This window comes from Xyrauchen texanus, chromosome 50 (assembly GCF_025860055.1).
Source record: "Xyrauchen texanus isolate HMW12.3.18 chromosome 50, RBS_HiC_50CHRs, whole genome shotgun sequence".
In the NCBI taxonomy this organism is placed as follows: domain Eukaryota; kingdom Metazoa; phylum Chordata; class Actinopteri; order Cypriniformes; family Catostomidae; genus Xyrauchen; species Xyrauchen texanus.
Genome location: NC_068325.1, coordinates 8,963,411 through 9,512,067, shown reverse-complemented (window position 1 = coordinate 9,512,067; position 548,657 = coordinate 8,963,411). Strand labels below are relative to the sequence as shown.

The 548,657-nt window shown below is 39.2% G+C and overlaps 18 protein-coding genes, 1 long non-coding RNA gene and 3 pseudogenes across 28 annotated transcripts in view; 8 read left to right on the top strand and 14 right to left on the bottom strand.

Moving 5' to 3' along the window:
* The first annotated feature begins 52,921 nt into the window (after positions 1-52,921).
* Positions 52,922-60,845, top strand: dnaja3b (DnaJ heat shock protein family (Hsp40) member A3b). Of its 3 annotated transcripts, none has more exons than XM_052123605.1 (12): positions 52,922-53,136; positions 53,482-53,615; positions 53,697-53,780; positions 55,977-56,177; positions 56,275-56,427; positions 56,587-56,734; positions 56,842-56,906; positions 59,248-59,376; positions 59,468-59,583; positions 59,661-59,758; positions 59,878-59,996; positions 60,234-60,845. In XM_052123605.1, the coding sequence occupies exons 1-11, from the start codon at positions 52,935-52,937 to the stop codon at positions 59,982-59,984; spliced, it is 1,437 nt and encodes a 478-aa protein (XP_051979565.1). In that variant the 5' UTR covers positions 52,922-52,934; the 3' UTR covers positions 59,985-59,996; positions 60,234-60,845. The 3 variants fall into 3 exon arrangements, with proteins under 3 accessions (XP_051979565.1, XP_051979566.1, XP_051979563.1); XM_052123606.1 differs by having other exon boundaries at positions 52,922-53,112; positions 59,878-59,986; positions 60,234-60,844; XM_052123603.1 differs by having other exon boundaries at positions 59,878-59,986; positions 60,234-60,842.
* A 29,230-nt stretch (positions 60,846-90,075) lies between these two features.
* On the bottom strand, positions 90,076-102,266 carry pdgfaa (platelet-derived growth factor alpha polypeptide a). 2 transcript variants are annotated; one of them, XM_052123608.1, is made up of 6 exons: positions 101,504-102,266; positions 101,054-101,150; positions 94,106-94,213; positions 93,836-94,023; positions 91,789-91,909; positions 90,076-90,682 (listed from the first exon to the last, which is right to left on the bottom strand). In XM_052123608.1, exons 1-6 carry the CDS (start codon positions 101,564-101,566, stop codon positions 90,669-90,671), a joined length of 591 nt encoding a protein of 196 aa, XP_051979568.1. In that variant the 5' UTR covers positions 101,567-102,266; the 3' UTR covers positions 90,076-90,668. The 2 variants fall into 2 exon arrangements, with proteins under 2 accessions (XP_051979568.1, XP_051979569.1); XM_052123609.1 differs by having other exon boundaries at positions 90,076-90,679.
* A 40,872-nt stretch (positions 102,267-143,138) lies between these two features.
* Positions 143,139-146,866, bottom strand: LOC127640976 (probable splicing factor YJU2B; annotated as a pseudogene).
* A 19,078-nt stretch (positions 146,867-165,944) lies between these two features.
* Positions 165,945-174,525, bottom strand: wdr83 (WD repeat domain containing 83). The gene is made up of 9 exons (XM_052124169.1): positions 174,267-174,525; positions 171,746-171,866; positions 171,548-171,653; positions 171,184-171,232; positions 170,954-171,080; positions 170,763-170,830; positions 170,559-170,667; positions 166,338-166,452; positions 165,945-166,223 (listed from the first exon to the last, which is right to left on the bottom strand). The coding sequence occupies exons 1-9, from the start codon at positions 174,367-174,369 to the stop codon at positions 166,065-166,067; spliced, it is 957 nt and encodes a 318-aa protein (XP_051980129.1). The 5' UTR covers positions 174,370-174,525; the 3' UTR covers positions 165,945-166,064.
* Positions 174,526-175,926: 1,401 nt separating this feature from the next.
* Positions 175,927-183,824, bottom strand: LOC127641268 (replication stress response regulator SDE2-like). 2 transcript variants are annotated; one of them, XM_052124168.1, is made up of 8 exons: positions 183,703-183,824; positions 183,471-183,588; positions 183,176-183,287; positions 182,876-183,045; positions 182,655-182,760; positions 181,645-181,942; positions 181,420-181,563; positions 175,927-176,621 (listed from the first exon to the last, which is right to left on the bottom strand). In XM_052124168.1, the coding sequence occupies exons 1-8, from the start codon at positions 183,802-183,804 to the stop codon at positions 176,406-176,408; spliced, it is 1,266 nt and encodes a 421-aa protein (XP_051980128.1). In that variant the 5' UTR covers positions 183,805-183,824; the 3' UTR covers positions 175,927-176,405. The 2 variants fall into 2 exon arrangements, with proteins under 2 accessions (XP_051980128.1, XP_051980127.1); XM_052124167.1 differs by having other exon boundaries at positions 181,420-181,942.
* Positions 183,825-187,211: 3,387 nt separating this feature from the next.
* capn1b (calpain 1, (mu/I) large subunit b) lies at positions 187,212-209,252 on the bottom strand. Its single transcript, XM_052123685.1, has 23 exons — positions 209,138-209,252; positions 206,885-206,910; positions 204,082-204,328; positions 202,933-203,002; positions 198,607-198,725; positions 196,708-196,841; positions 196,450-196,618; positions 196,146-196,229; positions 195,954-196,039; positions 195,792-195,866; positions 193,649-193,809; positions 192,860-193,029; positions 192,754-192,765; positions 191,794-192,005; positions 191,586-191,625; positions 191,432-191,497; positions 191,284-191,341; positions 191,129-191,193; positions 190,919-190,987; positions 189,127-189,205; positions 188,867-188,980; positions 188,706-188,764; positions 187,212-187,835 (listed from the first exon to the last, which is right to left on the bottom strand). Exons 3-23 carry the CDS (start codon positions 204,325-204,327, stop codon positions 187,809-187,811), a joined length of 2,115 nt encoding a protein of 704 aa, XP_051979645.1. The 5' UTR covers position 204,328; positions 206,885-206,910; positions 209,138-209,252; the 3' UTR covers positions 187,212-187,808.
* Positions 209,253-209,419: 167 nt separating this feature from the next.
* Positions 209,420-228,520, bottom strand: capn2b (calpain 2, (m/II) large subunit b). Its single transcript, XM_052123684.1, has 21 exons — positions 228,186-228,520; positions 225,286-225,355; positions 223,082-223,200; positions 221,227-221,360; positions 220,310-220,478; positions 218,824-218,907; positions 218,604-218,689; positions 217,051-217,119; positions 216,778-216,938; positions 215,493-215,662; positions 215,186-215,197; positions 214,845-215,056; positions 213,107-213,143; positions 212,921-212,986; positions 212,778-212,835; positions 212,628-212,692; positions 211,535-211,603; positions 211,347-211,425; positions 211,105-211,221; positions 209,811-209,869; positions 209,420-209,719 (listed from the first exon to the last, which is right to left on the bottom strand). The coding sequence occupies exons 1-21, from the start codon at positions 228,420-228,422 to the stop codon at positions 209,696-209,698; spliced, it is 2,097 nt and encodes a 698-aa protein (XP_051979644.1). The 5' UTR covers positions 228,423-228,520; the 3' UTR covers positions 209,420-209,695.
* Positions 228,521-232,752: 4,232 nt separating this feature from the next.
* Positions 232,753-244,855, top strand: capn8 (calpain 8). The gene is made up of 21 exons (XM_052124081.1): positions 232,753-233,064; positions 233,699-233,768; positions 235,081-235,199; positions 236,185-236,318; positions 236,696-236,864; positions 237,352-237,435; positions 237,521-237,606; positions 237,807-237,881; positions 237,967-238,127; positions 238,462-238,631; positions 240,819-240,830; positions 240,997-241,208; positions 241,571-241,607; positions 242,250-242,315; positions 242,431-242,488; positions 242,686-242,750; positions 242,997-243,065; positions 243,474-243,552; positions 244,246-244,362; positions 244,509-244,567; positions 244,656-244,855. The coding sequence occupies exons 1-21, from the start codon at positions 232,828-232,830 to the stop codon at positions 244,677-244,679; spliced, it is 2,103 nt and encodes a 700-aa protein (XP_051980041.1). The 5' UTR covers positions 232,753-232,827; the 3' UTR covers positions 244,680-244,855.
* A 15,086-nt stretch (positions 244,856-259,941) lies between these two features.
* On the bottom strand, positions 259,942-265,717 carry LOC127641470 (beta-1,3-galactosyltransferase 5-like). The gene is made up of 2 exons (XM_052124499.1): positions 265,652-265,717; positions 259,942-261,597 (listed from the first exon to the last, which is right to left on the bottom strand). The coding sequence occupies exons 1-2, from the start codon at positions 265,687-265,689 to the stop codon at positions 260,442-260,444; spliced, it is 1,194 nt and encodes a 397-aa protein (XP_051980459.1). The 5' UTR covers positions 265,690-265,717; the 3' UTR covers positions 259,942-260,441.
* Positions 265,718-267,716: 1,999 nt separating this feature from the next.
* On the bottom strand, positions 267,717-268,921 carry LOC127640975 (beta-1,3-galactosyltransferase 2-like; the record flags this gene model as incomplete). Its single annotated transcript, XM_052123713.1, has 1 exon — positions 267,717-268,921. A coding segment is annotated over one exon (1,152 nt), but the record flags the coding sequence as incomplete, so codon positions are not given.
* A 3,355-nt stretch (positions 268,922-272,276) lies between these two features.
* On the bottom strand, positions 272,277-297,646 carry LOC127641276 (zinc finger protein GLIS2-like). Its single transcript, XM_052124177.1, has 7 exons — positions 297,295-297,646; positions 288,885-289,034; positions 283,667-283,800; positions 280,626-280,796; positions 280,236-280,369; positions 278,479-278,597; positions 272,277-276,668 (listed from the first exon to the last, which is right to left on the bottom strand). Exons 2-7 carry the CDS (start codon positions 289,015-289,017, stop codon positions 276,019-276,021), a joined length of 1,341 nt encoding a protein of 446 aa, XP_051980137.1. The 5' UTR covers positions 289,018-289,034; positions 297,295-297,646; the 3' UTR covers positions 272,277-276,018.
* Positions 297,647-299,216: 1,570 nt separating this feature from the next.
* On the bottom strand, positions 299,217-301,487 carry LOC127641280 (uncharacterized). Its single transcript, XR_007970151.1, has 3 exons — positions 301,368-301,487; positions 300,759-300,918; positions 299,217-300,671 (listed from the first exon to the last, which is right to left on the bottom strand). It is a non-coding gene; the product is annotated as an uncharacterized LOC127641280 (long non-coding RNA).
* Positions 301,488-307,912: 6,425 nt separating this feature from the next.
* LOC127640912 (sarcalumenin-like) lies at positions 307,913-328,145 on the top strand. The gene is made up of 7 exons (XM_052123623.1): positions 307,913-307,977; positions 317,499-318,707; positions 319,278-319,370; positions 319,821-319,916; positions 321,346-321,462; positions 321,557-321,790; positions 325,786-328,145. Exons 1-7 carry the CDS (start codon positions 307,920-307,922, stop codon positions 326,589-326,591), a joined length of 2,613 nt encoding a protein of 870 aa, XP_051979583.1. The 5' UTR covers positions 307,913-307,919; the 3' UTR covers positions 326,592-328,145.
* A 5,378-nt stretch (positions 328,146-333,523) lies between these two features.
* On the top strand, positions 333,524-375,397 carry LOC127640911 (adenylate cyclase type 9-like). Its single transcript, XM_052123622.1, has 10 exons — positions 333,524-335,566; positions 357,727-357,884; positions 357,985-358,092; positions 360,131-360,375; positions 362,455-362,557; positions 364,307-364,509; positions 365,065-365,224; positions 366,069-366,217; positions 366,473-366,499; positions 368,939-375,397. The coding sequence occupies exons 1-10, from the start codon at positions 333,757-333,759 to the stop codon at positions 370,230-370,232; spliced, it is 4,257 nt and encodes a 1,418-aa protein (XP_051979582.1). The 5' UTR covers positions 333,524-333,756; the 3' UTR covers positions 370,233-375,397.
* Positions 375,398-376,480: 1,083 nt separating this feature from the next.
* LOC127640910 (CREB-binding protein-like) lies at positions 376,481-460,433 on the top strand. Of its 3 annotated transcripts, none has more exons than XM_052123619.1 (31): positions 376,481-377,276; positions 402,912-403,579; positions 416,395-416,565; positions 418,406-418,646; positions 420,703-420,816; positions 424,802-425,059; positions 426,060-426,165; positions 426,755-426,892; positions 427,058-427,175; positions 429,610-429,772; positions 429,872-429,931; positions 432,192-432,307; positions 432,398-432,577; positions 432,686-432,943; positions 438,519-438,665; positions 438,911-439,091; positions 439,189-439,307; positions 440,325-440,564; positions 445,803-445,891; positions 452,935-453,015; positions 453,226-453,282; positions 453,906-453,983; positions 454,060-454,127; positions 454,206-454,356; positions 454,689-454,835; positions 455,224-455,337; positions 455,436-455,601; positions 455,810-455,977; positions 456,148-456,309; positions 456,670-456,951; positions 457,103-460,433. In XM_052123619.1, the coding sequence occupies exons 1-31, from the start codon at positions 377,204-377,206 to the stop codon at positions 459,281-459,283; spliced, it is 7,095 nt and encodes a 2,364-aa protein (XP_051979579.1). In that variant the 5' UTR covers positions 376,481-377,203; the 3' UTR covers positions 459,284-460,433. The 3 variants fall into 3 exon arrangements, with proteins under 3 accessions (XP_051979579.1, XP_051979578.1, XP_051979580.1); XM_052123618.1 differs by having other exon boundaries at positions 432,683-432,943; XM_052123620.1 differs by lacking the exon at positions 416,395-416,565 and having other exon boundaries at positions 432,683-432,943.
* Positions 460,434-465,533: 5,100 nt separating this feature from the next.
* Positions 465,534-468,235, top strand: LOC127640973 (structure-specific endonuclease subunit SLX4-like; annotated as a pseudogene).
* LOC127640972 (uncharacterized) lies at positions 468,226-469,015 on the top strand (annotated as a pseudogene).
* Positions 469,016-471,420: 2,405 nt separating this feature from the next.
* mcrip2 (MAPK regulated corepressor interacting protein 2) lies at positions 471,421-480,615 on the bottom strand. The gene is made up of 5 exons (XM_052124065.1): positions 480,341-480,615; positions 480,095-480,164; positions 478,434-478,567; positions 475,072-475,173; positions 471,421-472,500 (listed from the first exon to the last, which is right to left on the bottom strand). Exons 1-5 carry the CDS (start codon positions 480,393-480,395, stop codon positions 472,430-472,432), a joined length of 432 nt encoding a protein of 143 aa, XP_051980025.1. The 5' UTR covers positions 480,396-480,615; the 3' UTR covers positions 471,421-472,429.
* An 821-nt stretch (positions 480,616-481,436) lies between these two features.
* On the bottom strand, positions 481,437-488,751 carry gde1 (glycerophosphodiester phosphodiesterase 1). Its single transcript, XM_052124011.1, has 6 exons — positions 488,485-488,751; positions 487,152-487,327; positions 486,814-486,919; positions 485,707-485,799; positions 485,358-485,569; positions 481,437-483,983 (listed from the first exon to the last, which is right to left on the bottom strand). Exons 1-6 carry the CDS (start codon positions 488,749-488,751, stop codon positions 483,836-483,838), a joined length of 1,002 nt encoding a protein of 333 aa, XP_051979971.1. The 3' UTR covers positions 481,437-483,835.
* tmem186 (transmembrane protein 186) lies at positions 488,750-491,753 on the top strand. 3 transcript variants are annotated; one of them, XM_052124015.1, is made up of 3 exons: positions 488,750-488,884; positions 490,080-490,147; positions 490,588-491,753. In XM_052124015.1, exons 2-3 carry the CDS (start codon positions 490,145-490,147, stop codon positions 491,245-491,247), a joined length of 663 nt encoding a protein of 220 aa, XP_051979975.1. In that variant the 5' UTR covers positions 488,750-488,884; positions 490,080-490,144; the 3' UTR covers positions 491,248-491,753. The 3 variants fall into 3 exon arrangements, with proteins under 3 accessions (XP_051979975.1, XP_051979974.1, XP_051979976.1); XM_052124016.1 differs by having other exon boundaries at positions 488,859-488,884; positions 490,064-490,147; XM_052124014.1 differs by lacking the exon at positions 490,080-490,147 and having other exon boundaries at positions 488,758-488,884.
* Positions 491,754-491,977: 224 nt separating this feature from the next.
* Positions 491,978-496,240, bottom strand: LOC127641197 (heme oxygenase 2-like). Of its 2 annotated transcripts, none has more exons than XM_052124013.1 (6): positions 495,875-496,240; positions 494,630-494,727; positions 494,227-494,344; positions 492,807-493,298; positions 492,554-492,677; positions 491,978-492,317 (listed from the first exon to the last, which is right to left on the bottom strand). In XM_052124013.1, exons 2-6 carry the CDS (start codon positions 494,701-494,703, stop codon positions 492,190-492,192), a joined length of 936 nt encoding a protein of 311 aa, XP_051979973.1. In that variant the 5' UTR covers positions 494,704-494,727; positions 495,875-496,240; the 3' UTR covers positions 491,978-492,189. The 2 variants fall into 2 exon arrangements, with proteins under 2 accessions (XP_051979973.1, XP_051979972.1); XM_052124012.1 differs by having other exon boundaries at positions 491,981-492,317; positions 494,630-494,724; positions 495,875-496,239.
* A 39,193-nt stretch (positions 496,241-535,433) lies between these two features.
* Positions 535,434-548,657, bottom strand: part of cxcl12b (chemokine (C-X-C motif) ligand 12b (stromal cell-derived factor 1)) — a 13,590-nt gene continuing 366 nt past the window's right edge. Inside the window, exons 2-4 of the mRNA XM_052123995.1 lie at positions 545,994-546,111; positions 542,092-542,175; positions 535,434-539,967 (exon numbers count right to left, since the gene is read on the bottom strand). Coding sequence (XP_051979955.1) covers positions 539,937-539,967; positions 542,092-542,175; positions 545,994-546,111 — 233 coding nt within the window. The 3' untranslated portion in view covers positions 535,434-539,936. The remainder of the gene's footprint in view (positions 539,968-542,091; positions 542,176-545,993; positions 546,112-548,657) is intronic.

Here is a 548,657-nt window from a genome sequence, read left to right as displayed (position 1 = left end):
GATTGTAGAAATAACAGAAAGAGCATCATTCTTTAGCATGTTTGAGAGAACAAAACTGACTTAAAAGAAGTCCTAAACATTTTGAATTATGTGAATTTGAAAATGTACAAAACTCTGGTCTTGTTGCATATTCAATAAACGTTATGAACACGTTAACGTTAAGACTTAAAGCAAACCGGATTCAGAACATCTTCCAGAAGTCTGAGTTCATATAGAGCACTCACATCAAAAGGGAGGTGTATACAATACGTATATATAAAAATAGGGCTGTCAATCTATTAAAACCTTTAATAAAATTCATTTCAAGACATGTTTTATTGAATTACTGAATTAATTGCAATTATTCACAAACATCATTATTTGCCAAGGGCCCCAAATAAAAATGATGTAATAAATAATTGTAATTAATTACATTTAAAAATATATACTTACTGTGTATATATAACAATTAATTTAATTAAAATACATTATTATGGAAGACAATTAAACAGTCATGGATAGAGTAGCCAAAATTTTTACTAAAGTAAAGGTATAATTACTTAAAAAAATATAAGAAGTATAATTACTTGAGTACAAAAGTATCCAATTAAGAGAGTACTCCAGTAGTGAGTAACTCTTTACTTTCACAAATGACATAATAGACATTAACTCCCCTATATTCCATGACATAATACACATTAAATATTTATTACAGAATTATTATGATTATTAATGTAAATTCTGTCATCATTCACCAGCATGTTCTTCCAAACCCGTATGACTTACTTTCTTCCATCCAAAACAATAAGGAGATATTAGACAGAATGTTTGCCTGAGCCACTATTTACATTTATGCATTTGGCAGACGCTTTTATCCAAAGCGACTTACAGTGCACTTATTACAGGGACAATCCCCCCGGAGCAACCTGGAGTTAAGTGCCTTGCTCAAGGGCCCAACAGTGGCATCTTGGTGGTGCTGGGGCTTGAACCCCTGACCTTCTGGTCAGTAACCCTGAGCCTCAACCACTGAGCCACCACTGCCTCTATTTACTTTCAGTTTATGTTTTTTATGGTGACCGAGAATGTAAGTCGCTAACATTCTGTCTAACATATTTTGTGTTCCACAGAATACAGGTCACATGGGTTTGGAACAACATGAGGGTAGGGAAATTATGTCAGAATATTATATTGTGGCTGAGCTATCAATTTAAAGGGATAGTTCACCCAAAAATGAAAATTCTCTCATCATTTACTCACCCTCATGCCATCCCAGATGTGAATGACTTCCTTTCATCTGCAGAACACAAATTATGATTTTTAGAAGAATATGTCAGATCTGTAGGTCAGTACAATGCAAAAGAAAGGGTAACACATAAAGGCAGCATAAAAGTAATCCATAAGACTCCAGTAGTTAAATCCATATCTTCAGAAGTGATATGATAGGTGTGGGTGAGAAACAATTTAATATTACATTTTTCAACCACATTGTTTTTTGCTAGACATTTGACTGTACATTTGATGACGGTTTATTGCCCATAATCCACCACGGGGAAGAAGTACAAGATGGGAGTTTACTGCTTCTTTCACTCCAGCATGTTTTATTTCATGCTGAATGTAGTAAATTACTTTTTGAAAAATCATTACTTGATTAAAATAACAATTACATACAGTGAGGTAAAACATACAGATACATTTTAAAATGTAATTTTGATTTATATTTATACAGAATTTTGCCATTAAGCTGAAGAATTCTTTATTTAATTAATTATTCACTGAGGTGAGATTATTTTAAATCAGGAGACTACACTCAGTGGAAATTATAATTTTGTGGATGATTTAAATATTCGGTTATAACATGTAGGTTATTATAATTTGGTCGGATGAGGGTGCGGTGTGCTCAGAAACTCTGCCCAGCTTCTATTTTGAAGATACTAAATTATAACAAATAAATACAATAATGTACATCAGATTAAATGTTTTTAATCTTTATATTAACATATATATTAAAAAAGACAAACAGAATAAAAATGTATTGTATCCATTTATTATTTAATAAGAATAACAAGTAAGGCCCAAGTATTTAAAAGGTTCATATGTGACATTGTTTCTGTAACAGCCCCAGAGCTCCGATGTGCGACAGCGTCCAAATTCACTCACTCATTTCGTTCACTGCTGAGATATAATGAACTGCCATTCACTATATAAGAAATAGTGAATGAGTGAACGATTTTGGACACAGACACTCTATGCGATCGCCTCACACCACTCGTTGTGCTACGAAGTAGCTATGATAGTTTGCAGTATCCCCACGAGGGCACGGGGTAAATGCGTAAATACTGCTCATGACAGGCGGGACAAACGCACTGATATAATGCTGCACTGATTTGAGAATTTACACTTAAAAACTGATGTCATAAGAGCCCAGTTACAGAATCACCCTGAAAATGACCATCTCATTACACAGAAAATCCTGCCCTACTCTTTACAAGAAATACTCTAGGATTTTTAATGACCACAGAGAGTCAGGACCACAGTTTAACGTCTCATCCGAAAGACAGTGCCTTTTTACAGTATAGTGTCACTATAAACCCATCACTCAAAACCGGCATTGCTGATGTGACATTTGTAAAAGTGGCACTTACTGTACATGATTAAGGGAAAAACCATCCAAAACACTCTAAACCTGTAGACTTTGATCTGAGACATCCATTTGGCATCCATAAAGGCAGCACAATTGATTGAACTAAGAATTAAATTGTGATGTGGCCTTGCACGATTACAAAACCACAAACAGTCTCCTTTTAGAGCTTTAGTCAGCGATGTGTGATCACGGGGCGCCCTCTAGCAGTTGTACATGCAATATTAGATGATGTTTACCATTTTTAAGTTAAAATAGCTTTGCCTCACAGCGAAAGACTGAATGTCGAACCATACTTTCCATACAAGCTCTTTGGGTGAGTAGGGGCTGATGAAAACCGTTGTCTTTGTTATGTTTCCTGCAGTGCTTCACAGTTGATTTAATAATGGCACTTGATGATGTTGTTTTGTGATGGTTAATCCCAGTTCTGAGACAATATATTCATGTCTGAAGATAGTTTGAACAGAGGCATTAAACTCTTGCAATGTCTCATTACGGAGGACAGCAGAGTAGGCGCATTAATATAGAGCAGTGATTAAAACTGACTGGAAATATCTGCTCATTAAATGGTTTTAATGCACAAATTCTAGCCAATCAGAATCAAGTAATAGAACCGACCATGTCAATATGTGACTGACATTTGACATATTGTCGATTACCACAGAATTGTTTTTTAACTCTTCCCTTTGTTTGTAAAAACAAATGGAAAACACTGTTTGCAAAGTAATTTACAGTAATATGCTTAAAATGGAATGCTAATGAGTTAGCAACACCATTAATGAATGTTTAAAATATGCACTTATCACACTGTTTCAAAAGGATAACCATTAGCACTTAGACATAACTTGTGTTAGCATGAGACTGGTGTTGTAGAATCGCTTACCAACCCTGTCTGTCAAAGTTATCTTCAATCTTTAAACTGTCCACACAAAAATAAAATTTCAAATGTTATTTTCACATGCAAATTAGCTTTACGGCAAACTCATCTTTGTCGCCAAAGGTTTCATGCAGGTTCACCACTACTGGTGCAAGCTCATTTGAATGTGAAAATAATAAGTGGAAAAATTAGCAGCAAGTTTTTCAGAACTCTAGATTTTTTGTAAGGGTTGGTAGTTAATGGGAATCAGACATAGATAAAAAAAAAAACCCTACCTTTACCCCACCTCATTTGCCCACTACCTAATTTCTTCCTGATATGGATGGACAATGCCTTTCTAACCTACTCTACCACCTCCTTCCCCTAACCCTTGGACCCCAAGTTTGACCTTCAACCTCCAGAAATAAGGTATGCTGTTGAGGCATGCCACAGGCATTCTCATCCATGTGTGCACGCATTTTGCATGTGAATGTACCAGTTTTTAGGAATCAGAGTCATTCTTCTTGCAACCGTAAGTCTGTTGTGGATGCGGAAGATTTCTTCCTTAATTTTTACGCCATCCGCAGCACCTCCTGTCCTCTGGTCTGCTGTTTATGGGGTCCAATTTAACTACAAAATGGCCACCCACAAAATAAACCCTTATTTATGGCTAGTCATGGGTAATATAGAGCAGGTTGAGACATGCCAGGGGTCGTGAGCGAGGGGAAGGCGTGGAGCATTGTTACTGTGGTGGTATGCCAATGACAAACATTCCCTGACAAGCAGATGCGTGCCACATGATGTAAACAGCTATTAAATGCAGAACAGATTGGAGTGAGAGAGATACTTTTTAGTACTTAGTAGTGAATTCATGTATCAGGAAAAATTCTGGCTTCCAGAGACACCAAATCCTCACTCCCCAATGTTGTTTTTTCCTCTTTAACTATATTTTGTGACTTTTCCCCTTTTTTTAGTAGCACAGTACATAAAGGACAAGAATAGATAGAATAGAGAGAAACAGGGTTGGAAAAAGTTGACAGGCGGATTTGAAATTGTATTATCCAGATGAGCAGCATGGCTCAATGTGTCGGACCATGTATGTACATTGCTAAGCCAGAGCTCTAACTGATACAAGAATTTCCAAAAGCTTTACTCATAGAATACACCCTTTTCTCAGTTGTATTTTCTTTAATTATTCCACATCTACCATGTCAACTGGATATTCTCTTCCCTGGTATTGTAGAAAATGTGTGAGGTGTAGAAAGATGAACACATTTTACTTCTACTGGAAGTTCACAAGGTCAGTCAGACTTCCACGTGACCATGCCCTCCCCAATGCAGGTGCTTGGAGTGCCAACTTTAAGTCACGTAATACAAATAAAAACACAATACAAACAATTATCCTTGCCTTGAAAGAGCTCATATATCTTAGTATGGTCACACTTTATATTAGGTGGCCTTAATTAGTATTGTAATAACACTAAATACCTACTAAAGACTTTTTATTTACTGTGTTACTACATGTTGTTCTGCAAAATTCCCACATTTATAGCTACAGAGGTTGAGGTTAGGGTAGGTTTAGGAGTAAGGGTAGGGTTAGGATTAGGGGTTAGATAGGTTTTGGTGTAAAGGTTGGGTTAGGGGTAAAGTTAACAGTGTAACTACAAATGTAATTAAATGCAAGTACTTTAAATGTAATTACAATGCAACAACAAGTATGCACATACTTAGTACGTTGTATCAAATGATTAAGTACGTAGTAGTTAAGGCCACCTAATATGAAGAGGGTCCCTTTGTATCACCTGAGGGGCCAGATATCCTACAATTACCCATCTGTCTACAGACATCTATGCTCCTTAAAAAACCACAAAGGCACCTTTCCCTTTGAGACTCACTGAGAGAGGCAGAGGTACAGAATCTACAGTATTTCAAGTGTGTGTTGGCAATTTCTGTGTTTGGGCTAGTACTTCACTAGGTTGAATATGCACTGAGGAAATGTTTTTTTGTTGTTGGATGGAACAGGATATGGAAAAACAAAATCTGATGTGTGAGGTCCAAGACCACCTCTTCACAAACCACTACAATGGCTCTGTAAAAACAGGGAGAGTACTCTTGGTAAGAGTATGTGTTCAAATTTAAAGCTAAATCAGAACAACCCCAATTTTTTATAGATTTCACAGTCTATTTAAGCCACAGGATAAATATTGATTATGTTATTAAGTACAGTATTTAAGTACATACTGCAACACTCCCCTTACGAAAAATGAGAGTTCATGGCAAATTTGTTGCAAGCTTGCCGCAAATTCACCACTGATTATTTTCACATGCGAACGAGCTTTGTGGCAAACTTGCGGCAAATTGTCCATTGCCAAAGGTTTGCCAGAGGTTCACCAATACCGGCGATGATCTGCAAACATTTGCGGCGAATCAAAAAGCTGCAAATTTGTGGCAAATTTTTATTTTTTGTAAGGGTTTCTTTGATAGAATATTTAGTTTTTTTCTCCGCTTTTCTCCCCAGTTTGAAATGCCCAATTCCCAATGCGCTCGAAGTCCTCATGGTGACGTAGTGACTTGCTTCAATCTGGGTGGTGGAGGACAAATCTCAGTTGCCTCCGCATCTGAGAACGCCAACCCGCGCATCTTATGACGTGGCTTGTTGAGCGTGTTACTACGGAGACATAGGCTTTACGCACAACTCACCATGCACCCCACCGAGAGCAAGAACGTCATTATAGCGACAACGAGATGGTTACCCTATGTGACTCTACCCTCCCTAGCAACTGGGCCAATTTGGTTGCTTAGGAGACCTGGCTGGAGTCACTCAGCATGCTCTGGATTCTAACTCGCAACTCCAGGGGTGGTAGTCAGCGAAATTTACTCGCTGAGCTGCCCAGGCCCCCATTAGAACACCTTGTTTGATAGAAAATAGTTCCATACCATTTTCCCCAAAATGTGCATACATGCTTTGTATTTTTTGTGCTTATTAGAGTATTGCATCATCAATAGCTTTCAAAATGCTAACAATATACTCTTCTGGAACTTAGTAAACAGTAAACAGTTAGGCAGCTCTAGGTTTAGTTTCAAATCTATGATGTTCATAGTAAGCTAATTTTCTATACTACTATGATGCTTGGATGACATGCTATAATGGCCAATGTTTGCAATGTACATCGAAAGCGTACTAGCATGGAATGCATCCATCTTTATGCTTTCATTTTAGCTTCATAAAAAGTCAGACATCCAAAAATATCTGGCAAATTTCAATTCAAAAGCATCTGAACTTAATTGCACCTGTATCCAAGAAGTTTCAACACTCATCCAAGTGACTTCATTAGTATTCAGGGATTCCCCTGCACTACAATCTAATGAAACATCTTACAAACACATTGCACTTCTAAATATATCTCAATCACAATTAATTAAATGCTTATTTAGGAGCTTTTTGAGTATGATGATGATAAGATGTTCATATTTTTAACTGATTCATGCCAATTCCAGCCTTCCCTACTGAAAATGTCCATGCTGGCCCAGGCTGATTTATGCTGGTTAGTCCTGGTCTAGCTGGTAGACCAGCACTGCCATGCTGTTAGGATTGCCAAATGTCCCATTTTAGCTGGTATAGCCAATATATTGGCTGAAAATAAGACATTGCATAGGAGATCCTGATGGTCCCCTGTATTTAATGCTGAAATGCTTGAGGGGGACCCCACAACAGTCTGATGGGAAAATGTCCTGTATTAAAGCTCTCAAAATGCTTCCAATGTCCCTGTTTTCAGATGACGAAAAGTTGGCAACCCTACATGTTGTTCACAAGCAAAAAAGCATGGTTTTATTAGTGAAGCTGGTTGACCAAAGAAGTCCTGCTGGTTAAATTAGTTAAGAAGCCTTTTGGGGACACCAGCACCAGTATTCCATGCTGGGCACCAGAATCCAAAACTCAACATGCTGGTCTTTTCAACTGAGGTATCTAGATTCTGAAATCTCACATTGGAAAAAAGCAAAAACACCCCTTATGAATTGAATAGGAGACTATAAACATTTGGAGCAAGCTCCTTGTGGAACAAAAGTCAGAAAATCAGATCTCTGGGAGAAAGAAGAATGGAAAACTATGTTTGGCATATTCAGTGATACTCAACCATTTCTTACGATTCCTTTTTCTCTCTAGGGACAAGCTCAAGTACACGAGGATGAAGCTGCCAAATCTGTGAAAGAGTACCCCACACTAGCCTTCCTAATGAAAACCATACGTACAACTTTTGCAGCCGCTACAGAACCAGAAGGCCAGAATGAGTTTACAACAAAAGCTCTCTATCTCTCACAGTTCATTGGGTTTCTGCACCATAAACTCAGACTTCAGATGAAATCAGTGCTGCACATCCTTTTCTTACCATTTGTCACAACATCCGCCCAGAAGAGAGAGATTACAATCAATCACTGACTCCAAAACAGATGTTTGGTGAACAGAATTGGGCTCTCAGATTGGTAAAACAGTTCTGTTGGAGTGTAAAAAAGGCTGCAGTGGTTGATTGTAGAAGTAAACCTGCAGATGTACTGATTTTATTCATTCAAATTCATAATATTAATTTGAGTAAATGTGGAGTTCAGAGCATATGATTAAGGTTCTGGATCCTGTAGCTCAAAGGTTACCTTTAGGTATGTCTATAAACTGAAATATGTAACCTGAGATGTTTTAGGTGTTACAAGTTAACATATTATGTTTCCAAGCTACTCATAGCACTAAATACACCACAAAAACATGATGATCTTCAGGGATATGATGCATACAATGTCCTGACTTTTGTTTGACACTTTCAGAGATGGATTATTGAAGATGTTCAAAAAAGAGGAAAAGCATGTGGGCAGCAGTAACAGTCTTTCTAGAGTGGGGGCTGTGAGTAAATGGGGTGGTTTGCCAAGACGAAGATTGCCTTTCTCTCACTCACACACTACTCCTGTGTGATCTATAAATCCTGTCATGATTGCTCCACAGATGGAGTCCAGCTAAGATTTTATACCAAAATAAAATTGTATATATATATATATATATATATATATATATATATATATATATATATATATATACACACACACACTCACTGAGCACTTTATTAAGAACACTATGGTCCTAATAAAGTGCCAGGCGTGGTCTTCTTTGTTGTAGCCCATCCGCCTCAAGATTCGACATGTTGTGTATTCTGCTCACTACAATTGTACAGAGTGGTTATCTGAGTTACTGTAGCCTTTCTGTCAGCTCGAACCAGTTTGGCCATCTCTCTCATCAACAATGCACTTCCATCCACAGAACAGCCACTCACTGGATGTTTTATATTTTTGGCACAATTCTGCATAAACTCTAGAGACTGTTGTGTGTAAAAATCCCAGGAGATCAGCAGTTACAGAAATACTCAAACCAGCCCATCTGGCACCAACAATCATGCCACGGTCGATAATTTTTTTTCCCCTACTCAGATGGTTGATGTGACCATTAACTGCAGCTCCTGACCCGTATCTGCATGATTTTATGCATTGCACTGCTGGTACATGATTGGCTGATTAGATAATCATACGAAGAAATAGGTGTGCAAGTGTTACTAATAAGAGTGTATGTCCTTATTCTCTAAATAATGTTGATTTGTATAATGTATAATTTGGGATATGTGCAAGAGATTGTGGGTAATTGAAGGCCATGAAGGATGCACATGATGCATCCTCCAAAATATTGCAAACGAAGGCTGTGAAACGAGGTTGCCTTCCCAGGGTCCTCACAATTGAGAAGGCTTTTGACAGTGCTTGATGACATGGCAGACAAGATATCCAGCCTAATGAGGATACAGCTGTAAGCCTTGTTCATGCCGCGACAGGCTTCAGTAAATGTTATGCTTACTACATCAACTATTACATCAGACTACATTGAATGGAATGCAACTGGCAGTGAATTGAAAGCTCACAAATTTGGCTTTTAATTTAAATAACGGCTGATGTTAATATATTGATGCCTCAAAAATTTATAAATAAATAACATGGCGATCAATAATCGATACATTAATATTTTATGATATCACTAGTATATATATCTATACCATGGCCTGTTCGAATACTTGATGCTGATTGGCTGGAATGCTTGCGGGTTCAAACCGTTGAATGCACTGGTAGTTCCGGTTAGTTTCAGTCACTGTTCGATATTTGTGCTGTTTGTAACACTAGCAACATGCCATTACAGCATAAGCAGAGTGAGTCATAGCAATTGAAAACATTTCCTAACCACTTTCATTAGCATACCTAATATAATGGAATTCAGCTTGTTTTGCATGGAGGATGAGAGAAGGAAATCAGGATTTAATAAATGTGTTTTTTGCTGTCTGGCAAAGCAATGCAAGACGATTTAAACTGTAACGTGCTATATATGTTATGTTGCTGTGCTGAAGTGCCACATATAGCCACTAGAGGCACCTCGGAAATTCACGTTGTATCGTAATTTCTTTTTTTCTAGTAAGACCTTTGATATTAGAGCAAAAATCATATTCTTGATAATAATTTTTTTATTGTTTTCCTGTAAAAATATCAAAACAATCTTTAAAGCAAGATCAGTTTGATTTATGTTATTTTAGAAACAACAATGCATAAGCTATTTAGGTTTTTCAGAGAATGTATTTTTAACATGTGTATTATATCTGACTATACTGAGTTTTTATAGTCAAAACAAGTGAAAAATCTAACAGTGCTGAAGAAGTAATCCAAAGTATTTACAATATGTTACTGACCTTGAGTAATCTAACAGAATACGTTACAAATTACATTTTACAGCATGTATTCTGTAATCTGTAGTGGAATACATTTCAAAAGTAACCCTCACAACCCTGTGTATAAATTGATACTTTACTATTTAAATCATTTTTAATTATCTAAAAACATTTAAAAATGTAAATAATCTTTTTTGTTTTGTTTTACAGTATTCAAAATCAGATTTTTTTGTTTTATGTTCCGTTGAGGTGAAATTTGCTTAATAGTCACAATGGTTGAAAAAATTGTTCACACAAAAATGAAAATTCTGTTATTACTTTATCATCGTCACGTTGTTCCAAACCTGTATGATTTTCTTTTTTAAACACAAAAGGTGTAATTTTAAAAGATGTCCCATTCGCTGATTTTAATGCAAGCGGTTGGTAGTGACTCAGTTTAAAGCTTGAAAAAGAACCCAGAAATGTCATCAAAGTAATTCATGGGACTAGTGCGTCTTCTGAAGGCATGCAATAGGTTTTGGTGAGAAACAACCCAAAATGTAAGTTATTTTACACTGAATATTTTGACTTCCACTATGGCTCTCCTTTGCATGTTGATAATTGCATTAAATAAGCTTGCTTTCGCAAGGTTTTATCAAAGCCATTGTGAACGAGCTTCTCTTAGCAAACTGGACATCCCTTAAAATTCTCCCTTTTGTGTTCTTCAGAAGAAAGAGAGCCATTCGGGTTTGAAACAACATGAGAGTGAGTAAATGTATTTATACATTTGTGTCAACTATTCCTTTAACGGTCCTAAAATCAAGGCTTTTTTTCTGTAAGCAATACACCTTATTATTTATATATTTTATTTTAGGGTAAAACATGACAAGTTTTGTGGGATGCACCCATTACGATTTTAATGGCAAGAATTATGGTTGTATATCTCAGAGCTTGACTCATATGATCCTTTCTACCCCACACACCAAACATAAACATTTTCTCTCTGAGTAAAACAATCATTTCTACAGCCGGCAGAGCTTACCATCTGTCTTTCATAGCAAAATTGCACTGCAGTCTTCAATGAGAGACAGACAGATGCTAAACACGGACAAGAGAGAGAGAGAGGGGAACAGAATGGGAGGGAGGGATTAAAGATGGTGGAATGTGTCATACACAGTGCCAGAGTTTGTTAGTGAGGAACTCCAGACGTCAGTGTTTGATTGCAGTCTGTGTGAAATGAGGATCGATTACACCTCAGTGAAACACACACATATAAACACCAAGGACGGATTACGGATGGGGCCAATGGGGCCAGGGCCCCAGGACCTCTGACTGCCTTGGGCCTTGAGTTGAGAAGCCTGCGGTGACCCGACACTCAGAACTAAAGCCACTGCCGATGTAAAATTGATATAGATAGACATATTTTCATAATTGATATATCATTTTTAAAGTCATGCCTCCAAAGACACCATAATCCATCCTTGATACATGTATGTATATACACACACTCGCAGAGGTCACAGAACAGATGCCATGTAACCTTTCACCTAACCTAAACATGCATTGTGAGGTACAGCTCTGCAAGCACTTACACAAGCATTGATGTCTGCAGCCCACCAGCACATCACTTGTCTAAATACACACGCTGGAGCCGTGCCATAAAGATTAAAAGTATGACTTTTACCTATTGCTGCGACTGTGGGGGTGGGGGGGAATTAGGATGATGAAATTCTATACAGCGGTCGGGACTTGAGACATGCTTCATCTACAGTGGAGAATGTTCTGGTGAAGTGTGTAATAGAATTGCTCCAAAACACACAGAGAGACACACAAAATGTCTCGGTTAACATATTTTCCTGAACTGAAAGTACATTGTTAAGGCACAGCCTAAAATTTATTTTATCACAATTTTTATTCGGAAAGAATTAACTTGTTTTGCTATATCATATTTCTTTCTATTTGTTTTTTGTTTTTTCACTTGAAAAGTGGTGCATTAGGTGTGTAATTGATAATTGACCTCTATATTTTATGATTGTCCACATATGATGATGGGAAATGTAGTTTTGTTGCACATGCCTGTCGCCTCATATATCAGCTGAATTAGTCTATTTTCTGGGAGAATTTAAAGTTAGATTTCATTAATAGTACCAAAAATGGATTCAACCTAAGCTGCACAGTCAAAATCCACTAGGAAAACTTTATTATTACCAATTCCAATACCAATTTGCTTCCCCCATGACTCTTTAAACGACATGCCCCCATCCAGGGGATGACCCTCCAGTGGTTTTCCTCCTATCTAAAAGAAAGGACCTTCCAGGGGGGCCTCGGTAGAGACCTCGATATCTCGATTTGCCTTTTAGCTAAGAAGTAACTGAGGTTATAATAGAAAAAACAGAAAATCCTGCTTATGATAATAAAACACATGTACAATGAAAAACAGAACAAAGAGGGCAATATACAGTAGCCAAACTGAGTGGGTAATAAGACGGAATAAACAATGAAATTTAATGTTATCTCAAATAACCAACTTCCGTTAGTGTGCAGACAAAGAGCTGGAAAGGTTTAGCTTTTCGATCTGATAATAAGGTTTCGGCCATTAATGGTGAATGCTTATGATAAAAAGAGATAAATCCAGGCTAGATCTAAATTGTAATGCTAAAAGTAGCCCATCCCATAATTCCACATTGTCTAGATCAAGTTTAAGAAATTAGACAAAAAAGACAATTTGTCACATTTACTGCAGCATTTAAAGCTAAATTACAGAAAGAACCATTGTTGTTTTAGGGTAACCTATAGAAAATAAATGCAGTGGTTGACATCAGTGTCTTTGGTAGTTGAATAAGCTTGGCTTTAGAGTAAAGACAGTCTTTATGGCCTCCACGTTTGAAGAGACCTCAAGGGAAAAGGACAGCCATTTCCCACTTGTTCTTCCTCTGTAGGACTGAAACAAGGGATGAAGTGAAAGACTAACAGGATTTATGAGGACATGAAACATGAAATCCTCAGATCTTTAAAGACAAGCCTTTAAGATTAACACTTTATTATGACAGAAAGAGACAGAAAGTGAGAATGAAAACTCTTTCATTAAATTCAAACAGGCTGATAGGGTCTGACTTTGTAAAGTGTCCTTGTAGAAGTTAATCCAGCCAAAACATCCAAATATCCCTACGAAGATAACAGAGCTTAATGTAGCATGCTCACTTTGTCATATGTCTTGGTTGTGGAAGTGTTTTTTCACCAAGATTTCATAAAATCTTTCCATAACACATTCTAAGCCATGAACCAAACCAACCAGCACCGAGATGAATCACAACATTAGAGACAAATTATGAGGGAATGAACTAAAATCCCATGAAGCATTGTGAATGACGTAATCAAATTAAAAACTATGGAAAAATATAAAAGCATTGATTTAAAGTTGTTGATAGTGAGTATAGAAAATATATATTTTATGTTTATTGCAAAATATTTAGATATGTATAAATATATAAGTAGTTTGAGAGTGTAGCAAGACTGACACAACTGCATCATTCGCAGGGCGTCTTACAGGTCAACGGACGATGCAGAACTCTTTTGGCACTTTTTGTTGAACGTGACTCTCTGATTTGAGGATCTGAAGAGAGGTAGGGTTATCCTAAAGATTTATAAGTTATCGATAAAAACCAATTAGTCTATGATGAAAATAAATTGGATTTCTACTTTGGGAACAGGCTGTTTTGCTCTTGTATACAGACAAGCATTGTCGTACAGAAACAGAAAGTATATTGCCATCAGTGCATTCATGGCTCAAAACACATAAATTAAGCATGAGAATCTTTTCGGTTACAGGCTGATCCATTCTGAAGCATCTGCAATAGTTCTGATCAGTATTGAGAGGCGCCACCGATGACATCAAAGAGCCCGGCACATGTGCTCAGATCCAGACAGATGCTCACAAGCCGAGATTCTTGAGTCTGCAGACATATATTAAGAAACTCTTTTTTTTTAAAGTTAAGGTACAGTGTAAATTTTTATGTAAATGTTTGCTTTAAAGAATACTCAAGTGTGAAAAGACTGCATTGCTCTGCCGCTGTTCTGTTAATGGAGCTGTTCTACTGAAAACACCCATTTAGTCTGATATTAGTTTTATGATAAGGTTTCTAAAAATGTTTTAAAGGGGCCAAATACTTAACTTCATTTATTTAATTTTCCCTTGACTTCTATAATCAATCAAAGGTTTCTTGCACCAAAAACAAGTCATGAAGATAAGGTTATGTATCCATAAAACCATCTCTGTCATTTCTGAAGTAGGAAAGCAATTAGAACTCTTCAGACTTTTCCAAAAATCCCTCCAGTTTTTAACTTCGCCTTCTAGAATACATATTTTCCACCGAATTCTTAAAGGTCATGGTTGGTTTTGAGGATTCGCCAATGACCCCAGAGCTACATTCAGCTTGGTTCAGAGCTACTACACAACCACAATGTCAAGCTCATCGGTGGACTATGTGACAGCCATTTGCTTCACTTTTCATCTACAACGCTGAAAGCCACGATCTTAAAAAGACGAGGAAAATCAGCAGCAGTGTGTGGAGTTTCTAGTTACAGTATGTGTGCCAAGAACAAAATGGTGCTTTATAAACAAAAGCTTCTAGAGTTTTCAAAAGGTGAGCAGGAATTTGGAGACATTCGTTTATACCGAATCACAGCACTGCAAAAGAAATTCCTTTTTGATTTCTACTTAAACAATAACACAATCCCTAAAAAAGGTTATTCTATGGGGGCAATTCACACTGACGTGTTTTTATATTCAACTTTTTAGACAGCCAGTTAAGAAGAAATGCAACTTTTTAAAATGCGTCTTGAGACACCTACATTATCTTTTGTTCAATGTGCTGCATTTTGATTTTTTTTTGATTAGCGTTTAAGAACACGTTTGGTCTGAATGACCCATAAGAAATCTCTTTACTTGGACAGTTAATATATGCAGCCACCAGAAGCATTTGTATGTTCCCTTACAAAACTGTACCAAGGTAACACAATAGTTTTTTTTTTTCATTTCCATACAGATTTGGAACAACATAAGGGTGAACAAATCATTGCAGAATTTTCATATTTGGCTGACTTTTCCTGTAAATCACAATGGTTCTGGTGTCAAAACGTTTGCATTCATGCTGAGCCCCATAAGAATTTCCTTGATGTTTCACAATCATTTATTTCTGGCGTTTTTGTTCAGATATTATTTGCCAAGGTGTTTATGCTAAGGGAAGTATCGGGCAGACCAAATCCCTGACAGATTGCGAAACTATACACAAGCTGCGTAAGCTGCTTTGTGTTGAAAAATTGGCTTGATGAACTAACTCCGTTCAGCATTCAAAGCTGCAATCCACTGTGCCTCATTAAGCCTGAGAGACCACTCCACCGCAAATGAGAAAATCAGACAAAAATGTTGAACACAGAGTAAAGAAAATTCTATTCCTTCCCCTTCTCACTTCTCCTGAAAGGTAGAGCACAAGTGGCACCAAACGGAGTTGCAAAAATAATGACTTTATGAACCTACAAATTTGTGAATCTTATTTGTCTCTGCATATTAAGCCTGGATAGGAGAAAGTATTTTAACATCTAAACAATTACAAACCTCACCCACAACATAACAAAGCATCTAGAAAGATGTAGGTTTCCTCTCAGTTTTTATTGTCAGCATCCTCTGTTTTTCATTATTAGCTTTTTTAGATTTTCTAGCCATTCAAGGGAGATTGCTTCAAGCCCCACTGTACCGCTGCTCCTTGGAGTGTTCATGTGGGGTAGAAGGAATGTTTTGAAATGTTTCAAAACCTCCAAACGTGAAATCAGAGGTCAAAATCTCATGCCAGATTTCATGAACACAAAGGGAGATGAAAATTACTTCTCCACAGCTTTGTCTTGGACTTTAACATGTACACACACATACACGCCTACACACTTTAATAACAAAATGACAGTGGGTAGAAAGGCTGTGCCCCTTTTCTCACAGTATATGAATAATTTGGACTTTACAGCTCCCCATGTACACAAACAGATGATCTGGGAAAGTTTAGGCTGCTAAGCGGAGATGTGACGGAAGAACCATGAGAACAGCACACACTCAAGTCAAACCCACATCTTCATTACCATGAGAAAGCACAACTGGACCCAGCAAACTGGAATATTAATGGGGTTACATGGCTCTAAAAGTATCAATCTTTATCCATTCTTAAACTGTCTATAACTGAAGGTACAGTTTGAGACAGTATAGGCTACCAGAGTGTATTGTACTGTATGCACTGTATACAGCAATTATTGCTGATATTTGTTGTCATTCATGTGTGAGATGATAGTTAAATATAATTTAATTTCTGCGGTAGGCTACAAGGAGCCCCAATTGGAATGGCAAAAAAAGCTAGACTTCTACTTTTTCTGAAGATAATGTGAGTGGTGCTTGCCTGTGCAAAAGTTGCTGCCACAATGTTGAAATTGGCCAGATATCTTTCCCAGTATTTGGTAAGCCATTGCTAAGCTGTTCTTAGTGATTTTTAGGGGATTGCCAGGGTGTTTTGGATGGTTACAATGGAAATGCTAATTTGTTAGCATGTTAGCGTGTCGATAGCACCACAGAGCCACAGTGTTTACATTTTTCAGGGAAGACAACCTATGAATTGCTTGCTTATAGTTGTCTCTAGCACAGAGGAGAGCACATTTTCACTAATTAAAAAACTTAAGATGTAAGAAACATTACAAATTGTTGAGTCTTTTTACAATAGGGTCTGGCTACAGACCTCCACGCTCAGGCTCACCTGCACTCTCAGGTACTCTTTCTGTGACATCAATGGCAAGCATGCATATAAATACATAGACAAAGAAACCATGTTTTTTGTTTTTGAAAAGGAAATGGTAATTTATGTTGAGTCAAACTTGCCCTCAAAAAAAACCTAAGCTATTCAAATTGTAAAGGCAAGAAATCTCTTTAAAGTATTCATGTAATATGGTTTATTTCACCCCAGCACTTTGTAACATTGTCTCTTTAAACTAATTGTTAAACCTTATTTGAACCATGTGTACTACAATAATTTTGTAATTTACTATTGTTCAATAATAATAATAATAATAATAATAATAATAATAATAATAAAGTAAATATATCGATGGAAACCGGAAGTCAGATTGCTGGGAAGCTGGAACGATTAGTTTTATAAAACTACTATCCTACTAATATATTTTCACTGTAACAAAGCTTCAGAGAACTTAATAAACAAAATGATTTATTGTGTCTTTATCTTATGATTACAATAAATATTGTAAATGATTACAAATTGGTTAATAATGTGATGAGGAGGTGGGCACGGCTGGGCCGAAAGGATGCACACCTGGCGTTGAGTTGCCCAATCAGCAGAGAGGGATATAGGAGGAACCAGGGACGCCAAAGAGAGAGAGACGCAAGCAGCCGCTCTGTTTGTCGTTATGTTTCAGTTTATGTTGGTGTCTCAATGTTTCTGTATTTTTCTGTGTGTGGTTGGCTTCAGAGCAGGGCATAAATGATAATGGAAAAGCCTGCAACATGATGTGCACTGTGGTAGCACAGGGTTTATATCCATTGATAAAACTGAATGGTGCATCTGTAAAAATGGACAGAAGAGACCAGTGAAAACTGTATAAATGAACAAAATTTCACCATTGTCTGGACTAATACATGAATAACTGTATTGTTATTAAACTGAGGAGGAGTCGCAACTTCCAATCCAGGGTGGGCCGGTTGCTTAGGAGACTCTAGCCAGGTCTCCTAAGCAACCGAATTGGCCCAGTTGCTAAGGAGGGTAGAGTCACATGGGGTAACCTCCTTGTGGTCGCTATAATGTGGTTTGCTCTCGGTGGAGCGCGTGGTGAGTTATGCGTGGATGCCGCGTAGAACAGCGTGAAACCTCCACATGTGCTCCGTCTCCAGGGTAACGTCCACGGTAACACGTTGATTAACAATTTTTTTTTATTTGGTTCAGCTAGCCAGTACCAATCCTACATTAACAAATGCTCTACAAGAAATACAAAGAAAGAGCAAACTCAAAAACTAATAGACCAAACAATTATCATTTATTTCCTTGTATATCACTGATTAAAATACTAAACAATGTACAATTGTATATTGACAAAATCATCCTTACAGCTATACTTGCAATTGCAAATGGAGGTCAACTTTCTTATACGTGCTTGCCATTGACTTCACTGAAAGCTGAGAATGCATGTGAGCCTGAGCATCGAGGGCTGCAGTCTGAGAGTGGAGGTCTGGAGCAGATCCTTCTTGCTTTTAAGAGCCATCCATGCATGAGCAGAAATTCCCCATTTTTGAGTGACTGTGCCATTTATTTGTGTGCATGGATGCATATGTATTTGTGATTCACTGTGGATCATCGTGATGTGTGTGTATAACAATAGTCCAGATCCCAAAATCCCCCTCACACAAAACCAGCTGAATTTTTGTGTGTGTGGATACTGCCGTCTTAAAGGTGAAGAGAGTAATTTCTGCACAAATGGTGTCAACAAATAGAAGTTTTGGACTAGTGGTTGCTGTGCCTTTTCATCATTCTGGGAGAAAATAAGCATTAATGGTCATTCAAAAGTAGCTGTCTATTCTGACAAAATGCAAGTGAAGCACTGTGAATGAGTTTCTCTCATAACGCACGATGAATGTCAAGATTTAGACTAAAAAGACTTACATTTTGTGTAATTTCTCTCCAAAACCTAAACCATACCTTCAGTACTTTAAGAATATGATGCATATATATATATATATATATATATATATATATATGAGTTATATGGACTACTTTTGTAACTGTTAAGTACTTTTTAAAGGTGCAGTATATAACAATTTTCATGTAATATAAATGTTTTGGCCAATGTGTGAAAGGCTTGTAACAAAATGTGCCTTTCCCGGTCTTCCTAGGTTGTCTAATAAAGCCTGTAGACTGATTTTCATGCGAAGGGAGCGGGTCAGTTTTGCCAGGAAATTCCAAAGGATGTGACGTTTATGCGTGCTCCTGAGAGCCTTCTACTGAATCCTGTCTGGCTAAGCGGGAATGTGATCATGGTCAAGCGAAAGCTAGAGTGAACATTGCCAGGTTATTTGATTCCTGGAGGGACCTTCGTTCAGTTTTGAGGATCAAAACCGACCCTGAATTGGCATTCTTCTTATTGGACAGGTAAGCTTACATAACTGCAAAGCAGGTGAAATATAGTGTCATATGGACTGATCTGTGTAATTTTAGCTAACTTGATCTTGCCTGCTAACGCTGATGAATTGCAAGCTACCTTGCTTTGTAACTTTCAAATAATTTCAACGATCTTCTCGTTACACTAAAAGTCAGGTGTACAGGATTCTTGATAGTAGTACAACATATGACATACAAAACATACAATAGTGCAACATAAGGTTTGGTTTGGTTGTATGTAGCTGTATGTGTGTATCAGTATGCTATTTTAGCTGATAAGTAGTTTTAGCTTAGTCTCAAAGTTTGTAGTAAAACAATCATAACTGTGTAATTTTAATTATGCTACCTCATCTGTCAGCATGATGACGTTCAGTCTCTTTGTACGTTACGTCATTGTTTTGGCCGATGCTCGCTCGCTCGCGTCCCTATGGAATGTGTGCACGAGCGTGAGCGTGATTAACAGGTACCTGGCTACAGTTCACTTAACGGCCACAGGTGTCCTTAATAACAAGGGTCTCTGATTCGTACATACTGCACCTTTAAGCTTTAAAGTGATGCACTATCTACTGCTATTGTATCGAAAAGACATAGCAAGACATTCATAAAAACATAGTTTGATGAGAGTGAGTAAATCATTTTCATTAACAAGTAAAAGTGAGATTGTATAAATGTTACCTCTTTTGGTGAGTGGGTGGACTTAAGATACACAAAGGTTTGTAGACTCAGCATATGTCTTTGAGTGGGTTGTATAGTGGTGTGTGGAGTTTTGTGGTGTAAGATATGTACTTTGAGCCCTGTAAGCACTTCTGAATTTCCCTTTCTTCCATTGTAACCACACAAACAAACATACACACACACTTTCCCCCAATCTGGGCCCTTACACACCCACACACACCATTCTTCTGGAAAACTACCAATACATCCCACTGCACAATATAAACCTCAGCGTTTTGATTTAGATCCATATGAATCTCTGTAGACAACCTCCACTCAGTCCTGCCAGGTACTTTTCTTTGTCCACTCCACCCGCTCCTTCTTTCCTCTATCTATCTGCCTTTTTTCTGTCTCTTTCCTTCATTAGGGATTCATTCGTCTTCCATAAAGCTTGAGGGAATTTTAAATATCTGGCTGCCTACACTTCACACACACACTGCCTCCTTCTCTGTTCTTAACTTTGTAATACATTTTTCTCCCATGCTGAAAAGATAATTTTGGACCTACATGAATTTCCATCCTGGTGACAGCTGGTTATTGCTGGTCTAGCTTTTGGATATGCTGTGTTAGCTTAAAAAGCCTTTGAGGAACAACAACAACATGACCAAATTGGTGTTTAGCTGGTTTAGCTGGTCATTCAGCCTGACAAGAGCACAAAACCCAGACCAGCCTAAGACCAGCAAACCATCATTGAATGTTAGATGTTTATTTTTTCTGAAGGGACCAGCATAAAAAACAACATATACTGGCCTTTTCCACAGGGTTTCTTTCTTTTTCTCTAAAGCTCACATCATCGGTTCTACTTCCAAACCCCAAACCCATCTTCATCCATTAAGAGCACAGGGATAAAATAGGAATTTATGGAGAACATACAAAAGAATTTGACCTTGATTCAACCGTTTCATTCATTCATGTCCTTTCTCTCTGCCTGTCTCTCTCCACTACTCATGTTTAATTGGAAACATATCTGATTTTAACCTCTCCTCCTATAATCCCTCTTTTCTTCTTCCCTCACCAAAGTTGAAAGCAAATTCAACAATCTTTCAGATAATTATTTTAGAAATATCATGTCAAATGTATATAGTACCTCTGTTTTTAGAAAATGTTGTAATCTTTACTTAATATTATTGATTGTTATTACACAGAATATGTGATTTTGATCACGTATGGTCAATCGCAGCATTCTTCGGTCAAATATTTTTGTATAATTATCGCTGAATTGCATAATTAACCTCAGTCTAAATAGTAACATAATAAAATAATTTAAACTCTAATCAATAAAGTATTTTGTGACTATACATTACTTATTACCTTATTCACTAAAAAACTTCTCACAAACTTCATTGGTGTGGAGCGGAGGGGGGGGGGCGGGGCCGGGTCGGAATATCGCGGTCCCGGTCCCCAATTGGCCTGATGAGGCGCACGAGGGATAAAGGCGGCCGGTGACGATGGTTCGAGAGAGAGAGAGAATTACGGGCATGTCCGTCATGTGTGTTTATGTTTGTGCTTTTGGTTTAAGTTTCTCATTAAAATATCATTTATACTGACAAGCCGGTTCTCGCCTCATCCTTGCCCATCCTTTAACTGTTTTACATTGGTGCCGAAACCCGGGAGGGAGGAGGGATGCCCGTCGCAGAGTCCTCGACACTGTCGTCCACCCAGGGGAGCGCCGCTGTCATCTGCCGGGTGATGGAGTAGCCCGACCGCCCGGATTCAGGGTACGGCCGTCGTCCGCGGGGCAAGTGGGGACTTGATACCCCGACCGCCTGGAGCGAGGGAGCCACTGCTGGGGGCGGAGGAGTGCCCTGCCGTCCCCAGAGACGCGGAGGGATCGAGGGAAGACCGCCGTCCGCGAGGGGAGGAGGAAAAAACTCTCCGAACGCCCGGAGCGGTAGAGCCGCTGCCAGGGGCGGAGGAGTGTCCCCATTTGCCGCCAGAAAAGCGGAGGCGCATTCTACCCGCTGGGGGTCGACGGTTTCACTCCGGTTCGCCCCGGGTTGGAGCGGCTGTCATCCGCCTGAGTGTGGAGGAGTGTTCGAGGACCACGCAACGGTACATCAGAGAACCGGTGAGTGAGCTTTTTCTCTCTCTCCTCTCTCTCTCCCTTTCGCACCGTGTTGGCCTTTTCCCTCGCCTATTTTGTTGTTGTTTTTTTTTTCCCCTCCTGTCTCCTCCCAGGGCGAGGAAGGCGGGGATGACCACGCGGGACGCAAGATACACCCCGCCCCAGGGATAGGGGTGCCGGTGGCACCCCTGCCTGAGATAACGGCGGGAGGAGTGTGGAGCGGAGGGGGGCGGGGCCGGGTCGGAATATTGCGCGCCCGGTCCCCAATCGGCCCGATGAGACGCGCGAGGGATAAAGGCGGCCGGTGACGATGGTTCGAGAGAGAGAGAGAATTACGGGCATGTCCGTCATGTGTGTTTATGTTTGTGCTTTTGGTTTAAGTTTCTCATTAAAATATCATTTATGTTGACAAGCCGGTTCTCGCCTCCTCCTTGCCCATCCTTTAACTGTTTTACAATTGGTTTCCTTAATGTGTCAGATTTGAACTTGCAGAAGCTTAATCAAGATTTAGAGTCAGGACAGAAGAGAGAAATTTCCAGTGAATAATGACTTAAATAAATACATTTCAGTCGGTTCCTCGCACAAAGCTATCGTATGGTTTTAGAAGACATGGAATATAGTTCAGGATTCATATGGACTACTTTAATGGGACATTTTAGTCAATTTGGGAGATTGACAGCCAAAGTAACTTTCCACTCTCATTGTATGGAAAAGCGAATCATGGCCAGTCTGTTAAATGTATCTTTTTGTGTTCCACAGACAAATAAAAGTCTTATGGGTTTCAAGGGACATTAGGGTGAGATGGCAGAACATTTTTGGATGAACTATCTCTTTAATTATAATCTTTGTCATAGCTTAAGTGTAAGTGTAGTAATAGTGTGCTTGAGGCCCTGGTGGGAAGACAAGGAGAGTGAGAGATGGAGGGGGAGGAGGTGAGAGGAAGTAGGGGTGATGTCTCCCTTGACCATTTGCGGTTAAATATAGCTTCATCGTGAAGCTTTCATCCAGAAACTTTCTTTGTTTGTTTTGAGTTTGTTCTGTTTTGGGGTGGGGGAAAGAATGGGGGTTGGAGGGATCTTCCCACGGCCTAAGTGAGTGGGATGAGTAACTTAAGCAAGGGAAGTACAGAATGGGGAAGATGATACAGAATTGGACAAAAGTTCTAAACATGCCTACTAGGGGTGCAGCGGTACACAGAAGTCACAGTTCGGTACATACCTCAGTTTGTTCCACCAAGAAGCATTTAGTCCCCCCTGTGGTAGTTGGTACAGTACAGCCTCCTTTACTGTTTTAAGCACTATATACATAAGTATCAAATAGAATGCACTCTTGCATAGGTCATATTTTTTTGTAGGGCTGATAAAAACAAAAGGTATTTGATCACAATCAGCTTCAAAACTGAAAAGCATCTCTTTTGTTATAAAAGTACAAAATAAATAGCATCATGAAAAATAAAACTTGTGCATTAGGAGAAGGAGTGTTAAAATTTGTTCCACTTAATCTATATGTTGTTTGTGTATATGCCAATTGCCTGGGTAATGACTTTGGCCCTGTCTGCTTTCACATCTAGAGGCTGGTTAAAAGCTCCAGGGATAAGTTTTTGCACTCCTGTCATCTATTTCTGCCTAGATGGGTGATGTCATCTGAAATGTGTTAGCATGTTGGACATACTGTCTTACAATGCCAAAACACCGTCCTCGTCCTATCTACCACACGCTCTCCTCTGCTGCTGTAGTTCACTGGGAACCCGAAATATTCCCATACTGCTGATTTAAAATAAGCAGGCGGGTCTTCGAGCTCTTGAGTGTCATCTGAACTCGCCATTCTTTTTTTGGGTTGATGCATAGGTAGTCTCTTCTTCTGCTGCTCTTTTTCAAGTTGTGGTGGTTGGCAAACAGTGTTGCATTACCACACGTGCCCCCTTCTGGATTGGAGTATGGATTGCCTGTGACTGACACAGATGTATTCTTTGTTTGACTGCAAGCACAGAACCGTGACATCAGTATGGTTCGGGACGAACATTCTCATCTGAGAATGCTATTCTGAGATACGGGTTGGCACTGTTTTGGTGGAACGAGGGGGACCTACACAATATTAGGAAGGTGGTTTTAATGTTGTGGCTGATCGGTGTATGCTGGTATGACATTGGTCTATCTGGTGGACCAGCATGAACACTTATATTATCAATCTGGTCAATCAGCATGATCTGGGGGATGCTGGTTGACCAAGGAATTCTTGCTGATTAAGCTGGTAAAAAGCATGGTAGGAGCAACAGCATCCAATCCAACACAACAAATGCTGGTATCCAAAGTGGAAATAGCTGCAGGGGATTTTACCAAGATGGCCGCCTATTGGACTGACTTGCTTTATAAAGGATTTTGGTGATACACAGCACATTACCTTCCATACAACTCTAACTTTAACACTTAAAATGATTAAACCTCAAACATGAAGTAACATCCCTGCTGAAAAAAAAACAGCATGGTTGGCATCTTATTTTGTTTTGTGTGCTGGTCCCCCAGCTTGGGATGCTTGTGTTCCCACCAGGCTTCTTAATTGGCATTTACCAGCTTCACCAGAAAGACCATGATGGTCAACCAACTTCAACGTCTAGGCATTGCTGGTGAAAATTATGGCTATGCTGGTCCACCAGCTAGACCAGCACCAAACCTTTACTAACCAGCATTAACCAGCTCAGACCAACATGAGAATTGTAGCAGGGATGAACTTCTATACTCAACATTACAATGCTTTTTTGCTTGTTGAGGAGGTGTGCCCTGAGATACTTCGAGCGGAATGGATTTTTGGACTCCTATTACCCCTTTATGGTCCCAATCCCAACCACAATAAACAGAGACCAGAAAATGGGCAATTGGACAGAAAAAGCAAACTCTTTGAATGAAAGATGACTGATAATAGTACTCCAAGAGCAGTTGAGGAGCCGGTCAGAGTTTGTTACTGTTGGAGTCATCAATGGTATATTGGAGGACATTGGTAAGAGATGTGAGCCTTTAAATACAAATGTAACTGGTAAGAAAAGGTGCAGGATTGTTACAGATGCTGCCCAGGTATCCATCAGCACCGAGATCTCACCAGTGTATCTTTTCAGCAGCAGACATTGCACTCAAATACACTCTCACATACACCATAAACTTTTTTATTTCCTGTCCCTATCACTTACTCAAAGCACACAAATACTGTAAGTATGGTGGTGATGAAAGATATGATAAGGATGAGAAGAAACAGAGCTGATCACATTGGGAATTCTGCTGTTTTTTGGTCATCTGTATGGTAAATAACAGAAGAGATATGGTCAGGCACTCTTCTAGTAGCTGTGAGCTCTTTATTTCCTAGTCACCTAATAAAGTGTCTACACTGCGAGTGAGCAGAGCAACACTCAGCAACAAAACTTGATCATGCATTTGCAAAATACAGTAGATATAGCTTCGTCAATTTAATTTTTATCATGTCATGCGCTTGCTTGCAGTATTAACATGGTGTTAAGTCATCAGATTGACACATAACACATATTAATACACCTGTGCAGAAAAGGCCAGCTAAGACCTATATGAGTTTTCATGCTAGTTAGTGTTTTTTTGTTGTTGGTGTAGATTGTGGTTCAGTATAGCTGGGCAACCAGCATTATTTTTGTTTCTGAAGCTGCTTGACCAAGGACATCTTGCTGATTAGGCTGGTTAAGAAACAAAGGCTGGATGTCTGAAGCCTTCAAAATCCGAGCAGATGAAGGCATCTCAGTAGTCAGAAAGTGACGCAATTAGTGGATTTGGAAGTGCCTTGATCCCGTCCTACATTAATATACAGCCTCCAAAGACAGTATTTTCAAGTTATCAGATGCAGCCAGGATCTCTAGAATCTTTCAAGGAGCTCCACTGTTATGCAAACTAGATGTCAACCGATTCTGGATTTTGCAGAGGCTGATAACTAAGGTTGTGGAAAAGCCGAAAACCGATTAATCGGCCAGGAGTTTTTTTTTATAAAGTTTTTCTTTAATGTGACGGGCACATAGAGGCTACAAGAGTCCACATTTTATTAAATACCAGATTCAGTTCATTGTGCAACTCAAATCCCAATAATAACCTGAAAAATTATTATTTAGTGCATAATGCAGGACTTTAACCTCACACAATCAGATAAGGCAAACAAAATATGAACTCTTACAAACATCTACAATGAATTACAATATTACCACTATATGTCAATTTTGTCATATAACAGATATGACCAGTAATTCATCAACAGTAGATCAGCAATGGCTTGTCATAAATTTCAGGTAATCCAAGATTATTAAAACAGACAACCAATAATCAATAGTACAAAAAGTAGCTGTCAGCACAAATAAATTATTGGCAAATCCAATATATTGGTCGACCTCTATCAAAACGCTCTCTCCCTTTATTCCAACCATTTTTCTTTATTTTACATTTATTTAGTTTATCCATATACTCTTTGTGCTGTTTGAGTGACCAGATCAGCTGTAATGGGATGGTGAAATTACTATGTGCATGCATAAGTGTGTATGTGATTACAGACATATTGGACTTGGATCGTGTCATTCTGTAATGAAGCAATCTCACTCACTGCCAAATCCTCTGTACATCATCCATCATTTGGGTGTGCTCTGAGTGAAAGTGCCTGTGTAATCATTTACTTTAGTTTTGCAAAATGTCAGCTAATTTCAAGTCGGTATTCTCTGTGCGCACTTTAATGTGAAAATGCTGACTCGGATAAAAGCAGAGTAAATGAGAAAACCTCATACACATCAGATAGCAGATAGATTTCATATTCTAGGAAGATCACTCATCAGGATACGTTATCATTTCAATAGCTAGCTATAAACATGCCAACATTTTAACAAATTTTAACTTGCTCAGCAATATTCACATTCAGCATATTCAAAGTGTAGCTCCACCATGACAGTAGCTGGCCTGAAAATGGCCATCTGTAGTGCACCTGAAAATTATGCTGAACATACAATTTGGAATGCAACACTAAACAAAACTGAGTTTTCTTAACTAGAAGCATTTGGATATACATGTGTACAGCATGTTTTGGTTCAATTCAAAGTTGGATGTGAGATATTCATTGCCATGAATCTCCAACCATGAAGGCAATCCATTACACGATGCTTGGAAGATGGAGAACAAGGAAATAAGACTGCTACAATCTTGTTAGCTTAGCAGATGTTCAATTGTCAACAGAGACATCTACTAGCAAATTGCGGAGGATGAACTCTACAGGTTGTTCTACAGGTGTACGATTATCAAAAAAGATAGTATATTTTTAAGTATTTTACACATCTACTGTATGTATGCAAATGTTTGATAAACAAGTTTTGACATCGTTATTTTACTATCATGTTTTTAATTTTGCATGAACAATGGGATATTTACATAAAAAGTTTGGGCATGGAAATCAAAGTCTTATAGTACCGATATTTAACAGCACAAGGATGTGCAGTTCTATTTTCTTCAAACAAACTTAAGATACGTTTCAGTTAACTGAAGATAAGTTCAGTTCAGTGTGCTGTTCCGGTCTGATCCAAACTTGTTGGCACGGTTACAGTTTATTTTTCCATTGCGGCAAAATCAGGATTAGAATGCAGCAGGAAGAACCTGTCGTTAGTAGCCGCATAGCTGCGCTCCATTAAGCTCGGAAATTCAGAATTTCCAACGTCCTACTATAAGTGCAATGGAATGCTACTTGAAGTCAGACTTCCAACTTGGAAACCTGTGCGGAAACTTTAAACTCTGATGCACATGCATGTAATCACACAAACATGTCGGCACTTAAGGAGATGTACAAAGTTAGTGATAAACATTCACTTTTATTAAATAATATTGATCAATGAGTCAAAGTTCCTACATTGCATTATATGAAAGCTTGTTCAACAAATGATTGCAGAGACAGGTGTACAAAACGTCATGGTTACTGTTGTAACCTCCATTCCCTGAGGGAAGGAACGAGACATTGTGTCGAATGAAGTGACACAAGGGGTCTTCCTGGGACGCCAAACGTACCTCTGAACATGAGAAAAGGCCAATGTCAAGTTGGCAGACAGAATTTGCATGCCCCGCCCCGGACATACGGGTATAAAGGGAAGCGGGGCAGCTAGTGCCAGTCAGGATTTTGCACTGAGGAGCCGAAAATAAGGTACGGCCATTTACAGTAGTAGGTCTAGTGCTGTGGCAGGAGGGACACAATGTCTTGTTCCTTCCATCGTGAACTGCCGAGACAGGTGCAAGCAGGCTACTGCATGCTAGAAGCAACTGTGTCGGCTGCACGTAGCCCTCCCCAACGCCCCCAAAGAGGTGTCACATATAGACCTTAGGTTCCCCGCACCCCTGAGGGGGGGAACAGGCTCCCTAGCATGGGAGCAAGCCCGGCAGCCACGCCTTTTCTCTCACTATGTCTCTCACATAGGACGTGAAGTGGCTGGGGCTATCTTAACACTATGAAATGCGTCGGGGAAGGCGGTCTTTCCCGGTCCTATTCTGTCAGGGGGCAAAGACCCTGTCTGTAGCTACAGAAGCTATCCTTACATGCACTGTGAAATACCTCTAATTTTGAATTCTTCCACTTGCGCTCCATTTCTGAGCTTTTCTCTTGAGAGCATGAGTTTGATCATTGTACCATGGTGTGGAGCTTTTTTCTTGAATTGTATTTAATGGAAGGGGGTAACATTATAAAGAGTGCTAGAGAAGACTGTATTTATATTTTCTGTTATTGCATCAAGTTCTAATATTCTTTTTGGCTTACTGAGTATATGAGACAATTCTGGAAGATTATTAGTGTAGTTATCTTTAGTGGTCAAAAGAATAGTTCTACCTGAACGATAGCGTGGTGTAGATTGAGTAACATTAGCAGATCGCAGCAAACAATAGACGAAGTAATGATCTGAGATGTCTTTGCTCTGTGGTAGAATTTCTATAGTATCAACATCAACCCCATATGACAGAATTAAATCTAGCATATGATTATGGCGATGAGTTGGTCCTGTCACATTTTGTCCGACTCCAAGAGAGTTGAGAATATCGATAATTGCTAATCCCAATGTGTCATTTTCATTATCTGTGTGAATTTTGATGTCACCAACAATTAAAGCTCTATCTACATTAACTACTAGATTTTATAGAATATTTTTAAATTGGATTTGAAGTGCACACATGTATACAACAGAGGAACGAATGTAATGTGAGGGTTAGGTCATTTCAAACAGCAATCCAGCGCTGGACAGAAGCAATTATTTAAAGTTAAAAAGTTTTAATTATCGATTTGTTTCTTACACCAACCTGTCGCTTTGTTTCAGACCACAGTAACCGATCATCTCGAGTCCTGTGGATTTCTTTAATGCTGCCTAAATATGCCTTTTGGACCGTCAAATTGCAAGCAGCCTGATGACACCTGTTTACTTGCAAAAAGAGCTGGAATGTTCTTACATACACATCTAGGATGGCTTAAAGGTAAATAAATCACAAGAGAATTTTAATCTTTGGGTAAACTATGCCTTTAAGTTGCTGTAGTGTACTGTTTCAATCTTAAACTGAGGCATAATATAAGGTTAGATGAAACAACATTACCACTCAGGGCTGTTTCTGAGAATACGGGGGCCCTAAACGAAATCCTACTTGGATTGTCATATATGAGCAGTAATCCATCAACAGTAGATCACCAGCAATCGCTTGTCATAAATGTCTGCTTAAGTATACAGTGAACTAAACCAGAAATTCACAGTTAAGTCAAAATAAAAAAAATAAATACAAATTGATTGTGTTTACATCTGGAGAAACACAAGACGTATTTTATTAGCATTGTTTGCGCATCTGCAATACGTCTGTAAGACGTTTCCTCTCGGATGTCAATAATACATTCAGCAGATTCCTTTGAGATGTTTATGATTTAGAATTTGTAAATCTGATCTTTTTAAGATGTTTAGCAGATGTTAATTAAATTGTGATGCTTTCCAGATGAAAAGATTTAAAACAGACATCTTGTAGTGCTATTTGGGCACTGTTCTCACTGTTGTCAGAAACGTGTGGCCCAATGGTGGAAAAGTGTTTATAAATCTGTTAAAAACACCAACGAGATAACGATGGTTAACTCACAACACTTCACTCTGCAAGCATCCACGATCTGCAAACACTTTCTCAATTACTCTGGCAAAATCCTTATCAGTTTTTCACAGACCAATAAAAGTCAGAATGTACAAAGGTATAAGGTGTCAGCAAATAAAAAAATGTTTAAACAAAAGCACCATAAAAGCAATGATGACCTAGGTAAATATCCAGGCCAGTCACATACTGTCTTTTTACAGCATCGGTAAGAGGAAGAACCATTGTGTATTCACAAACAAGACCTTCTGTAAATTTGCTGACATGTCTATGATGCTACATTTTAACTCGGAGGAAGAGTCCTCATTTTGTCCTGGGAAAAGCTAACTTTGATTCATGCAAGTCCATGCTGAACACCTTGTCTAATGCCAAATATGAGAATGGATGGTGAAGGTACAGTTAATAGGACTTGATTGTGCAGCCCTCCTCACAGTCACGTAATATTTGGTAATAAAATAATTGAGGTCTGACAGACACAAACACAACCATGAAGAAAAGAGCGGTGGAAATTTGTATTTTTATTGTTATAGATTGAGTGATATACAGTATCTCCCCTTAAGGCTGCAATTACTTTTATAAGAGTAGTTATTGCCAAAATTACACACCTAACTGAACAAAATGTGTATGTACATAGGTTATGTGCACACACTTTACAATATCTATCTTGTTTTATAATGACCCTTGACTAACAATAAGGTCTTCAGAACTGAATTCTCTACAGCTCATCTCAGGATCATGTGGGCCACTGCTCATGTGCACTTAAAAGAATATTATGTTGTTCCTCACCTGTATCGCAGCAGTTCCAAGGTAAAAGGTCAACTTTGTGGCACCTAAAACAATATACATTTTCTGCCTAACAGATTTGAACAAGGTTACCCTTACAAAAAAGAGTTCTGGCAAACTAGTGGCAAACTTGCCACAAATTTGTAATATTATACTCACATGCAACTGAGCTTGTGATTCACTGCAAATGTTTGCCAGTAGTTTGCAGCTGTTCTCTGGAAGTGGTGAACCAGCAGCAAACCTTTGGCAACAATGGAGAATTTGCCACAAGTTTGCCAAAAAGCAAATTTGCACGTGAAAAATATCAGTAGCGAACTTGTGGCAAGTTTGCGGTAAATTTGCCATGAACTCTCGATTTTTGTACGAGTAATGCTCTATCGAGTTTTAAATCAAAACTTGCCTCTCTACCCCTAAACTTTAAACCTAAACCTAACCGATGCTTTCATAAAATTCTGGGACATCTACTTTTTTTAAAAACCCTATAGGCTGACCGTGCACCAAGAGCTATAGACCTACAGTCTTGCTAATGGTTAGCTAAACAGCTAATGATTAACATAAGTCTGACTAATTGGCTTTTAAATTGTCTAAAAGTCCTCTGTATTATGACTAAAAGAAACACAAACCATAAACAGAAATATTGTAGCTGATTTAGATTTGTTTCAACAATAATTATACAACTTAAGTCATCACTGCATCAATGCTAAAATTAACAAATATGAGCTGAATAGCAAATATTAGTCTTCTGAAGCGATCCAATCGGATTTGAGTGAGAACAGACCACAATTTCACTTTTTCACTGTACATCTTGATATTTCATTCTCTAGGCACAATCATGATTTCAAGCTTGATTACACCTCCTAGTGCTTGGAAATGTAATCAAGCTTGAAATCATGATCGCCAAGGAGACTGCCTATTTTGGTCTGTTCTCACGCAAAAACCGAATGGATCGTTTCAGAAGACATTGATTAAATCTCAGTGTAAAGAGATTAATGGAAAGGAGGAGGCGAGAACCGGCTTGACAATATAAATAATAGTTTAATATAAAACTGAAACAAAAAGACTAACACACAATTGTGTTGGACAGCTGTCTGTAAATCTCTCTCTCTCTGTCCCATTGCAGTCTCCAGTCGGCCTTTATCCCTCTCTGAGGCTCGATTAGCCTGATTATGGGATGGGTGTGTCGAATCATGACCCGGCCCCGCCCTCCGCCCTGCCACACACTGGATGTGTTTTCTGGAGCTTCAAAGTTTTGGTCACCATTCACTTGCATTGTGAAACCTACATTTTTGGGTGAACTATTCCTTTAAATGTCAGACATACTCCATGGCACCATTTTTCAGCAAATAGAGGTTACATTCCTTCACCTCTTCTCCAATCCAAGGCACTTGAACGTCTTTCTATGCACATTCCTCTCTCCTCTCCACTGTTTTACTACATTAATCGACAAGTTGGCTGTGCGACCCAGCACAATTCATTTTGAAATCCAAAATAAGCCAGAAGAAGTTTCTGGAATGCCTCCCAAAACAACAGAACACGTTCATTTCAGTGTTCCAGTTAGACTGCGTATGGCTGGATTCGCTGAGCGAGTGCATGCACTTATGAATGCGCGTGCATGTATGCTTTAACACTTTTCATAAAGGATGTATAGATATGTTAACAGTAGTTAACTCAGTCAGTCACCATTCACTTTCATGGGATGGAGAAAATCAATGAATGGTGAGGACTAAGGCTGTAATTCTGCTTTACATCTCCTTTTGTATTCCAAGGAGGAAGGAACAATGGCCACATCCACACAAATCCATTTCGAAGTTTGAATGTTTTCAGTTTCCTAACATCATCGTTTTTCAAAGTATGTGGTTATGAAGAGGATTTTCGAACTTATCTGTCTAGTGTGTAAATTAGGACAAAATAATGTAACATTTACTCATTTTTATGTATGAAATTTTCTTCAGACATTATTCCAAAAACTTAATATAAAAAGCATAGGTTACAGCAGGCACCCTCCCACTGGACTCTTCCAGAGTCAAAGCTAACAGCGCACAGTGCAGCTGTTTCAACAGAACTGAAAAATGAACCCCTGTGACTCCAGGCATTCACTCTCTCCCTTTGTCCAGCTTTCTTTCCCCAATCTGTTCTTATATGATCTCACACCTTATGCTGTTCTGAAAGTGTCCAGCTGTAAATGTAATGTAAAGTTCCAGCTCATTAACAATATGAGGCAATGAGGTGAGACAGACAGGAACGAAATAACAAAGAGTGAATGTGGCTCTATTTCGAAACCTAGTGAGCTGCCTAGCTAGTTAACATCTATAGAGGACAGCCTGATCTCATCAAAATTAAGTGACTGTGGCAACATTTCTTAAAAATTATATTACGTGGTTCTGTACACGCATAGCAGCATTTCTGAGGACAAATGCCCACACTGTGGCTCTAAATTTGAGTTAAATATTCTCCCAAATGGATGAGGTTTTTAAGGATCTGAGGTTTTATGCTCTATCAAGTTTTAAATTAACAAAACATACCTTAAGCCTAATCGATAGTGTTATAAAAAAACAAAAGTGAGCTAAAAATGCAATTGCTGAACCTTGTCATTTGGTGGTCGACTCGCGTGCTCTTGACTCATACCCGGGTCTTTTTTATCACAAGTGCAACGCTTCATCAGTTGAGCTACCACACACTTAGATCACACTGGAACAGGCTTGTAAACCTCATTGGTTATGTCATGCAAACGTTAAAATGTAACGCCTTCAAGTCATGTGCTACAGTAAAAGTGTTTGGATGTTATAAGATAGTACTTAGCACCTATCAAAGCCTTGTATGCTTACCTGGCACCCACTGAACCTCCACTTTCAACCTGGTCTCTAGTGTTCATTACTGGTGAAATTAACACAAGAGGCACTGGCTTTAATGAACGTTTACACAAATAACGGGTAAAACGGTGGATAATCAGTTCATAAACTCTTTTTTCATCCACCGTTTTACCCGTTATTTGTGTAAAAGTTCATTAAAGCCAGCACCTCTTGTGTTAATTTCACCAGTAATGAACACTAGAGACCAGGTTGAAAGTGGAGGTTCAATGGGTGCCAGGCACGCTGTAACGGTTACCCTGTCTTGTCCCTCTGTTGCCCTTTGTTTGTAATTTTGTCACTTTTGGTATTCCTTAGTTTTCACTTTCGTCACCCTTGTACCTCCATAGTCTTGTGTTCACTGTTCATTGTTTTCACCTGCCCTTGTTAATTTGCCTTTGGTTTCTGTTAATCACATTGTTATCTTGTTTGAGTTCTGTTCTTTCATTGGTCCCTTTTTCCCTGTCTGTGTATTTATACCCTGTGTCTTTGTTCAGTCTTCGTCGATCGTTGTTTGATGTTAACCCGGTGTATCTTTCCCTCCCGAGTTCCCTGTTCGTGTCTACCTTGGTCAGCTTACTCAGTTTATGTTTCATTTCCCCATCGTGGGTTGTTACTTTGTGTTTTCTTATTCTAATAAAGTTCAAACTGTGTTTGGATCCTCATTTCCTCGTCTGCCTCGTTACTCAGCATAACAGAACGATCGACCAACTATGGATCCAGCAGTTATACGGGCCAACTGCCGGTTGCTCAACCTCAAACAAGAGGGCCGCCCTGTTGAAGACCACATCAGCGACTTCCTCGCGCTGGCGAAATTCACAGACTTCCCGGACTCAGCCCTGGTGGTCTTCTTCAGGGACATTTTACACGGTTCGCTCAGGGAGCGTTTGCCGCCGGCAACGCTTGGTTGGACTCTCCATGACTTCCTGGAGGCGACCTTACTGGTCTGCGGCTCACCCTACACCGTGGTCTTCGCCGAGGAGGATTCCACCTCTCCTCCCACTGTGGTGACTCCCCAGTCGTCCTTGGCGCTTCCTGTCGCGCCAGCCCCACCTGTCAGCGAGCCCGTCCCCACGCCAGTCGCCTTCCATGAGCCAGCGCGGCCCACTGCGTCTGCTCGGAGGAGGGAGAGAAGACGGGCTTCCACCTCCCGGCCCGCGCCAGCCCTGGTCTGCGAGCCAGAGCCCACGCATGTCACGGTGAGCGAGCTAAAGCCCACGCATGTCACTGTGAGCGAGCCTGAGCCCTCGACCGTCCCCGAGCCAGTGCCGTTAGCCTCAGACGTCAGTGAGCCAGCGCCTGTAGCCTCGACCGTCCCTGAGCCAGCGCCTGTAGCCTCGACCGTCCCTGAGCCAGCGCCTGTAGCCTCGACCGTCCCTGAGCCAGCGCCTGTAGCCTCGACCGTCCCTGAGCCAGCGCCTGTAGCCTCGACCGTCCCTGAGCCAGCGCCTGTAGCCTCGACCGTCCCTGAGCCAGCGCCTGTAGCCTCGACCGTCCCTGAGCCAGCGCCAGTAGCCAGGTCCGTCCAAGAGCCAGCACCTCTCGAGCCTTCCAGGGCTCCTCCTCCCGAGTCTTCCAGGGCTCCGCCTCCCAAGTCTCTCGAGTCTTCTAGGGCTCCTCCTCCCGAGCTTTCCAGAGCTCCGCCTTCTGAGCTTTCCAGAGCTCCGCCTTCTGAGCTTTCCAGAGCTCCGCCTTCTGAGCTTTCCAGAGCTCCGCCTCCTGGGCTTTCCAGAGCTCCGCCTTCCGAGCTTCCTGAGCTTTCCAGAGCCCCGCCTCCCGAGCTTTCCAGAGCTCCGCCCTCTGAGCTTCCCAGAGCTCCACCTCTCAAGCCTCTCGAGCCTTCCAGGGCTCCGCCTCTCGAGCCTACCAGGGCTCCGCCCCTCAAGCCTCTCGAGCCTCCCAGAGCTCCGCCTCTCAACCCTCTCAAGCCTTCCAGGGCTCCGCCCCTCAACCCTCTCGAGCCTACCAGGGCTCCGCCCCTCAAGCCCCTCGAGTCTTCCAGGGCTCCGCCTCTCGAGTCTTCCAGGGCTCCGCCCCTCAAGTCTCTCGAGTCTTCCAGGACTCCGTCTCTCAAGCCTCCCAAGCTTTCCAGAGCTCCGCCCCCTGAGCTTCCAAGAGCTCCGCCTCTCAAGCCTTCCAGGGCTCCGCCCCTGAAGCCTCTCGAGCCTGCCAGGGCACCGCCCCTCAAGCCTCTCGAGCCTGCCAGGGCTCCGCCCCTCAAGCCTCTCGAGCCTTCCAGGGCTCCGCCTCCTGAACCTCTCGAGCCTTCCAGGGCTGCGCCTCTTGAGCCTTCCAGGGCTCCGCCCCCGAGCCTCCTACGGCTCCGCCCCCAGAGCCTCTTGAGCCTCCTAAGGCTCCGCCCCCAGAGCCTCTCGAGCCTCCTGCAGCTCCGCCTACGGGGCCTCCTGCGGCTCCACCCCCAGAGCCTCCTACGGCTCCGCCTCCAGAGCCTCCTATTGCTCCGCCTCTCGATCCACTCAAGCCTTTGACGGCTCCGCCCCCAGAGCCTCTTGAGCCTCCTACGGCTCCGCCTCTCGAGCCACTCAAGCCTTCGACGGCTCCGCCCTCAGAGCCTCCCAAGCCTCCTATGGCTCCGCCTCCCGAGACTCCTCCGGCTTCGCCTCTCGAGCCACTCAAGCCTTCGACGGCACCGCCTCCCGAGCCTCCTGCGGCTCCGCCGCTCGAGCCACTCAAGCCTTCGACGGCTCCGCCCTCAGAGCCTCCTATGGCTCCGCCTCCCGAGCCTCCTCCGGCACCGCCTCTCAAGCCACTCAAGCCTTCGACGGCTCCACCCTCAGAGCCTCCTACGTCTCTGCCCCCAGAGACTCCAGAGTCTTCCTGGTCTCTGCTCCTAGAGCCTCCCACGGCGCCGCCTACCCCGGCTCCGCCTCCTGAGCCTCCTTCGGTTCCACCTCCTGAGCCTCCCTCAGCTCCGCCTTCTGGGCCTTCTGAGCCATCACCTCCCTTGGCTCCGCCTCAGAGGTCCTCCTTGGCTCCGCCTCACGCGGCTCCGCCGGCCCCCCCTGTGGCCACTCCATCTCCTAGGCCACCAAAATCGGCCTCTGTCCTGTGGTCATCACCCAGGTCCCCTGAACCGGCCCTTGGCCCACGACCACCTCCCAGGCCACCAAAGCCGGCCTCTATCCTGTGGCCTCCTCCCAGGCCTCCTGACCCGGTCCCTGTCTTGTGGCCTCCTCCCAGGGCTTCTGACTCTGTTCCCGTCCTGTGGCCTCTTCCCAGGCCCCCTGACCCAGTCCCGTGGCCTCTTCCCAGGCCCCCTGATCCAGTCCCTGTCCTGTGGCCTCCACCCAGGCCTCCTGACCCTGTTCCCGTCCTGAGTCCTCCCTCCTGACCCAGTGGCCTCCTCCCAGGTTCCCCAAACCTGTCCTTGCCCGGTGGCCAGCTCCCAGACCATCAAAACCTGTCCCTGCCCGGTCGATACCTCCCTGGCCCCCTAACCCTCATCTCCACTTGTGCCCCCGTGGACTGTCTCACCTTCATTCGTGCCCTTGTGGACTGTCTCATTTCCCCCCCGGACTTCCTATCTGCCCCTGGCACCTCCCGGACCTGCCTGTCTTGCCCTCTGTGCCCCCCGGACTTCCTGCCTGCCCAGTGTGCCCCCCTGGTCTGCCTGTCTGCCCATGTGCCCACTTGTACTGTCTGTTTGCCCCTGGTGCCCTCATGTTGTTCTTGTGGATTTTTGTCTTTTGTTGTGTGTTATTAAGGATCGTCTGGTATCCGATCCTTAAGGGGGGCTATGTAACGGTTACCCTGTCTTGTCCCTCTGTTGCCCTTTGTTTTGTAATTTTGTCACTTTTGGTATTCCTTAGTTTTCACTTTCGTCACCCTTGTACCTCCATAGTCTTGTGTTCACTGTTCATTGTTTTCACCTGCCCTTGTTAATTTGCCTTTGGTTTCTGTTAATCACATTGTTATCTTGTTTGAGTTCTGTTCTTTCATTGGTCCCTTTTTCCCTGTCTGTGTATTTATACCCTGTGTCTTTGTTCAGTCTTCGTCGATCGTTGTTTGATGTTAACCCGGTGTATCTTTCCCTCCCGAGTTCCCTGTTCGTGTCTACCTTGATCAGCTTACTCAGTTTATGTTTCATTTCCCCATCGTGGGTTGTTACTTTGTGTTTTCTTATTCTAATAAAGTTCAAACTGCGTTTGGATCCTCATTTTCTCGTCTGCCTCGTTACTCAGCATAACACACGCATACAAGGCTTTGGAATAAACTCTATAATATTTAGTTATACTTTCTGGAAAAAATTGTTTTAGATCAATTATTATGTCATACACAATTTCAGAATGCTTTCCATTAGATATAGGCTTTATCTCATTTCTGGAGCTTGCACTCATCAACCGATAAGGTAAACTCGACATTACTGCCTATGAAGGCAGTTCACTAGGTTTGGTTCAAAGCTTGTGTGTTTGATTAGTTTAAAACAAGATAGAGTCATTAATTCAGCTCTTTTCCCTGCACAAGTAATTGGGTTGCAATCAGCCCTCTCTTCTCTGAGTCTTTTCTCATGTTTTATCCCTCTAGGGAAAAATCTCTTCAACCCTCTTTTTCGAACACTTCTCTGAAGTTTTATTCACAAATCAAAACACAGAGAGAAGACGATAAATCAGGCTGAGATTCAGCATAGATTTCCACATAGTTCCATGTAGACCAGGAACATCCAACCCTCTGATACAAAATTTTTACAAAATGTTTTTCATTTAGATCTGCTTTAGATCTCTTTTTCATATACACACACTCTTAGAAGAAAAGGTTCCATGTAGAACCTAAAAGGGTTCAATTGTTCGCTTCCCCAAAAAGGTTTTACCATATATAGAAACTTTTTTAAGGGTTCTATCAAAAGAACCCTAAATGGTTCTTTGAGCCAAGGGAAAAGGTTCTACCTTTTAGGAGGTCCCAACATGGAATAATAACATTTGGTTTTTGTTTCATTTTAAATGTATTTATTTATTTACTTTTTTTTTATTACCAGAAGATTGTTTTAATGGATATGTGAATTAATTAGTTCAAATAGACACTAAGAAAGTGAAATAACCTTATAAAACACATTTAAATATTATTTAGTAAAGCATTTTAATAGTTTGTTTACAACAACACAATTCATAATGCAATAGTTATAACAACTGACTTAATAAATCCACAAGTTTGTAGCCTAATAATAAACCAAAATTCTAAAAGTAGTAATATTAATATTATATATCATTTTCATCAGCCATAAGTTACAATTATAACCATAAGATTAATGAGTAAGTACAAAACTAAGTGAAAAATATATAAATCAAAACAAATAGCTTATAAAAAACTGTTAAACAATTTTAGCATTGTTATAATGAAACACAATATTGAGGTCTTTTGGGTTCAACAAATTTCTCTTCACTTCAGCTATCTCCATGTCATCAGTTTGATGTCAATTATCTGCACTCTCTGAGGGGTCTTGACACCATATGAAAGATTAGGTTGAGGATGGATGTGCTGATCCCTGTAAGTAAGAGAATATCTGTATGAAGAAATAAGTAATCACTTTAAGTAAAGTTATACCTTTTATGACATTGTTTATGTCATTGTTTTGAAGTCAAATGTCCCACATGACCCCCCCCCACTCCAACCCTAATATTGTTTCAAACCAGAGATGTTAGACAGCCTCAGGTACCATTCAATTTCATTGAATCTTTTTTCCTATAAACTGAAGAAACAAAGATACAGGCGTTTGGATTGGAACAACATGAGATTTTTGAGTGAACACATTTTTGGGTGTTCCCTTTTTGAAATTGAAGAAGAAATCTTGGATAGAGCTCGAAGAAACACAAGTTATGAGGGATGTTTGGCCTGACTGAACAAGAGAGTTTAAATAGCTTGGCTGTAGAACACCTATAATTTAAGTTATAATTAACAGTAACCCTAAAAAGTTATACTGTTACAAAACTTTTGTCATAAAAACAAATCATCATCAATCGTTGCAATTGACTCTTGGATTTCCTTATTTTCAGATTCCAAAACAGCAGCTCAAGGGAATAATAGCCTGCTAATGTGAGAGGTTTGGACTCTGATGTTTGGATTGTTGGAGTTGACTGTTAGGTCTCCTAGTTAGTTGTTTACAGCACTTAGATGCAGAACACACACCCTCACACAAACTTGAATGACTGAAAATAGCAGCACTGTCCATTATAGAACATATACTGAAATAACTTTGGGCCATTTAAAGGGATAGTTCACCGAAAATGAAAATCCTCTCATCATTTAGTCACCCTTATGATATTCCAGATGTGTATGACATTCTTTCTTCTAATGGACAGAAACAAAGACTTTTAGACAAATATTTCAGCTCTGTAGGTCCATATGTGGCAGAGCAGAACTGCGCACTGCCCCTTTAAGGGGGATCCACCCCCATCAACTAAAATGGCTGCTCGTTAGATTACCAGGTGTCAACAATAAAGGCAACAATAAAGTTAACAGGGAATAGGTGTTCACGGTAACAACAGATTTGAGACTGGGGTCAGGTGATGTTGAGGTGTGCCAAGCTTAGTAAGGAGAAAGAAAGTTTGTTTTTGTGTACGGTGATGTGGATTAGGAATGCTATCAGAGAAGAGAGGAAGAAACCACAAGGGGACTATTCTGACAGTGCTTATCACCAGAGAGTGAGGCCTGGATTTTTTCATAGCCGTTGATTGCACTTCTTGACTGAAAGTGTAGTGGCATGAGTTCAGAGGATCTTCAGTCGCTAAAGAGCTCCATGGTCAAGGTGTGACGTTAAATTTAAGGTCTATAGTGGGAGCGCCAGGTGATTCCTTGATTCTTCTGCCCTACATTTATTCCCTTGTGTTGGACTCTTGCTCTGCATCCTGCATCATTGCCCACAGTCACCAAATGGGTACGTGCAAACTCTCCGTGAACCAGCGTGCACATCCACAAACTTTCCTGCCTTAACTCTCTCTCATACATTTACACGCACATGCGCACACGACTTTTAGAAAAATAATTATTGTTGGATGTTTTGTTCTGTTGGGATTTATGTATTTGATTATTGCTGGTATTTTGTTTGTGAGTCTTTGACTCCTTGCCTTTTGTTTACTGTTTTCTTTATGATATTTGAATAATACACTTATGCTTTGAAATTTGATACTCTTATTTTGTGATTCTTTTATTGCATGTAATTGGTGGCTTTTAGAGCTATCTGGGATGAAGTATCCATGTTGATGGGCCTAAACCTGTCTGGCACCTGAATTTTGACTTCAAATTATTAATTTACATTTAGTACAGGGGCCACCACCGTTCCACATACAATGCAAGTGAATGGAGGCCAGAACTTTGAAGCTCTAAATATTACATAAAGGCTACATAAAATGTTACATTTTGACTTTTTATATGTATTTTTATTAATTTTTTTGCCAGCAGGTGGTGGCAAAATATTTTTTGTGTGTAATTTGAGCCAGTTAGGTGACGTGAAGTGAATCCACATCAGCCAGTGTTTACATACAACAGCACTCCGTGATTGCTCGCATTAGCCTACTGCTACAATACCAAAGCTAGGAAATAGCTTTAAATGGCTTTAAATGAACAACTTCAACATCATGGCTCATCACAGCTGAGAGACACAACGGAATGATTAATTACAGAACTCAATGCTGTTACTACTTACCGGAGTTTCCACATTGGAGTGGACACACTGTTTAAAATGGAGGACATTTTGGTGTCTATAGTGAAAGACTCTTGCGCACCGGCTTCCGCAAAATAGGGAGAAATACCCCCGCTTGGACGGCTACTTTCCCACTGAGAAAGATGATCTCCAGAAAGCTGACATCATCTTTGGTGTGGCAACAGGTGATTGCACTCACTCACACACACACACACCCATCCATCCTTGTTTATCAAAAACTTGTTAGAAACCACACAAGCTGTGATACTATTTCTGAAGTGACATTTTTGAATTACGAATGCTTGAACGCATCATTTGGTTTGAACCAGCAACAGCAGATTCTGATCTGTTGCATAAGAAAGTAGTTCCATGCACAAATGTGTTTTTATGACCGTTCTCAATTTTTCCACACTTTTTTTATTTACTTGTTCATTGAACTGTTGTATATAAGCAATATCACACTCGCTATCGTGCTATATGGCCCAAAATCAGCACTGTTGTGATTCCCTGCGGCCGAATAACAGCAGTGCTGATGTAGGACCATATCGCACTCTTGCTCCTGTGATATTGCTTTAATATAAACCGCATCTGTGAAACACCAAACATCATTTTAAGGCAAAATACATGCTCCTGAGACAAAAGTTACCCCTGGAAGATAGCTGTCTATGTAGTCCGTAAACATCAAGGCAGTTTACTGGTTTTTGGAACGCAGCTATCTAGAAACAACATCTTGGATCATTGAACACATGTATTGATTGCACAATGCTTGAGACACTCTGATATAAAATAAGGTTCAGAACCAAATAGGTTTAACGAGAGATCAGTTAAGGATCACTGTATTGTAAGTTAACAGTCTTGGTCTGAGAACCTTCAGTTTAATGTCAGGTCAAAATGGCCTATCTGTCTCCTGTGGCCATATTTTACAAGTCTTCTCCAGCCTTAAGTGGAACCCTGGAGCCTTGTTTCCCACAGGGAGCATGACCCCTAAGAACTCGTCACATTGGGAATTCAACACTGCACTGGTTCCCCTGCACGACAGGGTCAGGGCTCAAGGGCAGCCTGGCTGAGAAGAACATCACGGAGTTGTCTATGCCTAAAAGTTGCTTCTGTTGCTTGTACAAAAATTAAACTATCATGAAATCTCTCCTTGAAATAAGGTGTTATCAGCAATGATCAGTCTTCAGTCTGTAAAAAACTAGGAAGAACATTTTTCTAACATTCTTGGAGTTTTCACAACTCCCCTCTGAGATTGATGCCCATAAATCTGACAAACCCCACACACAGTCACCAAATATAAAGTTCATGTTTGGAGGCTCCAGACAGGAGGGCAGCCATGAGAGTTGAGAGCGAGAGATTGGGTTCACACAAGCTCCAGTGATTTAGAGATCTGTCACCTTGCACTGGAAACTAACCAGGCAAGACAAAGCCAAACTACTTTTACACTTGGGATAATTATGGGCCTGATTCTGTGTAGTGTCGTTTTATCCTAATTACATGTTTAAAAAGCACAAAAGGAACTGTTTGTCAAATGCCCATTGTAGTAAAGGCCCTTCAAGAATAGAAATAGTGTGACCAATTTTATTGCTTTATATGTAGCACAAGTTTATGATCATGTTGTTCCAGAACATAATGGCAATATTGGACAAACAACAAAACAATTGAGTAGCGAGCCAAAATGGTAAATGAGATACTTTTTTTTTTTTTTAGCAGTCTGATCATTGGTTGCTGAATGAATTTTTAGCCTCCTGCTGGTGTCAATTTAAAGGTATAGTTTACCCCAAAATGAAATACTGTGTAACTTCTCTTTTTGTGTTCCATGGGAGAAAAGAAACCCATACTAGTTTGGAACACATTTGGTGAGTAAATCTGTTTTTATATTTCTGGGTGAACTATTACATTAAGAATGGTCTTTTCCCCTTCAGGCGTATTGCTAAAGAAGTGACTTCTGGTGAACTTCTGTGATGGTTCTGCACATGGCTAAAGGCTTTTCTAATTTAAATGGCTGTAATTAAGACACGGCTGGGACTGGACCAAACCCTCTAGATGCAGGTGTTATGACTGTCCCCAATCCAGACAGTCTGGACTATCTATTCATCTAGTGTGGGTTTTATTTGCAAAATCAATGGGGAAATTATCAGATGTTGATAATGAACAACATTAAAAATGCCGCACCCCAAGATCAAGATCTATCTTTTCCCACCTTTCTTTCTCACAGGAGCTGCACATTACTTAGAGGTCCCAGGTACAAGACATAAAAACAAAAGCCATGATCTATATTTTTCACAAATCATCAGCACTCACTAAATAAAACAATAATATTAAATATATTTCTGTGGAATCACTTGCTCTCCTTCCTGAAAAGACTGTTAACTACACTATGGAGGACAAAAAAATGCTATTGACCCATGGGCATCTCAGTTTTTAATCAGCCCTAGACAAGATAAACAAATGAAACTATCCTTGCTTTACTCTCATCTATACATTCTGTGCACCTCATCTGAGAACTGAAGTTCACCAAAGACATACAGGTAAAGTTTACTGGCACAAAACATATTAAACCAGCTGAATTTGCACATTTAGGTTCACAGAGAATGGTGTTTCCCAACATTTTGTCATAAATAACCCCATAGCACCATTCATCGATACAAACCAGATGTGTACTAAAGACTAAATATAATTTAATGTTATTATTTCAATTGATTATTACTGTGTATCAATCAGTATTGGTCTGATCTATTGACATACCTATTAGGGCTGGGTGCTGATAAAGATTTCCTGTTTCGATTCTGATTCACAAGCTCCCTATTAGATTACATTTCAATACAATTTCTGATTCATTTTGGTTTATTAATGTTGGCTTATACTGTTATTCTACAAAGTTGGATTCAGGGTTTCTTCAAAATCCCTAAACTGAGACAAAAAGAAAACTGAGACTGTCGGTATGCTTGTAGTTTTCACGTTTGACAATTGTAGTTCTGAAGCGAACGGTCAAACTCCTCTTCAACCGAGCAAGGGATTCTGGATATGTATATACAGTATACCATGCTGCAGCTCAGTGTCAGGGTCTTCTTATAGCCTAGGCCATCTTTATGTAGAGCAACAATTCTTTTTTTCAGATCCTCAGAGAGTTCTTTGCCATGAGGTGCCATGTTGAACTTCCAGTGACCAGTATGAGGGCGTGTGAGAGCGATGACACCAAATTTAACACACCTGCTCCCCATTCACACCTGAGACCTTGTAACACTAACGAGTCATATGACACCAGGGAGGGAAAATGGCTAATTGGGTCCAATTTGGACATTTCCACTTAGGAGTGTACTCACTTTTGTTGCCAGCGGTTTAGACATTAATGGCTGTGTGTTGAGTTATTTTGAGGGGACAGCATATTTACACTGTTATACAAGCTGTACACTCACTACTTTACATTGTAGCAAAGTGTCATTTCTTCAGTGTTGTCACGTGAAAAGATATTATCAAATATTTACAAAAATGTGAGTGGTGTACTCACTTTTGTGAGATATGTATAGAGCAGAAAGGCTGCACCTTTTAACTAAATAGTTCAAAAGACCTTTGCAACTGCCTGAGCAATGTACAAAATTTAATAATGAAACATTTAAATGCTCATACATTTTTGAGCTTCAATTATATCTTTAGAATTAGGTCTGATAGAACATTCATAAGCAGCTGAAGACCATCTACCCATTTATTTTAGCATGGCAGTGGGTACTCTGGGTGCAGAGGTGGTAGCTACTCTGATCCTAAAGGAATGGGGTGTAAGTTTTGGGATTGATGCCACAGAGACAACATAATTGCCTGAGTTTGGAAGCAAACCAGGTGCCTGTCATTGGTTTTCCATCTGCCGTGAAGAACAGAGGGTCATCATGTAGAGCCGAGTGATGGAATTGTAAATAGCAGGACATGGAAAGCAGAGGGAAAAACATTGTGTTAGACTTAGCAATGACAATGGGGGTTCCTTTCTTGAATTTGTCAGTCTTAGTGTGCTTTATTAATAGAGTAAATCTAAAATGATATGTGACACAATGAGTGTTTTACAAGTTAATTCCCCACAATGCAGAAAACCATAAAAAAAAGAAAGACAGATTTTAATAGGGGGTCCGTATTGAAACCAAAAACCCTGTTTCTTAAATAGCGTAACAGTTTATGGTGGAGATAAAGTGTAAGAGGTAGGAGTTTATCTTTGCTTTCCGGCGAAGCAAACGGATGGATGGATGTCTTAAATGTCTAATGACGCTGGGGTCCTGACAGCAGAGGTGGAATTGAAATCCTGCTATTGTTACTTTAATGGAAGAAGGCTGTATGTACATGAGTTGAAACAATACACTATAAATGTGCACACAACAGAAATATTTATTGCAAGGACAGAAATGGAAAACACAGCACAGAAGAGAGAAAATTAGGACTATGCAGAGTCATAATAGTGTAAGGTAGATTGTGTCATCCCTAACCTCATATAATGCACAGCAAGGGTCAAGTAGGAAGAAAGTGGTTTTAGCCTAAGACTGTTTGGCAGAACGGAGGGCAATTCATGCTGACTGGTAGAGCATCTGGGCACAGAACATGGAATCCCTGAAATGTAAAATGTGAAAGAGCGTTAGCTTTGTCATTATTTAGACCTGGGATGTAAGTAGCTTTCAAAATGAAATTTTTAATGTCGCTTGTCCAACTGAGATGCCTAATAAGTCTATTAATAGAGGAGCGACCTTTATTTAATATATGTACTGCTGCCATGTTCATGCCATGCTGCTCATTAACCATTCATTCGGGAGGTTTAGAATTTCTAAAGGCCATTTATATGAAAACCACTGATTTCCGAACATCCCGCCGAACCCGATTGAGGGAGTTGCATCAGTGTAGAATTGAAGAGACAATGTTTCTAGCAAATCATTATGGAAGATGGAAATTTCGCTCCATTCTTGGAGTAAACGTGACCAAAAACGCTGGTCTGACTGACAGCCCTCATCCAGGACCAGTTTGTCATGAAGGTTAGGAACAGTTTTAGATAATTCTAGAAGTCTGGAAATGAAAGTGCGCCCTTGAGGTTTGATTCGCATGGCGAAATTTAAATGTCCAAGCAGGGACAACAAATCGCGTTTGGTTATAAATATAGCCAATTCGAAAGATGTCATGATCTGATGGATGCGAATGACCTTCCCTTGTGGAAGAGATGGCTGGCTATCAAGAGTAATGCCCAGGAATTCCAACGATGTTGTAGAAATGACAGCTTTTTCTTCGGATAGAGGCACGCCAAGATTTTGAAAGGTTCCTTCAATTTATTAATGCTACGGTCAGGTTGAGAGTTTGGAAAATCAAAAAAAAAAAAAAAGTCTGATTATGACATACTCACAGTCACGGGATCTCATACTCAGTTATTTTCAGCGTTGATAAAAATATATTGTAAAGAAATATAAGGGAAAAACTTATTATTCAACCAGAATTGTGTGATAACTTTTTAATGCATTAATACATGAAAAAGGAGAATATTCATTCTTTCAGTCCAAAGCAGGGCTGATGTGTGGCCTTGGTTGCAAAAGACATAATCAATGTAATAGCTCTGTAATCCAACGCTGAATTACGGTTAATTTTCGAAAATGAGTAACATCCCTCTGACCTCCAACCTTTGATCCCTCCTCGCTCTGCCCCTCGACCTGCATATGGCAGTGATCAGAGCCAATAAGAATGCAGGAACTGAGAAGGGGGGAAATAAGACTAATGTGAAACATATTCACATATACACATATACACCACAATATTGTAGTTATTTGCCCTGTGAAAATCATTTTATGACTGTTGAGAGGTTGGTGTCGTACTTTATAATTAGGTTTCGCCTGCTGTGTTGTCTATCATTTGCGACTTTGACATTTCTTTAAGACTGCATTGCCTCCCTCTTTTTCCCATTCTATCTTTCTACCCGTTTCTTCTGTGAAATAGTTGTAATTTATTACTTTTGGATGGACAGGATTTTCTAATCAGTATTTCACTGTGATATCAACTACTTCAAATGAACCTGCCCCTAAATGTTTTGTCTAATTAGGCAGTTCCTAGCCAGAATAAACTGCAAAGAGAGCCAGACTTTATGTTGTTAGTCAAAAGTTTGGCTACCCAACACTATATTTCACTATGGTAACACCAGATCCTTCATTAGTACCAAGAGTCAAGAGAAAGCAACCTCCACACCCCACATGTTCACAGTGGTTACAGCTGAATATTAGAAATGTACCCCCTGAACTTAATATAACTGGGCTTAAAGCACATATAATAAGGCAAAGTGTTCAACAAACAACAATATAAATGTGAAAGAAAATCATGGTCAATCTTTGCTTTGGTCTTTAATGAGTTTGAGGGCCCAGTTTAATGAAAGGCCATAGACTGCTCCCGGTTCCCACATTCCCATTCTTGACTCTCTCAAGCTAGCAGGAGAAATGCAAATACCACAATAAAGTTTCTCTTTGACAGTTTTACAACACCAGCTTTTGATCACAGCAAATTTGGCAACCTCTCCTGCACCACAAATACATCACACATTTTAACTAAAGCACACTTTAGGCAAGGCCCAACTTTGCAGGTCAAAGTTGTGCTCACAATTTCCATCATGTTATTCATTAGTTAGCAGGGTACGCTAAGGCAAGTGAAACTATTATTATTGCTCAAACTTAAAGGAATAGTTCACCCCAAAGTTATAATTTACTCACCCTCATGCCATCCCATATGTGTATGACTTTCTTTTTCTGCTGAACACAAACATAAATATAGTAAAAACAGAACTTAAATATTAATCTCTTTCTCACCTACATCTATCATATTGCTTCTGAAGACATGGATTTAACCACGGGAGTTGTATAAATGACTTTTATGCTGCCTTTATGTAGTTATTGCTGCTTCAATCCTTCACTTGTATTGTATGGACCTACAGAGCTGATATATTTTTCAAATATGTTTGTGTTCAGTAGAAGAAAAAAAGTCAGGCACATCTGAGATGGCATGAAGGTGAGTAAATAATGATAGAATTTAAATTTTTGGGTGAACAAACCATTTAAGGTTTAATAAAAAGTTTGTAACTCATACTGCACTGTTTAACTTAGCAACCAGAGCACCTTAGCAACCACATAGCAACAGCCTGGTAGTCACTTGAAAATTGTTAGCATTTCAATGTGGGACTTTTGCAACATGATCTCACGGGGGGGTGTCGCTGTCCTTTTCCGCATATCGCGGTGCCGTTATATTGTCCGTTCTGCATAACGTGGCCGCGGCACATTCGGCCTGTTTTGCGGCAGACCCACCGGCCCGCTCGGTTATCCCGATGGCCAGTGTCGGCCCAAAATACGCGGTATGCTAGATTACCAGTCCAGCCCTGACGGAAAATCAACATATTGCTCATGAAAGTTCGATTACCCTGAAATCAATTCCATTCTGTCAAGTCACTGAGAGATTCCATCTCCCTTTTTCCTGTGGCACAACTGATAGCATGTTGCATCAGCAGCCTCAGAGAAATTGGTTCTTGTCTTAAGTTGAAACCAGGAAGTAATCGCGATCACAAAATCAATTATGTGTACAAAAGGTTTAACTTTGGCTCTAAATGTTATTTTTACTCCACCGACGGTTAGGGTTTGGTTATGGTTTAGGGGGTAGAGTTAATAAAATATGCATTCCTATTCACTGTATTACATAATTCACAACTAAAAACAACTCTCTTTACAAATCGTTTTTGGTGCCTCTCTGTGGACATTTCACCTGGAAACTGGAGCTCACATGTGCCCATATGTTCAAAAACACTTCCATCTTCAGCCACCGGGGGCAGTGGTTTGAATTTTGGTAAGCACAGAACGATTTCAGCTGAAAAACTTTCGAACTATTGAATTCACAGTGAAATCAGTTCGGTTTCGCCTACTGACCAGGGGGATCCCCTTATAGAGTTTCGTAGTCCGACCATTTTACAGCTTCAATACGAGACAAGATACCTTAAATATGGGACAATAGGCATCATATTTATGTTTTGCTGCTTAAATATGAAACAAAGGTGTCAACTTTATTTCGGCTAATATACTTGATATAATGGCTAATACGGGGCAGTTGGCAACCCTAGTTGCCACCAACAACACCCTAACATGTAGCAGTAGGTTTGGCAAACTCCAATTACATGTTCTTCAGAAAATGTAAAATCTAGTTTGTTTATACTATTACTTTAGTCTTTAGCGATGTAGAGAAAGTGGGAAAGAATGAAAGAGACCAGGCAAGCAACTGAAAGCAGTTGAGACAAAATAGACCAGTGGGAATGTCTTAATTGAATACATATGTTAGTCATGCTTGTTTTAGTGGGACTGATTGCTCTGATAGGGTATTGTTAACTTGTATATTTAAGAAGAAGAATGAGCAGAACCATGCTGGTCAAATATCAGGCAATGATCTTCCCTCTTCCCTCTATAGCCAGAGGATTAATCATTTATACACAGATAAACACGTGCACACACCAAAGGTTATAATAGTTTTTAATTTTTACTTTTGTTTTTATTTCTATTTCGTTTTAAAATGTTTGCTCCAATTTAGTTTATGTTTTGTTTTCGTTTGTTTGTTAGTTCTTTGTTAGTTGAAGTTTAGTTTTTTAATATTTTATAGTTTTTCATTACATTTAGATTAATGCATGTTTTATATCAAGTGATACATATAGAATGGGGAAAACAGCTATTTGTGCTATGTGGGTTGTATAGCTGGACACCCAAATATACAGTTTGTAAAAAACTGAATTTCATTACTGATATTTCAGTGGAAGAATTGATGTCATACTGCATATGTAATAATGATATGACTTTGCAATATTGGAACTTAAAAGTTAAAATACAATTCCACATTTTCACATTTAAGTGCATTTTTTTTAAATGCAGCTGTATGAATATGACCTGCAATCTCTTATTTAACACTGTGGCCATGGGAAACTGAACATTTACAGTGACAGCAAAACATTTCAATCCCATTTTCTTTTCTTTTTTTTTCTTCTCCCTTTTCTCGCGCATTTTGGAATGCTCAATTCCCAATGCGCTCTAAGTCCTCGTGTTGGCATGGTGTCTCGCCTCAATCCGGGTGGTGAAGGATAAATCTCAGTTGCCTTCACGTCTGAGACATCAATCTGCACATATTATCACGTGGCTTGTTGAGCACATTACCCTGGAGACCTAGAGCATGTGGAGGCTTCCCGCTATTCTCCATGGCATCCACACACAACACACCACATGCCCCACCGAGAGCGAGAACCACATTATGGCGACCACAAGGAGGTTAACCCAGTGTGACTCTACCCACCCTAACAACAGGGCTAATTGTTTGTTTAGGAAGCCTGACTGGAGTCACTCAGCACGCCCTGGATTCCAACTTGTGACTCCAGGTGTGGTAGTCAGTGTGTTTACTTGCTGGGCTATCCAGGCCCCATCAATTCCATTTTCATGTGTTGTGCAAAGAAATAGATCAGCTTCTTTCAGCTTGTTGATCATGCATTTTCATTTGGGCATTTCTAATTTGCATAGGATGATGACAGAGAGCAGCAGAGAGCGCCAAGTGTGTGAGCCATTGTCATGGTAACAGGTGGCAATTTGCTGCAAAACTAGAATGAAAATATCGTCAAATCATCGTGCAATGCCATAAAACAAAACTAAATCGCAACAAAAACTACAAAAGTTTTTTATTTTATTATCGTTTTTCAAGCCATGAAACTGTATTTTAAAATGTTTCCATAATTCAAAAAAACGCTAGTCGGGGATTCCCAGAGCTAACAAAAGCACTCCCATATTCCCCCATGCAAATAAAATTTTGTTTTCTTACAGCGAGCTGGGCGTATCCATGCCTGTGGAGGTGGCATAGGCGATGCATTGGTTAAACTAACCACATACACACGCCTCTGCATCCAACCAGCAACCAGGCTCATTATGAATCAGCCACACTCATTATGACATCATCAGCAGAGGGTCGCAGTGCTTTCCAAACCCCAGTCACCACAGGCTAGCAACACAGCACTGTTCCGTATTAAAGAGAGCCAGGGTTAGACCACATTTATGACTTGTGGAAATTATGGAGTTTTATGAATACAGTATATGTTGTTTAAAATGTCATTTTCCCTCCCCATAAAACCTCAGGTCTGTTAAAATGCTGGTGTAATTCCTGTGTCCTCCTGTGGCAGTTTTCAAGTTTTTCCAGTGGGAGACAATTTGTAAAAAGTTAATAACACATAAAGTCATAATTGTTAAAGGAATGTTCCGGGTTCAACAAAGTGAGCTCAGTCAAAAGCATGTGTGGCATAATATTGATTATCATAAAAATGTATTTCAACTAGTTCCTCCCTTTCTTTAAAAAAAAAATAATAATAAAAAATTGAGGTTCCAGTGAGGCACTTACAATGGAAGTGAATGGGGCCAATTGTTTTTAATGTTAAATACACACTGTTTCAATAGTATAACCATAAGACATAAAGGATGTGTGTGTAAACAGGATTTTAGTGTGATAGAATCACTTACTAAACTTTTCTGTGTAAAATTATAGCATAATTTACAAGTTTGTTACCGTAATGATGTAATGTGAACAAACCTTAAAACGTCAGTAAAATTGACATTTTAAATAATGTTGCAGCTCAAATAATACACAAATTTTAACAGAAGAATTAATGGAAGTGCTTTATAAAATTATAAGCTTCACATTTCTGTCTTTAAACCCTCCAAAAATTGGCCCAATTCACTTCTATTGTAAGTGTCTCACTGTAACCTCGATTTTTGCTCTTTTTTTAAGAGTTGAAACTAATTTGACTTAACTTTATGCTACAAATGCTGTCGATTTTGTTTAACTTGTATTGAATGGAACATTCCTTTCAAATGGTATCCCAAGGACATTTTTGAAGTGTATCTACCATCTTAAACTTAAAATATATATATATATATATATATATATATATATATATATATATATATATATATATAAAATTTATTTATTTATTTAATTATTTTGTAAATAACACTTTACCTATATGGGAGACGCATATCATAAATGTTGCATGCCCTGAGAGTCAAACCCTAGTTCCACTCTACTACGATTTGAGCCACAAGTGGCTAACAAAATTAGTTTTGTGAAATGTTTGCTCGAAAAGTGTTCTTTTGGTATATTTCCTTAAAATAAATGCCACTATGAGTTGTTATTTTGTCATCTGATTCAACGATTTTCATATACTTATTTAGGGGAAGCTGTATATCATCATACCGTGCTCATACAGCTCCATCTAGAGGTAATAAACCAAATAGCGCTTGTAAACGTGGAACACATTGCGCATGCGCAGTGCAAGCTGGCTCATACAGCAATGTAAAAACATGGCAGCCTCCAGTGCTCGTTGCTCTGCGCGCTGGCTGTCAGCCGGTTTACCTGGAATCCGCAGCACCTGTGCACTTTTAAAGTCTTCTCGACACGGAGATATTTGGGCTTTGACAAAATGGAGTACTCGCAGTTATGTAACGGGGGGTAATTTAAGCTGTTGGAGGCATAGAGGAGGTGTGACATTGAAGGGGGTGTCAGGTGAACTTCTTACGTATGAACTGTAGTTAGTAGAAGCAGCGTTACTTTGCATTGATATATCAGGAATAAGCAACATATTACGCTGATATGAGTGGAGGGTTTAAGCCAATTATGTCACTTGAATTGAAGAAGAAAAAAAACAAGGATGATGCAACTGACTAACGTTATTGCCCTTCTAATGCAGAGTTACTACAGTTATTGTCTCTTCTGTAAAACTGTGAATACTTGGGATTGGCTATCAAAAGCTTCTTAAATAGTTTGAAGGACACACGACAGACACCATGTGATGCCAGATGTCCCTTCAGCATTAAGGACTTTATTTGATGAATGAATTGTGTTTTTCAGAGCTGAGGAGCCACAGTGTTTTCAGCTCTCAGTTCTTCCACACCAGCTCTGTGTGCCATCAACAGGACTTCTATGAGGTTTTGGGGGTTCCTCGTACAGCCACTCAGAAAGAGATTAAGAAAGCATACTACCAGGTTTGAAAACTCATGTCAAATCAGTTTGTTGTCTTAGAGGCTAATTTGCTTTGGGAGTATAACATTAATATTTTCTCTCAGTTGGCCAAGAAATATCATCCAGACACCAACCCAGATGACCCCCAAGCTAAAGAGAAGTTTGCCAAACTGGCAGAAGCATATGAGGTAAGGAAGGTTTTGATGTGCATTTTTACTCTAAACATTTGGCATTACCATTTACTCATATTTTGGTGATTTAATTATTATTATTTGTTTGACAGTACATTATTATTTACTGTAAAGCTGCTTTAATTTAAAGTGTATTGTGACAAGCGCTATACAAATAAAACAGACTTGACTTTAATTTTCAAGCCTGTCATAAACATGTTCCAGTCAGAACAAAGAAGAAGAAGAAGAGAAAAAAATAAGAAAATGTGAAGTGTGAAAACGTAAACAATTTAATAAAAATAAAAAAAAGATTATATTTTGTATTAAGATAATTAATCCTATTTTCTTTATTGCCCATTGTTATTATTTTAACGCATTTAAAAATAATAATTTTATATATATATATATATATATATTTAAATCTAAAGTATTTATACAAATTGGTTACACTTGCATAGTCTTTCATTTTTGCTCATTTTAATTTAAAAAAATAGTTGTGTCTGTTTTATGATATATAAATTCCGGTCACAATTATAAAAAATAATTAATTAATTAAAGGCAATAACAAGTACTTCCATGATGTAAAAAAATATTTAATTTTAAATTGAATATTATTATAATTATTATAATTTTTTACACAAAAAAATTATAAATACAATTATATTTTACATAAAGAAAATCAAAACTATTATCTTTATTATTACAGCATTAATGCATACAAAATAATTGTATATTATTTGAAAGTGATGCATTATTAGGTAGTATTTGTTGTACTGCCTTTAATTTATGCCTATAATTTATACTATTTTAATACAAAAAAAACATTGTGTCCATTTATGATGCATAAATTCCAGATACAATGATTTTTTTAAAAGTTACATTTGCATAAATTATAGGCAGTATATCATCCATGATGTTAAAAAACACTTTATGTTTAAATGATATATTGTTATTATTTTACATGCAAAAAAATAATGATAATATATATATATATATATATATATATACCTGTATATATATTGCATAAAGACAATAAAGCCTATTTTTTTATTGTTTTGAAAGTAATGTTTAAAAAATAATTACATATTATTTATATGTAAAGTGTTTATACAGCATGGTAGTTTTTGTTGTACTGTCTTTAATTTATGTTAATTTTAATCATAAAAAAATCATTGTGTCTGTTTATGATGTGTCCATTTTTGATGTACTTTATGAATTCCAGACACAATGATTTATTTATTTTATTTAAATTGGCATAAATTAAAGGCAGTACTTTACATTAAAATTATTTATTGTAATTTTTTATGTGCAAAATAATATACAAAAATCTAAATTATATTTTGCATTAAGAAAATAAAACCATTGTGATGACAATTTCTTAATTGTCATCACAGTAATCTCAAAAACAATAATTTTATATTATTTAAATGTGAAGTATAAGCTAATTAAATGTAAGCTAATTTTAATTGAAAAAAATCATTGATTCTGGAATTTATGCATTATGTAGTATTTGTTGAACTGCCTTTAATTTATGCTAATTTTAATGTTTTTAAAAATCCTTGTGTCTGTTTGTGATGTGTCCATTTATGGTGTATTTAAATTAAAATTAACATACATTTAAGGCAGTACAATTACCACCATTATGTGTATATATACTTTACATTCAAATAATATATCATAATTGTTTTACCCACCCCCACCCCTATTTTAATTTTTTACATTTTAATAAGCCTATTTTCTTTATTGCCCATAATATTATATATATATTATATTACTTAGATTTAAAGTATTTATATACATCGTGGTAGTATTTGTTGTACTTCTTTTATTGATGCTGACTTTAATTAAAGTGTAATTACTAAAACAAAAAGTAATCTACATTTCATGAAAATTATTGAGGATAATGAGAATTACAAAAAACACCTCTGAGTTCAAACTTCCAGATGCATTACGGTAATGAGAACTGGAGGGGGGAATGTACTTAATTGTCATTATAAATGTTATTATGGAAATAATCTTAATGGTACAAAAAATAGGCTTTGTTTTCTGCATGCAAAATATAGTGTCTTCTTTTATAGTTAATCGATTTTTTTTTATTAAACATAGTCACTACATTTCTATCCATTTGAAATAGGAGTCACACACACATTTTCGTGAGATTTACCCTTTCAGGATTGTTGATAATGTGTATTTATTTTACTGGTGTGTGTATAGACCCTCAGTGATGAGCTGAAAAGGAAACAGTATGACACATACGGTTCTGCTGGTCCGAGCTCGAGTGGGACGGGGCAGCAGCAGTACTGGAGAGGCGGAACCAGCGTGGACCCAGAGGAGCTGTTCAGGAAGATCTTTGGAGACTTTGCGGGAGGACGTGGCTTTGGAGACCTCAACTCAATGTTTGAACAGACACCTGAAGTGAGACACACAGCAAAAAGCCAGTGATCATAGTCCCTCATTTGTGTTCCTCTTTAAGTCTCCACCTTATATACATGTGAACCATCTCTCTCTGTAGTTTGTGATGGAGCTGACGTTCATGCAGGCTGCTAAGGGCGTGAATAAGGAGATAACGGTCAACATAGATGATAGCTGCCCGCGCTGTGATGGAAAATGTCATGAACCGGGAACTAAAGTCTCACACTGTCACTATTGCAACGGCACAGGCATGGTGAGTTATGACGTGAAATGTTTCAGAAATATTTAAGCTTTAGCACTATTTCTTGTGTGAACAAATGTGTGAAAATGTGTGACATTGAACATGTTAACACACAAGATGCTCTCAAATGAAAATGGGGTAACATATTTTAACCTGTTTGTGTGTATACAGGAGTCTATAAACACCGGCCCCTTTGTGATGCGCTCTACATGTAGACGGTGTAGTGGGCGGGGCTCTATCATCATCACTCCCTGTATCATGTGCAGAGGAACAGGACAAACCAAGCAAAAACAGACCGTCATGGTGCCTGTGCCCGCAGGTGTGAGTCTGGGACTTTCTCTAAAGTTCTATCTAAATTTAGCAGAGAATGAGCAGTGCTGTGAACAGTATGTGGTTCTGATTGTCTGCTGTGTTTGCTGTTTTCAGGTATAGAGGACGGACAGACAGTAAAGGTCCCGGTTGGGAAGAAACACATGTATGTTACATTTAGGGTAAGTTACATTCAAGTAAGATTTTCCCCCATGTGCCTCTGTTACTAAGCTATTGATCATTATTGCAATTATTTTCATATTTAGTCTTATACTTGATCAAATGGATAGTTCAGGTCCTTGATGCTGATTAGTCAATAATGTTTACAGAGTAGCACAGCCTTTCATACCTTATTCCTTAAACATAACTTTAAAGGGATAGTTCACCCAAGAAAATATGCTTTCATCATTTACTCATCCCAAATGTGTGACTTTCTTTCTTCTACTGAACACAAACTAAGATTTTTAAAAGAATATTTCAGCTCTGGAGGTCCATATAATGAAAGTGAATGGTGACCAGAAGTTTGAAGGTCCAAAAAGCTAATAAAGGCAGCATAAAATTATTTCATAAAACTCCAGTGGTTTAATCCATGACTTCAGAAGTGATATAAGTGTGGGTGAGAAACAGATCAATACTCATGTCCTTTTTTACTACAAATCTCCACTTTTACATTCTTCTTTTGTTTTTGGCGATTCACATTCTTTGTGTGTATCGCCACCTACTGGGCAGGGAGGAGAATTTATAGGGAAAAAATACTTAAATACTGATCTGTTTCTCACCCACATCTATCATATCACTTCTGAAGTCATGGATTAAACCACTGTAGTTTTATGAATTACTTTTATGATGCCTTATGTGCTTTTTGGAGCTTCAAAGTTCTGGCCACCATTCACTTTCATTGTGAGGACCTACAGAGCTGAAATATTCTACTAAAAATCTTAGTTTGTGTTCAGCAGAAGAAAGAAAGTCAAACACATCTGGGATGGCATGAGGGTAAATGAGAATTTTCATTTTTTGGTGAACTATCCCTTGAAGTTTAAAATAGAATGCATTTTTGTTTGGTATGTTCTTTGCAGTAAATAATATAACACAGTGCTCTTTTTTATATATATATTTGTTGCACCCTCTTGTTTATTTAGGAGAAAGTTTAAAAATCTGGTGATCTCTGATGTCTTTTAGCTTTTGTATTGTACCCTAACTTAAGTAATGTCTTTAAATTTGAATTTTGGTAACATTATGTGAAATATTCGAATTTAGTTTCTCAAATTTGCTGACAGCCCTTCTGCTTAGGCAGTACAAAGGCACAGTTTGTGTTATGCCAATAAAATAGGGCTGTCAATCCAAGCATTTTATTCAAAGTAATTACATGATATTCCTATTAATTAATTGAATGAAATGCAATTAACTGCAAGTATACATAGTTGCTGAGAAAGGCCCTCAAATAACAATAATTTTATTTAAATAAATAAATAAAAATGCATAAAAAAATTTTGGCAGACGAGTAAATCGTTAATAAAAAGAGGCTTTAGAAGGCAATGTATTGTTTAATTCCATATTATTTGACATAAGCATATCATTGGCCTAGAGTCTCTCTAAGGTAGGCATATTATAAGAGAGCATCTCATTTCTGGCTGGGTCACATTATAAACACAGCATTTTTAGGTCACTATGTAAAGTTAAACACAGTTTAAAACACGTCTTGTGGGCCTGGGTAGCTCAGCAAGTAAAGATGCTGAAAACCACACCTGGAGTTGCAAGTTCGAATCCAGGGTGAGCTGAGTGACTCCAGCCAGGTTCCTCAAGCAACCAATTGGCCCGGTTGCTAGGGTGGATAGAGTCACATCGGGGTAACCTCCTTGTGGTCACTATAATGTGGTTCGCTCTCGGTTGGGCGCGTGGTGAGTTGTGCGTGGATTCTGTGGAGAATAGCATGAGCCTCCACATGCGCTAGGTCTCTGTGGTAACGCGGTCAACAAGCCATGTGATAAAATGCACGGATTGCTGGTCTCAGACGTGGAGGCAAATGAGATTCGTCCTCAGCCTCCCGGATCGAGGCGAGTCACTACGCCACCACCAGTACTTAGAGCGCATTGGGAAATGGGCATTCCATATTGGGGAGAAAAATGGGAGAAACCCCGGCTAAAAATGTAATAGAAAAGAAAACGTGTTTTGCGGAATTGCGTCAAGCACACATCCTAATCTTGTGCTGTTGCTAGTGTCAAGCAAGCCTGAGGGTGGTTTGTTGTCTGTACAGCTGCGCATTGCCTATACAGCTAGAGTTTCGCTTACTGCCCCCTGCTGAAAACAGGTGGTACATCAATTGCTCTGATGGTACAAATATTCCTTAATAATAAACACAGACATGATTGTGTCATTTTTTTACCTAATTAATCTTACTGAATAAACACATTAAATTGACAGCCCTACAATAAAGTACACTTAATTTAATTTTCATTTAAAACTACATTAGAGAAATATAATTGGACATGCTAATTCAAGCAATATGCTATATATATGTTGCAGGTCCAGAGGAGTCCAGTATTTCGTCGTGACGGGGCTGATATCCATTCTGATGTGATGATTTCAGCAGCACAAGCGATCCTAGGGGGAACAGCCAAAGCACAGGGCCTGTACAGTGCCATCGATATTGTGGTTAGAGGAAAAGAGAAACTTTTATCGAGCCTTAATGTAATTCTTCAATGCTGTATATTTATTATTACTAAAAGAGTTGTCTTTCCTGCAGATTCCTCCAGGCATTCAGACAGACCAGAAGATCAGACTGGCTGGAAAAGGCATCCCACGCATGAATAGTTATGGTTATGGAGACCATCACGTACATATCAAAATCAAAATTCCCAAGTAAGGGACATTCACTGAAACACAAATATGCATATCCTGTATGTGTTTGTCTTATGTATCTCATGGATCCTCCACAGAAAACTGACAAACCGGCAGCGAAACTTGCTCCTAAGCTATGCAGAAGATGAGACAGATGTGGAGGGAACCGTTAATGGAGTTACCAAACCAGCCACAAGTAGATCACGATATATACTCTTTTATTTACAAAGCTAATTATAATTACTAAAGACAAACCCTAGCCCTATAAGGGAAATTCTTGCACTTTTTTTTTTTATTTAATCTGTGTGTTTGTAGGAAGCTCTCAGGCTGAAAAGACCTCAGAATCAGGACAGAGCAGAGAAGAAGAGCCAGAGAAAGAAGAAGGGGGATTTTTCTCTAAATTAAAGAAGATGTTCACCTGAAGGTAATGGAAGGTAGCAGCCTTATCATGAATTATTGTAGACTCAGTTTATATGATAACAGGATTTTTACAAATTCTAGTTTTACATCATCACTACAAGGACTTAATTTGGGTCACTATACAGAAAACTGGGATATGATGATGATGCTTGCTTATGTATACTTACTAGCGGTGCTATTCACTGTTTAATGGTTTTAGCAGATATAAAATAATTAAATATGTATGACTTTTGGTGACTGTTTTCATCTAGGTAAAGGATCTTCAAGGCACTGAACATTCAGGTTCTATCTCTTCACATTTGCTTGAAGGTTCATCTTTTGGTCAAAGAAGGATATGGAGCAAGAAAGAAACACAAAGACCCTGCAGAGCATTAAATGACATTTCCAATCTCCCATCTGCTCATAGATATATTATGAAGGCAAATGAGAATTGCACTGATTCTGATTTTTTTTTTAATGTAGTGGAATTCTTAGAACCCTGCACCAATTCTCAGCCTGATGATGACACACACCTAGTCTCTTTGTGCTAAATGTGTGCTGTTGCTCAGTGTATATTGTTGTTTCTGAAGGGAATGTCTGAATAAATGTTCAGAACATTATAAGCTGGTGAAATTGTCCTTCTTATACTTTAATTTGTTTTAAAGATATATGGTGAATATCAACTTGTATTTCGGTCTGTTCATCACACAAATGACTGTATGGCTTCAGAAGACTTGGAAAGTAGTGCACATGTCATATTGACATATGAGTTTTATGGTGCTTTTTGACCTCTATGAAGTTCAACAGCCCAGATTCACTATTCACTTTCATATGGCAAAAAGACGTGAAAAGATTTTTTAAACAGGTTTTGTTCCATGGTTCTGTTCCTTTAACTCTGTAATACACATACACATATACATGTACACATTATGTTACATATACAAGTTGTTATGGCAAAAGCTTTAGTTTTCACTGCTCATTTCTTTTAATGTCTGAGCCAGTTTGCTTGTGTGTCTCGTGTCTGGTTTAACCTTTCTTGAATTGCTTTCTTAAACCTTTTCTTGAAATTTGTGTCTGGCAGGAACTAAATGAAATATTATTCCATAAAATACATTAGCCATAATTTATTAGAACGTTAAGTAAGAAACTATCTGCAAACATTTTTTTTTTTTAAGAATTTGTCATTAAATTAATATTTGCAGTGAAATTTTCATTTTAAGTAACAAATAAATAGTCGCCAAATGGCGCCAAAATAGATGTTCTTTAACAGAAGGCTCGCGCCCATTCAGGCTGCCCGAGTGCGACATTATCAGTAATTTTTTCTATATGCCATAAATTTGGTTATAAAACTGTTGCCTCTTGTTTCAGCCATGAAACAAATACTCTTATTGTCCCTGTCCCTTGTGTCCACTAGGTGGAGGCCTTTTCTTAATATTTAAAGGCTGCACATGTGAGGAGGGTGAAACGGTTTGAATAAATTAACGTAAAAAAGGGTTTAACGCTAAAACGATATATTATCTGGCGTTAGCCTTACGTAAACCCTCCAACCCTTGGTGAGGTCAGGTACAAGAGTCATCCGCATAGTTCTGTCCCAGTCTGTCTCTGTGAGAGCCCCCAACTCCAGGGCATGGCGAACAAAGCTTGAAGGATGCTTCTGTCGAGCTGTTCAATGTGTAGTTCTTCAACCAGAAGAGAATTAGCATTCTTGAAATATGACTTTCTAATATTTATAATGGCTTTTTAGTACAGCAAATCTTCTATGTATGAGAAAACATAAGGCCTGTTGTAAACATGAAGGCTTTCACATTTTATTGTTCAACATAAACGTTAACATGCTTGTTGAATGATGGGACAACCATTGCAGGTCTTATGTAGCAACATGTTTAGGACTTACATTTCTTAAATACACAATGGTATCAAAGTTCACTTCCCTGATAACACTCGTACATCACCCGGATGTCCATTTGATGTGTGTTTATGTCTGGGAGACATATTTCTTTTAGGTTGTTTCCTCATCTGCAATGTCAATAAGACATTCAGCAGATGTCTTTGAGACATTCATGATTTAGAATGTTTGTTAATCTGATATTTTAAAGATGTTTAGCAGATGTTAATGTGAGATGCTTTCCAGATGAAAAGTGTAATGTATGAGATGTAATGTGTGCTATTTGGGTTTGAGGCAGGCCTGTGTGCAATTTTGACAAATACAAAAACTACTATTCTGAAATCAAATTGAAACCCCTTTGGCCTTGGGAACCAATGAGGAATTGGCTGGGTTGGCCGACAGACTGACGTCAGCTCTATGGACAATCAGTGGACTAGTTTCACATTGAGTATTTATGCTTATCCTCACAGAGTGTCCTTGTTCAGGACAAACTACTAGAATCTTGAAGGTGCACTTACTATTTTACTGTAATTTTGAAACATGTGTAAAATCATGAGCACTCGCATGAAATGAAGACTTCAGTCATATCAGTAACCTTATAAAGCCGTTTTTAGAGAGGGTTCGCACATGGGTGCTGCCATTTTAGAATTACATGACCAGCCGAATACTACTCGCTTAATCTCAGTAACCACCCTGTTATTGGACACTTTCACTCATGGATTAAATTAATCATGACTGTTAATAGTGAATTTCTTCAATGGCATCGGTCACTGAACACTGTTGCGTTTGAATGATGCTGCATCCATGCCCATAAGTGTCAGTGAAAATCCACGATGACATGCATAATAATTACTGAGTGCACCTTTAAGGTAAACAAATGTCATCTTAGGTCACTTAAGTGACTATGAGCTAACTCTAGCAGAGTCAACCATTGTTGTTTTGACTCAGAGACTGAGGCTGTGGACTCTGTGTATAAATGCATGTCAATCTGGTCTCCATAACAGCGACACAATCACAGCAACGTCAGCGGTACATAGCCCAGCTCCCATTTAAACAGAATCTATTCTGAACAGACACTGGCTCCACATACCTAACTGACACTCTGATACACAGTAGCTTTGCCCAGAGCTAATCCAGAAAAAGAAAGAGAGAGAAAGAGAGACTTTGTGTATGTAGGAATGTCGCTCTCTGTGGTTGTTTGTTCTTCGCTGCTCCTTGGATATTTGGAGTCTGTCATTCAACACAGCATCTATACAAAGCCAAAGAACTGTGAACTACAAAAGCAAACAATGTACGGTACACACAAACACACACTATTGTGTGTATAATAATGTAGAACTCTTAAGCAATGCACTAAGCCCTTAAACTATTAAGTAAATAGGCAGTAATGGGTAATGTATAAACGTGTAGGTTGTAGTATGTAGGTCATTCTACATACAGGCACTCTTGCACAGTCACATCCAGTAACATGGAGAATTGTCTAAAGACACATATAGACTACAGTTTGCATCTGTAGCTCAGGCGAAGTTGAAGGATTACATAGACAGGTCGTACAAGGGTGAACTAAACAAGGACCTCAGCACTTGCATTGAGTGAGCAATGTGCAAACGTGCAAACGTACAAATACAGTATAATGCATTATAAAGGTATTCTTAATGCATTGATGCATTCATGCACTTATAATACAACTTACAATCAGCTGCATGTTCTTTTTATTTGAGCGCAACAGTGCCTGCTCATTTTTTCACATGTCTTGGTTCCGTAAGCATTTTTCCCAATATTAGTTTTATCATAGGGATTTCATAAAACACTTTGAAAGAGAGTTGTAAGCCATGAAATAAACCAACCAGCTCTGTGGTGAATCATAACATTACAAGATTTGAGTTTAAGCAAAAAAGTATTTGAAAATCAGACAGAACACAAATGTAAGGTCCTCTATGAGAGAATGAACTACAATCCCATTCATCATTGCGAATTACAAATTGAAAACGATGGAAAACTATTGATTTAAAGTTGTTGATTTTAAGTATAGAAAAATATAGTATTTTAATATTATTGCAAAATATTCAGATATATATAGAAATATATGAAGTTGAGAGTTTAGGGAGACCAACTTGATTGCATCATTCACAGTGCGTCATGGAAGTGGGCGATTGGTCCTGGGCTCTTTTGCCATGCTTTGTTTGCCGCTACCCCCTGATTGGGGAATCTTTCTCCTTAGGATTCATGGGTAGTGTTGTTTTCCACCAGGCATTCCACTATTAAACATGATTTAGTTTTTTAATTGAAGTTGAAATAAAATGCAGCGATGGCTTCAGTAGAAGCATATACCCCTGATTAACACCCTCGGAGCACATGGTAGGTCTGACTTTAAAGTTTTATGAAGTTATCGTTAAAAATCAATTAGACTATGGAGAAAATGTATGGGATTCTAATTTCCGGAACCATGCCATTGACACTCTTTTAGAGTTGTTTGCTAAGGCAAGCATCACTACTAATATTGCTACTTTTTGGTTAGGGATTTAATTAAACCATAGTTTTAGAGGCTTCTGTTGAGATGGAAACAGGTTTTAAAATTGAAGTTCAGACTGTGGTTTGCGGCTCTCATCTAGTAGGGCAACGAAAGGGGAGAAGGGCTCCTTTGTGTGGTACATGAGGTACAGTAGTGAGCTCTGATTACTCTTAAGTGTTTATGTTGGTGGAGGGCAGTACAGTGGTTCTTACTTGGCAAGCACCCTGAGTAGAATTGCTCTCAGTACACACTTCACTAATCTGATATATAACTCTTCTCTGCTTAATGGCAAGCTTTCCTCAGGATCTGTTGCGCTCTGATCAAGACAAGGCAAAATTTATGGATTGTCACCATTCCCACCGATTGACGGTGGGTGTGTGTGGTAATAAAAAAAAATAAACCAAACCCAAGACTGACTTCTGTTTTTTCTGCCCCAATCCCACAAACTCCAAAAGGAGACATTTAGACCCTGTAAAAGCAACTTTCCTTTGACGGTTGAAGTGGCCCCAAAAAGTCTTTGGACACACCTAAACCACACTTAAATATGATGAATGATTGTGATGTCATTACAAAACAAAATGTCAAACTTTATTTTAAAGAAATATGGCACTCATTTCAAGCAAAACATTTCACAAAATGAAGTTTGTTAGAACAAACTATTTAAATTATACAACAATAGAACATTTTCTTGATGTCAGACTTAGTGGAACATATCCACAGTTAATGTGATGAACTACATCTGCGATTATTCTGCTTGGATACCAGCGTGAACTAAAAATCACGCTGGTATCCAAGCAAAGTAATTGCAAAAATGGCTCAAAAATGTTTATAATAAAAAAAAGTCTTGTATTATTTCCTGATGCCACTTGAATTGATATTTTGTTATAATTCCTTAATTTATATAGCGCTTTTCTAGGCACTCAAAGTGAGTTACATAGTATAGGGGGAATCTCCTCAACCATCACCAGTGTGCAGCATCCACCTGGATGATGCAACAGCAGCCATAGTGCACCAGTACGTTCACCACATACCAGCTATTGATGGAGAGGAGAGTAGGGTGATGTAGCCAATTCAGGGATAGGGATTATTAGGAGGCCATGATAGAAAAAGACCAATGGGGGGAATTTGGCCAGGACACCAATGTACACCCCTACTCTTTACAAGAAGTGATCTGGTATTTTTAATGACCACAGAGAGTCAGGACCTCAGTTTAACATCTCATCCAAAGGACACTGCCTTTTTACAGTATAGTGCCTCCATCACTATACTGGGACTTTAGGACCCACACAGACTACAGGGGGGCACCCCCTGCTGGCCTCCCAAATTCCTCTTCTAGCAGCAACCTTAGTTTTCCTCAAGAGGTCTCCCATCCAAGTGCTAGCCAGGCTCAACCCTGCTTAGCTATAGTGGGCAACCAGCCAAGATCTGCAGGGTGATATGGCTGCTGGTCAATGCAATAACATTTTCTAATGCAATTCAATTCTTACTGTAGGTTTTTGCAAATGTGTGCCCAAAGTGTCCTTCTTGGGGTTACTGTATGTTTCCTGTAAATGGTAGCACACAAAGCCTAAGTTCAACTAAGTCCCTGCTTTTGCGTCTTTAGAATAAACAGTCTCATGACACCTCATAATAATATGTACGAAATGACTAAACTGTAAGATATCGTATGACTTGGCTCATACAAAAAAGGATTTTATTCTCCTAGAGACCAACCAATCAACAATTTTGCTAGCCTCCTATTCAACAATTTATTTAGGTTTAGGGTTTGGGTAAGAGGTTACACTTAAGTAAATAAATTGTAATAGTAAAAAGTTCTTTGGTTCTTTTATTTGTCTCTATGTGAGTAAAAACGATTTGTAAAGCGATTTTGCAGTCTCTTGCTATTATTTAGAACAGTCATGAGACCAGGTTATTTAGAAATGGCAGCATGAGAGCTGACACTTTTTTGTTCCCAGGTTTTCAGGTATAAATACCACACCCGGCTTGACCTTGGCGCCTTGCAGGGATCATAGGATCTTACGGCATTGCACAGGTGTGTTGGATTACCAGGCGGAGGCTAGGTAAGTACGCAAGCAGAGCAATGTTGAGGAGGGTCTGTGTGTGAGCTATAACACACTGGCCTCAGGTCATTGGGCCGCAATAAACATCTGCCTTAAACATAGAGTGGGAGATAGTGGAGACACCCGTACCAGCCCTACCTCGGGGCCATCTTAGCAGAAGAGTGATATAATACAGACCTTCTCATTAACTCATCTGCAAAAGAGGGTGTGCAAAGCAACATAACCAACATTGAAGAATATGACTAGAATATTTCGTGGCCTCTGGACCTCAAAAGCATGTGTCTGCATGCACCTGTAACCCTGTTAGTTGTGTGTGTGTTTTTATATATGGATGTGGATGGTTAAGCTCCAACTATAACTGACCCAAGAACAGCTGGATTGGATGGACAGTGGGAGACGATTCCCTTTGAAATATGATAGATGAGATTTAGAGATGATAGCATGTGATCTTGGCCATGCGAAAAGCTTCACCTCGACCTTCTCGTCATCTCTCATTCTCTGCTGCGTTCCACCATGGCCTTTTGTTCTGTTTCTCTTGTTTTCTCTTTCTCTCTCTTGGTCTTCGTTTCTTTATCAGAGTCATGAGAATTCTTGCGAGTCCCCGCTGAGACACCAGTTTTCTCTCCCGCTGCTGATTGTTCAAAGCTTCAAAATAGGAAAATAGGATGTGTGTTTTCTTTCTTTTTTTCTACCAGAGCCTTTTGTGGTTTTGCCAAACATTTTTCCAACAAGGCAGCTTTAGCGTTACATGATAAAACTGGACTTAATCATGTTCCCTCCTCGCCACTTAACATCGGAGGAGAGGGTGGGTCTGAAACCATACAATATCCTGAAGAGACCCAGACCAGACCACCCACATACTCGGAGGGAGCAGAGGACTCCCGCTTGACGGGCCCTTGCATGGAAAACCTGAGCTGGCTGTATTTCCACAACCGCCCCTCTGATCTATTAAGAATACCTGAACCCATGACATCATACCTTACAATAGAAAACAGAAAATAAATGGCTGTGATCTCTTGGGTACAATCATGCACTGATGACAGAAACATATCAGAAGATTAGGGAGTGCAGGTGGTGGTGGAGGTGTGTTTATGAAAGCAGTATGGGATTTTATGTGAATGAGAGTACGTGTGAACGCTTGAATCTGTGTGTCATTCGAGTGTAGCAGTGCGAGGCTGTAGAACTGGGATTTCATGGATTAGTGCAGGGTTTCCTTCACTGCTATGAAGAGCCCCACAGCAAAAGAAATTCGGTTTTACCCGAGTTAGTTTGTGATGAGATAAAATGATTCACCCTCTTACTTTTCTGCTCCAAATTTTTTTTTTTAATAAGTAACCATGTGGTTAACCTTTCGACACACACAAGAGCCATCTTCAGATCTTGTTGTGTGGGTCGAAAAACAATTCTCATATTTTTGAGGCTACTGTATTGGACTTCAGGAACAAATTAGTTTTATAAGCCAGGTCTTTCAATAAATCTGTCAAAAAGCAAGTTATCGGTTCGAAACAATCCATAGAATTAAGTGCTGAATACATCAAAGCTGTTAATTAATTAATATCTCATTTACTCTCATAGATGTTTATATGACAATGTGTGGTTATAGGTTAAGTGTACAAAATGATGTTTCTGAAAGTTCATATTCACCTTGAAATCAATCACATTCAGACGAATTGCCATAATTTACAACTAAAATTGCAACTTGCTTTTGGCACAAGTCTGTCAACATTTCATACTTACCCATAATTTCAACAACACTTCCATCTTTGGCCACTGGGGGCAGTGATCGAATTTCAATTAGCACAAACACATTTCAGCAGCAAAACCTTTGACCTACTGCAGCTGAATTCACTGTGTAATCAGTCTGGAAGTGTGTCATTTCTGTTTCTCATTCAAATAAATTAAATTATATTACCAAAAATAATATTATTTTGTTTAGTCTGTACTTATGACCAAGGTCATCTCCTGCTACAAAAACTGAATAGTAGGAAACATTGCATAAGTACAGTATGTGTAGTAATATTGTGCTTACCTCTGGCCTTTGAGCTCTGTGAGGTTAATCCGAGCCACTGATAGCAATTGCTGCCCAAGATAAGTGCTGTTATCTAATGATACATTGGGCCCAGTTCAGGAAAGGTATTTTCAACACCAGGACCAACAAAGCACGTCTGGCCCACCCTGCTTAGATCACAGGTTAAGCCATCTTGTCCTGGAGGCATCTCCACAACTATCTTACTGTATTCCTACAACCCAGGCTATAGACCCTGGTTAAGCCTTTGGTGATTTTAAACTCGACAATGTTGGCACCTTGGCTTAACACCTTCTCAGTTCTCAAGTCTGTTTAGTGTCTCAGGTGCTGAGGTCAGTGACTTCCAGCTATAAGTCAATATGTCTCTCACTGTGCTAATACATATGTGTTTCAACATAGTAAGCTTGATTCAGGACCACCAGGCCTCTCACTGTGCTAGGAGCCCCAGGAAAATGAATCTGTCCCTGAGCTCAAAGGCCAAGTGCAACCCCATAGTCACCATCTAAAACATTCCACTGTTTCATTATCCATGTAGCTTGAATACATTTTGGCTATGTGCTCTGCCAAAAGAGGGATTTAGACACCTGGGGCATGCTTTAAGCTTGTTCATCTACAAGAAGCTCCTCAGTGCCCTAAGGCAATGAATTAGAAATTTGTCATCTCAAAGACTCCTGAAGGCTGAACTAATCAAAACACAGCACAGGTCATTGAGGGTATTGAGTGCAGGTCCTTATCTTTACAGTGCTTGCAAGGCAGCATTGTGTTGAAATTCCTCATTTTGGTTTTTTCATCATCTTTTTTTTTGTCTCCACAATTGTCTGCAAATAATTCAGCCCGAATTGCTTAATGTACAAACCCATTCAAACATTGTTTTGAAGATTATTTTAGTCTTAGTGGCAGAGATGTTCTTTAATCTGAAGTTCTGAGTCAAGTCTGGAGTCTTTAACACTGTAGTCCCTGTCAAGTCTGGAGTCTTTTACACTGTAGTCCGAGTCAAGTCTGGAGTCTTTTACACTGTAGTCCGAGTCAAGTCTGGAGTCTTTAACACTGTAGTCCCTGTCAAGTCTGGAGTCTTTTACACTGTAGTCCGAGTCAAGTCTGGAGTCTTTAACACTGTAGTCCCTGTCAAGTCTGGAGTCTTTTACACTGTAGTCCGAGTCAAGTCTGGAGTCTTTAACACTGTAGTCCCTGTCAAGTCTGGAGTCTTTTACACTGTAGTCCGAGTCAAGTCTGGAGTCTTTTACACTGTAGTCCGAGTCAAGTCTGGAGTCTTTAACACTGTAGTCTGAGTCAAGTCTGGAGTCTTTAACACTGTAGTCCCTGTCAAGTCTGGAGTCTTTTACACTGTAGTCCGAGTCAAGTCTGGAGTCTTTTACACTGTAGTCCGAGTCAAGTCTGGAGTCTTTAACACTGTAGTCTGAGTCAAGTCTGGAGTCTTTAACACTGTAGTCCCTGTCAAGTCTGGAGTCTTTAACACTGTAGTCTGAGTCAAGTCTGGAGTCTTTAACACTGTAGTCCCTGTCAAGTCTGGAGTCTTTTACACTGTAGTCCGAGTCAAGTCTGGAGTATTTAACACTGTAGTCTGAGTCAAGTCTGGAGTCTTTTACACTGTAGTCCGAGTCAAGTCTGAAGTCTTTTACACTGTAGTCCGATTCTATATATAATTTTTTTTAAATACTTTACTTAAAGTTATAAATGTATGAAACATCTGGGATACTAATAGGATTCTGCCTGAACTGGTAAAAATGAATTTGATTTATTTCATTTTATTTTATGATTTATTTAATTTATCCTGTAAAAGGTTTTTTGTAATAACAGTGCTGCAGTTTTTCTCATGGCCAGTTCAACAAGGCTTTGAATGTGCACATAAGCAATGCAATGTAATGTGATATCATTAGGTAGGGCTGGGCGACAATATATCACAATATTTTTTTCATATCTTTCTAGATTGATATTTTTCATGGCATATGCTGTACATTTAATATAATTAATGTGGGCAGAACTACATTCTACATGTTTGTTAGCCCTCCAGAATGAATTACACATAACTTGTTTGTTAACAAGTAAATTCCATAGGGTTAGTACACTCTGTTTAGGATTTAATACTACATAAAGTGTGTGGCTTTTTTTAATCTCTTTTTGACCTCTTCAACTGATGTTTGACTCCACTAAAATTATTTCTTTTGATGATTCACTGTCCAGATAAATTAGGATGACCATATTCTGGTTGTCCAAAAAGAGGACACTTTTTTTTTTTTTTATTAGAAATTCAAATTTGTTAGAATTAGAAATTCAGAATTGGCTGCTTAGGATCCCTGACTGGAGTCACTCTGCACGCCCAGGATTTGAACTTGTGACTCCTGGTGTGGAGGTCAGCGCCTTTACTTGCTGAGCTTCCCAGGCCCCCCAACTCAAGTCATTTTTGAAATATTCATGAGTCATTTGTGTCGAGTTGAGTCAAGTCTGAAGTCATTTTAGGTTGAGCCTGGAGTAGAGTCTGAAGTCTATTTAAATACGACTTGAGTGTGACTCGAGTCCGGGTCCCCATCTCTGCTTAGTGGGCTAAATCTTATATTTGTAAACGTTATGCTTTTTAAGAAATGTACGTTTTTTTTTCCGCCATTCACAATATAACCTACCACACCTGGGCCCGTTTTCACAAAAAAACGTAAGGCTAAAAGTAACCCCTAACTCGGAAACTTAGGAGCAACTCACTTTTTTTGGCGTGCCACTCCTAATTTTTCATCAAGAGTAATTAATGGAGCATTTTATTGCTAAAAGTAGCTCCTAAACCCACAGCAACTTAGAAGTTGACTCATTGGACTCCTAAATCTCTAAGAAATAATCGCAAACAATCCAAAGCATTAATGCTGTTGTCAATCCACAAAAATCAATGGATTATAATATTATATTAAAATTATCACTTGAATCGTAATCGAATCTCTAATTTAATATTACATTAAATTATATTATATTATACATAGGCTATACATTCTGCTGTCTACCTATAATGAATTTGTCAACAAATAGTGGTTCCCTGTCTGGCAATCATGAAAAAGATAAAAATCTTTGTGAATACGGCCCCTGGTCACGTTACTATACCTAAATGTTTGCAAACTAAATTTTAGGTGGCTCGTTTCATGGCAGTTTCTTGCTGAAATAAACATGCTACAACAACATTCTTTTTTTGCTTTCACACAAATAATGAGTAGAAAGGCAAATCGACACAAAAGTCGAAAGTGTCATAGAAGCACCACAAAATGACGATTTTTTTTTTATATCTCACATGAGCTTTTTATGACATTATTGATTATGTTTCGGTTTAAGTTTTAAGGTAGGGAGGTAGGCTTTGTTGATTTAAACTCGATAAAGTATTAACCTTAAAAACCTAAACTTTTTGGGAGAACATTTCACTCACTTTTAGCGCCACACAGTGGATATTTCACCTTGAAATGGCCGCTATACATGTAATGAACCACATAATATAATTTTGCTAAATTTTCACCACTGCCATGTATATTTTCATGAGATCAGGCTGTCATTGTAATATTTGCATAATTGCAATTGTTTTTTGCAATTGCTCGCAAGTCCCATTGGAAGGATTTAAGAATATATTCTGTCATGTACAAGAGGAGAAGCATTATACAGTATCATAGTAAAGAATGTGAATGAAGTCAGGCAAGGTGGGGGATGAAGAGGTTGAAAATGGAGGCAGAGGAAGAAGACAGCTGCAGGGAGAGGACACTGAGGTTGAGAGTGAGAGGAGGAAGAGCAGGGATGTTGACAGGGTAGCTTTGGCTTACAGGCACACATCTGGTGAGAGATTACTGCTGGCACGCCAGCATGCATAAGAGTGAGCGCTGCTGTGTCACTGCATCTAACACTGCATCTGCCTAGATCTCTAAGGGGCTGTTCACACAGGAAGTTTCGAATGTTGTTTCAGCATGCCATGAGCGCCATGGATTTAACATAATATAGCCTGACATTTGAAATAGAAAAATAGACAAAAAAATAAACATATCTGATACATCAGGTTTTAAATGTCATTATCTAAGTGGAACACAGCAATACATTTTTGAACAGGACTTTTGTGTTTTAAGTTACTCTTTAGCCCATAGATGCCATAGTAGTGAATCTTTTGGTATTTTAAGAGGACTCCCTGGGCTTTTCGGAATACTAAATGTTTAAGAGTTTGGCCATGACAACTTCCTCTCCTTGGTCTATAGATATGTATGACATTACAATAATAATAATAATAATAAATATATATATATATATATATATATATATATATAGATATATATATATATATATATATATATATATATATATATATTTCACTGCGAGTTATTGATTTGAGCCAACATGACTGACAGCGATCATTGGCAATGTGACAAAGTTGGGCAGAGTTCAGCTCAACATTAGATGAAGTCATGTGATACACAACTACTCAACACAGACTGAATACATCAACTAGTGGTACAACTAGTTGGTGTAACCCCATTCATCACTGCCGGTGTGAACGCACCTAAACTCTACCTCCCTCCAGTGTAGTACAATCTAAAGAGTACAAAACCCATTCACCTTTCTCTCCCCTGCCCCTCTATCCTTCCCTTATTCATTTTTTTTTCTCTATATAATTTTCCTAACCCTCTTTTCCCCTTTGATGTGAAATGCATCTCAAATCTGAGAACATCATGATCGCATTAAAACAGTTACCCGCTTGCCAGTGAGGCATTCTGTCTTTGATGAAAGTAAAAAACGAGAGAAGAAAAAAGTGACAGAGGTGGGCTTGTCAAACTCAAAATCCCAGTTCGGAATCCTGCCCCAGCACGCACAGACAAACAGGGCTTTCCCCAAGCAGCTTTGACCTATACCTAACCGCTATAAATCAAGTTATGTTTTTGTACAGTATATATATAATATAGTGCATAATGTGTTTTTATGTGGGGATAAGGGTGAGATATGCTTGTATAGCCTTCTATTCTATCAATAAACTACCAATTTGGGTCTCTCTCTTTCCCTATCTCTCTCTCTCTCTCTCTCTCTCTCTCTCTCTCTCTGACCCGCAGGCTTTCCATCTCTTTATTGCTTTGCTCCTCTGATGTTCTTGCCCTAACCTTGGCTGTTGTGCAAAGTTGAAAGACACTTTTCTCTGTGTTTCCCCACTGTTTGATCTTGCATTCTAAGCTTGAGGATCCTTCTCAGTCTCAAATCTGAGAGACCCCGAGGTGACGGTAGCATAGAATAAAGGCCAAATTATTGTAGCTTTGCTCAAATGAAAACAAAGATAAAACTGTCTTAATCTTACATATACAGCTCAATGCTCAACTCTTTGAATATGGTGATATTGCTGTCATTTCAGGGTCATAGGAAGTATTTGAAAAAAATATTTATTAATAAATACTTTAAAAAAAATGCATTACTATGGAGCCAGATATTCATAAATTTGAGTTCATGGCACAGCATTTAACAAAATGTAATTGTTTTTGTGCCGTATTTTATGGATTTGTATTAACAGCAGATTTTGTGTTCTGAATTTTTTAAAGGTGTAATTAGCTGTAAATATTTAGATCATAAAATTACAGCTGAAGAACAATTTCCAAATCCAATATAGAACTCAATATTCTAAAATTAAAAATGCAGAAACTCAGATCTTACAGAAATTAGGCCAAATTTCAAGCTTCCAGGTTCCACAGGGAAAAGTAAAGGGTTTCGGAAAAGTCGAATGGAGCATTTTGGCCAATCACAGAGCTACTACAGGTTTCTAACCTCTGTGTAGTTGGCACCCCAATAAATCATTACGAAAACTATACCATTCATTTGTGCTTATACGTGCGGAAAATGTGCTGGTTTGGTATTGTTTAGATGTTTAGATATTAGACATAGGTTTCTTGGCTGTGTGATGTCACTTTCCACATGATGTTTGGTGGAGAGTGATGTCACTGCTTCTGAATACAAGCTGTTATTTCTAATATGGGGAGATAGATACAATGTTTCTTTTAATGGCAAAAACCAGCACAAATCGAGCAAAAAATTGTTTGGAGCGATTTGGACGATTTGGGATACCTCCCCCCATCCCCCCTGGAATCTACACCCCTTGTATGTCTCTGTTCGCAAAACCTTTTCCTGCTATAAAGAAGGGAATAAAATTACAGCGCTTCTTTTAACCGAACAAAAATTGAGCACAAACAAACGGCACCGGTTTGGAGTGATTTGGACCATGTGGGGTGGAAAACGACATCACACAGCCCAAAAAACTATGTCTAATGGTGGTTTCACATATAGTAGGTTTAAGTTAACTAAACCCAGTTCAGTTAATGTGAACCAGAAAGGGAACCAGCTGCAAATGAGTGCTTTTGGTGTTCACAATGTGAGTGGACTTAAAAGAGGACCCAGTTTCTTTTTGGTCTCAGACCACTTTGGTGTTCACACCACAGCTCCTTTAGAACTCAGATCCCAATGCATCATGCTGTCATGATTATGAAATGTGTGAGAGAAGCAACAAGAAGCAATTGTCATTCAAATTGTCATACTTCTTAAGGTGTACGTATGCTAATTACAGATAGGACTACACCTTAAGTAGTAATTTATTGATATTTAACTTGAAATCATATAATAGATGATTACTTTTAAGGCTTTAAAATGTATTTCATTTTTCATAAAAAATTACTGCACAGTGATAGAATTACAAAAAAAGTCATATTTTATATGTTATATCATTTATGAAACCCAGACAACACCACCTATTATTATATTACATTATGCAGTGTTAATAATGTATACTGTATTTCTGTCCTTAATTCTTCAATCTCATGTTATGCTAAGGCTCTCCAATAAAACCAACAGGCCCTAATTTCGCATGAGGCAAAAAATTAGAAATTCTATGTGCATTTGAAAATATGTTTCTTTATCATCTCGAGAATAATGGAGGAAGCATCTTCTCCTGCCTGTCATTTACATTGTGTGTATGAGCCAAAAACATTTGTCATCGCGCAAATAAAACTAAAGTAAAACTATAAAAATCATCGCATTTTCATGGGAGTTTGGCAGGAACATCTGTAGATGGAACGCCCATCAGAGCACTTCAAAGCGGTTCATCTTAATGCACTGTTCTGAATGCGGCTGGTCCGTTAATTTTAGGTTCTCAAATATTTATTTATATTTAAATTTATGCATATGGCAGATGCTTTTATCCAAAGCGACTTACAGAGCCCTTATTACAGGGACAATCCCCCCAGAGCAACCTGGAGTTAAGTGCCTTGCTAAAGGACACAATGGTGGTGGCTGTAGGGATCGAACCAGAGACCTTCTGATTAACAGTTTAGTGCTTTAGACCACTAAACCACCACCACTCAAGAACAGAAAATGAGACGCAAACACACGTCATGGTAATCATGGTTTATCTATATTCGCTTACAATTCACATATGTGGACACTAAATTGTGACTGGAATATGAAGTAATGCAGGTATGTATGGCAAGCCACAAGGTACTTATGTCATTAAATACTTAGCAGACTGGTACCGCTTCGCCTTCACATCGCACAAATCAATCGAACACAAAAGGACCCACAAACGAACTGTACTCAGGTTTACTTTTGGGTCCTTTTTGGGCGGTCTGAGACCACTTTGGTTGTTCGCATATACACGTTATACCGCTCTGAGAGCGCTTGGAGTGCTCAAACGAAGTAGGTGTGAAAACGAAACCTGTAGTAGATCTGTGATTGGACGAAATGCTCCGTTCGTCTTTTCTGAAACCCTCTACTTTTGGAACCCGGAAGCTTGACCTTTCAGCCTACTTTCTGTAAAATTAGAATTTTAGAATATTGAATTCTATATAGAATTTTAATACTGAATTTCTTCTTCAGCTGTAATTTTATAATCTGAATATGTACAGCTAATTTCACCTTTAAAAAGTTCAGAACACAAAATGTGCTGTTTAAAAATACAAATCCATGTAATACAGCACAAAAACAATTACATTTTATTAAATGCCACTTGTCTAGAATTCAAATTTACACAATTAAAATTCAAATCTTTTTGTCATTAATTTAGCACTATACATTACCAACTTCGGTATTTAACTTTTCGGAGTTTGCTCCATGTAAAAAGTGCTTTTACAGATGGCAGTGGCGGCTGGTGCTTTTCAAAAGTCTACCAGTCATCATATATCCATCTTCCAGATGGGACAAAAATACATTTATTGATAGCCCAATGTCCATTAAGCAATCAGATGCAGATCCAATGCAAACAGCACTCACGAAGCTCCCATAGACACTTTAAGAATCACGGCTTCCAGGCTGAACCCAAAAATGACGTGTGTAGAGTCTGAAATCTAATGGTACAGTTATCTACCATATACTCCCACTAAAGCAAGACTCTATGAGCCATGCGTACACTGACATCTATCGACCTATTCCTGTAGAAAAAAGCAGATTCGTAAAAAAGTGTGATAGTAATGTGTGATATTTTACACTTTTATTCTGTAAATTATGCACAAAGAGTAATATGTAGTTTATGTAGATTATTTATACATATATTACACTCGTCAGAAACTTTAAGGGAAGCCATGCTTCCCGGGTAGTCTTACAGCAATCGCCACTGCCGGAGAGTTACGTCAAGTCCCTTCCTGGTATTACTGCGGTCCAGGTTTACAAAGTTGCAGCACAGACAAGGCAAGCGGACATAGAAATCTTTAAATGCAGTTACTGTACAAGAGTTGCCATTCCTCTGACCATTTACAGAAAATCTAAGAATCTCAAAAGCCCAGTGTCACAATGCAAACTACACAAGATTCTTGCAAAGCCAAATACAAGTATGCATCTCTTATGTCGGTAAGGAGTGCAGACATGTGTTCAAGACTCTTCAAAGCTGCACTTGTGGTACAAAAGTATTTGAGTTGGTTTTCCAGTGAGAATCCTAAGAGGCATTTAGGTCTGAGCTGTTGAGTCACTCAGCGGATGGTGCCTGAAGACCATATACAACTCTTTCATCAACTGTGGAATGATGCTAAATCTTATTTGTTTTTCTGCCGAGAGTTTGGAGTGAATGTGTGTGTGAGAGACATGGGGGGGTGATGGAATCCCATCTTGCCTCTGGGCAAGTTGGCACCTGACTGCTTAACAAAGCCCCAGTCAGGGGTCAAAGGTCACATGTCACGGAGAGAGAGCCCCTACGTGGAGGGCCCTGAATAAACGGCAGCTAAATCTTTCTTTATGTCCCTTTAACTCATCCTCTCCTCCGGTGCCTCCCCTCTCTCCTCGGCTCCCTCCATCTCGCTTTCTTTATCAGTTTGGGCTGGGTGTCTTGAGCTCTATTCTTTCTGTGTGATGTATGTAAGACAAGGGTGAATGTAAACCCTACAGCTCCTCAATCATCTGACTGAGGGAAACAGTTTAAAGCCTCAATCCCAGCCCAAAGCCCTTTGTTTACTAGGTGAGGCTCCTTCTGAAGGTGCAGACTGACTGACAATACCCTGGTAGTGTAGATGTAAGGATGTTGCTTTGAGAAGTAACTAACGAGGGAATTCACTAAGAATGGTTTGCACCTGTTGATAGTGTTGTTTATTTGTGTGCATGGTTTTCATTGTTTCAGCATGTGATTCACTAAAGGAATTATGCAAATCAGTTAATGGCGCAAATGTGCCCAGAAAATATGTGCTGAACGCAATTTGCACAATGCAAATCCCTGTCTTGCTGTGTTAGTGCTAGGTATGGAGGATACATTAATTGAATATTCCGGGTTCAATACAAGTTAAGCTCAATCGACCGCATTTGTGGCAAAATATTGTTGACCACAATAAATAGTTTCAACGCATCCCTCATTTATATAAAAAAAACTAAAAATCAGGCTCAGTGGTAAAGATACTGACTACCACCCCTTGAATTCACGAGTTTGAATCCTAGGGCATGCTGAATGACTCCAGCCAGGTCTCCTAAGCAACCAACTTGGCCGATTGCTAGGGAGGTTAGAATCACATGGGGTAACCTCCTTGTGGTCGATATTATGAGCTCTTAGTATGGCGCGAGGTGAGTTGTGCGTGGATGCCGTGGTGGATGGCGTGAAGCCTCCACACGCGCCACGTGATAAGACGCATGGGTTGAAGGTCTCAGAAGTGGAGGCAACTGAGAGTCGTCCTCCGCCGCCCAGATTGAGGCGAGTCGCTATGTCACCACGAGGACTTAGAGCGCATTGGGAGTTGGGGAGAAGTGAGGCACTTCCAATGGAAGTGAATGGGGCCAGTCCATAAACATTAAAATACACATTGTTTCAAAAGTGTAGCCTCTAGACGTAAACATTATGCCAGTAAACATGATATTAATGTGTTACAATCGCTTACTAACCTTTTCTTTGTAAAGTTACATCCAATCTTGCAACTTCGTTTCAAGCTAAAAATGTATCAAGCTTGAAACATCATGTTAACGTGTATAATGTTTACATCTTGTGGCTATACTTTTGAAACTATGTGTATTTTAATGTTTGGAATGGACTGGCCCCATTCACTTCAAATGGAAGTTACATATTGCAACCACTTTGTTTTTTTAAATAACCAAAGGATGTGTCTATATTTAATTATTTCTTTCTTTTTTTGTGGTAATCAACATTATGCTACTAATGCTGATTGCGAATGAGCTTAATTTGTATTGAACCCAGAATACTCCTTTAATTATGTTATTTGTTTCAATTGTAACAGTCAGAAAAGTCAAGAATTTTATTTTTCCCATCATTATGCGCACAATAGTATAGTCTATTGCTGTGTCAGAATTTACCCATTTTCGCATACTCTTTCCCCATATAGTCAACGATGTGGCATTCACTTTTTAGTAAATAGTGATTGAGTGAACAAACAGTTTTGGACATAGCATATGCATGAATGTGTAACATCATGGTATTGCTTTCGATGAGTTCAGGGCAAGATGTCATAATATCAGCAGAGGGTTTTTTCCACAGTGATAGATACTCAGAAAAAAGTCTCTTGACATTGAGCTGATGCTTAAGTCATGACTGTGGCAACCAGTGTAGACGTACCAGATACTGACTACACTGTCTGATCAAATGGACCTGATTTCATCACTTGCAAAATTACAGTATAGTGTAGACAGTCAGTCCAAAAGTGATTTGTGAATTTTGTATTTGTGTGCAGTGTAAACACATGTGAAGTTGGATTGACTGGGTTTCCCCTTCTCTTATTCTCTCCCTCCCTTTCTCTCTCTTTCATTCTTTCTCCACTCCTCTGTCTTGTTATGGTCCAGTGGTCTCTAAATCACTAAACGCCTCGGGTTTCCCCTTCTCGCTTGTGTTGTTTTTACACCTCCCCTGTTCTTCATTCTCTCCCCTGTCTCCTAAATTCCTCCACCTTGTTTTCTAAACATATCCTCCTTGTTCTGCGAAGTGTCTCCCTTGTTCTTTCATTCCTCCTCTGTGTATTTCCTCTCTCCCTTTTCGCTTTGAGCTGTTGTTATTCTGAAGAGCCAGACGTCCTCTGAATGGCATCCGCCAACTGCTTCTTTTTATTCTTCACTACTGCCTTTATTCCACTCGTTCACTTCCCCTCCCCTTCATCTTGAGCCAGCACTTAAACCAGCCAGAGAGTCAAGCGTGAAGAGAGCAGGAGAATTAGCCCTAGTGCAGGTCACAGCACAGAAAGGAGGATAAAATGATGGAGAGAAAAATAAGAGCAAGTGTGTGTACAAAAAACAGTTCTAAATTTGCTCCGAGATCTTAAATGGATGTCCGGATGTCTCTTAAAGATATAGTTTTTGAAAATCATCTATTCTGTCAATCATTTTACAGCTGTGTGAAATAAACCTAATTCCACTTTGTGTTGTTCCTACCCCCTTAATCATGGTAAAATCACTGTAATACATGTCCTTGAGTAAAAACAGTGGCAAAACAGCCATATGATAAAAGACAACAATGTTCTGTAGATAAATAGATTTATTAGTTTAAAAGAATCACTGTACACAAACTTTTTGGCAACTATAATTATTCATTAGCCTTCATGAATGTTGTATATTGTTTCCAAGCAACTTAATATAGAATTCAATCTGTATGTGCAGTCAAATGTGTATATATATCACCAGAACTATTAGTTTTATAGGACAGGATAAACACAATTTGCTGAAGTGTAACCAAAGCCATTTTAAAGGGCATGTGTGTGTGTGTTTGTGTGTGTGTGTGAGTGTGTGTGTGTGTGTGTGGCGTGTATTTATCACTTTGTGGGGACCAAATGTCCCCATAAGGATAGTAAAACCCGACATTTTTGACCTTGTGGGGACATTTTTTCGGTCCCCATGAGGAAAACAGCTTATAAATCATACTAAATTATGTTTTTTGAAAATGTAAAAATGCAGAAAGTTTTCTGTGAGGGTTAGGTTTAGGGGTAGGGTTAGGTTTAGGGGATAGAATATAAAGTTTGTACAGTATAAAAACCATTATATCTATGGAAAGTCCCAATAAAACATGGAAACACAACATGAGTGTGTGTGTGTGTGTGTGTGACCATAGTGGTGATTTAGTGATTCAACTTGTCAGCTCATAAGCTTCCTTTTGTCCTTTCTGTGAGGCTCAACCGTTTCCATCCCTATAATTCACTCCTCTGATAAAAATACTTACTTTTGCTCCAGTGGTCCTGAGTACCCCTGCTGCCCTTACCCCAAAATACCCCACTTCTAAACCCCCTACACCTCCGACCTTATCCACCACTTACCCATTATCCATTTAGTCCTCTCAGGGCACCAGACATTAGTTCTAAGGCCAATTAAAAACACTTTATTTCAATATAATATTATATTGTCATATATGTATATACGCAATACAAGTTGTGACAAAATGTTCTAAAATTGTGTTTCTTTAGTTCATTTTAATTAAGTAAATTGAACAAGCAGCAAAAATATTTTTTTTAGCATAGATAGATAGACAGACGGGGAAATATAGATATTGTTTTGAATTCATTGAGTGAAAGAACACCACTTTTCTGTGAAAAGTGATTTAGAAAGTAATGTAAAAGTAAGGTAATTAGTAGGGCTGTCAAACGATTAAAATATTTAATCTTGATTAATCACATACATTTTGTTGTTAATTGCGATTAATCGCAATATTTTTATAAACATGAGTGGACAAAATATGCTTCATCCAGATTTTTCAGTCATCCACACAAAACCTACTCAGACATAATTAAATAGCTCTGGTCATGTGACTATTTGCACCACTCATGCAAAAGTCTGCATTGTCATTTACTGTTGACAACTCTGTGCAAAATACATCAAAAATAACAATTGTAACCAGTGGGATTAAATGACAGTGTAGATTACCTGCAGGGTTCCAGCAATGTATCCGACTTCTGCATTGGCTAGTGCACTATCAAACAGAGACACTGGGACAGAAATTTGGAGACAGCAGCAGGTTTTCTGTTAGCCGGTAATCAGTACCACCACTCCAGACCTGGTTCTACGGGGGTGCTTGTGGGTGTTAAGCACCCACCCATAACAATGATAAAGGAATATAAAAAGATATTCACTTAAATTCTTCCAACGGTCCTTCCGGAGTCCCTCCTTCACCTCGACTCCCTTTACTTTGTCTATAGACTGTACAAAATGTCAGGAGGCTGACGATTTAACATGTTAATTTAGTGTGATACATTTTATAAAAATAACTCACAATTTAAGCAATTAATCATGCCTCTTGACCCATCCATAAATTCTGTAATAAAAGTTATCTTCCTTATATCAAAGCATTACAAACTTGAAATACAGGTAACTTCATGCTTTTATGAGCCGAGTCAGCAGGGGGCAGTCAGCCCGCCTCAAGAAACCTCAGCTGGACAAAGTACAACAGAATAAGTAAACTTCCATTTTACAAATGTAAATGGATAGGACGCAATGAAATAAGGTTGTCTAGAATTGTGTTGCTTTAGTTCATTTTAATTAAGTAAATTGAACAAGCAGCAAAAATATTTTTTAGCATAGATAGACGGACGGACCGATGGACTGACGACCGACAAAACGACGACAGACAGACAGACAGACAGACAGACAGACAGACGGACGGATGGATGGATGGATGGACAGATACATAGATAGATAGATAGATAGATAGATAGATAGATAGATAGATAGATAGATAGATAGATAGATAGATAGCTAATTTCATGATAAAGACCCTCCAATATGGACAGACTTCAATTCATTCTTAAATTTCTCTTTCTTTCACATTCATGCTCACAAACACAGACACCCCGCTGTTTAAGTGACTGAAGAGCGCAAGAAGAGAGTTCATCAAAAAGCACTTAGTGTCCGCAACACATCCTCTTATCAGTTCCTTTTATCGTTCTCTCCTTTTCTTTCGCTCTCTCTCCCTCCCTTCTTTTGTCTCAGCGTCTTAAAGAAACAAAGTGGGAGTTCCATGGGAGACACACAAAAGTGTGTGTGTTAGAAGGACGGATTGACGGATGGGTAAATGCTGCTGAAGAGTGGCTCTGTTTGGAGCGTTTAACTGATAGCAATCAGCCAGTTTAACTCTCCTTCAACTCATCTTCCCCCTCCACTCCATACATCCTTTTGTTTCCAGACCTGCATGTCTCTACATCTCCTCATTGTTGCTCTGATTGAGCCTCAGTAGTTCCCCTATCACCACACACACACACACACACACACACACATTCTCTCTCATCTTTGATCAAATCCTCCATCCCTCCCCCAAGAGTATTAACCTTCTCTGTCACAGCTGGACTAATCCTCCACATGCAGACCTGAAACAACAGAGGTGTAGAACCACAACTGATAGCCATTCTATCAGTCTTTGCTCCAAAAGCTGATTGGATGCGCCATGTTTGAACCAATTTAAAAGAATATATATATATATATATATATATATATATATATATATATATATATATATTTACAAACCTGTGCCCCCGTAGGAAAGAAACATTTCAAATGAGATCTCTAATATCGCAATTGTTATTCCTAGCACATATGACAAATCTAAGGACATTGCATGATGCAATCATGTCAACATGGAATCACTAGAGAAACTTTCCAAAATCTTGTAGAATGCATGCCAAAAAGAATTGAGGCTGCTTTGAGGGCAAAGGGAGGACCTACTCAGTATTAACATAGTGTTCCTAATAAAGAACTCAGTGAATATTTTCAATGTTGAGCAGATTACTTTTGAAATGTAATCTGGTATGGATTGCAAATTACTGCACATGACTGAAATTGTAATCAGTAATGTAATATTTTAGATTTCACTTTTGAGTATTCTAATTGGATTACTTTCCATATTTCAACTCGGCAATACAATTTGACAACAATAGTTGTGCTTCTAAATTGTGCTTCTTTAGCTCAGATCACTCTAAAAAGATGCTATTTTTCAGACTGATCCAGCCAACATGCATGTGCATTCTTGAAATGACAGGCGATGTCTCTATCAAAAAGGTGATTGTCTCTTTTAACTGTAAAGCGGGACTTCCATTTCTACATATCGCCATTTTTTAGCTTTACCATTCCTCCCATTAATAAGTATGGAATGAGAATATCTCTGATTGTAGGAGAAACATCTGAGACAAAGTTTATACTTAAATGAAAGAGAATACATTGTTGAACCAATCACAATCTCTTCTCATGGATGCTGTGACATAAGAGAGTTTACTAAGCCCCTCAGTCAGGAAGTGGCCAGGTGGGATAGGTTAAAACAGGAAATGGACATACCTGCCTTGAAGCCAAAGATTTATAGGGTCATATACTTCATATCAGATCAACACTTTGTGTAACTAAAGCCATGTTCTCTAATGTTGTGTTCTAGAGAATATATTTTACTCTCCCCTAGAGGAGAAAAACGTTCTGTGTTTTCAAGGGGAGACAATATCAAAATCTGTCAAACCCGCTGATTGTGTAGTTGCTGAGGTAAGGGATAAGACAATTGAAGTGGTTGTTTATTGTACTCAAAAGAAGGCTATCAGAAAAAAGAGGGAAATTGAGAAAAGGCAGAAAGAATGGAGAAAATGGGTTGAAATGTGAGTGTGAGAAACAACTTCCCTGTTTCCTTTCAATTGTTTGCTTCCGTTTGAGGTCAGAAACCTGAGTACAACAGACAGTCTGGAAAAGGCCATTGTGTAATTTACACTATAACTGCAATAAACCTGATTTCCTGGTTTTAATAGCTGAATTAAGCTTCTGTACTTTAGCACAAACTGTGTGAAAGCGATATCTTTCTTTTTTATCACACTTTCTAAAGCTAAATGAGTTCAGATTAGTCAGACCATGCTGATGAATGAGGACAGCAAAAACAACTCTTCAAACAAACACCAACATATGCTGGTTACAAAACATTGAACAGAGATGACACTATCAAAAACGCACAGTCACGCAAATGGGTGGGAATCAGTACAGACCTGGCTATATGATGATATTATGTCAATATCTGGGTTGCGATATGAAAATATTGCTATTCTTTATGTTTAGTGTATTGTAATTCAAAAATGTGATATATTGCTATCATTTTCTCATTTGTTTTTCAGTCGTCTTCATAGAGCGCAACAGTGCCCGTCCACTTGTTTATTATTGGGAAAAAGTACGTCATTAAAGAGTGTTAAGCCCTGAACCAAACCAACCAGCTCAGAGGTGAAAAAAAGCATTTGCAAATCGGACTAAAAGACAACAGTACAAGACCGTATACTCACCGTCTTTAACAAGGAAATTAATAATAATAACCAACTAACTTGTTGCTTGATGTTTAGCTTCATACACAAACTCTTTTTTTTTTTTTGTCTATAACGAAATTCTAAACAAAACCACATTTTTTATTGTGCATGGCTGAATGTTGTTAATAGTGAAAATATGCTGGAAAAGAATGTATTTTAAGCAGCTTGTCAATGCGTTGAAGATACAGTAAATCAATCAAAAATAGATTCTGTCTTATTAAAATTTGGACTTGAGTACCCCAACTGTAATGATAACAATCCCATTAAGCAATAGGAAGGATGTAATCGAATAAATAATTACGGAAAATATAAAACTATTGATTTAAAGTAGTGCACTCTAAAAACAGATTGTTCTTCAAAGCGTTATTTGCTGACCTTAATAGTTCTATTTAGAACCATACCTTCATGAAGAACCATTTTTTGCTGAAATGGTTCTTTCGCGTCGGCATTAGGGGTTCTTTATTCCCGCCATTTTGTTTTTGAACATAACTGTCAGTAACTTCTTTCAGAGCCACCGTGTCATTGGTTAACTGGCAGCACTGGAGTCCTGGCAGCTCAACCGACAGCTACATTGACTGTGTCACCACTGGTAAACGTCATATACAGTACTGTGCAAAAGTTGTGGGCACTTGTGAAAAACTTTCAAAGTGAGGATTTCTTAAAAAAAATAATGGCATAAATAGTTTTAATTAATCAATTAATGTCATACAAATTCCAGTAAACAGAAAAAATCTAAATCAATATACTTTTGCCTTCAAAACAGCACCAATTCTCCTAGATACACCTGGACGCAGTTTTTCTTGGTTGTTGGTAAATAGGATGTGCAGATATTTTAGTGAAATATTTGTGAAATTTTGTGAAATAATGTTTCCATTCGACTTTGCTCTTCCTTGAAGGACTGGTTGCCAGTATGGAAAAATAGTCTCTATATAAAAGATAAAATAATGTACAAGTTTCTATCCCAGCTTATTTATATTTAATGTAAAACCATAACTGAGGCTATAATGTTTCATAGGAGCAGATATACAGAGGGTAAAAAAAACTTGCATAAAAAATTGAGGTTCTATATAGAACTTTCAAAGGATGGTTCTTTATGGAACCTTTAAAAAAGGGTTCTATTTAGCACCAAAAAGTGTTCTGCTATTGTTATAAGCCGAAGACCCTTATCTGGTACTATTTACAACCCATTCGTCTTAAGCGTGTGCTGTAAATCGATTGAAATTTATATGTTAAATAGCAAGATGCAGTAATGTAGGTCTATGGTTTGTGTGTGCATTTGTTATATGTATATATTATGCAGCCTTGAGTCCATTTGTTGTATGTATGTTGTGTATTAATGCAGCTTTGAGTCCAAGACCAATTTCCTGAAAAAGGACAATAAAGTATACAAACAAACAAACAAACAAAATATTTAATCGCGATTAATCGCCGATTTTGAAAGTCCTGAAATTTGTCCTTTATATAAACTTCTTTTCCTGTGAAAATGCATTTATTTACTTCTTAGAAAAGAAAAGAAAACAATATCTAACAATAATGTTTTAGTAACATTTTCCAAACAAAGCATTCTAAGGTGTGAAGACAGAAATGCACTAAAATAGCACCATTTCATGTAACATTAAACGTTTCCTAAAGTGGGAGGTTGACAAATTGAAAGAACTAGTCCCCGTAGTTTTTTTATTTATTGCAATGGGCAGTAATTCTTTTAAACCCTCCTTCTACTCTGCATTAAACAGTGGCTATCCATTTACATGATTCATGCTGCTTTATACTCCACATGAAAAGCGCTCGCAGTGAATGTCTTGTTTTGCTTTTAGCGGTGGCACGGTCCATTTAATCATACCTCATCCGTATTGTCTGGTAAAACGTGATGCCAGGGAAATTATGCTTCACTCCTGCGGGTAATGTGAATGCATCTCTCACAAGTCCCCTCTGGGTTTGTTTTGCACAAAAGCCTTATGATTAACAGGTCCTTATTCCATTACTTGATCATTGACAGAATCACTGTTATGTGTGTGTTTTTGGTGTGTAAGACAGTGTAATGACCCCTGACACGTTGCAAAGATTCCACCCTATATCAACCAGTGTTCAGCAGTCATACAGAGCTGAATTAGATGCCAGAATCGAATGTGACAAAAAATTAACGCATTAAACATTTTAAATTAATTGCATACATTAATGTGTCAATTTTGAAAGCTCTAATTTAAAGTTGTTGACCATTGTATAGCAACAATATATTTTAAGTTTATTAAAAAATATTCAGATATATACAAATATATTAGTAGTTTGAGAGTGTAAGGAGACTGACTCGATCGTGTCATTCAGTGTGTCATGGAAGTTGGCGGTCCCTGCGGAGCTTGTTTGCCACGGCTTGTTTGCAGTGACTCTCTGAGCTTTCCCCTTAGGATCATAGACCATGTAGTTCTTCACCAGGAAATCCACTATTTACATGATGAATTTACACGATGAGTTGAAATATTTTGGACTGATGGCTTCAATAGAAGCATATGCCATTGATTAACAACCTCAGAGATTACGATATGACTATCGTTAATAACTAATTCCCCTAGGGAAAAAATGAATGAGATTTTTATTTCCGGAACCAGATCGCTGCGCTTTATTGAACCAAGATGCTTAGATCAGCAATTACTGAACTTTCTGCTTCATTAGAAGTAGCATAAAACATAGGCACCTTATTTTCAGTAAAAACAAATTAAATAAAATTGCGTGAGGGAAAAGCCTGCATTGGTTTCAGCATATTTATCACTACATGAAGACCCTTGCAGTCTCGCTGTGCAGAGGGTCTGTACAGGCATTTTTTACAAATAAAACATGATCATAGACTTATAGACGTATTACTTAATTCTTATAGACATAACTAGATTGCATTTTGGTTGAATATAAATAAATGACTGTTTGTTGATCTTATGCTGCGGTACATTTTGTGTTCTCACACACTTGCTCAGAATAATGCCCAGTTTATTTTCTTGTAAAATATTAATGTGGCAAATGTAAAGAAAAATATTGAATCATGGTTTTTAGAAAATCGAGGCAATATCAACAGTTAAAATATCTTGAAACTTTGAAATACCCAACATCTAGTCAGGCAGACTGTAATGCCACTTTGAAGGAAAGTTCTTTCACACACATCCTATACACACTGGCCCTATTGTGCCTTCAAACACACCCAAACCAGTGGTTTATAGTAAAGCAAGCATGTCTAAGTGTATGTGAGAGCTCAAAACAACAGGCAACAGCACTAATGTTGTTTTAGTGAATGCAAGATACACATACTCTCATTTGTGGGAAAGACTTATTTTGTAACAAGACTTCAAACCAACAATGACGTTATTCTGACTGCAATTGGCAATTATAATTAGCTTCCATTCTTCAGTGCAGTCCAACTCAAGGAGCCCTATCAAAGTTTCTGGAGCAGTTACACGCGGACAGACAGGGTCTGGCGACTGTTCAGGACATAGCTTGGACTAGATCATTGTGGTTTGGATTTGAATGTGTATGTTTGTGTGTGACGCTTGCTTTGGGTATGCCAAAAACATTCTAAACTGTCTACATCCTTTCAGTTATCATCACATGAGAGAGAAAGAGCAGTCTATGCATAGCAAAAACCGTGCATTCAAATTTTTGGTGTGTCAGGAGGCTCAAGAAATTATGATGACGTAGCTGACGTGGTTTGTTTTTGTTAGCCTATCCAGCCTGAAAAAGAGAGTGAGGAATTGTTGACAAAACCAACGTCATGTTGTGTAAGAAACCGCTGCTATATCACTCCACAACATCTAACTTGAGAACTCATGCAGTCTTCTCATCCTGAAGAGTTTTCTCGAGAATGTCATGACTAGGGGCCATCGTTAAAACAGTCCAGGGTATTACTGGCACATCGGTCAGAGTTGAGAGTTTTTTGCAGACAATGTTTCCAGCTGATGAAAACACACATCTCAGCACTTGCTGCAGATCAAGTTGACCATCTGGTGTTTTTGACAAACAATATGTAGATGTATCAGTGAGTGGATAGTTTCGGAATGACAGTTTGCCATTTTGTGTTAACATAATACATTACGCTGTCTGTTGAAGCGTGTTTTCTCATATTACTGAGGCACTTCGACTTATATGCATTTTTGTTACCTCAATTTACTTGCATGCACATTTAGGAAATTATATTTGATTTATAAACGATTGTTTAAAAACGTTATGCACTTTAAACAAAGTCATGCCATTTCATTTCAATAAAAAATGCGATGCCAGATAATTTGGTTTATATTTGCTCATTGCGCTCGCTTTCGCCCCCTTGAGGGCTTAGGAGACAATACAGTACTTTTTCCTCAAACATAAAGTAATGTCTTTAGAATTCGAATATAACTATTATTTAAGTAACATATTCAAATTTCGATTTTCAGCCATTTTGACAGCCCAAGTGTTTACAGACTTACAAGGATTGACCAAACACAACGTATATCTTCAATTTTGAGTTTTTTTTATCCTCATTGACTGTTAGTCCTATTCACAGTTTTATAATTTAGCTTTTATCTTCTAGAGACCTTCGTGACAAGTGGTTATCAAAAGAATTTTGATTCGTCAAATTGTTACAATTTTTATTGTAAATATGACATTGTGGTGACGTTAATGTGCACTCAGTTCATGTGTGATAAATTTGATGATTTTGACATTTAAAAGGTAGCATATATATACTGTATATACTGTACATACAGCTATGTAGATTTTGGGCCAATGAGATTTAATTGTGCGTGCAGCACAACCTAAATAGAAACCAAATCAACAAAAATGTCTTGTCACCTGTCACAGGTAGTTAGGACAGAAACTTAGATTATCACGATAGAGATAATTGCTTATCGCTTTATCACATCGCTCCTGGTTAGAACACAGAGTAATGAGCTTTCATTTATAGTTGTCTTTCTTTGTCACCATTAGATAGCACATATATCACAAAACATAATCAATATCTTTGGCACAGTCTGTCAAACAAACTCAGTAAAATGTATACTCAGTGTATGCTCTTTATTAGTATTAGTTACTGTAGTTTGTGTTTTGCTGTACTTGTTCACTCTACGGCATATACAAGAGAAAATCAGTGTTGATAGAAAATCAGCAGTTACAAAAATATGATGATACATATATTTGCTAGAGAAAATAGATTTTGATATACAAATACAGTTATAATAGATGCCCCTTTAAAAGGTTCTAGAAATGGATGTCAGAGTTTCGACACCTAATGATCTGCAGGCTCTGCGAGTCTCTGTCACTGCGGTCTTTGTGTTTAGTTCCTTTGATTTTTAGTCCAAAGTCAAAGTCTGTCTGGGTCTCTTTTAAAAGGTGCATCAAATGTCCAGAGTGATCCAAAAAGGCCTCCCTGATTCATTCAGGGTTGAAAAGCTTGTGCCTGCCATGTCTTTCCAGATGATATCGCTCACTGTTGTGCAGTCCCAGTTATCTGATTGGAAGCAATGGCTGCCACTCCCCTCCTCTGATTGCTTTTTATCGAGTACCACGCTCACCTTATATCTGCTTTGGAGAAAAGATCTGTTGTTAAATTGGTAGCCTTTGACAGCACACTTGTAGAACTGACAAACAAAAATGCACTCAAATTTATGTCCTTACAATAGAAGTCTATTGGGCAAGTGATAGCACGTGGGCAAGTATATTTCTGTACACTTTTTTGTGGCTGTTGTTTATATGAACTAAGACATAGTCAAAATTATTTCCTGTGGTAAACAACAGCATGCTACGAATGTTGTCAATAGAGCTTACATTATATTTAACCCTGAATTCCTTTAATCACAGCTAATGATTTTCTGAAAGCACAAGTCTGCATTAATGTCATTTCAGTCCCAATACAACCAGTCATTCCCAGTTATTCAGATAATTCCTAGTCATTCTAATAATTATCCCAGGAATTCCAACACTAATACTTTTAATTCTTCTATTTAGAGTTCAGTTATAGAAACTCTGAATACATTTGGTATGCTACTGCAAAGCAAGAACAAAGATTTGCTACTACTAAAACACAAATATGTTGTGTTGACATACATAAAATATACTGCATCAAGCATGTACAATTAGACATACAAATAATCCATGTGAAGCAGATCTAGACATGTGGTGCTGAGGAGGAGGGTTTCAGAGAGAAAACTCTCATAATGCTCTTCAGTGAGACTAGCTACCTGCTAAGAAATTTAAATGCTAGACAAAGAGGGAATAAGGTAGTTGATTGGCTAGCAGTATACATGTCAAAGGACCTATCAGCTTGTGCCATGTACAGTTTCATGACTGAACTTAAGTCATTTTGAGGGATAAAAATGCTCCATTCCACAAATTAGAACAACTCATTGGTGGTGTAAGTGAAAAGCAGTTCAATCCAGTATGCTGAGCATCTTACTAACCATTTGTCCAAATATAAAATCTGTAAATCTTTACTGCTTCTTTTGTAAAGTTTATCTTTTTTTTCCCCATTTTCACCTCTTCCTTTTTCTGAGCTCTAACACTGGGCTGGCATGTGAATGGAGGGATGTAGGAAAAGGACATGACAGGAATAAAAATAAAGAGAGAGAAAAATAAAACAAGAAAATTGTTCAAGGCAGAGTGGGTGTGTTGGGGCTGTAGTATTTATGCACCTGTGTGTATGCAGGACTCTGTGTGATGTTTGGACGTGCAAACACATTCGAGATGATCCTCCAGCTGCACCTGCACCTCCCGGAGCTTTGGTCTCCTGCGTACATACTCCACCTTGGCCACCTGAGAGAGAGAGAGAGAGAGAGAGAGAGAGAGAGAGAGCGAGAGAGAGAGGCGAGTGTGAGAACATCCTGAGTTGCAAAAACACACTCATAACACTATCAACAGTGTATTTTTCCTCTGCTGTTCCAGAGGTGAGATAAGGTGAGAGCTAAATGTTCCTCAGTCAGTTTCCAGTAATGTAGATGAGCCGCCTCAAACCTCTCTTCCTAAACGCACACACCTACACACACATCTCATATCATACTGACAGACTCACTCCCTCCCTGCCAACTCAGCTGCCCTACAGGCCCATTTATTCAATACTTCATTCAGGTCTGAACACACACACACAGCTACAGAGATAAACTGAACATAACACACCCAAAACGCAGAGCTATTACAGACAGATATTTACTGTGGTTAACTCAAGGTTAAGGCTATATGTTAACTTGCCGCGGAAGTCTAGGTTGAAAGTGTCCCTGAAATTCTCAATGGCATTGTCCTCCCTTGGCACATCTTACACCTTGCTCTTGTTACTTTTAAATTTGAGAAATGTGAAAAGCTTTAAAAGCTGAAAAATAGCCCAAAGAGTGGTAAACAATCTTCAATCCGGTCACCAGCCAAATGCTCAATATAATGAGGAAATAATGCAAAAGAGTATCACCAGTTGCAAAAAAGCCCTTATGTTAGGAAAACCCTTAAGGCCTAAGCATACTGTACACAAGTATGTGAACGCAGACTTCGCAAGCTTGGTTTTGGGCACAGTTATGTTCCCAAATGTGTCAGACCCCAATCCATAGTAACGCAAATATGCGTTTTTCAAAATTGCATGTGAACTGTCCGCTTCTACAGTGAGTTTTCTCTTTCAAACTAACTACTGTAATGGCCGAGCAACAGTTTAAAAAGATGATTGCTGAGCTTGTAATAACAAATCCAGTTTAAATGGCAAAGACTTTTAAAGGTAACTCTATAAGGTTTGTTTCCGCCACTGTACCGCAAAAACACACGTTAGCATGTTTAACCGGACTGCGCCTTGGCAATCTGTTGGCCAAGCACATCAGTGTATGCATACTTTTGTAAAGTGGGCTCTTCTTCAATGTAAGTCAGTGGAACTTTTTGGCACAATTTATCATCCTCCAGGAAAATAATTGTTAGCCTGATCACCGAAAAGCAATTGCACACGTAACCTCAACAAACCATAAGATCTGAGGTGTCAATCACATCCGTAGCACAAATGATGCGGGATGAGTTATGTGCTTTACAAGCCCCACTAATGAGCCTTAAACAAATTAATAGTAAAATGTATGTTTAAGAAAGGGGTGTTAAGGGGGTCATTTAACGTTGCAGAGCGAAATTTATATATCTTAATGGGAATTTGCACAATCAAGAATTTTGCCTTATGGACTTCTGGTGGCAAAGAAATTGCCCTAAGCAAATGTTAAGTGGGTTTATAGTTGAGAGTTTTGACAGCGTTGAACAATATGAAGTTACTTGGTCTGCAGAAGTTGCTTGATTTGGCAGTTGACCACTGTGTGGGTGGTGCCTCATACATAGCTACAGTGAAAATGATTTTAGCTACATTTATTTGCAATTTTGCAGTGCGAATATAATTGTGACCAAGCCTTTATGATGTTATGTTTTGCACAGGCTGTGTCTCAAAACCATATATTGAAAGCTGCCAACCTAGCCAGCATTTTTGGGCAGCGTATGCACAATTTACCTGCCTGTGATGCCCTAAAAATGCTTATTAGGTAGGCAGCTCAGTAGGTTTTGCGATCAACTGTCAATTTCTCAGTGGGTGCACAATGTTTAGGACAGAACTACAATGTTAACACAAACCAGACAGAAGAAATGTGTTTGCATACAGCAGGATTTGGCACATATTTCTGACCATGTATAAGTGGATCTAAAGTACAGCGTTATAGCTGTAAAGGAGTGTGTACTCACTTTCACATTCCTGTGGTGCTTTTTGGAGGGGTGGCAACACATGTTGCTGGTGTTGCAGCAGCCCGAGCATCGTCTCACCTCGACACATGGAGGCCAGATCAGGAAATTGGCGGCTGTGGGGTCCACCTGACTGCGTGGGATTTCGTAGATCACAGTGCGAGTCTTACAAATGGCTGGCACTGCCTCCTCTAAACAAACACAGGCCACTTGTATCAGAATCAAAGTACTGAGTTTTGCAATGTGTGTGTGTGAGTGTTGAGTGTTTCTTACCAATGCTTCTTTTGCGTCTAGAGTGTACATGTGAGTTCTTGAAGTGTCTGTTGTCATAGAGATGCTCCTTATGGTGGCCTTGTTTGACTTCCTCCAACACCTCATTCTCTGCACCAATCAGAACAAAAATGGCCAATGAACCAATAAGAGAAGCAGAGCTCATTGGTGCAAAGTGTTAACAAATGGTCTGTAGAACAACATGACATCCATTGTCATAACAAGCCACAATCCCTCCCTAACTAATGTCAATAAAAAGTGTGCCCTTTGGCAGATATGGAACCTCTATGATATAAGAATGCCTCCACCAGCCTTATGGAAAATCAAGAAAACCCGGTCTGATTACTAAGTAAAATAAAATGATGTCTGCCAATGTAACAGCACACTTCATTTAAAAAACGTCCTCCAATTCCTTAATACACAGATTAGAAAGCAAATATAAGCACTGCCTGAGGACACCTGGTATTAGACAGTGTGAGTCTTGTAGAGAGCTCATTAAAAAGATGAGGCTGATTTTGGAGTTCGGGAATGATTGCACTCTTTAAAACACTTTGCATGAGTTCACCTGCCCATCCAGCCCTTGAAATTAGCCTTTAGCTTTAAAGGTAAACAGATTTGGCTTGCTGTCTCTGAAGAAGTGGTGGGAGAATTGAACTCTAGGCTCGGGATACCCCTACCACTGCAGAACGTAATGTGGAGTTGGAGTTTAGAACTTCAATAAATGCAAAAGTTTGTTTAGGTTTGAAAAAGAAAATGAGGCTGAGGGTGCTTTCACACTTGGTTCGATTGCTTGGACAAAACCCGAGATGGTTTTCTTCCCTGTCCCCCTACCACCACTGGTCTTAGTTCACATCATATTATTTGGGTCCAAACTGCAGTCCGATTACATCATCAATGTGAGTACAAGTGGCAGTTGTTTAACACAGAAACTAGGTAACAACTGAAGAAGACATCAGCTTCACTGTGTTATAAAAGTAGTCATCTCTTTCGATTTACCACCATAACTTTACATGCACAGTGTGACACTTATGTTTGTCTCCCTCGGATGCACTGAATGTGCAATGATGTAATGAATGTTAGTGTCTGTCTGCCGTGAGCCTGCGGATGGACTGGAAGAGATGTGAAGAATGTGAGCTGTTCTCTGAAAGTGATTTATTTGGAGACAAGCAGGTATGAGAAATGCATTATCCCACAATAACTGTGTTCGGGAGACTGCAAAGACACAAATCATACATCATCACGAGCGGTTCACTTCCACAATTTAGTATGAATGCATTCATATCAGCAGCAAACCATACAAGAGTTCACATAATCTGTACCCCAGACCACCTTTTTAAGCATAAGCGTGGTGCGGTTCCTCGGTGTGCATCCGACTTCAGAAAACAGCTTCAAATCATCCAAACGAACCGAACTTTGAAGTTATTCGAACCCGGGTGCGCACCAAAAGTAGAGGTCGACCGATTAATCGGCCGATTTTTTGCATTTTTTTACATAATCGGCATCGGCCAATATCCAAGTATATCAAGCCGATTATTAGGCAGGCGCATCTGTGGGCAGCCTAGTGTTGTTGTGGAACACGTGTTCGACGCATGCTGCCCCTAGAGTCATTTTCCAGCAGAGTGAGCAGACCTCAAGGAAGGAGCTAAGTTCCTTGGAGAAAACAGTAAGGATTAAATTTGTATAACTTCTTTATATTTAATTAAAAACTTTTGATATGTTACTGCCAACTTCAAGAAAAAACACGATAGGTGACATGACGTTCGGCTACTTTGGATATTGGTAGCGTAGTTGAAGTTGCATTATCACAGCAGAAGGGTTGCTATCATGTCACAATAATTAAGCAAGAATTTTGCAATTACAGACAGTGAATCTGAGACTTTTATTTGTTCTGTTTGTGTGTCTTACATTTGAGAGGGTTGTCACTCAATGCAGAGAAATAAGTAATAAAAAAGATACCAACGCAGTATAGGCTATTGAAGGACTGGCTTTGGTATGCTCGGACGTTATCGGTTCTGCTGTCGGTACTGGAGAAATTAAGAAAATACATTTATTATTGCTATAAAGAGAAAGTTATTTTATCTCGCCAGCCATTTCTATGTATAATAATATGAAACCATTTGTCTGTAATGCAATTTAGCTATTCGCACAGAGAGAGAGAGAGATCTCGCTCATGCGGTGCCACAGCGAGCACAAAACGAGCCCTGCTTAATGAGTGACAGAACTAAACATTCAAACATAGCCTGGTTTAGATCTGTGATTATTAGTCTGATTTTATTTTAGATTTCGCCTTCCAAAGACTATAAAAAGAATATTTATACATAAGCCACATTCTGTCTAGCACAACTTCCTTCCCTTCACAGCGGTGCACTGACATTTCTCCCTAAAACTCAAACTTAACGTCAGAATCAGCACGATCGGTGATTGTTGTAAAATGCTACTGTTGCTAAATTGCGGGACGCGTTTAATAATAAAAAGAGCGCAAGAGATACCGTTCCCAAGGCAGCGCGTGCTCCGAAACAGAACGCAATGAGACAAGCAAAGTATAGGCTACTTTGGGTTTCATGTGACGATCAAATATACACAAAAATATGTCAAAACGACCGGCTTGGAGATTCACTTAAACACAGTTTATGTCTTAAATGGACGTAGTTATGGAAATAGTTGGGAGAAAATATGCTGCATCAGGAACCTATTAGACTCGGTCTTAAAGGGGAAGCTGTCTAATAAAATAAACATGCTGACGATTGAGCCATTACTGTGAATCAAACAACAAAAGGCAAAGAGAAAATCACTTACAGCTCTTGAATGAATAACTTCTGCATTAATGAGCATTAATCTGCATTAATCTATCTATGATAAACTATGCAGTGTTATTTTACAATTGATTACTTTATTAGATTTCTTTTTAGACCACACCTGAACAGTAATGTTAGTAGACCTTACTGAAATTAAATCACTGTGCCTATATAACGTTTATCTTTGTGTAATATATATATATATATATATATATATATATATATATATATATATAACAAAAAGAACCGTTAAGAATACCGTTAAAGTCCCGGATCGATAAACAGTATAGGTAAGAGTAGTCATACCATTAAAACCTTAACGATACCCATCCCTAGTTATGCCTGTGCTTCTCTTGGATGCTCTGAATATTGGATTACGTGTCTGAATTGCCCCTTAATTAAAGCTGCATTTGGATCTCAACCTTCGTGTCTCAGAGCAGTTTGTAACACCTGCTTTGTTTATTTAATATATTTGTTATACATTATTTATAAAATATGTTTTTACATTATACATTTTTAATTTAAGTCTACAAGTGCAGATTGGTCAAGTGTTCAATAAATGTATTTGTTGAGAAATTTTGTCTATCTTAAGTAATTATTTGTGTTACATTTTATCTTTCAAATAAAAGGTTCAAATAAGAGGTTAAAAACTAGCACATATCGGCCAAAATAAATCGGCAGCAAAAGATCGGCATCGGCCTGAAAAAAACAATATCGGTCGACCTCTAACCAAAAGTGCTAGTTTGAGAGAAACCTGAATAAAAGATGACAGAATTTTTGTTTTTGCCAGAACTATCCCTTTAATAACATTCCTCCCACTGAAGCCATGTATGAGCAGTTCGGTTTGTTAGTCTGAGTTGATTTTAGGATGACCGAAGTGTGCACTGTTTAATCAGGCTGTTTTGTGGTTGTGTAGAGCTATTCAGTCAGACAACAGGGGAGAAAGATGCCCCTGTTGTTGCCCCCGGAAACCACCCCAATGGAGGAGGAGGGTGCTTTTAATTCAGGACTGAGCACCGTAGCCGGCCGACTCACTCGGCTTTTCACACACTCGTTAGCAGAGCAACAGACCTCACAAATGCAAACACTACTTTAGCCTCAATCTCTTTCTTTCTCAAACACACAGACACACACTCACATGCAGAGACGCACACAAACTAAGGAATTCAACATGAATAATACATTACAGCAGCATTGGCATTCAGCCCCACTCAACTCATAAAGGCAGCATGACAACAGTATAATGGAAAGAGTCTCTTGACCTCCCTCAGGCACCAGCCACACAGAAGCAGCTGTTTGCATTTCAATTACAGCACTTATGGGGAAATCAAATTTGAGACTCATATCATTACAGCTGTAGCATATTTCCTCATTAGACGCACTGGAAGTTTATATTTGCAGCACTGGGGATATTTTATTCTCTTAGTAAATGCTCAACAATTGAAGCTAGATTTGCATTTCCAAGCAGTGCTTGCAAGGCATCAAAAGAAAATTAAATTGTAGTTAAAACCACTGTGGCTCTTTTATTAAATGTAATGAATGACTTGGGTTTTCAAGTGTGCAGACAAAATGCTATAACGCACGTTATGTTTGATAGCGTTCAGTGGCAGATGCCTTATATCTGGGAGCAAAAGCATTTCATAGATTTTTTGGAGGTAATAAATCCAATCGTTTTAATGACAGGCTTTGTGTCTGGCATTTCTGAATAACCAGGGCATCTTTTCAGATGCAATGATGATATTGATTCATTAAGTAAACTATGTATTCACATGGCTTGTTGAGGCAAAATCACATGACTTTTTTGATAACCATCTGTATTTCTATACAAATTCTATAGGAATATATTTGATAAATGTGTCTTCATCGTAGATTATTTGCATCTTTTTATCAAATAAAACATTTATCCACCTCAAGCAAGTGCATACGTTTTAATGAGCATTTTGGTGATTTAATTTGCATCAGTTTCCATCCATTATCAAAACATTTCCATAAAAATACATGGATGAAAATCTAGCATTTGTTGTATTGTCATTGGTCGCTGTTGTTTGCATCGCTAGAAATTGCCCAAAAAATTACATTTGTCACTGCAAGAAAATAAAAGTTGTCTGCCAACTTACCAGCACACTTCATTTCAAAACTTCCTCCACTTCCTTTATACACAGATCACAAAGCAAATATAAGCACTGCCTGAGGACACCTGGCTTTAGACAGTGGAAAGCTAGACTCAACAATATGAGGCTTGTAGAGAGCTCATGGAAAAGATGAGGCTGATTTTGGAGTTCGGGAATGATTGCACTCTTTAAAATGCTTTTCATGAGTTCACCTGCCCATGCAGCCCTTGAAATTAGCCTTTAGCTTTAAAGGTAAACAGATTTGGCTTGATGCTAAATGTGTAAACACCCCATTGCTTTGGTCATGAAGCTCAGAACATGTCTTGTTTTATGTCGGCTGTGCACAAGAATGTGTTGTGTGTTTGTGTTGACCAATCATGTTTGCAGTGTAGAGGCGGATATAGATGTTTAAAAAGATGCATGAAATAAACATAATTCACTATGCAAATAAATGCAAGAAAGAAGACCAATCGGGCCACTCATAGCAATTTTTATTGCACCAAAGAGAGAGTCAGTGGTTGTCCATCCACGTATTTTAATGCGATTTGAGGTATTGTATAAAAATAGAAGATGAAAACACAAAATGCTAATAAAATCTCCAAAATGCGCATACATAACTTTTTTATTAGATAAGAAGACATGCACATAAACTACGATGGAAACACGTTTGCGGAATATATTCTGATAGAATTTATTCTGTAATTCATTATATTTAATAAAAAAGTCACAGAGGCTTCAACTTCCATTTTCGTTAAAATGTTTCGACAATTTCCCAGAAGTAATGATTTTGTTCTCTTAAACACCAGGGATGAAAATGCTGCTTTGTTCACACATTTTTTTTGCGATATTCTGACTTTAAATTAGTCACTTGGAAACAAAGATAGTGTTTACAGTTTTCGAGGATATTAACCTATGAATTGCTTTCTTATAGTTGTCTCTGCGTTATAAACTGGGGTAGAAGGAGAATGTATTTTTAACACTGAAAAGTTACACACCTTCACTTTAAAGTTTAAAGTATTAAGTTTATTAAAAATAGATAGCACACCATAGACTGAAATTATCTGCAAAACAACACTTGAATGGAGACTATACATGGTTCAAAACTGGAGAAAAGAACAAACATTTTGAATGGAAGACTTTTAATACAGCGCTGCCTCAAGAAACACCAACGTAATTTACAAAACTGTCTTGTTCCAGCCTGATCTCACGGTGAAATCGGAAAGAGTAGACCAACTTTTCTTTTGTCTAAATCGGTATTTTCTAAACACTGCCCCCAGTGGTCGAAGCGGTAAGTGTTGTAGGGCATATGATCATGTGCGAACTCCATTTATGTCCAGGAGAGGTCACCAAAAGCTAGTAGAGAAGCAAGTTGTTTTCAGCTATACAGGACGTTACACAATGAAGAGAAAATCATATATTTATAGATTCTATCCCCAAACCTTACCTTAACCATTAGTGGAGTAATAAAGTAATGTTAGAGGTAAAAGTGAAACCTCCAAATCATGCTCGTCATTGATTATTCAAACGTGGTTTCTACATTTGAACTCTTTTTTTTCCCACGCAGCTGATGGAACATGCTGCCAATCGCACCATGGAAAGGTAATCACATTGAAACCACTGCAAAAATGTCTGATAAGAATGCTGCATGACAGCGCGTCGGCATACTGTTGCCGATCCTAGGGTACTGAAACTATCGGAAACATCCTGCCGTTTTCACGTGCGATCATGTTGCTTGTTCACTGTAACATTTATGCGACACTGCGTATTTGAGATTACAATGTTTCTAGGCAACAGCTACTGAGGCGTTCGGTATTTGCTTGATTAAATGGCAAGAAACATGAACTTTGAGAGCAGTGAAAGACTGAAAGAGTCTTCTCTGAAAGGAAATTTCCCACAGTCTTGTACATCCAAACATAGCGCCTTAACGCTTTGGCAACATGACACATGCTGAGGTTTGCTTTGCTGACCTGTACTCACTCCTCCTGTCAAATAATCGTAAAGTTTATTTCCAAAAACAATGCATGGAAAAAACTGTGCGACTTTACCTACGAAGTCAATCTCCAGGATCCGCTGGAGGTCGCTGATGCTGCGGATCTCGCTGTTGGAGAGTCGCTCGATCAGCTCTTTGGGAATCGGCGCTTCCTGTGAGAAAAAGAAAGAGTTTGTGAAGAAAAACAATATGCATGGAAAGCAAACGCTCTGTGACTGAAATTAAGTATTGTGGTTGCGACTGAGAGCATCAACTGCATTCCTAAGATGTCTTCCACATATTTGCATGAAAATTACCAAAATATTTTATACTGTACGTGTGAGCCTAAAAAGGCAATATTACCGGTACGCGCAATTACGCGCAGAACGCATCGGTGCAACATAAATGGGTGTATTAAATGACCAATTGTTCTATTTAAAGGGAATGTTTTTCTTTAGTATAATGGAGAAACATCGTGTTACTTAATGTGCACTCAATGTATAATATCTGTGGACACTGATCTCACCTCAGCGGCTGCTGAAAGCAGTGAGAAGCAGCAGAAGAGAAAGTGGATCCGCGCGGTTCTCATCTCCTCTGTGGTCCAAAAGTGTCCCAGCGCAGGCGAAACCTTCCCGACCGGAGCCTCAGAGATGCTCCAACCGGCGTGGAGCCAGGGAACATGCCTTTCTGGAGACAAATCTCACCAATGATGAAGTCTTCACAACCCAGTGAAAGAAAAATGAACCCAACACAGGCTGTGTAATATCAGACACACTATATGAAATCAGTTCGCTTCTATTCCATTAATGCACGCGCGAGATGTGATAGTCCAGCACAAATAACCGTTACAAGGTGCTCAAACCCACAAAACTTTGGTCAAGATGGTCATTGCTGTGAAATTATTTCAGATTTTTTTTTTGTTTGTTATTAAAATATCTTTTATCCTTTGGCTGCATCGCGCGTGAATTTCATTCATATCTAAATCCAAATATATTCCTGGAAACGAAAACGTTCCTGTAGCAATGTAACAGTGAGTCCAAACTTGATCCAAAATAGTCCTTTAATGTCCACGCTGTATGCCTTTTTGTATAATGTATTTTGTTCAAACTTCAGCAGGTTGCGCAGCGTTCAGAGGATCTGCTAGTGAATGAACGGACGCTTCTCTCATCTCATCTCATGCGCCCCCTCAACACTAGGTAATCTCTCCGAACCACGAGCCTTTCAAGTCGCCGCGTCAGTGAAAAATGGATGTTGGTGTACCTTGCCAACCCAGTGAAGACAAAATGACTCCTAATCTCCCCCCTTCGAGTCTCGAATTTAAATGTTGAAACCCTCGTGCGCTCAAAGATGTTTTTTTTGGCGCCTGGCGGTCATTTCAAAATGTAACCGTTAGGGGAAAGTCGTTATGATAAACTCTAGGCTAATAACACAAATGTTCGACTATAACCGCTAATTATTATACAAAAATGAAACATCGACGATAATAGCCAGTTAGTATATAAAAAAAAAGAAAAAAAATATATTGTTTGTTTTTGCAAGGAATACAAGCATATACGAAAACTTGGGAGGTGTGTAAGGTGTTTTCCTCCGAGCTATTATAAAGAGTTAATAGTTTACTCATTTGGTTCAGGTATTTTCATTAGCCACATTCTGTCCAACCCCATCTCATCAAAATTTGTACATATTTTACGAGTTGGCTATTTCCTAAGAGTTTGTTCTTATAAATTCGTACGATTTTATCACAGGAAAATGCCCGGATCTGTAAGGCCTTAAGGACATGCGTATTAATATTATGCCCTTACCCAAACCCTTATCAAAACCTGACCTATAAGTAGAGTTTGCAAATATGATAGGAAGCTGTTGTGTGATAGAAGCAAGTAATTGTTGCGTATTAGATGGAAATGACGTCCAGAGACATCATTGGCTGGATTGAAAGTCGTGTGCAGAGTGCAGTCGTAAGATATCATGCGAATTAGCCAAATTTAGAAAAGTCATATGAATCCTTACGATTTCACAGCGAGAGTGTGTAGTTCTGTCAGACTAATGTCTAACAGCTGAGATAAGGGTCAGTTTCAGGGTCCATTAGAGACAATCTTCTCCCTTTTTCTCTCTCAATTTTAGATGGGTAAATCCTTAGTTAGCTCCACTGAGACGGGAAGCGCTGCAGACATCTACTGAGGAGAAAAGATGGGAAAGAAAGCAACACTGAAGGAGAAATGCTACGTTCTAAGTTTAAAGTGAAAAAAAGAAAAAGATAAAGGGAAGATTGATGGGAGAAGACAACAGACTACTGTAAGTGAGCACACTGTCCTAAAGATTAAACAATAGCAGATAAAATAGACTAAGGCCACCTCCATTCTAATACATTTTTGTTTAAAAATGCATATATGTCGCTATGTTTTGGTCTTCCATCCACACTGAGATGGGGTTTTTGTCCAGAGAAAAACTGAGCTTTTTGAAAATGCTCTCCCAAGTGGATACATTTGAAAACGCGTCTTCGTGTTGTAGTGTTGAATGGGAAAATGGAGATATATTTTTATATATCGCAGACGCAGTCATGTGATCTATTCAACCCAAAACAATCAAGTAGCTGTGTTTTTGTGCATGCTCTTCACTTTGCGTTGTTAAAGATAGGGAAAGTGACCCAATTAAGCCCACCCAAATCTAAGTTTTACATGTTTTCTAACATAAATGTTAACAGCCTTCCAACAAAATTTGTATTAAAATCAAAGATGAATCTCTCATCTAAACACTCATGTTATGTTTTGTGATAAACTGACAAAATCAATTTACTTTATTTAACTGCAAATGTGAAAAGTCTGGAGTGGGATTTTAAGCCCACATGTGTTCTTAATATGCCCACTATGCTTCCAAAAATGTAAATGCTTCACATTTTACCAAATAAACACCTCAATTTTGATTATTTTTTGTAGATTTAGACCTCAAAAGCATAACAAATCATTTAAATCTTTAATTTCTGAATCTGACAGTCCTTATAATTTTGTTCTCTGTCTTTTAATTTTTCTCCCTGCAATGAAAACAGATTCAGTTCTCTTACGAGAGGTTCTCTCGTATTGCGTAAGCTAGCTTAGGCTACGGGAAAGATTCATCTTTTCTGAGATATTGAAGCCAAAAAATTATCCTTAATTTTGTATCCATTGTCAACGCAGTGCAGCAACTGCATACCTTGAGCAGGCTAGCTAGCGAGCTCATAGGTTGCTCTGCGGCAACTGCTGCAGCCTATAGACGAACTTGAGTGAACTTGCATCCAATGACAGGCGCCCGCGCCGTCACTGTATCAAAGCCCGCCAAAATGGGCATGGCTAGAGTGCATATAAGCGTAAGTTCGTAGGCTGGAACCCTGATTTTCATCTATTCAGCAAAGCTCTTCGCATCTCTGAACTGCAGAAGCCGCGTCGCCGATCGAGGGGCATCTAGCAAGCTTGGACAGCGCTTCGAAGAAGCCGGCCGTCTTCGCCACCTTCAGCCGTCCTGCGAGCTACGCCATCGGCGGCGTATCCTTTTAGAGCAAGCTAGTTCCTCAGCGAACTTCACAAAAAGAGCAACGAGCGTCTATTTAAAGATGCCTCGCACCACCTGCGCCTCATGCCGCGCCCCTCTCAGCGCCGGAGACCGCCACCTCATATGCGCTCTCTGCCTGGGACTGGAACATGCAGAGCTCGCCCTCGCTGACGGCGGATGCGACCTCTGCGAGGAGCTTCCGATGTCAACCCTGCGGGCTCGACTCGAAGCACTCAAAACCGAAGCCGCCGCGCCGCCTTTCGTTTCGTTTCGCCTTTGGGAGCGGGAGCGCCGCTCCCAAAGGCTGCCGGAACCGGTGTTAGAAGCGACTACCTCGCCGGAGCCTCTCCCTCGAGCCTCGCTTTCACCCTCCCCGCCCCCCCGGGACGCACAGTTGCCGCCGAGCGGCCGCACTGTTGCCATCTCGGATGACAAGGCGGAGGATAAGGGCTGCTGTTCCATCATGGCTTCGGCCAGCGAGGAGTGGTCAGGCTCCCAAGCCTCCTCCTCGGTCCAGGAATCCAGCAGGACCTGCGCCGGAGTCGAGGAAGAACTAACGCGCCTCCTCACACAGGCCGGCGACCGCCTCGGGCTCGAGTGGTCACCGACCTCTGAGCAGGCTCCCAACAGACTCGGCGGCTGCTTTCTTCAGAGCCGTCGCCACGCGGCGCCAGCGGCCGGGCGCTCCCTTCCTGCGGAACTCCACGCCAAGCTCTCTAAATCGTGGAGCAGCGCTCTCTCGGCCAGGAACTGATCCCATGTCTCCACCTCTCTTGCTTCGGTGGGCGGCGCCACAGAGAGGGGCTACTCTTCCATCCCCGGTCGAGGATTCGGTAGCAGCACACCTTTGCCCGCCCTCCGCGAGATGGCGGTCTAAGCCAGTGCTCCGTCTAAGGCCTGCAGAACTACTTCCGCCTGTGTTGGCCGCGCCTATGCCGCCGCCGGCTAAGCCGCATCTGCTCTGCATTCCATGGCCGTTTACAGATCCTCCAAGCGGACCTTCTTCGAGAGTGGGATGAGAAAGGCAGGCACCCAGAGGCTGTTTCAGATCTAAGGAGTGCGACGGATCTGCGCCCAGCGCCACCAAAGCTGCAGCTCAAGCCCTAGGAAAGTGCATGGCGCGCTGACTGTGACCGAGAGACACCTATGGCTAATGTCCGGTCTCTTCCGGTTCCTGCGGTGAGTGGCATGGTTGACCGTTTCTCGGAAGTCCAGAAAGCCACCCAAGCCATGAATCTCTTCCTGCCTCGTCGCGCTAGCTCCTCTGCAGGCCGCCCACGTGACCAGCCTCCTGCACGAGCCTCTTCACAGCGCCCAGCTCAGCAAAGCCAGACTTCTCAGCGTCGACAGGGCGGCCGCCCCCCCACGGGCCTCGGCCTAAGATTGCGCTGAAACCTGAGCAACCGAAGTCCTCCTAGCTTTGTTAAGGAAACGACGGCTCAGTCCCGCCGCGGCCGGACCACCGTCAAAGCTTTGCCCCCTGTCAGTCCCCTTCTCTCAGGCTACTGCAGTGGTGGATTCAGCAGCCAACAAGCCGGTGATACTGCCCTCTTGCCTGCACTCAAATGCCGTTTTCACGGCGACCCAAGAAATCTTGTGAAAAGCAAACATGCCTTATGTGTAGAAAATGTGCCCACAATCCAGTGTTCACCCCTACACACAAGCATTACACTTCCGTGTCCCTATCAGAGCCCACTCACATAAAGCAGGCACAGCCAGCTCGAGTGTTAGAGTCAATAAGCGCGCCCACGAATCCGTGCGTGCGCCCTTCTCTGCCGGCTCTGTCACACGGCCAGCAAACACCTCTCTGTATGTAAGTCCCATGCCCGTGACTATGCTCGTCATCAGATGCGACTTTCCCATTCAGATCAGGAATTCACTCACAGAACAGCCTGTCCCTGCTGTCTGCGAGCAGTCATGCATAAGCACAGTAAGCGCGCTCACACATTCTGTTCAGCTCGCTGTGTGCGGCAATCAGAGTGACTTGGCCATTCACCCTCTAGCGTTACGCTTCAAAGCGTGGAAAGCTATCCCAGGGATATCCAAATGGGTGTTAAGCACAATAAAACAGGGCTATTTGCTACAGTTCGATCGCCACCCTCCCGCTTCAGAGCTGGCTCGAAACTACTGTGAACACGGAAGCAGCCTGCATGCTTCGTTCAGAAATAACAAACCTTCTGTGCAAAAGGGCCATAGAGAGTGCCACCTTCTCTGAGCGAGTCAGGGTATTTACAGCCGTTATTTTCTTGTCCCCAAGAAAGCGGCGGCCTCAGACCAATATTAGATCTCAGGGTTTTGAACAAGGTGCTGCGCAAAAGACGGTTCAAAATGCTTACAATCAGGAAACTCCTCGGCGCATATGTGCCAGGGGACTGGTTTATTTCTCTCGATCTGAAAGATGCCTACTTTCAGATTCAGATAAATCCCGTCACAGGCCATTCTTGAGATTAGCATTCGACGGCCAGGTTTATCAATACACCGTCCTTCCGTTCGGCATGTCTTTAGCACCCGTACTTTCACGAAGTGCATGGATCGCGGCGCCCCTCGTGAGTCAGGGCTTGCCAATTCTGAACTATTTGGACGATTGGCTGATTTGGCACAGTCACATATGGAGCTTCTGTCTCACAGGACAGTTCTCCTCAGTCATCTGAACAGTTTGGGTCTTGCAGTCAATTGGACCAAGAGCTCACTACAGCCCAGGCAGGCAATTTCCTTCCTTGGAATAGAACTAGACTCCATGGCGATGGCGGCTCAGCTTATCTACACAGTGCGGCGCCGTGTTCAGCGACTAGCAGCGTCCTTTCAGATGAACAGCCTCACGCCTCTGAAAACATTTCAGAGAATGCTAGGTTACATGGCCTCAGCCGCAGCAGTACTTCAGCTGGGTTTACTGTGCATCGCCCGCTTCAGCATTGGCTAAACACCCGGCGTCTCGCCGGGCTTGGGCCACGGGCGCCAGCCGATCAGAGTGACTCAGACCTGTATCTCAGCTCTGCAGCCCTGGGCAGTGGCCGAATGGTATCAGCGGGGAGTGGCGATGGGAGCTGTATCTCGCCGAAAAGTCATCTCGACAGGCAGCGTCCAACACGGGTTGGGGCAGCGGTCTGCGAGGACTCTCCTGTTTTTGGCCTATGGTCAGTTCAGGAAAAGCTCCTTCACATAAATTGTCTGGAAATGATAGCGGTCGATGCGGCGTCGTGCGCTTCCTCCCGGTCATTCAGGGTCACCGCGTCCTGGTCCGTTCGGACAACAGATCTGTGGTATCCTATCTAAACCGTCAGGGCAGTGTCAGATCCAGGAACCTCTTCCATCTGACAAAACGCATACTGAGTTGGTCCCAGTGCCACCTGCGCTCGCTGAGGGCGATGCACGTGCCAGGCCACCTGAGCGACGGCCCAGACAGACTGTCCAGAGACAATATTTCCCCAGGGGAATGGTCCCTGCACGCTCAAACAGTCCAGAAGTTATGGAGCATATTCGGCAGAGCAGAGATAGACCTCTTTGCGTCAGAAGAGAACTCTCACTGCCCAGTATTTTTCTCGAGCGAGGACGCAGCTGGCCCAGGACTGGCCCAACCGCCCGCTTTACGCCTTCCCTCCCGTCTCGCTATTGCCACAGGTAATGCAGAGGATCAGGAAGCAGCGTCACTCGGTGCTCCTCATAGCCCCGCACTGGGAGAATCAGACATGGTTCCCGGAGCTTACGCAGCTGTCACTGACAGCCCCGTGGCCTATTCCAGTGAGAGCAGATCTCCTCTCTCAAGCTCGCGGCACGATCTGGCATCCCCACCCAGAGCGCTGGGCCTCTCTCGGCCAGGAACTGATCCCATGTCTCCACCTCTCTTGCTTCGGTGGACGGCGCCACAGAGAGGGGCTACTCTTCCATCCCCCCGGTCGAGGATTCGGTAGCAGCACACCTTTGCCCGCCCTCCGCGAGATGGCGGTCTAAGCCAGTGCTCCCGTCTAAGGCCTGCAGAACTACTTCCGCCTGTGTTGGCCACGCCTATGCCGCCGCCGGCCAAGCCGCATCTGCTCTGCATTCCATGGCCGTTTTACAGATCCTCCAAGCGGACCTTCTTCGAGAGTGGGATGAGAAAGGCAGGCACCCAGAGGCTGTTTCAGATCTAAGGAGTGCGACGGATCTCGCCCTTCGCGCCACCAAAGCTGCAGCTCAAGCCCTAGGAAAGTGCATGGCCGCGCTGACTGTGACCGAGAGACACCTATGGCTAATGTCCGGTCTCTTCGGTTCCGCGGTGAGTGGCATGGTTGACCGTTTCTCGGAAGTCCAGAAAGCCACCCAAGCCATGAATCTCTTCCTGCCTCATCGCGCTAGCTCCTCTGCAGGCCGCCCACGTGACCAGCCTCCTGCACGAGCCTCTTCACAGCGCCCAGCTCAGCAAAGCCAGACTTCTCAGCGTCGACAGGGCGGCCGCCCCCCCACGGGCCTCGGCCTAAGATTGCGCTGAAACCTGAGCAACCGAAGTCCTCCTAGCTTTGTTAAGGAAACGACGGCTCAGTCCCGCCGCGGCCGGACCACCGTCAAAGCTTCGCCCCCCTGTCAGTCCCCTTCTCTCAGGCTACTGCAGTGGTGGATTCAGCAGCCAACAAGCCGGTGATACTGCCCTCTTGCCTGCACTCAAATGCCGTTTTCACGGCGACCCAAAGAAATCTTGTGAAAAGCAAACATGCCTTATGTGTAGAAAATGTGCCCACAATCCAGTGTTCACCCCTACACACAAGCATTACACTTCCCGTGTCCCTATCAGAGCCCACTCACATAAAGCAGGCACAGCCAGCTCGAGTGTTAGAGTCAATAAACGCGCCCACGAATCCGTGCGCGCGCCCCTTCTCTGCTCGCTCTGTCACACGGCCAGCAAACACCTCTCTGTATGTAAGTCCCATGCCCGTGACTATGCTCGCGCATCACTTCACAGATCGGGAATTCACTCACAGAACAGCCTGTCCCTGCTGTCTGCGAGCAGTCACGCATAAGCACAGTAAGCGCGCTCACACATTCTGTTCAGCTCGCTGTGTGCGGCAATCAGGGTGACTTGGCCATTCACCCTCTACCGTTACGCTTCAAAGCGTGGAAAGCTATCCCAGGGATATCCAAATGGGTGTTAAGCACAATAAAACAGGGCTATTTGCTACAGTTCGATCGCCACCCTCCCCGCTTCAGAGCGCGGCTCGAAACTACTGTGAACACGGAAGCAGCCTGCATGCTTCGTTCAGAAATAGCAAACCTTCTGTGCAAAAGGGCCATAGAGAGAGTGCCACCTTCTCTGAGCGAGTCAGGGTATTTACAGCCGTTATTTTCTTGTCCCCAAGAAAGACGGCGGCCTCAGACCAATATTAGATCTCAGGGTTTTGAACAAGGTGCTCGCAAAAAGACGGTTCAAAATGCTTACAATCAGGAAACTCCTCGCGCATGTGCGCCAGGGGGACTGGTTTATTTCTCTCGATCTGAAAGATGCCTACTTTCAGATTCAGATAAATCCCGTCACAGGCCATTCTTGAGATTCGCATTCGACGGCCAGGTTTATCAATACACCGTCCTTCCGTTCGGCATGTCTTTAGCACCCCGTACTTTCACGAAGTGCATGGATGCGGCGCCCCCTGCGGAGTCAGGGCTTGCCAATTCTGAACTATTTGACGATTGGCACAGTCACATATGGAGCTTCTGTCTCACAGGACAGTTCTCCTCAGTCATCTTAACAGTTTGGGTCTTGCAGTCAATTGGACCAAGAGCTCACTACAGCCCAGGCAGGCAATTTCCTTCCTTGGAATAGAACTAGACTCCATGGCGATGACGGCTCGCTTATCTACACAGTGCGCACGTCGTGTTCAGCGACTAGCCGCGTCCTTTCAGATGAACAGCCTCACGCCTCTGAAAACATTTCAGAGAATGCTAGGTTACATGGCCTCAGCCGCAGCAGTACTTCAGCTGGGTTTACTGTGCATGCGCCCGCTTCAGCATTGGCTAAACACCCGCGCGTCTCGCCGGGCTTGGGCCACGGGCCGCCAGCCGATCAGAGTGACTCAGACCTGTATCTCAGCTCTGCAGCCCTGGGCAGTGGCCGAATGGTATCAGCGGGGAGTGACGATGGGAGCTGTATCTCGCCGAAAAGTCATCTCGACAGATGCGTCCAACACGGGTTGGGGCACGGTCTGCGAGGACTCTCCTGTTTTTGGCCTATGGTCAGTTCAGGAAAAGCTCCTTCACATAAATTGTCTGGAAATGATAGAGGTCGAGTACGCGCTCGTGCGCTTCCTCCCGGTCATTCAGGGTCACCACGTCCTGGTCCGTTCGGACAACAGATCTGTGGTATCCTATCTAAACCGTCAGGGCAGTGTCAGATCCAGGAACCTCTTCCATCTGACAAAACGCATACTGAGTTGGTCCCAGTGCCACCTGCGCTCGCTGAGGGCGATGCACGTGCCAGGCCACCTGAACGACGGCCCAGACAGACTGTCCAGAGACAATATTTCCCCAGGGGAATGGTCCCTGCACGCTTAAACAGTCCAGAAGTTATGGAGCATATTCGGCAGAGCAGAGATAGACCTCTTTGCGTCAGAAGAGAACTCTCACTGCCCAGTATTTTTCTCGAAAAGCGAGGACGCGCTGGCCCAGGACTGGCCCAACCGCCCGCTTTACGCCTTCCCTCCCGTCTCGCTATTGCCACAGGTAATGCAGAGGATCAGGGAAACGCGTCACTCGGTGCTCCTCATAGCCCCGCACTGGGAGAATCAGACATGGTTCCCGGAGCTTACGCAGCTGTCACTGACAGCCCCGTGGCCTATTCCAGTGAGAGCAGATCTCCTCTCTCAAGCTCGCGGCACGATCTGGCATCCCCACCCAGAGCGCTGGGCGCTGCACGCGTGGGTGATCAACGACTACCCGTCGCTTTGCCAGAAGGAGTAATAAACACTATCATACACGCTAGAGCCCCTTCCACGAGAAGACTCTATGCGTCCAAATGGTCTGTGTTTTCAAAATGGTGCACCGACAGAGACCTGGACCCACGGACATGTGGGGTGTCGTCGCTGCTCGTGTTTTTACAAGAGCTGCTGGATAAGGGCAGATCCCCATCCACGCTCAAAGTGTACGTGGCGGCCATCGCGGCGTTCACTGAACCCCTGCACGGCCAGTCACTGGGAAAAAACGAGCTGGTCATCCGCTTCCTCAGGGGAGCTAGAAGGATGAACCCCCGCGCCCCCATCGGTTCCTATCTGGGATCTTTCCGTAGTTCTCGAAGCTATGAAAGCCCCCTTTCGAACCGCTTCAATCCGTGGATTTGAAATACCTTTCACTCAAAACCGTTTTTCTGACTGCCCTGTCATCAGTTAAACGTGTGGGAGACCTTCACGCGCTGTCTGTCAGCGCTGTGTCTTGAGTTTGGACCAAGTGACTCCAAGGTCATTTTAAAGCCTAGACACGGCTATGTCCCCAAGGTGATCGGTACTCCTTTCAGAGCACAAATTATTTCCCTATCGCCGCTGCCAGCATCCGATAGCGAACGCGACGCCAATCTCCTTTGCCCAGTCAGAGCACTGAGATTGTATACTGCGCGCTCCGCCTCTTTCAGACGCTCTGAGCAGCTTTTCGTTTTGTTCGGAGGGCGCACCAAAGGTTTCGCCGCCTCAAAACAGACACTGTCTAGATGGATAGTGGACGCTATTGCTGCCGCGTACGCGTCAAAAGACCTACCATGCCCGTTAGGCATTAGGGCTCACTCCACTAGAGGCATGGCCTCCTCGTGGGCATGGTCCAGCGGGATTTCCATTCACGACATATGTGTGGCAGCGGGCTGGGCTTCCCCCTCCACCTTTGTCAGATTTTACAATCTGGAAGTGCCTGCAGGCAAAACTACTAGCGGTTTAATACGCTACAGCTCCCCTGGTGAGCTGCACTGATGGGACACATTCCACACAGACCGGCACCGCTGCTCTGTCTTTTCCTTCCCACTATGTGCTTATGTATTACACACACACTGGCCCGCACTCTTGCCGGCCAAATATTATTCCCCCACTCACAAGGGCTCCCCCGGGTCCCCCCACCCCCGGGGCTCATGCAGTGGATGCTTGGCGCGCACGGCCTTGACAATGGGTTCCCGTAGCGTAAGCTAGCTTACGCAATACGAGAGAACCTCTCGTAAGAGAATGAATCGGTTACCTTACGTAACCTCGGTTCTCTCTAGAAGAGGGAACGAGTATTGCGTAGCCGGCCGTGCTCGCACCACGAGCGATTTTCACTTCATTCAATGAAAACCAGGGTTCCAGCCTACGAACTTACGCTTATATGCACTCTAGCCACGCCCATTTTGGCGGGCTTTGATACAGTGACGGCGCGGGCGCCTGTCATTGGACGCAAGTTCACTCAAGTTCATCTATAGGCTGCAGCAGTTGCCGCAGAGCAACCTATGAGCTCGCTAGCTAGCCCGCTCAAGGTATGCAGTTGCTGCACTGCGTTGACAATGGATACAAAATTAAGGATAATTTTTTGGCTTCAATATCTCAGAAAAGATTAATCTTTCCTGTAGCGTAAGCTAGCTTACGCAATACTCGTTCCCTCTTCTAGAGAGAACCGAGGTTACGTAAGGTAACCGATTAGTTTGCAGCGTTGGCAAGGAGTTCAGTGGATCAATTGGTTATTTGCTCAGTGGGCTTATTAGGAACAATAGAAGTCAGTGGAAAATAAAACTAAATAATAAGTAGAGTCAAGGTAAACACATAATTATTTTCATAAATAAAAACACTATAATTTACAACATAGAGAATGTTTGTTATTTTTGTTTAATTAATTAATTGCTTTTCAAAGGCACTGTTCCTTATAAACCCACACGAAGACAAAGTTATATTGCTGGAATATAATTACAGACAGAGCACTAATTCTTGTTTGAGCTCAAGAAGCTTCTTAAATATTTTAATTTAATGTGTTTATCAGCAGTTTGTATTAATTTTTTTATTTTACTGCATCTATCTTTGTGAGCATCACTCACTAAGTGACCTGTACTAGCTATCATTTGGTTTATTTATCCCTTAAGTAAATTTTTTTGTATCATTCCTCACCTAGTTTGTTCATCTGACTCCAGAAAAAAAGTGGGCTTATATGGTATGTGGGCTTAATTTAGTCACTTCTCCTAAATATTAATTTGTACAACATTCACATTGCATTCTTTCAAAGGCAAAGGGAAGTTTACTTGCAATTGCTGTCCGGCAGCGTAACACAAGGACAATTACATTTCAGATCGTTCATAGGGTCACACTTTTTTTGCATGCACCGTGAGAGAATTTTAGTTTTTTCGTATGTTTCTGTGTGGACGACCAACTTTAAAAATTTTTTGGAAAAAAGTAGTGTGAACGGAGAGCATTTCGAAAACAAAAAAGCCATTTATGTGGTCGAAGCCTAAGCACACACACCAGAAATTGGGATGTAAGGTGTCAAATGTGGAATAATGGAACGTTCTGGAAGCTGGCCATCCGTTCCACTCATACCAGTAACGCAGAACAAAACAGTTCGGTGGAATTTTGTTGTGTAACAAAAATGTATTCTGGTTGTGCATGTTCACAATGTGTGTGTTGGTTTGTGTGTGTGTGTGTGTGTGTGTGTGTGTGTGTGTGTGTGTATGTGTGTGAGCGTGTATTTATCACTTTGTGGGGACCAAATGTCCCCATAAGGATAGTAAAACCCGAAATTTTTGACCTTGTGGGGACATTTTGTCGGTCCCCATGAGGAAAACAGCTTATAAATCATACTAAATTATGTTTTTTGAAAATGTAAAAATGCAGAAAGTTTTCTGTGAGGGTTAGGTTTAGGGGTAGGGTTAGGTTTAGGGGATAGAATATAAAGTTTGTACAGTATAAAAACCATTATGTCTATGGAAAGTCCCCATAAAACATGGAAACACAACATGAGTGTGTGTGTGTGTGTGTGTGTGTGTGTGTGTGTGACAAGCATGACTTGCATTCCTGACCCTGGCTTTAGCCGTAAGATGGAGAGGAATGTGTGTGGACCAACGCACACACACATAAAGTTTCAGCAGGTGAAGAATCTGGAAATCCAGCTTTGCAAAGCAGCGTCTATGTTCATGACTGACATCTCAATGATGAGAGAAGGTTGGGTTGGGGGAAGGTGTGGGTGGGGAGTGATGGGGTGGGGGGTGGGGGGGGACTATGGGAGTTGAAGTCCCTTGAGATTCAGCTTTGCCAAACTGATTGAGTCATAGCCTCAAGGCTCCAAGAACAGCACAACCACATCTACCAGTAATGCATGTGAGAAACCTCTACAGAGCACACAAATGTGTACTCTTACCTTTTCTGTAAGATACAAATATAGACGTACTTAAACACAGAGATACCCACACATACCACGAGCACCGGCAGCCCATGCCAAGCTGGGATTTCTGCCAAAACCAAAAAACCTTTGCCCTCCTTCCCATCCATCCAAGCATGAGAATAATTAGTTGAACTTGTATCGTGTACAAACACTGCACACTTACTTTCTAACTGTTCAAAAGCACTGAATGTGAAGTGAGTGTCCATTAAAAGAAAATCCTAAAATTAAAATTCTGTCATCAGCAGACCTACATTTTGAAGGTCCATACCTTTTCCATACAATTAAAGCATACAGTGAGTAGGAGCTGTTAAGCCCCAAAAATGACAAATAAGCACCATAAAGGTGTCAATGATGTCAACTGACATTTATGGTACTTTAATGGATGTCTTTTTTTGCTAGATACACTAGTCTTCATTCACTCCTCTTGTTTGGGATAGGCGATACCACTTATTTTCTTGATCTGATACAAAATATTGTAGTTAGTTAGTTAACAAGAAGTGTTCCAAGTGTGCCGATTGCTCTGACCATCAGCACTGAGACACTTTACTGTTTATATCACTCCGCTTGTGTTCTTGGAATTTCAAATGTGTAAGAGCAGAGCAGATGTGTACATTTTCATTTATACCTGTGACATTAAAGATTTGAGCCAGCAGGTGGCGACAAATTACGTAAACTTTCAAAACAAAGCTAATGTACTGTATATACACTTACTGAGCACTTTATCAGGAATACATGTACATCTACTTAGTTATGTGATTATCTAATCAGCCAATTGTGTGCCAGCAGTGCAATGCATATAATCATGCAGATATGGGTCAGGAGATTCAATTATCATCAGAATGTGATTTCAACCATGGCATGATTGTTGGTGCCAGATGGGCTGGTTTGAGTTGTTCTGTAACTACTGATCTCCTGGAATTTTCATGCACAACAGTCTCTAGAATTTACTCAGAATAGTACCAAAAACAAAACACATCCAGTGAGTGGCAGTTCTGTGGACAGAAATGTCATGTTGAAGAGAATGGCCAAACTGGTTCGAGCTGACAGAAAGGCTACAGTAACTCGGATAACCACTCTGTATAATTGTAGTGAGCGGAATAGCATCTCAGAATGCACAGTATGTCGGACCTTGAGGCGGATGGGCTACAACAGCATAAGAGCACATCTGGCATTTCATTAGGACCATAGTGTTCCTAATAAAGTGCTTGTGAGTTTATATGTATATATATATATAAATGGATACTCTCAATACTGAATCAATATAAGGATGTATCGATACTTTAGGATCAATCTGCCCTCCCTACTTTTTGTATGGAAAATTGCAGCATGGACATTCTGCCTAAAATCTCCTTTGTTTCACTAAAGAAAGAAAGTCATGACGTGTGAGTAAATAATGAAATAATTTTCATGAATTGGTCATGATTATAGAGGTTGAGTTTAATGTTCCAGAATTTCTAAACTTCTGTAATTTCTCCCTTCTTAAGGTGAGCGAATGTTGAGAAAGATCATGTATTTAAGCACGCTACAGCATCACTGCCAAAACAGTGGAACTAAAATATTTTCATCTGTAATGGAGCATGCTTTTTGACAGCTTGATAGTGGAATGATCGTCAGTTATTTTAGTTTGCCCTGAGTGAACTCCTGAGTGGACAAAAAAGAAATATAGGGACAAAAGTATAATTGATAGTTGTTAAAAAAGACCCTCTTCTCATCCCTCCTCCATCTCTTTCAATTCAAACACTATTTATCCAACCTCTGTGTCTCTGGCTCCTGCAGAGCTTCAGTGTGTTCAGAGGAATTAACAAACCAAGACCTCTGCCACCAGAGACAAGCCCTCAAGCCCTCACAAGAATAACAGTGTGTTGCAATACTTGAGCAAGGGGGAAAAATTAAGGGAAATTCCCAAGAGCAGTTTTCAGACAGTTTACACAAAGAGACACAGACTAGAATTCTCTCACAATCCTCAAATTACTGGCTTCACGTATTTTCTTCTCATACATAACCTCTGTGTGTTTGTGCATGTCTCATCTCATCCTTTTAAGCCATTTAATAAGGAGGCCCATGGATGGAAGAAGTAAAGTAGGAAATGGAGGTGTGGCTGAGCATGCGCTTGTTGTATCTGAATGGTAGCAGTGTATGCAATATTGATTTAGATATTGATTTGAATGCGTTGGTCCCCATCAGTGTTGTAACTAACTTTAAGTAGAGATAATAGCCTACTAACTAACCCATGTATTTTCAGCAGGATGAAATTATCTCAGCTGTGTTCAAAATTATGTAGCTTTCCCAGTAATTAGCAACTTTTTCCAATGAATATTGGTGAAGCGTTACACAACAGTACATTATACTCTACAGTACAAGACATACTCTTTTTGTAACGGAATGAAACTAGGAAGCAAGTTGCAAGTGACAGTTGGTTTATTAACAGCAAAATGTGAAGATTGGGAAAAGTCCGGGGTAATGGTCTAGTGGCGCAGAGTCTCCAATGGTCAGGTGATCGTGGTGAGAAGAGTGATGAGAAGTGTAGAACGGACACGACGAATCCGGGAAACAGCAACAGAACATGAAACAGGAACAACGAGAGAACTGGACTGGAACTTCAGAGTGGAGAACAACACTGGACATCACAAACAACGATCTGACAAGGAGATGAGAGAGTGGTGAGAATTTAAAGGGAATGGGAATGAGTAACAGCTGGTAAGCGGAGTGATTCGTGCAGAGCGCTAATCACAGTAACAAGCAACACGCCCACACATTCACGCACACACACACACACACAATATGAACAAGGCACGAGACAAGGAAGAGACATAGGATTTAAATACCGTGACAGTACTCCTCCCCTAGGAACGCCTCCTGGCGTTCCCAGGCTCCCTTACCTGCCGATTGTAGTCAGCGATAAGGGAGTGATCCAGAATGTCTCTGGCGGTACCCAACTTCTCTCCTCCGGACCGTAACCTTCCCAGTCCACCAGGTACTGAAATCCGCGTCCCCTCCGTCTTGAGTCCAGAATACGGTTGACCAAATAAGTAGGTTCCCCATCTACGAGTCGCTGGGGGAACGGAACCGCGGTTAATGCGGAATAAAAGACGGGTTTATTTGGATACATGAAATACGGGTGAATTCTCCTACGCTGGAGGAAGGTTGAGGACTACCACGGACTAACAATCTTGGTGACAGTAACGGGCCAATGAATTTAGGTGCAAGTTTATTAGATACGGAACGTAGAGGAATGTTCTTAGTAGAAAGCCACACTTTTTGACCAACGACGTATACGGGAGGCCTAGACCGGTGGGGATCAGCTTTGGCCTTGGTGCGTGACCCCACTTGGAGAAGAGTCTCACCGGCCCTAGTCCAAGTGCGGTGACACCTCTGGATGAAGGCGTGAGCGGAGGGGACCGCGACTTCGGATTCCAGACTAGGAAAACTAGGTGGCTGGTAACCTACACTACACTCAAACGGAGATATGCCCGTGGATGATACTGGTAACATGTTGTGGGCGTACTCAACAAACGACAGTTGTTGACTCCATGAGGAAGGATTCTTGGATACCAAACATCGTAACGTTCTCTCCAGATCCTGATTGGCTCGCTCAGATTGACCATTGCTCTGGGGATGAAACCCTGAGGACAGACTAACAGTCGCTCCCAGTAATTTACAAAATTCTCGCCAAAATTTTGACACAAATTGGGGTCCTCTGTCAGAGACCACATCTGTCGGGAGGCCATGTAGCCGAAAGACGTGGTCAATGACAATCACCGCTGTCTCCTTGGCAGAGGGTAATTTGGGCAAGGGAATGAAGTGGGCCGTCTTCGAGAACCGGTCCACCATGGTTAAAACTACCGTGTGTCCCTGTGAGGGTGGGAGGGCGGTGATAAAATCTAGAGCGATATGGGACCAGGGTCTCGATGGCACCGGCAGCGGTTGAAGTAACCCATCTGGGGGTCGATTGGAACTCTTACCAGTGGCACAGACTGAGCAAGCCAAAACAAAACTGTGAACGTCAGGAGCCATCAAAGGCCACCAGAATCGTTGCTTGACTAAAAATCTAGTTCGATTAACTCCTGGATGACAAGCCACATTAGAACAATGTCCCCACTGAATAACGCTGGACCGTAGCCCCTCCGGCACAAACAAACGGTTCGGTGGGCACCGAGCCGGGGGCGTTACCCCTTCTAAGGCTGTCTTGACCTTCGATTCGATCTCCCATGTGAGTGTAGAGATGAATAGCGTCTCTGGTAAAATGCACTCGGGAGTAGACGGGCGTTTGGAGTGATCAAAAATACGAGATAAAGAATCGGGTTTGATGTTCTTGGAACCCGGGCGGTACGAGAGAGTAAAATCAAAATGACTGAAAAAAAGAGCCCACCGAGCCTGCCTGGAGTTTAATCTTTTAGCTGTGCGAATATATTCCAAGTTCTTGTGATCGGTCCAGACGATAAAAGGTACCCCGAACCCTCCAACCAGTGGCTCATTCCTCCAAAGCTAACTTGACTGCCAACAACTCTCTGTTACCAATGTCATAATTACGTTCGGCTGAGGACAAGCGATGAGAAAGAAACGCGCAAGGGTGTATCTTGTCGTCTGAAGGAGAACGCTGGGATAACACTGCGCCTACCCCCACCTCTGACGCATCGACCTCTACCACTGAACTGACGTGATGGATCAGGGGTTATCAGGATGGGGGCTGAAACAAAGCAACCTTTCAGTTTGGCAAACGCAGCCTCAGCTGCGTCTGACCACCTGAACGTTGTTCTGGGGAGGTCAAGGCGGTCAGAGGTGCGGCTAGTTGACTGAAATTGCGAATGAAACGCCGGTAGAAATTGGCGAACCCCAGGAACCTCAGTAGGGCCTTACGAGACTCTGGACTTGGCCAATCTACCACAGCCTTGATCTTCTCAGGATCCATGCGCATTCCCTCAACCGACCACGATGTACCCTAAGAAAGGAACAGACTGTGCATGAAAAACGCATTTCTCAGCCTTGACAAAAAGCCCATTCTCTAGCAATCTCTGAAGCACTAGCCGGACGTGCTGCACATGTTCCTGGAGAGACGAAGAAAAAATCAATATGTCATCCAGGTAAACATATATGAACTGATCAACCATGTCTCACAGCACGTCATTGACGAGTGCCTGGAAGACCGCTGGGGAGTTGGACAGGTCGAACGGCATGACCAAGTATTCAAAGTGCCCCCTGGGGGTGTTAAAAGCGGTTTTCCATTCATCCCCCTCCCTGATGCGGACCAAATGATAAGCATTACGTAAATCCAATTTCGTGAAGATAGATGCTCCCTGCAACCTCTCAAAAGCTGAAGACATCAAAGGCAGAGGATAAGTATTCTTTACCATGATGTTGTTCAGCTCCTGGTAATCAATACAAGGTCGCAGAGATCCATCCTTCTTCCCCACAAAAAAGAATCCCGCCCCCACTTACTGAACACCTCCTTCAGGTCCAGGTACTCCGCGGGCATGTTAGCTAAATCCACCGCCTCTTCCTGAAAAACAGGGACAAGAACAGACGGACAGGCAGAAACAAGACAAGACTTATGAAGTTGATTGCTCCACGCTGACACAGACTTAGACTGCCAGTCCACTCTTGGATTGTGATGGGTGAGCCAGGGATGACCAAGGACGATGGGGGCAAGAGGAGTGTCCAGTATGTAGAAGGAGATGGTCTCGTTGTGATTGCCAGACGTGACGAGAGTGATGTCTTCAGTGGCTAGGGAAATGGTGGGAAGTTTCTGGCCATTGAGGGCATGTACAGCGATCCGGTGAGTGAGAGACTTGAGGGGAACTTGGTGGTTAAGTGCAAAGGTGTAGTCCATGAAATTTCCTTCAGCCCCAGAATCCAGCAGTGCTCGGCAGTCGTGACGGTGATTAGACCATTGAAGACTTACCGGAAGGAGGGTAGATGTGGATGAGGTCTTCTCGGCGGAGATCCCACCCGATAGTAGCCTCATACTTACTATCGGGCGGATCCTTTTAAAGGACAGTTGTAGGCAAAATGTCCAGCTCCTCCACAGTACAAGCAAAGTCCCTGGGATCTCCACCTTTCCCTCTCCTCCCGGAAAAGCCGGGCTCGACCCACCTGCATGGGCTCGGGATCACAGACGGGGCTGAACGCGTCCCCACCTCCAGAGCATTGGCCGCCAACTCGTCCCGATGGGTGGTTGGTTCGTACTCGCCGATCCACTCTGGACAACCTTGCATCCACTCTAAGCGCCAGGGTGATCAAGTCGTTGAGCTTGGTGGGAAGATCCATGACGTATATCTCCTTCTGGACGCGGTCAGCCAGCCCATGCAGGAACATGTCCCACTGCGCCTCCTCGTTCCATTGGCTCTCCGCCGCTAGCGTCCGGAACTCAATAGAAAAGTCGGCAAAAATTAGTGTTAGAAAAGCTCGGCAAAAATTAGGTTCACCTGATTATAACTCTGGAACCGGTAGGAGGGGCTCCGACTGGGAGGGGGCCGCTGGTGGTGGTTGAGGAATCAGCGGTGCGGGTGGCGCAGTGGGAGCTCGCAGAAGTTGAATTTGCTGGGTGAGTCCGGACACCTGCGCCACTAGAGCCTGGACAGCGCGAGCCGTGTCATTGAGATTCTTCTCTTGGTTCTCCATACAAAATCTGCTGTTCATCACAAATTCTTCTAGGCTGTCTGAACTGTTACTCGCTGCTTCCATCTTGTGGTCAGATCGTTCTGTAACGGAATGAAACTAGGAAGCAAGTTGCAAGTGACAGTTGGTTTATTAACAGCAAAATGTGAAGATTGGGAAAAGTCCGGGGTAATGGTCTAGTGGCGCAGAGTCTCCAATGGTCAGGTGATCGTGGTGAGAAGAGTGATGAGAAGTGTAGAACGGACACGACGAATCCGGGAAACAACAACAGAAAATGAAACAGGAACAACGAGAGAACTGGACTGGAACTTCAGAGTGGAGAACAACACTGGACATCACAAACAACGATCTGACAAGGAGATGAGAGAGTGGTGAGAATTTAAAGGGAATGGGAATGAGTAACAGCTGGTAAGAGGAGTGATTGTGGCAGAGCGCTAATCACGGTAACAAGCAACACGCCCACACATTCACGCACACACACACACACAATATGAACAAGGCACGAGACAAGGAAGAGACATAGGATTTAAATACCGTGACACTTTTTGTCACAATGTTTTGTGAATGCAGCCTTACAACTGAGGAGGGAATTCACTAAGAAGGAAAGTGATGTTTGTTTGCAAGCACTGAATGCACTGGTTTAGCACCCGATTCACTAAAGTAATGCAGATCAGGCAAGGTGAAAACATGGCCAAAGCGCAATTCCAATTTGTAGCGGAGGATGCAGCAGACCACCACGCGATGACAGTCTGCTGGTACTGTACAGCATCACTCCACTGCTGTGATCCAGACACCTAATTCATCTCTTTAACATGCAGAAAATGCACTTGACTACATACAGCTGCAATGATCGATAGGAAATGTACACAAACATCTGTTTTGAATAAACTTCAGTGTAAAAGTGCAATGTTAATTGTGTCGGGCAAATAGCACAGAGTTTTGCGAATGAAGTACAATCTATAATGAGCGTACAGGAATTTACATAGAAATGAGGCATGTTTGTGTGGAAAGTAATGACAGTGACTTAATTTAAATACTCAAGAGGCCAATTGCGCATGCCAGGCGATTCCAGGATTTTAATGTTAGTGGGGCTCAGCAACCAATGACATTATAAAGATATGCCCACTCTGTTGCATAGATGGTGTTTTTTTTTTTTTTTTTTTTACTGTGTGAGCATCATTTAAGCTAGCCAGCTAATATTAATTCAGAAAATTGTCATTTTATATAATAAACATTTATAAAGATATACAAATATTTATATAAAAACAATTTAATGGCAACATGTTTAATCTGCCCTAATCATTCCTTTTTTATTTTCTATGTATTACGAAAAATGACACTATACAATAAGGTTATTTTTGTTACCATTATGGTGTGTTCACATATAATGCAAAGAAAATATTCACCCTGCATTGCTTACATGAGTTTGACCAACTTCCTCGCTCTCTTTCCTCCAAGCGATGTCTTTTTTTAATTAAGTCAATATAAGTAATTGTTATGCATTACCTAAAGTTAACATATACATATAACATAACATACTCTGTCTGTCATAATTCAAGTCTTTTGAATTGGTTCACCATAATATTCATTAAGATAAGTTCACTAATACATTCTGTACAATTTTTGTAAAACACACCTATTATCCAGTAGGCAGCAACAAATGAATGTCTTTATGTATTTTGAGTAAGTCATTAAGCCATTGATAAAGCATGTTCAAGACTGAAATAAGTCTAATTATACTTTATTAAAACATACAAATCCTAAAAAGCCTAATAATAATTATAAGTGATTTATTTACATCCTGTAAAGTGTCATCAGTCAATTTCACTCTTAATTCATCCAGCCCCTTTCTCTCCTTGTTAAACAAGATTACTAAACTAGACAAATTACATGCCTCCTCCTTTACTTTAATCGGTCAACAAATCCTGATCCTCATTTGTTCCAGAACGAGATGACTGATTCATCCATTTCATGTGTTCAGACTCAAATGACCGTTTGGTTCAGTCAAGGGGCGTATTCATTCATTGAGTCAAACCAATGATATGCTCCTTCACAGCCCACACTCCAATTCTTTTGGCTTGCACTGTAGTCAGTATTTACAGGCAAGAAAAGTCACCAAAGCAGACTCTTTTTTGCGCTCCAAACTAGAGCTCAATTGACAATCACAGATTTGTGTGCTAATTACAAAGTTACAGATTTTTAGGCTGGCTGAAGCCCTCTTTATTTGGGTCTAGCAACAACACCTACAGTATGTTAGTGAATAAGACAAAAGTGGCACAACTTTTTTAATGTATTAATCAAATACAGTCTCTTAAAGTGTTTATTCTCAGATGTTGTTTGACTTATGATACTGTCATAAGTCAAACAACATCTGCTTAGGAAGGATGGAAATGTGTGGGTTAGTGTGGAGGAAGAGGTCAAGATGTTTTAAGCTTGAATACAGATGATGTTGCTCAAATGAGAATAAACCTTTGTCTAGATATCTTAGATCTGACATACACATACTCACATGCAGGAACATGCAGTGTCTATCACTCAACTTGGAATGCTCTTGCTCTCTGGAGCAATGTGTTATAGCTTTATCCACAAGTCTCGATCTTATAGGGTTTACAGATTAACTATTATCGACAGCAGTGACTAAAGTACGTTAAATCGTTAGTGGTGTTTTATAAGTCAAGCATAACTTTTATTATTGCTCATACATAAGGTTCGGATTTGAACAAACCCCAAGTATTAAACTTTGATGAATAATTTGTAAAACAAATTACATTGTAATAACCTCCCACAAAACTTTTACATTGTAGCAGTGAGTTTTGCATGGGAAAGCACCCCTCAAAATATGTAGTTTGAGATAAAAATGGCCACAGTCTCCCAGTGGACCTGAGTTCATTGTAGTCACCTTATTCAAGGAAGGCCTTCCCAACATGAATTAAACAGAACACTTACAAGCAATATCTCTTACCGATCTCTCATCTCAGAGCAGTTTTACAGATAAAGCTCAAGCAAATGAAAATGGATAAGTGCTTTCCTGTTTTCCATTTTGATTCCTTATCACCTGTATTTTTATTTTTATTTATATACTAAAGCCCTATTGGGATGGGATTAGTTTTCTGGAAACATGTCCATAATATACCTATAATTGTGGACGTCTGTAATATTTACTGTTGATTCGCTCAGGATAGAGATGGGTGTGTCTACTGTATTTACACACTGCTGTCTCGCATAACTGATCATTTAGAGAATGTATAATGTGCTGATTAATTATGCAGGAAGTATTAAACATGAGCATTGTATCTGTGATTATTAGAAGAAACTGATTGGAATATCTGGCAAAATGCAACAGAACTGGTGACATTATAAAGCCTGTAATCTTGAATTACACAGACAATCCCTTTACATTATGTAATGTTATGTTCCGAAACACAGGGCTCAACACAATTTTGCTCACTCACTTTGCTGAAATCATAATCAAAAGCTGCTTGTGTCTCTTTTACATTGGTAAATAACACTCAACAGCAGTCAGTCCAAACGCAACAGGCAGCGTTATCTGAAGTTGTGAAGCACATCTTGCATTTTTTGGCGTCTTCTCTTGACCAACATCCAGGTCAGACACTCTTTAAGAATTTCAGAAAACGCGATAAGAGCTCAAGTGCTGGAAAGTACAGATTTACTGGCTTTTTATTAACATGTCAATTCGCATAGGAATAATATTTTCAGGTGTTATTTTTACAGGCTATTTTAGAGTAGGTTATACACGCTGTCATTTTTAGTTCATAAAAAGTCCAGGAAAATTACTGACATGATCGATTCGCACAGGATTCAAATTGCTGAGAAGGTATTTCAGGTTATTATTACATTACCACACGTCCCCATATAAAACTAATCCTGTCCGAACAGGGCGTATAACAAAGGCTCTTTTTCATTGCTTCCCTCCTGCTCTGTCTCTCTGTTGTGCCGTTTAATTTTTTCCCCTGTCCTTGATCTGCATGTGTAAGATTAGTGGTGACTGTGGCATTGTTCTGTTTATCATTGAGCAGATGTGCTGAGTGGCCCACATCTTCCTCTCTCCTTCCTCTTCCCTCTTCCTCAGAGTGACAGGGATGAAGGTATTTGGGTAAACAAAGCTCAGTGTTGATGGATGGGTCAGTGACCAGCTGGTGCTTATGTGTGTGAATGCTGGATGTTTTAGCTCAGCTGTAAGCAACAGTATAACAAGCACCTGCAAAATGTGCAGAGGAAACAGAACCACCAGACACATACGTTCCCCATCATAGTTCTAATCTATCTTTAGAGTTTTGTCTCTTTCCATGGAATGACAGTAGTAGTGACCAGGAACCATTGTTAAGCTCCAAAGAAAGGACAAAAAGTACCATTCGTGCCATTCATATCTCATTCGTTTTTGCATATGTTCAGACATGGCATTTGTAGTACCAGGTTTGATGTCAGTGATGCTAAACGGCATTGATTTTGCATATCTGATGATCTATCGCATTGTTTCGATTTGAATATGCGGAAATTAAAATGAGACTAGAAAGTCAAGAGGGAGGGAAGAATAATAGTGACATAATAATGATTTAAGTCAATTTCTCACTTAAAGTTGCAGCCTGATCTCATGAAAATTATGTGACTGTTGTTTTGCAGAATGACAATTTGTGGTTCATTATACGGATCATGACAGTTCTGAGGTGGAGCTAATAGCGAGTTCAATTTTTTGGAATTATATAAAGGAGAGAAAATGACAGAATTTAAATTTTTAAGTGAACTATATATTTAATGCTTCATTATTCATCTTCTGTCCTGCGTAATTGGTTTTCACAATTTGTATTTATTGACAAACACTGGCCTCTTTGATCTTTTACTTTTGTTTTCATGCTGCACCTGTTTTCTGCTCTCTTTGGGATGACTGACACTGAATGCTTTCATAGAGAATACAACAGTGAAATGCATTATGCCAATGAAAGATTTTTTTTATCAGTGTGACCAATGCAGGATTTGTCTGGTTTGTTTTTCTACACTAGAGTGGTTGAAGTACACTTATTCTGAACATGAGTGATTAGTGCAATTAGCAGAGCAGTCACGAGTGCAGGGGTTTTTGCGAAAAATATATTGTCTCTTATCCGCAGTTTCATACAGCGAGAGAAAATCGTGTTATTTTTGTCTGATCACAAAATGCTTCCTCTCTTCCCTCGATTTTGTTCAAGATAGAACTCTAGTTGCGGGAAGTGACAGTATTGTTCTCACTGAAGTGTGACGAGCATGAGTGTGTGTGTGAGAACTGCAGATTTATGACATCATCTCAACATAAGAGTAGAGAAAACCTCTCATTAGGCAGTCATTCATCTTATTAGCAGCATTTCAAAAATGCAACACATGTGGCATAAGGAAAGGGTATTCACTGTCAACTGCTGACAATGATGCATATATGAGCTTTTTAGTGCTTAAACACACAGATAAATACACGCACATGCCCACACACCTGCACAGGTGGGCTTTTTTACTTTTATTTGAAGCCTGGTTCACTGAAACTTCTTTTTCTTTTTCTCTGCCTCCTCTCACCACAATAATAGATCAAAAAGGCCTCGCTGCCCATCCCAGAGAGGTGTAAACAGTGCATTCTAAAGACAGGTGCACCATGACAAGCATACTCTATACTATATGAAAATAATCTCTCTCACACTAGGTCTGGGCAATATATTGAATATTTACAATATTTTCTCAATTGTTTTGTTACTCCAATAAGTGCATAAAAGCAGCCAAGCCTCCACTATGGGTTCTTTAAACTATAAATGAAGGCTTGGGCTGTATCAAAGCAAGATGATAATTCTGTGGCATAAGAAAATAGTTCTTCTGGTGTTGTAGCACATCTGTCTCAAGGTTCGATGTGTTGTGCATTCTGAGATGCTATTCTGTTCACTACAATTTTACAGAGGTGTTGTCTGAGTTACCGTAGCCTTTCTGTCAACTCGAACCAGTCTGGCCATTCTCCGTTGATATCTCTCATCAACAAGGTGTTTCCATCAGCAGAACTGATGCTCACTGGATCTTTGTTGTTTTTGGCATCATTCTGAGTAAATTCTAGAGACTGTTTTGTGTGAAAATTCCAGGAGATCAGCAGTTACAGAAATACTCAAACCAGCCCATCTGGCACCAACAATCATGCCACTGTCCAAATCACTGAGATCCAATTTTTTCCCTATTCTGATTGTTGAAGTGAACATTAACTGAAGCTCCTACACATATCTGCATGATTTTATGCATTGCACTTCTGCCACACGATTGGCTGATTAGATGATCACGTGAATAAGTAGGTGTACAGGTGTTCCTAATAAAGTGGTCGATGAGTGTATGTATCTCTTTATTTTTTGAACAGCACTGGTTGATGTGATTAAACAAACTATTCCCTTTATCTTGAAACATTGAGCACATAACCGAATGTGGGCACATGCACATAAAACGTCAAGTATATGGCATGTTTGCAATGCAACAGATGGAATCTTTAAAAGAAACAAAATTATTTTGTAACATGCAATTCAAAGTATTAAAAATGAAAACTAAAAATACTTTGATCATTTCTGTTTAGTTGTAGTTCATTTTGAAGCAATGCATGATATACATGGTTTTACTTAAGTTTTATTTTTCTTATTTCATTTTTTATTATTAGTTTTAGTTTTAATTTAGTTTTTCTAGGTTATTTTTGGGAATTTCTTTTTAGTTTTAGTTTCAGTTTACTATAATAAACTTGCTGTGCTTACTGAAATTGAAACCACTGCCCCCAGTGGCCAAAGCTGGAAGTGCTGTTGAGATGAAATGTTCACAAGGTGGCGCCAAAAGCGAGTTGTATTTTTAGTTTTAATTATGTAATACAGTCAACATCAATGCATTTTTTAACCCTCCTCCCTAACCCAAACCACAACCCTAAACCTAACCGCCAATGGAGTAAATGTTTTATTTTAGAGCAAAAATACAACCTCTGAATTGCACTTGCAATTCTTTAAGTGAATGCAATTACTGGTATCCACAGGACCAGAACCTGCACTATGCGTTATCAGTTGTGCCACAGTGAAAGACAAACACATTTGAACTGCTGCAAAATCTCTCTTTTGTCTGCCTTTTGGGGATGGAACTTATCAGTAATTCAGCAGAACAGACTCAATTTCAGGATTCATGAACATTCAGAATTTCTCATTCAATTTCTCTTTAGATAATTTTTTATTTTTATATAGAATATTTAAGCAGCACTCTGATATGTGATATATGCTTAAGTCATTATTACCAACATTTAATTGTTTTCTTATCTGTTTTATCACCATCAAACAAGTCCTGTATGTATGAAAGTGTACCTGGTGATAAAAGGAATGTAGATTTTGATGTATCAGAAGGTGTGAATCATAAGACATTTATCATTGGCTCTGAAATCAGACAATCCACAAAAGCTTAAGTGCAGTAATGGATGGTATGATTGTATTTATGTGTATAAGACTGTGCGCACATGCCCGAGCTTGTGAATTTAAATTGGAATGGCATAAAGTAACCACCTGATACATCCATCCATCCATCCATCGTCAACCGCTTATCCTGTGTACAGGGTCGCGGGGGGCTGGAGCCTATCCCAGCTAACATTGGGCGAAAGGCGGGGGACACCCTGGACAGGTCGCCAGTCCATCCCACCTGATACAATAGTATGAAAATAAAAATATGTCTCCCTATCTCTCTGAGAATGAGAGGATGTGTTGTAATGGGTTATGTTGAGTGTTTTATGGACGTACTGTATGTGGATGAAAGATTAGTTTCGCCACGGAGTGTATATGTTTGCATAGGAAATATGGTTTTAGGTTTAGCTGGACACAAACATGCATGCAAAGGGAAGGTGTTAATTGACTGTGGGTCCATAACACCATCATTACATTAAGAGTAAACACTTGATATCAGAAAGAAGCCAGTCCTATATTCAGTTAAAAAAAGCCAGCATAACTGTTGTTTTTTATGTTTGACTTTGTAAAGTTATACATAACCTTGCTCTGTCTTAACATAAACTGGGTTCCCCTTCTGTCGCTCTCTCCACGTTGTGTCAGAGAAGCGACACTAGGGGTCTCTCTTGAGCGCCGATATCCACCTCTGATCTATGAAAAAAGGCCAATGAGAGTTGGCAGCCAGTATTTGCATGTCCCGCCCCCGGACATACGGGTATTTAAGCGGCGCAAATACGGGAGTTCATTCAGAAAATTTCTTCGGAGCCGATGGTCTGTCTGCAGTTTGCTGCGAGTTTATACACCACTACGTTCCTGTTTCCTCTGACGATCTGCATGCTGTTGGATTTGACGGTGCACAACAGCGGCTTTCTCCTACTTGCACGGCGTGCATTGTTGCCCCTGAGCGCTTCGACAGCGCAGACACACACACATACTGTGTATTAAAAGAGTTTTTCCCTTAAAAGAGTGAATTTCTCTAAAAGAGCAAAATACAGCGGCGTTGAACGTCCTTTTAAGGACGCGTCTTTTTCAAGATGCCCTTCCGCCCCTGTGTTGTTCCTGGATGCGGTAGAAGCCTCTCTGCTTCAGACGGCCACAGGCACTGTCTCGTGTGTTTGGGCCGCGATCACACCGAGGCAGCGTTTGTGGATGGTTCATGTTCTCACTGCGAGAACATGACCATGACCACGTTGCGGTCGCGGCTTGCTTTCAACAGAAAAATTTTGGGATTGAGGGCGATGCGGTTGGCGCTGGGGGCGTTTTGGGGGCGGTCAGAGAGGACTCCAGAGAGGCCCTCTCTCTTAAGACGGCCCTGCTGATCGCGCTCGCCTCTATCAAGAGGGTCGGGGACCTGCAAGCGTTCTCTGTCAGCGACACTTGCCTGGAGTTCGGTCCGGCGGATACGTCTGTGATCCTAAGACCGCGACCGGGCTATGTGTCCAAGGTTCCTACCACACCATTCCGAGATCAGGTAGTGAACCTGCAAGCGCTGCCCCGGGAGGAGGCAGACCCAGCCCTTTCGTTGCTGTGTCCAGTGCGCGCCCTGCGCATTTACCTGGACCGCACACAGAGCACCAGACGCTCTGAGCAGCTCTTTGTCTGCTTTGGGGGACGGCAGAAAGGGAATACCATCTCCAAACAGAGGCTCGCCCACTGGGTTGTCGACGCCATCACACTGGCTTATCACACCCAGGCCATGCCCCTACCCTTACGGGTCCGAGCTCACTCAACAATGGGTGTTGCGTCCTCGTGGGCACTGACCAAGGGCACCTCCCTAGCAGACATCTGTAGAGCCGCGGGTTGGGCAACACCCAACACCTTCGTGAGGTTATACAACCTCCGCGTTGAGTCGGTTGCGTCTCGTGTTTTCTCAGGTCCGAGCCCGTAGAACTCGGTAACACGTAGACCGACCGGCCGGGTGGATCGCTTGCGCCCAGCGCCCTTTTCCTGACGTCAAGGTAAAGTAGTGCGCCTTCTTCCCAGGGCGCCCCACTCCAAGTCGGGACCCTGGTCGATTCCTCCCCAGCCCACCGGGTCCGCGGTTCAGCGAAGGAACTCGCCGACCCAAGCCACTGCGGGTACCCTGATGGCTACCCTGTACTGGTATAGGTGCTCCACAGGTAAGGCCTCCTGTTCAGACTCCCCCTGTGTGTAATTCCATGGTTCTGTCCCCTTACGAGCGAACCCCCGTGTCTCCCTTAGGCAGTTACAGCTGCCCCGGTCGCCGTGCTGTAGCAACTCCCCCCTTTCTAGGCTGGATCTACCACCGCGCCATACTTTCCACACGAGCCCTAAGACGGCTGTGTGACGTGTCTACCACTTTTCCTCCCCAAGAAAAAGGGCAGGTGTGGTCTCCGCAGGGTCTGGGTAAGACCCCCTTCCCTATATGCGTGTAAGGGCCCCGGCCGTGATTGCTCTATGCGAGAAACATAGAGAGAAAAGAGGCCCAGCCAGGCTGGCCTGTTCCCATGTTGGCAAACATCACCTTGTTCCCCTCCCAGGGTAACTAGAAGGATCCCGATGTTCTTATGGGGCATTGGGGAAGGGTACGTGCAGCCAGGTACGTTGTGTCTTTCCTCCGCCATGTCGCTGAACCGAGCCACTGTTGTGGCCGGACCATTTCTGGCTCCTCAGAAAAATCCTGCATGAACTCCCGTATTTGCGTTGCTTAAATACCCGTATGTCCGGGGCGGGACATGCAAATACTGGCTGCCAACTCTCATAGGCCTTTTTTCTTAGATCAGAGGTGGATATCGGCGCTCAAGAGAGACCCCTAGTGTCACTTCTCCGACACAACGTGTCGTTCCCTCCCTCGGGGAACGGAGGTTACATACGTAACCAAACGTTTGGTTTAACTGCACTCTTACAGTATAATGCATTTAAAGGCTTTCTTTGAACTGCACACCTGTCGGTACTTAAAACAATTGGCAGGTGAGTGGAGATGAAGGGGTGTATGAGAGAGATAGTCAATAAAAGAGGGACTACTCTAAGTGAGAGAAGGGAAGAGAATGTGTATGTGATGTTGTCAGTAATTGCACCATTAACCATATGTCTGCTTTTAATAATAGTTGGTGCCGCGTTTTAATGGAACCAGTGAATAAGGGCATACTTTTACAGTAAATATAATAAGACAGGTCAGACTATCTAAACAGTAGGTCTCTCTTGCTTCAGTTCTTACACAGTGTCCTTCAGTGCGAGCTGATGGGGTGGCATTGTTTCTTGCATCCTCTGTGTTATGACTAGGCATTAAGTGCTCAGGGTCTTTCACACACTCATACACATACATTTGTTGTCCAGACACAATCTCTTATGTCTGGGCTGTGTGTGTGTGTGTGTACGGCACTGTCCTAAATGGTGTGCGAACTTGAGGTCTTGGGATGACCGTATGGTGTCTCGTTTGCCCTGCCCTACTCTGTGTGCCCTTTTTCGAGTCAGCATGCATAAGTCAGACATCACCAAAGTGTGGACTCAAAGGAGGACTGCAAGGGCTTAGAGTGGGTGATTCACATGAAATTACATTTGAACCATCGAAGCAAGGATTTCTAATTCTATTCTGAAATTGAAAACAATAGATATACAGTTTATGTGCTCCATCATGCATACAGAGATTTTTACATGTTCCAGACTAAACTATTTACAATGATTTCATACTGCTCTGTTTTGTTCCAAAATAAAAGTAAAAATTATATATATAAAAATAGAATGTAACCTGAATGAAATCAGTATTCCGTAGGCTTTGGATCGATACCTTTTTCACGCATCGATAATGGGAAGATTTTCCAAATAATTATCGATATATATCGGGAATTTTTTCAGATGTAAATAGGGCTGCTCAACTTTGAAAGTGTGAGCAACAGGGTAAATTAAAGTGGTCTGGTAGATGACATGGCACATTCTAAAATTAGAATTATTTTCTACAAAGGTACTGGCACAACCCCAACACTCAGTGTCAAAATTCTGAAGTGCCTCGGAGCGTAACTTGCATAGTTTTCCATTAAATTCAAAGTAAATCATTATCAGAGCAGAAAGATTATTTACTCTAGCCATCACTGGATGATATATTGTTTAAATGTATGTTTCATATAGCCTACACAATGTATTTTCAGTTATAAGTATGTTGTTTTGTGGTGTGACAACTTGAATGAAATGCTACATACAGCGAAATGCATAATAAACGTCACCATTTCTTATCGTTCAGTTTGCGCAGTTACACCAGTTTCATAGCTTTTGTAACTGCCATCAGCTCGTAATATGTGTGTGTGTGCTATCTGTGCCTGTCCATACCACGACCGGCTTCAGCAAATGTTATATCGCCCTCTAGTGATCTCCCAAAGCTATTATGCCAGACTGTTAGGGGCTTTCACACTGGGGACGTTTGCTGCAGTCCGATTCCGAGTGCAATTGCAGTGTTGGAATGGTTTCACACTCACTTCATTCTATCGTACCTCAGTCCATTTACATTCATCTTACGTTATCACAAACATGCATGGTGAACACAAGGTGACTCATCATATGGTTTGTTTTTTTGTTATTTTGGTGCCATTATGCACAGCAGAGTGAATGACAACTGCATATATGTGAATGACAACTTCATGGCGTAACTCATCAGATGTCCGGGGAAGGCGGCTTGCTGCTGCTCAAAAATGGAGTTTTTTGAGGAGACAGCTGACTGCAAGGAATTAATTTGCATCTTTGTTTACACTGCACGGTTACTCATGCTCATGTCCAAGGTGAATTTATCACCACTGCCATCTATTATAGCCTATATTTTTAACCTATAATAGTATTTATAATGTGTATAGATAGACAGACAGTATTTATAGAGTTGATTGTACTTGTATGTCATTGTGGTGTCATTACTTTTTTGGTACTTTGAGGAATGTGTGGATCCTCGTGTGTTGTCGAAACTAATGATGTTGTCATCGGCTAAAGCGCATGTGCAGGTTACTTTACTTCCTGAACGAGTGTGCATCCGAGTTGCTTTCACATTCATGCGAATCGGGCTACAGTTACATTGCAACAGAACTCAGACCACCTCCTACAGGTAGTCTCGGTTTCGGTACCATGGTGCGCACCCCGGTCCGCATGACAGCTTTCACATTACCAATTTTTCATGTGAACCGTGCTGTGTTTCAAACTAAACTGCCAGTGTGAAAGCACCCTAAAACAAAAGGCCAACTGACAGTGAACTGGAAAGGATGCAAATTAGGCTTCTAATTTAATTGTTGGCTAGTTTTAATATATCGATGCCTCACAAATGTATTGATAAAATAAAATGCAGATCAATAATCGATATATCGATATTTCATGACATCTCTAGTATTTTGTGAGAATTACCAGGTAGCATTTGGATAGAGGAAATTCTTAATCATCTCCTAACTCTTTAACATTTCTCAGAACACATTTTTGGGTGCTGTGATGCTTGAGCTAAGACCATGTCTTCTGCAGCTTGTTTTAAAATTAATTATATCTAGGGCCGTAAACACAATATACACTGAGGGAATATTATGAAGGAATTTAATGAATTTGGTTATCTGGCTAGCTTTTGAAGAAGCCTTTCAGAAAATTCACTTGATAGTGTTTTAGAAAATTATCCATAAACCACAAAGTAGGAGCATTATCATCCTTAGATTAGAACTAGAACATGGTAAACATTTTTGCTTGTGGCTTCCATTGTGTTTTTAAATTTTGGCAAGGATAGTGTCATATAATTTTAATGCAAATATTATTTATAAATAATTTACGATCAGTTTGAGCTGTTCTATTATCTTTATGGCTTTAGGTAATTCTGAAGTTTGTGTCTTCTAAGTGATCTTCTTTTAAAAGAGATCAGGGGTTCATGAATTGCAACTATTTTCAGGTCTGTGCTAAAAAAAATTAGCTAACAGTGAAAGGATTAACTCACCTAAAAATGGAAAATTCAGTTATTTACTCACCCATACGTTATTCCAAACCCATATGCTGTCACATAGATCTTTTAAGCAGATCTATTCCATACAATAACATTTTACAGTGAGCAGGAGCTGTCAAGATTCAAAAAGGACAAATACAATAAAACACTATTAAAGGTGCTGTATAAAGACCATATGATTTTTCCAAGTTTTGGGGGAGAACAAACAGCAGGTTTGTTATATGGACTACCTGTATGGAATTTACTGATGATTAATTTTTTTCTTTGGCTGTGAGAGCAGTGGTCAATATGAACTGTTTTTGTATGGAAAAGAGCAGCATAAAGAACCTTGAAGAAAAGATTGTGAAAAGATCCCACTGAAAAAAAGAAGAAAAAAAACTTGAGTAAATCATTTTGTGTAAGTATATTTTTGGTACTCCATAATGTTCAAGACATGGTTATAGCCTTGATTATGTCTCAATCTCTACCTAAATCAATTGGGGTGTGATATTTAACTCAGAATATTATACTGGAAGTGCAGGAGATTTCATTTAAATAAGTTTATTCTTGCTAAATTGTACCCTCTGGTGGTTGATGAAGTAAACTGCATGGATGGTTTATTCACAGTAATCTTACAGTACCTTCCTATCTACCTGTCTTTCTGTATTTTACTGTATTTTTGTCAGCTTTTGACCTCAGAACCTTTTGCATTTTGCATATAGCTGGTGAATAACAATAAAGCACTATTTTGCATCTTATGCGCCAGAGAAACTAGCACGCAGCCATCTTGAAAAATTTGTATTTGATCTTCCGGTCTAGAATATTCTATATTGGTTTCTATGATGTTGATGTCTAAGTGTAATTAGCATGAGTATTTAAAAGTATTCAGGGGATGTCATAGCAATGTTAAGCAGAGCGGGGAGATTTTAAAACACGCTCTGGACGTACTGATATGACTTTATGCTCATGAAACTCCAAGAGGCAACACAAAGTCATTAAAAAATATCTCTGTATGATACCTCTGACCATCTCATGTCATTCATTCATCGGGTTACAGTTCAAGTGTTAAGCCGGGACGGTGTGATACTATATTTATTTTACACACACACACACACACACACACACACACACACACACACACACACACACACACACACACACACACAAGAGTACATTTTATCTTATTCTTAAGTGTTTACAACTATTTTAATCACATTTAAAGGTGCAATATGTAACAATTTTTATATTTAAAATTGAATATATTTTTTTTTTGCCAACGTGCCAATGGCTTGTAATGCAGCTTACAAAATAAGGCCTTCTCGGACTTCAAAAGGGTTGTGAGGGTTACTTTTGAAATGTATTCCACTACAGATTACAGAATGCTGTAAAATGTAATTTGTAACATATTCTGTTAGATTACTCAAGGTCAGTAACATATTCTAAATACTTTGGATTACTTCTTCAGCACTGGTAGATTTTTCACTTGTTTTGACTATAAAAACTCTGACAGTACAGTAAGACAAAATAAATGCTACAAATACATTCTCTGAAAAACATCATTTATATGTATAAATGTTTTCCATCTGAAAGGACTAAATATAAAATTAAACAAATGACAATAAAATGCAAAGTAATCTCTTCAGTAATCAAAAAACTTTTTGAATGTAACTGTATTCTAATTACCAATTATTTAAATTGTAACTGTGGTGGAATACAGTTACTTATATTTTGTATTTTAAATACGTAATCCCATTACATGTATTTCGTTACTCCCCAACCCTGCCTACTATCGACTGTAGACTGATTTTCATGTGAATGGAGTGGATCGCTTTTGCAGGGAAAATCCAAAGGATGTGACGTTTATGCGCACTTGCCTCAGTGCCTCAGTAATCACTTCTCTTCCGTGATTCAACATCGACGATTTTCTGCAACACTAGGTAACGTTATCTTAGAGATGGAATCCAGCAAATGGCCGGCTCCAAGCACAACAGGTCTCCTACACAAACTCCAAGTAAGCAAAAAAAAAAAAAAAACACAACAAAAAAACTTGTATCTACTGAATCCAATTTGGCTAAGAGGGAACATGATTATGGTTGAGCAAAAACTAGAGTGAACATTGGCAGGTTATTTGATTCCTGGAGGGACCTTCGTTCAGTTTTGGGGATAAAAACCGACCCTGAATTGGCATTCTTCTTATTGGACAGGTAAGCTTACATAACTGCAAAGCTTTTGAAATACAGTGTCATAAGAATTGATCTGTGTAATTTTAGCTAACTTGATCTTGCCTGTGCAGTAATTGATATAAACAATGTTAATCTCTATAAAGGTAAACTACAATAACACATGAAATGAATGCTAGACAATGTTCAAGATAAATCAAAAAGCTCCATTCATTAGTGGCTTGTTTATACAGAAAATATACATGTCCAAGTGCTCCAGAATCTTTTTTTTAAAGCAGCTTTAACTTTTTTATGTCCATATTCACGTATGATTTGTTATTTGAATAAATTGTAATCTCCTTTGTGGAGACAATCAGCTGTACACAAAAATTTATGTAATCATTTGTAACTACTGTCATTTCATCTAGTGAACTCTCCTGAAAAAATTCCCAATCAAAGCAGGCTTTCAGTTGTTCCCTACTTTAATTTGTTCATGTTCTTATCACTTTCCTTTCTGGTTTACTTCTCTTAAGTTTGGTCATGTATACAACGTTATGATCATAATTTTTACCTTTAACATTTAAAAAACACTTATCCAGAATATCATTTTTTCTGGTCTGGTCCTACCGTATCGCATCCACTTTTTTGTACAATGAGTGCAAATTAGTAAAAACAACAGATAGAAGGGGTTGCCAATTGAATCTCCGCCATAGGTGGTTCTGAATGCCACCTCTCCTTCCTTGTTTCTTTTCATTTTCTAATCCGATTCTAATCAAGTCCTGAGGGATGTTACCCAACAACAAATTGTAGGAGGAGCTTGTTGTCATCTCACGAGTCAGCTTGGATTGTAGCTCCAGCAGAGTCTCTTGGCTATACGACCGTGCGAGCTGTGACTCTTCTACTCACATCTCCATGTTGCCACTCAGGTGTGCTGTTGAAAGTTGCACTGACAGACATAGTCCACACAGGCCAATAATCCACAGAATCAGAAGTACAGTTTTCAGGACACTCATCTCACACTTCGCACGAAGGCAACTTGTAGGCGACAAGAAGATTAAGATGCAACTACTAGCGACAAGATGATGAAGACAACTTTTAGAGGCAAGATTACTATGCGAGAAGAATGGCACAATGCAACAAAACTCTACGCTGCAAGCAGAGCAGAAATGGAAATGATGTGAGACTATCAGCATGGTAAAACATTTACATATTTAAAAATATATTTTAAGACAAAATACTGCTGGATTTCAAATTGCTGAGTTCATAGATTAGCACATTCCTAATCTTCATTTTATAATCTAATCCAATACATTGTTGCAAGTGCTTTCATGTAGATGTGTGTATTCATTTACCTCCAATATGCCCTTGCATTCCCAGAAGCCACTACTGAGAATACCTGGTCAAGAGGTACCTATACGAGATAGCAAAGTTCATTTTAAAGAGTGTCCACTTTCAGGTATTACTTGTGAAGTACGAGCTTCATAAGCCACTTTAGGATTGAAGCTCCAGCGCATATCACTGCGACCAGGCACATCTTGTGTTACAAGATGATGGCGCGGCAGCACGCAGCGGCCACTCCGTATCCAAAATGGTGCTATTTTTGTCACTTAGCCCGACTTTTACAGCATATGGACATTGGAGAAACCGGTGTTCGTGTCTACCATCGCCAGACACTGCTAAAATATAAGATTCATGCAACAACCAAGCTGCATGATGATCTGCAGGAGAAGCTACGCGGAGCTACTCTAGTCCTCGGCGTCACCTGATGCTGGTGACAGGGAGAGGGGTCGTCGTAAGCGATGTGTGAGGTAGCGAAAGCACGGAAAGAGGGTGGGGGTCCATGCTAGGCAAAAAAAAAACCCTAGCGTGAGACTGCTGCGTCTTTGTTTTCATGGAGACGTGGCTCAGCAACAGAGTACCGGACGCCGCCATTCAGCTCGCCTCGTTTCGTCCCAACAGAAATGCAGCTCTGTGTGGTAAGACTCGCAGTGGTGGCTTGTGTGTTTACATCAACATGGAATGGTTCAATAACCCTATGCTAGTCTCTAGTTACTGATCATTGCTGGTGAAGCTTGTGACTGTTAGATGCAGACCTTTTTATTTACCACGGGACTTCACCACTTTTATTATAACTGGAGTTTATATTCCCCCCAGCACTAACGCCAAGGAAAAGCCTGGTGAAATGTATGGGGCTATTAGTAAACTGCAGAATGCTCACCCTGATTGATTGTTTATTGTAGCCCGGAGATTTCATCCATGCGAATCTCAAGACATTGCTCCTTAAATTCCATCAGTATGTGGACTTGATCTTGTTTACACAAACATCCCAGGCGCGTACCGGGCGGAGCCCCGCCCCTACCCCGGCTACTAAGACCACATCTCTAATTCCAGCATACAGACCGCTCATCAGATGCACAAAACCCCTCCAGAAGCAGGTGAAAACCTGGCCAGCAGAAGCCATCTGCTCTTCAGGACTGTTTTGAGTATACTGATTGGTACATGTTCAGGGCGGCTGCAACATATGGCGACTCCAACCAGAAGCCGTGGATGACACCGGAGGTGCGTGTGCTGCTGAGGACCGAGACTCCGCCTTCAGAGCAGGCGACAAGGCTGCCCTAAGAACAGCGAGGGCCAAACTGTCCCTGGCCATCAGAGAGGCAAAGCGTGCACACGCCCAGAGAATCCACAGTCACTTCCAGGACTGCGGCGTCATGCGGCGCATGTGACAGGGCATCCAGGCCATCACCAACTACAGGACAACATCAGTTTCCTGTGACAAAGATGCCTCCCTTCCAGATGCGCTGAACGACTTCTACACTCGGTTTGAGTTGCAGAATGACGTGGTGGCGAGGAAGACCACCCCTCCTCCCAACGACCAGGTGCTCTGTCTTACCACGTCTGATGTGAGGAAAAACTACCGCCCCGGCGCATTCACACCCATCATCATGAAGTGCTTCGAGACACTCGTCATGAGGCACATAAAGACCCAGCTGCCCCCCTCACTAGACCCACTGCAGTTTGCGTATCGTCCCAACTGTTCAACAGACGACGCCATCACCACCACCCTCCATCTGGTCCTCACCCACCTTGATAAAAAGGACTCATACGTTCGAATGGTGTTCATAGACTTCAGCTCAGCATTCAAAACAATCATTCCTCAGCACCTGAATGGAAAGCTGAACCTGCTGGGCCTGGACACCTCCCTCTGCAACTGGATCCTGGACTTCCTGACTGGGAGACCGCAGTCAGTCCGGATCGGGAACAGCATCTCCACCACCACCATACTGAGCACTGGGGCCCCCCAGGGCTGTGTGCTCAGTCCACTGCTGTTCACTCTGCTGACTCACGGCTGTGCAGCAACGCACAGCTCGAACCACATCATTAAGTTCGCCGATAACACGACCGTGGTGGGTCTCATCAGCAAGAACGACGAGTCAACATACAAAGAGGTGGTGCAGCGGATAACGGACTGGTGTAGAGCCAACAACCTGTCTCTGAATGTGGACAAAACAAAAGAGATGGTTGTTGACTTTAGGAGAGCACAAGATGAACAATCTCCGCTGAACATCGACGGCTCCTCTGTGGAGATCGTCAAGAGCACCAAATTCCTTGGTGTTCACCTGGCGGAGAACCTCACCTGGTCCCTCAACACCAGCTCTATCACCAGCAGCGACTCTACTTTCTTCTAGCCTGAGGAAAGCACATCTCCCACCCCCCATCCTCACTACATTCTATAGAGGGACTATTGAGAGCATCCCGAGCAGCTGCATCACTGCCTGGTTTGGGACTTGCACCATTTCGGACCGCAAAGCCCTGTAGAGGAGAGTGAGGACAGCTGAGAAGATCATCGGGGTCTCTCTTCCCTCCATCAAAGACATTTACAAAAAACACTGCATCCGCAAAGCAACCAGCATTGTGGATGATCCAACACACCCCTCAAACAAACTCTTCACCCTCCTGCCATCTGGCAAGAGGTACCAAAGCATTTGGGCCCTCACGGCCAGACTGTGTAACAGTTTCTTCCCCCAAGCCATCAGACTCCTCAATACTATATATTATATACTATATATATACTATATACCTGGCTGCTACCTCAATAACTGCTATGTCCATAGAACACCATAGCATCTCATAGTATGTTATGTTTACATTTGGCATTTTTAGAAACTGTCATCTTTTTGCACTACTGTGTACTGGTCGGCGCTGCACTGTCTCTCACTGTGCCTACTGTCCTGTTCATTTTTAGTAATTTATTGTACTGTCCCGTACTTTTTGCTCACGTTTGCATGTGCACTTTATATAGGTATGTTATTTAGTCTGTGTAGTCTCATGTGGTTCTGTGTTTGTCCTATGTTGTTTTATGTAGCAACATGGTCCTGGAGGAATGTTGTCTCGTTTCACTCTGTACTGTACTAACTGTATATGGTTGAATGACAATACAAACCACTTGACTTGACTTGACTTAAGTTTCACCAGCAAATTAAGATCAAATGGAGGAGGCCTTTTTACAGGTAGTCAGACAGGTCCTGCAGCACTACCACTGTGGACTGGGGTAGAGAAAACATATGCATTGCCATATTGTCTATACAGATACAGATATATCTTACACAAATAGGGGACCCAATTTACTGAAGTATTTACTGAAGGTGGTTTGCTGGTGTTAGCTGGTTTGATTAAAGTTGGTTTCCCAGCCAGGCCAAGGTGGTCTTTAGCTGGTCTCCCAGATTGAACAGCTCAAAAGTGTCCAAAACCTTCTAAAACCAGACCAGCCAGACCAGGTTGGATGACCAGCTAAGACTGGTAAACCAGCTTAGGCTGCTTTAAGACTTTTTAGCATGGTTACTTCTGTGGTTTTTACCTGAGTAGAGCCTTATGCTCCTCCAATGCCATGATGCTCGTTCAGCCATCGAAAGGGGGCGGCTGCCTCTTCCATGTGACCTCCTTTGATCAGTGCTAACAATGCATAGCCAGTAGCTTCCAGAGTGAAGAAATGATTATCAGAGTCAGGCCAGTGAGTATGATCTTTTGATAAAAGAAATAGAAGGATATCATGAAATAGAACACTATGGCCCTGTTTCATCCTGGAATTAACATGCATTTTAGGGGAGCTGATCACATGTGGTCAGCAAAGAAGCATTCCTGTTTCCACCTTTGCTGAATTTCATTCAACTTGGAAAGTCATAATTTCCAACTTCTAAGTAGGAAAAGTGCAATGAAACTTTGCTTGTATTCTGACTTCCAACTTGGAAACTCATGTGGAAATGGCACAAATGCTAGCTTTGTTTATCAATTTAGTTGCTAGGAGACATCTCTGGGGACAGACAAACACCTGCTAAGCTAATGGGAGTATTGCAGTTTTGTTGCCTTAAACATCATCTTCCGAGCATCTGGAAACAGAATGCCTTTATGGTTGGAGGTCGGTGATATAAAAGGGAAATATCCTACATCCAACTTCAATGGAACACATGCATCTCAAATGCATCTCCTGTAACCATTTGATTTGACATTTTGAGGGGAGGGTCTCTGATTTCCTGAGGACATACATCAATCATGTCAGTGTTATTTCATGATAATAAACCACAAAAATTATAAAAGACAAAGAAAGTGTGGGGAAAATGGTGCACTGTATCTCCCAAATGCAGCAGAAATTTTAGCCAAGCACAAATGCAACATTATGTGTAGAATTCTCCATTATTTTGTATGTATATATTGTATATATTATGCGACAGTTGACAATTACATACCATGATGCTTGTTAGTGGTTTCCAGAGCATTGAACAACCACAGCTCTTAATAATGAATACAAATAGGTTAAATCAGCAAAAGAATTTGAATAATTTAAATGTTTAACACTTAAAAAGAACTTGAAGTCTCAATTCTGAAGAATATTTAATACAATCTTAATATAATAACTCATCACTGAATATAAGATGACTGCTACAAGTAGAAACCAACACAGTGCCCTAAGTTAATCTTCAGTCTACATCAGACCTCACTGCCAGAGTCACTGTAATCTGCAACCAGAGACTTTCCAGCACATAAACCAGTGCCATTATCCTCCTCTTTCCCACAATGTTCTGATGTGCTTCCTCTTTGTGTCTCTGTAATGCAGTTTTGAGACTTTATGTTCTTGTTCTCATCCACTGTATTTGTGAGAGAGAAAAAAATGTGTTAGGGTCTGTCTTTGTTTGAGTCGTTGCAATCTTCAATATCCACAGCTGCTAAATTCACATCAGGGGAAGAGTTGGCAGCTATAGAGTTGCCATTTTCAGTCTTGCCTCCCTCTAACTTCCTGCATACCAGGATGTGAAAACTAGGCATAGAAGAGCCGAGTGCTTTGGCAACAGCTGCTCCTCGACCCTGCTGTCCTAACTTCTGCAAGAGGCTACCAGCGGCACCCACTACTGCTGAGGAGGGGCTACCAAACCAAGAACGAGATGATATTTGTTGTCTTTTTGTCTGCTGTCTGTCTTCATATGCTGAAGGAGAAAGAGCAAGGAGAAATATGGAACACATTTGAGGAGAAGTGTTGAAACTGAGATTGATGAAACAATTTTCTCATTGTATAGATGCAGGTTACAGTCGGGGCTCTGGAAGGTGAGCAGTGAGGCCAGCTTCTTATCCTCTTCTTTCTCTGGTAACAAAGGGATGGACAGACCAGTCCTCAGGCGCACTGCGTTGTCTTTTTCCTCCTCTTCGGCTATCACTTTCTTCTCAGTCTGTAAATGTAAACCACAAATTAACATATAAATGCTTCAGGAGGGAAGCATTAAAAAATATACAAACCAATTGGAAAATTAACTTCCAAAATTAGACCAAATCTAATGCAGAGGCCAACGTGTACGTACTCTGAATATCCTGCGGAGGGCGCTGTTGAGCTGAAAGTCGTCTTTCCAGCCAGACTTGTGCTCTTGAAGATCAGTGAGAGATGGTATGGCAGCACGCAACTTCTCCTATCTTTTCCACCGTGATCTAATTTATACATAGCATCCGTTTCCAGCTTCTCTTGCTCACTGTGCTCTAATAGAGGTGCATAAAAAAAATAAATAAATAAAAAAATAACATCATAATTGAGGTGCAAATCCTTATGAATACCACTTCAAATTTAGTTTTGATAAAGGTAGGCAGATGCCACTTGCATTGACATTTTCCTATAAAATGCAATAAAATTCATACATCAGTCTGTAAATGTAAAAAATAACATTCATACATCTTTAAGTTTGACTTAAATGTCCAAATATTTTTGCCGACACTGTATCAGAGATTGTATGTGTTTCGCACCAGTAGTGAGAATCTGTTCGTTTTCAGCCATACCTCATCTTTCCTCTTTTCTCTGGGCTCCACTCACAATGACATAATCACAGGTGGCTGGATCTGTCTGCATCTCAATGTAGTTGACACATAAGTGTCACTTCATCCTGAACCTGTGGTCACACAAAAAACAAATTTTGAGTCCACAGTTTGACATGCTTTGCCTCTGGATATTCCATTGCGGTGTATGAGCTGCATCATGCACCTGTATATTGGAGTTGTGTAGTAATTCCCCACTTTCTTCTTCTCTCGTTGTATCGGACCCCTTCTGAGACAAAAGATTCAATTATTAGTCAACAAATAACTCCACTATACGCATGTGAAGAGGCCTTTTTTCTATCTATTTATCAATATACAGTGGCAAGAAAAAGTATGCAAAAACTTGCTGGTATTTGCTGGTTTTAATTTATTAAATTTATTGCATTCATTTGCAATAAAACTTGATCTCATCATCATCAAGTCACAAGTATAGACAAACACAAAGTGCTTAAGCAAACAACACACAAACAATTATAATCTTTCATGTTTTTATTGAAGACATCCCATTAAACATTTACAGTGATGTGGAAAAAGTTAACCTTTGTATTTAATAATTTGTCAATTCTCCTTTGGCAACAATAGCCTCAAATTGAGGTTCTAATATGCAGCTACCGGAAATACTCTGCGGATTAGACCTGCAGAGCAGGTTAGACATTCAGAAGGAATTTTGGACCATTCTTCCTTACAGAACTGCTTCTGTTCAGCCATATTCTTAAGATGTTTGGTGTGAATGGATCTCTTGAAGTCATTCCACAGCATCTCTATTGGGTTAAGGTCTGGGTTCTGACTGGGCCACTCCAAAAGTTGGATTTTCTTTTTTGAAGCCATTCTGTAGTGGATTTACTTCATGTTGGTTTGTGGTACCATTTTTACACCATATGTAGTGCTGTGTTTCTTCCCAAACAATTCAACCTTAGTTTCATTAGTCCACAAAACATTTTCCCAATAATATTGTTGAGTGTCAAGTTGATCTTTGGCAAATTTCAGGAGTGCAGCAATGTTTTTGTTAGAAAGCAGCGGCTTCATTTGTGGTTGCCTGCCATGAACACATGCTTGCTTAATGATTTCCAAATAGTAGACTCATGAACCAGAGATGTTAACCAGTTCCAATGATTCCTTAAATGTCTTTAGCGGTCACTCTTGGGTTCTTTTCTACCTCACTGAGCATTTTGCGGTGTGCCCTTTGAGTCATCTTGGCTGGACGGCCACTTCTAGGGAGACTAGACACAGTACTTAATCATCTCTATTTATAGACAATTTGTCTAACTGTGGACAGATGAATATCTAAGCTCTTCGAGATAACTTGGTAACCCTTTCCAACTTTAAGCAAAGCAACAATTCTTGATCGTAGGTCTTCTGAGATCTCTTTGGTCCACGTCAGCAGATGCTTCTTGTGAATAGCAAACTCAAAATGTTTAAATGTTTTTTATAAGTCAAAGTAGCTCTAACCCACACCTTGAATCTTGTTTCATTAACTGGATGCCAGGTTTGCCAACTCCTGACTCTAATTAGCTTTTATTGATATCATTAGCCTAGAGGTTCACATACTTTTTCCAACAAACACTGTGAATTTTTTAATTATATATTCAATATGTACACGAACAATACAACAATTTGTGTTATTAGTTAAAACAGATTGTGTTTGTTAATTATTGTAATTTAGATGAAGATCAGACCAGATTTTAAGACAAATTTATACATAAATGCAGGTAATTCCAAAGGGTTTACACACTTTTTGCCATTGTAAATATCTATCTATCTATCTATCTATCTATCTATCTATCTATCTATCTATCTATCTATCTATCTATCTGACATGAATGAAAATGTAAATTATGTTCACTGCACAAGTGTACAAGTTTAAAGTCTTACCCATGCCTATGTGATTTTACAGCCATCACACCAAATATTATAGGGCATCTGAAATCTGAAAACATAAGGCACAGAGAGTCAATATAAAGCAATTTAAAAGACATATATGTTTCCTGGCTCGTTCCCGAAGCGGGTGAGTTTTCCAGTAGCCGTTGATGGAGCCATGCTGTGAGGAGAGAGAGACAGTTATATATCTGAGGAGACATATTTGTAACACACAGGCCTGCTCAAAAGCACTCTTGCCATACAGTGGAGAAATTAAGCTATTTTCACCTTTGCTGGATCGAAATCCGGGGGGGTTATACTTGTTCACTCCTTTCCTCTCACCCTAAAACAAAGAGCAATCATTAACACAACCAATGTTTCTGATGATAAAAACAAAAACCTTACAACTGTAGAGAAGCTGAAGGAAACAGAGGGTCCGTACCATTCTGCTGCTTTAGGATCAGCTCCAGATAATATGTAAAAAAAGAAGAGGATTGAATGATAGATAAAACACAATTACACATTTTGAGGATGACATTTAAGCTGTGTCAACTTCTTGTACATTACACATTGTGCTTTAAACAGTAATATTGCAAAGTATTCTTACCGTGGTACACAAGGAAATCACTATGTGCTCAGTGCTATAGTATACTGAAGTACTGCATTACCAGGTGATCCAGTAAATGTACCATGGAACTAAGGGAGATTAATAAATGACAAGAGAAACTGTGAGTGTAAAAACATTAAACGTTAAACCATTGTAACATTACTCGAATTAAATAATGTATTCATTAGGATTGTATTTGTTATTCGTCGATATCTGAAACGTGTCTTGAAAAAACACCAAACCAGATGAAATACATCAAAACAAAACGACTCGGTTACTAACGTAACCTCGGTTCCCTGAGAGGAGGGAACGACTATTGCGTAAGTAGCTTACGCTATGGGAAAACTCCGTTTCTCGAGAAATATTGAAGTCTTTATGTAAAACGCATTGCAGCTGCACAGCAGACAGTAATGAGCGAGGCAGCTCGGTCATTGGCTGTGCTGCGGCAACTGCTCGAACCAATGACGGGGCGACTCGCCTCACGTTCGCGTGCTCAGAGCCCGCCAAAATTAGCATAGCCAGGCTATATAATGGGCACCCCGTCATTCGAGTTCATTTAGGTTCAATCGACTGAAGCAAACTGACCAAGCACAAGCACTGCAGCTTACGCAATACTCATTCCCTCCTCTCAGGGAACCGAGGTTACGTTAGTAACCGAGTCGTTCCCTATCGAGAGGTCACTCCTATTGTGTAAGTAGCTTACGCTATGGGAACACCATGTAAAACGCCGTGCGTGCTGACTTCGCTCTATAAAGCCAGAGGCAGATGCCTGAGCCTTAAAGCAAAGTGATTATTCCACGAGCCGGCCAACGGCGAGCTACATAATGGGATAGTATAGAGCCCTTCCAAGGTGGTCCATGGTGGGCGCTCATAGTACAAACACAAGCACATATCTTATGTACTGAGTTTTCTATGTGCTGATATGCATAAAAAATCCTTTAAATCAGTCAGAGACGGACCTTGTAAGGGAGGAGATAATGCTCAGCATATACATACTCCAGTCCATTCTACAGTCAGGCTGATAGAATGTTGGAATGCATTTTTCTATGTACTGGCATGCATAAAAATCCTCTGAGTCGGTCAGAGACGGACCTTATAAGGGAGGAGATAATGCTCAGCATATACATACTCCAGTCCATTCTACAGTCAGGCTGATAGAATGTTGGAATGCATTTTTCAATGTACTGATATGCATAAAAAATCCTCTAAGTCGGTCAGAGACGGACCTTATAAGGGAGGAGATAATGCTCAGCATATACATACTCCAGTCCATTCTACAGTCAGGCTGATAGAATGTTGGAATGCAATGAGGGGACCTGTAGGTTATAAAACCTGATAAATGTCGAAGGCGAGGCCCAGCCTGCCGCCGCACAAATATCTTAAATGGGTATCCCACTCGACCAAGCCCACGAGGAGGCCATGCTCCTCGTAGAGTGAGCTCTGACGCCTAAGGGGCATTGAAGGCCCTTGGCTTCATAAGCTAGCGCTATAGCATCCACTATCCAGCGCAATATTCTTTGCTTTGAGACTGCGAGACCTTTAGTGCGGCCGCCAAAGCATACGAATAATTGTTCCGTCTGTCTGAACAGGGCAGAACGTTCCAAATATACTCTTGAGCACCCTGACGGGGCAGAGTAAATTAGCGTCGCTTTCGTCTGCTGGGGACGATAGCGCTGCCAGAGATATCACCTGTGCTCTGAAGGGTGTGGAGAGCACTTTAGGAATATACCCGTGCTTTGGCCTAAGGACAACTCTGCAGTCGTTAGGTCCAAATTCCAGGCAAGCAGCGCTTGATGACAGCGCATGCAGGTCGCCCACTCTCTTGACTGAAGCGAGCGCCAGCAAGCGCGCAGTTTTGCTGTTTAAGGTGCACGGTTCAGAGAGGTTCTAACGGGGCACACTTGAGTGTGTCCAGGACCGTGGCCAGGTCCCAGATCGGCACCGAGGGGGGGCGAGGAGGGTTAATCCTCCTAGCGCCTCTTAGGAAACGAATGATTAGATAGTTTTTCCCTAATGAATGTCCTTTTATCAGGATTGTGCGACGCCGCTATGGCAGCCACATAGACTTTGAGCGTGGAGGGTGTGCGGCCCGCCTCCAGCAGCTCTTGCAAAAAGGCGAGTACACTTGGTATCTCACACGATTTGGGGTTCAAGCTTTGGTATCACACCAGTCACTGAACACTTTCCACTTTTGGGCATATAAGCGCCTCGTAGAGGGTGCTCGCGCCTCAGTGATGGTTCTCAAAACTCCACTGGGGAGGTTCTCGGGAACCCGTTGAGGGGCCATGCATGGAGGGCCCTCCATAGAGTGCAGGAGCTCAACCTAAGTCCACCCTGGCGATTTATATACGAAACTACCGTCATGTTGTCCGTTCGGACCAGGACGTGTTCGTTTTTCAGGTACGGAAGCAGGGCTCTGAGAGCCAAGGCGACTGCCTTCATTTTCAGACAGTTTATATGTAGGCGCTTTTCCGGGTTTGACCAAAAGCCGGAGACAGGCCTGCCCTCGTAAAGGGCCCCCCATCCTATTTTGGAGGCATCTGTCGTGATCATTTTTCTCTGCGTGTTCACGCCCAGACTCACGCCGGTTTGATGCCAGTTGATGGTTTTCCAGGGCGTCAGGGCTTTTATACAGCCGTGATTCGCTCTGATCAAAAAGTGGCCCGAGCGCCACACGTGAGTGGGGACACGGCTCTTGAGCCAGCGCTGGAGAGGACGCATGTGCAACAATCCTAGCTGGAGTACAGCTGATGCCGAGGCCATGAGACTGAGCATACTTTGAAATCATTTGACGGAGGCGCGCGCGCCCTCTCTGAATGATGTTGCAAGGTGTCGAATAGAGAGCGCGCGCTCTGATGAGAGTCTAGCACTATTCCCAGAAGAGATGTTCTGGCTCTTTGCAAAATTGATTCTCAGACCCAGGCATTCTAGATGGCTGATAATCCAAGATCTGTGCATCTTTAACTGACCCTCTGATTGTGCTATGATTAGCCAATCGTCGAGGTAATTCAGTATTCGCACTCCCCGCTGTCTCAGGGGGGAAAGTGCCGCGTCCATACATTTCATACATTTCGTGAATGTACGGGGGGGCCAATGATAGGCCGAATGGTAGTACTGTGTACTGGTATGACTGTCCCTCGAAAGCGAATCTCAGAAAAGGCCTGTGATGAGGCGCTATCGGAATGTGAAAGTAAGCGTCTTTCAAATCCACTGATAGAAACCAACCCCCGGGGCGAACTTGCACGAGGATATGTTTGGTTGTTAACATTCTGAACGAGCGAATCATAAAAGCTTTGTTCAGATGTCTGAGATCTAGGATGGGGCGGAGGCCACCGTCCTGTTTCGGGACGAGAAAATAGCAGCTGTAAAAACCCGCCTCGCTCATAGAGGGAGGAACAGTTTCTATAGTGCCCTTCTCTATCAGTTCGAGCACCTCGGTGCGTAGAACATGTGACACATCTTTCCTCACTTTCGTCTCGACCACCGCTGAAAAGCGGGGTGGTCTGCGAGCGAATTGAAGTGAGTAACCGTGTTTTATTATGTTCAAAACCCATTTTGGCATGTCGGGGATTTTTTCCCAGGCTTTTGCTCGCACAGATATGGGCTGAATGTTGGCTGGGGCGTGTCGCAGTGACGTATGGGCCCCACCGGCAAATTGCCTTGTGCTAACACTGAGTTTACAGCTCCCAGAGGCGCAGGTGCGCGCTGAGCAGCCGTGTTGAGTGCCGAGTGCAGGGGTGCGTGTGAGCTTACAGGCACGCACGCTATCTCTGTAATGCTCGCATCGTGAGCTGGATAAATGTTTGAAACTGTATAGACAGTGTTTACAGGTGGGGGTGCATACATTGTAATAGGCACGTGCGCCACTTACATAAAGCCTCCCGCTCACGGCGGGGTGTTTTTGTTCATGCATACAGTGTTTGTAACTGTGGGAGTGCGCACTTCAGTGTGGACACGTGACCCCTTAGTGACACAGGCAGAAAATGTGCTAACACTGAGTTTACAGCTCTCAGAGGCGCGGGCGCGCTGAGCAGCTTTGTTGAGTGCAGGGGTGCGTGTGAGATTACAGGCACGCGCGCTATCTCCGTAATGCTCGCAGCAAGAGCCGGAGAAATGTTTGAAATGACAGTGTTTACGGGTGGGGGTGCATACATTGTAATAGGCACGCGCGCCACTTCCATAAAGCGTCCCGCTCTTTGCGGGGAGTTTCTATGCTCGCGGCGTGAGCCAGAGATCTGTTTGGAACTGTATGGGCAGCGCTTATGGGTGGGGGTGCATACATTGTAATAGGCACGCGCGCCACTTTCATAAAGCCTCCTGCTAGCGGCGGGGATTTTGGCCATTCATACAGTGTTTTGTGTGTAGGGGTGCGTGCAGGACAGCAGGCACGCGCGCTACATTTATAGTATTTCCCGCTTTTACTGGGGAAGTGTTTATAACTGTGGGAACAGTGCTTGTGTGTAGTGGTGCATACATGACAATAGGCACACGATCTACATTTATGGGGCGATCAGCTCGAGCTGGGAAAGTATTCGGCACTGTTTGGACAGTATTGATATGTGGGAGTGCGCGCTTCAGTGTGGACACGTGACCCCTTAGTGACGCAGGCAGAAAATGACTCTTGTGATTTCTGTGTGTTGCCGTTAAAACGGCATTTGATTGCAGGTGAGCGAGTTCTGTGACTGGCCCATTGACTGCTGTACAGACATTTCCAGCCGCCTGTAAGTGGACTGGGTAATGTTTTACACGTTTTGCTCGCTGCAGTGAAGCGTTCAGCGAACTCTCTTACCGTGCTGGTGCCCGTGTCCGCTAATGTCGACGGCGCGGGGTCGAAGGCCGAGCCCGGCCAGTCGTCGGATGCAGCACCAATTGGAAAGGCTGTCATCCTTTTCACCGTCGTCCCCTGGCGCGCCGAACGAGATGAGACCCACCACTCTGTTGGAGGGGTGCTGGTCCGTCTGCGTGAATTGGACTGGCGGCGGGGAGTTCTCGGGTGGTGGTGAAGCACGCGGGGACTGGCCCGGCGTGACATCACTGAAGTCCGCATGCTCTGGCGGCCTCCGTGTGCGGCGCTTTTTTCTTGCGCGGCTCGAACAGAGGGGACGGCAGCACGGTGGTAGCAGGCTCATTCGCGGCGAAGGCGGCGATGCAAGCGCGCGGCTCGTTGAGGCCCAGGGAGTCACATTCGGGGCATCCGCCTCGAGTGAAAGCAGCTTCTGCGTGGTCAGGTCCCAGGCAGCGAGTGCAGATAATGTGATGGTCCCTGTCAGGAAGAAGGCCTCTGCACGAGGCGCAGGTCGAAGGCATTTGGAACAACGCCTCGAATTTGCTCTTTTACTAAATACAAAAAGTGTCGCAAAGGCGGAACACTTGAAAGTAGCTTAGTAAAAAGGATATAGTGATGTGCGCCGGATGGCGTAGCAGAAGGCTTCGAAGGCGGCTGAAGGCGCCGGCGTCCTCTTAGCAGTCCTGCTGTAGGCTTGTCAACGGCAGGCGAAAGACTCCAACAATCCGGAGGATCCAGCGAAGAGGTGGTCTTCGCTGAAGGAGATTAAATCTAAAGGAACTCGTATGACGGGGTGCCCATTATATAGCCTGCCTATGCTAATTTTGGCGGGCTCTGAGCGCTGCGACGCAGGCAGCGCCCATTGGTCGCGCGTTCAGAGTCGCCCCGTCATTGGTTCGAGCAGTTGCCGCAGCACAGCCAATGACCGAGCTGCCTCGCTCATTACTGTCTGCTGTGCAGCTGCAATGCGTTTTACATAAAGACTTCAATATTTCTCGAGAAATGGAGTTTTCCCATAGCGTAAGCTACTTACGCAATAGGAGAGACCTCTCGATAGGGAACACCAAGCGCATGCTTGCTCTTTACACAATTCATATATACAAAACGTGAAAAATAATACGTCACCATGAAAAGCAACTTTATTTCATTTCGTGCATTTAATCCTCACTAAACAACGTCTGAGTTTCCTCGTTGCCTACGTCACAGTAAAAGCTGTACGAGTGTTTCAAGAGCGCCACGTGTTGAGCGGAGGAAAACAGCGCTGAATTATTCAAATAGACCTTGGCTGAGTGATACTACTCCTGCCATTTCTGTCTATGCCACAAAAAGTAGTAGTATGCCTGTATGCAATTCCGAACTGCGCTTGTTCACAGTAGCGCCATCTTAGTTTTTTTGAAAACGAGGCTGTTCGGGATAAACTAACCGTCTTCAGTGACATGCACTGTATAAAGCTATCAAAAAGCTCCAAGAACACATCTAATTTTCCACAACAAATGTTGTCTGGAGTATTTTGTCTACTGAAATTTCTTGGAAATATATTTGTTCAATGTTTCATCAGCGGAAGATACAAAAACACCAGTACAACTCGTTGAAGAGACTAGGTCTATCCCTCACAGCCTCCTTGTCATTCCTGTCAAAAATCGAAGATGGCACTGCTGTTAATAAGGTTTATAGTATCCAGCTCAAATTGGGACTTCAATTAAGAATATTTTGTGTTCATATCAGCATCACTGCACCATAAACTAAAATCGAAATTGAATTATATGGTGAGTACAGTAATATTTATGTAGAATTTGCTAATGATACATTTTTAAGGAATAATTGTTGACGGACTATTGAATTGTAATGGTGGTAATGTAGTCATGATGCGCAGTGGACCTCGGTTGTGCATTATTTGTCAACAATCCTTAAGACATCTTTCAGGGTTTCATCTCAAGACATTTTCTGTTTTTGTCCCTAAAATGCTCTTATGAGAGGAACTACTTTCTTATGCCACAGATTCAGCATCTTACTTTAATACAGCTGAAGCGAAGCCTTGGTTACCAATTCGAAAACTTCACATTAGAACTAGCAACAGAGGATAGCGAGGCTTGCACTGCTTTACTGGAGGACTTACTGAAGTAATGAGGTAGTGTGTTTGTATTTGAGGGATCAAAAGAGAGGAACTCAGAAACTGAGAGATCGCTTCTGGGATTACCTTTTTTGTTAAAGTCAAGTCAAGTCAAGTCAAGTGGTTTTTATTGTCGTTTCAACCATATACAGTTAGTACAGTACACAGCAAAACGAGACAACGTTCCTCCAGGACCATGGTGCTACATAAAAACAACAAAGGACCAACATAGGACCACATGAGACTACACAACGAAATAAAATACCTATATAAACTACCTATATATACCTATATAAAGTGCACGTGCAAACATGTGCAAAAAGTACAGGACAGTACAACAAATTACTGACAATGAACAGGACAATAGACAGTGCAGCGCCGACCAGTACTCAGTAGTGCAAAAAGATGACAGTTTCTAAAAATGTAAACATAAAGCTCTTGTCAGTAGTAACATCTCTTCAAAATCGCCGAGATGTGTGTCGCATTATTCTAATTATAAACCTTTATTTTTTTTTCCCAACTGAGATTCAGTAGTGCACTGACATGATGACTCTGTTTTTCTCTCACAAGTATGTTTGGGCCTGAAGTGTGTGCGTTACATGTATAATGTCCTCGTGAGTGTTTTTCACACAGATATTTCAGATAATACAGAAACTGTTGTATTGATTAAGTGTATCTAGCTTTGACACAGCTCAAGCCTTCATTGCTAATTTGAAATTTCATTTTAGAACTAGCAATGAAGGATGCTGATTAGGGTGAAATACACTGAAACATTAAAAGTTATTTCGGATAATAAAAATTGTTTTATTGATCAAGTCATGGGGGTGCTGCTCTATTTGTTGGTCGTGACTCGAGTCTCAACGTGTGTGTGTGCGTGTGTGTGTGAGCGTGTTTAAGTGTGGGGAACACAAGGGAGCTTGAGGGCTCTTTTAAACCATAATTGAAATAAATGCATTATATTTTCTACATTGTTTGGCATTCTTAACCAATTTATTTAAACCAATGTCTTTGTTTTAACTGGTTATTTTGTTGTGATATCCTGTAGGGCTCTTTGAAATAACATAATTTGAAAAATGTATATGGAACCGTTATGTGGTCAAGACCTTGAACTACTTCAGAGCTGTGCGTTTCCTTGAAAAATAATTGCACACATTAGAACATCCGTCAACCGATCAGAATCAAGCATTTAATAGACCAGTGGTATAGACCTTATTCACAGCAGCGCCATCTTTGATTTTTAATAGGAACAACAATGAGGCTGTGAGCAGTGCTCGAATTGAGGGGGGCTGGTGGGATCTGGGACCCCCCATAAGAAGTAAAAAATAGACTTAGGGGAGTCCCAAAGATACTTGTATTTTAGTAAAAATAATAATGACAAATCTGATTAAATTCATGCTGTGGATACTATATGTATATTTACAATAATTTATATTAAGTTTGTTTATTGGCTAGTTGTCATGTCTCTTTAAAATGTAAACTCCCCAACCCACATCTAAAGACTGCTGAGCGCATGACATCGTTTACATGACTGCTTACTTGGTGCTGCTCCGGTGAAGCTAACTTTAGCTAAAAAATGGAGAATAATTACTTACTGACTTTTTAGAGGGGCAATTTTTTGGGGTTTTGTATCCAGTCTTTGGCTGGCCTTGAATGTTGTAATATTTACTCTCTGTGCACTAATGGAAGGACTCTCCGTCTTATGTTTACATGGATGTTATATGTGTCTCAGATTGGACTTCAGATAAGTGCTTTCTACAAGTGCTTTTTATATTGAAAAGGAGACTTTCCTTGTTTGATTCCTGGCTGTTATTTCTTGATTTTCCTAGAATATTCACTCTGCTACTTCAAAGTTATATTTTAGAACTACTATGTTTATTCCAACCTGCATTGAGTAACCTGTTATGTTCAGATCTCCATTTCAGTTGTGGGCAAAGAGACATTTCTGTTTGAGTTTCATTCCTCATTTGAGATTTGTTATCCCTGCTTCTGAAGAAATGTGATGCTTACCAGTGATACTTCCCTGTCATGAGTTTTGGTTTATGTCTTCACTCACTGGTTCCTGAAATGACCTTGATGGCTGTTATGGATGAATGCTGAGTTGACTTGAGACTCTCCTGTGGACATGTTAAACTTATGAACTATTCTAAAGACTGTATCCTGTTTATCCAGTTGTCCTGCACTCTTTGAATAAAGCTCCCGCACCTGGGTTCATACCTAATCTCCTCTATAGTATCATTACAGCCTGATTGTATTTTGCCATCCTTTTGCTACTGTTTAAGTAATAACAGGTCCTTTTGAAGTTACTGACTGCTCCTTTTATCACTGTTTCTGAGACATTATAAAATTATTATTCTTGTGCCACTGCTGAATCTGACAGTGATACCATCCAGTGAGTCTGGAAGCCATCTGATTATTTTCTACTGTTTTTGAGACATTTCAATGTATTTTGAAGTCACATGCTTTTACGGGTCTTCAAGTGCCTTATATGTAGTCCCCTGGTATATTTGCCATAGTTGCCCTTTTTGGGTCTGCTGCTTTGTCACCCACTAAGTACTGTATTACTTGGAGTAAGCCATTTAAAAGAATAGTAGCTTATCTCTTTGTTATATAACATTTGGACTGAAGTGTGTGGGTGTTTATTCTTTATCAACAGAAGCCTGATCAATATTGTTGCTGAATATCACAACAGCTCAAGATAGTGCATATACATCTGTGAAATGTCTGTATTGCATTCTTTTTAATATATGCTAAATATCTTTGATCAGATTTACAAACAAGACATCTGTTGAATGTCTTATTTACACCTGAGAGGAAACGTCTTTCAGATATAAAAACACACATCAAATATATATATACATGGTTGGGGAGTAACGGAATACATGTAACAGGATTACGTATTTAAAATACAAAATATAAGTAACTGTATTCCACTACAGTTACAATTTAAATAATTGGTAATTAGAATAGTTACATTTCAAAAGTATTTTGATTACTGAAGAGATTATTTGGCATTTTATTGTCATTTGTTTCATTTAATATTTAGTCCTAATTCAGATGGAAAATATTTATACTTATAAATGATACGATCCAAAGTGCATTTGAACAGCGGTGAAACACTTTCTTATGATGTGTTACATTCATACAGGCAAACAGAGAAGTACGTTTGAAGTCAGTTTGAAGCAGAAGAAATTGAAATAAATCTTGTGTAAATTGTTAGCTTTACGCTAAGCTAAAATGCTATTTCTAGCCATTTTACATGCACATGTTACCAGACACGATCATATTTTTTAGAATATATCAAGAATATTCACACTGAATCATAATTTTATTTTTCCTAGTAAGACCTTTGATATTAGGGAAAAAATCATATTCTTGATATTAATGTTTGTATTGTTTTCCTGTAAAAAATATCTAACAATCCTTAAAACAAGATCAATTTAATTAATCTTGTTTTAGAAACAACACTGCATATTTAGGTTTTTCAGAGAATGTATTTTTAAGTTGTGTATTTTGACTTACTGTACTGAATTTTTAGTCAAAACAAGTGAAAATAATCTACCAGTGCTGAAGAAGTAATCCAAAGTATTTACAATATGATACTGACCTTGAGTAATCTAACGGAATACGTTACAAATTACATTTTACAGCATGTGTTCTGTAATCTGTAGTGGAATACATTGAAAATTAACCCCCCAACCCTGCGTATATATATATATATATATATATATATGGTATTTCAGACTTAACGCTTTGCTTCACCAATGAAAACAGTTCCAGAAGACGCCAGAACAGGATAATCAATCAAAGAGTGAAGAGGAGTAATTCAAGGAGTGAAACTTTCCAGTGCTAATTATCGGAACTGTTAGAACCCGTTCGTCCAGTCAAATAACTGGACCAGAAATATTTTAGGTAGGTAAGTATAAAAATAATGAGAATACACAATGCACATAAATGTATCTATTACACAAATCCTTTTAAAAACTGCACATAATTGTACCCAATGTTATAAATAAGATAAAGAGTCCTACATTGTGGATTTAGGACTAGTTCATGAAATCAATGATGCCTCTGCTCCCTCAAACAGTGTAGCGCTATTGGTCTATTGAGGCAATACTCAATGTCATTATATCCAGCAAAATTACCTTGTAAATTGTATATGTACTTTAGAATTTATTATAACATGCAGTACAGTAGAGTTTGTGCAAAATAACAAATTTACAAAACAAACCTTTGTAAAACTAAATTAAAACCTTTTCTATTTACAAAATATTCACTTCAGTGTTTTACAGTAACTTTGTCATGTAAGCATTCTAGTTATCCTTAATATACTGTAAAGAGCCAATCTAATCAAAAATCTAAATAGATACAAAATCTAATGAACACTAGGGAAACCCTCACAAATGGAAAACTTCTTTATGTCTGGCACAGTTGGCAGCCATAAATACCATCCAATGATCTATTGACTCACATTCACTCGGAATAACCATGGCATGTTTGCCAGTTGGGAATGCACTGGCAGATGAGCATTTTCCCTTCATGAGGACTAGTGGAACATCTCTGGAGTTTGTCTTCTGTACATGCAGGTGGTGAGGATGAGACTTGGATAAGCAAGGGTTTTTCCAATCCATGTGTAGGTTTTAAAAGCATGCAAACAAACATAAGATGAGATAAAAATGATACCAAAAATATAAACATCATTTTGGAGTCTATTTATTGCAGTTAAAACATTTTGAAACTTCTTAATGCAGATAAGTTGTACTTTTGAAATTTCAGTGGCGTTTTTTAACCATATGAAATTACACATTGTGTAATTTATTAAGTCAAATAAATTCCCAATCTGGGCTGCATATCCTAAAAGCATCCCAAGCTTAAGTTGATTTTAGAGACCATTGGCGCCAATAGTTTCTACAATCTACTTAGGCTTACGATGCTTTTGGGATGCAGCCCTGCACAATTATGGCTTTAGTACAAAGAAAGGTTCAAATTTAGCTGCAGTTGCCTCTCAGTTAGTAAATATAGGCTAGATATATCAGCTGCAGGTCACTAGCGTGGAGTATACAAAATATTAAGATATTTTAAAGCTTGCTGTGAGAGGAAAACTCCATGAAGGCGTAGTCCCCTACTGCCCAAACTGGAATATTTGTGAATAAACATATGAGATAAAGACTCAAGTGTTTTATATGCTCTACTGTGCATTTGTAAAGTGTTTTAGATAGGGGTCATTCGGCAGTGGTGCATTTGGCAGTGCATTCCGGCAGCGGCAGTCCTCCCGCCCGGCCCATATAGGGCTCGTCTACTCCGGGCAGGAATGCAGGAGCAGCGTTCCAGTGTTAGGAAGCATTCTGTGGGAATTAGTGGGGAATCTCAAACTCGCCAAGCAAGAGCCGTTTATGCTGTAAATCTGACCAGTGCACTAGAAGCTCTAGCCTCCTTCATCATGTCTCGTCCCCTCACACCATTCCAACATCATAGAATCTTCTCTGTTTCTCTGTCATTCAGTGGGATTATTACTCTTGCACCATCAGAAATTGCACTGCTGAAAATTACAGATTTGCTTAGCCCAGCATGAATTTACCTGTTGATCCAAGCTGGTTTATGCTGGTCTTATCAAGGAATGCTTGCTGATTAAACTAGTTAAAAGAATATTCTGGGTTCAATACAAGTTAAACTTAACCTGACCTCTAAACCCTAAACCTAATGCTACCCTTTCAAAACATCCAGTGAGTATCAGTTCTGTGGACAAAAACACCTTGTTGATGAGAGAGGTCAACAGAGAATGGCCAGACTTGATCGAGCTGACAGTATCTCAGATAATCAATCTGTACATTTGTAGTGAACAGAATAACATCTCAGAATGCACAACATGTCAACCTTGAGGCGAATGGGCTACAACAGCAGATATATAGATACCATAGTGTTCCTAATAAAGTACTCTGTGAGTGTATTTTAATGTAAGTACATTAGTAGTTAAAGACACTGATGCATGTGGACAGACGATTTTCTTTATTTTATTCTTTGCTTATATATTATGCTTGTAATGAATTATAATCCACTATTCAGCTCCCTCTCTCTTTCCTAGTGTTTGTCCTGCGTAGATGCAGGGTCCACTTTGTGATAGTCCGCATATATATATATTTGATTTGGCACAAGTTTTACACCGGAAGCCCTTCCTGACGCAACCCCCAGTGGCTGGGGGACTCTCACTCACACACATATATTTAGAGTCTCCAATTCACTTAACCTGCATGTTTTTGGACTTGTGGGGGAAAGTGGATCACCCGGAGGAAACCCACGCAAAACAAATGGAGAACATGCAAACTCCACACAGAAAGGCCCTAGTTGAGCCGGGCCTAGTTATATCTTTAAGACCTATTTCATTACTTCATTATTTCAAATTTGACCAATTAACATTTTTATTCCTTCTACAAATTATCTGAGTTATTGGAGTTATTTTCCATCTGCTGGATCAGCCTGGACCAGACACCTAAAATTAACGTGGGACCAACAAAGCTTTTTAGTATTTCAAATTCAGGCAGAAATCCAATATAACATTTCAAACTCAGCAAAGTTTCAGCAGAGTTTATACTTTTTGCCTTTAATAATAGGACATAAGAGAGAACGATGAAAAATAGAGGGAGCAAATGGGTAGAATGGGATTGTCTAATAGTCTTCATCATGTTCACGAGCTCTCATCAAGCTCAATAGTTCAACTCTCTTATTGGGGAAATAATTTACAGAAGATAATATTGTTTTAGCACAAAGCACAAGAATGTTGACTATAAATTATGTGGTGTGGTCCAATGATGTTTCCCAGTCAAGGCTACCCAAAGTTGTTCAGTGCAGATTTTAAGAGCTGTTATATGCTCACAATACAGTTCTACACCGTTTTGTGATGTCTCCCCTTTACTGACTTTTCTTAGTCTTATCAGAAAACAATGAATAATGAATGTTTATAATAATGAATAATGAGACTTTAAGAATAAATCCAAAGGTGCATGCATAGGTGAGCTCTTGTGATTTGTATCAGACAGACAAAGCTCCTTCCTTCTCTTTCCATCTGATGGGCTGCAAGTCCACACCTCCTTCCCATGTCACCATGTGTTTTACAGTGTGCAAGTGTAAGTGTTTTTCACTCTGTCACTTTGATATGAGATTCAGACAGTTTTGAATTCCTCTGTCAGAACATGCCAGAAGGGTTATCGTATCGCCCACTATATCTAAATCATACCCCTTCTCTTGATTATTCATCATTCAATCAATTCAAATTCATGGCCTAATTTACACAGACCAAATGAACAAAAAACAAAACAACTGCATGGCATCACTTCTGAAAAATAAAAACTTGCTCTAAACTTGATCACTTTCATCATCTCCACAGTTCATGCAAGTTATGAGTCATATTTCAGTTTAACTTGGGATTCAAATAGGAGTGAGGAACAAAGGAATCAAAAAGGAATGAATCATACTTTCATTTCACGAACGAGACAAATCGCTATTCCAAATCCATTCTGTCTGATGCATTTAGTTCACTCTTTCCCATATGTGTCTGTGGACAAGAGAGCAGTCCTGTCTCTGGCCTACATGAAGATGTCTAGTTTTAACTAGGTTGTAAAAAGCATTGAGCCAACAGCATGGCACCAGCAACAGTGGAAACTGACCAACCAGACTTCATGATGGATGGGTTAAGAGCTATAAATTAAGACAGACTCTTTCGTTGACGAGGGATTTCTCTGGAAGTTTCTCTGTGAGGAAAATAGTTTTATGGTTCTAGGTTTAACCATCCGTCTGATTGGCTGAACTCCTTTTCCATTGATCTTGTTTATTTTAAAATTGATGGATGTCTGACTGGAAAACATTTTTAACCTTAGTCAATCCAATATCTGCTTTCATTTAGGAATTTTTCTTAAATGTATAAATATTACCTTAAAAAACATTGACGGTTAACAAGGTAGTCACATTAAGGGCCGAAACATACTATATGCAAGTACGTGAACGCAGACGCATCTTACAACACAAGCTTGATTTCACGTGTTGTCGCTTAGGTGTTGCATTCTCAACGTTGCCGCAAGGGGCGCAATAGCGAGATTAGTGTGAAGCTACTGTCCAATTTTACGGTGAGTTTTCGCTTTCAACTCATCTACTGTCATGGCGGAGCAACAGTTTATAACAACAGTATTCTAAAACAGTTTAGAATATTGCTGAGCAAGTTAAAGTCATTATATTTGTGGCAACTTACCTGAATAATGACACATCCAGTTTAATGGCACAGACGTTTAAAGGTAACTCTATTGTCCCCTTGAGTACTGAGATTTGTTCCCGCAATGGTAAAGGCCGAAACATACTCTATGCAAGTACGTGAACACAGATGTGAGCGCTTGGCCACCGCATTACCGTGGCAGGAACAAATCTCAGTAATCAAGGGGGCGATAGAGTTACCTTCAAAAGTCTGTGCAGTTAAAATTGGATGTGTTATTATTCAGGAAAGTTGCTATAAATACATTGACTTTAATTTATATGCTCTGGAATATTCTCTTCAAACTGTTGCTCCGCTATGACAGTAGTTTAGTTGAAAGAAAAAACTCACTGCAGAAGTGGACAGTTCACACTCTATTCTCACTATAGCGCCCCTTGTGGCAACGTTAAGAACGCAACGTGTACACAAAAACGCGTGAAATCAAGCTTGCATTGCAAGATGCGTCTGCGTTCACGTACTTGAATAGAGTATGTTTCGGCCCTTAAAGTAACCAACTTGTTTTAAATAAATATTTTTTACTGTAATATTATTGCATTATTTCAAATGATGTTTTAACTAAATTGAAACAATTTTAAAATAAAATAAAAAATAATATATAATATATTTAACAAGACAATACATGTATTTTACAGTAAAAAGTATACAATGACAAAAATGTTTTTTACGTTTAACAAAAGGAATACAGTACATGTAATTTTACAGCAAACTATTGTTAATGTTAACCTGAAAAACAATTGCTATCACCCATCACATTTCATTATATTTTATGGAAATAGTTATGTTTCTTCTTATTTGGGATATTAGTTATGTACATTGGGGTGTTCTATGTTATTTTATGTTGTTAAGTTAATGTTTATTGCATTATTTTAGAGTCAAACGTGTTGCCCTGATGATGTTTTGCGTTTTTGTGGGTAAACATAAAATCTGTATAACTAAATGTCATCATGTTGCTGCTACAGTGTTTAACAATACATTTAAAATGATAAGCAGATTTTTATAGTTCGGCAAGGTTAGTTTATATAAATAAATATTATAAAATGTAGTTTACCGTAAAATATGGTCACTGTATTTTTTACCAAGATTTGTATTTTATTTTTAAAGTGAATTTGAGAATCACCATTGATTTTAGACTAAAATTAAAATTTTACTTTAAAGATATAGACAAAACTATAATAAATAAAACTGTATATATCCATGTAACAGCAAATGTCTCCAAGCATAGTTATCTGCAAATTAGAATACTTTCCATATGACATCATCATACTCTCAGGAAGCTTAAAATGTCAGGTATTTGTTGAATTATCAGTATTACATTATCTTTCTAATAAGAAGCCTGTACCATCATGATCTTGAGCACATGGCAAGTGATGTATAAAAAGTTTTATAAAAAAAAGAAAGCAATAAATATCACCCTTTAAAATTAACAGTAAACTTTTACTGTGAGTGTCTTTACAGCCTTAGCGAAGATATTCCCGTAAGCCATGTGTATTCACTGATTCCTCCAGCATTGCAGGATTCATGTCTTCATTATTACATAAGGAATGAAGTTTAAAAAAAAAAAAAAAAAAGATCACATTTTCTTTAAATCCCCAAATTTATGTTTCGGAAGACAGACATTCTTCTTGGAATTTCCATTCAAATAACTTCTGTCATATATTTCGTTATTTTTAATTATGATCTTTTCTTCCATCCTTCATGCAGTTAACCCTTACTTTTCCTTTTTCCCTAATGCCGCTTTTCTATATTATGTACAGTGCAGTTCAATGTATATTTATAGTTCAATGATGTACCATAACATCAATTAAACAGTTTTTCCAACATTCCCAAGTGCCAAAAATGTGACCCTTGCTATTAGTCAACTCCATGTATGTCAGCTCAACCTCAAGACGTGTCTTCCCCAGTCTGGCTTGAAATAACCCACAGCTTTAAGCAATTTACCCCTATTTTACGGTCTCATCCAATTTCTACTACATTATCCCTATACCTGGCCTTTTGACCAAACATGACTAATAAATTATTAAAGTTGCCTCCAATCATAGTCATGAGACCAGGTGAGAGATCGGCAACAAAGGGGTTATTCCACATCCCTCCTGTCCTGGCCGCACCCCATCATCCCCTCCGCCTGCTTAGATGGCTATAAAAGAGACGGTGGCTATGTCGGGTCTTAGCAACACCTATGCTCTCATCCTGAAGAAGTCAACAACAGAAAAGAGGTGAAGATCAATGATGCGTTCATTGCTTAAGATGACCGTTCTGCTGTTTTGCGTTCAAGCAGGAGAAGGACATTGGCTCAGGGCGCTACTAGGTAAGGCTGGAGGTCATGACCTTTGGGTATAGGGAAGCAAACTTTCTGTAGATTTATTAGAGGATTCTCAAGCAATATTTATCTAAAGCAACTACATACCGGTTTCAAATGTTAAAGAGTTTGGTATCTGAACCATTTAGTAACTATTGCTCATACTTGGGGTTAGGGTTCGGTTAGGGATTTGAACAAACACCACACCATAATTTAGTAAATTTGAGCTTATCTCATCCCATACTGTTTGTGCTGCAGATGTGAATGATACCTGAGATCAGTTTGTAGAGGAAAAGTGTAATAGTACTTTAAGCAATCGTATTTAGTTCAACCTGTGGAGGATAAAACAGACTTAAAAAGAAGGGACCAGAGCTATAATTAGGGATCAAGATATCAGGCCAGTAAGCAACCACCTAAAACACCACAGCAACCGCATCTTAACACCCTAACAACCACCTACAACACCCAAGCATGGAGGTGCAGAATTTTGCCAGGGCAAGCACCACTCACATTACCTTCAAAAAAGTAAATTTCTGCTCTCTTTTTCAGAGGTCCAAGGTAAGACTGACTCCCCAAAGTCAGAATTCCGTGATGAAGAGAAAAGAGGAGGTGAGAGTGAAGAAAAGGAGGGCTCTGGGAGGCACTTGGAAAGGGTGATTCGGTTGCCCCGTAGTGTTGAGTACCCATGCGCTCTGCACTCCATCCTTCTTCAGGTACGAGACCTCGGGCTGGGCTATGACTCGGATGAGACGGTGCTGTTTAAGTACTGCAGTGGGACCTGCCCTCGCCTCACCACCAACCATGATCTGACGCTCACCAACCTGCTGCAGAGTGGCGTCCTGAAATACCCCGGTCACCGGCATCACCAGCCCTGCTGTCGCCCCACTCACCATGAAGACATGGCCTTCCTTGACAACAACCACCGCTGGCACAAAGTGGAGAAACTCTCTGCCGCTGTGTGTGTCTGTATGGGGTAGGGACGAGGGTTGCCAGTCAAGCTCTTCGACTATTCGCTTATCCTATTGGTTTAGAGACAATAAGCTGATTTTAAACAAACGGCTGTTTTAAATACACTAATTCAGGAAGAAAATGGCTCACATTCCTAAGGTTTTGATTGTAATAATGTGTATGCATTGTATAAATGTTGTACATGATTTATTCTTTGACGACATGGCCTATTTGGCTGATATTTCTTTTGACATTGTCAGAACATTCAGGTTTGAAATGTTCAGGTTTGGTTTCTGACAAAACAATGACATGGTTGATTGAGAACCCCATTTTCGAGTTAAGTGAGAATGATCACTTGTTCCGAAGAATTGTCCAATCCGATCCAAAAATGGAACTTTATTTATGTATTATAAATTATTTATTTATTTGAAACCCATTTTTAAATGCCTATTAAATTATTGTTAATCGTTTTATATTTTGTGTGCCTTAAGTATAGTTCTGATTAAAAATACAACTGAAATATTGTCATTTCATTCTATGCTTATTCTGTCATAACTCCACTTTATTGAACTATTGATGCCAAAAAACTTACTGTATTTATCTGCTAACATACAACATAGATCCAAAGGTAATAGCTAAAGAAAAATCCCAAATACCCTTTTTGAAGTTATTCTACAGAAAAATAACTTTTTTGTTAATAGCTTTTGTAGAAATTTGTAGCAATTAAAAGAGTAGTCTTTACCAGTACTTATTTTTAAGAAAGGCTTTATTATCTGTTAGTTTTAGCATACAAAACAAAATTAATAAAATCCCAGCTCCTACAAAATAATGATTCACATTAGTTCTCATTAAAGTGAGTCCTGCCCTTGTGTTTGGTATTCAACTCTCTCTACTCAGCTTTGACATCTTCCACTGACTCTTCATCTGGCTCTGCCCCCCACACTTGAACACGCCCCTCCATAGCAGTCAAAAGTAGGGGCTCCGTTTGGTGAAAGGACAATGACTGGACAACAGCTTTCCCAACAGGCAACTTTAAAGTCAAGGAACCCTAAAGGGGGGATAACAGGATGATAATTATTAAATATGCTTACATTATACTCGTTTTGTCATAGTATTTATCGTATTCTAGCCCACTATTCATATAAGTTGAAATTCTTCTCACCTCCACCAGATCCCAGAAGTAAACATGGCCATCCTCTGAACAGCTTAATACATGTGTATCTTTTTCAGACAAACAGCAGTCAAGCTTATAGCCTTTATTTACATGGCCAGTGTACCTGTGAACAGGCAACACAGACAAATGTATATGATAAAATGTACATAGAAGAGATACTTGAGGCATAAAAGCAGAAAATGTGACATGTAATTAAAATGGATTGATGAAATCAACAAACTGATATTCTACAAACTTTGTTTAGGGTTTTTTCAAAATCCGTAAACAGAGACCAAACTTTCTAACCCTAATTCCTCCTAAAGCTTTTCAGCTACATCTATCAAACTTGGTACAGACCTTCACACTGTCTTGGAGAAGTGTGATATGTCTTTTCTAACTGAGCGGACTTCTAGTTTACGCATAACGGACAATCAAACATCTGACATTTTTTAAAGACTTACATTAACAATGGAGACAATGGAATGTTTTTTAATTCAAACGGTCAAAAATTCAAACGTAAGCAAACTCACAACTCTACTGCATCTACTGTAAGTTGCTCTCTTTATTTTTCTCCATCTATCTATCTATCTATCTATCTATCTGACTATCTACACAGCCTGGATTTAAATAAGCAGATACTTATGAGCCTATGCTTGGATCATTATTGCGGTGATTAATATGTTTCAGCTGGCAACAATTCTTTTAACCCTAACTGATGCAGTGTGCAGATTTTCATTTCTTAAACAGCCATGTCAGAAGACATAGCCTGTGCTCATGGTAAATATGTTACTGTGTTTCAGAAGGAGACAATTGTTGGCCTGCATCAAGCAAAGAAATCTGATTTATGAAATCACTGGTATTGGGTTAAGAACTGTCCAACACATTATTAAAACCTGGAAGGATAGTGGTGAACCATCAGCTTTGTGGAAGAAACAATCTTGAATGATCGTGATCAGAGATCACTGAAATGCTTGGTGAAATCGCATAGTAAAAAATCTACACGTTAGAGCTCTCAGCTATGTTTAAGCTATGTTTGCATAGTGCTCAAATGTACAAGCCTCTGGAGTCAGTTTATGATCTGGGGTTGCTTCAATTGGTCAAGTCTAGGGTCTGCAATGTTATGCGGCATGCAGCGGCAATAAAAAAAGTCAGCTGACTACCTGAATGACCAGGTTATCCAATCAAAGGATTTTTTTCTTCCCTGACGGCACGGGCATATTCCAGGATGACAATGCCAAGATTCGTCAGGCTCAAATTGTCAAAGATGGTTCAGGGAGCATGAGGAATCATTTTCACACATGAACTGGCCACCACAGAGTCCTGACCTTAACCCTACTGAAGGTCTTTGGGATGTGCTGGAGAAGACTTTACAGAATTGCTTGAATCTTCCATCATCAATACAAGATCTTGGCCAAAAATGAATGTAACTCTGGACGGAAATAAATGTTGTGACATTGCATAAGGTTGTCGAAACAATGCTACGACGAATGCACTCCATAATCAAAGCTAAAGGCGGTCCAATGAAATGGGTCAGGCAGTGTATGTGACAGTGTAGATAGTCTGTCTGACTATCTATCTAGCTGTTTGTCTTACTGTAATGTCTGTATATCCATCAAACTAGTTTAAACTTTCAGAAAAGGTTTTGTCAAGCCGACATCAATCATAACCCATCTACTAATAGTTATGCTCTACTATTATTTTAACCGAGTAACTGCCAGTATTAACCGGTTATTAATTGGTTAACCGATAAGTCATGAATAAAAAATAGTGGCCAAACAGGCATGTTATTTTTTTTGTCTATATTGAATTAAACAAATCAGGCTCACATGACAGATGAGCTTATTCAGCAATACTTCAACATTTGAAACCGTATATTTACTTCTTAATTTGGCAGTTTAATGATGAGAGAATAAGAGGCCTGGGTAACTCGAGTATTGACGTTGACTACCACCCCTGGAGTCGCGAGTTCAAATCCAGGATGTGCTGAGTAACTCCTGCCAGGTCTCCTAAGCAACCAAATTGGCCCGGTTGCTAGGGAGTGTAGAGTCACATGGGATAACCTCCTTGTGGTCAAGATTAGGGGGTCTCACTCACAATGGGGCACATGGTAAGTTGTGTGTGGATTGCAGAGGGTAGCATGAGCATCCACAAGCTGGGAGCCTCCGCAGTGTCATTGATAAGATGCATGGATTGACTGTCTAAGAAGCGGAGGAAACTGAGACTTGTCCTCCACCACCCAGATTAAGGCGAGTAACCACGCCACCATGAGGACCTACTAAGAAGTGGCAATTGGACATTCCGGATTGGGAAGAAAAAAAATATGGAAGAATAAAAACAGTCAGCTTACCCACAAGTCAGCAATCCTAACCATTTTTATTTGTCTCCAAATATATATATATATATATATATACAGTGGGTACGGAAAGTATTCAGACCCCCTTAAATGTTTCACTCTTTGTTATATTGCAGCCATATGCTAAAATCATTTAAGTTCATTTTTTTCCTCATTATTGTACACACAGCACCCCATATTGACAGAAAAACACAGAACAGTTGACATTTTTTCACATTTATTAAAAAAGAAAAACTGAAATATCACATGGTCCTAAGTATTCAGACCCTTTGCTGTGACACTCATATATTTAACTCAGGTGCTGTCCATTTCTTCTGATCATCCTTGAGATGGTTCTACACCTTCAGTTGAGTCCAGCTGTGTTTGATTATACTGATTGGACTTGATTAGGAAAGCCACACACCTGTCTATATAAGACCTTACAGCTCACAGAGCATGTCAGAGCAAATGAGAATCATGAGGTCAAAGGAACTGCCTGAAGAGCTCAGAGACAGAATTGTGGCAAGGCACAGATCTGGCCAAGGTTACAAAAAAATTTCTGCTGCCCTTAAGGTTCATAAGAGCACAGTGACCTCCATAATCCTTAAATGGAAGACGTTTGGGACGACCAGAACCCTTCCTAGAGCTGGCCGTCCGGCCAAACTGAGCTATCGGGGGAGAAGAGCCTTGGTGAGAGAGGTAATGAAGAACCCAAAGATCACTGTGGCTGAGCTCCAGAGATGCAGTCGGGTGATGGGAGAAAGTTGTAGTAAGTCAACCATCACTGCAGCCATCCACCAGTCAGGGCTTTATGGCAGAGTGGCCCGACGGAAGCCTCTCCTCAGTGCAAGACACATGAAAGCCTGCATGGAGTTTGCTAAAAAACACATGAAGGACTCCAAGATGGTGATAAATAAGATTCTCTGGTCTGATGAGACCAAGATAGAACTTTTTGGCCTTAATTCTAAGCGGTATGTGTGGAGAAAACCAGGCACTGCTCATCACCTGTCCAATACAGTCTCAACAGTGAAGCATGGTGGTGGCAGCATCATGCTGTGGGGGTGTTTTTCAGCTGCAGGGACAGGACGACTGGTTGCAATCGAGGGAAAGATGAATGCGGCCAAGTACAGGGATATCCTGGACGAAAATCTTCTCCAGAGTGCTCTGGACCTCAGACTGGGCCGAAGGTTCACCTTCCAAAAAGACAATGACCCTAAGCACACCACTAAAATAACGAAGGAGTGGCTTCACAACAACTCCGTGACTGTTCTTGAATGGCCCAGCCAGAGCCCTGACTTAAACCCAATTGAGCATCTCTGGAGAGACCTGAAAATGGCTGTCCACCAACGTTTACCATCCAACCTGACAGAACTGGAGAGGATCTGCAAGGAGGAATGGCAGAGGATACCCAAATCCAGATGTGAAATACTTGTTGCATCTTTCCCAAAAAGACTCATGGCTGTATTAGATCAAAAGGGTGCTTCTACTAAATACTGAACAAAGGGTCTGAATACTTAGGACCATGTGATATTTCAGTTTTTCTTTTTTAATAAATGTGCAAAAATGTCAACAATTCTGTGTTTTTCTGTCAATATGGGGTGCTGTGTGTACAATAATGAGGAAAAAAATATATATATATATATATGTGTTAACAGTGCCCTCATGTGTACATAACATTCCCTACATGTAAAACCCATCAAATCATGTCTCTGTTATTTCTTGAATTAAACTCGCAGTTCATTTTTAACCGATATTATTGGTCGAGCAAATTATTAATGCTGGTTATTTCGTTAACTGGTTAACTGTCTACAGCCCTACTCTGTACCAAAAGCAAAAACTCAAGAAAGAGAATGTTTAAAAAAGAAAGAAGAATCTAATTTGATCTGTTTTGAACATACTCTCCTAGCATTTCTCCTGAGCTTTTGTCCAGCAGACGAACAGTGGAGTCCAAACAGGAGCTTAGGGTGCACTGCCCGTCCCGACTGAAACACACACAAGTGATGGGACCTGTCAAGCACATGGACACACAAAAGTCATGTGACAAACATATTGTTTATGTAAAAAAAAAAAGAATTGTCATATGTGATCGATGAAATACTCACTTCCAATGAAATCGACATGAAGCTGTCCCATTCTTAGGTCATAACGCCTCACTCTGCCATCAACAGACCTGATGCATATCAAAATAGTCACTTTCACACACTTCAGATTACCTCAGGTTATATAACCTGATATCTTAGATATCCGTTATATGGCACAGACACAAAATACATTATTTTATTTTGGCTCTGACCCGATCAACAGCTCATGCTCAGACACCTTCAGGCTGCTGATGCCATCTTGAGCCTCATCCAAAATCTGGATTGGCTCCATCCGTCTGGATCTAGTGTCCCAGCAACGTACTGTACCATCAATGGAGCCTGAAACATAACAATATCTACTAAGAACACAATAAAACCGCTTTAGAGGTGAAGATACATAGGTTGTGATTGGACTGTTGTTATTTTGTCCAGGCTGACCCACCTGACAGCACTACAGTAGCCTCTTCATTAAACTGTACACAGTTCACTTTCTAGGGAACAAGCACAACACTAGAAATGTAAGACTTTTTTAATGAACACATCACAAACATAACCATAATATAATTGGTACTATAAAGTACAATATTTAACCACAGTTTCCACCAAAATGCAATAGTTACTACAGTTAATTGGTCTCATTTACTAAGTTGTGTACAGAAAAAGGTTCTTAAGCAAGATTCATTACTTTTGATTTTATGTTAAATCTGGATTATTCCAAATGAGGTGTAACTACATTGTTCCAGCAGGTTACCATGATAACCATTGTAAGTTTTGAAATGGATGCGTCGTCTCAGTGGTGTTCTTACCCCAGCGTGTCCACGGAGTTTGCGTGTCACCTGCCCAGTCGCCACATCCCAGAGAATGACAGTCTTATCCGAACTGCACGAGCACAGCTGACTGTTGTCAAAAGAGCTGCAAACACAAAGACTGATGTGTTTAATACAAACCAAATCAGGACAACTATGAAACTTCTTCATAATACAGTATATAACACAAACACGCACCCATCTGCATCCAGCACCTCATATCCGTGACCGGTGTAATTCTTCAGTAGTGTCCCATGACTGACACTCCACAGCTTCAGAGATTTATCTCCACCACACGTCAACAGATAATTTCCATCGGCTGGAAGGGAATAGATGAATAAGTGATTACAATGTATCCTCACTGAAGCTCACATCTACAGCATTACATGAAGTCTGACTTTAAAATGTAATTAATGGTCATAAAAAATAAAATTTGGGCAGAATGGCAATTAACATGAAACAGGCCCATTAAAAATAGGACATTGTAGCTACCCAGATACAGTTGAAGTTAGAAGTTTACATACACCTTAGCCAAATACATTTAAACCCAGTTTTTCACAATTCCTGACATTTAATCGTAAAAAACGTTCCCTGTCCTGGACATTTCTGGGGGGAATGGCCCTAGCCCTCACCCTACGATCCAAGAGGTCCCAGACGTGCTCAATGGGATTGAGATCCGGGCTCTTCGATGGCCATGGCAGATCACTGACATTCCTGTCTAACAGGAAATCACGCACAGAATGAGCAGTATGGCTGGTGGCATTGTCATGCTGGAGGATCATGTCATGATGAGCCTGCAGGAAGGGTAACACATGAGGGAGGAGGATGTCTTCCCTGTAACGCACAGCATTGAGATTGCCTGCAATGACAACAAGCTCAGTCTGATGATGCTGTGACACATCATCCCAGACCATGACAGACCCTCCGGCTCCAGAGTACAGGCCTCGGTGTAACGCACATTCCTTCGAAAATAAATGCCGATCATCACCCCTAATGAGGCAAAACTGCAACTCGTCAGGGAAGAGCACTTTTTTCCAGTCCTGTCTGGTCCAGAGAAGGTGGGTTTGTGCCCATAGGTGACATTATTGCCGGTGATGTCTGGAAAGGACCTGCCTTACAACAGGCCTATAAGCCCTCAGTCCAGCCTCTCTCAGCCTATTGCGGACAGTCTGAGCACTCATGGAGGGATTGTGTGTTCCTGGTGTATCTCGGGCAGTTGTTGCTGCCATCCTGTACCTGTCCCGCAGGTGTGATATTCGGATGTACCGTTCCTGTGCAGGTGTTGTTACACGTGGTCTGCCACGGCGAGGAGGATCAGCTGTCCATCCTGTCTCCCTGTAGTGCTGTCTTAGGCGTCTCACAGTACAGACATTGCAATTTATTGCAGGGCAGTGGTGGCTCAGCGGTTAAGGCTTTGGGTTACTGACCAGAAGGTCAGGGGTTCAAGCCCCAACACCACCAAGACACCACTGTTGGGCCCTTAAACCTATCTGCTCCAGGGGTGCCGTATCATGGCTAACCCTGCACTCTGACTCACAATTGATGTGAAAAATAAATAATTTAACCATTTATATGCAGAAATGTATGTATAATGTGTGACAATTGATACATTTATTTATTATTATTGCCCTGGTCACATCTACAGTCCTCATGCCTCCATGCAGGATGCCTAAGGCACATTCACGCAGAGGAGCAGGGACCCTGGGCATCTTTCGTTTGGGGGTTTTCAGAGTCAGTAGAAAGGTCTCTTTAGTGTTTTAAGTTTTTATAACTGTGACCTTAATTGCCTACCGTCTGTAAGATGTTAGTGTCTTAATGACTGTCCCACAGGTGCATGTTCACTCATTGCATACTATAGTTTGTTTATGAACGTGGTACATTCAGGCATTTGGAAATTGTTCCCAAGGATGAATCAGACTTGTGGAGGTCCACTATTTACTTAATTTTTTTCAGATTTCTTTTGATTTTACCATGATGTCAAGCAAAGAGGCACGGAGTATGAAGGTAGGTCTTAAAATACATACACAGGTACATCTCCAATTCAGTACACCTCCTATCAGAAACTAATTGGGAAATTGTCTAAAGGTTTGACATCATTTTCTGGAATTTTCCAAGCTGCTTAACTGCACAGTTAACTTTGCGTATGTAAACTTCTAACCCACTGGAATTGTGATATAGTCCATTAAAAGTGAAACAATCTGTCTGTAAACAATTGTTGGAAAAGATACTCGTGTCATGCACAAAGTAGATGTCCTAAACAGTAACTCATGTCACGTACAGTACATCTTTAAGATGTCTGATTTAGATGTTTTCATCTGGAAATCATCGTATTCTAATTAACATCTGTTAAACATCTTAAAAAGATCCTATTTATTAACATTCTAAATCATAACCATCTCAAAAAGGCATCAGCTGAATGTCTTCTTGACATAAGTCTTACAGACATATTGCAGATAAGCAAACAATATTAAAAAAAAATACATCTTCCAGATATAAACACACACACATCAAATAGACGTCTGGGTGACGTTCATGTGCCCAACATGTTGTATTACTATTGGGGTTAAATTTGACTAAGACATGCTACCCTTAACCGGTTTCGTCAGAATCATCAATAAAGCTCTCTAATAAAACAAAGTCCACCTTCTTGAGGAAGACCGCTGTTTTTCCACAAAAGAGACTTTATTAAGAGTTATTATTAATTGTAAACCAGACTGACCGTTGAAGCGCACGGCTCTCACAGCGCCCTGCTGACAGTCTATAGTACGTAGAAGATGCCGCGGCAGCTGAAGACCCGGAGGACGCGGCAGAGGAAACGACATGAGTCTATTAGCAGAGCTTCAATTATAGTGAGAGCAGATAAGCGAAGATAAGAAAATGTAATTTTAAAATTGTTTTTACATCGTTTATCTTAAGCGATGAAAACACGAGAAACCCATGATCCCTCAAACAACTCTCTGCAAAGCATGAAAACACTAAATTCCTTCAGTGGATGTATTTTGAAGTGAACGGCTCATTAGTGCCGTCTGTTGTCTCGGAGTTCACACAAGTGAAGTATTATGGCAAGACATTTTGTTGCCTCAAGTCTGTATCTTTTCGTTCGGGTGCCTTTGAACTGATACTCGTTCGGGTGCCTTTGAACTGATACATTGTCATGTTTTAAAATGAATTACGTTGGCTTGACCGATTTAAAGGCAGAAATGTGAAGCTTATAATTTTATTAAAGCACTTACATGAATTCTTCTGTTAAGACTTGTGTATTATTTGAGCTGTACAGTTTTTAAAATAATTTTTAGTCGTTTTAGGATTTGTTGACATTACATCTTCATGGCAAGGAAGTTGCATATAACTTTACACAGAAAGGTACATTTGTGATTTTATCACTTTAAAATCATGTTATCACACATTGTTTACATCTTGCTATACTCTTGAAACAGTTTTTTAACTTTTACAGATTGGCCCCTATTCACTTCCACTTTAAGTGCCTCACCGGAACCCAGACTTTTGCTTTATGTATAGGAAAATACATTTTTGTGGTAATAATTATGCCACAAAAGCTGTCAATTGAGCAATATTTATATTGAACCAGGAATATTCCTTTAATTCAAACGCCAACTGTCAAAAAATCACAAAATGCCACTGAACTGCTTTAATTTGCTGTCTATTTAGCTGGCTGTTTGTCTTACGGTAATGTTATTAAACTTAAACATAGCTTAAACATTAGACAACACTTTGTCAGTGCAACATCAAAGTTCATCTGGATAAACTTGACCCATCTTATACTAAATGTGATACTTAAGTCTTTTTTTATTATTATTTCTCCCAATTTGGAATACTCTGAAATTCACACTACCAAGTAGGTCCTCGTGGTGGTGCGGTTACTCGCCTAAATCCGAGTGATGGAGGACAGGTCTCAGTTGCCTCCGCTTCTGAGACAGTCAATCCACGCATCTTATCACGTGGCTCGTTGTGCATGACACCACGGAGACTCTCAGCATGTGGAGACTCATGCTACTCTTCGCGATCCATGCACAACTTACCACACGCCCCATTGAGAGCGAGAACCACTAAATCACGGCCATGAGGAAGTTATCCCATGTGACTCTACCCTCACTAGCAACCGGGCCAATTTGATTGCTTAGGAGGCCTGGCTGGAGTCACTCACCACTCCAGGGGTGGTGGTCAGCGTCAATACTCTGAGCTACCCCAATACTCAAAATCGTAATAATTAAGGGGGGGGGGTGCATATCCTGGCATTTGGCGTTTTTACATGCGATTACACAAAACATGAATCTTATGCATTCAGAATCATAAATGCCATATTTCATGCGTCTACCGTACAGTTCAAAAACACAAAAAAACAAAGAATATTAAGCAATACATTTTTAATCAACCATAAAACAGAAAGTGAAATACATGATCACACATACAATTCAAACATTATGCAATGTGAACAACCTGTTAGATGTAAAACAGCCAGTTCCTCTTGCACAGTTGTTGCATAACTTTCTCTATGAAAATGTTATTGACTGTATGAATCAAAATAGCTATGCAACCATAAAGAATTTATTGTGTATATCACAAAAAGGTTAGCCTGAGTCTCGCATGTTGTAACTTACCAAAAAAACAACATGACTGTTCAAGCAGCTGAAATGAATGCTGATGTTACGAATTCAAATTCTAGCACACACCATCTTTCCCAAACAGTGGATTTTTTGTAATTAGGTGCTAACCCCCCTCCCCTCAATATTACATATCTTAAAAGAAATACTAATTAATAAAAGAAAAAAACCGATGCGCCAATTATAAAAAGCAGAACAGAAATGGAAAAACAATAATTCTGTGGTTCAGAAGCAAGTTATTTCTTCTTGCCCTTGCTGGGTTTGGCTAAGAGCACAGGATCAATCTGATCTGGAATCAGTCCTTTGACAGAGAAAAGACGAGCAGCACGCTCCTGCAGTGTTCCTCCACACTTCATCCCTCGCTCCATCAGCTCTTTCTTCAGCCTCTCCAGACCCAGAGACTCCAACTGCTCCACCCCACTCACAGAGAGCAAATCCAATGGACCCTCCACCTACATTGGAAAAGATATCCATCAATATAGCCCATTTAAACATCCAAAAACATAGTGATATAACTCACTCCATGCAATTATGGGTGAGTCAATAGTCATGTTCCCATCCAAGTTACGAATTGAATTCATGTGGAAAATCTGAATATTTCCAAATAAAGCAGCGTTTCCAGTCCCATGTTTTTAATCAACAATGAAAATGTAAGTTGAAAAACATATCCACCTCAAGCGGGCACATACGTTTTTTATGCACAATTTTAAAGTTTAAATCCATTCAACATTTTTTTAATGCAATATCCCAAAATTTGCTTAAGGATTTGTTGATGGAAACCCAGTTAATTATATAATTTAAATTTTTAAGTGAAATGACCATTTTTAGCGGTGCACCGATCAATTGGCCAATAATTTTTGTCTTAAACCTGCAATTGGTCGATCGTGCCTAGATTCAGACCTGATCTTTTTTCAACTGCATCATGCACAAAATCATACATGCACTGCTACTCTAATGAATGAGCACTTGCTCAGCCTTTGAAGCATGATATTGCAGCCACTGGAGGGCGAGTAAGGCAATTCTAAGCATTTGCACAATTAAACATTCATACAGAGATGGGACGATATATTGAATTTCTATATATATAGTGAAACAAAAAAGGACCAACCATATCGCAGCAAAACTTGATATGTTAAAATTTGCAACATTGTTTTCTGTCAGCGTGATCATAAATGAAATGACCCCTCAAACATCATAATCTTACTAGCACTCGTTTTTACCCCAGAGCGATTTTTTTCTACACTGTTTACAGGGTTAGACAAGGACCTTGAATTGCTTTATTTAGCTTTTAAATTCAAGTACTGAAATACCTGGAAAATGTCCTTATGATGAAAAGTGCTTGAATTTTACTTCCATGTAATGTGTGTCCATCAAAGATAAAATCCACACACTCAACTTATTATTGAATAAGGAGTCTTTAATATCCTTTCTGTTCTTTACAGTCAAATAGGCCAACAAAAATATTATTTTCAATCTCACATAGCACAGAAGCCGAGAGATTCCACTCTCGTTAATGAACCAGAACACTGTGAAGCACTCGTTGATCTCTTAAAGTGACAGTACCATTTTAGCGATTGTTATACAAATTAATGTAAACTCACTATTATATATGTTTTTACTTGTAAATTGTACACATTATTTAAAATAGTAATGGCTTATATCATTACATACACAACTACATGATATAATATTAACTGATAGAATGTAGAATATTTATATTTTTAAAAAGCTAAATTGTGACAACATATTATTAAATAAATTAAATATAATATTCACTTTCACATACTTTTCAGGACAGGTTCTGTTCAGTTCTATTACTTGTTCTGCACCTGATCAGCCTGAATGTTGTGATATTTTCTTACAAAAAAACGGTATATGAGATACTCTAATTATTCCAACTTTTAGATTGTGCATTTATATTGTGTATTTAAGAACTTTATTTTGATGAGAAATCGTAATTGATCGGATCGGCAAATCGGAGGCAGACGGAACGCCCCGCCGTGTTCTCGGGGAACAGATCGGGTCTCCCCCGCCCCTGGCAGCGGTTCTCCCGCTCCAGGCAGTCGGCAGCGAGCCCCTCCCCGCTCGGCGGTCTCAGACCCCCCCGCGTTTCAGCGGCTGGTAGGGGACTCCTCTGCTCCTGGCAGCGGCCCTGACCGCTCCAGGCGATCGGTTAGGAGCCCCTCTCCCCTCGCTGTCGGCGGCCGTCGTCCGCTTCCAGGTGGCCGGGCTCCTCGTCCCCCGGCACATGGCCGCGGCTGCTCTGTTGGGGTGGACGGTAGTGGCGAGAACTCTACTATGGCGTATCCCTCCTCTTTCCCGGATTTCGGCACCAGTGTAAAGAAGTCAATGGAAAGGAGGCGAGAACCGGCTTTTCAATATAAATAATATTTTTATGAGAAACGTAAAACACACATATGACACATGACAGACATGTCTGTAAACTATCTCTCTCTCCCGCACAATCCTCCACAGTCGGCCTTTTTGCCTTTCGGAGGCTTGATTAGCCTGATAAGGGACCGGGTGTGTATAATCACGACCCGGCCCCACCATCCGCCACAGTATCTTAATTGTCCTTGTGTTTGTATTTGAGTTGCCACATTATGCAATAGACTGGCATGTCTTTAGGTCAATATTAGGTAAAAAAAAAAAAAGCAAACAAGAAACAGCTTTCTCTAAAAACTCATCAGTCAATCATTGTTTTGAGGAATGAAGGCTATACAATGCTTGAAATTGCCAAAAAAATATATTTTTCATATAAAAGGTGTAACTAGTCTTCAAAGACAAAGGACAACTGGCTCTAACAAGGACAGAAAGAGATGTGGAAGGCCAAATGTACAACTAAACCAGAGGATAAGTACATCAGAGTCTCTCGTTTGATAAAGACGCCTCACATGTCCTCAGCTCGGACGTTATCGGTTCTGCTGTCGGAACTGGAGAAATTAAGAAAATAAATTTATTATTGCTATAAAGAGAAAGTTATTTTATCTCGACAGCCATTTCTACGTATAATAATTCTATGAAACCAATTGTCTGTGATGCAATTTAGCTATTCGCAGTCAGCTTAATGAGTGACAGAACTAAACATTCAAACATAGCCTGGTTTAGATCTGTGATTATTAGTCTGATTTTATTTTAGATCTCACCTTCCAAAGATTATAAAAAGAATATTTATACATAAGCCGCATTCTGTCTAGCACAACTTCCTTCCCTTCACAGCGGTGCACTGACATTTCTAACTTAAACTAAAACTTAATGTCAGAATCAGCACGATCGGTGATTGTTGTAAAATGCTACTGCTGCTGAATTGCGGGACGCGTTTAATAATAAAAAGAGCGCAAGAGATACCGTTCCCAAGGCAGCGCGTGCTCCGAAACAGACTGCAACGAGACAAGCAAAGTATAGGCTACTTTGGGTTTCATGTGACGATCAAATATACACAAAAATATGTCAAAACGACCGGCTTGGAGATTCACTTAAACACAGTTTATGTCTTAAATGGACGTAGTTATGGAAATAGTTGGGGAGAAATTATGCTGCATCAGGAGTCTATTAGATCTGAACTCGGTCTTAAAGGGGAAGCTGTCTATTAAACATGTGACGATTGAGACATTACTGTGAATCAAACAACAAAAGGCAAAGAGAAAATCACTTACAGCTCTTGAATGAATAACTTCTGCATTAATGAGCATTAATCTATCTATGATAAACTATGCAGTGTTATTTTACAATTGATTACTTTATTAGATTTCTTTTTAGACCACACCTGAACAGTAATGTTAGTAAATCTTCCTGAAATTAAATCCCTGTGCCTATATAATATTTATCTTTGTGTAATTGTTTATCTTTTGTTTATCGGTAAGATTGTAATACCATTAAAACCTTAACGATACCCATCCCTAGTTATGCCTGTGCTTCTCTTGGATGCTCTGAATATTGGATTACGTGTCTGAATTGCCCCTTAATTAAAGCTGCATTTGGATCTCAACCTTCGTGTCTCGGAGCAGTTCGTAACAACTGCTTTGTTTATTTAATATATTTGTTATACATTATTTATACAATATGTTTTTACATTATACATTTTTAATTTAAGTCTTCAAGTGCAGATTGGTCAAGTGTTCAATAAATGTATTTGTTGAGAAATTTTGTCTATCTTAAGTAATTATTTGTGTTACATTTTATCTTTCAAATAAAAGGTTCAAATAAGAGGTTAAAAACTAGCACATATCGGCCAAAATAAATCGGCAGCATTAATCGGCCATCGGCCAACCCGGATTTCAAAAGATCGGCATCAGCCTGAAAAAAACAATATCGGTCGACATCTAATCTTAACCCCATTGAGCTTTTGTGGGATCAGCTAGACTGTAAGGTGCGTAAGAAGTCCCGACAAGACAGTCACATCTATGGTAAGTGCTACAGGAAGTGTGGGGTGAAATGTCACCCGAGTATGTGGACAAACTGACAGCTAGAATGTCAAGGATCTGCAAAGCGGTCATTGCTGCATGTGGAGGATTTTTTGAGGAGAACTCTTTGTAGTTTAAGAAGTTCTGCAATAATAATTTTTCATGTTATTAATGACCTGACTATACATTGTGATCAGTTGAATGCCACTTTGGTGAATAAAAGTACCAATTTCTTTCCATAAGAGCAAAATCTGTATATTATTCCAAACCTTTGGCCGACAGTGTATATGTTGGTCGCAATACTACTAAAAATGGCATTAACAGTTTAACCTTCAATAACAGCACCGCATCCTCAGGAAGTTGCTTAATATTTAATTATTTGCATTATTACAAAACAGCAAATATGGTAAATAAGTCATAGATACTAATGAGTTCTCACTTAAGTGGTTTTAGAGCTTGTAATGGACATATAGTTCTTCTTTTTGAACACATATCTGCTGTGTGTCATGTCTCATTATTTTTACTGGTTACCAATACAGTATGTCACAATGATCTTTGATAGTGACACCAGACTCATTCATAACATTTTTCAATTAAAATAAATGTTAGCAATTCACAATTAATGTCATTTTAATGTAATTTTACAGTTGGGGCATTAATATATACCGTAACTGCAGCATATAACTTGTAAAAGTGTTGCAGGGTACTTTAAAAAGAAATATCGGTGATCAGATCGGTATGGGCCGATCAGTGTTCAAATTTTGGTGAACAGTATCTGCCTCAAATTGCCTGGTCAGTGCACCACTATTTTAATGTTCACATCTTTGAGAAAATCAAGAGATCTCACCAGTTCCGGTGTCTGACTGCTATCAGCTGGGCAGTTTTGTGCTTCTGTGTTTGGCTTTAGTACTTTCTCATCTTCAGTGCTTCCAATTGGAGTATATTCCTTCTTTTCCTCCATCTCTAACTCCTCTGTGTTTGGCATTGGTTCCTTCTTATCTTCAGTGCTTCCAATCTGAGTATATTCTATCACTGCCTCCCTCTCCACCTCCTCTGTGTTTGGCATTGGTACCTTCTCATCTTCAGTGCTTCCAATCTGAGTATATTCTATCTCTGCCTCCCTCTCTAACCCCTCTGTCCCAAGGATGTTTGTGGGGGAGCAGGGTGCAAGACATGAGGAGCTGCTGGTGCTGCTTGGATGGTCCTGAGGTTCAGTTCTGTGCTGCCTCCTGCATGTGGAAGGCAGTAAAGCTGGTTTGGGTACATCAGAACTACAGGAAGCTCCAGGGGAAGAGGGAGATGTTTCGCTGTCACTGTCATCACTGCCTTCACCAGAGCTACCCATCTCATCCAGTCCCCCAACACCAGACCTATTGGAGTAATTAAATCCAAATTATATCAGGCATGACTTTATGTTAGAGGTAGACTGATATATCGGTTTTACCAATTTATCGGTGCAGATAGTTGCAAAATCGTAATCTGCAAAAACAGTTGATTATAATTAACAGTTGAATATAGTTGTATTTTATTCCTCAGTGGCCAGTGCTGGAGGAGTCCAAGTTACAACAGGTTGAGTATAACAGTGGTATCTATAAGCGAAAATAAAACAATCACAGCTGAATTGCCAAAAACAAAACAGATAAAGTGGAGATTTACAGTAAAAAAAGGACTTAAATATTGATCCGTTTCACTGTCCGCAGTTACTGAAATTACTATTTTGCAATTTCAAGATATATGTCCCCAGTATGTTTATAGTCAGGCTTGTTTAAAGTCAAAAGACCCAAGTTATGCAACAAATCTTAATTTGAACTGGTTATCATTGGGATTTTGGTTAAAAAGCGAACTGCATCTGGGATTTTGTTAATTTTGGACTCTTGTAGCCTCTGTGTCACCGTAAGGAAAGATGAAGAACCTTTAACAATCTTTAAATAGATTTTTTTTAAATGTCAGCCAATGAATCGGTTCTCTGCCTTTCCCAACACCTTAGTTATCGGTAAAATCCACTATTTGTCTGCCTCTACTTTCAATCTTTGAAAGAGTAGCAGCACATGAATTTCAGACTTCAAAATCAACCCTACTCACCAGAAACATTTCCTTTTTGCTTTCTTTTGCTTGTCGGTTGGAGTCGGACGCTTGCGGCTTGGCCCCTCGTCTGCCTGCACGAGCCCACTAGAAGAAGCCTGCATGCCTAAAGAATGAAGAATTAACAACTCTCAACCATAACCTTTACTGTTACATGTAAGTCTTAATTAAAGTCAACAAGAGCAGCACTATAATACGAATGAACCCAGCTGTCTTGGTACCTTTCATTACGGAGTCCTCCAGTCTCTCTGAGAGGTCGTGGCACTGCTGCTCGTAATTTGTGTCAGTGAAATAATGTTTCGGCTCAGCGAGTTTCCTCTGAATTCGCTCCAAACGACGCTGCTCCTTCTCTGCCTCTCGGTCCGCCTGATTTTTCAACCACTCTGCCATTCTGAAAACACAAACACGCCAGATGTGATACATTTGTAATTATTAAAAGGACCCAAATCCTCAAAGCCTCCATTAATATAAGTAAATAATAAAACAAGCATGCTAGCGACAAATATATTTATCTGCATTACTCTTTCTCATGGTTAACATCTCGCAGTCTCCTTCCACTCAGATCCCTGCAAGCTTCACGGTTGGTGGTCTTTTCAATTTGTGCACCGAGTGCCCTTAACATAGAGCCAAATCCTAGAAAAAAAATATTTAAAATACAATAAACAAGACCTTTATTTAGAGCTTTCAATGTACACAATATACTGATTAGTGCACTTCAGGGAATTGTCCAAGTCAAAAACAAATCTACTTTTCTCATATATTGATTCTCAAACAGAATCTATGTAGAGTTAATGTGTCATGGAAATGACTGGTTACCTCCTTTGCCCCCACATAACCGAGGCTCCACACGGTACAGCACTCCAGTCTGAAGCAAATCATTACTGTGACATATGCGGCCATTACTCTTCACGTAGAAATCTGTGAAAGTGACACCCTGAGAGGAAAACACATTTTATGTCTTATTTAATCATCATCAGACTAACTTATTAAACAATAATCACCACCGAGCTCAGAACACATTAATGGATATTTTAATCACTTAACTTACCTCTTTAGAGGTGAAATGATCGATCAGATTACTGACAGTCGAGCCCGCAGCGATAGTTACATTAGTAAATCTCAAATGAGGTGAAATCACAAAGAGCTCCATGTTTTCTTCGTCGTTGTGTCGTCGCAGATGTGCGACTGCGTATAAAGTTCATACGGAACTACGGAAGCCGAGAGACACAAAAAAAAACATTCCAACGTCTAAAGCAAAAATGTAGTTTTAAAATATGAAATAATGTATTTTATATGAATAAATGAATATAAATTATCTGTATATAAGGATGTTTTCAAATGATTATTCTTTCTAGTTTATATTTTGGTTTGGTTGTGTTTATTTATTATTATTATTTGCATGAATTTAACAACTAATATCTAGAGCTGTTCAGAATATAGTCCAAAAACCTGAAAGAGAATTAGCATTGTCAAACCAAGGGTTCAAGGTAGTTGCGGATTTATGAGTAAAACAAGGTCTGTGGTAAGCATTACTTGAAAAAAATGTGGAAGTTTCTACAACATATTGTACCTCAAACGTGAATCGTGAAGCTGTTGAGTGTTTTTTACTCAACTCAACTCAACTCAATTTTATTTATAAAGCACTTTCAAAAACCACACTGGGTACCAAAGTGCTGTACATGGAGTAATAAAAAATAAATAAAATCACATTAATACCGCTTAAGAATGCAAAAAAACATTTAAAACCTATAAAACAAGAATAAGATAAAATCTACCTAGTACAAATTATAATGCAATTAATTAAAAGCTAGGGAAATATACGTTTTTAAGGCACCCTGGAAAGAGAATAGAGACGGAGATGATTTTATGACCAATGGAAGCTCATTCCAAAGTCTAGGGGCTGCCACCGCAAAAGCTCTATCACCTTTAGTTTTTAGGCGAGATCGAGGAACTGACAGACACAGCTGATCACTAGAGTGGAGAGACCTTGAAGGTTGATTAAAACTTATTAAGGCAGAGATGTACTCAGGTGCAAGACCATGAAGAGCCTTAAACACATACATCAACACTTTGTACTTGATTCTGTATTGGATCGGTAACCAATGTAGTGAAATCAAAACTGGGGTGATATGGTCTCTTTCCTGGTTCCAGTTAAAAGCCTAGCAGCTGAATTTTGGACCAGCTGCAGGCGAGAGAGAGAGGCCTGACTCACACCCAGATACAAAGCATTACAATAGTCCAATCGAGAGGACACAAAGGCATGCACAACCTTCTCCAAATCATCAAAAGAAAGGATGGGCTTCAACCTTGCCATAGTTCTAAGATGGAAAAACTATTTTTAACCACAGCATTTATTTGTCGATCAAACCTGAGCTCAGAGTCGAATATAACACCCAGGTTTTTTACATAGGGAAGTTTTTCCCTGGAAGCAGTGACAAATTTCTTTCTAAATTTAAGTCACATCCCTTTGACCAAAAACAATAAACTCTGACTTATCCTCATTTAATTGAAGAAAGTTGTTTGCCAGCCAACATTTCACATCGGCCATGCATTTATGCAGAGACTCAAAAGAGTGGTGATTCCCATGTTTAATAGGAAAGTAAATTTAAGAGTCATCAGCATACAGATGATAGTGTATGCCATGCCTCTCAAAGATCTTTCCTAACGGAAGCATGTAGAGGGAGAATAAAACGGGTCCCAAAATGGAGCCCTGAGGAACCCCACATGTTAAAGGAACAACTGATGAATAACAGTTCTCTAAACAGACTGAAATCGTTCTACACTTGAGATATGAGGAGACCCAATCCAAGGCTAACCCCTGAATACCAACCTGGTCTCTTAGGCGATTGATAAGTATGTCATGAGCAACCGTGATCGAAGCGGCACTAAGATCCAGCAGCAGAAGACCAACAGGACTACCAGAATCCACACCTAATAAAATATCATTTAAAACTCTCAACAGAGCGGACTCTGTGCTATGACCAGCTCTGAAGCCTGACTGAAATTGATCGAGCAAATTATTGATGGCTAAAAAATCATTTAATTGTGCAAGCACCGTCTTCTCTAATATTTTTGACATAAAGGACAATTTTGATATAGGTCTAAAGCTGTTCATATCAGATGAATCAAGGTTTGCTTTCTTAAGAAGAGGCTGAATAACAGCATGCTTAAAGCAGTTTTAAAAGGTATGTTGCTAACATCTTACTAGATAAGGACTACAACGGTTTTCCGTTTCATCAAGCAGGTTCACGCAGATGTTTGTGGTATTTGTAGTCCTTATTCAGCAACTTGTTAGCATACATTTTTCAAACAAAACGGCTTCAAAATGCATGTTTGGAGTACGACTGTGTAATTTATGTTTTTGATGTCTCCAAGTTATGTTTACCGCAGACCTTATTTTACTCATAAATCCAAAACTGCCATTATTGGACATGCTGCCTTCACGTGCTATCAGAATTATCGTATATGAGTTGTATTTACGACTGGGAAACTCGGTACCCGCAAAGCACCCCCACAACATGATACTGCCACCCCCCTGCTTCACGTTTGGGATGGTGATGTTCACCTTGCAAGCCTCACCCTTTTTCCTCTAAACATGATAATGATAGCCATTATGGCCAAACAGTTCAAATTTTTTCATCAAGACATTTCTCCAAAAAGTACAATCTTCGTCCCCATGTGCACTTGCAATCTGTAGTCTGGTTTTTTTATGGTGGTTTTGGAGAAGTGTTTTTTTCTTTACTGAGCAGCCTTTCAGGTTATGTCGATATAGAATTAATCTTACTGTGGATATAGATACTTGTCAACCTATTTCCTCCAGCATCTTCACATGGTCCTTTGCTGTTGTTTTATACTTTCGTACTATTGTTTGTACAGATGAACGTGGTACCTTCAGGCGTTTGGAAATTGCTCCCAAGGATGAACCAGACTTGTGGAGGTCCACAATTTTTTGGTCTCGGCTGATTTAAATTTTCCCATGATGTCAAGCAAAGAGACAATGAGTTTGAAGGTAGGATGTCTTAAAATACATCCACAGGTACATCTCCAATTCAGTACACCTCCTATCAGAAACTAATTGGGAAATTGTCTAAAGGCTTGACATCATTTTCTGGAATTTTTCAAGCTGCATAATGGCACAATTAACTTTGCGTATGTAAACTTCTAACCCACTGGAATTGTGATATAGTCCATTAAAAGTGAAACAATCTGTCTGTAAACAATTGTTGTAAATATTACTCGTGTCATGCACAAAGTAGATGTCCTAAACGGCTTGCCAAAACTATAGTTTTATGAAACCTGTGGAGTGGTTAAAATTTTGTTTTAATGTCTTCAACCTAAGTGTATGTAAACTTCTGACTTCAACTGAATATAAATATATATATATTAGCATCTGCCATTAAAATCACAAAACTAGTTAGTATTACTGCAGTAAATCCATGGTGAATTTTTTATTAGGTTTGCCATAAATTTGGCAATGACAAGTTCTCAGACTATGGTTACAAGTTGATTTATACTATACAGAGAGAAGAGACGTAGGCAGAAGTCAAATTTGTCCTTTATTTTAATTTTAAATTAAGATGCACAGCATAAAAAAATAATCAAGTGAAGCAAAATTCCCTAAATGCTCTAGCTTGAATGTTCGATTTACTTCTTTTAATATATTTGATAAATAATTAAATAATAATAAATTAAAAAAAAAGCCAAATCATACCATTGACATGACCTCTGTAAATAAATTGTTAATTGTATTTTTAGACACCAAGGCATAAGTGGTGCATAATGGCAAAGTTAAACTACCCTCATCAAATACACTGCATATATACAGTACTCTAGGTACAATAACATAGGGTTAGTGTCATGCAGTTAATTACAAATTAATGAAGTTTTAATTTGCTCTCTGATATGATGCAATACATATTTCCATAATTGCAATTACATCTATGAAATGACATCATCAGGGTCAGTTTAGTGGAGTAGAATACATCTTGCATAATGAGGATGTCCCTTCTTTTTTAGGCAAAGCATAAGTGTTGTTAGCATGTTTTAAGGCATTTTGCTCAGGCATCTTTGGGTATAATGGCTGTAAAGCTGTAGTTTTTGAGTGTTGATGTGTCTTTCCTTTCCAGTAGTGCATAATATGAATTTCATCAAACATCAACCACACATGCTCATGTACAGCCACTGTAGAAGAGAGGAAGAGAGGCAGTGAATCCAATTTAATTATGGACAGATTCTAATGCAAATGTCCTAAAGTCAAAATGAAACTTCTTTTATTTTGTAATGTACTAAAAAATGTTGGATGGGACATGACTTTATCCATCAGAAATTAATTGGATCATGAATAGTGGGCATTTCATACCAGAATGGAGCCATTGTGGACAGTGTTGACTGTCTTAATTAAAATTAAGAATGAACTAATTACAAAGTAATTAGTTACTATAATATTATTACTTTTTAGTAGAAATTAAGGTAAAAGTATATTTTAAAGTCTTGTAATCAGATTAAGGTTACTGACTTTCAATTAAAGTAATTGCTTCTAAGTATATTACTTGATTAATATGTATAATGCATTTAAAATCTGAAGTCATATGTACTGTACATGTGTTAGCATTTCTGTGACAGCTGATGGGTGCGACAATGAATCAGGAAATATAGACATTTTGAATTTGAGTGGAAAACCAAAAACTTGTCTTAGCAAAAGTGATTTAAAAAGTATCTTAAAAGTACAATAATTTGTAATGTGATTACTTTTAGATAAAGTAATCAGAAAGTAATCTATTTACATTTTAAAGTAGTAACTAGTAATTTGTAGTGGATTACTTATTTTGAGTATCTTACCCAACACTGATTGTGGACTACTTTTTTTACATACATTTTTATCAGCATTAAAATTACTATAACTACAAGAGTAGCCCAATTGTGATTTCTTGACTTTTAGTCAATAAGAAATAAGTTTTAGTTAGTATACTTCAAACAGGTCTTAACTACATATCCCACCATTTTGAAAGCTGTTTAGGACACTTAAAAGCTAAGAGAAGACAGAAAACTCACCTCACTGATATTCAGCTCTGCAACCCCTTTTCCTTCTCTGTCCAGCTCTGTAAAAGCCTCTGTTTGATAAGAAATGTTTATTAAGAGGTTTTAGTTTCATTTGAGAAAACAGCGTTACTATAGCAGACTGAGACATTGACATCATAATGTAGATGACGTACTGAACATAGCCTCCAGTTTGACCAGGCAACAGACAAAGTTGTCAAAGTCAATCGTTTCGCCATTGGAATATCGAGCCACCAGTATCTGATGCAAATTGTTATTGAGCTTGAAGCCTGAAGACAAGAAGAAATAAATAAAATACTATGTGTTTCCAGACTTTAAAACCAGAAACAAACCATTCTGTCCACACACATACCCAAAGATGATGTGATTTACAGATCTGCATTTTCACATAATACATTTTAAAACCATTTATTACCTGCTGACTCCACAGCCAGACGCATCTCGTAAGAGCTCATGGTGCCAGATTTATCTAGATCAAATTGTCTGAAAATGCCCTGCAAATGAATCAAATAAAAATTAGTTTGGGTTACTATGCTGCCCTCTATGGACCTAAGTCAGAGTAGAAGCCATATTTCCCACAAATGAAAACAAAGCAAGAACTACAGGTAAACAGCACAGAACAGCCTAGAGTATGGTCTGTTCAATATGTGTTCTTTTTCACAAAAACCCAGAAAGATTATGCTCTTCAGACTGAATTATACAAATGCAGGTATCACCTGACCTTGCATACACGCGCTCTTGCTTTGCACATCCACTGTTGTTGTTTCCACATTCCGTCTCCTGATGTTTACCGGCAATTACATCTTCTTGTAGTGCTTCTTCATGACAGCAATGGCTCAAAAGTGAGTGTTACAAAGTTATTGCTTTTATCTTTTTAGGGTGCGTACATTTTACACAATGAGGAAGGTCTGTTCGCCGAAACATCTGTCTATTCCCCCCAAAAAGTTATATAATAAAAACAAAAGTAGTTTATAATCGGAGTGCGGATCATCCCTTCAAATGCGGGTATTGCCACCATGTGGACCCACTAATTAGCGCAAATAATTTCAGCCGCATTCACATACTGCGCGATTAGAAATATTGGGCTACGAGCGTTCAGTGTTTGAACACTCTGGAGATGACGAAATCATGCGTCCTGTACACAGATGCTCAGTGTTCACGTCTGACTGAAGTATACTTTGGGCTTAAGACGTATCTAGGGCCAGGGTCAGGCATTGGTGCAAAAATGTCACAGAAAGTGATAAAATCTCCCAATATGCGACACATTTACGCATTTTGCAGACGCTTTTATCCAAAGCAACTTACAGTGCAATTATTACAGGGACAATCCCCCCAGAACAACCTGGAGTTAAGTGCCTTGCTCAAGGACACAATGGTGGTGGCCGTGGGGTTCGAACCAGTGACCTTCTGATTAACAGCCCTGTGCTTTAGCCACTACGCCACCACCACTACGACACCCTATTGCCAACTATCTAAGAAGCGCCATCCCCAACAGACACTTTTGCATAAATGTAAATTAGTTTATCTTTCTCTGTGACGCTACTGATCTCCAAGGCCAGGTCTCGTGGAAACCAGGAAGTTATTGCGTTCACATAAACAATGGTGAGCACAAATCGGTGGTTGCATTTTCGCTCTAAAATTACGTTTTTACGTCCCTGATGGTTAGGTTTAGGGTTGAGGTTTGGGTTAGTGATAGGGTTAATAAAATATACATTCCTGTTGACTGTATTACATCATTTACAAGTAACAATACAACTCGCTTTTGGACACCGTGTGGACATTCCACCTCATCAACACGTCCAGCTTCAGCCACTGGGGGCAGTGATTCGAATTTCAGAAAAAAAGACAGATTTCAGCACAGAACTTTCCAGCTCCTGTTGCCAGATTCATAGTGTGATCAGTTAACGGCCATAATTGTTCAAATTGAGAATTTATTTGGCCATATTTAACATTAATAAATGGCATGCTCTGAGTTTACAAAAAATATGCCCCCATAAAAGTACAAAAAAATGCCACTGAAAATCGATTTCAGGAGGAAAATATTCACACTTAATAAACTCCCTTCGCCCTTAAAATGGCATAACCCATTGAAAAGCCATGTTTACATTAACATCACATCACATGTGCCATGCTGACAAAGATCCATAAGATTTAATAGCAGTTGTAGACACATTAATGCATGAGTGATGCAGCAGTCAGTTCCTCACCAGCCACTTTATGATTTTATTCCACAGAATCTGAAACTCCAAAAGTCCCAGTCGTGCACTACCATCTTTCTGAGAGTCAGATCAGTTAAAGCATTTAATAAAAAAAAAACGAAACTTTTATAAACATCATCATTTTACTGTCACGCTTTATCCACGCACTACTTGGTAGGTACAACTAGAACAATGCTGAGATTATCTGAGGAAGGATACATCCATCAGGCTGACCATACACCTACACGACTCCATACCGAACCCATCTGTCTTAAGATCCTTGTCTGAAGAACATAGAAGAGCACAGATATTTCTCAAGAACTACTCATCGACACAGACTGGACAAAATGAATGAAACCATCAGGTAAGCTTACGTTTGCACACCACTCTGTTCAGAATAGTTCTGAGCTCATGAACTGAAATCTCCATGTCCTGAAAGAGAAAGTGTTTAGATCAGGTTTAATCTAATGTAATACACATCGTGACATGTTACATTATCAACACAAACCAAAAGATACATACCTCGCCTGACAGCTGAGCAAACATTGCTTTAAAAGAATCCTTAATGTCCACTTCTGAAATCTCCTCCTATAGATAAAATGACATTATATTTACATATATTACAATTCTATTGTTATTTTATAGTATACTACTATAAAAGAATATACATTCTTACTTCCTCATCCAGGTTAAATGAAATCTCATCATCCATCTCTCTAAATATGACAAAAAAAAGTAAAATATTTTTTGCACATTACAGTAATCGTGTACAGTAACAGTAACTCTGCTAGTCCAAAAAAAGTCAATTGAAAGTGCCAAAATCGATAAACATTTTATTAAAGATTTTTCTAAGTTTATTTTTGTTGAATAGCCGAATCACTCACTGTGTTTCTGATTGTTTCTCTGTGAAGACTCTCAGGACGAAGTCGGCCTCCTTTCCAGGCTCAAACGTGGAGGGGACGATGAGGTACTCGCCCGGAGGCAGCTTGAGCCGCGCACTCACCTCACGCAGGTTAATGAATGTATCCGAGCGTGCACAAGATGATTTACGCAAGAAGAAGTCCTTCTTAAGGTGAACGCTCTGGGAACCACGAAACTAAAACAAAATAAATGGGTGCTAGTTTAGTCATACCATTATGTACGTGTGTTTTTATGTAGTTTCAATTTAAATGTACACTAGCTTGTTATTTAAGTGCCACTAATGGCACCAAACGAAATAGCAAAAATAATCCCTGGGTGCTTCTCATTTCTGAAAGTGTGCATCTTCGTTTCCTTTCCTTGCATACTTGCTCCACCATCTCAGGAAACGAGGAAAAAATGTGAGGAACGGGGACCTCACCTCCCCACGGTGCATTTCGAGAACTGACATGTTATCATGGCGGACTTATATCGGTGTCCTGGTCACAGGCTCGAGGACTGAGCGATGTTATGATAGCGCTAGTGTTAGGAGTCGTTCAGACTGAATACGTTATTATGATAAAAGAAGCTAGATGCAGCACTACCAATATAACAGAACAGGGGTCTTGAGACACGTTTTTAAAAGTTTAATTGAATTTTATCTAGACACGGAATCTAAAACAATGTGGCCGTCCTGCCTGCAATACTGAAAAAACATCGAGACGCAGTGCAATAGTCCAAGACAACCATCTAGTGCATGTTTACATTGAAAAGCAGTGCAGACGGATGCAAAAACACGTTCGGTGTAAATGGTCCCTTACACTTTTTGGGAAAATCAACCTATTAATGGCGTACTGATAGTTGTCTCTGCATATGAAGCTGATATAGAAGAAATTACACATTTCACTTGCAAATACACAGTATATGATACTGAAAAGATTCCATACCTCTTCTGGCACCTAAAAGTTAGGAGAAAAAGAAAACAATTAAGAAATGTACAAAACGTTTCAAAGAATTGTGTGAATTTTGTATTCTCAGACTTTACCCTCTGACCTCATATAAGGCAAAGCCAATGGTGTGCATGTCCTGTCCCTGCTTGCGGTATCGTCGCCTGCCCTTCTGCATCAGGGCCACCAGTAAGCTGCAGGCCACCTCGTCATCCTCAGGATCGTCATCTTCCTCCAAGAGTGTGATCTTATACTGCGGGTTTATCCAGAATGTGTCTGACATCAAATAGAAACAACAAACCAAGTGTGAATGACTCTCGTTGGGTTTGTTATAAATGAGTGAGGCCCCGTCCACACATAAATGGTGTTATAAGACACTGAAAATTAAGGTTTTTGAAAAAGCCTTCCCAAGTGAAGACTTTCCAAAACATTGATGCGTGTGGATTTTGGAATGTGGTGACAATGTGAAAACAATATGCACATGGCAATGGTCCTTTCTAAATATTGGGCATTTGCTGGAATTTGACAGCGAAGTTTACAAGTCAGACTACAATTGCTATATCACTACATCAATATACGGAGGCGTATACAAATACTGCATTTGTTCTTTACAAATAAACCTCTCCAGATTGGAAAAAGGAACTTCAAAACACATGCACATAATGTTCTTCTGTGACTCTTTTTTACACACTTTACGGCACAATATCGCCAACTACTGGCCTGATATGGTTATGTCAGCACTTTAAAGCATTTTTGAATTGTCATATGGATGAAAAGACTTCCTTAAACATTGTTGGTGTGGACAGGAACTTTTTTTTTTTTTAAACATAGTCCGAAAACGATGTTTTCAGAAATGTCAGTATACATAAGGCTTGAGTGTGTGAATGGGTCTCACTGGGGTGGTTCCTGCAGCCCCCTGCTGTACTTCCCTTCCTCCAGGTGCCATTAAGCTTAATGGTGTTCCAGAAATTTAGAGTATCTTCACTCAGAGCATCTGGGGATAGATTACAGATCTCCAGCCGAGAAAACTGACGTTTGAACTCCTCAAATGGCATCCTGACATTGGCGGAGAAAAAAACATTAATACAATTTTTCTTCAGTGCACAGAATACATGGTTTCAGGTGGAATTTTAAAAACTGTAAACATCTGCAGGCAGCTGCAAGAAACTCCTTAAGTTAAAGATAAAGTGTGTCATCTTGGTGCCACTAGCTGCATGAAAGAAGCTTGTTTACAGTGACATGAGCGTTCACGCGAGAACTACAGCCAGCTAAACAACGCAAGTTCTCCAATGTGAAAGAGCTTCTCTCACAGAGCACATGAACTTGGCGACATGGTATATGACACACTAGTTGCTTGGATGGATTTTATGATTATTTTAGGGATGTCCCGATACTTGTACCGCATCGGAATCTGGTCTGATACAGCACTCATGTACTTGTAAAAATTCTCCAATACCAAAAACCGATACCATCTGATGTAAGAATGTCATTATGTAAACACTTAGTGCACAAATTAAAATCACATCACCATTTGGTGATCAAATTTAAATAAACTATTGATATGGAATTCAGAAAAAAAATAAAGCAAAAATCTGGTATCGGACTCGATATCAGCAAGTGCCCAAAAAGGAAGTATACAGTTGAAGTGAGAAGTTTACATACTGTACACTTAGGTTGAAGTCATTAAAACTCATTTATAATTTTAACCACGCCACAGATTTAATATTAGCAAACTATAGTTTTGGCAAGTTGTTTAGGACATCTACTTGCATGACACAAGTTTGCTGTATTGGTGTACCTGAAGACCAAATTTCAAACTCAGTGCCTCTTTGCTTGACATCATGGGAAAATCAAAATAATTCAGCCAAGACCTCAGAAAAATAGAATTGTGGACCTCCACAAGTCTGGTTCATCCTTGGAAGCAATTTCCAGTTATCACATTCATCTGTACAAACAATAGTATGCAAGTATAAACACCATGACAAAAATGTGCTCTGGTCTGAAGAAACAAAAATTGAACTGTTTGGCCATCATGTCCATCGTTATTTTTGAAGGAAAAAGTTTGAGGCTTGCAAGCTGAAGAACACCATCCCAGCCGTGAAGCATGGGGGTGGCAGCATCATGTTGTGTGGGTGCTTTGCTGCAGGAGGGACTGGTGCACTTCACAAAATAGATGGTATCATGAGGAAGGAAATGTGGATATATTGAAGTAACATCTCAAGACATCAGCCAGGAAGTTAAAGCTCAGTCGCAAATAGGTCTTCCAAATGAACAATGACCTCAAGCATACCTCCAACGTTGTGGCAAAATGGCTTAAGGACAACAAAGTTAAGGTATTGGAGTGACCATCACAAAGCACTGACCTCAATACAATAGAAAATATGTGGACAGAACATAAAAAGCATGTGCGAGCAAGGAGGCCTACAAACCTGACTCTACCAGTTACACCAGTTCTGTCTGGGGGAATGGGCCAAAATTTCAGTTTAAATTTGTTTACGGTGTATGTAAACTTCTGTCTTCAACTGTAGGTAGTCATACTCATTCTCAAAGAATTTTATTAAAGCTTTAAAGTAGAGGTCGACCAATAGTGGATTCTGCAGATACCGATAACAAAGGTGGTGGAAAAGAATAGCTTTTGCCGATAACCAATAGTTCAAAAAAGCAACTATCAGCACAGATGAATTGGTAAAACCAATATATCGGCGTACCTCTTCTTTAAAGTCAGTCACTATCAACTGCTATTTTATTGGAAAGACGGATCAGGATATTCCTTAAAAATAATCCATTTGTAGACTGCATAAAAATAAATATATACTGATTGGAATGACACGAGGGATAGCAAACAGTGACAGAATTTCATTTTTGAGTATACTATACCATTAAGTGGGAATAGCAGAAAGTATTTTAATATCGAGAAAGTTACAAACTTTATCTTTAAGAAAACTCTTAGTGATAATATTCTTACAACTACTGTATAACTTAGGGTATTGTTAAGGGTTTGTTGCAACTGGGCAGATTTTTGAATCAGGAAGATTTACCAGAACTCGCCATCCTCCATGTGGTTGTTCATTTCCTCTCTCTCTGCATGGTCAATTCCATTCCACTCAGAAGAACTGGATAAGAACAGTTTTAATATATAGATATAATCTGAAAAGCACCAACTGATTTGGAATTCTTTCATTCTAAATTAGCTGACTCACTTGTCACTCCAAGCTCCAGTCCATTCAACTTGCCCCCAAGGGTTACGGATGCGGATGAGCCTCTCTCTGCGGCCACGGAAATTTACCTAAAATTACGACAGTTAAAGACTGATTGTAAACCCAAAACACTGTTTATACTCCAAGAAGTACTATGCAAATGAACACATTTTTAAAGGAAACTCTGACCCTGACCTCTCTGAGACCTGTGACGGAGTATGCATGTCCCTTCACCAGCTTCTTAAAGGTTACAGCCTCCATGTCGAGGGCACTGGTGATCTAACAAACACACAAACACATACAAATTACTGAGAATCATGAACCAGGAACATCTTTATTTGGGTAATTCAAAGTTTTCAGACTCTAAACCTTATGATAAAAAGACATGTAACAGAAAATAAAATCAGCCAACAGCCAAAGCAAAGTTTTGCACATGTAACATTTCCCATGTGTGCTGTGTTGTTTGGCCAGGCCTGAAGGTTGCACTGTGGGGACTCACATCAATCGAGCAGCCCAACAGTGAGCCTCTCTCCAAGGCTTTGGCAATGATGCGGTGCAGGTCTTTAGGAGCTTTACGCAGCTCGTACATCTCAGCCACTCCACCTGTGAAATCCTCAAAGCCTTCAGTGGTGGAACCGCCAGACAGAGCTTCATATGAGCCATTCAGCCTAATTACAAATAGATATGCATATAACCATGCTATGATCCTTACAGTTCTTTTATAAAGTAAAGAGAGAAGAGTGAGGAATAGACTCACTTGGCATAGGCCTTCTCCAGCAGGGCGCTCCAGAATTCATTTCCTTCTGCTGAGTGAACAAACATCAGCTCTTTATCCTTCACAGGCAACCTGTCGTCAATCACAATATCCACCCACTCGCCAAACTGCCAGAACTGAAAAACAAGTAAAGTAAGTGAAGTAAAACCATTGTACTGTAATTCTGGTCATATATATATACAGTGAGGAAAATAAGTATTTGAACACCCTGCTATTTTGCAAGTTCTCCCACTTAGAAATCATGGAGGGGTCTGAAATTGTCATCGTAGGTGCATGTCCACTGTGAGAGACATAATCAAAAAAAAATAATCCAGAAATCACAATGTATGATTTTTTATCTATTTATTTGTATGATACAGCTGCAAATAAGTATTTGAACACCTGTCAATCAGCTAGAATTCTGACCCTCAAAGACCTGTTAGTCTGCCTTTAAAATGTCCACCTCCACTCCATTTATTATCCTAAATTAGATGCACCTGTTTGAGGTCGTTAGCTGCATAAAGACACCTGTCCACCCCATACAATCAGTAAGAATCCAACTACTAACATGGCTAAGACCAAAGAGCTGTCCAAAGACACTAGAGACAAAATTGTACACCTCCACAAGGCTGGAAAGTGCTACAGGGAAATCGCCAAGCAGCTTGGTGAAAAAAGGTCCACTGTTGGAGCAATCATTAGAAAATGGAAGCTAAACATGACTGTCAATCTCCCTCGGACTGGGGCCCCATGCAAGATCTCACCTTGTGGGGTCTCAATGATCCTAAGAAAGGTGAGAAATCAGCCCAGAACTACACGGGAGGAGCTGGTCAATGACCTGAAAAGAGCTGGGACCACCGTTTCCAAGGTTACTGTTGGTAATACACTAAGACGTCATGGTTTGAAATCATGCATGGCACGGAAGGTTCCCCTGCTTAAACCAGCACATGTCAAGGCCCGTCTTAAGTTTGCCAATGACCATTTGGATGATCCAGAGGAGTCATGGGAGAAAGTCATGTGGTCAGATGAGACCAAAATAGAACTTTTTGGTCATAATTCCACTAACCGTGTTTGGAGGAAGAAGAATGATGAGTACCATCCCAAGAACACCATCCCTACTGTGAAGCATGGGGGTGGTAGCATCATGCTTTGGGGGTGTTTTTCTGCACATGGGGCAGGGCGACTGCACTGTATTAAGGAGAGGATGACCGGGCCCATGTATTGAGAGATTTTGGGGAACAACCTCCTTCCCTCAGTTAGAGCATTGAAGATGGGTCGAGGCTGGGTCTTCCAACATGACAATGACCCGAAGCACACAGCCAGGATAACCAAGGAGTGGCTCTGTAAGAAGCATATCAAGGTTCTGGCGTGGCCTAGCCAGTCTCCAGACCTAAACCCAATAGAGAATCTTTGGAGGGAGCTCAAACTCCGTGTTTCTCAGCGACAGCCCAGAAACCTGACTGATCTAGAGAAGATCTGTGTGGAGGAGTGGGCCAAAATCCCTCCTGCAGTGTGTGCAAACCTGGTGAAAAACTACAGGAAACGTTTGACCTCTGTAATTGCAAACAAAGGCTACTGTACCAAATATTAACATTGATTTTCTCAGGTATAAATACTTATTTGCAGCTGTATCATACAAATAAATAGTTAAAAAATCATACATTGTGATTTCTGGATTTTTTTTAGATTATGTCTCTCACAGTGGACATGCACCTACGATGACAATTTCAGACCCCTCCATGATTTTTAAGTGGGAGAACTTGCAAAATAGCAGGGTGTTCAAATACTTATTTTCCTCACTGTATATATATATATATATATATATATATATATATATATATATATATATATAAATACATTTTACTTTGTACTATATCTGTGATTGTGTTCTATGATTCTGTGCACCTGAAAGTGGAAGATACCCGCATACTCGTCAGTAAAACTTTGTCCATGAGGCACAACTCTGTGAAGGAGCTTGTCGTTTAAAGTCAGGGATGCTATGGCAGCCAACAGCCAGCAGTCACCTAAATAACAATAAATAAGATGTCTGTACTGAAAATGCTTGCTAAATGGTTCCTCTAGTGTTTGTAACAAGTATTTTAAAATCGAAAAAATATACACTTCTCCTTTTAGAACCTAAACACTGTTACTCTGAATGGTCATTTTGAAACATGCATAAAATCATGACCACTAACATGAGATGAAGACACTAGTCATATCAGTTACCTTATAAAAGTCTCCTCATAGTTTAGTAATCAATGCCATTGTAGAAATTCACTATGCACATGGCAATGACTGAGATTAAGCAAGTAGTATTCTGCTGGTCATGTGATTCTAACATGGCTGCCCCCATGTGTAGACCCTCTACATTAAGAATAAAAGAGCTTTCATAAGGTTACTGAAATGACGGAACTCTTCATTTCACATCAGTGGTCATGATTTAATACATATGTTTCAAAATTACTATTACTTTATTTAGAAGTAAACCTTTTTAAATGAGTAAACAAATACTGAGTGAACCTTTAGCATATGGGTCAGGGCAGGGCAGTACATTTCTTTTATACTTTTTTCAAATATAATTACTTGAACTCATTTAACACATTAATCGACAGCCCTACTTAAAGACCTACTTAATGATTCTGCATCCATACCCCTAGGGGTCAGTGTAAGACGACACAAACAAAAAATCAATTACGAAGTGCACCTTTGAAAATGTTGTACTTAGCATAAAATTATATTTAAAGCATAGCATTTAAAATTATATAATGATAAAATCATTCAAAGGTGAAATCAGTATTTCTTCTATGTTAAAATACTTCTATAAAGTACGGCTACTTTGGTAATTTGGATGAAACTATGGTTTCCATGATTAAACTTTGTAAGAGGAAGTACCACATTGATTCAAAAGGGGGAGTCATAGACACAGCGAAGGAGGGAGGAAATATATGTATGCATGTGTTTGTACAGAGAGATAAATGCGCAATAAACAGCACTGTACATTTTCTCTTGATGAATACACTTTTATCTCAAAACACCCTTAATCTCAAGGCACAAACCCATATGTTTGTTGGCAAACTGTGTCCTAGATAAGTTAGATGTATTTCTGCAATAAGCTTCCTCATCCTCCTCCACCCAGTGTTTGCAGAACAAACACACTTTGTTTGACAATTATGAGTGCACATTCTGAAATACACACACACATACACAAGCATGCTGTGGGCTGTGGCGAGCAATCCCAGAGTTCCCTTATGACTCAGTACACTTGACATTGCATTTATTAATGCATATCTTCCACAACTTAGTTGTACAATAATGCCAATATTCTAATATTTATGCACTTATTGCATTTTTTTTATTGCATTTAATAGAGTGTAAGGCACAGAAACAACATTTTGAACAATATTGTGAACAACAATGAGGAAAGTGTACTGAATCGTAAGGGAATGTCTCGGTTACGTATGTAACCTCAGTTCCCTGAGATGAAGGGAACGAGACATTGCAAATGCTAGCCACACTACAAGACTCAGAGTTCTTGAGGTACGAGCAATGCGCTCCTTGTTCTCAGTCAGAAATTCAGGAAATGTTGTTTGTGCACCTGCTTTTATACCAGACAGATTTGCGCCAAAATGGGAGGGCTCAAACACCATAGCCAATATTTCAATATTGGTGTTAATGTAGAGAGGTTTCAACTAGGTCGTGTGGAAGGCACTTCCCATACGCATTAATAAACACATGTCTCGTTCCCTTCGTCTCAGGGAACCAAGGTTATGTACATAACATGTGATGTTCTCTAATGCTACATCACACCCGTGCATCTGTGACTCAACCCTTTGGAATTGAGTTTAACCACTAGCCACCAACCAGGAAAAACACACGGATGTAGCTCGCTAACACACATTTCCTCTTAAAAAAAAAACACTCTGACTTGCAATCATAGTTGGATAATGATAATCAAATGTACTTTTAGTAATATATAAATAGTCCTGGATTCTAATACAGTGTTCCAGCTATGCTAAAATACACACTATTTTAACGGATATAATGTGAAACATCTATTAACCTAGCTGTTTTTTACATCACTGCACAGTAGCCTGTTAGCATAGTTTACAGTGCATCCAGAAAGTATTCACAGCGCTTCACTTTTTCCACATTTTGTTATGTTACAGCCTTATTCCAAAATGGATTACATTTATTATTTTCCTCAAAATTCTACAAACAATACCCCATAATGACAACGTGAAAGAAGTTTGTTTGAAATCTTTGCAAATTTATTGTGCAAATGAATAAAATCACACATACATAAGTATTCACCGCCTTTGCTCAATACTTTGTTGAAGCACCTTTGGCACCAATTACAGCCTCAAGTCTTTTTGTGTATGATGCTTCAAGCTTGGCACACCTATTTTTGGGCAGATTCTCCCATTCATTTTTGCAGGACCTCTCAAGCTCCATCAGGTTGGATGGGGAGCGTCGGTGCACATCCATTTTCAGATCTCTCCAGAGATGTTCAATCAGGTTCAAGTCTGGGCTCTGGCTGGACCACTCAAGGACATTCACAGAGATGTCCCGTAGCCACTCCTTTGTTATCTTGGCTATGTACTTCAGTTCGTTGTCCTGTTGGAAGATGAACCTTCGCCCCAGTCTGAGGTCCAGAGCGCACTTTGAGCAGGTTGTCATCAAGGATGTCTCTGTACATTTATCTTTCCCTTGATCCTGACTAGTCTCCCAGTTCTTGCCGCTGAAAAACATCCCAACAGCATGATGCTGCCACCACCATGCATCACTGTAGGGATGGTTTTGGCCAGGTTGTGAGCGTTGCCTGGTTTCCTCCAGTCATGACGCTTGCCATTCAGGCCAAAGAGTTCAATCTTTGTTTCATCAGACCAGAGAATTTTGTTTCTCATGGTCTGAGAGTCCTTCAGGTGCCTATTGTCAAACTCCAGGCGGGCTGTCATGTGCCTTTTACTGAGGAGTGGCTTCCGTCTGGCCACTCTACCATACAGGCCTGATTGGTGGAGTGCTGCAGAGATGGTAGTTCTTCTGGAAGGTACTCCTCTCTAAACAGAGAAATGCTGGAGCTCTGTCAGAGTGACCATCGGGTTCTTGGTCACCTCCCTGACTAAGGCCCTTTTCCCCAGATCGCTCAGTTTGGCCGGGCGGCCAGCTCTATGAAGAGTCCTGGTGGTTCCAAACTTCATCCATTTACGGATGATGGAGGCCACTGTGCTCATTGGGACCTTAAATGCTACCCTTCCCCAGATCTGTTCCTCGATACAATCCTGTCTCGGAGGTCTACAGACAATTCCTTGGTCTTCATGGCTTGGTTTGTGCTGTGACATGCACTGTTAACTGTGGGACCTTATATAGACAGGTGTGTGCCTTTCCAAATCATGTCCAATCAACTGAATTTACCACAGGTGGACTCCAATCAAGTTGTAGATACATCTCAAGGATGATCAGTGGAAACAGGATGCACCTGAGCTCAATTTTGAGTGTCATGTGTTTTTTTTCGTTTTTTATTTGTAATAAATTTGCAAAGATTTCAAACAAACTTCTTTCACGTTGTCATTATGGGGTATTGTTTGTAGAATTTTGTGGAAAATAATGAATTTAATACATTTTGTAATAAGGCTGTAACATAACAAAATGTGGAAAAAGTGAAGTGCTGTGAATACTTTCCGGATGCACTGTACACCTCACAGACAATATTTTCTAGTGTAGTAGGTCTCAACTGGTGGGACGCAACCCCAAAATGTGCTATATTGTGAATATAATGACAATATATATATTGTATAACTAATATATAAATATATAACTAAATGGGCTGCAGGCATGACAAACTAACAATGCCCTTTAGTCATGGCTTTATATTCACAATATAGCACAGCCTATCATTCTTTATTAAGTAAAGCTTTAATATTACATAATATTTACATGTTAAAGAATCTGCCCTGTATTACTGTATCAATATATGTTGCTTAAGTGCTTATTTTTAACTACAAAAACACCTACGTTCAACAGAAGATCTAAGAATTTCTTCATTTCTGTGGCAACATTTGAAAGCATTGTCTATGAAGTTCACAGACATACACTGCTTGGTATGGATTTAATCTATAGGATAACAAAACTGCAGCGAAGCACAACAAAACCTATTGACATGCGCAAACACATGACTAACGTGTGCTAGCATGCACAAACCTACACACCCAGCCTCATACAGTACATACTCACCAAGAGCCCCCTGGCAAATATCTGTCCGTGTGGCTCCGCCCACTATGAACTGAGGATTGTTTGATAGGTCCTGCAAACATTATGCAAACGTAAACAACACATTTTAGCAACACTCATAGATTGTAACACTTTTGTTGTTGGTCACTTTACCAAGTGTGCTACTGATAGCAGGAAAGGGTTACAGACCAAAGCATAACAGCTGCTGGGTCAGCTATAAATTAATGTATAATCCCACCAACTTCAATATATATCTTAAATGCCACATAACATAGCTGTTCTCACACTGAACTGTTGTCTCTAATAGAGCGCAACAGTCTTGTTCAAGAAGTCAAAATTGCATACATTTTTTCCATAGTCTAACTTATAAACCTTTAAAGACAGACCTACCGTGAGCACCGGTGAAGAACTACATTACCCATGATCCTGAATAGAAAGATCCACCAATCAGAGAATCACACCAAACTAACTCTAAACTAATTATATATTTGCAAATATATTCATATTTTGCAATAAAAAACATATAGTTTCTATACTTACAATAAACAACTTTAAATGTATAGTTTTATATTTTTCCATCGATTACATAATTCGCAATGCTTCATGGGATTGTAGTTCATTCCCTCCCGTACAAATTTTTTTTGATTTCATGACAAATTTGATGCAAACTTGCGGCAAAATGTCCTTTGTTGCCAAAGGTTTGCTGACAGTTTTCCACTACCGGTGAAGAGCTACAAACTTCAAGCTCATTTGCGTGTGAAAATAACGAGTGGCATATTTGCGGCAAGTTTGTGGCATTTACCGCAAACTCTCGATTTTTGTAAGGGCTCGTTAAAGACATTAAGTACACAGTCTTATACCTTTGTCATTTTGTCATATTTTTTTTTGCTTCAAATCATAGTTGTAACGTTGTGATTAACCTCAGAGTGGGTTGAATGGCTGAAAAATTTGGCAGGCACTGTCGTGCTCCGTAATTTATAGCAATATGCAAAGGGATTTTGGACCAATGACATTTCACTGTAGGCAGGGCTAATCGGCACAATATTACAAGAATATAAAACAAGTGACTGACAAACTGTTTTTGTTCTTTTGGTTAGGGCAAAAGCTTAGATTAACATGGAATGGAGAGCTTTCCTGCCCTGTGAGACTCACTGTTGGTCTTATCCACTGCACACCGCGTGTTTTGGCGGAGTGCGGAGCGAGTTCCTTGAATCCCAGTGATTGGGGCACGGCAGGAAAGCAGGGGTCCTCAAAAAGCCTCCCGCTCTCCAAACACTCTCTCTTCAGCTCCTCGTAGTCCTGGTTCAGGAACTTTACTGCATTCTCATTGGTTCCCATCCCTTCTGCCTGCAGACGCTCCTTCTGGATTCGTGACGACACCCCACCAAACGAATACATACTGTAGCCCATCAACAAAAAGTATATTAGTAGTCATTCAAATAATTTGAGTTTAAGTGCCTTGCTCATGAACACAATGTTCATAGCCCATAGCTTGCATCTTGCGGGGATCAAACCAGCAACCTTCTGATTACTAGCCCTAAGCTTTAACCACTACACCAGATGAAAAAAAACAATGGTGTGTGGTTGGAGACTGGTTAAAAGAAGCTAGCATATAAACAGCACTAATTATTTGACAGCGCTCATTCAATGTTACTGATTAAAGGGGCATTCAGTAGTTCTCTAGCTAGTGTTAGCATTGCTCTTCTTCGTGTACTTTCAGTACCGATGTTACAGTGGTGTTAGATGCTATACTGCCATCTTTCAGTGTGGATCAGCATGATCATCTCTGCTGACCCCATCAGCTTTGGAATATCATTTGCATCTGGAATATGTCATAGTTTGAGGTCATTTCTAAAGTTATTTATTACTACTATAATATAATTGCTTTGCCTAAAAACAAACATCAGAAATCAAGTGAACTTTCTTCTACTGTTAAGGATAGATTATTATTGTCCACGTTTAGTGAAACACTGTGGGCCATGTCATTTTAACATGGTGAAACACATTGAAGGGGGTGACCAGCACCATGTAGAATAAAAACACTTTTTATAGAAAACTATTTTGATGAGTACAGTCTTCATCTTATGTGAGTGTATTGACCATTCTGATCAAACTTATCAAAAACGCAGTTCATTCATTAATGTGTGAAACATTTAAAATTGGCTCCAAACTACTGAATGCACCTCTAAGCGTGTAATTTCTGCACCACTAGCATCACCAGACAGAATTGCAAACTTTTTAAACATTCCCCCTTCAGGCGATGATCGAAAAAACAGATAGTCCTGCCACAAACTAAAGCAAATGCTCAATTCAGTGTTGCTGTGTCGAATTGGACAGGCCACAAATTTCCAAAACAGACTATGGCAGGGGAAGAGTCATTGAAATTTATAAGTAAACCCCTACCAGGTTGGTTAAGTTTAGCGGTTAAGTTAGGATAGGCTTATACTTTCTCTGACCAATCAGGTAGAGCTTTCCTGATGAATATGACTAAATCATCCAATCAGCTATCACTTGCCTCATAGATATAAATGGCTCTTTCCCTGGCGTCCTATGTTTCGGAAATTTGCGAATGGGCCACTTAAACAAAGCAATTTTTAAAGCACAACTGAGACACAGTGTTTACATATTTTAATAAAATCAACTTACTTATTGTTGTCTATGCATATTACACTGGGATAGGAGAAAGTAATTTAACATCGGAAAAGTTGCACACTTCAGCTTTAAATGAATAAATACTGTACTGTATAAAAACTTATGTATTAAAGGAATATTCCGGATTCAATACAAGTTAAGCCCAATCAGTGGCATTTGTGGCATAATGTTGATTGACACAAAAAATTGTTTAGAATAGTTTTTCTTTAAAAAAAAAATAAGAGGAAAAAATCAAGGTTAGAGCGAGACACTTACAATGGAAGTGAATGGGGCATAAATGTTAATATACTCACTGTTTCAAGAGTATAGCCACAAGACATAAAGAATGTGCACATTAACATGATTTTAGTGTGATAAAATCACTTGCTAACCTTTTCTGTGTAAAGTTATATCCAATTTTACAATTTCATTGCAATGATGATGTAACACCGTTACACCCTAAAACAACTGTGAAAGTGACGATTTAAACACTTTTACAGCTCACGTAATAGCCTACAGAAGTTTTAACAGAAAAATGTATGTAAGTGCTTTCATATAACTATAAGCTTCACATTTCTGCCTTTAAATCCTCCAAAAATTGGCCCCATTGTCTTCCATTGTATAGTGCCTTACTGTAACCTAAATGTTTGCTTTTTTTTTTTTAAAGAAAAGGACGGATGAGTCAAAATAATTTTTTGTGGTAATCAACATTATGCCACAAATACTGTCGATTGAGCTTAACTTGTTTCAAACCAGCAATTTTAACCGTGACATCACAAATTAAAAAAATGAAAAGAAAGTGTGCATATGGGAACTCTAGATTGGTTACTAGAAGCTAGCATATAAATAGCACCAATCATTCAACAGTGCATATCCAACGTCTTTCAGCATTTCACACAAAGTGCTGTTGTTAAAAGGCCAGATTGCTTACGATCATTAGCACTGAAGCTAGCAGCATTCAGGCAGCTCTTAGTCCAGCGTGCTGAGAGAAATGCCCTCTACACCAGACTCTCGATTAGCACTCTATTGAGTGGGTTAGTATGAGGACTCTGGATAATTCCATGTTGCCTTGTAATATGGTTACCAATCAGCTCTGCGGAAATAACCATAGCTAAAGCCTTGCATCCTGATGACTTACATTTGTTGTGATTCAAGGATCATTACACGGAGGGCAGTTCTCTGAGCTTTGGATAAAGGACACTACTTAGGCCCAGCTGAGAGTGCTATGCAAGCATTAATAGTTTTGCTCAGCCAGCAAAGAAAGGGAATGAGTTTAATTCCTTTCTTTAAACTAAAAACTACATATGAGAGCACAAGATTATACCTTCAATTCCTCGTATGGGCTGCAAGCTTGGGGGTGAAAAAGTTCATTTATAAATATATTGAGGGAGGGAGAGATCAATTTATTCATGTCAGACATCCAGAGATAATCATAAATTGATGTTTATGGTGGTTCATAATGTGTGTTTCAATATACAAACCAATGAGCCAAAACATTATGACCACCTGCCTAATAGTGGCATGGACTCTACAAGTCCCCTGAAGGTGTCCTGTGGTATCTGGCACCAAGTCCTGTAAGTTGCAAAATGGATCCACCGTGGATCGTACTTGTTGGTCCGGCACATCCCAAAGATGTTCAATCGGATTGAGATCTGAGGAATTTTGAGGCCAAGACAACACCTTGAACTCTTTATCATGTTCCTCAAACCATTCCTGAAGAATGTGTGCAGTGTGGCAGGGCGCATCATCCTGCTGAAAGAGGCCACTGCCATCAGGGAATACCATTTCCATGAAGGGGTGTACCTGGTCTGCAACGATGTTTAGGTAGGTGGCACTTGTCAAATTGATATCCATATGAATGGCCGGACCCAGGGTTTCCCAGCAGAACATTGCCCAGAGCATCACACTCCCTCCACCGGCTTGTGCATCCTGGTGCCATCACTTCCCCATGTAAACGCTGCACATGAAAATGGCCGCCCACATGATGTAAAAGAAAATAAGACTCATCAGACCAGGCGACCTTCTTCCACTGCTCCAAGATCCAGTTCCAATGCTTGCGTGCCCATTGTAGGCACTTTCAATGGTGGACAGGGATCATCATGGGCACTCTGACCGGTCTGATGCTACACAGTCCCATACACAGCAGGGTGCGATGCACTGTGAGTTGTGATGCATTCCTCCCGTTACCATCATTAAAATTGTCTGTGGCTTGTCCCACAGTAGACCTTCTGTTGGTTCGGACCAGATGGGAAAGCCTTTGTTGCCCTCGCGGATCGATGAGCATTCGGTGCCCAGCACCCTGACACTGGTCTGTGGTTTGTCCCTCCTTGGACCACTCTCGGTAGATACTCACCACTGCTGACCGGGAGCACCCCACAAGCCTTGCCGTTTCAGAGATGCTCTGACCCATTCGTTTGCCCATAAAAATTTGGCCTTTGTCAAAGTCACTCAGCTCTTTCCTCCTGCCCATTTCTCTTGCATTCAACATGTTGACAACAAGAACAGATCGTTTGTTTACCATCTAAACTACCCAGACCTTGGCATGTGGCCTTGTTAGGAGATGATCAACATTAATCGCTTCACCTTTTAGTGGGCATGATATTTTGGCTAATCAGTGTATATATAGCTATATACCATAGCAATTACAAAGTATATTTTTGCAGTGTTTGCATAGAAGAGTGTAAATATAACCAGTCACTATCAAACCTACAATGGCAAACAACCTTCATCTCTCATCATATTGTATTATACTGTTAGTGTACACATTGGATGGATCTCATTCAGGGTTTGATACAGGTGCGTGATGTTGTTTGCCTCATAACTACCTATAACAGTGTCATATATCATACTCAAACTGTACACAACTACACTTTAAATAAAAATGATACTGTATACTGTAATTAAACAACTAACTTTTTACTAGTCTGCAGTTTTCTTTGAGGTGCAATGGGGCAGAGCATGCTCTTTGTAAACATAGCATTCCTACTGATACTAAATGTCAGCTGACTTGGTGATGTGAAATCAATAGGCCAGACATGAGCATCAGCACTCTAGTGTTTGTTGTAGTTGATGAATGAACACACCCTCTGCAAAACAACACGAGTAGGCCCATCTGCAACTCATGCATGCTTCATAGACTAATATGCATCATTATTGCATACAGTCTGACAGTATAATTATACACAAGCTATATTTATATAAAAGACATTGAGTTATTTTGTGTTAGAAAAATGTTGTATGATATTTTGAAGTCATTTTTGGTACAAATAATGGATCTGCTTTTACAGCTATTTAGATTTGCTAACATAGCCAACTCTAGTCTTTTTTAGGTTTTAGATACACACCCTAAACTCATGAATAATTAATACAAACTGCATATTATGATCGCCATACAATACAATATGCAAAATGCATTTATTATCGTTTCACGCGCACCGTTAGATATACATCAAATACGCTATTTTGAAATAAGCCGATGTAGTTCAATAATTTTTGGTTAGATATATAAGGAGGTATTTATATATAAATAGACAGCTATAGCATGCGGTTAATAGTGCAAAAATTAAGCAAAACTTACCACCGTTAAGCTGTATCAATCGTTACCAGTTCACCGCGTGCGTTACAAATAACGGAAAAGAACAATGATGATGAACTGATCAGTGCCGATGGGACACAAGAACAAACAGGGTACCGCAATGCACGGCCACGCCCATAGGGAGGGATTCTCTGATGATTGACAGCTGAGGCGCCAAATGAATAGCGTATTTTCACGGTCTCTCAGAGCCTTAAAGGCACGGGAAATGCCATTGTATGGAAGTGTCATTGTACACTGACATCCATACATAAAAATACAAGCTCATACAGTTTTAAAAGTGTTTAATAATGTCATCTGGAAAATGTAACAATACCTACACTTTTTTATTACATAGTGGTAAAGATTGGTTCAACAAGTCAGCTTGCATTTGTAAACGAAAATAGTGTGGCAAGACAAGCACTTCTAACATCACAAAACACTTTTAAGTAAGACTGATAGAAAACCCCAAACACAGTTAAAAAATAACAGGTAAATTAAATACCAATCTTTAATATTTAACGTATCATTTTTCTTTAATGTTGTGGTCCTGTGGAAGGTCGCCTAAATCATGGTAAAGTTCAGCCACTAAAGAAAACAAAGAAAATGTGTTACAAAATAATAAAGATTTTTAACATATAGAGAATAAAAAGCATGACAAACTGCATTAACTTCTGACCTGCTGAAAGTCCAACTCAATGAAGCCAGTCTTGTGGGGATCAAGCGTCATGAAAACCCCTGGAGAGGAGAGGCATACGTTTGTTTGGTTATATAAGATTACAATCAGGCCCAACAGAATATGGAACATTTTTTATTTTGTATTTTTTTATTTTAATTTTAATATGGTAAAATGTGCTAAACGTTCATGCTAGTTCATGCTAGTGCTGGGAGTTAAGGCTATATTGCTATCTGAAAATATAATAAAAAAAGGCAAAATAAGGGTTCCCACCCTTTTTGACCAAAGAATTTCCATGACATTTCAAAGCATTTGTGATTATTCGATAGGCCAAATGTATTTTTAATTTTTTAATTTTCTTTATCTCCCCAATTTGGAAGGCCCAATTCCCAATGCGCTCCAAGTTCTCGTCGTGGCATAATGACTCGCTTCAATCGGGGTGGCGGAGGACGAATCAGTTGCCTCCACATCAATTCGCACATCTTATCAAGTGGCTTGTTGAGCATGTTACTGCGGAGACCTAGCGCGTGTGCAGGCTCATGCTATTCCCTGCGGCATCCACACACAACTCACCACGCGCCCCACCAAGAGTGAGAACCACATAATAGAGACCACGAGGAGGCTACCCTCCCTAGCAACCGGGCCAATTTGGTTGCTTAGGAGACCTGGCTGGAGTCACTCAGCACGCCCTGGATTTGAACTCGTGACTCCACAGATTTCCCAATCTTGAGCTTGAGCTTGCGAATCAGCAAAATATTTGTCAGAGGTTTACAGCTCTTCACCGGTAGTGGTGAACCTGCATCAAACCTCTGGCGATAATGAAGAGTTTGCCACAAAGGTAATTTTCATGTCAAAATAAAGAGTAGCAAATTTGCAGAAAATATGCAAGTTGGTAGCAAGTTTGCCAGAGCTCTCAACTTCATTGAAAAGAATCGATTCAAAACTACGATTCAGAGAATGAGTCACTTACAAAACACTATGACTCACTATGAGTTTTACTGAACTCAAGAGCAATATCTAGCTCATGAAATATTTAATATCTAGCTCATGAAATATTTAAAAGCAGATAAAAAGTAGATCAAAATATATATTTATTCACTGTAGAAATTTCCATGACTTTTCCATGACTTTGGAGATTTTATGACTTCTCCAGGCCTGGAAAACACCATTTTAAAATTCCCTGACAAAATAATAGTTACTCTCAACAAAGCACAAAACTATAGAAGAGAGGGCTAGATCGTTCAAACTAACAGTTATTTTGGGCAACAAGGGGCCTACGGACTGGCGGTAGACTTACGGAACATCATCTCCAGTCGCATGAGACAGGCCACAAAGTTATCAAAGTCCAGGGTCATATCTGTCTCAGAATAGCGTGCCACCAACAGCTGAAATATAGCATTATTAAGACGGAAACCTAGAAGAGAGGAGAGAATGTACATATTATCTTTACAATATGCCAGCAAAAAGTTATCTTTGCAAATGAGAAACTTCATGTAAATGTGAGTGGTGCTTGTAGTTGAAAAAATTGGCTCGACTAACCGGCCTCTTTCATTGCCATACGCATCTCCGGAGTGCTCATGGTTCCAGAATTATCCATATCACTCTTTTTGTAGATTACCTTGAGAAATTGTAAAAGAAAAACACATTTAAACATTATCTTAATTGTTAAATGCTTCTGGTTTCCTAAAGCAGAAAGTGAAATTAAAGCAGTGTGGTGGGTTTCTTACAAGGTATCTTTGCACTTTCTTCCACAAAGTGGCAAACTCTCCCATACCAAGTTTCCCATTCCCACTGTCCTGAGATGTTATTAAGGGAAACACAGTTCAACAACATATAATGCAGCACTTTAAAAAATGCTTGTTAGGGTGCAACGCAGTGCTCGACGCACAGTGTCAAATGGTGCAATGTCCTAGCATGTGTACATAGACTAAAAATGTACAAATACTGTAGATGGAAACCAAGAATGCCTCCTGTGTGATCAGCCCTTTGCAAGAAAATACAGCTAGCACCCCTGTGTTATTATGACAGCTGACAATGCTTTATGCTGATTTAATGCAAATGAGCAACATTACAACGCTGAAGCTACCAATGAGCATTTATAATCGAGCTACAATGTTTTTTGCCTAGTCTGTCTGTCCAAATAAACATGATACACAATCAAATATTTAAAGGAAGGACGTCAGCTGCGCAAGTGTTAAATACACATCGCATATCACCTCTCTTTTTTGGGAACATGCTCACAAAGACAAGGCCAGTTGAGGTCTGATTAATATTTTCACATGCTAAATGAAGACAAACTGTAATACAGCCTAGAGTAGGTCTGTTAAAAATTGGACTGGTACGATTTTATTGATATAATTGGATAATGTTGTCGAATAGGACTGTGCAATTGTAGAGCGGAGGAGGGCGGGGCCGGGCTGGAATGACACACGCTCGGTAACCCAATCAGCCTAATGGGGCACGCAAGGGATAAAGGCGGCCGGTGACGACAGTTCGAGAGAAAGAGATTTATGGGCAGCTGCCCTCTATGTGTTTGTCTGTGTCTTTTTATTTAATTAAATATTATTTATATTGTTAAGCCGGTTCTCGTCTCCTCCTTGCCCATCTAAACCCCCTTAAACAATAGCAATCAACTACTGTATACCAGTACTTGAAATAACGCTGTCAATGTGGTCAAACTTTCACTCTGTTATGAACGTTACACTAACTCGCTATGTGGAAGAGTTTTGACAAACATTAAATTCTTGTCATTCCTGACCTATGCACATGTGTCACATTAACACAAACACAGTTTGTAATCTGTTACAGTTGAGAGGATACATCCATGAGGTTCACCATGATGCGACACGTATCCAAACTAAACCCGTCCGTCTTTATGTCAGTTCCTGCAAAACACCACAAAACATAACCCTTTAGAAATATGGATTCTTTTTTTATTCAGTGTAAAATAAAAGGTGTAAAAATACTTACGTTTTGCAATAATTTTGTTTAAGATAGTCAGGAGCTCTGTGGCTGAGATTTCCATGTCCTACATAGCAAAAAACAAGGATTGGTTCCCCTACTTTGAATCTATTATACATGTTTACAGCATATAACAAGCTATCGGCACTTACATCTCCAGCAAGTTTTTTGAACAGGCCCCTGAAGCCAGCATCAACTTCAGCATCTGAAACAGTCTCCTGAAAACAAAAGCAAGTACAGCTAAATTATTTGTTATTTTCTTTGTGTACATATGGTAACACTGACTGTTAATTGTTTAGGAGCGTTATAGCAAAAATTGTCATATGTCTCTTGCTTACATCAGGTAATTCAGCATCCACAGGGTCATCACATGGTCTAGAAAGGACAAATTAGCCATTAAAATTAAGGCAGACAACGTACTATTTGCATTCACATGTGTTCAGTATTCTATTCTTTTTGCACCTTTGTGTAAATACAAAAAATGTTATCTTTTTGCACCCCACATTTCTTATTAGGTAGCTAGCTAGCCAGCTTTCTCATTCTGCTAGTAGACTCATTACATTAACCAAGCTAATAACTATGCTAGCTAACATGAGCTAACTTACAGTTACATAGATAATTAACCAAAAATCACCAAAAATTGGCACAATACATTACTTATATATTATCGGTATCTGTGACTTCCCTGATTGGTAGAATTCTGTTTAGGATTATGGGTAGTGTAGTTCTTCAATGGAAATTCAGCAATTAAATGCGATGAAGCTTGTGGCGTCTACAAAAGCATATATCATCGCTTCATAAGCTCAGAGCTCATGGTGGGTCTGTCTTTAAAGGTTTCAGTTATAGTTAAAAATAAAATTTACAGTGGAGAAATTATTAGGATTTTTACTTCTGTTTTCTATTTCAAAAGCTTTCAAAAGAATAAAAGGTATAATTAAAAAAAAAAAAAACACTGCATGAAACTAGGGATGTCCCAATACCATTTTTTTGAGAATGACTATAAGTACTGATACTGAGTCCGGTATGTTTTTTTTTTTTTCTGAACTCCATAGCAACAGTTTATTTGAATTTTACCATCAAAATGGTGTTTAAATGAATACATTTATTAAAACCTTATTCAAATTAAAGTATAACAATTAATTTATAACATAATATTGTATTATTTGTTTATAAAATTAAGAGCTTTAATTCAGAACCTCACAGCACAATCTAAAATACAACATTGGAGTTATATTTGTCAAATAAAGTGCTGCATAACAGAGCATGAGAGATGCGAGATATTGCTTGATTATAATACAATTACTATTGATTTATTATTATTATAATTAGTAGTAGTAGTATAACAATGAATATTACATAAATATACAGTAGTAATATATTTCTCTCATAATTCTTCCATTTAAATTGAGCTTTTATTTTGAAGTGTTTCCGTGTTGTTATGACCAAGGAGCTCTGACAATATGACAGCCGCTTCCCACTCCAGAAAAGCTGGTTGCTACATGAATCAAAAGTAATTATTAAATGCAAAAGGCTGCTATTTAAAAAAAATAAATATGTAGTCTGTATGTGCCTCACAATACAAAGTGAATTAGCGCTCTGCTCACTGTCATGATGTTTTCCTTGTATGAGTCAAGGATCTCTAAAGGTTTGAGCACTTTCTGTCTTTATGTCAGCACAACACTGACTCACATGTACTCACATTTAAAGCGCTGCACATGCAAACTACACATTTAGCACATTAAATCGTAGCTTTTGCTTTTAAATAATCTCACTATGACATGACGTAATTTTAATTTGTGAATTTTTACGTAATGACATTCGTACGTTAGATGGTATAATTTTTTGGTATTGGAGAATTTATACGATCACAAGTACTAGTACATTAGCGTGGTATCAGACCTAAATCCGATACCAGTATTGGTATTGGGACATCCTTACATGAAACTACTGCTTAAAAAATCAGTCATAGATTAACTATAAATTGAATGGCATATAGCTAGATGTAGCAGTTCTATGCATTGTCATACAAGGACGTGAAAACATGAAGGAAACTTCAAACAAGTGTGAAAATATTACAGTGTCTCTGTCTGTTTCTCAGAAAACACACGCAGACAGAAGTCTCCATCCAGGTTGGCTTCGAATGTTGAAGGCACAACAAGGTATTCGCCCGGCGGCAATCTGAAGCGTGTGCAGACTTCTCTCAGGTTAATGAAAGTTTCAGAACGAGCTTTCTGTCCGTGTGTCAAGAAGAAGTTCTTATCCAGGTGCACATCCCTCTGACCATGAAACTGACAGGAGAAATAACCAATCAGAGAACCAAAAATGCTGCAACTTGTATAAAAACAAACCAGCATTCTCAGATGTGATTGGTCTAGAAATAGAAAAAGCTACGCCCCTCTACGTAGTTCAACACTTACCTGTGGAGGAAGCTGTGGAAAACAAAAATAACATTAGAATACTGGGATTGTAGAATTATACTAGATTTTTACAATTAGAATTAAAAAAAAACTTGAGTGATGCTAGGGTGTTCCAGGGCATTGAGTTTTAGCACATTGCTATGTTGTTGCTAGGGCATTCTGGGTAGCTGCTAGTGTGTTTGCATGGTGGTTTCTTACTAGATCAATTTGGCAGCTCTATGGAAATTCATGAATCTCCCTTTCCTTTCCAACTTTCACATCCACCCTGTTTAGATCCAAGGCTCCATTGCCTCATGTCTCCACCCACCTCATAGATAGCAAAGCCGATAGTGTGCATATCCTCCCCTGCTTTTCTGAGACGGCGTCGGTTCTTCTGGATCAAACCCACCACGAAACTGACGCCCTCTTCATTATCATTTGGATCATCATCTTCATTATCCAGCTTTATCACATACTGAGGATTCATCCAGAATGTGTCTATGGAGCAATGAATTGATGTTAATAATGAAATACTTAAAAATATACCTTAAAGACCCCATGACATCAATACTGGTGTTTTGTAGTTTCAGTCCGTGTGTAAGCTTTGAGTACTCCGTATTGATGACTCATCTCACACTACACAGATTTTTGTCCAATCAAATGCTCTCTAGAATAAGAATTTCCCGCCTTTAATACCAACTGCAATCGAATGGCAAGTAGCAAATCATCGTTGTGACACAACAAAGCCCAATGGCTATTAAAAAAAATATATGTACAAAAATGTCCCATTTCAATAGGAAATGCGTCAACACAGGAAAGATATCCGAGCATGTCAAGAGATTTTATGGTGCCCTTAACAGCAATATTATAACAAAGACAACAAAGCACCATTACTGCAGTGATTATGGGGAAAAATTGGCAAAATGTAGCTGATCTGACAATTTTGTACTGTATTTATGTAAAAAAATAGGCAAAAAAAATACTGTAAATTAAATATGTAAAATTCACACATCTGCCCAAATTAACCCTTTCAAAAAAAACAAAAAAAAAAACTAGCCGAAAACGTGCCGCAACTGTGCAGCTTGTTATTTTCACACGCAAATGTGCTTTTGATTTGCCACATATGTTTGCTAGAAATTTGCAGCTCTTCGCCGGTAGTGGTGAACCTATGGCAAACCTTTGGCAACAATGGACAATTCGCCGCAAGTTTGTTCATCTTTCTTTTGTCTGTATTTTGCACATTAACACGTTTATACACCCATCTTTGGAGTCGAATCAGTGTCATCATAAATTACAATAACAGAGTGTAATGGTGCATAGTATGGCTGTGTATAGTGTGTTAGCGCATTAGCGTCATAAATTCAGAATGTCAATTTTTTTACTGCATATACGTATACTACTTTAAATCATAATCGAGTGGTTAAAACAACTTCTTTTACTGACTTCATGTGAATTCTACTCATATAATGAGGCATAAAGTCAATCATTTTAATTAGGTTTTACTGGAAGTATATCGGGGCTTTAAAGGTAACCTTTACTTTAAGATTTAAGACTGCATCTTTTTTAAGGTGTTATAAGACTGCAATTGTTTTGCATGTGTTTGTTGTGCTCACATGGGTTGTTTCTGCAGCCCCCAGCGGTGGAGCCTTTCCTCCAGGTACCATCATGGTTGGTCACAGCCCAGTGTTTAACAGAATCACTGGTGATGGTGTCAGGGGTCAAAGTGCAGATCTCGATACGAGAGTAGTGGCTTAGAAAATCTGAGAAAGACATCCTGAACAAGCACACACAAAGAAATATTAGAATCATACAGAAGCAAGTTGCGCTTGTTACTCTGACCCAATACACTAAAACTGGATCCGTAGATATGCAAATTTGTAACGCACCAGAATTCTCCATCCTCAGCACTGGCGTTCGGCCGCTCAGAAGCTGCCACAGCGTTCCATTCAGATGACCTTCAGGGAAGAAAAAATAAACAATTCTGATCATTGATAACAATTAGTTGTCGTATTGATGTACTACTGCCGTCTTCTCCAAATAAAATTGCTCCAAAGCAACTCCATATACTGTTTTACTTTTATTAAAGGTGCCATATTCTACATTTGGAAGCATTATAACAATGTTAATCAATCATGCAAATAATCAGCAATAATGCTAAGAATGCTAATAATGTTAGCCAAGGGTCATCATTTCAGTTTTTCATGATATTTTGTAATTATTATTAATATTTCATTGGTTTAAAATTTTTCTCATTAATAATCATCTGAAGAAAAGATTTTGTTTGTTTTCAAAGTGGGATCAAAGCGCACTGTGTTTACATCATGTTGCATTTGTTTTCAGTGTCTTAAACTGCACATAAACAATGCATTTCTAGGACACTGTGTCAAGTTAAATGGAGTTTAAAACTTTAAAAAAACACATTTGGAGCAGTGCTCCGCCCAGCTGTCTTTGAACGTATCCTGCTGTGTGAGGCACCTTTACTCATGTTGTGTTGCCTTCTCTTGGTAAGTGTGGTTTGTTGCCTGTACAGCTGGAGTTGTGCTGACTGCCCCCTACTGACAGCGAATTGCAAAAACTTGAAAGTGGTACTTCAATTCAAGTGTCTCTGTTTACATCCCGCAAGACGACAAGGAACAACCACTACACCACATGCCCACTCCAAGTAACGCCCCCCTTGTATCATGAAGCAATTCTATTGGCTAAAATAACTTTTAAAATCCTGTGCATTCGCTGTATGATTCATATTGTCTTAAATGTGTAAATTTGACAAAGAATAACTTTTAAATTATAATTCACAAATCAAATTATTAAACCGAAGTAATAAATGGTTGGAGACATTGAACATTTCTCTGTTCTGTATTCTCCTATTAGCTTAGCACATTGCTAGCTTCTTCCCCTCTACATTTTCATCAGATTTCTTCTCACTGTCACCACCTAGTGATACGGCAGTATGATTGTATTCAATAGAACTCTTTAGTTGTGGTATATTTAATAATTTTACAAACTTTTCAGTTTTTAATGTTTGTGGTTAGGGTTAGGTTTAAGGGTAGGGATATGTGTAGGGTTGCTCTGGCATTCAAATAAACACATTATATGAATGTGACATCCAACTAATTGCAAGACATTAGCATTTTGCCTGTTACTTGAATGGGGTGTAACTTGCAATAGGCGTGCCTTGTAGTGTTTTGTAGAAGTATTGCAGGATTTAGACAGACCCTTCTCCTTCAAGTTTGAATTGCTCAGTTGGTAGTAAAATTCCTTTAACGGAATTTACATATGGTCAGGGGCATGATTAAGCATATAATGTTTTCAACACATTCTTTAAGTATAATTAATCACACTGAATGTACGCATTAAATCAACGGCTTTAAATTATATTTTTACACTGATGAATTTGTCTGTATATTGTTCTCTGTTTTCTACTTTAATTGAACCATACTTGTCACTCCAGGCTCCAGTCCACTCCACCTGCCCCCAAGGGTTCCGCATACGAATCAGCTTCTCCATGCGGCCACGATAGTTCACCTGAGATAAAAACAACATATGCTCTTATTACACAATGATAACAACATGACAAAATGTATGAATTCGTAAAAAAAATGTTAAAAAAATATTTTACAAAAAATACAATATAATGCGTGCCAATAACTCAGTCATACCTCCGTAGCACCAGTGAGTGAGTAGGCGTGGCCTTTCACCAGCTTCTGACGAGTGACAGCTTCTGAATCAGCAGCACTAGTTATCTGATAACATACGAAATAGAAATATAATAATCAAGTAAAATAATAAGCATTAAACAGGGTTCTCTTAAAATGGACGGGGCTTAGCACCCCAGAAGTTGTCTCTGATTGGTAATGTATGATGGGTCTAAATAATAATTCTCCACTTTCAACCTATCACTGTCAATGACTGTCAACTTTTCACAGCATCATTATATAAGTGAACATTTTAGTCCAGACTACTGTTGAAGTAGCATATTGATGCCGTTGTGATACCTGTTACATTTCTCATCGCTGATTAGGATGGACCAATTGCAGTTGTTTGTGATTACATTGGCCATATGAAATTAGAGTGAGCGATCCTCTCTGCACATATTTGGATGACTTCCACCTCTGGTTGCAGTGATCTAAATCCTTATACGTTTGAATTAGCGTTCCAAGATGCTGGACATCGTACAAGATAATTTCCGATAAAGTCATCTGATCCAGGATAGCTAATGTGTTTTTAGCAAGATAGCACATTATGTGCTGTGTGCATATTGTGCTTCATGTGGATTATCGAGTAATCTATGCATCCGGTTAAGTTGTGTTTGGGCTCGTTTTAACGGGAATCTGCTCCTCTAAGTAATGGTATGAGATAATTATATATATATATATTATAAATATATTTTTTTATTTTTTGTGAAGTTATAAGTAAAAACATGGCTTATAAAACAACACCAGTTAATATGTAACATGTATGTCAAAAACATGTACTTAGCTATTACTAGCTATATTTTTGTCTGGTTGTTTTATACTCTTTGAGAGCATTCCAATGACATATGACACATGGCTATTTGATCAGTTTGATGTTTTTACTTATTACAATAATATGTGCAGTGCAAAATCATTAATACATTATAAAAACGTAACAATTCTGATTTGTCTGAAAATGTCAAAGCACTTGTTCAGTTTTGGTCATAATGACTACATGTACTGTAAAGTATATCTTCTAAGTTTTCAAACGATAACTATTTTGTGTTGGTCAAGACTGTAGTTATTCAAATTTTGAATAAAAAATTTGTTTCCAGTGGGCCCAAGGCAGGGTTAAAGTGACAGCAGCAAAATAACCTGCCTGTTTAATTCTAAGGGTTCGTAAGAGAGTGGAAAATGGTCATGAAAAACTACATTTTCACATTTTCAAAATGTGAAAAAAAACAAAAAACACATTAATTATAAGTGAACTTATAAATCAAATTATATATGACCATTATAAAGTTTCTTTCATATATAAATTAACTCTGATTTGCTAACCTCCTGGCTAACTACTAGTGTAGTTCACACTGTCATTCCAATGATCTGAACACACACACACACACAGATCTGTGTGAAAAACTACTACAACCGGTTATCTATGAGTGTAATAAATGCAGGTGAGGAATCTCACATCGATGGAGCAGCCCAGCAGAGCTCCAGCCTCCAGGGATTTCTGGATGATCTGAAACATGTTTGAAGGCACTTTCTTCAGATCGTAGTTCTCAGCGATGCCTCCAGTGAAATCCTCAAAGCCCTCAGTGGTTGAACCTCCAGACAGAGCCTCATAACAGCCATTCACCCTGTCAGAGACCACAAAATATACCATGAGAGTTAGGAAACAACTCACATGCACATCTTTAACCTGACTAAAAGAAACTTAAGCAAGGCCTATTGAAAGACAGTCTCAATTTGAGAATGCTTTAGTGATATTATATGAAAATGATATGGGATTTTCTTTATTGATTGCTGTCAACACACCCTTATTCTAGGAATCACCTGCTGTGTGTAAACCTGCTGTCCTTGTATGCAAAGTTCAGTAAATAACCAGGACCAGTGTGTGTGTACTGTATACTATACTGTATAGTGCTAGCAACATCAGACAAAATAAATATCTTATGCATTTAAATTAATGTGCAACATGCAAAATCTGCTTATTTTGTCTACACTTTTACTTGTCAACATTTTCTTTCATTTTCTGTCTGATGGACGTCATTTTAATAGATGGAACTGAAAACCAGTTTGAAACCACCAACCTTAATTCTTAATTGTAGGTAAATGCTACATTTGTCAATGCACTGTGTATATAAAATAAATATTTGGTATGACAGTACACATTAACTTTTTATCTGGCAGAGTTTAAACATTTTGATAAATTATTTTAATCAATCGACAGCACAACAGAAAACACGCAATTATCCTATTGTCTGTTCATAGAAAGTAAGTTCCACAAAATAAGCTGAATTTCTGGTCGAGGCAGTTGAAGCTTACTGCTTTGAGCACACCCTTCAACACACAAGAAACAACACAACCAAAAACACAGTTACATACTTGGCATAGGCTTTCTCCAGCAGGGCGCTCCAGAACTCATTTCCTTCCTCAGAGTGCACAAACATCAGCTTGCCGTCTTTCACCGGCAGGCGATCATCTATGACAACATCCACCCATTCGCCAAACTGCCAGAACTAAAGGATGAGGGTGAAAAGTGCAGTACAATATTTACATGTTCAATCTCAAGATGTGGTCCAAACCACTAAAAGGCACTTTTACAAACTAAAAATAATTAAGGGTCACACTTTGCATTACAGTTACTAACAAAAAAAAGCACCAAATACCATGTTTTTGGACATGTAAAATGGTTTTACCAAGTTTTTAGGCATGTTACCATGGTAATACCATCATTTTGGGCATGGTACCATGGTAATTGCATGTTTTTGGACATGTACTATAGTATTAGTATGATTTTGGGCATGGCACCATGGTAATACCATGTTTTTGGACATGTACTATGGTACTACCATGTTTTTGGGCATGGTACCATGGTAATACCATGTTTTTGGACATGTACTATGGTACTACCATGTTTTTGGGCATGGTACCATGGTAATACCATGTTTTTGGACATGTACTATGGTACTACCATGTTTTTGGGCATGGTACCATGGTAATACCATGTTTTTGGACATGTACTATGGTACTACCATGTTTTTGGGCATGGTACCATGGTAATACCATGTTTTTGGATATGTAAAATGGTACTGCCATGTTCTTGGGCATGGTACCATGGTAATAACATGTTTTTGGATATGTAAAATGGTACGTCCATGTTCTTGGGCATGGTACCATGGTAATTCCATGTTTTTGGACATGTACTATGGTATTACATTTTACATTTATGCATTTGGCAGATGCTTTTATCCAAAGTGACTTACAGTGCACTTATTACAGGGACAATCCCCCTGGAGCAACCTGGAGTTAAGTGCCTTGCTCAATGACACAATGGTGGTGTCTGTGGGGATTGAACCAGCGACCTTCTGATTACCAGTTATGTGCTTTAGCCCACTACATCACCACCACCACTATTACCGTGTTTTTGGACATGTACTATGGTATTAGTATGTTTTTGGGCATGGTACCATGGTAATACCATGTTTTTGGACATGTACTATGGTACTACCATGTTTTTGGGCATGGTACCATGGTAATACCATGTTTTTGGATATGTAAAATGGTACTGCCATGTTCTTGGGCATGGTACCATGGTAATACCAGGTTTTTGGACATGTACTATGGTATTACCGTGTTTTTGGACATGTTACCACTATGTTTTTTGGGGCATGTACTAGAGTATTACAATGTTTTTTTTTACCCATATTACCATGGTTTCTGATCCATACTATGGTATTACTATGGGTTTTTTGATATGGCATTTTGCCATGGTAATAACAGTTTTTGGACATGTAATAAGGAATTACCATGTTTAAAAAAACAAACAAACAAATATATATAAAGATATATATATATATTTATATGGTACACTATGGTTTTTTTGGAGATGACACCATGGACTTTGGACATGTACTATGGTAATACAATGTTTTTTAAACATGGTACATGTACCATGGTAATATTATAATTTTGTATATAACACCATGGAATTACCATGTTTTTGGACATATTCTAGCATGTGTTTTTTTTTACATGGTATTATGGTAATACTTTTTCTTTTAAATATGCTGTATGCAGTACCATTGTCTTCTTTGAACTACCAAGGAGTACCATGTAAATATCAAATATATCTTTCAAAACCATCATATGTATCAGATCAGAATAATTGCCATGTACCTCCACTGCGCTTTTATGCGAAGCGTGACCTATTTACTTTAACAGTGTAACCTACACATACCTGAAAATGGAAGATTCCAGCATAATTGTCACCAAACCCCTGTCCGTCAGGTACCACTCTGGCTAGAACATCTTCATTCAGGGTCAGGGAGGCAATAGCCGCTAGCAGCCAGCAGTCACCTGAGAGACAGAGAGAAACAGGAAGTATAACACATGTACACTGTGCCATCTCATTAAAGTATTTTAATCTATCTTGGGACATACTGTAATCATGCCTTCAATTTTAAATGATCGGTTGTTTACTATACAAAATCATGTTAACAGGGTTATCATATTTGAAGATTTCCCCAATTGACAAACATAATAAAAAAATAACATATATTGATGAAAAAAGGAGACTTTAACAAAAGTCTGTATTTGTTTGCATGTAAATATGGTTTTGTGGTTGATGTGTGGAATAATGTCCATAATAATACATACACAATAAGCCAAAACATTATGACCACCTGCTTAATATGCTGTTGGTCCTCCACATGCTGCCAAATTGGACCAAATGACCTTCTTCCACTGCCCCATACACAGCAGGGTGCCATATACTGTTTGCTGTGACACATTACTCCCATAACCATCATTAAAATTCTGTCGGTTCAGATCAGACAGGAAAGCCTTCGTTGGCCTCACATATTGATGTGCCTTGGGCGCCCAACACCCTGTCACCAGTTTGTGGTTTGTCCCTCCTCGGACCACTGACGGTAGGTACTCACCACTGCACCCCACAAGCCTTGCTGACTCAGAGATGCTCTGACCCAGTTGTCTGGCCATAACAATTTGCCCCTTGTCAAAGTCGCTCAGGTCTATCCTCTTGCCCATTTCTCTGCATTCAACACGTTGACAACAACAACTGATCGCTTACCGTCTAATCTACCCAGACCTTGACATGTGGCCTTGTTAGGAGATGATCAATGTTATTTGCGTCACCTGTGAGTGGTCATAATGTTTTGGCCCATCAGTGTATTAATTATTGGCATCAGCCATTCATTTTTAAAAGTCATTTGTTTACACATTGGGAACAAATGGCACCTGTTTTAGAATGACTCTTTCATTAAATGATATGGAAATGGAATATGTTATAACCCTATTTGTAATGCAAAATACACTTAAGTTAACATTTTTTAAGTTTTAATATTTAAAAAGCCTCCAGATAAAGGAGATCAGGCACATTTTTAGGAAGCGCATGTAAATAACACTCATGAACCGGAACAGAACCAGCCAATGAATGCGGTTGTGGTTTGCATATCATGCAAGTGGTGAACTGCAAGAATGAGAAACCAGGCGCATTCGTTTATGCTTGAAAGTATGTGCAGAGACTTGTGAAAATATGCTCTCATTCAAAACAAAGACAATAAGCTATGCTTTTCCTGCAGCCTACCACTTGTATCATATTTAACTTGCATGGTTTTTATGCAACTTTAACAACACAATTCCAGCCAAGTCTTTATAGCCTCTTAAAAACAAAAGCATTTTTGTTCAACCCCACCTCCCCCCCCGGCTAGTTTCTGTGTTCACGTGGTTTACATTATGAGTTTGGCTCAGCAAATTGGCTAACAGAAAACATAGAACAGGAAGGAATGAGAGCAAGAAAAGGAGCGAGAGATGTATAGTAAGGGAGTGCTAGTGCAAAGTCACTAGAGAGAAACAAACACTACTAGTACTAGGTTAAATGCATGCTCAAAAAGTAACACACCCTTATTCTAGGCTTTTAAGCTTAGTTGAATGTTTCAGTATCTTAACATGTCAATCAACACATTTAAACACCACAGGCCGCAAGACACAATGATTTAAGTTATATATGACAAAACATATTTAATAGTGTTTTTTGAAAATAATAATAATAATAATAATTCAAATACTTTTAAGGAGATATTGCCCTATTGAATTAAATCAGTTATTTCAGATGTTACCACGTGAAGCACATTTTAGGTTATCTGTCAAAACAGCGTATAGTATGTGCTCATTTCTGGTTTAGGCAGTTGTAATGTTTGCACGCAATATCAACCAGTGTGTTTAAATAGGTGTGACAAGGAGAGGAGGAGTAAAAATTTCAAAAGAAATATGACTAATATAACTTTGTTTGACTACTTGGAGATGCTGTCTGTTTAAAGAACAGGTTTACCACTTTACATTTCGATATATGTTGAGAATGAAGAGGCTGGATCATGTAAAGAAGATCTTCTAAATATGTATAAATCTTGATTTTCCTTTTACCTAGGGCTCCTTGACAGATATCCGTCCTTGTAGCTCCACCGACGATGAATTGAGGTTTTGAGCACAGCTCCTGTATAAGACATCAAGAAAACTGTGTTTGAAATGTGGAAAAATGTAATAAAAAAGTGTTTGAGCTTTCTACCTTATCTGACCTTATCTTAAAGTTTGATGTAACCTAATGTTAATTGGCTGTTGTTGATCATGTATGACAGAATAGGTCGATTCAGTTATAGGCGTACTTAGCAATATTTTTAATTAGGTAAATAAACAGATTCAGCTATTACCATTATTCTCTATGCCATATACAGTATATACTGTTGAAATGATTTTATGGTGAAATATAGCAAAAAAGATTAAGTTCTTTCTACTTCGAATAAGTTAGTTTAAGTGTGAACTTGAAAATATTAAGTAAATATATTTGTTCACAATTCAAGCATGTAAAATGAATGCTCTGGCTAATAAGTAAATATTATTTATCATTGTTTGTTCTCTTTACAGTGTGTCATCATGTATCAATCCTAAAGTACGCTCATTTGAGTAAATGTAATAGGTAAATAAAATACAGTAAGTACATTTTACTTAAAACTGAAGTATGTAATTCATGCGACACTAGCGCCACAGAATGGAATTGACCCTTCGTATAAGCCCTGTCCTAAAAGCCTTTCTGACATATCCTATCTTAGCTTGTTAGGGCCATAGATATACATATGTAGATGCCCCATTAGCTTGATTCGGATACGTCAAACGTGGCACCATCTTGGAACAGTCAACAACGAGAGCTGTTTGAATGTAAGTGAATGGAAATGAACCGCTTATGTGTGGAACAGTGTGACTGGGTGCAAATTTTCAGTATGTTTGCCACAATACTGTATATTCATTTGAAGAGGACTTTATTTGCAGTTTGCCATTGTTTATGGAAAATCAGATAATCTTTAGCACACCTTATCTGTCCATTTACATTCATGTGTTGACGGATGGCTCTTGACCTATCCAATATGGCGGACGCGCCAACGTATAGCGGTCTATAGAAACAGCTGCTAATAAGTATTATATCTATGGTCAGAGTGAGCAGTGGTAACCAAGGGGAGCGGAGCTTTGCAAAGGGACAATTGCAAAAATAAACAATGTTTTTAAAGCAGCTTTCCGAATACACTCCTCATCTGCAATTGTTCAAACAGTCGGAAGCCCCATTCATAGTACATGCGACCAGTTAAATTACAGGAATATGGTTGGGTTGCTTTTACTGGTATATGTACCAAATGTGCTATTCAGTGTTCACACATAGCATCAGTAAGGAAATGTATAGGTAGTGATACAACTTTACATTAAGGAAAATTGTCAGAACAAAATTGACCAGTATTTTCAAAAGGGTCGTTTTCACCCATGACATGTCTAAACTGGAAATTGTAGGTAACTATCTGGAAAAGGCTGTATGTGTGAATGTGACTAGATAGCCCTGCCCCTCAGCATGCACCGAGCATGAATAATTAACGAGCTTGCATGATTTCACTGTTTGCGGGTTTATTTACATCATTTGTATAGTTGATTTTGTCGTTATGTTTGCTAATATCTTGTTTTGTCAATTCTGAAGTAAATTTTCAACTTAAAATTTGTCATTCATGAACAAAAAACTGTTGATTGTTACCGTCATTGTGTTTTGTGCACCAAGTGTTGAGGACTGTGCACACAAGTGCTAAATATAAAATGATCACATTAAAAGTTGAATTACCAAGTACATCATATTTTAAAGTTAACATTATTGAATTAACTGAACGTTTTAAGTTAAATATACTCACTTTAATCAATATTATGTCCTGAAGATTTCACTTAATTTTAAACCATTAAAAATGTACTTAGAAACACTGGGCAAAAACTTGCTAAAAACAATTAATTAAGGATGTCTTCAAAAATAATGGCATAAATAGTTTTCATTTATCACTTAATGTCATACAAAGTCCAGTAAACATAAAAAAGCTAAATCAATATTCGGTGTGACGACCTTTGCCTTTAAAACAGCCCCAATTCTCCTAGGTACACCTGGACACAATTTTACTTGGTTGTTGGCAGATCAGATGTTCCAAGCTTCTTGGAGAATTCATCACAGTTCTTCTATCTATTTAGGTTGTCTCAATTGCTTCAGTCTGTTTATGTAATCTCAGATTGACACAATGTTCAGTGGGGGGCTTTGTGGGGGCCAGGGCTGGATTGGTAATCTGGCATACCGGGCATTTTCCCGGTGGGCCAATGCACTTTGGGGCAGACTGGCTTACATGGGCCTACTTCGATATGGGCCTAATGGGCCACGATAAGCTGAAATGAGTCGCCGCGTTATGCAGAACAGGCCACAAAACGGGGCCACGATATGCAGAAAAACGACAGCGAACCCCCACCCCACCCCAGCCTCAACAACTTTTGGCCAATTTGCTATGTAAAATCCCCAGTCCTGGTGGGGGAAATGCCATTTGTTGCACTCATTGCAAAAGTAATGTTTGGGAGTCTAACATGTTTTACAGTGACACACTAAAGCTGAAGATATAAATTACAATCTTTAGACAAATGCTTTAGTGAAAAATCTTATGTGTATAAGACATTTGCACAGTACTGTATATATATACATTACATTTACATGTTTATGTAAATGATATTTTCTTCACAGGTATCGAGAGATTCAACCGTGAACGCCCACTTAGACTGGTATGCAAGGAAGGATCTAAAACATTTGTATTAACTCGTTCCTGAACAAACGACTGTAACAGCCCTACATAAACTCAACAGCATGGTAAAAAAAAAATATATATATATATATATATATATATATATATATATATATACGTCACATGATTCCCCCTTTAATGAGGGGAAACACACTATATGCGTTGCTCATACTGAGAAAATCCTACCCCGGGTCTTTTCCATACTAATCCTCTGGTTTTGGAAGTGTTGGCTGCCAGTTCTTTAAAGCCCAGAGATTCGGAAGCGGCTGGGAAAGTTGGGTCTGAGAACAGGGTCCCTTTACTGCGACACTGACTCCTCAGTGCCTCAAAGTCCTGGTTGAGATATTTAGTGGCATTGGCGTTCGTTCCAAACCCTGCAGCTTTCGCTCTCTTCTTGGCTAGGGTAGAAGCTATTCCCGACATTTTCCGCTTTTGAAGGATAAAATTGCTGACGAAAGTGCAGATGTCTTAATCCTTCAATTTAAGTAAACTGTGATTCTCCGCCCCAAACTTTCCAGGCGTGGTCAGGCTGTCAAGTGAGTTTTGGGGCGTTTTTTACGCACGCAGTGAAGAACAGTACGAGCATAAAAAGTGCAACGGGAAGAGGATTCTGTGACAGAAATACAATGACAGCTACTACAATCATATCAAAACAATAGCATGCTATATTTGGCTGATTACGAATAAATAAATATTGCTGCATATAGCCAATCATACTGCAGAAAAAACGACATAACGTTTTCTTTCATTAATTGTTATTATTATTGTCTTATCACACCAAGGGACAATTTCTCACTCTCAGCACAACACTGCGGTGAAATAACTTTATCTATTAGGTTTTAATGAATACAGTTACTTTGTGTTCATAGGTAATTGTGCGCAAGTAGTTCTAATAGGTGCGCTCAGTGTTTTTAACATTCAGAACAGTGGACATGAGCTCGATTATTTGCTCAACAGCACCATCTGCCGGATCATAAAGATGGTGCAGTCATACGTTGGTTTTCTAACTGGCTGTGTCGTCAAATGTAGTCCCTCCCGCCCATGGATTTTGATGGTTCACGTTTTGGCATTTAATTTAATTTCTTGAGCATTGAATAGCATTTTTAAATATACTGTAGCCCGCTTTATAGACCAAAATAGAATGCAATCTGTGTTTCATTTTCTTTTGTTACAGATTATATAAAATATAAGGGATAGTTCACCCAAAAATTAAAATTCTCTCATCATTTACTCACCCTCATGCCATCCCAAATGTATTTGACTTTCTTTCTTCTGCTGAACTCAAATTAAGATTTTTAGAATAACATTTCAGCTCTGTAGGTCCATACAATACAAGTGAATGGTGACCAACATTTTGAAGCTCCAAAAATCACATAAATCAGCATAAAAGTAATCCATAAAATTTCAGTGGTTAAATCCATGTCTTCAGAAGAGATATGATAGATGTGTGAGAAACAGATCAATATTTAAGTCCTTTTTTTACTATAAATGCACAAAGAATGTGAATCAGAATTATAGTAAAAATGGATTTCAATATTGATCTATTTCTTACCCACACCTATCATATCACTTCTGAAGACATGGATTTAAACAGTGGAGTCATATGGATTACTTTTATGCTGCCTTTATGTGCTATTTGGAGCTTCAAAGTTCTGGTCATCATTCACTTGTATTGTATGGAGCTACAGAGCTGAAATATTCTTATTAAAAATCTTTGTTTGTTTTCTAAAGAAGAAAGAGAGTAAATGATGAGAGAATTTTCATTTTTGAGGTGAACTATCTCTTTAATAATGCATATAGAATCTGAATCTGAGACATGACTACTTTATTTACCTCTTGTGGGATGGGAGGTTAGTGTGGAAGTAGTACAAATAGTTAAAACTACTAAAATGTCAATAATAATATATAATAGTCTATACAGACTATATAGGGTAGAGCAGGGCAAAAGCCAAATGTGGAGTAAAAGGCCCCCTTGCCACCTTTTAAAAAAATAACAAATAATTTGGATAAAAACAACCTTCAATTACCATTTGTGTTCACATAAATTATGTTGCTTCATCAATATTCAATAAAAATATTGTTTTTCAGTCTTGATACACCAGAAAAAGGCCCATTTTCCTAAAAAAGGGCATTCAACCCTGTTGTACCCTAAAATGTTAAATAAATAAATACAGAAATTCCAAATGGTAATTATGAACATGTTTGGTTATATTATTTGAGCATCTGATTTAGCCTGTCATTTGGGATTTGAAAGTAACTTCCATACTAATGCATCAACCTATTTATTTTATTTTTTATATTTTATTTTTTTACAAGTGACTAAATGGTCTTTTGAGGAACTGTGTAGGTCGTGTGAAACAAAGATTTACATAAAAGAAGTCTGTATTTAGAGCGTTTATAAAGACTGTATTGAGTCACACTTAACACCACAGTGTTCATGTTACATAGTAATTACATTACATCACAAATGTTAGCTCTGTGTAATATTAATTAATGGGTTACCATTGTAATGAATGTGGATTTTAACCAAAAGATTGTTTTCTCAGGACAAATGTCAGGTTGGGGCAAATAGTCACATTTACATCAAGGGAAGTTGTTACATGTGTTTTAAATATTGTAATTTGATACAGTTATTGTTTGATAATTTTTTTATATGTAACCTTTTCCCCTTTTGATGTTTCATGAATGACTGTGTTTCATAATTGTTTTACTGTTTACATTTAGCTGAAAAGCCATTTAATAACATTAATTTCTCAAATCAATGTCAATAAACAGCTGGTTCCCACTGTGAAAATATGCCCTGCAAGAGGGTGTCTTTTTCCCTTCAAACCCAAAAAATTATATTTGCTGCTTGTTCAGTTTACTTAATTAAAATGACACGGGTACTGGAGACTCATCGCTCATGCAGGAAATCCGAGGTAACGCCAACAGAGGCTGAGAGTGTTTGCTGCCATGAATGGACGATTGGAATGACTGGATAGATACACGAATGCACCATTTTAAGACTAATACAAATCTACAGTATAGCTAAAACAACTCACTTCTTTTCGTCGTTTTCCTTTGCTGTAAACAACTTCCATGTTTGTCACTTCTCACTGGAGCTTATGCTACACCTACGTCATACGCCGGAACTCTACTCTCTCGTGAACCTGCGGACGGCCAGTCCTGGAAGCCAGTGATTATAGTTTATAGATTTCAAAATATTGATATTTTTCATACAAAAATGCATCGATTTGCTTCAGAAGGCCTTTATTAACCCTCTGGAGCTGTATGGATAACTTTTTTGATGGATGAATGTGCTTTGTTGGGCTTCAAAATCTAAGGTACCATTCACTCCCATTATAAAGATTGGAAGAGCCAGAATATTTTTTTTATAAGTCCGATTGTGTTTGGCTGAAAGAAGAAAGTCATATACACCTAGGATGGCTTGAGGATGAGTAAAGTATGGGATAATTTTCATTTTTGGGTGAACTAACCCTTGTGTTATTTTATGTGTTTTTGTCCTAGAGAAATATAAAGGTGCACCTTGGATACATGCAAGTGTTTAATATTTTGTTATGTAGAGATTTAGAAGAGTTTCTGTCATGTTGGAGTTTTAGGGGTTATCATTATGGTGAAGAGCGGAGCTTGAGCTGAGGATGAGGACAGGTAGATGTCCCAAATGAAACTGTTTGCTGGCATTGTTGAGGAAATGCTGTGCTAACAAAAGCACAGTTACTAAACTACACTCTGTAGTGCTTCCAACCAGCATGTATTCAACATACTAACATTCACTTTCACTAGTTAGTACATAAAGTGATAAAAGAGATTTATTTCGAGTTACATTTGAGAGAATAACACCTTTCATTGTATTGGGTTTACCTAATTCAACTAGGTTCTATCTACACAAAGTATTTGTGTTGAGATTGCTTAGTAATTTTAAGTCAAGAAAACTAATTTCAAATATGTGGAACCACTGTCCAAGAATGAATCATGATCAGCAAAAAACTATTGTTTTGTGTAATTGTAAATAATTGTAAAAACATTCAATGGCTTTACACTAAGGTATGTGTCTGTAAAGAAACTATATAGAGTCAAATGTGTCACAACTAGACCCGGTTTCCCATATCTAATTTGACTAAATAAAAGGACTCTCCTGACATCCTGTGAAACCAAGTTTTAAACAAAAGATGACTGTGTTTAGAGTGTTTGATGGTATGGTATTGAGTTTCACTTTACTCCGCAGTACTCATGTTACAGTGTAATTACATATGTACTGGTAATACTAATGCACAACATATACAGTACTTAAAATATCATTGTTTTGTGAAATTAAACATGTTTTGAAGAAATCACTTATAGTGTGGTACTATAGATAAATTAATTGTTCTTGGTTCAATACAAGTTAAGCTCAAACAATACTTGTATCATATTGTTGATTACCACAAAAAGTTATTTCACCTTGTCCATCGTTTATTTAAAAAAGCGTAGTTACAGTAAGGGGATTTCAATGAAAGTCATCATTCAAATGTGTAGCCACAAGATGTAAACATTATACACGTTAACGTGATTTTAGCATGTTATATCCAATCTTGGGATTACAAAGTTTAGTTACCATGGCAACAAAGTTGAAATATTGGATTTATCTTATAAAAATGTAAGTATGTTTTACACTAGCGTGAAAGCAATACCTGCCCCTATGAGCTCATTACCTGCACACAGGTGAACGTGACTCCGCCCCCTCACCTCTTTCAATGCATCAGTCTCATATACACAGAGTCACACAATATACAGACTCCCAAACCACAGTGCATACCAGTTTAACTCAGACACTTGAGTAAGAGGCAGCATGTCTAATATTACTAAAGTGCTTTCTAAGAGGCAGGATAGAGGAGAAGGATTGGGAACCAACGAAAATGCAGTTCCCTATAACAAGCAGGATTTCCAGAGCCTACGGAGTGAGTGTTTGGGGAAAAGAGCCCTTTTCTGTGACCCGACCTTCCCGGCTACCGCGGAATCTCTGGGCTACAATGAACTTGGACGGTATTCCTCCAAAACCCGAGGAGTGGAGTGGAAGAGACCTAAGGTAGTGTCCTGTATGTGTGTTTGCTTTTTCTGTACAGGTGGAGTGTAAATCAATACTAAGGTTTGGTTTTGGCCATCCTTGTGTGTTGAGGGAATAATTGGAAGCGAGTTAAAATAATAATAATACACTTTTATTACACTGCAAAAAGTTCAATAGGTGACTTGCACTTTTATATAAAGTCATAATGATGCCTGAGTTGTAGTAACTTACAGTATTAAATTCCCTGCACTTTTTTTGACAACTCTAAATGTAACTCTATTGTAGAAGAAAATAAAGTTCAAACTGAAAACTAGAGTTGAAATATATAATAAAAACATATGATGACAACATGTATTGTTCTATATGTATGAATGCATATTTGAATGTGCATGCAGATATAGATGCTCACTGTGGTAACAGGCAACAGCTCAGGTGTCTAATGTCTTTGTGTTTGTTGACACAATAGCAAGAGTCTTTTTTCATGTTGGGTTGCATTATTATATACACAAGAGGGTTTTATCTCTTTTCAAACACAGTAGCCAGAGCATATGGAATATTCTATGCATATATAATGTCTTGTTATTCAGGTGTACCATTATAAAAACAGGGCAATGCTATCAGTTGTAATTGTGCTTTCATTTTCCATGTTTTAAAGGAGATGTGCTCAAACCCTCAGTTCATTGTTGATGGAGCCAAGCGGACTGATATCTGTCAAGGAGCTTTAGGTGAATTACAAATAAATATCATGGTCAGAATTGGTGCCTTTGTTTGGTGTCATGGGTGTGGTCTGTAGCATAATACACCATGCATCTTTTATGAATTCCAATAAAATGGTGATCAGTACAGGTTAGGACACTAACACTCAGGTAGTGTCAAAAAACTTGCTGCTTATGTACAGTATATGCAATTATCTAGGTTTTTAATGATTTATTATTGTATCTATTTAGGTATTTAGTTAATCATAGATATTGCACAGTTGGTCTGTCTACTGTTATCTTGACTCCCAAATCAGTCTGCTGTCCTCCACCCCAAATTTACACAGACCCATACTAGGCGGATCAAAGCTCAATGAGAAAGCAAATAAAACCTCCGTGTGAAAAGGTTTGCCAATTGTCCTGAATTAGAAGGGATGTTCCATAATTTGCCGAACCGGCAATAATATGAAAAAGATGTAACAAGACCAGCAGCTATTCTTGCATACTGGCATTTCTTATAAGTAGGCGGTATGGTGTCCAAAATTCTCAGGAGGAGGATATCTGCTTTATCCACAAATCATTTATATTTTTGAACACTATTGGTTAAGTTTAGGTTAAAGTTTTAGGTTAGTGAGGTACGTTAGGTTTTGGTCAGGGCAGTGGTTCTCAAACCTGTCCTGGAGGCCCCTAAATGCTACATATTTTGGATGATTCCTCAATTAAACACACCTGATTCAACTCATCAGCTCGTTAGTGGGGACTCCAAGACTTAAATTGGGTGAGCCAGAAAAGGGCGACATGCTAAATGTACAGTGCTGGAGGGCCTCCAGGACCAATTTGAGAACCACTGGGTCAGGGGGTTAAGGTTAGGGTTAGGGTTACTTACATCCATCTAATATTCATCTTAAAAACCTCATCTGATTATAACTTAATTTAACTCGTGTTTGGCGCCCCCCGCTGGAGATTTCACTGGGAAACTGCAACCAAACGTGTTAATGAATCATGTAATTTTGGTTTGCAAAAATTTTACCATTGCCTCATAAATTTCATGAGATCAAGCTGTCTTTAGTTGTGGAAAAAAACATATAGCAAGACCTGGAGATGGTGTAGCTTTGTGATTAAAGATCTAGGCTGGTAACCCACAGGTTGTAGGACCACAACCCACAATGCTTGCTTTGTAAACTATTGCCATTATGTCCTTGAGCAAGACACTTTAGCCCAGGTTGCTCTAGGAGGACTGGATCTGTAATAAGTGTATTGTAAATCCTTTTGCTGAAAAGCAACATGTCAATGAAGAATCACCAGGTTATGGGTATCTCATTACCTTTTGATCTCTGTGCAGGTGACTGTTGGTTGCTGGCGGCTATTGCCTCTCTCACTCTTGATAATAACATTCTGGGGCGCGTAGTTCCACCTGGACAAAGCTTTACGGAGGACTATGCCGGCATCTTTCACTTTCAGGTCAGATTTACCAGAACATATACAGTGGGTATGAATATGAGTCCACAATGGAAATCTAATTTAAACCTGATAGTAAACAAAATGTTTTAGGATTGTTAAACATTTGAAATAAAGAATGATACAATAAATGCTTTAGAACATTCTTAAATCATGCTGGAAAATAATTGTATTACATCAGAAAAATTCTAAATTGCATTTCACTAGTGGTATCAGCCTTTTAGGTGACACTGTATTGTATTACAACCAGTGTTAGGTACAGTAAGTTACTTAAAAATAGTATCCACTACAAATGGCCTATTATTACTTTTAAATTGTAATCAGATTACTATACTGATTACTTCATGGACAATTAATCACATTACAAATTACGTTACTTTGAAGTTACTTTCCAAAACAATTTTAACAGAAAAGTCTTTTAGTTTTTTTGTTCAGCACATTCAAAATAATGCCTATATTTCCTCCTTGTTCATTGTCGTTGTCACAGAAACACAAACAGATGTAGATGTGAACACAAATCACGTTTTAAATGTATTCTATATAAATAATATTATTTTGGATATGTGCAACCCAAGTAATGTAGTTTAAAGTAATTAACTTGATTGAAAGTCAGTATCTCTAATTACAAGAATTTAAATTATTATGCATCACACTTTTTTTTAAACTAAAAAGTAATTACAGTAACTAATTCATTTGTAATCAGATTACACACAACACTGATTACAATTACCATTTTTTATTGTAGGGTATTGCAATCACAATTTTTCTTTAATTACAACACAGCTGTATTGTGATATACTGTAGTATTGCTTACAACACAATATATGAGCATATAAAACATCTATTTCTAATTGGATGAGCCATGTTCAAAACTAAAACAGCTGATATACAAACCCGTGAACTCATACTGATTTCTATATTAAGGTAAGGATGATGCATTAAATGGAATATGTCGTACTGAATACTAGTGTTGTTGTCTTCTCCATAGTTCTGGCAGTATGGTGAATGGGTGGATGTTGTCATTGATGACCGGCTGCCCACCAGAGATGGAAAGCTGCTGTTTGTTCACTCTGTCGAAGGGTCAGAGTTCTGGAGTGCTCTGCTGGAAAAGGCATATGCAAAGTGAGTGTGTGTGCATGAATATGTGTGTGCAACTGAACATGTTATTATTCATTATTCAAGTACCTGTTGGTAATACTGACCTGAACTACAGCATAGAACAGGATGGTATCTGAGTCATTTAAAATGCTCTGTAAACATTGCTTTGTGCCTGTAGCCACAGCCTTTAAAATACACATTTTACACTGCCTAAAACTACACAATGTTGATTGCTCATTAAATTGACAGTGGCCGCAAGACATATTTGCACACTTAAGCCACATTTATAATAAACTGTATACATTTCATTGGGGCACATGCAGTTTACAAAAATCTAATTTATTTCTATACAACACATATATTTCTTTATATATCATCAGTATTTCTGAAATTTTCTGAAGGGTAAATGGCTCATATGAAGCTCTGTCAGGAGGCTGCACGATTGAAGGTTTTGAGGATTTCACTGGAGGAATTGCTGAAAACTTCGAACTGAGCAAAGCTCCTCCATACCTGTTTAAACTCATTCAGAAAGCACTAGGGCTGGGATCTCTGCTGGGCTGCTCTATTGATGTGAGTAGTTGCATTACACATAAAGCAAACTTTGACAATGACAAGATAACTGTTACATTCATTGACATATAATCAAAATATCAATATAAGTAAAAATCTCATGTTGGAGCAATGGTCTAGCAGTTAGCACTCTTGCTTTTGACACGATTTTCTAAGATTCCAAAATAAACAGTACTAATTTACTTGTGCAATCTAAGATATTGTGTGTACACTTTGTGGGTATATTGCAGTTGATTTGCTAAGAGCAATTACACAAATAGCCACACATGTAAATTGGTTGGACACACCTATATTTAAAGAATGCTTTTGTGTGTGTTAAGACCAAATGTTACCCATGCAAACTCCCTAAATGCTGCTAAATGCCAGCAGCCAGTTGCAACAAACCCCTTAAAGGGATAGTTCACCCAAAAATAAAAGTTCTGTCATCACTTACTCACCCTCATGTTGATTAAAACCATTAGATTTTTTTCTTCTTTGTTTTTAACAGATTACCAGTGCATATGAGACAGAAGCAGTTACCAGCCTGAAGCTGGTGAAGGGACATGCCTACTCACTCACTGGTGCAGAGGAGGTTAGTCACTGGCCCAATTTACCCGAATGCCAAAATGATAGGAAAACTCCACGGAGCCCTAAACTGATTGTTCCCTGAATTGTAGGTTCACTTCAATGGGCAGCCGGTGCAATTGGTGCGTATCAGGAACCCATGGGGAGAGGTGGAGTGGACAGGTGCTTGGAGTGATAAGTGAGTTTTGTCCACACACTTAAGGGAATACAGTACAATAGCTCAACCAACGTTGATGTCCCTCATGTCATTCTAAACACATATGACATTCTCTCTTCCTTGGAACACAAAAGGGGCATATATTAAAGAATGTACTGATCACTGTTTTATCCAATGTGAGATTTCTGAAAAAACATTTTGCATTTCGCCCTCTTTCTCAGCTCTAAAGAGTGGGACAGCATCCGACCAGAAGAGAAAACTAAACTGGATTATTCAGCTGAGGATGGGGAATTCTGGTAATAAAAGCAATCTTTTTACTCAACAAATCAAGAAATAACTTTGAATATTTGTATGATTTCCAGCTCTTTCTCTTCTTGTCAGGATGGCGTATTCTGACTTTGTGAAGCAATTCTCAAAGATAGAGATTTGTAATCTGAGTCCAGACAATCTGACAACGGACGAGCTGAGCCGCTGGAACTTCTACCAGTTTGAAGGCAGCTGGAGGGTGGGCTCCACTGCAGGTGGCTGCAGGAACAACACAGGTATATTTAATCTTCATTATCTTTATGTACTGTTGTCTTGGATAACTGTTGCAAGGAGCATCATCTGAATAAACCTCCTACTAGTCAATGGCACAATGAAGCTGTTAATTTTGTGTAAGTTTAATGACCCAATCCTTGCCCAATCCATGCCTTCTACCTGTGTTCTTGTTGATTATGGAGAAATATAATCAGAAGACCTGATTATTATAGACTTGACCCAAACATGCTTGAAACCAAGGTGTTGTTGATTTTTCAAACAAAGTTGGTTTGGTTCCCCAAACAGAGATAGCTCTCAGTTGCATCTCAACACTCCTCTCATATTTCTCCACTACAGCAACATTCTGCTCAAACCCTCAGTTTGTGATCAAGCTGGAGGACGTGGATGATGATCCTCATGATGGAGAAGATGGCTGCACTATCCTAGTGGGACTGATGCAGAAAGACGGACGTAAAGACAAACGTTTTGGACGTGATATTAATACAATTGGCTTTGCCATCTATGAGGTAACATACCACTGGTTACAAATAACCAGTAATAACAACTGACACTAGACTTGCCACCAAAATCACTGACTTAAATCTTATAACCATAATTACCACCAACAGTAAACCAACATTACATAAAACTAAACCACCAACCTTAGCCCAATCTTCCAACCATCATTAACACCAATACAACAAACTAAACAGCCATTATCAGCACCAGACTTACAACCATCATTACCACATTACAACAAACTAACCGGCAACCTTAGCCTCAATCTTACAACCATCATTACTACCATTACATGAAACTAAACCACCAAACTTAGCCCAATCTTCCAGCCATCATTACCACCATTACATCAAACTAAACACCAACCTTATCCTTAATCTTACAACCATCTTTACAACCATTACAACAAACTAAACCACCAACATCAGCACCAATCTTACAACCATCATTGCATCCATTACAACAACTAAACCAGCAACCTTAGCCCAATCTTCCAACCATCATTACCAACATTACAACAAACTAAACCACCAACCTTAGCCTCAATCTTACAACCATCATTACCACCATTACAACAAATTAACCACCAAACTTAGCCTCAATCTTTCAACTATAATTACCACCATTACAACAAACTAAACCACCAACCTTAGCCCCAGTCTTTCAACCATCATTACCACCATTACAGCAAACTAAACCATCAACCTTAGCCCAATATTCCAACCATCATTACTACAATTACATCAAACTAAACCATCAACCTTAACCTCAATCTTAAAAGCATCATTACCACCATTACAACTAACTAAACCACCAACCTTAGCCTCAATCTTACAACTGTCATTACCACCATTACAACAAACTAAACCACCAACATCAACACCAATCTTACAACCATCATTACCACCATTACAACAAACTAAACCACCAACATCAGCACCAATCTTCCAACCATCATTACTACCATTACAACAAACTAAACCACCAACCTTAGCCCAATCTTCCAACCATCATTACCACTATTACAAGAATATAAACCACCAACTTTAGCATCAATCTTACAACCATAATTACCACCAATACAACAAACTAAACCACCTACCATAGCCCAATCTTCCAACCATCATTACCACTATTACAAGGATCTAAACCACCAACTTTAGCACCAATCTTACAACCATAATTACCACCAATACAACAAACTAAAAAACCAACATCAGCACCAATTTTACAACCATAATTACTACCATTACAACAGACTAAACAACCAACTTTAGCACCAATCTTACAACCATCATTACCACCATCACAACAAACTAAACCAACAACATCAACACCAATCTTACAACCATCATTACCACCATTACAACAAACTAAACCACCAACCTTAGCCTCAATCTTACAAGCATCATTACCACCATTACAACAAACTAACCGCCAACCTTAGCCTCAATCTTACAACCATCATTACTACCATTACAACAAACCAAACCACCAACCTTAGCCAAATCTTACAACCATCATTACCACTATTATAACAAACTAAACCACCAACTTTAGCACCAATCTTACAACCATCATTACCACCATTATAACAAACTAAACCACCAACTTTAGCACCAATCTTACAACCGTCATTACCACCATTACAACAAACTAAACCACCAACCTTAGCCTCAATCTTACAACCATCATTACCACCATTACAACAAACTAAACCACCAACCTTAGCCTTAATCTTACAACCATCATTACCACCATTACAACAAACTAAACCACCAACCTTAGTCCCAATCTTCCAACCATCATTACCACCATTACAACAAACTAAACCATCAACCTTAGCCTCAATCTTACAACCATCATTACCACCATTACAACAAACTAAACCACCAACATCAGCACCAATATTCCAACCATCATTACTACCATTACAACAAACTAAACCACCAACCATAGCCAAATCTTCCAACCATCATTACCACTATTACAAGGATCTAAACCACCAACTTGAGCACCAATCTTCCAACCATCATTACCACCATTACAACAAACTAAACCACCAACAAACATCATTTCCACAAATATTAACACCAATCACTTGACTGCAATTGTGAATATTTTGTAACCATGTAACATAATATGAATTTGAATATTCGATTAATATGGAATCTTCTTTGATTCTTATTTTTCAGGTTCCACAAGAGGTGAGAGTTTAATTAATAATGTTTACAGGGCATCATTTTAAATGCCAAAAGTCTCCACCATTTTTTTGTTTTTTTTGTTTTTGAAATACAGACATTGATATGAGACAAACTGATCAGATGCCATGTATCTATCTTGATTACTTCATTGAATGTATTGTTCTTGCAGTACAAGGGTCGCAGTAATATTCATCTTGGCCCTGATGTACTGCTGCGTCAGAAATCTGTTGCGGGGAGCAACACCTTCATCAACCTGCGAGAGATATGCGAGCGTTTCAAACTGCCTCCTGGTGAATATGTCATTATCCCCTCCACTTTTGAGCCACACCGCAAGGGCAGCTTCATACTACGTGTGTTCACTGAGAAAGAAGTTGATGCCAGGTTTGTTCAAAATGTGTTTTTTGTTGTTTGTCACGTACACACCAGACAGCTGGTGTGTACGTGAATACTGCTAATATTTCAGCTGTTTAGATTATAAACAATGAGTTTGTGTAGTTTTTGTTATACACCACATTATAATACACATTATAATACACATTCATGTATTGCACAGGTTATTTTCCATCTAGAGCAGATATGAACCCTTCCAATCAACTCAACAATAAACCCAAATCTTTAACCATGAAATCTGACTAAAAATGTGACCCAAACTCTAAAACCAAGTCCTAAGTCATAATTTTACTTTCTTATATTAATTAACTGAATGCATGATGGATGTATTTCTGGCTTTCTCATCCCTACAGTCCGATGGATGCAGAAATCAATGCAAATGTGAAAAAGGTAAATTAATCTACCTACTCCAAACACATTGTGTATTATTGTTAGATGTAAAGAATATACAATGGGGTCAACATTCTGAGACCACTAGGGAAATGGATTCTATTTTGCATTTATTTTCTAATTTAATACAGTTTGTTCTTTACAAATGATTATGCCGATCAAGGATGTAACCACATATTCAGGATTGATATTACATTTTAAATTATTAAAATGTAATAATTTAATAATGAACCATGTAGAAAATAAAAAACATATCAGTAGACACTATTATTAATATCGTCATCTTCCAAAAATAATGTCCAAAGTAATTTTTTCAGGTTTTTCAGAAAATGTACCAGAGGTGGCCAGCATCATGAGGAGATGATTTAGACAAAAAATTATGTAGGACATTATTTTAGGAAGGTGACAATATTGTCTATGGTGGTTATGGCCCTGATTCTGATTATATAATTTGAAAAGACAAAAGAGAAAATTTGAAAATGTACATGAATTTCAAAGTATATTTTTGTTTAGTGAAATTGTAAATTATTATTTCATTCTAAAATATTATTATTATTAATAAATGTTATATTATTCTATTATAATCTTAATTATTATTAAATTCTAAATTATAATTTAATAAATAAAAATGAATTCTCTCAGTATTACATATCCGAGAGTGAAGTGGACCCACATTTCAAACACCTTTTCTCGCAGTTTGCTGGAAATGTGAGTAAAATTTCAGATTTTTCCTTTTTTATCATAATCTTTTTATTTCATTCAATCATTCGATTTAATTGATCGCAGTATTTTTCACCAGCCCGATCTTGTTTTTTCTCCTCAGGACACTGAAGTGTCTGTGTTTCAACTGAAGCAGTTACTGGACGATGTTGTGTCTAAAAGTAGGAAAACTCATTTTCCATGAATATAAACATACCCATACTTAAAATCTGGTATTTGATATCTAATTTAGACCTGGAAATAAATGTAATGTTTCAGGATTTTGAACAATTTAATACAAAGAAACATTGTTTAAACACAAAAGTGTTCTAACTGTTCTGGTCATGCTCTCAGTAATGTTCTGTATTATTTCAACCAGGAACAATTCTAAAGACAGATGGATTCAGTATGGAAACATGTCGCCACATCGTCAGCCTACTAGATGTATCCTTTTCTCACTGGATGATATAAATTGATAATATTTGAATTTATGGATGTTATGCATGGAAAATAAAATCTTTGAAATGTAATGTATAAACATGTAAACATTCAATGACTTAGTCAGATAACAGATATCATATATGCTAATATTTTGAGATTCTCAACATTGGTGTCCTTCCTATTGTAAGACCATGGCAACAGAATGCAGTATTGATCACATGGCTATCATAACCCTTGACCTCAGTTCAGAGAGACGGCAGCTCCAAACTTGGCCTGGTGGAGTTTCACACACTGTGGATAAAGATTCAGAAATATTTGGTATAGATATTTTATATTTGACACCGCAAAGTCCTGAACAGCACAAGCGAGCCGAAAGTGTCATAGAAGCACTTTTCATATTACATTTGCTTTTTATGACACTATCGGTTAGGTTTAGGTTCAAGGTTCATGGTAGTAAAGAATGTTTTCTTGATTTAAAACTCAATAAAGCATTAACCTTAAAAGCCTAATCTGTTCGGGACAACATGTAACTAATTTGTAGCGCCACCCAGTGGACATTTCCCCTCAAAGTTGCTGCAGTGCTGCCTAGCGCAATTAGCATTGTGCTATTACAGCCCAAAAAAAGCATGTGAATTGTACTAAAAAGAGATATTATTTACATTTCTAATATGGTTTTCTTTTTAACCCCCACCCCAAATAAATGCATTTTTGGTCTTACCCTACCAGGAAATTTTTAAGAAGCACGACAAAGACAACTCAGGAACTATAAGTTCCCATGAGATGAGAGATGCGGTGAAAGAAGCAGGTAATAATTGTTTAGGATTGTTTAGGGTAGACTTATAGAGTATAAGTCAATAATTTCTTCTAAGGCTACATCCATTAATCCGGATACATTTAAAAATGTCTAAACGTTCTCCGTCCACACTGCCATTTTCAAACGTTTCACAAAATGTTCTCGTCCACTCTGAAACATATGAAAATTCTTAAATCACCTTATTGCAAATGTGAACGATTGCCGTAACGTGTATGGTCTGAAATGCAATTATCCTTATGTTCCATCGCCGGACAACAATTCCGAGGACACTTCCCGTCGCCTTTGAAGGAATGCAATGTGAAGGTTGTACAAAGTAACATTTATCTTTGACAACGCTATCAAAGTGAATAGCACGCACAGCAACGCCACTACAACATGGGCCGCCATCTTGATGGTTTTGGGTTGAACGGATCACACGACTGTCTCACATGACAACAAATATGTCATCGTTTACACTTAGCTCCTTCCTTGACCACACTCCAACTTGAAGATGGCATTTTTTAATTTACCCTCTTGGGAGAGTGTTTTTGAAAAGCTCAGTTTTCACTGTCAAAAATCACCATCTCAGTGTGAACGGAAGGCCAAAACGTAGAGAAAAAGATATATTATCAAACAAAATAGCATTAGTGTGGACGTGGCCATAATGAAGAGTGAAATAACGATTCTGTTTATTTTTCTCTACAGGGTTCCAGCTGAACACCGAAGTACTTCAGGTGATAATCTCACGTTATGCAAACCTGAAGTGCGCCATTGACTTTGATTGCTTTGTGGGCTGCTTGATCCGCTTGGAGATGCTCTTCAGTAAGTTTTGCTGTTGATGTGACCGGAAAGATCCCATGTTCCATTACTAAGTATTAGATATAGTTTCATATTTTAAATTGCCTAAAATCAATTCTAAGAACCAGGATTGTGAAATATTTTTACATTTTCATCTGTACCCTTCACAGAAATGTTTAGAACATTTGATAAGAAGAACACTGGGAAAATTGAGTTGGATATCTTGCAGGTAAAGCAGTATAAATGTTGTGTTGATTTTTGTATCTTATCACTGTATCATTAGACATTTACAGATTGTGTTTTTGTCTATGTTGCAGTGGCTTTGCTTGTCCCTCAGTTGAAAATCCACTCATCGTCTTTGCAGCAGTCCCAGAATTCCCAAATTGCCATTCCCAAAAGATGGGTTGTTTGGCTGGCAGAGGAAAATCAATTCAGGAAGTGCATTTAAACTTTGATTTCTCGTCAACACATACATTTGTTTATGGTGCTGTTCAATTAAATAAAACCAGTTCCAATAATTAAGACAAACAAGTTGCATTCTTTCTATTTAAATGTCTTTATATAGATAAGTACAGTTAACTGCAGTTATTATTACTACTGAAAACCCATAATAAATTAATATGGGATCTTTGCCCCACAAAAGGTACTGTGCCTGTAAACAGGCTACCGTGGTACTAATGTATAACTATATTTATGATTATTGTATTAACATGGTACTCCAATATTCTTTAAACAATACCATGCTACTTTTTATTAATTGTTGCCTTAAACAGTGAGCCTTCTGAATCTAATTTAATATTTTTTTTTGCGTGGATGATAGCAGTGGGTGGCCAACAGTTTTATTGTAGTACATTTTGTAAGGGCTGAAATCAGTGGTTACTCTCACAACAACCCCTTGGTTACACTTCCTGTTAGTGTGTACTATGGTCACACCCTCGTTGTTTAAGTCAGTGCTCTCAGATGGGCACTACTTTTTGGAGTAAAGGATACGTCGAGATGTCAGAAATTGCGGAGAAGCTCCAGCAGAACCAGGCAAGGGCAGAGGGCATCTGTACCAACCAGTGGCGTAGCAGTCATTTTAAGGGGGCAGCTGTCGGTAGGTGGCTTTCACAGACCCAACATTTACAGTGCAGTAATAATATATTACAGTATTAATATATAAATATATACATATTATATTCTTTTTGGGGGTTTTTTTCCTCCCATTTTTTCCCCAATTTGGAATGCCCAATTCCCAATGCACTCTAGGTTTTCGTGGTGGTTCGCCTGAATCCGGGTGGCAGAGGATGAATCTCAGTTTCCTCTGCGCCTGAGACCGTCAATCCACACATCTTAACACATGGTTTGTTGTGTGCATTACCATGGAGAAGTAGCATGTGTGGAGGCTTCGCGCTATTCTCCGCAGCATCCACGCACAACTCACCACAAGCCCCAACAAGATTGAGAACCACACATTGTAGTGCCTATGAGGAGGTTACCCCATGTGACTCTACCCTCCCTAGCAACCGGGCCAATTTGGTTGCTTAAGAGACCTGGCTGGAGTCACTCAGCAACACCCTGGATTCGAACTCGCGACTCCAGTGGTGGTAGTCAGCGTCCATACTCACTGAGCTACCCAGGCCCCCATTTTATATACTTTTAATATTTGTTGTATTTTAAAGATTCATGCATATTGCAAAATAATGCAAACTTTAGCTTAATTAGCTGGAAAAATAAAGGGCATCTTGTGGAGCACTTGCTTCTGTTTCACACATGACAATAAAAGACTGAGCTGGTCCTGAATACATTATTTAATCAATTACAATAATGATATTTGTGCATGTGCACCATTTTACTTTTTACTCTGTGCTTGTGCATTGTGGGATTAAAATGGATCCAAGTGGCTTGAGTGTTATGACAGTGTTCTCTAAAATTCCTTCAGATCCATGTAATGATTCGTTCTGTGACCATTTCTGGTGATACCAGAAGGGGGCGACAAATCAGAAAATCTTTCATTTCCCGTCAGTTTATGACCTGCTGAGCAAGAAGTTTATCAAAAGACAACAATAACATTCTTAGAATAATTATGAGTTTCAATAACATCCGTATGTTTTCATGTATAAAAAAAATAATGTCTACATATCTATTCACTTCAGTAATATGCCCAAGCATTTAAGAACATAGCACAGTTTATCGACTGCACACCAAAATTTAGTTAAAAAACAGGAGCTGATATTAAAAATAGCTTTACAGATTTAACACAGATCTAATAATCTGATTAAATTGGCAAAAAGGACCAATCAAACTCTTACCTCACAAAAATAATGAAAAAAGTATAACAAATGAAGACTCATTAAACAAGGATTGTCCTTTGTTTTGTTTTTCCTGCAGTTCCTTTCACGTAATACTGCTAATCAAGAACAATATGCCAGTAAATAACTCTCATTTGTGTTCCTCATCTCTAGATTATAAATTTAGATCAACATCAATGGCAATGGATTGGAACATGGATAAATGAGCATTGTTGAAAGCAACTTTATAGAAGTAAACAGAGCCGTGTTGATTAGACTGTCTGACTGACGGCCTATTGCATAAGGGTTGTTTCGGCTCATGAAACTCACCTGTGATTGGCTGGATGTTGCTCAATCAGCCCGAAGTAACAAAACGCAAATAATACTGTATACAAATCCACCATGTGTACTTAGAAAGGGTTTATCTTGAAAAAGTGTGGGGGACAAAATCACATTTTTAAAGAGTGTGGGGGATGTGTCCAGGGTGCTCTGGGTGAGTGAAAACAGTCTGTATTTACCGTAGCTGTGGTATAAGTCAAAGAATAAATGAAGACAACAAAGGTGTATAGAATTCTCTCTTCATGAATATACATCTCCTAGTGTAAGAGTTGAAGAAATTATGTTAAAAGGTGAATGCTGATGTTGTATTTCAATATGTAATGTTAATTCAGCAGTATCTATTCTGTGTTATAAAGGATGTTGTTGTGAGGACTTTTATTATGATGGGTGGATGGTAAAGGTGAGAGAGAGAGAGAAAAAAAAGAAAAAAGATAAAGAAGCTAAGAAAATAACTGGTCTGTGTCAGAGGGTTTTATTTTAATATTCCTTTAGTCTTTTAGGTTTAAGCCCCGAGAACACCCACAATCAAGTATTACACTAGTAGTAAGTCAGCCATTGAAATGACAATGAAACCTGAGACACAATAGCAGATTTTCTGGTTTAGGGGGTTTCTTTGGATGGTTGAAGGAAGACATTAACAATCAGCATATTTGTGCAGTGACAGGGGAGGAAACGCACTGTTTAAACAATCCTTTTTTCCCCCTGAACGAATCATGTCTTTTAGTCGATTTGAGGCTATCTGTATCTCCTAAAATTCACATTTAGCAGAAATAGTCATCAAAAATGTGCAGTATTTCTCTTCAGTGAAAACAGACCATAAATACTGATGACTCATCCTGCACCACACAGATTTTTGTCCAATCAGAAGCTCTATTGAATGAGAATTCAATATACTACCTTATACCACCTGCAACCCACTAGCAAGAAGCAAATTTAGCAAATAAAAAATCTGTTAAAATGGTTCATGATTGTGATGTAACTTAAGTCTGTTGCATTTTTTAACAAAAGGGATCTGTACATCGATATGTCCTGCCCCAAATTCTTGTTTCCATAGGAAGCATGCCAACACAAGATAGAAAATTGCTCTTGTCTAGCAATTTAATTAAATATTATATATGATAGAATTATGATGTTATTTCATAGTTTTGATGACTTTGCTATTATGGTAAAACTATAGAAATTGTCATAATAAAATGATCAGGTATGTCCAAACTTTTGATTGGTATTTTATTAATTGCATTAATTACATGAGTTCAATGTAAATGAGGAGGCGAGAACCGGCCTGGCGATATAAATAATATTTTAACGATTAACTTAAACAAAAGACAAACACACACACGACGGACATGTCCGTAAACGATCTCTCTCTCGTCGCACCACCATCCGCAATCGGCCTTTATTCCTCTCGGAGGCTTAATTAGCCTGATAAGGGACCGGGTGTGTATAATCACGACCCGGCCCCGCCCTCCACCCTTTAACATATATGTTCTTATAAGAGGATTAAAAATGTGTGGATGCATCGATCTGGGCTTTCCGCACCAGCCACAGTGAGTGAGCCAACCCCCATGCCTGCCATGATCAATGAGCCAGCGCTTCCAACTTCGTCCGCCCGAAGGAGGAGGAGGAGAAGAAAGGCTTCCACTCCCCAGCTCACACCAGCCATGGTCAGCGAGCCAGCGCCTACGTCAGCCACGGTCAGCGAGCCAGCGCCTGCAGCCCCTACTGTCAGCGAGCCAGCGCCTGCAGCCTCGACCGTCCCAGAGCCAGCGCCTCTCGAGCCTCCCAGGGCTCCGCCTCTCAAGTCTCTTGAGTCTTCCAGGGCTCCTCCTCTCGAGCCTCCCAGGGCTCCTCCTCTCGAGCCTCTCAGGGCTCCGCCTCTCAAGCCTCTCGAGCCTCCCAGGGCTCCTCCTCTCGAGCCTCCCGAGCCTTCCAGGGCTCCGCCTCTCAAGTCTCTCAAGCCTCCCAGGGCTCCTCCTCTCGAGCCTCCCGAGCCTTCCAGGGCTCCGCCTCCCGAGCCTCCCAGGGCTCCGCCTCTCAAGCCTCTCGAGCCTCCCAGGGCTCCGCCTCTCCAGCCTTCCGGGGCTCCGCCTCCCAGGGCTCCGCCTCTCAAGTCTCTCGAGCCACCCAAGGCTCCGCCTCTCGAGCCACCCAGGGCTCCGTCTCTGGAGCCACCTAGGGCTCCGCCTCTCAGGTCTCTCGAGCCACCCAGGGCTCCGCCCCCGAGCCTCCTGAGCCTCCTACGGCTTTGCCTCCCGAAGCCTCCTACGGCTCCGCCTCCCGAGTCTCCTAGGGCTCCGCCTCCCGAGCATCCCGAGCCTCCTACGGCTCCGCCTCCCGAGCATCCTGAACCTCCCGAGCCTCCTACGGCTCCGCCTCCCACGGCTCCACCTCCCGAGCCTCCTACGGCTGTGCCTCCCGAGCCTCCCTCTGCTCTGCCTCCCGAGCCTCCCTCTGCTCAGCCTCCTGAGCCTCCCTCTGCTCTGCCTCCTGAGCCTTCTATGGTTCCGCCAACCACGGCTCCGTCTCCGGAGTCTCCCGAGCCTCTCCCGGCTCCGCCTCCGAAGCCTCCCTCGGCTCCGTCTTCAGAGCCTTCTTCGCCCTCGCCTCCTTCGGCTCCGCCTCCTGAACCTCCCTCGGCTCCACCTCCAGAGCCTCCTTCGGCTCCACCTCCTGAGCCTCCCTCGGCTCCGCCTCCAGTGGCTCCCTCAGCTCCGCCTACTGAGCCTTTTACGCCATTGCCTCCCTCGGCTCTGCCTCCCACGCCTTCTACGGCTCCGCCTACGCCTTCCACGGCGCCACCTCCCAAGCTTTCTACGGCTCCGCCTCCGAAGTCCTCCGTGGCTCCTGACCCACCCAAGGCCTTACCACCTGAGTCTCCCACGCCTGCCTCTGCTCCGCCCACAGTGTCTCCCACGGCTCTGCCTGCCTCTGCTCTGCCTCCAGGGTCTCCTGCGGCCTTGCCTACGCCTCCTTCGGCGCCACCACCCAAGTCTTCGACTGCTCCGCCTCAGAAGTCATCCTTGGCTCCGCCAGCTCCCCCAGTGGCCACTCCTCCTCCCAGGCCCCCTGAACCGGCCTGGGGAGTGCTGCTGTTTGTTCACTCTGCAGAGGACTCAGAGTTTTGGAGCACTCTGTTGGAAAAGGAATATGCAAAGGAAATGTTTGTGTATAGATTCCTGTAGCTTGTGGCACTAGCAATGCCAAGGTCATGGGATTGAAATATGCCACTTGTATGTATATATATATATATATATATATATATATATATATATATATATATATATATATATATATATATATATATACTTATATACTGTGTACGGCCATGAACGTGTATGCCGTTTACCTGGGGAAGTAATGGCACCAGGATGCACTGTGATGAAAAGCCGGTGGAGGGAGTGGGATGCTATGGGCAATGTTCTGCAGGGGTCCAGCCATTCATGTGGATGTCAATTTGACATGTGCCACCAACCTAAACATTGTTGCAGACCAGTTACACCCCTTCATGGCAATGATGCTCCCTGATGGCAGTGGCTTCTTTCAGCAGGACAATGCGGATGGAAACAAGCAACTGCACACAAAATATTACAGTGAGACAGTATATAAACATGGTAAGAGTATAAATAGACATACTAAATAATATGACAATGGCATATGTACATGTGCAAGTGGTACTATATGTGCAAGGTATGTACAGTATGTACAGTGAATTTACATATGTGCATGACATATTTATACATTATTGCACTATCGATGTCATGAAGGCAGTTTAATTCTTCATGTGTTAAATGTGCCCGCACCAGCCTGCTGTTCAACCTCCTGTTTGTATGCAGACTCATCACCGTCGTGGAAAAGGCCATTGACCGTGGTGTCAACATCTGGAGCTTGACAGAGTGGTCCTTTGCACTGCAGTCATTCATGTACAGGGAGAAGAGCAGTGGAGAACAAACACATCCCTGAGGAGCACTATATTTATATATATATATATATATATATATATATATATATATATATATATATATATATATATATATATATATACACACACAAACACAGTACTGTATATAGATTGAATGCACTGTAAGTATGCTGTTTTGGATAAAGGCAAAAGTGTAAATGTATATTCAACTCAATAGGGTTGACTTAACCCTAAAGTTGCAACCTTAGGGGAAGAGTCCCTCTAATAACAACTTTATAAATCTGTCATGAGAATTTGTTAAAACATTTAGCAGAAATGCAATTATTTAAACTAATTTGGCATGTCTCAGTGGAGGAGCCATACTTTGAAATAATAATAATCAACTTCCTTATTCTCAGGCTGAATGGCCTCTATGAAGCTCTCTCTGGTGGGAGCACTACCAAGGTGTGGCAGGGCGGAGGGTGGAGGGCGGGGCCGGGTCGTGATCCTACGCACCCGGTCCCGTATTAGGCTAATCAAGCCTCCGAGGTATAAAGGTCGACTGCAGGGTGTCGTGCGGGAGAGAGAGATCGTTAGCGGACATGTCCGTCGTGTGTGTATGTGTCTTCTTTTAAGTTTACTATTAAACTATTATTTATATTGAAACGCCGGTTCTTGCCTCCTCCTTCCCGGGCTTCGGCACCAGTGTAAAGATATTCAATGAAAAGTAGGAGGCGAGAACTCTACTACGGTGTATTCCTCCTCCTTTCCGGGCTTCGGCACCAGTGTAAAGGTATGCAATGAAAAGGAGGAGGCGAGAACTGTACTACGGCATATCCCTCCTCCTTCCCGGGCTTCGGCACCAGTGTAAAGGTATTCAATGGAAAGGAGGAGGCGAGAACTCTACTACGGCGTATCCCTCCTCCTTCCCGGGCTTCGGCACCAGTGTAAAGGTATTCAATGGAAAGGAGGAGGCGAGAACCGGCTTTTCAATATACACTCACCTAAAGGATTATTAGGAACACCATACTAATACTGTGTTTGACCCCCTTTCGCCTTCAGAACTGCCTTAATTCTACGTGGCATTGATTCAACAAGGTGCTGAAAGCATTCTTTAGAAATGTTGGCCCATATTGATAGGATAGCATCTTGCAGTTGATGGAGATTTGTGGGATGCACATCTAGGGCACGAAGCTCCCGTTCCACCACATCCCAAAGATGCTCTATTGGGTTGAGATCTGGTGACTGTGGGGGCCATTTTAGTACAGTGAACTCATTGTGATGTTCAAGAAACCAATTTGAAATGATTCGAGCTTTGTGACATGGTGCATTATCCTGCTGGAAGTAGCCATCAGAGGATAGGTACATGGTGGCCATAAAGGGATGGACATGGTCAGAAACGATGCTCAGGTAGGCCGTGGCATTTAAACGATGCCCATTTGGCACTAAGGGGCCTAAAGTGTGCCAAGAAAACATCCCCCACACCATTACACCACCACCACCAGCCTGCACAGTGGTAACAAGGCATGATGGATCCATGTTCTCATTCTGTTTACGCCAAATTCTGACTCTACCATCTGAATGTCTCAACAGAAATCGAGACTCATCAGACCAGGCAACATTTTTCCAGTCTTCAACTGTCCAATTTTGGTGAGCTCTTGCAAATTGTAGCCTCTTTTTTCCTATTTGTAGTGGTGATGAGTGGTACCGGTGGGGTCTTCTGCTGTTGTAGCCCATCCACCTCAAGGTTGTGCGTGTTGTGGCTTCACAAATGCTTTGCTGCATACCTCGGTTGTAACGAGTGGTTATTTCAGGCAAAGTTGCTCTTCTATCAGCTTGAATCAATCGGCCCATTCTCCTCTGACCGCTAGCATCAACAAGGCATTTTCGCCCACAGGACTGCCGCATACTGGATGTTTTTCCCTTTTCACACCATTCTTTGTAAACCCTAGAAATGGTTGTGCGTGAAAATCCCAGTAACTGAGCAGATTGTGAAATACTCAGACCGGCCCGTCTGGCACCAACAACCATGCCACGCTCAAAATTGCTTAAATCACCTTTCTTTCCCATTCTGACATTCAGTTTGGAGTTCAGGAGATTGTCTTGACCAGGACCACACCCCTATATGCATTGAAGCAACTGCCATGTAATTGATTAGATAATTGCATTAATGAGAAATTGAACAGGTGTTCCTAATAATCCTTTAGTTGAGTGTAAATAATAGTTTTAATGATAAACTTAAAAGACAACATAAACACACACATGACGGACATGTCCGTAAACAATCTCTCTCTCCCGCACGGTCCCCTGCAGTCAACCTTTAACTCTCACGGAGGCATAATTAGCCTAATACGGGACCGGGTGCGTAGGATCACGACCCGGCCCCGCCCTCCGCCCTGCCACACAAGGGTTTTTAGGATTTCACTGGAGGCATCACTGAGGTTCATGAACTAGTCAAAAGCAAATCCAAACCTCTTCAAAATCATCCAGAAGGCTTTGAGCAGTGGTTCACTGCTCGGCTGCTCAATAGATGTGAGAAACGTCATGTTTATGTGAATGTTTACTGTGTGTGTTTTCCCCTCTATTAATTAGAAAAAGATATTACCAAATGAATTGAGGTTTATTTCAGAAGCCCAGTTCTACAAGGAAAACATTGCTTAGTTAACAGATAAACGGCTAACTTCGGAAGATTTCATAAAGCCGTAAGTTGTGTCCCAAATGGTGCACTATACACTGTGCACTCTACAGCCATCTAGTTTAAGAATTAACAAAGTGTAGTATCATCTCAAATGAAACTCTAACAGTTTTTCAGCTGCCGGAAGTGATGTTTTGCTGGTGGCTGCTAGCTTTAGCATGTTAGCCAGCTTAGTCCCTGCTGCAGTTTTCAGCTGAAATGTCCACAGAGTGGCAACTAAAGCTAGTTTTTGTTTGTGATGCAACACAGTAATCAGAAATGCATATTTTATTAACTCTACTACCTAACCCAAACCCCAACCCTAAACCTAAACATTAGTGGAGTAAAACTGTTATCTTAGTGGGAAAATGCAACCTCTGAGTCGTGCTCATCATTGAATATGTGAACGAGTTTACTTCCTGGTTTACATGGGAACAGAACACGTGTCTCGGAGGCTGCTTGCGCTGTCAGTAGATCTAGAGGAAAAAGTTAACTTTTAAATTGATGCAAAAACGTCTGATGAAACTTGTCAGTAACTCTGCAGAATGGCGTTGATTTTCGGGCACCAGAACCTCTGATAGCAATATGCCCATTTACAGTGTGATCAAACTCTACTTCTGCTGACACAGAGGCGGTAACTTGTAAGAAGCTGGTAGGTCAGTAGTGATTTTATCGACTAAAGTTTTTACGAATTGCAATAGGATTAAATAGATTTTCTTGTGGAATGCATAGTATGATTGTTTTTTTGTTTTTTTGCTCCGTACATGTTACCTGCTGTTTGCACAGGTGGAGTACAGAGGTGAACTGGCCAAGCTAATTTAAATCAGGAACCCCTGGGTGCAGGTGGAATGGACAGGTCCTTGGAGTGATGGGTGGGTAACACTGTATGGTTCTATTTAAGACTTTAATATGAAATGTCTGGAATTTACAACACTTAAAGAACTCCTACATCCTATGACAAATTCTAAAATCCTGTTTTAAATCCTGCTTAATCCTGTGATTTTACAAACAATCTATTTTAAGCATATGGTTACTCAGGTGGTGTTGCGGAACCTAACCACACCCACATGTTGTCTTGGAGAGAGCATTGAGTTGCTATAGGAACTTTGTTTAAGCCCTTATTCCCTCAGGTGTATGAAGGACAGCTTCTGTTACTCCCCTCCTCCTCATCAGGCAGTTAACACCCAACAGAATAAATGTCTTCATCATTTCACAACAAAAACACCTCATCTTAAAGGGATGGTTCACCAAAACATTACAATTACAGTATGAAATAATTTACTCACCCTCTTGTTGTTTCAAACCTGTATGTCTTTCTTTCTTCCATCAAACACAAAAGAGGGAACATGTTACCATCAGTTACCATCATCAGGTATGATGTTTTTTACATATTCACCATATATGATTAGGGTGCTGCATATGGGAATTGATCAATGATTTAATTTCATTTGAGAGTAAAAAAACCACTTCAATTTCTGTCTGTTCATCACACAAAGTGATTGTATGGCTTTAGAGGACTTGGAATATAGTGCAAGTCGAAACAACTACTTTTACTCATTGTGACATTGCATAATGTGGTGTTTTAATGTGCATAAATATTGACAGATTTGTCATTGGGCTTTAAATGTGGTCATGGTTGTGACAGCACTGTCATAATTATGTATGAATGACAGTAGAGTAAATGGGCTGGGTGAACTGGGTAGGGCCCTTTTTGTAAAAGTGTCTACATAGAAGAACAAACACTTGTTTGAAAAGAACAAACACTTGTTTGAAAAGACAAAAGAAATATTGTTTTCCTAAAATTCCCTTGTAAGCTAATTTTAAAAGGTTTATTAAACAATGACCAGGAAATTCACAGCTGAATCATGAATTCAATGCGATTGGTTTATAGGGCGAAAGAATGGCGTCAGATCAGTGACAGAGAGAGACTGAGCTCCAAAGCAGAGGATGGAGAGTTCTGGTAATCTGCATTTCTAAATATAATCACCATATTGTCTTTTTCTTTGGGGGTCAAATTTATTTGAATAAAATGCATTTATATATCAGCACAATTCACATATTTCAAGTCTACTGTACCCCAAACTCTGCAATTATTCTATGTTGTCAGTCAATGTACACTGAGACCACTGAAAAAATAATGTATCTCAGGATGTCTTTCTCTGATTTCCTGCGGCATTACTAAGAGGTGGAGATCTATAACCTGACCCTGATGCTCTGTATAATGACAGCTTTAATAAGTAGGCTCTCTCCAAGTTTAATGTCAACTGGCAGAGAGGATCAACTGCTGGAGGCTGCAGGAACTAAGTAATTAACTGCAAAATCCACCTGATTAACTCTGATTAGCCATGATGTCCTAATGTAGCAACTTGTTGACAACAACAGATCCTACAATCACTTTTGAGGTTTGACTGTGTTTAATGTCTCTTGAATGTTAACCATAGACCCTATTTTACCACTATAATAAAGTTCCTGAGAGAACAGGCTGATTTCACTGTAAATTGGTGACAGTAGTTCAAAAGTTTTGCTGCTGAAATCTGTCTGTTTTTTCCGAAATTCAACCACTGAAGCTGGAAATGTTATTAAACGTATGGGCATGTGTTTTCCCCAGTTTCCAGGTTAAATGTTCACAGAGTGGCACCAAAATGTGTTTTAAGTTGTCAATGGTGTAATAGTCTAAAAGAATGCATATTTTATTTACTTTATACCCTGACCCAACCTCCAACCCTTTCCCTAGTCGTCAGTGGAGTAAAAATGTAATTTTAGCGCAAAAATGCAACCTTGGATTGTGCTTAATCTTAAGTGTACGTGATTACTTCCTGGTGTCTTGGAGGCTGCTCGCACGGTAACGCTATAAGAAACGGTGACACACAACAATTAATTGATGCAAATATTTCTGATGGGGGATGCCGCGTGTCAATAATTTGGCTGAATAGTATTGATTTCAGGTTACATAATCTTTCGGAAGCAACATGTCAATATTCTGTGTGATCATGCTGGAGGGAACCCATTGCAAAGTAGCCTTCAGGGTTGGCCTACAAATTGGCATCATGATTGAACAGCTTTCAACCCATGGCTCAAAAATACAAATTCTTTTGGGATCATTCTGGGTTTTGATGAGACTACATCTGAACAACTCTATAAAAAGCCAGCATAGCTAGCAAACAGATTCAACTAAACTACCAAAGTAACCAACAAATGATACAGTATAAACCCAAGAAACTAAAACGGTAATTTCAACATCTCAGTATAACTGTATGTATTGACCTTCTTTCATATCCCTGCAGACTCGTTCAGGTCTGGATGAACCCTCAGTTATTGATCAAGCTGGAGGAAGTGGATGATGACCCGGCTGATAATGAAGTGGATTGCAGTTTCATGGTGGGTCTGATCCAGAAGAACCACCGCAAAATGAGAAAGGTTGGAGAAAACATGCATAACAATGGCTTCGCCATCTACGCGGTGAGACTAGTGCTGTGACTCAGCAACCTAACACTGCATCTACACTGTAAGTGACCAACATCTTACTATGTTGTGCCGTGATGACTAACACACAAACCTCTCAGCTTTAAGCTCTTGAGCTCAGCAACAGTAAAATAGGTGTACTACTTGATTCAAGAATTTGGTATAAAAATGTTGTTTACATGGGTCGTTTTGGAAAAGTGAAAAAAAACTTTACACATAATGCTCATATTGGTTTTGGGATTTATATGGTTGGAAACACTGCAATATTCATTGATTAATTGACGCAATCTAGTTTTGGTGCATCGCAATGCACTGCACACTTCCATTGTAGAAACTGTTTAAAAAAGAACAAATGTAAGAGGTGGAGAGGAAAAGAATGTGTTATTTCTTCTGACTGCCTCCAAAAACTTTCTGAACTCATCTCTTATTGTCCTACACAGGTCCCTCAGGAGGTATGGACTGCTGATAGAGATGCACAAAATCCCAAGATATACAATGTCCTGTTTTTGCTACCTAGCATAAAATACACAAGCATTTTGGGCCCATCCTCATAGCTCTTTGCATACACTCATTACTTTTACATCACGGCTCGGCAAACTTTTTGACATGAGGTGCCATTTTTTATTGTTTTTGTTGATTACAGTTTACTTACGTGAAACTTGACCAGTGGGTTGTGCAAACAGTTTCTGCTCTGCCTGATTCCTAACTAAATAAAATCTTTTTCTTGTATCACTTGCGTGCAAATATTTGCCCACCCCTGAAAAAGATCATCCTTTGTTGCTTTTCTTTATTTGGCTTATATCAAATTGAAATATCCAGTCCTATTAACTGTTGTAGTCTGTCGGGCAGAGGAATCTCCAGGTGGATCGTAACTTCTTTATGCGGCATACTTCCGTGGCTCGCTAAGAAACCTTCATCAACTTGCGTGAGGTGTGCTCTCGTTGCTGCCAGCTCCTTGGCAAGAATCTCATTGTGCCTTCCACTTTCATACCCAACCAGGATGGAGACTTCTGTGTGTGTGTCTTCTCTGAGAAACAGGCAGAGTTCCAGTGAGTTCCTGGACAAATTGTTGCAAAGTGACATGGCACTGAAGACTTTAACGTTTTTATTTCTTCTCACCTAAATCTGTTCTTCCATGTTTTTTAGAGAGCTTTATGACCCTATTAAGTTTAATGTTCCGGTGGTAAACATGGGTTGCTATGTCATGCCTAAGGCCTGAATCATACAAGTACATAAATGTAAACTCATCTTTTAGGGCAATTACTCTCATGGCGAAGCAGCAACAGTTTGAAGAGAATCTTGCACAGAAAGTTTGTTACATAAACTATCAATATTTTTATATGTAGCTAGCTAACCTATGCAAGGACACACTATATACAAAGGGACCAAACACTTGCAATTCAACCTCAAAGAATTATGTTACTATACTTACATTTTTGCACAATTATTTTTTGTGGCTTTTTACACAAGGTTTATTTCTATTTCTTCTGCTCCAAACTTACTTCAAACTTTCTTCTCTTGTCTGCTCGTATGAATATAACACATCATAAGAAAGTGTTTCACCGCTGTTCAAATGCAATTTGGATCACATCATTTATATGTATAAATGTTTCCATCTGAATGGACACAATATAAAATTAAACAAACGACAATAAAATGCAAAGTAATCTCTTCAGTAATCAAAATACTTTTTGAATGTAACTGTATTCTAATTACCAATTATTTAAATTGTAACTGTAGTGGAATTTACTTATATTTAGTATTTTAAATATGTAATCCCATTACATGTATTCCATTACTCTCCAACCCTGATGACTTGAGTAGCCTATAGTTTAGGCACAGTACCCATGCTTGAACCAGGTAAAATTGAATGTACTTTTTACACCGTTTTATATATTTGTATGAAATATATAACGCTAATGATTAACAACCTGGTTAGGTGCTGTTAAGAGCAGTGTCCAAACAGGTGATCTGTTCAGAAAAAAAATGCTTATATAAATCACATCTATGCAAAAACATTTACATTTTGTTGCTCTTTTTAGCTGATATTTTCAATTTAACAACTAATTCAATATTTATTTCTGTAATATTGAATTTTTTTATTTTAAATGTTTTTTGTTGTTGTTGTTGTTGTTGATTTTTATTTTTTTTACCGCCTGGTCAAATGAGTAAAAAGAAAATAGCTTGCATGATTATAGTAAATAAAATACAGTTGCTTAAATTTAAATATGTAATAGAATGTAATATATTAACATTTAAGATCCCATGGACATTATAGCCTACCTTTTTAATTAAACAGATCAAAGAATAATAAAAAATAAATTAAAAAAGAACTTCCATGATGTTTATCAGATACTTTCCTTACTGTAATAACACAGAAGATAAAACTGCTCTGGTAGGGAACCCTATGGGTATTAGCAGAACTTAAATGTAAAAATGTTGATTGAATAAAATCCATTCAAATTATTATGCTGGTAATAAAATTTGTAATGGAAAATGAGAAAAATGCTATATAAAATAATTTTCACCTGTGGAAATCAAATTTAGTCAGATTTACAGTATGGACCTCGCTATGTAATACACTAAATATCAGATTAAAAATTTAAATCTGTAAAGCTAAAACATTGCTAATATATTTAAGCCACATCCACATACACAAAAAAGACTTATTTGTGAGCTACATTTTTAGGTTCTGTGTAAAAGGTTTTTATTGAACAGCTTTATGACTATATGGAACCTTTATGGAACATGAAAAGTGCTAAACAGAGACAAATTGGCGGACTGTATTTGTTTGTTAGATTAGTACAAAGGTCAATAATTAGAACAATAATTCTGGTTTAATAAGTTAAAATATTAATAAATAAAATAAAAAGAAAATTCTAACTTTGCTCAACAGGATGTAAAACCAAGAAATACAATTCTTTGTAGAAGCCACTAGTAACTTAGTTAGAAATCCCTTATAAAGCTAGCTTATCTCGCACTGCACAGATTTTTGTCCAATCAAAAGCTCTCTAGAATGACAATGTCCCTCCCCCTAACACCACCTGCAACTGACTAGAAAGTAGGATAGTAGATGACATGTAACTACCATAAAGCTCTTTTCCCACCAAAACTTTGTTTTAATTGAAAATACACCAACTCAAGACAGAAAGATGCGTTCGTCAAGAAATTAATGGAGTCTTTAAATTAATTATTTACAACTAATACCCCAGTCAGTAACGGTACGTGAATGTTTATTTCTTTATCTACGGATTCCTTCAAAATGGTCTTTTTGAAACACAGAAATGCCTGAAACATGTTTCAAAAATGTAACTGAACAAAACAGGGTGAACCTAGTGTGCATTTTATATACAGTTGCTGCCGAGTCAGTGTATCATTTAACTTTTATGGAGCATAAAAGTCTTTCATTTAAGTAAATTAAAACGGATAACCACCAAATTAGCTATTAAGGTGGAAAACTTCATGAGAGCGTCTTTAAATCATGCCAGAACTCGATTAGCTGCTGCGGAGAATTCAAGATTGTCGTAATGACCCTGAGAAATTCGTCTCGTTTATATTCTTCCAGATAGGATCTGAATTGAGAGGGGTCTGGGGGGTTTGAGGGTTGAACGCCCAACCGTTTCAGACAAGCACCCACATATGCGTCCTCTATGTTAAAGGGCTTTATGTCCTTGGAAACTTCAACTAATTTGTTTGGAAGATCGTTGGAGAAAACGTATCCCATACCCAGCAGATATACGGGGTAGTTTGGGTCTGGGTACATTTCCTCTGCCACATACCACTTTGAGTTTTGGTTTCTGATGACAGCCTGATTCCACATCACCATTCCAGTAATATAGTTCTGTTGGAGTGTGTTGGGTGCCAACAGGAGGGTCATCAAATTCTCCACATTCAAGAACATGTCAGAATCGACTTTCATGCCAAAAGTTGCTTGAGCACAGCGAGTGGACAACCAGTCCATGATCACCATCGTCTTTGTGGTCAGATTGGCATATGTGTCGACAAAGTTACTTTGCAGCAAGTCTCGGTGTTGACGACTCTCTTCCTGTAGCTGTTGTTGGACGTTATCAGCGTCGGCTCCTCCAGACAAACCCACCACGAACAATGTCATCACTGTTTTTCCCTGGACTGTGCTCTCATTTCCCCATGTGCTCCGGATGGCATTCCGAGCCGCCAGTTGATGGGGGGCCACAGGGACCATCAGGACCAGGAATGGATTCTGCTGGTGACATGTATCAGGTTCATCCAGGATAAAATGATAGTTGCGTGGATAAGCGACATGATCAACTGAAATGTGTTTGGTCACAGTGGATTCTGCAGTGACTGAAATTTCAATGGTAGTTGTGGTTCTTTGTAGAACTTGTTGATTAGCTTTGGGTAGAGGTGCTAAATAATTTGTTTTATTCTCACGATCAGAAGGAAACTCAACCACTACATAATAGTAGCTTATCTGGTTTAGCACTTTATTATACATAGTGTTAGAGGGCAAAACTGGTTTGAAAGAGTAATCCATTGTGTTAAAGATAGCAAAAACTAAGAATGCAAATATAAATAGCAAAAAGAGTCCTTTTTTAGTGTGACTCTTGTATGGAGCTCTGTTCTGAGTCAGACTGCATCTGAAAAAGAGAAAAAAATATAGTGAGAATATTGGAACATTTCTGTGTGGATTTGCTCCCGTTCAGACACAAGAGCATCAATGAGGTCAGGCACTTGTGTTGGGTCAATTGGGACTGGCTCACAGTTGCAGTTCCAAATCCAAACCTTTTTCCCAAGCCAGTCAATTTCTTTCAACCAGACTCAGTAAACCATTTTATAGTGGAATTTTATGATGGTTTCAAGCTTTTTGGTACAGCCCATTTTATTGAAAATGTGTGTCTAAGGAGATTTTACTAATGTTTTATGGATGTATTTATTTTGACCGCACATGTCCGTAATGGGTGTAGCTGAAATAGCCAACCTTATTAACAAGAAATGTTTTCCACACAATTTTTGCCATAAAGTGGATTTTAATTTTTTTAGGTAAGTCATTCAACCGTATATTTTAGCCAACCGTCTTATTGAGCAATTTGATTTTTGTCCTAATCTTGTTGGTTGGATTTTGAATTTTTTAACAAACAGGACACAGAGAGTAAAGGTGAATGGAGCTCTGTCTGGTCAGCTTTGTTCTTCTACAGGTTCACCACAGGGGTGTGTACTTTCACCCCTTCTGTTCATTTTATATACAAACATGTGTCAGAGCAAATATGTAAATAGGACCATTATTAAATATGCGGACGACTCCATCATAGTAAGTCTGCTCCATAAAAATTATAGAGGCCATGTGTGAGGAGTCGCACCTTCAATTGAACATATCCAAATATTCAATTGAACATATCCAATTATATTAAGTAATGTGAACTAATAAAACCAGATTTCTTCATGTTCATTCTACTTAAAAATGTGTACATCATATAATATTGCCCGGGCCTTCATAATTTAATATTTATTTGCAAGAGCCGCAAGTTTCTGCACATGGTTTTTATAACTAAATCGTAATGGTATAAAGCTAAGCAAAATCTCCTTAACTTTATATTATAATATTAGAGTGAGTGAGTATATTTAACTTAAACATTTGAGTATGCTTTACTTAAAAATATGATATACATGGCACTTAAACTTAAATCTTATTAGTACATCACATTTTGAATTTTCTTTACAAACATGTTTAATTATGTACTATATGACATCCAGAAGCCTCCCAAAGAAAAACATATTGCATGCTGTATAGTCTTGAGACAACATCACCCTGCATTATTGGCGATAGAAACCAGATATAGAGCTGCCCACGCAGACCTTTACATGACAGTGACCATCATTCATTTTTTTGACTATGAACAGGTCGTTTTGAGTGGAAAATGACAAACAATCTATATGCGTTCTGATGATAATCTATTTAGTATGGTGAGTCATGTTTCCAACTTGGGAACAGTGCTCATGTCAACAACTGATCTGTTATACGTTTGTTAGACTACACTGATGTGGAACAATACCAGATCAATATCAGATCCACTCAGGTGTCAGGTGGTTCAGGTGTCCATAATTAATCAACATTTCAACATTACAACATTTCTAAGAGATTCTCTAACAAGAACTTGTTAGGGAATTGCCCTCTTGAATTCTGGGAATTGTCCTGTTGAGAACATAAATAAATTATGTCACAGTTGATTTGAGACACCCTAAACATCAGCCATCAATAAAACAAGCTCCGTGATCAGCTGTGCAGAAAAGTAAAGTTATTAGTAAAGCATTTGGAAGTCATGGAGGCATGATGTATACCATGGTTGTGCTTATTTAAAGGTACAATTAACATTTTTACTAATACAAATTAACTATGGCTACAATAATTTTAGGCTTGTTAAAGTACGTATGCAATACCTGTTTCCAGTCAAATCTTTCCACAAAGATTTCAACCAAAGTAAATGTTATAAATTTGGCACTTTTTTGTTTATGTTAAGTTTTATGACTCCTTCTGGAACACAAAGTATCACTTGTTCACTGAACAATTGAATCACGGTCAAGCTGTTATAGTGCACCTTGATCCATGTATCAACTAACTGAGAAAGCATCATATCTAAACCTTAAAATGCATAGCTTTAAATGTATCCCTCTGTAAAATGATGCAATTACACACACTACTGGTCAGAAGTTTTGAAACACTTATTTATTATAATTTTTGTTTCACATTTTAGATTAATAGTAAAGTCATCAAAACTATGGAATAACAGAAATGGAAATAATGTTGTGACTAAAAAAAATCCAAAATAAATCAAAACTGTGTTATATTTTATATCTCATCCTTAAAGCAAAACGCTTTAAGGATGAGATGATTTGATTTTTGTGTTCAGAAGTCAAGGTCTCTGTGACACAGCTCATTGTTCTCTTTGTCCACCAGGACATCGAATCTAGAGAGGCTGAGTTGGGGCAGACAACGATGGGCATCTATGCCGTTCGGGTGGAGGGTGCCGGTCAAGGAGACAGACATTTTGCAGCTGTTGCCGTGGTACTTGAAGGTGTGAAAGTTCTGCAAAACCTAACAAGCGTCACCCTTGGATGCATGATGCTTTTTGGACTGATCTACACGCTTAACTTAAGCTACCCCAAGGACCTCTAGTCGTTTTCCAAAAAATCCTGTTGGAACTGGACTCATCCAAGCTTTCACCAAAAGTCCAAGCACTGAAAGTTAAGTTGCTCAAGTGATTAAACTAGATACATTTCAATGTTTGGATTTAATAATTACAAAAATAATTTCCATATGTTCTTTATTATTTACAACCACTCTGCACTCTGCTCTCAATTGCATTAGTTGCAAGTTGTTCTGTATTATTTTCAAGATTCTGTGTTTAACAATAAATTGTTAAGTGCAACAAAATGGTCTGATTTATATTCATGTACTTATTTTTCTATGTATTGTAGTTATTGTTGTAGGAGTGGGGTGAATGGAAAAATGATGTATAAAAAAAGAAAAATATTTGCTTATAAATTTAATATGCATTGGGTATTAAGTACATAAAAGTGATGTATTTAGAGTAAATTGGGTTTATTCCCTAAACCTGGTTATTATGTATTTCAACTAATAGTTTCTATTCAGATTGAATACATAAACCTGGTTATGCATTTTAATAGGCTTTATTACACGGACATATAAACATTACATTAAGTTTATTAGTTTGTTTACATTAAAACTATGTAATGCAAATGAATGGGAATTTTATATGCAATTAAATTACATAAATCACACAAATAAGTTTAAATATTTCTGTGAGTGTATACAGTCGCTGATTTGAATACATTTCACTGGTAAATAAAAGGAACTTTTACAGAAGTTTATTAACACCGTATTTATCGTTAATTTTGTTATAGTAACTTTATTGTTTTGTGAAGTCTGAAGTTCATTTTCTTCTCAAAATCAAGCTTTCATGATCAAAAAATTCTCTATTGGTTGTTATCGTCATCATGTTTTGAGGTCTGCAGGTGCAGATCTGTATTTTGTTTCCATTGCCAGTAATGAAAGGTGATATTGTCGATAGATCACACAGCATGCAATAAGCTTTACTGTAGAAGGCCTCTGTATGTCATGATTTATTGTGTGTTTATATGTTCAGAATGTGAAATGTTCATTTAAAATTCTATTTAAGTAACATGTACATTTTATTTACAAATCTGATATATTGTATAAACTGAAATGTTTGTTAAATTTACTAACACACTTTAATCAATATAGTCACGAAGTTACATAACTGAATTTCATACCATTAAACGCTGCGTAGAAAAACTTTCTGAAAAAATAAGTACATTTTACTAGTCATTTTTCAGTGTAGTTATAAAAGCTACATATTTTCTATGTCAAGTTAAAGGATGGCTACAGTGTCAAAATGTTTCTCAATGAAGAGTCAAAATACCAAAAACAATGTTTTACTTTCAAGTACAGTATCATTTAATTGTTTTTAACTGATAACAGGAAACTTTTTTCTTAGCTTTGGAAATTGCTATTAAATATATTTGTATGTATATAGAAGTCAATGGCATCATGGTAAACACTGGAATATGCTTTAAATGTCTAAATAAAATTGTGACTAAAAGGAATGATTTGTTCCATGCTAAAAGAAAAGTCGAAAGCAAGGATGAGCTCACCTCTTCCAGCTATTTTGGTTGGAAACTCTTACTTCCATGTCTCCAGGTAAGTGTGTCTGAAATGAAAGTGGTCAATGGCCCTTCTAACTGAAAGCTAAAGCTGCTTTAGAATTACACTTTGTCCCACCCCTTTTACCTGACACAGGTGTTCGGTGAAAATGAGGAGTTGAGCAGGAAAGCTGTAGATTTTTTTACTGGAAAAACTATATCCTGCCACCCTGCTATATTTAACAAGACCATTGGAAAGTGGTGCAAAATCAAAGGGTTGTACGTTTTATTGGACATAGGAATCTAGTCCTCATCTAATTCATAAATTACATCATGGTTACTTTTTTCAGACATCACGCAGTATGGCATTAGCTCAACATTAACATTGTAACTGGTTGAACTGATAAAAATGGTACATGAACTGACAATATACGCTCACCTAAAGGATTATTAGGAACACCTGTTCAATTTCTCATTAATGCAATTATCTAATCAACCAATCACATGGCAGTTGCTTCAATGCATTTAGGGGTGTGGTCCTGGTCAAGACAATCTCCTGAACTCCAAACTGAATGTCAGAATGGGATAGAAAGGTGATTTAAGCAATTTTGAGCGTGGCATGGTTGTTGGTGCCAGACGGGCCGGTCTGAGTATTTCACAATCTGCTCAGTTACTGGGATTTTCACGCACAACCATTTCTAGAGTTTACAAAGAATGGTGTGAAAGGGAAAAACATCCAGTATGCGGCAGTCCTGTGGGCGAAAATGCTTTGTTGATGCTAGAGGTCAGAGGAGAATGGGCCGACTGATTCAAGCTGATAGAAGAGCAACTTTGCCTGAAATAACCACTCGTTACAACCGAGGTATGCAGCAAAGCATTTGTGAAGCCACAACACGCACAACCTTGAGGCAGATGGGCTACAACAGCAGAAGACCCCACCGGGTACCACTCATCTCCACTACAAATAGGAAAAAGAGGCTACAATTTGCAAGAGCTCACCAAAATTGGACAGTTGAAGACTGGAAAAATGTTGCCTGGTCTGATGAGTCTCGATTTCTGTTGAGACATTCAGATGGTAGAGTCAGAATTTGGCATAAACAGAATGAGAACATGGATCCATCATGCCTTGTTACCACTGTGCAGGCTGGTGGTGGTGGTGTAATGGTGTGGGGGATGTTTTCTTGGCACACTTTAGGCCCCTTAATGCCAATTGGGCATCGTTTAAATGCCACGGCCTACCTGAGCATCGTTTCTGACCATGTCCATCCCTTCATGGCCACCATGTACCCATCCTCTGATGGCTACTTCCAGCAGGATAATGCACCATGTCACAAAGCTCGATTCATTTCAAATTGGTTTCTTGAACATGACAATGAGTTCACTGTACTAAAATGGCCCCCACAGTCACCAGATCTCAACCCAATAGAGCATCTTTGGGATGTGGCGGAACGGGAGCTTCGTGCCCTGGATGTGCATCCCACAAATCTCCATCAACTGCAAGATGCTATCCTATCAATATGGGCCAACATTTCTAAAGAATGCTTTTCTTTAGAAATCTCAACAGCACCTCACAAGGTGCTGTTGAATCAATGCCACATAGAATTAAGGCAGTTCTGAAGGCGAAAGGGGGTCAAACACAGTATTAGTATGGTGTTCCTAATAATCCTTTAGGTGAGTGTACATTCAAATGCATTTCATTCATACGTTGCATCAACCTCACATTAGAAGGCCCTTGGTACTGGTTAAAATACACTTGCTGGATTGTCGGTGCAAATATATAGCAGTAAAATACTTGCACTTGCCGTGATGGGCATCTTGGCATTTATCCATTGTGCAATGTGATTTCTTATTAATAGCAATCAGGATTAAAGTACTTTATTTTTATAAATAGGATACATCGTAAGAAATGTAACTTTGACATTCAATTCTGGACACACACACACACACGTCAGGAACACAACTTGCACATTAACATTTTTTTTTTTTTTAATAAATAAAAGGCAAAAGACTAAAACTAATGAAATTTAATAAAGTAAAAAGTTGTAAAATTAACAAAATGTATGCAGCATAACGGTCTTTCACCAAATAAACCAATTTAGCCATTTAGACAGAAAACCAATTTTATTCCCTTCATGAGAGCGTCTTTACATCATGCCAGAACTCGATTAGCTGCTGCGGAGAATTCAAGATTGTCGTAATGACCCTGAGAAATTCGTCTCGTTTATATTCTTCCAGATAGGATCTGAATTGAGAGGGGTCTGGGGGGTTTGAGGGTTGAACGCCCAACCGTTTCAGACAAGCACCCACATATGCGTCCTCTATGTTAAAGGGCTTTATGTCCTTGGAAACTTCAACTAATTTGTTTGGAAGATCGTTGGAAAAAACGTATCCCATACCCAGCAGATATACGGGGTAGTTTGGGTCTGGGTACATTTCCTCTGCCACATACCACTTTGAGTTTTGGTTTCTGATGACTGGCTGATTCCACATCACCATTCCAGTAATATAGTTCTGTTGGGGTGTGTTGGGTGCCAACAGGAGGGTCATCAAATTCTCCACATTCAAGAACATGTCAGAATCGACTTTCATGCCAAAAGTTGCTTGAGCACAGCGAGTGGACAACCAGTCCATGATCACCATCGTCTTTGTGGTCAGATTGGCATATGTGTCGACAAAGTTACTTTGCAGCAAGTCTCGGTGTTGTCGACTCTCTTCCTGTAGCTGCTGTTGGACGTTATCAGCGTCGGCTCCTCCAGACAAACCCACCACGAACAATGTCATCACTGTTTTTCCCTGGACTGTGCTCTCATTTCCCCATGTGCTCCGGATGGCATTCCGAGCCTCCAGTTGATGGGGGGCCACAGGGACCATCAGGACCAGGAATGGATTCTGCTGGTGACATGTATCAGGTTCATCCAGGATAAAATGATAGTTGCGTGGATAAGCGACATGATCAACTGAAATGCGTTTGGTCACAGTGGATTCTGCAGTGACTGAAGTTTGAACGGCTCCATGTTGGACATGTTGATTAGCTTTGATTGACGTTGCTGAATACAATGTTTTATCACGAGCAGAAGGAATCTCAACCACCACATAATAGGAGCTAATCTGGTTTACCACTTTATACAAGATATTATGTGGCATAGCATGCTTTAGAGAGTAATCGGAAATGTAAAGAATAGCAAACACTAAGAATGTCAACGTAAGCAGCAGTGTGAAACCTTTAACATGACACCTGTGGAGGTGTATCCCGACTGCATCTAAAAAGAGACCAAAAAAAATGTATTACTATTCCATTGAAGACTGAATGTGCTTAAACCTTTTATGACCTTACTGTGAGAAAGGAATGAGTTTAAAGGCTCGGTATACCTTTTGCATTGTCTTGCACACGATCGAGCACTCAGCCTTTTCAAAGTATACTCTTTTGACCATGAGCAAATACAACTCGTTCAACGCATGCACACAACTGCTTTGTGATTGTCTTTTAGAGCAGTCAATGGCAGGCACAGACTATGTTCCAATATGAGGACGGTCCGTGTAGGTGGGTGCAGTGGCCAAAAATATTCTCGATTTTCTTTTTTAGATCGTTCTTTATCATTAATGGGGGAGGAAATGCATTCATCTTACACAATGCATGTCTGACTGATGAAACCTCAGATTAACAGGCGATGTCTGCATCTAAAAGATTGGCTCTATTACCTGTAAGGTGGGGCTTTTTCTACATCAGCAAAGTAAAAAAAAAAAACCCTGGCAGCAGTGATTGCCAGAATTATGTTACATTATGTTAATAAATTAACCACGCTGGGATGGTTTAATAATAATAAAAAATAATAATTCATCAATAGTGGCTCTTCTAGGAACAATGACCAATAAACATGTAGAGACAGTGCTCAAGTGTCACTCACACTAACACAATCAGGGTAACACATGTAAAATTAAAATAATGCAATAAACTTTAAACCACATTAAATATAAAACAAACACACTAGTGTATATCACTTATATTTTATAGGAATAGTTATGCTTCTATTTAATATAAGGAAATATGATGGGTCATGCAGGGAATTGTGGGAATGCCTGGTTATCGTTTTTTTTTTTTTTACTGCAATTTTAATAATTTACTGTAAAAGGACATGTACCGGTACTCTCTTGTTAAACAAAGTACATTTTTACCATTAATTATACGGTTAATACTCGGTTAACTTTTTCTGTGGCATTTTTACAGTCATTACCGTTAAAATTACAGACAATTTTTACAGTGTTGACTGTTGGGCGTTCCAGCTTCTCCAATTTATTTTAATAGAAGTGACTAGTCTCTGCTAATGCGCAATTAATAGCATTTGTGCCATAATGTTGATTCAAGCTAAAAATTTACAAACTTTCCTTTTTTTTTATTTTTTATTATTATTATTCATATATACATTTTCAGCTCTTGGATGCAGTGGCAGTGTCCAACATTCAATGTTCCATTTTACACAGTTCAAGCAGTACATCATCTGGCTACTCATACACTACTTTTTGTTACATTTTCAGTGTAAACATACTATAAACCCAAAAATGCTGTAGAGGGCACTTACAATGGTAGTGAATGGGGCTAGACTGTAATGATAAAATACACATGGTTTCAAAGGTATAGCCACAAGATGTGAACATGATATATCATGATTTTACTGGCCCACTTACATTTACTTGCATTGTTAAATGCCTCGCCGAAACTTTAATAAACAAGGGGCAAGTCACTCAATTGTTCTGTAAAAATCAACACCACAAATACTATTGATTTAGTTTAACTCATACTGAACCCAGAACATTACATGAAATGGAGTTAAAGAACATTTAATACAGTAAAAGGTCAACAATGACTGTTTTCTAAAGGTGCATACCAAAACCACTTCTGCAATCTACAGCATTTTTGGTTTTATAGTATGTTTACACTGAAAATGTAACTAATATAAGTGTACAAGTAGCCGGTTGACGTACTACCTGAACTGTACAAAACGGAACATGGAATGTTGGACACTGCCACTGCATCCAAGAGCTGAAAAATTATGCCTGGGAAGGCTGTAAACGGTTCTGCTCTCAATGGGGCGTATGGAAAGTTGTGCGTGGATCGCGAAAAGTAGCCGGAGTCTCCACATTGTGATGCAAAACGAGCCAAGTGATAAAATGCACGGATTGATTGTCTGAGACTTGTCCTCCGTCTCCTTGATTGAGGCGAGTAACCGCGCTACCACGTTGACCTACTAAGTACTGGGAATTGGGCTTTACAAATTGGGAGAAGATGAACGGACATACACACGCACGCAGTTGGTTATGCCATTAACTAATTAGACCAAAGTTTTCGAACGTAGCCTAGCGCACGCAGTACTGGCGGCTTGCCATAGGTAGCGCGAGGGGCAGAGTGACCTGGCTGCATCGAATTTCTGACGAAACAATAGTTTAAAAAGAAAAAAAGGGGGCAAGTAGTGAGTCTTCAGTAAAGACAGCACCTTACAAATACGAGTTGAATACTTGACCGACCCCCCCCCCACGCTGTTTGAATTCATTATTTGAGTAACATGTTTCGAAAAGTTTGGCCAATGCGCTAGAAATAGCGGCAAACAAATAACGTGCGTTTGAAACGTCACTTCCGTCAGCTGTTCAACGATGAATGCTTCGGTGTAGTTAAAAACCGTTAAATGTTCCATTTGGAACAATACTACAATTTCAAAATTCATACACAACATGACGGTGTATTGTGTGTCATCACATTGATTCTAATGATTCCAAAAAATTACATTTCAGGTAGCTAATGTTTAATTATAATCGATTGTTTGTTTTATTAATAAAAATTGGGGTTTGAAGTGTTTGTGAAGTGTTGACAATTTTTTTGTTTGTCAACACATTTGAATTTAATATAACTACTACTAGCCTAATATTAACGGCTTAAAGAGATAATGAAGTCAAGACAGCTGTTAAATCAGTTCACTACTAACAAGCTGATTATTGGAGTCAAGTGTGTTATATAAGAGAGCCATCCAACATACAGTCTTAAACAAAACTTGTTTAGCTGCAATGTAAAGACGTTGTACATATTTGTCAAATTTCAGAGTACCTTAAGATGTCATCGTAGACTAACTTTATAGTTGGAGCTCACCTCTTCCAGCCATTTTGGTTGGAGACTTTTACCTACATGTCTCTAGGTACTCTTTAAGTGTGTGCTTGGATTCAGGGCAATCAATGGCCCTTTTATCTGAAATCCTGCTTGTTAAAGCTTCCTCAGAATTACACGTTGCCCCACCCCTTTTAACTGATACAGGTGTGCTCTGAGAAAGTGGGGTTAGGATAGTAAGCTACCATTTGTTTCCATGTTTATTTAAGTGGGCAGTACCTATGTCGTTTTTTGTACTGAAAGATCAATATGCACATCATTTTGTCAATAACAAAACCATTGGCCACAATTGTAATAGAGCTAATGCCAGTTTGTGTAACAGGGTTATTGTGTTGTAATCCAATCTGCTAATCATTTACATGGCTTTGTGGACATTGAGGATCAGGGCAGCTGTTAGTATTATGCGTTTCATTATTGAGGGAATCAACCCTTTTAGTAGTCAAATCAATAATTTTTTTTTTTTAAATGACACTACACACCTTTGACTTTGACATTGCACTCTTTATTGGACATATGAATATAGTCCTTATTTAATTGATAAACTTCTCCCAGTCACTTAGACAGGCGTCCTGTGGTATGGTAAGACACTTAATAGCATTAGCCCAACGTTATGAACCATTAGCCTCAACATCAGTACAACTTGTAAAAAAAAATCGTAACATTAACATTGTAACAGAATGAACTAAATCTGATATACATACATAAACTGACAATATACATTCAAAATGTATTTCATACATTGTATTTCGTCAATGACAACCTTACAATAGAAGGCACTTAGTACTGGTTAAAATATGCTTGATAAAATATCCAACTGTGCAAATATACTTCGATAAAATACTTGCGCTGGCCGCGATAAGCCATAGTCTTAGCATTTATCAATTATGCATGGCAGATATCAATGTGCCACTCTTATCAGAGAAGCTGTCTGTAAATCTTCATGTATTCATTCAATCTTATGTGAGAAAGATCAGCCATGCATAAAGGATTATATAATGGATAACAAATAGTGGAGTCCAAGTTGACTCATGTCATCATATACACAAAATGTTTGACACAGTTAATGTCTCGTCTTCAAACAAAACAACAAAACATTAAGAAATCAAGTTGCACTGAAATAACAAATGACCAAAAATGAGAATATAAGATGATGATTACTTCTTTAGAGCAATCAGGTTTTTAAGGTGCACATTTAAAAAAAAAAATCTGTCATATTATAAGAAATCAAATGTTCTGATTTTTTTTTTATATATAATAGTTCATTGTACTTTTTAGTACTGACATAGGGGAGAGTATGGGCAATTGTAACATGCTTCACATTATCCTTAATGACTCATAGACTACTACAAATCAACTTTACATCTTTATTTATAAGAAACATTTAATAGATTTATATTGACAAAGACTGTATCATAATACCTTTACTTGAAGTATTTAAGTTGAGCTTAAATTGTAATTTTAGTTCAGCTAAAGAGTTCAATTCAAAGTGTTAGCTTACTTAATATTTTAAGCTAAGAGCAATTAACATGCATGTGTTGTACAAAATACAAATCTGAAAGTTCTATTAACTTAATCTTATAGGAGTTGATGTAATTGATTGCCTCAATTTTTAAAAATTCTGTTAACTTATTAGGGTTTACAGTGTAGTTAGATTCCCTCTACTTGAAATATTTAAGTTGAGTTTACATAATAATTTTTAGTTCAGCCAAAGAGTTAAATTTAAAGTGAAGGACCATTAAAATAGATGAGTTATCTTACTCATTATTTTAAGTTGATTAATGTGTAGTACAAAATCAACATCTGAACATTCTATTAACTTAAACTTTAGAGTTTATTAATTTATAACTTATTAATCAAATTTTTTGAGTTCTCCTAACTTATTAGGGTGTTTACAGCATTAATCCACTGTATCTTAAATAAGAGCACACCTCAAAGTAATAATATCCTTGCTTTAATACTTAAATAGCTTTAATACTTTAAAGTATCTCAGAACGTGAGATGATCACACTCCTTTTTAGCAGGCAGATGGAGAACGTTACTGAGCATATGCTGAATAAGTTTGATCACTTATTTGTGATTAAGACATTTAGTGTTTTACAATTGCCCCTGGTCTCCCCTTCTGTGAGTTTCAGAACCAGTTTCCAGCATTAGCACACGCTGTTCTCTCCCTGCTTTGTTGGCTAGCTGTTAGTGTAGATATAAAGATGTGCACTGTGTATAAGGTATAATGTGTATACATTTGCCTTTCCATTTGCTTTTCATATAGCATATCCTGTTCTCTTTGTTTGGTCACTGGGGGTCAAATTTCTGAGTCAGCTTATGGAATCTTTAAACAATGCAGCTATCAATTAGCCTCCCTCAGATTTATTTGGACAAATCAAGGTGAATTCTGTCAACTGTAAAGGCCCTCCCTTGGAAGAGGAGTGGATCAAATAAGCATTTCTCGTCAGAAATCACACTACGCACATCTTGACATCCAGAATGATGATTAACTTTATATTGTAAACAGAAGACTCATGAATTGTTGGCATGGTGCTGTCGGATCTGTGAAAATAAGTATCAGAATTTTATAACCGATTGAGTGCAGTACATTGTAGTGTGTATTTAAACACTGCTTCTTCATACCCTCCCAAATTATACCATTCCGCTGAAAGGAAGCACCTCAGTAACTAACATTTACAACCCTTGTACTATGCAAATATGCTAGTCAATCATTCACGTATCTGAGCACATTGTTCAGACAAGCAGCAAAAATCAGATATTTTGCATATTTGACTAAAAATAAAACAAAAATAAAAATCAGATGTTTACAAACCTGATTCAAACCACATTTGTAGGTGGATTGAAATGTAATTAAAATTGTGTGAACAGATTAGATTTTAAACTAGTTTAGTTTTTTGGTCATTCTGGATGCGCCATGTTCGTAAAGTCATACACAATGCACAGTACTGTCTACAGCTTTGTCGAGTGGGTTCAGACACAGGACATAGTATGAAGCTTATGTTGTTTTATATGCATAAGAATAATAAGAAATCTGTAACAATTTACAATAAGATTGTATTAGTTTGTAAATGCATTAGGTATCACGAACTAACAATTAACAATATTTTTAACAGCATTTATAAATTTTTGTTTATATAAATTTTTTTAAATAAACAGCCTGATCTAGTGAAATTTACGTGACCATGACACAATTTTTGCAAATGAAAATTACATGCTGTATTACACGTTTGGCTGCAGTTTCTCGGTGAAACCTCCAGCGGGGGGCGCTAAAAGGGAGTTAAATTATTTTGTAATCAGACAAGGCTTTTAAGGATAATTTTAGATGGATGTTTTAATGAGTGAAACACACTTCCCTAACCTAAAACTTAGCCTAAAATTAACCGATAGTGTTCTTGTCACAATTTCTGAAGCAACCACGGAATTTCTTTCGCTTCTATGACACTTTAGTCTCACATATCAGCTTTCAAGCTTGAACAGCGGCAGGCTTCCGAGTTCAAAGTCCAACGCTCCATCAGGTGAGCTACTGTGCAAATTAATGTGTGTAAATGTAGGTGTGTCTGGTATAGATTGTAAGTGAAAAGGTTTTGATATCATAAAATGGCAGTGTGTGAGTAACAAAGCAAAAAATTAGAAAAAAGTGTTTATAAGGTCATAATTTGTGTGAAAGTGAATAAAATGCACAGTTGTTGTAGCGCCTCTAGTGTTCATTTCACCAGGAAGCTGTGGTGAAATGTAGAACGCGGCATGTAAAACTATAGTGCAATAGTAACATTAATTCTATGAGACTAGGTTGAAAATATCATATTTAATTGTTAGTTCATGTTAACTAATATAGTTAATATTCACTTATTGTAAAGTTTTACCAAGAAATCTTTTAAAAATCTAGTTTAAAACACATGTATCAAGTTTGTAGGAATGTAATATTTGTGTTAAGACGTGGATCGCTATATCGGTTTTACCGATTTGTATTGTATGGCAAACAGACATCATATTTCTTTCAAAACATCTTTGTTTGTGTTCTGCAAAACATTAAAAGTCATACTAGTTTGAGGAGACAACATAAGAGTGAGTAAATGATGTGAAAATTATTAACCATTCCTTTAAAGTAATCGTTATGGCAACTGATATAGATGTATTCGATATTACCTACACTGGTTGGATCTGATTTCATCTCCTTCCTAAAGATCAGGTTTGGATTACAAATGGGAACAAGACCTCAGAATCCTTATGTGCTCACCACCTGTTTCAAGAACAACATGCCTGGAGGGATCACAACCCATGAGTGGCGACCCAACCCTGCTTCCACCCTTCCCTCATCATCATCATCGTCAACATCCTCTTCTTCCTCCACCCCTCTTTCTCTCTGCCCAGCACTAAGCCCCAGGGGAGGTAGCAGCAAGGGGTGAAGGATCGGCACCTTCCCGATCCCAAGAGCGCCAGAGCTGGGGTAAAGCACAGGCCTTGCACCTAATAGAGGACTGAGCATGGAGAGATCCAGGGGGTGACCCCCAAGGGGCCCGGTGATGTTGTGCAGGGCTTGAGCTCGAAGCAACGATGCCGCAACCCCAGGAAGGACAAAATGAGCCCCACCTGGGTAAGGAACGTCTATTCCTCGGCCATCCACCTGATCCAACCTACTACCTCTCAGCAAACCTTCCACCCTGGGCAATGTGGCCCGGTCCTGGGCAACAGCGTGGCCGTGAGCCTTGATGTGCTTGCGGAGGGAGCTGGGGTCTGTGTACCGTTTCAGACAGCCCACCATTTTGCAGCAGTAGGGCTTGTCCACGTAGTGTGTGCGCGTGTGTTTAAAGCGGTCGCTGGAGTTCGAGTAGCGTTTGTTGCAGCCTTCATAAGGGCAGATATATGGCTTCTCTCCTGAGAGGACAGAAAGCAAGAGATAATTAGAGAGTGTATAGGAGGAATGCAGGGGTCAACAGTCACAACCAGACAGCAGACTGCTTATAGGCCTGTAAAAACTTGTCATTTGGTGAATGTAAATAAATGTTGGTGTGTGTAAAGTTAGATGTTTTATAAAGATATAAAATATTGTTAAAAAAATACAAATGCAATCATAATTTTTGGTCAAAGTTTTTGTTGTTCCAAACCCCTTGCTTTTAGCAGTGATTAAATCTTCTTCTATTGCTTATTTGCGACAACAATGGCTCAAATGTGAGTGTTTCCACCTTGTGGACCCACTAATTATAATTAGTATAAATAAATCCATGCGCATACTGTGCGTTCAGAGAGCGTGATTAGAAAAAATCGTGCAGTGCATTCAGTGCTCGAGCACTCTGCTGATGATGATATTTGACCAAAGTATACTTTGGGCTCTAGGTGATATTATAATTCAATATTTCCTAAATGTTTACCTTATACTGCTGTTAGATACCTGAAGAATTTTAAGCACCGTTCTAAATTAAGTAACTTTATGAACTTACTTGACTTATTACTAGAAGGAATGTTTACTTACATATATTAATTATATTATATTAATTTTATATAATAATTATTAATAATTAGTTATAAAATTAGCACAATGGCTTAGTGGTTAGCACTGTTGCCTCACAGCAAAAAGGTCCTGGGTTCGAGTCCTGGCTCAACTAGGGCCTTTCTGTGTGGAGTTTGCATGTTCTCCCTGTGTTTACGTGGGTTTCCTCCGGTTTCCCCCACAAGTCCAAAAACATGCAGGTAAAGAGAATTGAAGACTCTAAATTGCCCCGTGAGAGTGAGAGTCCCCCAGCTACTGGGGGTTACGTCAGGAAGGGCATCTGGTGTAAAACTTGTGCCAAATCAAATATATATATGTGGACTATCACAAAGCGGACCCTGCATCTATGCAGGACAAATGCTAGGAAAGAGAGAGAGTTACATTGAAACCTAACTTTTTAAATAGGCAGTGAATACATTTCAGATTTCATGTATTTACACAGCTATCTTCAGTTGTCTTGCTTCTGTAATTCTAGACACTGGTCGAAAGGTGGAGCTAATTTTGCTAATGTGCAAATGGAAAACACATTAAAAAAAGAACTTTCACTGTTGTCAGTTTTACTGAATACTCCCTTGCTCATATTACTCAAAACATGCATGTAACAAGCCATCAGTTGTTTCAACATGAAAAAGTGTCTTGTCAGCTTTACTTAATTAGGACAACATAAATATTTTTGGTTTGGTTAGAAACAGGGCATCTAGTTCCTTGCATGCTAAAATGAAGTGCTATGTTATGTGTTTTTGTGCTAAATGAATATTCAGGATAGTGTTAGTTTTTAATGTTTTGTTATGCTGAGATTAAGTTTCTGTTATGTTGGAGTTTCAGGGGTTACCATTATTGTGAAGAATGGAGTTTGAGATTAAGTTGAGGACAGGAAAACCCTGACAATTATTTATGATACTTGACTTATAGGTTATTTCTTGCCAGTGTTAGTGCATTATCAATTGAATAAAGTTGTTTAAAAGCAGCTGATGATCAGGGCCGATTATTTCGTGTTGATCAAAAGGGGCGGAAAGATGCTGTTCTACATAATCAGATATCAATATCACTATCTGCACACACATTTTGTATCCTTGCATCCCTAGAGAAAATACTAGTGTGTACTAAATGTGTAAGTGGGTTTTATGTGTGTTTACCATATCTTGTGTTGATTTTATATATGTAACCCAGTCCGTATTGAAAATATGTGTGACTTACCTGTATGTGAACGGGTGTGTATTTTGAGATTCTCCAGGCGTGAAAAGCTCTTGTGGCAGGTTGGGCAGTGGTGAGGTTTCTCATTGGTGTGAGTGCGGATATGAATCAGCATCTTGTACCTGCTTAAGATAAATGGATCTTATTAGCACACAAACGCATATCACCCAAGAGCAAACATCTAATACTTTTTGAAGTTTCTCAATATCTTGGAGTGGTTGTAGCTCTAATGGCTTCATACATGGTTAGATAATTGGAAGTGCAGTGAATGGACTCAAGAATAGGACAACTGGAAACTTGTTAATAGTAAAACCTCTGAACTTCACTGTATTTTTGGGAATGCAAAAGAGTTGATTATTAATGTGATATTTTTCATGACGAAAGGACAGTCACGACTGGTTAATCACATTTATGATTCGTGTGTATTCTTGCGTTCACATAAAGTGTAAGATGAACTTTTATGCTAATAAATGGTTTATCATTTGAATAATTAGTTCTACCCTATAACAGATACTCAAAGTTACATTTATTATTAAACTAAGTGGTTCATTCCCTTAAAATATTCTTTTTTTCTCTCCAATCAAATACACAGTGTTTGTATGTTTTCTTAGCTGTAATTTGAGTGCAAAATTGTCCCCACACAGCAAAAAAAATAGCAAAACATCCTTAAGCAAAACACATTTATGCATCTGATTTTAAGATACAATTGCTAAAATACTAAGGTTTGTTTTCAGAGAACAAAGCATTCATAAATAAAATAAAAATAGTGAGATTTGTGCTAAAAACAAGAAAAAGAAATTATAAAAAAAATCAGCTTATAGGGTAAGAAAAAAATAACAAAGGAATATTCTGGGTTCAATATAAATTAAGCTCAAAGGACAGCGTTTATGGCATAATATTGATTACACAAATTTATTTTGATGATACAATTAAAAAAAAAAAGCTAAATCTGGGTTCCAGTGAGACACTTACAGTGGAAGTGAATGGGGGCCAATCTGTAAACATTAAAATACTCACTGTTTCAAGAGTATAGCCACAAGACATAAACAATGTGTGCGTTAACATGATTTTAGTGATAAAATCACTTACTAATATTTTCTGTGTAACGTTATATCCAATTTTACAACTTCATTGCCATGATGATGTACAAAAAACTGTACAACTGAAATAATACATGGGTTTTAACAGAACAATGTAAGTTATTTTATAAAATGATAAGCTTCACATTTCTGCCTTTAAATCCTCCAAAATGTGCTCCATTAACTTCCATTGTAAGTGCCTCACTGTAACTTTGATTTTTGATTCTTTTTGATTTTTTTTAAAAGGAGGGACGAATTGAAATATTTTTTGTTAATCAACATTATGCCACGAATGCTGTCGATTGAGCTTAACTTGAATTGAACCCAGAATATTCCTTTAATTCAAGATAAATTCTCTGAAGACAAATCTTACGTTACATAATTTTGCTTCAAGTATCTTGTTTTCAGTATGTTTAGAACTTATGACTGGAAAACAATCATTTATTTGTATTTTTTCACAGTGCAGAAGTTAGCTAAATCTGACAAAAAACTCTCTTTGTGGACATCCTCAAAAGAAAAAAAATATTTGTAAATAATTTTTTATGATTTTTAAGTAAAGGTTTATTTTAGGGGTAGGGTTAGTCTGTAGTTATTATAATTTTTAAACACAATAGTCTTGTCTATCTTGTTATGGTATGCCTATTTAGATAGCTTGGTAAACGTGTGCATGTATTGTCTGACCTGGCATTAAAACCTCTACCCTTCCGGGCACAGCCCTCCCAGTGGCAGCAGAATCCCGAGTTCTTCTCTGATTTCACATGCGAATGGTTCACATGATCCACCAACTCCTGCAAGCTATCGAACAGCAGATGGCACTAGAGAGTAAAACAGAGAACACAAGAGCAGCATTCTGGGTAAATACTATAGCTTATTAACGTTATAACATTCCTTTGATTTACATTTGTAAAAATCTGAAAACTTTGTGTTTATTTTCAGGTTTATATAAGATATGGATTCCCATAACTGTAATCCCTTTTTTATGCATTTAAATGCATTGGAAAGTTTATGTTATTTTGTAACAGGTTAGCCTTATTGTCATGGATCAAAACCATACATCTGTCTGTCCATCACCTTTAGCCAGCGGCAGGCCAGCTGCTCGTCACCCGAGGGCTCAGGGGAGTGATGACCAATCAGCATGGATGAGGGCAGGCGCAAGGGACCCTCTGTACCAATCGGCAGGAAGAATTGAAAACCTGGAGGAGGAGATACGCAGTCCTCGATGCAAGAGGTGCTTTCAGATTCCTGTAAGTAAAAGAAGTGACTTATGAGTCTGTCATTCATTGTGCGTGTGTGTGTGTGTGTGTGTGTGTGTGTGTGTGTGTGTGTGTTTAATTAGTGTAGAAGTGAATTGAATCATGGTTCTAGTGTATAAGAGTCTCTTCTCGAGCAGAATTGCATTTCCCTCGATAAACACAAACAAGTCTCCAACACACAGAGACACAAAGCCGTGTGTACTCAATATATAGTCAATATACTCAATATAGATTTCTAGTGACATCATTTAATGCTTAAAAAAATGTCAGTGTCTAAATTTGTATTTAATCGTACATGCTCAGGGGCATCATACATCTATTTTTATTTTGTTGTTGACATAAATAATGCACATACATTTATTTAATTAATCTGCTTTTAACAAAACCATGTTTCAGTGGTGCCAATGGTGGAAATTGTGACTTGACTGGACTGACTAAATTTAGAAACATAAAAATTTCTGCCACAGCATTTGATCCAGCTCACTGTAAATTTGGCAACAGGAAAGTTCTTCAGCTAAAATCAGTCTGTGCTTACTGAAATTCTAATCACTGTCCCCCAGAGGCTAAAGCTGAAAGTGTTGTTAAACGTAAGGGAATGAGTGAAGTAGGGCGATATGTAAAAATGTTTTTATCGATAAATGCCTTAAAAACATTGCGATATCCCATTACATCGTCAACCCCCCTGCCGAGGGTCAATGAATTTTTTTGCTTTACTGGTTTTGATTGATTTATTGACATGTGAAAAACATAAACAAAAGTCATTTCTAAATTCAAATAACACTTTAAACTAAACAAAAAAGATATAAAATAAAGAAGTGATCAAAAAATCTTATTTAACAACCTCCCCAAATCCAAACATTTATCGTCTTCAACGGCTCCATTTGCCATCATGCAAACATCCGTCAATGACAACAGGTGGAAAATTACTAATAGCCACAGATTAAGAACTAAAGATGATTATAAATGTAAAGATAATAATAATCATAATAATAAAGCCTAATAAATGTCCTTGTGTTCCTAAAATAACGCTGCCAAATGTGTTCTTATTGAAATTGTGTTTGTATTGCGTTTTGGTAATTTGATTTTTAATTATGATTTAATCGCTTTCATCTTTGTTTCTTTAATACAAAGATATATATTACTGAATCTGCAGAGTTGCGTTCACTATGCCTGTCAACCGAGTGGAAATAAAGCGAACTAAACTCACAGCACCTCCCAAGATGATCGGAGATAATTTACAGCATTCTCATAGACGACATTATTCTTGCAAACAGTTTTCAGACGAATGAAACAGAGAAAACGAGTGAAAACTCTTTACATGTGCTTGTTCGACGAGACCGGCTCCTGCTTCATGCCTCTGAACAAACAAACAAAGAATATATATATATATATAATCATGTATTAAAATTATAAAACCATTTATTACATGAATTGTCTATCTTATCTTAATGTTATCATTTGAACAACAAGTGTAATGACTGAATTAAGTTTTTAACAAATTTTATACACAAAACTTCTTGTTTCCTGGCATGACAGAGAGCAAAGACTTGCATAAGACATAATTCAGCTGGTGCGTTTCATTGAGTTCATTCAGTGAAGGATTCGTCAGACTGAATCAAACCAATAATTTGTGAGTTTGCGAGTCATTTGGAGAAATTCACTGAAAGTACCAGCTCATAAGATTCATTCATTGGTTTTGAGCACAGCAAACGCAACGCAATAGAAAGGCGTGCTGTTTTGGTGTTTTATCACGCCCTCATTCTAACTGGAAAATCAAAACTTAGGTAAAATATAATTTCTTTAGTTGGACACTGGAGCTTCAAAATGGGGTGGGGAAAATGGGATCAGTGGAGCAGGAAACACTGTAAGTCCAAAATAAACTATACGCTGCTTTAATTACTATTGGGGCAATATAAAAGGGAGAACATGGAATTTATTCATTTTATTAACCAAAGGTTACATTAATTAGTAGAAGGATAGCTTTAGAAAATTGTCTAAAATCGAACATTAAAGCAAAGAAACTGTATGTACTTTAAATTGCAAACCTGCTTAGTAAAAACAATGATTCTGAACATAATAGATAACTTATTACCTCTAATATTTATCCTTATATGGGTCCATGTTGACATTATTGTTTGTGAGAGACTTGCACAAACGTCACAGTAGGATGGGTTTCATGGCACTGTTGTGAGGACTTAAGGGGCATTCACTGATAGGTGTGAATCCATAAGCGCTACATATCGTGCGTAATTAAAATAAATTCCACCAATTATGCAAATTATAGCCCATGTAACACCATAAATGTAAATATAGATCTGCCCTGCTGTAGTTAAAAAAAAATCATCATATCGATGTAATATTCTACATCAACGTGAATGTTTTTAAGTATTTTCCCCCCACAAATCATCCCGTGGGCAACATTGGAGTCCTTTGCGGGCCACATTTGGCCTGCGGGCTGCACGTTTGACACCCCTGTTCTAACCAAAACCCCAACCCTAAACCTAACCATAAATGGAGTAAAAATGTAACGATAGAAGATAAATGCAACCTCCAAATTGTGCTCATCATTGATTATGTAAACACAATTACATCCTGGTTTCCATAGGACCCGCATCCATGTCTCGGAGGTTGTTCACGTGACACGTTATCAGTAGCACTTCTTGAAAAGGTAATCACCTTTGAATTGACAAAAATATGTCTGATGGGTGATGGCACTTGTTAGTTATTTGGAAAATGGGGTCAATGTCAGATGGGGGCACGTAACCCTCATTTTGAATTGGCATTTGAGATTGAATGTGGGCACTCAGTAGAATGTCTGGCGAGGGACTGACGGAGGGTTTAACAGTGTGAGATACTCACTGTGGCTAGTAGAGGTGTTGTAGGGCTCCAGCTGGACCCGCTGTCTACAGGAGAGGGGGGTGAGGGAGAGAAGGATGTGGACAGACTGAGATCCACCACAGTGGACGATGACGAGTCTGACATGTCCTTATCAGCTGCATATGGAGAGAAGAAGAGAGTAGTTTAGTTTGATACAGCAGACTGTGGCAGGGCGGGGCCGGGTCGTGATCCTAAACACCCGGTCCCGTATTAGGCTAATTATGCCACCGTGAGGTTTAAAGGCTGACTGCAGAGGGCCGTGCGGGAGAGAGAGATCGTTAACGGACATGTCCGTCATATGTGTTTGTGTCTTTGTTTTAAGTTTACCATTAAACTATCATTTATATTATCAAGCCGGTTCTAGCCTCGTCCTTTCCATTGAATACGTTACACAGACATAACCAATAAACCACACTTTCAATTGACAATTAATGTGTATTGCAGATCATAAAAACTACAAACATAGGAAGTCCTTAAAATGCTGAAGGTGATGAAATGGGACAGTGCATTCTGGCTATCCCAGCTCTGATTTATCAAATGCAGTGTTGCAACTTGCAAGACATACAGTATTAGCTCTGTTTCAAAATCTAGTGAGCTGCCTACCTAGACAGCATTTTAAAGCATCATAGGCATGCATTACTGTAATATAATAATTCATATGTTAATACAATTATATATTTTATTTATTTTTATAATATATTTTTAAAGATAAGATAATCAACATTATGCCACAAATGTTGTCAATTGTGCTGAACTATTGAACCCGGAATATTCCTTTAATATAATCATAATTAGGTTTCCTTTAAAGACACCTTCTTTTTGGCCAAATTTTAAGGCAGCATATTTATGTGGATTTTTGAATGCATTTCGACACACTTTGTGAAAAAAATAATTCTAGATGGCAGGCTCAGGAGAGAGAAATGCTGATTCTAAATATACAGTACTTAAAAATCAAATAAAATCACTTTATTGTCACTCAACCATATACACAAGTGCAACAGTGGGTGAAAGTCTTGTGTGCAGTTCCAAGCAACATAAAAATCCTGACAGTGATGAGACATATACCAATTACAATAAACATCAGATTTACACAACACAATTTTCATATCTAATATACACATAATTACACACAACACAATATACAAATAATAATAAATTGAAAGTCAGTTGCCAGTGAGTTGTTAAGAGAGAATATAATTTATAACAGTCCAGTGTGAGATTAATAAAGTGCGGTGCTGATGTATATTGATCCTGAGAGATCAAGTGTTCAAAAGTCTGATTGCTTGGGGGAAGAATCTATCATGTAGTCGGCTGGTGCGGGTCCTGATGCTGCGATACCGCCTGCCTGATGGTAGCAGTGAGAGCGGCCCATGACTCGGGTGGCTGGAGTCTCTGATGATCCTCCGAGCTTTTTTCACACACCGTCTGGTATATATGGAGGGAGGGAAGCTCACTTCCGATTATGTGTCTGGCAGTTTGCACCACGGTGCTATTGCCATACCAGGCGGTGATGCAGCCAGTCAGGATGCTCTCTACAGTACTGGGTAGAACCGTGTGAGGATGTGGTGGTTCATTCCAAACTTCTTCAGCCATCTCAGGAAGAAGAGGCGCTGGTGAGCCTTCTTCACAACGGCCTCAGAGTGGACAAACCATGTGAGTTCCTCAGTAATGTGGACACAGAGGAACTTAAAGCTGCTGACTCTCTCCACCGGTGCTCCATTAATGGTGATGGGGCTGTTTTCTCTGTCTTTCCTCCTGAAGTCCACCACAAGCTCCTTGGTTTTACTGATGTTGAGGGAGAGGTTGTGCTCCTGACACCAGCGTGTCAGAGTGTGCACCTCCTCTCTGTAGGCTGTTTCATCATTGTCAGTGATCAGACCTACCACCATTGTATCATCAGCAAACTTAATGATGGCATTGGAGCTATGTGTTGCCACACAGTCATGTGTGTATAGGGAATATAGGAGTGGGCTGAGAACACAGCCCTGCAGGGCTCCAGTGTTGAGGGTCACTGATGAGGAGATGTTGCTGCCCATTCTAACCACCTGACGTCTGCCTGAAAGGAAGTCCTGAGCTGCAAAGCGAGCTGTTTAAGCCCAGTGCCTAGAATTTCACATCAAGCTTGGAGGGCACTATGGTGTTGAATGCTGAGCTGTAGTCTACAAACAGCATTTTTTCCAGGTGGGAGAGAGCAGTGTGTAGTGTAGATGCAATGGCATCATCAGTGGAGCGGTTGTTGTGCTGAAAGGGCACCTATTATTCCCCTTTTCATAAGATTTTGAGACATTTAAATTTTGGTGTCCCGAGAATGTGTGAGAGAATTAAACAAACAAAAAAATCACATGATATATTCTTGGAAAATGTCTCTTTGTGAAAGATCTTACAGATGTAGGTCAATTTGCACAAGATCGTTAATAACACCTCATGCCGGTGTGTTCATGTTGACTGATTTTGACTGACTGAACAAAATAAACAGAATTAGATGTCGGCATCAAGGTAGGTGGAGCTCTAAGTCACACCTACTAATGATGTGGACTAATGGCAGTAAGAAGGTGTTTAGCAGCCAGTGAGAATTATTTCTAAAAGTCCGCCCAGGCAAGCAGTCACGAACCACCGAAACGAATGCAAAAACACCTTTATTTAGGCCTTAATATGTTTTCTTCTGAAAACACTTTTTCCTTTTAAAATGTTTACATTTCTCATCCATACATGCTGATGTTTGTAAACTTAAAATGGAGTTTTCAAATTAAGACCACTTCCACACTAATCCGTTTTCATTCAAAAACTCTGTTTTCAATTCCCTATCGTCATTATTTTCCAAATTATATGTTAATTGACAGCGTTTTGAGGTGTCACCTTACAGTTGAAGTCAGAAGTTTACATACACTTAGGTTGAAGTCATTAAAACCCATTTTTTAACCACTTTACAGATTTAATATTAGCAAACTGTAGTTTTGGCAAATCTTTCAGGACATCTACTTTGTGCATGACACTAGTAATTTTTGCAACAATTGTTTACAGACAGATTGTTTCACTTATAATTGACTATATCACAATTCCAGTGGGTCAGAAGTTAACTGTGCATTTAAGCAGCTTGAAAAATTCCAGAAACATAATGTCAAGCCTTTAGACTATTAGCTAATTAGGTTCTGATAGGAGGTGAGCTGAATTGGAGGTGTACCTGTGGATGTCTTTTAAGGCTTACATTCAAACTCAGTGTCTTTTTGCTTGGCATCATTGGAAAATCAAAAGAAATCAGCCAAGGCCTCAGAAAAAAACTATGGACCTCCACATGTCTGGTTCATCCTTGGGAGCAATTTCCAAACAACTGAAGGTACCACGTTCATCTGTACAAACAATAGTATGCAAGTATAAACACCATGGGCCCACGCAACCATCATACCGCTCAGGATGGAGACGAATTCTGTCTCCTAGAGATTAACATAATTTGGTTTGAAAAGTGCAAATCAATCCCAGAACTATAGCAAATGACCTTGTGAAGATGCTGGAAGAAATGGGTAGACAAGTATCTATATCCACAGTAAATGAGTCCTATATCAACATAACCTGAAAGGCTGCTCACGCAGGAAAAACAGCTCCACAACCACCATAAAAAAGCCAGACTACAGTTTTAAAATGTTCACGGGGACAAAGTTCATACTTTTTGGAGAAATGTACTCTGGTCTTATGAAACAAAAATGTAACTGGCCATATTGACCGTGGTTATCTTTGGAGGAAAAAGGGTGAAAATGGCCATAATGACCATCGTTATGCTTGGAGGGAAAAAAGGGTGAGGCTTGCAAGCCCAAGAACACCATCCTAACCATTAGACATGGGAGTGTCAGCATCATGTTTTGGGGTGCTTTGCTGCAGGAGGGACTGGTGCACTTCACAAAATAGATGGAATAATGAGGAAGGAAAATGATATGGATATATTGAAGTAACATCTCAAGACATCAGCCAGGAAGTTAAAGCTTGGCCGCAAATGGATCTTCCAAATGGACAATAACCTCAAGCATACCTCCAAAGTTGTGGCAAAATGGCCTAAGGACAACAAAGTTAAGGTATTGGAGTGGCCACCACAAAGCCCTGACCTCAATCCAATAGAAAATATGTGGACGGAACATAAAAAACATGTGCGAGCAAGGAGGCCTACAAACCTGACTCAGTTACACCAGTTCTGTCTGGGGGAATGGGCCAAAATTCCAGCAACTTATTGTGCGAAGCTTGTGGAAGGCTACCCAAAATGTTTGACTCAAGTTAAACCATTTAAAGGTAATGCTACCAAATGCTAACAAAGTGTATGTAAACTTCTGACCCACTGGGAATGTGATGAAAGAAATAAAAGCTGAAATAAATAATTCTCCCTACTATTATTCTGACATTTCACATTCTTAAAATAAAGTAGTGATCCTAACTGACCTAAGACAAGGAATGTTTTCCACGATTAAATGTCAGGAATTGTGAAAAACTGAGTTTAAATGTATTTGACAGGTGTATATAAACTTCTGACTTCAACTGTAGATGGTACCTTGCCTATGTAGACAGTAGGTTTTGGAACAGAACTCTCTTTAAGCTCATTAGATATTTTTATAATCTGATTACATTCAAAGCACCATTTAAAGTAGACCAATAAAAGGATGAACCTATTTACTCTATGGCAATCACATGAATCGATTTGGACATACATATAATTTATATACAATAATTTCTCTTTGCAGAGGTAAGTAGCAGTAATATTTATATTGGTTGAATATTAAAACTGGAGAATGTCAATATGATCAGGAGATTTCTAGTTATTTGTCTTTGTAAAGCATGTAGCGCCCTCTGCAGGAAGGACAATGTTCTGCTAATTTAGTCACTCCCATTTCTTTTTTTGTTTATTGCCCCATTATAAACCCCTCTTTTCCCCCAAGAAATAACCATTCTTTTTTTAAGATTCATTCCATAACGTCTCCCCCTGACTTTTTTCAAAGGTACACACTCAAAGTTGCATGTTCTGCTTTTAAAAGTGTTCTAACTGTTGGGTTGCATGTGCATTTTGAATGTTGAGGTGTGTGTAATTGCTTTACTGATGTGTGTAGTCGTGGTTCTAATAACTGTGATGGTTTAAAGTGGTATGTGTACTTGACAGTAGCATGTATGTTTTGACTGTGGTCTAGTGTCTGTTTGTAGTGGTTTGTGTGGTCAGTTGACTGACCAGGGCTGGACTTGTGTGATGCTTGGGATATTCGAGCACGAGCAAAGTGTAGCGGGGCACAGATGGATGTTCTGACCATCCTATCACGGCTTGAGGAAATCTTCAGGTCTAGGGGCTCATCCAGAGACAGCATGGCTTTGATCCAACCACCTGAGGATGACAAATAATAATACAAAATAATTATAGACATTATTATTATTAATCAAGTAACCATGAACTAAATTTGATTAGTGACTCTTAACAGTTGCATTTAGTTTGGTTTTAAGAGGTAAAAAATGTCTTTCTTACATACACACTCACATAATCTCCCGCAAGTGTGCAGCTCTGTGTTCGCTTCGACAACTGCAAGTCATTTACATTTCGTTCTGCTAGCCAGGTCACGAACACATTCAAAACACAAAAAAGAGCACAGGACCCCTTTACAGTCAAAACATGCCGAATGCATTACAGAGATATATAAATCGGAGTTCTGTTGCTCTCCTTCAGTTTAACATGCATGGGTTATGTGTGTTTGCACCGTAGGTCAGTAAATGCATTAACCTCGACTGAACTCTTGTCCTCTCTCCTGCAATGACATGCACTCAACACAAACACACATTTAACCGTATAATAATTCTGTTCACTTGCACAGGAATGAGGAAATATGACAGCTTTAATGCAGCCTCAATTTCAACATGGCCTGAGGTTAAGTTTCTCAGCCTTTCACTCCTTCAATCATTTAACTGTTTATCTCCCCTCCCTGGCAACACTTTTAGCCTCTTAACTCTTTCTTTGGACGCTCATTCTTTTCCTCATTCCTCTGATTCCATCTTTTGTTTCTCTCTCTGATAGCAGTGTTTGTCATCCCATCTATCTGAGTGTGAAAAGGTTTGGCTGAGTATGTGTGATATTGGCCAATATTTCAAACTGTGTGTGTGCTGGGGCATGCTGAGTTACGAAAAGCGTGTATTGGTGTGGTCTACTGACCCACGCTGATCTGACATGATGAGGTCACTGTGTGTGTGTGTGTGTGTGTGTGTGTGTGTGTGTGTGTGTGTGTTCGTGTAAGCACTAAGGGCAAGAGTGGGTAAAAGCAATACATTTTGTATATCCACTTACACTACCAGTCAAATGTTTGGACATATTTGACTGAATTTGTTTCTAGTTTCTATAATAGTTTATACAATGTATCTTCCTGAGACCTGAGTGTCGCTGCTGTGTGCATTTTACATGTTTATTTTTTTATTTGTAACTAGAAGCACCTAATAAACTACATTTATGTCAGGGAAGTGGTGACATTTTTAATAACTCCAAGAGTGTTGGTTATTAATGTTTTTGAGATATTACAGACATTACATCAGAAATTAGTAATTCATTCTGATTCAAATTAATGGCCAGCATCATCCAATCACTGCCAACCATGTTAAAATAAAATGACACATTATAAATTCTAAACCTATGTACTATCGTTGTTCCATGTCTGCCAAACATATTGAGTTGTTCAAACATCATCTGCACCTGAAACTGAACTTTTGGTCTGATTTTAGAAGTGAATGCACAGCATAGGATGCTCCCTATTTAGTGAATGACTTATCCTCAAGTGAACTGTCTGTCTGCACTGGTCTCAGAACATTTCAAAATGCACCGTATTTTCATCCTAACCCCATATAAAGCCTCTGAAAGCAAAATTTTCCAGATTTTGGATAAACTCATTGATTCTCAATGTGATAATGTGCATTAAATATAGGATTTCTAAGGAAAAAATGCGCTAAAGTACACATTAGTGTACATTGTATTTAGTAGCACAAATTTAAAAAATGGCATATCGGATGTAAATAGATACTCTAATCGTTCGACTCAAACAGGCTTTAATGTAAAAACTTAATTTGTTTCTTACCAGTTGTAGTTTTTTAGCATTTCTCATAAAGACAATCTCCGCTGTGATCAGTGCCATGTTGTTTTGTCTCATGACTCCAGGTATAAAAAGTTTAACCCTTTAATGACAGCACTGTCTCCTGTACAGAGATCAGTCTGTTTAAATGAATTCAAATTATGCCTTGCATATAACAAAGCCAAAATACAACGTCCACGCATGTGTACACGGGGTCGCATGAGGGAATATTAATGCTTATGTATGAATTTCTTAACAAAGCAGTTTTACTTTTTGGTCACTACGTAATTTCTTTTTGGTCATTACATAATTCCTATACTTCCATTTAAGGCATTTCATAGTTTTGATCATTTGTACGTGTTGCATTCTCAGCATTGCCGCAAGGGCCACTGTAGAGGATAATCTGTCTTGTTCTACAGTCAGTTTTCTCTTTTAGGTCTGCAGTTGTGGAGGAGCAACAGTTTGAAGATAATTTTGCTGAGCATGTTGGAGCTTTTAAACATGTTTAATAGCTAGCTACAGGAATAATAACACATGCAGTTTAATGCCACAGACATTTGAATGTAACTCTAAAGAGCACAACAATGCCCGCCCACTTTTTAAGCCATCTTGGTTCCTTAAGTATACATTTTTTCCATTGAGAATTCAAAAAATCTTAAGAGGTCTAAGCCATGAATCAAACCAGCCACCTCCGATGTATATCACAATATTACAAACTTTGATTTTAAGCAAAAACAATCGTACAAAAAGACAAAGGTACAAGACTGTGTTAACATCTTTAATGAGAGAATGAACTACAATCCCATAAAGCATTGCAATGTAATCAAATAAAAAAACAAACGTAAAAATATTTTTTAAAAGTTGTCGATTCTAAGTGAAGCATATACCATTGTTTAACAACCTCAGTGCTCATGATACTGTAGTTCTATTTATTAGTAATCATTAATAATGAATTCCCCTAAGGAAAAATGAATGGGATTTTAACTTCTGGAACCTAAGTGTTATGCTCTGTTGCCCCCTTGAGTACTAAGGTTTGTTTCCTAACACAGTCACGCAAGAATTCACATTAAGTATATACAACTGGATTGCACGCTTGCAGTGGGTTGGCTAAACATATACTGTACGTCTGCATACTTTTGTCGAGTAGTTTGTTTCTGGCCTAAGACTGTAGTACTCTCAGCACTGTTAAGCACATTTTGTCATATTTAAAAAAAAGTCCATGTGGGCCTGCTTATTTCCACAAACACTCCATCTTTTATTATAAATAATTCCTCTCCCTTTCTGCTGTCATACACGTTCCTGTTTTTGCACTCTTCATCCCCCCTACCCCCTCCCTTGCAATAAGTCTCTGGCATGGGGGTTTGTTTTCAGTCTAACTTCTTCCTCGAGCTCCACCCTAACTTTCTGGGCTTAATATACTGCACACGCAAACACTCAGACATACAAACACCACAAATACATTTCTGAATGTCGACCACCTGGTAACATTCAGCAGGTTTTAAAATGGATTTAGAGTAGCTACAATACTATGTGTCCAACCACAGTGACAGAGGTGAATGGGTTTGTGAGGAGACTGAGGAAAATAACAGAGAGAGAGAGAGAGAGAGAGAGAGAGAGAGACTCAAAAAGTCCTACTTTTTCATATTGAAGGCGCATACTGTAATGTGAAAAATTCGTATTCACACTAAACACGGAATAGTAAGTATACAGTACATCATTGTAGTTTATGTTGTACTGAGTTGAAAATACTATTGCATTGCAAAAAAACAAACAAAAGCTTACTTTTTTTCTATTGATTTTTACTTGAGGCAGTTCTATTAAATGTTATAGCCTGATGCAATGCAAGTCTATGTACTGATGCTTTGAAGGACCTAGAAACCAATACGCTGATCTGAAGGAACAGTTGTACCCAATAAAAAGAGAGATCTATCATGTCGGTCATACTTAGTTGAAATTGTATTTTGTTCAGTCCCTGACCCCATGTATGTACCTTTGCCGAATAACTCACCGTTTGTGCCATGGACATGAATGATACCTCAGATCATACAGCTTGTTAAGGTGTTGTGTGCTATTATTTCTCTAAGCAATTGCACTGCAATTTTCACAATTGTATTTAGCAATTTTCACTAACTATAAAACGTACATTTTCTAGACATTGAAGGAAGAACCGGAGCCATATCTAGGGACCAAAATATGGGAGTGGGCCAACACAGTCTCCTGACAGTTTGTACTAATATGTATGAGATGGCAAAATCGTACGATATTGTACGATTTGGGTGCTACAAAAACATACAACTTTACACCAACCAATTACATGTCCTTCCCTTATCTTCTAAACCCTGATATTTCCTTTCTTCCATGGTACACAACAGGGCTTTTTAAATTACTATCATGGTTATGTTTCGATTTAGTGTAAGATGTTAAGACTTCATTGTTCAAGAAAATAAATATAGGGGTTTTAAACGATATGAGGGAAATGTATGTGATTGATTGGTCTAAAGGTGGTCGCACACGAAAGAAAATCGCCACTGCACGTCACAGTTAGGACATGGCACAGGTATCCAACCCAGGGCACCTCGATGCGGTTCTGGTGGCAGACAGTACACACAAAATGTACTATGATTTTTTCAAGATTTAACAGTGACATTGATGAGTGTGGCAGGACGGAGGGCGGGGCCAGGTTGTGATTCTACACAACTGGTCCCTTATCAGGCTAATCAAGCCTCTGAGAGGGATAAAGGCCGACTGCCTGCCACAATGAGTTTGTATGTTAGTGTATGAAACTGGTATAACTGTGCAAACTGAACAATCTGTAGCATTGATTGTGCTTCATTCAAGCTGTCAAACCACAAAAGACATACTTGTGACTGTAAACACATTGTGTAGACTATATGACAGATACATATACACAATATTTCACACAGTGATGGCTAGAGTAAATAATCTATGCCCTTTTAAAATGATTTGGGTCGAATTCAATGGAAAACTTTTCAAGTTGCGCTCCGTGGCTCTGCAGAAATGTTAGCAGTCTCAGGAGTCATAGCTGGGTGCCGCTAACGGTGTGCATACATTCATAGAAAACAATTGTTTAGAATTTTAGTATGCGCCATGTCATCCACCAGGTGCGTCCGGTGTGCAACCCCTTAAGAGTCTTAGGACTTTCATGAAATCAGGTTGGGGTGGGACATTTTGACTTACTGGGCCAGTTTATAACCACCAAAAACACCTTAGCAATGCAACACAGAGCTATAACTCCCTAGCAAAGTGCCTGTGTTTTTTATTTTTCAGAAAATGCTAAAATCTACTTTTTATGAGTGTATTCTCCACACAAACATTGACAAGTCTCTCCACTTCAGAGAGTGTCTCTTCAAATAGATATACCGTTGTTTTCTTTTTTGTTGACTCACATTGAAAAGCAATGGCATGATCACTTCATTACTCCATCTCTTTGACTCCCTCCTTCTCAGTGATGCAATCCCATTATTTTGCCTGCAATCTCAGTGTCTGGCATGAGAGAGAAAGAAAGAGAGAGAGATAGATAGAGAAAAAGGATAGAGAGCAAGTGTACCTTACTGTATAGAACACACACACAGTCACTCATCCATAACAGGATGAGGGTGGAGAACATAACACGGCTAAATAATGAACAACTAATGAGGAAGAAACGGCATCCTACAAAAGGCCAAAAAAAAAAAACACAAACATCCCTCTCTTTCTTCATCACTTCAATCTCCACCCCCTGCACCTGGCAAGAGGACAAGGCCAACACAACCTCCCCTCCTCTAAAATTCCCATTCCTTCTCCGTATGGTCTATCATCCAGACACACACACATTCCTCTGGGCACAGCAGATTCACCCAATTTGTTTCCACTGCGCTTTTAAGTGTACATTAGAATTGCAAAGCGAGAGCCAAGCTCATAAACAATAACAAGAACCAGCTGTGGACCCAACATGAGTGTAGTTATCATGCACGGAGAGAGTGAAGGTGAGATGTGGAGTAGAGAGGAATGGGAAGTCTAAGAGAAATAAAATGGACGAGGTAGATTAACTGTGATTCTAAATTCTTCAGACATCATGACCAGACACACATTTTCTCCCGTCTCGCTCTCATATTTCTCTCATCTCTCGTTCGCTCACTCATTTTCCATGCCTTGCCTTTCCCCCCTTGGATTGCTCACGATTTGTAAAGGCTTCCAGGAACTCAGTCCAACCTCAAACGCAGGCCAATGGGGGAGAGATTGAGAAAATAGAATGAGACGTTAAGGGTTGATGAGAGAAAAAAGAAAGAGAGCTCAGGAATTCTCATAGTTTTTTTTGGAAATGAACAGACCCATTGCTCAATAGTGAACATAGTCTGTGTTATTGTCGTATGGGGGGGGTCCGCACATAGGTGTAATTATAGGGTGTTGTACGGACAATACCGAGAGGATCTACTGGAGACACAGAATTTGAGAGGCAGCCATTGGTGGTTGGTGTTTCACAAGAAAAGAATGTGTGGTTTCATCTCTCATTTCAGTTTTCCCTCTCCCATTCTCAGTGAGCTTTCACAAATACGTTGAACTCAAAGAACCTCAACGCAAAAGCACAGACCACATTATAAGTCAAAACAAAAGTATGACAGAGCCAGGGTTAGACCCATCCCTCAAAAATCTCAGCAAACAATGTCTAACAACCCAATGAAACATTCACACGCACACTCCCCCAGTCACAAAGCCACACACATTCAACCACAATCTGTCTTTCATTCCGTGAGGTGGTTTCTCAGACCCTCTGTTAATGTTGCAGTTTATTGCATCAGGATTGGGTTTGGCCCAAAGTACATGTCAGCTTTGCCGGGTCTAAGGTAGGACCAGATTTGCCTTTAGCCCCCCGAGAAACTTCTGATGCCCCCGCCCATGACGGACATCAAAATGGCTGTGCCCCTGCACTGTGCCCTTGACTGTGCATTCGAGTTGAAATAATTTAAATATGTGAGAAGAAAGATAATGCTGTGCTACGAGAGACATGAAACTAGCACAGCTATGTAGGAAATTGTTTGCTTGGGACAATAATATGGTTCAATACTATAATTTAGAGATCATTATACAAAGATATTTGACTGCAGAATGCCATGATTGACCAATCAGAACCAAGTATTCTAGTGAGCCTTGTAATAAGACATTTGGGCTGAGCCTGAAAGCTGGAAAAATCCTGCCTTCGGAGGCTTTATGAGGAGGTAGGATGAAAATAAGGTGCCTTTTTAGTTTCATTAAGGTCCTTTCATATCAAAAACACTTTTGGCTAAGCCATTAACTGATAAGTCTGATCCCTCAGCTTTCAGATTCAGCCATGAAATAAAATGAAAGAAGAAAAAAAATGAAGGATTCCGACTTTTTATATTTTCGATTCGGTTCAGTCCAGTTTTCGTCCATAAAAGCTCAGGGTAATCATTTTTTAGCATCTTTTCATAAAGGACAACTTGACTGTTGTTATTTATGTTATTAATTAATTTTGTTTCACGAATGAAGCAAGAGTTGTGACACCAGTGACAACAACACCCATGACAAATTCTCTTAATAGATGCATTTTCTAAGATGGTGTCAATAGCATCACGTTTTATACACCACTGATCAGACTATAATCAGTAAAACCTACCATTTAATAAATTTTTCACCTGAACATTAAACAATGTAACACCAATGACATTAAAATTAACCATGTGAAAAAATTACAGGTAAAAATTGTAATAACTTTTTTAACATGGTGGAAAAATCATGATCTTCTTCCTCTGAACTTTGACCTTGGAAGTTCTTTTCCCAAATCTTTTGTATTTTCAAAATACAACATTTTAACCTTCATATGAAATCAAAGGGACAAACACTCTTTTTTATTATTTATTAATATTTGAATTATTAATGACTTATTTTTCTTTTTGCACACTTGTTAGGCCTTACACTAATGCCTGACCAGAAAAAACTGAGTGTACAATTAAATGCATAAATAACTGTACATATCATAGAAGTGGTGTACCAGCAGAAGGGTACACAGGTTTTTTTAGGCATTTGACAAATTCAAATATATTATTTAAAAAAATGTGCAAAGCAATATTGAGTCCAACCATTCAATATATATACTATTTCAAATAGTCAAGCCTAACCTTTTATTAAATAAAAGGTTAGGCTTGACTATTTGAAATCTTTTTCATGACTGAAAATCCAAGGGACATGTTTGTCACCATACTTTGATAACCCCTACAAATATCCCATACTTTCCACCCACCCTCTAAGGTGTCCTTTCACACCTGTAGCTGCCCTGACATGACTGTCACGTGGTTACAAGTTATATAACACCAGGTGGTCTCAGTTTATGATGGTTCAAAGCTCTATCTATCCAACACTTGAGAAACTGAGTCATATTGTCTTTGTATAAAACTTGAGCATCATTAAATTAACACACATAAAGCCCAACATAACACACACACACCCTGATATAACATTTGCTGAAGGTTTATTAAGACGCAATTCGCGGCTATCCAGATGCGACGCGCCGGGCGGTTTTACCTCGATATAGACACTCCGTCTGAATTCTGCGCTGAGACGACGAGCTTGAGACGAGCCTACAAGAAATCGCCAGATGTCTTCATCAAAACCACTTCGGGATCCAGATCACAATATCCAAAACGATATTACGAAGATTAAAAAAACGTAAACTATTCTTTTACCGCGCAGAGAGCCAGTTGCGTGGACAACCGCACGGAAAACTATATGATTATATCACGTTACTATGTATCGTTCGTAAATAAATATATTCAAAGGAGCATCGCTTGCTTACGACGCCTGTCTGCTGTCTCCCGGCTCGCTCCAGTGTCTGAAGAAGAGAGCGCGAGAGAGGGTGGAGGACATGAAATGATGACTCTTTATTTTCGTCCAGATGTGTTCTCCCTTTCTGCCCCCTCCTCGCGCTGCTCTGAGGCCACACCTCCTGGACATGTGACGACATCTGTCTCGGATCGTGAAAAATGTCTGGACGAATCCTCGAGAAGGGTATAGCTGCAGGCATTGCTCCAAACAGGGGCGTGAGCACCAAATCGCTACTGAAGATATAGGAAACCCCTAACCTTAACCATGAGTGGAGGTGACGCCCCCTTTTGGAGTTGATGCAACCCCCCCCCCCCCCCTTTTTGTAGTAACCCCGCCCACTTTAGAGTATCCCCGCTCCCATTTGGAGGTCTCCGGCCTGCAGCTACACCTAGTTGTAATCCTCAGCTCAACTCTGCCTTTGTTTGCGTAACCGAGATTTATAAAAACAAAACTAAATCTTTCTGCAACATTTGTATTCAACTGAATGATTTCTGTTTCTTGTGCCGTGTTTATGATTAGATGTTTTGCAAATTACACTGAAAACTAAATATAGCAGAGAAGATTAAGTACTTTCTTCACAAAATTATTTTAAAGGTGCACTCCATAATTTATGACTTTGTATCATCTTGGATTTACACTGTCACCTCACGGCTTGGATGCAGCATCATTAACTCTTTCCCTGCCAGCGTTTTAAAAAAAAAAGTTGCCAGCCACCGCCAGGGTTTTTGACGATTTTCGCTAAACTTTAATGGCCCGCAGAATATTTTCTTCCATGAATATATGAAGATGCTATATATCACAATAAAGATCTGAGCCTCTGCTTTTAGGCAAAAAAAACTATTTTATTTTATCTTCATTTGTTCTTTTTTTATTGCGACTTGAACAGAGGTAGGTTTGGTCAAAAAACAACATTTCAGACAAAAAGCTGATAAAAAGGCATGTTTATGTCTGATATTTTGAGCTTCTCATACTCCACTTCTTCATGTTTGAGACGATAGCAGTCTGTTTCTTTGATCAAAGAGTTGCGTACTCTTTCAAAACATGCGGAGGGGTCTTCCTTACCGTATAACACCTTAAAACACGGAAACCCGGAAAATTCTGTGTTTGGCGGGGAAGCGTTTTTTCATAAAACACGGAAAATTCCGTGTTTGGCGGGGAAAGAGTTAAACATAAATAGTTTTCAGTTTTAGTGCAATTGTAGAAATGTCGTATTCACAGTCAGTCATGATTAATGATTTAATCAATGGGTGAAAGTGTCAAATAACAGGATGGTTAATGAGATTAAGCAAGTAATATTCGGCTGGTCATGTGATTCTAACCCAGATAGCAATAAGTCGGCGGTCCGCCGGCGGCGCGCCGGCGGCAGTAGAAGCGGCAGAATGGCGAGATCGCAAACACGTTCGACGGCGGTCCGCCGGCGGCAGCCGCTTTTTAAAAGCGGCAGCCGCCTTCCTACCGCCTTCGTTCCGCGGACGGCCCGCTGGCCAGCCGCCGCTCCGCCGCCGTTATATCGAAGGCGGACCGCCGGAGGCAAACCGCTTTTTTCGAGCGATCTGCCGCCGCTTATTGTATATATATATATATTTATTTATAGCATGCAGTTTATCAAGAATAATGATTGATCAAAGCAGACATATTTCCATTTGCCGTTTTTATTCCACATTTCAAATTACAGTAACTGTCATTGAAACAATATGTCAGATCACTGAAATATAAATAACAGAAAAATACAAACATATATACACCCAAAGAAAATGCAGGTTTCCAATTAAATTTTGGTAAAAACAAGCAAAAAAAAAAACACTTTTGTAAAAAACACTATTGTAACACTTACAACAATTGTAAATAATATAAAGAGGTCAGCTCTGGGATGAAAAGAATTACCAGTAAACATAAGCAATGAGGATATTTGGTACCAAATAAAGTGCAGGATATCAAATAAATTGAGGTATAACATCATATTTACAAGTCATTTCTAACAATAGGATAAGTGGTAATAATTTAGAGTAAAGCTCTGGAGTAGAATATGCCATTATAACTGCAATGCTGACCTGTGGCACAAGGATTTACAAGCTATATTTAACAATAGAATAACAGTTAAGCACACTGATGGAATGAAAGTAGATTTTTTGGTACTAGTGAAAGTGCAATATCAAAAGGTATGAAATAGTACAACCAAGCTATTTTTAATAGAATAACAGTTAAGCACACTGATGGAATGAAAGTAGAATTAACTGGTACTAGTTAAAAGTGCAATATCAAATATCAGAGGTATGAAATAGGATTTACAAACTATAATAGAATCGTTAAGCACTGACGGAATGAAATAAGCCAATACTAAAGTCACGGTAAGTAGAATATTTGCTACCAGATAATGTGCAAATATCAAGTATTAGATGTATAATCTAGGATTTATAAGCTATATTTAAAAATAGAATAGTTAAGCACTGTAACAATGAAATAAGCAGCAAATTGTATATTAAATAATTGAGATCTTTGGTATCAAAGAATGTGCAGGATAATGTAAAGTTTTACATTCAACTTAAACATGACAATAAGTGGGAACAAATGCAATTAACAGCAGAAAATCTGGCTGTTGAGAACACAGTCAATCACAATGTCTGGAGTGGTTGGGGTCTGGTTTTCCTCGACCTCCAGAATGAGGCAGTGCAAATTGGCACATCTTCAGTGATTCCTCGTGCGCCTGTATAAAAAGACAAACCATCCCATATTCATCCAAGGAGCTGCCCTGAAGGCAGGGTCATGAGAGGAAAAAAAAAAACATCCCATATTCATCCAAGGAGCTGCCCTGAAGGCAGGGTCACGAGATGGGGAAAAATAAAAAAAAAAACAGCAATTTCTAGTGAAGAGTGTGGATTGAGTGAGTTTAGTCTGACACTTTTAGCAGGGGTGTCGGTAGTCAGCCTAGGTTTGAGGGGTCGGCTGTGGGTCCCTCTCAGCTGTGCGGCGCCTTTTTCCACCTTCACGGTCAGCTGCTCCTTTCAGGTAACGCGTAACGTTAACCTGGATCGCCTCATCAGTGGCATCCTGGGTTGCCGAGTTCTTCCGGATGGCTCCTGTAGAAAATAAAGATCTGTCATTCCATTTGATTGGCATAAGGTCATACACATCTACTTAAATATAAAAAAAAATAGCCAACTTACTTTGAACAATGGTCTTCAGGAACATGTCTCTAAAACATGCTTTTTCCCCTGCACCAGTCCAGGTTGTGTTAATGGAAAGGCGATTAGAGAAGATACTCTCAAGCATTCGCCACACAGTTGTCTTGAGGTCCCTCCCACACTTGATTGCCAAAAACCGAAGCTGAAAGAAAAAAAAAAAAAGGGTTACAAATTACATTTCTCTGAAGCTTCTCATAAATTTAAAATGTGACCGGCTGTGGATTCAGACTGTAGAATATGCAGTGTACAATCTTAATTTTAGATAACCCTATGGCGTTATACATATATATATACATCATTGTTTTGTTAGAAAAAAAACACACAAGTTATACTTAGTCTTTCTAGATGTAAAGCTTTGGCTAACTACTGTATGTAGTTAATAACATTTCTACATGTAATGTTACTAGCAACATTGCTTAACCTCAGTGTGTACTGTAAGGAGGGCAAAACAGCACGTGTTAGCTAACACTTTCTAGCCACTCTAGCTACTGGACTAGCAGCATACTGCAAGAACAATGGTGACTAACTTAGATATTTTAAAAACAATGTAAACATAATATTGCGTTACACAAAAAGGAAACATGTACTTACTTAAACGATGGTAGTCGATGACTTTGCTAACTGTAGGCTGTTGAAACTAGTACTGAGTCTGACTGTAACTCGTGATTGAATGGCAAACTTCTTCTTCTTTCTTCTTCTTTCTTTTTTTTTTTTTGTTTTTATGGCGGTTGGCAAACCAACTTAACGGTGCATTACCGCCACCGACTGGGCTGGAGTGTGAATCAAGAGATATTGGAACTTAGCTTAAAAAAAAAAAAAAAAAAAAATTAAATCCTTTTGTCTAAGTCTATGTCTCTCAGATACTTAATAACAAAGTGATAAATGTTACTAGATGTTTTCCCTAATAAACCTTGCATTGTGAAATTATTCTGATTGATCATGAATGGCAAACTGAACCGAATGTGCTCTAGTCATATTGTTACGGGAGGGGCCTGCCTCGGTGGGTCCAGTGCGTCATCGAGCCACCGTTTTAGCCCCGCCCAAAAGAATCCTGAACACAGCACTGGTGCAAAACTGTTTAACGGTTTAACTACACAATTCAGTACTTCACAGTCCACAGTGCAATGTGTTTTAGCAATAAATTTTTACCATGTATAGTGTGTTTGGATTATTTAATTTTTATTGCCTTTACAGGGACTTTCACACTTTCTTAAACATTAGTACAGGTCGTAATTGCAAATGAATCCCTTACCTGTAAAAGGTAAAATAACAAAAAAAAAAAAAAAAAAAAAAATCGAGGTTGGAAAAAAATTACAGACAAACGAAATTTCTGCGCAACTGTGAAACCAGGGGAGAAAGCTTTTTCATTGAGTTTATCCTTCACGTCAAAACGGGGACAGATGTCTTTCACTGTTCACTGATAGTCAGGCATTGGTGAAAAGTCTAACTTCATCAATTTATTCTGCTAAATTTTTCATACCCTGTATTAAATATCTATTTTTAAACCTAATCAGAATCAGAAAGATATTTATTGCCAAGTAAGTTTTACAAAAGGAATTATTCTTGGTTTATTGGTGCATGTCTCAATGTGCATCAATCAAAGAAATATAAACAATTTTCACCTAAGTGCATAAATAATTCAATATATTTTACATATATTACTGTATAATCGCTTCAGAGTTTCAAAGTAATTTAAATGTCATTTCCTAAACCTTACCTTATCATGGAATCAAGAGTCAAGAATCTGTTATAAACCCTAATGGCTTTGGAGCAAAAATAATAATAGCCAAATGGCTGGTCGATTTTGAGAGTCAAGCTGTGACTGTATTTCAAAGCGGCTTGCCGCCGGCCGGCCGCGGTCGAATTGCCGCCGGCCGGCCGCGGTCGAATTGCCGCGAGGCAACCGCCAGAGAAATGACGCGGGCGGCCCGCCGTCTGACCGCCGGTGGCATCTCGCAAGAAATGGGCGTGACGAATTCGGCGGCAAACGCTGGATCACCGCCAGTGGGACGCACCTATAGCCGACAGCTTGGGGACAGCGGCAAAAAGAAGCCGTGCGGACATTTTTTGCTATCTGGGAAAATGGTCGCCTCCATGTGCGAACCCTCTCCTTGTAGAATAAAACGCTGTTTATAAGATTACTAACATGACTGGAGACTTCATTTTAATGTGAGTGCTCACGATTTTGCAAAATTACAATTCATGTATTTAGGAGCTAAACTTTTTTAAATGAGGAATAAATTATTGAGTGCACCATAAAATATGAAGTAAATTCTACATTTTTATTCAATTTAAACATGCAAAAATCAATGTTCTAGCTTAAAAGTAAATATTATTGTTGATGCCATGCGAGGTTCGGATGTGTGATGCTTTTTACGTCATAAACCGGTGAGATTCGATACACCCTGATTCATAACTGTTCTATGAAGTCAACATGTCATAGAATTAAAAATCCTTGACCTCCGGAGACATTAATCGACACTTAGGTGCTCAAGCTGAAGCCCCTCCGCAGGCCTTGAGCCCGGGACTCAATTTGGAAAAATATGGATTTACATTATTTTGTGTGTCCTTGTTGAATGGGACACGTTCCTTTTATACACACGAAAAATGTGGTTCGGGATATGGATGTAGGCTCTGTTAAATTATAGAGAATGTAAGTATTATTGATTATTTTCATCTGCTGACACACAAATCATGGCTAGTATTAACAGCGATTGAATCGGCAACCATCACATTTACAGGTCATCAATGGCTTTGAAAAATGTAATTCATTTATTGAAACATGAAAAAATTAAACCAAATATATTTCTAAATTCAAATTACACTTCAAACAAAACAAATGCAAATATAATCAAAATAACGAAGTGCTCCCTTCCACCAGCCCCTTATGCAGTGACTTAAACAATAAAAATAATAATAATAATTGACAAAATGAACCATGACCTCTAGAAAATATAACACAAATCTCATATTGTTTTGTTTCAACAAACAGCTTCCACAGCGACTGTCAAGAATATTATTTGATGCTCTGTCCTTTCAGAATTAGAATTTTAACTTTATTACCATCTGCTGGTGAAATGAATTTGGACTTTGAGTTCAGTAGTGGTATTGAAATGTCTTGGCACAATGACCAAATTCTTTGGAAAATAGCAAATTGTGCTTTGCTCCACTTTCTTTACAAACAATACACCCACCGTTTGCGTGCCTACACCCTCAGTAGTGCAAACACTCCCACCCACGCCCATTTGCGCTTGCACAAAAATTGCACTTAGAATTAGCGCTCTACCGAAAATTGGATAAGGCGTTGCACACAGTCGTAGCACGCTGTGCACTCATGGAAATAGAGCCCTTTGATTTTGAGCCTGGTGTTGATGGAGCAACCTTTCAAAACAAAACATCACAACTTGCTAAAACCATAGAAACCACCTTATTCAGCTCTGGCTTAAAAACTGGATTAAGTCCTTAGAGAGATTTGATTTACATGCTGGATTGGAATGTCACAAGACAGACATAACAACACACATCAAGATCTATGTATGGGCATCCCAGCAAGAGGAGGCAAGGAGATGCATATTAAAGATAACCATTGCTGTGCAGCTCTAGGCAAGACCAGGTTTATCTCTTAGAGGCCATGATAATGATGATAATGATGATGATGATGATGATGATGATGAGGGAATCTTTGCTCAACTTCTGAAACACAAGTTGGAAGATGATCTTAGCCTGAGTAAATGTTCTCTTTCAAAAGTGATTATACTTGTCTGCAAATTCAAAATGGAATCCACAATCTATTCAGTGATTCTCTTAATCGTGGAATTGCACAAAACATCAATTCACTTTCAAATAGTCATTCAGTCATCATGGATATGTATCCAAAATGTATTGGGAAAGGAACAGGAATCAAGCCTTCTGAGATGTGTTGATCATGGTCTGATAGTCCATGAAGAATTTGTTGGCCTATATGAAGTGTCTATAATATCAGAACCCTAATAAATGTTATGAAGGATGTATTGTTCAGACTCAACTTATCCACCACTGGGCTGAGAGGGCAGGCCTATGATGGTGCATGGCATGAAAGTTTTCAGCAGCATGAGACATCATTTAACCCTTTAATGCATACCTCACGTCTACAGTGACCCGGGACCTCATTCCACCCCTGTACCTCATCTATTTTTAGGAGTTGTTCCCACACCTCTTTAGTATTCCTAAACCTTTCTTTTCTGAAGTAGTGAGTTCTTTCTTTCTTTTTTTCTCTTTAAACATTGTATTTATTGGGTTCCGTAGTTTAATGCCAATACAACATACAAAATTGACCTTAACAGACCTCACCCATACAACACATGAAAACAAAAAAACTAAAACAAAACAACAACAACACATTCCCAACCCCCCAACCCACAGTGCCAAAAGTAAACCATGAATAAATAGAACAACTAAGGAAAGTTAGATTTTTTTGTTGAGACTTTTGTACTTTGCCCTGTTGTTATTCCCAGATAAGAGAGGAAGTTGCTCCAGTATTTTTGAAACACCTCTTGACGTCTCTTGATTTCTTGAAGAGAAATGTTATTTTTTTCAATTGGTACATAAGAGGATGCTTCCTTTGTCCGCATGGAGGTGATGGGAGGTTCAGGAGCCTTCCACTTCAATGTTATACATTTTGTGGCTGCTAGAAGGGCCATCCTAAGGTTGATGCCCTTTTGTTCACCGAGTATCAATGTGTCCCCTAACAGGATAAGCCTGGGCTCCAGGGGCATGTCAGCATACTAACAACTATGGCAAAAATCTCCTTGACCCCTTTCCATTATGCCTCCAAATCTGGACAGGACCAAAGCATATGTAAGAGACTCCATCTGCCCACTTTGCTCTGAATAGGTACTTTTAAAAGTGTGTTTTAAAGAGACTTTCACTTGAATGCTGTCATGATCAGCTTTTGCGGTCCATCACCATTTGAGCCATCTCCATATGCTCAAATCAGCCTAGTTAGACTTTGTTTCTTTTCTTCCACCTTATGCTGGGCCAGGGCTCACTTTGACTCCAACTTTAGCTGGGCTTTGGCCATCTTTAACTCTTCTTTGGCTCTCTTTTTCTTGGCCCTTTGCTCATCCTTGACTTTCTGTTCCATCTGCAGCTGTGTGAGGGTGCAATTTCACTCCTCCAAATTTGCCATATTATCATTCAAAGATTCTTCCAGCTGCCTCATCAAGTCCTTTAAGGTGAAGGTCATGAAGTCCCACTTTTGAATTTGTTCTTGTAGCTGCTGGACATTGGCTTCAGCCTGGCTATTCTGTTCAAGCAGCATGCTCACCTGCTGCTTCCAGTAGACTGGCAGCCGATCATCAGAGAACGAGTCATTGTTGAGTGCGTCATCATCATATCTGATTTGTGCAGTAATCAATAGTCATCTGTGGATAAGTGTTTTTATACCCTTTAGTCACTGATGTCACAAACGCCCTCTCTGACAGCATAGAATCTAACAGTACTCATGAAGATGCAAGAGCACAAGAGTTATGTTGCCAAAGTTACTAATTTCCTGCTATGAGGTAAACAGGGAGACATATTTAACAACAAAAACCATGACTAAAAGCTGTTGTGTAGTTTTTTGCACCTCAAACAAAGCTAAAAATTGGAAGAAAAAAAAATATTGCATCTTCATTTATATTATATTTCATATCTCTTGGCAATTCAAAATATTAGCGGCACGCTCAAACTATACAGAGCCCCTTAGAGGACCGGTCGGGAATTTTTTTTCTGAAATTGCTTTGTGCTCCCTCGCAATAAATTTACCATGGTTTTACTACAGTAACTATATTTTAACCATGATATTCGTAGTGAAACCATTGTGATAATACAGAAAAATGTAAACTGGTTATAAAATTCACAATTTTGTGGTTATTATGGTTTTATTATACAAATTCCATAGTTAAACTATGATTTTAATTATATTGTAGAGTGTAGTAACCATATTTATATATATTTTGCAAAACTTATTGCAAGGGCGGCAAATGTTGTTGAGAGGGTGAACAAATCTTATTGTAAGGGAATGCAAAACTATTTCAGAAAATAAAAATTACACTAATATAAGTATTGACCATTTTCATTTTATAAATAAAAGAATTGACTCACAGCAGGTACTATAATAACTTTAAATTTTATAGTTTTTTTTTTTCATTATAGATGCTATATAATTCAGTTGAAAAGGCAGAGAGCTGAAACAAAATAGTTTTGGGTTAATTTTGGTCAGTCAGGTATTTCTGTAACGATGTTGCGCTAGCAAACACAAAGACGATGACGATGGAGTGAAGAACTCAAGTGCAATTTATTTAACAAAAGTGAGATCCAAAAACCCTAACTATAAATGTGAAACGTGAAACATGAAACATGAACTTGAATTGACTTGGCATGACAACGTTACCAAACACAACCAAAGTTACATTCAACAATACCTGACAATTGACCATAGAAAACATGAGGGTTATATACAAGACATGGGAGAACACATGACAATGATAACCAATAAACACAAAGAACTCTAAACAAGATAACAAGACAATCAACCAAGGAAAACAAGACACATGAACATGGAGGGAAACATGAAATCACATGAAATGGGAACCACATGACATGAAACAGGAACTAAACTTTTCAAAATAAAAGACATGAAAAACATGAATCAACAAAATAAACATAACAAATGTTGAAATACCAAAAGTAGGTTCAAATAAAAGCTTAAGTTCTATAAATGCATTAAATGTCACCAAATATGTATTGTCTTTTGTTAATTAATGGTTAAGTTATGTTATGCATTTGTGCCAAACATGTTTGTTTTCTATCATTTGTATAAGTCAAACATTCAATCAATCAGTGTAGGTCAAGAAAGTGAACATTTAGATGTTTCACTTTTGTGAAATAATTTCAAAATTACCAGACATTAACTCTATTATCCAACCCCTGTAGCTAACAACCCCGGTCCCCCCGTACAGGTCTTCTGATTGCAGAAGGCAGCTGCTCTTACTGCTGATGCTTGTACGAATGCTCTTATGACCATGAGCACCGCCCCACCCCCAGACCCTCCACATGCCCCCTTTGCCTGTCTGTGGGGTATATATAGACTGAAAAGTGAACTGACCAGCCCTGGCAGTCAAAATGAGACTTTTACTCCCCGTCTGCTACCTGCTGGCTCTACTGGCTCTCACCACTGCAGGTAAGAGAAATTGAGTCGCTTGGAAACAAAATTCGCTTGATGGTCCGCAGCGGAAACTTGAAGTTAAAGGTTCCAAAGGCCTCAATATATAATTCACTATATTGGATATTGTGAATTGTGGCATTTGCCCTGAATTTTCAGGCCTCAGATTTAGCACAGGATAAATACAGTGTCTCAAATCCTACTGTTTTAACCCCTAACAGATTGCTTTTCCTTGGTTGATATGAGTGCCCCTGCTTCTGTGCATGCTTGTATTAACCATGGTGCATATGGAGTAATGAATGTGCAGTCTGGGAATTCTTAGATTGCAAATTGAGAATAACGGTTTTATAGAGTGTTTATGTGTTTGAGTTTGGGTGGATTCTTGGTAGTGTAATTTCCTCTAATTATTGCCTTCTTAAAATACTTGAGTTAAAGTAAATTTGACCATTGCCCTTTGATCTCAAGTGTGATCAGTTCAAGACGATTTCATGCTTTCGAACATTATTAGACAACAGTTTAATAAGTAGTCAGCTAAAAATAATGGTTTAATTAGACTATTGTATTTATTTCTATGCAGTTCTCTTGAACACCCTTTGAAACGAGTGTGTTGTGAATTCTCAGACTCTGACTGGCATGATGGAAAGTATGAAGAGCACCCCACCCCCCAAACACACACACACACACACACACACAACCCCACCCAAGAATTCTATACATCTTAATAATCAAATACACTTTTGGCTAGCTTACGATGTCCTGTATATGTGGCTCGATGGATAACATTAAAGACATCTTGGATTAACATTGCATTGAACAGCTGTTTGTCCAAAGTCAGGTTGCAATGAAAAAAAAAATTACATTTCTAAATTTTTAGGTTCACCCTAAAATGCTTTTTTTTTCATTAGCTGGGTTTTCATCCAACAATTTTTATGAGCATTTTGAAATTTCGCATAAGAAATCCTCAATTTAAACGTTTTATATGCGAATAAACTCTCCAAATTGAATGCACTAGGCAGAGGTGGATTTTATAGAGTTTTGCATTAGTTAAAATGCGCATTAAGTTGATGGAAGCAGTTTATTTGCAAAACTATGATGTGTGTTGACCATTTGTGCATGTGTTATTAGTGTGCGATAGCCTATTGTGACTGGCCCAATGAAAGATCTGACCGTGGAACACACTTCTTCAAAATAGCCATTCACATTCGGAAGTGTTTAACTCACAGCTGCTTTTTAATGTGGGTATAAAAAAAGGTGATTGTAGTTTTGAGCACAGGCGCTCTGAGGTATAAGGGCATCAAAGCCCATTTCTGCCCTTATAATATTACACTTATTCTGAGGCGTCTCCTGGCAGCATTTAATTAAACAATGCACAATTGCTCCAATCCTGCAAATAAAACTCTCCCCAAAGCAAGGAGGTCATTCAGCTGCTCCATCATGACAAGGCAGCTCCCTCTAGATAATGGCTCATATTTTCTTTAGTCTAATTTTTAGAAATGTGAATCATTTAGATGCAAAGCCAGCTACTGAATTTATGATAGTTGACTTTGATAGTTTAACTTTGATTGTTCTCACGCATGGCCGAGTGTATAGCCTTTCAAAGTATGCTCCTTTTGACTGCTAGCCCATACGGACGCATTTGGCACATGCGCACTATGACTACTTTGTGACACTCTTTCAGCACTGTCAAATCCAGGCATATGCGCCAATGACGTGCAAAATCATAAGCACATAGACTGCACGTGGACAGTCCGTACATACTGTGCTAATGATGATATTTGCATCCCATGCACTGTGCGCACATGGAAAACAAGAGTATCCATTGGTCTTAAGGGCAACTGTCAGCTCATTGTTTGCACTATTGGTGGCTTACTTGTCTCTCAACGGTAATAGAAAACCAAATACTGTAGGCTAAATTATCTGAGGCAGTAGCACTCCATTGCTCGGCTGTAAGGGTTATCCTTGTCTGTCCTTGCACTGTTCTTCACTTTCTCTCTCTTTACAGTCAGGTGGTACGGCCTAGAGTGCGGCACTAGAGTCAGACACTTTTTGCGGGCAATTGCGTGGCCATGTCGCAAATACACACATTTTGGCCTTCCCCCTTCACAGCTCTGCTAACACACCCCCTTGTACTCTCTATCCACATATACACACACAGTGTACAGTCTCAATCAGAATTTATTTCTGTCCTGATGGCCTTGTAGGGGCAACCATTATGTTAACAGTAGGACTTAGAGCCTCTGTCCACCAATGCTACTGTATGCAGCTTGTTTTAGCAACAGGGGCTTCCCTGTACAGTCAACTCACACCAGCCAAACACACATGCTTCTCCCAGAAGTCAAAGTAAACAATGTTACTACAGAAACCAATAATAAAAAAAAAAGACATACAATATTTACATCAGCAAATTAGGTTTTCGGCCTGCTCTAAAAACATATAGCCTCACATAATGTTTACACACTAATGCTGTTTGCTTTAAACAAAGTAAAATACATAAATTGGCACACAAATGGTCAAGCGAATCTAAACATTGAGTATGTTTGCATCTTACACCGAATATGCTTAATAAGCCAACAACACGTAACTTCATGTAAAGTTTTTTTTTATCTGAGTAAGGTCAGAAACGGTCTAAGCATAAACCGAATGGCATACATAGATACTTGCCCATTACCCTAATTTCACATTGCATAGTGTGTGCATGCCTGTTAACGTTTGACATCAAAACCAGAGACTAACCCATTAAACCCACTAACCCTCGTGCCACCAAAAAAATAGCATTCTGAGATGATATCCTTCTCACCACAATTGTACAGAGTGGTTATCTGAGTTAACATAGACTTTGTCAGTTCAAACCAGTCTGGCCATTCTCTGTTGACCTCTCTCATCAACAAGGTGTTTCCATTGACAGAGCTGCAGCTCACTGGATGTTTTTTGTTTTTGGCACCATTATGTGTCAATTCTAGAGACTGTTCTGTGTGAAAATAACACGAGATCAGCAGTTACAGAAATACTCAAACCAGCCAGTCCGGCACCAACAATCATGCCTTGTTGATGAGAGAGGTCAACAGAGAATGGCCAGACTGGTTTGAACTGACAAAGTCTATGTTAACTCAGATAACCACTCTGTACAATTGTGTTGAGAAGAATATCATCTCATTCTGCTATTCTGAGATGCGGGTTGGCACTGTTTTGGCGGCACGAGGGGGACCTACACAATATTAGGCAATTAATCTGTGGATCATTGCTCAGCCATTAGAGTAAAATACAGAGGGTTTTTTTTAGAGGAAGGAGGAATAAAATGGTTTGATGTAGGAGGAAATTAAAGACAGACAGAGTCTTGATTTACCAGAAAGATATATTCAGCTAATACTGCTGATGAGCTGAACAGCAATGTCATTTTGGCTGAAAATAACAGAACTCTTTTTCAGTGAAGGGTTATTTGTGTCCTTGTGAAGACCTAGGTCTGGGCACCTGTCCATTCCTATCCTCACCTCAGAATATCTTGTCTGCGGGGATGGGGCTAATCTAAGTCACTAAACACTTACAGTAAAAATGGTAATTTATTTTATTGAAACTCACTTTTAGTGTTATTCTCACTTTCACTGTTATATCAGACATACACATTTTTTTTATTGTGGGTTGGTTTTATTTGAGATAATTTAGCTCATATACCACAGCTGTCAAGATTGGTGTAATTAATTCAACAGGAAAAAGAGGTAATTGCTAGAGCTGCTAGGGCTGGGTAAAAATAGAGATTTTCCAATTAAACGCAATCTTCACGAATGATCCCGATATCGATTTTTACTCTTACAAAAGTTTACTTTTGTTGATTATTACATTTGTTCAATAAATAGCAATTTAACTAACTTGGGCCCTGTTGTAAATTTCTTCAATTATTATTTTAGTAATGTACCAATTTTGAAGATTCCTATATAAATTACAGCATTAGCTCCTCCTCCTCTGTAACAGAGAGCTCCCCAGACATTGGCTTGCTATCTAAATAAAATGATACCTGTGTGAATATAGCTGGTCCTAAGTGAACATAGCTGTGACTCCCTTTCCTACCACTAGCTCTGGTTTTAATTGAATTAAATTAACATGACCTCCTACAGCAGATCCTGAGCTATTCAACTCACTATATAGTACAAATTCCACAAGCAAATTCTGCCGCACATAACAACCAGCCTTTCTATTTCCGTGACATTTAAGTAAAGACGTCATAGAGAGATCAAATAAATCAATGAAGGGATCATTCCCTACATCTGTCTTTGACTTTGTAGAAGGTCTTGTTGCATGTCTGTGATGCCATTATATAAGTTGAGCTATGTGGTAATGACGCAATTTTAAACACAATGTAGTTTATTAATAGAGTTATAAAGTGCACTGTGAATACAATAAACAACCGTAATCCGGTGCTGGGTCTTCAAGATTATTAGTGTAAAACATTTCACACTGGCTGGCTGCTAGAGCCAATTTAATCAATTAGAGACTTCCAAGGAACACCTTAGCCTTTTTTTATGAGCCAGAGGTCTTACAGCATGTTGAATGACAGGGGTGAAACAGATTTCTCTGCACTAAATATAGACAATCTAGTGCCCTCTGCTTTCAGCAGGCCTTTCAAATGTCACATAAATGTGCATGGTGTACGACACCTCGCTAGTGTCAGCTGGCTTGGGGGTTTGTCATACTTAGTTGAAAACATTGACAGTTTGGAATTTTGTCTCAGGGGTTAATTTAACACTCAAATGAACAAGTCTTTCTGAAATGCAAATTTTCACTTTTTAATATACGAATGAATGGCATTAAAATGTACATTCAATATAGTAATATATATCTTTAATATGTAAAGGCCCATGCAAGTACATTAAACATATAACTTTTAACTGAAAACACTTCAGTGTGTAACAAAATAAACCTTAGTCTAACGTAACAATATGAATCTACCTTTAACACCCCCATTTTTTAAATGTGAATTTAACTAATTGCATCAAGCTGAGCTGTTCTCTTCAGAGTAAGCACATGACATTAAAAGTGTAGCACGCATTTTCTGCTCTACTAGCATAACAAACGCAAAAATAAGGACTCTCCACATTTCCATTTTTAGATGAACAGGAAGTCCTGCCCTAAACTACAACCCCAATTCTGAAAAAGTTGGTACAGTATGATAAATGCTAATAAAAACAAAAAGGAGTGACTTGTAAATTATTGTGACAGGGCGGAGGGCGGGGCCGTGTCGTGATGCTACACACCCGGTCCCTAATCAGGCTAATCAAGCTGCAGAGAGGGATAAAGGCTGACTGGAGACTGCAGTGGGACAGAGAGAGATTTACGGGCAGCTGTCCGATACCCATGTGTGTGTTTGTCTTTTTGTTTAGTTCTTCATTAAACTATTATTTATATCATCAAGCCGGTTCTCGCCTCCTCCTTTCCATTAATCCATTTACACTGGTGCCGAAACCCAGGAAGGAGGAGGGATGCGCCATAGTAGAGTATTCGCCACTACCATCCACCCCAACGGAGCAGCCGCGGCCATCCGCCGGAGGAGCCTGGAAGTGGAGGAATGGGCACTGACCGCGAGGGGAGGAGGGGCACCCAATCAACCGCCTGGAGCAGTTACTGCTGCTAGGGGCGGGGCAGACCCCTACCGTCCACCAAAAACAAGGTGGGGCATTCCGACAGCCAGGGGCCGGAGGTCTGCCTTCGATCCGTCTGGGGAGGCGTGGCTATCGTCCATTAGAGTGTGGAGGAGTGGCCGAGGACCAAGCTAAGGCGTATCAGAGAACCGGCGAGTAAGTGTTTTTTTTTCTCTCTCTCTCTCTCTCCCACTGCCGCACCATGATGGCCTTTCCCTCTCTTTTTTAAAATGTTTGGATGGGGATGACCTGCCGGCAGACGGGGCGTTAGGCACGCCCCTCCCCGGGGAAAAGGGGGGGTGTACGTCATGCCGGGGGCTCCCTGACCTGAGAGAATGAGGGAGGAATTTGACAGGGCTGAGAGTGGGGCCGGGTCATGATGCTACACACCCGGGCCCTAATCAGGTTAATCGAGCCTCAGGGATAAAGGCCGACTGGAGACTGGAGTGGGACAGAGAGAGAGATTTACGGGCAGCTGTCACCTTTGTGTGTGTTTGTCTTTTTGTTTAGTTCTTCATTAAACTATTATATATATATCGTCAAGCCGGTTCTTGCCTCCTCCCTTTACATTTATATTCATCCTTTGCTATATTTAAAACACTACAACTACACATTATATGATGTATTTCCTTGTGAATTTCATTGCTTTTTTTAAATGTACAGTAATTTAAAATCAGATGATGGCAACACGCTCCAAATAAGTTGGGACAGTCGAGTGTATCAGAGAACCGGCGAGTAAGTGTTTTTTTTTTTCTCTCTCTCCTCTCTCTGTGAAACATCACCATTTCTTCTAATAACACTTATTAAGCAATTGGGCACTGAAAGTTTAGAAAGTAGAATTTTCCCCCATTCATCCATTCTGCAAATTTTTAGCTGTACAATTGTACGGGCTCTTCGTTGCCATAGGGTGTGCTTCATAATGCACCACACATTCTCAATTGGAGACAAGTCAGGACTGCAGGCAAGCCAATCTAGCACCCGCACTCTTTACTTTCACAGCCATACACTTGAAACCCAGGCAGTATGTGGTTTGAAGTTGTCCTGCTGGAAAATACATGGATGTCCCTGGAAAAGACAGTGCTGTATGGCAGTATATGCTGCTCCAAAATGTATAATATCTGTCTGCATTCATGGTGTTCTCTCAGATGTGCAAGTTACCCATGCCATGGGCACTGACACACCCCTGGCCCATACAGACACTGGCTTTTGGACCTGATGCTGATAACAGCTTTGATGGCCCTTTTCCTCTTTGGCCTGGAACACACAACAGCTTTGTTTTTCTCTTCAGACCGAAAAAACACAGTTTCACTGTTCTACTTTCAATATAAGATGACACCAAGCCCAGAGAAGTTGGCAGCGCTTCTGGACAGTGTTGATGTATGGCTTCTGCTTTGCACAGTAAAGTCTTAACTTGCATTTGTGGATGCAGCGGCGAATGTTGTTGACTAACATAAGCCCATGTTCATGATATCCATTACAGATGAATGATATTTTTTAAGTCAGTGACATCTGAGAGATCGGAAATCACACACATTCAAAAGTGGGTTTTGTTTTGCCCTTTACGAACTGAAATTTGACCAGATTCCTTGAATCTTTTAATTATATATTGTGCACTGTAGAGGGTGAAATGCCCAAAATCCTTCCAATTTGTCTTTGGGGAACATTGTTCTCAAAGTGCTGGATTATTCGCTGAAGTATCTGTTAGCAAATTGACAAGTCTCGAATGATCCTCGCTCTTGAAGAACTAGGCTGTTTTTGGAGACTCCTTATATGCTATGACACGATTGCCTCACCTGTTTAAACATCTCCAGTTTCACTTCACCTTGTTATTTTAACTCATCAGATTTTTATTAGTCTTAAATTGCCCCTGTCTCAACTTTTTTGGAGCGTGTTGCAATCATCTGATTTGAAATTACTGTACATAAAAAAACTATGAAATTCACAGAGAAAAACGTCATATAATGTGTAGTTGTAGTGATTTCAATATAGAAAAGGGTGAATATAATTTACAAATCACTCCTTTTTGTTTTTATCAGCATTTTTCATACTGTCTCAACTTTTTCAGAATTGGGGCTGTAAACTACCTACAAGAAAACTACATTTACATTTGATTTGAAATCATTGAGTTATTCTCTGCTTTGGACATTAAACTTCAACAGTCATGTGCACAACATTTGAACACTTTAGATTAGCCGGTAAGAACGGTGGTAAAAGTGTTTACATGGGGAATGGGGCAAAAATCTACATGTGCTGATTGGTTGATGCTTAAAGGGATAGTTCACCCAACAATTAAAATTATCTCATCATTTACTCCCCCATATGCCAGATATGTATGACTTTCTTCTGCTGACCACAAATATTTTTAAAAGATTATCTCAGCTCTGTAGGTCCATACAATGCAAGTGAATGGTGACCAAAACTATGAAGCTCCAAAAAACACATACAGGCAGCATACAAGTAATCCATAAGACTCCTGTGATTTAATCCATGTCTTCTGAAGCAATCCAATCAGTTTGGTGTGAGAACAGACCAAAATATAACTTATTTTTTACTATAAATCGTGACATCAGCAGTCTCCATGGCGCTCTCGATTACACTTCCTAATGCCATCTAGCATTCTGCACATGTGCCAAGCACTAGGATGTGTAATCAAGCTTGAAATCATGCCTAGAGAATGCAATTGCAAGATGTAGAGTGAAAAAAAGTTATATTTTGGTCTGTACCGACTGTATCATTTCAGAAGACATTGATTAAACCACTGAAGTTTTATGGATTACTTTAATCCTGCCTTTATTAGCTTTTGTTGCTTCAAATCTTTAGTCACCATTCATTTGCATTGTATGGACTTACAGAGCAGAGATATTATTCTAAAAATCTTCATTTGTGTTCAGCGAAGAAAGAAAGTCATACACATCTGGGATGGCCTTAAAGTGAGTACATGATGAGATAATTGTCAACAGAGCAAGTTTACACATAAAATCCTACATCCAAAGAGTCACAGTGTTTATACTTTACAGGGAAAACTACATATGAATGGCAATACAAATTAGTTTAACACTGAAAAATTACACATGTCACTTTTAAACCTTGAAGTGGAAAGTGAGTACAAAGCCACCATGCTAAGACCTTTATCAAAGGTGCCTGTCACTGCACCAGAGATTGGGATGAAAAATAAACCTTCCTCCGATGATCCAAATGAACAGAACTAGTCGTTCTCTTCTGCAAGCTCTGCTTCCTATTTCAGGATGTGATTCACATGAAAAGCATTTACTGTTGCTCTTTTCCAGCGCATTCATCAACACTTGAATCACAGAGATGGGCCATTGCCACAGACTTCATTTTCTGCATCAAAGCAGCTCTGTTACTCTAATCAAAGATTGTTCCAATCCAAATCCCAGATTATTACTTAAAATTGTAAAACAGTCAGATATTATGGTTATTAACATGATTTACAATAGTAACAGTCTCCATGGTTGAATGTTTTTTGTTTGTTACTGTGATGTTGTAGAGCAGTGATTCACAACTGATTTTCAGATTCATTATTATTTGAACAATCTCAATATCCATTCATAAAATCTCAAAATAAATATTTTAATATGTGAAGTTTAACACTGGGATCTTTTCACTTCATGTTGTGAGTCGAGGTTTGGTTTGACTCGTTCTGTGTAATTTGCTTTCAAAGTCGAGATCCACACAATCCATTTGTAATTGATAATGTCTCTTTTAATACCTTCTCTATTCTTTAGAATCAGTTTTTGATCAAAACAAAAAAATATATATTTAATTAAAATAAAAATAATAATATCTAAATTATATTTAGCCTTTGGTACACATTCTTTGTTTTTTTGTCTATGAATGGGTACTTATATTTGAGTAAATTATTGATAATTCAGTTTGTTTTTTCCACAGATGCAGTGGGGTCTGAGACTGAGCCACTTGTACCTCTGCAGCTGAAGCCTGAAGGCGAGCTATTTGCCTGCTGTGATGGCACAGAAGAAATTAGCCAAAGTTCCTCCAATGACACACCTGCACCAGAGAGACCCGTCTGCCAAACTTGCACCACTGGTGCACATATTGATACCACTGCAGATGAGGTCAGCTCAAGTGAGGAGGAAGAGGAGGTTGTTTCAGAAGAGAAATCTGCAGAGTTCATTGAAGATGAGACATCTTATGAAGAGATATTTGACGAGGAGGCTCAGGAAGAGGAGGTAGAACTTGAGGAAGAAACATCTGAGGAAATGGTGGAGGAAGAAGTCCTTGAGGTGGCAGATGATGTGGGAGAGGTGTCAGAACCAGAACCAGAGGTTGAGGTAGACAGTGATGTAGATGCACCTACGGCTGTTGAGGAACATGTGAAAGACGAAGAGCCTGAGGAGGCAGAAGAAGTTTCCCAGGCTGAAGAAGGGGTGGAGGATGCAGATGAGGTTTTACAGACAGAAGATGAGGTAGAGCAGGTTTCTCAGAATGATGTGGAGGTAGAGGAAGCAAAGTTTTCTCAGACTGAAGAGGAGGTCATGGAGGAAGAAGAGGTTTTCCAGACTAAAGAGAAGGTTGAGGAAGACGAGGTTTCCCAGAGTGAAGAGGAAGTAAAGGTGGAAATGGATGTTTCTCAGACTGAGGAGATCCCTCAACCTGAGGAGGTGGCAAAGGAGGTTTCAAATGCCAAAGAGGCATCTCAAAATTTTCCACAGGTTGAAGAAGACACAGAGCCATTGGAGCAAGTAGAGGAGAGACCAGAAGTGACTACAATAATGGCAGAGAACGAGGATTTACCTGAAGAGGAGGAAGCTGTACCAGTGAAGGAAGGAGCATCAGAGGTTGCTATAGATGCAGAAAAACAGCCTGTCATTTTGAAAGAAAGTGTGAGGGTCTCATCTGTGGAAGAACCTGAACCCTTCAAAGAAGCTTATATGGTCGAAACAGAAGAGGCTGTTGTAGCAGCTGCTGAGGAACTTGAGGTTGTTGAGGAGGTTGTGGAAATAGCCCAAGAGGTAACTGAGGAGCTTGCTGTATCTACTCAAAAACAAATTGTGGTCCAAGATGTTCCAACACTTTCTGAAGAAGTAACAGTAAAAGAGGTATCAGCTGAAGAACCAGCACCCAAAGCATCTGCTAAAGGTAAAATATGGTTCAGTCAGCGTAAATTAGTAAATTAGGACAGAATGTTTTATTTCAACTACCTTTTAAATTTCCACTATCACTTTAATGAGATAACACGTTTGTTACTCTAATTTTAAATACTTTTTACATAAAATCTTCTAAAATTATCACAATGCATTATCATGGACACAACCAGAGAGAAGGAGCTATATTTGTTTCAGTCGTCAGGGGCAGGGTAGTACAATTTTGTAATATTAAGTTCCTCTTGTGTGCTTCCACACCTGATACTTTGGTCAAAGGTGGCACATGAATAAACCCACAACCAAAATAACCTAACAGAAATAACCCTTGGCAAAAGTCCATGGCCATTCATAGCAATATGTTCTTTGGCCTGCATGGGGACAGTTTTGTAATGGGTAAGAAATGTTTCAGATCCTTTTAGTTGTATGCTGATGGACCCATTGTCACAGTTGCCAATTCTGTTTTGCAGAGGCCATTCATATGAAAGAAAATGTAATGATTATACCTGTATGACATTTTATTATTTCACGTTATACTGTTATTGACTGGCAATGTTTACTCTGGCAGTGGTGAATACTCCAGGTTCTGGCATGAGAGATCGGTCTCACATTGAAGAAATGCTGCGTCTGGCCACAGCTGAACCTTCACAGGAATTTGTTGGTGAGACACATAAGTATCCAGGGGGTCTATTATTAGGTCTATTATCATGTCATCTACATCAACTTATCAAATTATAGCTCAACCAAAACAATTTTGTTTGTGCTCATTGCCATGCTGTTTCAAGAACATATTGAAAAAAGAAACAGCAATTGATTTTGTTTCTTTATTGGACCATTTCTTTAATTTATGTAGCGATATAAAAATCATAAATATAGCGATTAAGTAACTGAGCCTGAACTAGCACGAGTGGTAGTGTAATTCATTGTGAAAATACAGACTATGAATTTTGACTGTGATTGATTCAATGAATCTGTGTGTATAATTGATTCAGAATCTATTTTAAATAGTTTTTTATATCATTTAGGTATCTTGTACAACTTCATACCACCATTCATTTGATGTTCCTTTTCATTTCTTTGCTTGTTTCCCTATTTTTCTTTGTTTCCAAAGATGCCCTGAAGAAGCTGCAACATATCTACAACGCAGCAATTAAGCCCCTAGAGAATGCCTACAAATACAATGAGCTCAGACAGCATGAAGTGTCAGGTGAACTTCTTTTAATTTGTGGTCCACCGATATATCACTGATAGAGATAAATCTGCATATACTGGTATTTTTTAAGTCTTGACAGCACTGAAAATTGAAAGTTTTGCATCTGAAGGAACTGTTTGAGACATGTAAACGACTAAAACAGTTTGTTTTGTTGTTATATGCAATCGTGTTACCATGATAACTGACTGGCATGCTGCAAAGTCTCATTTAAACAGTATTGCGGCTCAGAAGAAAAGCATGAGCTCATGTTGAAAGTGCCTCCCACATTACTTTTTCTCTCTCTCTCTCTCTACAATTTCCCTGTAACTTCTACCAGTCTATTAATAGGGCAAATAGCAATAATACTTCCGTCATATACTGACACATCACAAACTCTGAGCACTTTATTAGGAACACTATGGTCCTAATGAAGTGCCAGATGGGTCTTCTTCTGTTGTAGCCCATCTGCCTCAAAGTTCAATGTGTTGTGCATTCAGAGATGTTATTCTGCTCACTTCAATTGTTCCGAGCTGTTATCTGAGTTACCGCAGCCTTTTTGTCAGCTCGGACCAGTCTGGATATATTTTGTCCGCAGAACTGCCATTCACTGGATGTTTTTTGGTTTAGACACCATTCTGAGTAAATTCTAGAGAATGTTGTGCAAATCCCAGGAGATCAGCAGTTACAGAAATACTCAAACCAGCCCGCCTGGCACCAACAATCATGTCATGGTCGAAATCACTGAGATACATTTTTTTCCCATTCTGATAGTTGATGTGAAAATTAACTGAAGCTCCTGACCTGTATCTGCATGATTTTATACATTGCACTGCTGCCACATGATTGGCTGATTAGATAATCGCATGAATAAGTAGGTGTGCCGGTGTTCTTCATAATGTGCTTGGATTTAAAACGATTTAATATATTTCATAGATTTGGAGTGGTGGTGGCGTAGTGGGCTAAAACACATAACTGTTAATCAGAAGGTCACTGGTTCGATCCCCACAGCCACCACCATTGTGTCCTTGAGCAAGGCACTTAACTCCAGGTTACTTCGGGGGGATTGTCCCTGTAATAAGTGCACTGTAAGTCGCTTTGGATAAAAGCGTCTGCCAAATGCATAAATGTAGATTTAATTCATGAACTGCACAAAACCAGAGATGTCTACCTGTGAAACATGTATTCCTGTAAAGTGCTCATTTATCTTCTTCTTAAGCACTTATTAAATTAGCCTTTTGTATTTCTGCATACAGTATATCAACATAGACACCCTGCTCTCTAGATATTGGCACTGGTCGATCACTATCTTTGATAGTAGTGTTCAAGATACAACATATATTGGATTTAACTTACTACCACAAACAGGCTCAAAATTGTTGAACCACTATCCGAAGTTAAACTGTGATTCACTGTGTTTATTGTCTGTTCTCTTCACACTCTTCAGATGCAGAGATCACCTCTAAGCCCATGGTACTGTTCCTGGGTCCCTGGAGTGTTGGCAAGTCTTCCATGATCAATTACCTTCTGGATCTCGATGACACTTCACAACAACTTTACACAGGTTAATGCATGAATTTAATGAGCTGTTATTTAAAATATTGCATATGTTAGTTCATCAAACACTATCCCTTCTAATCTCTCTTTTGCTTTCTCAGGAGCTGAGCCGACAACCTCAGAATACACTGTACTAATGCATGGTGGGAAGGTTCGCACCATTGAGGGCATTGTCATGGCAGCAGACAGTTCCCGCTCCTTCTCACCACTAGAGAAGTTTGGACAGGGTTTCCTAGAAAAGCTGGTTGGAATCGAGATGCCACACAAACTCCTGGAGCGTGTCACCTTTGTGGACACACCTGGAATCATTGAGAACCGCAAGCAACAAGAGAGAGGTCAGAATACAGTATTCCCAGTGTTTAACAGTATATAATCACAGAGTTACTGTTTGGTATATGGGATTTTCTTTAACTTTGGGCACTTTTAGCAATGTATTGTGTTTAATACACACTGTACTTTGGACAACGTTGTCTTGCTTAGTCTAATTTCATGGGTAACATATTATGTATCCTGAAAACACACAGTAAAATGATATTTACACACTTTTAAGTGTAATCTGGCAAAATTTAATTTTGATTGGAAATGACGGCCAATAAAAATACTCTGAAGAAAACAGAAAAATCAAGGTAAATATCACTTGTGATCAAACATCACTTGTATCTTATTTCCAGCATGCTTTTCATCAACACTTTTATTGAATTGGTAAAAAGTACACTAACTTTTGAAGAAAAAAGAATTGTTTGGTGTGGTGGAAATGACAGTAGGACAGTTTAAAATTTTATAGAAATCAATTAAACGCAATAAACATTGAAATTATTTTATTTCACTCGTTAAGATTATCATAGTTTTAAAAATATGATAATTTGTATTTTTTTTTTTGAGCTGCCATAATGAACGTGTTAACGCAATTAATGAAAAAAGTTTCACACATTAATTTTTCTTCATCACAGGGACACGTGACGTCATGCGAGAAGCAGATGTGTGAGGGACTAGCTATGCACACTTTGCTAGTTTTTTAGATTATTTTAATGTTATAATCCAGTGAGATTTGATACACCCAGTTACATACTTGCTCTTTGAGGTAAACATGGCAAAGAAGTCAAAATCCTCAGACTCTGGAGACATTAAAAGGCACTTACATGTTCAAGCCTCTGGCAGGCCTGCAGACCAGGGACTTGATTTGGCACGTCGGGAAAATAAATTCAGTGTCAACTTTCTTGACAAACAAAATTTGTCACAATATTGGAATTTGTCACAAGAGTGGCAGATGTTGAGAGGCGGATCGATTATCTGGAGTCAAAACAGACTTGGAACACATTTTGGAAAAACTGGAATTTCTTGAACATATGAGCCGTAGGAATAACATACGGATTGTTGGAATTCCTGAGCATGAAGAAGGCAGAGATATGGTGAAATTCCTTGACGAGCTCTTCCCGAGTCTTCTCAACATATCAGGCCATAAACTGGAAATCGTATAAGCTCACAGAGTCCTGGCTTGCAGATCTACTGAGAGAGACAGGCTCTGATCTATTCGGGCAAAATTTCTGAGATCATCCGATAAAGATCTCGTGTTGTGCCAGGCAAGGAGCAAAGTAAAGCTTTCTTGGAAGAATCGCAATATTTTCTTGTTCCTGGAATTTGCGAATTCCCAAGAGAGAAATGCGATCAGTTCAAGGAATGTAAGAAACTCTTACATCAACGGAAGATAGCTTTTGCACTGATGTTTCCAGCCAAACTGTGAATAGACATTAAAGACAGCAGCAAAGCATTTAAATGTCCCAAACTGGCACTCTCCTTCATAAATACATTGGCGTGAGTAAGCCATTTGATGTTTCTTATATTAGTGGACTGACTTGCTGTTCAGTGACTCGATTGTCTGTGGAAGCTGGGCATCATTTTTGTTTCTTTTTGCATTGGCTCTGCCTAGCGGCTGGAATTTGTTTTGTGGAATGACACTTCTCCTTCAAGAAACGTATGCATTGATGGAAGATCACATTTACATGGAAGTTCCCGGCCAGATTGAGAATGGACACTATGGATGACCGCAAAATATCTACATGCTCAAATAAAGGATGTCTTTTATAAAGTTGATGGGCTGAGTAGTCATTGTTTATTTATGTATTTTTTTGTGCGGTTTGGCTCTTGATCATCCGAGGAACCGGGATGCCTGTTTTGTTTCTTTTCGTGCTGATTCTGCTTGAGGGCTGGAGCTTGTTTTGTGGAATTACACTGCTTCGGGAAAGTTGTGGATGAATCCGATTGTTTTTTGTGTTTATGCCTCCTGTTGGCTGGAGATTGTTTTTGTGGAATATTTTTAAGGGACATTAGAATAATTGCATCATCTGCTGCACTCATAAACAGCTGGCTCACTGAACAATTGTTTGTCTGTCTGAGGAAACTGATGAGGAACATCAGCTGGAGTTTCTTTTGTGTAGAAACACACCTCTGAAATAGATCTGTGAATGAATCTACATGTTCTTTGTGTTTATTCTACCTGTTGGCTGGGGTCTATTTTACAAAGTATTTTCTGTTATATTATTTTGCCTCACAAAATTTGTGCAGAAGCACCAGACTTGAGCAATCTGATGGCAAAGTTGTCGCGGATCTCTCGTAGGCGTACATGGAGCTTTTGAGTTTAGAGTGATTGATGCCGGTTGGGGTTGTCGTTGGTGGGTTTAATGCGCACATTTTTCTTTTTTCTGTTTGTTTAGTTCAGGGTTTGATTGTTGGGGAATGTGGAATGTGGTCTGTATAATCTTGTTTTTGACACACTTTTTTTTATTATATCAATATGTCAGATATTAATATGAGTAGGTTATCTCTCTTTACGTGGAATGTGAATGGGCTGGTGCACCCCATAAAAAGAAGGAAGGTTATTTATTTTCTTACCCATAAGAAATATGATATAGTGTTTCAAGAAACACATCTTTCCCCACAGGAAGCTGAAAAATTTGGGAAGATATGAGGTGGACATTTTTTCTTTAGTGCAGGCTTGAGTAAGAGTAGGGGGGTCATAATACTGATAAATAAATATCTACAATTAAAATGTCTTAAACAGAGTAAAGATAAACTAGAAATTCAGGGGCAAAGTCTAATGGCTAATATCTATGCATCTAACGCTGATGATCAGGGACTTTTTATAGATCTTGAAGTGATGTTGCAAGCAGCTGGTACCCCTCATGATATAAAATTGGGAGGAGATTTCAATCTTTTCATTTGGTTTAAATGTTGATTGTGTATATATGTATGTTTTGCATTTCTTTGTTATTGTATGATTTATTAAAAAAAATATATATATTTCTTAATCACGATTAACAAATTTACTGTTAATACAAAAAACCAGCAGATACACTTGTTGGAAGGGCAGAACCTTTGCAATGTGTCCACCCAGAGTCACTGATGCACACACCACAAACACACACACACAGCGCTTCTGTGTCAATGATAAAATTATGTGCAAAGGAGCTCTTAATGCTATTTGATGTACAAAACAAGTTAAGATGTGACTTGTGACAGAAATCAAGTATTTGTCAGCCTATGTAAGGCACATTTTAATTACCATAGAAAAAAAGTCTTAACTATCACCAAAACTCAGAATGAGACATTTTTGTCTACAATCGCTTTTCATGTGGAGTTCAAAACACGCTTGACACTGACGCGAATCATGAACGATTGCTGTAATAAAGGGGATAGCCACAGTCTACCGGCTGATTAATATTGTGGAGGATGAGAGTTTAAGAGATTTAAGGCCCATTGCAATGAATATGCAACATATGGTGAGACTAGTTCTTTCAATCAGTCAAACTCCCACTTAGACTTTGTGAAACGTTGAATTTGACTTGAATTGGTGCTATTTTAGCGCATTTCTATCTTTATACTGCGGAAGGCTTTGTTTGCCTAACAAAGCATTATATTTCTACATTTTGTTTGGTTTTCTTTCTTAAGATGGAAATACTGTCAATGCATTTTGACAGGAAAATAAGTATTTACAGTGTCAAATGTACTAATTTACTATCAACTAAAAAGTATGCAATTTAATCATGATTATATTTTGAATCGACTAACAGCACTAGTATTTTTATAATGGAAATGTAGGGGTTTCATGGAAAAAAGTTGAAGTACGCTTGAATATAAATCAACCCCTGGGACAATGCCCGAAGTTAAAGAAAGACCTAAAGTATATACAAGAGTTGAATTAGACAACATGCAACTGAATCTGTACTAAACATTGTTGGCACAATATAAGCCTTATTAGTTAAAAAGAAAATACTAGGTTCAATTGGTTTGCATTCGGCAAGTATAATTACAATGCTCTTTTGTCATTCTATAGGTTACCCCTATAGTGAAGTGTGCCAGTGGTTTATAGACCGTGCTGACCTCATCTTCCTGGTTTTTGACCCCACCAAACTGGATGTAGGATTAGAACTTGAAATGCTATTCAGACAAATGAAGGGACGCGAGTCACAGATCCGTATCATACTCAACAAGGCTGACAGTCTGACGACCCAGAACCTAATGCGTGTGTATGGCGCCCTCTTCTGGAGCATGGCTCCCCTGATTAATGTGACTGAGCCTCCTCGTGTCTACGTGAGCTCCTTCTGGCCACAAGACTATGCTGCCAACACCAACAGAGACCTTTTCATGCGTGAAGAGATCTCTCTGCTGGAGGACCTGAATCAGGTAATTGAGAACCGCTTGGAGAACAAGATCGCCTTCATACGCCAGCATGGCATCCGCGTACGCATCCACGCTCTCCTGGTCGACCGCTACCTGCAGACGTACTATGACAAGCTTGGCTGGTTCAGTGACCCTGATGAGGTGTTCCGTGATGTTGTCAGTGATCCTGACAAGTTCTACATCTTTAAGTCTATTCTGGCCAAGACCAACGTGAGTAAGTTTGACTTGCCGGAACCGGAAGCATACCGAGACTTCTTTGGAGTGAATCCTCCCAGTGGCTTTAAGCTCCTTTCGTCACACTGCAGCTGGTCAGGTGGATGCCTGCTGGAGAAGATTGAGAAGGCAATCACAGAGGACCTACCTGCTTTGCTCAGTAGCTTGGCAGTGAAGAAGGAAGCCATAATAGAGCCAGCTGCAGAGACCAAGGAGAAACCCAAAAACCGTTGGAGGAGACAGTGATGGAGGAAGAGAATGGGAGAGAGGGAGAATAAAAGAGAGAGGGAGAGATGGGAAGTATGGAAAAGTGTAGTTCTAATCCCTACTGGAGGAACAATCAATCAGTCATAGGAATGAGGGCATCAAGCAATGAATGAATATAATGATGGTTTGAATTTTGGATGGATGAGAATAACAGTTTATGGAAAAAGCAAGGGAGAGGATATAGTGAGAGCATAAGAGATAATATGAAAAAAAAATAAGATGAAAGATTCACAGAAATGCGAGGTCAGTTAAACATAGGACGTAGAGAGACTTTTACCACTCAATATAACACAGGTATGAACGAGGGGAATCAATTTCTATTTATCTCATTCTTTTTTTCCCTTGCTTGTTCTAATTTTATCCAGTTAGCAAAGCATTATTTTACTTATTTATTTTATGTGCGGAACAATACCATGTCATTTAATTGTATTTTTCTTTGGAATGTCATTGTAAAAGTGATCAACATCTGTGGTAGAAAGCGTAACTTTACTAAATGCTTTCTCCATTACCTCAGTACCACTTGATTTGCATTAATTATTGTTCTTTGTACAGTTTACTGGTTTTAAAGTTGTTGGTAAATGTTAAGAACTACATTTGAAAAAAGAAGTTACATATTGACATTACTGCATGATAAAACTATGGTGAAATTAAATGTTTCTTTTAGATTGTGGCTATTGATTCACACAATATTTAAAGTCAACATTTAACTGACACATTTAAAGGGATAGTTCAACCAAAAAAAAATATTCTCTCATCATTTACTCATTCTCATGCTGTCGCAGATGTGTATGAATTTCTTTCTTCAGGTGAACACAAATGATGATTTGTAGAAGATTTCAGCTCTGTAGTTCAAGTGAAAGTGGTGATTTATAGTAAAAAAGGACTTAAATATTGACTTGTTTCCCACCCACACCTATCATATCACTTCAGAAGAGATGTATTAAACCACTGGAGTCATACGGATTACTTTTATGCTGCTTTTATGCGCTTTGTGGAGTTTGAAAGATCTGGTCATCATTCACTTACATTGTATAGACCTACAGAGCTGAAATGTTCTTTTACAAATCGTTTGTGTTCTGAAGAAGAAAGTCATACACATCATACAGACACAATTTTCATTTTTAGGTGAACTATCACTTTGTCAATATAAAAATACTCTGTAAATAGCTGAATTAAAACAAATGAGTGGATTGAATAAATTAATGTGTTTACAACTGAAATTGCCCTTTTTATTATGAATTTTTTTTATTTTTTTTAAGATCTCCAGCAAGTTAAAATTGGTGATTCAATTTCGAAATGTACTTGCTGTGAACATAAGATGACCCAACATATCCACTAGATGGCGTATTTTACCATTGAACTCGCTGCATTACAAATACTGATCCGTTCAATTACCTTTGGCCTCATAAAAAGTACCGTTTATGTTATGTTGTTTATCTGTTTTTATGCTGTAAATGAAACTAAATAGCAGCAGAAATCTATCAATTTCTATAAACAAATAAAATGTCAAGAAGGGCAATTTATATTTATTGTTAGTTTTATATAGATATGTCATATTATATCTCATATTCCACATGGATTCTATATAATATATAATTATATAAAATTGTAACATAATATATAATAGTAAACCTCACATGCCTCATCAAAACTCACCTCTCTTAGCATTTATGACTCCTTAAAGGTCCAATATTGTAGGCTGAAATATATGCAATAAATTATTAGCATACACACATCTCATAAGTGTTTAATTGAGATTTTACTGAATACTATGTCCCTAATCATCAATTTATTTTATATTCTTTTTATATTAAAATATTTTTATATATTATTTTTATATATATTTTATAATTACTAATTATCTCTATTATACTTGAGTTTATTTACATAATCTGCAGCTGTGTTTTTGAGTTATGACTAACAAAGTACTAAGAAAAACAAGCTGTGCATGCATGACGACTCCATATGTTAGTGTTGGTCAAATCTCCCAACAGACTCCTGTGTCATAAACTTTGCCTGTTGACAACACAGCATGTCTCAGAACCTGGACATGAGGTATGTCTGACACAGGAACCATGGGATGATTATTACTTGGATGTGAATTACCTAGTTTAAAGGTCAGTATGCACACAGAATCTCAGGTATGTTCCTTACCACAGACACACCACATTTGTTTTTAAATAACTATAACCCAAACCCCTATCAAACATAATTTACTTCATTTATTAATACTTTTATCTTTGAAGACAAAAGGGAGGTTGTGTCAAATTCAGCTAACTACTGTTAAGCTACATTTTGTCTCCAAATCATACCATAAATAAACTAAATCTTTCTCTCTAATGAACAACAATCAGTGTGAATGAAGCATATTGCACCTCACAGAAAAAAAGGCATTAAAGAATTTTTAGAACATTTCTATGAGCTTTAAAGGGATAGTTCACCCAAAAAATCTAATTCTCTCATCATTTACTCACACGCATGCCATCGCAGATGTGTATGACTTTCTTTCTTCTGCTGAACACAAATTAAGATTTTTAGAAGAATATTTCAGCTCTGTAGGCCCTTACAATGCAAGTGAATGGTGGCCAGAACTTTGAAGCTCCAAATAGCACATAAAGGCAGCATAAAAGTAATCCACAAGACTCCAGTGGTTTAATCCTTTTCTTCAGATACTATATGGTAGGTATGGGTAAGAAACAGATCAATATTTAAGTCCTTTTTTACTATAATTCTCCTCCCCACCCAGTAGGTGGCGATATGCACAAAAATGTGAATCGCCAAAAACAAAAGCAAGTAGAGATTTATATAATGAGGGTGAGTAAATGATGAGATAACTTTCATTTTGGGTGAACTGTCCCTTTTAAGTCATCTATATGCTAGTGTACTTCAGAAGATATAAACATTTAAAATCAGCAATCTCTCTCTTCCGGCTAAAAAGACTGGAAGGGAAAGGAACATCCATGATGTCACACAGAGTTTGAGAAACCTTGCCCAATCAAATGCTTTCTAGAATGAGAACGTTTCGCAGGGCACTTCGAAGTGAACACAATCCATGCTGCAGAGTCGTTCCAAGCATATTTTTGAAGAAGTATCGCTTAAAAAGCTATCACCTTTCAGCCATCTGAAGCTCTCACAGTGGAGGGTAATTACCTTCGAAGGGAATAGAGCATAGGGATTATCACTACTGAATGGGACGAGCCAACGAGGGAGCTGAACACAAGGAATGTTGCCTTGTGTCTTGGTTTTGGCATAAGCGCATCCTTAAAACTTCAATGTAAATGCCCACTGTTGTGATTGGCTAACATTGTGCAGCCCCTCAATTCAGCCATTTTTGAAACTCAATCGGAAGAGAATGAAACAGCGCAACAACATTATAAAAGTAAATGTCACGGTTTACACACAACGCACATCCAACACATTGCATCCTAATATATTTAACTGTTCATCTCAAGCACATCGTTTAACACTCACACAGAACCCATTATAATCAATGATGCTGTCTACCATGGAAGCATTCATTGCAGTGCGTCAACAGTAAACAGATGTCCCATTCCATTTTGCGCTGAACGTGGTGGCGCTACTACTGCCAACATCACAAATAAACAATTTAGAACGTTTGTGTCGACGTGCCCAGTGTAGACAGCCTCAAGCCGTTGCATCGCATCAACGGACGCGCCCAGTGTAAACAGGGTGTCAGCACCATAAACAATCACACAGTCATAACATATGAAATATTCTTGAATTAAACGGTTTACTCACAGTTTTTGCGATCACGTCCAGGTGTTTTAACTGACCCATCTTTCACTAACAGAGAGCTTCTCCTCTTCCGAGTTGTAACTTGACACTGCATCTTTTTAAAAGCAGTCAGAGATAGGTATCAAGCGGTCAAAGATGTCTATCTGTACATATTTATTTAGAAAAACATTTAAATCCAGACAGTCACATGAAGGTGTCATGTGCAAGTCCACTTAGGATGAATCTCCCACGATCAGCCCATCTCTCTCCTCTTCACCCCTGTGACTGACTGACTAAGCACCAGTGGGTGGGGCCAAGGGTGCAATTACGAAAAATAGGCATTGCATATGCAGATGTATTTGGTACTTCTGATGTCACAAGTTCAACAAATACCTAACAAGCCATTTTTTGCAGCATTGGTTTAAATAAACGCTCTTTTTCTATTAAGGAGGAAGTTTTCAGTTCTGAAACTTACAGTATGTTTTTATAGTACATTGACCTCTTATATGACAAAAGATCAAGGAAAATTTGATTCCTCATGTCATGACCCCATTAATGTTGTGAGTCAGATCATAATTTGATTCTCAAGTCTTTGGAAATGCTGGCCGGTATTGAGATCGCTTCTCAAGCGACATGAGCAGTATGGTGGGAAAGGGTATATGAGGGTGTGTGTGTTTGTATGTATGTGGCTGTAAACTAAAGCCTCTTAGCTATTTTGAGTTGTTCGACAAGCCCCAACCCCACTTCCTGTTCAGTAGGAAATTCACCAAAACGCCTAATCGAATTGCGCTCGTCAAGGCACTTCACGGGGACTTTAATAACAATAGTTAGAATAAAACACTTAGAATATCCTGTTGCTTGACTCTGATTTATGTGTACCTCAATGACAGTTAGGAATTACTCAAGTTACAACACAAATACAGTTTCTAAGACGTAAAACCTAGGCACAGTAATCTAGGCACAGAGAATAAATAGCTTCATAATCACACTCAACGGACCTGTTCTTTTTACATGACAACACATGGGCTCCATGCCCAGAGAACATCAATTCAATTTGAGGTATGAAACCTACCGTATTTGCCATGCGTGCGCGCCGCCGTTAAGAGAGCCTAGAGTGCGCGCGCACCCCTCCGAAATGCCCCCTCCCTGTGTAGTCAAGTTGTCAACCCCGCTGCACGCCCACAACCATCTTTTCCGAGTGTGCTCAGAACATGGTGGTGGTCCTGCTGGTGAATGCAGCGCCCGGTATGCGCCGCGTTCTCAATCTCAAGACGTTCCCCAACAGACTCGTTCAGACGGGAGAGGAGAACCGAGATTGAACGGAAGAGGACGCAACGTGACACAGCTGCGGTACGTTTGCCTGGCATGAGCTTGCCAACGGAAAAAGCGGACTAGTACAGAGTATTGGTGGAATCCTAAACATAAACGGCGTATCTTCTTGGAGACCTGGAGGGAATAAAGTAGAGGATGATGTTGGAGCATTGGCATGGGATTCCAAGTGTATAATGGAGTGTGAGGAGGTCACATACTCATTCTTGCTCTAAACTCCACGAGTGTTAAACTGCCAGCCTGATCAAGGGACTTGAGGCCTGGGGAAAAAACTTTCGTCTTTATTTTGGACAATTTGCATTGAAATGAGTGGAGATTACACACAAGTAACTAGTTAAGAAGGATTACACACAACAAACAAGGATATACTTCCCTTCAGCAGACTTTGACTTGTTAGATTAGCTCGTTGTCATCGGTAATTTTTCCTTCTTTAAAGCTTAAATCACGATATTATTTATGTCTTGTGGAGTTGGCATATCTGCACAGCCGCGTTGCACCCGCACGCGAAGCGCTGATGTCATTTAAAGTTCTCGCGACGTCAGCTTGATTTTCAACGCAGCTCGCGCTTGGAAGAATTTCAAACTGACTTTTTAAAAGCTGGAAAATAAAATTTTGATATCCGGAGTGGGTGTTCAGGAAAGGACGGGGCTCCTCCATGGGAACAGGCCCTCTTTTTACCCTCGACAGGGGCAGAAGTGGGGCAGTAACGGAATGTTGTCTGAGTTTGTACGAAAAAAGGGCAGCCGTAACGTTTTACCGTATTATTTTTAGTTCTTTACGCTTTATTAAGATGAAGACTATTGTCGCTTCATGACATTATGATGTCTAAGGGAATAGAATGTTAGAGACATTAAAATCGATTTGAAGTGATTTTTGTCGTTCAAAAGAGGAATTTAAAGCGTTTTAAAAGTTTCTCAGAAATTCGCGCCTTTTTTTACAGATTAGTCTAAATCGAAGAACAGCAACCATTACGTTTAACATTTGACTGAAAAATGACGTTAAACCGAAATTTAGTGCAAGAAATTTGTAAAAACTGGCATTTGAAAATGTGAAATTTAAATTTATGTTACCTTCGGAAGTTTTTATCAGCTTTATGAAAGGGAAAGTAAATTCAAACATTGCAGATAATTGGAGAGGCTGTTTGAGGGACAGCGTTGATGACTCATGACCAGTGTTGGGTGTAATGCATTAATAAGTAATTAACTACTGTAATTAAATGACTTTTTCTGAAAAAAGTAAAGCAAGGGATTACTCCTCATTTTTAATAATTTAATTACTGTTACTTATGTAATTGCATTAAATACTGGATAGACTATAAAACAATTCTATAAAACAATAGTACATTTAAAATCGGAATGTAACTTCTAATGTTAAAATGTATGTTTCTTAATTTAACGCTGCCCACTTAAATTCTTTGGCCAGTTCAAGAATAGTTTTGTGATTTTATATGATTTATTTGAAAAAATTAAAAGAACAGTTTCATATTGTTGTATTTATCATCTGGTCGAGGTTGATAAGGATTTTAAAAAGTAATTGGTAATATGTAATGCGATTACTTTTTAGACAGGGTAATTAGTACAGTATTCTAATTACACTGTATCAGATGTAATTAGTAGTTAGTAATTAATTACTTGGAGTAACTTACCCAACACGGCTCATGACTGGGAAAAAAAAAGTCATCTAAAGACTGCTTCAGGACACCCGATGTACACCAACCGCCCACATTTCTTTTAATTTAAAGATACGTAGGACTACTCACACTTGTCGTTTTGAAATGTAACAAAGCGATGCGCTTGGAAAAAAGGGACAGAGCGGATAACAGTGCATCAGTCTTTGCTGCACGCATGGAGCAAAAGTACACACATGTGCACTTGTGCATGTAACTGAGCATTAGAATATAATGGAATCCGAGTGCTGACATCATTGGAGCACAGACCTAGACGGTCCATCTCCGGACAGGACTCTTTTCAAATAGGAACTTTTTACTGCACTCATAATAATTTTTTTTTTTATATCAAGTGCCACTTCCTCAGCAGTAGCTGAAATGTGATAATTAAAAGCCAGTTGTTGTTTCGTTGCCATGGCATTACCACAGCAGCACCAGCTGCTGCAGGAGACCAAGGTTAGCTGTGATAGTGAAGGGGGGGCCATTACTGTACAGATAACTGACAGCCACAATCAACAGGTGGTCCCAGGCCGAGGGGGTGAGAATTCTGATGTGCCTAGTGGCATGGGTTCCTCCAAGCCCTGCAAGTATAGTATCTCATCCAGCTGCAGCTCTGGGGAGTTAGGTGGACCCAGGGTTACCATGACTCACCTGAGTAATCAGAGGAGAGTTCCACCACTGTTTGAAAGGTCTTCTGCGCAGTGCTGGGACCCTAAATTTGACTCATCTGTCCTGGAGGAGGCATGCAGGGAGCGGTGCTTTCCCCAGACACAAAGACGTTTCCGCTACATCCTCTTTTACCTCACCACCGCAACACTCCTTTGGGGGGTGTACTTTGGGATCAATAGCTCCAGGTGTAACCCTACAAATTTCCTGGTCCCCACTGCAGGGTTCCTCATAATCTGCCTCCTCCTCCTCTGGTTTACCTTCTTGAGGCCGTATGTGCATCTCTATAACCACGCCTCCTTTATGCTTACAGTGATTATGTTCTGCATCACGTTGGCACCACAGACCCAGACCGCTTACTTTGCTCATTTTGGTGGACAGAGAGTGGGCAATCAATCACTACAACCCCCTTTTGGTGAGAAGTCTTCCCAACAAGCTCCTTGTATATCACCTGTTGGAACATTTTCTCTTTGTATGGAGGTGCTGCTCTTGCTGTACAGTGTCTTGCATCTACGGCTGTATGCCTCTGTGCTTCTTGGGCTCCTGTATTCTGTGCTGTTTGAATCTTTAGGGTGGCTGCAGCTGGCTTTGTTGGATGGTAGTGATGTAGGGTCTTGGGCCAATGGCGAAGATCCAAGTTCAGACTGGGAAACATTGAGGTGGCTCGGCCCAGGTAAAGCAATTTTGCACCTGTGCGCCCATCTCATCGGCATCCACATATTCATTATGTCTGAAGTGCGTTCTCGGAGTACCTTTCTGAAGGTAGGACAGGCAATCATGCATGGGAAGGACCTTGAAGTGGAGAAAGCCCTGAAGGAGCGAATGATACACTCCGTCATGCCGCAGTTGGTGGCGGACGAACTGATGAAACAGGGAGACGAAGAGAGTGAAAGCTCAGGGAAACGATACAGTGTAGGTACATGCTCTGTTGCAACAGCATCTGCCACAACCTCGTCCAGCCCGAAGAGCAACAAGCATAAGAAAAACTCAATCCCACGTGGACAAATAATTTTCAGACCCTTCAACATGAAACGCATGGAGCCGGTCAGCATCCTCTTTGCTGACATTGTGGGATTTACCAAAATGAGTGCCAACAAGTCTGCCCATGCCCTGGTTGGACTGCTGAATGACCTGTTTGGTCGTTTTGACTGTCTTTGTGAGTTGACCCACTGCGAGAAGATAAGTACTCTAGGAGACTGTTACTATTGTGTGGCGGGCTGCCCTGTGCCAAGCACCGATCATGCATACTACTGCGTGGACATGGGGCTTGGGATGATCCATGCAATTGAGCAGTTTTGCCAGGAGACGTGTGAGACCGTGGACATGCGTGTTGGCGTCCACACTGGCACTGTGCTCTGTGGAATTCTTGGAATGAAGCGCTTTAAGTTTGATGTCTGGTCCAATGATGTCAACTTGGCCAATCTAATGGAACAGCTGGGCGTTGCAGGGAAGGTACACTTGTCGGAGGTCACGGCAAGTTTTCTGGATGACCGTTACGAGAAAGAGGATGGAAGAGTGTTGGAACGTGCCGGGCAAAGTGTTAATGACCAGCTGAAAGGTAAGACACTTAAGAACAGACATAAAAATTTAGATATTTGCAATAGTTCTCATCTTTAGGCAAATGCGCTTAGTCACCCCATGGATATTGGGTATCTCTGTACCTACACTGCGTGCCCAATTATTAGTCAAATTGTATTCTTCAGGATTAATTTTATTGTTGAACAAACACAGTTCTCTCAGTCAATCCAAAATGTTACTGAACCTTAAACCTGAATGTTTAAAGAAAAAGTCAGTTGTCTTTTTCAGGGGAATATATAAGTGTGCACCATTATTAGGCAACTATTATGGCACTTTTCCACTGCACATTACGATTCGACTCTGCTTACTTTACTTTTCTGAGCATGCTTTTCCACTGCTGTTTAGTGCTGCCTCAACATGGGTGGGATTATAGGCTGATCGTCATAGTTGCGCCTCCTCTACTGCCGTGACATCTTAAATGTCCACACAAACTTTACTGACCATAAACAGTAACATGACTGCTAGCTGTTAGCTACTTGGCTCATTGTGCTGCATAAAGCAGTTGTTGCATGGTGATTTTGCACAAGTGTAACGGTTAAATTGGCCTGGTTGATTTAGAAGCAAGCTTTCAGTAGCTGGTCAACTAAATAAAGTGAAGCTTTCAAGCAGAATATAGAGTTAACGTAACAAAACGTACTATCCTCCATCGTGGCCGAATCCAGGGACTCTCCCTCCCATGGCTCGGCGGTCTATTGCCATAGATGGTGTCGAGCCACTTCCACTTCTTATGTTTGAACCACTCCGGCTGTTGTGGTCCTTGATGGTTTTGTAGTCACTTAAGTTTTTTTTTTTACTTTTCCCTACTCTGTTGGTAGGTCCGGTGGTAGCCGTGTGTGGCCAACAGCTGATACACTTCCTTAAATACTTTTTCGTTTTGCGTCGATTCGTTCGTCGCTAATGAGAGGAACATCTGCACCTTGTTTTATTGACCTCGGCGTGGTTTTGCGCACAACCATTTCTTTTTAAAATTTGAAAGTCGCGGGAACAAATGATACTGCTATCGCTGTTGCTAACTTTAAAACTAGCGGGTTGATGTGCCGTGTCGTAAATCCAGTGATGCTGGTAGTGACTATTCTCTCTGACCAATCGGTGATCTGCAGGGTTTTGATGTCACATTTAGTATCGGCTCGGCTTGCTTGGAACCTCGACTGAAATGGTACTGAAAAAAGTACCAGGTACCATCCACAGTGGAAAACAAGCAAGCAGAGTCGAGCTGTACAGTGCAGTGGAAAAGCCCCATTAGTGTGCACTATTATTAGGCTACTAAACTACAAAAATTATTTCTCCCAACTCAATTGTTTATTCTCAATTTTTAGAGTAGGTGCAACAAATTAGTAACACAAAATTAAAATTAAATAACATTCAAAAATATTCAGTGACCAATATAGCCACCCTTCATTTCAATAACTGCCATGAGCCTTCCATCCATGGAGTCTGTCAGTTTCTTGATCTGTTCATGATCAACTTTCGCTGAAGCAGCAACCACAGTCTCCCAAATGCTGTTCAAAGAGGTGTATTGTCTTTCCTCACTGTAAATATCACGTTTGGAAGGGCCCACAAGTTCTATGTAGAATTTAATTCAGGTGAGGAAGGAGGCCCAAGTCATTATTTGGGCATCTTTGAGGCCCTTTTTGGCTAGCCAATCAGTGGAGTACTTGGATGTATGTGATGGAGCATTGTCCTGCATAAAGATCATGGCCTTCTTGAATGCTTTTTTTTTTTTGTGCCCCAGTTTACTATTCGGAACAAAACGTTTGATTGTCCGGTGGTCATGACTCAAAAGTTTAGCTAGTTCAAGCATGTTGCACCCGTCTGAAAGGCATTTTACAATATTTGACTTTTCAGTGTCAGTTAAATATCTTTTTTTGCCCATTTTACCTGAGGTAATGAAGTTGCCTAATAATTCTGCACATCTTGATATGAGGTGTTATTCACTTTCGCCACACCCTCCCTCATTACACAAATACATTCCACCTGAATGTGATTGAATCCAATAAGCATTCAAGTTTATATGGTTTGGAGTTGGAAAATGTGCATTGAAATGATAAGATCAGAATACTCACTTGCCTAATAATTGAGCATGCAGTGTAGATGTCTGTTAGCTGTGTGTATTTGTTTTGGTAACAGCAGTCAATAAGGGCACCAAGTCTTGTTATAATGATGATTGTAAAGGAAGATGATAGTGTTTCATTGTGCGCCCTGTAGCCTTGTCCTCTCAGGACTCCGTACAAAGGGCTGCAAGACTTGTCTAGTTTTATTGCATCCTCATATAATCTCATATAGATTGTTCTGTATTGTAGCCTCCCTTTGATACAGTCTGTCACCATGTGAGTGAATAAACAAACCTCAAGCTTATTTACGTGCCCTTTTTTCCATTGTGACATTGAGTGCCTCAAACTACACCTCATGCTCTTTTCACAACCATTCAAATGCTTCTGAATGTGGGAGACCGGAAAGGCAAACTCATGTGAAGAAATTTCGTACTCCGCTGTGAACAAGAGTTCAGATTTGGTGAACTTTGACCTGCGAATCCGTATGATGAGAGGACGTGTGACCAATAGAAGATCGAAACGTCACACGCTGACCTCTTGGCTCTATTCAAAGAATATATATTTCAAATATGTGTTTTATTGTTGTAGGAAAGTGAGCAGACAATATATTTTAACATTTTAAATGGAATATTTGTTATTTGTGATGTATTATGTACTTTCGTTCCCACGTAATATCCTGGTCCGTTCCTTGTCCGAAAAAAAGTGTTGCGTGTATGCCCGTTTACTTTTGACATCAAAAACACAGAATATCGCGATAATTCTGAGTACCATTTAAACACAGTTTTCTTGCATTGCCAGATTTTATGGTTAATAAGCTTTTTTTGTATACACAAAACCACTGTAAAGGCTCTAATTTTTTTCATGGCATCTAAGCACCTTTTTTCTGCTTTATAGTAATGAGAATTTAGTGGAAATTGTCAGTAAATAATGTTACAATGTAAAATAAAAAACGTAATGTTTTAAAAATATTTACTTTTAGCAAAATATAGCAATTTTTTTTTTTTTTTTTCCTTATGATGTTGGGGGAATATATGACCAACACATTTTCTTAATGAAATTCAACCACATATTCAAAATTATGCTTTCTCAATAGCATGAGTAGCTATGTTAAAGAAGTAGATAATAAAAAAATAAAATGAAAGTTGTCATTAGTAACTTACCCTCTCAAAACCCATATGACTTTCTTCTGTGAAACACAGAAAGAGATGTAAGGCTCGGTCACCAAATTCATTGTATGGAAAAAGATGCAATAAATGTGAACCTTAAAGAAGACGACTAATGTAAATGATGACAGAATTTGATTTATTTAGGTTAACTGTCCTTTTAACACCTGCATCCAACATAGTTTATGATTGAAAGCCATAGATCATTTTTTCTTCTCTGTCCTTATTTTGGCCTCTCTCCCTACCCATATCCTTAATTTGAACCCTGATTTGTAGTTCCCTAACTGAACCTCTCAGCATATTTGTCTCCTCCCTTCTTTATCAGCAATATCCCTTCAGATATCCTCTTGTCAGTCAGAGAGGGGCGGCGGCTACAGTAATAGACTAATGGCTGTGAATCATAGTTTTCCAGTGTTTTCCAGGCAGTACCAGCTTTTAAGTCCAGTGTATCATCTCTACTGTGTACAAAACCTGTCTTGTATTTCAATAGCACTGCAGTTGTGTTTCAGCATGTCATAGCCACCTGTATGCTTCATGACAGGATTTGTTAGAGGGCAGAGTGTTTGTGAATATGGGTTATATTAGTGCCTTGTTCCACTGTCTCCATTCCGCTCTTTATCACTGGAGTTGATTTTTCATCTCTATGCTGCTGGGTGATATCGGATTGCTCTGTCATGACAAGGGAATGACACTGCAGCTCTACCGCTAGAGACAATTCATAGTGATTAACTCAGGATGATGCATCTATGGGCATCCAGAGATGTTTTTAGTTCTTTAGCACCTGCAGGTCTGTTTCAGCCAGGGTTATGTAATGTATGAACTTGCCCCATTCACTTCCATTGTAATAGCGTTACTGTAAATGCAATTTTTGCTTTTATTATATATATATATATATATATATATACATATATATATATATATATAACTCCTCCCTTGAAACAAGGGAGGAGTTAAAAATATTTGTTGTGGTTATCAAAACAACATGATTACATGGAAAGAGAGTTCCAGTACCCTAGAATTGGCCGCATTATGCCAACTCACTGACTAACAGCATCTGTCGGCAGAAATGTTTTTATTGGCACCAGTGTGATCTCCATTACCTCATACTTTGGAAAATGATGACATTTGGAAACTAAAAATTTGTTTTTACATGAAAATTGATTATTGCGGACATGGCTTAAATAGTTGAGATTTGGCTAACTCTGCTTGGGCCAACTAAAGTCAATTTGGCTTGCTCCAGACAAATCCCAACAGATTGCTCCCTGAAAAAAAAAGAAAATCATTGTATAATTTGCACTCTGGTGTCAGTCCAGGCCTAGTTGTAATAAGGTTCAAATGTGTTTTGAGATTATACAAGTAGACCAGAAAGTTCTGTACTATATCTGCTGACTGCAGGAAGCTGAGATCAGAGATTTGTGTCAAGGGTGATGGACTTGACTGCTGTCTCGCAAATGGCCCTCTGCCCTGGTGCCAGTCATGTCACCCTACGTGACTGACTGATTTTTTATGGGAGGGTGGGTGGATGTGAACACTAACACACATGCACATGCTAGTAGCCCATATATGTGAGGGATGTGTCACTGTCTGTCTGACCACGAGGGTTGTCTGCTGGTGCTGTTTCATCACTGGCCCTACCACAGCTGCATGAAGGCAAAAAGTATAATTGTATTTTTCATTCTAAGTGTTCTTGGCACACAAATGTCTTAAAATCTGATGTACCATTCGGGTCATGTCACATGGTCGTGGGTATGGGTTGGGTTTTATTTTGAAGCCCGTGTAGACCTTTAATGAGCTGTGTGACATTATAGTCAGACTTTACGATACACATTGTGGCTTTACTTTGGTCCCAATTGACAGCATTGATTGGGTGTTTTGTTTCATCGTAGAGCAGTCACACAAATGTGACAATTTCTGACACTGCCAGAACTTAATGTGGTAATTTTCATCACAAAGGCAATTAATCGCCCATCAGTGACTTGTCACATTAAGCGATCAAAGTTGGCCAATTTGCCCTACAACAAGAGAAATCCTCTAAATTTGGCTCAGACAGCAGAATCATAGAAAAAAATCATACATTGTGAACCTGGGTTATATTATGAAGAATATCTGGATTTGTGTTTAAGAACAACAAAGAGTTTATGCTTATGTGCATGGGCAGCTGTGCTTTTATTTTCGTGTTTGCAAAATTCAACAATTGCACCAATATTTTCCCAGACTGTAACAAACAGAGCTTTTAAATGATCAATGCGGCACATGGAATATGGTTCAATTAGGAACTAATTACATCAGAATTTGTTTTCCCCTGCCTGTTCTACTGTATGAGAAGCCTGCAGTCATCCATCCTATAGATTTCGCAGTCTTGGTACGCTTCCAATGCTGCGACGGTGCATTTGATATAGGAATGTATAACATGCATTTTGAAGGTGTGAAAAGTGTCTGGTCAGTTTGAATTGTTGCAAATGCACCAAATTGGCTTTCCAAAAGCATCCACAAATAGACCCATGTATCTGAAATTCTCATTGGTCGATGGATGCCAGACATGTTCAGTCTCTGATGTAATAATTTTGTAATTTTTACTGTTTTTGTAATAACGTTTTGTATGCTACAGGTTAGTTTTTAAACTTTGTTGTCAAATTATTATTTACTACTGAAATGTGGCTTGAGTCAAAGTGTGAAATTCTAATTTCTATCTGTGATGGATGCAATTGTCCATTGCTGCAAAAAGTCAATTTCGCAACTTCTGTTCACATGACAGAGCATCAATTAGCTCAACATATTTTTTCCTTGCGATGCAGCGTCTTTTTTGCAAAAACTTTGCGCTTTTCCATACAACCAACAATCCCTTTTGAAATAAATGGATTTGCAGCATAAACTCTAGCGTGCAATGGGCCGTTTAGATTTAACATGTTATTGCGCTAAAGAATCAAGATGCAGCACAATAAATAGAACGAAGAACAGAATGCCGGTATCTCGAGATGAGCTTTAAAAAGTTTTTTTTACTTGACAAGGCATCTAAAACACTCCTGGGTGGGATGCTGAAATAATTGTGAGATATGATGCAATGGTCAAAAATGTCCAGCTTATGCATTTTTACATAGCAAAGCAATTGGAAAAACAGCATGGATGGATGAGATAATGCTTTCAGTGAATGGCTCCTATTAGCGGTCTTAGGCTACATTCACACTGCAGCTGAATGTGGCCCAAATCTGATTTTCTGTTCAATAATTTTTTTTGGTTAGGTTGTTCACATTACATTTTAATATGCGTAACAGATACTGGTCTCAACAGCCGATACCCTTAAATCAGGGGTGCCTAAACTTTTTTGCGTGATGATCTATTTAAATGACCAACTCAATAAGATCTACCAACTAAAAAAAACAGTTTCATTTAAAAAAAATAAAAAAATGCTGGTTGGGACTACTGCATGTATCCCTACATGGAATTCATCTTCAAATTAATTAAAAAAAATAAAATAATGTTCAATGTTGATATCATCCAGTTTTAACACTAAACCCAAAACACCTACAGCACAATAGATTACAATAGACAGGGCATTTACCTTATTCTGATGATTTGCACTGAATGGAATCAGACAGTTTAGCATAATCAGGGAAGTAGCAGCTGGTAGCTAGTCTCAAACACTGCTAGCTTCGCCATTTCGCGCTCCGTTCTCAGAAGCCCTTGGAGGGCGTGAACCTAGTTGTCATGGCAACTGAATAAACAAACATTTCGCCTGGTCAAAATTTACTCAAGTTCAAATCAGACAGAAACTAAAAGGAAAGACATTATATTTATTTTTATAAAAATGTAGTGCGATCTACCAGCATTGCCTTTGCGATCGACCGGTAGATCGCGATCGACGTATTGGGCACCCCTGCCTTAAATGAATTGGCATACATATAACACTAACAGAGCTTGCATATAACAATGGAGTGGTGGTGGCATAGTGGACTAAAGCACATAACTGGTAATTAGAAGGTCGGTGGTTCGATCCCCACAGCCACCACCATTGTGTCCCTGAGCAAGACACTTAATCCAGGATTGTCCCTGTAATTAGTGCACTGTAAGTCACTTTGGATAAAAGCATCTGCCAAATGCATAAATGTAAATGTAATGTAAATAACAAACCTGGCCATGTTCTTTATTATAATTAAAATTGTAATTAGCCATTATTTTTTATGTGGATAGGACACTCTGTATTGTGTAATTTAATTACCATTGAAGCTCAAGAATGTATAATATTACTTACGAGCGTAACACACCATTAAATCTACTGTAAGTAGAGTTATATATAATTATTTCAGATATGATTGGCTTGCATTTGTTTTTTAATATACTGTAGTTTGAGGAATCTAGCCTAGAAAATGTGTTTCCTGACTATTTTTATTAGTGGACTAGATTTGGATTTGAAAATGTCAGATTCAAAATGCTTTCGTCTGTTCGCACTGTCATCCAGTAAACAAATCTGTCACATGTGAGTGAAAAAATCTGATTTGGGCCACAGACCTCTGGACATGTACAATTTACTGCAGTTCAGTATTTCCCTACACTGTTGATGTCTGTGTGTGTTTTGCAGTCACATATCTTGGCTTTGACATTTGCTCTTTTCTCTCTGGGATAGGAGGATAAGAATGACAGGAGAGAAAAAGTAGTTGTAAAGGAATGAATGACAGAGAAAAAACATAGAACCTCTAAACAGTTAGATATTATAATAAAATACAGTATCTAAACTGCAGAGTGCCATTACTCTCAATACAAGCTGTTTTGGTGAAACTGATCAGCTCAGATCAGAGTGGGTTCTTGAAGATAAGGAGCACAACCCTGCTCACACACACACAGCCTATATTGTCTGGCAAGTGTGTGTATATCTCTTTATTTGGGAAAAAAATGCTAGTCCTCTCTTTTAGATGTCTAGACATGCATATATAGTCATATTTTGACATGTCATAGTAAATGTATACTTAAATGTCTGAGCTTATACTGAGCGCATATGGAGGAGAGAGTCTATGTTCTGTATTTCAACCAAACGCTCAATTCATACTGTCACCCGGAGCCCTTGGGTCACACTGGATTGGACAGGTTTATCCAGTCTGTCAAGGAACTTCAGCCACAATACAGTACATGTGTATGTGGGTGTAAACGCAGCTGTGAGGCTATTTCTGTCTTTAGACATCCATTACATCTAAATTCTGACTATTGTGTCTCAGAACTGATTCATGAAGTTTTGAAGACTTTAGTGTTAGCTGTGTGGCTGTGAATGTGTAAAGAGATGAATAAACAGAAAAGTGTAAGGTCAATACTATGTTGGAATTATAACCTTTAATTTAAATTATAGGTTATAATTCCAACATATTATTGACCTTTACTCCTTTTTACAGTCAAGCAATTTACTAATGTATTGTGAACATTTTCACCTGTGTAGCTGAAAAGATCCGTTTTAAAAGAAAAAACATTTGCATTTCTCCTAAAAGGTCATAAGTCAAGTTCTTCACAAACTCTTTGTGAAACTGTTTGTATAATTGAGAATATCTGGTTAAAAAAAACAAATGTTTGCATTAGTCTCAAAGTTCTTGCGGTCAAGTAATTTACGAACGGTTTGCGGAAAGTTTAGACTATCGCTGAAAAGATTAGGTTGAAAAGAACAAATGTTTGCGTCGCTCCCAAATAGTGTTGTCAAAAGTACCGTTACTTCGGTACCTAGTCGGTACTAAAATAAAAAAGATGTCATGATAACAGTGTTTGTGCAGTACAGAGCACTGACTCAAACCGGTAACGGTATACTGTCTTACTGACACAAGACTGCTTTCAAATGCTCACACACTTATTTGAGCAGAAATATACTCAAACTGTATAGGATAATGCATCCTCAATGTAGACATTATAATAATAATAAATAATGATTAATGAATAATGATTGTAATAATAATAAAAAAATAAGCAAAATATCTCAAGCAAGACTGTTTTTGTGCTGAATAAAATTAAACAAAAAATGCAATGGTATGTTGATAAGTAATTGTTCTATTTTTACAACAAAAAATATTTATCCCCTTTTCTCCCAATTCCCACTACTTAGTAGGTCCTCGTGGTGGTGCGGTTACTCACCTCAATCGGGGTGGTGGAGGACAAGTCTCAGTTGCTTCTTATCACGTGGCTCGTTGTGCATGACATGTGGAGACTCATGCTACTCCCCACGATCCACACACAATTACCACAGGCCCTGTTGAGAGTGAGAACCACCTAATTGCGACCACAAAGAGATTACCCCATGTGACTCTACCCTCCCTTGCAACCGGGCCAATTTGGTTGCTTAGGAGACCTGGCTGGAGTCACTCAGCACACTCTGGTTTCGAACTTGCGGCTCCAGGGGTGGTAGTTCCAAATTTTTATTACTGTATTGCTGAAAAGATCAGTTTTAAAAGAACAAACGTTTGTTACTCCTAAAAGTTCTCTCAGTCAAGTATTTTACAAAAGTTTTGTGGAACTGTTTGATTGTATTGTGAGAAGATCAGGTTCAATAGAACAAACATCTGTGACTCGGACTATATTATCTCAGTAAATCATTGAAACCAGGGTTTTATTCTATGCTGATGTGCTTATAAGACTGGCTGAGGGTTCCAGGCTTAGAGAGATGTTTCACCATTGCCGTAAATGTGGATGCAATTCCGAGAAGAACTTCTGTGTGTAATCTTCTGTTCGCTGGTAAATTTAAGAGACCCTGACACACATAGATACATTGTGTAAAATTATTTCTATCTTGAGCTGCTCAATACAGAAGCTCTTGACTACAGTTTAGAGTTTTGTCAGGTAATGTCATGGACTGTTGTTGACTAACCTAAAAAAATCTGCACTTTTTCTGGAGAAACATGCTGTGGCATGCCCATCAAGATATTCTCTGAAACAGACAGCATGTTTTAGCTCCAGTAATTTTTTTTCCCTCCATTTCTTTCTCTTCCGCTCTCTCTACCACTACCTGTGTGTGTGTGTGTGTGTGTGTGTGTTGTTTACACAGCTGGTTGGTTTGTGGGTTTGCCAGGCTCTGGCCTTGCTTTGCTTGTGGACAGGTCAGGGAATTACTTTGATAACACATATTTTTGTAGCCAGTGGTTGTGTTTTGAGAGTGAGTGAGAAGTTAGAGAGCATGCGCTGCTGGAGAGTTGTATGTAAAAAAAAATATTTGTCTTTTTTTATACATTTTTACATTGCAAAGCAGAATGAGGTCTTCTGGAACATGGTTCTGTACCACCCAGATTTGTGTGTAAGTGAGTACATGTAAAACTGTGAGTGTGTGTTATCTTTTCTGGCAGTAGCAGTGGAAATTGTAAGAAATTAATAGTTTCTATTTCAATTCCAGTCCCTTACCAGTACTGTTAATGTTTGTTTTACACATTTTGTGGAAGAAATATTATAAATGTTTTGGAAAGCAATTCATACACGTCAGCAAAATTTTGAGAATAATACTTCAGATCTATTAGTGGAATACAAGCATCATTCAGTTCCTGTATTTTAAAAACAAGTTAAATAGAGCTGATTGTAAACAAAAACCCAGTTTCCAATTACCAATTATTCTGCCTATTATTATTATTATATATATATTTTTCTTTGTGTGCATTGAACATTTGCTACTTCAGGAGGTTGGCTCAAACTGCGTAAAACTCTCAAACACACACCCACCTTGACCTCCCAACTTGAATGACATGCATTGCACATTCACTTGCACGTTGAAACCTACCCACAGACACCGCTCAAGCACCAGATCTTGTCTGTCAGATTCCCAGTAGTGATATACGAATCTGTGCGTGAGACACTGTGTTTTCAAAAGCAAGAACATGAGAGGGAGTCAAGGGATCGAATACACATGCATGTGCACATATACCCTCACAGTGATTGTGTATAGCCAGCACATGGGATAGGGATGTTCTGGGAAGAAACGGCAATGCTGTCACGGTTCTTCAGCAGATAAACTGCTGTAATGCAACGTAGAGAGCAGAATTACATGCTGCTATCTGATGCATGACCAGGTTTGGGAGGGTTACTTTTAAAATGTACTCCACTACAGATAATAGAAGACATCCTACCTTCATAGTAATGTAATTTAAATACTTTGGATTACTTGTTTAGCACAGATTTTTTCACTTGTTTTTAACTATTAATAAGTGAATAAAATCTGCTGGTACATTAAGACAAAATACACTTATTAAAGATGCTCTCTGAAAAAAGCCTAAAGCAGAGTTGCTTTCATAATAAGATAAAGTACATTTACATAAATGTTCCTTGTCCAAGGGAGCATGATAAATGGGCTTTTCACACTTGAAAATGTTAACCCAGGGTCATACTTATCTCTGGGTAAACAACATTCTTGGTTATCTTTTGGGATGCAAGATATATTGGCGTATATATTTGCGGGTTTACCTCTGGTACAAAGCTATGCTAACCCAACTTTTAATATTAAAAGTGTGAAACCTTGCTTTACCTGGGTTAAAATTGTTGATAAAAAAAAAAAAAAAACTGGGTTAAGCACAGTGTAATAAGCCCTACAGAAACAAATCTGTCCATCTTGGTCACTGATAGACTGAGGGACATGGCTGTAGTAGGTCTGTGTGTGTGTATCAGTATGACGCAGCTCGCTCTCCCTGTGCGTCATCCTGTGTGCTTGGTACCTTAGAGAAAGAGAGAGTGTGATAGAGAGAGAGGGACTCCCTTTGCACTCTGTGGCCTCATATAAGCTCTGTAAGAAAACAGCAGAGATTGGACTGATGTGTGTGGAGAGAGAGAGAGAGAGAGAGAGAGAGAGAGAGAGAGAGAGAGAGAGAGAGAGAGAGAGAGAGAGTGGGGGTGGGAATTGAGCTCATCATTGTGTCCTAATATGGTGTAATCAAAACCACATAAGACTAATTTTTTTCTCTCTTTCTCACCCTCCTCTACTACTCTTCTCTTTATTCTCTGTTTCCTATCTCACAAGAGGGAGAGATGGAAACAGAGTTATCAGCAGAATAGAAAGGACACAAAATGAACAGACGACACAAATACGGAAAAGAAAGCGAGTAATGGGCCAGTGGAAAAGTCTGAGACATTCATATAGAGAAAATGCAGAGGATGAGCAAACAGGAAAACATCTGTCTTCCATTAAGCTCAAACTGATACGAGGGACATGCGTCCCTGTTGAAACGCCTTGCCGATACTTTTCGTCACTTCATTAGTGTGTTTGTTAACTATTTTTAACCTTTGTTTGACATTGTGTTGCATTTACACTCACAGACCACTTTATTAGGTGCACCTGTACTCCTACTTATTTGTTGTGTACCAGCAGTGCAGTTCATAAAATCATGCAGATAGGGTTCAGGAGCTTAAGTTAATGTTCACATCAACTGTCAGAATGGGGAAAAAATTTGATCTCAGAATGTGGTCTGTGATTATGTGGCATATGGTTTTTGCAACCCTGAGTGAATCTATTAAACTTGGGCCCATGAACGAATAATTAATTGAGCATGAATGATATCTCAGATTGTGCAGCTTGAGGAGAGGTACACTAATTCATCTTCTAAGGTCCCAGACTTCGAATTCAATCGATACTGATAAAAAAGGTGAAAACATCCCATATCCTAACCAGACGAGATAAAATCTCTTCCATGTAAATTTGAGTTTTTGTCATCATCAGTCATGACTGTAAAATCTTTTTGCGTATTTTGTGAAAAGAATCAATGTGAGATTATGAAACGGGTTTTACATTTTTAAAGAAAGACACTACTACAAAGATTGGTGCATGAAAGTGTGGCAACTCTGCAATCCATTGTGTTTATGTTGACTGATCTCGACTGAGTACAGAAATTATCTGGGGGAAAAATGGTGGCATCAAAGTAGGTTGAGCACTGCGTTACATCTACCTATCACATAGACCAGTGGCATTAAGATGGTGTTTAACAGTAGACGTGAAGTTTTCCTTAAAGTTTGTGCTGGAAAGCTGTTTTTATCCACCACAACGAACTAAAAAACACCTTTTTGGACAGATTTATTTCTAAATGACATCACTCGTTTGTTCTTCAATTTCGCTAGAGAGATATTGGCACCTACAGTGTGGACAGACAAATGACTTGTCTGGTTATGACCCAGTGGTCACATTGAAGGGTGGGGCCTGAGCCACATCTTTGGTGATTTTCATACTTCGCATGCTTGCTTTTGTCTGAATCTTTTTTTTTTTTCTTCCATAAAAAACGAACCCAGTGCACATGGTGGGGAACTATAATTGTTTATTTTTTGTTATTTGATTTAGTGTCATTATGCATACCAGAGTGAACGACACTTGTACCTCTTTGAATCACATGCCATAATTCAGCAGGTGTGTATGTCCAGCAGAAGGTGACTAAGGTATAATCTAGTTATCTCTTCTGTTTGTCCCTTTATATTTGCTTCCATTCACTCTGTTTTTCTCAAATGTACAATTGTTGCCAGGGCAAGTGGAAACATTGTGGTTGGCCAGGAGAGGAAGAGAAAGAGAGTGGGAGTGAGTTACCATCGTCTCTCAGAGGAAGAGACGCATCAAGAGTGAGGGACAGGTCGTCCCTGCATCGTGTTAATTAGCCAAGTTTCCGCTGTATCCTTTCATCAACCAGACGTTGTATTTCTTGTATTTCACCGACGTAACAAGTTGACAACTCTGGAGTTTTTGTGGGGCATGTGATCCAGCAGGGCAAAGACAGCAGCTGCTTGGGTCAAAGGTCATGTGACAGGATGTTAATGCAGAGCAGGCTTGTTGCGTATGGTTAATAGTACAGAAATCACTACTTGGATATTCTAAAGAATTGCAAAAATAATCTAAGTCAAGCATCACTATCATTATTGCTCATACTTATGGTTGTACTTTGACACATAACTCATTGAGTAACTCAATTGCGGCTTGAGAAGTGAGCCTTTACTTTTCAGACTTTATTTTCTTTTTTGGGAGAACTGTTCTTTTTAAGATATTAACTCAAGATATCATGTAGCAAATTATATTATTTAAATAGGTCCTCATAGGTTTCCTATTCTGAAGGGTCTCAATACTTCACTTCTGCAATAAATGGAGGAATAAGAAGGAAAACAAACAACATATTAATAGAGGGATTGACTCAGGAGTGTAACTTTAGATGCTCATGAGGAATGTCACAGTCAGTTCATGTAATGGTCTCTCTCTCTTTTACCTGACCTGCCGTGGGCATTCTGCCCTGACAAGACGAGGCTTATCTTTCGTCTCCTGTACAAGGAAACGCACAGAAATAGAAATGGAGAGAGAGTGACAGTGGAACAGAGAGAGATTGCAGTTTGACAGAAAAAATCAGAAAAGTACATGTTCCCTTGTATGGAAAAGCACCGGGGTTCGACAGAATCATAAGTGAGTCTGAAACCAGACCAACACTGCAGGAAGCTCAGAGATCAATCACACTCGAATTTGGACCGCAGCAAATGTGCCCAATATGAAAACCACGTAAGATATGGCTTGGTCCCTCCTTCAGTGTGACCACCGGGTCATAAGCAGACAAGTTTCCAGAGACAAGTAATTTGTCCATACTTTAGCCAGCAATATACTTTTAGTGAAATTGACAACTTAATGGGTGTGACACAAATTCGAAAACATCCAGTGAGCTGCATTTCTGTGGATTGAAACAGAATGGCCAGATTGGTTCGAATTGTCAAAGTCTACGGTAACACAGATAACCGCTCCGTACAATAGTGTTGAGAAGAATATAATCTCAGAATGCTATTCTGAGATATGCTGGTTGGTGCTGTTTTGGTGGCAATATTAGGCAGGTGTTTTTTAATGGTGTGGCTGATCGATGTGTTTCTTTAAATCATCACTGAGTGTTTAAAACAGCTTTTATTGACCTCATGTGGATTCTATTTATATGATGATGCAATTAGTCATAACACTTTATTTATAGTGTTACATTTATTACTGTTTAACATTTAGTCATTTTAGTGTCAGTTTACATGTACCGGAAAGCGTGCTTCTCATATTTGAACCCCTACAGTAATAAACATAGGCCCTAGTGCCATTGATGTTGTCTGAATGTTTGCAAACAATATACTGTTGCTCAGCCGTTTCGACCTTCTTTCTGAGAAGAACGCTGAAGAACTTCACTGTGAGTGTATCGGATCCTTTAGGGCCGTTCATGCCAAATGCATTATTCAGTTGTTTTCCTATGTAAACATGCACTAGATAGATGTCTTTGACGGCTGTGCCTCGTTTCCCTGTAACAGAGTTCATTTATGTAAGGAAGTGACAACTGCATTTAACCGAATTTGAACCGTATCGAACGTTCCTCAATCAGAGTGCCCCCTTCTGTGGTTTAACTGTAGGAATCAATACTTCCAATACGTACACACAAAATAACTTTGGGGGATTCACTCCTGCATTTAAATGTGTTTGTCCATTGGCCAATGTACATACAAATATTTTTACAATGGTTTGAAATATCGCAATATTGAAATGCAATTGCAATTTCTTATATTTTGCTATTTTGCAATGGCAATTTCTGATATTTGTTGTTTTTATATATGCACTTCTTGTTACTTGTGTGTGAAAATATATACAACATATTTGGTGGTGTTGCGTGAAATCCCAAGATGAATTTTGTGCTGAGGCATGCTGAGTAGATGCTTTGTATTAATGACAATCAATAAAGTCCATTAGGAGAATATTCACTCTCTCACACGCATCCTTATGGGTTTTCTTCTTCTGATCAATGACCACAGATAGATAGATGAGCTGATGAACAGTGAACTGCGTACTTTCAGATATTTTAAATTAATATATGTTTTTCTATATAATACATGCAGACAAAAACATTCGCCTTTTTTATTGCAGATATTGCTTTCTATATCTTATAAAATTTCTCAGGTTGTCTCCTTATACTTACTCTTTTCTGGTTGGCTATATGACTTATTCCACCATTGTTTATTTGAAGGTTCTTTTAAGCAGTGAAAACTCATTGGTCCATGATCCAGAGCTGCATAAATTACTTATAGATTCAAATGTGTTTTATTATTGTTGTTATTAGAGTACATCTACATATTTCAAACTTTTTTCAAAAGTGCAAGGAAATCCTGTTTTTAGTTGTATGTCTACATCCACACTAAAACATTTTTGTTTGAAAAGACATTAACTTCGCTACTTTAACACCTCTCATCCACACCTTAATGGCATTTCCTCTACCGAAAATTGAGCATTTAGAAAAAAAAAACTCAACTTTGGAAAACAATTATGTTATGAAACTGAAAACAGAGTTTTCAAATGTAAAATTATTAGTATGAAAGTGGCCTCAATACAGTTGGCAAAACATTACTGGAATGCCATTATGAAGAGGCAGCAGTAGCAAATTCTAGCAGGAATTTGGGGCTACTTAGTTCCTGTTCTCTTGGAAACTCGCATCTCCTGTGAGTTCAACTAACTAGAAACAGTCAGAACCATGGTTTTATAAGTCCCTCCAAGTGTGGTGCCTTAAATTCATGGTAGTGCTTTCCTGTTAGACAGTAGAGCATTATAGAAACTCCCCTCATACAACTGAAAGTGTACGTTTCTAAAGCCTTACTATGATGTGTGTGTGTGTGTGTGTGTGTGTGTGTGTGTGTGTGGTGTGTGTGTGTGTGTGTGCGCGTGTGTATGTATGTGTATATGTATGTATAACATACACACACACACACACACACAAAAGATGAACATTTGGCTCCTGAACAAACTAAAATATATTTTTTTTTATGTGATTTTGCAGAAGTTAGTCAACTCGAGACGAGCTTCAAGGTTATCAATTTTAAATGTTAAGATATTAACCTAGCTTGCTACAATGTGCTCAGCGTGATTTATGCATGATTGTAACGAGAACATTACATCCAAACCACACATACATTAGTCTTAAAGGCTATACTTTGTTTTTCCAAGTGCCATTTTGTCTCGCGCATTGTCGAGCTTTCAGCCTGTCAAGGTATACTGTTCTGATAGTTAGCCATATGGATGTGCTCAAAGCATGCATACTACGACTGCTTTGTGATGCTCTTTTTAGCACAGTCGACGACGGGCGCATGTGCCCAAGTCGAACAATCATGTGGACTGTCCATGTGTCTGAAAAAACCTCTGCACAGACAGTCAGCGTATACCATGCTGATGACAAAATTTGTCACACATACTCTGCGCAAGCTTTAACCAGTCATGGGGTGTTTCTCAATTCTAAGAATTAGTCCACACACCAGTGACAGCCTTATTATCATCACACCAGTGAGGTTTTGCAGGACTAGTAACTTGTTAAAAGAATAAAGTCTGCAAACACTTGTTTCTTATTACTATAATAATATGATGCCCAACATAACAAATGTTGACGGAGTTTAACGAGCATCAGATTTTCTCGAGCTTACAGTGGGAAACTGTAAAACCACTGATATATCAGTGGGTAAAGCACAAGATAAATGTCCCTCATCTGCCACCGTAGTATTGGGTTCTTGCTCACAAGTCACCATCCGATGCATCCTTGATATTTGGCCTGATCAAGAACACATCCGGGTAATTTTATGCATTCTTGGTACTTGTGTTCTTGAGTATTGGAATCGAATTTCAGCAGTGGATGATGACATCAAACGAGACCACGAGAATGCAACACAAAAGAGAGCCCTTTGAGAAACGGCCATGATTGCTCTTAGACTAGCTGAATTTTCCTAGGTCAAGATTTTTAGGGATGTGCATGATAAAAAGAAATGTCACCAAATGAGCACCTTAGCAGGACAAAAAAGTCAAAAATGTCTTTTGGTTTAATCCCAGCTATAATAATTAATTAATAATAATAATAATAATAATAATATGTTGTTTTGTCCTTTGCTTTTCTATGGAAGGCTGTGGTGCCTCCAGGGTTGTGTGCTGCGAGAATTTCCCTTGATCCCAGTCTGCTTCCAGTTCCCATGTTATAGAGGTCAAAAGACTATTTATGACTTCCTTAAAACCCGTTATCCTGGGAGAAATTGCCCACATGGCCATCCAGCTCAGACAGGTTTTGGTCCACAGGATCATTAGCTCTGTTCTGGACTCTGGCTTAGGTCTCCATTAATCGATGTATCTAGGGTCAAAGAGGCTAAGAGGCTATTTGATCTAGCCTTCGAATCTCCTTTGTGTTTGGAGTCCAGTTGCTTTTCTGTGTGCAGATCTTTATGTACTTTGGCCCAGAGCTTGTTAGGAAGCAGTTCTTTGTTTTGTATTTAATGATGTTGATGCTTTGATTTAATGTACTACTATGCACTAAAAGTATACATTGGAGGTTGTGGGAAATGCTATTGAGTATGTAATAAGGCAAAATTCCAGGATTGGGACAAAATGGCATGTAATAAAATTGACCCAATTTTCACATACTGAACGTAAACATTAACATTTAGCTAAATTCATTACTGTAATACAATGTTTCTAATGCCATTTAAGAGGTATTTGCATAGTCCTGCTACAGTGCTGATTGCTTTGGAATATATTTATGAGCTTTTGTTAGGCCAGTAGTCCACAACTCTGGTAAGTTACGACCTGTTTATTCTTAGATAAATCTCTCATGGCAGCCACTTGAGGAGTTCGGTCAAGGCTTTCTGAAAAAGTTCCTGGAGGCTATACGCTGTAGATTATTGCAAATATGCACAGGCATTTCTCTGCAGGAGTATAAACACTGACACTTAGTCTTTGTGTGTTATAGTGGATTATACGCAAGTGTAACATGGATAGTTTGTTTGCTGTATGTTTAAACAAACTGATACTGGCCTGCTGTAATCGCTTTGTTTGTCTGTATTGGTGCCATAGTTTTCTACTGGACACTTGAAGGTGTGTGTGTGCGTGTGTGTGTGTGCACGCGTTGGTACAATAGAACTGCTCATCCTCGCACTTGGAATTGTGAGTAGTGTAAACATCAGTACTGAACTCGCTCTGGTGCACTAAAGCACTCTTTATGTGCCTGTGTAGTATTAGCAGCTTTGTTGTATACAAAGACATAATTTTTTAACAGCGTTTGTTCTATCAGTTCAAGTCCATGCTACATTTTAAAACCGTAATTATACATTTCGTAATATTTGTAGTATTAGGATAGTATTAACTTTTTTTAAAAACAAATATTTATCCAAAGCAACTTACAAATGAGGAACAGGGGGCCTGGGTAGCTCAGTGAGTATTGACTCTGAATACCATCCCTGGAGCCACAAGTTCGATTCCAGGGTGTGCTGAGGTCTCCGAAGCAACCAAATTAGCCCGGTTGCTAGGTAGGGCAGAGTCAGATGGGGTAACCTCCTCGTGGTTGCGATTTAAAGTGGTTTTCGTTCTCAACGGGGCACGTGGTAAATTGTGCATGGATCGCGGAGAGTAGCATGAGTCTCAGTGTCATGCACAGCAAGCCATGTTATAAGATGTGCGGATTGACTCCGTTAGCCACGTTATGAGATGAAGTGGAGGCAACTGAGACTTAAGGGGGTCGCACACCGAACGCGCAGCGCCGCGCCGCACAGCGCCATGTCTTTAAAATTCGAACACATTATTCTCTATGAGTGTACACACACCGGCGGCGCCATTCGGCGTCTGTCCGCGGCGCCCAGCTACGGCTCAGGACCTTGTTCAAAACCCTGCCGCGCCACAGAGCGCCATTTACATAGTTGTATATTGAATTTACATTTATTTGTCTCAAATCGTCGTTAATGTACATGCTGACTTCACCCTGTGCTGCAATATACATTTAGTTTAACATTCCCATTTTAACAGCTTAAATAAAGTCATATTGGAAAAATATATAACAAACATAGCCCTTTTAAATCTTTCATTTTCCCCTGTTGTGCCATTTTTCAGTACTCTACCATACTAACCATACTCTCATACTTTTCACTCGGGTTAAACGCTAGCTAAATAAATACTATTGTATTATGTAACATAGTTGCCAAGACAACGGATAACATTACAACAAAATAACAGACTTAACAACGTGATAGACACTTTTACTTGATTAACGTTCAAACATCAGCTATTATTCAATTAACATAAAAAATAAATAATACATCAAGTTAAAACTCACCCATCCTGCAGCTCTTCTAGACTTCTACCAGGAGTTGATTCAAAATTGAACTCCCGCGAATAGAATGTGCGCGTCCGGTGTGCGATACCTGCGAGTTGTTCTAGACGCGGCGCGTTCGGTGTGCGACCCCCTTTATCCTCCACCACCCGCATTGAGGTGAGTAACCGTGCCACTATGAGGACCTAGTAAGTAGTGGGAATTGGGCATTCCAAAATTGTGGAGAAAGGGGGATAAAATGAATAAAATAAAAAACAAAACAAATGAGGAACATAGCAAGCAATTTGTCCTACAAGAGTCTACGCACATTCAGGTTCTGAAAGTGGCTGGAGTAGTATAGAAACTAGTGTAGAAAAGACTAGATTTATTTTTTATAAATATTATTCAATATTACGTAAGTGCATTTAGTGTGGATCGGTTAAGTGCTCTCAGAACAGATGTGTTTTCAGTTGGTTCTTGAATGTCGAGATGGTTTCAGCAGATCATGTGGAGGTTGGAAGCTCATTCTATAACAGAGTCAAGTCATTTTTATTTATATAGCGCCTTTCACAAGGCATTAACTGAAGATAAAACTTTAATGTCTATGAGTCATCATTGTGTAATTAGTTAAAATACGATTTTGAAATGTGTTTAAAAATAAGTAATTAAATAATAACTGCATTTGTAACCCCAGTGAGCAAGCCGAAGGCGACTGTGGCAAGGAACACAAAACTCCATAAGATGTTGGTTAATGGAAAAAAACAACTTTGGGAGAAACCAGACTCTCTCTGGCTAACATCATGAATATAATGCCAATATTACTTATGTATAGTGCAAGTCATGGTTTAAAATTATTAAACTAAGTGTTAAGGGACAGGTGTTTAAACATAGATTGTGTACAGAGAAACAGAGGAAGTGAATGATCGTGAAATAGACTTTGCGCCTCTATGCGACAGGATTACCAGGCATCACTTGTTTATTGTTCACCACCGCAGAGAGCAAGTTGGGATATAGACCTGGAGGAGTGAATTGAAGAGGGTGCTGTCCTAAAGGCCAGAATTTGATGTGGGTGACTACATGTAACCAGTATTGTGAAATCAGGAGTGGGGTGGCATTAGCCCTCTTTGGCTGATTGATGATCAGATGCGCTGCAGCGTTCTGGACCATCTGCAGTGTCTCGATTGTGCTTGCTGGGAGGCCGACCAACAGATCATTACAGTAGTCCAGTCTTGAAAGCTGTTGTGTGAAGCATTTACCCTTGTTTCCATTGATCATGGTATAAATAATGGGGGTGTGTTATTGTACCCCTGGATACTAATACGCCCCTGGTCATTAGTGTAGTTGAACCAAGATGAATGTGTTCTGCTTTATTTATGGCGCTGTGTATGGATTATTTCAGTGCGAATGGCCCCTAAGAGGTGTGCCAATCTCTTTAAAGATGCAAGTATTCTGTATTTTGAACGGATGAACAATCTCAATTAGGGTGATGGCATACATTTAAATAGAACTTAAAACTTAATTTTGGTTGAGTTTAAAACGCAAAAATGTACAGCTTCATTCTGAATAATTTTTCCATCAGTTTATTTACATGAACCATCCTAAAAGAAGAGATTTAATTTAAGGAATCGAACGGCCCGATAGACGATAAGTTGCTATTGTTAGCTCATGTTTACTCATAATGCATTAACTAATGTTAACATATATGACTTTTATTTTAATTGCTGTGAAAGTATTGTTCATTGTTAGTTCATGTTAACTAATGTGGTTAACTTGTATTAATGAATACAGTGTTATTGTAAAGTTTGACCATCACTCTATTGACAAATGTATTGGTGGAGCAGAATTAAAATGTGTGTAGAAGACAAAAATCATGTTTTACATTTTTATGTGTTTGTCTTTTGTCTCTAGGTTTGAAGACTTATTTGATCTCAGGTCGGAAAATGGGCTCGCAGTGCGGCTGTTCCCAGGTCAGTTTGGGGCGAGATTTGGGTGAGATGTTAAGTCAATATCCACACACTCAAGACCTCACACCCTCCGCCATTGCAGAGACTCTCTCACACGACAAGGTATGCCCCTCAAACACACAACCAATCACACAGCTTCAGTTATACACACAAATGATATTAATTCTTTGTTAATCTGTTATTTGTCTCTTTCTCTCCTCAGTCTGTGTGTACATCCTGCAGTGTCTCATTAGATGCTGGTGGGAATACGATTGCAGATGAGGCAACTCGAAATGGTTGCCAGGATGAACATAAAGCCAACAGTAGCAAGGTGCATAACTCAAACAAAGCCAAGCTAATTTCCCAATTTCAAACAACAGCACGATTCTCACTAATGACAATGAAAGCACACGCCTTCGCTCAAGAACCCAATGTACCCAATTTTAACAGGAGTTAACAGCCTTATTGCAAAATGGATTAAATTCATTATTTTCCTCAAAATTCTACAAACAATACCCCATAATGACAACGTGAAAGAAGTTTGTTTGAAATCTTTGCAAATTTATTAAAAATAAAAAACGAAAAAAAAATCACATGTACATAAGTATTCACAGCCTTTGCATGACACTCAAAATTTAGCTCTGGTGCATCCTGTTTCCACTGATCATCCTTGAGATGTATCTACAACTTGATTGGAGTCCACCTGTGGTAAATTCAGTTGATTGGACATGATTTGTAAAGGCACACACCTGTCTATATAAGGTCCCACAGTTAACAGTGCATGTCAGAGCACAAACCAAGCCATGAAGACCAAGGAATTGTCTGTAGACCTCCGAGACAGGATTGAAGGACTCTCAGACCATGAGAAACAAAATTCTCAGGTCTGATGAAACAAAGATTGAACTCTTTGGCCTGAATTGCAAGCGTCATGTTTGGAGGAAACCAGGCACCGCTCATCACCTGGCCAAACCATCCATACAGTGAAGCATGGTGGTGGCAGCATCATGCTGTGGGGATGTTTTTCAGCGGCAGGAACTGGGAGACTAATCAGGATCAAGGGAAAGATAAATGTACAGAGACATCCTTGATGACAACCTGCTCAAAGTGCGCTCTGGACCTCAGACTGGGGCGAAGGTTCATCTTCCAACAGGACAACGAACCTAAGCACACAGCCAAGATAACAAAGGAGTGGCTACGGGACATCTCTGTTAATGTCCTTGAGTGGCCCAGCCAGAGCCCAGACTTGAACCCGATTGAACATCTCTGGAGAGATCTGAAAATGGCTGTGCACTGATGCTCCCCATCCAAGCTGATGGATCTTGAGAGGTCCTGCAAAGAAGAATTGGAGAAACTGCCCAAAAATAGGTGTGCCAAGCTTGTAGCATCATACACAAAAAGACTTAAGGCTGTAATTGGTGCCAAAGGTGCTTCAACAAAGTATTAAGCAAAGGCTGTGAATACTTATGGACATGTGATTTTCTTTTTTCTCGTTTTTTATTTTTAATAAATTTGCAAAGATTTCAAACAAACTTCTTTCGTGTTGTCATTATGGGGTATTGTTTGTAGAATTTTGTGGAAAATAATGAATTTAATCAATTTTGGAATAAGGCTGTAACATAACAAAATGTGGAGAAAGTGAAGCGCTGTGAATACTTTCCGGATGCACTGTACATATCGAATAAATGGCACAATTATTTTTGCTAGTGAGAAACACACGAACTGGGTTTGAATAATAATTAATTTTAGACAGTGATGAAATTAAAAGAATGGTAAATATATTTATTCACATACCCCCATTGTCGCCTCACGTACCCCTAGAGGTACGCGTACCACAGTTTGGGAAACCCTTGGCTAGGGTATACTTTGTTTTTCCATGTGTCATATACTCTTTGGACCACAAGCCTGTTTAGAATGCATTTGACAGACACGCACAGACGTGGACTGTCCACTTGTCTTTAAAAACTGAGCTGCACATAGACAGTCTGTGCATACCGTGCTGATGACAAAAGTTGCATCACATTCACTGTGCGTGAGATGTAGCGGCATCTCTTTGGCCTTTAAAAACGATGTGAGATCAAGATTGTTGTATTGCGGCTATTAGTCAATTTCTGTAATATTTAAGATGTAAATTGGATCTGTAAGGTGGACCTTAAAAGGCTGTGTTTCAGTAGGACACAGGAAAATAAACAGCGCTAGTTAAGTCATTTCATGGGGTCTTTAATGATCAACACCCAGGTACACAACTGTACGACATATTGAACGAACTGTACTTCAAGCCCACACAGCCTCGTTTTTTATTTGTATCTAATTCTGATATTACGAAATATGCCATCTATTCAGATTAGTCTGACTACTTTTGTTTCACACAGTTCCCTGCAGGCCGTAGCCCTAAAACCCTGAATGGGCTGCTGAGCCCTATGTGTGAGGAAGGCGTGAGGGTCAGCCAGTCCTCCCTGTGTGACAAACTCCATGACAAAGACAGGAGCTGGGCAGGTGGTCTATCTGCAGAAGGAGGTGGCGCTGGCATGGACCACTCTGCTATCCTCCCGCTACGCTCCAAAAACTTCCGGGAGAAAAGCGATGCACACTTTGTGGAAGTGATAAAGGAAGACAGGTGAGACAGAAACTTCAGAGACTGTTTATCATGCAACAGATGGGATATACGGAGCCACGTTCTTTAAAAAAAGAACACTGTGCTGTTGCCATGGTACATGCCAAAAAAAATCATGGTGTTACCGTTGTAAATGTCCAAAAAGCAGCATTTTCTTGTGCTTTTGATACCTCAAATCGTGTGGCTTGTTAATGTAATTCGCTATAAATTTTCTGCTATTTTCTGCCTGGCAGAAGTTAAGATTTTTGAAAAAGGAGGGACCCGAGCCATATACAGGTGAAACTCGAAAAATTAGAATATCGTGCAAAAGTTCATTAATTTCAGTAATTCAACTTAAAAGGTGAAACTAATATATTATATAGACTCATTACAAGCAAAGTAAGATATTTCAAGCCTTTATTTGATATAATTTTGATGATTATGGCTTACAGCTTATGAAAACCCCAAATTCAGAATCTCAGAAAATTAGAATATTGTGAAAAGGTTCAGTATTGTAGGCTCAAAGTGTCACACTCTAATCAGCTAAACACCTGCAAAGGGTTCCTGAGCCTTTAAATGGTCTCTCAGTCTGGTTCAGTTGAATTCACAATCATGGGGAAGACTGCCGACCTGACAGTTGTGCAGAAAACCATCATTGACACCCTCCACAAGGAGGGAAAGCCTCAAAAGGTAATTGCAAAAGAAGTTGGATGTTCTCAAAGTGCTGTATCAAAGCACATTAATAGAAAGTTAAGTGGAAGGGAAAAGTGTGGAAGAAAAAGGTGCACAAGCAGCAGGGATGACCGTAGCCTGGAGAGGATTGTCAGGAAAAGGCCATTCAAATGTGTGGGGCGCTTCACAAGGAGTGGACTGAGGCTGCAGTTACTGCATCAAGAGCCACTCACACACAGGCGGCTCCTGAACATGAGCTACACAATGTCAGAAGCGTCTTACCTGGGCTAAAGAAAAAAGAACTGGTCTGTTGCTCAGTGGTCCAAAGTCCTCTTTTCTGATGAGAGCAAATTTTGCATCTCATTTGGAAACCAAGGTCCCAGATTCTGGAGGAAGAATGGAGAGGCACACAATCCAAGATGCTTGAAGTCCAGTGTGAAGTTTCCACAGTCTGTGTTGGTTTGGGGAGCCATGTCATCGGCTGGTGTTGGTCCACTGTGCTTTATTAAGTCCAGAGTCAACGCAGCCTTCTACCGGGACATTTCAGAGCACTTCATGCTTCCTTCAGCAGACAAGCTTTATGGAGATGCTGACTTCATTTTCCAGCAGGACTTGGCACCTGCCCACACTGCCAAAAGTACCAAAACCTGGTTCAATGACCATGGTATTACTGTGCTTGATTGGCCAGCAAACTCGCTTGACCTGAACCCCATAGAGAATCTATGGGGCATTGCCAAGAGAAAGATGAGAGACATGAGACCAAACAATGCAGAAGAGCTGAAGGCCGCTATTGAAGCATCTTGGTCTTCCATAACACCTCAGCACTGCCACAGGTTGATAGCATCCATGCCACGCCGCATTGAGGCAGTAATTAATGCAAAAGGGGCCCAAACCAAGTACTGAGTACATATGCATGATTATACTTTTCAGAGGGCCGACATTTCTGTATTTAAAATCCTTTTTTTTATTGATTTCATGTAATATTCTAATTTTCTGAGATTCTGAATTTGGGGTTTTCATAAGCTGTAAGCCATAATCATCAAAATTATATCAAATAAAGGCTTGAAATATCTTACTTTGCTTGTAATGAGTCTATATAATATATTAGTTTCACCTTTTAAGTTGAATTACTGAAATTAATGAACTTTTGCACGATATTCTAATTTTTCGAGTTTCACCTGTATAGTGACTAGAATATCAAAACGTTTTTTTTTTTGTACTTGGGCCAGTTATCAACCCCATAGCAACATGCTAATAACCACTCGGAACACAATAGCAACGGTATAGCAGCGCCAGAAGATTGACACCCAGAAAACCCCCTAGCGTTGACGATGTGTTTTGCACAAGCAATCACCACTCATATTTTTTACAGAAATATTATTTAATATTTGTATTCTTTCCTTTTTTTCTTTTTCACGGTCATTGTGTTAGTCTGATGAAAGATTATTTCTTCAAGCCACCCATTAACAAGCTGAGTCTGAACTTCCTGGAAAAACCTCTGGAGTCAGCTTACCGCACAAGCTATCAGGAGGAGGTACACACACACACACGTTTAATGTAGATATACTACACACTTCTGTTGCTTTATATAAAGCTAATTATGGCAACTACAGGGGTTAGGGTTGGGTTAGTGTTAGGGTAAGAACTGGAGCCTGCCTGCAGGAAATAAAATGAAGTGACAGACAAACTGCCAATCTTTGTATTTTAAAAACAAATTGTATTTATGAGTCATTTTAGCAAATGAGGATGTCCCTGATTGTCCCCAAAGGTAGATGTAGTCAGATTTGGATCTCAATGTAGACATACAGTGGCAAGAAAAAAAGAATGTGAACCTTTTGGAATTACCTGCATTCATGTATAAATTTGTCTTAAAATTTGGTTAGACCTTCATCTAAGTTACAATAATGAACAAACACAATCTGTTTTAACTAATAACACAGATTATTGTATTGTTCTTGTACATACTGAATATATCATTCAAACATTCACAGTGTAGGTTGGAAAAATTATGTGAACCCCTAGGCTAGTGACAAAAGCTAATTAGAGTCAGGAGTTGGCAAACCTGGCATTTAATTAATGAAACAAGATCGGAGGTGTGGGTTAGAGATACTTTTTTTATTTATTTGGAATGGGTTATAAGGAGCTCTTGCAGCAGCCGCAGTGTTTCTTCTTGTTGTGTAAATGTCCTTCATTTCTATATATTTGTACAGTGATCCCTGGTGCTGTGTAAATCATGTTTTAATTCTTCATGATGTAATCTTGATCTCTTGTGCAGTTTAAATTCATTTAAATTTTTCATATTTTATAATGATTTCCTGCTGTGCTGATTAAATATATTTAAAAGGTTCATATTTTCACAATGATTGGCCTTCAGCGGAGAGGTAAATCCCGCGACTCTTGCTAGAAGAGAAACTGAATTGCGCTATTTCTCTCCATGTTTCGCTTGATTGGCTGTTCACTGCAAACATCACTCATTCATGTGCATGAGCGCGTGAAGAAATCTTAAACTCAGGATCAAAGCCTGAGTTGACAGAGAAAGTTGATGAGCAGCTTCATGGAACCAATCACTCATCAACCACAGACATCCTAAGAATATGGCTAAGCAGAATCAGTTCTGTAAGTAAGAATGGTCCAAAATTCCTTTTGAACATTGTGCAGGTCTAATCCGCAGCTACTGGAAATGCTTGGTTGAGGATATTGCTGCCATATGTGGATTGACCAGTTATTAAATCCAGGGTTTTGTTTACTTATTCCACAGTATTGTGAATGTTTAATGGGATGTGTTTGATAAAAGCATGAAAGATTATAATTGTTTGTGTGTTGTTAATTTAAGCACATTGTGATCACTTGAGATGAGATCACATTTTATTACCAATTAATGCAGATGTAGAAACCAGAATTAATGTGCAGGTTCACATACTTTTTCTTGCCACTGTACCATAGACTTCTGTTGTTTTTTTAAATGCAGCTAATTATAATTACCGATACTTTAGACAAACCCTAACCCACACCCTAACAGAAATCTATTAGAATGTTTTAAATAAAAAATTAAATATATATATATTTTTACCAATGAGAACATCCCCAATTTGTCCCCAAATATATGTTTTGTCGGATTCAGCTCTATTTCGATCAAACATACTTTCATACAAAAATCTAGATAATAGTAATGTACATTTGAAAACAATCACGAGTAGATCTCTTCTGCTTATTCTGTGTACTGCAACATGGTCAAAAATCCTGAGACTTCTGCTCTCACATCTGCTCTCCATTTTCCCTCCAGGTGGTAAACCATGTGCCGGTGCAGACATTTGCGAGTCCAGTGTTCAGCTCTCTGCTTGATGTTCTGCTGTCTTGTGCTGTTTTCCTCGCACTGACCATCGCCTGCTTCCTGTATCCCCTTGTTACCACAGAGACACCCCGGGCAGCCACACTTGGTCTGGTGATCACGGCCGCTCTATTAGAATCTCTCACGCTGTCTATCCAGTAAGTTGAACATCGTAATGATGGAGGAGTATCTGCGTTTTTTAAAGGTAGACATAAAGAGTTTGATGTACTGTAAAGAAATACTCTGACATTTACAAAGCAAAATATATATTTTTTTCCTTCAAAAAGAGAATATACTCAGTTAAAAAATATTTCTTTGCAATTAAAGATATTATTAGACTAGACAGAGTTAGGCTACGTTGGTATTAAAACTTCAGCTATTGTGAATGGCTGAAATGTTATCATAAATAAAATATAAAAAACATTGACGAAGAGGTCAGTCATTTAGAGTTATGAATAAGGGTATTCCACCATGATGATTTGGGTGTTACATTATAGTGCTTGCATATGACTGCCTGTTCAGTTTTCAGCCACTTGCCAGGTGAATGATTCATTATTAGAGGGTGAAAAATTTTCAGTTTTTTCTGATTTTGATGCAAGAATCCTTTTCTATAAGTGGACTTCCAGTTTTTGCCATTGGCTGTTCCTTTGGTTGTCTTTAGCAAACTTATCACCCCATAATTTTTCATCTCTTATACCTTTCCATCCTTGCAGTATGACCTTTTGCCTGGACGATGTACAGAACTGTTCTCGCTCTCTGCTGAAGCTGGGGTCTGGCTGGCTTTCACGTCATGTGATCGGGGCTGTGCTTGTGTCCCTTCCTGCTGTGTCCGTCTTCTCCCACCTGGTTTACAGTCTTCAGCTGCCTATCCAGGTGAGCGAGAAAGAAAGAGATGGGTAAGCTTCTCAACCACCCCTCCTTCGGTATATTATGTCTGTGTATGGTTATATTAGATAATTAAGAGACATTGATGAAATTTAAGAAAGTTGAGGCACTACAGTCTGCACATGAAGCATTCTACGGCAATCCCGGAGGGGATAAATACACAATCACACATATTCACAAGGTAAAGCTACTCTATGAATCACATCCTTAATCAGTCTATTACAATTGTTTATGTTCACGTGGTATTCCTGTTATTTCGGTGAGCTCCATGTGACATGTAGTTGTTATGTCTGTCACCCCTCCACCAATTTGTATCGGCAAGTGTGACGTACCTCCAGTTGAAGAGCGTAAGATCTCCGCTAAACAGTCAGCAGACACTCTTGCTAGTGTGACACCGGCTTTCTTTTCTGTTCGATTTCTAAATATTGGTTGGAATAATGTGTTCAAAACACAACAATCTTGTTTTTCAGTAGATGATGGATAAAAGTCTTCTCAATAGTTACTTTTGTTAAATGTAAGTTTTGCGTTTACAGTAAATAATTGAAAGCCATTTAAACTAATATATATATATATTAGCAGTATTTAAATAGAATTGGATTTTCATCATAACATGTATGAATTGGAACTGAATTTTACCCCATTATGAAAAAGTTATATTTAGAGTCTGATTTTTGCAAATTAAAAATTGTAAATTAATCACATTAACTTAAAATAAATTGAGGATCATTGCAATTTCTAATTATTCTATTGACAACTCTAGTTTGTAAATATAAATATCTGTCATTGATTCATAGTTTAAATAAGGACATTCTTTCCTCTTCTGCTCTTTCAGGCAACTATGTTCCTGTGCTGTGCCCTCATTATTGCCATTATCCAGTACTGTAACTTTTGCCAGCTGAGTTTCTGGATGCGCTCTGTTCTGGCCACTGTAGTTGGGTTGTCTTTGCTCGCCCAGCTCTACAGCACCACCTCCAGGCCAAGGTCCGGCATCCCAGCTTTTGAATGCAAACCTGTTTAAATAGTTAATCATAGACTAGGACAATCTGGTTGATTATGAACTTCTTGGGTTTACACAAATGATATAAAAAATGCAATTTTGGGGTAAAATATATCTTTCAAAACTTTAAGGGTCTGTGGTTTGCAACTCAGGGCAGCTTATGTAAGCACTGAGTTGGCTGTCAGAATGGTACAATTACTGTATAGAACTATGGTTTATAATAACTGTTTGTTTTTCAGCACCACTGACAGCTCTCCAGCTTTTGGGTGAGTGTTTCTTTAACTGCTGTCAAGGAAAATATCCCTAATACTGACTCTGATGTAGAGCTGATATTTGGAGGGTGATTGAAAATTTTGTTTGTGTGTGTGTGTGTGTGTGTGTGTACATGTGAAGGGATTTGCTTCAAGGCTGTATCAAGACCCAAACACACTTTATGTGCTGTTTTGAACAAGGTTTTTGACTACAGATCAAAACAGACAATCATCATTTGTATTAGGGATTTAGTGTCCAGTATCAGCTTTATTGCTTAAAGATTTTTTAAATTATTCACTTTTTTTTTTTTCATATTGCATTTTAGTGTTTCTTAACCCAGTAAGCACACCTACCATTGGCAAGGTGTTCGTTACGGAACGTATCATCTGAAAAGCATCATGTAATTATTGTGTATACTATACTATAAACATAATATAAAACATTTAAAAAGAGCAGATTCACATATATTTTAAAGCTACACTATGTAACTTTTTTGTTAAAAAATAACAAAATGTTATTGAGAGAGTGCAACAAAAATCCATCTTCCAAACCATGTCTTTACCCAAATCCACTTTGATAAACCTATAATAATGATTTATATTTTAGAGCTGTCAAGATGGATTTCGCAAGAAATTGCATACAAACGTCAATTGTCCGTGCGTGTTCACGTAATATCCGTACACAGAGAAAATAAGCTCTGGCTACTGTAGCGCGCATATGGTGTGGGAGTAGCTGAAGCTAAAGGTTTGTTGTCACAACAAATGAGAAAAATTGACAATGGATCATTCAAAATGGCAAACCTCCGGGGAATCACTTATTTTAAAAACAAAGAAACCCCAAACAGAGCAGAGTCTACAAGCAAAAAGGGAAAGCGACAGTTTGTAAAAAAAAATCTGAATCAACATTGGTGACAACTGAAGGGATTTAAAAGCGAACCAGAGATGGGTCTTTTTTCTTACTCAACAGGTAAGATATTTTATTGATCTAGTTTATGTATAGTTATGTACACACGTCTGTGTGTGTAGTGAAATACAATAATTATACTGTAACTGGTGCAGAACTTTTCACTTGCTAGCACACGTCTGTATTTTTCTTTATAATGGCAATCATTTAAATAAATAATTAATTTAGTTGTAGGCTTGGCAAGGACATGTGAGTCTTGAAATGTTGTTGACCTCTGGTTGGTAACAATGAAAATCTATAAATTGGTTAATACCTTGGTCTATTTAGCCAGAATATCCTGCAGTTATAAAAACGTTATAACGTTTGACCTGAGACTAGCAATCATTATGTCAAATGTTAACGAACGTTGCCTAACCTTTTTAACATAATTTATTTCAAAACACCAGTTTCCAATAAGTCAAAACAACAGCATAAGATATTGCACTTTCCTGCTCAGATGACATGTTTTCGGATATCTGTCTTTTTCTTTGTTTTGTTCTTTATTTCCCCATTCCCTCTGATAAGATGTCCTTTATCCATGTGTACATCGGTGCCTCGAACCACATTCATCCACGCAGAGGAGCAGAGTCGAAGCACAACCTAAACAATGTTCTTCCGCAAGATGCATTAAGTTATATTTTTTAACCGCTAGAGGGCCAAGTTACATAGTGTAATTTTAAATAATAAGCGTTGTGAAAACGTCAGCTGAATGCATTTTTAACATCCGACAAGGAATGTTTAAATACATATGGCTGATGAGCATATGAAAATGGTAACTCTGATTGCTTCGATTGATTGCTCTCCTTAACAAGCCACAGGTGTCATTCATGTTCATAGCACAAACGGTGTGAATGGTCAAATTCCTAACATTAAAGCACATTGACATTTACCTTTTGCATGAAGAAATTCCATGGGGGAAGTTTTGCCTGATGTACCTGCTGTGGCGAAGAAATGTCCCTATGCAAATTTCACATGAGGTTACATTTTTGTGAACTTTGACGTGTAATTTGTGACATTGGCCAATAGGAAGTTGCTTGGTTTCGAAGTGACTTCAGTGTAGGCTGTGCTTCGTAGATAGCAACACTGAATATTCACAATGGACAGGGAAATCATTTTGTTGGTGAGTTTCTTTATAACTTCACTCTCACAGAGTGTAAAGTTTAGCATAAAAAGAGGCTGTTTGAAAAGTAGTTTTAGTGGGTTTCACATTCGGTTTACATCCGACCATGCCTTCTTGGCCTGTGGAATTTCATCTTGCAAAGGTAAATGTATCGGAGCCTTTTGGATGAACAATAGAAGTAGTGATGCTTGCCTTTGCAAACACCACTAAATACATCTTCCAATGGAAAACACACACATTCAATAGATGTCTGGGCTACGTATGTGTGTTATTAGGGAAAATCGTGAGGTCTCTTTACACAGCCTTTGTCATTTTTAATGTTAATCTTTATAACTTGAAACACTGCTCAATGAAATCTGACAAACTTTCATTATCTTTCCTCTGACTCCAGGAACATTAGTAATATAAGCACTGAAGTAATTCAGGCAGGTGGGTTGGACTTGGCACCTACAGCCCTTGACCTGCTCATCCCAGAGACTGTGCTTTCTTTCTTCCTTCTAATGCTGCTGGTTTGGTTCCTCAACCGAGAATTTGAGGTCAGCTACCGTCTGCATTACCATGGAAATGTGGAAGCCGACAAGCATCGCATCAAGATCCAGACCATGCGAGATCAGGCGGATTGGTTGCTACGGAACATCATCCCCATTCATGTTGCTGAGCAGCTGAAGGTGAACCAGAGTTACTCTAAAAATCATGACATCGTTGGGGTCATCTTTGCAAGTATTGTGAACTTCAGCGAGTTCTATGAGGAGAGCTATGAGGGCGGCAAAGAGTGCTACAGAGTACTTAACGAACTCATCGGAGACTTCGACGAACTGTTGCGCAAGCCTGCATTCTCCAACGTAGAGAAAATTAAGACCATTGGTGCCACCTACATGGCGGCATCAGGATTAAATGGGCAGCAGTGCCAGGAGCAACTGCATCCGCATGCCCACCTGCGTGCCCTCTTTGACTTTGCCCTTGAGATGATGCATGTGGTGGATGATTTTAACAAGAACATGTTGGGCTTCAAGTTCAAGCTACGAATAGGCTTTAACCATGGTCCCCTGACTGCCGGTGTCATCGGAACTACAAAGCTACTTTATGACATCTGGGGTGACACGGTCAACATTGCTAGCCGCATGGACAGCACGGGAGTAGAGTGCCGCATTCAGGTTAGCGAAGAAAGCCACTGCGTACTCAGCAGAATGAACTACGACTTTGATTACCGCGGCACTGTGAATGTGAAAGGTAAAGGGCAGATGAGGACTTACTTGTACCCTAAACTGGGCGAGAGTGAACTTGGGTCCACACAGATCCTGGAACTTCAAGCCCAGACGGATTGCACTGTTGGGCAGTTGGATACCAACACACTCGCCAATACAACAACAACAGAATCCTCTGCAACACTAAACCCTCTATCCACCTCTCCCAATGTTGCCTCTATCAGTGGCCATGGTGTGCCTCAAGGGCAGGTATTAGGCACATTTCAGATTAACGAGGAGTTGCACCAAGACACTAATGAAGCTTTCCTTGTCCCTGAGCTCAAAGAAAAGGATTATGAGAATCCTTATCAAGCACCATTGCTTAGTGGTACACAAGCTCCATCAATTGCACAACTGTACGCACCATTAGCCAGACCAGAGGCACCTTTACAAGAAGAGGAAGAAGCTGATGAGCATACAAAGCTCAGGGCAGTGGAGTGATTAGGAATTCCTTCTAACTTCAGCTGACCAGTGTTCCCTTTTCAAGAGCTTTCATTATTGAGGCTCTACTTCCTTCAAGGGGCTTTTTTGACCACAACTGTTGGAGTTCCTGCAACTTTAGCCTATAATGAGCATCTGTGTTGATAACGACCTTAAAAATTAAGGAAAAAGTGTTTCAAACATCTGCTGTGTTGATCGCAGTGTAGCACAGAATGGAGGAGGAAAAATGAGTGTAGATAAGATTTCTGATGTTCTCTTATGATTTGCTGTTTTTTTTGTTTGTTTTGTTTATGAAGCGCCTTTCGGATAGATATGTACACTGAACAAGCGAAGAGATAAAATCGAAGAGGTTTTAAAAACTTATCACCATGGACAGTGAAAAATGCTTTTTTCCTTAATGTAACAATTTAATGTATTGCACCGTTTTGACCATTTTTATTGTTTTTTCTTTCAGTATTTTTCTGTCTTTGAGACAAGAAATCAAAGAAGTGCCAGTTGCCAATAAGGAAAAGCAATTACAGCTTAATGTATTGTGGGTATTTTAATGAATATACAATGTATTCATTTTATTGCTCTACTCCTAGTCACCTACTGTAGGTAGTGATAGAGGTAAAGATGGAGAGAATGGGCACTTCTGTCCATGATGCCCATATAAACGTTCAATATGTCTGGCAGAAAACAATGTAGCGTTTTAGCAGTGGGAGGCAGTGATTCACGCACAACAGTACCCTAAACTTTTATAGAAATGAGTGAAGCACAGTTAGCCTTATCTGTTTGAAACACAATCAGATAGTAGAAACCGTGCTGAGCACTTCCACTTCATTAGACAACACAAGGGCCTGATGAGTGTACCATCTCAAATGCGTTTGGAAATTGACTGTTTAATGTGACATGCAAGTGCATTGTGTTTGGAGGTTAAAAGCATTTGTACTTGATTTAATTGTGTACAGTAGTCATGGAACTGTGATGTAACTGAGAAAATGTAGAATCCAATGATAAAGTGTTTTAATATTTCTATACATAGATACAAAATAGTCCCTTATTCCTTGCCGTTTTAAAGCACAAAAATGCCTAATAGATGTTTTTTTTTTTTTATTTAAAGAATTTCACTTAATATTTATGATCTTTACACAGCAGTATGACTAGCACTGTGTTTTCTCCCAAATATAAACTCTCCAACCAGTGAGGCCTTCGATACGACAGTCTAATAATAGGGTGTTCGTTTGATAAGACTTTGTAGTGCTATTGCTTGTGGAGTATGTAGTTTAAAACACATTGATATTATCCAGTGCAACATGCTTGCTGTCAGTTATAATTTTTCACTGTGATCATGCCAGGAGCTGCTGAAGTGGTATCACCATAGTTTTTATTGACCACCATGCACTTGTGATACCTTATCTACAATACCTTGAGAAAGATGGTTCTTCTGGTGTTGGCATAGTCGATGTGCAACTTCAAATAGAGTTGCCATTTTGGTGTAAAGTATTGTCTTCTGCCATTTTCTTTTTTCAGACAATTTGTATCTTTTGGCTTTGAAACACAATTTATTTGTAATTCTTGGAGTTTGACAGTAATGCAATGTGCTTAATGTATTACAGAGCATGCCAAGCCTGTATTGGGATTTGACTGCCGCTCATTGAGTTTTAACCATTTTGTTTGTCTGTATGTGTTTTTTTTTTTTTACTTAAAGACAAATGTTTTTTTGGTCTATTATGATTCAGAACACTAGAAAATAATGTGTTGAATATATTGCAATGTGTCTCACATTTCAATGATACAGTGCAAAAAAAAAAAAAACATTCTTAGTATTTTTGCCTTTTCTTCCTGTTAAAATACCAAAACATCCTTAAAACAAGGTTCGTTTTCTTGAGAAGGAAAGTGACGAAAGATATTTTCAGGAAAATCTTAAAAAAACATTTATGCATATAAAATACAATTTGCCAATGGGTAAAAAAAAAAAAAAATTGATTCAATCTTCAAAACAAGTTTACCCTGTTGGCAAGTAGTTTATTTTCTTGCTTCTCAAATGTATATTTTTCTTGTTTTATGGATGTTTTTTAATGTTTTAAAAAACTAAAAAGAGACAAAAATACTCCAGAATATTTTTGCAGTGTAATAGGAGGCGGCAAGTTTAGTTTCTCACCGATAAACAACACGAGACAAGCAATTGTGCTCTAAGGGTTTATGAAAATATGTTTTCCAATATGTTTTTTTTATTATTATTATTGTCTTTTGTTTACAGAGCAATCACTAGATTGTTCTCAAAAAAATACAGTGCCTTTTTGGTGACTTTTTCAATCATTTGCAATACCAGGTAGCTGAATTTGGTGTCTTCAATATCTGGTAGCTCCTGATACCACAGCTTTCCTAATATCTGCAAAATTGTTTTATTGTATCATATTATTTCCTATTTGATGTGAATTGTAATTCCAGATATTTTTTAAATGTACACTGTGTATCTTTAAATTTAACTTTTCAGGATGGAAAAGGGATTTGTTTTTGCTGTTAGCTAATTGTTTTAATGTGCACTGCTTTATAGCCAACACATTCACCTATTAGTTATTGTATCACTCCATTGGCTAAAGAAGACCAGTGCTGACAGTATTGAATTACTTGTGCATAATAATGTATGTGTTTTTTGTTTTTTTTTGTATTAAATACATTTGTATTTATTGGGGCTGTGCATGAATCGGTGTGCAGCCACTGAGCCTAATATCAAAAGGGCATATTTATGAAAGGGAGCCACTCAAAGCAGGGAGAGGTGATCTTCACTTCTGTATAGACTGACCACCTCAACTTCAGTACTCAACTGTAACGTAACAAACACCTATTTTAGTCTTCTAGAAAGTAATATAAGTGATTTCATTTTTTTAAGATATTTTGAATGATCTAAAATGTATCTTTCAGTTTGAATAATTTGTATTTTTTAATTTTCCCCCATCAATGTCATGTCACAGTTTTCTCTGCACCATTCAGTTTCTTAAAAGTAACGATTTGAAAATGAAAACAAACATATTAATATTAAGAGTACAAATCTAAAATGAACGAGTGTAAAAATGTGCCCTTATACAGTACTTCATTCTTAGATTATCTGTGTATATTTGGACGTTTCTTTGTGCCATTTGGGAAAATGTTTGTGTATACCAAAGAATTTATTTGTATTGTGAATAGAAGCTGCAAGACAGAGCTGTGGAATGTGGGCACGTTATTTCTTTTCAAGCAGCACATGTTCTTCAATAATTTGTTCTTGTACGCAAGAGTCACAATTTATTGTATCGCTCATTGGCTGAAGTCAATTGTATTGATTTATTGGCCATTATATTCATACAAAAGCGTAATCTGTATACGTTTGCACAGTGCACTCACTTTGTATGTACAGATCATGTATTGTTCGTTTGATTTTTATTTTACAAAATTGATTATACAGTTGAAGTCAGAAGTTTAAATACACTTAGTTGAAGTCATTAAAACACTTTTTAACCACTCCACAGATTTCATATTAGCAAACTATAGTTTTGGCAAGTAGTTCAGGACTACTTTGTGCATGACATGAGTAAAATAATAAAACAATTGTTTACAGACAGATTGTTTCACATTTAATTGACTATATCACAATTCCAGTGGGTCAGAAGTTTACTATACACTAATTTAACTGTGCCTTTAAGCAGCTTGGAAAATTCCAGAAAATTATGTCAAGCTTTTAGCCAATTAATCAATTAGCTTCTAATAGGCTAATTGGAGTCAATTGGAGGTATACCTGTGGATGTATTTTAAGGCCTACCTTCAAACTCCATCTCTGCTTGACATCATGGGAAAATCAAAAGAAATCAGCCAAGAAAAACGTGGACCTCCACAAATCTGGTTCATCATTGGGAGCAATTTCCAAATGCCTGAAGGTACCACGTTCATCTGTACAAACAATAGTATGCAAGTATAAACACCATGGGACCACGCAGCCATCATACTGCTCAGGAAAGAGATGCATTCTGTCTCCTAGAGATGAACATAATTTGGTGTGAAAAGTAAATCCTAGAACAACATCAAATGACCTTGTGAAGATGCTGGAGGAAATGGGTAGACAAGTATCTATATCCACAGTAAACGAGTTCAATATTGGCATAATCTGAAAGGCTGCTCATCAAGGAAGAAGCCACTTCTCCAAAACTGTGATGAAAAACTAGACAGTTTGCAAGTGCATATGGGGATGCAGATCTTACCTTTTGGAGAAATGTCCTCTGGAAAAAATTTAACCGTTTGTCCATAATGACCATCGTTATGTTTGGAGGAATGAGGGGGAGGCTTGCAAGCTGAAGAACACCATCCCAATCGTGAAGCATCGGGGTGGCAGCATTATGTTGTGGGGGTGCTTTGCTGCAGGAGGGACTGGTGTACTTCACAAAATATATGGTATCATGAGGAAGGAAATGTGGATATATTGAAGTAACATCTCAAGACATCAGCCAGGAAGTTAAAGCTTGGTCGCAAATGGGTCTTCCAATTGGACAACGACCCCCAAGCATACCTCCAAAGTTGTGGCAACATGGTTTAAGGACAACAAAGTCAAGGTATTGGAGTGGCCACCACAAAGCCCTGACCTCAATCCAATAGAAACTTTGTGGGCAGAACATAAAAAGCATGTGCGAGCAAGGAGCCCTACAAACCTGACTCTACCAGTTACACCAGTTCTGTCTGGAGGAATGGGCCAAAATTCCAGCAACTTATTGTGAGAAGCTTGTGAAAGGCTACCCAAAATGTTTGACCCAAGTTAAACCATTTAAAGGCAATGCTACTAAATACTAACAAAGTGTATGTAAACTTCTGACCCACTGGGAATGTGATGAAAGAAATAAAAGCTGAAATAAATAATTCTCCCTACTATTATCCTGACATTTCACATTCTTAAAATAAAGTAGTGATCCTTACTGACCTAAGACAGGGAATGTTTTCCACGATTAAATATCAAGAATTGTGAAAAACTGAGTTTAAATGTATTTGGCAAAGGTGGATGTAAACTTCTGACTTCAACTCTACATGTGCATCTGCCAGATTTTGAGAGTAGAGAAACAATGAAAGATATGAGAAGTTGCATCTGTGTCTGTTTCATGTGTTGGGGTCAACAAGAATGCAACCCAATGTAAAATAAAGTGTAAGAATTGGTCATTAAACAAGCCATATTGATTGACGACTAGGGTGGTTGTGGTGGCCAAAAGAAAGGTCAAGATAACATTTTTGGAGAATATCTGCAAAAACACAACTAAATATCTTTGCCAAGCTAGAAGAATCCAAAATGTAGTCATAGGCCCAGGGCCATTTCTGAGCATATGGGGGCTCTAATCAAATTCCTAAATGGAAGGTCCACCCAAAAATGACACCACAATACTGTTTTCCCCAAATTAGATTTTTTTTATTTATAAATAACTAGACAAATTAACAATAAATGAAAATAACAATATACAAAAATATTTTATATAAAACAAAATGACTTTGTGGGGGCCCCTAAGAGGCTAGAAACTGCATAAATGTAATTTATATAAGATTATAATATATCAATATTAACTCTCTTATAAAACACAATCGTGTTTCTAATTATTTTAAATTATTGCTCACTGTTATTATTGGTCATTTGGTATTGGACTCATTTTAAAACTCAATCTATTTCAGACTAAGACATGTCACCAAATATCAAAACTAATGCATGTCGATTTTTAGGTTTCTATGGATGTATCTAAAGGTGTTTCCAAGCGCAATGCAATCACATATACGTTTTTTGTCTATAATGATGTTTTTTGATCATTGAAAATGTTAAAAGGAACATTTCGGGTTCAATACAAATTAAGCTTTTGTCAGCATTTGTGGCATAATGTTGATTACCAAAAAAAAAAACTAAAAAAGTTGACTTGACAATGAGGCACTTAAAATGGAAGTGAAAGGGGGCAACCCTTAAAAATGTGTCCCCATTCAGTTCCATTGCAAGTGCCTCAGTGGGACCTCCATTCTTGCTTTTTTTTATTTATTTATTTATTTTTTATAAGAGGACGAGTCGAAATGTTTTTTGCTGAACCCAGAACATTCCTTTAAAAAGCTGAGAATTATTGACCTCGACGTGCTCATTTGTGATCGTCTGCCGCCCCTAGCGGCCGCCCGGCGCACTCACAACAGGTTTGACGTAGGGCGTGATTGAGCTCCCCCTCCCCCTCAGCTCCGTCTATCTGGGAAAAAAAAAATAACTTTTTTGTATCGAAGGAATCAACAGCCGCCATCTTGTCGAGGCTCGAAATCTAGAGCACTATTTTTTATTTTTGGACACAAGAGCACTCAAATCGAAGTGTGACGACTTATCAGCTGAATATGACACTTTGAAATCGCCGCGAAGGAATTTTTGGCGAAACATCCTGGAATTAATCGGTGTTAGTCGGCCATAAAACCCTCGTATATCTGATTTCCCCTTCAGAGCGGCGATTGCGTCCGTATCTGCGCTCCGACCTGTGATTGTTTACCGGACGCTTTTGGAGGACAGACGGTGCCGAAGTGACGACTTTGCAGAAATATAAAATTTTTATGCAGTCGTGCATTTTGACGCGGATTCTAATAATATTTTTGCACGGAAAAGAAATTGACGCCAGAAAATGGATCGCGTGCCGATGCAGATTTAAAGACGCTCGCGCGCGCGAGGATTCCCGTGGATATTTTAATTGGGATTTTATGTTGAATTCCAGGAAATGAGGCGTTTTCTCTCGGTAATCTAACGACGATAATGTGGGTGTTGGGTGTTGGATTATCATGGGGTGAATTGTGGTGGCGACGCGGGGCGCTGTTGCTGCTTTTTTGAACAAGAACCTCCGCCGAGCCGCTGCACACTCCCCACGTCTTAGAAAAGTAAGGTAACATCTTTCCCCCCCCCCCTAACGAAAGGATCCCTCACTTTGATTTTTCCCTACAATATCCAGCCAGAAGCTAATCTTACAGTCGCAATGGCTGATAATCTGCTCGAAGTTGGTCCTGCGAAGCGAGCGAAGCTGACAGCACCTGCTCCTGACGCTTCAGGTAAAAGTCCTGCAGGCCTGATACAAACATGCATTATAACCCTCTAATAAACTCTCATAAAGCACTATAACACACTCATGCATGCGCTTTTCTCGTGTAGCTGTCAAATGAGCCCTGAAACACCTCTGGCCTCCTCTGATAGCTGTTTTTTTTCTGGCCATGTATCAAATTCTGTTGAGCTACCTACATAGACCGCATGTTTGGACATCAAATACACGTCATTTGGAACCTTTCAAATGCGGTTATTATGCACAAAAATGCTGTCTAGGTGGGGAACGAATCACATCTGCTCTATCGTCTTTTGTATTTTAGGTCCGACATTAGTGTCAATGTGCTGTTTGTAGCCTTATGCATGCTTACATTTATGTCAAACGTTAAATTCACAGATATTGCAGGCTGAAAGTGTGTTTTGTATGTAGAGTTAAGAGAGTTTGGGTTTGTTTTTGGGGTTGAATGTGAGTGTTAACTTGTCATCGGTTTTTAAAGCCCATACTATCCTCCTTAACATCTTAAAAGTTCAGACGTCACTTTTATGTATTGCATCAGTCTGTGAAATCACCATATCCATCATCATTCAGGCTTCTGTCAAACCTCATGAAAACTGACAAATCATAAAAGTGTTTCTTTGAAACCTGCATGAAGTGAAACAATGTTGGGACAGATACTTGAGGGCACTGTCCCAGGACAGTCTCTGAAACGGAAAAGATTTTGGTTTAGAACAAGATTACTGTGATGCAGCCTAAAGAGAATATTCCAGGTTCAATACAAGTTCAGATCAATCAGCATTTGTGGCATAATGTTGATTACCACAAAAATTAATTTAGACTTGTTACTCCTTTTCTTTTAAAAAAACAAAAATGGAAAGAAAAAGAAGCAAAAATCTGGGTTGAAGTGAGGCACCTACAATGAAAGTGAATGAGACCAAAACGTAAGCTTTGAAATAATGTTTTGAGAGTATAGCCACTAGACATTTGATTTTTGTTTGATATTTACTGTGACAAAATCACTTACTAACCTTTTCTTTATAAATTATATCCAATTCAGTTTGACAGCTTAGTTGCCATGATGACGTAACGCTATACAGATGAAACTCGAAAAATTAGAATATCGTGCAAAAGTTCATTAATTTCAGTAATTCAACTTAAAAGGTGAAACTAATATATTATATAGACTCATTACAAGCAAAGTAAGATATTCCAAGCCTTTATTTGATATAATTTTGATCATTATGGCTTACAGCTTATGAAAACCCCAAATTCAGAATCTCAGAAAATTAGAATATTGTGAAAAGGTTCAGTATTGTAGGCTCAAAGTGTCACACTCTAATCAGCTAAACACCTGCAAAGGGTTCCTGAGCCTTTAAATGGTCTCTCAGTCTGGTTCAGTTGAATTCACAATCATGGGGAAGACTGCTGACCTGACAGTTGTGCAGAAAACCATCATTGACACCCTCCACAAGGAGGGAAAGCCTCAAAAGGTAATTGCAAAAGAAGTTGGATGTTCTCAAAGTGCTGTATCAAAGCACATTAATAGAAAGTTAAGTGGAAGGGAAAAGTGTGGAAGGAAAAAGGTGCACAAGCAGCAGGGATGACCGTAGCCTGGAGAGGATTGTCAGGAAAAGGCCATTCAAATGTGTGGGGAGCTTCACAAGGAGTGGACTGAGGCTGGAGTTACTGCATCAAGAGCCACCACACACAGACGGGTCCTGGACATGGGCTTCAAATGTCAAACGCCTTACCTGGGCTAAAGAAAAAAGAACTGGTCTGTTGCTCAGTGGTCCAAAGTCCTCTTTTCTGATGAGAGCAAATTTAGCGTCTCATTTGGAAACCAAGGTCCCAGAGTCTGGAGGAAGAATGGAGAGGCACACAATCCAAGATGCTTGAAGTCCAGTGTGAAGTTTCCACAGTCTGTGTTGGTTTGGGGAGCCATGTCATCGGCTGGTGTTGATCCACTGTGCTTTATTAAGTCCAGAGTCAACGCAGCCGTCTACCGGGACATTTTAGAGCACTTCATGCTTCCTTCAGGAGACAAGCTTTATGGAGATGCTGACTTCATTTTCCAGCAGGACTTGGCACCTGCCCACACTGCCAAAAGTACCAAAACCTGGTTCAATGACCATGGTATTACTGTGCTTGATTGGCCAGCAAACTCACCTGACCTGAACCCCATAGAGAATCTATGGGGCATTGCCAAGAGAAAGATGAGAGACATGAGACCAAACAATGCAGAAGAGCTGAAGGCCGCTATTGAAGCATCTTGGTCTTCCATAACACCTCAGCAGTGCCACAGGCTGATAGCATCCATGCCACGCCGCATTGAGGCAGTAATTAATGCAAAGGGGCCCAAACCAAGTACTGAGTACATATGCATGATTATACTTTTCAGAGGGCCGACATTTCTGTATTTAAAATCCTTTTTTTTTTATTGATTTCATGTAATATTCTAATTTTCTGAGATTCTGAATTTGGGGTTTTCATAAGCTGTAAGCCATAATCATAAAAATTATATCAAATAAAGGCTTGAAATATCTTTACTTTGCTTGTAATGAGTCTATATAATATATTAGTTTCACCTTTTAAATTGAATTACTGAAATTAATGAACTTTTGCACGATATTCTAATTTTTCGAGTTTCGCCTGTAAAACGTGCAATATAAACAACTTCACAGCTCAAATAATACACGTTTTACAAAATAATTAATGTAAGTACTTTTCTAAAATGATATGCTTCACATTTCCATCTTTAAACCCTCCCAACAGTTGGCCCCCGTTCACTTCCATTGTAAGTGCCTCTCTGACTACATTTACATAGACACCAGTAAGCGGCTTAGTGCAGTAAATCAGTTTATTGTGAGACATTGGCGTTCCCGTTTACATGCATTGGATAAGCGGAGTACACGTTACTCCTGTATATGTGCTGCTTTGTCAGTTAGCAGCTTTCTCCTTAGCAACATAATTTTCCCTCAACACGTGTGTAAGTAACAAATATGGTATCTGAAGTAGAGTTCACTATTTTATTCTCCGTTACTTTGGTTTATTTCCAGATGCTCCAGAGTTATTGCTGTGTTTGTTTCCTTAACTTCCCGTCACCACCTGCATATGAATTGCTCTGCAATAGTGCTGTTTCCCTCTTACAGAAAACTCTGGGATTCCGCCGAAGTTGTTTGACATGTATAAATGGGTGTAGTTTATATTGTAAGTGCTGTTTCCATTGTACTCCAAGAAATGTTGTGGAGTTCTACTTTTTTGACATGTTAGGTTCCATCCTATGACGTTGGTTATCCGGTCAGTTCACGCACATACACACTCTTCAGAAACCTCTAACAATTCCGCTCATGTGTTTATATGACCACATTAAGCCACGTTATCTGGGAGAACCCTAGGTGTGTTAAACCGCTTTATCTTAATCCATTAAACTTAAAATTACAGCCTTCTCGTTTACATGACGTTTCAGACCGACACTTTCTGCAAAACCCTGGAATAAACAGTTTTTTACGTGCATTTGTACAGGGTCACTGTAACCTAATCAACATTATGCCTTAATCAAATGCTTTTGATTAAGCTTAACTTTAGGATTTGCAGTCAACAAAGTGCATTCATCCAAGAAATTATAGTATGATTGTCATCCTTCTATATCAGATATTGCTGTTTTGTGTGTCTTATATTGATTTGTTTTAGTCAGTATTCCGATGTTTGCTGAAACCTCAAAGTCTGCCACGATTTCGATTCAGGGGTCTGTAAATTATATTATGTGCCTATTTTACACAATCAGTTGCATTTATTATTTTAAAAATGCCATTTTTAGCTCTCCAAAAAGTGCAAATCCAGTATCCACACTGAGACATCCACAACAAAATATGGTACTTCAGTTATTGAAAGCAATAATACAGAATAAAATAATATGAAAATTAAGTCACACTTGTGATAATCAGTGATCAATATTCAAACCCAATAACAGCTGGTTTTGATGGAAGTCAAAGTAAACACACAGATATAATTTCTGAAGTATTGCATTATTTTTATTCGCATATCCTTTCACAAACAGTAGCCCCATGCACTGCGATGGTAGAGAAGGGGTCTTGTTCTTTCTCGGCCGATACATTTTCCCGTTTGGCCCATTCCTTTCTTAAGGCTGCCAAGAATCACCTGCTTGCATGTGAAGGAGACACCTGAGACATGTAAACGTCTAATCACAGTTCGTTTTGTAGTTGTGTCATCGTGCTATGACAACAATAGACCAGTGTGCAACACAGTCTCATTTAAATGGTCTGCATATCAGAGCCACGATAGACGTGTTTCAGCTGAAAATGTTAAAGTTAAATGCCTTTTCATTCTCCCTCTCTCTCCTCAACAGTTCCCTGTTTCTCTTAACGGTCTTGTCTAATGATTAAAATAGCAAATATCAGTAAAACTTATATTGTATACCATCTGCAAATATGTGGATATCTCGTTTACACGGATGTAACTGAAGAAAATCCAGCGCTTTCTCGTCAAGCGCTCCTCTAATATCTTCCTCTGAAGTGCAAATTCCATCAGCCAGAATCAAAACTTCTGGATTAGGATCAAAAGTTAATCTGATTCACAAACCATGATGGTCAGTCTGTGATAATCCAAGCAGGTGATCCACGGCGCTTAAAGTCTCTGTTGCTCTCGGTGGATACGCACGAGCGCGTGAGTGCAACTTCAAAGTAAAAGTGATTCACGTGTGTTATGAGTAAATGTCATATTCACTGTGTATTATATGTGCAATTGGTTTGATTAGTCTTTTGTGAGAAAATGCGATTGCTGAGGCACATATGCCATCCATGGTTGCTGGACTACTGTGTGTACTATTATTTTCTTCTTCCTGTTATAATAATTTATTCATGCAGAAATAAATGTCTAAAATGTAATGATTAAATAGAAATCAGAAAAAAATGGCATCTATCATTTAATATACAATGTTATTTTTTTTAATATTTTTTTTTACCAAGTTAAAGTTTTGAAATTGAGCAAATATAGTGCTTAGTAGGGATGGGCATCGACTAGGTGACTAAATGTTTCTGATGCTGCTAGTCGACACTGGAATTACTATTCGGTTAATATTTCCCCCCATTAAACTGCTCATAATTTTTATACATTTACATTTTGCACAGGCTGCACTTAAATTACTGTCATATAAATCCTACATATTTTAAATAGAATTAAATAATACAAATATTATTTAAAAAAAGAGAATATCTAGAGCAGACAAAGTTTAATTTCCCCTCAGGCTGCACATGCTTCTTCCCTCTCTAACTGCACATGCAGTAAAATGTCCTCTCGCTAGATAAGCAAACTCTGCATACTAGTTATGAATTCACTTCGGTGGTGGTTCGGTAATCAGATTTCCAAACGCTTGAAAGTCCCTATGGATGTTTTCACATTTGAGTCTTCTTTAAATCTGTGTGTGTAGCGTTAAACATCCTTTACTTTAAACATCTTTCATTAAAGTAATAAGGAAGCGGGTTATAAAAATGAACTCCAAAACTGGCATTTCTCTTGTGCGGTCAGCACCGAGTCTGTGAGTAGCGTGAAGTGACTGGGTAAGAGATTGAATCTTCTCCGGGCTGATGCACACTTTGGCACTGGGACGCTTGTCACTCATGCGCATTAGCTGCAGCTAGATTATAACATGATGGCTCTGCAACGTAGTGAATCATAATGTATGTGTCACATTCACTGTGTGTATCTTATCATGATGAAAATCTGCGATATGGAGCTCTATTAAGAAGAGAGAGGGTTTTTTTGTGAGTTAAAGATGGGTCAAAGTGAACTTAAAGGTGAGAGATTGTAGTCTTGGCCATTATACACTGGACCAAAATAGGTTTTTGATTAGTCTTTTTTGGCTTGTTTTCAAAAATAAGATCTGAAACCCCTTTAAATCAACATACATTTACTTTAGGAGCTATACTGCAGAAGAAAAAAAAAATTATCGGAGAATTTTGAATGCAATATTTAATCAGGGCTCAACATAAACACTTGTCCGCTTGTCCGGGACAAGTGGATTTTTGAAGGGGGAAGTGAAAGAGAGTTTTATTTGCCTGCCTGGACAAACAGACTGATTAAATGTCAATAATGAAAAGAAAATCTATTTTTGTGATAGTCTAGGCCAGTGTCACTTATTAGAAAGTTAATATTCTGCTTGTGCTGTTGAAAGTAATCCAGAGCACATAATTTTATAATTCGCTAGCGATCTAGTAACAGCTGCGCCCTGTTTGATTGACAGGTGGGGTATGTGTGCGTTCTGAAAATGCTTGTGCTAATGCGCACCTGAACGGTCAAATACATTTCAAAATTCTGCCAAAAGGCCCGTATTATAATCACACAGTATTGACCTGCAATAGTTTTTTCATTCATTCTGAATGTTTAATTTAATGCTTTATAGCCTACTGCTGTTATTTCTATTATTTTTAATCTATTCTATTCATTGCTGTTTTTATTATTATTTTATTACTGACTGTTTACTAGTCTTAATGAAGAACTTTCATATGAAGAAACCATTCCTCCATAATTAACATATTAGTTAGTGTTATTTTTGTGCTTTTGAAGCTGGTGTAGAGAATCGTAAAAATTCACAACATGGACTACCATACGTAACATCAAATAATTATCATATGACAATAACCTCCTCCCTTACCCATTGCAGTGTACATTTCAAGTTAAAGGAAATCCACTGATAAAAAAAAAGTTCAATAAATGTGTGATGTTTCCAAAGTCAGCGAGTAATCGTGTTAAATAATCATGATCTCAATATTGACCAAAATAATCTTGATTTATGATTTTTGCCATAATCGAGCAGCCCTGTACCTAGCTACATATTTTCATATGAACACTGATTTATTGAGTTAATTCAGTAAAGGATTCATCAGACTGTGCACTTTTAGATAGCACACATCTTTACCTTATTACTTTTTGGTACCCAGTCAACTTGAATATTATATCATTGTAATGTAATACTGAATCATGTGCTTTGTTTATGTTGTTATTCTTGGCAGATACCTTTTAACAAGGTAGTTAAAGGGCAGATCAGCCAAAAAAATTAATTCTGTCATTATTCTATCTTCAAGGCTTGCGTAGAACACGAATGGAGATGTTCGGCAGTATGTCTCAGTCACAATTCACTGTCACTTCATATTTTTTCTATACAATGAAAGTGAAGGGTGACTAAAACATTCTTTCTAACATCTCCTTTTAATTTCCACAGAAGAAAGTCATACAGGTTAGCAACAACATTGAATGAACAATCACTTTAAAAATACAAGTCATTACTCATCAGTTACTTTAAAAAGAGCTGTTTAATGTTGACAAAATGCATTAAAAATGTTAATGTTAAAGTCCTTAGAAAACCTTGCTTATATAACATGTATATTTAAGATAGATTGATAAATATGAAATATTGTCAGATGTATATTACTAATAATATAGTATTAATATTTAGGGGTTCAAGCATGAAGTGCTGAAACCCTTTTGAAATTGCTAAGATTTGTATTATTATTCTGCCCTAAAACTGATCATGCAGACCAAACCGTAAGGCTTTGAGACATGAAACTTTGGGTAATGGTAGTACTCCAGCTGGCTAAGCATGTACATGTTCTCGTCCTGATTGGCCTATAGGTGGCGCTGTAGCAAAGGCAAACGTGTTTTGGGCCATAACTCCTAAAACGTATGTCGTAAAAGTGCCATATATCATTGGAATCCTTGGCTCAAGTCGAACAAAATGGCTATCTCTGATTTATAATTAAGGTCATAATTTTTTTTCCGCAATTTGGGATTTGTCGTAAAACATATACATTTGCTAGTCCTAGGCTCTTCAACCGATCAGAACAGAAAACATGTAATATTCTCTGGAGTCCCAATATCAATAATTATCCAAAAAGTTTGAACTTATGATTCATTTAGCAACAGTACACCAAAACGTACGAAGTGCGAATTGACATTTGGTGGCACTATAAAAATGAAAAACCTAAAAATGGCTCTTAACTAAGGAGCCATTGGTTGTCCTATAATTTTGCATGCAGTGTCTTATGCAAGGTGCCATCAAGGCCTTTGAGGACAGCCATGAACCGCCGTCTGCCAAATGCATAAATGTAAATGTAACCAATCAATTGGCTACATTTGAAAAAAAAACACTCAAAAAAAGAGTGCCTCCCGGTGGCTTCGCATTTTACATTTGTGTAAATCACTGAATATTGTGTGGTGTGTCACATAGACACACATTAGATATATACTGTATTATTATGGATCTCCACTTTGAGCAACTTTGCCTGAAGGACCATTGGTGTCAATCAAATCGTTCGTTAAATATTTAAGATTATTTAAAAAATATCGATTTTGCAAACTAGTCCTAGGTTTTTGACGTGATGCCAGCAAAACATGTACAGGAAGAATCCTTGGACAGCCTAGATCAATAATTATAAAAAAAAAAAATATTTGATTTGACAATGCTATAACATGGTAATTTAAACATATGGGTGTTGCTTAGTTTATCCAAAAGCCAATAACTACTAAACAAAGGCTCAGATTGAAATTGAATTTAGTACACAGATGAAAGGTGATTCCAATGAGGCATGCCAAATTTGGTTTGGATCAGACAATTGGTGGCGCTATAGCAGTCAGATATGTTTAAAAAAAACAAAAACACTATTTCTATGGTTGTTTACCTGAGAGTGCTGAAAATGAAAGTGCTTTATCTCTATTTTAGGTCTATCAGAATAATTCTTAAAATCTTGTAGCACACGCACTTAAAGGCACTATGCTGCTTGAACCCTGTTAATTGCTGCTTACAGCTATATTAATATATTATTAGTGTTTATGTTCAATATTTTACATATTTATTAAAACTGTCTGATTCACATGGCAGAGAAAATACATTTATAGGTCAGATGGAGCACTAGATAGATGAGAGATGTAAAAGTGTTTCTCTTCAGCCTGCAGCTGAGCAGTTCTGGTTGCAAACATAGCACTTTTGCTATTTCTGCCTTTCTTTGTGCTGTATTATTATGAGGGAGTGCCACGATATGAAAGCTGGAAATACCAAATCGCTCCAACGTTGTGCACTTGCAATGTTGACGGCATTATTGATTAAAAACATAGCTATAATTTTAATGCACTGCTCGCTTACATGCCATTCGCATGTCAAATTAACAGGTTTATAGATCTGTAACATCTTAATTCAGTAAATATGCGCATACTCACTAGGGTTGCCATTATGAAAGAAGCATCCAAGATCAATAAAATAGCCTAACGAATATAATAGCCTTAAATAAAGAATAGTTGCCAAAGAGTTTGCGACCCATGATAAATGAACCTAAATAACGCAATGAAAGACAGATGTTCTTTACCAACTTATCAAGGTTGCAAACTGTAAGACTTCTTTGATTCGGAATGACACAAGAAATGCTGTTAGACCTACAGACATGCACTTGAAGTAACACACTTTATTATATTTTTAAGAACAGATGACAGAAAAGCCACCTATGTGCATGTCTGACACTCTGTTTGTTCGGAGGTGTGCAATAGGGCTGGGTGATATGTAAAATATATTTGAATGATAAGTGCAAGTTATCGCAACATAGACAGCCCCCCTGCCGAGGTGCCGTGAATTTTTTTGCTTTATTGATTTTGCTTTAAAAGATTAATATATTGAAAAACATAAACAAAAGTCATTTCTAAATTCAAATAGCACTTTAAACTAAGTGATCAAAACATCTTATGTAATCACCTCCCCAAATCCAAACATTTACTATCTCCAACGGCTCCATTTGCTATCACGGAATCAGAAATGCATGCCAACCGCTAGGAAATAAAGCGAATTAAACTCACAGCACCTCCTGAGAAGATCAGAGATCATTTTCAGCATTCTCATAGACGACATAATTCTTCTAAACAGTTTTCAGACGAATGAAAACTCTTTACATGCGAGATAGTTCGCACTGCATGCTTCTGAACAATCAGCGAATCAGACACAAGCATTGAAGGCTTTTCTTTTGTCTGTTCTTAAAAATATAATAAAGTGTGTTTCTTCAAGCGCATGTATTTGTGACCAACGGCATTTCTCCAAGACGTCTCACAGGTCACCCACCTGATGTGGGTAGATAAGCAAAATGACCCACGCAATAGCCACGCAATGTGAGCATATTAAATAAAATACAAAATTTTGTAAAAATTTAAATACATTTTTTCACACACATTCAAAGTCATTACCCTTCCAAAGCAGCTAAACTGGGTCCTGGGATGAAAGGTAATACGACAACAACATTAAAGCCGCAATAACCTAAAATAAGTGATGTATCTGCCCGGACAATGAAAAACCCCACCGATATCCCACGATGGAGAGAATGCACGGATGAAATAGGTTCGTTGCCAAAGAGATGTTGCCCTTCACAACTGTTGAACAACACACATTTTAAAGGCACTTTTTTCAGTTTCACTAGAATTTTTTTTCACTGGAAGTTCAAAGTAGGGGTGTAACTGTGGAGTGCCGCTGCTGAATAGCATTGCAGGAAACACTGGTTCACTCAAGCGGCACCTAAGCCATCAAACAGTCATGACATATGAAAGATTCATGAATTAAATTGTTTACTTATTTTTAGTCCAGTAGTGTTTTAACTGCCGTATCCTTCAATAACAGTTCCTGTGACTGGATAACAAGCAATCACACTCCTAATATGAGCCGAAAACATACAATCCTCACTGAGATGTTCTGAATACATGATGGTTGCGTTGGGCTGCTTCAACAGGCCAAAGCAGAGACACTGGTCACATCTCACATTTTCCCGGGTTTGTTTACACACAGGACTGCATGTGCTTCTCCCAGTCAGTGGCAGCAGCAGAATGAGAAGTGTTTTTGAAAGTTGTGTTTGGACCACTCTTAAAACGAAGCGCACATTGCCGAAAATGCATCAAAATGATCAAAGTCTAATGAGTGCATGTTTACAAAAAAATCAACAATAAAAATCGATTGGCACAGATGGGTGCAAAAACGGTCCAGGACGCCTTCAAAACAGCACAACAGCAAGACAGTGCTGCTGAATGAAACACAACGGGGGTCTCCATTTTAGAGTTATAACTTGACATTGAGTCTTTTAAAAGCGGCATGTGATGTCAAAGCCATGCACATTTATGTAGAAAAACATTTAAATCCTGACAGGCACATGAATATGGCCTGTGTAAGTCCACTTTGGATGAATTTCCCATGACTGGCCCATCTCTCTCCTCTCTACCAGTGTGACTGAGCACCAGTGGGCGGGGCTAAGGGTGCAATGACGGAAAAATAGGCGTTGCATATTTACATGTATTTGGTCCTTGGACATCACAAGTTCCACAAATTCCAAACGAGCTGTTTTTGCAGCTTGGTTTATATAAATGCTCTTTTTCAATTGAGGAAGTTTTCAGTTCTGAAACTTACAGTATGCTTTTATAGTACACTGACCTCTTATATGTCAAAAGATCGATGAAAATTTTATTCCTCATGGCATGACCTCTTTAAATTCCCTATACTGCACATGTGAAAAAACGCCGTTCCATGTAGTCTAAAATGCAATTGTTCTCGTGATCTGTCGCTGGACAGCAATTCAGAGTCAACTTCCCGTTGCCTTTCAAGGAATGCAATGAGAATGTTGTACAAACTAACTTATCTTTAAAAGAGTATCACAAAGTAGTCCTTGTGCACAAGTGTCCAAAAGAGTATGCTTTAAAAGGAGGAGCGCTCAGCTGCGCACAAGACAAAACAGCACAAAAACTAGGTATACCCTAGCCTTTAAGGCCAGAGGATACTTTGGTTGACCACACATACTGTTCAACTGCAGCCTAATATTTCTTGTCGCATCTGCTGAACTTGTTCATACAGAGTCACGGTTAAAAAAGCTGTTGTTTCGACTTGCATTTAACCTGTTTCTCCGCTGTTTGAAGCATTTACCCAAATCTTTTGACACCTCACTTCAGCAAGTTACATTAAGTTATACATAAAGCATAGTGACCCTTGCAGCATGTATGCTTCAAATTTGCAGCATTACTAGGAGGAGGAGGGCGTGTGTGTTTTCCTCTCTAAAATGAAAGCCCTTTAAAACATTACCCTTCCAGACCCATCTGTAAACGAAGACAAATGCTCGCAGCAGAAGAAAGAGGGCAGAAGTCAAGACTGGAGATGTTCCGCTAGAGTAATTCTGACAAGGCTGGCAGACTGACCCCATTGTGTGGGGTAATTTAGTGCCGTTTTAACTCTTGAGTGCGCAGACCTGCTGGATTAACTCTGTAATGAGTGCACATCACAGGCCAGTCAGACCAAATTAAATCAGCGTTGTTTAGAGAAAATGCAGCTGTAAACCACAGGGAATAGTACATCTTAATTTACTGTTTCTTTAGCGATTTTGCAAGTCTACAAAGAAGTTTTGTTGTATTTCTGGACTTACACCACAGCTTTAGCAAAATATAAAGAGCTAATAGCAGCAAAATCTACTTCCGCCTTGGTTGATCTCACACTTGCAGTTCTGTAGTCATCACTAGCAGTTGAATTCAGACTGTTTGCTATTGTTTCATCAACATCTTTCACAGCTTTTGTGAGGACCTGCATTATCTCAGAGTCTGAAGTTGACATCAGCTCCATTGGTGACCTGAAACGTTGGTCCTGGAACAAGGGATGTGCAAAACAACATTTTCAAAATTGACTAGTTGGACTAGTGAGTTTTCAGAATAATTAGTCACCTTAGTCCATTAATTAATTGGCTGGTTTAGGGTCATGACCACCAGATCAGGATCAGACCTGTTTCTTGGCGATAAAAGAATGCTAAGCCCAGTCCCTCAGTAGGTTAACTAATTATTATCCATTTAACTGTAACCTAAATGGGCTAATTAAGTATAAAATTGCCATCATGGTGCAGAGTATGCATAAAAACGGGAATATTGGTCACAGTAGGCGATGTGAAGTCCGGCAGTTATTGTCTTGAAATATGTTAAAAGCACTGCTTTGATATAGCAGTGGTGCTATTAAAGGGATGAATTTATGGGGCAATTTCTCAGAGAGGATTTTCTAACCAATGGTGTTAAGGCCAAATTATACTTTGTGTGTTCGCATTGCGTAAAGTAAATTTATTCATAATCCAGCCCTCGGATGCGCTCAACGACTGTGCGTGTTGTTGGTGCATGCGCCGTCTGTAGACTCTACTAAAAGAGTATCACAAAGAAGTTGCAGTGGTCATGCATCAAACGCATTCGTATTCGGTCACGGTCAAAAGAGTATACTCACAAAGGCAATGCGGACAATCAGGTGCAAGCCAATCCGGAACGCTCAAAAACAAAGTAAATCTGGGCATTTAGATTGTTAGCGTGATACGGCACAGTACACTAAAATCCTCAAGTTTGAATTGGGAACTAAATTCTTGCAAAATTTGTTAGTGAAATCAAGTCAGGGAATAATGTAAGAGCGAATGCAATGTTGGTGAGCTGGAATGAAAAAAGAAAACATGACCCTTTTACAAGACAGGATTCAGCCGATAGAACGACTTTGAGTGGTTTGCCATGTGACCAAACCAGCCCTATGTTAAACTTCCATTGCTGAGCCAAATATTCCCCCATCTACCCGTCTACTTCCCTCTGCTTCTGTTGTCTATCAGCAGCAGTTCTGGCCTAAACTGCCTTGTGAAACCTGAATCTGTTCTGCTGCTCAGGCGGAATGTGCTTTGCAGTCTTTTGTGTACAAATGCTCCCTCAACCAAGAAGGAATTAATATATTCAGGATTTATAGAGATATATTCGACAATTCTTTAAATCCCTAACTCGCTCATTCTCTATTACAACTCATAAGCTAGGAACATACTTTACAAAAGTATGCAGGTGCAAATGCTATGCCAAATCATTGTCCCTTGAACACACTTGGCATGTGTTATTCCATTGTTGGGCAGTAACAAATCTTGGTTTCTAAGGGGACAATATAGTTACCTAAAGGCAAGGCTATACATACTTTTTCTGGGAGACGTTACACCTTGCGCATTGTTGATATTTACTCTTGAATACTGTACATGGTTTACACTAAATCGCTTTGCGCTAAGCATTAGTACAGTCAACGCTTGGTGCATACGTAGACAACGCGCACAGACTGTGCTGATTACGAACTTTCCGTCACACATACTGTGAGACGTAGCGGCATGCGTAAAATGTAAGTATTCTTTCGCCTTAACTAACATCCTCAACAAGATTCTCTACAGACTGTTGTGTCATTATAAATGTAGTTGATTTAAAAAAAAAAAAAAACATATGTATTCGTTTACGTTAATGTCTTCTACAGTGTCCTTTGTAGCAGTACTGAGAATGTAGCATCTACTTGTTTTGACTTCTAGATTGTGCTCTGACATGATGTGTCTGATATGTGTGTACATAGGTGCTACGAACCCCCATGTCCTAGGCAAAAGCATTCATGGTGCAAAGACTCTAATGGTATTGTTTTGAGAGGAGTGGGGTATAGGATTACAAGAGAAAGTGACAGAGAGTTGGATAGCCAAGTTAGAAGTCTCGGTTCATGTTGATCCATGGCTATCTACCCTGTTTGAGCAAAATCCCAGGCGAGGGGCACCTGTCCCAGCTCAGACGCTTAAGTATCCTTTAGACCCAGTGAATGACAGCTGTGGTCTTCTGACACATGGAGAGGCTATTTATAGCACACCACCAGAGCCACTTTAACGAGCTTCAGCTCCGAGACGGTGGGTGTGGGGGGTGGGGGCAGAGAGAGAAAGGGAAAATGCAATCTGGCTCCCCATGGGACTCAGGACTCCAAACCAAAACATTGCTTTGCATTTTGGCTCCACTCCAAGCTTGGAAAGGGTGGGAGTTTGGTCTTCAGTACTAGAGAGCTGAATGTTTAAGCGAGCACATGCATGAGTCTGGCTCTGTGATGTGGGTCATAAAGGAGCGAGCTGCCCCGTAAAGTGAAAAAAAGAAAAAGGGGAGGGATGATCCCTACTCATGCCTGCCTCATGTTTAGCACCTGCTGTGTCTGGCAGTGCGTGTCTGTGTTTACTTTTGGACCTGAGTGACCTCAACGCTATCCATGCTGAATCTCAATCAGAGCCACGGATACACCGCACAGTGCTGGCCTGGGAAACCCTGCTGGTTCATTAACAGCAACTCAGAGATTTCGGTACTTCCAGGGCCTGAAATGTATCCACTTTGGGGGGAATAAAACTTGTAAAACAACAATCTTACCTGAAGTTCACGGGGATCATAAAAATTTAAAACTCTGATAATGAATTTTATGAAAATTCTGATAAAAAAAAAACAAAAATAAATCAGATTAAATACTGAGAGATAACCTTGCTGCTAAATCAGTTTTGATGTATGTTGAAAACATATGTATATTAAAGATAGATAATAGTGTTTTTTAGTAATATTATTTGTATTATTAATGTATGTTATTACATACTTATTAAAACTGACTGATTCACATGGAAGAGAAAAACCTGTAAATGTCAGATGGAGATGTAACAGGTGTTTTAAGCATTTCTTCAATAGTTCTGGTAGCCTTAGTCAAAGTATTTTTGCTGTTTCTGCCTTTCTTGTCAAAGGTGCTGTATTATGAGGGAGCGCCCACAATATGAAAGGCGGCAAATCTATCCTGCCAACTAGGGATGTACTCAGGTACTCTGAAATGGCAGCAATGATCATCATGAAAACGATGATTGATGGTGCATCATGCATGATGTGACCCTTCACTTCACATTTGAAATCCAGTGACAATTACCTGACAACTACACACAAACGTGTCAAAGAGGGAGCTTGTTTTTAATTTTGAGATTGATTACATTGTGGTTTTGAGGGGTACACTGATTGTCAGAGACGTCTCATAGCAACCCAACTGATATACAATGCTGCAATGCTATCTTTACATTTAATCAAAAGAGAGTTGTAAATGTGAATGTTTGTCACTGACTGTAACCCTCCCTGCCCTGTGTGACGAAACACACACCTGCATCTTGACTAAATGGGAGTTGGAATATTTTAGCACAAATTTCCAAGTTAGAAGTCAGAGATAAAGTGTTATTCCGTTGCACTTTCCTCAGTTGAAAGTTGTAAATTCTGACTCTCTGAGTTGAATGGAACACTTCATGAATCATCACAGCAACAAAAATACGGAGCATTACGGCTTTCCCCACAGGAGCAAACACTTGGGGAGGCACACACCAGGCGCGTATGTCAGCGGACTCAACATGCTGAAGCAATGCATATACAGCAGACGAGTGTTTCAAACAGCTAGACAGAGCATAGTTAAATGGAACCGAATGTCTTTAAAACTGAACTTCAACTTAACGTGCATAAATTGTTATGGCTTCTCCTGTTAAGGCAGCTCCTGTTAAACTAACCGCGATTTGCATGCTTACTAAGATTTGCGCGTTAAACATAAATGTTTATTCATCTGTAACATCTTTAAATTCAGCAAGTATGTGACAGTGCGCCTCATCACTGCGGCGCTTGCACTAAACTCGCATTCATTGAGCTGCTGAAAGCAGTAAGAAGTTGAGAGGAACATGGTAGATCTAGTTTACTTGTGCTGATTTTGGAATTACAGTTTGATACATAGACAAAATTATTTATTGTATGTATTGTTTTACTAATTTACAGTAGTGTTGTCACAGTACCAAAATTTCAGTAGTCGGTACCAATACCAGTGAAATTTCACGGTACTTTATACCATTTTCGGTACCAAAGCAAAAACGGTTTACTAAACAACACTCTTTTAATAACAAAGTCTACAAAACATTAGCAGCAGAACTAAGAACAGAAATATGCCATTGAGCAACACTTTAATTTAAATATGTTATTTTTTAATTATAACAAAACTGAACAATGTATGCTTAAAGTATTTTTTAACATTTGTATAAGATTTGCTTCAACTTTTGCAACTTTAAGTTTTTACCAAGTTAAAAAAAAAACAACTAAATAAACAAGCATACAATAGAATGAAACATTTTTTTTCCCAAACTAATGTGCAAAGTGCTCGTATTAATAAAACTGCATATTGCCATTTTTCTTCACGATAAGAAATGCACAGTGAAATATATTATGATTAAATAAGTCGCGAGCCATCGCGGTCTAATCTAGTTGCATTAAGCGTCCGCGCTTGAGGGATGAGCATCCCCCAAGTCTCTCTCAGCCGGGTGCAGTTTCAATCTCTCACCCTTAGATTGGGACATTCGCTCAACTCATTGAAGAGGCGCTTACCACACAGAGAAATATTATTAACATGAGCTGCTTCTGTATTATTTGAACTTTAATAAAGCTATAACACATTAAATATAACGGCATTTGTAACGCCGGGATGTTTCCTTTAAAGAGCTCCGGCTCTGCTTATTCCAAAACAAGACTGCTTCTGAATTAACTTTTTTAATAATTTCCTAATACTTTGGGATCTACATAAAATGAAGCTGTGAAAGTTTAGAGTGCGTGTGTTATTATTCCTCTCCTCCATCAGGCGTGAACTGCAGTGCTGCTCTCGCGCGTCATTAGTTTAACATGATTTCATTTTACATTAAATGAGATCAAACGACTATTCGACAATGAAAATTTTTCTCGTAATTTTTTTATTTTCAACGTTGTCGATAATGTCGACTAATCATTTCAGCCGTAATGGAAATGATAATATGCTTTTAAACTCACCTGCTTTGGTTGCTTGAATTAATCCGGGTGTCTGTCTTTCAGGTGCTTTATTAAGTTTGATGTGTTTCCTCCTTTCGTCAGAAAATTGCGAAAGCAGCGTTTACAAATAGGTTTTTGCTGATCTATGATGTTTCCCTTTTCATCAGCCTCAAATACAAAGAATTTCCAAACCATTCCAAATGTCGCATATTTTGCTTGTTGTGAGAGTTCAAAAGTTCCCGACTCTGCATGGGTACCGGGTAGACCCGGTACTAGGTACTCCGGTACCTTCAGAAATTCTGGTATCGTTAAAAAAAATAATAATTCGGTACCGGTATTTTTGCTAATTTACAGTAACATGGCAATAATAATAAAAGTGCACAGGTATTTCTTGCATTATGAAAATTAACTTGTGGGAATTATTACAATTATATGCAAAGGCCACAATCCCACGCTGAATTTTAGGCCCCGATAACTTTGTTCAGAATGGAATAATAGCGTATGACATACTATGCTATATGTATAGGATATTGCATACCACATTTCAGAAATAGTATGTGAAGCGATATGCAGGATGCAACGGTAAATTTTTCAAACAATAGTACACTACTTTATAGTACCTGCATACTTACTATGTTACTTTTTAATGCTGCAAATGGCATCCAGTTATTATCTGGGAAATAATTGTGTTTTTCACGTAGGCAGTATATAGTTCTTAAAGCACTGTATGCAAATGGAAATGTTTTAAATAGTAGTATGCTACATTGAGTGCATTTACATGCACACTACTGTGCTGATAACTTTCAAATCAGCTTATTTAAAACAAAATAATCATAAAACCCCACATTTACATGGGATTTAAAATCACTGGACTTTTCTCTGCTTTTGACAGGCATGCACGCAATACTTGGGCACATTGGAAAAGCCGGTAATGGTGGTAAAGGTGTTTACATGCAATGCGAAATTGAGGCAATGAGGTAAAATCCATGTGTGCCGATCTTTAAAGGAACTGCTTTTAAGGCGTTTTACGTTGTTTTGTAATATGAACCATAATCGGTTTGAGAACATAGTTGTTGTCACCTGACCTTACTACATTTGTTTCATTCAGTGAGTCCAGTTATCATCTTGGAAATATTCTTGGTTATTGCGGTTTTTAAAACAATATTATGTAGATCTTATAACTTTTCGCAGTCTGATCAAACTGTGAATATTTTTACATCCGCAACAAGACTCCTATAACAAATCAGCTAATTATAAAACTTGACAGGACAAGACATATGCAGTGCACATACTGCAAAAATAGTGCATATAGTGTGTTAGTATGCTATTTCGAACATACCCATATTCCTAAGACCTAAATGTACACAGCTTATGCATGCAAGGGCCACGGAGTGTGTACTTCAGCTGTGGGTTCACAAGTCCCGTAGTTCCTTGCTCAGTCAAGCAAACTCATTCTCATTGGAAGAACTGGGGGAAGTCATTAAGTCAATTAATTTATAGCATTCACACTTTTGTCTGCTGGGGCACTAATGATATCATCTCTTAGCATCCCTCCTGCTGTGTAAGTGGCATTTACTCTGCTAAGCATACTAACATCTGCCCTTGTCTCTTACTGTTGTGGAAGTGATTAAAACATCTCCATTCTCCTAGCTGTTTCAGCATACCACGCGTGTGTGTGCGTGTGCGTGTGTGTGTGTGTGTGTGTGTGTGTCGGCCAGATGCACGTTCATTAGCAGGTTTTGATAGATGAGGTAGGTTTATTAGCGCTGTTGCAGATCAAGCTTCACACAGGCATATTGATTTAGACTCCTGCTTGCAAAGCTGATAAACACTGTAGATGCACAACTCTCTCTGCTGTTTTTCCTCAGAAGATGGAGCCGCTAAAACAATATTTTGATGTGTCAAAAAGCACTGCATAGATTAGAAATGTTTTGGGTTGAATACAAGTTTAAACTCAATTGATGGCATTTGTGGCATTATGACCACAGAAAATAATAGACGCATTCCTCAGTTTTTGAATAAAGCAAAAATCACAGTTATTGAACGGCATTTACATTGGAAGCAAATGTAATGCCAGAAATGTCAAAATAAAGGTCCTGATATACTTCATATGAAAAGGAAGAAAGAATTAGTGTGACATCATTTAAAACAAAATCTGGCAAAAAAGGTTATTTTTGCATTCGTTTCGGTGGTTAGTAACAGACCTGTCTTCAGTTCCTGTCTCGTGTATGCTCTAACAGTGTGTATGAAGTATTGAGGATTTTCACTGCACATGGGGAATAACAAAGCCTGAGGTGTTTTGATTACAAATTGGAATGATCCAGTCCACTGCTTTAGTTTGTCTTTATATCTATTTTCTCATAAAACCTTTGTGATATGTTATCCAACGTTTCTATATACACTTAAATGTTTTTCGTCGTCACAATGTTGCTGAGAGGCACAGTCCTTTACTTACTGGTGTCTCCCTCCAACATGGCTGCTGGGGCATATTTGAGGATGTAATCGAATGCTAGGGATGTCCCGATACCACTTTTTCCACTTCCGATCCGATTCCGATAACGGAAATCTCAGTATTGGCCGATACCGATCCCGATCCGATACCAGTGTTGTTTTTTTGCATAATCAGTTTATAATATCTTTACATTATTGTGTGGAAATAATTGGGTGTACTCTTTAATATGTAAAGAAACACAAACCTTTAACTTCACATTATTTCAATATAAATGTATAGCTTATTAAGAAACACTTTATTATTAACTAGCATAGCCTACTGGATACTAGCACTCCCTGAGTTCTGATTACACGCACCTGCATATCATTAGTGGCTAATCAATGACTGCATAAATACCCCGTTTTCTCACGCACGCACGCACGCTCGCTCGCTCGCTCGCTCACTCACTCACTCACTCACTCTCTCACTCTCTCTCTCTCTCACTTTCAATTTCACACTCTGTGCCTGTTCTCATCGATAGTAGAAAGTTCTGGAGTCTCAGAAATACTATGTCAAACATGTGTCTTCATTATTGCCTGCAAGTATCATAAAATTGTTGTAAGTTATCTCTTTCATCGTGTCTATACACTGTCTGGATATTACTTACCTGCTGTTTCAATCCTCTGCTCAATAAACCCTGCAGAGTTCATATCTGTGCTGTGAGTCTTTCCATGACAGCTTTAACTTTTAAACCCTCACCCTTTTTATTCACAGTTTAATTCGCTTCTTATTTAAATTCTGGTTAAATGCATCTCCAGTGCCGTTCTAAGTCCATATTATAAGTGAACCGAACTGCTGAGCATCTACATCTGAGATGTTCGTTTGTAGCGCTCAAATATTGTGCACGTGTGAAGGCTATAAATAGCCGCGGTGTGTGTGTGTGTGTGTAAACCGAAGCACCATTCACTAACGGGCTGAAGCTGCGCGTGCATTTATATGTTTACTTATTAAACACAGCCTATTGCAATTCACAGAGCTATCGCGTGTCTTCAAGTGGCTTTGAATAAAATGCACGAGTCATATGAACCGCTTTAATGGTGTTTTAACAGTTCTTTTATGTCATTTTTTAAGCTTGACAGTAACAAACATGACTAACACAGAGTATCGGATTTGGGTCGGGCTCGTCAGACCGATACCCAATCCGTCTAAAAACGTCAATATCGAAGCCGATACCGATCTAGGTATCGGATTGGGACATCCCTATCGAATGCCATCTATATCTTCATTGCATTCTTCATTGCTGTGGTTTAAACAACTTTGTTCAAATAGTACACTAGTTCATGCACTGATTTATCAGCTGCCAATATTTATCGGCCAATAATTGAGCAAAATATAACCACCAGCAAATCTGTTTTAAGTATGAAAACCTGATGGTTTATTTTAGGGCTGCAACTAACGATTATTTTGATAATAGATTTTGCTGTTTCAGAAGGAAATTGTTACTTTAATTCACCAAAGTGTCATTCAACTGATCACAAAGTATAGTCGGGACATTACTGATGTAAAAAAAAACAGCACCATCATTATTGAAAAAGTAATTTTTGATCAAATCTAGACAGGCCTAATTTCTAGCAGCGATCATTCCAACACCTTATCCTTGAATAATCATGATAAATTGATAATTTGGTACAAGAAAATCACTTACCATTATATCAAACACAGTTGTAAGTTATTCGGTTTATTAAATTAAGCTTAACATTGTGATTGTTTTTGAGTTCCCACAGTATGCAATAGACTGGCATGTCTTGAGGTCAATAGTAGGTCTAAAATGGCTATAAAGAAACAGCTTTCTCTAGAAACTCGTCATTCAATCATTGTCGTGAGGAATGGAGGCTATACAATGCTTGAAATTGCCAAAAAACTATATTTTTCATATAAAGTTGTACACTACAGTCTTCAAAGACAAAGGACAACTGTCTCTAACAAGGACAGAAAGAGATGTAGAAGACCAGATGTACAACTAAACAAGAGGATAAGTACATCAGAGTCTCTAGTTTAGACGCCTCACATGTCCTCAGCTGACAGCTTCATTGAATTCTACCCGCTCAACACCAGTTTCATGTACAACAGTAAAGAGAAGACTCAGAGGTAGTGTTGTGAAAAATACCGGTACCAAGTCGGTACTCAAACAAAAATTATTTATGATACCAGAATTTCTGAAGGTACCGAGTAACGGGTGTACCCGGTACCCACGCAAAGGCGGGAACTTTCGAACGCTCACAACAAGCAAAAGATTGCGGCAAGCAAAGCTGCTGCTGCGGAGCCTCAACTGAATCTTGTCGAATTGAAAAGTGGGAAAAAGCCAAGTAATTTGAGGCTGATGAAAAGGGAAACATCATAGATCAGCAAAAACCTATTTGTAAACTGTGTTTTCACAATTTTCTGACGAAAGGAGGGAACACATCAAACTTAATAAAGCACATGAAAGACAGACAACCGTATTAATTCAAGCAAATAAAACAGGCGAGTTTAAAAGCATATTATCATTTCCATTAGGTCTGAAACGTTTAGTCGACATCGTCGAAAATACAAAATTGATGAGAAAAATATTCGTTGTCTAATAGTCGTTTGATCTCATTTAACGTAACATGAAATCACATTAAACTGTAGCCTAACGATGACGCGTGAGAGCAGCAATTCACGACTGATGGAGGAAGAATTACACAGATCAGTCCAGATGCACTCTAAACTTTAACAGTTTATTTTATGTAGATCCCAAAGTATTAGGGAATGATTAAAAAAAAGTACATTCAGAAGCATGTACCGTTGTGGAATAAGCGTAGGCGGAGCTCTTTAAAGCAAACATCCTGGTGTAACATCTTAAATGCAGTAAAATTGCTTTATTAAAGTTCAAATAATACAGAAGCAGCTCATGTTAATAACTATAAACTCAGAAACTGGCATTTCTCTGTGTGGTCGGTGCCTCTTCTATGAGTTGCGCGAATGTCCCGATCTAAGGGGGACAAATTGAAACTGCACCCGGCTGAGAGAGACTCTGCCTCGGGGAACTCATCCCTCGAGCACGCACGTTAAATGCTGCTAAATTAGAACTATATATAAGTGTTCAAAAATACTTTAAGCATACATTGTTCAGTTTTGTTATAACTAAAAAATAATAGATTTAAAGTGTTGCTCAATGGCATATTTTTGTTCTTGGTTCTGCTGCTAAGATATCAGTCCACTTTTCATTCGCATAGATATTTTTTGGAACCCATTCAACTTAAAACATTTTATAAATTGTAAACAAATAAAAATAATTTATTATTATTATCATCATTACTGACTTAGAATTTTAAATACAACAGTAATATAGTCATTCACTTTCTTTAAAACCTTTTGGGCTTTTATTTTGACATTTGGAACTCTACAGGAAGTCCTGCAAGTGGTATGTTGGTGAGTTCAATGTAGTTTAATTTGCTTATTTGAATTCTGGTAAAATGTTCGGCTCTAAATGCATATTTTACAGGACTCCAGACTGTAACCAAATGGTCGCATTTTGCGACAATTTTTTGAGACCGTGAGAGTATATTTTTTTAAACTACTCGCACATGTGCAGCATGCTAATTTGACAACTGATCATTTTTTTTATTTCATGTTGAAAAATGAGGAGGGAGCGAGTCTGCCAGAGTTGGGTCCGTGAGTGATTAGTCAACTGTGTGGGTAACGTCTCGCGCCTACTTTCATCATGCAACACATTTTTCACTGGGCTGTAAAGTGACATCTCTGACTGAACACCTCTGTACTCACCACAAATATCCAACTAATCGATAATTAAATTAGATGTCGATGATTTCCATTATCGATAATTAGCGAATTTATTGATTAGTTGTTGCAGCCCTAATTTATTTATAATTCATTATAATCACACTTTGTAAAAACTCTGAGTGAGTTAAAATGCACAATCCAGAAATAATTATATCCACAGAATGTAGAAGGGTTGGCACTCCTAAAAACATGTCATATTTAATTTAGAATAATTCTCGTTCTCACATTAAGGAAAAAACTTTGTTACAGATGTGACAGTTGTGAAGGTTGCATTACCCATACATGATGAGGCAAAACCATCTAAAATGCTTTGAAACAAGCCAACTGTGACTTCTTAGACATTGGTATGGTATCCATTAAGGCTACACTCATAACATGATATTGCGCAATTACTTGAAAGCTTAAAAATGTAACTAACTAATTAACCATTGTCCATTCTAGAACTTAAAATGGTGTTTTGTTCTTTTGGTCACTTTTTATTTTTCCATGATGTGGTTGACATTTCTGTTGTGGTTTAGTTCTAGTTGTTTTGAACTGCAAAAACAGAAGTGCAAAATGTTTTATTGAAGTACAAAATAATATTTTTTCACATCCATCATCATGCTTTGACATTTACCGTATTTTCTGTAATATAAGTCGCTGCTTTTTTCGTCATCATCTGAAAGGTTCTGTGACTTATTCTGAAACAATTTATAACTAATTAAGTTGTCGCCATTAAAACACATGCTAACACACAAACGGATGAAAACATCAGTCAAAGAAAATGTATTAATGATTTTGAAGGAGACATTTCAGAGTATTTTGCCTTTAAAAGTACTTTATGCAACCATCTTAAATATTCTGTCGCATCAACATTATTGTTCCAACAAAATCTAGACTGCTGTCAAATGCATCTCCTCACATGCCCTCGAAATTACGTTTCATCACACTCATAGTAAAAACATTCAGTTAGTGAACTGGAAATTTAGTGCAGAGCAAAGTTTGCAAATATCAGAAATATCCACAGATAGACAGTCTCTAACGTTAATGAATTGATAGAATACAACAGGCATACTGTTTTACTTAGACTGAAAGCTGTTTATTTGTATACAACATAAGAGTTACAGTGCATAGAGGTGCGTATTTGCTGAGGTAGTCTTCATAATAGAGCATGTCTGAAATGTTGAGAAGTTGAAGGGAAGTTATCGACTTATGCGACTTATCTATTTTTTTCCTCCCTGAACAATGCAACTTTGACTAATATTCAGGTGTGACTTTCTTTCCGGAAAGTACGGTAGCTATTTTTCTCTTTCATTTTGGCTCTCTTTAAAAATGTTGCCTGTCATGTGTTCAACAGACACAATGCATGTTCAATGGAATTTTCTTTTTTTTTTTTTTAAGAACATTGAAAAGCTTGTATTGAACTTGAATATTAATTAAATTTTGTGTAATATATTTAATTTGAGGTGTGCAATGAGGCTGTAAGTGATCTAGGTGTTGATCATTCAGCTGATGATACATTGTCCACTGGAGATTTGTGGGAAGACATATTTTCAAATAAACTCTGGATAACATGGCTTGTGGAAAATTAGATATGACCTAGGACTTTAAGATTTCAATTCATTCTTTTCATTTGCATCAAATTAAATACGACATCTACTGACTTGGGTCTGTTAGAAACTCAAAAGTGCCCTTGGTGTTAAGAGTTGGCTGATGAGTAGCAATCGTTGTACACTTAATTTATCTTTCTCTCCTCAGAGTTGGGCTCACTTTCCTGGGATGAACTGGAGAATGATCTTCCAGATGAGCTGATTCCTAACGGAGGAGACCTGGGGTTGATGTCCATGTCCTTTAACAGAGGTGCTACAGGTACAGGCGGTCGTGGCCCCATGGTACCCGATGCTGCTGCCAAGCACAAGCAGCTCTCTGAGCTCCTACGGCCGGGAAGCAGCGGCAACCTCACTGCTGGGCTGAACTCTGCCAGTCCACAGCCTGGGGGCATGGCAGCTCAGCTGGGCGGGCTGGGAAAAAGTCCCCTGGGCCAGGGCTCCCCTTCCCACCCCTCGCAAACACAGAAACCAGGTAGTGTTACACAGGGCAATAACGCCGGCCCAGCTGGCATAGGACTCGGCACAGGATTTAACCAGACCATGCTAAACAGCGCCCAGTCACACGGTATGATGGGACAGAACGCGGGCACTCAGCAGGGTCAGTTGGTCAATGGAAGTCTTGGGTCTGTAGGCCGCGGTCGGGGTGCGGCAGGGATGCAGTACCAGGGTGGCGCCATGCAAATGGCACCTTCTTTAGGGGCAGGGGCAGCAGGGGCAACATCACAAGGAGGAGCTGGCAGTGTCCTGGCAGACACTCTCACACAAGGGGCACAGCAGATAGGCATCAACACTCAACAGGCCGGCAACATCAACAAGGTTAGATGAGCGGATTCCTTTTCTTCGAGCTTCTCATGTAGGAGCTTGCATTTTTTAGATGCTTTGTCAGTATAAAAAGAATGTCAACTTTTAAAAATGCGTCTCAAGACACCTGTGTTTTGTTATTTTTTGAAGTGCAAGAATGCTTTAGGTCTGAATGGCCTCTAAGGCAAGCTACTACTACTACTGCTCATACTAAGGGGTGTTTAGCCTACACAATAAAGCAAGACACCTTGATTTCAAACTTTGAACTTTTATTTTTTAATTATTTTAACAAAAAATGAAAAAAAAAAAAAAAAATGAAACTGGAAAAAAAATAAGTGCAATTAAAATGTCCATAATATCCAATTACATCTGCAACCCCCGGGCTGAGGGATCAGTGAATATTCTTTCTTTAGTGATTTTTGCATTGAAAATTAATGAATTTAAAAACAAAAACCATAAATAAAATACATTTCTAAATTCAAATTGCACTCCAAACTAAACGAAAAAGCAACTAAAATATCGAAGTGATCAAAAAAAGAATATATATATATATATAGGTAAGTATCCGTCTAAACATGCAGGTGGAAAATTACTTGCACGGATGAAGACATTAAAAACCATTATAAATGTAAAAAAAAAAATTATAATGATAATAATAATTACTGAAATATAAATCATGGTTCCAGGTGAATGCGTTTTTGTATTAATCACTGATGTATATATAGGCTGCAGAGTTGTGGTCACAATGAACTGCTCTGTGGAAATAAAGTGAACTGAACTCAAAGCGCATCCTGAGCTGTGATGTCTGAGGTCATTTGCAGCACTCATAGATGATACTGTTCTTGCAAAAATTATTCAGAAGACAGACACAAAGAAAGAGTGAGAAATCTTTACTTGCTTGTGTTCCACGAGGCTGCACGTCTCCGTACAAACAGCGTGTCATACATGTGCAAAGGTGGCTTTTCTGTAATTTGTTCTTAATAATATAATAAAGTGTGTTTCTTCAAGTGCGTGTCTTTGCGCCACAGGGCAAATGATTTGTAATATTAATTTGATAATAATAATAATAATAGCATAATATTAATTTAATACATTAATGGGAAAACAAGCCAAATGTCGTCTTGACATCGTCAAAGGCATCAGCTAGTGGTGATCACTCTGACCATCGTCGATCCCCGAGATAAAATTGTAACGGCACAACCCTAGCATCATTTGTGCAACACTTAAATTATACCTCTTGTTGCGAGGTGTGCTTTTATTTTTATTGATGCTATCAGACTTATGATTTTCACCTGGTGGACAATAAAATGGGCTGAAAAATTCCTATAGATTTACATTGCATATCTAGGGCCCACAATTGCATAGAGACACGTGGGTAGGCTCTTTTGAATTGGGCTTCACAGTACACACTAGCAATACCCAACCAGCCATCAAACTATATCAATGCATCAGAAGCTACCTATCATGACAGCGAGATTTGCATGTATATGCAGCATTCGCAATGTCTTTAGAAAATGTTACTTTTTAGCTGGTTTATAATATTTTTTGTGCCTGTGCAGTCTTTGTTTTGTCAATAAAAATGAAACATTTGGAAAAATAAGTCTGGATTATCGTGCACTTCAAATTCCAATCATGTTACTGTTCAAATAACGGAATTTTAAGCTACTAAATAAATGCTAAGAACATTTAAAGTGTGTGTCCTTCAGCTGAACTCTGATCATCTCATTGAGCCGCACGTGGATGTCACCCAGAGCAGCTCTTAAAAAGCATGTGAAAGGCCAATTCTGAGGAGCTGTAATGCACAAGCTTTTTGCTTGGGTTCACGCCAAGCTCTTTCAAGGATTTTGATAGTTAATGGTGGTTGCTAAGGTGTTCTGAATGGTTTCTAGATGGTTGCTAAGATGTTCTGGATGGTTGCTAGAGTGTTTCTGAATGGTTTCTAAATGGGTGCTTGGGTGTTCTGAATGGTTTCTAAATGGGTGCTTGGGTGTTCTGAATGGTTTCTAGATGATTGCTAGTAGGGGTGTAATGATATATTGTGCCACGATATATCACAATACAAAAATGTGACGGTAAGCATAGTGGGATTACAAAAATTAATCGCAATATAGAGTTTGATTTAACCAATTTAATCATCTCAATTTTGAAAAACAAATGTTTGAACAACAGAGGGTGCAGTCAGCATAGTTCTACACATCATTTGTTGTTATGTAACATGATGTATAATTTCTCTGAATAACCATTATAATGTGTTATTTTCACTGACTGTTTATTTGCTCTTTATTGTGATTTAAATTGACATTTTCCAATCAGAACTGTGATATGATCAAATTTATCATCATGTCATGTTGCTGTGTTGCTCAGACTGAGCTGCACATGCGCTTCATTGTCAAGTAGCCGTGCGCATTTTGTGACTTCAGTGATCGATTTATGCGATTGGCCAAATTATGATCGTGACCGATCGATCCGAGCATTCCAAGTTCCCTGTATAATTCATAGTGTTTGCTAAGAGATAATTTCTTTGATACGTTAAATAAAAATATTAAACTGAATCTCAATCAAATTGTATCGGAATCTAATAAAATTTGGAAATCTGTATCGATATCTAGTCGTACGAAGGGAGAGACATTTTAGTGAAAGACTATGAAACACTTTTGGTGTGACGTGCACTGATGAACTATACACAATAAGCCTAGGGAAATGTATTAAAGTAAATGGGGTTCATTTTAATTTCATGTTGTTTTAAGAACTCTGGAAGGTGTCTAGTGAGTGTGTAAATCTGGCTGTACTTTACCCTCAGAGCCCTAGAGTTGGGTCTGTAATGGCACTACTGCACGTTACGGTTCGACTCTACTCGCTTTACTTTTCTGAGCTTGCATTTCCACTGCAGTTTAGTGCCATCACAATGTGGGTAGGATTATAGGCTGACCTGGTTGTTTTAGAAGCAAGCTTCCAGTAGCTGGTCAACTAAATAAAGAGAAGCTTTCAAGCAGAATATAGAGTTAACGTAACAAAATGTACCATCCTCCATCGTGGATCAACGCCAGTTCAGGGCACTCTCCCCCATTGCTCGCCTGTTTAGATGGTCCATTTGGTCGAACCACTTCCAAATGATACTGTTATCGCTGTTGCTAACTTTAAAACTAGCGGGTTAATGTCACGTGTCGGAAATCCAGAGACGCTGGTAGTGACGATTCTCCCTGACCAATCAGTGATCTGCAGGATTTTTACATCACATTTAGTATCGGCTCGGCTTGCTTGGAACCTTGGCTGAGGTGGTATTAAAAAACGTATCAGGTACCAGGTACTATCCGCAGTGGGAAAGCCCCAAAATGTGAGCAGAGAGTCAAGTTGTACCGTGCAGTGGAAAAGCCTCATAAGTGTAGGATCAGGCAGAGACATTTTTTATTGTTCCCTGTCTGGAGTGGTGCTTTGCAGACAAATTGTTTGATTGCATGACTCATCCCTGCACTTGTGTTTTTTATTGGGCTGAAATGCTTTCATTGAAAGAACAGTTGACTGCCAGAATGCTCTTAAACTCACATTTTGTTTAAAGGCTTGCGATAAATCCAGAAAGGCAAAGGAAAAGCTGTCAATCAAAAGTGCATGTGTAATCACATCTCACCTATGCACTATGCAAATTTGATTTCCCTTGTTTCTCTGAACAGTCTCTGTGGAAGATGTATTATTGACTGATTCAGTCTGAAAGCAGTACACGTTTCTAAATTGGCAGGTGGATGTGTTTACATTTACATTTATATTTATGCATTTGGCAGACGCTTTTATCCAAAGCGAATTACAGTGCACTTATTACAGGGACAATCCCCCTGGAGCAACCTGGATTAAGTGTCTTGCTCAAGGAGACAATGGTGGTGGCCGTGGGGATAGAACCAGCGACCTTCTGATTGCCAGTTATGTGCTTCAGTCCACTATGCCATAGGGATTCACAAACGTCAAGCATCGATTTTATGAATGTTTCTTGCTAACATAATGTTGACGGGACACAAAAGACGCACCTCGTAAGTGTGCAACTACTTTTGGCACGCACTTAACACGAGACAGATGGCTCAGCAGGAAATTCGACCGGCACCCTTGGGATTAACAGCAAGTGTATGGAAGCACTTTGGATTCTATGAAGACGAAGGGAAACGTGAGTTAGACAAGAGCCACATTGTATGCAAGTTGTGTCAAAGTAAAATAAAATATTTTGGAAACCCGACAAACGTGAAAAACCATATTACACCTTTCCACCAGGAGGCAGAAAATAAACTGCCGGTTGTAGCTGTGAACCAGACGACAATCGAGCAAGCGATGTCAAAGCTTCCACCCAGCTCCGAAAAGGCTAAGAGAATTACAAATTAGATTGCAATATTTATTGCCAAGGATTTGCGTCCTTACTCGGTTGTTGAAAACAGGGCTTTTGGGGTATGTTGCACACGTTGGAGCCAAGATACAACATCCCATCTCGTAAATACTACACTGACACAGCGATCCCCACGCTTATGTATTATACTTATGTATTCCCTGCACTAGTGTCTCTGCAGAAAGAGTTTTTTCTACAGCAGGAGATATAGTCACTGCAGAGCGGCGCACACTTGCATCTGAACATGTTGACCAGCTCCTGTTCTTACTCAAGAACTTGCACATCACTAGCTAAACACATTTGCACTGTCACTTGTTTCATATCAATATATGCTGTAAACAGACCTGGAAGTAAACCCAGGGTCTTACTAAGTTCTACAGAGTTTACTGTACTGCCCTCCACTTAGTGTGTCAGCCATTTATAAAAAGATAGTCAACATTTTGACTCCCCTCTGCTTTTTATTGTGGTATAAAGCTAAAGGTTTTTGTTTTTTTTTTTATCTGAGGGACTCCTTTTTATGTTCAGGATTTAGTTTAAAGTCAGAAGCTTAAGACTCTTATTTATCATTGTATGAGTGCAATTTATATTATTTATTTTATTTAAGTGCAATTTACAAGTTATTCAGAATATGCCACAAGCATAATTTTTGTATGAGAGCTGCTAGTACAGAAAGCTTTGTATGATTATTGGCTCAGCAAAATGTTTATTTTTTTTGTCTAATTTGACTTGCCACATTGCTTCCATTTGTTGTATTAATAAAAGTTATTGGAAGTAAATTCATTATGGATCATTACAGATATTTTGCTTTAAAAGTACAAAGCAGTCAGTGAGTAAAATATTCTGTATTGAAAAAAGATGCATCAAGATGCATCGATAATCGTTTTGTCATTGAATCGCAGCTGTCTGAATCGTAATCGAATCGTGATGTGTCTAGAGATTCCCACCCCTACTACGCCACCACCACTCCATATAACACAGTATTTGTATAACGGGGGGGAAGAAAAAGACTGTGAAGAAAAAAATCAGCATTGCTTATCCTTTTGATCTTTCATTCAAAAAATCTAACCTTTAATTGAAGTAAAACAATTGAAAGAGGGGAAATATCTCATCATTAAATACATATTTTTCTCAAACACGTTGGCCACAATTAGTGGCACCCCTAGAAAATCTTATGAGTAAAGTATATCTGAAGTATATTCCCTTTTCATATTTAAATTGTTTAATGCACCTGGGTGACTAGGAACATTAAATTGTTCAGCCATTACTCCCTGTTTCACAGGGATATAAATATGAGGTAACAGAGGCCAAATTACCTTAATCATCAATCACAGGTTAGACTAAAGAATATAGTTCTGATGTGCAGCAAAAGGTTGTTGAGCTTCACAAAATTGGAAGTGGCTATAAGAAAATAGCCAAAGCATTGAAAATACCCATTTCCGCCATCAGGGCAATAATTATGAAGTTTCAATAAACTGGAGATGTTAAGAATTGGCCTGGAATCGGGGCCTGATTAGCTCAGCAAGTTTTGATGCTGACTACCACCCCTGGAGTCGCAAGTTCAAATCCAGGGCATGCTGAGTGACTCCACCCAGATTTCCTAAGCAGCCAAATAGGGCTGGGCGATATGGCAAAAATTATCATCACGATATTCTTTTTCATAACATTCGATATCGAGATTTATCACGATATTGAATCACATTTGCACATTGCACAATTTTTGGAATTTCCAAAAAAAGAAGAGAAAACAAATCCTAAAAATCTAAATAGTCTTTACAAAACAGTGGTGTCTGAGGGATCTTCTATGAAAATATTACATCAGTTTATCAATTGAGTGGAGTTGGATATGAATGTTATCTGTTCATTTTGAATCATAATGACAGTGTATGTATGTGTGTGTGTGTGTGTGTGTGTGTGTGTATGTATGTATGTGTGTATATATATATATATATATATATATATAAAATTTACATTAAAATTATTTTCATATTTCTTTACATACAGATATCCAAGTATTGGGGCATAGAAGCCCTTGTGACTGAGGAATGATACTGTATGGGGGTTCAGGGGTATCTCCAGAGAGAAACTTCTGAAAATGTGAAAGTCTGAATGGACCATTTTTCTATTTTCATTAAAGTGAGAAAGAATAGGCTACAAACTATTAATTGTTTTGTCTTTCATCCTTGTCAGAGATGATGACATCTGAACAATTTCACAAAATTAGAACTGAAAAAACATTATGGTCTAAGGGCGCTCTGGAAACACGCACCTCATGTTTACTCACATGTGAAGTGAAGCGTGTTAGAGAAAAATGTTCAAGAATACAGCGCAGAAAGATCAGATATGATGTAACCGGCGCTGTTGTTTTGTCGCGCTGCTCACTAGAGATGATGAGAGGGCGTAACCATCATCATGATGTCTTGCAGTCAAGATGGAATCAATCTAGGGTCCGGATCCGGAACGCGGTGACCTGCGTAGCGGGGGCAATAGCAATTTCATACAGTCTGAGGCTGCGTTTCCACTGAAGCGGAAGTAATCGGCACAAAGCCACTCCCAACGCTAGGGAACCGCTTGCCCCGCGCTGCTGTCAATTTTGCAATCCTCCTCGCGAGCTTGCCGCTCGGCTTCCATAGGAAGGAATTGAAAGTGCTCACTCACATTCGCTCAGTACGCGCCAGTGGAAACGTACGACAAGAAAGCCAAACTGCTAGTGTTTTTAGCAACACGCATGTCAAGATGTAGAACACAGGCTAAATATCGAAAATTACTCAAAAGCTTATCGTCGATATTGATATCGTTTTATCCCTAGCCATACAACCAAATTGGCCTGGTTGCTAGGGAGGGTAGAATCACATGGGGTAACCTCCTCATGGTCGCGATTAGTGGTTCTGTCTCTCAATGGGGCATGTGATAAGTTCACATGCTGCGAGTCTCCACAGTGTCATGCACAATGTGCCACGTGATAAGATGCACGGATTGACAGTCTCCGAAGTGGAGGCAACTGAGACTTGTCCTCCACCACCCGGATTGAGGTGAGTAACCACGCCACCATGAGGACCTACTAAGTAGTGGGAATTGGGCGTTCCAAATTGGGGAGAAAAGGGGATAAACATAAAATAAATTACAAAAATAAGAATTGGCCTGGAAAATAAATAATTTTAATAACTATTTTTAATAACTTTAATAAAATGAATAACTCCACAATAAAGAGCATCGGTGCACAACCATTTTAGATTTCTCCAGAGATGTTCAATTGTGTTCAAGTCTGGGCTCTGGCTGGGCCACTCAAGGACATTCACAGAGATGTCCCGTAGCCACTCCTTTGTTATCTTGGCTGTGTGCTTAGGGTCGTTGTCCTGTTGGAAGATGAACCTTCGCCCCAGTCTGAGGTCCAGAGTGCTCTGGAGCAGGTTTTCATCAAGGATGTCTCTGTACATTGCTGCATTCATCTTTCCCTCGATCCTGACTAGTCTCCCAGTTCCTGCCGCTTTAAAACATCCCCACAGCATGATGCTGCCACCACCATACTTCACTGTAGGAATGGTTTTGGCCAGGTTGTGAGCGTTGCCTGGTTTCCTCCAGACATGATGATTGCCATTCAGGCCAAAAAGTTAAATCTTTGTTTCATCAGACCAGAGAATTTTGTTTCTCATGGTCTAAGAGTCCTTCAGGTGCCTTTTGGCAAACTCCAGGCGGGCTGTCATGTGCCTTTTACTGAGGAGTGGCTTCCGTCTGGCCACTCTACCATACAGGCCTGATTGGTGGAGTGCTGCAGAGATGGTTGTTTTTCTGGAAGGTTCTCCTCTCTCCACAGAGAAATGCTGGAGCTCTGTCAGAGTGACCATCGGGTTCTTGGTCACCTCCCTGATTAAGGTCCTTCTTCCCTGATTGCTCAGTTTGGCCGGGCGGCCAGCCCTGTGAAGAGTCCTGATGGTTCCAAACTTCCACTGATGGATGATGGAGGCCACTGTGCTCATTGGGACCTCCAATGCTGCAGAAATGTTGCTGTACCCTTCCCCAGATCTTTGCCTCATTACAATCCTTTCTCTTAGGTCTACAGACAATTCCTTGGACTTCATGGCTTGGTTTGCTGTGACATGCACTGTTAACTGTGGGACCTTATAGAGACAGGTCTGTCCCTTTCCAAATCATGTCCAATCAACTGAATTTACCTCAGGTGGACTCCAATCAAGTTGTAGAAACATCTCAAGGATGATTAGTGGAAACAGGATGCACCTGAGCTCAATTTTGAGTGTCATGGCAAATTCTGTGAATACTTATGTAGATGTGATTTATTTTGATTTTTTTATAAATTTGCAATGATTTCAAACAAACTTCTTTCACGTTGTCATAATGTGGTATTGTTTGTAGAATTTTGGGGAAAATAATCAATTTTGGAATAAGACTGTAACATAACAAAATGTGGAAAAGTGAAGCGCTGTGAATACTTTCCGGATGCACTGTATATTGTCTCCACGCACAGTGAGGAGGATGGCCAAAGAAACTCCAAGGATCACAGCTGGAGAATTGCAGAAATTAGTTGGGTCTTGGGGTCAGAAAGTCTCGAAAATTATCAGACATCACCTACATCACTACAAGTTGTTTGGGAGGGAGGGTTTCAAGAAAAAAAGCCTCTGCTCTTATCCAACAACAAACTCAGGTGTCTTCAGTTTGCCAGGCAGTACTGGAACTTCAAATGCTACCGGGTTCTATGGTCAGATGAAGCTAAAAATAGCTTTTTGTCAGCAAACACCAAAGATGGGCTTGGCCTACACAGAGATTAATTACCCAATGCTCAAGGTTAAATGTGGTGCTGCATCTAGAATGTTTTGGGGCTGTTTTTCTGCCAGAGGTCCTGGAAGTTATGTTTGGAAACATGGTATTATGTACTCTATCAAATACCAACAGATAAAAATCAAAACCTTCCAGAAAGCTTACAATGGGCCCTGGATGGAACTTCATAAAATCAACACAAAAATGGTTCACTGACCACAAAAATCAAGGTTCTGCCATGGCCATCCAAGTCCCCTGACCTGAACTCCATTGATAATTTGTGGGGTGAACTGAAGAGGAGAGACCACTAACATGGACCTCTGAATTTGAAGGATCTGTACAGATTCTGTATGGACGAATGGTCTCCGATCCCTTGCCAGGTGTTCTCCAGCCTCATTAGGCATTAATAGAGAAGACTCAGAACTGTTATATTGACAAAGGGAGGTTGCAAAACGTATTAATAAAAGGTTGCCAATAATTATGGCCAATGCGTTTTGGAGAAGTATTTGGAGTTTCAGTCGTTTTACTTCAATTAAAGGTATTTGTGCATTTTTTGAATGAAAGATCAAAAGGCTAAACCATGCAGATTTGTTTTCACATCCTTCTTTGCTCATATTTACCACAGGTGCCAATATTTTTGGCCACTACTCTATATCGAATATCATCAATAAGATGAAAACTGTTGAGAAATAATTTTGTTGCCAAATCGCCCAGGCCTTTTAACAGACCAATGGTGGAAACGCTGCTATTGTGCTATTCGATTTAAACTGTTTATTGTGCATTCTTAATAAATTAGCTGGACAACTGGAAAGTAGCACTGTTTTATTTGTTTGCCAAAGCCAATTTGTACCCTCATTTGGTTCTTTGTGTGAGTTAATTTTGGACCCTGTTTGTGTACTTGAGGTTTGTAATCAAAATTACGAAATGAATTGCCAGTTGAGGAAAATATAGCTTATTGTAGCTTTAGTTTGATTCTGGCTTTGTTTTATGGTTTAGTGTCAAAGTGAGGGCATGTTTCCTGGGCTGTGGTTTAACAGGATACCACCAAGAAGCAATTCAACACACCCAGTGTCATGCAAACAGCTGAATGCTCTGACCACAGAAGAGCCTCATCTGGAATGGCTCTCAGCCATACAGCATGCTCTTTCTTCTCATTTGTGTGGGTTGACCAACATTCACCACACAAAAGGCTTATACGTTTTTTACCTTGACAAGAGAGTAAAGCACTGACTTGATGCCGTGTTTTCGGTTCATAATTTTATTTTAATTTTGGAACCTATTGTTTTACGTTGTTAGTATCTTTAAGTTTACCCAAAAATTGAAATCGATGACATGTCCATAAAAATTTAAAATAGGGTTTGCACAAGGCCTTGAAGATCTTAAAGTTCTTGAATGTGCCTTTTAGAAATGTAAAGCTGAAGTATGTAACTTTTTCGGTGTTAAAATACTTTATACTATCCCACCTTAAGATGCATAGACAGCCATTAGTAAGCCATTCATAGGTACATTTTCATACTGTAAACACTGTCTCTGTGGCACTAGAAAGCTGTTTTGAAAACCATGTTTATTTTTACAATTCTGTCTGGTGGTGCTAGTGGCACAGAAACTACTAGAAAATACTTAAGCTATAAGCACTTGAAAACCTGAAAAGAAATTGTAGAAAAGTGCTTGAAATTTTAATTGAAGACCAACTTTTTTGAACTACCCAACTAACCAACCACCACTAGTTTGTATTTTACATGACGTTAAGGACAGGTAAATGCTTCTGTGTTGTTGGCAAATGCTGATGTGGATACAGCAACTCTCCACAATGCGGGTAAATCAAACGCATATGCAACCAAATTTTGTGGTGACTAAAAAAAGTCTGTCATAAGCCAATGGCTAGTAAATGTTCACAGTTCACGTATCAATAATTGATAGTTATGTAGTAGCTGAAGAAGTTTAACTGTGACTTCCTAAATTCGCTTCTCAGGACTCCTGCATTTTGTTCCATCCTGCTGCGCTCCATCCAGCAGTTGTTCAACACAAGAACACATCTTATGTGAATGCTCCCTAATAAACATGTTTAGTTTTGTGTCAGGTCCCTAGTTTTCTATTTTGCTGTACTCCGTCTATCTGTTTTTGATCACAAGACTGTGTCCAGCATATCGTTTAAAGAGCATTACTTGTTGGTGTGGAACAAGGGGCATGATTGGTTCAGAGTGAGGAAATCCTGGAGATGACTTCAGATCTGCAGGGAGGAAAATCCTGGCAGATTGGAAAGAGAGCGAGAAAGAGAGATAATGTCTGTGTGGGTGAGTAAGCACCGAGAGAAGCCTGAGAGGTGTGTTAGTGTGTATGAATGAATGAGCAGAGCACAGGGAGAGGGTGCTGGTGCGTATGGCACTCAGATGGCCTTTTTATCTGGTCTGTTGGAGCATTGTCAACAGAGGAGAGTAGATGGCCAACAAGCTGCTGGAGATTAGCACAGAGAAAGTACATTGAGTGAAGGGGGTCTGGATGAACAATGTTTGGAAGGAGTGTTTGTCTTAAAGGGATCCGTTCCACTCGTCCCAGACCATCACCAATGCAGCATAACAATCAGGAAGAAACTAAGCATTGGAATTAAGATGATTTTCCCGAAGTGTGCTCTGTTGCATTGGTGCATTTAATTGAAGTATTTACTTTTGCCCCTGTTTATAGCAGTTGTCTCATCTGTGGCTGAATTTCTCATATTATTTGAGTCAAGGTATTATGGATTTTCCTCTTTGACTACAGTAATAATGGTGCTAAAACATTTTATGCACAGACACTTTAAGGTAAGCTAAGACTTAGATTTTGCTTACAAAAAGCATACTTCACTCAGAGAAGTCATGTGTGCTTGGTGTCATTTTAGATTCTTACTATTGGCAGATGTATTCTATTTCTGGTGCTCTTGGCACTTAACTAGTCTGAAAGGATATCTGTGAATGGCATCAAATCTGTGTCTTCATGAGGCATCATAATAAGATGGAAGGATGCATCGGTAGGTTTCACAGAATAACTTGAGCAATGAGAGAGAGATTTAAAGAAGCTTAATCTACGTCGTAGGCCATGTGTAGATATCTGAGGTAGCTGTTTAATAAGACATTATATTTGGACTAGGGCTGGGCGATATATTGAATATTCACAATATAATCACGATGATTTTAATGTACTTTTTATTTAGCTATTAAGTTTCATAAAAGTTCATTAATAGACTAATTTCACTATCCTTCTGGGCAGCACAATTAATCAAGATAACACCAAAATGGCAATATAGTCATATGTGATTATAAAATTGCAATGGTCTGTGATAAAATACAGATAAATAGGGTCCGTGTGCGCTTCAGAATAAATGGTGTGATGGGGTGATGGGCTGTTCTGTGCATGTGTGGAACTCAAATATAGATTATACAAATCTATAAAGGTGGCACAGTTTAAAAGAAAATATGTGGACAACAGCGCTTCACCAAATGCAGAGTTTACCGAAATAAAAGCGTGATATGACCTATTGTGATTTTCAAACCGAGTGGGCTGCGATTTATTTAAATAAATAGTCTAGTTAGATACAGGATGTGCAGGACGAAGTCCAGCTAAATGGCTTAATTTGCTCCGGCTAAACATTTAGCTAGCTTTTTTCCACTTAGTTTTATGCATTTCTCTCTTTTATTGATGGTCTTTCTCTCTTGTTTTGTAGATGGGCATGGCAGGTGGCAATAGTCCGTTTGGTCAGTATCAGGGTGGAGGGCAACAAATGGGCATGACTAGTGTAAACTCTCAACTACAAAATAAAGGTGGCCTGCCCAACAGCCTGCCCCCATTCCCCACTGATCTGAAGGGAGCCACGGCCACCAGCATGCCAAAGATTGTGAGTTTTATCTTAACTGAAACAATGCACACATTTACACCACTGCCTGAGTCTCACAACACCCTGAATAACTTTAGTTGTTAAAGCTTTGTTTCCAGATATGATATTTACATGACACAATTCAGATTAACACAGGCATATGCCATCTGTCTTATTCAGAGTTATAGAAACTGGAATTTTGCCTTAATTGGGATATTGCAATTGGGTTAACACTAGGGATACACAATATATCTGCATCCAATATAGTATTGGGTGATAACCTGGTAAATCTAAATATTATTAATGGAATAATTAATTTGTTACAGTTTATTTGTGTGCTTCATAGAATCTGTAACTGCCTGTGGCATCTTTCCCTCAGGCAGAGACTTCAACATCTCTGCACCTTGTTATGTTGTTTTGGGGCTGGTTTCAATTGGGATCATATGCTGTAAGTAACGATATGCCATTTACCGTATTCTGTTTGATTCATGAGGCAATAAATGAAAATGCAAAAACAATTAATGCATGTTAATTGAGTCATTTTCACATATTACTTCTTGAAACATAAACAGAATGTGCGAAATAGCACATCATTGCCTACATCACAGCATTGTGATTTAAAACAAGTTCAAACACAATGTATCATTATACCTGTCAACAATCCTGTTTTTCCCGGGAGTCTCCCGTATTTCACACCGATCTCCCGCCCCCCCTCCCTTTTTGTTATTTCTCACTGGAAACTCCCATAATTTGTATGGCCAATAATCACATCAATATATTATTCCAAGGTTGTCCAGTTGCCAGATATCTTGTATGAAACGCATCCTTCTCACACAATGGACACATCATACAAATTTCAACCTATTTGTGACCTTAACCTGGCAATCTACAACCCATTTGCGCTGTTGATATTTGTGCAGGTAGTGGACCCGGGAAGTTGAATCAAGCATCAGTGGTAGATGGGAGGAGAAGACTCAGGTGGTGCTCAGGCAAAAAACTAAATATCATGTAAATTTAACAACAGCTGGACGGAAGAATTTAATTTCATATCTCGAAGCCATATCGACAATGCCCACGCCTTTTGCAAAGTGTGTCACACCGATTTTAATATCAGACACGGTGGGAAAAATTATGTTACTAAGCACATTAAATCACCGCGGCACAATTTGTATGTATTTAGCCTGCCCCTAACATCCAGCACCACCACCAACCACCAAAATTATCCTCACAGAGTCACACGAGATGGCTAAAAAAAAACATTAGTTTTGATAAGATTTTTCTATTGTTGAAATGTAAACCAAACATTTATTTCTCATTCAAATCAGCATTCATCTGTAATATTTGTGGTTCTTGTTATATCCGCCAAACCTTAAATAGCAGCAAGTCCAAATTCCAAGCTTTTGATGAACACCTGTTTTTCAAATGAGAAGCTTTTAATGAATTAGCTAGAAGTTCCTGGTTAAAGGATTTAAAATGCAAACTTTTTAAAATATATATTGGTTATCGGTGTCTGTACCAGCCTAGAAATTCCATATGGGTGCATCCCTACTGCAAATAGAATCTACCATATTTATTTAACTCTTTGTTTGGATTATCATACTTTTAAACCTATAATAATTTGTACTTTAATAATGACTTTTCATAATTTAATATTTCAAGTCTGGGTCATGGACAAGGGTAAAACAGTAAAAAAAAAACTTAAAAGCCATTTGAAAAGTTCCAAAACAGATAAAGAAAGGGTAACTGTGATTCAGTTCTGTTCTACACCTCTTTATTTTTCATCTCCTTAATTGGCTTGAGCTGCATGACATTGGCAAACGTTTTAATCTGTATTGACATGGTTTTATCTCTTGCCCTGTAGCCCCAGCAGCAAGTACCGGTGGGTATGGTGGCAGGTCAGGGCGTGTCCGCGAGCCCCACAGCCGACCCGGAGAAGCGCAAGCTAATCCAGCAGCAGCTGGTTCTACTGCTCCATGCCCACAAGTGCCAGCGCCGTGAGCAGGCTAACGGTGAGATGAGAGCCTGTGCTCTGCCACACTGCAGAACTATGAAGAACGTCCTCAACCACATGACACACTGTCAGGCTGGCAAATCCTGCCAAGGTGAGGCTGATCCCAGATGTAATGCTAGCCATACAGAAGTTCTAGTGTTCATTTCTGCTCAATAGTTGATTAGTTGTATGGCTATTCAATGCTTTGGGTCTGTGTTGACTAATTGTGGATGTTGTGATTCAGTTGTGAACATTTTCATTTACTAGAATTACGAGAATGTGAAAATAAAGTAAAACAATTACAAATGTACAATTACATTGCATTCACAAAGCAGGTTATAAGAATCCAGTCGAACTGCATTCTTCTTAGATGGTCTGAATTTGAAGTGTTCAACACCACAAAACGGCTCTTGCTAACTGTTCTGAGACCCCTGACTAGAACCAAGATTTGTCTAATTGGCTGACAAAGTTTCTAGTCTAGTCGATTAGTAAAAAATAGTTTTTTTAGATGTCATTTGATTTAACGTGTTAATACAGTGCGATTTATTCAATTTTTTTAATTTGTTAAAAATATAATGCTCTTAATCATTCCATTCTGACCATAAGGAATATTCCTTATTAAGGAAGATTGAATAATTCACTTGCAAAATGGACTGTCAGTTGTTGTGGACTGTAGGCCAATGATAGGCGTGTGTTCAGTGGTATGGAAATAAACAATATATTGTCTTTTCAAAACTATACATGTCTGCCACAACAATGTAATGCAGACCCTAATTCACAGCAGTGCCATTCTGCCTACAACCATCAGTGTAGAATCATCTTGTACACTGAATTGGCTCAATCTACTTACACAGGGAATTTCCAGAGCAAATGCTCTGTGCCATCTTTAATACAACAGCCCATTTAGAGAGCGAATCTTGCTCTTTTTGGTCTAATGCAATATTAAGGACTTGGCGAAGGGATCGAGAGTGTTGCTTGCAGCTGCTTTGCCTTCATCGCTTTAGTTGTTGATGTTGGACCCAGAGCACAGGGCTTCTTTTCAATGCAAACATAAGCACAGTGCCAAGCGTGACCTCCTCTGTGCCAGCTCATATCCTGTCATTCCCTGCCCACTGTGACTTTGAGTGCACCTTGGAGACGGTCATTTTTTTTGGTGTCCCTGACCTAAAATCTGATTATTTGAAAATCTGAAGATGCAATAAAACCACATTTTAATGAGATTTAAAATCATCTGGTTATTCTCTGCTTTTGACATCAAAACATGAGCAGTCATGCGCACAACACTTGTGCACATTGGTACTGGGCATTGTGGTAATGAGCAAAAATCTATGCATGCCAATCGTTCTTTGGTTAAACAGTTTATGAATTTAACCCAATAAAGGAACAATGTCTAAGACAATTACATGACCTTGTACGTTGTCTGCTTATTAAGCATAATCAGTGTAAGATTCTGAGGCTTCCATTGTAATCAACAAAGTGATGCAACATGCTTTCAGTTGACAGCCACCCCATTTCTATTATTGATGCACTGTACAGCTACTCCTGCGACTTTATTTTCCCAGTTCATTATTCACGAATACCATTTGTGAATTGATTATGAATTTTATTAGTTATATATTTAAAAAACTTTCATCAAAATTAGCTTATGTAATGTTTATGGTCTTAAGGCACAGTCACACATACCTTCACACTGCGAAATTCTGTGGTTGAAAATGGTGTGGGAGAAACCAGCAAAAATAATTGTCAAGCAGCCTCTTTTTAATGCTGCACTCTATACTCTGTAAGAGTGAAGTTCAGCTGTGCGCAAAGCACCACCCAAACAGAGGTCACTGCCAAACAAAGCAACTTCCCATTGGTCAATGCAGCAAATTCAACTGTCAAAGTTCACCAAAGTTGAACTCCATGCAAAATCCACAAGGGGAAATTCTTTGCCACTGGAAGTCCATAGTGCGAAATTCACGATCCCGCAGATTCCAGTTGAGGTGACTGTAATTCACCACATCAAATACATGAATTTTAGGATTTGGGGCCACTGTGCCCTAGGTTTGTGAAATCACGTCCAGCGTTTGGGTCCATGAAGGCTGACAGTTTTACGTCAGTTGGACACCTCTGTACTTTAGTTCCAGTCGAATATTTTCAATATTTTCTCTCTTTGTCTGTCTCTGCAGTGGCTCACTGTGCTTCATCGAGGCAAATCATCTCTCACTGGAAAAACTGCACAAGGCACGACTGCCCCGTCTGCCTCCCGCTGAAGAATGCCAGTGACAAACGCAACCAGCCACGTGAGTCTTCCATCAAACACCTTTCTTCACCTGAAAAGCTGTATTTTTAAAAAAAAAAATGTCTTCTGATGAGGGCTGTCCGTACAGTAGATTAATTGCAATTAATCAAATGATTAGTGATTCATCTCATTGACCAGGTTTACATGCTCTTAAGAACTTTATTCCAGCAGTGTTCTGAAACATCATGTAAAAGAGAAAGCTATTTTCCTTACTCCATTTAAGGGATTAAGAGAAAGCGGTTTAACACACCCAGGTTTCTCCCAGAGAACAAGGCTTACAATTGAAGTCAGAAGTTTAAATACACTTGGGTTGAAGTCATTAAAACTAATTTTTAACCTCTCCACAGATTTCATATTAGCAAACCATAGTATTCGCAATTTTTTTAAGACATCTACTTTGTGCATGACAAGAGTAATTTTTCCAACAATTGTTTACAGACAGATTGTTTCACTTTTAATTGACTATATCACAATTCCAGTGGGTCAGAAGTTTGCATACACCAAGGTAACTGTGCCTTTAAGCAGCTTTGAAAATTCCATAAAATTATGTCAAGCCTTGTGAAGATGCTGGAGGAAACAGGTAGACAAGTATATATATCCACAGTAAAACAAGTCCTATATCGACATAACCTGAAAGGCTGCTCAGCAAGGAAGATGCCACTGCCCCAAAACAGCCATTTAAAAGGCCAGACTACAATTTGCAAGTGCACATGGGGACAGAGATCTTTCTTTTTGGAGAAATGTCCTCTGGTCTGATGAAACAAAAATTGTACTGTTTGGCCATAATGACCATCGTTATGTTCGTAGGAAAAAGGGGGAGGCTTGCAAGCCGAAGAACACCATCCCAACCTTGAAGCATGGGGGTAGCAACATCATGTTTTGGGGTGCTTTGCTGCAGGAGGAACTGGTGCATTCACAAAATAGATGGCATCATGAGGAAGGAAATTGTTGTGGATGTATTGGAGCAACATCTCTAGCCAGGAAGTTAAAGCTTGGTCGCAAATGGGTCTTCCAAATAGACAATGACCCCAAGCATAACTCCAAAGTGGGCAGAACTGAAAAAGTGTGTGCAAGCAATGAGGCCTTCAAACCTGACTCCGTTACACCAGTTCTGTCTGGAGGAATGGGCCAAAATTCCAGCAACTTATTGAGAAGCTTGTGGAAGGCTACCCGAAATGTTTGACCCAAGTTAAACCATTTAAAGGCAATGCTACCAAATACTAACAAAATGTATGTAACTTCTGACCCACTGGGAATGTAATGAAAGAAATAATTCTCCCTACTATTATCCTGACATTTCACATTCTTAAAATAAAGTAGTGATCCTAACTGACGTAAGACAGGGAATGTTTTCCACGATTAAATGTCAGGAATTGTGAAAAACTGAGTTTAAATGTATTTGGCTAAGGTGTATGTAAACCTCTGACTTCAGCTGTATGTGTAATGTAAATGCAAAAGCAGAATTCTTACAGGTTTTTGAAGAGTGGGTATGTGCCGAACAGACCAGATATAAAATGTCATAGGATGGAGTGCAAGACCAAGTAAAAATAGTGGAATTAATTCAACATTTTGGAGAATATAGTGGAAAAAAAACATACACTATAAAGTATACCATTTATACACACCAGTGTAAAATATTGACTGTCTCTCGCATTTGCATATATGCGTTCATACAATCCCCATCCATTAATAAGCTATTTCAGTCCACTCTCTCCTCTCCACCAATAGCTGGTGTGTGGTGAGCATACTGGTGCACTATGGCTGCAGTTGCATCATCCAAGTGGATGCTGCACACTGGTGGTGGTTGAGGAGAGTCCCCTGTTCATCACTTTGATTGTAGTATCAAACAAATGCTATATAAATGCAAAATTAATTCATTCGTTGGGGGAATCCCAGAGTTTTATGTAAGAGGGAAACCACACTATTGGAGTGGAATTCAACGGCAGGTCACGATAGAAAGTTAAGGAAACAAACACCGCAACAACTCTGGAATACCTGGAAATATAGCGAAATAGCGGAGAATAAAATAGCAAAGTCTTCCTCGGATGCCATGTTTGTTATTTGCAGGTAAATTACATTGCTGTGGAGAAAGATGCTTAGTGACCGAGCCGCTAACACAGCTCATGTAAACACACACACAGATTTCGAGCCTTAAGGAGCTTTCTGGTGTCTTTTTTTTGTGAAGATATTTGCCTCTAAATATTTTGTGCATCCAGTTTTAATAATTGTAGGTCAGTTTTTAAAGTGTCTCAAAACATGCAATACTGTGTTTGGGGTGTTAATTGGTATTGCACGTAATGGTCAATTATATTTTTTCATTTGAAATAGTTCCTGAGTTGCTGTTAAAAATAATTTTTACCTCCTAATTTTGTAATTATGTTCCTGAGAAATGCAATTGATAATCTCTCTTCCCTATTTCATAATCATGCGAGCGACGTGTCGCAGTAAAATGATATTGCTCCCATTATAATCAACAAAGAAATCGACACTGCAATCAGCACACTCAGTTGAGTTACATGAGCAGTTAAAATCGAACCACAGTGGGGGGGTTTTGCAGTCGAACTACGGTCTTCATCTGTGTCCAAGTATAAATGGCACAATGCATTATCAAGTATTTGGAAGTAAGGTCGTCAGTTGAGGAACTGTATAATAGACCTTATGTTATTGTGTATACATGCTGGACGAAGCTGAGCTACAATTGTGTTATCTAGGTCTGTTAGTCCGATTTCACAAAAAAACAGACGGGTGCAATTTCAGTTGGACTAAAGCGGTTACATGACATTTTAAAAAGACTTGTTTTTTGTTTTAGACTGACTGAAATCGAACTTTTAAAGTGAATGTAAACATACAACTTCATATGCAAAACAAAAAACACTTGCAAGCTTAACATGGCGCAAACGACTGAGCTCAGCCAACTGACCTGAGAAAACGTGACGAAAAAGTAACTAAACGTAAATTTACCATTTACTCCCCAGATAAGGCAACAATGAAGAAAATGACTATTTTGGGGGGAGTAAAGCAATAATACAAGGAAATAATATTTAAAAAAATTATGTTCTCCAACATCTCCAATCCATCATCTGCGTTATTGAATGGATTTGAAGCTGTTAAACAATCTCATTAATAAATGCTGTTTATTTAATCTCACAAGGTAGCATATTAACTTTGGCAGCCCTAATTCTGCCATTTCCATTGAATGCTTTTCATATGATAATCGCATATTTCTTTGTGTATTTTTGGTCATGTAGTTTAGTTTTCACATCTCTGAAAAAGGGGACATCATAGATAAGTAGTTGTGAGCATGCGAGCACTCTATATGGCCAGTGTATGTTTGTGTAGTGGAGCGAAGTCATACTGCCGAGGAGGGAGGTGCTCCGTAGATGAGAGCAATTGTGCTGCCCCGTTGGCTGGCTGAGCGGTGACTCATTAAAATCTCACACAGTTGCATCTCCAGCAAACCTGCAGACTGCCTGCTTTTTCTCTCTCTCTCTCTCTCTCTCTCTCTCTCTCTCTTGTTCTCCCTCTGCCAAGCGTCTCTCATCTTGACTCTCAAAGTGCGAGGCAGCTAAACTGTTTGTTTTTGCGCTGTGGGATTTTCTTGTTGGAGAGCCGCAGCAATATTTCTTCCTCATGCAGATGGCATCTTGGACCCCCCTCCCCTTCCTCTCCTTTTCCATTCTTTTGAGTCTGTGTTGTCCAGATGAATAAGGTTTTTCTAGAGAGCTTTTCATTATACGAATTGTGTTCCTTTTGTTGTAATGGACAGATTGTGCCAAATGTTTCCTGTCTGTTTAAGCAGAATCAGATGTGAAGACTCATGCACATGACACACTCTTGTCTAAAACGATAGAGAAGTGAAAAACCCTTTTAATATGGGTAGAGTACCTACAGTTATAGGGGTTTGTTCAAATGGCAAGCTAATATTTAGATTTAGCGAAATAATTCTTCTAAGGTTACACAGGTCATTTCTCTCTTCTGCATAACAGCAATGCTGAGTTCCCCCAGCGCAGGTCTACAAACCTCCATCGGATCCGTTGGGACAGGGCAGCAGACAGTGCCTACTCTAAACAGCTCCACACCCATCGACCCCAGCTCCATGCAGCGGGCATATGCTGCCCTCGGCCTCCCCTACAGCAACCAGACCCCCACACAGGCCCAATCACCCACACAGTCGCAGGGCCCTGGGCAGCCTACTGCGCAGACTCCACAGACCCAGCAGCAGATGAGATCACTCAATGCGCTTGGTAAATACACTCAGCTGCTTGACTGTTAAGATATTCAAAGCATAATTAATTTAACAATTTACTTAGTTCTTAATAAATGTACCTTGTCTTGATTCATTAGTGCAACTTATTCTAAATGTTATTCCTCAAAATATAATGACTTTCTCTTCCTCTGAAAATACTTTTTTTGCTGATGTAACTAAGGCCTTGTGATCGGAGCAAAATAACTAATTGTGGCAGGGCGGAGGACGGGACCGGGTGTGTATGATCAAGACTAATGTTAACCAATAATACTTGGGATGCACCAATGTATCGGCCACGATATTTATCGGCCAATTCTTGACCAAATGAAAACCATCAGGATACTTTAAATTGACAGAATGTTCAAATGGGCCAATGGAATGCTTATTAATTAAAACTCCAACTGTCAAAAATTCAATTGTAAACAAACCCACAAAAGGCCTTTAATCTGCTTTAAGTTGTTCTCTCTCTCTCTCTCTCTCTCTCTCTCTGACCATCTGTTTGATCGAGCTAGCTGGCTGTTTCTCTTACTAATGCCTGTATAGCCATCAAACTAACTAGTTTAAACTTTCAGACAAGACTTTGCCAAGCCAACAGTCTTGACAAATTTTACCTATCTAATTTATTGTTCAAACAACAAAATAGCTTTTGTACCTCTTTGTAAAACAATTTTAAAGCATAATTCCTCAGGTGGCTATATCTGTAGTTTTTTTGGTTAAAATCTGTATAGGTAAAAAAATATATATAAAATAATCTCATTGCAGAGCTTTCAACAAATCTAATAAAATGTAGATGATAAATTAAAACTAAAATCCCTATGTTGTTTCTTACTGACTTCTCTGTTTCACATGTAAAACGTCACAGTACGGAAGTTAAATGTGTTGGAAATCTCATTTCATGTTTTATTTTAAAGTGCCACCTGCAAACAGTAAAATGTTTATGTAAAGAATATGAGTGCAAGAATTTCTGGAGCATGAGTCTTGTTTATTTGGGTCACCAGGGGGTAGTCAGATGAACCTGAGTGGGGGTGCAATAGGCGTACCGACATCAGAACAAGCAAAGCTGCTCCCGGACGGCACCATGCCATCCACCCTTAACGCTAACAAGTAGGTGCACCTTCAGCTCTGAACACCCTCAAGTTAATGTCAATCAACAGCATTTGTAGCATAATGATTACCACAAAAAAAATATTTTGACCGTATATAAAATAAAATTAAAACAAAAAGCGGTTAAAATAAGGCACTCACAGTGGAAGTGAATTGTGTAATCTATAAACGTTAAAGTATGGGCACAAGATGTAAACATTAGTGTAATAAAATCACTTACTAACCTTTTTTCACATACCATGATTACAGGATTTCTTGGAATACTGGATATAACTTTACACAAATTGTTAGTAAGTGATTTATATAACACTAAAATCATATTAACACATTATTTTTACATCTTGTGGCTGTAGTTTTTTAACTGTCTATTTTAAGTGCCTTATTTTAACCATGATTTTTGCTTTTTCTTTAATGATCAAGGGAAGAAACAATTTGATTTATTTATTTGTAGAAATCAACATTATGCCATTTAAAAATGCTGTTAATTGAGCTTGATTTGTTTTGAACCCTGAACATTCCTTTATTTGAGATCGAAATTTATGTTTTCTGCCATTTGCTAACCAAATCTCTCCTGTTTCCCCTTCTTCAGTCAGCTGATGTTGGACGGTCCTGCGATAGGCAGCATGGCTAATATGCCCACGGCGGCCCCTCTGTCAGCAAGCGGTGTGCGAAAGGCCTGGCATGAGCATGTCACTCAGGACCTCCGGAATCACCTTGTACACAAATTGTTAGTAATAACTACTCTTACACACGTGAAGGCGTTTTGTAGCCTAGTGCTTAGAAATGGGCTGGTAACTGAAAGGTTGTAGGTTCGTAACATACAAGATGTGATTCATGAACTATTGCCATTATGCTCGAGGGTGTCAGAGTCAGTAAGTTTCTGCGTGTTTAGGGTGCAGGCCATCTTCCCCACACCAGACCCAGCTGCCCTGAAGGACCGCCGTATGGAGAACCTAGTGGCATATGCACGGAAGGTGGAGGGGGATATGTACCAGTCTGCCAACAGCAGGGTGAGAACGAACCTCTATCAAAGCCATTGACATTCTTAATTTTGTGGTTGTTGTTACTACATCAGAGAGAGATTTTTTTTTTATTTTATTTTGTTTATTTTCTTCCCTTTTTCTCCCAATTTGGAATGCCCAATACTCAATGTGCTCTATGGCTCGAATCTCCGTTGCCTCCGCGTCTGAGACAGCCAATCCACGCATCTTATCACGTGGCTTGTTGAGCACGTTATAGCGGAGACATAGCGCATGTGGAGACTTCCCGCTGTTCTCTGTGGCATCCACACACAACTCACCACACGCCCCCTCCCTAGCAACCAGGCCAATTTGTTTGCTTAGGAGACCTGGCTGGAGTCACTCAGCACACCCTGGATTCAAACTCACGACTCCAGGGGTGGTAGTGAGCGTCTTTACTCGCTGAGCTACCTAGGCCCCTCAGACAGTTGTAGCGAATCAGCTCTATATTCTTCCACCATTAGGTAGCGAATCAGCTCTATGAAATATTAATAATCAATCATAACTTGTTATAATCGATTATGAATATTTGGATCAGTTAATCGGGTTAACTTGATGTAGCTACATTAACATTACAACCAAATACTCGGTTCATCCCGTGAACACTCAATATTGGTTATTAATTAATTAATTAATAGAAAGGTACATTTCCGGGGCATGGGAAATGTCTTTCTTACTAAGTATTAAGAGCAAGTAGTCAAAATCTATGATTAGTGACTTTAGATATGAGCTTGAGACACAGACAACTTTACATGTGACATGAACAAGACTTTATTAACTAGACTAAACATTTAAACTACTCTAACATACATATACATACATTCATACAGTTTACCAAGGGAAAGAGGGCTGAAGCAGAATACAGGAAGGCAAGAAGTTATAGCATTGTTTGAAGTTCAGCAGATCAACAGCCTGAGCAAACCATCATATTAGTTCTGACACGCCCTTTTTAGAAAGGGGTGAGGATACTTAATGTATCAAATAATGAGACTAAGTTTGATACTTGCATGTCCCATTTGAATTAAACTGTCCTGATGAGAGAGAACCAGTGGGAGTCAGAGGATCTTGGTGAATGGGCAGTCAAGGCCGTAGCCTGGCACATGCTTGGGAGTCCTTGGGGCCTTCTAGTTTGGCATCATTCAGCGAGAGAGTGAGAGAGCACAAGGCTCAGAGAACCAGAAAGCAAGAGATAAGCGACAAGAGAGAGGGCTAAGAGAGGGCTAAAAGGGGGCTAAGAGGGAGCGAGGAAGTGGGCGCAGCAATTTTATACCCTCAGGGAACAGGTCCCACCTCTCATTGGCTCGACCAATAAGAAGGGTTTGAGTTCTAGGCGGGAATTTGGTTTATTGCTCTTTGTTGTAAAATTGCCCATTGCATGTGCAAGAAAGAAAATTGGAAATCTACTTGTAATACTAATATGTTGTTGTTGTCGACATATCATGTACACAGTCATTTCAATCTTCAGAATACCAAGTTATAGAGACCAAATATGCCACACATATGATTTTGGTTAACCATAGTATGCAAAGTCTGAAACATTAACCCATTAGTTTGCACGAAAACATAGATCAAGCACATTTAAGGGAAAATGTGAGATGGCACATTAGATACATGTCAATATTTATCACATGGATATATAGAATATATATATATATAGGATTAACAGGGTTCATTTCTCTTTCTCAGTAAGAGAATGAAGTGAGGGTCAGCACTTCTCTGAACATTCCTTTGGAGGTCGTAAAAGTCTCCCTTACTCTGGGCATGAGAGAGTTCCTTTGTCAAAGCTCATTTGCATGTTTATGACAGTAAGAGATTTTGGGCTGAATGACTCAAAAGATAGTAAAACATCGCGTAATATCATTCTACAGAGATCTTATATTCGAATTCAGCTCGGACAAATTGTAAGGTTTAATTTGATACCAAGAAACATGTGTTTAGTACACTTAGAAAGGGAATATACACTGAGGCTATTAAATATGAGGCCTCAGAGTTTAAAACACACAACTAAACAGTTCTAACGAGTTTGATATACCTCAGAAATACACAACATACAGGGATTACACGTATTTCATTAGCAATATGCAGTTCTGTGTTTAACTGAAAAACACACACACACACATTTTTACGTTCAAAGTTTCCCTTCCTGTCCACACGATAAGCACGTGGTGAGCATGCGGATGTCACATGCGGTTCTCTGTCAATAGTTCATTGTCTCTTTGTCAATACATTTATTGTGCTTGTGGAGACTGGTTGGCGCTATTTCAGTAATTAGGGGAGTTTATAACAGTAAGTTCTTGTTTGTTCGTGAATCTGTTAAGGCCACTGATCCTCCGCCATACCTTACACAGTTATTTTTGATCATAGATAGTAAATCGAAATTGTCAGTGCTGATTGTTTATTTTAAGACTATATGTGTGTTGTACAGGATGAGTACTATCACTTTCTGGCAGAAAAGATCTATAAGATCCAGAAAGAGCTGGAGGAGAAGAGAAGGTCTCGATTACAGAAGCAGAATATTAACCAGACAGCCATAACACAACAGCCAACGGCCCTCAACCAGCCCAATGTCATGAGACCTCAGCCACAGAGTGAGTAATTCACATTTACAAACACAAACTCTTTCACAAACCTTTCTGCTTCCCCCGTCTCATTCTGTCCATCTCCGTTTTCTCTCTTTCTCTCTGCAGATGGACCTGTGCCTATACCCAATGTGCCAAATCAGATCAATCGCCTGCAGGTGTCACAAGGTACTTCCATGTTCCCCCTCTTTGCTGCTCACCTCAACAGCCACCCATCATCATTCGTATTCAACCGACAAAATGTCTCATATTGAGCACGATACATCATCGTCAAATGGAAAACTAAATCCAGTAACTTTCTACCAAAAACTTCTGCTGTGCTAGAATTGCAAGTGTTAGCATTTACCTGCATGTGTGAAAGACTTCAATTAAATTAAAAAGTTTGTCATTAGGTTTCGAAATCGACAAATGCGAGTTTAAATTTGCCTTTAGCAAGGAAATAAAATTGCCTGCCATGAACATTTCGGGAATAGCATAATGCGTGATTTAAATCGTGATATAAGAACAATGGACCTTGCTTGCATGAGCAATGAAAATCCCTCAGATACAAACGCTTAACTCAAGAGAAACTCAGTGACTTTCGCATGTCCTCTAACAGCTTTTACCTATGTGGAAAATTTACGGTCAGCAGGAAGCCAATTTTTTTCTTCTAGTCATAACTCCACATTTCCATGTGGTCATGCGTTCCTGGAGTTGAGGCTGTGAAATAAAAATGGGCTTTAAATTGTGGGGAAATGAGGTACAGCCTTCACATTAGTAGTGTGTCTTAAAATGCTGTCTAGATAGGCAGTTTACTAGATTTTGGGACAGAACTGGGGTTGTCATCAAGTAAAAGTGTAATTCTCTCAAAATGTTTTAAACCTTTATCACAAATCTTAAGTAGTTCTAATTGTAGAACTTTTTAATCTTTTTTTTTTTTTTTTATTTATTTTTTTTATCCCCTTTTCTCCTAATTTGGAATGCCCAATTCCCACTAATTATTAGGTCCTCGTGGTGGTGCAGTTACTCACCTCAATCTGGGTGGCGGAGGACAAGTCACATGATAAGCGAATCTTATCATGTGGCTCGTTGTGCATGACACCGTGGCGACTCACAGCATGTGGAACCTCATGCTACTCTCCGCGATCCACGCACAATTTACCACACCCCCCACTGAGTGCGACAACCCCTAATCGCAACCACGAGGCGGTTACCCCACGTGACTCTACCCTCCCTAGCAACTGGGCCAATTTGGTTGCTTACAAGACCTGGCTGGAGTCACTCAGCACACCCTGGATTCAAACTCGCTACTCCAGGGGTGGTGTCAATACTCGCTGATCTACCCAGGCCCTAGAACTTTTTTATCTTTATTAATCAATGTCTGCACTAATATGTTTTTGGTTGAAAGATAAATGGTTTTCCAATTCCTAACATCTTTGTTTTCCAAAGTATGCAATACTGGAGAGTGTTTTCAAAAGTTTGAAACCTGCATTTTCAGTTTCTTATCATCATCATTTGTAAAGAATGCAGTTATGGAGAGCATTTTCTTAAATCTTAGTTTTCGGTGGAGGTAAATGCTGTTCTAGTATGAACAAGAGGCTGCAAGTGCTTTTCAAATGAAAAACTATTAGTGTGGACGGTCGCCCTTAATTTTCGGTGGTGGAAAGCACCTTTCCAGTGTGGATGAGAGACATAAATGTAGTAAAGTCAATGTGTTTTCAGATGAAATGTTTTAAAAATGATTTGGCCATAGTTTAACGAAGACATCTGCATTAAACTGGTGTTTTCTATCTCTCAGAGCAGTGATAACCACATCCACCACTAAAGTTTTTGTTTGTTAAAGGATTATTATGTGTTCAATACAAGCTCAATTGTTATGCTTTGTAATGCAGACTTTTCTTACTGCTGTCGCCTTAAGATGAATTGCTTATGATGTATTTATTCCACGCTTTGGATAAAAGCATCTGCCAAATGAATTAATGTAAATATAAATGGACAGTATTTGTGGCATTATTGATACAGCAAAAAATTATTGAATACTATTCAAATCAAAAATCGAGGTTACAGTGAGGCACTTGCAATGAAAGTGAATGGGGCCAGTCCGTAAACGTTAAAGTACTCAATATTTCAAAATGATACCCACATGATACCCACAAGACATAAACAATATAACAATATGTCAAACTGAAAGACAAACTGGGGCATTTTTTTGCCCCGACAATATGAATTTCAGGGGTACTCTTTTTTTTTTTTTTTTTTCCCAAGCACTCCTTAGTTTTTTACCCTGTTAACCAGTAATCACAAATTAATATAAATGTTATGAAAATTACTTGGTCAAAAGATGTGGAAACTCTGGAGGTATTTATGGATTGTTAATGTTTGCATGTGTGAAAGTGTCCAACTGAAGTCTAAAGTAAAATGTGTGTTGTTATTTTTAATTTTTTTACAGGGATAAATCCATTCAGTGCAATACCCAATGTGCCGATGTCTCAGGCTCCCATGGCAACTCGTGCTGCTTCTCCTATAAACCATCCGCAACAGATCAACATGAACCAAGTCCCAACGGTTAGACCTGATTCCTCCATCTCTGATGTTTCTTCTCCATTTTCTTTTTAAAATGTCGGACACATCTAACCATTTAGAACACTGTCACAGATGAACATGTCACCCACACGAATACCCCAGTCACAAGGCATGCTAGGATCCCACGGCAGGAACATGGTGGCGCAGACGGCAAATCATACGCAGTTCATGTCTCAGGCACAGTTCCCCGCCAACACCAGCGCCATGAACGTCAACATGGGTCAGCCCAACGCACAAGCGGCTGTTTCACAGGTGAGCACACGGAACTCCTCATGTAGTGATCTCACGGCGCATAACAACAGCCTCTCTAAAAAGAATGTGTCCCTGCTTATGTGTGCACGGTCTCTCCTTCCCCAGCAGCAGCAAAACGCTAACCTTTCCCTGAATGCACTTGGCCCCTTGGGCCCCCAGCTAGGATGTCCCGCACCACCTCAGGCTCCACTCCGCGCCACACCGCCCCCCAATGCCACTGCCAGCACCACTAACCTGCCAGCAGCACTGCAGCTGAGTCAGGCCTCCACACCCACCCCTGCCCCTGCCCCTGCTCCGGGCACCCCGCCTCATACGCAGTCCCAGACAGAGCTGCCTCTACCTGCCCAGCAGCACCCTGGAACACCGGTGAGACCCGTCAGCTCCATCTTCCTTCACCTTTCTCTTGAAGCATCATGTTTACAGCTGTGCAACTTAGGGATAATTCACCCAAAAATGAAAATTCTGTCCCACACTATTGCTCCAAACTTGTAGGACTTCCTCTAGTGGGACACAAAATTAGATGTTAGCATGAATGACAGAGAAATAATTAAATAATTGTCATTTTTTGGTGAACCATCCCATTAAGACATGAGCTCTGTTCCAAAACATGCCCTGCATTTGAATATGCATACTTCCCAACTAGTATGCCAAAATAATATGTCAATTTAGGATGTCTGAATCCTCAGTATTCATAATATGAGATTCGTATGATGATATATTCCTGGATGACCTACTGCATATGGCAGGATTCTAATATGCACATCCACTGGACACTTAATACAAGGGGAGCAGCATTATGGCGTAGCTCCGTGAATTGGGTGGCTCATTGCAACTGTAAGTGCTATATAAACTGTAACAAGAAAGTTGTTCCTTGTGGTTGAATTGTACTTGTTTAACAAAACCAAAGAAAAAAAAATAGCGTTTGTTGTTACTAGGTCCATACATGCATGACAATGGTATTCATACTAACCTGTATACCTTAAGAATGTCCGAGAAGTACGTTCTTCATCAAATAGAGCACATACTCTGGCAGTACGCAAATTCGGACGCAGCTCCAGGGAGCTACCTTGCTGTCCACCGATGTTAAGTTCCTGTCAAAAATGTAACCTCATAATTGTATGATTTGAAACTCTCTACATCAGGGGAAGACTGATATATCGGTTTTACTAATTAATCGATGCCGATTGTTGCTTTTTGGAATAATCTGTTATCAGCAAAAATCTATGGCAATTGTTGCCGATAGTTTTTTGCTTTTATTTCTCTATATTCCTCTGTGGCTGGCGCTTTAGGGTTCTACAATATAACAGCAGCCTCTAGAGGTGAAATAAAAACTATCACAGACACCTCGTGGGAATTTACTGGATCTGTATGCAGAAATGTCACTCCCCTACCCATTGAATAGTAATAAAAGTACACGATAGAAAGATCTAGGTTCACTACAGTGTAATGGGTTTTAGCTAGTTATATGTAATTTTTTTTTAAATGTCAACATAGCTTGATGTCATCAGATGATAGATAGCTAGCTAGGCTGTGCCTGGGGTGCTATAGGTTGCCATGGAAACATGCGCATGTTTGACAACTGAGGGGAAAATTATAAGCAACACTGAGTGTTGCTTTATAGGTGAACAGATCGAATGAATGTCAACATTGTTATCTCCTCGTAAGCATCTTTTTATCAGAGATTTGCAACAATAGGTAGGCTTAAAGGTAACATAAGTGTCTAAACATATTTTAGTGTATCCTAGACTACCTGTAGCTCCTGTCGGTTCCCCCTCCTCTTGCAGTAAGTTGTACAAAGTATTACAGGTGGACACAAGATCTAGCGTGCAGGATGGAGATGCATTCAGTTATGTGTTCGGAAAGCTGTTTTGAAAACATTGTATATTTTTGCAATTCCTTTTGGTGGTACTTGTGTCGCAAAATGACATATTTCAGCCTTTACATTTGTATATAGCATATACATGTATATCAGGGTTCCTCAATAGGCGGCCCACAGGCCACAGGCGGCCCGCGAGAGACAAATGTTTGGTCCACGCTAAAGGCCTGTTCATAATCGAGATGAACTTCTGACGAAAGGTCTATATACACGCAAGAGTCCATAAAAAATTGTAATTGCAAACAATGTCACACTTGTACAGTAGTCGGTGCTGTTCCTGTATTACAAACATGTATAACTTGCCCAGCTGTCAATGCTAGAGATTCATATATTGAATGCTGTTAAAGCATTTATTTACCTAATTCATCATAACATTTCATTATGTTCCTTCCATGGTATTGATGCATTTTGAGGAGTATATAATCTGTTTTTGTTTTTTTTTTATACGATTGAGAAGAATAAAGAGCGCTGTTGAATATACATCCTGTTTATATTTGCACCTGGATAATATAACACAAGGTACTGTGATACAAATACACGTGCACATTAGTATTCATTAAGAATTTTGTATAGTGCAAAAGTATAAATAGTATTATAGAATAAAATATGATGCATCATTTTTAAAATAATATATAATAAAACACTGGCTCACTGCCTTTTCTTTATCGAAATGATTTCAGTAGTTTGTTATCCTTGCAATTAAAATATCCGTGTAGTTCTGCAATTTGTTTGTGTACAATAAAATATTGCATGTAAATTGTCTTTTATGGGATATTTAACTATGACCTTAGTGCAAAGGAATTGCCGAACCTCATTGCTATTTTTAATGCCATGACAATATAACGGCACAGTGATATACTGAATAAACCATATTAAGACAAATCACCATAAGACTTTCAAAAACAGACCGGGGTTTATGTTTGCAGAACAAGGATTCAAGTATATAATTTTCGGGTGTACCATCTGCCCCTACATCTGTGAGTCATCGTTTTCTATAATGAACATCATCAAGAACCAGGAGTGCACATCTGATCAGTGTCTCAACAAAGTTTAGCTCCAACATCAGAGGTATTGATTCAGCCCATAACTGTCACGTCTCTCATTGAATGGAGAGTAGATGTCAATTAATACAGGTACAGTTTGACCCCCATAAAATCTAAGAAAGAACAATAACAATATTAATGCTAACGGGTCTAAAAATTGAATCTGCAGTTAGGAAAAGTTCAGGGTGGAGATCCCATTTTGGAGATAAGCAGGAACAGTTGATGAGCATGGAGATCCAGAATGTCATTAAAGTGTTTTTTGTATGTTTTTTTAATTTTCATAAGGCAAAGTTGTATAGTTTTTTGTATCTGTATACAAAAGAAATGTTCTTAATTGTTTGAATAAATAAAACAGGCTACTAATACTGAAAATAAAAATCATAATATTTATGTCATGACTCTTAACAACAGAAACAATAAAAACAAAAATAGTAAAAGTAATAATACTAACAATAATAATACACTTTTGTCATAACATCGAGAACAGTGGGCCTTGGCTTTGTATTGTTTGTAGAATTTGGCCCTTGGTGAAAACAAATTGGGGAACCCTGCTGTATACACTCATATTAGGGGTTGCTGTAGGAAATACAGCAGGAGTCAGGTTTCCAAAATGTAGGATGGCAAGGGAAGACATATTATTAATTATTAATGAGAAAAGATCTACACGATTTGTTAGGGTTAGGTTTATAGTTTCTCTGTTTTTCAATTAGCTTCTGATGATTAGCTAATTGGAGGTGTACCTGTGGATGTCAGAAATCAGCCAAGACCTCAGAAATAAATTGTGGATAAATTGAAGTCTGGTTCATCCTTGGGAGCAATGTCCAAATATCTGAAGTACCACATTCATCTGTACAAACAATAGTACACAAGAATAAACACCATGGGACCACTCAGCTATCATACCACACAGGAAGGTGATGCATTCTGTCTCCTAGAGATGAACGTAGTTTGGTGCAAAAAGTGCAAATCAATCTCAGAACAACAGCAATGGACCTTGTGAAGATGCTGGAGGAAACGGGTAACAAGTATCTATATCCACAGTAAAACGAGTCCTATATCGACATAACCTAAAAGGCTGCACAGCAAAGAAGAAGCCACTGCTCCAAAATAGCCAATCTTCAGTTTGCAAGTGCACATGTGGACAAAGATCTTACTTTTTGGAGATGCGTCCTCTGGTCTGATGAAACAGAAATTGAACTGTTTGGCCATAATGACCATCGTTATGTATTGAGAAAAAAAGGCGAGGCTTGCAAGTTGAAGAACACTATCCTAACCGTGAAGCATGGGGTGGCAGCATCATGTTTTGGGGGTGCTTTGCATGTCATTTAAACCTGACTCTTGTTACACCAGTTCTGTCTGGAGGAATGGGCCAAAATTCCAGCAACTTATTGTGAGAAGCTTGTGAAAGGCAACCCAAAATGTTTGACACAAGTTTAACAATTTTAAAGGTAATGCTACCAAATACTAACAAAGTGTATGTAAACTTCTGACCCACTGGAAATATGATGAAAGAAATAAAAGCTGAAATAAATAATTCTCCCTACTATTATTCTGACATTTCACATTCTTAAAATATAGTAGTGATCCTTACTGACCTAAGACAGGGAATATTTTCTTTAATAATGTCAGGAATTGTGAAAAACTGAGTTTAAATGTATTTGTCTAAGGTGTATGTAAATTTCTGACTTCAGCTCTATGTGGACAGATCTGATTTATTTCTGTTCAGGCAGCAGTTGCTTTTCCACTTTAGTTGTGACGCAACCTTGCGTATTCACCATGCATGAGAGTTTAACAATGGATGTTTTCATGAGGACAGTATAAAATATTACATTCGTCACAGACAATGGCAAAAAATGAGAGAGATGGCACATCCGATTTGTACTGCTGCTATGGTTTACTACGGTCCTTTTTTTTTTTTATCCGATCTGTCCCGTATTTTGTCCCATACAGGACGCTTGTTGTCCTGTATTTTATGAGGTAGCAAAGTGTCTCGTATTCACATGCGTCATTCAATACCATATCGTGCTGTGGTGACTTGAAGATGTTGTGTGTTACCATTCCTTAGTGCATCTCTTTGGGTGAGTAAAGCCAGTATCTGTATTATTTTATAGGTTGCACTGCATTGGCTGCCCTGTATCGTACATAACACATGAGTGCGTTCCATTGAGAAGTGATCATCTCAATGCCCTATTCTCATCATAGACATTACCTTCCACTGTCGGGGGACTGTAAAGTGTAGTAGAACGGTCATTCTGAACTCCCTTTTTTAAGTCATTTTTTATTGAAAATGTTCTTGTAACGTGGTCATCATTATTGGTTTCCCTTCAAAGTCCCCTGTGAGGGGATCATTTAAGCCATTTGGAACACAGTACATGTCTTCTTGACGAAACAACCTGTTGCGCACAACGAATGATGAAAATAAAAACATAGAAATCTGTTCTGACTGTTCAGACTGAGACGCATTATGAAAAATCTGATCGTGTATCTGAATGTGGTTTGAATCAGGCTTGTAAAAATAAAAAAATGTTTGTGCCTGTGTGAACAAAGCCATTGCTGTCTCTGCACATTAAGCTGGGATAGAAGTTACATACTTCAGCTTTATAAACCTTTTCCCGATTAATTGGTTATCTTCCTTTTCCACCACCATAGTTATATGTATCTGCAAAGTCAACTATTGGTCAACATGTACTCTACATGGGCAGCAACAAACAAGCCATACAATTAGTACTTCTTACAAGAAGCGGACAAGAGACTCCGCTCCCATTTGATTCCAATATTTTTACATTAGCATTTTGCTGAATTAACATAGTAATACTGCTCAGGTGCTATATTTTATGAATGTAAGTAGCATGCCTATGTTGCCTTCAAATAATATCTAGGTTCTGGAACAGAGCTGGTGTTGTCATCAAACAAAATAGTCTAATCCTTGCAATAATTGTTTAAACCTTTCAAATGAAACTTCAGTAGTTTGTCATCTTTAGCATAAGTAGTCAGCATAAAACTTGTATTTTTGATGTCTCAGAGTGGTGATAACAGAATACCCACCCCAGCTTCAGCAGCCAGCACAGAGTTGCATTCCCAGCATGCCATGCCTGAAGTGCCACTCAGCGACACTAAAACAGAAGAGCAGGATTACGACATGGGTATCAAAACACAGCCCAAGATGGAGGTATGTCACTCAGGTGTTACCAAATTTCATACATTTATTTTAATTGACAAGTCCTGGTTGATCACCGCTTTAGTGATTCAATTTTCTCAATATGTTAAATTCTGTCATAATTTGCACGCACTCATGTTGTTTCAAATCTACAGATTTAAGGACAACTAATCAAATGACTGAAGAATTTATTTAAAATTAAGTTTATATTTTAAGGAAGAGAGGCAAGATCTGATAATTGTTTTGCCCTCTCTCAGACAGAGGACGATACAGGCTCCCTATTGGTCAAAAAAGAGGAACAAGAGGGCTTTGAGGTCAAGCAGGAGCCAATGGAGATGGAGGACAAGAAGACAGACATGAAAACTGAGATCAAAGAGGAGGATGAAGGCAGGATAAATGGCACTACGTCCTCTTCGCCGTCTCAGTCTCACAGGAAAAGTATGAACAGAATATTTCTGTGGCCTCTACACTGTTCTTTCCTGGCTTTTTCTTGCTTTTTAAAATTCTTTCCACTGTCCCCCTTTTTTATCTTTAGTCTTTAAGCCAGAAGAGTTGAGACAAGCATTGATGCCCACTCTGGAGTCTCTGTACAGGCAGGATCCTGAGTCTCTTCCATTTCGTCAGCCTGTAGACCCGATTCTTCTTGGCATCCCTGTGAGTCCACTACACTCATTACTTTTAAATCACAACCAGGCGCAAACTACATAGCTTCGAAATCCATCAGCTCCTAATTTTCATCTAGACTCTGTATGCTTTTTTTCTTAGTGAAATGGTGAGGTCTCAGGAACAGTCCCTGAGTTACTTTTTCAGGGGAAGCTTGAATCATTAGGGCACCATCATCTTTTGTCTAGACCTGTTCAGTTCTGAAATTCTAAACCTATAGCATAAAGTTGCTTCAGTTTAGTACAGTCAAATGCTAGCCTGTCAAAGTATACTTCATTTGACTGTGCGCGCATACACAGGTGATTGGAACATGCATGCTACAACTGCTATGAGTGACTGGACTATTCCTCTTCAGGAGTTTAGACCCATAAAGATGTCTTTATAGTCCTTCAGACTTGAGTTATACAAATGCAGGTATCTCCTGACCTTGCATGTACGTGCTCTTGGTTTGCACATCTACTGTTGTTGTTTCCACATTCGTCTCCTGATGTTTAGCGGGAATTACATAATCTTCCAGCACTTCTTCATGACCATAACGGCTTAAATATGAGTGTTTGCATCTGGTGGACCCACTAATTTGTGCAAATAATTCCAGGCGCATGGTCATACTGCACGTTCAGAAGAATCGGGCCGCATTCGTTTAGTGCTCAAGCACTCCACTTATAACGCAATTTGTCCACACGTCCTGTACGCAGACGCCTACCATTCGTGTCTCACCGAAGAATGCTTTGGGCTTATGTTTGCTGATCTGTCACTTCACTATTAGCAAACTATTTCTGTAAAATATACATACTCCTTAATTTAGTTTGCATTCGAAACCAACACTAATCATGCTGCGATTAAAGTGAATCAGACTCATGGGCAAACTCACCCTTTTAGATGGACTAAGTTTGGAAGACAGCTTCACATGAATTACACAAACCAAACGTTATCATCAAGGGAAAGTGACATTAGTACATCTCCTACATCTTGTATGACTGAAGAATTTTTTCCCTTTCTTTCCATCAGGACTACTTTGATATTGTTAAAAATCCTATAGACCTGTCCACTATCAAAAGAAAGCTGGACACGGGTCAGTACCAGGAGCCCTGGCAGTATGTAGATGATGTGTGGCTGATGTTCAATAATGCCTGGCTGTACAACAGGAAGACGTCGCGCGTGTATAAATTCTGCTCCAAACTGGCTGAAGTGTTCGAGCAGGAGATCGACCCCGTCATGCAGGGCCTCGGTTACTGTTGCGGAAGAAAGGTGAGATAAAGTCAAATAGGACTTGTATAATATAGGACTTGTATATAAAGTTGAACCAATAGTGGATTTTGCCGATACAATAACTTAGGTGGTTGATTGAACTGATTGATTGGCCGATTCTTTGGCCCTGTCCCAATACCCCCACTTCCGGTTTTACTTATCCAATTGTCTTATGTATTTCCGGTGTTTGGCCACTAGTGTTCAAGTATACGTGAAGACTGAGAGTGTGTGTATGACTTTTGATTGCAAGTTGGAATACTTGTAGGCTTAAAGATGTTGGTGCTGGAGACTGATTGTTTTTGGTAGCAGTGACTGTTATATCTTACCCATCTTTTCATTTATTAATACACTACTGGTTGTTTGAAGTGTATTGTGTCATAGAAAATATGTAAGTGCATTTTTTTAGAATGTTTTTATTGTATGAAAATAACTGTAAATGTTCATTATATTTTACTCATTTTGATTTTCATTACTTTGCACATTAAAAAATTTTGAACTGCATCAACCATAACTGCTGTAAAAGATGAAATATAAGCAATTTCTTTCTACTTTGTTTCTCAATACACTGCATAAAACTTAATTTAAAGAAATAAAACTTTATTCTATAAACCTGTGTGATCCATTAATAGCTACTTATGCAAACCATTTAAATTATATTCATTGGCTTGTCATTTATATAAGATGGCCAAAGACTGCTTTACACAACTTACCAGTATGTGGTTTCATACAAATAAAAAGCATATTTGAAATACATAAAAGATGAGAAAGACCGCATATTTTATGCCACACTGGCTGATAAATTACCGAAATGTCCAGCAGTATTAGGCAAGAACAAACAAAATAATGTGATTATTGGGTGAGAAGGATAACATAGAGGTATATAAATATACACATAAATAATATTTTGTAATTATGATGCTGATATTAATTCATCCCAAAGACATTAAAAATGTTGAATACTTTCATTTATACTAAACTAAATATATGCTTCGCTTACATTTCACTATCTTATTATAATAAATAACTTTTGTTCAAAAGCTTCCCTTGAGATCATCATGGCTCTGGTAGGCGGGGTGCACTCAAGTGACAAAGACCGCAAGTGACAGGGCCTTAGTCTTTCCTTACTGTGATAGGTAAAATCACAGAGGCTACAAGAGTCCAAAATATTTTATATCCCAGATGTATTTTATTGTTCAACCAAAATCCCAATAATAATTAGAAAAAAATTCAGATTTGGTGTATAATGCGGGACTTTTAACTACAAACAAGCCTGAAACACATGGGGCTATTATTTTGAAATGACAGAGAATTGGCTCTGGTACAAAGCTCTATATTTGAATATTAACAAAAATAAAAATGGTATAGCCTATATATTCACCAGTTGAAGATGTGCGTGTGTTCAGAGAGTATTCAGACCCCTTAATTTTTTTCACATCTTATGCTAAAATGCTTTAAATGATTATTTTCACATCAATCTACACTCCATACCTCATAATGACAAAGCAAAAAAAATATTTTTGATAACTTTGCAAATTTAATAACAAGAAAAAAACAGAAAAATGACAGAAGTATTCAGATGCTTAACTCTGTACTTAGTTGAAGCACATTTGGCAGCGATTACAGCCTCAAGTCTTTTTTGGGTTTGATGCGACACGCTTTGCACACCTGGATTTGGGGATTTTCTGCCATTCTTCTCTGCAGATCCTCTCAAGATCTGTCAGGTTGGATGGGGACCGTCAGTGGAAAGCCATTTTCAAGTCTCTCCAGAGATGTTCGATTGGGTTAAAGTCTGGGCTCTTGCTGGGCCACTCTAGGACATTCAAGGAGTTGTCCCTAAACCACTCTTGCATTGCTGTTTGCTTAGGGTCATTGTCCTTTTGGAAGGTGAACCTTCTCCCCAGTCTGAGGTCCTGAGCACAGTTCAATCTTCATTTCATCAGACCAGAGAATTTTGTTTCTCACTGAGAGTCCTTTTAGGTGCTTTTTATGTTTCTTGCACTGAGGAGAGGCTTCCGTCAGAACCCTCTGCCATAAAGCCCAGATTGGTGAAGTGTTGCAGTGATTGTTGTCCTTCTGCAAGTTTCTCCCATTTCTAAACATGATCTGTGGAGCTCAACCAGAGTGACCATCGGGTTCTTGGTCACCTGTCTTACCTAGGCCCTTCATCCCCGATTGCTCAGTTTGGCCGGACGACCAGCTCTAGGAACTGTCCTGGGCCTCGTTTCCCAAAAGCATCGTAAGTCTAAGTAGATTGTAGAATCCTTTTTATGATTCATCTTTGTTTTGTGGCCTGTTTCCCAAAAGCAATGCAATTTATGTAGTAACCGCAAATGCCCATAGATTATCGTGCACCTCTAAGAACATCGTAAGCACATAGACTTTTGCAGGCACCTGCAGGACAATCATGAAATTACACCTAAATCAATATAAATATCAATAGCTTTTAATATCAGTATTCATATTTTATTTTATTATTAATTTTATCCAACAAGGCTAATAATAGTAATAATACAAATGATTATTATGAAATACATAACAGTCTAAATGGATGAATAGATTGATTAGTAAGCAAATAAAGTTATTTGTGTGGACAAGTTGGACAAGCTGGTAACAACAATGTTGTGGCATGATTGATGCTGACAACTGTATAAATTAATATTATAAAGAGAAGAAGAAAAGTAATTAACTTGCTGCCATGCATGAAAATCATCCTTATAGATTTGCTCATCATCCTACATTTATTTGGCAGACGCTTTTATCCTCATCTCCTCTTCCTCTCTGACACCCAGAGGCGCTCTCACCAGCACTACAAGTTGTGTAGCACCGCACCTGCAGTATTGCTGTCACAGTTATCGATTTTGGGAGTAAAGGGCAGACCTCTGCTTTATTGGTGAATTACATATAGCGCATCTTTTAAACATCTCCTTATTTTGCGCTCTGTGATAACACAGAACATTATTCAATGAATTAACTAATCCTGGAAGCTTTTTCCTTTCTCCCCAATTTGGAATGCCCAATTCCCAATGCGCTCTTAAGTCCTCGTGGTGGCGTAGTGGCTCACCTCAAATGAATGGTGACAACTGGTGGTGGAGTTGCCTCTGCATCTGAGACAGTCAATCTTATCAAGTGGCTTGTTGAGCGCATTACCGCACAACTCACCTTGCGCCCCAATGAGAGTGAGAACCACATTATATGACAATGAGGAAGTTAACCCAATGTGACTCTAACCACCCTAGCAACCCGGGCCAATTGGTTGCTTAGGAAGCCTGACTGGAGTCATTCAGCACGCCATGGATTCAAACTTGCTATTCTTTACTTACTGAGCTACCCAGGCCCCCTCAATCCTGGAAGCTTTTATATCAAGTGGAATTTGTGAAAACTAAATATTACAAATGCACCTGATTATGGAAGCAGATTGTGTAAAATAATTTTTCCAGATTGTGGAAAAGACATTTCAGCACTGTCACATGGACAGCGACTCTCTTAAGTAGCATGTTCTTGCACGTTCATGTTAGTGCAGTTTTGGGAAATGCACATAAAAAAAAAAAGGAACAAATGAGCAAAATTGCTCGTAGAAAATGCTTTTAACTGCTAAGATTAATCGTTTTTGGGAAATGCAGTCCTGGTTGTTCCAAACTTCCATTTAAGAATTATGGAGGCCACTGTGCTCTTGGGAACCTTCAATGCAGCCGACATTATTTTGTAGCCTTCCCCATATCTGTGCCTCGACACAGTCCTGTCTCTGAGCAGTTCCTTTGACATCATGGATTCGTTTTTGCTCTGATATGTTTTTTCAGCTGTGAGACCTTATATAGACAGGTGTGTGCCTTTCCAAATCATGTCCAATCAATTGAATTTGCCACAGATGGACTCCAATCAAAGTGTAGAAACATCTCAAACACCTAAGCTAAATTTCAGTTGTCATAGGAAAGGGTCTGAATACTTGCGTCAATGTAATATTCTGTTTTTCTTTTTAATACATTTGCAAAGTTAACAAAATCTGGGTTTTGCTTTGTTATCATGAGGTATAGAGTGTAGATTGATATAAAAAACGAAATGAATAATTTAAAACATTTTGGCATAAGGCTGCAACATAACAAAATGTGAACAGATTTAAGTGGTCTGAATACTTTTTGTGTGTGTACACACACATTTGAAGTCCGCAAGAAAGGCAGAGATTGTAAAAACACTGTGTAGTAATACCATCTGTAGAATGAAGAGAAACACTTAAAACAGACTTATGCAACCGTTACATCTCTCATCTTTCTAGACCTCCATCTAATGTATGTATTCAAGGTATTTTCTCTACCATGTGAATCAGTCAATTTTAATAAGTATATAACAATATACATTATAATAATATTAATTCTATGTCAAACATCTATCTTTAATATCCATATCTGTTTTGAAAATTCAACAATTGATTTAGCAATATTTTCTGTGCATTTTGTCAATATTAAACAGACGTTCTTATTGTAACTGGTGAGAACTGACTTGTACTGTCAAAGAGATAATATACCCAAAAATGAAAATTTGGCAACACTTTACAAAAAGGTCCCATTTGTTAACATTAGTTAACTACATCAGTTAATATGAACTAACAGTAAAAACACCACTTTTATATAATAATATCTTAATGTTAATTCCATTATACAGTATATTAATACATTTCCATACATTCAAACTTTATTGTAAAGTATTACCATTACCAATTATTCTGACATTATTACTCACCTTTATGTTTTGTGTGTGCGTGTATTAAGTGCAAATGATGACGATGGAGGCTTTATTTTTTTACTTTTATTGTCCTTTCTTTTGTTTTTGTTTAACTTTTTTACTCTGACAAGTGAAGTGAATTTACTTTTCCGAAAAACAAGCACATGACAATGCTTAATGTCGAGCCCTGCACGTTATTCCAAAGAAACCCAAATTAAACTACTTTATCCATTGGGAACTAAAATGCAAAGTCATTTTAAAGTTATGACTCACCCTACAATTTACTTCTCAATGATTGTGTTTCACTCAGAAATATATCTCATTACAGAATTAAAATGGGTTGTGAATGTCATTTCATGTTAACTTAAAGGACAAAGTTGTTTAGTTTTTAAAATCCCCATTGTTTACATAGACCCGTACTAACTGTTTGGTGGACTCATGATCATCTATACACAGACTTGAAATAAACTAGATTTTTCCAGTCATGATTTTCTAAACTCTTTCTACCTTTTCTTCCCACAGTATGAATTTTCTCCCCAGACGCTATGCTGCTACGGCAAACAACTGTGTACAATACCCCGAGATGGTACTTATTACAGCTATCAGAACAGGTGAGATTGTACCCTGTACCCTGAAGTAACATTTAAAAAAGACTTCTTTCGTCTCATTCAGGTTGTAGACAGCAATAGGAAACATTTGAGTGGACACTTGAATGTGGATGTTGAGGCAGACACACACTCTCTAATGTGGGGTGGCTCGAGTCGTGTGTGTGGTTTGGCATGTGTTTCTAGCTGTATCCGAAACATAGCAAATCCGACATCGGCATTAAATTTACACATGCACTTGCATAAGCGTAGTGTAATCTCAGGCCTTTTTGTATGTATCTATTGCTAAACATAAAAGACTGCTCGCTTTCTCTCCCCCTCTCTCTTTTTTTCTTTCTTCATGGTTAGTCTGCTTGAAGTCTCTAGCCAGTACTAATTCATTGGGAGTTGAAATATTTGCACTGGCACATTAAGTTTTTTTTCCCTGTGATGTGCTTGCTTACTCATAACAGGCTCCTTTGTGCCCCCTGCAGCACAGAACGTGTCACTGCAGCCCTTACGCACAAGCTGATTGGCAAACAGACACAGCTGCTCTCAATCATAGACCCACTCCCACTGTAGGCTCCATGCATTTGCTCACTTATTTATGTTAGCATTTGGCTGAGTTTCTCTGTATTCTCAGACTTCTAAACATCCTGCATCCTTCAAACTGAGACACTTTGTCAACATTCTCCAGTGCATTGAATTCTGCGTTGCGAAGAGTCCAGGTACACCGTTAAGTGTGTTCACACTACACTTTGAGATTGCAAAATTACTTTGAACCCTCCAACGTATATGGGCAACAGGATATGTCACACTCTTGGGCTTCTGTTTTTAATAAATGCCAAATAATAATACATTCAGAATGCTGAAAAATATTTTCTACTCCTTTTTCCTGCAGCACTGCAAACAAATGTAGCTTTAAAGTTTGTATTCTTTGTATTGAGGCAAGAGTCAATCTGTGGTTTAAATTCTTTGTTTGGTCAAGTGTCTTTTCGCTGTACGAATTTGCAGGTAACTTTGGTACACTTCAAAGTGTACATTTCTTTACAGGTACAAAGTGAAAAAAGAACTTCGGAAATTGAAACTTTGCAACTCAACAAAAGTCACAGCTACTTCGCTGTTCACAGGTCAGAGTTTACCAAATTTAGGTACAAAGTAAAAGTTGTAACTTCGCAGGTACACGCGAAATTCGAAACGCTTCTATAAATGTTCTTGCATTTCCTTGCATTCTTCTGTGTTCACATGCACTTCATGAAAGTGAATGGAACATTAAAAGGAATGTTCCAGGTTCAATTCAAGTTAAAATCAATCGACAGCATTTCTTTTCTTTTTATCCCCTTTTTCTCCCAATTTGGTATGCCCAATTCCCACTACTTATTAGGTCCTCATGGTGGTGCGGTTAAGAGTTCACATCAAACAATCCTCCACATACATCAATGACAGCTTTGCAGATCCTGGACATTCTAGCTGTCAGTTTGTCCAGATACTCAGGTGACATTTCACCCCACACTTCCTGTAGCACTTGTCATAGATGTGACTGTCTTGTCGGGCACTTCTCACACACCTTACAAAAGCTCAATGGGGTTAAGATCCAGAACACTCGTTTCCAATTATCTGTTGTACAATGTCTGTTTCTTTACCCACTGTTACCTTTTCTTTTTGTTTTTCTGTTTCAAGAGTGACATTTTCTTTGCAATTCTTCCCATAAGGCCTGAACCCCTGAGTCTTCTCTTTACTGTTGTACATGAAACTGGTGTTGAGCGGGTAGAATTCAATGAAGCTGTCAGCTGAGGACATGTGAGGAGTCTATTTCTCAAACTAGAGACTCTGATGTACTTATCCTCTTGTTCAGTTGTACATCTGGACTTCCACATCTCTTTCTGTCCTTGTTAGAGCCAGTTGTCCTTTCTCTTTGACGACTGTAGTGTACAACTTTATATGAAAAATGTAGTTTTTTGGCAATTTCAAGCATTGTATAGCCTTCATTCCTCAAAACAATTATTGACTGATGAGTTTCTAGAGAAAGCTGTTTCTTTTTTGCCATTTTTGACCTAATATTAACCTTAAGACATGCCAGTCTATTACATACTGTGGCAACTCAAAAACAAAGACAACGTTAAGATTAATTTAACAAACTAAATAGCTTTCAGCTGTGTTTGATATAATGGCAAGTGATGCTCTAATACCAAATTAGCAAATTAGCATGATTACTCGAGGATAAGGTGTTGGAGTGGTGACTGCTGCAAATGGGGTCTGTCTAGATTTGATAAAAAATGACTTTTTTCAAATAGTGGTGGTGCTGTTGTTTTTTTTCTCCCCAATTTGCAATGCGCAATACCCAATGCGCTCAAAGTCCTCTTGGTGGTGTAGTGACTCACCTTAATCCGGGTGGCTGAGGACAAATCTCAGTTGCCTCCGCATCTGAGACAGTCAGTCCACGTATCTTATGATGTGACTTGTTGAGCCCATTACTGCAGAGACATGGTGCATGTGGAGGCTTCACGCTATTCTCCGTGGCATCTACACACAACTCACCACACGCCCCACTGAGAGCGAGAGCCACGTTATAGTGACCACGAGGAGGTTACCCTATGTGACTGTACCCTCCCTAGCAACCCGGCCAATTTGGTTGCTTAGGAGACCAGGCTGGAGTCACTCAGCACGCCCTGGATATGAACTCACAACTCCAGGGGTGGTAGTCAGCGCCTTTACTCGCTGAGCTACCCAGGCCCCGATGGTGCTGTTTTTTTACATCAGTAATGTCCTGACTATACATTGTGATCAGTTGAATGCCACTTTGGTGAATTAAAGTACCAGTTTCCTTCCAAAGCAGCTGTGTGTGCGTGTGCGTGCGCTTCATAATGCACCACACATTTTCAATTGGAGATGGTCAAGACTACAGGCAGGCCAATATAGAAGTTGTTCTAATGGAAAATGCTGGGATGTCCCTGGAAAAGATGGCCTGAATTGCTGTATATGTTGCTCTAAAATACATATCTGTCTGCATTCATTGTGTGCAAGTTACCCATGCCATGGGCACTCACACACCCCTGGCCCATACAGACACTGGCTTTTGGACCTGATGCTGATAATAGCTTGGATGGCCCTTTTCCTCTTTGGCCTGGACAACACAACGGCATTGTTTTTCAAAAGCTTTTTTAAATGTGAACTCTTCAGACCGAAAAAACACAGTTTTACTGTTCTACTTTAAATATAAAATGACACCAAGCCCAGAGAAGTCGGCAGCGCTTCTGGACAGTGTTGATGTATGGCTTCTGCTTTGCACAGTAAAGTCTTAACTTGCATCTGTGGATGCAGCGGCGAATGTTGTTGACTAACATAAGCCCATGTTCATGATATCCATTACAGATGAATTATATTTTTTTAAGTCAGAGACGTCTGAGAGATCGGAAATCACACACATTCAAAAGTGGGTTTTGTTTTGCCCTTTACGAACTGAAATTTGACCAGATTCCTTGAATCTTTTAATTATATATTGTGCACTGTAGAGGGTGAAATGCCCAAAATCCTTCCCATTTGTCTTTGGGGAACATTGTTCTCAAAATGCTGGATTATTTGCTGAAGTATCTGTTAGCAAATTGACAAGTCTCGAATGATCCTCGCTCTTGAAGAACTAGGCTGTTTTTGGAGACTCCTTATATGCTATGACACGATTGCTTCACCTGTTTTAACATCTCCAGTTTCACTTCACCTTGTTATTTTAACTCATCAGATTTTTATTAGTCTTAAATTGCCCCTGTCTCAACTTTTTTGGAGCGTGTTGCAATCATCTGATTTGAAATTACTGTACATAAAAAAAACTATGAAATTCACAAAGAAAAACGTCCTATAATGTGTAGTTGTAGTGATTTCAATATAGAAAAGGCTGAATATAATTTACAAATCACTCCTTTTTGGAAGCTCTGAAAATGTTTTTATTAGCATTCTTCATGCTGTCCCAACTTTTCTGGAATTGTGGTTATATATATATATATACATACACTACCGGTCAAAACATTTGAAACACTTGACTGACATGTTTCTCATGATCTTCTAAATCTTTTGAACTGAAGACGTATGCTTAAATGTTTGAAATTAGTTTTGTAGACAAAAATGTAATTCTGCCACCATATTAATTTATTTCATTACAAAACTAAACGTTTTTGAAATGGATGACTTGGACCAAATAATAAAGAAAAGCATCCAATAAGTGCCCAACATAGATGGGAACTCCTTCAATACTGTTTAAAAAGCATCCCAGGGTGATACCTTGAGAAGCTGGTTGAGAAAAGGTCTGTGCAAAGGGTGACTACTTTGAAGATGATAAAATATAACACAGTTTTGATTTATTTTGGATTTTGTTTAATCACAAAATAATTCCCATATTCCCATTTCTGTTATTCCATAGTTTTGATGACTTTACTAATATTCTAAAATGTGAAACAAAAATTATAATAAAAAATAAGTGTTTCAAAACTTTTGACTGTGTGTGTGTGTGTGTGTGTGTGTGTGTGTGTGTGTGTGTGTGTGTGTGTGTGTGTGTGTGTGTGTGTGTTTATATACAGTTCAGTTGTCCTCTGGCTATAGAGCATACATTTAATGCCAATATTAGTTATCTATGTGTATTACAAGTCATGGGTCAAATAAGTAAACCGGCATCAGGATTTTGTATGAACCGTAAGATTGATAACAAAGTCTTTAAAGTCCATCCTGAATTAAGTGCACACAGATATGTTTGGCTATTAATTTGTTGTTTATGTATCCCATTTTAAAGGTGCACTCTGTAATTTGGAGCTAATTTTAAACATTTTACACATCAATTAATTAATTAATTGTGTTTTTGTAAAGCTTGATCTTAACTGTCTACACTCACATGAGATGAAGTCTGTACTCATAAAATTCTATCAAATGTATTTTTATTATACAGTACATGGTCACTCCCGTCAATGTCTTTCGGCATATTGAAATCACATGACCTGCGTTGTTTCACCAAAAGTTGAAGAAGAGAATCCTCGCGCTCATTGGCTGCCACCTGTGGAGATACGCTTGGCTATGCTTTGTTGCAAACAGTGTTGTTTGGTGATGCGAAGAGCAAAAAGAACACAATGGAACATACCGTACGTTTCCACTGGTGTGTTCTGAGCGAAGCTGACAAACATTTTCAATTCATTCCTATGGAAAGATTGTCAGTGGCGTGAAGCAAGCTGTTCCCTAGGGTTGTGGCTTGAGTGGATTTCTTCCATGCCAGTAGAAACGCAGCATTATTGTCGCGCTTTAGAAGTGGATACAACAGAATATTCAGTAGTTATACTGCAGCAGAAGCGAAAAAGACCAAAAGCATGAAGACCGAAAGCTTTGGTTTTTTTACTCAAAAATGTTTTTGAGTAAACATTGGTACGGCAGCTACGTTTTCATTTGTTTATTGCAAAGTAGCTTTGCATAGCGATTGTTATGGATTTTGGTTGCTTGGAAACAAAATTAGTTTTGGTATATACAGTATTCATGGACATGCTAAAATTGATCATCAAAAATATTTTTCGCTAGATAATTAAGGTTTATTTTATTCTTAGCCGTTAAAAGGTAAGGAATAAAGGTAAAAATTGTCTTTAGAATTAACGTGAAACTTGGATAGTCTCCAAAGATTTTTGATATGAGGGACAATAACAATCTGTCCTTAACTGTTGAAGCATGTTCGCTTGATTTCTTACGTTTGTTTTTAGACAAAGCAAATTATATTATAGTAGTAATAAATAACTTTAGATATGACCTCAAATTCTGAGCTGGAGCTGGAGGTGGCAGCAGAGACTGTCATGCTGATCCATGTCGATAGATGACAGTACAGCATCAATGTCAAATCAAATCTTAGAAAAGCAATGCTAATGCTAGCTAGAGAACTACTGAATGCCCCTTTAAGAGATTGTTGTCCATCCCATGACCAAGATCAGTGTCAGTAAAGTGCATCGCAGTTTGGTTAAAAGCTTGTGGCAGTCTGGTGAAGGCCCATCCTAAGTCCAAGGTTTAGGAAGTGGCTAGTGAACTATCCCATGTCTTACTGTTGGAGTTAGCTGCAGTTCATGCTCTATTAAGTCTTCATAGTAGACTGAAGTGATGTCTGGCTGGCACAATCTGCAGTTAGTAGTCATCGTGATACATAGTGTTGGAAGGAGGACAATCTGGCAGGACAGGAGCTGGATCTGAACCTAACAGAGAAACAAATAGTTAATAATAATAATAATAGCATAGATGCCATTCACTTTAAAGCAGAGTTATAGAATATAAGAACCGGTTCCGGTTCCAGGAGACCTGACCAATGCAGCATAACTATGATTTTGGGGGATAGATTAGGTGTATGCCTGGCTGAAGCGATGATTCTTAGTGTAGACTTTAACTGTAAAAGGTATGGAGTCTAGCATACATGTTGTTGCTTTTGATGTTTAAATAAATTTTTTTTTTTTATAAAGCTCTTCCTGACCTATGACAGCAAAGTACTGAAGTTGCTCATAGGGGATACTGTGAGACTTTGTCTTCTGAGATGCTGTGGCAGACGGTTACATAATTCCCAGTCATTACTAATGTTCTGCAATGGAATATCTGGTTCAGTCGAAGCTTTGTTTCTTGTTAATTTAGCCACAGTACTGAAAAAACACCTAGAATTGTTGTGGTAATTTTCTCTGAGTTTGCTAAAATATCCAGACCTAAAAGTGCCTGCGTTTGGCGTGTGATGGGTACTAGTTTAATACCATGGTCATTGCATTAGCAGTGCCAGCACCACAATCAAAACAAGATGGAAGAGAGACTTATCCTGAAACTGAAGTTGTACTACACAGCATGAAAGGAAAATCATCACATTCAGAGAATACTCATCATATCGTCACATTAGACATGCTATGCGAATTTGTAAATGGTAAAATTGGCCTTCCATGATGCTATCTGTAAAGCAGCATGAGACTATTTTGTTCAGAGGTGCGTTAAGGCCATGACGCAAGTCATTTTAAAAGGCCTTTAAGCTGCAATCAATCCAGGTTGAGTGATTCATGACTCCACTGCATGTGTTTGTGTTTGCGCAGGTATCATTTCTGTGAGAAGTGCTTCAATGAGATTCAGGGAGACAGCGTGACGCTGGGAGATGATCCAGCTCAGCCACAGACGTAAGTGATCATAAACCTTCCATTCTGATACATTTATTTAAGCTTGGTTACAGAGATTTTATTGTTTACCATAACACTAAATGCGGAATGCGAATGCTGAGTCTGACTGACGTTGGACTGAATTTAATATTAAAGCATGTGTTTGAAATGATTCAGTTTGTCCATGATGTAATAATATACTTTATAATATTGGATCTTCTCTTTGTGCAGCATGATCTCAAAAGACCAGTTTGAAAGGAAGAAGAACGACACATTAGATCCTGAGCCGTAAGTAAACTTTCACTTAAATTTAAACTTCTTCCCATAATTTCCCAAACATCGAGTAGCACATACTCTAATAGTAGGGCCATATTGGTCAGTTTTGCCTTGTACAGTTGTCCCTCAAACGTCTGTTTCTGCTCAGTGGTGCCCCCTGCTGTCAGCATTAGCCACCATGGAGACACTCCTACCAAACAAACAAACAACACTGCAGTTGAAATGTGTCAATATTATCCTTAAGTTGTCTCCAGAGTAAAAAGAGTGTGATATCTGTGATAGCTTTAGGTCCACACCTCCTACAAAGCACACTTGCATTGGCCCGCTTGCAAATGCGTAAGAACCAGAGGAAAATGCAGAATTAATGATGCATTTTATCTAAACTACCTGCTCTTGCAATTAGTGACTCAGCATTCAGACACTTGCTTAAGTAATATCGTTGACAGGATACAAAGCTTAAATTGAAATTATGTAAAAAATACATATGTCAATTCTATACATCTATACTCACTCTCATGTTGTTCCAAAGTGACTTTATTTTTGTCATGTAGCACAAAACTTTCATTGAAAAAGCTTGCATTTGATTCTTTTAAAGATCTATTATATTCCACACTAATAAATTGTTCTCCTCTCAGGTTTGTTGAATGTAAAGATTGTGGGCGGAAGATGCATCAGATATGTGTACTTCATTATGATGTAATTTGGCCTTCTGGGTAAGTTTAAAAACACCTTCACCTTCTATGGAATGTGAGTCAGGATATCAGAACTAATGAGCATTTGTGTCCGCAGCTTCATATGTGATAACTGTTTGAAAAAGAGTGCAAAGTCGAGAAAAGAGAACAAGTTTTCGGCAAAAAGTGAGTATCAGTCATGATTATGTGATGTGATGATGTTTTCAGTGTTTTTGTGGTAAGATTTCTCGTGTTTGGATTCAGGGTTGCAGACGACGCGGTTAGGCATATACATAGAGGATCGGGTGAACAAGTACTTGAAGAGGCAGAACCATCCAGAAGCCGGAGAAGTGTTTGTGCGAGTCGTAGCCAGTTCAGACAAAACGGTGGAGGTCAAACCTGGCATGAAGGCCAGGTAAACATAACCTGCATGCTTACCTGTTATTTCCCAGTAAGCTTATCTCAGTATACGTTATTTAAGCCTTTATATGACCACAAATGCAGAACCCACAAATTAGCTGGTTTGTTTGCTGGGTGCATGCTATTAGAATCTTGTTAACTAGCAAATATCTGATGACCCAATATTGAAATTTGAAGCTTGTGTATCTTGTGATTTAGGTTTATATAGCGTAATCAAAGCTCACATTCCAATATTGGTTCATCAGGAAAAAATATTGATACTTAAGTGGTGTGCAAATGTTTGGTCACTGAGAAGGTAAAGGAGGAATAATTCCTGGTCTTTTGTAGGTTTGTGGACACAGGAGAGATGTGTGAGACCTTCAACTACAGAACCAAAGCACTTTTTGCCTTTGAGGAGATTGATGGAGTGGACGTGTGTTTCTTCGGCATGCACGTGCAAGAGTACGGCTCTGATTGCCCTTTCCCTAACACCAGGTAAGTTCTTACTGAAAGATATAGATAGTTCACCCAAAAATGTAAATCATTTGGTCTCCCTCATGTTGTTCCAAACCCATATTACTTTATTTCTTCCATGGAACATAAAAGGAGATGTTAGGCAGAATGTTTACAAACTGATAGCCTCAGTCACCATTCACTTTCATTGTTTTTTTCCTCCATACAACAACAACAATTTACATTTATATAGGGCTTTTCTAGGCACTCAAAGCGCTTTACATAGTATAGGGGGAATCTCCTCAACCACCACCAGTGAAGGAGGCCTTAACATTTTGCCTAAAATATTTGTATGTTCCACAAAAGTGGTAAGTGTAGAAAAGGAAATGTTTATGCCACTGATGTGAAAACCATGTCTTTGTCTCTCTAGACGGGTATACATATCGTACCTCGATAGTATTCACTTCTTCAGACCTCGCTTGCTGAGAACAGCAGTCTATCACGAAATCCTCATTGGCTATTTGGAATACGTCAAGAAGCTTGGGTAGGTTTCACAGTTTTTCCTCGAGTAAAACAAAATTTTGTCACCATTAACTACATTTTTGCTGTTTCTTTTCTGAACATTGAATGTGTGTACTGCAGATACGTTACTGCTCACATCTGGGCGTGTCCACCTAGTGAAGGTGATGACTATATCTTCCATTGTCACCCTGCTGACCAGAAGATCCCCAAACCTAAGCGCCTGCAGGATTGGTACCGCAAAATGCTGGACAAGGCCTTTGCTGAGCGGATACTGCTGGACTACAAGGTATAGCAGAGACAATATGATCTAATTCCTCTTTAAAAACATTAATTTCTCACTGTGTTGTAAGAGGGATTAGGATGATTTATCTGTCATAAAGGAATTTAAATGGTTCTGTTATGAATCTTGGCTTAAATGTAATAAAACATATATGGACGTTTGTGTTAGTGTAGTTGTGTTATATTGAATAATTACACATGTTTGTGTTTGGCAGGACATCTTTAAGCAAGCCACAGAGGACCGTTTGACAAGTGCAAATGAGCTTCCATATTTTGAGGGTGATTTCTGGCCCAATGTGCTGGAGGAGAGCATCAAAGAGTTGGAACAAGAGGAAGAAGAAAGGAAGAAAGAGGAGTGCACGGCATCCATTGAAACTCCTGAGGTGAATAAGAGAAACTTTGTGGCTTTTTGAACATTAGGATACCCTTCCTAGGGTTCATCTCATTTGAAACTCTGTTGCTATATTTACATCTCTGACCTGAGGTTCCTTTGTTTTATACACCTCAAAAACCCTTTTTAGAGACCCTGGTGACACTGTCATTTTTTCATCAGGGCACACCTGGGGACAGTAAAAACGCAAAGAAGAAGAATAACAAGAAAACTAATAAGAATAAAAGCAGTGTGAGCCGAGCCAATAAGAAGAAACCTGGCATGCCGAATGTAGCCAATGACCTTTCTCAGAAACTCTACGCCACCCTGGAGAAACACAAAGAGGTCTTCTATATGTTTTTTTTTTTTTCTGTTAGCCTGCTCTCTGAGACATGGCATGAGACATGTGTATCGTTAACTGTGCTCAGTAATTTAAAGTTTTAAAAATAAACAAACAACTATTTTGTCAAATATTTAAAATCATGTCATGTGTAATAAAAGCACATTTATTTTGCATGGAGCGGGTGCATGCTAATCAGTGTCAATATAATTCCAATATAAATTACTGAGTGCACGTTAAACTTGAAGTTAGAATTTAGTTTCTTCACTGTTTATTGAATATCAGCATTTGATATGTATGTATTAGTTTATTTTCCTAGAAAAATTTGAAGAAACATTTTAACTTTGCCTACCTGTCCTCCCCAGGTGTTTTTTGTAATCCATCTGCAATCTGGGCCCATGGTCAACACGTTACCGCCCATCATTGATAACGATCCCCTCTTGACCTGCGACCTAATGGACGGAAGGGATGCCTTTCTGACATTAGCACGGGATAAGCATTGGGAGTTTAGCTCTCTACGGCGCTGCAAGTGGAGCACCATGTGCATGCTTGTGGAATTGCACAACCAGGGCCAGGACCGCTTCGTCTACACATGCAATGAATGTAAACACCACGTCGAGACACGCTGGCACTGCACTGTCTGCGAGGTAAGAGACTGAGGCACCTGTAACACACTACAGACATCATTTATTATTGAAATTGGATGTTTGTGTTGACAGATTTTTCTTTTTTAAGTGAACTATCCCTTTAAAAATGTGTTGTTCAGTAATTAATTAATATGCTCTAATTTTTCCTTAGGACTTTGATCTGTGCATTAGTTGCTACAACAGTAAGGGCCATGAGCACCAGATGGTTAAGTGGGGTCTGGGTCTGGATGACGACAGCAACAGCCAAAGTGGTGAAGCCTCCAAGAGCCCTCAGGAGAGTCGGCGTCTAAGCATCCAGCGTTGCATCCAGTCTCTGGTGCATGCCTGCCAGTGCCGCAATGCCAACTGCTCCCTGCCTTCTTGTCAGAAGATGAAACGTGTGGTGCAGCACACCAAAGGCTGCAAGCGTAAGACGAACGGTGGCTGCCCAGTGTGTAAGCAGCTCATTGCTCTCTGCTGCTATCATGCTAAGCACTGTCAAGAGAATAAGTGTCCTGTTCCCTTCTGCCTCAATATCAAGCACAAGCTACGTCAGCAGCAGTTGCAACACAGACTGCAGCAGGCGCAGATGATGCGGAGACGCATGGCCACTATGCAGGGACGAGCCATGCCTCAGAGCTTACCGTCGCCCCCTGTGTCAACAGCCCCCAGCACACCCACCTCTCATCAGCAGCCCAACACGCCCCAAACGCCTCAACCACTATCTAACCAGCCTGCCACGCCCAATGCAGGCGTCATGTCCCCCGCATATCCCAGCGCACCACGAAACGGGCAGCCCACTCCGCAGGCCTCGCAGGGTAAACCAGGCCCGCATGCTTCCCCAATACAACAGCAGCAGTCTCCGCTCCCCCAACCTCCCCAGCAGCAGCCACCACAACAACCTCCTCAGCAGCAGACTCCGCCACTGGCTGCGGTCAAAATGGCACGGCACATAGAGATGGTTGCGCAGGCACAACATAATCAGAACTACCGCATGACCATGAATGGTCTTCCCATAAACCACCAGCAGCCACGCATGCAGCCGCCGATGCAGCTTGTTGGGCCACGTGGGCAGCAGGTCATGCAGCAGATGCCACAAGGACAGTGGCCTGGAGGTCCTCAGGCAGGCATGCAAGCAGCTCAGCAGCAGGTTGCTCCGCAGCAGACTGCACAGGGGCCGCAGCAGACCATGCCTATGCAGAGACCCATGATGCAGCAGCAACTGCCACAGCAACGCATGATGGTAACCACACAGGGCCAACGACCACAAGCACCCCCAAGACCCGGAGCTATCACCCCCAATGCCTTGCAGGACCTGCTACGCACCCTTAAGTCGCCCAGCTCGCCCCAACAACAACAGCAAGTCCTAAACATCCTCAAATCCAACCCACAACTTATGGCTGCCTTCATCAAACAGAGGACAGCAAAATATCACGCTAACCAGCCGCATCAGCAGCAACAACAGCAGCCACAGCAGGGTATGCATGTGGTGCAGCCTGCAATGCCGGGAATGGCAGCCATGCAGGGAGTGTCACGGCCTGGCATGGCCCCCCAGCAGCAAACGCAGCAGCCTACGCCACAGGGCATTGCAACTCTTGGTCAGAATCAGCTCATAAACCCTGCACACGCCAACAGCCCACAGCTACAGGAGATATACCGCCGTCAGCTTTTACGGCAGCAACAGCAGCAGCAGGGAGTGATACCGCAGGCACATGGTCAGTTCCCACAGGCTAAAGGGGCTGCAACCAACTACTCGCAACTACGTATGCAGCAGCATCTGGCCATGCATGGAGCAGGTGGGCCCATGGGCCAGCAGGCTCCCATGGCACAGATGGGGCAGGCCGGGATTAATATGGATGGCACATCCAACCTCCTGCATCAACGCATGCTCCAGCAGCAGCTTCCGCAACAGCAGGCCGTCCTCAAGCCTCAAATGGGCTCGCCAGCGCAACCAAGTCCCATGAGCCCACAAGCTCACCTGCTTTCCGGCCAGCCACAGGGCACACACCCACCTGGCCAGCCCATGGCTAACGCACTCAGCAATCAGGTGTGCTCGCCAGCACCAGTGCAGTCACCAAGACCGCCATCACAACAACCTCCACATTCCAGCCCTTCCCCTCAGATTCAGCCACAGCCATCGCCACAGCATGCGCCACCCCACGCAGGATCACCACACCCTGGCCTTGCAAACCCCATGCCTGGCTCTATGGAGCAAGGACATCTGGGCACACCAGAACAGAGTGCCATGCTCCCGCAGCTTAATACACCTAACCGTGGAGTACTGCCCAGTGACTTAGGTATGGTGGGAGACACAACAGGAGACACGCTGGAGAAATTTGTGGAGGGATTGTAGCATTTTCTGGGAGACTCCACCCACCACAGTCTCCCCGTTCCTCTTTTTTGTCGCTCTGTTGGTTTTTCTCAAAGTCTCAAATTTTTGTACTGATATGTAAAAAATTTGATGAAATGTAAGAAAAAAAAAATTAAGTCAGCAAGAATAGGGAATGTTGATGTTTACTAAACAAAAAGACTGATATTTCTTCCTTTTAAGAGGGATTTGAAAATTATTGTTTAAAAGAAATATAAATCACAAAGAATATATTTTTTGTTCAGTTTAGACCCATATGTGGGGTCAATGTTTTGTTTTAACATTTTGGGATTGTGTTTTTTTGTTTGGGGGGTTGTTTGGTTTCATGCAATTTTATTTTAAGAACATGTACAACACTTCATTATATTATTCATACGGTTTATTTTATACCTTATCTAACTTTACAGCATTTTTTGAAGACTGTAAAATTATTTGTCTGGGAGTTTTGGCCAGAGTTTCTCTGCTCTGTCTGTCATCCTTCCTGGCAGTTGTATTCTAGTGTTGTACCAATTTTTCAGACATACATTTGGAGGGATCACCTCCTGTTTTCATTGTGAATGTTTGTATTGATAGGAACTGTGCATACGCATGTATGCAGACACACACACATATGCATCACTCAGACAATACAACACCAACCCCAAGAGGACATGTACACATTTACAACATCTCACTGGCCTGGATCCAGAGGTTCTGTCTTGCAGATGTAGAAAATTGTTGCTTTTTTGTCCTAATTTTGTCATACAGATATATAAATGTAAAGAAAATAGAGAAAGTGGGAGAGAGAGGGGCCCCTGAGCTGAGTGGGAGGAAATGAGTGATCAGTTGGTTGACTGCTTGTTGGAACACAGAATGGGTTTTGTTATCAACCCTCATTCCTCTTAACACAAACTTGAACGGGGCTCTACTGTTTCCCTTAATGTAAATCAAGTTATTAAGCAAATTGCTATAAATATAAGGAAGAGAGAATTGAATCACTGTATAAACTGGTTGAGAAACTTATTTCTTATATACCATATTGTTAAATAAACTGTGTGCAACAGATCAAAATCATGTGGATTTAATGTAATTCTATTTTAATAGCAGAATTGTGGTCTGTGACGATACATCAATGGGTCTGTGGACATTTTATCCATTTTGAAATATTTAAATACATCAAAATATATTTCTAGATGTGGTAAATCTGCTTCTTAGCTTGGACATGTAGTTTGATAAACAGTTTAAGTCAGAGGTTTACATACACCTTAGCCAAATACATTTAAACTCAGTTTTTCACAATTCCTGACATTTAATCATAGAAAACATTCCCTGTCTTAGGACAGTTAGGATCACTACTTTATTTTAAGAATGTGAAATGTCAGAATAATAGTAGAGAGAATTATTTATTTCAGCTTTTATTTCCTTCATCACATTCCCAGTGGGTCAGAAGTTCACATACACTTTTTGGTAGGATTGCCTTTAAATTGTTTAACTTGGGTCAAACATTTTGGCCTTCCACAAGCTTCTCACAATAAGATGCTGGAATTTTGGCCCATTCTGTGGGAATAAAATATGTGACTTTATATGTACATGAGATATGTATTTACGTTATTGCACTATGGGGAAGTCTTGAAGGCAGTTTATTTGTTTATGAGGAAAGTGGCCTGAGGGTAAAAATTGTTCTTATGCCTGGATGTCCTGGCACTCAGTGCTCTATAGTGCCAACCAGATAGCAACAGTTCAAAAAGTGAGTGGGCAGGGTTTGTGGGGTCTGGAGTGATTCTACATGCACGTTTCCTCACTCTGTAGATATACAGGTCTTGGAGGGTGGCACCAATAATCCTCTCAGCATCCTGACTGTCAGTTGTAGTTTTCTTCAGTCTGATTTGGTGGCTGAACCAAACGAGACAGTTATAGATGTACACAGGACTGATTCATTGAAGGCCGAGTAGAACTGAGTCAGCAGCTCCTGTGGCAGGTTGAACTTCCTCTGCTGGCGAAGGAAGTACAAGCTCTGCTATTCCGGGTGTAATACATGTTTAGATGAATAGACAGCATTTGAGGCATAATACTGATTACAGAAGAAAATTATTTTGACTCATCCGTCCTTTTCTTTAAAAAGCAAAAATCAAGGTTCCAGTGAGGAACTTACAATGGAAGTCAATGGGGCTAATGTATAAATGTTAAAATGTTTCTAAACTATATCCTCAAGACATAAACAACATGTGTGTAAACATGATTTTAGAGTGATAAAATCACGTAACATTTTCTGTTTCAAGTTATACCCAATTTTACAACTTTGTTGCCATGAAGATAGTCAACAAACCCTAAAATGACTGTAAAACGTATTAAATAACTATACAGCTCTAATAATACACAAGTTTTAACAGAAGAATGAATGCAAGAGCTTAAATACAATTATAAGCTTCACATTTCTGCCTTTAAACCCTCCAAAACAATTGCCCCATTAACCTCCATCATAAGTGACTCACTAACATCAATTTTTGCTGTCTTTAAAAGAAGGACGAGTTTTTGTGATAATCGGCATTATGCCACAAATGCTGTCGATTGAGCTTAATTTGAATTTTAACTTGAACCCGCAATATTCGGACGTGTCTATCAGAGCCATATAGAGAGAGCTCTCTATATGGCTCTGGTGTCTATAAGGGATCCCTCTCTCGTCAATCTCGCGAGATTCTTGCACCGCGTCTAGGAGCGCTCGTAAATGCTTATTTTAAATTGTCTGTTTTGATGAACAGTAATTTTTGATGATCAATTCAAGCTCTAAAATAAATATTTCACAATAAATTAGATAATTTTAGCTCTATGTCTGCTACTTTCAGTCGTGCGATATTGTTGGTCATTGGAGAAGTACATCAATCAGCTCAGTTTTTGAATGTCTGACAGGGTGGTCATGTGATAACATATTTGCCCCTTGTACAGTATTAGATTTGTTTTAAATTGTCCAGTTCTAAAAGAGATAAATGTCTTAAACAGCAGCTAGACTTCTTCTTTTTTTTTATTTTAAAACAAACACGTTTTAATTAACAATTAATATGTAAATTAAGTCACAATAATATAATCTAAGATTAATTTAATATGTATAATATAACATGAACTTTTGTCAAAATATTACTGAAACATGGGAAGCTATATGAGATTTCAAAAAGACAACAGGATTTCCTAATAATATTAATAAGGCAGAGATTATTTGCACTAAGTGAAAATAGTGTTAGACAGATACTATTTGCACCCCTAATTAAATGCTAACAGGGCATTACTGCAGTTTAGAGTCCCACTGACACCTACACCAACCTACCACTGTTATAAGTAGTATTAAAGAAAAATATTAAGAGTGGAGACAGGAAACAGAATGGGGAAAACTGGGTTAAAAGGACGATTAGAACCCAGGTCATCCACATAGGAAAAGCACATTCACACCGTTTTATCACACTAAGCCACTGCATAGACATCAAGCAGAGACGGGCCACTTCTGTTTAAATGAAACTCCCAACCAAGAAGCTCTAGCGCCCAATGGTGGATGTAGAAAGGAAGTCCTGCCTTAAAGTTAAAAGAGCCTATCACCTTTTAGATACAGATTTCACCTCTCAATCAACTCGCTAATGCACATGCACAATGCATATATATATCCATCCATCCATCCATCCATCGTCAACCGCTTATCCTGTGTACAGGGTCGCGCGGCATATATATATATATATATATATATATATATATATATATATACAAGCCGGTAAAATTGCTTGTTTTAGCTTAATATGAGATAAAGAAGCACAATTTATTATTCCAATATTATCAAATTTTTTGCTGATTTGAAATATGTACTTTGATCGTAATCTTGACCAATAATTTTTTGAGATTTCGGTCTTTCCCCATTCAAGTAGATAGGAACTGCTCTGGCATGACTGGAAACAGCCTACCGGGAGCGTTCCAAAGATGGCCGCCAGTGGACTGACTTGCTAGATAGAATATGGCTGTACTCCTATGAGTCAAGGCATGATGGGATACGACTCGCTGAGGACACAGCTTAATGCTCATTGGCTTAAACAACCATGATGTTTCGTTCCCTTTTAAAATATTTTTATGTGTATAAATTATGTGAGAATATTCCCAACACTCTGACCATGTGAACTCTGGATGGGTGATTGTTATCATATTTCTGAAATATCTCAAATATATATCTTTATTAAATAAACAAATGGATGAAAAGACACGTTTTAGGGGGGAAATTAAATAACATGTACATTGAGTGACTTTTTCCATCATATTTATTTTAATTTTAAAGAAAAAGGTGAAATGATATCCATATTAACAGTGCATAACAGCAGGTAGCAGTAATCACTGTTAAATTGTGATCCGCCAATAAAACTGAATAAGAAACAACCCTGGAGTCGCGAGTTTGATTCCAACATGTGCTGAGTGACTTCAGCCAGGTCTCATAAGCAACCAAATTGTCCCGGTTGCTAGGGAGGGTAGAGTCACATGGGGTAACCTCCTAGTGGTTACGTTTAGTGGTTTTTGCTCTCAATGAGGAGCGTGGAAAGTTGTGCGTGGATCGCGGAGAGTAGCATGAGCCTCCACATGCTGTGAGTCTCCATGGTGTCATGCACAACAAGCCACATGATAAGAGGCAACTGAGACTTGTCCTCCGCCACCCATATTGCCACCACAAGGACCTACTAAGCAGTGGGAAATGGGCATTCTAAATTGGGAGAAAAGGGGATAATAATAAAAAAGAAAAATAGTTTAGAAGGAGTAAAACTAAGTGTGCCTGCCCAACGTGCTGTATTTAAGTTTTTATGAAATGAATCGCGATTGAAGTTGTGTGAACTCGTATAACTAGCCAGTGTTCAAATGTAAACAAAGGGAAACATTATGTATTCCATTACGTATAAATCTACCTCCAACTTTTAAAAACCTTGTATGTTCATGGACTGATAAACCTGATGTAGTTTCATGCATTTAACCCACCTTAAAAAGATTAAATTGCACCATATTGAATGATCCAGTGTCACACAGCCATATAGCTGACTCGTGTGACATATCATGTGTATGATTCACTCATTGTGGATGACTCGGATCTGAACTTCGCCGACCTCTGCTCTTACCTCCTGAAAAGAGTGAGAAGAAAAGAAGCAGGAGGGTCTGGCTCTTCAGCAGGAGTTGGACCGTGAGGTTCGGGCCGCTGTGGAGGTGGAAGGAGGAGGATTATTCTTCTGTCAGCTCTGTCAGAAGAATCTATCAGCCATGAGCCCCTAGTTACGCACTCATCACAGTAACATGTGTGTTGCCACAATACCACAATTGTGGGTGGTTGTGATCAGTCCAACTAAATTCCTCTGTCTTTCTCTCCTGCTGTGCAGGTGTCTGGATTCAAGTGAGGACAGTGCTTCCTCTGCATCTCATCATTCCCATTCCAGGCCTCGTGTCCCAAACTGCCCCATATGCGGAAAGGGTTTTAATTCTGATAAGAGTCGGTCTGTCCACTTGAAGCGATGCTCAAACAATATGGGTGTGTGTCACCAATGATCTGCTCCAGGCTCTGCAGAGACAAGCTGCTATGAACGGGAGTGACAGCACCACCGATCAAACGTAAGTCAGCTATGTGAAATAAAAAACACTTTTTTCTTCTTATTCTTACCTTTTATACTTTACAACTAAAAAACGCACACTTTGCATGCTTGTCAGTGTGTTTGTCCAGGATAATGTTGCCATGATGGTAAAACCATAGTATCCTTACCATATTACCATAGTAATCCATAGTTAACCCATGGTGAACACTGTATATGGATACATTATGCTGTATTAAAACCATGGTACGGAGCCCCTTAGAGGACAGTGCAGGAATTTTTTATCTTTAATAGTTTTGCGTGCCCTTGCAATACATTTACCATAGTTTTACTAGAGTAACCATATTATAACCATGATATTCGTAATGAAACCATTGTGATAATACAGGAAAACATAAACTATGGTAATAAAAATCTTAATTTTGTTGGTCTCATGGTTTTACTATAGTAATATTGTTGTAAATATGAAAAGTTAACTAACCATGTTTTTTTGGTGGCCACACACGGCTACCACTGGACCTACCAACAGTGTAGGGAAAAATAAAAAAAAACTTAAAAGTGACTACAGAACCATCAAGGAAATGTGGAAGTGGTTCGACCAAATGGACGCTATCTAAACCGGCGAGCAATGGCGGGAGAGTGCCCTGAACTGGCGTAGATCCACGATGGAGGATGGTACGTTTTGTTATGTTAACTCTATACTCTGCTTGAAAGCTTCTCTTTATTTAGTTGACCAGCTACTGGAAGCTTGCTTCTAAAACAACCAGGCCAATTACACTTGTGCAACTGTTACACTTGTGCAAAATCACCATGCAACAACTGCTTTATGCAGCACAATGAGCTAGTAGCTAACAGCTAGCGGTCATGTTATTGTTTTCGTCAGTTTGTGTTCTGTTTAAGATGATGTCACAGCAGTAGAGGCAGCGCAGCTATGACAATCAGCCTATAATCCTACCCACATTGTGATGGCACTAAACTGCAGTGGAAATGCAAGATCGGAAATGTAAAGCGAGTAGAGTTGAGGCGAGTCAAACCGTAACGTGCAGTGGAAAAGTGCCATAAGGGGCTCCGTACCATGGATTCCGTCAAAAACTATGATTACTACAGTCTACAATATTACCTAAACTATGGTTTCTACCAAATTAAGCCCAAAACACAGTTACTACAATAATGTTTACTACAGTATTACTATAGTAAAACCATGGTTTGTGCCAAAAAAAAAACTATGGTTACTACAGCCTATAATTACTATAGTAAACTGTTAGGGGTGAAATATGACCTGGAGGTGCTTTTGTAAGATATACACTTGTATTATTTTATTATTAGTTATTATAAATAATAACGGCAACTTTTATCACTTGGAATGGTTATTTTAAACTGGCCACAAAAGATAAAACTAGGTGGATTGCATGTTCTGTTTCTCTCCAGACAACAGATCGGTGGCACTAAGAGGAGGAATGGTGTGCCAATAAAAAAGAAATCCAGAAGAAAATTTCAGCAGTTGATTTGCAGTTTCAGGTGGACAGTGGATAAGTCTTCTTTACTCACTCCTTTTTGCTGTTCACAAGATGCCCCCTGCTGGCCAATATGGTTAGTGCATCCCTACACTGGCTTCAACAGATTATATTATTTATAGGATTGGTATGATAATGCACAAAGTCCCAATGTGTTGTGACAATGTTATTCATGTCTATTTGTCTACTTGTGTTTATAGGTTCATGACACTGGTTTTGGTGTTCAGGAGGAGGGTATATCTGTTACTCAGTGGGTTTTGTTGGGTGAAGTGCATGGAGGGGCAGTACTGGCACTCTTGCATTATCTTTTTACAGCCTACTGTTCTGTCAAGCTCACACAGCTGCCACACCTATGGGAGCTTGCTGATAGGTCAGTGTAATCTTCCCTATAGCATCTGTTCTGTTAAACAAGTGTTTCTCTAAACCAGATGTTTATGAGTGAACATGAATGCTTGAAAAACAACAAGGAATCAAAATTTACTCCATGTACATTTTTAATAAATGTTCCTGGTCTTATTGTGAATGATTCACTAGTGCACATTATAATAATGTTTTTTTAAAGAATGTCTCCATAAACTTTTAGAAGATTGTCTCAACTTGCTCCGTCTATGAGTGCCATATAACATTGACTTTAAATACTTAAAAAAACAAATTTTGTTAAGTGTGTATATACTGTATCTCAACAACATCATATCAAAGTTACTTTAATTTCTTCTAGATTAGTGGTATAAGTGTTGATAGTAAGTTTGTGTGTTGTGTGTCAGGTTTGGTTTGATTGAGCTTCAGCAGCAGTCTGAGGAATATTCTGAAACTGGAGTGGAAGACCCAAGAAGAAAATCAAGAGACATGTTTCCAGGAGCTTAATCGCGGAGGCCAGAAAGACCAGAAAATGGCAGAGACCAATTTCATGGAGCTCCTTCAATCAATGTTGCAGCATGCGGACATTGAGGAAGAGGAGGAGTTTAAAGAAAATGCAGGAGAGGATAGAGGGTTGGAAGAGGATGCAGACAGACAAGATGGAGAGTTTAAAGATGACAAGGTAGACGAGGAAGAGCTTGATTAAATCTATGAGTTTGCAGCAATACAGAGAAAGATGCGATTATGATGGAGACTGTGACAGAAACCGAAGAAGAGGAGGGAGATGCAAATATATCATTTGGAAATCAAAAGAGGGATGAAGGGATGAAGAAAAACAATCTATTTTAGAGAAGTCTGCTGCCAGTTGCCATAGTAACAATCAAGGCGTGGATGGGACAGAGACTGCCATGGAAACAAGTCCCGAGAGACTGGGAGACAAAAAGTTTGTTTGATTCCAGAATCAAAAGCTCACCCAAATGAAAACAGAGACCCAGATGCCAGTCTCGACAAGAGTTATGACTGTTTATTCTCCCAATCTATTGGAAGACATGGAACATCACAGATACCAGCATCCTACTGTAAGCAACTCCTCAGCAAAACACACCTGCCCCATTTCATCCTTCATGTGTCAGCGAAGTAACTTGACCTGTCTATAAGCCCTCCACTAAACTCTGGTGTTTCTGGTGAGTCCTCGTTTCCTGTGCCTGGTGTATCTCCTGTTTCAGGTAAGGCTGAAGAAATGGGTAAGTCAGCCCTAACAAAAGAGATTTCTTGCTGTGGTATAAGTAACCTTCCCTTTCCTCTAAAATCAAACAGCCAAAAAAATTATTGTGGATGGATAGTGACAACAATGCTGCTACCACTAAAAATCCTTCTGAAGGTAGCGCTGTGACCCTTCAGTCCCCCTCCGACTCTCCCACAGAACCTTTTTTTAAATCCAAATGCTACGCTGACAAAGGCAATCTGAATACAGAAAACAATTTCACTCCTGGATCCCAAGGCAGTGCAGGTGACTACCAATACAGAACCTGCCAAGTCTGATCAATCAGAGAACCGTAGCCCTGGCATTTCAAAAGCGAGTGTATTTTATGGCTCTGCCAAGATCTCCCGGTTGATTCCAGCCACTCTGGTACAATCCATGCGCAGTATCTCTGCCCAGACCTGCGTCAGTATGCACTGAACCCAACTCTTCCACTTCAGCTCCCTCTTCTTCTGCTTTAACTGTCTCAGACAGCTCTAAACCCTCTACTCACTTTGCTTCTACAAGTGGCAGGTGCCATAGAGAGAAGCCGGTACCCTTGTCCAAACATGAAATCATCTCAAGTCCTCTAAAGTCAGATCACAGTCCCTCTAAAGAATGTTCTAGCATGTATACAGAACACTTTCCAGCTTACCAGAAGCCACTGTCCTAAGTCACTGATGGCTTCCATACTGGATTCATTATGTAACATCCAAGCCAGAGTATCCCACAACCCTCGAGTTGCACCCCTCTCCATTCAGACTCTTCTCTAGGCAGATGCCCTTCGGCTCCTCCCCTACGGTTAGCGATTGTGAGCTTAGTCTTAGGAATATCAGGTTGTAATCTTAGATTCTGTCATACTCAGGGGAAAGGGGGTCTGTCTCTACAACTCAGTAATTCTGAGAGTTCTCCTGCCCTTTGTAAAACACCTGAGAAGAAGCAAAGTACTAGTTCTCTTCTGTGTAGATCCTCCAGTCTGACTCTCCAAGCCATGGTTGCCCTAAAAGGTCCAGAGAGAATGAGAATGATATGCTAGAACAAATTTAATTGGGAGATGAGAATCAAAACCAAGGTGTTGAAGAAGTTGTGGATGTTGCAGAGAACTCTCCTCAAGCTAGTTTCTGTGGCATGGATGAGCATCCTATTGTGTTTGATGACTCATGGGGTTTGGATGCATTGGTAGGAAACCAAAAGCCTCGCATTAGTCTGAGAATTGACAGCAATGGAGTTAGTCAGCCCACCAGGTGTCGAGAGTAGGAGACAAACTGTAAGTCTACATAACACGTCTCCTCTCGCATCTGGAGCTCATTCCAAAACCCCTGAGCAAAGTCCTGCTCCATTAAATCACATCTTACCTGACCCTGATATGTGGGATGATTGGATGGAGGAAGAGGACCCTCTTCCTCTTCCTCAGAGATTAGTGCCTCCCGTTGGAAAGAGAGTCGCCAAACTAAAGACTCCAGGTACTGAACGAAGTCTGCATTATTAAATTAACCCCATTTATGTTATGTAAGATGAATTATGTTTCACTAAGGCTCTTGTTTGTTTTTGATGTGGTAAAGCAGCACTTTTGTTCAGCCACATTCACTAATACATTTTAGTTTGAAACCCCATTGGTTTTACAAATGTTACACACTAACATTTTTACTGTGTTTACACCTCTCATCCACCCTGAAACAACATTTTGCTCCAACGAAAACAGAGCGTTTAGAAAATGTTCGCCATCACTGCATACTTTGGTAAAACAATGACGTAAGGACACTCAAAACAGAGTTTCCAAATGAAAACAGATTTGGCCTCAAATTCTGTTTAATAAGAGTGCATTAAAATATATATTTATGCTTTGCTTGGTATTTTTGTGATAAAACCTTTAAATAAACGTAAAATCTCTGCACAGTGGTCTGCAGAAAGAAAATATGGTACCTCTGGTGCCCATTACTCCCATCCCAGGCTTCTCTGATATGGACACACCTGACCTCAAGAACAGACTCAACAGGTCTGTTACACAATCATGGCTGGACTGGGAACAGAAATCGGCCCAGGATTTGTTTTGTGGTCTGTTCTGCATAACGTGGCGACTCATTTTAGCTTATCCTGGCCCATTCGGCCCATTTCGCGGCCGACCCACCAGCCTGCTAGGTTCTACCGATGGCCAGGTGGGTCAACCCCAAAGTGCATCGGCCCACCGGGAAAATGCCTGGTATGCCAGATTACCAGTCCAGCCCTGTACACAATGTATAACCTTAGAAACTAATATATTCAGAAAAATGTAATTGGGAAAACAAGGGTTCTGGGCTTTTGATAGGGGCCGATATGTCGACCAGACCCGTTAATTAGTCAATAATTGGCAACTGTTTTATATTTTTATTGTAATATAATTATCAGTGAACAGTGGAACGATAGTTTGAACAGTAGTCTTTTCCCAGAAGCAGATGGTGCTTTAGAAAGCTGGAGGAGACCCATCAGTACACAAACCAGCTGCAGAGCTCAGAGTTTGAGGAGACTTCTCCATCCTGATACCCCTCATATGCCTGCAACTCCCAGTCTGCTCTGCTCTCATTAAAGCAGCCCAGCACACCCCTGCAGTCTCACCTGTGAAACTGCAACCAAGTGTGGAAGAGAAGATTTAAAAAGCCTCTAAAAACATTATAGTTGGTTCCAGAGTTTTTTGTTTGTTTGTTGTTTTACAGTTTAGTTTATTAATGACTATATTTCATTTTCTTTTTCTCTAGTTTTAGCGTTCATCCTTCATAACATAGAACCCACAACTCGTTCCATTCGTATTATAGTGCAAATGTATAGTTATTTTTTTTAGTTTAAGTATTTTTCACTGCTAATTTTTTTATTTGTAATAATTTAACGATTATAACGTTGGGGCTTTAAGCATTTCTTTTAATTTCTGAATGCTGATGCTTGCGTAGACATACTCATATGAATCTAACTGCATGCATGCATGTGGAAGCGTTTTCCTTTCCAGGTCAAACCTACAGCTGTGTATCCGAAGACGATGACTCTGATTGTGAGGGCATAACAGCATCTCAGGCTGTTGTACGTGAGAAAGACAAACTCCTTGCATTTCATCCTGTCTGACCCAAAACTGTATGGACAAGTGCTGCAGTACCAGCCTCTTTCCCTGGTGGAGCTGCAGGCCAGAATGAAAGCAGCAGGCTTCAGGCTAGGTGCCACTAAACTACTAGAATTTCTGGACTCCCAGTGCATCACTTTCAGTACAGCTAAACAGGGCCAAAGTAACTTCAAGCAGGAAATGACATAGTAAAGCTGCAACCAATAGGCCTAGTGGTGCAGCTTGTAGAGGGGGGAAAAGACAGCTAAACCCCATGCCGTTGTGTGACAAGAACTATGTGAAGTACAAATCGGAGGCAAGTTATAGCTGACAGATTTCCTTGAGTTAATGTGGTTAATCTATAAATGTGAGAATACATTCTGTTACAGCACAATAATGTTTACTCTTCAGGTTTTCATTTCAGTTGTACAAGACAATGTTAAATGCATCTGACCTTCCCATGTAAGGATTCAAATTCAAACACATTCATGCATACGGTTTATGTCTTGGGTCTATTTTGAAACTTATGAAACCGTGAGTATTTTAACATTTACAGATTGCCCCCCATTCACTTACAATATAAGTGCCTCACAGTAACCTAGATGTTTTGCTTTTTTTAAAGAAAAGGAGGGGCAAGTCTAAATGTATTTTTGTGGTAATCAACATAATGCCACAAATGCTGTCAATTGAGCTCAACTTGTATTGAACCCATAATATTTCTTTAATGATAAAATACTTCTATATACTCTATAATCTCCTATCCCAGCTTATTATGCAGAGACAACTATAAGACATTTCTAGGTTGTTTTGCCCCCAAAAAATGTAGAGTGACTCCCAATCCCAAACTGCCTGACATAGCAACATTTGATCAACCAATGGTGTGATTTTGGGGGTGGGAAAATCTGTTTGCTCAACCAATGGCGAATGGGGGAGTGTTCAGGAAACATGTCTGAAAAGTCATTATTTTTGCTAGTTCACCATAAACCACCAAATGCCTCTCAAACAAACTTAAAAATGATTCCAAAGTCTCCCTGTTTCAGGATGTGATGTGAAAAATAACAGAACAAAGACATCCTGGAAAAATGTTTACTGGATTTTTTGTTTTTTTGCAAATATCTGCCAAGGAAAACAGACATGTCATCTCAGCGCACAGCATGGAGGCTCTAACAAAGAGAGAAAAGAAGCTCATCTTCCATGTGCATGAGAGAGTCACGGTCCAGCCGGGCAGACAGAGTCCCAAAAATAGGCAGAATTTATTCAGAGTACAGCCCCTAAAACTCTTACAATAACGCCTGAGCTCATCGGGAGAGTCAGGCTGCATGTGCCCTCACCCTGCCTCAATCAGAACCATTCAGCCACATCTCCTCATGCCACATCATGTACCCGTCATGACAGGTTGGCAATATTGGCCAGGAATCGCTTGGCCCACCACTCCTCAAGGTCAATAGGCACAAAATCTGTAAAAGGGGGAGAGAAGTTGGGTGAGTTTTATATCTCAAATCTAATCCATGCTGCATTCAAATATTGCATGTTTAGTCATGCCTTGCCAGGTTTTGGTGTCAATGATCATTTAAATTTCAGCCTGTTCTTCATGCAAAGCTATCATATAGTGCATGAGTCCTATGGGCATCTTTGTTCTTTTTTTCTTTTTCTTTGTGGAGTTTGACAGCTACTGTGTTTCCATAGTATGGAAAATAGTTAAATTGTTTTCTCCTTTTGTGTTCCATTGAAAAAAGAAACACATGTGGTTTTAGAGTTAAATGAGGGATACAAGACAGAATTTTAATGTTTGGGTCAACTATCCATTTAAAACTAAAAACATAATGACAGATGAGGCTTTATAAAGGGGCCGTGTAGAAAGCACAAATCTGCCAAGTATTTAACGCCTTATACCCGCAGGGGGGCGTGGGCGGGCCGTGTTTATAATTTTATTACCTTTGTTTTATAACAAATATTCAATCAACTATCATAAACTATGCATCATTTGATAGCTAAAACACTCAAAAATCACGTTCTGAACTTGTTTTTGCAATCAATACACCAGAGAGGAAAGGGTTAAATTAAATGCTGACAGACCGACCCTGTAAATATGAACAAAATGAACGGCAATACTCATCTTTCATCTCCTATGGTTCAGATCAGTCCGGACGAATCCAAGAAACACCAGCATACATTTCAATGTAAGGGTCTACTCTTCAAAATGCATCCCACTTTTTAATCCAAAACAACAAAAAATAGGGAAAAACCGAAATATCCTCCTCAGTTTTCATGAGCGCTTCCAGTTAGAGTAATCCATCATGTTCACTTTCAATGAAATATCGATTCTAATTTGTATTCCAATGTTCAAAAACCATCTCTCCCCCGTAGTTTGGACTGTTTCCAATAAAATGAGCCATTCCCTGTTTCTCTCCTTCAATCACAGGCTCTGTAATGACCAAAATATGAAGGGAGCGCACCAACAGGCTGCGGGACCTGTCACTCTCGCACCTCGGTTTTTGATTAAATAAAAGCCACCCAATGTCTGGTCAGCAAAATTTTGATGGATGGGAGTATTAACCAACTAAAACACGATTGCAGTGATTGACAGTTTGCTTAGTTTACCTCAGAAGATCTGTCTAATACATAGGTCTAATATAAGTGCGTCCACTCGTGTGCTCTTCGTCATTTTACGCACCGCGCGCACAGTTTTTACCATTGTTTTGCTACACGGAGCTCGTTTCAACGCGCAGATTTATTCTAACAATCTACATCATGGATCGTCGACTGAAGAGGAGTTTTTGTGGTGTTGAGAGTGTTTTGGAGGAGTTAATGAGGAGTAGCGACGAAGAACAGCAGAAAGACGCAGAAACAGACATCTTAGAGAGAGCACGGTGTCGAGTGTCGATTCGGCTGAAGAGGAGATGTTTCTCCATGGACTCAACCCGTATTAGATCGGTAAGTTGAAACACATCGTCTTGAGTTTTTATGTTTATGAAGTATTGGCAGTTTTTCTGTTCATATCATGTTTTTGATTATAAAATGACTAGCAAAGACACGAGGCTACACGAGTAGCTAGGTGATAGCTGTATATTATACATAAAGACATAATATTTATATCACACACACACATTATATTTATGATGCATATAATATAACAAAAATATCTTTATCTTTATCTTTCCTGTCTTTCAGTGGCTTTGGTTTCCAGTTGGTAACAAACCTTGTTAGTGACTGCCTTGGATCAACATAAATACTGTAAATACTGTAATTGTTTTTTTTTTCTTTAGTAATTGGATATTTATTATAATTATCAGTTTATTGTAATTTATTTGAGTAAAAACAATGTTGCAATTACAAATGTTGTTTTCTTTTTATATAATTTATTAATTAGTTGTAAAACGATCACTTTTGAAATGCATACATGAAGTGAGTTTTTTTTGTTTCACTGTTTTTGCTATCAGAATTGTTCAAAATAAAGAGTATTTTGTTAAAATGTTAAAATGTTGTGCTGAAATCATTTTTTCTTGTGTGGTTTGATGAGCAGAACAGTTCTGAATTGATATACATGTATGTAGTATGTAGTGTTTACGCCTTATGTCATTTGGTTACCAGATGTCCATTTGGAGTCTCCAAATGACTTTCCCTGAATAAAAGCTTACAGAAACTACATTTTTGGGAGTATCATCTTCAAATTTGAATCAGAACATGGTCAGACATTCAGTTTTATCTTTATGGTGTTTTCAGGCCTTTAACATAAAAGTCTGATACATTTTTCCCTAAATGAAGTTCATTCATAGAAATCGTGAGTCACTTTCATGTAAATTTGACCTTGTTTTACTCTGTTCCTATGCTACTTTTGAATTAATATGACTCTTGGGTAACAAAGTTTCAAGTGTCTAGTTTAAAAAAATATCAGAGTTATGAATGTGGACTATATGGTTTAGGAGCTACAGACATTTGTATTTGGGTATGTCATTTTCAGAAAATTCTCAAAAATATGGGTGCTGGTTAAGAGGTTAAAGTAAATAGGAAAGAAGTCTTAGACTGACTCTTCATGCCGGGATTGGGGCTTCTCTCTGCGTACTGCACTGGGCCTTTCCCGTTCTCTGGCTGGGATCCATTTTCGAGCTTCTGTTCAACCTCCTGCCAGGCTGCAATAAAAAAAAGCTGTATCAGTATAAAGTACATATTACATATACAGCATTCTAATGGTTATGGAAAACCTGGATACATTAGAGAATTAAAAAATTGTGTTTTCCAGGCAAAGAAATGGAAATCATGTCTAAAAAAAGATATTATTTTTTCTAGTTATGTTCTGCTCTAAGATGTAGCTTGTATAAAATCAAACTCGCTTGCAAGCCAAAGTGATGTCCAATTTGCAGGTTTCCCACATTTTTTTACCTTTCTTGGCATTTGTGATTAATGGATAGTTTTTTTATTCATTTTGATTCAGACAAACCATTTAGACTAATTTATAGAGCTGTCAGAATTAATGCGCTAACGTATGTGATTAAAGTTTATCGGGTTAATTTTTCGTAATAGCATTTAGCATGTATAAAGCATAAATCAGCATAAACACTTGTTAGAAGGGTGGAACCTTTGTAATGTGTCCACCCAGAGTCATTACACTGATGCACACACCACAAACACAGGCCGAGTTTGGAATTGCAACTACCCATACTACTCATAGTACTTCTGCCATATCAGAATGAGCTTTATTGCCAAGTGTGCTTACATATACAAGGAATTTGTCTTGGTAACAGAAGCTTCCAGTGCACAACAATATAGCAAAACATAAAAAATAGAATAAAAATAAAAGGTGAATAGAAAATATATGTACATACAGAAATACACAATTATATATGTATATGTACAATATACAAATACCACTCTGTTATATACAGATGCAAAGGAATGTATGGCAGAAATAGTAAGGGTAGTATGGCAGCATGCAATTCCGAACACAACGACACACAGCAGTGATTCAGTGTCAGCGATAAAATGACGGAAAAAGAGCACTTAACACTATTTGATGAACAAAACAAGCCCAGGTGGGACTTGTGATAGAAATAAAGTATTTTTAAGCCTATGTAAGGAGCATTTTAATTACAACAGAAGCATGTCAAGTTTTAATTATCACTAAAACCCAGAATGAGATGTTTTTTGACTGCAAGCGCTTTTCATGTGGAGTTAAAAGCGCCGATGGAAGCTGGCGTTGACACCCTGACATGAATCATGAATGCGGCTTCACGATTGCTGTAACAAAGCGTATAGCCACAGTCTGCCAGCTGATAAATATTGTGGAGAATGAGAGTTTAAGAGATTTAATGCCCATTGCAATGACTATGCAACCTATGGTGAGACTAGTTCTCTCAATTAGTCAAACTCCCATGTTTAATGTTACTTGAATTGGTGCTATTTTAGCACATTTCTATCTTTATACTGTGGAAGGCTTTGTTTGGAAAATTTTAATAAAGCATTATAATGTTACATATTGTTTTGTTTTCTTTCCTAAGATAGAAATAAATGCATTTTGACAGGAAAATAACTGTATATAGTGTCAAATTTCAGTGATTACCTACAAATTATACGAGTTAATCTTTGTTTTGAATTTGATTTTTTTTTTTAAAAATCTTTGTCCTGTAGTACAAATTAAAGAAAAGTTCATGAAAAGTCCTGGAAATTCAATGGTTAAAAAGTTTTGGAACCCTGGTTATAGTATACTACTAAAAATACAAAATTCTTCTGAGTTGCAATGTGTTACAACACTTTCAGTAGCAATGCAAGGTTTTCCACCAAAAGGAAATAAGTTAAAAATATCAGTTAAAAAGAGCTTCAATAATAGACAAACCAAAATGTAATTCTATACCCATCTCATTAGCGATTTGTAAAAAAAAAAACTACTTGTTTGATGGTTCTCAATGAAAAATCAATTTCTATTGCTTTCTAAGTACAGCTCTAGGCAGGATAAAACATCTGCTGATTAGCAGTGCTGGCTAGTAACCGATTAGATGTAAACTGGATTATGTAATCAGATTACAAAACTCAAGTGTTTGTAATTAGATAATTACATTTTAAAATAATTCTAATCTGATTACATTTACATTTTATGGATTACATGATTACATGTTAATCAGACAAAGGCAGTAAATTGTTCATAATCCTCTTATTTCTCATTTTTTAAATTCTAAATCAGCCCACAGCAGATTAAAATTTGGTAACATTGAGTGTTTTCGAATGGAGGGGGTGGAATTGCATACACAGACCTAATACTAACCACCAGCCATAATTACACTGAAGATGGAGCGGCAATCTACACATAAATGCAGAATCACTTGCATTAGCCTGGTATAGTCAGTTTTAGTTTGGAGAATAGTTTTGTATTCTGCTTCAAAAATGTGCATGAATGCACTTTTCCTTTTGAGACAACTTTTTTTGTGTGACATTGATTCACAAATAGTCTGATCTGTTACGACACATGGATGGGGTTTGTAATGTAGAAATTGCCAAATTAAGAACATTTCAAGCCTTTTTTATTTCACTTCTCATATTTTGATTCATTAAGTTTTTCTTAAATGCGTTTAAGCAACATTGTCAAATGGTACCAGATTTTCCTACTCAAATGCATGTGACATAAAATAAACAAGAATTAGGACAGAGGTATTCCAAAATAATCTAAAAGCAATTAGATTACCTTAAATTGTAGTCCATTAGTTACTGACTACAATTTCAGTTATGTAATTTGTAATCAGTACCAGATTACAATTAAGAAGTAATCTACCCAGAAGTTCTGCTTAGCCTTTGAACAAAAGTACATTTGTACATTCAAAGTACAATTGAACAAAAGTACACGAAAACTGCCCTTCAGGGGCAGTTGCATCAGCCTATGAAGGCGGAGCCAGGCCGGGAGACAAACGCCTTCCTCATGATGATAAGAACTGCCCTCTTTCACACAAAGTGCTGAATTGACCAGTTCCAAAGTACATTCAAAATAGTGTAAAAACTCTAGTATTCTACAACTGCAAAGTCAAATGTAGTCTGGCATGAATATCCTATTCTTGACCATTCTTTCACAAAAACATTTAATATTTTAATACTCACATGCATGCACATGATGAAACGTTTGTGAGCATAAAAATAGACCAGAACTGTGTGTCAATGACTTAATGGAGAGCCTTGAATCCAGCTGCTCCCACCTCACGGTTCAACAGGGTCATGGCAACCAACTGTGGCCTCTCTCAAGGTCTTAATTGTCAAGGTAACACTGGTTATTTAGCAGACGTTTTTTTTATTTAGTCAGTTAAAAACTAAAATGTGTCAGCCTGTCAGAAACAAGGTTTGCCGTTCTCTTGGATCTGACTGCTGCTTTTAATAGAACAATCCAATGCATGACTACTGGAAAATGACTTACCCTGATAAACAAATCGAACATTCTCCTCGTGTGCCGGGGTGAATCCTTCAGTCGGACTGTCAGCTTTTGGAGAGGTGGATCCGTGGTACCTCTTTCCGTTCAGCCGGTGAAATACAATCTTAGGTGCAGGGGAACTACAAAAATACAATTTGGATATTAAAAGAAATGTGCAAAGTAAATCATACACAATGCTAATTCAAAGTTACTACACAATGTATTTTTATTTATTTTTATACATAAAAATAAAAAACCCATTTATGAACATTAAAATATAACAATAACCCAAATGAATGGAAAACACATTTATAAATTGATTTAAATGAATATACATGAAAAGAAGGCATAAAGGACATACACTGAGAATAGAATAAAGCAGTGCTATATATAATTATTAATAAAATAATACAAAAATTGCTTTCTTTTATTGCTTAATTTCTTCATTACGCATGCGTTTTGGGCACAACACTTCCCTTTACATCATTTCGTAAAAATTTAAATAAGGTTGCATTTGTTAACATGCACTTACAATGAACTATCACTTACTAATCTTGGTTATTGTTAATTGCATCATATACTTTGTTATATATGCATTAGCTAAAATGTTATGAATTAATAATGAACAATTGTATTTTTAAATATGAGCATTAACTTAAATTAATAAATACTGTAAACATATATTGTAAGTCCATGATATCTAATGCATTTACTAATGTCAACAAATGTAGCATTGATATAAAGTGCTAACACTGTTTTTATTGTAACACGAAAATGGAAAGTCATGAAAATTTCTAGAAAAGAAATTAGTCATAGTTTGCTCTCAAGCCAAAATGAAGTTCACTTTGTCAGCGAATTATTGATTAGAATCGGGTCACCTCAGCTGAATCAATACACAAACTGTATAAAACAAGGCAAGTATATACAGTATATTGCTAATATCATACACAATGTTGATTCAAAGATACCATTGTACAAATTATTATTATTTGTATGTAAAAAAGACACAAAAGTACTTTTAAAACCTATTTAAGAACATTACAATGAAATTAAAATAAATAAAATGGAACATGAATAAAAGGAAAACAAAGTGTGCCTTGCATTTCTCGTTTGCGCATGCGCAACATACTTCGCTATATTACATCGTTTCTGTCACAGCGACACGTTATGAAACCCTATTGTTGTCCAAAATAGCAAAACCGATCGCAATTTATATATTAACCAAACAAATGACATACACAAACGCGAAAGTATCTGTCGTAAAACCGCGCGGGGAGCTCCATAACGTCCTTGTGGGAACATATGGAGGTACGACAAGTATGTGTTCATATTACCCCAAAAGGTTAGTTATTAACATTGCTGAAGCGAATACGAATGAGCGTTTCGCAACAGAATTCACGCGCACTTTAACACACGGCAACACTGCGTGCACGCACGCGCGCGCTACGGTTGCAAGGTCACACACGGCGCAAGAAAAACATGCAACTTAGTGTAAAACCACCGACAGGTCCTGGTTGCTCGGTTCTGATACTTTAAAGTGTACACTCTTTGAAAGGGTACACGTACAGTATGTTAAAGGTTCGCCCTCGCGACAACACTCAAAGCACACGTGAAGGGATCACAGCAGAACAGCGCGTGTTCAATGGTTATATTTCAAGTTTACTTACTCCGATGCAAGCCAGTGGCTATGCTTCTGTTTCAAATCGTTTGTTTTACTCTCAATCTGTTGCGTGGGGCCTGTAAGAAATATTATCCGTTAATATCAAGCATGAAAGTCACTCGAATGTCATTAGCAAGATTGAAATGGTCATTCATTTTGCACGTATGTAACTTATTCTTATTCTATGACGGTGATTGCACACATCAGAAACTGCCATTGGTGACCATGCAGTGGTCATACGGCTGCATTGTACCTGTTCTCCGTTGTGTAACAAGTTTGCTGGGACCTCTGGTTATTGTGTACATCATGTGAGAGACGTTTTCTGGTGAATGCCTGCGGCACGATAGATCCACGTGAGGTCTACGGATCGGTCACGGTAAAACGCACGCCACAAAACGTTACGCGATCCCCCTTTAGGACGGAGCTCTTTTGACACAGCCACCGTGGAAATAATCGGTCTGACTCGGCGTAGATCTGTCTGAACTGTACAGCGAATCGAGACGTTCAGACCTTCAGAACGCCAATCAAAGCCGCCGTGACGCCACGTCACGCCCCCCGCGACGTAAACCGGTGTCACCTTTCACCTACTCACCTTGTGGACGCCAACGACCAGACTGTGTACAATCTAAACATTTTCTTGTGACAGCAGGGGTTTCATCATGCTAGCGCATTATCGATTAACATTTACCTAGTTAAAATATAACTTTTAAAAGAATATTCCGAGTTTAATACTAGTTAGTTAATACTAATTGACAGCTTTTGTGGTATAATGTTGATTACACACAAAAAAAAATATGTTTACTTATCCCTTATTTTCTTAAAAAAAAGAAGAAAAAAAAAACTCGAGGTCACACTGAGGCACGTATGAAGTGAATGGGGCCAATCTTTTGAGGATTTAAAGGCAGAAATATTCATTATTCTGTTCACATTTGTGTATTATTTGAGCTGTACAATTGTTTAAATCGTCATTTTTAGTTTTTGTTGGCAACAATTGCCATGTCAATGAAGTTAGCAATGTACAACTGGCAATAATTTTACACAGAAAAGGTTTGTAAGTGATTTCATCACATTAAAATCATGTTAACACATAATGTTTACATCTTGAAACAGTGAGTATTGGCCCCATTCACTTCCATTGTAAGTGTGTTTTTTTTTTAAGAAAAGGAGGGGCAAATCAAAATACATTTTTGTAGTAATCAACATATGCCACAGATGCTGTCGACTGAGCTCAACTTGTATTGAACCTTAAATATTCCTTTAACACAACTCCAAGGACCACGTGGGAACCAGACAGGATTTACTACAAGCCTAACCCTGTCTGTGAGTTAAAGCATGATGTTAATCTCACTAATCTGCATTATAGTGGTTTGAAGTTACACCTATCACTTACTAAAGTCACTATACTGAATAAAATGAGATAAGAGTTGGGAAAAAAAGATCTGATGCTACTGTTATACAATACTTTAAGTGTAATGCAGTCCTTCAATTACAACTACTGGGACAAAATAGCAGTTATTTAAGAATTTATTTAGATGATAATTCTTCTTGGGCTTTGATTGAGAAACATACCACCTTCAATTGATCTTGTTTAACTCCTCATTTAGTATTTATTTCTATGTGCCAAACATAAGATTGCAACTTGCATGAGAACTTTTATTGCTTTCAGACTGAAATTATAAAATGTCCTTTGATAATACCATGCGGTCAAATTATAGACAGTTTTAAATGTAACTAGACATTTACTCAATTATTAATATCAGATGAAAAAAACCTATGTGAGCAACTGATACATCATGAATTATCCATGCTGTTAGCACAAAAAAACAAGAAGCAGTGAGAGAAAATCTGTTCCTGCTTGATCATTTCGTTTGGGTTGAGCCATCTGGCACTCTGCGCATGCGTCAAGCACTAGGAAGTGTAATCGAGCTTGAAATCACGATCATGCCTATAGACTGCATTAGCAAGATGTACTGTGAAAAAGGAGTTATATAGATTAAGTTAGAAATTATATTAAAATAAACAGATAACCAATATCTATATTTTCATACATTTGTTCACCTGAGTGGTTGTATACAGTACATTTGATACTTATTTACATCACCCCTATTGTAAATTTCACACAATGAAAGCACTTTGTTACCCTGTAAATTTCCACTCACTGCTAATCTTTACAGCATGCTGCCCATATGAATGCACTTCTATAATTGTATGTTTTGAGTGGATCCGAATGATCATTAGATGATCAAATGAAGACCTATGTAAGATAACTAATGATTTTGTCCTTGAAGGTAATAGTTCACCCAAAAATGAAAATTCTCTCATTGTTCACTCTCATGCCATCTCAGGTGTGTAGGACTTTCTTTATTCTGATGAACACAAATGAAGAGTTTTAGTAGAATATTTCAGCTCTGTAGGTCCTCACAATGCAAGTGAATGGTGACCATAACTTTGAAGGCCCAAAATGCACATAAAAGTAATCCATAAAACTCTTCTGAAGCAATCCAGTTGGTTTGGTTGAGAACTGACCAAAATATAACTCCTTTTTTTACTGTATGGCTGTTTCACAAATTAACTGAATGTGTTCTTGATCAGGCCGAATATCGAGGATGCATCAGATGGGCAAGAACCCAATACTATGTTGGCAGACGAGGGACATTTACCGTTGTGTTTTACTCACTGATATATCAGTTGTTTTATTTCCAACAGTTTCCCACTATAAGCTCATGATAGTCTGTCGGCTCATGAGAGTCATTAAACTCCATCAACATTTGTTATGTTGGGCATCATATTGACAGTCATAAACACATGAAGGAAATAAGTGTTTACAGACTTTATTCTTTAAATGTGTTACTAGTCCAGCAAAACCTCACTGGCTTGATGATAAGGCTGTTACTAGTGTGTGATAATGCCAGTAGTTCTCGCACTGCTTTCAAATGTGTGGTGACGTTTAATTGCGCAACAGGATGTTCGCAGCACATCTTTAAGCTCGCAATAGATGCGTTCTATGTCCTTCTGTCCTTCCAAGGTAGATTGACAAGACCATTATTTGTGTTCTTCTAATTGAGACACAGCCTATATCTTGCCATTACAGTCGCTAGGCACGTCTGTAATCAAGCTCGATTACACTTCCTAGTGCTTGACGAATGCACAGAGAGCTAGATGGCGCTATAGGAAGTGTAATTGAGCTTAAAATCATGATTGCCAAGTAGACTGCTGTCAAGGTGTACAGTGAAAAAGGAGTAATATTTTGACCTGTTCTCATCCAAAACCAACTGGATTGCTTGTGAAGATATGGATTAAACCACTGGAGTCTGATGGATTACTTTTATGCTTTTTAACTCCTTTTTGAAGTTTTAAAATTCTGGTCACCATTTATTTGTATTGCATGGACCTACCAAGCTGAAATATTCTTCTAAAAACCTTCTTTTGTATTCAGCAGAAGAAAGTCAGTCATACACCTGGGATGGGATGAGTGGGAGTAAATGATGAGAGAATTTAAATTTTTGGGTGAACTAACCCCTTAAAATTCAAACTAATTTCTAATTGAACAGTACAAATATACTGGTTTAAATTCCTTGTAGAGTAACTGAAATACATTTTCTGACAACTGTTTGACCTCAAAACAAACAATCATATCTATAAACCATTATTTATCAAATTTATGAAATTATGTATAGCATTTAATCTCTCAGACAAATTAGTTTTAATCGTTCTCCCTTAGATCCAGAGTGATTTGAGAATTCGGCTTTTAGTAGTGAGGGTCACAGTCTTCTATGAGACTGTCAGTGATATAGTTGATCTTCAGTAGCTGCTGATAGTACTCTTTCTCCACAGCGGTGTTCACAGTCCAGGCCACAACCTCCACACCTCGATCAGCCCAGTACTGCACATAGTCCCTGATGAAAAACAAAGACACAGTCCCAACACAAATTGCCATAAACACTCCAATACTGTAGATGGTGTCTATGATCTAGTTCAAAGATTGGTCAAGCACTATAATAAAACAAGAAACCGAATGGTTCCATTAGAAGAATAAGAGAGGTGTTAGTGTTTTTTAAGAGTGGTCAAAGATGGGGCCTTGAGCTCAGCAAGTATTGACGCTGACTATCACCCCTGGAGTCACGAGTTCGAATCCAGGTTGTGTTGAGTGACTCCAGCCAGGTCTCCTAAGCAACCACATTGGCCCGGTTGCTAGGGAGGGTAGAGTCACATGGGGTAACCTCCTCGTGGTCGCGATTAATGGTTCTCGCTCTCAATGGGGCGTGTGGTAAGTTGTGCGTGGATCGTGGGGAGTAGCATGAGCCTCCACATGCTGTGAGTCTCCATGGTGTCATGCACATTGAGCCACATGGTAAAATGCATGGACTGACAGTGAGTAACTACGCCACCACGAGGACCTACTAAGTAGTGGAAATTGGACATTCCAAATTGGGGAGAAAAGAAAGGAGTGGTCAAGAATAATGACCACTAGTAACCATGTAGTGGTTACATTTCAATACATTTGGCATTTCAATAAATTCAGTGGTTACATAAAGCAGTTACTTTACTACAGAGTGCCCTTAGGACCATGCACTGTAGCTAAGTTTCTTGAAATCTGTGATCACAATTTTGTAATTTGTCTAATTTTTAGATTGTAGTTTACATATTCCCACATTTAAAACATTTATACACAGCTTCATAAACTGTACACTCAATTTGGCAATCAGTACTCACTTATGTATTAACTGTGCCCTCAATTTTGCTATTTGTACCCATAGATTCATAAAACTGCACGCAGATGTTTAGATTGTTCCCTCAAAAATCTAAATCAGAAAACTGTGCCAATGTAATAATAATGTAACGTATAGTTATAGTATCATAGTGTAGCAATTGTCCCCAAATATTGATGCAATAATGTAAATAAAACCAACATGCTAATGGAATGTTATGGTGACTAGGGATGTGCCAGGGTGGTCGTCTAACCGACTAGTTGATTAGTGGGGTCGACTACTAACATTCATATTTTTAGAGGTTGTGTTTTAATGGGAGATGCAGTTCTCAAATTATTGAGAGATGCAACTTCTTAGAAAGCAATTTTTGTGTGATGATAGCTTGTGGTTAACAGTGAATAACAAGTCAGCACATTAAAACCCTCTGCAAGAAGTTTCGTCTCTTTAATGCACTGTTTTTAATTCCTAATGATACGTTATCCTTATCCTTGAACTAGTCGTTCAAACAACCAACTGTCTATTTGAATATGGAAATTTGGCACATCTCTAATTGTGACTCACTGGGAGATGAAGTTTTTCTGGACCAGGAAGGCAGAGACTCCACAAAGGTTCCACAGCAAGTGATGATGGGCCCAATCAAGGAACACATCCAGCACCTGCATCCAGTGATGTTTCCATGAGGAAGAGAATCTTGGCTTTCCGTCACCAAAATGACTCAAGCTCCATGGGCGATGGGTTAATGCTGTCACCACATCAGGATCGGACTGCCGCATCTGGACGAGAAGAGAGCAGTCAATACACATCTTCATCAGTGTGTAATCATCCTAATTATCTCAATTAAAAAAGGGAATAGAGTATATGTGTTTTTGAAATAAACAGCGAAAACAATTACAGTGGATGAATTTGTTACCCTATAGATGACTTTAGGCTCAAATGAGCAGACGATACTTGTGTTGTAGAGCACTGGATATTTCCGAAATAAGTCCTTTAGTGCTGCAGATGCCTATGGACAAAAGTTAACATACATAAAAGCATCACCACTCAATTATTCTGAATGATATATTAAATTAATAAGCAATTGCTAAGTAGATAATTGCTAAGATAATTGCCAAGCAGCCTCTTTTTAATGCTGCACTTTATACTCTGAGTGAAGTTAAAAAGAAAAATCCTGCTAAAATGATTCCCTTGTCCATTGTAAATATTCAGTGTAGCTGTGTACAAAGCACCACCCACACCGAGGTCACTGCCAAACCAAGCAAAATCTCATTGATCAACGCAGCAAATTCGTCATTCAAAGTTCACCAAACTTGAATTCAACATGAAATCCACGAGGGGAATTCTTCTCCACCAGAAGTCCATCTCGCAAAATTCACAATTGGCAGATCCCCACTGAGATGACGGTATTACACCCATGGAATTTCACTGTGCAAAGTTAAATGTGACCAGGCCTTAAAAAAATTCTGCTATTATAGAACCAGGGTAATTATGACATACTACCATTTTTTTTTTTCTCCCCAATTTGTCATGCCCAATACCCAATGCGCTCTATGTCCTCGTGGTGGCATAGTGACTCGCCTCAATCCAGGTGGCGGAGGATGAATCTCAGTTGCTTCCACGTCTGAGACCGTTAATCTGTGTGTTTTATCACGTGGCTTGTTGAGCGCATTACCGTGGAGACCTAGCTTGTGTGGAGGCTTCACACTGTTTTCCGTGGCATCCACAAACAACTCACCACGTGCACCACTGAGAGCGAGAGCCACATTATAGTGACCACGAGGAGCTTAACCCATGTGACTCTACCCTCCCTAGCAACTGGGCCAATTTGGTTGCTTAGGAGACCGAGGCTGGAGTCAATCAGCATGAACTGGATTCAAACTCACATCTCCAGGGTTTGTAGTCAGCGTCTTTACTCACGGAGCTACCCAGGCCCCCTACATACAATCAATGTTAAAGAAACCACCTAAATATCTATTTGTTTACTGAAGATTTAAGTTGCGAAAGTTGATGGTATTGGTACCTCATCAGGATGACCTTTGACATCAAAGTAGATGGTCAGCTGGTGCTTGATGCATTCCTCTATGGCCTCCTGCAGCGCTGGAACCTTCTCACCTCGGAATCGGTCACTGTCGGGCAACACACAGAAACATGCCTCCAGTTGTCTTTGACTCTTGCTTACAAAACATACAAAACTCTTAAGAATGCTACTTTGAGATTATAGCAGATATAAACATTATAGCAGTTAGCTTTACTTTAACGTTAGTAACTAACTTAACCACAAACACATCACAACATGATTTATCTGTCACCATGATGCGATGCAGTGATTCTTTAAAAGAATATATCTTCTTGTCTAACCTGTGCCTATGTTTGGCTGCCGCATCTAGTTTGCAGAGTTCAGAGAAGAGCAGCTTGCTAAGTGGACCTGATCCATTTGTGGTTCGGTCCACAGTCTCATCATGCATCAGTATGGGAACGCCATCAGCTGTGAACTCCAGGTCCAGCTCCACACCTGTGGCTCCATTTTCACTGGCCTTTCAGTCAAGAATAAGAGCAATTATAAGAGGAATAAAACAGGTTTGGTGTGAAATTTTACTATTGCATCACTGTGAGCAAGTTTACATGCACGTTCTTACACCGATTATGCTTAATAAGCCAACAATGCATGCAGACATGTAAACAGTGTTCCTTTATCCGCTTAAAGGCCATAAACAGCTTATGAATAACCCGGTTGACAAGGGTAGATTTTTGCCCATTGCGGAGATTCTGCGTGCCATGTGCCACTTTATCTGGTGTTCTTACCACTGAATGGAATTGCAAAAATAAACATTGTTTTCAAAACAACTTTCTGAATTCTTCCATTAATCGAACAAACAAATAGCCCCACCCCCAACTAACACCACTGGTTGAATAACGTAGTTGGAGCGGGTCTAAAAGGGCCGCTCAAAACTCAAAACTTTAGCACCACAGAGACACGGTGTTTAACGGTGTTGCAAAAATAAACTTTGTTTTCAAAACAGCTTTCTGAATGCTGCTTTCCCCTCCTTCCCCATCTGCCATTGGTCAAATAAGGAGATAGTCCCACCCCCAACTCACGCCATTGGTTGAGTAACGTTGTCACAGCGGGTCACTTAATACAAACAGAGCAATTTTCATAGTGCCACAGAAAGACGGTGTTCAAGAAAACTGACCTATGAATAATTGCTAATATCTGAAAATTAAAATGGGATAGGAGAAAGTATTTTAACACTCAAAAGGTTACATACTTCAGCTTTAAAATAATAATAATATAATAATAATAATAATAATATATAATTATATACACTTCAGATTCTCTAAATATGATCAATAATAATAATAGCGATGAGGATTGCCTTAGCAACCACTCCACAACTAATGTCCAAACAAGAGTCCCAAACACTATTGTCTGGCATTATTCGCAAAACATATGTGCCCCGCCCTAAATTAGGTTAACAAACGCGGGCCGCGGTCAGATTATTTTAGCCAGTCACAATTGTTATTTCTCAATGTTTTGTAATAGGCCTACCTGTATGGCAGTAGTGACATTTTATGCGTGGTATTCTAAAAATCGCTTTGGACATATTAAGATTAAAACTGCAGTACAACGATAACCGTCAAAACTTATATTTATGCAACAACAGAAAACAAATAAGCATACAAATGCACTCACTGCCCGTATAGCTGCTATGGTGTTTTCGGGGGCATCATGTCCTCCCCCGCGGTGCGCCACCGCTGACACGCCACTAGCCGACACTCGAAGCCCGGGCCGCAGCACTTGTCTGGAACGGCTGGCCGGTACCTGGGGAAACCGAAACATCACCAGAAAGAGGTATAGAGAGGCCGTGAGCACGGTGGACCAAACCGCGCTTCTTGTCCCCAGGAGAATCACGATAAAAACGGCCGAGAAGAGAGTAAGTCCATCTCCCAGCTGAAGCATGATGAGGCCGGATCTAGAAACCCAGACGACCGCTCTTACCACAATCGATACGTGGTCAGTAAGGATGTAGGATCAGCGCGTTTTTCATGTGATCGATACGTGCGGCCGTTTGATGAAATCCGCATTGCTCAAGGTAGGGACTGTTAGGAGACTGTTGTCATACCGGAGAGTCTTGGGTCATTCATTGTCACACATTTACTTGCATACGAATAAACTGCCATAAAGTCATTCATAACATCACGACTAAATTGCGAAACTGCTCTCGTGACCTGAAGGGACTCTGGTCTTCATCAAAATAAAGAGCATTGTTATTATTATTATTATTATTATTATTATTATTATTATTATGCTATGTTCTATTCATACTAATTCGTATAAATTATACGAATTATGTGTGTAAAATTTATATTTATTAATAAATTATGTATCGCTTTGGAAGCTTTCCACAATAAGAAACATCAATCTTAAGACATAAAAGTCCTTGTGAGTATTATTGAAATTATTTTATTGATAACACTTTACAACAAGTTTATATTCTATTAAACGCATAAGGTATCATGATCTAACAATGCACAATATATTTTAAGCCATTTATTAATCTTCTTTAATTAAAAAATACAATTGTTATTTTTTAGTATAATGCATTAATGTTAATGTATATATATTTTTTTAATGCTAAATAAATATAAAAAATAATAATAGTATATGAACCAATATTAATGCATTTGGTTAAAGTGCTGTTTATTGTTAGTTTATGTTAACAAATGTTTATGTTAAAGGAATATTCTGGGTTTAATACAAATTAAGATCAATCGACAGCATTTGTGGCATAATGTTGATTACAAAAATGTTTTTATTGATTTGCCCCTCCTTTAAAAAAAAATAATTTGAAATTAAAAGCTAAAATCTAAGTTTCAGTGGGGCACTTACAATGAAAGTGAATGGGCCAATCCATAAACTTTCAAATATGCACTGTTTCACAAATATAGCCACAAAATATAAATAATATATGTATTAACCTATTCTGTGTAAATTATAGCCAATTTTACAACTTAGTTGCCGTGATGATGTCAACAAACACTTGAAACGACTGTAAAAAAAAAGATTTAAGCAACTTTACATATAAAACAATACCTCATTTTTAACAGAACAATTAATTTGCTTTTATAAAATTGAAACCCTCCAAAAATTGGCCTCATTCACTTCCATTATGAGTGCCTCACTGTAACCTCGATTTATGCTTTATTTTTTTCTTAACTAGTATTGAACCCGAAATATTCCTTTAACGAATACCTTTCAATCTAACATGAAGGACTTTTATTTTGAAGAACAATTGATGTCGTACAATGTCCTGCTTCACAGACATACTGCGATGCATTGACCTCATGAGAAGATGGTAAGTACATAGAGAAATGCACAAGTTATTTATCTTTTTTTATTAAATTAATTTGATTATTAGTTGTGTATATTCTCTGTCTCAATCATTGCTGTTAGAAATACAATGCCATGAGTAAATTATTGCCCTTGACAAGCAAGTTGTGTTTAAGGATAGTTTACCAAAAAAAATACATTTCTGTCATCATTTATTGTTTCCAAATCTGTAAGGCATTTTTCTTTTGTGAAACACAAAGGCAAAATGTCAGCCCTCAGTCATCATTCACTTTCATCGCGATTTATTTATTTATTTCAAAAAATGAGTGTGAATGGTGACGAAGGCCAACGGGGTAAAAGCATTAAAAGTATTTTAAAAGCATTTGGGCAATAGTCAAGTTATTAGCAACTACAGTGTTTTCTTTCCATTGATAATTCTTGTTAATGTGGTTACTGTCTTTGCAGATGATGCCAGCACGTTTAATCCAAATTACCCGCTTTTCTCTGTCTGAATGTCGGTGTCATCACGCGGGACTCCTTGTCACCCGGTTCAACAGTGGCCCGGTTCTGCACGGGAGACGGCGGACGATTGTGCTTCCTACGTACCATGCACAGATCCAACCAGTTTCATTCTGCTCTGATCTAGCATCAAAGAAATACAACCTAATTTATGCCTTCCCCGCTATCAAAGGCCTGCGGGCACTATCAAGACTCAAACTGATGCAGACAGGAATCACTGTCATCTTATTGCCCACAGTGTATTACCTCCACCTGCATGGACAGGCCTCAGTAACGCTATTAAGTTACACCACAGGTATAGGTCTGCTTGCTGGTATCATGCTCTATTCCATTAGCCACTACGTCAGACGAGTGGTTGGCATGATGTACCTTGATTCAACCCAAACTACATTAAAGGTGTCACATCTGAACTTCTGGGGTCACAGGAAGGAAATATACCTGCCTGTGTCAGATGTCATGACCCTGGGAGATACTGGTGATACTAAAGGAGAGCCGATCCTTCGTTTTAAGCGCTACAGCAGTTCCGAAACTATGTACTTCTCCACCAGACTGGGCAGAGTGGTGGATAAAGATTCTTTTGAGAAGGTTTTTGGGAGTTTGTTGTGAATGTTCTTTCTCTCTTTTTTTTTTTTTGTCATGTCATACACCACTGGATATGTCTTCTATTTGAAAAGTGACAAATAAAGGTCTTATGTCAGTGTTAAAGCATCTTTAAACTTTATCTCACATAATTCACGAAGAATGACTTGCTAAAAATTATTTTACATGAAACCAGTGTGACAAGTTGAGTAGCTCAGCGAGTATTGATGCTGACTACCACACCTGGAGTCACCCGTTCAAATCCAGGGCATGCTGAGTGACTCCAGCCAGGCTTCCTAAGCAACCAAATTGGCCCGGTTGCTAGGGAGTGTAGACTCACATGGGGTAACCTCCTCGTGTTCGCTATAATGTGGTTCTCACTCTTGGTGGAGCACATAGTGAGTTGCGTGTGGATGCCGTGGAGAATAGCGTGAAGCCTCCACATGCACTGTGAGCGCAGTAATGCACTCAACAAGCCACGTGATGAGATGCGCAGATTGAGGTAACTGAGATTCGTCCTCTGCCACCCTGATTGATTCACTACACCACCACAAGGACTTAGAGCACATTTGGAATTGGGCATGCAAAATTGGGAGAAAAAAAAAGAATTGAGATTGCCAAAGAGACACTTTGTTTATGTATATTTCACAAGGAATGCCAGTAAAACCCATGAGGATCACCATCAATCTGACTGTATTTATTCTCTGTCAAAAAATTATTAACAGATCATTTTACTTAACCAGTTAAAATAGAGAATACAATAATTATAAAATAAAAGACATTGAAATTTGGGAGTGTTGTATAGATCAAGGGTCTAGTCAAGGTCTTTAATGTTTTTGTTTTAAATTTTATTCACAGCAATATCTCCACAATGTTGAAAGAAATCACAGTTGAGTGACTGAATGGAGAATTTTTACTTTGAAGTCCAGATGATCTTAATTTCTGATTGGCTGACTCTGTTCAAAGTGATCACATGAGGTACCAAGCAGCCAATCCAGCAATAGCAGCGACCCATGTGGCCAGCACCACCTGTACTGAGGGTTGGCAAAGCAGCATTTTTGCAAACTGGCATGCGTACGTTGTGTTACCACTCACCGCTAAAAAGACAGAGATAAGCAGTTATTACAGTAAAAACAAACAAAACAATAAAAATAAAAAAAATGCTTAACAGTGGACCCAAAAAATATTTGGACACTTAAGCCACAGTTAAAAAGGTATGAATGTCATTACATTAGATTGCACACTTTTCAGGTGTACTTAAAAGTATTCACTTGTCGAATACTTCCCAATTCTAAAAACAAAACAAACAAAGGACATAAAATTACTTTCTCACCCATTTTGGCTGCATAGTAGGGACATTTACTAATGTCTCCTCCCATGTCACCATGTGCAGGAAACCCAATGTCCTGCACCTCTTCTTTAATGCCTTTCCCAATCTCCTGCAACTCCGTGAAGACCTAATGGTGAAGAACAGAACTTTGGAGTGAGGAAATATAAATATGGCAATCGGCTATGTCCATATTTTATCATTAATTAACATTAAACGTTTTTATTTACAAAAATGGGTTCACACCCATTTGTCTTGCCTCTAGATTAAATTTGAATGCCAGGTTGGCCTCATCTACCAGCCTCTCTTTGGTTTCAGCATCCACTTCCAGCTCGTTCATGCGGCTGCGGTAAAGTCTCTTGAAGGCCGTTGGGCTGTGGATGCCCTCAAAATGGTAGAAGTTCAACCCCTCACCAGTTGGGGGCAGTTTCAAGGCCCGCTGGGCAACTTTCTTTAGAATCTGTCCACCTGACAGGTCACCCATATAGCGGGTCCAGGCATGTGCTACCAGCAGCACAGGGTCTTTGCGACCTACCTCGTGAATGCGGTCTACGTAGGGTTGTGTGGCTGCTGAGCACGAGATCTTGCTCTCCCAGTCTTCACCATAGAGATACTCCAAGTCATTGGCCAAAGCATCTTGTCTGTGCAGCTCAGAGGGGAAATATAGAGGGGCAAACATGGGGTGGTCCTTGTTCTTCTCAATCTCTTCCTCAATGGCTAAATATACATAGTACAGGGCAGCTGTGCCGAGCTGTGGTGTTGATAAAAGAACAGAAACATACACGGCTCATGATATAGTCATACATAAAAATAGAGCAATAGAGCAAATCCCATTGATTTTTTTCTACAATTGATTTTCAATGATAACATAGAGATAGACAGACCTACCAGGAGCTCTGAGGCTGTTCATCTATGCTTGATGCCATCAGACTTAATTGTTTAAAAATCGTGTTTAAAAGTGGAATTCCCGGTGAACTACATTACCGCAGAGCAGAGTACAGCAGAGAAAGCTTGACCAATCAGAGAAACACAGACAACAAAGCCCGTGAAATGAGCCTATTGATTATATACTTATAATCAATAACCTAAAATCAGTAGTTTTATATTTGATTACGTCACTCTTAATGCTTTATGGGATTGTAGTCCATGCCTTTGTGAAAGACGGTAAGTACACAGTCTTGTACCTTTGTCTTTCTGTCCGATTTTCAAATACTTTTTTGCCTCAAAACAAAGATTGTGATGTTATGATTCACCTAGGAGCTGGTTGGTTTGGTTCATGGTTTAGAACTCTTTTATGAAAAAACCTTTACAAAAAATGAATGGGGAAAATACTTCTGGAACCCAGACAGCTGAAAATGTGGGCAGGCACTGTTGCACTTTATTAATAGCAGGAAGGTGAGAACAAGTTGGCAATAATAACATTTTGCAACTTTCCATGCTGTTTTTTTTAATTATTTTCTACTGTACTATGTAAACATGCACCAGACAGAAATCTTTTTCTGTTTCACCACGTCTCGCTGTTTTTTCAGCGCCTCGCGGTAGGAGTGCCACGTTTTCAAGTACACATGGATACTGTCCTAGTCGTTGTGCTGCATCCCGTTTTTTTTAGAGCAAGTATGTGTTTGGTGTGAACAGCCCCTTATGCTCTTTTATTTTAAAACCCTAGTTTGTAGACACACCTTAAAAAGTTCTCGTTTTATTCGGCCCCTCAAGAAGTCCTTGACAAATGGCGAGTTTTCCGCTTTGTCGTGAGACTCCTTGGTCCCAGCCGCCAACACTTCTGACAGGTCATCAGGGCTGAAACACAGGGAGAGGATATTTTAATTCATGTTTCACTGACAGCTATTGGCATTGATGCAGAATCATGCAAATTTAATCAATTTACCCATGGTTACTTTATTTCGTAAACAAAAAAAGTCCAATAATAAGGAAGTTACCAAGATAAAGTGAGTGGTAAAACGTTTTAAGTACACCTATTAAAGGAATTCAGAACAAGTGATCATTATGACAGGCCTGTCATTTTATAACAGCACAAATTAATTCATGCTTTATTCAGTATGACAACATTAAAGAATACACTACCTGAGAATATCGTTGTCATTTTCACTGAGGATATTCTCTCCTCCGTTAGTCATAGCTGAGTCTGCAGCCATCATAAACTTCTGTCTGGTTCTTCTCTGCTTGATAAATAACAAAAAGAGAAGTCAGCATGTACAGTCATTGTATTCTGTCTAAAGAGCGCTATGACCAGTTAACCAAGCAAAACCAAATATGTTAAAGGTGCTGTAGGCGTGGGGGCCAGGGTAGCTCAGCAAGTATTGACGCTGACTACCACCCCTGGAGTCGTGAGTTCAAATCCAGGGTTTGCTGAGTGACTCCAGCCAGGTCTCCTAAGCAACCAAATTGGCCCGGTTCCTAGGGTAGAGTAGGTAGAGCCACATGGGGTAACCTCATCATGGTCACGATTAGTTGTTCTCACTCTCAATAGGGCGTGTGGTAAGTTGTGCATGGAACACGGAGAGTAGCATGAGCCTCCACATGCTGTGAGTCTCCGCAGTGTCATGCACAACAAGTCACATGATAAGATGCACGGATTGACTGTCTCAGAAGCGGAGGCAACTGAGACTGGTCCTCCACTACCTAGATTTGATTGTAAATCTAGGGGAGAAAAGGGATGAAATTAAAATAAATAAATAAAGGTGTTGTAGGCGAATAAAGCCCCCTCTTTCCAAAACCCCGCCCTCAGAGCAGTGCCTCTACGAGAACGCGAAAAATGATTGACAGGCAGAAAGCACATAAAAGTCTTCTGATTGGCTGATCAAATAATGTGTCCGCGGCTCTAGTGCTGTCACAGAGTTTGGTTAAATATCTAAGGACACTTATTTTTTTCAGTGAGAACATTTTCTCCATACTATTCCATATTAAAAAAAAATCGCTCTATCGTCAATAGTGATCATACATATCATGTACGATGTACCAATAACACACATAGTGTTCTGTCTATCTTCATTGCACAACCCATGTCCATTATTCAAGTAGTCATATGAGTCCAAGAATGACAAACACTCAAATTGCAAGATTCTAGCGAAAATATCAGTTTCAGTTGGCACAAGAATTGTGTGCTTTAATGATTATTGTGACTAAATTGACCGGTCGCAAACTCCGTGACATTGACTTGTGTAACTTGTGACAGTAATGTCCAGTGAAATGTCCGCTTTTCATATTTACGGTATCCTATTTACATTCATTGTAATGCGATGCTATTTGTTCAGGTCAAAGTCCCCTCATGATAGGTAAAGCTGGAAGATCGGTGTTACCTATTTTTACCTGATATGCGGCGTTTATGATCCAAGTCTGCAGCGGTTCACATCACGTTGGCTACGTGCAATGTTTATAACACTAGTCCCGCCTTCAAACAGGAAGTGGAATGACGCGAAACCAGAGTTGAGCCTACAAAGTCAGCAAAACAAAGCGTAACACAGCGGTACACTGGTGAGGAGACCAGAGGCCGTTCTTTTTGAATGGATGTTAATGGAGGAGATCCTTCAGTACGTTGAATAAACTTTGTGAGGAAACAGCTCATCACTTAAGGAATTTACCGCCAGTCTGCTAATCTTTAACATGTTTTGCACTAAATAATCATTTTAAAGCGGAGATTACTAGGATAAAATTGCTGTTTTATAAGAGAAGTCACTGACAATTTTGCGGCAGGTAGTGTCAGTTTACGGTCTTCACATTCATTTGTACGATATCCGCAAACAGAGATATACTGTCGTAATACTCGGTTTATTGACGTTAGGGCCATTGTGTGATTGGCTTATGAGACTCACGTGAGCTATGTTGACCGCTACTGTCACAAACTAAAAGTAAAATATAAGCGACTTTTTTTTTAATTAAATTTTTTTATTGAACATGTATCGATTACAATATTTTATATTTAAAAGTATTCAGATAACTTACCTTTTATACTGCGTATAACATTTCATTTGATTCAACCCTCATTAAAATGAATATGCATCATTTCCTACAATGCAAATTAAATCATAATAAATTAATATAGAATCTCGAACAGTGTAAGACGTTTTTAAGAATCTTGTCTATTTATTACAATGGTGGATTTATATATCAAATGAGAATCATCAGGCTTATGTTTGACAATTGTAAACAGAGCCCTAAAAGTTCTAAACACAAGATTTAGAGATTTAAAATGAGAAATTATGTGTAAATACTACCAGACTGGCTATAAAGTCAGTTAAAGTGAAAGGTGACACACTTCCACTTTATTTTACATGTAATTAGGCCATACAGCAAATGTATATATGCCACAGCTCTGAATAGTTGTATAAACTTGTGTCAGTAGTCGTTCTTCTAGTAGTGCTTTTCCTTGTTCTGACAGTTGCTTGAAGTTCACATGCTCTCAAGACAAACCATGTCTGACAGTGAGAATCTGGGATTTAAATTGCCTGGTGTCAGAATTCACATGTACTGCCAGCAGATGTCATGGGTAATTCATGCACAGAGTTTGAAATGTGAGGAGTAAAGAGTATCAGTCAAGTACACCACCTCTCCGACTACACGTTTGACTATTTCTAATGCAAGATTTTTGTCATTTAGGATGTCTTTAAATATATTTATGTGTATTTTTGTATGTGCACTATACAGTATAGTTTTTTTATAAGTTGAACTGTCCTCTTGTCACCTTTATCAATAATGAATTACAGTAAAACTACCCCCACACACTTTAACATTATAAAGTCTCACCGAACTTGTTGAACTATGTTGACAGTACTTTGAAGCTCAGAAAAGCTCATAAAAGCAGAATAAAAGTGTAACAGTTCAAGTATAGGCAATTAGGAGACGGGAACCAGTTAACATAAAGTTTTAATGTCAAACTTAAATTAATACAAACATAAACATACACACACACATGCAACACGGCTGCGTGCATCTCTCTCTGGAACTGGTGCCCCGGCTCCCCTTTATCTCACTCTCCCGCTGATCTGCTGATTCAGTGCCGGCCGTGCTCCATCACAGCCCGACCACGCCCTCCTCCTCGTCACAAAAAGTAATCCACAAGACTCCAGTGGTTAAATTCATGTCTTCAGAAGTGATATGATAGGTGTGGGTGAAAAACAGATCAATATTTTAGTCCTTTTATACTATAAATCTCCACTTCCACATTCTTCTTGTGTTTTGGTGATATCGCCACCTTCTTGGCAGGGAGGAGAATTTATAGTAAAATAAGTCTTAAATATTGATCTGTTTCTGACCGACACCTATCATATCTCTTCAAAAGACATGGATTTAACCACTGGAGTAATAAATATTACTTTTAAGCTCCCTTTGTATGCTTTTTGGAGATTCAAAGTTTCAGAACCTGTTGACCTGAATTGTATGGACCTACAGAGCTGAGACATACTTTGTTTGAGTTCAGCAGAAGAAACAAAGTCAAACACATCTGGGATGGCATGAGGGTGATTAAATTATGAGATCATTTAATTTGTTCTATTTTTGGTGAACTATCACTTGAATGGGGTACTACATGGTTTTGGATTGATGTAACAATTTTGACTTTGCACCTTCAGCTAAATAAATAAATAATCCAAAATTACAGTGAACAGAATTTATGAACATTTCATTTTTGTGACTTTACATCAACCTTTCAAGTTATTTTTTTAAAATGATAATTTTATCATGTAGCATAATATGTTTTGTTTCATAACAGGTGCAGATGGATATTGTTAGATTTAGCTTCTTAAATTATATTTAAGAATTGCTGATTATTGCTGATATTGCTGATAATCATCATATGGGTTTAAACAAATATGTTTTTCTAGATATTTTATGGGCAGGTTTTTATTTCAAATGAAAAAGAAAGAAAACAAAAACAAAAGCATGCTCATTAACACCCACAACGTGTTAATATTCGGTTACATAAGCAACCTTTTGACAAAAGAGGCTAATTACCAACCGCTGAGTTGGTGTCCATTACATACATTTTGGGGGTCTATATTACTTTTGCAAATGTATTCATTTCATACGACTATAAAAACAGAAACATGTGTTATCAATGTGTATTTAAAAGTTCAATAAATTATTTACCTGGTAATGTTGTATTAAAGTGTATTTTATTAGCTTATTCACCTGCAGTTGCTGTGAAAGTCTCAGCTGGTTTAAATCATGTGCGGTTTCACCTGTAGATGTCAGTAAAAACTAGACAATCTCTTGAAATTTCAGTTCTTAGTAAGCAAAGGAAGCTTGTTCTGTTGTTATTGCCCAGAGGCAAGAACTCTATAAACCTCCTTTAAAAAAAAATCCTGTTACAAACATCACATCAGTTGCAGAACACTTTAGCTAATATAATGTCAATGATTTTTGCAAGATGCCCTTATATTTTTACTATAGTAAAGCAGTTATTTGCAGTGGCTTTGTTACACGCTTCTTATCAAGAACCATTTTTACTGAATAGGGTTCTTGCATTGGCTATTTGGTTATTTAGAGATTATACAAAGTTCTTGATGAGACATTATAGATTATTCAGATCAGCAGATTTGATTTTGGGATTCCTTAAGGACCAATACATAGGTTGTCTCCAGAAGAACTAGAGAATTAAGTTATTTGTGGAACTTAAAAAATGTTCTCCTATGATATGAGGCTGAAAAACACTTTTTGGTTTTGACTGATAATTTTTTATTAGACTACAGTCATGCAACATTTTAGGGATGTAAAGTAGGCCTACATATGTTACACAGATTTGCCATCTTTTATCAGTATATACGGCGTTGTCAGGAAGTCGTGTTCTATTGTAGCTTACAGCAATCTGAAGTACTTCCCCTGATTTATGGAGAATGCCAATGGGTGCAGCCTGCCATGTGTTTGATAAAGCATGTGTGACCTGCACATTAGGTTGCAATACCATTATTTAATTGCACCTTAGATCGGACCACCAGACAAGCTGCTCCAATTTAACAAAGGAACAAAGACATTTACCCTCGGCAAAACGTCCGAGTATTGAAAAGACCTTTGGCACTTTCAAGGGACTTTTATGTCTTCAAGTGCTTCCGAAGCCCAATTTCACTTCTTTATTTTGCGCTCTGCATGATGACTGCCCACTTCTGTGTTTATTAGGGACGAGCTTCCTAAGATCAACAATATTGCTTTGGCCTTGACTTCACTGCTGTGCTATTTCATATTCAATGCAGGTTCCTTTGTTTATGCGCATTTTTCAGACTCCAGAGTGATTATCACTGCAGGCTGAATTCCTGTACACGTATCACATGAGTGTACTGTAAGTTGATAATAGTGGTGATGACATCACCCTGATCAATTGTTGTTTTTTTGGTCTGTCCTATGAGCTCAAATTTGTCATGCAGATATTTTGCCCTTGCATTGTTTTGTTGCCTGAATATTTCTGAGTCTTGTTTTATAAAAGGGGGGACCTTCCTGTCTGTTAGGATTTCCCCTTGTTTTCTCCAATGAACAGTTTAATAATCAACAAGGGTGTGACAAATCAGGGGAGTATTCACTTTTAGAAAAACATGCTGAACCTATTATAAAGGCAAGAAAGTTGATCCATGATCTGTTTTGGGATATCCAGATACAGTGCATTTAGATTGTTGATACACTTGAGCCAAGGCTTCTGTACTGATCTGATAAGCATATGAATACTACAATATATTATACTGTGAAGCATATGCATGCTAATTATTTCTATGCACAAAGTAATCATTTTATCATAAAGTAATAGGTAGTTTGGAGCTATTAAACACTATTAAAAAGTGTTGGTTTATCTTATTACTCATGTATTATGAACATGCATATATTCTGGAAACATGCTCTATTATGGAAAGAATGTACTGTATGTCATTTCATTAACTTTTGGTTTTGAATCAACATTTTTGGTTAAAATGTACATGCATGAATAAGGGACAGTGTGTATTTAAGCTGTTGTGGCTGTGTTCTAAAATAACTTTTTGCCTTTACTAGATAATTTTAATTGGTCCTGTTGTATTTGTGTGACAAATACAATTTTAAAACAAATATGCCATGTAGTCCCTCACTTAATATGTGGTCATAAAAACTGCACATGCAATACTTATGAAAGAATTAGAAAAAATGCAATTTACAATTATTTTAGATGGAGTTTAGCATGTCACACTGCAGAACATGTCCAACTTTCCATTTTTTCATATCCACTGCTCATATACATACAAGTGTATTATAAACATTCACATATAGGATGTGTGCCATTGCATATATTCTGATCCATCACTTGGTAATTGTGAGTCATGCCAGTGCTGCAAGACCAATTAAAAACAGACCTGGTCATTTGTCTCTTAATTAACAAGTTTATACCACAGTGTGATCCAAGTCTATGGCCAATCAATGTCTCTACTAACAGGGCATTGGAAGTTTAATCACGGGTTTGTGAATATTGCACGATTTGGTGGAAATTGAGCCTTGTAGTGTTTACTGTAAATGGTTAAAAAAATGGACATGCATGAATAATGAATACCATCCATCCACCCATCCATCTGTCCATCCATCCATTCCTCCATCAATTTATCCGTCCGTTTGTCCATCCGTCCATCTATCCACCCATTCTTCCATTCATCCATCAGTCTACCCATTCACCCATCTGTCTATCCATCCATCTTCCATTCTTCCATTATTTTATCCACTCATTCTTCCATTAATCCATCAGTTCATCCATCCATCCATCCTTCTGTCCGTCCATCCATCCATCCATCCATCCATCCACTACCCACCCATTCTTCCTTCCATCCATCCACCCAACTGTCCATCATCATCCATTTATTAATTAATCCATGCCCCATCAATCCATTCATCCATTCAACCATCTATCTGTCTGTCCAGCCATCATCCATCAATCCACCCAACCACTGATCCATCCATCCATCCACTCATCTGTGCATCCACCCATTTGTCTGTCCATCCATCCATTCCTCCATCAATCCACCCATCCGTCCGCCCATCCATCCATCTTCCATCCATCCACCCATTCTTCCATTCATCCGTCAGCCTGTCCATTCACCCATCAATCTATCATCCATCTTCCAACCATCCACCCATTCTTCCATTATTCTATCAACCCATCCACCCATTCTTCCATTAATCCATCAGTCTGTTCATCCTTCCATCCATCCACTCATCCATCCATCCATCCTTCTGCCCATCCATCCATCCACCTACCCACCCATTCTTCCTTCCACCCATCCACCCAATCGTCCATCATCATCCATCTGTCCATTCATCCATGCCCCATCCATCCATCCATCCATCCATCCATCCATCCATCCACTCACACATTCTTCCTTCCATCCATCCATCCATCCATCCATCCATCCATCCATCCATCCATCCATCTGTCCGTCCATCATCTATCCATTCATGAACCTTCCATCCATCTATCTGTCTGTCTATCATCCATCCATCCATGTACCATCCATCCAACTATACATCTCTGTCTGTCCATTATCTATCATCCATCCAACCATTTATCCATCCATGCACCATCCATCCAACTGTCCATCTATCCATACACCATCCATCCAATTGTCCATCCATCCATGCACCATCCATCCATCCATGCACCATCCATCCATGCACCATCCATCCAACCGTCCTTCCATCCATTCACCATCCATCCAACCATCCATTCCACCTGTCAATCCTTCCCTCCCTCCATCTGTCCTCCTGCCTGTCCATCCATCCATTCATCCACCAATTCTTCCATCCACCGATCCGTCCATCCATCCACACATTCATCTGTCCATCCATCCACCCATCCAACTGTCTACTAATCCAAGCACCTATCAGTCCTATTCATCCATTTGTCTGTCCATCCGTCCATTTTTCTCCCATCCATTCATGCACCGCCATGATGCTAGGGTGTTGAGTGGTTGCTAGGAGATTACTTGTTGGTTTCTAGGCTGTAAAAAAGGTTGTTTGTGGTTTGCTTACTGGCCCAGGTCAAAAGAGCCCAAGTCCCCCATGATATTCTGGTCCCTAGATATGGCCCAGCTCCTGTCATCAATGTAAGTTTATAGGATTTGTTTGCCCATTTTATTGTCCTTCGTGCAAAAATAATATGTTTTATTGCTTAAAAAAGAAATCGCACACCTTTCTTCAAAACGTTTTACGATTTGAGGTATCATTCATGTCTGTAGCACAAATGGTGTGGGATGTATTACACGGCCAAGTTTAATATTTAGAAGTTTGAGTTTGTTCAAATCCCTAACTGAACAAGCACCATTAAATAGGTGATATTACATAAAATATTGCTTACAGTAGTGCAATGAACAGTAGTGCCTTTAATGCAGCTCAGATTTAGCACAGCATAATTTTCAAAGTATGTAGAGAATGACTGAGTCTCTACGGCAGTAAATCCAGCGAGTGAGGGTCCCTCTCCTCTACAAGTTCAAGGGAAGAGTCTTTGGGTCACCTGTGCTATGAATCATAGGAGCCTGCTGTCTCTCTCTGCTGGACTATAATTAGAAACATGCCTAGCGCTGTGTGGAGGAAAACAGTTTGAATAACAAAGAAAGGAAAACGTTTGCATCAGGCAGGCATGCAGAATGATCACTGCTTGGCATTTCTACTTTACTGCTCATGTTCCCTCATTAGCACTCACACAGGTGAAGGGAGGCACAAAACCTGCAGCCCCTAGTTCAGTTTTTTGCAACCTTTTTTGTCTTATGTTCCCCCACAACCCCATCAATAAGGCTCAAGTTCCCCTTAATCAACACCAAACCAGAAATGTGTAACTTGTATATACATGATCAATTAATTCAACAATTCTTAAGAAAACTCATACAAGAAGGCAAAATCATATGACTTGTATTCCCATACAGACCAAATAATCAAGACACAGAATTTCAAACTGATACAATACAGGCATAACATTTTAGCTAGCCTTATATCCAGTGATCTGATTTAAGAAAGAAAACGTTAATGACCAATTTTTGTATGTCAATAATCTGTAATATGCTTCCCTCGTCTTGTTCCAACCTCAGTGTATTCTTTCTTTTGTGGTACACAAAAGTGATTTTTCTAATAAAATTATGAATTGTGTGACTAAATGAGTGACTAAATAAAGCAAGCATGCCTTACCTATGGTTCACACCATCCATGTATTGTATAGTGGATGATTAAGAATCATTAATAATGTGTACTGGACATTTGAAGGTGTTGTAAACATTTTTGTTGGCTTGAGTGCTTAGAGACTGCAGGCTTTATTTCATATTCAAGACCTGTAATCGCAGGTGGGAAATGGAAAGTTCTTATAAGACTTTACAGTTTCCCCCAAGATACAGAGATTGTATTGTGGCATACATTCAGGCCAATAAATGACTCTCATGGGTGGATCACGTTATGAACTGGGTAAAAAATAGCTTCCGCTGACAATTTTCTTGTACAACTTTTTCCCTGAGCCCAGCAAAACACTAGACGCACTGTATGAACATATCTCTATGATGAATAATATAATATACAGGTGAAACTCGAAAAATTTGAATATCGTGCAAAAGTTCATTAATTTCAGTAATTCAACTTAAAAGGTGAAACTAATATATTATATAGACTCATTACAAGCAAAGTAAGATATTTCAAGCCTTTATTTGATATAATTTTGATGATTATGGCTTACAGCTTATGAAAACCCCAAATTCAGAATCTCAGAAAATTAGAATATTTCATGAAATCAATAAAAAAAAGGATTTTAAATACAGAAATGTCAGCCCTCTGAAAAGTATAATCATGCATATGTACTCAGTACTTGGTTTGGGCCCCTTTTGCATGAATTACTGCCTCAATGCGGTGTGGCATGGATGCTATCAGCCTGTGGCACTGCTGAGGTGTTATGGAAGACCAAGATGCTTCAATAGCGGCCTTCAGCTCTTCTGCATTGTTTGGTCTCATGTCTCTCATCTTTCTCTTGGCAATGCCCCATAGATTCTCTATGGGGTTCAGGTCAGGCGAGTTTGCTGGCCAATCAAGCACAGTAATACCATGGTCATTGAACCAGGTTTTGGTACTTTTGGCAGTGTGGGAAGGTGCCAAGTCCTGCTGGAAAATGAAGTCAGCATCTCCATAAAGCTTGTCTGCTGAAGGAAGCATGAAGTGCTCTGAAATGTCCGGTAGACGGCTGCGTTGACTCTGGACTTAATAAAGCACAGTGGACCAACACCAGCCGATGACATGGCTCCCCAAACCAACACAGACTGTGGAAACTTCACACTGGACTTCAAGCACCTTGGATTGTGTGCCTCTCCATTCTTCCTCCAGACTCTGGGACCTTGGTTTCCAAATGAGATGCAAAATTTGCTCTCATCAGAAAAGAGGACTTTGGACCAATGAGCAACAGACCAGTTATTTTTTTCTTTAGCCCAGGTAAGACGTTTGACATTTGAAGCCCATGTCCAGGACCCGTCTGTGTGTGGTGGCTCTTGATGCAGTAACTCCAGCCTCAGTCCACTCCTTGTGAAGCTCCCCACACATTTGAATGGCCTCTTCCTGACAATCCTCTCCAGGCTACGGTCATCCCTGCTGCTTGTGCCCCTTTTTCTTCCACACTTTTCCCTTCCACTTAACTTTCTATTAATGTGCTTTGATACAGCACTATGAGAACATCCAACTTCTTTTGCAATTACCTTTTGAGGCTTTCCCTCCTTGTGGAGGGTGTCAATGATGGTTTTCTGCACAACTGTCAGGTCAGCAGTCTTCCCCATGATTGTGAATTCAACTGAACCAGACTGAGAGACCATTTAAAGGCTCAGGAACCCTTTGCAGGTGTTTGGATTAATTAGCTGATTAGAGTGTGACACTTTGAGCCTACAATACTGAACCTTTTCACAATATTCTAATTTTCTGAGATTCTGAATTTGGGGTTTTCATAAGCTGTAAGCCATAATCATCAAAATTATATCAAATAAAGGCTTGAAATATCTTACTTTGCTTGTAATGAGTCTATATAATATATTAGTTTCACCTTTTAAGTTGAATTACTGAAATTAATGAACTTTTGCACGATATTCTAATTTTTCGAGTTTCACCTGTATCACAAAAGTATTTGATTGTTTCTAAACTGTCCATAGACACCTGTGCTTGCATTCTTGAAGAGGACCTGGTTTGACTCTGTTGTTGAATTGATGGGTTATGTTGACAGGTGTCATAGTAAGAATGGATAGAGAGTATATACATTTTAATCCACTTTTGTATTTTACTGTAATATTTCTGCTTGTTCGATATGGTAGAACTATTACAAATCATGCATTTCCATCCACAGAACTGCCGCTCACTGGATGTTTTTTGTTTTTGCACAATTCCCATCTGGCACCAACAATAATGCCACAGTCAAAATTAATGTGATCAAATTTATTCCCCATATCTGCATGATTTTATGCACTGCAATTCTGCCAAACGATTGGCTGATTAGATAATCACATGGATGATTGTTGGTGACAGACGGGCTGGTTTGAGTATTTCTGTAACTGCTGATCCCCTGGCATTTTCACACACAACAGTCTCTAGAATTTACGCCAAAAAAAAACTTCCAGTGAGTGGCAGTTCTGTCAATGGAAACACCTTGTTGATGAGAGAGGTCAACAGAGAATGGCCAGACTGGTTTGAACTGACAAAGTCTATGTTAACTCAGATAACCACTCTGTACAATTGTGGTGAGAACAATATATTCTCAGAATGCTATTCTGAGATGCGGGTTGGCACTATTTTGGTGGCTCGAGAGGGACCTACACAATATGTGTGGTTTTAATGTTGTGGCTGATTTGATGTTGTATTTTAGTGTGAAATATGACCTATTTTTTGTGAGATTTGACCAAACAAGAGATTATATTGGAGGACATTTTTTCTTTTCAGTTGTATTCTAGGTGTTGTAAACTTATTGTGTTGGACATAAGACAAAACACACCAACTCTCACAAATACAAGGTTGAGTGTCCTTTTTCTGAGTCAGTGTTTTTTCCAGCAATAGTACTGTCTATGAGCACTGACTATTTTCACTACAAGAGTGAAGCTGGACACCCTAACACAATAGACAATGGACTGCTTTCATTTGGGGAACTATTGTTTAAAATGGCAAAAATCTGTTAAATACATTTTTGTAGTTCATATAGGTCTAATGCCTTTTTTTAACCAGAAATCTTCTTCTATCTTCACTTGGGAGTCAGTCTCCTTTTAAAAATCTGCATCAGCTATTTTTGAGAATTCCTAGCAGACCTTGAGCATGTCCTCTTTTCACATTTTATATGTATAGTATTTCTCTCATTATTTTTCATGGAAGACTGACCTTAATGACAGAAACATTACCATATCTGGTAAATCTGCCCTTATTCATCTCATATTGGTTTGATGTATATGGACTATATTTATGAAGACACACAGACATGTTATGTGATGTCTGTAGAGAAAAATAGAATTGCCCAGAGGTTGCACATGCATAGCTCACGAAATATAATAGAATTCTCACTTAAAGGGATATTTCGCCCAAAAATGAAAATTCCCTCAGCATTCATTCCCCTCATGCCATCCCAGATATGTATGACTTCTGCTGTGAGTCTCCGTGGTTTCATGCACAACAAGCCACGTGATAAGATGCGTGGATTGACGTCTCAGAAGCGGAGGCAACTGAGACTTGTCCTCCACCACCTGGATTGAGCTGAGACAACCGCACCATCACGAGGGCCTATTAAGTAGTGGGAATTGGACTTTCCAAATTGGGAGAAAGGGGATAAAAATACTGATCTGTTTCTCACCCACACCTATCATATCACTTCTGAAGTTATGGATTTGACCACAGGAGTCATATGGATTATTTTTATGCTGCCTTTATGTGACTTTTGGAGCTATAAAGTTCTGGTTACCATTCACTTGCATTGTGTGGACCTACAGAGCTGAGATATTCTTCTAAAAATCGTTGTCTGTGTTCTGCAGAAAAAAGAAATTCATACACATCTGAGACGACATGAGGAGGAATGAATGATGAGAGAAACATTTAAAAAAAAAATTGTGAACTATCCCTTTAAGGAGCCAATATACTTATAGCAAATTTGCAGAAAGAACCGTTGTAGCATAATTTAGAACAAAATCTGTCTGAAAGGTGAGGTGTTTTTGCATTCATTTCGGTGATTCGATACAGCTTGCCAGTTCAGAATTTCAGCAAAACGTATCGGTTACCTAACGTAACCTCGGTTCTCTCTAGATGAGGGAACGAGTATTGCGTAAGCTAGCTTACGCTACGGGAAAGATTCATCTTTTCTGAGATATTGAAGCCAAAAAATTATCCTTAATTTTTGTATCCATTGTCAACGCAGTGCGGCAGCTGCAGACCTTGAGCGGGCTATCTAGCGAGCTCATAGGTTGCTCTGCGGCAACTGCTGCAGCCTATAGACGAGCTTGGGCGAACTCGCATCCAATGAGAGGCGTCCGCGCGCTCACTGCATCAAAGCCCGCCAAAATGGGCGTGACTAGAGTGCATATAAGCGTAGTTCGTAGGCTGGAACCCTGGTTTTCATTGACTGAAGCGAAAAGTCGCTGCGTGGCGCGAGCACGGCCGGCTACGCAATACTCGTTCCCTCATCTAGAGAGAACCGAGGTTACGTTAGGTAACCGATACGTTCTCTTACGAGAGGTTCTCTCTTATTGCGTAAGCTAGCTTACGCTCACGGGAACCCATTGTCAACACCGTCGCGCCAAGCATCCACTGTATGAGCCCCAGGGAATTAAGGGGGACCCGGGGAGCCCTTATGAGTGGGGAAATAATATTTGGCCGGCAAGAATGCGGGTCATTGATTGTGTAATACATAAGCACATAGTAGGACGGAAGCGACAGAGCGGCGGTGCCGGTCTGTGTGGAATGTGACCCATCAGTGCAGCTCACCAGGGGAGCTGTAGCGTATTAAACCGCTAGTAGTTTTGCCTGCAGAGCGGGCACTTCCATATTGTAAAATCTGACAAAGGTGGAGGGAAGTCCATCCCGCTGCCACACATATGTCGTGAATGGAAATCCCGCTGGACCATGCCCACGAGGATGCCATGCCTCTAGTGGAGTGAGCCCTAATGCCCAACGGGCATGGCAGGTCTTTTGACGCGTATGCAGCAGCAATAGCGTCCACTATCCATCTAGATAGTGTCTGTTTCGAGGCGGCGAGACCTTTGGTGCGCCCTCGAACGAAACAAAAATCTGCTCAGAGCGTCTGAAGCGGCGGAGCGCGCAGTATACAATCTCAGTGCTCTGACCGGGCAAAGGAGATTGGCGTCGCGTTCGCTATCGGGTGTTGGTAGCGCCGATAGGGAAATGACCTGTGCTCTGAAAAGAGTACCGATCACCTTGGGAACATAGCTGTGTCTAGGCTTTAAAATGACCTTGGAGTCACTTGGTCCAAACTCAAGACACGCAGCGCTGACAGACAGCGCGTGAAGGTCTCCCACACGTTTGACTGATGACAGGGCAGTCAGAAAAACGGTTTTGAGTGAAAGGTATTTCAAATCCACGGATTGAAGTGGTTCGAAAGGGGGGGCTTTCATAGTTTCGAGAACTATAGAAAGATCCCAGATAGGAACCGATGGGAGCGCGGGGGTTTATCCTTCTAGCTCCCTGAGGAAGCGGATGACCAGCTCGTTTTTACCCCATGACTGGCCGTGCAGGGGTTCAGCGAAGCGCCGCAGCGGCCGCCACATACACTTTGAGCGTGGATGGGGATCTGCCCTTATCCAGCAGCTCTTGTAGGAATACGAGCAGCGACGACACCCCACATGTCCGCGGGTCCAGGTCTCTGTCGGTGCACCATTTTGAGAACACAGACCATTTTGACGCATAGAGTCTTCTCGTGGAAGGGGCTCTAGTGTGTATGATGGTGTTTATTACTCCTTCTGGCAGAGCGACGGGTAGTCGTTGATCACCCATGCATGCAGCGCCTAGCGCTCTGGGTGGGGATGCCAGATTGTGCCGCGAGCCTGAGAGAGGAGATCTGCTCTCACTGGGATGGGCCACGGCGCTGTCAGTGACAGCTGCGTAAGCTCCGGGAACCATGTCTGATTCTCCCAACGCGGGGCTATGAGGAGCACCGAGTGATGCGTTTCCCTGATCCTCTGCATTACCTGTGGCAATAGCGAGACGGGAGGGAAGGCGTAAAGCGGGCGTCTGGGCCAGTCCTGGGCCAGCGCGTCCTCGCTTTTCGAGAAAAATATTGGGCAGTGAGAGTTCTCTTTGGGCGCAAAGAGGTCTATCTCTGCTCTGCCGAATAGGTGCCATAACGTCTGGACTGTTTGGCGTGCAGGGACCATTCCCTGGGGAATATTGTCTCTGGACAGTCTGTCCGGGCCGTCATTCAGGTGGCCTGGCGCGTGCGTCGCCCTCAGCGGCGCAGGTGGCACTGGGACCAACTCAGTATGCGTTTCGATCAGATGGAAGAGGTTCCTGGATCTGACACCGCCCTGGCGGTTTAGGTAGGATACCACAGATCTGTTGTCTGAACGGACCAGGGCGTGGTGACCCTGAATGACCGGGAGAAAGCGCCGCGGCGTACTCGACCGCTATCATTTCCAGACAATTTATGTGAAGGAGCTTTTCCTGAACTGACCATAGGCCGAAAACCGGAGAGCCCTGCGCGGACCGCCCCAACCCATGTTGGGCGCATCTGTCGAGATGACTTTTCGGCGAGATACAGCTCCCATTGTCACTCCCGCTGATACCATTCGGCCACTGTCCAGGGCTGCAGAGCTGATATACAGGTCTGAGTCACCTTGATGGGCTGGCGGCCTGTGGCCCAAGCCGGCGAGACGCGCAGGTGTTTAGCCAATGCTGAAGCGGGCGATGTGCAGTAAACCCAGCTGAAGTACTGCTGCGGCTGAGGCCATGTAACCTAGCACTCTCTGGAATTTCTTCAGAGGCGTGAGGCTGTTCATCTGAAAAGATGTGGCTAGTCGCTGAACACGGCGCGGCTGTGTAGATAAGCGAGCCGTCATTGCCACGGAGTCTAGTTCTATTCCAAGGAAGGAAATTGTCTGACTGGGCTGTAGTGAGCTCTTGGTCCAATTGACTGCAAGACCCAAACTGTTCAGATGGCTGAGGAGAACTGCTCTGTGAGACAGAAGCTCCATATGTGACTGTGCCATAATCAGCCAGTCGTCCAAATAGTTCAAAATTCGCAAACCCTGACTCCACAGGGGTGCGAGCGCCGCATCCATGCACTTCGTGAAAGTACGAGGTGCTAAGGACAGGCCGAGCGGGAGGACGGTGTATTGATAAACCTGGCCGTCGAGGCGAATCTCAAGAATGGCCTGTGACGGGGATTTATCTGAATCTGAAAGTATGCATCTTTCAGATCGAGAGAAATAAACCAGTCTCTCTGGCGCATCATGCTGAGGAGTTTCCTGATTGTAAGCATTTTGAGCGGTCTTTTTGCAAGCACCTTGTTCAAAACCCTGAGATCTAATATGGGTCTGAGGCCGCCGTCTTTCTTGGGAACAAGAAAATAACGGCTGTAAAGCCCCGACTTCGCTCAGAGAGGGTGGCACTTTCTCTATGGCCCTTTTGCACAGAAGGCTTGCTATTTCTGAATGAAGCATGCACGCTGCTTCCGTGTTCACAGTGGTTTCGAGCAGCTCTGAAGCGAGGAGGGCGGCGATCGAACTGTAGCAAATAGCCCTGTTGTATTGTGCTTAACACCCACTTGGATATCCCTGGAATAGCTTCCCACGCTTTGAAGCGTAACGCTAGAGGGTGAATGGCCAATTCAGCTCTGATTGCCGCACACAGAGCTGAACAAAATGTGTGGCTGCGTTTAGTGTGTTCATGCATGATTGCTCGCAGACAGCATGAACAGGCTGTTTTGTGAGTGACTTCCGATTGGAATGAATGGGGAAAGAGTCACATCTGTTACGTGATGCGCAAGCATAGTCATGGGCACGGGACTTACACACAGAGGAATGTTTGCTGGCCGTGTAACAGAGCGGGCAGAGAATGGAGCGCCGCGCGTATTAGATGAGCGCATTTATTGACTCTAGCGCTCGGCGGTTCAGTAACCGCTTTATGTGAGCGTGCTCTGGTGGGGACACGAGACATGCAGTGCTTGTGTGCAGAAGTGAACACTGGATTGTGGGCACATTTTCTACACATAGGGCTGGCTGGTCGTGTGACAGAGCGGCCAGAGAATGGGCGCGCGCGCGCATTTGTGGGCGGCTTCATTGACTCTGGCGCTTCGGCGGTTCAGTAACCGCTTTATGAGGCGTGCTCTGATAGGGAGCGCGGGATGTGTTATGCTTGTGTGTAGGGGCGAACACTGGGTTGTGGGCACATTTTCTACACATAAGACATGTTTGCTCTTTACAAGATTTATTTCGGTCGCCGTGAAAGCGGCGTTTGAGTGCAGAGCAAGCGGGCAGTGTTACCGGCTTGTTGGCTGCTAAATTCACCACTGTAGTAGCCTGAGAGAAGGGGACTGACAGGGGCAAAGCTTTGACGGTGGTCCGCCGCGGCGGGACTGAGCCGTCGTTTGTTCAACAAAGTTAGGAAGACTTCGATTGCTCTGGTTTCAGCGTTACCTTAAATCGAGGCCCGCGGGGCGGCGGTCTGCGGCGGCTGTCTGAGCGCTGATCGAGGCGGCCGCCCTGTCGGCGCTGAGAAGTCTGAGATTGTTGAGCTGGGCGCTGTGAAGAGGCTCGTGCAGGAGGCTGATCACGTGGCGGCCTGCAGAGGAGTTAGCGCGACGAGGCAGAAAGAGATTCATGGCTTGTGTGGCTTTTTGGACCTCTGAAAACCGGTCAATGATACCACTCACCGCGGAGCCGAAGAGACCGGATGGAGAGAGCGGTGCGTTGAGAGCGTAGAAGCTCTGCTTCTCCCATGTCGGCTAGCGTTAACCACAGATGTCTCTCGGTCACAGTCAGCGCGGCCATGCACTTCCCTATAGCTTGGGCTGCAGCTTTGGTAGCCGGAGGGCGAGGTCCGTAGCACTCCGTATGTCTGCAACAGCCTCTGGATGCCTACTTTCCTCATCCCACTCCCGCAGAAGGTCCGCTTGGAGGATCTGTAGGACGGCCATAGAGTGCAGAGCAGATGCAGCTTGGCGGCGGCGGAATAGGCGCGGCCAACACAGGCGGAAGTTGTTCTGCAGGCCTTAGGCGGGAGCACTGGTTTAGACCGCCATCTCGCGGAGGGCGGGCAAAGGTGTGCTGCTACCGCATCCTCGACCGGAGGGATGGAAGCGTAGCCCTTCTCAGTAGCGCCGTCCACGAAGCAAGAGAGGTGGAGGCGTGGGATCGGACCCTGGCCGAGAAAGCGCGTTCCATGATTTGGAAAGCTTGGCGTGGAGTTCGGCAGGAAGGGAGCGGCCGGGTAGCGGGTGCTGCTAGCGGCGGCTCTGTAGAAAGCAGCCGTCAAGTCTGTTGGGTGCCTGCTCAAGGGCGGTGACCAGTCGAGCCCGAGGCGGTCAACGGCCTGTGTGAGGAGGCGTGTTAGTTCCCGCCGACTCGGCGCGGGTCCTGCTGGATTCCTGGGCCGAGGAGGAGGCGTGTGAGCCTGACCACTCCTCGCTGTCGAAGCCATGATGGAACAGCCCTTATCCTCCGCTTCTTCGATCCGAGATGGCAGCAGAGCAGCCGCTCGGCGGCAACTACGCTGGTGGGCGGGGAGGGTGAAGGCGATGCTCGAGGGATGGGCTCCGGCGAGGCAATCGCTTCTACCATTGTTTCCGGCAGCCTTTGAGGCGGCGCTTTTCTCTGCGCGGCTGAGCGGAAGGCGGCTGGCGGCTTCGGTCCTGAGCGCTTGAGTCGAGCCCGCAGGGTCGACATCGGCAGCTCCTCGCAGAAATCGCATCCGCCTGGCGAGGGCGAGCTCTGCATGCCCCAGTCCCAGGCAGAGAGCGCCAGATGATGTGGCGGTCTCCGGTGCTGAGAGGAGCGCGGCATGAGGCGCAAGTGGAGCGAAGCATCTTAAAAAAGACGCTCGTACTCTTTTGTGAAGTTCTTAAGAACTAGCTTGCTTTTAAAAAGGATACGTCGCCGGATGGCGTAGCTCGCAGCACGGCTGAAGGTGGCGAAGACGGCCGGCTTCTTCGAGCGCTGTCCACGCTTGCTTGATGCCCCTCGAACGGCGATGCGGCTTCCAGTTCAGTGATGCGAAGAGCTTCACTGAAGAGATGAAAATCAGGGTTCCAGCCTACGAACTACGCTTATATGCACTCTAGTCACGCCCATTTTGGCGGGCTTTGATGCAGTGAGCGCGCGGACGCCTCTCATTGGATGCGAGTTCGCCCAAGCTCGTCTATAGGCTGCAGTAGTTGCCGCAGAGCAACCTATGAGCTCGCTAGATAGCCCGCTCAAGGTCTGCAGCTGCCGCACTGCGTTGACAATGGATACAAAAATTAAGGATAATTTTTTGGCTTCAATATCTCAGAAAAGATTAATCTTTCCCGTAGCGTAAGCTAGCTTACGCAATACGAGAGAACCTCTCGTAAGAGAACTTGTTAATTTCATGTTAAACTTCTTACTGTCATCATTGTTATCGCTGGGTGTGACCTGGTGCACCACATACATCTTTTCCCAGTTAATTTCTTCACACAGTCGGGGTCTGTCAACATGAACACACTGGAGTGTGAAATTGCAGAGCTGTTAGAAACTTAGGCCACATCCATACTAAAATGTTTTTGTTTGAAAACGCCTTGATTTTGCTATTTTTACACCTCTCATCCACACTAAAACTGCATTTTAAAAACGCATAACCGCATACTTTGGAAAACAATGACGTTAGGAAACTGAAATCGGAGGTCTCAGACTTAGACTAGTGTGGACGTGGCCTTAACTAAATCTGTACGATTATTCGTGTAGAAATGTGTTCAACTGGGGCACATTGTAGCCACGTTTAGCATTAGCATTAGCGTCATGAATGAAGAATGAAGAAATTACACATTATCTGCTGAATATAAATTATATTCAATCATCGTTGAGTGGTTTAAACAACTTCTTTTACTGACTTTATTTTTTAAATGTAGGATACTTAAGTTTTAACTACCATCTGGATCAATGATATATATTTGAGATATTGAAGGCATTAAGGTAATTTTTGCTTTCTATTTTTTATGGGTGTCTGCTAATCTAGAAGCTTAGGAATGAATACATTAAAGACACTGTTTGTTACATGTACATGTCTGTGTTGAACCAGATGCATGTGGACCTCATGTCTGTTCTCAAGGCCAGATAAAGGGATCGGCTGTACATCTGAATAGCTCTGGACTGGGTCTCAGTCCCAGCAGGGGGTTTATTCTGAATACACCCACCCTGACTCGGATTGTTCTGTGCGCGCACACACGCGCACACACACACACACTCATACACACACACACTCATACACACGACGACCCCACTCTTACAATTTACACAGTTCCTGCTCTTCCGTCCCTTAAATCCCCAAACTGTTTCACGATGCCTGTAATCTGAAGTGAATATGTTTTATGGTGATAAGTTCATTTGTTGTGTTATGTTTGGCGACTGATTTCAGATAGCAGGTCTCTGGAAGTAGGTGATCAGGGTTCCCGTTACAGAAACAGGCCACAGAGGGCCAGTTATACACTATTACAAGAAATGTAGAGGGCTGAGGACAGAACCCTGGGGGATTCCTAGTGCAAATACTGTTAGCACAATATACAGCCATGGAAACAATTGTTTATTCATAGATGTTCTGTCTACAGGGCTGAACATAAATCATGACACAGGGCCATTGTGTGGTCCTCTGATTATGCTGCCAGTAAAGGGCATTGTTCTGAGAAACACAGTGTTAAATGAACACACGCTGACTGACATTTCTGCATATATAATTGTTGGCAAGCCTTTGAATATATATATGTGAGCATGTTCGTCATATGCAAGTGTGTGTGTGCTGTCATGTGTTTGGCATTTGTGTGTATGTGTTGGCATGCACTTCTGAATATGTGCGGGTGGAGTTCCAGTTCTCATTGTAATTCTCACATAAACGGGTCTTGGAGATTAATCAACTTGTTGTGAAGAAAATTATCTTTATATGTCCATTATTAATAATAAGTATTATTAAAGAACCTGTTGGTCAGTAAGTGCAGAATGTGGCAACTTTACTATCATTTTCTTTATAAAATGTGAATGGTGTTTGCCTGTGAAAAAATGGCCAACACAATAATAGGGTGTTTGGGGTTGTTGCCTGTATTTGCTAGGGTGTTTTGTGTGTTTTCTAGGTGATTGCTTAAACAGCACAACTCCAGGTCTCTATCTTTTGTTTTTGGTCCCAAGATATGGCCTTCTTCAATGCAAGTCTTGGCAATTTAAATTTTTCACCATTTCTATCATCCGCAGGTTGAAAATCGTAAGTAAGGAATTTGAGGTACATTTCATGTTGAAGCACAAATGGTGCAAGGTGAGTTACATGTCAATTTCTTTTATTTTTATTCCTAACCCTAAGCATGAGCAAAAGTTATTGTGATGCTTTGCTGCAACCTGGTCTCATAGAATCATGTTACTATACCAACATTTTTGCTAAATTATTTTTAGTTGGCTCATTCTATGTAGTGTAGCAGCTTCCTGGGGAAATAAACTCTAAAGGTGCTACAACAAAAAAGACTTATTTACTTTAACACAAATCACAAATAAATGAACAGATTATCAGTTTGCTTTACATAACCAACTATATTTACAAGCTCACGTGTGATCAAATTGTGTGGTAGCTCAACAGATAGAGCATTACACTTTTGATGCAAAGAATGGGGTGTGTGTCAACACTTGAGCTAAAAGTGTCATAGAAGCACAACAAAATAAAGTGGTTGCTTCAGCAGTTGTGTTTTTCATCTCACATTTGCTTTTAATGACACTATTGATTAGGTTTAAGTTCTTGGGTAGTTAGATTTTGCTGATTTAAAACTATTTAACCATAAAAAAAATGATCTATTTGAAGAACACAGTGGAAATTTGACCTCTGAACTGCCGCGATACATGTAACATACACGTGATATAGTTTTGCAAAAATGTTGCTACAGTCACGAAAGTTTCATGAGATCAGACTGGATGCTTGCAGTTGCAAACATCATTTATTATCAACTGTTCTCACGGTGTCAAGCCTAAAATAACATTTTTAGTAGCTAGCAAAGTTATCAATGATCTATATAAATTGAATTTTTGGTTTTTAATTCACCACAGAAACACGAAAGTTGGATAAGAGCGAGATTAAATGGGTATCAATATATGACGCAGGCCAGATTCAAACCTGCATCCCAATGAGCATGGGTACTACTACTGGCATAGCTCTAATCAGTTGTTCTGTACTTGGCAGAAATATCTTTCTATAGCATCCTCTCTCTCTCTCTATCTCTCTCTCTCTCTCTCTCTCTCTCTGATTAGTGGACGTGTGATTCTCCTGTCATTACTCCCTGTGTCTGCTCTCTGTCTCAAGTATACTGTGTGTTCCTGTATTTGTGGCTCTTCCTGTCTCATGCTGTCACTGCACTACAGTCGCCAATGTTTCCGTAGAGTCTATGGTGGCGGCACTAGTCTCGATACGGTACGCACAAACACTGATAGCACATACACACCCTGTACCTTATTGTGTTTAAAACCCATGTGGATACCTCTTTCCCAACAACAAGTTTCACTGATCAATGCAGGTAAACATCATTCTCTTAATTCTCATGGTCAGAGTGACCACAAACATCCCTTAGTTTATTCCTTAGCATAAGGGGTTTGTTTAAATCCCTTGCACTAAGTATGAGCAATAGTTAAAGTAATGCTTGCCTTAGCAAACACCACTAATACACCCAATATGTGCATATAGAACATGTCTTGGGGTTATAGAAAACCCTTTTTTTAAATAATCCAGGCTTACCTGAAGCTCTTTTACACTAACAACCATTTCAAAGTTTATTTTCTGAATCTCTATGGCTCCACAGACAGCCTTCAGGCAACCATTATGCAAACCGAAATGCATGGCCCAAGATCCTTGATGGCCTTTCCTAAGAGCTGGTAAAGACGTTCCAGAGCTCCCGACATTGAGCATCATCCGCACATGTGAGTAGAGCAGATCCAGCTGTAGGTGAGTGGAAGGGTTTGGTTAAAAACACTTTTTGGTGTTAAGATAATAAACCAGGACTTATTCTGAGAATAAATGGCAAGTGATGTTGTTTAAGAGGCATATGTGCTGAAGCCAGCAGCAAGGCCTGTGGGCTTCAATGTGTCCTCCACACAGCAGCTGAGTAAATAGAAAGTAGGAAACCAGAGGTCAATCAAAAGGGGGTAAGAGATGGAGGGATAATGAGAAAGATAGAAGGTAAATGCAAATGTGATGTTATCTATGTGAATTGCTGGGAATAAAGGCGTTTACCAAGATCAAAAGAGGCTGACCACATAATTTATTATAACTGCAGGTATAAGGACACCTCATTAGTGCTCTTGAGAGATTAGGAGGTGAAAGTATCCAGATATGAAGTACATCAAGGAGGTTATATTTGGTTCATGACAGTTTAAAATGCCACAAGAGACAAAAACCAGCCGCTGTCCTACAAACACAATCAGCAGTAAAAACAGCGATGATTACTGAAATAATATTTCTACATATGAACCATCACATTCCTTAAAGAGCATCTGTATTTCAGTTGGAAACTCCATTTCAACCTTATTTTGCTGGTTGAGAGAGCCAAAACAAATACTTTAACGTTTTAACATGTTTCAATAGTCAAACACTGTCGTTGAGGTAAATGTTGCGCTAATTTGCCAAACCCAACATAAAAGGAAGCCCTGGTGTGTCAATCAAATAAACCTACTGCAGAGAGACTGTACAGCAGATAATCTAGACAATAATCCAGTAATGTTCTAACTAGGATCCAACTATTACAAAGCAACATTACTTGTAGTTCCAGTCTATTATATTTTATAAATGGGAAAAGACCTGAACTGCAAGAATCTCAATGCAGCGTATAATTCCAAGTGAGATTAATGACACCACTCATACTTCATGCCTGAAATATTACACAAATCTTGGATGAAAATGTTTCTTATTTTTTAGATTCAAGTCAGAGGAATAACCATGGGAATAAAAACAATATTTCAAATCGATAACAAATTACCTCAGTTGTTTCTACTAGACTGCAATGAGATTAAATAGCGAGCAAACAGAATTTTCTTCTGTGAAAAGACCCCAGTAATCTTACCTGTGTCTTCTCCAGAGTTTTAACGATGTCTCTGAATGTGCATAGATTTGCCCAGATTAAGTTAAAGACGAGTTGTCAAGCCAAATTTCTATATTTCTCATAACATTTTCCAAAATCAAATTATCTGAGCCATGCTATTTTACAATTACTATTGCTAATACTTAGGGGTTAGAGTATTGTTCAAATCCCTAAACCTTAGGCCATGTCTACACTAATGCGTTTTCGTTTGAAAATGCGTCTTTGTCTCCACCTTTTGGCCTTCCATCCACACGGATTTGGCGGTTTTGACAGCGAAAACGGAGTGTTTAGAAAACGCTCTTCCGAGTGGATACATTTTTAAAGGTAACACTTTATTTTGATGGTCCCAAGTAGATATTTAACTGACTATAAGTGACTTATCAACTGGCTTGCTATATCTAGTAAACAGTGTTTCAACAAATATTCAGTAGACTATCAATAGCCTGTATAACAGCAGCAAAATAACAGCTTATCGACTGACTTGCTATCAGTCGATAAGTCACTTATAGTCAGTTAAATAGTCTGTTATAGTCAGTTAAATATCTTCTTGGGACCATCATAATAAATTGTTACCTTTTTCAATGCCATCCGCATTGTAGTGTGGAGAAGGAAATGGAGAAATTCAAATTGATAATCGTATTTGTTGTCATGTGACACAGACATGTGATCCATTTAACCCAAAACAGCATTGTTGTGCCTGATATTCACTTTGATAGTGTTGTTAAAGATAAATGTTACTTTGTACAACCTTTACATTCCTTCAAAGGGAAGGGAAGTATACTCAGAATTGCGGTCCGCCAACATAACATGAGGACAATTGCTTTTCAGACCATACATGGAATGGCAATTTGCAGTAAGGTGATTGCATTAAGCATGGCCATTGTCACGGAGATTAATGAAGGTTAATGATGTTTTTTAGAACCCAGTTGCAGACTTCTATATTGAAAATAATCCAAAGCAAGAGGAACCACAAAAGAAACAAGACTAAGACTCGCCAAACTCAACTCATTACAATAAGTAATGCAAGACAAAAGAAAGGGATAACACTGGGGCTATACAGTATATACACAGAACTAAATGACACAAACTAGAAACACCTGTAAACAATTAGGAAGGGAAAACTAAGACAAGGCAATAACAGGGAAATCAAATTTCAAAATAGAAGTCCAGCCTTCTAACGACCCCAACTAGCTGCTAAGGGATGTTATACAAAACAGTCATATGCTTGTCCTTCGGACGAAATAACATGCTTTGTTACATGTTTAGCATAAGTTTCTTAGCGAAATGCCCAGCAAGGGACACCAAAAGTGAGTGAAATGGTGTCGTAATCAGTCAAGATTTTTCAGGTGAAATTTTCAGGTTTTAATGAGTAAAACGTACCTTCCTATCCTAAAACTTTAACATAAACCTAACCAATATTTTTTTAAATAAGCAAATGAGAGGTGAACAAAACAGATATCCTTACCCTTAACATTTGCCTAAACCTAACTGATAATTTTGTAAAATGAAATGGGACAAGAAAAGCCAATTTTTCAAAACAAACACGTTATCTCATGCCGCTTATTTGACACTCTCATGTAACATGACTGGTCTCGAACCATGTTTTTCTGAGTCCAAAGTCCAACACTCTATGAGGTGAGCTACTATGAAGCTAATCACATTTGAATATGTGTGTAAATGTAGGTGGGTCTGAAATACAAGCATTAAAATTAATAGTTTATCAAATAATGCTCCATAGTAAAGGCATATTTTTGCTAGTAATAGAGCAAAAAATAAGTGTTTATAAAGTCATATTCAGCCGCAACTGTAATGTTGCATAATTTTTACTTTGAATCGTATGTAAAATAGAGTCCCCCAGCCACTGGAGGTTGTGTCAGGAAGGGTAACCAGCGTAAAACCTGTGCCAAGTCAAATATGCGGATCACAGATGGTCTGCTGTGGCAACCCCTAACGGGAGAAGCCGAAGGAAGAAGACGAAGAATCGTATGTATAATGAGAGTTCCTGTCTCTTCCTTGGCCTCATCTGTGTTCTGGATCAATGTATTTTCTGATTACAATTTTTTTTTACTACTCACAAGTGCCAGACAACACACAGATGTTTCACTACAAATTATATTCATCTGTCACACAGATTTTTTATTTTTTTTATCATATTTGTTTTTTTATTTCGCTGATAAGTACTATTTGATATAATCTTGTTATAGCCAATATAAACATTTTTGTTATGCCCAAGGACACTTCAGCATGTGGAGTCATGTGGGCTGGGAATCGAACCACCAACCCACTCTACCACCTGAGCCACAGCCGCCCCAATTCATCATAACAAAGGTTTTCTCATTTAACTACATTTATAACAGTAATCTGATTATTATCATGCATGTGTGAGCTATTTTGCGTGTGACACAATGTTGTTTCCTTTTATTTGCAAACTATTAGGATATTCCAGCAGTTGTTATTGGGTAAACCAGCAGTCCATCTGGGTGGCCATTGCCACTCTGGCTTGTAGGCATTACATTAAGATCACAGTTCAGAAAGGCAGTTTAACCTAGTGAATATACGTTGGCCCACTGTGCCCCAAGCTCGGCAACATGTAAATGGGCAAAGTAGCTAGCTAGCTGCCACATTATCAATCTGATTAATGATGTAAACTACAGTGAACGTCTCAAGGGGCGGTCACACTTTGCGCACCATTAACTCCCATTCAAACGCATCCGAAAGCGGGAGATCGGAAACACAAGCTCATGCGAAGATATTTTGCAGTTTTTTAAGTTTAGCAAAATGGGTTCTGCGAATCTGGATGAAGAGAAAATGTGTGACCAATAGAAGATTGAAACGTCACACATTGAACTCTTGGCTCAATTAAAAGGAAACAAATTTCAAAGTTGCAAGTTTTTATTGTTGCTGGAATGTGAGTAGACGGTATTTTGTAACATTTTAAATATAATATTATTTGTTATTTGTTAAGTGATTAGACTCATAAATTTCACCTATTGGACAATAAAATGTCTGAAAAATCCCAACTTTCAATGAAGGAGTGACACAAGCCATATCTACAATAGGGACCAGAATATCATAGAAACTTGGCGGTGGACTCTTGACTTGGACCAGTATTCAGCCAACTAGCAATTTCCCAGAACACCCAAGCAACCACGTAACAATGCCTCGGCAACCACCACAACACCCTAGCATCCAGGTGGCAACTTTTGCGCAGTGAGCACCATTCACATTTTCTTGTATAAAATTTGTTTGGAATGCCATTGCAGCATGATCACACAGGAAACTGACAAGTTGCTTCCAAAAGTTCATAGACCCTGAAATCAAACACATTCAGCCAAATTACTGGCAAGCACCAGCTGATATTTTGGCATCAGTTCATACAGGATCATCTTTTCCTCTAGCACTACTTATAGCACATTACGTGAGCAGACTCCGAGACACAGGGTCTGGTCTACTGGGAACCAGGAAGTAGTTGGTTTCACATAAACAATAGTGAGTGTGATTCGAAGGTTGCGTTTTTCACTTTAAAATGAATTTTCTCCACTGACACTTAGGTTTGGGGTTGGGGCTTGGGTTAGGGTAGAGCTAATAAAATATATATTATTAAGTTATAATTGATTGTATTACATCGATTACAACAAAAAATACTATTTGCTTTTGGCGCAATTCTGTGGACATTTCACCCCACAGATCACAACATTTAACATGGCCATACGTTTAACAAAACTTACAGTTTTGTCCACTGGGGACAGTCAATCTTATTTTAGCAAGCACAGACAGATTTCAGCAGCAAACTGTTGATAAATTCAGTGTGTGATCACTCTGGACATTGTGCTGGTGGAAACGAATAACATTCAATTATTTGAGCCATTAACAGAAACTAACACATATTCTGTGGAACAAGTGCACTCCACCCTGATAAACTGACATCCCACTGTTAGACCAGAAGAACTGATAAACATTTACCCTGGCCTTTGACATGTCAACAGGAACCAGAACCTCCTTTTTCACCCATAACACAAATGGAAGCAATACAATCCTCCCTAAATGGTCCCAATGTACTGCTGTACACACAGTTCATCTTAAGGTCAAATTTATAAACTGGGAGTAGCATTACTGTTTTCAGTGTAATGTACACCATATAAATGTTTGCGCAAATCTTTATCCTGAATCTGATTTAAAATTTTTAATTTAAATAAAATGCAGTAAATAAAGGCTCGTTTGTTATCTCACTGTTTTGGTAGTGGGCTGAACAAACCTTGAGGCCTGTATATAAAACATATGGACCGTTAATGAAATTCTAGTACTTTCTGTCATGGTGTCTGTTTTAAACCCAGAGGGCCGAATATCTGTATATAAATGTGGTTGGTACATAGTATTATTTCAGAGCAGACGAGAGCGGTTTTGTGATATAGCTTTTTGGAAGACTAGGTGGACTTCGACGTCCTGAGCAGGTTAACCTTAAGAGTTTTATTGCAGTTTTATATTGTTTAATGTAGGCCATTCAATTATACTGTTGAAAATGCAATTTTAGACACATATCCATTTTTTTTTAATGTAAATACCCTGTTCTATTACTTTCAATTCATATAAACTTGCATGAACCAGTTAAATCTATTCCTGTATGGTATGCTTTTCAAATAAGCATCGTCTCTTAAGTAAACAAGTTTTGCTGTTCGTATTAAAAGGACATTTCGTCTCAATTAAAATAAGCCCCAGGACTTATCACCAACAGTTAATTCAGTCTGACATGTCCTCTGTGAATACTTAAAACTCAGCTCACATCTGGAATGCTCATAACTTTTCTAGGAAGAATCACATTTGCACTATTCAACAAATGATTTAAACACATATCTTCTTTCTAGAATGGTGTGAACAATGATACGGTTGTAAACGGATGGTTTCATTTTATGTTAAAGGTTAAATGCCTGCTGAGATATAATTTAAGTCAATGTAAATAATGTAAACTTTAGAAAGATTTTTTGGCAGAAGATGACAGGATACATATAAACAAAAATCATTCCAGCTGACCAAAATGATTCCCTCCGAGCATCATTGAAAAGAAAAATGGACCCCCAATAAGCTTCTCCTACATTTATTCAGAGAAATATTTTCAGGCCAGCAAAAGCAAAGATGGAAGTAAAGAACCAGATTGAGAATTTGAGCATAATAATAATAATAATAATAAATAGAGACTTGTTGCTGTAGTTACTGGCTCTTTCATGCATTTAAATGTGTAAATGAATCCCCTAAATGATCATTCTGTGTGTTCAGAATACAGGAGGTTTTGACAAGGGATAACAACATACTGGTGTCTCATGACTGCAAACAAGAAACATGAATGTTAAGAGTTTAACCCATTTGTTTTTTGTTTTTACTATTTTTGACCAAGGTAGCAAATCGTTAAGCCATATTAAAATAAATATTCTGGGTTTCAATACAAGTAACAAGCTCAATCGACAGCATTTGTGGCATAATGTTGATTATACCACAAATGTTTGCCAGAATTTGCATATCTTCACAATTTTCTGCAAGTTTGCCGCAAAGCTCATTTGCATGTGAAAATTATCAGTGCCGATTTTGTTGCAACTTTGCTTCAAATTTGCCAATACCTCTCAATTTACGTTAAGGCGGCCTAGGTCCAAGTATATCCCTCAATTATTTGAACTCATCTTGTGTCCCACTATATTCCTCTCTTGCAACTCCCATTGGATCCTCTGTGGTCTGAACTAGACTGGTGTGGTCCACTTAAGGTTTTTCTTGAAGAAACAGCACGTTTTCCCCAAGTATTACAGCTATTTGTTGTCCAGGACAGAATCTCATGTCTCAAGCTAATATCAATTGGGATCTCTCTCTAGAGTCCAAAGCCAAGTGATTTAACCTCTACTCTATGCTGACCTTGGGCAACTATGTGGCCATTTTTTACATGCCTCAAAATATGACATCCTAAACTCCCATAACCATCATAAACTATGAGAAAATCTCAAGAACTGTCAGACACATTAAAGACAACATGAAATTAAAATTAACCCTATTTACTTTCTCAGTAATATTCTGTGTGTTATTGTGGACAATTCATCAGAGTAGTTTATTAAAAAAAAAATATATATATTTTTTTTGTCATAGTCTTAGTAGCAGTATAATTTTCTTCACCGTTGGAATGATTTTTCATCTAAGCTGTACAAAAATATTAACCAGAAATTCATATCCCATGGTTCATGATCCAATCAAATCCTACTGGATAAAAAATGTTCCACCTTACATTATTTCTCACTGAATATTCACTCTGAAAAATGTCCCATTACGAAAGTTAAATGTGTTGTGTGAATGCTGTTTCATGCTTTCTTTAACTGATGGGACTTTTAGCTTTACTGTAGCTTTTTATCTTAGCCATTAGCTAACAGATATATCCCTAATAATTCCATTTGGCATAAATTCACAGCTTAAGGTGTATTTTGATTATTGTCAAACATATTCAGTTAGTTACAAAATAACATCCATAGCATTGACTTTGCCTTTTTATGTAGGAATAGTTGGTTTTCTTAGTAGGTCTAATAGATGCTATAATATGTTAGCACTGTTAGCAAATATGTTGCAAATGCTAAATATGTTGTGCACACTGTCAAGACAGCCAAATTTAATTCCACTTTAATACACAAATTCAGATAAGTGCTGTCAATAAGAAGGGCTACACTAGTCATTTTCATAAAAACTACTTATCTGAAGAGTTAACTTTGAGGGAGTCAGCAATAACTTTTGACATGTAGTGACATACGCTACTGTACATAAATCAAAGATGTAATAATGTTTATAATAGTGGTGATTAAGATCTTGTCATTAACTAATGCTGCCATTATGGTTAAATACATAAAGCTATAAATAAAGATTTTTATGGCTAACGTCAAACTGGTGACCATTTTTATCTGAAATTAAGTTTTCCAAAAAAACAACAACAAAAAAAAACAACTGTCATCTCATTCACTTAATTCATCAATATAATTTACCATTGCTGAATATGACTGTGTATGGTCAAAGAGAAGTATCTTTCTCTGTAATGGGTGGGCTGTTGACTCTAATGGGACTGGTCAAAGCTGGGGATAAATTGACAGAGTTCAGCGCTCCCTGCCTCTCCTCATCCTCCCTGTCTCTGTTTATGGTCCCAGGATGGTGATGAAATCATGCCAAGTGGTTCTGCAAACATAGAAGCCAATACAGAGTCACATAGCATCACTCCCACAGAACCCCAACTGCTGAGCCAATTGGACATCAGCCACATCTTCTTGTACTCCCTTTTTACCTAGTTTTTCTCTGTTCATAAACTTTTTAAAAGACTAGATTTTTGTTCTCTGAAAATGAGTGACTGGTGCCTGGCCATGCAAAACTCACTGCCAAGACACTGGGGTGTTGTGGTTGGTTGTCAGGTTGCTATGCAGTTACTAGGGTGTTCTGAGTGGGTTTCAGCATGTTGCTAAGCAGATGCTAAGACTTTCTAGGAGGTTGTTATGCCGTTTCAAGGGTTTTTGGGTGGTTGCTTGCCCAAGCAAAAAGGGCCCTTGTTGCTCATCATGTTTACGAAAGTTCATGAACCCTGAATTCAACCCCATTCAGCTGAATTATTGACAAGCAGCATCCCCTATCAGACATTTTTGTATCAATTTGAACATGAACACATTTCCCTCTAGCACTGCCCAAGTTGCGTGAGCAGCCTCCGAGACATGGTTCTGATCCCATGGGAACCATGAAGTACAGTAATTGTGCTTACATAATCAATGGTGAGCCTGATTGGGAGGTTGCATTTTCACATTAAAATAAGATTTGTACGGTGACGACGGTTCGAGAGAGAGAATTACGGGCATGTCCGTCATTTGTGTTTATGTTGGTGTGTTTTGGTTTAAGTTTTCATTAAATTATTATTTATATTGACAAGCAGTTTCTTGCCTACTGCTTGCCCATCATTAACCCCCTTACATTGGTGCCAAAACCCGGGAAGGAGGAGGGATGCCCGTCGCAGAGTCCTCGACACTGCCGTCCCCCGGGAGCGCCGCTGCCATCTGCCGGGTGACGGAGTAGCCCGACCGCCCAACCACCCGGACGTGGGGAATGGCCGTCGTCCGCTTGGTGATTAGGGACTGGATTCCCCGACTGCCTGGAGCAATGGAGCCACTGCCAGGGGCGGGGGGGTGCCCTGCCATCCCCCAGAAATGCGGAGGGGTCGAGGGAAGACTGCCGTCCACGAGGGGAGGAGGGAAGTAACTCCCCGATCATCTGGAGCGGTAGGGCCGTAGCCAGGGGCGGAGGAATGTCCCCATGTGCCACCAGAAAAGCGGAGGGGCGTTCTATCCACTGGGGGTCGGAGGTTTGACTCCGGTCCGCCCGGGAAGAAGCGGCTGTCATCCGCCGAAGAGTGTGGAGGAGTGCTCGAGGCCCACGCGACGGCACATCAGAGAACCGGTGAGTGAGCTTCTTCTCTCTCTCCTCTCTCTCTCTCTGTCGCACCGTGTTGGCCTTTTCCCTCACCTATTTAGTTTTTTTTGTTGTTGTTGTTTTTCCCCTCCTGTCTCCTCCCAGGTCGAGGAAGGCGGGGATGACCTAACGGGGCACAAAGCACGCCTCTCCCCAGGGAAAGAGGTGGGGGGGGTGTATGTAATGCCGGGAGGAGTGTGGAGTGGAGGGGGGTGGGGCCGGGCTAGAATGTCGCACGCCCGGTCCCCAATTGGCCTGATGGGGCGCGCAAGGGATAAAGGCGGCCGGTGACGACGGTTCGAGAGAGAGAGAATTACGGGCATGTCCGTCATGTGTGTGTTTATGTTTGTGTGTTTTGGTTTAAGTTTTCATTCAATTATTATTTATATTGACAAGCCAGTTCTCGCCTCCACCTTGCCCATCTGAATCCCGTTACACACCTTTTTGATAGAAACATCAAATGTCGGTTTATTTGAAAAAGCACATGCCTATTAGGTAGAGCAGTCTGAAAATAGCATTTTTTTTTTTGGTCTTAATCTGAGCTGAAGAAGCAGAGTTTTAATGCTGAGTAGGTTATTTAATAGTAATCTTGACTAACCGTTATAGAGGTTTTTTTCCATTAGAGTATATAGGAGATGTACTTGTATCCCACCTGTATTCAACAGAGAGACAGAAAATGGCTCTCTGGAGGTAGTACGAACATGGATACAGAGTGACCTGACTTGCCTTGAAGGGACGTTGAGTATGAGCAATAGTAATAATGATAGTTGCTTAAGTTTAATTAATATCTGCCTGTAGGTTCACCATAAAGTCCTCCTTTGTGAGTATATTTACATATGTTTTTATGCTACCCAACATGATGCATGAAACTGCTGCCATTGGTGCTTCACAATGTCCTCATGTTACCCTCGGGGTGCCACTTGGACAGCATTCCATCATGCCACCCAGGCTGTGGACCCCATGACCTTTCACCCGTGTGGTCATTCTGAATGTCAAACTGGTCTCACAGACCAGCTCTCTATCTTCATTGAACCTTCTCGCAGTGATGTGCTTGAAGAATTGTCTGCTTGTAATATAATGATGTAGCTCCCTAGACAGCAATAGAGGAACCTGGATTGCTTAATTTGCTACTGTGGTAATTGCTCCTGTAGGACCAAAAGAGGCTCTGTGTCTCAATCTCTTACCTGGTTTTGACTGAGCAGTCCAGTCACCCATATATCTCATCTGCTCTCAATGAAATCTCTGCTTACTCACCCTCCAAAAATAACTTCCTTTAATTGCAGATAGGAAGCTATAGCGTAAAGCAAGTTGTTCCTACTTGTAGAGAGCAACACGGGCAAGTCATCCATTAAATCAGGTCTAGAGCTGAGAATACTGCTCAATATACACTGAAGAATGTGCAAGATATAATTTCTGTTTTGTAACATGATTTTATAGCAGTTCCATGTACTGTTAGCACTTGGATACCCTTCAGATTTGAGGGTTATAACATTGAAAGATCTGGCCTAGAGAAATGGGGCTAAATATGATATTGGGTGATTTTGAAGAGGTCAAGTCGATGTGTGAAGCCATTTATGACCAACTTTACTGTGCAGCTGACATGTTCCTTTTTGGATTAATAGCTTTCTGGGAAATCCAGGGATTTTTGGCTGACTTTAGTGTGAGTGGACAACCCCTTCAATCACTTTCATGTGAATTTAGCTCCAACATGTTAGTACTTTCTTGCCAAACTTAAAGAAAAATATGTATTTTCAGTGAACTAATACATACATTTTTTGATACCAAAGACTTTGTATATCATCTCTGCGTTTTGCATATTTTAACCCTGAGAAGAGTATGATTTTAGCATGCCTTTGTTTTCAGAAACAAAGTGTTCTGCCAAGAAGCTGGTTAGATTGTGATTGTGAACTTGGATTTTTGCAGAATAATTTAAAGACTATTTAGACCTTGCATAGGTCAGCCCATTGCTTTGACAAACCCCAGCTAACACAATATGTCAAAAACCTGTTGTTGTCAAGAAAGTTGTGAAAGTCAGTACAAGGCAGTAAAATGTTTTTGATTTCTGATAGCGACCAAGTGTAGCAGAATGGTTGAGTAAGGCAATGTTCCAGCTGGAGCACTTAATGTGGATTTGCAGTCTTGTACACTATTGAACAGGTCAAAAATGTATTCTCCGTTATCTTGAAGATCTTTTGACCACCCATGCTATTACACACAGAAGAAATATGGATCTTGCGATATGATCACATGAGAAATTGAATCGTTGCTTCTGAATGTTCAGGTCATTGTTATCAACCCCATTCTTCAAAATTATAAAGATAAAAAAAAAGATTAATTAACATGCCCCATCCAATATTTTAGCATCAATTAAAACGTGATCACCATTTCCTTTGGCACTAATACTGTGAACAACCTCCGAGACACATGTTCTGGTCCCATATAAACCAGGAAGTAATTGTGTTCACATATGGAGGAGAACACAATTGTGAATTGCACACTAGGGGCTCAAATTGAGAAACTCCAGAAAGATGTCATTGATTAACCTATATGTCTGCATAAAGTCAAAATTTGAAGCTATTAATCTATTAAAAACAAGAATGCAAAAAAAACTGTCCAATGTGTAATGTCTACCATACCTGGCCATAGAATGTTTCCATATAGGGAAAAACTAGAGCTGCTATAATGTGTTTGACAAATCTCAATAAAATCACATCAGTAAAGCTCATGCATTTGAATCAAAGACCCCACCCATCATTCTCTTCCTCTCTCTTCCATCTTTATTTGTCTTGTTCTTCTGAACGGCCTGTTTTCAATAGGCCCTCAGTAGCATGATCCTTCCTTAAGCAACATTTGTACCAAGTCATGATGGATCTTGGAACATTCCAGATCTTTTTACAGTTACAGATGGCCATTTTGAAGCCACTTGTCAGACATGAGGGATCAGTGATGGCAGCGCTGTGAACCTTTTGTACTGCACTCAGACATTTCTCTTTCAGACACATTGAGGGCTAATGCTAATGTAGCCTCTGATCACTTTCGACTGCTTGGCCTGGACTAGACTGTTGCTATTTAATGGCTTATTTATCCAAGATTGTGGATTTTAATGGTTGTTTCACTGGTTTGTCATAACCTTTGAACATCCTCTGCATTTGTGCTTGATGGATCTTTTGCTAAAGCTAACATTACTATTAGTACTGCTCATACTTAAGATTAGGCAATTGAACCAGACTGAATTCAGCAACAGTAGCTCAAAAGTTTTGCTGCTGAAATTGGTCTGTGCTTACCAAAATTCAAATCACTGCCTTCAGTGGAAAAAGCTGGAAGTGTTGCTGAACGTATGGGCACGTATGAGCTCCAGTTTCAGGGTCAAATGTCCACAGAGTGGCGCTAAAAGTGAGTTGTATTTTTAGTTTTAAATCGTTTTTTCAACCCTTCTCCCTAACCCAAACCCCAACCCTAATGGTCAGTGGAGTAAACATTTAATTTTAGAGCGAAAATGCAACCTCCGGATCTTGCTTACCATTGTTTATGTGAAAGCAACTACTTCTTGGTTCTCACTGGACAAGAAACTGTTCCTCTGAGGCTGCTAACACTACATGCTGTCAGTAATGCTAATGGAAATGTATTCAAATGCATAAATTAATTGATTTACTCCTATATACATGCAGCTCGACCAGTAAGCAGCTTTCTCCAGCAACGTAATTTCCCTTCGACACTTGTGTAAATAACATACATGGGATCCAAGGACATCTTCACTATTTTATTCTCCGTTACGTCGTTTTATTTCCAGATATTCTAGAGTTGTTTCTGTGTTTGTTTCCTTAATTTTCCATGGCAATATGCAGTAAAACTGCACTTCCTTCAATATACAAGCACATATACATGAATGTGAGGGACCATTGATATTTTAAATTGGTGTGTGCAAATGGGATTAGTTTATAGTGAATGTACTTTTCCCACTGTACTCCAAGAAATGTAATGTAATTCTTTCCGCTGTGTTGACTTGTTGTTGGGCTCCATCCTATGATGTTTGTTTTCCAGTCTGCTCAAGCACATGCACACTTCTCAAAAACCTGTTAGAATACAACTTATGTGTTTACATGACCACATTAAGCCACGTTCTCTGGGGGAAACCTGGATGTGTTAAACCGCTTTCTCTTAATCCCTTAAATGTATGAGGATATCAGTGTTCTCATTTACATGCCGTTTCAGAATGCAGCTTTTTCAAAAACCTTTTTCTTAAGTGCATGTAAATGTGGTCAATGTTGTTTGAACAAAAAAAAGAGTTGTGCTGAATCTTTTCTAAGTAGTCAGACTACAGATTTTCATCTTGTAGATTGAAAATTGGGCACAAAAATTTATAAGATTTACATTTAGAGAAGCCCAAACCCATATCTAGGGATCAGAATAAGATATGGAGGTGGGCTCTTTTGACTTGGGCCAGTAACACACCACCAATTTTCCCAGAACACCCCAAAAACTGCAAAGCAATAGGCTAAAAACATTCAAAACACATTAGCAATGCCCTGGCAACCACACACAACACTCTAGCATTGTGAAAGTGAGTTTATTAACTAAAATGCCCAGTCTGACTCCAGCACAGCAATCCATTCCAGTTTTATCCTGATTTTGCAGAATCTGATGCTGTGATCTAAAGGCTATAATCCACTGTTTCTGTAAAAAACATTAAGGTGTATTAAATATTAATGACAACCATCATCAAGAGGGGATACATAACACATTCCAAAGGGAAGGTAAGAGATATTCGAAGGCAGACTTCTATAGTGCCAATTATCTGCTTAAACTGTTGCATATAATAAACATTTAGATAGTGTGATGTCATATTGTCAAGAACAGCCCTCAATGTCAACGAGTCACTCTATTGCAGCACAAGATATATATAATACATCAATATTTGCAGATAGACTTATTGCTTGCTATGCTGAAATGACCAGCTCAGACTAGCATTGAAATCCATGCTGGTTTGGCTGATATAGCTGGTGGACCAACTTTCCCAAGCGAAAGAATAGTCTTTGTAGTGAAGTTGGTTGACCAAGGGAGTTAAACTAGTTAATAACCCTGGTGAAGACACCAGCATATGATTTTCCAGTTTCACTAGGTTTTTGGAACTGTCCTTATACCGTTTTTTGACTTTTCTAACCTTAATTGTCTTGTCTGATAGCAATTTGCAGAACTTTCCATGAACTTCCTATATTGGGATGCATATCAGAGGAAATCACAATATATAGACGTACAATTGTTTTGGCTTCTGTATAGACAGTCCTTGAGGAAATTGACTTGTGTTTAAGGAAGCAGTACTTGTTGTACATTTTCCTGGATGTTGTGTGGTCACAGAGAGTATATTCCGACAACGAGAAAGAATGTGACAAATTACTGTGTGATTTGAGCCCAACAAGCTGTAGTACCTGTCCACCCTGCTGTTTGACAGCCTAGTCCACCCAGAGAGAGAGAGAGAGCGAGAGAGAGAGCCAAAGTGAAGGCGGCTCACAGGCCCGTGTGGTTCTCATTAGCACTGATGAATGGAGTGACATTATACTGTTTGCAGCTGTACAGTAAAACAAGGCTGAATCTCTCTGGATTACTTCAGCTCTCCTGGGACAGGATAAAGGGAAGCGGTGCTGTAGTGTTAAATTTATTTTCTCTACTGATTTGAGCAGAGTTTGATCCCCCTAACGGGGAACATTCCAACAACTTTGGCTAATGTTATGTACTATGTTATGTACACTCACTTTATTAGGAAAACCTGCACACCTACTTATTCATGCAATTGTCTAATCAGCCAATTGTGTGGCAGAAGTCAATGCATAAAATTATTCAGATACAGGTCAGGAGCTTCAGTTAATCAGAATGTTATTTCGACCGTGGCATGATTGTTGGTGCCAGACGGGTTGGTTTGAGTATTTCTCTAACTGCTGATCTCCTGAGATTTTTGCACACCACAGTCTATACAGTTTACTCAGAATGGTGGCAAAAACAAAAAAGCATCCAGTGAATGGCAGTTCTGCAAACAGAAACGCTTTGTTGATGAGAGGTCCACAGAGAATGGCCAGACTGGTTTGAGCTGACAGAAAGGCTATGGTAACTCAGATAACCACTCTGTACAATTGTAGTGAGCAGAATAGCATCACAGAATGCACAACTCGTCGAACCTTGAGGCAGATGCGCTACAACAGCAGAAGACCACATCTGGCACTTTATTAGGACCATACTGTTCCTAATAATGTGCTCAGCAGTGTATGTTATTGTAAAGAATTCAATGGAAAGGAAGAGGCAAGAACCGGCTTTTCAATATAAATCATATTTTAATTATAAACTTAAAAGACAAACACACATGACGGACATGTCCGTCAACTATCTCTCTCTCCTGCACAATCCTCCGCAGTCGGCATCATCCTTATAATGTTATTAATTAAGGTATAGGAAAACATTCTTAGTGCAATATTGTTTGGATATGTTCTTTAAATTACTTTCTGAGAGTGAAAACTGATAGAGAAGTTGGCAAATTAAGTTTTCAGGGTATTTCCTTATTTTTTGTTATATGAACATAAGCTATCTACTCTTCTTTTTTTATTTTCTCCCCTATTTGGTATGCCCAATTCCCAATCTGCCATGTCCTCATGGTGGTGTAGTGACTCGCCTCAATCCGGTTGGCAGAGGACGAATCTCAGTTGCCTCCGCATCTGAGACGTCAATCCACTAATCTTATAACGTGGCTTGTTGAACGCATTACCGCGGAGAATAGCAAGGGCCTCCACATGTGCTACGTCTCCGCAGTAATGCGCTCAACAAGCCACATTATAAGATGAGTGGATTGACGTCTCTGATGCGGCATCCACGCACAACCTGGCTGGAGTCACTCAACATGCCCTGGATTCGAACATGCGACTCCAGGGGTGGTAGTCATCGTTAAAATTGGCTAAGCTACACAGGCCCCGCTATCTACTCTTCTTAAGAAAACTGGACATTTTTACATTACCACAATGTAAAGTTTGGCAAACATTTTTAAAACAAGAATTTTACTCACTTTCACACAAATCACGAGTAAAACGACATTATCAGTTTATAAACACATACTTTTTGCCCCGTTCCTCACACATTGTTATCTTACGACATCAAAACACTTTTACTATAGCGCATGACTTTTAAGGCGATATTAACGTTTGCATTACATAACCAATTGCATTTACAAGCTGGTTCAGGCGCAAACAATTAGTGCGGTAGCTCAACTGATAGAGCGTTGCATTTGTGATGCAAAGGATCAGGGTATGAGTCCTAAAGAGTTTAAAGTGTCTAAAAAGCACCACAAAACGGCGTTGCCTTCAGCAATTGTGTTTTTCATGTCACATTTGCATTTTATGACACTATCGGTTAGGTTTAGATTTAAGGTTTAGGGTAGGGAGGTAGTTTTAGTTTATTTAAAACTTGATAGAGCATTAACCTTAAAAACCTCACCTGTTTGGGGAAAATTTTACACGCATTTCACCTCAACTGCGACGATACTTGTAATGAGCCACACAATATCATTTTGCAAAAATGTCTCCACAGTCACATCATTTTCATGAGATCAGCCTCGTAACAATTTTGGTAATGAACATCTGGATGTAGAGAATAGGTCTGGGAGTTGATTTTGGTATGTAGCTCCCTATTTATATAATAGATTCCCAGGACTAAAACTACTTAGTTGGCTGTGGTTATGTACTTAAGTAGAGTATAATGTCACTATCATTTATTAGCATTGCTGACTTAGAGTATGTCTAAGTACACATATCACACGATCCATAATTACTATTGAAAACACAATTTCCGGTCTGTATTAATATTAAGTATTACCTCTTCTCAGTATGAAAGCTTAATAAGATGAGAAAGCAAGTTCGGATTGCTAATAGACATCTCTTCCATTTTTACAGTATTAGAAGTGACTGTTTCATATATTCACAGTGTGTCCCCGGTGTGGTGGACTCGTATCGAACCTTCACCAATGGTATTGTACACTCAGGTGTAACAAATTAGCTCCAGAGTCAATCCCGCTGACCCTCAAGGTCAAATGTCTCACAGTGTTTGCTTTAAGCAGAAAAATGACAATTTTTACAATAAATAACTACAGTATAGTTTTCATTCCTCTAATGTTCAAATGACCTCGCCTTCCAAACTGTGGAGTGTCGTAAGTGTTCTCTGATTGACAAAAATCAACACTGAAGTTAAACTGAAGCACTTTTTTGTAGGTGTGGACTGGCTATATATTACATGTCCCACAGATGACAATAGTTTGGTTATTTATTGAAAAATGTGATTTATAATGTAAGTGTATCAATTTCAGTCCTCAATAACAAATAATCAAAATACAGAGGGTTGAGGCATACATGCAGTGCTGTAGTTGAGAACAGCTCATCCGAGTCCAAGTCTAGTCTGATACCAGAGTAGGTTTAGTTCGATTCAAGGTCAAGAGACCAGAAGAGGGTCGAGTATGAGTCAAGACCAAGAATGGAGAGGGCAGAGTCAGAGTCAAGACCGAGACCAGTAAAGGCTGACTCTAAGACAATAGTTTTTATGAATGTATGTAAATGCATTATACTATAACTAAATGGGCCTAAAAACCAAACAATAATATATTAAATATGGCAATGTTTACGCCAGAAAGTGATTGATTGGTTGATAAATTCCTCAATTGCACTACTACATTTCATTAACTGTAAGTCAAGTAAGCATTTCTTGCTTTCTTTTGCCTGCAAGATTCCATCTCAAAGTATGCACAGAAACCTTTTTAGAAACAATTACATTTTGATGACATTGATAGAAGTATTTGTACATTTTCTACAGTATGTGTAGTATTCTAAAGCATTTCGAAAAGACTAGAGGCCATTCATACCAATGCAGTGCAGCAAATAGATTATAAAGATTATATTTTTAACAGTTGATGTTCATTTTAACTTGTCAAAAGAATTTAAAAGAAGTGGCACTCCTGCATGAGACGCCAAAAACACAGTGATACGTAATGCAATGGTCAAAGACATCAGTTTTGCATGTTTACATAGAAAAACATCTGAAAAACAGCATGGATGGACACAACAAGTTTTGGTGAGAACAGACACTTATTAACAAGTCACAGCACCAATGGAAGTTTCGCAAAGTTACCTCTGAGAAAAGCAGTCTTTTCTTGACTGTAGGTCAATATCCACTTTATCCAACAATTGTTTTCCATTTTCAAAAATATCCCGATGCAGTTTTAATAAGTGAGAAACTGCTGCAAATTATTCAGTGAGATAGAAGACTGAACTAATCGGCCAATTATGGCCAAGACTAAATAGCCAATCGATTAAAAACTTTTTGCTAACCTGTTTGGCCAATTTGCTTAAAAGAGTCCGGTCTCGAGTACTACAACACTGCACTGCATACATGTTTCTTACATAGTGAGCTGCCTCAAAGAGAAACATCATTTTTTCACATTTTCTTGGGATAATGACTGCAATAGTCCTGACACCATCTGTCAAGTAAGTATACTTTCATACAAACATATCAAAAACATAGTCAGCCTTTGACTTAACTATTATATATTTAAAAGTATTTGAGATGTTGCACAAATTTCCTCTTTAAACACTTTGGCTAGTTTTAGGGTGTAGACATCTGGGCCCTACTGACCCAAAGGCAACACTTACAATGGAGGCTGATGAATAGGATGCCATTTTTACAATGCAAATTCATACACGTCAGCTATGGAAAACTAAAGAAACATACATATGTCAAGTGCTTATTGGAAAGACCTAATGAAAAGCATATGTGTGGACCTCCCTTTTCAAATATGAAATACATTTCTCTTTTTAAACCTAAGGAACTGTAATCTATATTTGTGTGTGATACAATAAAAAAAATATACCGTATAATTGTCATGATTTTAGTTGAATAACAATTGAATTCAGTGGTTGGAAACCAACCAAAGTGATTAAAAAAAGTGTTAACTGTGAAAGTTTAGACTCAGCTAAAATCTAAGTTCAAATGTTTAGTAGCTTAAAATTAATGTAGCTTCTTAAAACGGGTGAGATGATTTATTGTTCGTGCATCAAGAGGCACAGATTCTGGGGGGAGGTAACCCCCAATAATCAAAACAAGCAAGTACAACCCCCCCAATATTTATAACATGATCAGTGGAAACATGGGTAAATACTTCACGCTGCAAACCCCCAGTTTTCAAGCCAATTCTACGCCCTTGCGTGCATCACATTTTACTTCTCAAATCCAATCAAAGAGTATTTACCTTTTGTCGCCTATTCTTGAAATATAGACTGATATAATATAACTCAAGCAGATGAATAATACCAGAAACATAATCAGTTGCAAAAACAACAACAATGCACAGAAAGGCATTTCAGAACACAATAATGTATAAAAATCACACTTGCATAACTGATGTTTTGCTTATGTTTTGGTCCTAATTTTGGAAGTGTGGTCCATGTTTGACAGTAAGCTTAAGAAATTCCCTCATACTGTACTGTTGTGTTTTATTTTCATATCAAACAATACAAAAATACAAAAATAAATCATTACATTAGAAAGTCCTCACATTTTTAAAGTGGCTCAAAAATAAAGTAACAGCATTTGGGCATTTGAGTCAAAATGTTATCTGAACAGAAAGAATGTGTGTTAGTTCAACACGTTAATTTCCGAATATCAAAATCACAGTTTTATCCCTTCATGCTGCTGCTAAAAACACAAGATGATATATATGGAATACATAGCTATTATTTATTTAGTCTACAAATCGCTTGCATTTTTGTGGTTCAGTTTTGGTCCCTGTTCAACCCTACTGACAGCTATATAGTGCTGGAGACTATTTACATTAAACGTTAGGCCTGTTGGTTGTTCGTGTTTGTTCCAAATCACAACCACAACACCAAAATGAGTGCACTCAAAAGTAAAGATCGGTGATGCAAATGCTATTCATTAAGGCCTGAGTCATGGAATGCAGCTTGATATACATAAGCAGAAGTTTCAAAGCAATAGCTCACCCAGATATGAACATTTTGTCATCATTCACTCACTATTCAGTTTTGGGTGAAGTATCCTTTAAGCTGCCATGGCATGATTGCATTAAATAAATATTTCAGGTTCAATACAAGTTCAAGCTCAATCGACAGCATTTGTGGCATAATGTTGATCATTTTGACTCGTCCCTACTTTTCTTTAAAAAAGCAAAAATGGAGGTAATCGCTGAATGGGACCAATTTTTGGAGAGTTTAAAGGCAGAAATGTGAAGCTTATCATTTTATTAAAGCACTTACATTCATTATTCTGTTACTTGTGTATTATTTGAGCTGTAAAGTTTACGTTCCATTTTTACGATCCGTTTAGGGTTTACGCCATTATATCGTCATGGCAACAAAGTTGTAAAATTAGATATAACTTTACACAGAAAAGGTTATCAAATGATTTATCACACTAAAATCATGTTAACATGCATACTGTTCATGTCTTGTAGCTATAGTTTTTAAACATTGAGTATTTTAACGCTTTCGGATTGGCTCAGTTGACTTCCATTATAAGTGCCTCACTGTAACCGCGCTTTTATTTTTAAGAAAAGGAGGTACACTCCAGTCAGGGTTCCTAAGCAAACAATTGGCCTGGTTGGTAGGATGGATAGGAGTTATGTTGGGTTATCCTCCTCGTGGTTGCTATAATGTGGTTCTCCCTCTCGGTGGGGCGTGTGGTGAGTTGTGCGTGGATGAGCCATGTGATAAGATGCGTGGACTGACGGTCTCAGATGCAGAGGCAACAGAGATTTGTCCTCTGCCACCCAGATTGAGGTGAGTCACTATGCCACCACGAGGACTTATAGAGCATTGTGAATTGGGCATTCCAAATTGGGGAGAAAAGGGTAGAAAATACCTTATTTTTATTAATAATAATACATGTTGTTGTTTGAGCTTAACTTGTAATGAACCCAGAATATTCCTTCAACAAAAACTCTGCTTTATACATACTGTACAGTCCATCTGCTTTAAACGGCATACATTTTTGAATTCAGTGTCTGGCCATTCTCTGAGTTTACATACATGTAGAAAAGAGGAAAAGCAATGCGGAAACTATGATTCTGGTTTCTGTAGAAGCAGTCATGTCTCAGTAGATTCTGTGTGCTTGGTCATTCATATGTGCAGGTGAGCTTTAGCACCCAGACTAAATCCAGGAATGGCAAAATAACACAAATGTGAGCATGAAAAGTGGCAGCAATCCTCATACTCATAGTTTTCTTTTTTTCACTTTCTCTCCCTTTTCATAAAGTCAACTAATTCCCTTTTCTTGAACTCAACAAAAACTCCCATTTACTGCCCGTTAAAAGGATAGTTCACCCAAAAATGGCAATTCTGTCTATATTTACTAAATTTTTTTAATATGACTATCTTTATTCCGTGGAACTTCAAAGGAGATGTTGAAAATTATGGCGCTATTTTCACTTTTTGGGGAACTGTTCCTTTAAGAAGTGAAATGCCTGTAAATATCTCTCAAACACACTGTCTTGTGAAGGTGTTCAGTGCCATTTGGTGACCTGTAGGTTGCCTGGATGCTTGAGAGGCAGGCTTAAGTGAAGTGCTGTTTGTGCAAGCGGTCCAAAAAGAGGAAAAGAGATCAGAGAGAGAGAAGAGGATGATGCTCTCTGTGAAGGTTAGAGATGCACAATGGTCCTCCTCACACCTCTTTGTGTGTTTACTTGGAACGCTCCTTTGACTTCTTTATTCTAAAAAACAAAAAATAGAGAGAGAACAGTTTTAAAACATTTTTTTCAGGGAAGATACTTTGAGAGCAATCAGCTAGCTCCAGAATATGTGATAATGATCAATCAGCCAATTTCTTCTGTGTTTTACTGGTGTCTCTTGTTTTGGATCTACGACACAATGGGAGGGCGATTACAGCTCTATAAAACCTTTCAGTTCTGCCTCTTACTTCATCATTAATCTACAATTAGAGTAATTAAAGACCAGGGGTTAAACGCTAAGGGCTAAATGGTGTGGAGTGTAAAAACCTAGTTAGGCAATGTGTGATTTATGTAACCTTAAATTACCCAATAACATTCCTCGTGGTATTTATGTATCATGTAATACAACTTAATTACAACAACAATAACCGAATCGCCACTAAGATTTGTTTAAAAAATATATAATGCTACTGTACTAATGCATTTATTTTGAAAAGTAAATTGTGTAAATTAACAAAGTAAAATTTCAGATTACAATATTAGCATTTGTAAGTATTCTTACATAAAGTGTAGTTCAAACACAATAATTCTGGATGCTTTGATAGACATACAATAGCAACATATGGACAGTTTTATCCATAGCATACAGCTTCTAAAACATAAATACTTGTACATATATTTTCATGTCCCAGAGTTTGATTTTTATTAAAATGAACAGATTAAAATAAAAAAAATATTTTCATATGTCTCATTAAAACTGGCTTGAAACCTTTTTTTACCAGGCCTGCATCATTTATATTTGGTACTTTTCAAATGCATTTTATGTATAGATTTTATTATTTTAGCCCAATTCCAGACTTTTAATATTAAACTATGAAACTTTATTTTACAAATCAAAACAAAGAATGAAATAAATATAAATCACAAATTATTTCTGTCAATTAACACATTTGTTGCATCATTTCTTCTACATCAAACAATTTTGCCCCTAATAAACTTTTCTTCCCCAAATGTCAGTGAAGAGCATGCTTGCGATGAAATATGAGACAAGTGATGTTGGAAGAAAACAAAGAACAATCAAGGAAAATATCACTTGTGAGCAGAATATTTTAATGGGCGGCATCATTTCCAGTCAAGCGATAATTTAGCCAAATTACCAAGAAAGACCAAGAAGTCAGCCATGTTGTCTCAGAAACATTAAAAATGCCATTTCCATCTGCTGAGAATCTGAGATGTGCTGGAAATAACACTATGGTGGGAATTTTCATGATTTTCGAAAAAAATAAAAAATTATTAAAAACAATACAAAATGACATAAATCTCCTTTGATGCATGTACATACACTGTAGGACATTGCTAGTAGACAAAAACTAGTAGGTGTGATTTTCTCCACTTTTCTCCCCAATTTGGCACGCCCAATTCCAATGCGTTCTAAGTCCTCATTTTGGCGTAGTGACTAGCCTTAGTCTGGGTGGTGGAGGACGAATCTCAGTTGCCTCCGCGTCTGAGAACACCAATCCATGCATCTTATCACGTGGCTTGTTGAGCACGTTACCACGGAGACGTAGCACCTGTGGAGGCTTCACGCTATTTTCTGCGGCATCCACGTACAACTCACCACATGCCCCACCGAGAGCGAGAACCACACATTATAGAGACCACATGGAAGTTACCCCATGTGACTCTACCCTCCCTAGCAACCGGGCCAATTTGGTTGCTTAAGAGACCTGGCTGGAGGCACTCAACATGCCCTGGATTCAAACTTGCGACTCCAGGGGTGGTAGTCAGCGTCAATACTCACTGAGCTACCCAGGCCCCCATTAAAAATGTGTTTTAATGAGACATTACTTACTAGAAATGCAGTGCTTAAAGTGGCCTAAATTAAAGAAACACCCATATAAAATTTTGGCACCAATGGTGTTACTTCCACAAAAAGTTCAACCAAATGTAAAAAATGTATGTTTAAACTTTTTGCATGAATACTTGCAAGTACTAATGAGATTATGAGACTAATGAACACTTCGATATATTTTATTTTCATTCCATAAAATGTGTTCATAAAAGAGTTTGCTGTTTTTTAGCCTTTATTCCAGCATATTTTACCCCATGGTTCCCAGACCAAAAACTGCTGATGCTTTTTGTAGTCTAGAAAGAGTTTCTTCTTACTTGTTAATGGCATTCTTTAGATACTGCTGAAGCCATTTGGTCTTGGGGTTGATGCAGACCTCTCTGTTGTTCTTCAGCTTGGCACTGGTAATGAGAGAGAAAAGAAGGGATTTGTTTCGGATGAGAGAGAAAGAAAGAGCAGATTTCTCTCCCTCTGTGGGTCTACAGTGTATTTTATCAGATCATATCAGCTGTCCTTCATGGAGTACATTTCAGCCCCTTCCATTCTACTGTACTGGCAAGAGTCACTGCACTTTATCTGATAACAGCACTGAATTAGAAGGGGTTTGTCAGGACAGTGTTGTGTTGTCTGGAAAGTTCTACATTTTAGAAGATTGTGACTTGAATTTTGACTACTGTGCTATCTGGCTAGATTGTAATTAAGGTGAGGAGTAATTACTATTAAGAGATATTTTTAATTCCTGCAAAAACACTAAATATTTTAGGACCACAATTAAAAAAGACAACACAAACAGCAGTCTTTACAATACTGAATATTGCTGTACACATTAAAAGGAAAGTCTGCTTGATGTGACAAAATAACAGCCAATCAGAACATATATGATGTTAAATATACAATTATGTGGGGTGGGATTTTGAACCAGTGAGATTTCCTTGCGGGCAGGACAAGCCAGCACAAAGCAACAGAAATAAAATTCAAGCAAATTACAACATTTTATTGAGTTTGTGTCCCCAGTGGCCAAGCTGTTGTTAAACATATGGACACATGTAAGCTCCAGTTTCTGCGTGAAATATCCACAGAGTTGCGCCATGTATTTTGTATTTTCATTTGAAAAATTATGCAATACGTTCAACCGGAAAGCATATATTATTAACCTCTTCATCTAGGACGTCGGTGGGTTCAAAAGGGGGCGCTATGTCATGAGAAACGTTTATGCAAAAACTATTAAAGTCTTCAAAAACATACAGTAAGTCAGAAATATGGGGTATCACTTGAAAGCTTTTGAAACGTTTCATCACTTCTGCATTTATGTTACATAAAATAAGAAAATAATGCCTGAAAACATTTGCATCGCAAATTAGCTCCACCTAGTGGTCATGTGGTAGAAATGTTAATATGAATATAAAAATCTTTCAAATAACACTTATTTATTATATATCAAATGAAAGCTCTCATTCACAGAAATCCAACTGTTTTGATGCCCTAATACCACAGTTTGAAAGATTTTCAAAAGAATCACAAAGTGAAATATGATATTTGTAAGACATCAAATACAAATGTCTCATTTATGTGCCGATCACTGCTGCTGTAAGCCTTATATAGCTAAAAACGTTATATCTGCTTTTAAAAATGATCTTGCTTGTATGAATAATCCAATGTTATATCTTAGATGCCCAGAAAAAATATATGTTATCAGCAATTGATGATTAAGGGTATACATCATCGCAAAGGGAGAGGATCTCAACTTTCTATTGACACCTAGATTGAGCTTCTAGTCCACTCAGAGGCAGATATTCAATGAAGCAATGGGGGTGGTGCATGAACTGAAAAATAGACTGAATGTCTATGGACGAACATATCTGTGGGGGCTAAATTTTGTTAGAGCACCACCTACATTTCAGTGGAGTAAAGTGTAATTTTAGAGTGGAAAGGCAACCTCCCAATCATGTTCATCATTAATTATGTGAACGCTTAAACTTCCTGGTTCCCATGGGACCAGAACCTGTGTCTTGGAGACTCCTCGTGCAACCATCTATTGTGAACTTTTACCACGATCAATAGATTCATCGCATGTTCCTTTATCGTGCCACACCTCGTTAGGACACGTTGTAATGCAAACCATTTTAAAATAAAACTTTTAAATGCCTTTTTCAAATATAAAGCATATAAACTTTATCCATGGCCCCTTTTAATTTATTAACCAAACTCATCTTTTCCCTGAACAAATACATGACTATTTATCAGGATACAGGAATTTTTTGTTAATAACAAATAGAATGTCAAGGGAACGAAATCCCCTCAAACAGAAATCTTTTTAATTGATATCTCACTATATTTGCCATCGCAAAACAAGGTAAATCCCCTCAAACCTTCATTCACCAACACATGGAGAAAGCCACACAAACGACACCCAGACTTCACACCTCAGTGCCAAAAGGTTGTGTTTGAGAGTTATCGGCTCACATTGCCTTTCAAATGGCTCTTATTCGTATTGCTTACACCTCTCTCTTTCTCTCTCTCTCTCACACACACACTGCTCTCCCAGTCTGTCTGGACAAATGGAGCCTGCCAGCCCAAATAAAAGATCTGCTTAACCTCAAATCTACACATGAATCCTGAAAATCAACTTTCCTATCAGTAAACTAAATAAAACCGTAATGCCATCCATGTTTGTTTTCCAGGGGGATTTCCTCCATTGAGCTTGTTTTGAGAGTTAATCTATTTGGAGGGTTTGTTTTAGTTGTTTGTTTGTTTGTGATTTGGGCTCTGAGTTAATCCAGCTAGTCTAAATTATTTTTTGAACTAGCTAGTTGGTGGTCTGGAACCGAGCCAGCAGGGAGTAATTACCTCACAGCTAGCTAATGCTAACAACAAAATGAGTGATGTGGGTGTGTGTCTTTCATCTATCCCAATAAATCTGAATGGATTTCTAAAAAAGATGTGTGGAAGGAGACAGATTAAAGGTGATTTCCTCTGGCCAAAGTTTGTTTTCGAAATGACCCTTTGCTACATGCTAACCTCTGTAACCCCTGTAACCTTGATCCTCCTCCAGCGCTTTGGCTTTTTGCTGCCCGACGGGGTACAAATGGTTTGGTTTAATTCATTCCAGATCAGTCAAGTAATACCAAATGCTGGTAAAAAGAAAAATACACAGTCATCTGAAAGACAAAGGTAATCATTTTGACCTTTAGCAATTAATGTGTTATGAAAACGAAATCGCTTGGAGTGAAGATAATCGCTAAACTTTTCTCTCATATTCTTTCACTACACTACTTTCCAACAGTTATCAAACTGTTAAAATAGCCATCTCACATTCACTTTCACATGAAACATACACTGTAAAAAGTGAAAAAGTGCCATTACTGCCTTAAAGAACTATTTCTACCTGAAATTACCCTCAAAAGTTACTTGTGTGTGTGTGTGTGTAGCCTAGTGTAATCAGATTGATTAAATAATTTAAAATTATATTTTTGACTTGAGTGAAGCAAGTCAAAAGTCAAAGTCACGACAGTGTAACGGTGAACATATCCCAAAGAAAATCAACAAATCAAGTTGTAATTACATGTATTTGTTGCAAAACCCAAAATGAGCAGTACATAAAAAGTAGTATATAATAACAAAAAACCTATGATAATAAGGTTAAGTTTAATTAAAATAGCTCCTATAACACTCAAACAAATCAAAAGCTATTGAAGCAAAGAAAACACTTTGAGTTGGTATAGGAGGCAAATTTTCAGACATAGACGGCCAACCCAGTTACTCGAAAAGTTGAAATAATTAGTACAAGATGGCAAAATTGTAAAATATCGTACAAGATGGCTTGAAAAAAAACGTATGACTTCCCACGGAGAAAAAGTAAACGACCAACGAAGGTCTAAACCATTTTAAATGGAAAATCACTGTTGTGTAGCACTGAAGAAAAAGAAGCAACAGGGTTTTGAATGAGCACTCTTACAATTTTAACATATGTTCAACTTATGAAGTTTAACCCCTAACCCAAACCCCAAACCTAAACTTAACCATAAAGTCTTGATGCATGTATTGTATCGATTTGAGATTCTGTTTGTTGTTTTTTTGGTCACTGTAGGAATAAAAGGCGTACATGTTCGTACGAGCCAATCAATCGTGCGATATCTTACAATTTCTCTATCTCGAATTATGAATTTATAGTTGAGTTGTCACGAGACTACATTGAGATGGTTTCGGAAATTTAACTTACATGACTTGGAAAGGGCAGCTGGGTGTGTGTAGAAACTTGATCTCACGGATGCTCCTCTGCGGGACAGTGTTGAGCGTGGACCGGCACCAACATCTCTCTACCAGACTAATGGGCTTTGCTGTAATGCAATCAGAACAGATAAAAAGAAGTCAATATAAAGGAATTGGAGGTTGCTGCTTTTTGCAGTGTATAATCATATGTTCTTGTAGTCACTTCAAAGTTCTCTTCATGGTATCATGGTGTTGTATACCTAAAATCATTTTCAAATGTACCTATTGCTACTATTTTTAAGAGATCAAATTTTAATACGAAAAAATATACAAATTTCTTTCCTATGTAAAATGATGACTTTAGCTTCAGCAAATCACCCAACAGTGCTTCTTCTATTGAGATATTTCAAAGAATTATTTCAAGGTCAGATTTTTGTGAATTTATGTCATAACAAAACAATGTCAAGAGTAACAAAGTAGTTAACATTTTGCATTGTACACCATAAAATGAAAATATGTAGTTTTTACGTATCTTAAGGAGCTATTTCTATCTAATATGACCCTGGAAAATTACATTTTTGGTGTAAAAGGGCTTTTTGAACCCATTAGGCGTAACAGAGTTAATAACTAATGTGGTCGGGTTGATTCATTCATATTCAATTATATATTTGACCTGAATGAAACCAGTTAATTCAACAGGAAGCACATTTTTGGGGGTTATCTGACATTTATATATATATATATATATATATATATATATATATATATATATATATATATATATATATATATAATGTAGTTATAAATACACAATAAAAGCACATTTTAGAGAAGGTTAGACTTACACAATCTATAATTCAGATTAACAGTTCAGATTTGTGCAGGCAAACAGCAACCAAAACCTAAACGCATTTGGTTAGAAAGTGTCCAGTCACCTGCGTCCATTAACAAACCCTGATCATTAAAAAGAGATTAGTGTGACATTCTAGTGGCCCTTGTACATTCACAAGGGGACCGTTCTGCCTTTTCACTCACCACATTTTTCATAAGAAGCTTTTTTTTGTTGTTAAAGCAGAGAGTCCTCAACGTTAAATACGTCAAAATCCCATAATCACACCGGTCCACTCCAGACACCTTTTGAATGTTGTCCTGAACATGTGCATTAAATGAATCTGTTGAAGAACATTCCCTGAATGGTTTCACATCTCCCTGGTTTCCTTTGCGGTTTTAGAATGGACACGGTTATGAGGGAAGTCAAACTTTGAAATTCCCATAGATGTTCAGACACTGTCTATGCACTTTGTCTGCTCCATTGAGCCTTGACTAAACACTGCACCAAGTGAACAGCACTGGAACTTTTGGCTTATTATCCCTCAATTAGAGACTAATTAAAAGAGAGCTTGTGAACAAGCAAACAGTGCAAACCAAACAGCTTTTATAAAGCAATGAAGGGTTTCTCATTAGAAACAACAAAGCCAGCAACACATTGCAGACCCACCAAGTTCAACTGGCTAAACAACATGGTTTTTGCCCTTTTAGGTCAGAACCGCTGACATGTAAAGACATGTACAAATAAGTATTTAACATGCAGGAGTAAATGCAAATGAATGCAGAGCACTTAAGTGCTGCAAAGTGATATTAATGAAGCCTCTTAATGATCGTTATCTCTTAACGGTCTTAGAAAAAAATCACTAAACAGGGCAACATATTAGAGTAATTATAAAATAGTCCCGAAACACAATATGTAAGACTTTATATTAATAAAGTGTAATATACTGTGTTTCAGGACTATTTTATAATTACTCTAATATGTTGCCCGGCTTCTGCAATACATTGTAGACTTTTATAAAATTAGAAAACTGTTCAATTTATATACAAGTTTAATTTAAGCAAAAGTAAAATTCTAAATTGTGACTTGTGCCAAAAAGCTGTTTTAAAGCTACTTTTATTATAACTACTTTTTAAACATTTTCATTCAAAAGTATTTTTTTTTATAGTTAAATTTTTTATGTTATTTTATTAACTTTTATTAACTGTATAAAACATCTATTTTTAAGCTTTTTTATGATAAGTTAAACTAAACTACTTTTTAAAAGCTTTTTTTATTATTTCTTTTGTTGTAACAAAAGTAGTATTTAAAAAAAATAATAATAATTTAACTTTTACGTGCCCAAAAACTATTTCTAAGCTATTTTTATATCTACTTTTTATGAGTATAAAAAATATTTTTTATTAAAAAGTAGTATTTATTTATTTATTTATTTTTTAACTTGTATGTGCCGAAAAGCTATTTTAAAGCTATTTTATTGAGGAGTTGAAATACTTTAACATCTTTATAATTTTTTTTATTAAAAAGCACATGTGTATATATTTTAATTAACTTGCATGTGCCAACAATTTTATTTAAAATAAAAATACTTAAAATAATTTAATTACTTTAAAGAAAGAAATAATTAAAAAGTATCTTTTTTATTAACGTATATGTGCCAAAAAAGCTATTTTATTATAAGTACCTTTTATGAGTAGTTACAATATTTTAAAATATATATATTTTTTAAAATTCAAAAATAGTATTTTTATTGTATTTCATTAACTTGCATGTGCCAAAAAGCTCCTTTAAAGTCATTCAATGACTTTTTTATGTGTAGTTAAATTACTTTTACTACTTTTTAAA

Bases quoted from the DNA above. Each gene is read 5' to 3' on its own strand.
- dnaja3b (XM_052123605.1), top strand. From the start codon at position 52,935: ATGGCAGCCTCCAGTGCTCGTTGCTCTGCGCGCTGGCTGTCAGCCGGT. The intron at 56,907-59,247 runs GTAAGTTACATT...TATATGTTGCAG, and splicing joins ACATGTATGTTACATTTAGG to GTCCAGAGGAGTCCAGTATT. The intron at 59,377-59,467 runs GTTAGAGGAAAA...TCTTTCCTGCAG, and splicing joins ACAGTGCCATCGATATTGTG to ATTCCTCCAGGCATTCAGAC.
- pdgfaa (XM_052123608.1), bottom strand. From the start codon at position 101,566: ATGAGAACCGCGCGGATCCACTTTCTCTTCTGCTGCTTCTCACTGCTT. The intron at 101,151-101,503 runs GTGAGATCAGTG...TTTTTCTCACAG, and splicing joins TGCTTTCAGCAGCCGCTGAG to GAAGCGCCGATTCCCAAAGA. The intron at 94,024-94,105 runs GTAAGAAACACT...GTGTTTGTTTAG, and splicing joins TAGACGCAAAAGAAGCATTG to AGGAGGCAGTGCCAGCCATT.
- wdr83 (XM_052124169.1), bottom strand. From the start codon at position 174,369: ATGTCGTTTCCTCTGCCGCGTCCTCCGGGTCTTCAGCTGCCGCGGCAT. The intron at 170,668-170,762 runs GTGAGTATTTCA...TGTGCTTGACAG, and splicing joins TCATGTCGATTTCATTGGAA to GTCCCATCACTTGTGTGTGT. The intron at 166,224-166,337 runs GTGAGAAGAATT...TCCCCCCTTTAG, and splicing joins ACTTCTGGGATCTGGTGGAG to GGTTCCTTGACTTTAAAGTT.
- LOC127641268 (XM_052124167.1), bottom strand. From the start codon at position 183,804: ATGGAGCTCTTTGTGATTTCACCTCATTTGAGATTTACTAATGTAACT. The intron at 183,288-183,470 runs GTAACCAGTCAT...TTTTTTTTCTAG, and splicing joins GTTATGTGGGGGCAAAGGAG to GATTTGGCTCTATGTTAAGG. The intron at 183,046-183,175 runs GTAATGCAGATA...TTGTGTTTTCAG, and splicing joins GATGTTAACCATGAGAAAGA to AATGGCAGAGTGGTTGAAAA.
- capn1b (XM_052123685.1), bottom strand. From the start codon at position 204,327: ATGTATTCGTTTGGTGGGGTGTCGTCACGAATCCAGAAGGAGCGTCTG. The intron at 191,626-191,793 runs GTGAGTGATTCG...TGTCATATTTAG, and splicing joins GAGAAACAATCAGAAACACA to AGAGATGGATGATGAGATTT. The intron at 188,981-189,126 runs GTAATAAATGGT...TCTTGTCTTCAG, and splicing joins TCTGGCTGTGGAGTCAGCAG to GCTTCAAGCTCAATAACAAT.
- capn2b (XM_052123684.1), bottom strand. From the start codon at position 228,422: ATGTCGGGAATAGCTTCTACCCTAGCCAAGAAGAGAGCGAAAGCTGCA. The intron at 216,939-217,050 runs GTGCGTTACAAA...GTGCTTGTTCAG, and splicing joins GCTGAGGATGGAGAATTCTG to GATGTCTTTCTCAGATTTTC. The intron at 213,144-214,844 runs GTAATATTTTCA...TGTCCTTTCTAG, and splicing joins GAGAAACAGACAGAGACACT to ACCATGTGATGACCCTGTGG.
- capn8 (XM_052124081.1), top strand. From the start codon at position 232,828: ATGTCTAATATTACTAAAGTGCTTTCTAAGAGGCAGGATAGAGGAGAA. The intron at 233,065-233,698 runs GTAGTGTCCTGT...CATGTTTTAAAG, and splicing joins TGGAGTGGAAGAGACCTAAG to GAGATGTGCTCAAACCCTCA. The intron at 244,363-244,508 runs GTAAGTTTTGCT...TACCCTTCACAG, and splicing joins CCGCTTGGAGATGCTCTTCA to AAATGTTTAGAACATTTGAT.
- LOC127641470 (XM_052124499.1), bottom strand. From the start codon at position 265,689: ATGGAAGTAAGAGTTTCCAACCAAAATAGCTGGAAGAG. The intron at 261,598-265,651 runs GTGAGCTCATCC...TCTCTTTTTCAG, and splicing joins AACCAAAATAGCTGGAAGAG to ATGCAGTCTGACTCAGAACA.
- LOC127641276 (XM_052124177.1), bottom strand. From the start codon at position 289,017: ATGCTGTCTCTGGATGAGCCCCTAGACCTGAAGATTTCCTCAAGCCGT. The intron at 280,370-280,625 runs GTGATGGACAGA...TTTACTCTCTAG, and splicing joins TGGCCTGCCGCTGGCTAAAG to TGCCATCTGCTGTTCGATAG. The intron at 278,598-280,235 runs GTCAGACAATAC...TATCTTAAGCAG, and splicing joins GGTAGAGGTTTTAATGCCAG to GTACAAGATGCTGATTCATA.
- LOC127640912 (XM_052123623.1), top strand. From the start codon at position 307,920: ATGAGACTTTTACTCCCCGTCTGCTACCTGCTGGCTCTACTGGCTCTC. The intron at 318,708-319,277 runs GTAAAATATGGT...TTACTCTGGCAG, and splicing joins ACCCAAAGCATCTGCTAAAG to TGGTGAATACTCCAGGTTCT. The intron at 321,463-321,556 runs GTTAATGCATGA...TTGCTTTCTCAG, and splicing joins TTCACAACAACTTTACACAG to GAGCTGAGCCGACAACCTCA.
- LOC127640911 (XM_052123622.1), top strand. From the start codon at position 333,757: ATGGCATTACCACAGCAGCACCAGCTGCTGCAGGAGACCAAGGTTAGC. The intron at 360,376-362,454 runs GTGAGACAGAAA...TCATTGTGTTAG, and splicing joins GAAGTGATAAAGGAAGACAG to TCTGATGAAAGATTATTTCT. The intron at 362,558-364,306 runs GTACACACACAC...TTTTCCCTCCAG, and splicing joins GCACAAGCTATCAGGAGGAG to GTGGTAAACCATGTGCCGGT.
- LOC127640910 (XM_052123618.1), top strand. From the start codon at position 377,204: ATGGCTGATAATCTGCTCGAAGTTGGTCCTGCGAAGCGAGCGAAGCTG. The intron at 377,277-402,911 runs GTAAAAGTCCTG...TTCTCTCCTCAG, and splicing joins ACCTGCTCCTGACGCTTCAG to AGTTGGGCTCACTTTCCTGG. The intron at 455,338-455,435 runs GTAGGTTTCACA...TGTGTACTGCAG, and splicing joins GAATACGTCAAGAAGCTTGG to ATACGTTACTGCTCACATCT.
- mcrip2 (XM_052124065.1), bottom strand. From the start codon at position 480,395: ATGATGTACACAATAACCAGAGGTCCCAGCAAACTTGTTACACAACGG. The intron at 478,568-480,094 runs GTAAGTAAACTT...GTATTTTTGTAG, and splicing joins AGCCACTGGCTTGCATCGGA to TTCCCCTGCACCTAAGATTG. The intron at 475,174-478,433 runs GTAAGTCATTTT...TTTTTATTGCAG, and splicing joins TGTTCGATTTGTTTATCAGG to CCTGGCAGGAGGTTGAACAG.
- gde1 (XM_052124011.1), bottom strand. From the start codon at position 488,751: ATGCTTCAGCTGGGAGATGGACTTACTCTCTTCTCGGCCGTTTTTATC. The intron at 487,328-488,484 runs GTGAGTGCATTT...CTTGACTGAAAG, and splicing joins CCATAGCAGCTATACGGGCA to GCCAGTGAAAATGGAGCCAC. The intron at 485,800-486,813 runs GTACCAATACCA...TTTTGTCCATAG, and splicing joins TCAAAGGTCATCCTGATGAG to GCATCTGCAGCACTAAAGGA.
- tmem186 (XM_052124014.1), top strand. From the start codon at position 488,864: ATGAAATCCGCATTGCTCAAG. The intron at 488,885-490,587 runs GTAGGGACTGTT...CTGTCTTTGCAG, and splicing joins TGAAATCCGCATTGCTCAAG to ATGATGCCAGCACGTTTAAT.
- LOC127641197 (XM_052124013.1), bottom strand. From the start codon at position 494,703: ATGATGGCTGCAGACTCAGCTATGACTAACGGAGGAGAGAATATCCTC. The intron at 493,299-494,226 runs GTGTGTCTACAA...TCAACACCACAG, and splicing joins TAAAACGAGAACTTTTTAAG to CTCGGCACAGCTGCCCTGTA. The intron at 492,318-492,553 runs GTGAGAAAGTAA...CTGTCTTTTTAG, and splicing joins CTACTATGCAGCCAAAATGG to CGGTGAGTGGTAACACAACG.